This window comes from Pinus tabuliformis, chromosome X (assembly GCF_031772625.1).
Source record: "Pinus tabuliformis cultivar Carrire ecotype Pingquan chromosome X, CPIR1, whole genome shotgun sequence".
Classification (NCBI taxonomy): domain Eukaryota; kingdom Viridiplantae; phylum Streptophyta; class Pinopsida; order Pinales; family Pinaceae; genus Pinus; species Pinus tabuliformis.
In genome coordinates this window covers 18,035,825-18,612,540 of record NC_142308.1, presented here as the reverse complement: position 1 = coordinate 18,612,540, position 576,716 = coordinate 18,035,825, and the positions used below count along the sequence as shown (strand labels likewise).

The following is a 576,716-nucleotide window of genomic DNA, read 5'->3' as shown; positions in this document are numbered from 1 at the left end:
AAATTATATCAGTATCATATAAATTTGTCGGATGTTAAGGATTCCTGAGGTGTGAATAAATTATATCGGTATCATATAAATAAAATTTAAATTTATAATTATTACCAATCAATTAAATTAAACCAAAAAAATGGAACACGATGCTTATGGAGACTTGAACTCACGAAGTTGGCGACACAAAATGTGTACCATACCACCTGAGCTAAGTTCCTTTAACTCTTTTTATTGAAATTTAAAACTCTATTATGAAAATATGTGTGAGATTCCATTGTACTGGAATTTTTATGTTATGTTAAAATATACCCACAAGGCGTAGAATAGACGATGATGGGGTGTATTTTTAAGTCACTTTGTGATGTGAAGGTCACTCGTTCAAAACTCTATGGGAAAAAATCTAATCATGTTAAGGGTTGGTGTGGCCCAGGCCAAGTGCAATCCCTGAGTGATTTTGACGTCTTAGATTCCCCGGGTCGTGGTTTCTCAAGTCACGGGTCAATCGTGATGTAATATGTGATGAGCTCAAACCACTTGACAAACAAACAAACAAAATGTTATGTAAAAACACAAATTTTAGAGAAAATAATTATTCTTAATAATTGTGCTTCAGCCCAATATGGGGAGATGTTGTAATGTTTAATATTTTGACTTAGTCAAAATAAAACAAAATTGAATTAAATTAAAATTGAAACTAAAATAAATAAAATAGAACACACAAAATTCTCTAGCCCGTGGTTTTTTCCCATGGTATTCTTAATATATGGCTTTTTCCCATGGAATTCTTCTCTAATGTGGCCTATTTAAAAGCTAATAATTAAACCAACCTAGATCTGCCTACCAAGTGCCGAGAGGGATCAAATTTATTTTCACTCTGAAAGAGGTTTGCACCTCAAGATAGAGATTTGATCCCTCTTGGCACTTGGTAGATTCAAATTTATGATGGATGTAGGTTGGTATAGCAATAACAATATTCATATCAATTATGCACACATGATTTTATGCTTGGAAACTCAAACCAAGAAAAACCAATCAATAAATTTATTATTTCTTTTACTCAACCAAGTTGATCACTACTCAACTCTAAAATATCCTCAAACCTTTTAAAGCCTTGATCCATGGGTTCAATACTCCCACCACTATTGACAAAACAAATTTGACTATTTTAACGAGTCCCCCTAAGTCTCAAAAATTTATGTGCAAATATTTTCAACTCCATTAAAACATTTTTGTTTTGTTTGCTATCGCTGCACTTACGCCACCATCCTCTCACCTTCACATACCTAGTACTCTCCACTTTCACTAAAATCCTTAGTCAAAGATAACTTTAGCTCGACCTCAACCTTTAGTTATGGCTCGTGCTACTACTCTCTACATACTCAAGCTTGAACTCTTTCATGTGCATGGTATATTCCTTTTCTAGTGCCTCGTGAGTTTTCTTCTATTCACACTTGTACTCTTTCATGTCCATGGTAAATTCTTGTTCCAGTGCCTAGTGGACTTTCTTCTGTTGAAACCATAGTTTTGTACTCTTGTAGCCATGTCAATGAGCACTCCGTCTTTATTCATCATCTTCTACAACAATAGCGTGAAAACACTCTAACTCCTTATAGAGTCCGAGTTAACCTTGCTCTACCATTCTTGGAAATAAAAATGTGAGCCACGATTACAAACTCTATATCGGGAAAATCAACTCATAATAAAAGCATAGTCTAATCTTCTATGTTTGAGACTTTGTATTGTTTAAAATGTATTTTTGAATGCATAAATAGATTTAATGCCATGGAAAAACCCTTGAAACACTTAAATTATATAGATTTCATAACTCAAACTTCTTCCAACAAAATTAACCTAAAAAATACCAAAACCAAATAAATACATAAATATTTACGACCATAATAAATCTTTTACTATAAACCCAAAAAACATTTTAAAAAAAATAACCATTAAATAAATTATATTACATCAAATACTATAAACAAAACCCCAAATTATAAATCATCAACAATAAACTTATTAATTACAATACCAAACTTTATATTCCAATATAATTAACTTAAAATAATCCAATCCAATCCAATATTACGTCTTTCAATAATCAAATATGACAAAACCATCAGCAATAAACCTATTAATTACTAGACCAATTTCCATAATTTAATAAAATCAATTTAACATCATCAAATATTACATCTTCAAATATGGATATGCCAAAACCCAGCAAAGAAATACAGTAAACAGCATTTAGAAGATACTTAGAGGTCGAGTGGCCATAACTCAATTCAATCTCACGCATCCACTTATCTCCGTGACAAATATTCGTTAAGGATGAGTGGTCTAATCATCCTTCCATATTAATAAAAGTTTGTTAATGAATTTTAAAAGTCTTAAAAAAAACCTGGTGTGTATATCACTTTCAAAAGCCTATGATAAGGTGTCATCGTATCATCATTTATGTTCATGGTTTGTTTTCTTAATTTGATTAAAATTTGGTTGAGATTTTTAATTTTAATGTAAAATTGTGATTTAGCAATTGTAAGTTTAAATTAATTTTAAACCTTTAAATATTAAATATTATAAAAAGGAAGAAATAATACTACAGATTAATATTTTAACAATGTTTTATTATATATAAATATATATAATAAAAATATTTTACATTAAAATTTAATTTAAAATATTTAATTTTTGAAAAATATTCAAGTTTTTAATAATATATATATATATATATATCAAAAGTTTAGTGGAAAACGGAGATGGGTTATTTTTTGTTTCTATAGGAAAATGAAGATATTTTCAACCATTAATATATTAGTAATTACTGAGAATTCTAGAAGATTTAATTCATCATCTAGGCACTTCCCAAAAAAAAAGCTAAATTGCATAATATTCTCAAGCAAATTAGAAATCTTCTTTCAAAATTTCAGTCATCTTCCTTATTTCATTGGCTTCATAAGAAGTAATTGGCCAATAAGGGACAAACTTGGCCATGGGAACATCGTGGATTAAAGCACATGAGGTATCCTTACCTTTTTTTCAGAAGAAAAAGCAAAATAGATTATATTAAGACAATATAAGAAGCTACATAAGGTACAAAAAGTAGCAACCTGTGAGACCTCATAAGAATGACAAACCCAACAGGCATAAGTTTACAGATAAGCTAATTTTGAGAAAGGCAAGAGAACGCCGGACACATGAGACATATAACAAAATGACTGTGAGGAACCAGTCACAGATTCAAGGCAGAAAGCACAAAATAACAAAAGCTAGAAACCTGTTGCAGGCTGAAAATGTGCCTGAAAAAGCGCTGACGACAGATAAGCCAAGAGCAGAAAAACACAAAGACCATAAGACATTCCAAATGCTTATTTAGGCATCTTTCTTGGAACCGAATCATAGAAAGCAGAGATATTATGCAGGATAGACTTGTAAGGGATCTTTGAGGTATCCTTACCTATACCTTAATGAAGTGGTTTTTTTATGAAGTATCGATGGGCCCTAATTTAGTAGGTTATATGTGAATTGAAGCATGCACGTCTCAATAAGTTGGTGTCTTAGACGAAATGGAGTCTCCTTACCATTTTCTCCATGATGAAGAGTAAGGGAAGGTGGAATAAGTAGTTCATTGCAATGCGGGACAAAGGTAGATTCGTGCATCTCCAATACCCTAGATTAGTATGTTATCGATTACCAAATGCTCTAAGATCATATGACAAGAAGTCATGGGTATATTTGATGGCCCAAATGTCGAATTAATCAGCTTTTGTTTTGGAAATTTCCCAAATTAGAAATGCAATTCTAGAGATGGTGGTTATCCATTACATCAGCATAATCAACTAGAATGTTGGATCACTCTCAATGATGAAATTGGAATCATTCGCAATGGTGGCCAATCCTCTTCCCCATGTGTAAACAATGTGAAATTCTCTAAGGCAATTTGAGTTTTAAAGTTGAGAAGTTGCTTTGTGTTGGGTTGTTTTGACAGTGATTTAAAGCTTTCTCTGGTTAAATAGGAACTTGAGGTTGATCATGGCAATAGTTCTTGGAAATAAAGCCTTGAATATGAATTGTTGTCATTTTATCTTGATAATTTGTGTTTCTTGCAACTTGAAGGACCTTGTTGCAGTTGTGTTGGATTGATTGCGCACCAAAAATAAGCTCTCTTAGGTCAATCCAGCACTTTTGTCTTGGGACCTATTAAATTTATTGTTAATGTATTCTATATATAGTATGTTTTGAAGATTATAATACCTTGTCAGAGTGCACAATGAATCATTGTTGAACTTATGGCTAATATGTCAGGTTATGTTGGGTCAATCTAGTTGTAGTTAAAAAAACAATTGCAACTGTGACAATCAGACATCATCAAAATGTAATTAAAATATAATCAATTAGTCTTTAGTGCCTCTTCACAAAAATGCTCATTAATCATAAGACATTCATCCAAAAGATTGAAGATAAGATTGTGAGTTTGCATCAACAATTTGAGGAAATGCAAATTACCCTATACCAAAATCAGTAGAGTTCTACTTCATCTGGCAACTTATAAGTCAATTAACAACAAACCTTCCAAATTTAAACTTCCAAATTTAAATGTATACAAAATCATATAAAATTTTGAGAATTTTTTAACTGTCTTTTACCGGGACTACCACTTTCATGAATTGGCTAATTTTGCAATATAATTTATTGTAATAGCTTTCCACTTAAATTTTTACATACTTTTAATATAAATCTACGAAACAATCACAAATTTTAATATAAATACAATTTAGCATTACAATTAGATAAATAAAAATGATCAAAAATATTTTTAGTAAATATATAAAAAAAATTAAGTCATATTTAAAATCTGACCTCCATAAATACAATTTAACATTACAATTAAATAAATAAAAGTGATCAAAAACATTTTTTATTAAAATATAAAAAATTAAGCCATATTCAAAATCTGACCTCTAAACCTTTTTTAAATGACACAAGTTTATCACACACCAAGTCAATTACTTATTAAATACAATTTAGCATTAAGATTAGATAAATAAAAATGGTCAAGAGTATTTTTGGTAAAATTAAAAATAAAAAATAAGCCATATTCAAAATCTGAGCTCTAAACCTTTTTTAAATGACACAAGTTATCAAACACCAAAATAATTACTTATTAAATACAGTTTAGCATTACTATTAAATAAATAAAAATGGTCAAGAATATTTTTGGTAAAAATATAAAAAATTAAACCATATTCAAAATCTGACCTCTAAACCTTTTTTAAATGAAACAAGTTACCAAACACCAAGTCAATTACTTATTTAACCAACCAGTAATACATCATCGTACCAAATAACTTGCAGTGCGTGGTTGCAACACGTACTTTTTGAATCCCTGCACTCAAAAATATTAAAAATGCTAAAGAATCGAGAAGCGTACGAGAGCTCATCAGGTCCTTTTTCTCTGGAAGCATTATTGAGATATGTCAAAGTAATAAACAAATCAAATCAAACACGTGGTCGAGAAGGAAAGATTCTGATAAGAAAATCCAGAATCCAAATGCGAGGTAACCAAATTAGGGCACCAAATCTTCAGCTACCACCATTAAAACCAATCTGCTCTCGACACCCCTCACGAAGTACCTCACTCCTTCAAACCCAACACGCATTGTCCATGCTGCACGATAACACATGTTGTTCATTGCATGCAACCCAGAGGACACGACCCCATTAATTTCAAACTAAAATACTCACCGGGGAGGCAAGGATATAATCAACTCTAATTTCGATCATTGACTCGGCTCTGTAAATTGAATTCCTTCACCATGGCTGTTTTGTCGACAAAATCCAAGACTGTGTGTGTTGTGGATGCTTCGACCTATGTCGGACTCTGGATCGTAAAAGGCCTTCTCCTCAGGGGTTACAAAGTACATGCGGCCACCTTTCAACGCAGAGGTGACCTCGGCGCCTCTGCCTTTTTTCAATGACCCAATAATCTTTATATACAGTTTTGAGTTATGTAGGAGAGTGTGTGTTTAGGAGTTTAGCAGTTTCTGGAATTTTGTAGCTTTGAATTTTATGAAGAGGTTGAGGAATTTATATCAAGCTAGCTGTTGCTTTTGTTGTATGTTTTTCAAGATGTCCCTATGTGATCAGAAATGGCATTCAACCTCGCTTTTGTTGTATGTTTTACAAGATGTCCCTATGTGATCAGAAATGGCATTCAACCTCACAGATAATATTGAATACTATCGGTGAAATAGGGAGAACTTCCAATTAATTTTATATATAATGTTCTTGATGTAGGAAATTTTTGAATGTCGTTGATGCAGAAGAATCGGAGAGATTAAGAAGGCTTCTTGAAATGAAGACGACTAACGAGGGACTGAGAATATTTGCAGCAGATGGATTGGACTATCGTAGTATTGCAGAAGCTCTCAGAGGTTGTTCGGGTCTTTTTTGTGCATTTGATCAGACGACTCAGAATGAATCTACCTATGATGTAAGATATTGTATAATTCTTCTGTGTTTTTAATGGGTTTATATAAAATTCCTTTGGATTTGTATGGAGTACTGTGGGCAGGTCTGCCAATTTTTCTTTTCTTTTTCTTGCGGATGACTGAAGAAAGTTTAATATACCACAGGAGCGAATGGTAGAAATTGAAGTTAGAGGAGCTCATAATGTACTGGAGGCCTGCGCCCAGACAGAAACCATAGAGAAAGTTGTGTTTAGTTCTTCTGTCTGTGCAATGATATGGAGAGGGGACCGAATTAGCGGCGCTGATGATAATATTCTGGATGAAAGATCTTGGAGCGATGAAAATTATTGCAGTAATACTAAGGTATATTTGATTAAACCTTTAGAGCATTTAGAAATTTGATCTAATTACCAGGAACAACGAAGAATGGCGAGCATAAGAAATGAAATTTATGGATGACAGGGCAGCCAAGTTTTAAATATTATTATTTATTGTTAAGGTTATTTGACTATGAAGCCCTACCTATTTTATCTCTTTGGTTTTATCTCTTTGGTTGTGAACATATTACTTTTATCTCTTTGGTTTTGAACATATGACTTCTTCTAAGAAGCTTATTCTATTATGACTTCTTCTAAGAAGCTATACATATTCTATTATGACTTCTTCTAAGAAGCTATACATATTCTATTATGACTTCTTCTAAGAAGCTATTACATATTCTATTTCTGGGATTTTCTCTAGTTTTAAACATATAACCTATTTTAAACATATAACATTTTTTAAACATAAACATATAACATTTAAAAAGAAACACTTATTCTTAACTATTAAACACAACATATAACATTTTTATCTCTTTGGTTTTATCTTTTGAAACACTTATTCTTAACTATTAAACACAACCTATAACATTTTTATCTCTTTGGTTTTATCTCTTTGGTTTTGAATAAACATATGACTTGTTCTACATTTTTATCTTTTTGGTTTTGAACATATGACTTGTTCTACATTTTTATCATCTCTTTGGTTTTGAAGTTTTGAACATATGACTTGTTCTACATTTTTATCATCTCTTTGGTTTTGAATAAACATATGACTTGTTCTACATTTTTATCATTTTTATCTTTTTGGTTTTGAACATATGACTTGTTCTACATTTTTATCATCTCTTTGGTTTTGAATAAACATAAATAAACATATGACTTGTTCTACATTTTTATCTTTTTGGTTTTGTTTTGGTTTTGAACATATGAGTTGTTCTACATTTTTATCTCTTTGGTTTTGAACATATGACTTGTTCTACCAAGCTATACATATTCTATTTCTGAGATTAGTTTTAAACCTATAACATATTTTAAACCTATAACTTATAAACATATAACATTTCAAAAAGAAACACTTATTCTTAACTATAAACACAACATATAACATTTTTTAAACATAAACACATAACATTTTAAAAAAAACACTTATTCTTAACTATTAAAAAAACCACTTATTCTTAACTATTAAACACACTGTATATATATCCAACCATATAACATTATAAACACAACATATAACATTTTTTAAACATAAACACATAACATTTTAAAAAAAACACTTATTCTTAACTATTAAACACACTGTATATATATCCAACCATATAACATTATAAACACAACATATAACATTTTTTAAACATAAACACATAACATTTTAAAAAAAACACTTATTCTTAACTATTAAACACACTGTATATATATCCAACCATATAACATTTTAAAAAGAAACACTTATTCTTAACTATTAAACACACGGTATATATATCCAGATCCAGCATTTTGTACTAAAAATTCAAATGCTCCACATGTATCAACCAGAACCAGAAATGGGTGAGTGATTACATGCGTGTTCCCTAACAAAAAGGCACCTGAATTTCCAACTTTCTGATTCCAATGCGACAACTAATACGTTCGGTAACAAGTCAACCTTTCACCTAGTTGGAAACCCTGAAGTAAGGAACAAGTCAACTCCCTTACGTAAGGAACAAGTCAAGTTTCCTCTAAACAGAAATATTATACGTAACGAATGACACTCCGAGGCCATTTGAAATTTTATGTAATACCAAGAAGTAAACCTTTAATTCAGACAACCAAGCTACATATTTCTGATGGAGCCAGCAGTAGATTGATTCAGAGACCATCAAAAGTCACAAATGTGCATTTTCACGCTGCAAACATGTATCTCCAGGTTAGAGTCAATACACTTTCTGGTTGTTTTTTCACCTAAATTTTAGGTATAAAGACTTTGTTACCATAAGAAATTAGTCCTCAGCTAAATACAAAACTGATAAATCAGCTAAATACAAAACTGATAAATCAGATTAATCCGGACTACTAGAATTACTATCTCATATAGGTATTTTATGTTAATGCTATCTCATATAGGTCTTTTATGGTGAGGTCAATTATGTTAGTGTGATAATTATATTACTACTTATATGTTAATGCTATTTCATATAGGTATTTTATGTTAATACTATTTTATATAGGTTTTTTTTAGGGTGAGGTCAATTATGTCAATGTGAGAATTACTGATAATTACTCTAATGTAATTGGGGAGTGAGTTCAATTATGTCACTGTGATAATTACTTTAATGTAATTTGTGATAATTACTTTAATGTAATTTGGGAAAAGAAACTGGGTTATCTAAATGATTTCCAAAACATTAGGTAGTAGTCTAAGGGGATATTAGGCTGTAGTTTAAAGAGGTGTTCCTATTAGGCAGTATTAGGCAGTAGTTTAATGAGGTGTTTTTTGCCTGGAAAATAACGGAAATTTCAGTATGATTTTGATAAAATTTGGCAGAATTTTTTGGAACTCCCAGTTACAACTCTCAAGCTTCAAGATTTTGAGTGGTCTAAGTGTTTTTTATGGCGTTGAATCTATTTCCACCATCAAAAATAATATTAAGCATACATATTATTAGATTTTAAAATAATAATAATAATATACAATTTTACCGAATTTCTACCATTTATTGTCATTCAAAAATAATATTAAGCATTCCTATTATTAGATTTTAAAATAATAATAATAATATACAATTTTACCGAATTTCTACCATTTATTGTCATCCCTGTGAAATTGAAACCTCCTTAGACTCCTTAGACAACTCCTAAGGATAGTGGTAAGTGTAACAATCACACTAACTTAATTTGAGAATATAAATTGGGATAAAAGTTTGATACCATGTTGAAGTTTCAATTAAACCAAAATCTAGGTTTTATATTTCCTTTACATCAAAATCTAAGCTTTAACTTAATTTGGGAATATAAATTGGGATAAAAGTTTGATACCATGTTGAAGTTTCAATTAAACCAAAATCTAGGTTTTATATTTCCTTTACATCAAAATCTAAGCTTTCGATTTAGTTCACACCCAAATTTAGATTTAATTCACACCAAAATTTAGATTTTAGGTTTTAAGTTTCAGTTATATCAAAATCTATGATTTAGTAAATTTCCAAAATCTTACCATTACTCTAAGTAAGTGTGAACTGTTAATCTTATATTTTCTGAACTATTAATCTTATATTTTCTATTACTCCGAGTGAGTGTGAACTTGTTAATCTTACAATTTTTAATGGGAGAGTAATTGATTCCCAATAAAATACGTATAATGATTACTAATGAAATGTAACGATTACTGATGAAATGAGTGTAATAATTAGCTAAACCATACAATCATGTGAAGTTTGAACAATACATAAACTATGCAGTTATGTGAACAATAAATAAATCATGCACAATACATAAACCGTGCAGTTATGTGAACAATAAATAAATCATGCAATGTGAACAATGAACAATACACGGACCAATGAGGTGAGTGGGCTTCAACCTCCCACGAAACCATCGTTATTCTGTATATACCATTACCATCCTTAGTTTTATTTTGCAGTTATGTGAAAAATGGACAACTGCGCAAGCCTCCGTTGCGGCTGAGGTGGGAATGAGGCCCGTCACTCCCTTCAGACGCACCCTCCATTGACATGAGAGGTTCGAATGCATTCACACACGGTACATTGAATCTATGGGTATGGAAACATACACACGCCAAATGAACTAGATATAGACGCGTTGCACGCCAATATAAACTAGATATAAACATATTGCACGCCAAATATGAACCGGATATAAACACATAGCAGATAGAGACTTCCTCCGTTGAATCTAGGGGCTTGGATACATGCACATCCCAAATACGAAATTAGATATACACACATTGAAGATATGGACTTGGATAGATACACACGTAGTAGATGTATATAGACAGATACATACACACTGCAGATGCATATAACTGCAACCTAGGTGTTTTGTCTGCAAGTTCAGTCAGCTATGCTTTCTTTGTTGAGTGTTTGTAACGTTATTTTTTCATAGGTTGGACAATGAAGCTGCATGACAGGTCTGTTGAGAATCCAGATAAGAATGAGAACTCGAGAGATAATTGACTCAGACAAGCTTGTGCCAGACCTCTCTTTGCTCTGGTTTATTCCATCAAGGGCTGATTTTTTGCATGAGATTCAAGTTGAATTTTATGAACTAAGTTCTGTTTATTTAGTTTGAGGGTGTGTGCATTCTGCAGCTGTGGTATGCCTTGGCCAAGACATTATCGGAGAAGACGGCATGGGCGCTGGCCATGGACAGAGGGCTCAACATGGTAACAATCAATGCGGCTCTGATTGAGGGACCTGGCTTCCACCAGAATTCAGCATCAACCTTATCATACCTTAAAGGCTAGTTCTCTCAAAAAATATATATATACACACTCTGGTCTTTCTTTTTTACGGCATTCTCATATTCTAAATTTCTGTGACCCTTTTTAAAACATTGACCTTTATGCCTGTTACTACTTCTTGAACCCAATAACCCAATATACTTACAGTTTGAATAGATGCATGTCTTCCTTAAAATATGACTTGAATATATGGAACCTCATAAAGAAATTACTGGGTATGAGCAGGTGCAGCACAAATGTATGAAGATGGAGTGTTGGCTAGCGTGGACGTGAGATTCTTAGTAGACGTCCATATTTCTGCGATGGAGGATCCAGCGGCTTTTGGGCGATATATCTGTTTCAATCACATAATCAATACTTCAGAACATGCAGTCAATCTTGCCAGAAGCCTAAGACCAATGGTCACCTTACCCGACAGGTAAATATAGAAAAATATATATATATATATATATAAATCATAATTCATAATTCTTTTATATATATATATTTGAGAGTTGAACTTTTCTATAATGGTGGATTTGGTGGCTGTATGTTGCCTGCAGCTGGGAGGATTCCAGGGTGTACAGACAGCGTTTAAGCAATAAAAAACTGGAGAAATTGATGATGGGCGTTGATTGCAAGACTATGCAATCAGGGAACCAAGTTTAATATATGGCACCTGAAACCCAACAATAAACAAGCCAATATGCAGTAGCTGAGGCTGCCGCTGGCATTGAATGTCCAGTTGCCGGATAAAGAAAATCTGCTAAGTGAGCAGGAGCAAAGGATCAACCAAAAAGAACAGACTGCAAGAGTTGTATTCTGTCTGTAAATATTTCATGAATAAATTGCTCTTGGTCTATTGGTTTTCCGATCAAGCGCTCAAGCTGCTGCAGTAAGAAAAATATACATATGCTTTTTTGGATGCTCGAATTGTAAGGAACAATTTGAGCTCACACTGCTGCAATAAAAAGGAAAGATATACATACATATGCATATGTATGCTTTTTTCATAATTTGTTGGGAAGCTTCAAAATATAGCACCATCATTTTATCATCCTAATCTCTACAGCATCTTTTGATCATCCTAATCTAAGCTACTTAGATTTATAAATCATCGTTCCTTGAAAATTTACTTTTCTTCGAAAGTTTTAGATGTATCTTATATTAATTTATAACCTGTGGAAATGAAAATAACTAGCTTAGCTAGTAAAATTAATATACTATAACTTGTAGAAATGAAAATAACTAGCTTACCTGGTAAAATTAAATTATATTAATTATGACCAATAGAATAATTAGGAAAGATATAAATTAAATTAAATAGATATTGATGCTTAATATCACAGCACTTATTTTATAATTATTTAGAAAGTGGTTATAAAACATAATATAAGGCAGATGTGTTAGTATAATTTAAAAAAATATGTAAAAGAATTTATATTAATATATTTAATTTATAAGAAATTTACATATGGAGTCGATTAAATAACAATAAAAAGTTTTTCAAAAAATAATAATAATAAGTTAAAAATAATATAGAGGAATACAGGGAGATATTGTAGTCATATATATATAGAGTAAGATTCATATTTTTTTATGTATTTTATTTTTATTAAATTTTATTAACCTCCTAATATATATATATAGTAAGATTCCTATTTTTTATGTATTTTATTTTTATTAAATTTTATTAACCTCTTAATATTTCAATTCTGGTTACATTATAATTTTAATTTTAGAATGGATTCTTTGTTATATTTCACACTTTCTCTTTTTAATTTTTGTTTTATTTTAATTTTATGATTTAATTTATTAAATATCCCTTATTAATAAATAATTTTTTTAGTCAAAAGTAACAGTTTCATTCTAGTTGTTGGAATTAACTATCTTCACATCACACACTCTCTATTCTCCATCTTGTCCTGATGATGAACCACATGTTCAAAAATCGTTCACAAACCAGTTTTGATGTGATTATCTATGAAAAAATTCTTAGTAATCATAATAAAAATTGTTTTTATTAATAAAATTACAAATAACTTTTTAAATAAAACCATAAAAAAACATATCACATTAAAATATATAGCATATAAGTAGTAGCTATGAATTAAGATCCATTTCACATTATAAATTAAAATAATGATTCATATTTAAATTTAATTAATAAGCACATAAAAACTTTAATACTTACAATATAATAATATTTTTAACCATGATATTCACGCCCCTTTTACCATAGATATTATTAACTTGTAAATGGGCTTTGTTACAATATCATGGCTCATCAATACCACATGCCCAAAAACCATCTCTCATTTCACAATCAAAATATTTTATAAATATTTTATTTGAATTTAATTATATAATTATTTTTTATCACATTAAAATATATAAAATATAAATAATAGTTATAAATTAAAATCTATTTTACCATATCAATTAAAATAATAATTTTGTAACCAAATTTAAATTTCATTAATAAGCACAAAAAAAACTTAATACTTACAATATAACAAGATTTTTTAACCATGGATGTTCACCTCCATTTTACCATAGGTATTCACCTCCACTTTACCATGGATGTTATTAACTTGTAAATAGGCTTTGTTACAATACCATGGCCAATATCACTACTCATCAATATCTCATGTCCAAAAATCATCTCATTTCACAATCAAAATATTTTAAAGATATTTTTTTTAATTTTATTTTATTACATTTTTAAGCCAAGAGACACTCTCCAACCTAGTATGGAAGAGGTGTTGTAATGTCCATTTATGTTATCTAAACATTTTGATTTGGTCAAATTGCACAAAAATAAAAATAGATAAATAAACTTATTAATTATAATTATTAAAAAAAATTGTCATTCAAAATGACTTTCATTAGATTTTAAAAATATCGTAGCATACAAAAATGCTCTCAACAGCCCCCGCTCCCTCATTCCGACCAGACTTTTTGAGATTGGGGGCTGGAGAATACCATGATAGACAACTTGCATACATTATTTCTAGAGGGCCCTATGGGCTTAACATATTATGTGAAACACACAAAAAATACTTGAACTAGTAGCAGCATATCAAGGACGGGGATGAGGGGGCATTACAGGGGAGATGCAAAGTAGCCAACACGATCATGTATGTCAAAGTCAATATGTTCCACCCATGCCTCCAGGATGCGGAGGTGGTTGTTAGTGCGACATTCACTGCGTCAGAGATTGTCCAACTCTTCTAGAATGGCATTCTCACTGTATTGAATGTCAGTAAGACATACAACAATTTCATTGTGGTCTTCATACATGTGGTCCCTTAGAATATCTATGTCAATTTGTATGTGTCGTAACTGCTCAATAATAGATTCCATAGAGGTTGGAGCCACTAAGCGGCCTAACGAATTGGTTGGAGAGATGGCCTCGGCATCCTCTGTTTCCTGACTGAAAGAGGTGGCTAAGGACGAGTATTGGCCTTGCTCAGGACACCCAGCCTGGGCTTGTTGCCCCCACCTATGACGAGGGTGTCCCCGATGTTGGGGCATCTTGCTTATTACTGTGGTTGACGGCTCGCAACATGGGGAGCCCGCAAAGCACGCTTGAGAGAACCGAAACAGGAGACGAAATAGTCCAGAGCCGCGGACCCACTTACCAGAACAAAGGTGAACTGCTAACCCGACACTCCTAACAAAAAGGCGAGATGGCCTCACGTTTACCCAGGTCAGGTGACGGAGCGGAACAATTCTCAAAAACCACCCCAAATCTAAATAGAAACAGAACCCACAGCCCCAAGTACTGACCGATAAGCTATATAAAACTGGAAGACAAAGGAAAGACTCGAACCCAGAGCACAAAATACCAAATAGAAGATGAAAGCCCACACACCTGTGAAGACCAGCAAGGGTCCTAGCGAGCAAGAGTGAAGCCATAAATTGACATAAGAGCGAAAGATTTGTGTGGCCAATGAAGGAGATGGAACATAACAAAACCACAAATGTTCACGTATTGGGGTCCCAAGGGAAGACCATGAGACTTATCCCAATCCAATCCAAGCAACTATAACCGTCATCTCCCAACCTCACCCAAGGTCGGAGCCCCAATGAGGCGCCATAAACACAGACCCGGTCACTTCCCTTCTCCTTAACCCCTAAATTCATTTCTCAAACCATCTGAACTGAAACAATTTGTGTGCTAGGCATCGCATTTATCCGTAGAGCTTATGAAGAGGATCATCACACAGGCGGAGTAAATGTCGAATCAGTTGAGTGACAGGGAGTTAATATTCACGTGGACGAGGAGCAGGCCCGAATAGCCTTTCACGCGCCACATTTACATCCGCATGCACACCCCCATCAGGGGAAGAAGAGTATGCTTTTAGGAGATCCTAAATAGTTTGGTGTTCACCAGGATCTAAATCAGTGGCACTTAAAGCAACATGCAACAAAATGGAAAATTCTTTGTGTTGGTTCATCACCCCTTGATTATCCAACCAATCGGCCACTTTATTTCCATCCCAAATGAAATGGCTTATCGTGACGCATTCAAATATCTCCAAGAGGTGTTTTATTCATTCTAGTTGGACTTCAAGGCGCCAACTTTTGGAAATTTTCTAGATGGGAGAGCCATCAATGATCTTCTGGGCCATCTGCACCACCACTTTTGAGTCCCCAACTATATGGATCGTTAATAAATTTGTTTATCTAGCTAGGGTGAGACCCTTCTCCATTGTTGTGACTTATGCTACATTATTAGTGGTGTGGCCACAATACCCGACGTAAATTCCTGTTGAGGCTACCCCGGAGTTGCGGAAGACTACCCCATTCCTCGCAAGATTGAGGTTACCTTTGGAAGCTCTGTCGAAGTTGATTTCAATGCAACCTGTAAGAGGTCGGGAGAACACAGAAGGTGCTGATATAGGACGATCCCTGATCAAAGAAGTAGGGGCTAGAATTTTATCTTGAGACAAATTAAGGGATAGGAGAATGGCTAACTCCGAAGGAGTCCCTTGCCAATCTGGATCCCATTTCTCTAATAGGATTGTCTCCCCAGAGTTGTCTTTGTCTATTCCCCATATGGATGCACTAGAGGGAATAAGATCGTGAAAGATGGCTTGGTTCCTTTCTTTCCAGATGTTCCATAGGATGAATCCCAAGATTAGGCACCATGTTGACAACTGGTTTTTGAATCAACTTTGCGGCCAGTTTTCAATCATCTCCATAATGTCATCTCGATGGTGCTTGTAGGGACCGAACAAGGCAGCTACCAAATTTGATACTTCTCTCGCAATGGGACAGGCGTTTAAAAAGGTGTTGTAAGGTTTCCTCCTGGTTCTTGAAGAGGGATCATTATGAGGGGCCCAGGAAGCCTTTCTTCAGCAAACGATCTCAAGTTAGGATTCATTTATGCCCAACAAGCCAAAGAAAGTGAGCCACTTTGGGCCAAACCTTTCCCCTACATATGGAACTCTAGATTCTCCAGAAGGGCGTGGTGTGAGCATTGACCTTGATGAGATAAGATTCTTTGAGGGTGAAGGAGCTAGATGTCAAGTACCCCCATCTTAATGTGTCAAGCCCCAAATAAACCGGGATATGTCTCTGATTCCACTATTGTGAGAGGGCCTGCCATGCTTCTTGAGGTGTCGCAAGCTGCCAAATCAGTTGTTGTTTTCCATTCTCTCTATCCCTGGGATTTGGTTGTACCTTCCAATAGTTAGCTACTTGTCCCTCATTGTGATGTTGAAGAATGAGCTTTAGCTTTTGCAGGGGGTCCTCTCTATCCAAGTGAGGGAACTGCTGCCATGAGTCCTCCCAAAATAAAGTTGTATTCCCATCCTTAATTTCATAGAAGAAGTGATCCTGAATGAGGTAGTCGTTCTGATTTACCAAGTTCCATATGGTTGAGCTTGTTGCATAGGAGGGATCTCGGAGTAGCTCACATTGGGTTTTACCTTACCCATATTTCTGTGACCATATCCTTTTCCACTGCTCCGTACCGCCCTGTATCCATCGCCCTCAAATCTTGGCCCCTAAAGTCACATTCAAATCCTCAGGATCCCTCAAACCGAGACCCCCTTACGCATTGGGGAGGCAGAGATTCTTCCAAGCCACAAGGGACCATTTTTTTTCAAGGGTGGCACCATGCCACAAGAATTTATGAAGATAGTTGTCAACTCTCTATATATGCTTTTGGGGGCAGGAAGAACAGAAAGTTGGTAGAGAGAGATAGCTTGAAGTACAAAGTTAAGGAGAGTAGCACGACCTTCCAAGTTAAGGACCATGAGAGTCTAGTTGGAAAAAAATTTAAGGACTTTGGAACATAAATATTTCTAGTGGGAAATTCGAAGGGGATTAGCGAGTAAAGGAACACCCAGATATTTCGATGGGAAATTCCCTATGGAAATGCCTAAGGTACGAGCCAGAAAAAGTTGGATCAGGTGGGGAGTATTAAAGAAATAGATGTGGGATTTGTCCTTGTTGAGAAGCATACATGAGGCCGCTTGGAATTCCGTGAGGATTCCGTCGATTTCTACCGCTTTCTAGACCTTGGGTTTGCCATACAATAGATTGTCATCTACAAATTGCTCGTGGGTCATGGAAAAGTCAGTTCCTGGGAGGCAAAGTCCTTTCAGGTCATTGTTGAGTTTGGCCACCTTGATTAGATGACTCAGACTTCAACAACTATGATGAATAGAAATGGCGATATTGGATCTCCTTGTCTGAGACCCCTGGAAGATCGAAAAGTGGGAGAAGGAGCCCCATTAACCAAAATTGAGAAGAAAGGTGTGGAGATCATTGAACGAATCCAGCTGAGCCATTCCTCTGTGAAATCCAAGGATTTCATGACCGAGAGAAGGTATGCCCAGCTGAGGCGATCGTAGGCTTTAGAGAGATCCAACTTTATTATAATCCCCTGCTTCTTATGTCACTAAAGTGAATGGATAGTTTCATGGGCTGAGACTATGCCATCCAGTATTTGCCTCCCTTCTACAAATCTTGACTGCTCCTGACTGATTATGTGGTGAAGAATGGGTTTCAGCCTTTGGACCAATATGGTGGAAAGGATCTTGTAAATCACATTGCATAGCGCAATGGGCCTGAATCCACTCAAGGTGTTGTCTTCCTTTGATTTTGGAATTACAGTGAGGAAGGTTGCATTCAATCCGAACCAAACTTGTCTTCATTGTCGGGACTCTTCCACCATCTCTACAATATATGGGCCCAATAATGACCAAAACACCTTGAATAACTCTAAGGTGAACCAATCTGCAACAGGCACTTTATTGGAAGGAACTATTTAACCACGGTCTCCACTTCTTCGCATGTCATTGGTTGCATTAAGGCCTCGTTTTGATCTTCCACCACAACGCTCGGGATGTGTGGGGTGATTCACTCTATGTCTTCAGTTTGGCTAGTGTCTTCTTCAGACAGGAACGATGAATAAAAATATATGAGTTCTTGCTCCATTGGAGACCGCAGTCTCCACTTCTTCACATGTCACTGGCCTCATTTTGCTCTTCCGTGACAATGTTGGGGATGTGTGGGGTGATTCGTTCTATGTGTTCGGTTTGGTCAATGTCTTCTTCAAACATGAGAGATGAATAAAAAGATATGAGTTCTTGCTCCATTGCTTGGTGTGATTCCATACTGACCCCTTCCTCAGAAGTAAGCAAGGTGATGCGGTTATGTTGTCGATTGTTGATCATGGATGCGTGGAATAACTTTGACTTCCGCTCACCCTCCCGAAGCCACTGAACTCTAGACTTTTGTGTTATGAAACCAGCTCAAGAAAAGATAGAAAAGATAGATCAACGCCTTAGAATTCAGCCTCTTCGAGGGGGAAACCTCCTTTACATTACATAAATGAACAATTATTGGATGCTACAAATGAAAAGACCTCCTTTCTATATATAGGAGTCTAAGGGGTCATAACATAATCAGAGCCGAGATAACAATAATAATGTAAGGGCACAATAATAACAATAGTGGGCTTCTATGTGGCACAATAGTAGCAATATGGGCACTACATGGGTACATCAATAAACTGGTTTGTACTAATAACAATAAGGGGTTACACTAGTAGTATAGGGGCCTAACATTCCCCTCTCCTTCAAAAAGCGTTGTCCTCAACGCTTGAGTAGTTCTTGATGCTTCTGTATAAAATTCTTGTCCTCCCATGTGGAATCTTCAACGGGTAAGTTCTTCCAGTTGATGAGATACTTTAAATTTGATCGATTTCGTAACTGTCGGGTTCTTTTTTCTGTGATTGCTCCAGGTTCCATTATGATTTTTCCTTCCTCTTCAATTTCTGGCAATATTGTTTGAATTGGGATCTTTGCAACTTTTGAATAAGTGGCCATACTTCTTTGTCCTTCTTCCATTCATCCCTTGCTTCGTTTATCCAATCTGGTTGGATAATAGAAATGGCACAAAACAATGCTTCCACATCCTCATCCTTGAAGAGTCTTCCCATTCGGTAAGGTCGCCATTTTTTAAGTGCATGTAGTATTGCCAACATTTCCTTCTCATAAATAGCTTGCTTGAGATGTAGCAGTAAAAATACCCAATCACCTACATCAAAAAAAATTTCACTACGATGTTGATCTACCTGTTGTTTCGTTTGATTTTGCACCGAAGTGGCGTTATCCTTTAAAAGTTGGAGAACTTGTTGTTGATGCTCGATGTGATCTTTCTCTGCTTGAACCTTTTTCTTCTTGATATGTCCTTCTATCTCTAGAGTTTTAGGAGTGGTAATTTCTTCCAATCCTTTACAAGATATGGTCGGATTCATTTCTTGATGCTCGATGTGATCTTTCACTTCTTGAACATTTTTCTTCTTGATATGTCCTTCTATCTTGATAGTTTGAGGAGTGGTAATTTCGACCAATGAATTACAAGATATGGTTGGATTCATTTCTTCTTTCTCAATGTGATCTTTCACTTCTTGCACCTTTTTCTTCTTGATATGTCCTTCTATCTTGAGAGTTTGAGGAGTGGTAATTCTTTCCAATGCTTTACAAGATATGGTCTGATTCATTTCTTCATTCTCTGGGGTGGGGTCCTGGCGTATATCCTCTTCTTTTGATGTTTCTTGATCCTTTTCTTCCTCCTCTTCATATTCTATGTAATATAATTTCTTCTCGGCACACTTATGACCTTTAGTGCATTTGCTATCACAATTGTAACAAAGCCCTTTTTCTCTTTTTTCTTCCAATTGTTGTGGTGTAACCCTTGTAGGTTGTGGAAGTCTAGGAGAAACAACACTTCCATATTTATATTTGTGAGGGGTATGCTTCCTGGTTTCCATAATTTTTCTTTCCACTATGTCACAAAGCCCTTTTACTCTTTCCAATTGTTGTGGTGTTGCTCTAAAGAAGGTGTTGCTCTTTGTATCCTCATAATGTGCTATCATTTCCTCTGTGAAAATTGACCACGTAACAAGTTGTTTACGAGAACAAAGCCCTTCATACCATAAAAATTGATCTGGTTCTAAATATCAAGATGCAATACATACCTTTTGCAACAGTGGTACACCATGTAGATCAAAATATTGCTCCATTTGAAGTATCCAATTCACCGGATCCTTGCCATCAAACTTCCTCGTCTTGCTTTTTCTTGATTTTAGGAGCTCGATCTTGAAACGACCGTAACTCTGTACTTTCGGATCTTTCAGTCCTGAAATTGCAACCTGTAGTAGCCCTCTCCGTCCTCTTTCCAATGCCACCTGTCTGATCCAAATTGGATTCTCCAAGAAAGAGTTATGCACAATCTCCCAAGATGACCTGATTATAGCCCTTTCCAAAAGAGCGAACTTGTGTGAAGTGCCACGTGTCACTATTTCGACCTTGGCTCTGAAAAATATATACAAGAAACTACAGTCCGTCCTCTTTCTGTACCTTCTTACGAAATTTCAATCCAATGCTCAGAGAGAAAGTTATGATGATTTTCCCCAGGTCACCTATTTGGAATGTAATTTAGGAGTCTGGAAAAAGACCAACTTCCGCAGATCATATCTCCGCAAATATAGCATAAAAAGCTCTGAAATTCGGACCCGATGTTCAGCGCGATTTCTTCTCAAATGGGTTTTTTTTGCAACTTTTGAAACGTCACAGAAAAAAAGTTATAGCGAAAATTCCACGATGACCTATTTGGAGCAGCGAAACCCTAGAATCCAAAGCTTTGATACCAAATGTTATGAAACCAGCTCAAGAAAAGATAGATCAATGCCTTAGAATTCAGCCTCTTCGAGGGGGCAACCTCCTTTACATTACATAAATGAACAATTCTTGGATGCTACAAATGAAAAGACCTAATTTCTATATATAGGAGTCTAAGGGGTCATAACATAATCAGAGCCGAGATAACAATAATAATGTAAGGGCAAAATAATAACAATAGTGGGCTTCTATGTGGCACAATAGTAACAATATGGGCACTACATGGGTACATCAATATAATAAGTGGGTTGTACTAATAACAATAAGGGGTTACACTAGTAGTATAGGGGCCTAACATTTTGCCTCCATAATGCTTCCTCTCTTAGCCTCCTTTCTTCCAACTGCCCTAGGAGTTGGCCCTCTATTTATGCCAACACCTCTAAGTGGCCTTCACAGAAAATCTACGTTTGGATCTTCTCCATCTGCTCCTTCAACTTCCTTTTGTCAACAAATATGTCCCCAAACTCCTCTCAATTCCATATTTTGATTTTTAATTTGAGAGCTTTGAGTTTCCTTTGGAAGATTTGCATGTGCGAGACCGGGGGAACCTCAAGGGTCTTCCACCACTCTTCTAATTTTCCCACGAAACCCACGTGTCGCAGCCAAAAACTTTCAAAGAGAAAGGGTTTGTTCTTCGGAGGGGCATGGGAGACTATATTGAGGCATATGGGCCAGTGATATGAGCCGAGAGAGGGAAGAATGGAAGTTTCAGTGAAAAGATCCTTTAGAAGGAGTTCCTCCGAAAAAAGATATTGATCCAATCGGCAAGCCACCTAGTTTGGACCTCCTCTCTGATTATTCCAAGTGTGAAGGCTCGTCTTGGGTTTCACGTCAACCAAATGAAGTTCCTCGATCAGATCATTGAATTCCATGGAGTTGGGCTCCAACCATCTGACCCCTCCATCTTTTTCTTCTAAATTCTAGATGAGATTGAAGTCGCCCCCTATTATCCATTCGGAGGATGAAATGATGGTTCGAAGTGCCTGAAGATCTTTTAGAGGCAAATCCTTAGCTTACAGAGTGGAGGGCCCATAGACTTTTGATAGGCTATACCACATAACATATCCGATTAGTCTAAAGGTATTAGACAGGGGGTACCGGGTGCCAATCCAGTCTTTGAAAATGACTTGGGTTGGATTCTAAAGCACCACAATGCCACCAACCATTCCAATGGCATCTATCATCATGACTTCACTATTCTTCCAACAATGTTGGCTAGCCTCCTTTATTTTTGCTACTGTCATTTTGGTTTCTTGTAGCATCACAATATCTAGTTTGACTTTAATGATTTTTTCCTTCAAAGATCAGAGCTTACCTTTGCTGTTGCAGCCCCGAATATTCCAAGAGACGATTTTCATTGAGAGGCGGGTACAGATCTGGGAAAATAATCCATCAATTGTCCCATTTGTCCTGAGTTTAACAGAATTTTGTTTGCTTCCTTGATTACTTCTCTTGTCGTCTTCCTCCCTTTTTTGCCTCTATTTGGCACATTTGGATCTAGGAGGGTGACAGCCAGCATGCCTCCTTCTTTTCCCGAACTAGGAGGTTTGGGATCGATCTCTTATTTTCCTAGTATGATGCTCCATTAGATGAAAATATTGCCAAAGTGTAAAATTTGATTGGTTGGGATTTCTCTAACGTTCCCTTTGAGTCATACTCTGAATATGTCGAGCATTTTCCTTTCATCCGGGCCTAGCTGATTGTTTTGTTACTCCATCTCCAGCACTTTTCTTGTGTGATTGACGATCTCCTTTATTCTTCGATCTTCTTATGTAGTTTCCGACACTTTCCTCTTAGGCGCAGATTCTTCCATGGAAATTACGGTTTGTTTATCGACATCCATAGCCTAGAGTGATAGTTGAGACAGAACATCTTTTTCGACTTGTTTCTCTTGTGTCGGCTCCAGCATTTCCAAAAGTTCGAAAGGGTTTTTGTCCCCTTGAGGAGGGGTTTTACCAGCCAATTGGGATGTATGGTCAAGTCGTGGTTGAGGCGTTGGCCGGTTAAATTGGGTAGTAGAGGGTGCAGCCTGAGATCAGTTTTGGCGGTTGTGTCTCCCTCCTGTAGGTTGGAAGCCTTCATCATCACGTCGTTGGGTTGCATGTTGGGCTTCCTTGGTTATCGTAAGGGGGGAGCCATAGAATAGGTGGCCATATTCGTGGCAACGACGACACTTAAAAGAGACATGCTCATAATCAAGGGGTTACGACCAAATGGAGTCATGATAGACCAACAATTGCTTCAAGGAGGGTTGGGAGATATATATATGGACATAGATGCAGGCATATGCTACATGCCATCGGTGCTTTGTGATCTCTGAAAATTTTACCAATTGACCAATCACATTACCTATTCCTTCTAGGATATCAGGTTCCCAAAAGTCATCTGGAAGGGAGAATAACCTTACTCATACCAGAGTTGCCTGAAACTCTTCCTTGTCAAGGTTATACTATTCCTCCCAATAACGAAGAAAGAGTCCTGCATTTTTCATGAACTAAGGCCCATTCTCAAAAATGTGTTTCATGTCGTCCAAATCTACAAAGACACTGTGAAAAATCACTTGGCTCGCAGGCGGAGTTCAATCTGACCCTGAGGGGTCCATTTGTTCTCGATCTACTAAAGAATATCTTGCTCTTGGGGCCAAATACCTAGAAACTTACAGATCAGGGTGTGATCTTTCATGTATTTCTTGATTTCTCCAGACGATTGTTAGGGATCACGAATTTTGGGTTCTTCTCTGTCTTTGGGTGGCAACGATTCTGACCCCGCGCCTACCATTGTGCGGCCATCACTGGTGTTTTTGTAACCATCGAAGTTGAAGTGCCTAGGGCAACATTACTGGTCTACATGAAGGGCATCCACTTGATTGCATCTTAGAACGATGGAGGCCCCAAGCGAGGGGCCACTCATTGGGATACGTTGCTCTACATCTAAGAGAGCAAGCGTCACGTCAAGGATCGACGCAAGGGAAGAGGCCGACCATCCCTAGCTAGCCAATACGGTTGTTGTAGGGACGCTGATCCAATATGTCAGAACCCTAAGTGCAGAGTCGCGCGAAAGATTTCCAACAAGAAATCAACCAATTGAGCGTAATAACTTTCAATATTGATTAATTATAATTATTAATTAAAAAATTGATGAAATTATAATAAAAATAAAAAATAGTAATTATAACTATTAATTATAAGTAAATAAATAAAATAGTAATTATAATTATTAATTAATATTATTTAGACCAGCCTAGATCCATCTGAACTCCCGAAGGGAATAAATATTTATAGGTGCAAGCCTTTCCTCAATTTTGCACTCAAAAAATAAGTTTGCACCTAGAGAGATTTGATCCCTCTCGATGCTTGCTAGATTAACAAAGAGATTAACTAGGGAAGACCAATAGCTATGGCCGAAGGCAGCACAACCCCTATAAAACAAGCGTAGAACTTACTAGCACAGAATCAGAGAATTGACCCTATCCATTCTAGGTTGGTTTAATTATTAATTACTAATTATAATGATTAATTCTATGTTTTTAATTTTATCTTATTTTAGTTTTAGCATTATGTAATTTCACTGATTTAAAATGTTTGATTGATAATTATAGTTATTATTACTTTTATTTTTTTATTTTATTTTGACCAAGTCAAAATTTTAAGCATTACAACATCTCTACCATACTAATTTGGACACATAAAGTAATTGAAAGTCATGTAATGAGGGAGTTATGTAATTCCTTTGTTATTTAATATGGAATTGACATATGGCATATAAACATAGTGTTATTGAAATTAGATGATGTGTAATTCATTATATGTTTAGTTGACATATTATATTTAAAATAACAAATTATTTTACTGTGAGCCAAAAATAAAATATCATTTTAAAAAATATTAATAATAAAAGTAGTTATATATATAGAATATTGTATGGATATATGTTTTCTACTTTCACTTGTATTAACATTTTAATATGAAAAAACATAAATAAAATATTTCAATGTCAATTATGAATATATTATATACAATAAGTCAAAATAAAATATTTCTTATACTTAAAACATTTTATGTGAATATTGCATGGATATATGTTTCTACTTTCAAATATGTGTTCGAAGTAATGCTTCCATGTCATGTGTAGTTGTCATTAGGAGTTACGACGAGTCAATCTAGAAGTTCTTATTTCCAATGTGTGAGTTGTAATGATGATCTAGTTGTGTTGAAGTCAATAATTTGTGTCTTATATATTTGTACATGTGGTGATCAATAAAAGCATTAAGTGAGATTTGTGTTGTGTGTAATCGCCCTCTGCTCTCTCTTCTATTTTTTCTAATATGGTATCAGAGAAGGTATTGGCTTGATTCACTTACAGGAAGGCCAAGAAGATATGAGAGTGTGAGAATAATTGATTAAGTTAGTAGTAGCTTAGATGTGTGCTTGTTTTATGTGTTTGCGGTGTTTGTTTCAAGGTGTTGGGGTGTGGGTTCTGCTTGTTTAGTGAATGAGTTAAGGAGAGACTTTTATCTCTGGCATAGATCAAATGATCGAAGAGAAAAATATCCAACTTAATATGTTGAATTTTTTAAGAGGCACGCGCGTTCTGTTAAGTCAGATGTTGTGTATCTGTCATTGTTTTTCAGAATATATCTATTTGGAGGAGGTCGTGGAGAGTCGAGAGCCAATTGGGAAATGGTCCCATATTTATGTGATTGAACTCTTTCAATACACATTTCAAAAGGACGCAGTGGATGCATGGAGCATGAAGGATTCTCGATCACTGAGTTTACCCAGGGTCACTCTACTGACGTGGACGGATCTGTGCAATTGTATGCTAAATTGTGTGAGAGAAAGAAATTCCAAGGTCATTCGTGTTGCAGTCATCTACTGGAGGCCGCAAAGGAGGAATACACATTTGATCAGAAGGGTCAGGGCATGGCTCTTGAAGATGACTTGAATGGTCAGGAGGATGTGAGTTACGCAGTGGGATTGAGTCACGGGAGAACCATACGTCGTGAATTCAATAAAATCGCTCTCTATCTCAAATGGCTATTAGTATTGTTGCTATGCTAATAAAATGCACAGCGACCAAAGCTCTTTGTTGGTATGACCCTCATATTTATTTTTGCGCAAGAAACTTGCAGGATCTCTAATATTATCAACAGTGAGAAACTCATTGCCATGTGCTCTAAGGAACTCTCTGTGTTAATGTCTACAAAGATGGTCATCATCATGAATGTGGTCAACGTCATGATTGTGATGGTCAGCGTCGTGCCTTGCTATCAAGTTTCACATTGACAATCACAAATAGAGATGAATTACCCAAAGGGAGCCAAGTTTTCAAGGAGATTTGTGGATAGTTCTATGTAAAAGAATGGAAATCAGTCTATTGGATTCTTTGCTCTGTCTCCGTTTTTATTGTTTAGTTAAAGTTTTGTATTTAAAAAAACAAACAAACAAATAAATAAATATAATATGTGAGAGATGGTGTTGGTGAGTGTAGGTTAGTGGTTCATGTGGTAGTTTTCTATTCTGGTTATAAAAAAGAGTTGGTGGTTCTTAAACTGGAAGCCTCGGTGTATGAAACGTCAATTCTTATGTGTTAGTAATTTTGGCTATAAAAAGGGTTGGTGGCTCTTAAACTTGAAGCCTCAGTATCTGAAACATCAATTCTTGTGTAAGGTCAAGTTGTTTGATCAACTCTTGAGCACATTCAGTATCCAGGCCTCCATCCTATCAACTAACATATAGCCAAAAGTGAAATATCCGACAGATCGTGGTTAGTCCATAGAATGGTTCATTACTTGACGGATCTTATCGTGGAAGCCCTGGCGAACCGAGGTGTCAATATTGTTAATATTACAAATTTCATCAACGATGGTCAGAGGCGGTTATGTTTTAAATGGAGGTTAAGTAACAGCTCAAAGATGTGGTGGTGAAAGAGCAGAGTTTGTGAGATTCCACAATGGATGTGAATGATGATGAAGACCAGTGAGACAGATATTATCTTTATTGTTGTAATATGTGTTTTCAATGTTGTCCATGTAAGAATTAAGGGAGGGTGTTGGAAGTAATGCTTCCATGTCATGTGTAGTTGTCATTAGGAGTTACGATGAGTCATTCTAGAAGTTCTTATTTCCAATGTGTGAGTTGTAATGATGATCTAGTTGTGTCAAAGTCAATAATCTATGTCTTATATATTTGTATCTGTGGTGATCAATAAAAGCATTAAGTGAGATTTGTGTTGTGTGTAATCGCTCTCTACTCTCTCTTCTATTTTTTCTAATAATATCAAGGGACATGTATTAACATTTTAATATGGAGAGTCGTAAATAAAATATTTTGATGTCAATTATGCATATATTATATAAATAAGTCAAAATAATTGATTTCTTATACTTAAAACATTTTATTATTGTGTTTCTCAAAACTAGCATAGATCTATCTTAACTCTTTTTATAGAAATCAAATCACTTGAGATGCAAATATTTCCTCAAGTTTTTGCACTCAAAAAGAAATTTGCATTTTGAGAGATTTCATCCCTTTAGGTACTTGGTAGATTAAGATGGAGCTATGTTGGTTATTATATGGAATCACATTGTCATTAAACCAAAACCTATAGGATTTGTCAACAATCACATCGCTAGAGATAAGGATCCACGAGAGGCAGTTAGTCCATGTCGCTACTGGGAGCGTTGGTTTATCAAATGTCCAACAATGTGTGTGCGTGTGTGTGTGTGTGTGTGTGTGTTAAACATATATACATTTAGAAAAACACATAACAAGATTCTTAACTATGTAGATTTAACCTCATTTTACCATGGAGATTCTTAATTTTTTAGGCTTTGTTACAATACCATGGCTTATCAATACCACTTGTCTAAATGACCATAACCCACTTCATATAACAATTGTTCCCATGATATTATTTCTTTATTTAATAAATATAATTAAAGAGACAAAAAATAATTAAAGGACAAAAAAATATTTCAATGTCAATTATGAATATATTATATAAAGTAAGTCAAAATAAAATTTATGGGAATATTGTATGGATATATGTTTCTACTTTTGAATATGAGGGGACGTGTATTAACATTTTAAGATGAAGAATCATAAATAAAATATTTTGATGTCAATTATGCATATATTATATAAATATGTCAAAATAAAATATTTCTTATACTTAAAACATTTTATTATTGTGTTTCTCAAAACCTACATAGATCTATCTTAACTCTTTTCATAGAAATCAAATCACTCGAGGTGCAAAAATTTCCTCAAGTTTTTGCACTCAAAAAGAATTTTGCATTTTGAGAGATTTCATTCCTCTAAGTACTTGGTAAATTAAGATGGACCTATGTTGGTTCTTTAATGGAATCACATTGTCGTTAAACCAAAACCTATAGGTCTTATTTTTTCAATGATCACATCACCAGAGATAAGGATCCACGAGTGGCAGTTAGTCTATGTCGCTACTAGGAGCGTTGGTTTATCCAATGTCCAACAATATATATGTGTGTGTGTGTGTGTGTGTGTTAAACATATATACATTTTAAAAATCACAGAACAAGATTCTTAATTATGTAGATTTAACCTCATTTTACCATGGAGATTCTTAATTTTTTAGGCTTTGTTACAATACCATGGCTTATCAATACGACATGTCCAAATGACCATAACCCACTTCATATAACAATTATTCCTATGATATTATTTCTTTATTTAATCAATTTAAATAAATGGACAAAAGATCATTAAATGGACAAAAAAATATTACAATGTCAATTATGAACATATTATATAAAATAAGTCAAAATAAAATATTTCTTATACTTAAAACATTTTATGAGAATATTGTATGGATATTGTTTCTACTTTCAAATATGAGGGGACATGTAATAACATTTTAATATGAATGTCACATGGAATAAGTCGATCTTGCGGACAAGATAGACCTTCCTAGAATCTAAAGAAGACCTAATGACAAGCAAACCAACCAGACACTATCTTTCTCTAAATATGCTTTAATAAACAATGGCAAACAAGTGTTTTTAGGGCCTACCTTAGGTCCAACGCAAGCTTGTGGATGCCCTCGCTCCTTCGATCCAAATGAGCTCCTTTGTCGCGAATCTGCAAACACAAACAAGGCAAACAAATTAAATAGCACCTAAAAAGCCAATTGCATAAAACATATTTAACATGAAAGTCAAGGAGTCCATGAAACAAATAACATGAGATACTTGTTGAGAAAAATGAGTTTGATTGTATTAATTCAAAAGAAGAAGAACTTTACAACCTTTGCCTTGACGTTGTACAAGCTCCTCCCAGGGTCCAGCAAGAAGTCTCCTCTACCTTGACAAGTTTCACTCACTCCCCAATGAAGCTAAAAAGGTATGTGATCTCTCCTCTTAAGCTCAACTGGGAAGTCTTGAATTCACCAGCATTTACCCTCAAAAATGTTCAGCTTCTAACCTCCTTATCAACCAGCCCAATGCCTGTATTTATAGTGCAATGGAGGGAAGTTACTAGGTCCTCCTTCAAAGGGATAAAGTCCTCCTTCAAAGGGATAGCTCCTCTCATCAAGGGATTAGTTCCTTCTCTTTTGGGATGCATGAACCACCTCAAAGCGAACAATCCACGTCAAAATTCCTTCTAGAAACCTCTAGAATTAACCCAAAGTGAGTTTTTTAAGATAAAACTTGCGCCTTTTGACTTTCACAGGGGTCCGCACCTACACCGTTAGGGACAGAGCGGGCAGGTCCGCAGTTTTTGTACACAAAAGGTGCGGGACCGCAGGTGACAGTGAGAGAAAGTGCGGAACCAGAGTTACATTGATTTTTAATGTCTCCCTCTCATTTTCAAAGCTTGACTTGAAGAGCTGAGGTCTGAGACTTGCTTAGGAGGACAGTACAAGTGATGATAGACCCATACTGACTGCAAATAATCATGGTGACTATATTTTTGTGTAACAATGAAGAATCATAAATAAAATGTTTCAATGTCAATTATGCATATATTGTATAAATATGTCAAAATAAAACATTTCTTATACCTAAAACACTTTATTATTGTGTTTCTAAAAACGAGCATAGATCTATCTTAAGTCTTTTTATAGATATCAAATCACTCAAGGTGCAAATATTTCCTCAATTTTTTGCACTCAAAAAGAAGTCTCCATTTGGAGTTATGTTGGTTATTATATTGAATCACATTGTGGTTAAACCAAAACCTATAGGTTTTTTCAACGACATCACATCGCCTGAGATAAGGATCCACGAGAGGCAGTTAGTCCATGTCACTATGGGAGTGTTGGTTTATCCAATGTCCAACAATATATATACACACACACACACACACGTTTTAAAAAGCACAAGATTCTTAACTATGTAGATTTAACCTCATTTTACCATGGAGATTCTTAATTTTTTAGGCTTTGTTACAATACCATGACTTATCAATACCACATTTCCAAATGACCATAACGCACTTCATATAACAATTGTTCCTATGATATTATTTCTTTATTTAATCAATTTAATTAAACATACACATTAAACGAACAAAAAAATATTTCAATGTCAATTATGAATATTTATATAAAATAAGTCAAAATAAAATATTTCTTATACTTAAAACATTTTATAAGAATATTGTATGGATATATGTTTCTACTTTCAAATATGAGGGGACATGTATTAACATTTTATATATCATATAAATAAGTCAAAGTAAAAGGTTTATTATACTTAAAACATTTTATTATTGTGTTTTTCAAAACGATCACATTTCCTCAAGTTTCTCCACTCAAATAGGAATTTGCATTTTGAGAGATTTCATCCCTCTAGGTACTTTGTAGATTAAGATGAAGCTATGTTGGTTATTATATGAAATTACATTGTCGTTAAACCAAAACCTATTGGTTTTTTCAACCATCACATCACCAGAGATAAGGATCCACCAGGCTATATATATATATATATATCTATATATATATATATATATATATATATATTAAAAAAAGCACAGAACAAGATTCTTAACTATGTAGATTTAACCTCATTTTACCATGGAGATTCTTAATTTGTTAAGCTTTGTTACAATACCATGGCTTATCAATACCTTATGTCGAAATGACCATAACCCACTTCATATAACAATTGTTCCTATGATATTATTTCTTTATTTAATCAATTTAATTAAACAGACAAAAGATCATTAAACGGACAAAAAAATCATAACTGTGTTGGAGATAAATCTCAAACTTGTCTTTCAAATATGAGGGGACGTGTATTAACATTTTAATATGAAGAATCATAAAGAAAATATTTCTATGTCAAATATGCATATATTATATAAATAAGTCAAAATAAAAGATTACTTATACTTAAAACATTGTATTATTGTGTTTTTCAAAACCAGCATAGATCTATCTTAACTCTTTTTATAGAAATCAAATCACTCGAGGTGCAAACATTTCCTCAAGTTTTTGCACTCAAAGAGAAATTTGCATTTTGAGAGATTTCATCCCTCTAAGTACTTGGTAGATTAAGATGGAGCTATGTTGGTTATTATATGGAATTACATTGTCGTTAAACCAAAACCTATAGGTTTGGTTTATTCAACCATCACATCGCCAGAGATAAAGATCCATGAGAGGCAACTAGTCCATGTCGCTATTGGGAGCGTTGGTTTATCCAATGTCCAACAATATATGTGTGTGTGTGTTAAACATATATACATTTTAAAAAGCACAAAACAAGATTCTTAACTATTTAGATTTAACCTCATTTTACCATGGAGATTCTAAATTTGTTAGGCTTTGTTACAATACCATGGCTTATCAATACCATATGTCCAAATGACCATAACCGACTTCATATAACAATTGTTCCTATGATATTATTTCTTTATTTAATCAATTTAATTAAACAAAAAAAAGATCATTAAACGGACAAAAAATCATAACTGTGCTCGAGATAAATTTCAACCTTTGATTTCTGTATACTACTATGAATATTCTAGAATATTTTGTGCTGGTTAAATCTCCACTACCCCTAGTTTACCATGGACACTTTTAATATGTAAATAGGCTTTATTACAATACCATGGCTTATCAATACCACATGCCCAAAAAACCAAAACTTACCTCATATGACAGTTGTTCATATGACATTTTTTTTAATTAATGAATTTAATTAAAAAGGAAAAAAGAGCATAACTATTTTGGAAAAAAAATAACAACCTTTAATTTCTGTATACTATTATAAATATCTATAATATTTAGTGGAAATTAAATCCCTATCATCCATCTAATAATGGTTGATAATTAAATTAAAATTCAAGAAACTCAATCCCTAACACACTTAATCTTCATCATATATAATACCATAGGTTACAAAAACCATGAATTCATAAACCACCATTAGTAAATTTCACATTTGTATGATCAATTTCAATTTTCTAAAAATGAGAACACTTCATTTCTAAATTCTAAAAAATAATTTCTATTTTATAAAAATATGTGCACAATTGAGGAGAAATTATACCCTACTTTCTAGGAATGAAAGTAAATGAGCTAATTGAGTAAAATTGGCTACTATAAGTCAAGTTTACTCCCTTATAAAAGTGCGCTTCATTGGCTAATTATGGCATGCATGCTCTCTCATGCATTTCATTTGTCGTTTGGATAATAATGGCATGCATGCTTTCTCATGCTTTACATGTAGTTAATCCTACCATAGTTGCATGAATTATTATTCCATTTTATTGTATTAAATTACAATATAATGCAATCATTTATTTTCACTTTTGGGTGATTTCTTTTCTACATGTTCATAAAAATTATTGTGTTCTATTAATTTGTCTTCTCTTCTTTTTCTTCTCTCAAACTTTTAATTGTATTGCTTTTCAATTAGATTATAAATCTTCTTGCACGTTCAATTAGATTCTAAATCCATTGTATCTTATGTGGTATTAGATTTTAAATCCGTTGTATCTTATATGGTATTAGAGTTTGATAGAATCTAAGAGAGTAATATATAGGTTTGTAGGTGAAAGACGTAAATTTGAATGCGCTAAATGGGATGGATTATTATCAAAAATAATCCTTACACCATTCAACTACTATGAATGGAAGACAAAGGTGGTTATTCTTTTGAGAAGTAAATGACTATAGAGGATCACAATGTGAATTGAGACTAAACCAAATTCCATTGTTGAAATGGAAAAGTAGTTTAATCGAATGGATAAAGTGATTAATTGTTATGTCTCTCTATTTCCCCTGGCCTCTTATTCCACATTGAATCTGTGAGAACTCCTAATGAATTGTAGACCATGTTGAAAGGACTCTTTGGGAAGCAAGATAAGTGTGAGGACATTAATTGCAGAATGAGCTCATATTTTTGGGCTCAAGCCGCTTCGACACCATCCTTGATTTTTTTGTTAATTTTAAATCATTATTTATTTAGCTCAAATTATGAGGCATAGACAAAAAAGAAGAGAACTCATTCTCTCAAATGTGTCTAAGTTAGGTTTGAATACTCAACTTCCACCCATGCCCAAAAAAAAAAAAATTACATTAAGAACTACCTAGAATCCTTTATTAAAAAAAAATTCTACCACTCTCATCTATGAGCAAGATAAACCTATTCAAATAGGTTCCTTTGAAACAACAAAAAAAAAAACCTACACTGGTTGTAAATGAGGGAAGAAAGACTAAAAAAACTTAAACAACAATTCAAATGCAAAAAGGACCAAAACTAAAGAAGGAAATCTACATAGAATCTCCCTCTCTAAAATTGGAAAAACAAATAAGAAAAAGGTGATGTATTCTTAGTACAAAAACTCAATCATGAAGAACATGCATGCATGAGGAAATAGATTTAGATGACCCATCTTATTGAGACGTATAATATAAATGTATCCGATAGTATCAAGAAGGAGGTTAGATATGAAAAGCAGAGGCAAGGAAACGGACCACACACTTGTTATCTTCTCTTCATTATCTACATGAGTTGTTGATTCAAGAGCCTCCAATCATAAAGCATTAAGAAGAAGGTTACATACGAAAAGCTACGAGACAACAAAGGCAGAGGCAAGGAAACAGACCACACACTTGTTATCTTTTCTTCATTATCTACGTGAGTTGTTGATTCAAGAGCCTCCAATCACAAAGCATTATCTTAAGATGTCTTTATTTTTTGGATCCATGCTCTAGTCCTACTATCTTATTGGTTGATAATACACTAATTCAAGTATGTGAGAAAGGAACCATTGATTTAGATCATGAGGGTTTTCATAATCGGGTTCATGTACTTTACTTGAACAACATCAATCTTCTTTCCATCCGTCAACGCCCAATAAAGTATCACTGAGAGAGTGGATTTCACACTTTATTCAATAGTCATTATCTAAATTTCCAATGAAACCAGGGTTGTGGCAGGGAAAGTAAATCACCCATCCAAATTGTATGTAATTTCCAACTGCATTCGAAAACATCCTTCTTCTAATACATTGTAATGAAGTAAATACATTGTGGAATGAAATATTCGGTCACCCTTAATTGCTACTATTTGTACAACTTAGAAAGAAGGATATGTTGATAGGATTCCCAAACATTAAGTATTATAATGGTGTACGTTGGGGTTGAATCCTGGTCATGAATTTAGAAGGAAATGTTGAAAAGGGAGAGGTATGGAGAACCCCATTAACTCTTGAGCTTGTTCTTAGGGATATTACAAGTTTTTTTTCATCCATCCATGACCAGCGACAAGTATGTTTTGATTTTCATTAACAACGAATGAAGGTAAACTTAGGTATACTTTCTAAAAAAGAAATGAGAGGTTTTTGAGTGTTTCAAACACTTATTTCTTATAGAGAAGCAATGAGGAAAGAGAATCAAGATTTTATATTTCTTTTACATCAAAATCTAAGAATTAGATTTAGTTCACAAATTTAAATTTTAAGTTTTTGTTGTACTAAACTCAAGACTTTTAATAAACTTCCAAACTCTTGCCATTACTCTAAATGTAAACCGTTAGTCTCATATTTTTTCCAGTATGCAAATAATTTATACCCAATAAAATAAATGTGATAATTACCTAAGCCATACAGTCATGTCAACAATACCTAAACCATGCAGTTATGTGAACAATCAGTAAATCATGCAGTGTGAACGATGAACAATCTACACGGACGAATCAGGTGAGAGGGCTTCAACCTCCAATGAAACCATCCTTATTTTGTATATACCATTACCATCCTTTATTTTTATTTTGCGGTTATGGGAAAAATGGACAACTGCGCAAGCCTGGGTTGCGGCTGTGGTGAGAATGAGGCCCGTCACTCCCTTCAAATGCACCCTCCATTGACATGAGAGGTTCGAATGCATGCACACACCGTACATTGAATCTATGGGTATGGAAACATACGCATGCCAAATGAACTAGATATAGAAGCATTGCACGCCAATATAAACTAGATATAAACATATTGCACGCCAGATATGAACCGGATACAAACACATAGCAGATAGAGACTTCCTCCGTTGAATCTAGGGGCTTGGATACATACACACGTAGTAGATGTATATATAGAAAGATACATACACACTGCATATGCATATTGGCTTGGATATCTACACAATGCAGATGCATATAACTGCAACCTAGGTGTTTTCTCTGCAAGTTCAGTCGGCTATGCTTTCTTTGTTGAGTGTTGGTAACGTTATTCTTTCATAGGTTGGACAATGAAGCTGCATGACAGGCCTGTTGAGAATCCAGATAAGAATGAGTAGTAGAGAGATAATTGATTCAGACAAGCTTGTGCCAGACCTATTTTTGCTCTGGTTGATTACATCAAGGGCTGATTTTTTGCATGAGATTCAAGTCGAATTTTATGAACTGAGTTCTGTTTATTTAGTTTGAGGGTGTGTGCATTCTGCAGCTGTGGTATGCCTTGGCCAAGACATTATCAAAGAAGACGGCATGGGCGCTGCAGAGGGCTCAACATGGTAACAATCAATGCCGCTCCGATGGAGGGACCTGGCTTCCACCAGAAATCAGCATCAACCTTATCATACCTTAAAGGCTAGTTCTCTCAAAATATATATATATATATACACACTCTAGTCTTTCTTTTTTACGGCATTCTCAGATTCCAAATTTCTGTGACCCTTTTTAAAACATTGACCTTTGTGCCTGTTACTACTTCTTGAACCCAATAACCCAATATACTTACAGTTTGAATAAATGCCTAATGTCTTCAATAAAATATGATTTGAATATATGGAACCTCATAAAGAATTTACTGGGTATGAAGATGGAGTGTTGGCTACCGTGGACGTATGATTTTAATATATGGAACCTCATAAAGAATTTACTGGGTATGAGCAGTTGCAGCACAAATGTATGAAGATGGAGTGTGTTGGAATTTTCTAATAAATTTCATAAGAGACAAACAAAAAAAAAAAATTGCTCTGTTTTTGCACAGAAAAACTGAAAATTGTTTTTGGAAATGGTGTTGCAGCAACGCTGTAACTGGTGTAACAGCGACAGAAAAAATTAACTTGTATTCATAAACAGTAAACCAACTGATATAAGTTCGTCTTCCTCACATAGAGGGATTTTCATAAAAGATTTATGCTGAAAAGCATCTTCGTCTTCCTCACATAGAGGGATTTTCATAAAAGATTTATGCTGAAAAGCATCTTCCTCTTGACAGAGGGATTACAACAAGAACGCTTCAGTTCCACAAACCAATTTCTGCTATCTTAGAAAATTACAGTTTCAGCCACACAGGCTGTTGTTGAAACACACAATTTCAGTCACACAGGCTGTTGCTGAAACACGTGTTTCAGCATCTGGCAGACAGTTGCTGAAACACGCCTATAGAATGCATTGCTGCTCCAAAACACAGCGAGAGCATCTTCCTCTTGACAGAGGGATTCACCAAGGACTGTGCTTAAGAGCACCTTCCTCTTGACAGAGGGATTCTTCAAAGACTATGCTTAAGAGCACCTTCCTCTTGACAGAGGGATTCACCAACATGCCTTCTTCAGAGGCACTTCAATCTGTGTCTGCAAACAGTTGCTGTTACAGCTGTTACAGCAACGGGCAGAGAGTTCTGAAATACACAGACAGTTGCTGTAACACGTGTTTCAGCATCTGGCAGACAGTTGCTGAAACACGCCTGTAGAATGTATTGTTGCTCCAAAACACAACGAACACAAAGAACTGTTGTTCATTACATCTTCCTCTTGCACATACGCGCTGCAGCGTATTGCCCTGCAAAACTTCACGTTGTTGCGTGCTCCCCTTTGCTCTCTACTGCTGTCCCAGCGCTCTGTCTCAGTAACTCTGTCTATCACTGTTGTTTATCACTGCACTGCTGTGCATAAAACAACTTCTTCTAACCTTACGCTGTTGCGCCTCTCTCTTACTTTTCAGTCCCTGCACTGCTGTGCAAGAGGGCTTCATTCATGTGAGCTCGTGCTGCTGCACATTCTTTCTTAAACACACAGAAATTACATTTGAGCGCTGCTGCGCTACATTGCAGAGGGATTAACACTGTTGTGGCTCTACACATATATAGTGCAGGAAGCGGTCATAACTTATCCATCAACCGCTTCAACTCTCTGACAGAGTCTCTGCTGCACATAATGAACAAATCTGATCTTTTGCTGTATTTCTTGAGTCGGTTGTGCTGAAACCCAAGACTGATAAATGTTGCGGCTGGCTCGAGGCTGGTACTTTCCTTCTCGGCCATGCTTCTTCTTTAATGTTGTAGGTGAGCAGTTATTGCGCAGAGCTCGGATCTGATCTTCCTCCTCCTTTGGGAACACAAACAGGTAAAGGGTGAAAGGACACTTATGGCGGTGGCGTGAATAAGCCGACTCCTTGTAAGTCCTCTATTGCGGCTCGCTGCTGCTGCACGGCAGTTGGAATTAATATTCCAACACTCCCCTTTTAATTTCAACTGTTGGGCGTTCAATCATTTTCTATCTTCAACAGTAACACAGAAAAAAAAAATAATAAAAAAAATAAAAATAAATAAATAAATAAATAAATAAAAATAAAAATTCTTGAGAAATACCTTAGATTCTTTCTTCGCTGAGTCTTCACACTGCTGGAGAAGTTGTTGTTGCAAGAAATCTTTCCTTCAGCTTCTTTGACACTTCAAAGAGCCTAGACTAGCTCTGATACCATGTTGGAATTATCTGATAAATTCCATAACAGACAGACAAAAAAAATGCTCTGTTTTTGCACAGAAAAACTGAAAATTGTTTTCTGGAAATGGTGTTGCAGCAACACAGTTTGGTGTTGCAGCAATGCTGTAACTGGTGTAACAGCAACAGAAAAAATTAACTTGTATTCATAAACAGTAAACCAACTGATATAAGTTCGTCTTCCTCACATAGAGGGATTTTCATAAAAGATTTATGCTAAAAAGCATCTTCCTCTTGACAGAGGGATTACAACAGGAACGCTTCAGTTCCACAAACCAATTTCTGCTATCTCAGAAAATTACAGTTTCAGCCACACAGGCTGTTGCTGAAACACACAGTTTCAGTCACACAGGCTGTTGCTGAAACACGTGTTTCAGCATCTGGCAGACAGTTGCTGAAACACGCCTGTAGAATGAATTGCTGCTCCAAAACACAGCGAGAGCATCTTCCTCTTAACAGAGGGATTCACCAAGGACTGTGCTTAAGAGCACCTTCCTCTTGACAGAGGGATTCTTCAAAGACTGTGCTTAAGAGCACCTTCCTCTTGACAAAGGGATTCACCAACATGCCTTCTTCAGAGGCACTTCAATCTGTGTCTGCAAACAGTTGCTGTTACAGCTGTTACAGCAACGGGCAGAGAGTTCTGAAATACACAGACAGTTGTTGTAACACGTGTTTCAGCATCTGGCAGACAGTTGCTGAAACACGCCTGTAGAATGTATTGCTGCTCCAAAACACAGCGAACACAAAGAACTGTTGTTCATTACATCTTCCTCTTGCACATACGCGCTGCAGCGTATTGCCCTGCAAAACTTCACGCTGTTGCGTGCTCCCCTTTGCTCTCTACTGTTGTCCCAGCGCTCTGTCTCAGTAACTCTGTCTATCACTGCTGTTTATCACTGCACTGTTGTGCATAAAACAACTTCTTCTAACCTTACGCTGTTGCGCCTCTCTCTTACTTTTCAGTCCCTGCACTACTATGCAAGAGGGCTTCATTCATGTGAGCTCGTGCTGCTGCACATTCTTTCTTAAACACACAGAAATTACATTTGAGCGCCGCTGCGCTACATTGCAGAGGGGTTAACACTGCTATGGCTCTACACATATATAGTGCAGGAAGCGGTCATAACTTATCCATCAACCGCTTCAACTCTCTGACAGAGTCTCTGCTGCACATAATGAACAGATCTGATCTTTTGCTGTATTTCTTGAGTCGGTTGTGCTGAAACCCAAGACTGATAAATGTTGCGGCTGGCTCGAGGCTGGTACTTTCCTTCTCGGCCATGCTTCTTCTTTAATGCTGTAGGTGAGCAGTTATTGCGCAAAGCTCGGATCTGATCTTCCTCCTCCTTTAGGAACACAAACAGGTAAAGGGTGAAAGGACACTTATGGCCGTGGCGTGAATAAGCCGACTCCTTGTAAGTCCTCTATTGCAGCTAGCCTCGTTGCTGCTGCACGGCAGTTGGAATTAATATTCCAACAGAGTGTTGGCTAGCGTGGACGTGCGATTCTTAGTAGACATCCATATTTGTGCGATGGAGGATCCAGCGGCTTTTGGGCGATATATCTGTTTCAATCACATCATCAATACTTCAGAATGTGTAGTTGTTGAAGATAATGGAGAATATCCTAGAATAGGTAGAGTTGGTTCACATAACTTCAAGATAGGAATTAGTTTCTATTTCTTAGGGTGTTGTTCTAACTTCTCTAAAACCATGTTTTCTATTTGATGTGTAATGTGCATGAACAATGTAGAGCGTTCTGCAGAGCACTCTCCTTGTTCAGATTCTCTTTCGTAGAGCTGACCAATGGGTTTTATTTCTTTAATACAAACATTGCCATTTTTATCATGGTATCAGAGCATCAGGGCTGAGGAACCTGTACGCTGTCTGGTGGGTGTGACTAAACCGAAATCGTCGCAGGTTTTGAGTGGATAAGTGCGATGATAGCACTACTACACTTCTCGCGAATTTTATTTTTCGACCGTCGCAGGTTTTCAGTGTACGTCTGCGACAGTCTCAGATATTAACCGTACATCTGCAACAACGTCTCGGATATTAGGTGTACATCTCCGACATGTCTCAGAAAATTGATGTACATCTGAGACGATCGTGTAAACAACATAAAGGCTCCAAGAGGAGGCTGCATCCTGAAAAAGGCTGCAGAAGCTGACAACAGAAGGCTGTCAGGGAGCTGTGAAGGAAGCCACGGTGATCCGCGGGTGTGCTACAAGATCAAACAACATTGAAAATCAATGATCTATCTTTGTCACAGATCTGGGGTAAATCTAACATCTTCTTTTACCTATCGAAATTTTTTTCTTCTAAAACGCCAAGATGAATAACAATATGTTTGAAGCATGCTTGAATGAACATAACAAGCTCGATGGTTCCAATTATGCAAATTGGAAATTCAAGATGCAGACTCTGCTAGACGTGCAGAGTGCTTGGACAATTGCGAATGGGGATGAGCCGAAGCCCGCAGCTAGATCAGCATCGATCCCAGATTGGGAGAAGCGAGAAGGTAAAGCAAGGACGTTGTTGAAGATGTCAGTGAAACACTGCATCATACCACACATTAGAGAGTGTAAGACAGCTAACGAGATCTAGGGAATTCTGAAGGATTTGTATGAGATTAGGAACTCAAATTGTCCTCTGTTCCTCAAGAGTAAGATCCTATCTCAGAAAATGGAGGAGAATGAAACAATTGCTTCATTCGTAGCAAGGATCAAAGATCTGAAGAACAAATTGGCAGACATTGGTCATACAGGAATTTAGACTTCTGTGATCCATAACATTGTTTAGATAATCTTCGGCAAAATCACATAACCAATCTTTTGTCGACGCGTTTCGAACCAACCAGTGTGGTTCATCGTTTCGAACCAACTTGTCCTGACGATGAACCACACTGGTTGGTTCGAAACGCATCGACAAAAGATTGGTTATGTGATTTTGCCGAAGATTATCTAAACATTGGTCATACAATTGACGATACAAATCTTGTAACCATTACAATGAATGGTGTCACTGATGATTACCAAATGTTCATCACTGGGATAAATGCCAGAGAGAAGATCCTGAAATTTGAAGAGCTGATAGGAATACTGATGCAGGAAGAAGAAAGAAGATCGACTCTAAAGCCCCAGAGTGTCGATCTTGCATTGATGGTGAAGAAAAACTTCTTCAAAGGGAAAGGAAGTCCACAACAGCAAAACGGAGCAAACTCACACAAAAGACCGAATCAGACCCAAGGTATGCATTCGAATAGAAACTACTTTGAAACTAAATGTTTTTATTGTGGAAAACTGAGTCATATTGCCAGGGATTGCAGGGAGAAAAAATATCAAGAAAAATAGCAGAAGCAGAAAAGACATGCAGGTCATCTCGCGAATGACAATCATGTGCAGAATTTCAAATTGTTCATGGCAGAGCGTGATGAGAATGTTGATGCAGACATCTGATGTGTAGATTCAAGAGCGTCAACGCACATGACAGAGAATAAGCATTGATTTGAAGATTTTAAAGAAATCAATGAAGGAGCACAGATTTACCTAGGTGATGATAGAAGTCATCAAATCAAAGGATGTGGGAAATTTTTTGTCATTCTACCTAATGGTAATATCAAGCAAATTCATAATGTTATGTATGTGCCTAGTGTAACAAAGAACTTGATTTCTGTATCCATGATTATAGATCAAGATCTGAAAGTTGAATTCTTTAAATCTAACTGTTATATTAAATATCTGCTAGATGGCATGAAGACAATTGCCATAAGAATCCGAACAGGAGGACTGTACAAGTTGGATGTAAGACCTGCACCAATTCAAGCATTGGCAACAGCGAGCCTGACTACAGAAGAGCTATGGCATCAGAGACTTGGTCATATCAACTACAATGATTTGTTATTACTACAAAAGAAGGAAATGGTAAGAGATCTTCCTATGCTAAAGCAAGTACATAATGATTGTGATGCCTGTACATTAGGAAAAATGCATAGAGAAGAATTCCCTGTTCGAGTAGAAAAGAAACAGAGGGATATACTTGAATTAGTGCACACAGACCTTTGTGGACCCATGCAGACAAAATCATTAGGAGGTGCACTGTATTTTTTATTGTTTATTGATGACTGTACAAAGTTTTCTTGGGTGTATTTCTTAAGTAAGAAGAGCCATACATTCGAATACTTTAAGCAGTTTAAAAATATGATTGAAAGACAAACAGGGAAACAGATAAAAATTCTCCATTCTGATCAAGGGGGAGAATACAGGAAGGATGAGCTTATCAGGTATTGTAAAGATCATGGAATTTTGCAGCAGTTCACAATACCCCATACTCCACAACAAAATGGAGTAACAGAAAGAAAGAACAAAACACTGGTGGAATGTGCTAGAAGTATGTTGAAAGGTAAGAATCTTTTGAATGGTTTTTGGGTTGAAGCTGTGAACACTGTAGTTTATTTGAAAAATAAGAGTCCTACAAAGAGTCTTGAGTTTAAAACTCCTTATGAAGCATTATATGGATTTAAGCCTGCAGTAAAACACTTAAGAATATTTGGATCTAAAGCATTTGCCCACATTCCAAAGGAAGATAGAAGAAAATTAAATTCAAAAGCCATCAAATGTACCTTTATAGGGTATTGTTCACAGTATAAAGCTTACAGATATTTTAATCCCTCTACTCACAAGATTTTTGTTAGTAGAGATGTCAAATTCCATGAGTAGGATCATGAAGAATCTGATGAGCACAATGAGGAATGGGACATTCTGTACTTTGTGGAAGAAGAAGCAGAGAACAATCAGGGTCAGCAACAGACAAAGGCAGAGGATGAACAACAACAGCAACAGCAACAACAGCAGGAAGAAAAAGAAAATGATGATCAAATAAGGTTTGAAGCCACCCCACCACTCAGGAAATCATGTAGGAAAGCTCAATTTCCTGCAAGAGATAGGGAAAATGCTTTTATAACTAGTATGATGAATGTGGTTGAACCTTCTAGTTATAAAGAAGCAAATGAATGTAGTGAATGGAAAACAGTCATGGGATACGAATATGATTCAATAATCAGAAATAACACTTGGGAATTGGTTGAACTTCCTAGAGGAAAACAAACCATAGGTTGTAAATGGTTATATAAACCGAAGATTAATGCAGATGGAACCATAGAAAAACTAAAAGCTAAGTTGGTAGCAAAGGGGTACTCACAAAAAGAAGGGATAGACTATGAAGAAACCTTTGCCCCTATAGCTAAATTGAACACTATCAGAGTGTTAATCGCTTTAGCTACTAAGAAACATTGGATGATGCACCAACTAGATGTAAAGTCTACATTTTTTAATGGAGAACTAAAAGAAGAAGTTTATCTAGAGCAACCGAAAGAGTTTTTCCAGAAAGGAAAAGAACATTTAGTCTGTAGATTGAAGAAAGCACTTTATGGACTAAAACAAGCTCCCAGGTCTTGGTATGAAAAGATGGATTCATTTTTTCTGCAAGCTAGCTATAATAGAAATAAAAATGACCCTAATCTTTACACCATGAAAGATGAACAAGGGCGCATAGTGTTGATTTCGTTGTATGTAGATGATTTGATCATTACAGCTGATGCTACATATCTAATCGATGAAATCAAGCAACAGATGTCACAGGTATTTGAAATGAAACACCTCGGTGAACTCAGATATTGTTTAGGTCTTGAGATCTGGAGAGATTCAGGTCAAACATTTTTGTCCCAAGCAAAGTATGTCAAAGGCATGTTAGAAAAGTTTAGGATGGATCAGTGTAAGCCTGCAGTGGTACCATTGCAACAGAACATCAAATTGCAGTGTGAGGATGGCTCAAAAGCGGCAGATGCAACACTTTACAGACAACTGGTTGGGAGTCTAATCTACCTAACCACCACCAGACCTGATTTGGCTTATGCAGTCAGTGTGCTAAGTCAATTTATGTCTAAGCCACTTGAAAGCCATTGGAATGCAGCGAAAAGTGTTTTGAGGTATCTACAAGGTACTGTAGATTACGGTATTATTTACACTGACTCCTCTGATGTTAGATTGGCAGGATTTGCAGATTCAGATTGGGCTGGAAATGTAGATGATCGCAGATCTATAACAGGTTATGCATTCAGCATTGGATCTGGGGTGATCACATGGAGCAGCAAGAAGCAGAACACAGTCTCCTTGTCCTTAGCTGAAGCAGAGTATCAAGCCATGTGTGTAGCGATGTGTGAGGCAGTTTGGTTGCGGAGACTTCTCCAGGATGTTGGGGAAGAATAGATAGATGCACCAACAATCAGATGCGACAATCAAAGTTCAATCAAACTTGCTAATAATCCAGTGTTTCACAAAAACACTAAACATATTGATACACAATTCCACTTTGTCAATGAGAAAGTGCAATCCAAATAAATCCATTTGGAATATTGTAATACATGTGATAATGTTGCGGACATTTTCACTAAGCCTCCTGAAAAATTTAAGTTTCAAATGTTTAGGGAGATGTTAGGCATATTTGTGAACCCATTCTTCATTAAGGGGAAGTGTTAAAGATAATGGAGAATATCCTGGAATAAGTAGAGTTGATTCAAGTAACCTCAGAGTAGGAATTAGTTTCTATTTCTTAGGATGTTGTTCTAACTTCCTTAAAACCATGTTTTCTATTTAATGTGTAATGTGCATGAACAATGTAGAGCGTTCTGCAAAACCAGACTCTCCTGGTTCACACTCTCTTGCGTAGAGATGACCAGTTGGTTTTATTTCTTTAATACAAACATTGTCATTTTTATTAGCCGTGCCAGAAGCTTAAGGCCAATGGTGACCTTACCCGACAGGTAAATATAGAAAGCATTACCCATGAGTTTTTATATATATATATATATATATATATATATATATATATATAACTCATACATATATATTGAGGGTTAAAGTTTTCTATAATGGTGGATTTGGTGGCTGTATGTTGCCTGTAGCTGGGAGGATTCGAGGGTGTACCGATAGCGTTTAAGCAATAAAAAACTGGAGAAATTGATGATGGGCATTGATTGCAAGACTATGCAATCAGGGAGCCAAGTTTAATAAAATTAACCTATTGCACCTGAAATCCAACATATGTAACTATGTAATCAGTTGCCAGAGAGACAATAAACAAGCCAATATGCTGTAACTGACTCTTCCGCTGGCATTGAATGCCCAGTTGCCAGACATAGAAAATCTGATAAGTGAGCAGAAGCAAAGGATCAGCCAAAAATAACAGACTGCAAGAGTTGTATTCTGTCTTTAAATAATTCATGAATAAATTGCTCTTGGTCTATTGGCTTTCCCAAGCGCTCAAGCTGCTGCAATAAGAAAAATATACATATGCTTTTTTGGATGCTCGAATTGTAAGCAAACAATTTGAGCTCAGAATGCTGCAATAAAAAGGAAAGATATACATTACGCTGGTATTAATGTAAAATAGAACCAGTGGATCTTTTAAAATATTTGGGGTCATATGATCAGAAAATCAACCAAATATCATAAATAGCCAGAATGTCAAAATAATCCACGGCCATGCCACATAGCATCTCAATTATCAAACATACATATCTACATTTTAAAAAAAAACATAATTGATTAAAGCTTCAAAATATACCACCATTATTTTATCATCTTAATCTCTACACCATCTTTTCATCGTCCTAATCCAAGCTACTTAGGTTTATAAATCATCCTTCTTTGAAAAATTACTTTTCTTCGAAAGTTTTAGTTGTAACTTATATTAATTTATAACTAGTAGGAATGGAAATAACTAGTTTAGCTAGTAAAATTTAATTAGGTTAATTATGACATATAGAATAATTAGAGAAGTTATATAAATTAAATTAGATTAAATGGATATAAGGGAAATGTGTAGGTGTAATTTAAGAAAATATGTAAATATTTTTACATATCAGTTTAATACCTCGAATTTATATTAATATACTTAATTTATAGACTTGAAGGATTTGTAAATATTTGCATGTGGGCTTAATTAAATAATAATAAAATATTTTTCAAAAAATATAATTAAAGGTTAAAAATAATATTGAGGCCAATATAGGGAGATATTGTAGTCATATAGTAAGATTCATATTTGTTAGTATTTTATTTTTATTAACTTTTATTAACCTCCTAATATTTCAATTTTGGTTACATTATAAGTTTAATTTTAGAATTGATTCTTTGTTAATTAATTTTTACCATCTTGGTTGGTCCCCTTCACATGGGCTATAAAGCAATATAGAGAGATGTGTAGGTGTAATTTAAGAAAATATGTAAACATTTTTACCTGTCACTTTAATATCTCGAATTTATATTAATATATTCAATTTATAAGACTTCAAGTATTTGTAAATATTTACATATGGGCTCAATTAAATAATAATAAAATATTTTTCAAAAAAAATAATGATGATGATGATGCTAAGACCAATGTGGTTTATCAAACCTCAAGAAAGGAGAGTCTAATTGTCATTCTTGAAAATCTTGTTTCTGTGATCAAAGAGCAGGGAAAGAAGCGTTCCAAGATCGCTATAGTTGGGTTGGCTTAATAAGTCAAGAAGATTAGAGGTGTGGCTAATGATAAGGAATTGAGAGAGAATGTGGGCAAGAGTCGGTAGTCTAAAAGGAATTGATTTTCATCTTCCACCTTCTTAGTATCACAAATCTGACAAATTCTATCGTCCCAGGGAGCCTTGGGAGTAGAACACCGCCCGGTCTTACTCCGAAGTTCATGAGAGTTATTTATAATCCTAGTGATGTTCGTTTTCTTCTTAGTGCTATTCAACATAGAGATATAATTATGGTTATTGAGGGTGGAGTTGATCACCTCCTTATAGTACCTTGGCTTCCTTTTACCCTCCATCTCCTTAGCATCCCACATCTTGTCCTTAAAACTAGAGGTAATAGTATCTTTGATACTGTCCTTTCTTCCCATGATGATCTCCTCCTTAATCCCCCAAAGGTTGAGCCAAGACTGAGCATCCTGATGCCACCCGCGCTTGAGGCGTAGGTGGGGGTTTTAACTAAAGTTAGAAGCAATTTTTGGGAGCCTCTTGGATTCCATATTGTGAAGCTTCTTCTTATACATAAGATATCTAAACGTAGCCACACTTTCAATGGGGGACAGGCCATCTTCGATCAAGAAGATAAGATAGGGAGTATTTCCCTTGATCCTGAGGTTATAGGTCATGAATTGCTATTAGATCATCTCAATCTTTCTCCACGACTCCCTAGATATACTGCACGCCCAAACTTCACATCCATATAAGATAACAAGGGTGACAAGAGTCTCAAAGGGGAACCTTTTTTTACTCCACTTGTAAAGATCGATTGACTTACAATTGTTTTCAAGCTCATAATAAGCTTTCCAACCTCCAATAATTCTTTTCTTGATGCTATAACTCCAGTTGAGTTGATGAGGGAAGTCAGTACCCAAATATTTATAAGAAGAAACATGCTCAAGACAATGGTTATCATTGACAAAACTACCATGGGTGATCTTTTTGGATTTAATGATCATGTCTTTAGTCTTGTCGGTATTATTTGTCATACCCATCTTGGAGCAGTAGACATGAAGAGTGTTAAGTTGCTTGTCTAGGTCATCATGGCTCCTTGTAAGAAGAACGATATCATCAGCATAAAGGAGAAGAGTAATGATAATACTAGTGAGATCGGTGCCTTTGCAACCCGTAGTTTCCAGACACTCCTCTAGTTTATCAATGTAAATACCAAAAAGGGTAGGGGAAAGGGGACAACCTTGCTTAACCTCGATATTACATTTAATATCTTTAGACCACCCTTCGTTGGTCTTAAGCTTGGCAATGATAGTCTCATAGAGGCGGATCATAGCAATCCTCAGTTTAGGAGGAACCATGATCTCTTCAAGCCTCTCCCAAAGCTTATCTCAGGGGCAGTGTCGAAAGCTTTTCTAAAGTCCACAAAACAACATAAGAGATTGGTTTTACTATTGCGACATTCCTCCGCGATGATCCTAAGGGTGACAAGGTGGTCAATGGTCGAGTGATGTCTCCTAAAACCAACTTTCCCTTTAGCTCTTTTACCCTGGTTCTCAAGCCAAAGACTAAGTTTTTTTTCCAGAATGAGCCCATAAAGCTTGGCTAGGATGTGGCTAATCATAATGGTCATGTAGTTAGAGGGAATGCTTTTGTCCCCATTTTTTAAGATATGCACAATAAGGCTTTGCATCCAGAGATTAGGGAAGCCATGCTTTACAACCAAATTGAGAAGCTTGTGGAGATGAGGAATGAGGATAGATTTTCCCATTTTAAATATCTCAGCTTGGTAACCTTCAATATCTTTGGCTTTCCCATTAGCGAGCTTATTAATCCCAAACTCAACGTCTTCCAGAGAAAAAATATCATCCTTAATAGGAGTGTTTAACATGGTGGTGTCCGGAGAGTCATACAACTTCTTAAGATAGTTAACCCAAATTTCTAGGGGGGTAAAATGATTATCTTTAGTTTTACGAACAAGCACATTCCGCCAAAAGTTTATGGGCACAACTTTAGAAAGGTGGAGAATATGCTCTTGTCTCTTATTAATATATGACCTCTTCTTCCTCTTAATGATGGCTTTGCATATACTTATATTATGGAGCTTAATGCTTTCATTAGGGGCGTCTCTTATTGCTTTCCTAGAAATTTTGCAGTGTTTATCATACCAAGAATTGGAAGTTCTATTATTTTTCTTATATGAAGTGTTATTAGAGATTTTCTAATGGTGGTGGAAAGGGTAGTAGTAAAATGGTAATAGATTTGATCAATGTTGTTATTATAAGTCAGGGAGCCTAAATTCCTTTCCAAATCCCTTAAGAAAAGGTTGACATTACTTCTATCGAAGTGAATGTGACTTTTGCTTTCACTATTCTCCTACATGTGGGTGGTATGCATAACAAGATTGAGGGATAAAGACAAAGGTCTGTGGTCAGAGTCAGGCTCGTACCCATTAAGAAGCTCAAATTTTGTAATATGGTTGAGGACATGGATGTCAGAGATCGCATAATCCACGACGTTACTACCTAGCCCATGGAAACAGGTCATCTGATTGGAGAGAGGCCATTTATTAATACCATTACAAATGATTAGGTCTTGGGAACTACAAAGTTTGAGGAGCTCGGTGCCGAATAAGTTCTCGATTATGTCTTCAGATTTTCTCTTGAATCTATTAGCTAAGTGACCATCCTCATCAAGCCACAAGGGGTCGGGGTTAGAGTTGTTACTTAACATAATAGCTTGGTTAGTAGCAGTCTCAACATTAAAGTCCCCAAGCAAAAGGATATTACCATCATTCCTTAGGTTGTAGATGTCTTTTTCTAAGGCATTGAAAGGAAAAATCTTATCCATGTTGTTTTTCTTATAGGACATAGAGTTGATAGGGTCGAAATAGCAAATTGCAAGGAAGATCCTATTGGTTGTAGAATCAGAGATCTCGATCCAAATGTATTGATTGAAGGGGTCTGTTTTATGAAGTCGGATGTGAGAGGAAACAATGTTCCTAATATAACAGGCTATACCACCAAAACCTCTCCTGGAGTATTTCTTATTCCAAGCACCAAAGAGTGAACCCGTCAAGGTGAGGGACCCTAGATTCGTCATGCTCCTAAGTTTCAACTAAAATAATATGATCAATAACACTCAGGATCCAACTTAACATAGGACCCTTACACCATGGAAAACCACGGCAGTTCCAGAAGAGGATCCGGAGTGTAATTCCCTATTTAGCATTCATGCTTGGGGCTCTGCCTCTGATAATAGCTTTTATATTCCTAATGATTGCCCATTTCCCCTCTTTTCTTTCCTCCTTGACCTTTTGAACTTCTTTCCTAAGTTCAGCTTGGTCTTCTGGAATGAGGTCTTCATTTATAAATATTCGTGTTCCTTTTAGGCTTGGGGATTTCCTAATTATATCTAATTTATGGTCATTACAACTGATCTTGACACGGATTAGTCTATGTTTATGCTCAAGTATCTTTCCTACCCTTATTGCTTCGGTGAGATAAGTTGTTTGAATTTGAGATTTTATCTTTAATTGTTCTTTAACTAATTCTAATGTGTCTTCATTGTTTTGTTCTTCTATACCAACAATTATAAGGTGTAAGGCTCTTTTGTGGCGCTCATGGTCGAGTATAATTAGTTTATTAATTTCTTCTTTTATGGGTTTAATATCTAATTTATTCTCTGTGATATTTAGGGCTGAGTTATTATGTAGTTGTTCTTTTAGATTTTTAATCTCATTTTTCAAAGTGTCATTTTCTTTAACCATTGCTTGTTTGCTATGTTCGATTTCTTGAATTCTACCTTTCATTCCTTGGAGTTCAGTCTCAAGTGAGAGTATTTTATTTTCTAACGATTTGTGGTTATTGTCAAGCATTGTAGTTAATTCTAGTTTAAAATGGTTTTCTCTTTCTTCTCTTCATCTTTCTAAAGATTCAATGTACTCATAAAGACTCTCTAGGGTAATTTTACTTGGTCTCCCTTTGCTAGAGGGGGGTTTAGAAAGATGAGGAGAAGTACTCATAGTGGAAATAAGCAAAACTTAACAAGAGGAGAATAGGTGGGAACGTATGCACCTGTCAGAGTTGTCTGTAGTTGAACTGATTCTTCTGGATTCACTCGTAGTTGACTTGTAGTTTGTCTCCCTCCGAGAGTGCATGCTCTAATAGCTACTGTAAGTAGAAAATTTCCCAGCTCTGAATCTGCAATATTAAATTACTCGTGTTTTTGCAACAACTACCTGAATCAGATGTCCCAATGTGAGATCGAATTTCCTGTGAGAGCGAGAGTGATGTCCTGCGACATAACATAGAATCCTAAGGTAATGTGAAAGTCAACTGCAACATGGAGCGAGATTGTAACCATGTGAGACTATATTAACCAAGCGAGACTGTAACCATGCAAGATTGTATTATGTGAGACTCAGCTGTGACCGTTCGAAGGGAGCATATATTTCAATTTTTGACCGACCATGACAAAATGGTATGTAAAATGTGTTTTCTCTATTGCTGCGGGCAACAACGTTATAATAAAAGGTTAAAAATAATATAAAGGCCAATATAGGGAGATATTGTAGTCATTCATATATATATATATATAGATAGATAGATATAGATATGGATAGGGATATTAAGGTTCATATTTCTTTAGTATTTTATTTTTATTAACTTTTATTAACCTCCTAATATTTCAACTCGCTACATTATAATTATAATTTTATAACTATTTCTTTGTTGGTCCCCTTTTTATTTTTATTTTAATTTTATGATTTAACTGATTAAAATATCCCTTATTAATAAATATTTTTTTAGTCAAAATTAACAATTACATTCTAGCTATTAGAATTAATTATCTCTTCATCACACTTTATCTTTTTAATTTTTGTTTTGTTTTAAATTTATTTTTAATTTTAAGATTTAATTTATTAAAATATCCCTTATTAATAAATATTTTTTTAGTCAAAAGTAACAATTTCATTCTAGTGGTAGAAATTAATTGTCTCCACATCACACTCTCTCTATTCTTCATCATGATGAACCACACTGAATGGTTGGAAAAGCATCAACAAACCAATTCTGATGTGATTATCTATGAAAAAATTCTTAGAAATCATAATAAAAATTGTTTTTATTAATAAAATTACAAATAACTTTTTAAATAAAACCATAAAAACATATCACATTAAAATATATAACATATTAGTAGCTATGAATTAAGATCAATTTTACCTTATAAATTAAAATAATGATTCATATTTAATTTAATTAATAAGCACATAAAAACTTTAATACTTACAATATAATAATATTTTTAACCATGATATTCACGCCCCTTTTACCATAGATATTATTACCTTGTCAATGAACTTTGTTACAATATCATGGCTCATCAATACCACATGCCAAAAACCATCTCTCATTTCACAATCAAAATATTTTATTTTAATTTAATTTTATAAAAAAAATAATAATTAAATCTAAAGGCAACAAAATTATCGCATTAAAATATATAACATATAAATAATAGCTATAAATTAAAATCTATTTTACCGTATAAATTAAAATAATAAGTTTGTAGCCATATTTAAATTTCATTAATAAACACACACACACACACACAAAAACACTTAATACTTACACTATAACAAGATTTTTTAACCATGGATGTTCACCTCCACTTTACCATATATATTCACCTCCACTTTACCATGTATATTATTAACTTGTAAATAGGCTTTGTTACAATACCATGGCCAATACAGTGGCTCATCAATATCACATGCCCAAAAACCATCTCTCTTTTCACAATCAAAATCTTTTAGAGATATTTTTTTTAATTTTATTTTACTACATTTTTAGGCCGAGAGACACTCTCCAACCCAGTGTGGAAGAGTTGTTGTAATGTCCATATCTAAACGTTTTGACTTGGTCAAATTACATGAAAATAAAAATAGATAAATAAACCTATTAATTATAATTATTAAAAAAAATGTCGTTCAAAATTGCTTTCATTAGATTTTCGAAATATCATAGCGTACAAAAATGCTCTCAACAGCCCCCGCTCTCTCATTCCAACCAGAATTTTTGAGATTGGGGGCTGGAGAACACCATGATAGACAACTTGCATACATTATTTCCAGAGGACCTTGTGGCCTTATCATACTATGTGAGACACACAAAAAATACTTGAACTAGTAGAAACAGCATATCAAGGAGGGGGATGAGGGGGCATTATAAGGGGAGCTACAAAGTAGCCAACATGATCAAGTATGTGGAAATCAATATGTTCCACCCGTGCCTCCAGGGTGTAGAGGTGGTCGTTAGTGCGACGTTGACTGTGTCAGATATTGTCTAACTCTTCTAGAATGGCATTATGATTATATTGAATGTTTGTAAGATAGGCAACAATTTCATTGTGGTCTTCATACATGTGGTCCCTTAGAATATCTATGTCAATTTGTATGTGTCGCAACTGCTCAACAATAGAATCCATAGAGGCAGGAGCCACTAGGCAGCTTGGAGAATTGGCTGGAGAGATGGCCTCAACATCCTTTGTTTCTTGACTATAAGAGGTGGTTGAGGACGAGTGATGGCCTGCTTCGGGACACCCAGCCTAGGCTTGTTTCCCCCACCCGTGATGAGGGCGTCCCTGGTGTCAATGCATCTTGTTGATTACAATAGTTGACGGCTCGTGATAGGGGAGCCCATAGAGCATGCTTGAGAAAACTTGCATAGGAGATGAAACAGTCCAGAGCCACAAACTCGCTTACCAAAACAAAGATGAACTGCCAGCCTGACACTACTAACAGAAAGGTGAGATGGCCTCATGTTTAGACAGAGTAGAACAATTCTCAAAAACCACCCCAAATCTTCACACAAAAAGAACCCACATCCCTGAGTGCTGATCAAGAAGTTGTATAAACCTTCAGGCCAAAGGAAAGACCTGAACCCAGAGCACAAATTACCAAATAGCAAATGAAATCCCACACACCTGTGAAGACCAGCAAGAGTCCTGGCGAGCAGGAGTGAAGCCAGAAACTAGCACAGGAGTGAAAGAGATGTGCGGCCAACAGAGGCGATGGAGCATAACAAAACCACAAATGTCCACGTACTGGGTTCCCAAGGGCAGACTAGGAAACTTATCCCAATCCACACCAAGCAACTGTAATTTTCGTTTGCCAACCTCACCCAAGGTCGAAGCCCCAATGAGGCGTCATAGACACAGACCCGACTGCTTCCCTTCTCCTTAACACCCAAATTCATTTCCCAAACAGCCAAACTGAAACAATTTGTGTGTCAGGCATCACATTTATCTACAAAGCTTTCAAGGAGTATCATCACAAAAACGGGGTAAATGCCGAATCGGTTGAGAGATAGGGAGTTAATATTTACATGGAGGGGGAGCGGGCTCAAATGGCCTTTCACATGCCACATGTACATCTGCATGTGCACCCCCATTAGGGAAGAAGATTTTTCTATTAAGATATCCTGAAGAGTCTGCAACTCACCAAGATCTAAATCGTCGTCACTTAAAGCAACATGCCACAAAAAATGGAAAATTATGTGTTGGTTCATCACCCCTTGATTAGGAAACTAATCATCCGCTTTATTTCTAGCCCGAGGACATGGCCTGTCATGGCATATTCAAATCTCTTCAAGAGGTGTTTTATTCGTGCTAGTTGGGCTTCAAGATGCCAAATTTTGGCAATTTTGCAGTTAGGAGAGTCATCAATGATCTTCTGGGCCATCTGCACCAACACTTTAGAGTCCCTGACTATATGGATCCTTAAGAAATCTTGTTTTCCATCTAGGGTGAGACCCTTCTCCATTTCTTTGAATTATTCTACATTATTAGTGGTGTGGCCATAATACCAGGCGTAAATTCCTATTGGGGCTCCTCGGGAGTTGTGCAAGACTCCCCCATACCTTACAGGACCGTGGTTAACTTTAGAATCTCTGTCAAAGTTGATTTGAATGCAACCTATAGGAGGTTGGGAGAACACATAAGGTTTTGATATAGGAGAATCCATGATCGGAGAAGGAGGGGCCAGAATCTTATCTTGAGATAAATTAAGGGATAGGAGAATGGTTGACTCCAAAACAGTCGCTTGCCAATCATTTGGATCCCATTTCTCCGATAAGATTGTCTCCCTGGTGTTGTCTTTGTCTATTCCCCACATGGATGCACTAGAGGGCATCGATCGCAAAATATGGCTCAATTCCTTTCTTTCCAGATATTCCATAGGATGAATCCCAAGAGTAGGCATCATGCTCAGTTAACAACCGAGTTTTTAAATCGACTTTGCGGCTAGTTTTCAATCTTCTCTAGAATGTCATCTCAATGGCGCTTGTAGGGACCGAACAGGGAAACTACCAAATCCCATACTTCTCTCGCAACGAGATAGGTGTTTAAAAGGTGTTGTAAGGTTTCCTCCTAGTTTTTGCAAAGGGGGCATTGTGAGAGGCCCAGGAAGCCTTTCTTCAGCAAACAATCCCAAGTTAGCATTTGTTTATGCCCAACGAGCCAAAGAAAGTGAGCCACTTTGGGCCAAACCTTTCCCCCCAGATATAACTCCAGATTCTTCGGCAAGGCATGGTGTGAGATTTGACCTTGATGACATAAGCTTCTTTGAGGGTGAAGGAGCCAGATATTGAGTACCCCCATCTTAATGTGTCAGACCCCAAAGAAGCTAGGATACGTCTCTGATTCAATTCTTGTGAGAGGGTCTGCCATGCTTCCTTAGGTGCCGCAAGCTGCCAATCAGCTGTTGTTTTCCATTCTCTCCAGCCCTGGGGGTGTGGTTGTACCTTCCAATAGTTAGCTACTCCTCCCTCACTGTGATGTTGAAGAATGATCTTTAGCTCCTACAAGGGGGCCTCTCTATCCAGGCGAGGGTGTTGCTGCCATGAGTCCTCCCAAAATAAGGTTGTATTCCCATCCTTAATTTCCCAAAAAAAGTGATGCTAGATGAGGTAGGTGTTCTGATTTTCCAAGTTCTATATGGCTAAGCCTATTAGATAGGAGGTATCTCGAAGTAGCTCACACTGGGTTTTATCTTGCCCATATTTCTATGACCATATCCTTTTTAATTTCTCTGTACCACCTAGTATCCATCACCATCAAAGCTTGGCCCCTAAATCTACATTCAAATCCTCAGGATCCCTCAAACCGAGACCCCCGTGCACTTTGGGGAGGAAAAGTTTATTCCAAGCCACAAGGGGCCATTTTTTTCAAGGGTGGCACCATGCCACAAGAATTTATAAAGATAGTTGTCAACTCTCTATATATGCTTTTGGGGGCAGGAAGAACAGAAAGTTGGTAGACAGGGATAGAGAGAAGTGAGCTTAGGCTCCAAACTGTGCAGACCCAGCTGACAGCTTGTCTTCAGCCGGGAAATTACGCAAAGCATGAGAGGCAGCCCAGGCCCTGTCCCAGACTGAACTGGACATTGTGCAGTTCCATTCAGTAGGCTTCCACACTGGCTGCCAGGACTGCGTAGTGCACAGTTCCCATAGTTAGTCAGTCACTGCTTTTCAGTCAAAACTATGCATTTTCTCTCACCAAATGCCCTGGTTGCTGCTTGATCATGCTGTAAAGTTAAATTAGTAAGAGCTAATGTTTGTTTTCCATGAGTGTATGTTCTGTCCCACAGTTACCACACTTGTGAAGCGCTTCACTCCAGCAGCCATTGTACCATGGCACCAAAGAGAGCTGCTTCAAGAGCAACCATTAAGAGTAGTATCAAGGAAGCAGTTGAGAAAGCATCGGTTTGCTTGGAAATATATGCAGATGCCCAAATGTTTACATAAAAGGAATCAACACTAACATGGTAGCAAAACCAACAGCAGTGGCAGAAGGCAACAAGTAAGTACAAGATCAGGGAGAGAGGAAGTTGTTGACATAACAGAGGGAGAACAAAGTTGCAGAGCAAAAGCACGTTCAATCTTCATGCAAGAAGCTTTGACAACAAAAGCAAAAGGAAGCAGAGGACACAAACAACAAAGTGAAGAGCAGAGCTTGCAGGTAGCAGAACTAAGATCACAGCAAGCAGAACAAGAGTCGATGGAAGAACAAGAGCTGAGAAGCAGAAACAGGAAGAAGAATAAAGGCAAGGCGCAATGGCAGATAAAACATCACCCATACAGGTTGATAAGTCGAAACAACCAGCAGTTGAGGAAGAGAGTGAACAGATGCATGTTCCCTCACTGAAGCTAAGCATGAGAACCAAGTCTGGTCAGAGGTCGGCATGTACATGGAGCTATTGATGCACAAGGCCACCAGTGATGACTTATAGCTGAGCGTGGACAACATTCAGAAGTACATCAATGGTCCATCCACACTCAGGACAATGCAGTGCATACTTCAAGATGACACGAATACAGGTTCCAAGACCACATGCCCGGATTCCATGGAGACAAGGGTCTGCATTCAGCAAGACAACATCAAGTAGTTTGGGGACATCATAACACAACGCCAAGCTTGGCATCAGTACATGACCGAGAAGCATCAAGTGGGTGTTGCAGAGTTGGTCTTTCCCCAAACCTCGGAGTCATATTGTCTTGTCTTGTTAGGCTGTCTCTAACCTATTTTGTCTCACCTGGGTACATGTGGAAAATGTATGTTATTGTAAACATGTTGTAAATGAAATTCCAAGTGTCACTAGTGGAATGTGAACAATCACTGTGTAATGTGAAGATTCATGAGGCTATTCCAAGAATCACAAAGGGGAATGTCAAGGATCACCCCACCCTTTGTTATAAATAGAGCCTCATAACTCATAGAACAAACTTTTGGGAGCCAAGTTTTTGGCTAGGCATTGCATAGAGAAGGGTTGGAGAATATTGTGACGATCCTTGGCTTCTCCACAATGTAGAGCGAGTACATCTCTTTGGAGGAGTAGGTGGTGTTGCCTGTAATGTTCCACCATTGGGGCTAGTGGTTGTCAATGGTGTATATGTGGATGGAACTTTCACTTAATATAATATATAACAGAGCCAACACATTTTCATGCATATGTAGTTATTGTAGTTGGACTATTCTGGTTTCTTTAGCAATGTATGTTATTTAACTTATGCATTTGTGTATGAACTATTTTGTATGCAATTGTATGAGTCTTGTTGTTGGTTTAACCCATCACTTTGGATTTTGGACTATTTTGCTTTCCAGCTTGTGATGGCATTCTGCTCGTGTGTTCCTTTCAGACTGCGTACTATTACAGGCTTCTAAGGGACACACTTCCTTTTCCCCTCTGTGTGTTGGAACCCACATGCATCTCACTTGACTCATTGTAAGGTCACACACTTTCTTCCAATGAATTTATCACACTTACCTCTGTGCGCTATCACAATAAAGGAATTTCTTTACTACCCACTGCTGGGACTCCTACTCCAAACGATCTGAGGTCTAGTTGGGACTTCTTACCAGGTAGATCCCCTGACATGTTGGCGAGTCCAACATCATCAACAGGCACCCAAAACACTTTTCTTAGTTGATGATCCAAATCTATTTTTAAAATGTTTTAAGGAAATTTTGGATGATCCATACTCCACTCCTCGACACTACTTTCCTCTTCAGTGGGAAAACATTTAGAATTCCCTTTGAACATATAAACTTTCCTTGGGAAGATTTTGGAGTCCATGTTCATAGATGTTTTGTTGATTCTCTCAAAGAATCTTCCACCTGGATGAGTTAACGTAGGTGAATTCTTAATCTTTGGTCCATATCCCACAACTCCATTGAACCCCGAACTTGTCTCAAATTTATCTGTAGGGAGCCCATGGGCTGCCATATAAGAGTAATTTATTGCCTATGTCTTTCCTGGATATTCTCCAGGGCTTTCTTTAGGTTCTTGAAGTCCAATTGCATGAGACGAATGAGCATTTAATGGCATAAGTGTTTTGCACTTCGAGATATGATTAGAGCCTAGGGTGAGCAAGTGAAAAGATTTGCACAACTCAGTAGCTTTAACAGCCCCCATCATAGAGGAATATTTCCCATTCTTATCTCCATTTATTTCATATTCCATATCTATCTCCACACACTTGTTCCCTTTCCCCGAGTTAAACTTTTGTCTTTAGATAAGAGCCCATTATGAAAGCCTTCGAATTCCTGCAACATTTTTACATCATGCAAGGACGTTAATTACATACTTTGAAATAACTTTTCATAAGCAACTAAATCAATAGTCTGATTTGTTGATGAAAGATTGCAACTTGGTTGCGCCAACTGTGGCATCCCCAAGCTTCCTTCTCCACCCTTTGCAAATCCATTGATTGATGAGTTAACCTTGGGACGAGAATCCACTTCCAAACTAGGCCTTTTCTTCAACTGTGAAAATTTTAAAATACTCACATCAACCTCATCTGACAATTTTTCATGAGATTCTAGTCTAGGTGACTTTAATTGATTGAGAGACTTTTGATTAAATAAAAGCAACTTATCTAGACTAAATTGAGCCCGCTCACTAATTACACATCCTTTTAGTAAAGGTGTACCCTCCATGTCATTGTTTTCCATCCCACTTAGTCACTTATGGAAAGAGAAGCCTGAAACAATGTCATCTTCAGGTAAACCTTGCAGTCACCTTCTACACCATGATTTTGGGGACTTGTCACTTCAAAACTAGATCGAAAAGAGCAAGATTTTAATGGAAAGGCATGAAGGTGAACCTGACCCTGTAAACAAGCAGGAGAGGTGTTATTTTTTGTAGCTTGAATTAGTTATTGTCATACTGGAAAAAAAAAAGAGGCTCATATGGAATTAGTTACTGTGGTTATATTTGGCTTTCTCACCTAGATAGCAAGAGAGAACTCATGACAACATACAATTCTTGTAGCTTCTAATTGTAATGTCACCCATCAGTATTGCACAGTCACAATGTATTAATATAAATAATGAGTGAATGTCTAAATACAAGTAATATGTTATCTTATTATTACATTTAGGTAGTTGTCATTTATTGTTCATTGCAAAGTATGGTCACAAATTACTGATATGTAAATACTATCACCTTTTAACATGATGCTACATCATGAAATGTCACTAAGTATGTGTAACAAACATTAAGAATTGTGCAATCGTCACTAAGGACTATGTATAATTCATGTAGATTCAAATTGCATTATTATAACATATTGCCATGATTTTCTAAATTCTAGCATATGTTGTTCCACTATAATATTTTGTTAAATAATATGAGTTGTCTTATTACAAAGTACTGCTACAAATTGACGGAACAAAACCTAATATGTTGTCATTACGTAATCATGACTTGGGCATAAAGACGAGTGTTATAGTTATATTAATCCTAAGCAAGACAAGAGTTTATCCTTGGTTGGGTATAATGTCATTTGTGGTTTAATATGCTATTATGTGTGATAGTGTTTGGTGTCAATGTCTCAACACAATACATGATCTAATATGGCCTAGAATGTGTAGTCCTTGCTTCATTACTAGGCAGGATGCATTGATACAATAGCATGTGCTATACGTATTGTTGCTTATGAAACCTTTTTGTGCCAACTATGCATATTAGTATCCACTATATGTGCTTTTGTAATATGCATTAACAGCCCTATGATCAACTTATTTGGTTGAAAGTCGAATACAATATCATTTACTGCACCATTTGTTCCCATCATCTCGTAAGCTCCATATACTTATGCTCTCGGTTATAGCTAAGTGTTCATGTTGGACTATCCATGAGATTGCTTTGTATTTACACTAAGGTAGTAAATCAATTCGAAATTTGACCGTAACTAGTTGTTTGAGCATATGAAATCTAGACTTTGTTATAGTTAGAAAAAGAACTAGTCTCAACAATTTGTGTACACAAAGTGCACTGGAGCCCAAGAAAGACATTTGGGTATTTGATTCATTCACTACAAAAACTATGAAATATATCAACTATTGTATTCAACAATCATTACAAAGGCACCTATAAAGACCATCAAATCCCGTGAAGTTCAAAACTAGTTGCATTGATGTTGTGTATATAGTTCATACGAACGAGACCCTTTGAATGGGAAAGATAATGGATTAATGATGCTTGCATTGCTTTAGAAATCATATCATTAATGTATTAGATGTAAAGTATGTGGTTTATTCTTTTATGATGAGGGGAGTGGGTTGATATTTAGTCATGTCCACAATATGAATGCTAGAAACCAATCTTTTCAATCAAACTAACTCCACCGCCATCATAATTGAGTTGATAATGTCAGGTTGCCACAAAAGGATTTTGCCATCAACAAAGAGAGCCATCACCACAAATTGGGAGCATTCTATGAAATCATATAAGATATATATGTTGCATGCACAATGACTAGAACCTATATGTTTAACATATGTAGGTAAAGGGGAAAATGTAGCATGCAATGTAACCTCCTCACATCAAACATGGTCATTTGATATTCAACATCATGATCTATGAGATGAGAAGGAACCCATGATGCATCGCACTGGATTATTAGCTCAGTCTCCACAGGTTTAAAATGTTAGAATGTTACAGGCTTAAAATTTTTGGGATTATTATGTTATAGTTCATGAAAACTAAGTGGAGCGACTAGGTTTGGTGTGTTCTTGGGTTGTACCATCGATGTTGTTAGATAATGATCCAATTATTCTCCAATGGTGTGATGAATGTGATTGGAAAGGTCTTCCTTTTAAATTTAATCACTCATGGTTAAATGACAATGATTTTGAGAACGTGGTTCAGACATCTTGGTTAAAGGGGGTTCATTAAATGGAGACTTCCAGGATGAATGTGGTTAACTGAAAATTAAATGCACTAAACAAGATGGTTTGAAGATGGGAAAGAGAAAAAAAGTGGAATAATATTAAACAATTAATTGGCATAAACATAAAGGTTTTGGCGATATATGAGCCATCAACTTCAGTTTTCTTCTATGATCCTCATAAGTAATTGGCCCTGGAACATGATGGGCGAAAGCGATTGATTTTAAAGCAACAAGAGGAGGAATGGAGGCTTTAAAAGTCATGCAATTTGTATCGTAGGGAGAGATAAAAACACAAACAAACAAAAGTCACAACTTTTCCTCACAAAGGAAAAGAGCAAATATTATTGGGAGTTAAAGGATGATGGGGCTAAGAGCATTTCAATGTTACAGGGTCTACATAAAGAGGTTATCCATTATTTTGGAAACTATATTGTGCCACGAAGGAGGTGGACATTGAAAATCAGTTAAGGGCCATTCAAACATACCAAAATATGTTTAATGAGGGAGAAAATGATATTATTAGGTGGTCAATCACATATGATGAAATGGTATATGTTCTTAAGTCATTCGCTAGGGAAAAATCCCAGTCCAGATGGGTTGTCCATGGATTTATTTCTTCATTTCTTGGATATCATGGGGTCATATCTGCTACATTTACCGGAGGAGACAAGGAACTCTTGTTCGGTTTTTGATGCATTAAATTCCACCTTCATCACTTTGATTTCTAAAGTCTCTATGCCTATATCATTCAAGGATTACAAGCCTAATTATCTTTGTAATATAATGTATATAATGATATCCAAGATTATAGCTACTCGGTTAAAAGATACTTTGCCTAATTATATTACTCCATAACAATTTGGGTTCTTAAAAAACCAACAGATATAAGATGCAGGGGCAATGCATAGAAATGCATGTGTTCTATCAAGGCTAAAAGGAGGGATTCTCTATTACTAAAATTAGATTTGATGAAATCATATGATTGTGTGGACTGGGGTTATTTGAGGATGGTTTTACTTAAGGTTAGTTTTCAAATGATGGTCTTCGATTGGATTATAGATTGTGTGACCTCTGTAAATTTTATTGTTTTAATTAATAAGTGCCTTCGCATTTCTTCAAGGCATCGAGGGGTTTAAAGCAAGGACGTTCACTATCCCCTCTGTTGTTTTTATTGGTCATTGACAGGATGAGAAAAAATGATTACAAAGGCGCATTCCAGGGGGTCTTTTTCGGGGTTTTGGATCTCCAAGAACATTTGCATAACTCACCTTATTTTTGTGGATGATGTTCTTATTAATGGGAAGATTTTTGTTGGGGAATGGAAATATTTACACCGGATTATCTATTGTTTTGGTGACGCTTCAAGTCTCTATACGAGTAAAACAAAATCTATGATGATTGCATCATCATCGAATGTGGACATTGTTTCAGATATTGCTAATTTATTTGCCGTGGAGACGATTCGGATGGATAGGATATTCAAATACCTCGATTTCCTCCTGAAACCAAATAATTGTAGTATTAGATATTGGTGCTCAATGATTGATAAATTTAGCATAAACGATCGTCATGGGCACATAAATGGTTGACTCTTATGGGAAGGTTGGTTCTGGTGCAGTTTGTCTTTCAGAGTATTCCTATATATTGGATGCATTTTTATTTTATGCCAAAAAATATCATCAGGAGGATAAATTCAATTATTTCCAAATTTATCTTTAAGGGTTCCAAAGATGTTAATAAGATCCACCTGAGCAGGGACGGAGTCACTCACTATTCATATGGTGAGGGATTTCCTTTCTCATCTCTTCCTCTTTGCGGATATTCTAATAAATCCTGTGCTCTGCTTCCACCCATGCCTTAGAACCTTTGACAGGAGGTCTGACAGGCGATGTAGGTGGTGCCACTTTATCCTTCTTTGTCAAATCCAGCATATCTTGGCGGGAGAGAAGTCGGCAGTACTTCTCTTCATCCTTGTCTGAGAGGTGATTGTATGTTCATTTAGCATCCGTCTTGCCAAGTTCATGAATGATATTCAACGGATCATGCCTCCTAAATTGAGCTTGTCCAAGCCAGAAATTTCCCATGAAGCCCTTGGCTTGCTCAATGTCCTTAGCCTTTGTAAGCTTGTAAGCTCCGATACATTTCTACGAGGATAGAGAATGGAGAATGGGGTATAAAGAATATTGAGAAGTTTTGATGGGCATTGTTGGTTAGGAGCTTATGGTGTGCTTTAAATGGTAATGGCATTTGGCATAGGATTATAAAGGATAAATACCTTATGTCCTAGAGTGGATAAAAGATAGGGCCTAGGCTCGGCTCCATGCTCTCTTTCATATATATGGAACTGTTTGATGAAAGTAAAACACTGGTTGATTGGGATTTTGAGATGGGAGATTGGATCAAGCGCTATTGTAAGGGTCTTTAAACCTTTTTGTCATCATATATTATGTATTGCATAAATGTAAGTAATCCTGAGTAAATGTGTAAGATAAAGTCAATGAAGGTTGGTTGAGAGTGAATACAACCGCTCCAACTATATCATTTTTGTATAGATATACTCAAAGTCTAATAGAATATTGGTTGGAATTCCTTCCCATTCTTTGTGTATTCTTGTATTATGTGTTCTTGCTAGTATCAAGATGTAGCATGTTCTTGTTCTTGCATAATGTGTGTTATATAACACTCGGCCGTTACCTCCTTCGTTTGGCGGACTGACAACAACAACGAACGAAGGAGTGATTTGAACCTAGATTGAATGAAAAAATTGCAATTTCAAATTTTTCCATAGATGAAAGAAAGTCCGTCCGTGTTGGTGTTGTTGTTCGTAAAAGTTCGTGGATACTGCTTCATTGGAACTGGAGATCTGCAAAAGCAGATTGATATCAAGATTATGTTAATACTAAATATATTTTTTTCTACTAACACTATGCATGGGGACGAGAGGATTAACACTGTAAATGAAGTTGTTCCACAAACCGTTGCCTAAGAAAAAATGGTCTACGTCAGCTAACATACTGCTTTAATTGATAAATCAAAAAAGCATTAGAATTAGTCATGGAGACTGCTCGTTGTACAAAATCTAGTAAATCATGAGAAGAATAAATTATGTAGGTCAGATCATGTATGTTCTATGATTGGAGATATATGAGGATGCTATGATTCCTCTTCGACCTGATGAAATTCGATTGTTTAATAAAGAAATCGAAGAAATGTGTACGTTCTCGGATTCATTAGACTCCAATCAGATGCAAAATCTTTCATTATGGTCGACTAACATTCATTTGACTCCGTTAGTGTCTCTGTAAAATATTGGTTGGGTTGACCCCAACTACGGTGGGTCATTTTGTTGTCGCAATTTGATCGTCGACTTGCTTAAGTTCGACTGCACAAAGAGGTCTACTTCTTTGGGTAATCGACATCGTTTGATACATTGTCATTATAATCGTCTTCATAGAATTTTGCAGAGAGCATAGAGCGTATACAAGGGCGTTCCTTTCAATTTACTATTGATATTTCAAAAAAGATGTCAAAACCGACCTATGTAGAGATTACGAAATCTACCTTGTTTGGAACCTATCACTGCAAATTCAGAGAATATCTTATATCAGTCCTTCTCAATTGCGGCTGCTCCTCGTCGATTGTAGTCAGCTTGAGATCTAAATATTAGTCCGTCATTGGTTGTTGCAATTGAGAGAACTGTTGGCACATTAAATCGTGAAGAGTCTCCTCGGTACGAGTGTATAGTGACTATATTATATTTTACAATCATTTAATGTTGGTGACTTAGCCTGATGTCAAGAACTATGTCATGTTCATAGGGTTTTAATGCACAACCGATACTTGTAGAAAATGAGAAAAAGTTGTTGGAAAAGATTAATATCCTATGCTTGATGGAGATGGAGTCGGAGGAATGGTTCGGACGGCCAAAAGTGGCCGGAATCCCAGCAAAAAAAATTCAGAAAATATTGTAGAGGCAGTGTTTGAATTGTGTTTTTGATGGTGGAAATGGATTCAGCACCTTCAAAAACGTCTAGGACACCTAAAATTTTGAAGTTTAACAACTATAACTTAGATTTACAAAAATCATTACCGGATTTTCTCTAAATATGACCAGAATTTCCATAACTTTCTAGGCAACTCCTCCGCCTCGTTAGACTACGCGAATGGAGATCATATTTAGCTGTCCTTCAAAAAATAGCACAGTCCCACTGAGTATCATTGCAGACTGATCAAGACGGGTGATGTTAGGTTGTTGAGAACTACCACACTGCATGATGCGTTGTTGAGGATAATTGTCGCACCAACATTATTTGGGAACTCGGTGTAGCACGACATACACATTGCCAAAATTACCTATAAATGAAGAATGAAATCAATCCGACTTAAAACTCGATGAAGTCATTTATTTATATAAGACATATAATCATCTCATCTGGCAATGTCAACTTTTTAAGCTTCAACGTTATTGTTTACATCAACCACTAGACAAGAGGCTTGAGGATGGAGAGGCTGAGCAATTATTACTTTTTTTTTATAAAAAAAAATGCCTTCTTTATTATTACTAAAGAAAGTACAATTACATGATTATGTCCCATGATAAGTACTAAAACTTAGCAGCAAGAAACCTAACAGAAAATAAAAACATAGACTGACTATTGCGTTGTCATCCACTTAAAGTTCATTTTCTGTTCCTAGTCCTATCTATGAGATCGAAATAGAGCCAAAATCAAATCTGGAGTCCCGGTTGAAACCGGCATAATGAATGACTCCAAGAGGTGCTGAAATGCCTTTTTTGTAGAGAATATCAGCGATAAGATTCTGCTCCCTATATAAATGATTGAAATCAATGCGCTGAAATTAATTGATCATGATACGAATGCACTTCATCCAGTAGGTCAGAAGATGAAGCTTGAAACACGACAATTCCTTTATCCAATCGAAACATTCTTTAGCGCCCCCGAAAATATGCATATTGTGGATGTTGAGCCAACTAGCAATAAATAGCAGCCCCCATAGTGAGATGATTTCCGCTCTATTGTTGGAACCTGAACTGCCCTCCCACCGTAAATGATAAAACTTACCAGGTTCAGTAGCAATAAGAGGACCACGTTCAGATTTGCAAGCCCCATCAAAAATACCCATTCCATAATCATTCCAGATGTCCTGCAATATGATTTTTTAATATGTATGGACTAAGATTTTTTATTATGTTTGGCCTGTCTTAGAAAAATGAGAAACAATCCCCATAATAGTGTATCTAATGGCTGAGCAATTGTTGTTTGCATTTTGTCATGTTTTCGATTGACGGAGTCGACCAAATATGTTCATGAATTTTGGTTGGTCGACGTATAAAATTACACCTGGAGGTCAATCAATTAACTACGTGAAGGTAACCGTTAGGTTGAAGGAAGGGATGCTACTAAATGTGGGTTCTTCACTTCTATGATCGTTTAAAGGTCAGTTTTATTTGATGAAGATTAGAAGAGATAATTCACCGTGAAAATATAAATTATGCATATGGGCATCCATATAAAAAAATCTCGCCCATGGATATCATCGACTGTTGAAGTCGACTGGAAGCTACTCAATTATCGAAGGCATCCTAGAAGTCCATTTTGACTTTGACTATTGAACCATCAAAGTTGGTTGATAAACATACTAATTGAAGTTAAATATGAATATGCTACTCGACTAAAGGTTGCAGTTAAAGGTTGTTGCAATCAAACTGATGGAGCTTTGTATAAAATTAATAATATCATGAAGGATATTAGAGTCAAGTCGAGTTTGTAATAAACTCTCTTTCTTTCTTTCTTTCTTTTTTTTTTTTTTATAATCGTCAAAATTGTCAATTGAGTCATAGAAAGTTCAATTCACATCCTTCATTGTTCACATCCTTCATGTAATTTAAATACAGACTCTATATGTATTCTAGGATAATAAACATCAACATCAGAACATTTATTATTGTCTAAAAGAAACTTGCAGCAGAATTTGAGCGACATAAAAATTTAGTAAAAATGTATTTACTTACAGTAGAAAAATATTCAAGAACAATAAATTAGACCAAGTAGAACACACAAAGAGTTGAATGTTCAAAATGATGACAAAATCAAAATAATGAATGGATTAAAATTTTAACCCCCCTTGTATAAATATGTAGAATTGTTCTTGGTTTGGGGCAAAAGAAAAAGCAAGGTGCTCTTTATGCAAACATTTGACTCATTTATGTTTAATTGGAAGACTCACAGGAATGACAGTCACGCATTGGACTCGTCCATAGAGAGAGCAAAAAGGATGCCCTCGAACTGAAGAGGAGTTCCCCGACAGTTCCCGGTTGGAGTAGTAGTCTATATGGCTGAGAAGATTGCAAAGAATGTGAATAGTGGAGATCTACAAGAAGTGGCTATTCGACATGAAGAAGTCACAATAAAGCTTGTATACGTGCATCTTCCTATCCAACTGGCGGATGTTGAAGCCGAGTTACTTATGCAGACCAATACACATGGTTGATGTACGATAAGGATATTTATGCAAAGAGCAATAGTCCAAGGAATTTTTGAATTCTTTCTAGGGACGAGCAAGGCATTGAGGGTGGGGGAAATGTTGTAAGGGTCTTTAGACCTATGTTGTCATCATATATTATGTATTGCGTAAATGTCAATAATCCTTGGTAAATGTGTAAGATAAAGTAAATGAAGGTTGGTTGAGAGCGAGTACAACCGCTCCAACTATATCATCTATGTATAAATATACTCAAAGTCTAATAGAACGTTGGTTGGAATTCCTTCCCAATAACCTCTTCTTCTTTGTGTATTCTTGTAATGTGTTCTTGCTAGTATCAAGATTTAGCCTATTCCTGTTCTTTAATAATGTATGTTATATAATAAACACTTTGGTGGAGATATGTCTAGATCCTATTAGAGGTTTTATTGGAAACCATAGACTGCATATCACACTTATGAGGTACATCCATAATTTGGATATTTATTTCTTAAATCAAATACAAGTTTCACATGATTCCACCTTCCTATATACTTCTTGGATATGCTCTCGGGATTTAGGTTTATATGGTGATTTGGCTAAGACATGGGACAGGTATGTGAGCAAATTATACCTGACCGATATTGCAGTGATGAAGAAGGTAGATATCTTTACATGGGATGGTAAATCTACGCAAGGTCAAATCTCTGTTGCAGAGGCACACAAGTATATCACTCTTGTACATCATTGATTTGAGGAAAAATGGTGGTTTAGAAAAAAATGGAATTGGAACCTTCCCCTAAAGCTTAAATGCTTTGGGTGGCTGGCCTAGAAAAATAAAATACTAGCATGGGATAATTTTAGATAGTGGAGGAATGACTTGTTATAGAGTTTGAAAAACCCTATAACAGGTCATTCCTCCACTATCTAAAATTCTCCTCACCCATATGGGATAATTTATTTTGGTGAGGATTCATCGGTCCGGGTAGATGTGCATTATGTAAGGAGGAGCTTGAGGATGTGATTCACCTTTTGCTTAATTGTCCTTTTGCAATCTCAATTTGGAATAGAGTGATGAACACCTTAAATATATTTTCCGATTGGAATTCCACGTCATTGGAATCTTGTCTGTAGGAATGGATGTCGGGCTATAAGGAATATCATGCTCTACCCCTTTACATATTTTGGGGCATTTGGAAGAGAAGAAATGCAAATATATTAGATAACATCCCACTGGACATAAAATGTATTTTCATGAAGATTTGTGCACGCTTCAATGAAAATAGACATGCAGTCGATAAGGGCTCTACTCGATGCATTCATTTTTTGAATATATGGAGCAGATATCTAGTGGGGTTCTTTGATGGGTCAGTTAGTAATAATATGTGTGGCGATGGGGCTTTTATTGTCATAAACCATGTCTTTTTTATCATTTCTATTTGAATAGTGGGATGGGTTCCAATACTTGGGCAAGGAGACAACTTTTCTTTAGGGGGGTCTTATATTGTGCTAACTGGTTATCCATAGAGTCATTAGATGTCTTTGATGATTCAAAGGTAGTCATTGATTGGGTTAAGGAGTGGTATTCTTTTAATACTCCCATGCTCTAGATGAAAAGGATAAGGTTGTTGATTGGACATTTTCATGAGGTGACATTTTCCCATGTATACAGAGAACTTAATGTTGCTGCAAATGATCTTTCAAAAGTGAGACATAGATATCAACAAGGGGAGATTATATACTATGCCTATTTCAACGACACATTACAAAGGATAGGGAAAATCCATACACATAAGTTTTCAGTTTCGTGATGTAGATCTTCTATTGCCATATTTCTGTATGTGGCATAAATTTTTGAGATGTAGTAAACATAATATGTTTTTTGGTTGAAAATGCAGCAAGAAAATTCTCAGTTTGATTTGCCTTGGTCAAACTAGAGAAAATTCAAATTTCCATTTCAGTAGACAACTTGGATGAGTTAACTTGAGTGACATGGCTTGTGTCACCCTATTAGCTTAGTTAATTCGAGTTGGAAGACTTGATTTCATTTAAGCATGAGTGATTGCTAATTTGTAGCAATCTAATTCAGTTAAATTTAGTTATTGTCAGTTAAACTAGTTCTAACTATTAGAAGAACTAGTGGAAGGTCAAGTTGTGCAATGTGACTTCAGTCACACTTAGTGATCATCTAGTTAATTGATCAATCAACCCAAAATAATTATTGCATGCAGAGAATTTGAGTTACCCGGTTGAGGTGGAGATTCCAAGGCAATGTATTATCAATTGTAGACTGTTCCAATGTGTACAGGTGGTGCATGCAGTCAAAGCATCAACCTAAAGGAATTGCACAATCCAACTGAGGGAAATTCCTAAATAATAGGGGCCTAATTCTTCAAGAAACAACACAAGGAAATAGGAGCTTGGAGGGCTTGTAAATTGCTTAAGTGTTTGCCATAATCAGTGAGTCAGACAGGGAGGTAGACTATACACTTGCAGGTTGTGCTCAGGCTTAAGCAAGCATATGTATTCATCTTTATTCTTTGATTAATGCAATATAGATAATAAGGGTCTTTGAGTAGTTGTTTTATGCTAGTGTGTTATTTCTTGATGCATGTTTATGATATGTGTTCTAGATTGTGAATTGAATTTCACAAAGCAATAGAGTAGATTTGAGTCTTGTGATTTAGTAAATTTCATGAGCAATTTCAGATCTACACATAATTTCTACATGGTATCAGAGCAGGATTCATAATAGAACAAGAATTTCAAAGTCGTTTCTTAGTAGAATCAAATTTGTAGTTCAGTGTTGCAGGATCTCTTCAGAGTTGGGAAGATGAGCTTCACTGGGTTGAGGCTAGAGTGTGCCTTACAAATAAACTCTAATTTCATCGCATGGAAGGATCGCATGGAGGCGGTATTGGATGACAACAACTTGCTAAAATACATCAAGACATGTGTTGCAAAACCACAAGCATCTGATTCCCATAACCTAGCTTAGTGGAAGAAAGATGTAACCAAGGTGAAGAGAATAATATTGGAGGGAGTACAGGATCACATTATCTCGAATCTCCATGGGAAAGAAACTCCTTTTGCAATGTGGAAATCATTGACAGAATTGTTCGAGAATAGTACTGACCGCAGGAAGTTGATGCTCAAGGATAAACTTCGAAATATCAAGATGCAGAAGAATGACACTATTTCGCAACATCTGAGTAGGTTCACACAATGTCGTGATGAACTTGGTGGGGTTGGTGTTAATGTTGCAGAAGATGATTTGGTAAGCCTAGCCCTTATAGGCCTTCCCAAGAGCAAGCATAGCTACCAAGATTTGGTGAATGGGAGGGAGAAACTAACAAACTGGGAACGCTTATGGTATGATTTAGTACAGGAGGAAATAAGGCGGAATACCAGAGATGGGACTTCATCCAAGTGTGAGGATGAAGAAAATTATGCATTGGATTGAAAGGTAAAGAAGGGAAAAGGGACTAAATCCCAACCAAACCAGAATCCAATCAAGGGGGCAAGAAGCAAGACTTGTCCAAAATTAAATGCTTCAATTGCCACGAATTCAAGCACTATTCCACATAATGTCCACATAAAAAGTCAAGCAATAAGAACTCAGGAGGAGCAGCAGGCGAAGCTTTGACTTCATAGTTTGAGCTTGACTTCACCCTTATTGCATGCATGGCGAGCACATTGATGGGGAGCGTGTGGTACTTGGACAATGGTGCCTCGTTCCACATGAACAGGAATAGATATTTTTTAGTGACCTGGAGGAGAAAGATCTCCATATGCACATCGAGATGGGAGGTAATGCAAGGTACAACACGACCGAGATTGGTACAATCACCTTTCAGAGAGAGTCGGGCTCCCCTCTCAGACTCAAGGATGTCATGTTTGCTCATGGCTTAAATAAAAATATCATCTCAGTTGCAATGTTGGAAGACTGTGGTTACGATGTGATCTTCTGCAAAGGGAGAGCATTCCTAAGACAGATAGCCACGAGATAGGTGAAGCGGATCAGGGTTCGTGTGAAGAACCTGTATAAGCTTGATGTGGAAGATTGTGTTGCATTAAGCATAATGGCGGAGAAGGTGCAAAGTCGCGATGCCAGTGAACTTTTGCATAGAAGACTTGGCCATTTGCATCATGGCACCCTAAATATTATGCAACATATAACTGTAGGCCTCCCTAAAGGAGCACTTGAGAAACAAGATACATGCAAAGGGTGTACCTTAGGAAAGTACATAAAAGCCACATTCCATGATCAAGACAACAAAGCACATAAAATCCTTGAAAGGATCCACTCTTATGTTTGTGGACCTGTCTCGGTAGCCTCTATTGCAAGGCACAAATATTATGCTATCTTTGTAGATGATTTCTCATGGAAGTGTTGGATCTTATTCACGCGGAAGAAGGATGAGACATTCTCCAAGTTTGAAGAATTCAAGGCATTGGTTGAGAAAGAAATCAACAAGAAGGTGAAGGCTCTCAGGAGCGATAATGGAGGTGAGTATGTGTCAAATGAGTTTAAAAAATTATGTGCAAAAGAAGCTTTCGATGGGAGTTGACAACACCCCACAACCCACAATAGAATGAGGTGGCTGATAGAAAGAATTGTAGTATTGTGGGAGCAGCGAGGGTGATGTTGAATGACCAAGGCCTACCACTGCATTTGTGGGCAGAGAAATGCAACACAACAATATACTTGCAAAACTAGAGTCTTCATCAGATTTTAGGAATGATTACATTGGAGGAGGCTTTCTCAGGGAGAAAGCCAGATGTGTCTCACTTCAGGGATTTTTGAGCATTTGTTTACTACCATGTCTCCAAAGATTCTAGGAAGAAGCTTGGGTCAACAATTGAGTTGGGGTATTCATGGGTTACATAGAAACTCCTCACAACTACCATGTGTACTTACCATCCCTCAAAATGAAAATTGTGTGAAGGGATGTAAAGTTTGATGAGGAAAAATTGATGTGGTGCTCTCTTGAGAGGGAGCTTTAGATTCTAAAGGGAGAGAAGCTTTTAGCTCCAAAGGAGGAACCTCAAGAATTTGTGGAGCAACCACGAGATGAGGAACAAAGAGTGGAGACTACCACTCAAGCAGAACCATCCAGGGAAGGAAGAAAACAAACCATAGAAACTGGGAGGCTATTACATGATGCTAGAGAAAATGTGGGAGCACCCACTTCATAGCGCAAGCAGAGAAGGTCACTAGAATGGTACACTGGCTACATGGCTCTAATGACTAAGCTAGAAGAGACTGAGTTATCCCCTTTCGAGGAAGCAATGAAGCAACCTATATGGGTTGATGCAATGGTCGATGAATCTGATTCCATTGTAAAGAACAGTGTTTGGGAAGTGGTCCCGAGACCAATAGATCAATTAGTTGTGGGTTTGAGATGGCTCCTCAAGGTAAAGCATACGATAGACAGAAACATAGAGAAATATAAGGCCAAATTTGTGGCCAAGGGATTCTCTCAAGTTGAGGTAATTGACTATGAGGAAACCTTTTCTCCTGTAGCAAGGTATTCATCCATTAGATCAATTCTTGCACTGTTTGCGCAGATGGGGTGGAAGATCCACTAGATGGATGTAAAATAACATTCCTCCATGGAGTTATTGAGGAGGAGGTGTACATCAAGTAACCAGAAGGTTTTGAGACCTTTGATTGAGAGTCGCATGTGTGCAGATTCAAGTGAGTGTATGGTCTCAAGCAAGCACCCCGTGCTTGGTACACCAAGATTGACAACTATCTCACTAGTTTGGGCTTCACCAAAAGTGAAGCAGATGCAAACCTTTATCATATCTTGGTAGAAGGTAAATTGTTAATTATTATCTTATATGTTGATGATTTGATTTTAACGGGTGATGATAAGTTGATCAGATCTTGCAAGGAGGACCTTGCAAGAGAATTTGAAATGAAGGACATGGGACTCATGCACTACTTCCTTGGATTGGAAGTATGGAAAGGAGATGGGGAATTGTTTGTCTCTCAAGGCAAGTATGCAAATGAGATACTAAAGAAGTTCCACATGGAGAGTATCAAACCCATGGAGACACTTCTAACAACCAACTGGAGGAAAGAGGATGCTACTTTAGGTGAAGTCATGGAGGCTACCATTTATCGACAATTTGTGGGTTCACTAATATATCTTGTGAACACTCGACCATATATGTGCTATGCAGTTAACCAACTTAGTCAAGCTATGGTTAGGCTAACCAAATTATTTTGAAGGGAAACTAAGCATGTTCTAAGGTACCTTAGAGGCACCACCTAGTTTGGACTATGGTACAAACAAACAAAGGGAGTGAAGTTGTATGGCTTCATAGATGCATATTGGGTAGGGATTCCATCAAACCAGAAGAGTACATTAGGAGGAATTTTCAGTGTTGGGTCTGCAGCGATTTCCTTGTACAAAGGAAGCAAAGATCAGTGGTAGTCAGCTCAACAGAAGGAGAATACATGGTTGCCAGTCAAGCAGAATGTGAGGTGATATGGATGAGAAAGATTCTTGTGGGACAATTTGGTCAAATGATGGATTCTACTGTGATAATAAGAGTTGCATCAAGCTCTCTGAAAGTCCAGTCTTTCATGATCAATCCAAGCATATATATATTCTATATAACCATCTACGGGATTGTGTGGAGAGGTATGTAATGTTGAAATTCAAGTTCCATAGAGGCAGGATCAATGTAGTTGATAATCCCTTTCTTGTTGAGAGGGAGTGTTGAAAGTGCAGCAAGAAAAATCTTAGTGTGATTTGGTTTGGTCAAACCAGAGAAAATTCGAATTTCCATTTCAACAGACAACTTGTATGAGTTAACTTGAGCCACATGGATTTTGTCACCCTGTTAGTTTAGTTAATTCAAGTTGGAAGACTTGAGTTCAGTTAAACATGAGTGATTGCTAATTTGTAGCAATCTAATTTAGTTAAATTGAGTTATTGTTAGTTAAACTAGTTATAACTGTAAGAAGAACTACTAGAAGGTCAAGTTGTGCAGTGTGACTTCAGTCACACTCAGTGATCATCCAATTAACTGATCAATCAACCCAAAATAATTGTTGCATGCAGAGAATTCGAGTTACCCAGTTGAGGTGGAGATTCCAAGGCAGTGTACTATCAGTTGTAGACTATTCCAATGTGTACATGTGGTGCATGCAGTCAGAGGATCAACCTAAAGGAATTGCACAATCCAATTGAGGGAATTTCCTAATTAATAGGGGTCTAATTCCTCAAGGAACAACACAAGAAAATAAGAGCTTGGAGGGCTTGAAAATTGGCTAAGTGTTGGCCATAGTTAGTGAGTCAAGTAGGGGGATAGACTATACACTTGCAAGTTGTGCTTAGGCTTGAGCAAGCATATGTATTCATCTCTATTGAGCAATCGCTTTCCCCTAGATAATTCTTTGTGTATGTATGTTATTTCTTGATGCATGTTTATGATATGTGCTCTACATTGTGAATTTTGAAACATTAATTTCAAATCTTAATCTGAACAAATCTAACACTGCAAAATTTTGGAATTCGAACAGATCTTCTATTACAAAACTTAGCTTTTAAATATGAAAGGTTTTCCTTATCAGATGTGCTTTGCATTCTAATTTTATCTTTAGAATCACACAAACTCAGGTTTATTTTATTCTTGCAATTATAACTTTAATAACCAACCAATAAACGGGCATTTGTGTATGTATTCTTAGTTACCATTTGAATTAATTTTAGTTGTATTGTACTTTCGATTTTTCAAATTTGTTGTAGGCAAAGGATTAAGAGAAATCCAAATCATCTCTTTAGTGGAACAATTCCTATCATTTGAATGCACATGTGACTCTTTGTATGGAAGACAAATCTATCATTTTCGGTATAAGCCTTGGCAGTTATGTGATCTTCGAATAAAATATAAGTCTTGGCCCTGAATAAGAAATTGAAGTATGTGTCGATTGTCCCATACTTTCAGCGGGAGCTGCTTTTGATCAACAATAAATGTGATATTTCATGATGAATAAACTCCATATAAATGGATTGGTTTGCACTTACACTTTATGAAGAGACAACACTCTTAACAATTTCCATATAAATCAATTCGTTTGCATTTTATGAAGCACATTTTCAGTCCAAACTTTGTACACCACCAAATGCTTCTAACTTACAATCGCTTCCAAAATACTCGTTAACGTTGGTGCATGGATTGATTAGCCTATTTCAAATTTCAATTAGAAGGTTAGATCAAGTGAAGACACGCTAATAATATTTATAATATTTGGCTGGTCGTTCACATTCTTTCTGCAAAATGATTTAATTGACTTGTCTGTTAAAACCCAAAGAAGATTGGACCAGGGGAAGACACGTTAATAATATTTATAGTATTTGGCCCGTTGTTCACATTCTTTCTGCAAAATGATTAAATCGACTTGTTTGTTAAACCCAATAACATATTATTATTCACATGATTTTAATATTTTGGTTGAATCGACTGGTTTTACTCGGCGGCCAAAAAGGGTTTCTCCAAAGCTTTCCCGTGTTACGTGATGCTGGTCAAATTTCAATTTCAATTTTAGTTTTATAATGGAAATTGATAAAGTAATGTGATTCATGATTTTTTTCAATGACAATTTAAAACTCGCGGAAATTGGTTATTTGATTCTTTACTATTGATATTTATACTATGATAACTCTTATCTTATAGGTGGTTTGGCATAGAAAGGAACAATAATATAAATTTAAATTGATTCTATTAATTAATAATTGTTAGTGCAAATTTTCTAATCAATATTACCAAATGGTTTGTAATTAGTCTATGACCTAATCAAATCACCAACACAAATTTTAATTAATTTTGTGTAAACAAATTATTATTTAATTTTATTCCTCTTTAGCTAAATTGTGATTTGTATAATGTTTGTAGACTAATTAAAAGTAGAAATGGTGTTGAGGAACTCAATTGTAAACACTATAATAATGTAGATATCTTACCTTGGAAACCTTTTTGACAAAACCATCTAGAAATGACCTTTGTTTGGCTCTTCTTATGCTTTAGGAATTATTACAAATAGAAACTATAAACTTGTAGATTAAGATTTTGAGTATTTTTACTCTTAAGCTTCACATTCTTAGTATTTCTTTATTTTCTTTTGTGCCATTAATATTGCAAGCTTTCAATTTTCCATGGGTAAATTTATTTAGACCCTTTTTCACCTTTGATTGATTTGATTCCTTGTTGATGCAACTTGAGGTGCATGTGTATGCACTATGCCAATTGAAGGGAGCACCCTAGTGAATTGAAATGTGCATACACATAGAAATAAAAACATATTTTTATTCGAGTAGGAATTAAAATACATCCAACTTGTGCAAAAACACCTATAGCATAAGGACACACAACCATGAAAAATGGACCTCAGACCATTCAACAAAGACAACTACCTAGTCTCCTTAAATATATGTCCACAAAAATAAGTGATCAATAAGCACCTAGTCTATAGAGATTTTATATCGAATAATGTCATATATATATATATGTATGTATGTATGTATGTATGTATGTATGTATGCATGTGTGTATATATATATATATATGCTCACAACACAACAAATTTGGCTTTGTTTGAAAAGTTTTGTTCACGATGAGATCTCATGATGTGCTCAATCTAGTTTGATTGAATTCCCATAGGTGCCACCTAAATGTTCAATAGTTCACCTTCGTGACAAGGGGACAAATATACATATTTCATACTCCTTGGAAGGAATGTCACTTAGTAACTCATAATTCATTCAGTTGATCAGGGTAATTTGGATTAGAATCCAACTCAGAATAGTTTCCTTGAAATCCAATGAATATGTATCTATCTCTCATTCAAACATCATTAAAAATCCCACACGAAGGAAACAAACAATCAATCCAAAAGTTTGCTAGTGCATCATCGAACCTACGTAGCCAACATCACAAAACTTCGTCATTGTCATAATGAATTTGGACCACAATCTTGAATGTTTCCACTTGCTCTCCTTAAGTGTATTGGCTACCCACCCTTATTGGGTTGTTTGAGTTGGGCACTGTAATAGTGTCACCAACTCACCACTCACTTATGAAAGTTATCCTATGCCACAGTGTCACTTATGGAATAATGAAAGTGTTGCTTCAACTACAGTTTGCACTAGATCTCCAATATCCCAACATATCACTTAAAAGCTCTAAAAGATTTGGCTCATGAAGAACAACATCTACTGCCACTTATGAAATATTAAAACACTTTTACTACACTATGCTTGCTTGACTAGAGACTCTCCATCGCGGACCCCCACATTGATTCCATGTGATTATGATCGCGGAGAGGACGCAAAAGATAGCTCATCTTATAGTTTTACTTTTTTGGTCATCTTATATGTCCCATAAGATCTCCTTAGTGATATCTCATATATACAAATGCTATGGCATGTATAGGTTAAGGACATTTGATTTCAGAGTTATGAAGATTTTATTGTGAGCGTTCCATACAATTTCAAACCAAGATTCATAATTCAATAAGTCATTTGTGTGTTATGGCTATTTTTTTTGCTTATGATAAATATGTGAAAATTTTAAACATAACTATGTTATTGAGGGGTAATTTTGTAATAAATTAATTTATTATCAAAGAACCAATTATAAAGAGCAAAATTTTAAACATAATTTTTCTTGAAATAAAATATAACTACATAAAAAAGAGTAAAAAAAATTATATGACAAATAAAGATGAATCCAAATTCCAACCCAACTAACTTTAGAAGAGAAACATAAATTAATTTATTATCAAAGCACCAATTTTAAAGAGCAAAATTTTAAACATAAATTTTCTTGAAAAAAAATATAGCTAAGAGTAAAAAAATTATATGACGAATAAAGATGAATCCAAATCCCAACCCAACTAACTTTAAAAGAGAAACAAAAAGCCTCGCATGTGGTTCATCACCCAATGAACCAATAAAAACTCATAACCATAATTAGGCCGATAGGCCTTCCTTTGAAAGGGACTTTCGTCGTCCCTTTGTTTCTCGTGCTGACACGTGGAGAGTTCTGCAATCGCATTTTGAAAAGCAGGGACTGTTTGTTTGTATTCTTTTCCTAGCGCGTGCACCCGTTTCTTCTGCCAGCAGCCGCCCTTTCCTTTCGCCCGCCATAAATCTAGCAAGCGGCGAGGTTCCCTTTCAACCTAAATAAAAGCAAACCAGGTTCACAGTGGGGTACAGGGACCTTGTGAGCGACGAGAATCAAAGAAAACCTGAGCGAGAATGTAGGTAACCGTCACACAAAGCCCGACACTCCAGAGTAGAGTAAAGACCGGTTTAATCTGTATGAGGAAGTGGATGCTTCTGGGAATTGATTGAGAAAACCGAGCGGCGTCGTCTATTCATGGAAGGCGGTTCTCTTCCGCAGCTTATGCATTCTTAAGCTCCAGTAGTAATGGCGCATTCTGTTTTCGGAGAAAGATGCGGTATGGTGCCTTCTGTCAGTTTGGTAGCTACCCAGTTATGCGGTCCCTGTTTTGCGGTGCACAGCTGTTCTGATGCACGATCAACTGTTCTGCGGTTTCCGTGCTTCCATGACCGGGAGCCTTCTTGGATCAAACTACCGGCAGTCTTGGATCAATCTCACATAGTATAGCACTGTTCAAACTGACAGAGGAGCCTGGTTTGACAATCTCACGAGCGGGTAACGGAGCTGGAAATCGAACCGGAAGAAAACATCTGCAGAACATCATTTCTTCCAGATCAGGTCATCGTCTCTCTCAGTCCTCTTTAATTTTGAAGCTCTCTCAGTCCTCTTTAATAGATCCTTGTATATGCCTCTCAGGTTTCCTAATCCCTGTTGTAGTTGTGGGAATTACCTGGGATTTCTCTTTGGGCTTTCCATCTAAATGAATGATTCAAATGAAGGTGCCTCTACCTTTGTGATTGTGATTTCTGATTCCTTTTAGTAGACACCAAAGATGGATGCCCACTATCGTTTGGCTGGAATCGAATGAAGTGGAAGTTAGAGGCATAGAAACTTTGTACAGAAACTAAATGATTTCTCACAGCTGTCATCTTCTGCATTCTCTGATTGTCGCTGCTTATACTCAACATTCAATGGTTATGGTCAGCTGTTTGATGTGGAGTAGTCTTTTCATGACGGTAGAGCTCCAAGAGTTCCAGTGTCGAAAATGGTTGGCGATATTTCTCTTTTGAAAGGATATACGCAGATTACATAATTGATCTTAGTTAATTCGAATCTATATTATCTGGATTGGTAAGCCCAAATACAAGACCTAATTGCTTTTACGGTAATTTGAATCTACAATTTCTGGAGTAGTATTTGGCGGTTGTGAGGTTATCTCTGTTTGCAATTTCATGATTAAGCGTTACTGTTGTCTAGAGATACTTGTATGGTGTGATGTTAATAATGATTACAGATATAAACTAAATCCGTTTTAGTAAAAGCATCAGTGGTGGAAAAATTAGGGAGGATAAATCATGATCAGTGGCGTAGGGGATGTAACTGACTGACAGTATCTTGTTTTTTGGTATGCGAGGTCAATCCTAGAAGTAACTCTTATAAGCTTTCTAGCCACAACTTTGTCAGAATTATAATCCCACTGTAAACAACAAAACTCGTGATCCTTATTCAATCACCACACTCTCCTAGCAGATCAAAAGCACTAATATTCATGCTTCTAAGTTCTAACACAAGATAAAATAAAACTGAGATCTCCTACAATATGAGCCAACTTCAAGGTTCATCTTTGTTGAAGTGGGTTTTGGACACTGGTGATTCTCTACAATATTAGGTCATCCATACAAAGGATACATAACAAAACATAACTACACAAGAGAATAGACAGTCTCCATACCTTTACCGTTGAGGCAACCACATGTGTTGCAATCCTTGATGTGCAGAGTCCTAATACCAACTTGCTATAGCCATGTTCAATAGCAACCTGCAGGAAATTTTGAAAATATATTAGAAGTGGCTAAGATTCGAGACGTAGTGAAAGGTCCTCAGCTTGTAGTACTTGTAAAGATGGGGAATGTATGGCATTTTGTAGTGCCCACTCTAGTTCTCTGACCCTAATATGACATTATTTTAGATACTTTATTCTAGGAGGACCTCAGGTTGAGGATCCGGGCACATGACACGATTATTAGCGATTGAGATATTCATGGTTGTGATGTTTATGAATGCTTTCCATTGATATTATGATAGCATGAATGGTTATGTATCTTATCTATCGGTATTTTGATGATTGCAACATTAAATAGTTAAGTTTGGTCTCTATTTGAATTTATGATGATGAGGGTAGTAAAGAATATGTATGCTCTCTACTAAAAGCATGATGATGATAAATTTGATGAATAGGTATATTTCTATTGATGTTACGACGTTGATAGCTTAATGAACATGTATGTTTCCATTGATGTTTAATGATGATAGCCATGATGGATGTGTCCCCTATGTTGACTACTTTCTTTAGTTCAGGCTTACAATGGACAATGATGTGAATGACTAGGAATTGTTAATGATGCTATTATGACAATGACTAACATTGAAAAACCTTGTTACTAATGATTATTGAGTATGGCAGGAAACCATCAGAGGCACTCGCATATGACGAGTTGATGACACCTAGTTTGATGAAAATTCATATTATTTTATCTTTGAAAGTCTAAGTCGATCTTGGAATCTGCCATATATGTTTAACTATATTCTGATGATATATTAATGGTTGCGGGAACAGATTAGTTGCTTGACCGAATGACTCACATATGGGTGATGGGGTTGTACAAGTGGATGGAACTACATGGGAGGGGTGGGACAGTGTCCCTGATCTCACCCACTAGCACTCCCGCCGTGACTTGGGCTGGAAAGGTTAAAACACCTTCGCCTTGAAGATCACGATGCCATGAGGGCAGGTCCCAAAATTGGGTCGCTCATGAGGATTTTACCGGGGGGCGCGCATCAAGGCGGATTCCTTGATCCCCGACACCATTAGTCTCACTATAGCAGGAAACACAAGAGATGACAGTGGTCTATGACATTGCACTATAATTTCCCCTCGTAGTCACTGGATGCTTGAAGGGCAAGTGGTGTGGCACCCTTGGAACTTCAGGGGAATTTCTTGAAGGGCACGACCAACTTGGCACCCTTGGCATCACAATTAAACTATTAGGTGTGGCACCCTTGGAACTTCTAGGGAAGTTCTTGAAGGGCACAACCAAACTTGGCACCCTTGGCATCACAAATAAACTATTAGGTGTGGCACCCTTGGAACTTCTAGGGAAGTTCTTGAAGGGCACAACCAAACTTAGCATCCTTGGAATCATTAAAAATAAATAATAATAAATAAATATAAGCAAGGAGTGAAAACTAGGTAAATTTACATCAAGGGTAAATGATGATTAGAAACCAATGTAATTAAATCAAAAATAAAACTTGGAATAAGGAGGATCATAGGAAGAATTAAAATAGAGTACCTTAAAAACGCTACCCTTCCCATTTTGGAAAATACTAGGAAGATTATGTGGTTTAATTAGGAAAAAGGGGAAAGAAAAACATAATGGTAAGGATAAAGATTAATCCTAAACTAATTTAAACCTAATTAAGAAAAGAGGAAGGTGAATTAAAATGAGAATAATAAATTAAATTTAGAAAAATGTAGAGAAGCTCCATGTGTCAACAACCAACATAAGAATATCCATCTAGGAGATAACCTGAGTTAAATTAGGGAGTAGATTGGGGATAAAATCTTGACTCATTAATTGACTTCAAGTTATGAACACAAATTAAGGAATAAAAGGGGGGAATAAAGAGACAACTAGGAGAAGAAATAGGAATCTTGTTGAGGTGAGGAAAATATTAGTTTTAAATAAAAATTTAAGTAAATAATTTTGGGAGAACCTTGATGTGAGAATGACACATGGGTGGGTGAATAATCAAGCTATTGAATTATAAAAAAATAGTTAATTATGCATGACATGACAAGTGTCACCTATGAGGACTCCTAGAAAAGAAGGGGCAAGCCATGGGAGAAGGGACTTTTTGGGGAACCCTATTGTTGGATGGATGAGATGTTGTCAGAGCAGTGATTACGAAGCTATAGTGAGTTTGGTGAGGTAGAGGATTTTTAGAGAGGGGACTCTTGAGCCAAGGTGTGCTCTCCTCTACTAGCTAGTGCTTTCCTCCATTGTACAACCCCATTACAGCTCGGGGGTCCGCGGGGAAGAAGAGTACCCAAGGAGTAGGCTGGGAGGTTAACCGGTGGGTCTTCGCATTTAGATCAAGTGCGTCAGCATTCACTCGCGGAGGTGACCAGCTACAAGGGAATACTAGCAATAGCAGAGCAAGTGGAGTCTCGCCTTCTGGTGAACGGTACATATGTATTTCATTACTATTGATCTTAGTTAAAAGTATGAAAATGTTATGATATGTTTCCTGAAATGAGTGGCAGGAATGTGTGTGCTAAATAAATTTGAATTTCAATGCGTTTCTTTTCTGGTTGTATTTGTTGTTTAAAAAAAAAAAAAATGTATATAGTCTTAATCTGGTCCTTACACATTTCTAGAATTACCTTCTATAAAACTTGCATTCTAGGTAACCTAGCAGATCTTCCTTTCCAGTTGTGTCATGCACACTTCCTAACAAATCCAACAGCTTTTCTTTGGAATCTGCAGAATCAGACCAGATGCTTTCAATTGGGACAATATGCGTTTGCTCTCCTGGATTTGCTTTACCAGAAACAGTGACTCATGATCCTTATTCAATCACCACACTCTCCTAGGAGATCAAAAGCACTAATATTCATGCTTCTAAGTTCTAACACAAGATAAAATAAAACTGACATCTCCTACAATATGAGCCAACTTCAAGGTTCATCTTTGTTGAAGTGGGTTTTGGAAGCGAATCCAAATGCCCTTAATGTATGTAGGATATTATTAAGAAAACCTTGGTACTATTTGCCTTGCAGGCATGTAAAGGACAGACTCAGTATTGCATTTCTAAATTTGCACCTTCTGTTCTATTTAGGTTTGAAGCTATTTTGCGTAGACACTGCCTTCTTAAATGAAAGGTTACTTGTCAGAAAACACTTGAGGAGAAATTTTGTGTAGAAACTGCTAAACTTTCCATAAGATAGCAAAACAGAGAACACTTTGCAGAAAGCGAAATTCAAGGAGGAGCACTCTCACACATGTAGTGGCAATTTAACTAAGTACCTTGAAATTAAGAGTTATTTGAGGAAACATTTTGCATGTAATGCTCTGTATCGGTGAGGGTATGTTTTCACTTGTGCAATAAGTAATGTGTGGAGCTGATTTGGAGGACTCTGTGTGTCACTAGGACCAACAAAATAATACCCATGGTGCCTTGATTGCCAGTGTATATGCCTGCAGCCATGCTAGAACTTTTACTTTGACATCGAGTTGATGTAATTCCATGTTTATTAGGCACCGATATGTTCTCACCATGGCTTGGGAGGTCTGTACTAGCTGCTTAAATTTTTTTGAACATTACCTGCAGCCTGCTCCCTATTTTGTTCAGAGGCATATTTTTCTGTTTTTCCAGGACACAATTGGGGCTAGAATTTGGGCACCTAACAAATATGGTGTATATGCTTTTGAAACCTAAAAGTCTCCAAATCAAAAGCCTACAAGCATGAGTAAGATATATATTCATAATCCTTTCTGATACATTTTTTATTTTCACTTTTTTATTTTCACAGCTTCAACTGATATCCTAGAGGATAACATCTCGAGAATGTTCTTCAGCCATCCTTCCGAGTCTATAGTTAACTCAGTAGCTTCAACATTACCAAAATATCCTACATGGAGAAGTTGAAACCTTCATATATTGTTCTTGGCAAAAATTAATCTACAGAAGAGACTATTATGGCATCATATTTAAGCTGTGATTTGGGAGCTATCATAGTGCCTTCATGCACCACTTTGTGAAAGCATAGATTCATTGACTGGAGAATACCCTTCCTGTTTGAAAGATAATTGTTGTGGATACAAAACATATGCTCTTACAACTTTTCAATAGCATAAGGTGTGCACTTCTAGGTATACAAACTGTTTACTATGCACCCATTATCTCATTGTGCATGGGGAGTTCAGCACTTGCTGCTTATGGTTTTTTTATCATCCTCACTTAACACATGTTGTTTCAGTGCAATTGTTAAGCACTCACCCCTAATTTCCTCTGTGGTGAACATGTCTCCAACATCAACATATGCTGGTTTCCAAGGAGAACACAGTCCGTAGTAGGGGCACGTTCTCATGATCTATCTATTTATTGGGCTAAGGCTCCTCCCTATTTCTCTTTAACACATGTCATTCACCTCTGAATTTTGCATGTGTGGTGCATAAGAAACTGACATACTAACAATACCAATAGACAAAACATGGTGTGAGCACACATTTTTAGAGCAAATTTCCATTGTCCACACCTAAGGATAGGTAGGAGGCGAGGTCATCGGAAGCCCTTCGTTTCAGTGCATGAAATTACATAAGTTGGTAAGGCTAAAATTATATTGAAACTGCCCACATCCTTTCCCCTTTCACATCATACTCCATTTGCCTCTTTTTAACTTTGTACAAAAAGAAAATGGGAATTGATTTACTCCTCTTTTCCAGATCGCTGCATTTAGATGGGTTGGTCAGGCTGCAAATAAATAGAAACTGCCCATGATAGTCTGCAATCTGGCCATTGTTGTGTGACTGATGGAATCTGCTCTTATTACAAACATCAGCTTGGCCCCATATAGTTCTTCTATATGCCTGGACTGAACGAATGTGTGAACTTCCAGATTCAATAGCTATACATGGTGTTTGAATAGCGTGTTCGCTATTGCATAATAAGAAAATGCTCAAAAATTTGAACATCCCAGTAGCACTTTGCTCCGCGGAACAGCAAAGGCAGAAAACTCCTACTACAACAGAAGATGAGCACCTGCCTGCAAAGGTGCTCTTATGCAATGAACAAAAAGTTATGCTCACCAGCAACTTATGGGTACATGCAGGCCTTGTCAATGGCGCACTTGGGAAGGTCATCTCAATATTTTATTCAATTGACTCAAAGCCCCCAGCATTACCATCCTTTGTGGTTGTTGACTTTCGACAATACAAAGGAACACCGTGGGACATTTCACACCCAACATATGTACCCATTCCTCCCATCACAAGGGGTGCACGCCGTCAGATACCACTTCAAATGGCATGGGCTTTAACGATACACAAGTCACAAGGAATGACATTAGACAAAGCAACAGTGGACATCGGCACCAGAGAACGGCAAGGGCTAACATTCACTGCAATTTCAAGAGTGCGGTCTCTAGCAGACATACACATCAATCCAGCATTCCCATTCTCCCGCATTGCACAGATGCACAAGAATCCATATCTTAAGCGTAGACAGCAAGAGGAATCATTCCTTGCATCAAAATCTATTGAGGATAATACACTTTAACCAATCGTACAACCTGTCATCCAGAATTACCCACATGGTAAACACCACTCACTACATAACGAAGTTTCACATATATTTGCTTGCTATTACATTTAGTTTCATATGATTTTATACTCGTTTGGAATCGTTAATTTATTTTGAATATTCAAACAAAATCGCCAAACATATTCATTGTCACTTACAATGTTTCCTTTTTGGATGGCAACAGGTATGAATACATGCTACCTACGAAGGTTGTATGAGTGTTGCGAAGAAATTCAGCAACAAGAACTTACGCTACAAGATATGCAGACAAGGATCCTGCCACAACAATCAATGCCACTCTACTGTTTGCGCCCAACCATTAAGTTGTTAAAGAAAATAAGGAAAATACTTAAGATAACAATTCACATTCATGAAAGGGATGCACACAGGCAAATGCGCCATCAATTGCAAGAACAACTCGCACAATATGGCACCACAATAAACACTCACTGGTGTTGCCGATGCCATGACCCATCATGCATATATGATTAGCTACTCATGCTCAATCACATCTCTACATAATAGAATGCTTTTATTGTACATATGTTTAGAAGCCAACAAATACTTTCATTGTATATATGTTTAGTTATATCTTCCAGACACATCTCCATGTCTAGAGTGACTTATCCCTGTCGACTTCAGGGTCTTCAGATTATTATGGAAGTTGAGCATTTTAGCTCTGGACCAAACTCTGTTGTTTTGTTCTCGTTTTGTTAAGATCTATTTATGCAAATCATGGAATTACAGTGTTTAAATTTCTCTTCATAGTTTACAGTGATTATATTCTCCACAGAGTTTTGTATGACTGTGAATGTAATCAGTAAATAGGTTGGGCGTTCTCTTTTCCTTGTAGTATACATATATGCATTTTGGTATTTTATGGCTAAACACTTGGTTTGAAATAGTTCTGCAACCATCTCTTGCATGTTCGGCATGTAAATAATTCCATTTCTGAAATCACAAAGGAATCTTGTCTGTGCAACAAATATGCATACAGTTTTTAGACTACAATGCCATTTCTTCCTCTCTGTGGTGTCATGTTGGTGACTGGAAAAATTGAAGGCCTCTAACATACCATTACTGTTGTTGACCAAGTTAGGTTCACAGGTGAAAATAGTAATTGATTAAACAAGATGTCAGTCATGCAACTACCTTGATGTTCTATTGAATGTGGAAGAAGGAGCATTTTCAAAAGGGAAATGATCATCATGATAAAACCTGGACCATTATGTTTGACAAATTTTGAGCTTCGCTGTTTAGTCTTTCAGTGAACACAATTGATTAAGAAGCTTGCTTGACTGAAAAGCGTGACATATATTGGACCCGGCCCTGAATAAGGGGTCCTGTATCTCAAAATCGAGTTCCAAACTCTTTTTCCTTGTTTCTTCAATAACAGTAGTGGCATCTGCCTGTTTTCCATGACAGCAAAGGTTACTGATCAGAAAATTGTAAGTACCAATACGTGGCACCAACTTATTCTTTAAGATAGCATCCAATATCTCAATCTCTCTGCTGAAGTCAACTATTTATCAAGTGGGTGTCAAAAGATTCACGGCCACATCCCAGCATGGGATTAACGAAGGTTTCAATATATATTTTGTTGCACCTATAATAAAATTCACAGCATTGACAAAGCCTAAACTACATGCAATGGCTTCTGTAATTGAAGTTGCTACCTGTAATCAACAGTCCCACATGCATTACTCTTCCTTTCCTCTATATGTTACTGAAATGGCATCCTTGGCCTTGTTCATGTCCCAACAGATGTGGTTTATAGAGGTCTTATCTTCATCCATCATTCACAATATTGGACCAATGGCTTTAAAACATTATTATACCTTCACTAGCCTCCCTGCATTAAAAGTCATTTAAATGATACAAAAAAGTGGAAGGAGGTTTCAATATATATTTTGTTGCACCTATAATAAAATTCACAGCATTGACAAAGCCTAAACTGCATGCAATGGCTTCTGTAATTGAAGTTGCTACCTGTAATCAACGATCCCACATGCATTACTCTTCCTTTCCTCTATATGTTACTAAAATGGCATCCTTGGCATTAAAAATCATTTAAATGATACAAAAAAGTGGAAGGGATGTTGCTGTCATATCATCTAACAGTTGTATGGAGAATGGTCATATGATATTTCTTCTTATCAACTGCAATGTCCATGTTCACAAAAGCACATACAACAAATCATAGCTGTAGGTTATGATTTGCAGTGTCTGAATGATATACTACTCCATAATCAAAGAGAAGATCCACAAGGAGAGGTGGTTAAGGCATCATGGCTTCAACTAGACACAATGTTGTGAAAAGTCAAAGACGATATGGACCCATAGATTGAGAATTATTTTTGTAGTTGACATAAGAAAATTTCGACATCAAAATATGGATCAGTTTACTGGAGTCTTTGTAAGGCCACTGGAAGTTTGCAGCTGAAGATAACAAGGAACATTCTCTAATGAAACTAAGCTTCCACACTCCAAACTCCAATACCATGTTTGCTGAGGACATTGCTATCCTTACACCTGGGATTGTTGCTAAAAGGAGGAGAGGTAATTCTGTTATTTGTATCTTGCCTCAACCATTTAATGAATTTACTAGGGTTCTTGCAATGTGTGGTTATGTGGAGATTCAACTAAATAAAAATGTAACAGTAGCACATCAAGAAGGATTGCTGACGAAAAATTCCCTTCAGAAAAAAGGTAATAAAGAATATTATCAAATATCATCTGCAGCTGGAATTTAGTCCACAATGCATCGTATTATGTAGATGTCAGGAAAGAAAAGTGAGTGCATTGATGCTCCCGTGAACCATGCTAGAGACTAGCCAATTGCTCTTTGTTCCATGGAAAACAAGGTTCAGGTGCCAAAGAAACAGAGCAGGGGAAGCAATGGTTAAATGACAATCCTTATCTGATAAAGTTTGAAATAAAAAATTCTGGAACATGCAAAGGAAGCAATCCAACCTTTTTGTAATCAGAAATTTTGTAGCCATGCTATGCACACTCAATATTTTTTATCTGATAGCTTGGGTGTTTTTGGGCCAGTTTCCCATCAGGCGACCCATAACACTCGAAAAGACATGAATAGATTTTGCATCATAATATAAAGTTGATCCATTACACACACAAAAAAATATTATACATGCGAATTTCACATTATCTAACATTCTTCCTAAACCAAGAGAAAAGTAAGAATGCTTCATGCGAATTTCACATTATCTCACATTCTTCTTAAACCAAGAGAAAAGTAAGAATGCTTTCCATCTTAGCCCATAGGAAATAGTATGTAATATGGAACCCAAAGGATAGTAAATAGTATAATCACCAACATCCTTCTAAACAAATGTAAATTAAGCATGAAAGAGAGATGCTTACAAAGGTGAGGTGCCTTGCCTAATACCATGATTACCATGTCTGGTTTGTTGCTCACCAAAAACAGTTACAAGACTGGCATGGTGATGCTCCCAGTCTCCACGATATTAATGGCAATTCACATTTTATCAATACACGTACCAAAGGAATTATAGTTCATGGAACTCGGGATCCTGTGGCTGGCTCGTTTGACGTAGTACAGAATAGGCCAACATAATTACCTTTCATATCACAGCGCTTGAATTCAAATACCCACATTTACTCTGACCAACATCAATTGAAGGCTCGCATTCGAGGTATTTATTTGGAAATTGAAAGCATTTTCAATTTCCAAAAGAAGTTATCAAGCATATTCAGTTATTGAAAGATATTGTGATCTTGAGGCTATGGTATTACGTGGGAATGTGGAGATAACCGAGTCAGCCTTTGAATTTTTCTTTCTACATGTTTCTTGCATGCTTTGAGCAGAAAGGCCATTTCAACATGAAAACTTAATTACTTGTAGTCCTCAACTTTTGACTGTTGTTGTGTCTCTTCAATGGCAAGATCTTGTAAATATATTGCTTGCACATCATAGGCAAAACTACCTCAGTTTCAATTGATGGCACAATCAAGCCTTGGAACCCGACAACAAGCACAAGAAGTGTACTTTGCAACCCTGTTCTGACATATTCTGGGCATAGATATGAAAGGAGCCTTGTGGGGCTTTCTGTTGCTATTGGTTCAGAGTCAAATGAAGTATTTGTCTATCATAAATCTATTTCAATACCAGTGTCATCGTACAAGTTTAACCATGTAGACCCAGTTAATGGTAAAGAGGTTTATGTTGTCGATGGATAGTTGGCTTCCTCTGTATGCTGGAAAGGGCAGATCCAAACCTGCGTTGCATCATCAATGTTAACATTTAGGCCCAACATTACAGAGTATCAGGACTTAGTACCATTTTTGTCAAATGACCCAACCTTCCTTGGACAATGATAGATTGGGGTTCTCCAAAATAATATGTTTCTACAACCCGGAAACTTAGTCTATATATATTTAACAAGTCAATTTGGCCATTCCAACAATTTTTGACTTAATGTCGAGTTGGAAAATATACCCAAGACAGGGCAAAAACTTAGAACCTTTAGACTTGCTTGAAACGTGGGATATTCGAATCCTGGTGGGTATCTGAAACACTCCCTGCTTTACCATCCAACCAGGTCTCCATTGACACATACCATGTTTTGTTAATTAAACGTGCCAGAGTTTTGAAACTAACTAACAAGCGTGTCCTCAAGTTGTCTAAGCAGATTCGAAAGATGGGTATTAGCATATGCAGATCAAATTAAACTTACTATATTAATATCTTGATGCTTCATATTCTAGGACTGCGGTATTCTAACATATTATTTTAGTACTTAGAAGTGCATTTCAAGAAGATATAACGAAGAGCAATTACTTACGTGTATTTTTTTCAGTAAACGTCTGCCTTGCAATTTTGAGATGCAGGACTGCAAATTCACATTTTTGGAGTTGATTGGGTTTATCTCTTATGTTTTTGTTATGTTTTTTTGTTGGGATTTTGGAATCAACTGAGTGGGCTTTTTGTCCATTATTTCGCTCTCTTTAAATAGACTTCTATGAACCCTTTCTCATCCAATTGCACAAGACTATTTTTTGGTTCATCTATAGACGAGGCGAAGTTTCCTTTTCAAAATGAGTTTCAAAATTTTAATAATTCTAATTTCTATAATTAAATAAATTATTTTTATTAAATGAATTTTATGAAAAGCATCTTACAATTAGTTAATGTTTTAGTTATAGTGTGAACCACCAATGTAAGTGATTTGTTTTAATATTTGCAAATCTAATTCGCCGCTTTTCAATTACCATGTAAAACACTGTAATTTACTTTTTATTTAAATATCAATAGTTTGGTTTTGGTTTTGTTCTTTTAATATCATATCTGCTGGTACACGCTGGTCATCGTGGTTAGTGCCTTCGTCACTACTGAGCTTTATATATGCTTGCCTATCTATAGAGGTTTCCTCCTTTTAAAAATCCTATCGGCCTCTCTTTGTACCTTTTGGGACAATTGCTAATTATTCCCCTAAGAAAAGATGCGTTTTCCTAGCAAATTAACATTGTAAAAGAATATTCGTTTGAATGTCCATGTATATGGGCAATGATATCCACTTTTCTCACTATAAAGTTCTAAATAAGGAAACAATCTGATTTAATTGGCTATGGTAGATCCAATGGATTACAAAATTAAAGACATATGGACTTAATGTGATAACTTCCCAACAATAAACTACCTTGCACGGAGCGGACAGCAATCGGAATGAATAGAATACAAAGCGTCCCCACTCTGCTATCCTGCTCTCGCGTTATAGTACCTTCTCTCGCGGGAATTCGGTCCTTTCGAAGAGTAGGAGTTTGCAAGGCGATGGCGGGAACCGATGGCGCGGCTTCTCAAGGGGTGGATAGTCCTTCCCCCTCCTCGGCCATTGATTTTCTCACTCTCTGCCAGCGCCTCAAGGTCAGCCAGTCTTTCTATCTTCAGCATTTGACATTTTTACATCAAATTTCCAACCATGGCTGTCTTTAGAAAATGAGACCTGCAAACCCTAACCCTAACTATAAATTTTGTTGAAAGGCTAAGCGCCATTTTGGACTTATAGATTAACGAGGTCGAGCTGAAGCGGCAGCCAGTCCGGTGCTATTGTAACAAAATTGATTTTTGATTTCGATTTTTAGAAAACGGCCGCATAGATGAAGTGCGCCTCTTAAGAAGGCCACGAGCTTTAATGGACCGAATACAATTTACTCGGAACATGTTGATAGATAATGCTACTATTTAAGTCTGTTAAATATATACAAAGTTCACTGTGATCTTAGGGAGGCATGTCCCAGACATTCGAAGAAAGTTATTTTTTGAAACGAAAGAGCTGGTCGATATCGACATTGATACTGGGAGCCAATATTGACATGAACAGAAGGGCTGGGAAAAGAGGTGGCATAAAAACGATATCCGTCATCGACAACCGGCCCGACTTAACAATCCCCTAGGAATAGCTATAACAAAATTGAGAAGCAATTAAAGCATCGAGTTACAAGGAGTACCAAGCACACTGAATGCACCATATGCAAATGTCGTGAGCTAGGTCTCTGATTAAGTCAGCAATCGTCCTGAACCAGCTGCTAGAAAACTTACATTACCGAGAGCGTGATCTGCATTGTAGAAATTAGACATGGTAAAAGAGACTTGAACCAATTCAGATACTCTATGGCAAATATGGTAGCGATTCCGCAATCAGCTATGTTGCAAATTGGCAAATATGAAAATGGTATGTTGGAACATCATTTGAATCTGAAGAACTTGAACTATTATTTTCTTCGAGGACCGAATTCTGTTCTTAACTGCAATAAACTATTTTCTGGTCAAGAGACCTTGGAAGAAAATCACACCGTCTGGTTGGAGAGGCCGCAGAGGCATGTGCCTGGTGAAAATAGTCAATCGGAGAACTGAATCTGCACACTAGGCAAACATAAGTGAATTTCTGTTGCTATCCTTCTAATTGTAGAATGGGGGTAAGAGGGGAGCATTCCTAATGTATGGGCCACATCCCTCATCACCCCAAAAAATTTCCTTTACAGTTTTGTTGAATTACTCAACAAAGGGACCGCAATGAGATGACTCAGGCATAAATTTAGGAGGCTATTGGTTAGATTCCACATGGGAGCTGCTGATTGGTGGTGAAGTGGACTAGTTGACATGGTCAACTCGAGGTTCAAGGCTCATGAAACACTGCTTAGATCCTTTTGATTAGGGTGTCCAAATATATCTGGAAGACACAACTTGGAGGCTTAGGAATAGGGCATTAGACCTTAGATTTGTTGTTTGTAATTCTTGTTGATGTAGATAAAAATAATTTTAATAACGTACAAAAAATGACGACAAAAAGTACAATAGCGACAACACAATGCAGGAGTGGAAAAGTGGTCCCTGCATAAAGCAAGATGCAGAATGTAAAATACTAATCTAGGCTAAGACCCAAAGACTCAATACTGATAGAGGAAAGAAGATTTGAAAGAAAATAGATCCAGAACTTGGAATACAAAAAGTGCTCATAACTCAAGATTAACTAGAAGCAGCTCCCTTAACAACTAATGCTGAATGGTGGGAGCTCTGGATCAATGTTTTAAAACTCCGACACATGTTCAGAAACGGCCGAGGGTCGGCTTCGACTCCGACTCCGACTCAGTATCGACTCGGCCGGTTTGATTTCAATGATTCGGTTGTTGTAAAAAATACATTAAATATTTTTTTTATTATAAAAAAACATAATTTTAAAGATTTTTATTCATGTTTCCAAACACAAAGCTTTAGAATATAGAGAGAAGACAACATATGATCAAAGTAGGCTCATGAATATATTCATTATATGAAAATGGCAACCAGTGCACTGTCCAATACATACATGAATGATGCTATAGAGATCAAAACAAAAACACATAACCAAGGAGGCTAGAAATGGCCTCTACAACAAAAGTAAACTGTGAAACATCATTAGTCACCAGTTCTATTGGCTACTGCTAGAGGAGCCAACATCATCTGGCTCAGACTCTGAATTGGAGTTAGATAGGGAAATCCATGGCTCCTCCTCCTCATCATTTCCAACTGCAACTGTAGAAGTGGTAGCACTAGCAGGATGCGCAACAGCTGCACGTTGAGATAGAAGAGATATGCGCTTTCGTCATTGCTGAGCAGAGGAAGCGCCTGCAACTGAAGGACTTGGGGTTGGGCTTGAGGTTGGTACAAGTGGATTTGCATTCAACTGAACATTTTGTTCAAGTAATGCCTGTGTTTGTAAATCCAAATCAAGATCCTCATCAGAATCAAACTTTGCTGGATGACTCTCCACTACCCAATCTGATGTTGGATCAATATCTTCCAACACAATGGGATTTGAATCAGGTCTTTTGTTCAGCAATTGGTTGCGTCTGAGCCGAAGGTCATATTGGACATAGACTAGATCATTTAACCGTTTTTGATGCAAACGGTTTCTCTTATTCGTTTGAATCCTCTCAAAGACAGACCAATTGCGCTCACACCCAATAGACTAGATCATTTAACCGTTTTTGATGCAAACGATTTCTCTTCTTTGCTTGAATGTTGACACCTAATCCGAAACGGATGAGGTGAAGCTGGACAGTCATCTAGAAGATGAACTGATCCATTTTGTATATGTATAAATAATAATTGTCTAATGAATAAAATCACCAGTTGTTTCTTGCGCTCATTAATTTTCTGTGTTAACTTGGCCTGACATGGTATCAGAGCACAGGTCCCAGAAATAACTCCTGCCTCTGCCAGGTTTCTGCTGCCTCATGAAACCTCTGTCCTGAGACTGCGTGCTTCTGGCGGTGTTCTGAGCGCCTCTGGCATGACAGAATATGGTGCGGTGAGCGTGGAATGCGCTGTTGAATGTAAGCTCTATGCGTTGATGCGTTTCTGCTGTCGAACCATGGTAAAAGACTATCCCATTCCATTCAAACAAAACTGATATCAAGTAGTCTATGGTGACTGCGTTTTTTTCTTGAAGAATGACTGCGTTGTATTAAGGCTGTCGTAACCATGACTGCGTTTTTTATGAAGACTGCATTGTATTATATGAAGACTGCGTTTGTAAAAAAAAATGCGACTGCGTTTCTTGTAACGGTGACTGCGTCTCTTGTAATGGTGGCTGCGGTCTTATTTTAATGAAGACTGCGTTTTTTTGTAATGGTAACTGCGTTTATGTAATGGTGGTTGCGTTCCTTTTTTAATGAGGACTGCGTTTTTGGTTGCCTTCGTTTCGGAGTTCGCATCCCACAACGAGGTATCCGGAAGTGTTTGAGGACCAAACACTGCTCCCGTTTGAAGTGTTAAACTTGATTGGACGCTCTGTAGTTGGCATGGTCTTCCATATCACCACCACCTCTCAGCTTTCCTGAGTTTTTAAAAGAGAAGGTTTCACTCCCACCGCCAGCTGCTTGCAGAAACTCACGTGTACAGAAAGCTTAATTAAATACTTTATTATGTGTTGTTTTAGGGGCATAGTCACCATTAAAGTATGTAGACTTGTTTGAAGAGAAGTGCAGTGTATTTGCGCAGTTGGTTTATGCATATTTCTGGCCTTTTGAGAACTTTTCTTTTTCTCAAGGCATCGTCCTCCTGATGAATTGAAGTCGCTCTGTAATCTGTGAGTCCCTTAAGTTTGAGAATGCCGAGAGATGATTTTAATGGCGGTTCTGGTATAAAGTTGTGCTGTTGATTTTTCAAATGATGGCAGTCTTGAGTATTGAATGGTAAGCAGTTTTCAAAGCAGTCAGAGTGTTTATATCAGTGAGAGTGTTTTATATCAAAGCATCTGTAGTATTGCATGATATATATTGAAGTGATCCATGAGATTTTTTTTCTCTCTCAAAACATAGTAATATTACTGATATAAGAAATGCTGATATGCTGATGCAAATGTTAGAAGAAAATAAAGTGCATAAGGCTGTGGCATAAGATTTTTTTCCAGCAGAAGTCTTTTATCAACAGATTTTTTTTAGCAGAGATATTTTTTACAGAATGCATTCAATCATTTCTATGGTCGGAATAGTTCTCACTGGCAAGGAGAACTATTCTGAATGGTCTCGGATGGTAAAACACACCCTCATCTACAATGAGCTGTGGAAAGGAGTGTGTGTCGGAGAAGAAGACAGAGACCCTGTGCAGCCCACATCAGACAAAGAACTCGCCATTTGGGAAAACAAGAACAGCAAAGCCTATGCATTGATCGCAGCATCAGTAAATGAGGAAGTAAGTCGTCATATTTCATCCTATTCCACTGCCTTTGAAGCTTTACAAAAGCTGAAAGAACTCTATGATACACATTCTGCACTTGAAGTTGTTCAGCTCATGATTAAACTCTTCACTCTTGAACTGAAAAATAATGATCCTCTTGCTCTTGCATCTGAAATAAACTCTATAATGCATGATATTAAATCCACTAAGGTTGAGCTGGATATCTCTCTTATTGCCTTTCTCAAAGCACTCTATCCTACCTACTCCAATTATCTTGAGTCTTTACAAGCAAATGGAAATCTTAAAGATATAACCTTTGACTCTCTTGTGAAAAAGTTTGCTGAAAGAGAGAAAGCCTTTGGAAAGAAAACAGTCCCTGAATCTTCTGAAGAGACTGTTTGCCTTGCTCACAAAGAAAAGCATCCTGCTCAAGATTCTACAAGAGGAAGAGGTGGACGAAGAGGAAGAGGAAGATACTTCAGAGGCAGGGGGGGCAGACATTCTCAAGCAGAAAAGGCAGATCTGCATTGCATTCGCTGCAAACGAAATGGATCACATGATGCTTCTACATGCAAGCTACCATGGGACAAGGTTGAGCAGAGAAGAAATCAGCAGAAAGGTAACACTGATGACACAGACAAAGGTAAAGCACCTGAATCCGCTCACTATATTGAGGCACAATGTAACATTGGAGTAAATGAAGACTTGTTTAATGCTTCACATGCTTCTTCGAAAAATGACTGGTTGCTTGATTCAGGAGCAACCTGTCATATGACTCATAGGAAAGAATTTTTTGAAGATTTCACTGACAATGTTGATGGAGCAGTATACTTTGCAGATCAGTCAAAAATCAAGCCATCAGGGCTTGGCACAATCAGGCTTAAACTGCCTGGTCTTCCAGATTTTCTTCTGGATCATGTTCTATATCTCCCAGAGCTCAAGAGAAACTTGCTGTCCCTGGTCCACATCCGCCAGCAAGGTCACTCCATTCATATGTTTGATGGAAAGCTTGAGGTAAGAAAGGCATCTGACCATTCACTTGTCATGAGAGGTATAGAAGAAGAAAGACTTCTTAAACTGCAAGGAACCTCTGCTCATGCACAACATTTTTCATATATTTCTCATCATGATGAAGGTACACTTCCATCAAGTTTATTATGGCATGCTAGATTTGGACATCTAAACTATGATAGTCTCCGCTTGTTGAAGAAAAATGGTGTTGCTAGTTTGCCTACAATTCCTAGAAAACATAAACAATGTGATGCTTGCATTCTAGGAAAGCATAGCAAACAGTCTTTTCATGATTCACATTCAAGAGCACATAGGAAGCTTGAACTTATTCATTTAGATTTATGTGGTCCAATGCCTGTTCCTTCTGCAAATGGAAATAAATATATCATGACATTTATTGATGATTACACCAGAATGTGTTGGGTTTACTTATTGAAGAACAAATCTGATGCTTTTCAAACATTCAAGAATTTTCATAAGTGGATTGAAAATGATGCACAATCTCATATTGGGTCTATTCGCACTGATAATGGAAAAGAATATACATCAAATGAATTTGAACACTATCTTCGCCAACATGGGATTAAACATCAAACAACTGTACCTTATAATCCTCAACAGAATGGTGTAGCTGAAAGAATGAACAAAACAATTTTGAATATGGTACGATCCATGCTTTTCTTCAAAAATGTAAAAACAATGTTTTGGGCTGATGCTGTTCTATGTGTTGCATATATAAAGAATAGATGTCCATCTAGTGCTATAAGAAACAAGACTCCTTATGAATTGTGGTATGGACATGTTCCTTCGGTAAAACATCTCAGGATATTTGGTTCCACCTGTTATGCTTTAATACCAAAGGTACATAGAAACAAACTTGGTGCTAGAAGTCGTAAGTGTATCTTCCTGGGGTATTCAAACACATCTAAAGCATACCGCCTTTATGATGAAGTAAATAAAAAGTTTGTTTTATCTAGAGATGTCATTTTTCTTGAATCATCCAAATCTGACAGTGTTGTTGAGCGGCAACTTGATCGCTTGGATAGATTCACAAAACCGAAATCATTCCAAGAGTTTGATAATAAGATTCCACATCTTGAAGGGGGGATTCCTATACTAGATCAACATGTGGAATCTTCTTCTGAAGAACAATCTCCCCTGCATGACACTCCAACAACGGATGATGCTTTAAGTGATGTAATTGATAGAATTGGGAGACTTAATCTTGATTCAGTCCCAACTCAATCAACAGAACAGCCTGGACCATCTCAGAAAGGTCCCCCAAAGTCGCTGACAAAGACACTTGAAAGTGTTCATCCTGATGAAATTGGAAAAACAGGAACCAGAAATACAAACCGACAAGATGGAGGTGATGTAGATAACTCTAATTCACCTGTTGATATGGATGTTACTTATGATTGTGAATTGAACTTGTCTACAGATTTTGAACCAACTTCCTTCAAAGAAGCTGCTTCTCATGATAAATGGAAAGAAGCGATGCAGAAGGAGTATGATGCCCTCATAAAGAATGGCACTTGGAAGCTGGTTGATCCTCCATTTGGAACCAAACCAATTGGCTGCAAGTGGGTCTACAAGAACAAGTACAAAGCTGATGGCTCACTTGACAAGCACAAAGCTAGGCTTGTGGCAAAAGGTTTTGCACAGAAGGAAGGGGTCGATTATGAGGAAACTTTTGCTCCCACAGCAAAATGGGCCACCATCCGGACACTCTTTGCACTAGCTGCTCAGAACGGTTGGAAAGTCCATCAAATGGATGTAAAAACTGCATTCTTGAATGGAGATCTAAAAGAGAATGTTTTTATGTCCCAGCCTGAAGGATTTGCTGTGAAAGGACATGAACACAAAGTATGCAAACTTGTGAAGTCCTTGTATGGCCTCAAACAAGCACCACGAGCCTGGTATGAAAAACTAACTGAGCATCTTCTGAAACTCAACTTCAATCATTTTGATCTTGATGATGCAACTTTATTTGTCAAGAAAGTTGGCAAAACAGTTGTATATCTTGTGGTATATGTAGATGATCTTTTAATGACAGGGAACAATGAAAGCTATATTGCATCCATAAAGAAAGAACTAGGAAATTTTTTTGAAATGACTGATTTGGGCTATGTTCATTACTATCTTGGCATTGAAGTAACCCAACACCCAAAGTCCATATTTCTTTCTCAAAAGAAATACATTGGAGATTTGTTAAACAGATTTGGCATGACAGAGTGCAATCCCCTTTCTACTCCAATGGAACAAAACTTGAAGCTCACATCTATTGAAGGAAAGGAATTTGAGGATGCAACAAAGTATAGACAGCTTGTAGGAAGTCTCATCTACCTCATTACTACCAGACCAGACATTTCATTTGCTGTTGGAATCCTCTCCAGGTTTATGCAAAAGCCTTGTGAGGGACATTGGTCTGCTGCAAAAAGAGTTCTAAGGTACTTGAAGGGAACTCAAGACCTTGGAATCAAGTATACACAGGTGGACGACTTCAACTTGATTGGATACTCTGATTCAGACTTCGATGGAGACAAAGAAACTAGGGTATCTACTTCAGGATATGCTATGAGTCTTGGATCGGGAGCTGTCTCCTGGAGATCACGCAAACAATCAGTACTAGCAGATTCCACAACAAAAGCAGAATATGTGGCAGCAGCTGAAGCAACGAAAGAAATTGTGTGGCTCAGGAAAATTCTTGAAGATTTGCAGGTAAAACAAATACAATCAACTCCACTCATGATTGATAACACCTCTGCAATAAAGTTGGCCAAGAACCCAAAGTTCCATGATCGTACTAAGCACATCAATACTAAATATCATCTGATCCGACATCATGTTGAGGCCAAAACAATCCATCTCCGTCATTGTTCCACAAACGAGCAAATTGCAGACATCTTCACCAAAGCGCTTGGAAGAGAAAAGCTTGAAAGATTCAGAACGATGCTTGGACTCACCAACATCCCTTCAGATTAAGGGGGGGAATGTTGACACCTAATCCGAAACGGATGAGGTGAAGCTGGACAGTCATCTAGAAGATGAACTGATCCGTTTTGTATATGTATAAATAATAATTGTCTAATGAATAAAATCACCAGTTGTTTCTTGCGCTCATTAATTTTCTGTGTTAACCTGGCCTGACATTGAATCGTCTCAAAGACAGACCAATTGCGCTCACACCCAGTAGCACTACAAGTTTGACTCAAAATACGAATTGCAAACTTCTGCAATTGAGGACAATGGCTACCAAAAGCCTTCCACCATTGTGCTACAAAAAACATAGTAGTGTAATGAGTTAGCTCAACAAATTATATCCAACTTTCAAATTAGAAACAATTTAACAAAATAAGAATTTGAAAATTGATTTTTTTGTTTACCTGGCTCATCTGCTTCCCTTGCAATCTTTGCTAGGTTCTTGCCAAAGGTACCTGTGGTTTTGCTGAAACAAGTGACCTGTCGGTGTATCTCTAGCTGATCACTCTCCATAGGGATCATGCGATCAATGCAGTCAATCAATCCATCTCTAACCTCCCCACCCAAAGCTCCTGCCTCCAGAGCTTTATAATGATACCTTGGGTTCAAAAAATACCCAATTGCATGTATAGGGCGATGGAGTTGATTGTTCCATCTTTCATCAATGATTGCCCAAATGGGCCCATACTTAGCCACTCTATCCTTGTATGCTGTCTTTATTTGCTCCTTTGCTTGATCCATAGCCTCATAAATGAAGCCCATAGCCAATCTTTCCCCATCCACCAACCGCAACACCTTAACCAGTGGCTCAGCAACCTTCACAATCTCTGCTGCCTTTTCCAAAATATTTCTTCATTAACTTTCTTTTTCAAATATTTGCCATCCTGTTTGTGAGATCACTTTCTTTCATTCCATTCATCTTTGGAAAACATCTTTTGCAAGTTTCTATGTTGGGAAAGCATAGATTCCAATGTCAAAAAATGAGTTGAAAATCTAGTGGTGGCAAGCCTAATAATATCCCTGCCCCCTGTGTATCTCCTCATTAGGCTCAAAATCCATGAATGATTGTAGATACATTTTGTTATGCTTTTGGCATGATCTACAATGTTCTTGACCCAATCTAATTTGTCAATAACCTCAAGCATGAGGTCCATGCAATGTGCAGCACATGGGGTCCAAAAGATGGTTTTGTGTATTTCCTCTAACAGTTTACCAACGAGAACATAGTTAGAGGCATTATTTGTGATGATTTGAACAATGTTAGCCACCCCCACCTCCTCAACAACCTCATCCAATAGTTCAAACAACAATTGTCCATCTTTCACCCTATCAGATGCATCAACTGATTTTAGAAACATGGTTCCCTGTGGGCAAAAGATAAGAAAGTTTATGATGGTACGATTCCTTTGATCAGTCCATCCATTTGACATGATGGCACACCCTGTTTTTGCCAATGAGTTTTTGAAATCTTTCAAATACTCATCAATGGAGGAAATTTCTTTTCGTAAACAAGACCCCCTTAACTCATGCATAGTAGGGCCTTTGAAGCCCTTTCCAGCAGCAAATATGGTATCAAACATATGCTCATAATATGGTGAACAAGAAACATGGAAGGGGATATCAGCATCATACCACCATCTAGCTATGTAATCACAAGCAATCTCCCTCAATTCTTTCTTCCAATGGTCATCTAAAGTGGGTTGCATATGACTTCTACTAGCTTGAGGACCATGTGCATCTGATGGAGAGGAGGGTGTGACAGTGAAATAACTTTTAATATTCATATCACCCTTCTTTTTCATTTTACCCTTACCCTTTTTTTCTTGCATGGACTCCAAAGAGGGAGGAACATAACGGAAGGGGTTGGATGCATTAGTACAAGGGATAGATGAAGAGCCCTCAAAATCAAAATGGGGGTTGGTAGCCATCATTTGTTGTATATTCATCTTCCTCCCAATTTCAGCCTCTATTTCTTTTTGCCTAGCTTTTTCTTCCTGAAACTTCTCAAAACTTTTTAACAACTACTTCCTAATCTCCCCAATTTGTGGTGATTCACATGGAGTAATTTGGCCTTTAATACCAACCAAGTGTTGTTTCAGCCTATGAATGCCCCCAGGACCCTCCTTAATTTTTTTATGGCAAAATTTGCAATGCATTTGATTATCAACCATTTCAGCATATGCCCAAGCAGCGTCTTTCACTCTAGGAGCCATTTTTTGACTTGGAAATGAAAGGAAAAAATCTAAAAATGAAAAAAATAAAATAAATTGCTTCAATGTTCATTTCTTTTACAAAAAAGACTTTTCAATTTCCAGATTTGCACAAAAAAATAAATAAGCAAAAACAGATTTTAGAAGTGAAAAAAAATACCTCTAGGCACAAACCGCCTCCTCAATGCTGCTCCAACAAACCAACTCCTCAATGCTGCTCCAATGGCTGCCCAAGAAGCTCCTCACTGCTACTCCAATGCTTGCCCAAGACTTCTCACTGTTGCTCCAAAAACAAACTCCCCACATGTTCTCACACAAATGCAATGAGATAGTTGTGAGGAAATGAGAGGGGTTGGGTAGCTTTTATAGGGTTGGGAGAGGTAAATGGACCTCAAAATAACTATGACAAATTAGAATTGGCTGTGGGGTCCAATTCCCCCCCCTCCCCCCCCCCCCCCCCAAAAAAAAAAAATTCCGCTGGTCGTGCTTTTGAGTCAGTGACCGAGCCGACGGGTTGTTACCGAGCTGGTTGGGTTGTTACCAAGTCCGACTTGGTCGGCTTGGTAACAACCCGACAGACCGATCCATTTCGGCCATCGAGCTGACTCGGCCAGTCATTGCCTTGGTCTGGCTTGGTCGAGTCGGAGTCGGCTCGGCCGTTTTTTAAAACACTGCTTTGGATATATGACTATGTGGGGATGCACTAAAAAAGATCTAGATTGTGCGGAGTGTTGTTCCCTAGAAGAGGCATCTTCACACAAAGGCTTGGACATACCTGTCTTATTGTTGGTGTGGGATTTGGAACAACAATTTTGTTAGGGTCTCTAAGAAGTAGAGATGACCCCTAGGGGCCTGATTGCTCTAGAGTTTGAAACAAAGTTGTTACAAGTCTGTCTATTGATACCTAGGAATATGGGAGTACCATAAACAAGGAAGTGATCATCTTGTTGGAGGTTGGTTTAAGGGGTGGTTGGAGAATTTGAGACTTGAGTGTGAATGCCTCCCTCATGTATAAAACCAAGTATCTTTGGTTGGGATATCGGAAGACACTGGAAAGGGTTTGTAACTCCCTAAAAATACAATGGAAGTGCCCTCGTAATAAATTAGGCATCAAAATATTAAGTGCTCCTTTGTCTCAACCTCCCAAAGATGGTAAAATTGGCAGATTTTGTTTGATTGGTTTAGTTGGTGCGTGGTCTCCACTTGAAGTTTATGTGAACTTGCTCTAAATTAGCTCATGGGAACATAAGGAGCATGCATCCAGTAATGATGTGTGCATGGAGGTTGGCATTGAGGCTGTATCTCATCTCCGTGAAGTGCTTTGCATAGTGGGCCATCTTCAAACGTAGCCCACCCGATGGATTTGTCAAATTGACATGTACGAAGTGCTTTCTAATGTTGTTTGGATTGATCTTGTTCAATATGTAAGATTTGGCGAAATGCATCAAGGGAGTATTTGAATGGAGGGAGGCGGTCCATTGAAATAGCTACAAACTCCAAGAGATCTTAGATCCCTGGAAACCAACAATATGCCTACCCATGGGGGCTAGCCAAAGTAGTGGACTTTGATGAGCACTAGGCTAGGCATGGGTATTGGCTTTATTCAAGAATTGAGTCAACAAAACTTCAAACACGGTCTAGGAGTGAGACTAGGTTGAACATAGTTTCAAGGAGAAGGGGGTGGGCATCAAACTTTGTGAGCATGATGGGGGAGGAAGACTGTTTGCTTAGATCTAATACTACATTGAAGGTGAAGGGATTGGAACCTCTTAATAATGGCCTAGCGAGGCTCTAGAGTGAGGCTTCAAGACCATGCTAGGAAGTATTGAGGATATGCTCTATCAAATGATGTCGTAGACATTTGCTTTGTGGTTTGGATTATATAATGAATCTATTTTTGTTGAATAAAATTGTAGTTGGCTTGTTTATATTAGACTCCACATTGAATTGTCTGTCTACTTTGTTGAACAAACTTCCAATTTATTAAAGTGGCGTGTCTATATAAGATTATGCATTGAGTTATTTGCCTGTGGTATTGAATAAGCTTCCAATTTATTAGATTGGCTTGTTTATATTAGACCATGCAATTAATGATCTTTTGCTATAATCTTTTAAGGTTCTTAATAGCTAATACTTTTTAGCATAGCTTGTTATCCTTAAGCATGGGTTGAGTGCTTCGCTATTTGCTTTATTGTGAGGTGTTCTTTTGCCCTTACACCAAGGAGTCACTGTGCCACTCTTCCACCTTTACGTCTTTATATACACTTTATATAAATGGATAGCAACATTTTCAACCAAATTGGCTCAAATTATATACTCTAGAATATGTTAGAATAAATCGAAGTATATTTCATTAAAGTACATTGTTGATACTTCAATGAACAACTAATTACTATGCTTCCTAGACAATTCACAGTTAAAGTACACTTTGATCTACTTCAAGAAACAATTTGTACTATTCTTGGTCAAATTTATTTTAGTTAATGAAATAGCTAACATTATGGATGAAAATGAAGGTTATCTATGCCAAGCCTACTTTAATTGATCAACTCATGCATAACGGGCCTAATAGAAGTTAGCAGAGTCTATCAGTTATTTCTTAGTTGTTTCACGTCGATTATTATCTTAAATGGTTTACCATATCCCTTCGTTCATTTGATACCAACATTTGAAAGGCATCCAATATGACAACTAAGGCTGGTGCATATGTTGTAGGATTTGAACTCTTGTCAACTTGGTCGAAGTGTATCGTAGGTATTGGGAACATGTATAACAATGTAACCACTTCTTATTGTTTGGCATTATCTTAGACAATGGATCCAAAATATTGAATTTGAAATTTAGTTTGGTGTGAACATTGTTGTAAAAGAGCTGACTATGTTTTCGTGCATATGTTGAATCACATAATCTCGCTAGAAGATTTGATGAAAATTCTTTTCTCCGCTTTTGCGATGTTTGGCAGATTAAAATACACAAAACAAATTCTTAATTTCTTAATGTTTGGCGAGGTTCATTATGAGTGAACTATAATTTGTCATCTATCTTCAACTCTTTGGGAAGTGGCCCTATTTTTATATTGCCATAACACTAGTGCTTTATCTTGTTCCTTGAAGTCTAGATCTGACTCTATGAAGTAGTGGTATGACGAGGAGTGTAAAGCACAACATAGAGTATCCATCATTCTTTCTTCCATGTTCCCTCCACTTGTCCTCATCACCGAGAATCTTGCTGGTACTTTCTTTGCCATGAGAAATTTCTCTTCATTTCTAAAGGACATGTTAAATGTGTGCGTTCTTCTGCCATTCCCAAAAACTTTTGGCACATCCTCTTCCCCCCACCATTCTGGTCTCTTTACTAATTGTCACTCACCCATGTGGGCAACGCATAGGAGAAAAAATTTCTCCTATTGTTTTATCTTGCTAGCTAATATCTCTATGATGATTTGCAAATGGCTAGCCTTAGATTCCTCTCATCCATGCTTCGATTTGTGAAATTTATAAATACCAGATTTGATTTATTTTCCTAGCAATATTTTATGCCCATAAATTTATTTTAACCTGATAAATTATTTTCTAAATTGCTGAATAAAAATACATTGGTATTTAACAATAAATATGTAGTAGAATCATAGGGAGAAAATCAATCACATATTAGAAATTTTAAGCCCTCCAATTTATCCTTCACTTCTATTATTTAGAATAAATAAGGGCCCCCTTATAGGGAAAATGACCCACAAAGAATTACTTAATTTATACAACAAATGGAACCTAGAAATCTTGGAATTCAGTCCTTAGAGAATTTAAACCCTCGGTAAAATTAGCTTTCCCAATCTGCAATTCGGTCTCCTTTATCCTAGACTCGTATAGCTTGCACACTAGATGAACCTCTTGTCCTCAACTAGGCCACGTCTCATATGTTCCCTTGTGCAAGCTTCCAAAGTGGATCTCGATCCCCTTGCAAATTCGGCCTTCCAAGATATCAACCTCCACAAGTTTCCTCACCCCATAATTTCCTACTACAAAGTTTTCTTCTCCTTAGCCCTGACTCTCTCACTCTTCACTTGAGAAAATTGATCTCTCAATTATTTGACGTGTCTTCCTCCTCTCAATTATGTTTAAATCCTAACCTCACTTTATATCAATGGTAGAGATTATATCTAATTCACTAAAGTGAATAACTCACTTTTCTTTATAAAACTTTAGTGTTGATTTTAGATAACAATGGTATGTTCTATGTTTAAGAGAAAGTTACTTCAATTTTTCTTATTAGCCCAATATTAATTTCCAGATTAGCAATCACATTAACATGACAATAAATGCAGATAGAACATAAATAAAAATAATAGAAGACAGGCCAAGACGAGAGGACACAAGATGTGTTGCATGCCAGGGAAAACCCCAATGTGGAGAAACCCTTTGATCAATTCTTCTTATTATTCTTCAAAAGTTCAGTAGAGAGAGAGAATACAATATACAAAATTCACTTGCTCAATCAAAGTCAAACTTGTCCAGTCAAACAACAGTCATAGGAAGCCCTAACCAGAAAGTCAACGCTGGTCAATGTTGTGAAAATTTCTAAATAGAAGTCCTGCTGCAGTGAATAATATTATTTCTTCTACTTATTATCTCAGAAATAAGTTATTCACAGTGTTCTTACAACAAATATCGAAATATATTCTATTGCAACCTTCACAATTAAAATATTCCAGAAAGTAAATGTAAGGAAAAGATACTGGCACAAATACAATCACAATGACAATTATTTTTAGACAATTGTCCCCAGAAAAACCCAATGTGGGAAAACCGGTGCATCAGATGAGGGCTTTATTAATCTTCAACAAATTCTCATGTACAAATTACAACCAACAAACTAGGAGTGAGAAATTTTACAGACGCTTCCTGAAAAATTTATGATCCAGGTGAAGTACTCCTCTTCCTCGGAATCATTCTGCGTCTCTCTGCGTCAAACTTCTCACACTGGCTCAACGTCTAGCTGCCCACGCAGGCTCTGCGTCAATTTGCCTTTGCACTGCCTCTTTTTGAGTCACCCTGTTCCTGCTCTGCGTCTTGTTGCCTTGCACTCTCTGAAGATGCTGATGCCCTCTCCTCCTTTCTCACCTGCAACTCTCCCTTTGATTCGATTTTCTCTTGCTGAACTTTGATGAGTGGGACAATTGATCTTACTCGGGTAACTGAGTATCTACCTCTAGTGCGTTCTCCAAGTGCCCATTAAGCCTCCTCTTATAATCCTCTTGTTGATCAATCAATGACCTAGATTAGATTCTAATCAATGGCTCTACGTCAATCTGCCTTTGCGTTGCCTCTTTTTGAGTCACCATGTTCCTGCACTGCGTCTTGCTGCCTTGCACTCTTTGAAGATGCTGATGCCATCTCTTCCTTTCTCACCTACAACTCGCCCTCTGATTCGATTTTCTCTTGCTGAAGTTTGATGAGTGGGACAATCGATCTTACTCGGGTAACTGAGTATCTACCTCTAGTGCGTTCTCCAAGTGCCCATCAAGCCTCCTCTTATAATCCTCTTGTTGATCAATCAATGACCTAGATTAGATTCTAATCAATGGCTAGGATCATATTGACTTGATCTTCGCCTTCTTCTAGAAGTTTCACCCACAATTTAGATTAAGACCCATTAATTATCTTAATTTCCTAAGTTTAGGCTTCGGGTCCCATTGAAAATAATTAATTATTTTAATAAAACTGTCTCCGGGTGGAATTTCCCGAAACGATTTATGGATATTTGAGAATGCATATGTCTAAGCCTCCCTGCAAATTTTGAGGCCTAGAGCACATTCGATGCTACCCCAAATCAACACTCCCTCTTAGCGAGGAATGTGCTCTAGCAATATATGTTGCTGCATACTGCTTAGACTTTGAAGCATCGTCCTCTGCATTGCTGATGTCTGACATGTTGTCCACCAACTACTGCATTGCTGCTGACCCTGCCACTGTCAACACTGCATCCATACTGCAACTCCCTCTAAATTTTTGCATCTTTGTTGCTGCTAGCCTTGCCACTGCCAACTGTCCCTGCATTGCAAACTACTGCTGCTATTGAAACAAATTTTCTACCATACCCATATGCTCTCTGAACTGAGTGAACTTAGCTCTTCTGAGAGCCTTTGTGAGTATATCGACTACCTGCTCTCCTATGGGGACATACTATAGCTGTATTGCCCGACGCTGAACACAGTCTTTGATAAAGTGACATAGGATATCTATGTGTTTCGACCGATCATGAAATACTGGATTCAAAGAGAGTTTGATACATCTCTAATTATCAAGTAAACCTTGGTCACTTCCATCCTTTTTATGAATAAGCTCACAAGCAATTTTCTGAGCCATATAGCTTTGCACGTAGTTGTGCTGGCTGCAATATATTTTGGTTTTGCTGAGTTGAGAGCTACCAATTTTTTCATCCTGCTGCACCAAGATATCATCCCTGATCCAACACTGAAGCAGTACCCCGATGTACTTTTTCGGTCTACTGAACTACCTGCCCAATCTGATCTGTGAACCCATTCAATTTGACGTCCTCCCCTCGGGAGTATTTCAACCCATATTTGACTGTTTCGCGCACGTACCTAAGAATGTGCCTAGCTGTTGCCCAATGCACCCTTTTTGGTTCCACCATGCACTGACTAAGAGTGTCGACAACAAAGCAAATGTATGGCTTAGTGTTGACCAGATTCATGAGCGACCCGTCCAAGGTGGGGTCTACTTCCTTGTCTTCTGATGCATCTATTTTCTTCCGGTTGGTGACCATGGGAGTAGCCATGGGTCGACAATCTTGCACATTCTGAATCTCTTCAGAATTTCTGTAGCATATCTTCCTTGTCCAAGGAAGATATCCCCTTTCTTCTGCCAAACTTCCAACCCTAGAAAATAATGCATCAACCCCATGTCTTTCATGTCGAATTCAGCTTCAAGATTCTTCTTGCAATCCTGGATGAGCCTGGATGACCCAATTAGGAATAGGTCATATATATATAATACCAGAATAAGTGGCTCATTCTCTACCATCAAATAGTATAGATTGGGATCAACATCACTCTTGACAAATCCCAACTGCTGCAAGTAACTATAAATCCGACCATACCATGCTCTAGGTGCCTTCTTGAGCCCATACAGGGCTTTCTTTAACCTGCAAACATGAGTTCTCTTCTCATGAGTTTCGAAGCCTTTGGGCTGTTCTATATACACCTCCTCTTTTATCATCTCGTTGAAGAATGTTGTCTTGACATCCATCTGGTGAATCTCCCATCCCATTTGAGCTGCTAGGGATATAACGGATCTGATAGAGGTGTATCAAGCAACTGGGGTGAATGTCTCTTCATAATCTATTCCTTCTTTTTGAGCATACCCCTTTGCCACGAACTTTGCATTGTACTTCTCTATACTGCCATCTGCAACATACTTGATCTTGTAGATCCATCGTATTCCTACAACTGATCTATCTTCTGGTCTAGGTACTACTTCCGGGCATCATTCGTCATGATGGAGTTGTATTCTTCTACCATGGCATCCACCCATACTTGGTGTTGAACAGCTTCCTGAAAGCTAGAGGGTTCTTCAACCTGAGCTACCAATGCCTGGTATCTGTCAGGTTGTCTACGCTGCCTTTTCTCGGTTCTAGGAGCTCCAACAAACTCCTCTGCGTCCCTCAGTGTCTGTCGTACTTCTCTGCTGGTTCTACCACTGGTGGTGGGAGGCTCAATCAACTCCTCCTCTTGATCCTGTCGTTCCATCTGCTGAGAACTATCTGCATTTCCTCCTTCTGAGGAGATACTAGTACTGGTCACTGTACTTGATCCAGGTGTTTGTCCTCCTTACTGCCCCTGTTGCTCTTGGACTAATGGAACATCTCCTGGCTGATCTTCTGCAGGCATCGCACGAGATTTCCTGAAAGCTCTGTTCTCCATGAACTTTGCATCTTATCTCACTACAATCTTCCTGTTGCTAGGAATGTAGATTCTGTATGCCTTTGAGGTCTCACTGTATCCTACGAGATAACATTTTTCTGCAGTCTAATCCAGTTTACCACGCTTCTCGTCTAGAATGTGACAATAAGCCACGCTTCCGAATATCCTGAGATGACTGATTTCCGACTTCTTCCTTGTGAAGACCCCTTCGGGCGTTTTCTTCCCCAATGCTCTATGAGGAGTTCTATTATGGATATACATTACTGTGTTGCAGGCTTCTGCTCATTGATACCTAGGTAGTTCCTGATCATACAACATAGCTTTGGCTGCCCCAACAATAGTTCTATTTTTCCATTCTACTACTCCATTCTGCTCCGGATTATATGGAGTTGTCCACTCTCTTTTGATGCCCTCCTTTGCGCAAAAATTTGTGAAGTCTTTGTTTGTATATTCTCCACCATTATCTGAACGCAATACCTTTATCTTTTTCCCTGTCATATTTTCAACAAGAGCTTTAAACTCTCGGGAACGATCAAAGATCTCATCGTTGGTGTTTAAGAAATAGATCCAGGTTTTTTTGGAGTGATCATCGATAAAGGTGACAAAGTGTTCGCCACCATTAAGAGCTCTTATGGACATAGGACCGCAAATATATCAGTGTATTAATCCTAATATACATTTTGCTCTATTGTTACTTCTGGAAAAAGCTGCTTTAGTGTACTTCCCTAGTACACATCCTCTACATAAGTCATCATGTTCACTACTAAGGACTGGTACTCCTGTAACAGTCTCTCTGAGCATCCTCAGTGCTCCATGGTGTAAATGCCCCATTCACCTGTGCCATAATTCATTTCACTCCTTCTCACCATTATAGTTGCTGCTTATCATTGCCATTAGTGACTCAAGTTGCAATCTATACAACTTGTTGCTTCGAATCCCAATTTGCATTTTCTTCTTCCAACTTGGATGCTTGACGTATACTTTCTTTCCCATGAAGTATACATCATATCCCTTGTCCTGTAACTGGGACACTGAAATCAAGTTCATTCCTAATACTGGCACATGTAGAACATTGGTTGCTCAGATGCTGGTCCCTGCTTCTGTCTGAAATGCTATGGTGCCTTACCCTACAGGGGTGCATTTCGTTCTGTTTCCCATAGTGATTTGGAAGTCCATTTGTTCTTCTTGATAGCTCGAGAAATATTCTCGTACTCTAGTCATATGAGCTGAAACCCTACTATCAATGTACCAAACATCTACTGACGTTGAATTTGCTAGGCATGCGAATTCTTCATCTAATCTGGTAGATATCTCTAAGACACTTTGAGTATCCATATTGTGCCAATTTTTGACGCTAACCTGTCCCAACAACTGCTCTAGGAAAACTGTGTCCCACTTGAGACAACCCCTCTCGTTGAATCTTTTGTTGCGCTGTTCCTTCTACCATGGACAAATTTCGATTGGAAAGACTTACCTCTCTGTCTACTCACTTAGAGAGTTTTCCCATTAAATCTAATCCTCTTGGATTTGAACTGTGCAAGCCCCTTGGAGATTCAAATTACTGCCCGTGAAGGAATCTTGAATTCCTTTCTTCCTTCAACGCTGTGTCTTCTGACTTTTTCCTTTTGGTTTCCCTTGGCTCTGATACCATGTGAAAATTTCTAAATAGAAGTCCTACTCCAGTGATTAATATTATTTCTTCTACTTATTATCTCTGAAATAAGTTATTCACAATTTTCTTACAGCAAATATCGAAACATATTCTACTGCAGCTTTCACAATTATAATATTGCAGAAAGTAAATGTAAGGAAAAAATACTGGCACAAATAAAATCACAATGACACAGTTATTTTTTGGAAAATCATCCCTGGAAAAATCCAATGCGGGAAAACCGGTGCAACAAATGAGGGTTTTATTATTCTTCAACAAATTCTCATGTACAAATTACAACCGGGAAAATAGGAGTGAGAAATTTTACAGACGCTTCCTGACAAATTTCTGATCTAGGTGAAGTACTCTTCCCCGGAATCCTTCTGCGTCTCTCTGCATCAAACTTCTCACACTGGCTCAGCGTCTAGCTGCCCACGCAGGCTCTACGTCAATCTGCCTTTGCGTTGCCTCTTTTTGAGTCACCATGTTCCTGCACTGCGTCTTGCTGCCTTGCACTCTTTGAAGATGCTGATGCCATCTCTTCCTTTCTCACCTACAACTCTCCCTCTGATTCGATTTTCTCTTGCTGAACTTTGATGAGTGGGACAATTGATCTTACTCGAGGAACTGAGTATCTGTCTCTGGTGTGTTCTCCAAGTGCCCATCAAGCCTCCTCTTATAATCCTCTCGTTGATCAATCAACGACCTAGATTAGATTCTAATCAATGGCTAGGATCATATTGACTTGATCTTCGATTTCTTCTAGAAGTTTCACCCACAATATAGATTAATACCCATTAATTATTTTAACTTCCTAAGTTTAGACTTAGGGTCCCATTAAAAATAGTTAATTATTTTAATAAAACTGTCTCCGGGTGGAATTTCCCAAAACGATTTCTAGGTATTGGAGAATGCATGTGTCTAAGCCTCCCTGCAAATTTTGAGGCCTAAAGCACATCTGATGCTACCCCAAATCAACACTCCCTCTTAGCGAGGAATGTGCTCTAGCAATATACATTGCTTCATACTGCTGAGACTCTGAAGCATCGTCCTCTGCGTTGTTGAGGTCTGACACGCTGTCCACCAACTGATGCGTTTCTGTTGCAACTGTACTGCTGCTGACCCTGCCACTGTCAACACTGCATCTGTATTGCAACTCCCTCTGAATTTCTGCATCTGTGCTGCTGTTGGCACTGCCACTGCCAACTGTCCCTGCACTGCAAACTACTGCTGCTACTAAAACGGATTTTCTACCATACCCATCTTCTCTCTAAACTGAGTGAACTTAGCTCTTCCGAGAGCCTTTGTGAGTATATCGACTAGTTGCTCTCCTGTGGGGACATACTGTAGCTGTACTGCCCCACGCTGAACATAGTCTTTGATAGAGTGATATCAGATATCTATGTGTTTCGATTGATCATGAAATACTGGATTCTAAGAGAGTTTGATACAACTCTGATTATCACAGTAAACCTTGGTCGCTTCCATCATTTTTTCTGAATAAGCTCACAAGCAATTTTTTGAGCCATATAGCTTCGCACATAGCTGTGCTGGCTGCCATATATTCTGCTTTTGTTGAGCTGAGAGCTATTGATTTTTTCTTTCTGCTGCACCAAGATATCATCCTTGATCTAACACTGAAGCAATACCTCGAGGTGCTTTTTCAGTCTACTGAACTACCTGCCCAATCTGCATCTGTGAACCCATTCAATTTGACGTCCTCCCCTCGGGAGTATTGCAACCTATATTCGACTGTTCTGCGCACATACCTAAGAATGTGCTAGCTGCTGCCCAATGCACCCTTTTTGGTTCCACCATGAACTGACTAAGAGTGTTGACAACAAAGCAAATGTCTGGCCTAGTATTGACCAGATACATGAGAGACCCAATGAGTTGCCTGTACAAGGTGGGGTCTACTTCCTTGTCTTCTGATGCATCTATTTTCTTCCAGTTGGTGATCATGGGAGTAGCCATGGGTCGACAATCTTGCATTCTGAATCTCTTCAGAATTTCTGTAGCATATCTTCCTTGTCCAAGGAAGATCTCCCCATTCTTCTGCCAAACTTCCAACCCTAGAAAATAATGCATCAACCCCATGTTCTTCATGTCGAATTCAGCTTCAAGATTCTTCTTGCAATCCTGGATGAGCCTAGATGACCCAGTTAGGAATAGGTCATCTACATATAATACCAGAATAAGTGGCTCATTCTCTACCATCAAATAATAGAGATTGGGATCAACATCACTCTTGACAAATCCCAATTGCTGCAAGTAATTATCAATCTGACCATACCATGCTCTGGGTGCCTTCTTGAGCCCATATAGGGCTTTCTTTAATCTGAGTTCTCTTCTCATGAGTTTCGAACCCTTCAGGCTGTTCTATATACACCTCCTCTTCTATCACCCTTTTCAAGAATGCTGTCTTGACATCCATCTGGTGAATCTCCCATTCCATTTGAGCTGCTAGGGATACAACAAATCTGATAGAGGTGTATCGAGCAACTGGGACGAATGTCTCTTCATAATCTATTCTTTCTTTCTGAGCATACCCCTTTACCACAAACCTTGCCTTGTACTTCTCTATACTGCAATCTGCAACATACTTGATCTTGTAAATCCATCGTGTTCCTACAACTGATCTATCTTCTGGTCTAGGTATTTCTTCCCAAACATCATTCGTCAAGATGGAGTTGTATTCTTCTACCATGGCATCCACCCATACTTGGTGTTGAACAACTTCCTGAAAACTAGAGGGTTCTTCAACCTGAGCTACCAATGTCTGATATCTGTCAGGTTGTCTACGCTGCCTTTTCTTGGTTCTAGTAGCTCCAACAAACTCCTTTGCGACTCTCAGTGTCTGTCGTACTTCTCTGTTGGTTCTACCACTGGTGGTGTGAGGCTCAACCAACTACTCCTGATCCTGTCATTCCATCTGTTGAGACCTATCTGCATTTCCTCCTTCTGAGGAGATACTAGTACTGGTCACTGTACTTACTTGATCCAGGTGTCTGTCCTCCTTAGTGCCCCTGTTGCTCTTGGACTAATGGAACATCTCCTGACTGATCTTCTGCAGGCATCGCACGAGATTTCCTGAAAGCTTTGTCCTCCATGAACTTTGCATCAATTTTCACTACAATCTTCCTGCTGCTAGGAATGTAGATTCTGTATGCCTTTGAGGTCTCGCTGTATCCTACGAGATACCCTTTTTCTGCACTCTGATCCAGTTTACTGCGCTTCTCGTCTGGAATGTGACAATAAGCCACACTTTCGAATATCTTGAGATGATTGACTCTCGACTTCTTCCCTGTGAAGACCCCTTCAGACGTTTTCTTCCCCAATGCTCTATGAGGAGTTCTATTCTTGATATACACTACTGTGTTGCAAGCTTCTGTCGATAGATACCTAGGTAGATCTTGATCATACAACATAGCTTTGGTTGCCCCAACAATGGTTTTATTTTTCCGTTCTGCTACTCCATTCTGCTCCGGATTATATGGAGCTGTCCACTTTCTTTTGATGCTCTCCTTTGCGCAGAAATTTGTGAAGTCTTTGTCTGTATATTCTCCACCATTATCTGAATGCAATAGCTTTATCTTTTTCCCTGTCATATTTTCAGTAAGAGCTTTAAACTCTCGGAAACGATCAAAGACCTCATCCTTGGTCTATAAGAAATAGATCCAGGTTTTTCTAGAGTGATCATCGATAAAGGTGACGAAGTATTCGCCACTGGCCCACCACTAAGAGCTCTTGTAGACATAGGACCACAAATATCTGAGTGTATTAATCCTGATTCCTAATACACATTCTGCTCTATTGCTACTTCTGGAAAAAGCTGCTTTAGTGTACTTCCCTAGTACACATCCTCTCTAGTTTAGGCTAAATCAACTTGGTATCCCTCATATAAGTAAAGGGAATTCAATTTAGTCTTGGATCATTGTCACACTCACACATGGAGAGTAGTACGCACTAGCTTGTCTCTTTTCTCTTGGTCGTTATGGAGCATTAAATGAGCAAACTGTCTTGGGGAGGATATTGTGATTGGATGGTTCTTTCTCTTGGATGATGAATGGTGATTCTATGGTAATTTTTTGCAAATTTATTGTAATTATTTTCATCCGTCTCGTACTTGTTGTAGAATTAGGGTTTTAATGAAATTTTCACCATAGTGTTGTTGAATATTTTATAGCTCTAACATCTCCTTGACAAGATGATCATCAAGTTTCTATTGAGGAACATAAGTGTAGATTCCTCCCATTTTGTCAATAAGATTGAAAGATGCTCGAGTTTCAGGAATTGAGAAACCTAAGTGTAGCTTTCTCTCTCTCCTTAATTTGGTTCTATTAGTTTTCTTCCATAGATTTAGTTTTAGACTCCATTAGCCCTTGATTGAGAAAGGCACTAGTCCACTCTTGTGTCAATCCCATAAAATAACACAAATCAAACCCCAATTTTTTTCCTAGGGTAAATTAGGGTTAGGTTATAGTAAAACCTGCATTTTTTCAGCAATATTTGCCATGTACCTTATAGTCCTAGGGTTAGATTTTGCATGTACTAAGTCGGAAAAAGTATAAATATTGTTTTTCATGTATTTTTCAGCCATTAATTAGGGTTGGCATCCAGGGCTTTGCTTGTTGTTTTATGTGTTCTCAATCATTGAAAAATGTTGTAATCTATTTCGTAGTCCACTCATTAATTTGCACTTGTCTATTTAAATTTTCTGCTATTTTGTTGTTGCTGTTATATATATCTGCATTTTGTAATTGTGCTATTTAAAACTGTAGTTTATAACAACAGTTTATAATTTATGAATAACATGTGTTTGGGAACCTATTTGAGTCTCTCTAAGACTTACTAAGCTCATTAGATTTAGCCATAGGACCCTTTGAACTCATTGTCTTCAAATTACATCCTCTCTCTCTCTCTAGAAACCCTAATTATTGAACATTTATCCTTGGGTGACTTTTATAGTAGAACCTTTAGGGGGTATTTAGCTTGGGAGCACTTGGGTTATCTAATCCCTAAGATCAATGGGGGAAGCTTCCCTTGTGGGTATTATTGCCGACCATGGAACAATAGGGGAATATTTACTAAGGTGATGGTGGTGACTTGTCCCATTGCTGCTCTTAATATAGATTGCTTAGTGAGGCTTTGCACCAAAGTGCGAGATTTTACAGTGATACTAACCTTGATCGTCAATCCATGTTCACCATACAATTGCCCTCTACGATCTAATTAGGCAACCTCCCATTCTAGTTACCCCCTCCTCATCTTGTCACTTGTTATACTATATTGATATCCAACATGGAATTTGGGAGATGAATACCAAGAGAGCAACATGTCAGGAGGGGTTTCAAGTTGAGTTCTTCAAACAAGGTATACATTCTCTACTTGATTACATCATTGGTTTATTTTGCCATGTTGTTTTCTTAGGATTTCTATAGACGTGGTCCCACCATAATATTCCCCTGATTCACAAGTGGGGGCCTAATGTTGATATATTATTGTGTGATCATGGTTGGCCATGTTACTATAAAATCTGACACCCTAGTGCAAAGCCTCACTAAGCCACCTAGATTGAGAGCAACAATATGAGAGTTACCACTGTCACCTCAACAACCACTCCCCTTGTTTCTATGGTTGGATACAATCCCCACAAGAGAGGTTTCCCTAGTAGATCTTAGGGATCAAACATGTTGGACACCTAATCCGCTAAGGGTTATGGTGTGGAAGTTGAACAGTTAAAGGGAGTCCAAGAGACCATGGAAGATGAATTCAAGAGTCATAACAATGTATTATAAATGTACATCCTTGTGAATAATAATGCATCTCACGCTTATCTTTATCTGCTGTCTATTCATGTGTGTGTTTAACATGACATTAGAGACCTATACCTGCCCTGTTTAATCGTTTGAGCCATTGGTTTTTGTGGTCTTGCTGAAGCACTAGTTTTGTGGTCTTTGTCACCTTGTTGTGCCTGCAAGCGATCAAAGATTCCTTCAGAAAGGACAACACAATTTAAATAGAGCCTTGACACCCAGAACTTGTGAGCACTACCCATCCACACCAGATTAAAAACTGTCAGGTCTGCAACTTATTTATTTCGTATGACTTTTGTATTTGTCATTATGGACGCTAAGTTAATTCGACAACTTGAATTGTCTTAATTATGGTCAAAGCCTAAATTTTCTTAATTATATATGCCCAAACTGTCAACAATTTTTCTTCCTGAACATTTTTGCAACATTCGCTGTCTCAACTGTGCATAACAACGTATCCATCACTGTCACTCTTCTATCACCTAACCCTAACTCTCCACTGCTAGTGACCGAAACTCTGACGCTCTCTGTCATTTTCATGCTCTCGCTCAGACCTGTTCCAGCAAACCAACGAAAGTTGTACACTCTTTATCCTTTCTTCATCCAAAGGTTATCTTTGTGTTTGAACAGTGGGAAGATTCATTGTTGCAGTGTGATGATGCAAGCATCTCCATGTTTGCATTGTTTGTGGTGTCTTTGTGTGTGGTTTAAAACTCCTGGTCGGTGCATTGGTTAAATATTTGTGATAGACATTGGTTTATACAAGGGTTGCTATATATTTGAGCTAAGAATTGAAGGAGAATTGTCCACATTTGTGGATCTCGGCGTTATCTGCAAGCTGGAAGCACTAAGTGTATAGTTGTATGCAATTGTATGTCTTTATTACTCTTCATGTCTTCAGGCCTTTGCATTGAGGAAAATGCCTTTGAAATTCGTTTTGTCATTTCTGGGCGCTCTCTGCATCTGTTTGCCCTTGGCGCATTGTCAAATCATAAGAATCAACACTTGTGTGAAGTGAACCTGTTCATTGACATCTTTTGGAGAATAAGATTTGTATCCTTCTGTTTGCAAGTGATCAATTATGGTAGTCACTAGGCAACCATTGTATCAGAGAGCATTCAATATCTAAGATCTATGCTCTCTGCATTGAAACAACATGAGTTCTGTACAATGAAGGTTGGCCGTTGCATTTAATATGCAGTGATTTCATCCCTCCATCCATAACAACTTAACCTGTGTTGAACCACCGTTCGACATTTCGAAGGCCATCCTCTATGTTGTATGCGTGAGTTATATGATCCGTGTGATGGTTTACACCATCCACATAGATCTACATATTTCTATTACTGCTATAAGAACACAACAGGGCTTCCAAACTGCAAATTTGATGGGATTTGAGTAGTTTGGAGTATGAAAGGACGCCTCCTTATCATATCCAAGACCTGTTCTGTGCTTGTTGTTGACAAGTTCTTCCCAAGGTCTGATGATTGGCTTGGGAAGTGCACGCTGAATTTCCACACCTACATGCAAATCTTCTCTTGAAGTAGGCCTTGAATCAACCTCAACTTCATATTCTTGTTGTTGATGAGAGGCTGTCTCAATCTTGAACAGAAGATTGTTCTGAAACGAAAACAATTCAGAATGACAACTCTTTTGTTGAAGCTCATCTCACTGTAGTTGTGACTCAAGCTGCAAAAAATCAATCTTTTCCTGTGCATTTTGCAGACAAATTTTAATGTCGCAAAGAGTGTATTTGTTAACTTGGATTGTGTTGTCAGCAACAGTGTATCATAGCATTCAGTAACTCTAATACTTTACTAATTTGAGCCATTTTTCAAACAGATGAAGTGTGTTGAATTGTGTTGATGAGGTTCAAGTTGTTGATACAATGTCAAAATAACAACTTACTCCCTTCTTCAATTAACTGTAAGAATTGGAAACATGGACCAATGGTGGCCAAAGTTTGTTGCATTCACTTCACATAAACCATTGGGCAGGTGTTCTAGAAATTGTTAGTTTTTGTGGCATCGGGCAGGTGTTTTAGTCTTGACTTGTGTCGAAGAGGCTAAGGACACGACATTTTTAAAACCCAGAAAACGTTTCGCCAGATAAGCTTCTGAAACGCCTTAATTAAATTAATTAACCATCATTTAAGTTTTTCCTATGTCTAACTTAGGAAAACTAGTTAATTAATAGCAATTAATTAAGGAAAGGTGAGAATGCTCTAGAAACTCACACAAATTGAGTTTTAGATGATCAAAGCCCAGTTTGAGCCAGTTTCAGAGTTGAGACCATTGTTGGGTGAGACAGGAATTGTCTCACTGATTTTTGGCCAAATTGTTTTGCTGAGGATTGCTAGTTTGGCACCTAGATTTTTGTACTCAGATTTCACTACTGCATATAATAATAAAGCCCTCGTCAGCAGCACCGGTTTTCCCACATTGGCTTTTTTGGGGACTTTTGTCCAAAAAATAACGGTGTCATTTTTATTGTGTGTGTGCTCTATTTTTCTTAGTTCTAGATCTATTTCCGCAGTGCATTTTATTTTGGTGAAAATTGCATTATTGATTTTACTTGTTGTTTGTCGTAATAGCAAATAAATTGCACATAATAATATTCAGTTAGAAGAATAATTTCCATTTGCTGCAAGAGAGTGAAAATTTCACAGAAGGGGATGTTATAGCGCCGTGGCATGACATCATCAATGAAAACAATGTAACATCCTCTTTAGAGGGGTCTCTTGTCATCGTCATCATCATCAAACATCCTATAAAACATGGCAATATCCATCAAGTAGGTGTAATGCTAGCCTGGGGGCATCCTATCATAGTTGGTGTACATCTGCTCTCAAGGCAACATCTTGGCTCTAGAGCGTAGCATCCAAGGTCCTAGAAGTAGGTGAGCATGTCATCAATTATGGCAAGGGATTCAAAGGTCAATGTTCCTCAATAAGGATCCAATGTCTTCTGTTAAAGTTCCCTGTGCAATTATCAAGTGGGGCTGGATGTCCTCTTTGGAGTGTTGGAGAAGCATCAATACAATCCCTGAAGGGATGGTAGTTTTGCATGGGAGTAAACATCTAACACATACTCATAGAATTAATTGAGGTCAACATCATTTGTGTAAGAACCATAAGGGTATCAAAGTGGGCCATATCTAGTGTTAAAGGCATCAAAGTACTTTAGACAAACATAATCTTCAAATGTTTTCCTAGCTTATGATTTGTAAACAAGTTACCATGCTTAGGTATGGGAAGGTTATTACAAGGCCCTATTAGGTGCTTCAAATCCCTAAGGGGAGGAACAATTCCTACTTCCTAGGCCGACCCTTTTAGAAGATAGGTGTGAAAGGTGTTATGGTGTGGGGTTTACTTCATGGGTGGAGTCATAGTCTTATGCTAGGTTATATCAACCCATTTGTCCATGAGCGCCTTTGAAGAGGGAGTGCCTAGCAATGCTTGAGTTACCCTCCTCGCCTTTGTTTTCCAAGCCCCCATATTTTCCTTTTTCTCTTTTCTAGATAGCTTGTTTAACAATCTTAATTTATTATCATGTAATAATGAGACAACCCCCTTTTGTGATGGGCAATTTATTGCTTCATTGGGGTTGGGATGTTCATAGAGAGTTCCTTTTACTTTGCTAGGCTTGATATGCATGGATACTCTCGAGGACGAGTGCCAATATAAGAGGGCATAGAGCTAAGGATGTATTTTGGCTTTTTCTTGCTTTACTTCTCTTGCTATTCTTTTGCATTTTAACATTTGTCTCATGCTCTTTCTTTTCTTACAATTGCATTAGCCTCAAGTATATATGAAGCCTTCTTCTCATAGGACAAGATCAACTTCGAACTGATGCGAGTGACTGACAACGACCAGTCAAAAGATGGGACAACGGTGGAAGGGAATGATTAAAAAAGTCAAGTATGGAAATCATGGAACACTACCATCATCAGAGTCTCCTATTTGTGCCCCTCCTAGACAGTGAAAGAAAGGTCCTAAGGAAGGTCACACCGGACAAGGGGCAAGTGATAACCACCAAGGTGAAGCATGGGAACAAGTGTGCAACAGTACAACCAATAGCGTTCTATCATCCAATTCAACCTGTGATGCATACTAGAATGCCCTTAAACATTAAATGAAAGCACTTGGATATAGAAAATGGTTAATGTACTTCACAATAGATGACCCACCTTCATCGGATGAGAAAGCTAGATGAAAGAATGTATTGACTGGAGAGTGGATGAGAGGCATCTGAGGCTGGCTATCCATGGTTCATGATGGGGCTGCTGGCTAACAAACTGCATCATAGGAGAATTTTTTTCTCCTGGGGTTACCCAAACATATGGGTGGGTAATAGGCCACACATTTTCAAATCTCTCTGCTACTGCCCTTCACCTATAGTTATTAGAGAGATTGAGAGGAGATGTCTTCGGTCTAGAAGAGAGGCAGGTTTTTGATTTGAGCACCAGACCATTGATCATCTCCTCCCTATCTGATCCATTGTTGGGGAGGCAAGACATCACCAGCGTTTTAATGTATCGGAGAATCCTAGCTTGTGATAAATTTGAAGAATAATCCCTTACCAGCTTACAATAAGCTGTTGATATGTACTTGTATCTTTGTTTGTTGTATATATGGAGTGTGCTTTGCTATCCAAACTTTGTGTAATTGCAGATATGATTTTCAGCTTCTGTTCTGTTGGTGGTTGAGTAGTTTCTGTTGCTGGTTATGTATGCTGATTTAACAAACACTGAGCAGAATTTGTTTGGTGGTTTGACAAGTAAATAGGAGCTAAGGGGGCAGATTTGTGGCTGTAACAAATCTGCTGTTTATAAATTATTTCAAATATGTTATATGTTGCAGATTGTGCCCTTAAGGCTGGAAATCTAGTTTCTTGAATGTACATTGTTTGGGTTTTCATTTTCTTGGGCTGCCTTATGTGTTCAGTTGAACAGAAGTAAAATATATGTTCCTGTGATTTATATTTCAGATTCAGCCACAATGTTGAAATTTCACAGCAAATAGATCTGGTAAACCTCAAGTAATTGAGGTGAAATTTATTAATTTGTTTCAAGCACGGATTTTTGAAATTTCCATACCGCAGGGGAAAACATTTCGTCAGGGAGACTTGAAGCCTGGTGTGGGATTTAGCAGTGTTCTGCTTTCACTGACTTGTCAAGCCCCCTTTGACACTAATACAAAAGTAAAGAATTTGGATGTATGAATCTTCTTCACACAATATAACTCTAATAAATTGGAATAAATTGCACTTTTACGTGTTCATTGAAGATCTTCAAAAAAAGGTGAGAAAGTTGTGTGCAACTCACATGTTAGCTGTATACATTTTTAATGGCTGACAAAATTACTTAGGAGCAGTGTTGCAGGAACTGAACCCCCCCCAAGGATCTGGAGGCAGAACCGCGTCCCATACGGATCCGCCACCGATCCTTCAGTGGAACCGCGTATCCAAAAATCGGATCTGCAGTTCCGTTTTTTTTGGTGATTCCTGGAAATTTGGATCTGTGGGGGCCTGATCCGCGGATCTGGAAAGGATTGGGTGCAGATCTGTGGAGGTTTGGGCGTGTATCCACTGCGGATCGTGAGCGGATCTGAGAGAAGGTGGACAGTTCACACGGTTTCGGAGGGCTTTTTTTGTCTTTTTTTTTGGAAATTTCAAACTGTTATGTGAGGAACTACACTTTCCAAATACTCCCAAGGTGCCCCTTGATGCTCCCCTAGACACTTCCTAGATGCTCCCTAATGGTAATGTTAAAAATTTAAGTAAAATGATGGAAATGAAAGACAAAGGATTCCATCCTTTTACCTACATTTTTAACATTACCATGAAATGACTCAGGATGTTTGAGAGTGGTTCCAACCTCATTAGACTTCATATGGAGAAAATAGAATTTCATATCCCATTCAAAATTCAGCAGACTTAACAGTTTTCAGGATCAATGGGATTGTGGCGTTTCATTGGATTATATCATGTATGAGGGCATGTGATTGCCATTTAATCAAGAGCACCAAGCCCTATATGTACCCCAGTGTTGGTGTTGTTAATTGTTGAACTCCTTTGTCATGGCCTTAGCAATTATGTACCCTTCACTCAAGTCAAAATCATTGATTAGGCATGTTAAGCTTTCTTTACCATATTATTAGGCTTGGATTAAGCTGTTTGATCAAAATTAAGCGACGTTGACTAATATCGCTATAGAATTGAAGTAGAGGTAAAGGCTAGACAAGAGGAGGAATCTAGATTCTAGATGGTTGATGCTGGAATAATTAATCATTGATGTACAATGGATGCCATATCTATCTTGATTTATGTAACAATATGCATGTTTTTATGTCTTCTACAACTAATTTGGTATTTTGGATGTTTTTATTAAATATAAATGCAATATATATATATATAATATATATATATATATATATATATATAGTAGATGCTTCTGATACGCTTCGCTTCCTAGATTTTTGGGAAATTACGCTTCTGCGTCCCCGCTTCCAAAAAACGTCCCCGCTTCATGCAACGTTGCTTAGGAGGAATACTTAAGAAAAGGTTCTCATAGATACCTTTTGTTTTTCATTTTTGTTCATATTTTCTGCAAGTAGGAATTTATTTGCACTTTTTAAAGTCCTCTCTTACTTCTAAGATGAAATCAGTGTATTTATATATAACTTGTAGAGCATCCCTTTCTTTCTCATGAACTTGATCTCCCTTAAAATTGGTTTTCATTCTTGTTCAAAGTGAACTTTAATGATGTTTTTATCAGTTAAAAAATAAAATTTCTGGAGAGCCAGCCTTACATCTTGAACTTCTGTTAGATGTTTATTTTAAAGTAGAGTGCCATAAGAACTAAATCTTGTGGTCTGTTGCAGACTACAAAACGAACTGGTTGGGTTTACCGTGGTATAAGGGATCCTGAATCTATTGCTGATCACATGTATCGGATGGCTGCCATGGCTCTAATTGCTGTGGATATTCCTGGTATCGACAGAGACAAGTATGAGGACACAAATATTGAGCTTCTTTATCCTTATTTTAGGACACATGATATGTTTGTTCATCCTGCAAGTTATTGCTAGATTTCCTTTTTCATTGTTTGATAGAGATCTCTTTTTCACATGTCTATATGAAGTTGGTTTCAGACAATAATGTTTATAGCAAAGGTTATTATCAGTGACCTGACCATTTCTTTACTTCTGATGCCCATGTGGAAATAGTTTTTCCTTTATTTTATCCTTAATATGATAAAATTTTGGTTCTTTAGTTTATTATTATCTTTTATGGGTGTGTGGATATTTTGCGTGGATTGTTTTGTTGCAAAAGGCAGGTTGTAATCTCAAAGACTCTAAGTTATCAAACATTATACCTGCTTCACCAAAATGCTAATTATTATGGGGGGCATTTCACTGTAGCTGCCTAGAGGGATCTAAGATTGTTACTGCCTCCAAAAACTTCCATTAATTATGCTGAAGACAACAAATTCCAAAGGAATGCAGAGATAGTGGCACAATACGAATATTAAAGGTCACCACGACGAAGCACTAAATCAGGTTCGTACTAAACCTATGATACGGTACTAGTGTGCTATTATCTGTTGTTGCCTTACTTGTGTTAGTTTTTGGTAGCTTGGAGGTACTTTTGCATTGGCGGTGCCTAGCATGTAGAAGTGACCGAGCACATTTCACTCCCTAGACACTTTACTTTATAAAGTGATTTTATAAAGTTGAAAAGTGTATCTTTTTAATTAATGACTAAAAAGTGACTTTTTATAAAGTGAGTGTGACTTTATAAAGTTGGGTCACTTAAGTGATTTAAGTGGGCCCAATGTGAGATTAAGTCATGATCATTGATCTTGAGATGGCTAGATTAAATCTCAGCCATTGAGATCTAGGGTTAGGGGTTTTAGTCATTGATGAGAAATAAAAGGAGAGAGGGAGAGTGAAGAGGCACACTATTCTTCATGAGATTTGGAGAAGAGGAGTAGAGAGCCAAGGGAGAAGTACAGCAGGTGGAAGGAGACACACTTGTGTGCATAGGAGAGCCTCCAAGAGGGCCACAAACCTTATCAAGGAGCAAGCGTTGGTCACATAGAAGAAAGTGCAGAAGTCTATGGTCTGGTCAAAAGACAGCGAAGGTTACAGCAATAGGCCGAGATTCTAGAAACAAGGCCGCTGCAAGGAAAGGTTGTAACAGGCCTAGCCGAGGACAGAACCAAGGTATCAAGGGCTTATCTTAAAAGGCCAGAGGGCTGAGGCCTGAAGAGGGCTAGTAAGAGAGGTTGAGGGTGCTGCACAGTTTGGGCAGAGGCTAGGAAGAGTGCTGAGGGTCTAGGAGGCTGGAAAAAAGTAACAGGAAGGCCTAACCAAGGTCTAGTGTGGCTGGCTAAAGAGAAAAGAACGTCTGAAGCAGTGGATAGAGGTCTATCAACTAGATAATAGCTGTTAACAGAGGACTGTTAGGGTGCTACAACAAGCATATAAAAGACTTCAAGAAGCTTGTTGCAAAGGAAAACAACAACAGAGGTCAGTGGGCTAAAGGAACAAACCCAGAGGCGCAATTTTCTGAGTGAGCTGGGCACGGTTTTCTAGGAGCTGTCACGCACAAACTCCAAGGAGTAGCTACAACACATTTCCCAAGGAATTCTGAGCATGAAATCTCGGAGATAAGTTGATTGTGCGTTGCATTTAATGTTGTAACGAATTCTCTGATCTGAAATAAAAAATATCTCTCACTGGTTTTCCCTTTGGGGTTTTCCCAGGGTCATCGGACCAAAAATATCTTGTGCCAAAATTGTGTGAATGCTTGTGCTATTCTCAGCAAAACAGAAACAGTAGAGTAGCTTATGTGTTTCCAATTTTGAAAAATATTCATGTTTATGACAACAACATAAAACATGTTGGGTTGGGCATTAAACTTGATGTGCTTTCATGAATTTGAAACCGGGGTGGGTCTACACACCAAATTTCTACATGGTATCAAAGCCATGTGGGCAGAACGACTGAGAATAGTGACCAAATCGCAAGCATAACAACAAACTAAGTAGGGTTTTTTCTTTGAGAGGGAGTTGGTGTTTACCCTTGGACAGATTTGAAACCTTGTGTTGGTAAGCAGGTCAATGGCAACAGGGTTGAGGGTGGAGGATAGGCTGAGTGGGGCTGAAAACTTTAGCCCATGGAAAGAGGTTTGTATTGGTGCTTCAAGAGTTTGAATTGTGGGATATTGTTGAGAATGCAGTAGTTCCACCCACTGATCCAGTACAATTGGCTGATTTTAACAAGAGGAATGTTAAGGCCAAGAGGCTCCTTCTAGATGCTATCAAAGACCACCTTATTCCTCATGTTTCGAGGAAGACTTATGCCTTTGAGAAGTGGGCAGCCTTAATCAAACTTTTCCAAAGCACTAATGAGAATAAAAAAAATGGTGTTGCGGGAAAAACTAAGGCAAACCAAGATGACCAAAACTGACACTGTATCCTCATACCTCACCAAGGTCACTCAAGTGAGAGATGAGTTGGTAGCCATGGGAGAAACCATCTCTGATGAGCAACTGGTTAGATCAACCATGAGTGGTTTTACCAAGAGTTGGGATGCTTTCATTGATGGGATAGTAGCCTGTGAGAAACTTCCAGATTGGGGAAGAATGTGGGATGATTTCCATCAAGAGGAGATAGGGTTGTTGAAAAATGTGTAACTAGTTTCGGTCTTCATAAATATGAAATGTACTTTTTATTCTTGTATATTATAAAATGAAAGAAAAATTATTATTATTATTTTTGGAACATGGGTTTCATGCTCAAGGTCTTTTATTTTAAAGGTGAAGCACGCATTGAGTGCTTCTAGGGTTTGTCCTAGGTCAAGAAGTCAAAAGAGTCATTGTCATAAGTTGAAGATCCCATCGGGCACATTGTAACTTGTAAATAAAAATATTTTTGTATTTAAAAGTGTCAAAATACCCTTTAAGACCAAGTCGGCCTAGCAGTTGAGAAGTTAGCCTAATTTGAGGAGCCACGTCCACCTTGAGAAGCCTATATAAAGGAGGGAACTCGAGCTCCTTGAGACAAAGAAAGATTGTTTCTGGGCTCATTCTCTCTCACATGCGTGAAGAACAAGGCCAAAATTCTCTATCTGCTGGAAGAGGATCAAAGTTGCTAAACAGACTCAAAGGGTCACCTTCTAGCCCTAGACAAGGAAGCAAGGCAAGCGAAGTTGCTGGGAGGCCTTGAAGGCTAGATCGAGCTCACACATGTGGCAACAGTGGTTGCTGGGAAGGCCGAAAATTTCAGATTTGCAGTAGAGGCCGAAATTTTGAAGTTGGGTGTCGAAGTTGTGTTGCTGGAAGAGATTTGACTGGGTTTGACTTGGACAAAGGAAGCACATTGTCAAGAGAGGTTGGACTCGGCCTTGAAGGGTATTGGTCTTGGTTTAGAGGTCTTGGAATTCATCAATTGAAGAATCTATAAGAAGAGAAGAGATTTACGGGTTTTCCTCTCAAGTGGAGAGGTTTTGGCCCCAACTTGCAGCCTATATCCTGTGTACTTTTGTTCTTCTTGTTTTGGTAGTTGTTTGATGATAAACGAACATAATAATAAGATAAGAAGCTAATAAGTAAGAAAAAGTAAAAAGTTTTCACAAGCAGTTATCATAGAAAGAGAAATCATCAAATTCCTTGCCTTATAGATTTCTCAACATGGTGTCAGAGCTAAGGTTGGCTAAGGGCATGATGAAGATATCTACAACATGGAAGAAGTTCCTAGAAAGATGTTCAAGGGCAACAAGTCATCTTAAGGAAGGCATCAAAGAGTTATGGGATCTCCTATTTTCTCCAAAGAAGGAAGTGACCAAGATAACTACAAAGGATGAAGGACTCTTCTCAGCACTCACTAGCTCATTTCAAGATGAAAGCATTTAGGTAATCGACAATGGAGCATCGAGACATATGATCGGTCATCACAAACAACTAAAAACATTGTCAAAAGGAAAGTCCTCTTACTCCGTAGAGCTTGGTGATAATAAGAGCTACCCTGTGAGAGGAATTGGATCAACCTCTCTAGAGCTGGAGAATGGAGGAAATATTCATCTCAACAACATCCTATTTGTTCCAGGTTTGCATAAGAATTTACTTTCCATTTCAAGTCTAGAAGATAAAGGTGATAGAGTTGCTTTCATAGATGGAAAGGTTGTGGTATGGGATAAGAACTCAAGCATAAAAGATGCAAGGATGATTGGGATTCATGAAGGAAGACTTTACAGGTTGCTAACTCCCCTTGCTCAAGCTTTGGTTCACACTGAAGTCAACCCATGTGAACTTTGGCATAGAAGATTTAGTCATCTCCACTACAAAATCCTTCCAACCCTAAATTCAATAGTAGATGGCATCCCCGAACTGAAAGAAGATCACAAAGGAGTATGCAAGGGATGTGCATTGGGTAAGAACACCAAGAGACCATTTGGAAGCGGTGTTTCAAGGTCAAAAGAAATCTTGGATCTTATTCATTCCGATGTCTATGGTTCTATGACTCCTAAATCACTTGGAGGTCATCTATATTATGTCACATTTATAGATGACCATTCAAGGAAAACTTGGGTTTATTTAATGAAATCCAAGGATGAAGTATTCATCAAATTTCAAGAATTCAAAGTTGAAGTAGAGAACCTTGTAGAAAGGAGAATCCAGATATTAAGGTCTGATGATGGAGGAAAATACATATCTAAGGAAATTATAGCCTTGTATAAGGAATATGGGATTAAGAGGGAGCTGATAGTGCCATATAATCCCGAGCAAAATGGAGTTGCAGAACGCAAGAATCGGTCCATTGAAGAAAGTGTAAAAGCTATGCTACATGATCAAGATTTACCTAAATTTACGTGTGGTGAAGCTACAAAGACAACTGTATACATACAAAATCGAAGTCTACACAGGTCACTAGATAACATGACTCCCGAAGAAGCATTCATTGGGAAGAAACCAAGCTTGGATCATCTCCAAATTTTTGGTTGTCATGTCTATATTTATATACCAAAATACGAGAAAGAAATTGGATTCATCAGGCATGAAGGAAATATTTGTTGGTTACAGTAAATTCTTATAAGGCCTATAGTGTTGAAATCTAAGTCACCTGACACGGGGATTCGGGACACGTAGGATTCAGGATTCGTGGTGTCGGATTCGGGACACGCTGACCCCCCGGAACAGGACACGTTATATATTATTTTATTAAATATATATATATATATATATATATATATATTTTTTTTTTTTTTTATTTATTTAAAAATATATATATATATATATTAAAAATTAGATATTATCATATTTCTTACACAAATCTTAATTAATGATACAAATTTATTGATTTCAAACATAGATCTTCATCTATAGCTATTAGCATGCATAGTACATACAAAATTCAAATAAATGTCAGTGGTACTGGTCACATAAATGATAAATCTATTAAAAATTTAAATCATGATTCATAATTCATAACTGAAAGACAACTTACAACTACAATATAGTAAGATAAACACACTGACAACTGTAGTTTTCTCATTAAGTCATCAAATCAAAATGTGTTACATAGGTAGTGTTGGTGCAATGCCAATGGCAAATAGAAATAGAAAATATAAAACAACTACAGGTATACAAGCCTCAAGGCATCAATCAGCATCAGAATCAGCATCACTGTCCCCATCATCATGGTCCCCACTGCTCTCCTCTACATCCTCCTCCTCCCCTGTATCCATAGTCGCCTTTGCATTTGCTGGTATGGAGGCTGACCCCTCTAAGTCATCAAATCTAACAGGCTCTAGCACTAGATCATTGAGATCCATGTTGGCCAATGCCAACTCAACAATGGTGTCCAGACCCATATCATCAGGGACAGTGTTACTTGGGAACGGGAGCGAAAGCGGGGAGCGGGAGCGAAAACGGGAGCGGGAGAGACATATTCAGAAGCTCTTGGTTTGGTGCTCTTGATTAAATACGAGTTCCATACTCTAATACATGACAAAATTCAATGGAAACATTGCAATCCCCCAATCCTAAAATCCTGAAAAACTGATAAGTCTGTTGGATTTTGAATGAAATCTAAAATTCTACTTTCTCCATATGAAATCCAATGAGGCCGGAACCACTCTCAAACATCCTGAGTCATTTCATGGTAATGTTAAAAATTTAAGTAAAAGGATGAAAATGAAGATTAAGGAGAATGCCACTTTTACTTTAAGAATTTAACATTACCATGAATGGCATATCAATACTAGGGCCTAGACTTGATTATGAAGCTGCCAAAATGCTCTACTCCTTGCTGCAACAGCACAAATCATTTACCAAATGAAAATATTAATGAGCAAACACGCCCTTTTCATACACGCGCTGAGCTTAGCGAGTCCTGGAAACCGGACACGTGTCCTAAAATCGCGACACGCCCCTGAAAATCGCGACACGCCCTCGGACACGACGTGTCCTGTGATTTGGACACGAATCCGGACCGAATCATGTCGGATTCGTCGGATTCGGGATTCGCAGGGGGTTTAGGACGAATCTGGTTTCCTAGGTTGAAATATGTAACTAGGTTCGGTCTTCATAAATGTATTTGAGTCACAATGAAATATATTTATCAAAAGAATGAAGAAAATATTATTATTATTTTTATTACGACTTATTAAAGCATGGGTTTCATGCTTGGGTCGTCTTGTTTTAGGTCAAAGTCCCCATTAAGGACTTCTAGGATTTATTTTGAGTCATTAGAGTCATTGTCCATTAAAAGAGACCCTTCTTGGGCTTTTGAATCATGTAAATAGAACTAATATTGAGTCAAATATACTATTTGTCCCATCCACACCAAGTCGGCCCCAAGGAGAACAAGTCGCCCTTAAGAAGGACAATTCAACCTCACTGGAAGGCTATATATACAAGGCGGTTCAAATTCATTTGGAGCAATTCACACTCTCTCTCATAGTTCGATATTCTGAAGCTGGAAAGTGAGAAATGTGAAGTTGAAGAAGAGCTGGAAAGGGGCTGAAAAGGAGTGCAAAGTTTTGAGAGGCAAGAAGAAGACATCAAGATCGAAATTTTAGACCATCTATCTCTCACTCAGGAAGAGTATCTAGGGAGATCAAAGTTTTTCTTTGTCTAATTGAAGCTATTGCTGGGTCGAAGTTGCTGTTGAAGGGTTATCATCTGCAAGAAGGATTGATGGATGACTTGGTGTGGAGGAGTCTTTGTCGAGGTCAAGAGTCTTGGGTTATCTCGAGAAACTATTGAAGGAACAATTTTTGACTGGTTTTTCCCTAGATAGGGGTTTTTCCCTGGTTGTCCGCCTACATTTGTTGTCCTTGTGCTATTGTTTTAGTAATTTCTTGATGAACTAAAAGATAAAAGAAGAACATAAAGATAAAAGAATCACAAGTAATTATCTATATAAGAAAATCTTTCTGCCTTTATGATTTTCTAACATATAGGATCTACATAAAGGAAGGACACCGAATAGAAGTCAGTCGAGATGTGATATTTGACGAAATTATTGCATTCAAGAAATCAAAGGATCTCCCTGTGGACTCTGACGATGAAGAATTTTCGGTATTTGAAGAGGAAGTCACTAGGAAGCAAGAATAATCAAATCATGAAGATGAAGGTGCCAGTGAAGCTCTACAACCTGTGGTAATCACCGAAACTAGAAAAAGATCTAACTCGTTGAAGTCTACACTACTAGATGCAGAAGATCATGGAGAAGTTCAAGGCACATTCAGGGAAAGCAAGGAGCCCAAACAATATTCTAGGTATGCAGCCTGTTACCCACCATTTTGTGGGTGATATCCCTAGGAGAAATTTTTTCTCCAAGATGGTCCTCAACCGATAGCCAACAACCCCTTGCAGCCACCAACTTGCTCATTGCGCCATTTCTCCGCCGCCTAAGCTAGCCATGTGGGCCCTCACCCATTTGTCGTGATCGTATGTTTGAAGGTGGGGCCTCCTGAACCTAATGGTATGCCTTGTCATTTGGTAATTGAGTATTGTAGTTTGCTTATCATGGACACTTTTGGGCATAGATTAATGGGGTGATTCGGCGGAAAGAATGGGCTAGGTCTTTGTTCTTGTCCCCTAGATCCTTTTTGGATATTAACCTTGGATTTTAGTCTCGTGGGATCTCTTTTATTGACCATTTGGCTTTAGGGATGGTATTTCATGGGCAACCTTGATTTTGGTTATGTGGTCCCGCTCCCTCATCCACATATATTGCCCCCTTTCCACTCATTATAACCCCATTCATCATTTCGCCCACCTGGGTTCACATTCCTTCACTGGGTCGACATAGGGCTAGCTCTCCCCTTCCCCTGCCCACACCTTGGGTCAGGCCTGGAATGATGCCCCTAAGGTTGACGCAGCTAAAAGGAAAAGTAAAAGCATAATTGGCCACATTCAATAGGAAAATGTACCACAAAATGTAAAAGATGGCTGAGACAAACACATTTAGTAGGTGGGCAAAAGCCAATACATGAGCTCCACCCCGTCATCATGGCCATCACCTCAGTTCCTACAGGTTCTATGAGCCTCCTTCATCATATAGGAACCCATGATTGTCCCAACCCCTGGTGGGGCAATGAATTGCCCTACCTTAAAAAGGGGTATCCACTGCTATATCTCACACATCATGTTCTTACCCCTTGAGCCCCGAGCAGTTAATTGAAGAAAAATCATAAAAATGCAAAAGGCATATAAAGAAGGGTGGAAAAATCAAGGCCGGGGCACCTCATGTACCATGATTGCTCCCTCCTATACATTATATACCCAAGTGTGGGCTTCCCTTCTACTAGCTACCCTTGTACCCCAACATGTGGCCCAGGGCTGCCCCTTCTCATTCCCTACTCCATTTACCTCTTTATAACATGCCACCACCTCTTAAAGGATGTACCTTGCACATATTATCCCCTTTAAAATTAGAAACCACCTGATGGGATACTTGGTTAACCCCATTTAAAGTTTGGAGACATTAGCACATGCCAAAGCCCATTATGGAAGGGCAGGCCATTATGAAGTCCCCACCTGTGGTCCATGGTTTGTAAGCTCTTTTACTCAATTTCCTTGATGATTTATTGTACTGGAAGGCTAGGGGACGCATTGGATCTTATGCTGGGTTGCAGGTGGTCTACATCTTGGGTTTGGTCTCCCTATACGGGGTCCTAACCCTCCAGAGGGTTACATTGGCACATGTAGGGTGTGTGTTGAGAGCCATAGGCCTCCACAATAGTAGACAACACTCTATGGATCCCCAAAGATGTTCAGAGATTGCTCGAGATTCACCTATTGGACAAGGAAGATGCACCTAGTTCACCTTTGCTCAGCTAACCCCATAGATGTACCATGCACTTGGCAGCTGACCTAGGACTTGTAGGATGATGTGGCATCACCTACACCATCATCTGAGCCCTTACAAATGGTCTACAAGCATCTTCAACTTACTTGGAGACCCATGAGGTCACTTGTGTGCCCTCATAGCCATTGGGAACACCATAGGTTTATTATGTGGAGAACAAGGGGCCAACCTCTTGTCCATTACTTTTGGAAGTCCAACTCATCATTTTGGCACTTATGGACTTCATCAGACCTCTTAGAGAGCCCAATGACATGAATTATTGATCATTCGATCTCTTGGGAGGCTTATTATTTTATTTGTAAGCTAGTTTGGTGGGCTTGTCACCAATAGATAATTATTTGTACATTATTTTAGTTGATGGGCTATTGTAGGCTTAAATTATGTAATTCGAACTCCTATTGAGTGTATAAATAGGATAGACTTGAATTCATTTTTATCATCACTTTGGATTGTATCATTCTTCTCTCTTGAGAATTCCACACTTTTTCTTGGAGGATGAATTGGAAGATGGATGAATTTTGATGTTTGGATTGGAGTATCTTATCTTGGAGCTTCTTTATTGTCAAATTGTTGATGGTTGGATATGTTCTATTGCATGTAAGTACACATATTTAATGCTATTCTTGTTTTACTTTTGTCATATGCATTGAATGGGATTTCGATATACTAGGGCTAATTGCTGCATTGCATAATTGTGAAATTGTGGAATTATTGTTTCTATATAGCATCTCTCAATGTATGGGACATGTTTGCTGAATGAAATCTCCTAGTGATAATTCTACCAGTGAATTTATCTTGATAAGCCATCTCTTTTTGCAAAGCGAAGTATAAAAGCTTTGAGGTCAGTTCTCCTTGCCCTAAAATTCGCGAGGTAGTCCTTAAGGCCTCCTTGACTGAACTACCAAGTCCCTTCTCATGATTCTCCTCGACTCCATTCTCCCTAAGGGATTAGGCATTGGTCTACCAATAGGTGATCACTCAAAGAACATTTTTCTCCACATCTTCCCTTTCTCTTCTAGGTCTAGCCAAGTTGGGTCACCTAGGGCATCACTTTCCCAACGAAATAGCCATAGAAAAAGTTCGATCTCCTAGCCTCTATTGCGTTGGTGTGTCCTCAAGGCCTCCTCCAAATTTGAAGCCATTCTGATGGTGGAGTCGTGAGATAACCCAAGCCCTAGCTCTAAGATCAAACTTTGCCCTGGTATTTTCTAGGCTAGCACCTCATAGGATCAATTTGACACATTTGATTGGAAATACTTGCTTTGATCCTTTCCCCTTCCTTGTCTGGATTAAGAACATCATTGGTTGCTAGATTGCTAGATTCTCTCACCTTTACTTAGGTTGGGTCCACTTGGTCTTATGTGGTCCCATACCTTTGAAAAGTCAATTCTTTAGGAACCATTCGAGAAGTCAAGTTCAATAAGGATTTTAGGATTGGGAAACTCCTTTACAAGGCATATTCCTCTAGTCTAACCCTCAAATCCTCACCTCCTTATCCTAGAAATCTTTGTACCTTGCTTAAAGAGCAAGTAAGCTCCATCCATAACCTCCTTCTAGGAAAGGAGCATTAAGGTCACTTCACATCTGTTTGTTGATTCATCTTTCGCAAGTAACTTTCTGTATATCGGGTCTCCTCCCATCAGTGAAAGTTTGTAAAGAGCAGGGAGTCTTAGTTGAGGTGACATTGGGCTAAGTCTCCATCATTGCCCTTGGCCTAACAACTGTCCGTTTAAGAACCCCTTTTAGGTCCCCTGCTAGTTTGAGTGGTAACATTTTGGCGTCGTTGTTGGGGACACGAAACGTGTGTTTGGTTACCCATATGACATATTGACATAACATTATTGGCGATTCCATTAGAAGAACGAAGCCCTAGTTCTTCATTGAGCTTCAAAGTCGATGCTTGTAGTGTGAAGCAAGCATTTGTTAAGGAAATTTCATTCACCTTGGCGATTCCCATGTCATTAAGGACCCAACAACACGTTGACCACATATATTCCCCCCGTAGATATTACAGGGACCACAAGATATACTTCTTCGAAATCCATGAAGAATATGCCAATGTTTGATGGGGATCCACATTCTGCAGCCAACCACGTGTTAAGGTTCATAAGGTACCTTTTAAAGCAAAATATAACTCAACCTTGTGACCAAATGGAATTGTTTGTCCTATACATTGCCCCAAGTACCGATTGGCTTGAGTCATGTAAATCTAAAAGCATTCCTTCTCTTCCAATGTTGACTACGCACTTCTTGTTGTCTGAAGGGTCGAGTTTCCAATCTCATGTTAGATATGGCCCTTCAAGAGGAGGAAGTTATTGAATATGGTTTTATGCTTGAGGAAGAGTCTCTTATTGATGCATACTTCAATGATGGTGCGAAAGGAGAGACTCATGAATTGGGAAGCATGTCCTTTAAGGATAGTGAGGAAGATCTCAACCCCGAGAGCCCTCAGACATTACAAGAATGGATGATGGAATATGAAAAGTCTTGCAGGAAACTGATGGCCACATATAACTCCCAAGAGATTTTCTCCCACTATTGTGAGCAATCAGAAAGGCTCCGTAACACGAAGAGTGAATATAAAGAGAGTCCTACCGATGACCTTCTTCTTGAGGCATTTGATCAAAATCATGTAGTAAATACCTTGGAGATCATTCTTCGGGAACAGAAGGAGGAAAAGTCCTCCCTGTCTAAAGAAGAGAATGAATGGCATCCTAACCAACACCAAATATATAGTGAAGAATGGGAGGATTCTGAGGAAGATCATGATAGTCAAATAAGCGAAGAATCTACGAGTGAATTTTGGGCTGTTGATTGGGGAATTGGCTGTGATTATAGAAATAAAGACCCCATGGTTTCTCAAGTCCATAAGAACGAGCTCAGGGAAGAAGAAAATGCTCTTCCCTTGCTGAACAACAATGTTGGTCCTTATGAAGCCCTTCCTAGTGGTTGGAAAGGTATCTTCTTTATGTTCCAAGATGATTCAATCAAAGAAGAGCCTTCCGAGATTGTGGGAAATTCTGATGACTCTAATATAGAAGAAATTGAGGAAGATGCTTCCCTAGGCCATGCCACCGATAAAGGGTTTTTCTTCATGTTTGAGCGTTCCTCCCCTGCCCTAGAAATAGATGTTTGTGATGATGTTCATTCCCCTAGTCTTGATGAAGAGTTGCTTTCCCCTATGAAGGACCAAGAATCATGGTTTTCCCCAAATACGATGATGGGTCCACTTCTTGTTTTCCCAATGACCAAAATAGTATCATCCTAAACATGTCTGAGTCTTTCACTCCTTACCCTAAGGATGATAGGCCCGAGATAGTTCTTCATCAAAGATTCATATACTTGGTCATTGACATTTCCATCTCCTGGTTGGAGGATCAAATCCAATCCTCTCGACTGGTGTCTTTTCCTTCTTCCAGGGTTCCTTTCTATGGCATGTGGGTCTCTTCTTTTCCCACCTCCCTCCCTTGCAACCCCTCATATCATTGTTCCCATTTGTATTGCCAGGTCCGTTGCAAAAATAATCATGGAAGCATGCATTCTTGTATTGATCAATTGACATGTTGGTTGCATTGGGTCTATGATTATACCTAGCACTTGACATTGTATGTTATGCATGTTAGAGTAGGATGCATCGCATGTTGATTTTGCATTAGAACTAACCTCATATGATATTTCTCATGGTAGATTAGATGCATTTAAATTAAAATTTGCATATTTTATTTTTCTGTTGATTTTACGACCTAACACTAAGCATGGGTGATCATAAGACACTGTGAAAAACATGTTGCTTCGTGGGTTTAATCGTTGATATGTGCAGATAACAGGTCTGCGGTAACCAAGAGATTGTTGGAGTTCTCGTGACCTCCCGTTCGAGTAGCTTCGTCCATTTCTTCGAGAGATCACGTCCCAATTGGAGCCATATGTTACCCACCATTTTGTGGGTGATATCCCTAGGAGATTTTTTTTCCCAAGATGGTCCTTGACCGACAACCAACAACCCCTTGCAGCCACCAAGTAGCTCATTGTGCCATTTCTTTGCCACCTGAGCCAGCCATGTGGGCCCTCACCGATCTGTGATAATCATATGTTTGAAGGTGTGCCTCCCGAACCTCAAGGTATGCCTTGTCATTTGGTAATTGAGTATTGTAGTTTGCTTATCATGGGCACTTCTAGGCATGGATTAATGGGGGGATTTGACAGAAAGAATGGGCTAGGTCTGTGCTCTTGCCCCTAGACCCCTTTTGGATATTAACCTTGGATTCTAGTCCCGTGGGATCTCTTTTACTGACCATTTGGCTTTAGGGATGGTATTTCATGGGAAACCCTAATTTTGGTTGCATGGTCCTGCTCTCTCATCCACATATATTGCCCCATTTCCACTCATTATAACCCCATTCATCATTTCTCCCACCTGGGTCCACATTTCTCCACTAGGTCCACATAGGGCTAACTCTCGCTTTCCCCTGCCCACACCTCGGGTCAAGCCCGGAATGATGCCCTGGAGGTTGATGCAGCGAAAAAGAAAAGTAAAAGTATAATTGGTTACATTCAACAGAAAAATGTACAACAAAATGCCAAAGATGGCTGGGACAAACACATTTAGCATGTGGGCAAAAGCCAATACTTTAGCTCTGCCCCATCATCATGGCCATCAGCCTGGTTCCTACAGGTTCTATGAGCATCCTTCAACATATAAGAACCTGTGATTGTCCCAACCGCCGGTGGGCAATGAACCGCCCTACCTTAAAAGGGTGTATCCACTGCTATATCTCACACATCATGCTCTTACCCCTTGAACCCCGAGTAGTTAATTGAAGAAAAATCATAAAAAGGCAAAAGGCATATAAAGAAGGGTGGAAAAATCAAGGCCGGGGCACCTCATGTACCATGATTGCTCCCTCCTATATATTATATACCCAAGTGTGGGTTTCCCTTCTACTAGCTACCTTTGTACCCCAACATGTGGCCCAGGGCTGCCCCTTCTCATTCCCTACTCCATTCACCTCTTTATCACATGCCACCACCTTTTAAAGGATGTACCTTGGACATATTATCCCCTTTAAAAGTAGAAACCACCTAATGGGATACTTGGTTAACCCCATTTGGAGTTTGGAGACATTAGCACATGCCAAAGCCCATTATGGAAGGGCAGGCCATTATGAAGTCCCTCCCTGTGGTCCATGGTTTGTAAGCTCTTTTACTCAATTTTTCTGACTTGTTGTACTGGAAGGCAAAGGGACGCATTGGATCATATGCAGGATTGTAGGTGGTCTCCATCTTGGGTTTGGTCTCCTTATACGGGGTCCTAACCCTCCAGAGGGCTACATTAGCACACGTAGGTGTGTGTTGAGAGCCATGGGCCTCCACATCAGTAGACAACACTCTATGGATCCCCAAAGATGTTTAGAGATTGGTCAAGATCCACGTATTGGACGAGGAAGATGCACCCAGTTCACCTTTTCCCAGCTAGCTCCACAGATGTACCATACACTTGGCAGCTGACCCAGGACTTGTAGAATGATGTGGCATCATCTACACCATCATCTGAGCCCTTACAGATAGTCTACATGCGTCTTCAACTTACTTGGAGACCCATGAGGTCACTTGTGTGCCCTCATAGCCATTGGGAGCACCGCAGGTTTATTATGTGGAGAACTAGGGGCCAACCCCTTGTCCATTACTTTTGGAAGTCCAACTCATCATTTTGGAACTTATGGACTTCATCAGGCCTCTTAGAGAGCCCAACGACATGCATTATTGATCATTCAACCTTTTGGGAGGCTTATTATTTTATTTGTAAGCTAGTTTGGTGGGCTTGTCACCAATAGATAGTTATTTGCACATTATTTTAGTTGATGGGCTAATGTAGGCCCAAATTAGGTAATTCGAACTCCTAACGAGTGTATAAATATGAGAGACATGAATTCATTTGTTTCATCACTTTGGATTGGATCATTCTTCTTTCTTGAGAATTTCACACTTTTTCTTGGAGGATGAATTGGAGCGTGGATTAATTTTGATGTTTAGATTGGAGTATCTTATCTTGGAGCTTCTTTATTGTCAAATTGTTGATGGTTGGATGTTTTCTATTACATGTAAGTACACATATTTAATGCTATTCTTGCTTTACTTTTGTCATATGCATTGAATGGGATTTTCGCTATACTAGGGCTAATTGCTACATTGTTTAATTGTGAAATTGTGGAATTATTGTTTCTATATAGCACTTGTCAATGTATGGGCCATGTATGTTGAATGAAATCTCCTAAGGATAATTCTACCAGTGAATTTATCTTGATAAGCCATCTCTTTTGCAAAGCGAAATATAAAAGATTTGAGGTCACTTCACCTTGCCCTAAAATCCAAGCGAAGTAGTCCTTAAGTCCTCTTTGACTGAAATACGAAGTCCTTTCTCATCATTCTCCTAGACTCCATTCTCCCCAAGGGATTAGGCACTAATCTACCAATAGGTGATCACTTAAAGAACATTTTTCTCCACCTCTTCCCTTTCTCTTTTAGGTCTAGCCAAGTTGGGTCACCTAGGGCATCACTTTCCCCACGAAATATCCATAGAAAATGTTCGATCCCCTAGCCTCTACTGCGTTGGTGTGTCCTTAAGGCCTCCAAATTTGAAGCCATTCCGACAGTGGAGATGTGAGATAACCCAAGCCCTAGCTATGAGATCACACTTTGCCCTGGTATTCCCTAGGCTAGCACCTCATAGGATCAATTTGACACCTTTGATTAGAAATCCTCGCTTTGATCCTTTCCCCTTCCTTGTCTGGGTTAAGAACATCATTGGTTGCTAGATTCTCTCTACTTAACCTAGGCTGAGTCCACTTGGTCCCGTGTGGTCCCATACCTTTGAAAAGTCAATTTGTGAAGAACCATTCGGGAAGTTAAGTTCAATAAGGATTTTATGATTGAGAAACTCCTTTACAAGGCATATTCCTCTAACCTAACCCTCAAATCCTCACTTCCTTATCCTATAAATCTTTGTACCTTGCTTAAAGAGCAAGTAAGCTCCATCCTTATCCTCCTTCTAGGAAAAGGATGATCAAGGTACTTCACATCTGTTTGTTGATTCATCCTTCACAAGTGAATTTCTATATATCAGGTCTCCTCCCATCGGTGAAAGTTCGTAAAGAGTAGGGAGTCTTAGCTGAGGTGACAGTGGGTTAAGTCTCCATCATTGCCCTTGGCCTAACAGTTGTCCCTTTAAGAGCCCCTTTTAGGTCCCTTGCTAGTTTGAGTGGTAACACAACCTATATGACGAAATTGACAGAAGCAGAGCCATCCACCTTTGAAGAAGCTGTCACACACCAAGAATGGAAGGATGCCATTAATGAAGAATATCAATCGATAATGAAAACTGGAGTTTGGGAGATCGCACCTAGGCTCGAAGACAAATTTGTGGTAACTTCCAAATGGCTCTACAAGATTGAACATGCAACAAATGGATGTATTGATAAATATAAGGCAAGATCTGTGGCTAGGGGCTTCTCTCAACAGGATGGCATTGATTATGAAGAAACATTTGCTCCTACAACAAGGTATACAACTATACGTTCGTTGGTCTCTTTGGCAGCATCGATGGGATGAAACATCCACCAAATGGATGTCAAGACTGCATTTCTGAGTGGCACCATTGGTTAGAGCAACCCTTGGGATTTGAAGTCAAAGATAGAGAGATTTAAGTTTTGCAGGTTGAAGAAGGCATTATATGGCCTCAAGGAAGCACCAAGGGCATGGTGTGCTAGAATGGATGCATACCTACAAAGATTAAGCTTCACAAAGAGTTCTGCTGATCTGTACCCTTACATTAAGGTTGTGAAGGGAGAGCCGATAATCATTCTTCTTTATGTGGATGATCTTCTCTTGACAAGTATGGAAGGTCGAATTGAAGAATGTAAGAAGCACCTAGCAACAAAATTTGACATGAAGGATCCAGAGCTGATGCACTACTATTTGGGACTGGAAGTTTAGCAAGGACCTGATAAGATCTATCTAGGTCAAGGGAAGTATGTGATCAAGACGTTGAAGAAGTTTGACATGATGGATTGCAAACCAATGAAAACCCAGATGATCACAAACTTGAAAAGACTAAGGAGTTTTGAATCGAGCCCTGTGGATCCTTCGAGATATAGACAATAAATTGGCTCACTAATGTACTTGGTGAATACGCGACCAAACATATGTTTTGCAGTAAATGTTCTCAGTCAATTCCAAGTGGAGCCGACACATGATCATTGGATAGCAACAAAACATATACTGAGATATTTGCAAGGAACCATCCACTACTGCCTGAAATATGATAGGAGGAATGATGTCCATTTAATTGGATATATAGATTCCGACTGGGGAGGTAGTGAGCAAGATGGAAGGAGCACTACAGGATGATGTTTTAGTTTGGGATCCTCCATGGTCTCATGGATGAGCAAAAAGCAAGAATCGATTGCTTTGAGTAGTGCTGAGGTTGAATATATTGCAGCCTGTGAAGTAAGCAGAGAAGCTGTTTGGTTAAGGAAGTTGTTGTTCGACTTGTTCGAAGGACCAATGGATCCTATAGTGATACATTGTGATAACACCAGCTGGATAAGATTGTCTGAAGACCCAACGTTTCATGGAAAGACAAAACATATAAATAACAAGTATCACTACATTTGGAAGCTAGTACAAGATGGTGTACTGCAACTACGGTATATCTCCACTAATGAGAAGGTAGCTAATATTTTGGCAAAAATCTCTTCCAAATAAGAAGCTTGTGTATTTGAGAGACAAGCTTGGTCTGATTGATATATCCTCCCTAGGTGAGAGGGAGAGATAAGCACATCATTCTTGTGTTCACTTGCGAAAAGAGAATGGAGGATTGGGTAAGCATCTGGCATTCGATACTCTTTTTGGATGTGGTAGGGCATCCAAGATAAGAGTAGTTGTAGAGGACCGATATTCTTTGAGGACTGGCTATCCAAGATAAGAATAGTCCCGATGGAACACACTTTGAGAGAATCCAGGTAGGGTATGTTCCGAGAGAGACAATGATGATGGTGTCTATAAATGATTGGTCTCGCCAACATTGTGCTCTGATCTTGTGGGAAGATAGAGTTGTTTGTCAAGGCCTTGCTATGTGACAATGCTGGTTGTTATGATGCTAAATAGATGGGTTACTAATTCGACTCTTCTTATGAGATCTCTTCAGATTGAGAATGTCCATGTACCATTTATGAATACCCCTAGTTAAGAGGGAGTGTTGAAAAATGTGTAACTAGGTTTGGTCTTCATAAATATGAAATGTACTTTTGATTCTTGTATATTGTAAAATAAAATAAAAATTATTATTATTTTTATTTTTGGAGCATGGGTTTCATGCTCAATGTCTTTTATTTTAGAGGTCAAGCACTCATTGAGTGCTTCGAGGGTTTGTCCTAGGTCAAGAAGTCTAAAGAGTCATTTTCATAAGTTGAAGACCCCATTGGGCACATTTTAATTTGTAAAGAAAATTATTTTTGTCTAGGCCTTTTACATGACTCATTTTCGTCATACTAGAATAATTTTTACAATATGCCTGGAGGGTTGCATGATTTGTACAACAAACTGAAGAAAAGAAGCAAGCACATGAAATATGGAATTCTGGCATGATCTGACAATTTTGCAATATTTTGAAATGTGCTATGATCATGGAATCGTTGACAAAACTTCAAATGCAATTTGAGTGGTCAACACTTTCCACATGGTTCTATGTTGAACACGTGGTGGATGGATACATCAACATAATTGAGCTCATTCAACCTTTTCTTGGAATGAAGATATTTTTCAACGAGAGAACATATATGGAAGTCATTATGAATATCTCCCTAGCTAAGAGGGAGTGTTGGAGTTTTGTAACTTCAGTCAATCTTCATAATTTGTATTAGCCCTCCAAAATTGACAAATACAAGTTGTACTTCAAGTTGGCTTCAAGTAAAGAAAGTTCTGGATTTTAAATTGTGAATTTTGCCTCCCAAATGTAAGGTCGACTTCTCTACAAGTGCAGGTCAGGTCACCCCAACAAACATACCTATTCGACCTCATCCATTCACTGTAAAATTGTAAATAAGCCATTCGTCGTCTCCTTTTGAGCAAGATTTCAAATCACTTTTGAGACAAAATTTGGACCAATCTGAGGCATAATTTAAGGCTAATTTGAGGTGTAATCTAGAGTTGGAAAAGAAGGATGAATCTGAGGCCTAATCTAGGGCTGGAAAGAAGGATGAATATTTTGAGGTTCAAGCTTGTTGTTGCCCGGATTGTACAGGTACCGCAACAACGCTCAGGATGGGGGTTGTCACTTTGATCCCCGCCCACTCCGTTCTAACTATCTCCGAACATCAGGCTATGGGGGGTAGTCCCTATGGAATGAAGTGAAAGAAAGCAAGTTGAGAATCAACTTGGGAGACACAGATGAGTGGCCTAGCCACTTGGTTGAAATTAAGCAAGATTATTGATTAAATTAGATCTTCTATTATGAGAACAGTGCCTTAATGGAGTCACAAATTCTTGCTTCTTATGAATTGGAACCAAATGACAGGATGGACACCTGTTGCTTGAGTGATTGATTAACCTATATGATACGCAAATCCTAGGACCTATGTGAGATACAATGATTTTGGTAAGTTTTAGTTAAATGCCTAGTCTAAGTGTAACCTTCCTTTAACTATTTTGAAGCTGGGCTCCAAGGTAGGTTGTGGGAAGGAGGCTAACAGGAAGCAGGCTAAGGCCTGATTAACGATACCTTCTGTTAGGCTCCTATCACCCGATGCCTCCGACGCTGCAGAGACTGTGGCTCTGACAATTGCAAGGTCACTGTGTTAACCACCGAAGAGTTGTTGAGGCCCCTCAAGCTAGATAAGAAGGGTTGTCCTATGTCTCTATCAACCTAGCTTATGCTAGGAGGTAAATTATTAATGCAATCTAAAGCTAATATGATTATGCAATAGATTACGGGTGAGATTTATCTTGAGTTAAGATTTTCTTAAGTTGTTTAAGTACTTAATTATAATTTTTTAAAGAGTACTTAACAATAGTGAGTTGCAATCTTGGACAAGATAAAATACTTATAGATACAAGTGTAAAATTCAACAATATTCCACAAGATACCAAGTAATCCAAGATGCCAAATGCTTAAAATAGTCTATCAAGATGCTAATAACAAATTTATAACAGTTTATACTAGCAATACTACTTCAGAAAATTCAGATCTTATCAATGTTGTAACAACAGTGCATAAACCACTTCAAATGATGAAACTTGCCCAACACATAAAACACTGAAATTCTAATGACCAACAAATGTAATTCAACTTGTTTATATCACTTTAAGATGATGTATTCAGTAAAATTTCAGATTTGATTTCTTGATTTGCAACAGTAAGTAAAGACAGATCAACAAGATAAAATTGCCAAAAAATAGGTGGCCAATATGCCCAAAAATAACAAGAATGTATTAGAACTTGAAAATTTCAATTTTAGGGCTTTTAGAGTATTTGACTTTGCAATTTTCAGAACTGATATGTTTATTACAACAGTGAGTTAACCATAGATCAACAAACTAATCAAACTTAAGATGATGCCCAATATTTCCAAAAATAGATTTTTTTTTTTGAAAATTGAAAATTTCAGTTTTTGGCCCTTATTAAGTATTTGATTCAGAAATTTCAGATCTGCAGAAAATTTCAGTTATGTAGAAAAATCCAACAAGCTTAAATGTTAGATCTAGGCCAAAACTCAAATACCCAAGAGGCCAAAATTTGTGAAAATGAAGATTTTGCAATTTTAAATGACTTTGACCATTTAGTTTGTGATTTTAGGGCTTAATTATTAGTAATTTTCTTGCTGTAATAAAACTGCAGAAAACAAGGGTTTAGAGGTCAAACCCTAGGCCCAAGGCCTTGAAGATCCCACCGTTGAAAATTGTTGAAACTTTAGGATCACTTTTCCGCTTGCAAAATATGAATTTTAAGACCTTAATCCTGCAAAATTGCCAAGTATTTAGCTTTAAAACTTTAACTTAGGGTTTCAGGTCAATTTTGGGGCAAAAGAGGCCAATAATTGGAGAACAAGGCTAAGGGAAGAAAATTTGCGGGGATAAATGGGCTAGGATGATAGATTGGGGCACAAGGATGGAGAATATGGCCTCAAAGGGCCAATGCTATGCCTAATGAGGCTAGCGTTTGGGAAAAAGAGGGTTTAGGGGCTTATGGCAAGGCCTAAATGCCACAAAGGAGAGGCCGCAAGCCCTTAGAGGGCTGCGACTTAGGGAAAGAGAGGGAGGAGGGCCGAGGAGGGAGGCTAAGGGAGAGAGGAGGAGGAAGGGAGGCTGAGGAAAGGGAGCGGAGGTTGGAAGGAGGGCCGAGAGGGGACAGAGGGTTGAGGAGGCCGAGGGGATGGAGGGCTGAGGAGGAGGAGAGAAAGGAGGACGAGGCCTCAAAACCCCACAACAAGGCCCAAACAAGGCCCTAAACCAAGACGTTGAAGGGAGGAAGGCTGACGCTGAGTTCTAGGAAGGCAAATCCGGGCTTAGAAGTCTCGAAAAGGTTGAAACCCTTGCTCAAGAAATTTATGATTCAGCTCCTTTGATTTTTTCCAATTTTTTTTTTTTTTTTTGTGGGGAACTTGCAAACACACAAACCCCAATATATGCAAAAGTAAAAGTAAAACCCCAACACAAACTAGAAAAATAATTTACAAATTTAAATTTACAAAATTATTTACAAAATATACATGGGTTTTCAATGGATTTTGAGAAAATAATTTTTATGATATTTTTTCCTTGAAAGAATGGCTAAAACGCTTAAGAAAAATTAATGCTCACTATAGCCCAAGCGAAGATTCAATCCACCATATAAAAACTAGAGATCCAAGCAAAGGAACCTTCGCCCATAGTCTGTGAACTTGGAGACCAAGGATTGAGTACCTGCACACACTATGTATTATCTCAAAATAATAATATAAAACACCACATAGGAAGCCCATAGTCAATATATACCACAAATCAACGAACAAGAACACCTTGAGTTGCACCCCAAAGCTTTTATTATAGTAGAAAAAATAGTTCTCAGCGGGACAATTGTTTACAAAATGCTTCAGCAACAATTCTTGCCAGAGATCAAGATGACTAGAGACTCAATTGACTCTCTAATTTATAGATAAATCTTCCAAATGGAAAAGTAATGGCTAGTTTCTTTGATCCTTATCAAAATAATCTTGGCTGCTGATAAACACTTCAAGATCTTTTAATCTTGGCCTTTGATTTTTTATGTTTGAGGAATTTTCGAATTTATCATTTAACTCTACATTAATTAGCTCAAAATTAATTATTTTGAGCTAATTTCCTCAAAACTTTGACTTTGACTTAACCACCAAGGCCCAGTGGTCCAATTTTTCTTGAAATATGCAATATTCCCTTGGTGGAGGACCTTTAAAAATTGACTCTTTTAAAACCCACGAATTTTTCTATCTGGAGAATTTATTTTCCTAAAACAATTTAAATTTGACTCTAATTAATTAATTTTCAGGCTTAGGGTTTAATTTTATTTTGTAAAAAAAAATTAATTAATTTACACGAGGGGATTTAATTATTTTTCCAACCCTCTAATACATATGATTTTTTATTTACACATTTGACTTAGATCCTCAAGACACAACCCATCTGCAACTCAATATGATCTAGTAAACCAAGTGATCTGTAGTAAAATAATTTAGCCAGTTAGCTTAAATTTTTCCCAAACCACTTTTACATCAGGCTCGACTAAAAACACTAGGACTTACCCGACAATTCGACAATAAATTTCACCCTAGCTTTGGGGGTTTAAGCTGGAGGGAAAAAACTTTTTTGATTAGCCGTGTCGAAAAACACAGGTAATCAGTGAGGTTAAAAAATCTCCTAGGATGGAATTCGTCATCAAACTATAAGCTTACCTAGGTTGTTACATAGACTCTAGGTTTACTAAGATCATTTACAGTATATAACTTGCAGAATGGGATGACCATGACACATGGACTGCTGATATGTGATCTGATCCTTGTTGAAAAAAGGTGGTACTTTCGCTTCCCTGAAGCTTTGACAATTTGAGTGCAACAACGCTGACCAAATTTTTGATACTACTGTTATGCTAGTTGACCAAGTTTGATTCTGATTATTCTTGTTTCTTATTTTGACTGGAAAGAATAGATGTATTCCTTGTTGAATGGACAAATTTCTCTAAGAAAAGGTTGCTGGGTATTTCCCCTGGTTTGGAGTTTTCCCAAGATAAATTGTGTCCTTTTGTTTGGATGCCTCTTCTTGATATTACTAGCATTATTGTTTATTGTTGAAGATTTTCTATGTGTAATTCCTTAATGATGAATGTAACATGAGATAAATTAATGGATAAAATCATTGGAAGTAATTATCAATCTAGCAAATCTAGAAAATCAACAATTATCGTCCCCACCCAAATTCAAATTCCCGCTAGTGACATGATGAGCTATAATGCCTTGATAATTGTTGTTGTAATGGCTTCGTGCCTATGAATGTTTTTGTATTGGCTTCAAGCCTTGTGAACTCTTAAGTGAGTATACTCGTGGGTTGGCCTGGTACCAACAACCTCATTCTAGCCCTTGCGCTGAGAGACAACTGGCTTGGTACCAACAATTCACCCGGATTGGGGCGGGGAATTGTACTAGTGACATCACATCAAGGAGTGCCTTAACAAAGCACCCAATCATCGTGTATCCAAGACTCATGGACTTATATATATATATATAAGTTTCCAAAATTAGTTAAAAATAATTAAATAACTTACTGTATGGCTAACTAATGAATGTGCTCGTACAATTGTGCCTCGTGCAACTTAAAGTGCGAGTGGCGCGGAGTAGGTGACAATGATAGATGCAGAAGTAGTAGACGACAACGACAATGACAATGTGGAACAGGTGGGGCCAGTGAGGGATGGCGGTGACATGGAATAGGGGAATTGGGGGATAGAACACGTGGAATGCTGGCGGAGGCAAATAGTGATGACATATGCAAGATGTACGGTGCGGTAGCGACAGGACAACAATGATATGGTCATGGTGTGACAATGTGAAATCTCATAGCGTTTTTTTTGACAGCGGTGGTTAAAGTTGGTTCTAATACTAATGTAACAAGAGTACTTGTGAATAATATTAATTATTATTGAATATGATATGAATTGATGACTCTTTACAATGTGGACCCCCAATTATAAATACTATGCAATTACCTCTTCATAAGAAGAGATGTGTCTTTTTGATAGGACATGTCTTATCATTGACTAACTAATATTATATTTGTAACAAGAGATGTTGCCACTCAAGCTCCCCAAAAAGCTGCTTCTTGGGTGTATGTCAAGTGTCCTTGTCCATGTCATATTGTAAAGAAGTTAAGAACCCTTCTTGGGATTTATTTGTCAAAGAAGAAATTTATTTTATTGTAAAATAGGTCAAGTCGGCCTCAAGAAAGGACAAGCCAACTTCAAGAAAGGACAAGTCGGCCTCAACAAGGGAATTCAACATCTCAAACTCGCTATATATTGGAGCAACTTGACTCATTTGGTAGCACATCTCACACAAGTTCGAATTGCAATAGTTGGGAGCATAAAATGTGTGAAGTTCAAGAAGGACGTTGGAATCGAAGTTTTTGGGTCTCTCTCTCTCTCATATGCAACGAAATTTTGAAGCTGCATTGAAGCTGTGAAGCTGCATCAAGGTCGAAGCTGTAAGGCTGCATCAAAGTTGTGTAGCTGCATCAAGGTCGAAGGTGTGAAGCTGTTAGGATGGAGATATTGAAGTTGCTAGATCGAAACTGCAGTCCTAACGCTGGGTTGAAGTTTTGAAGTCGGGGGTCAAAATTCTGGGTTCAAGTTGTGTTTGAGAAGCTAGCACTTGGTAATGTTGTAGGAATTTACAGAGTAAGTTCCTCATATAGAACACCAAAGGACACCACTCACAAACAAATCACAGATCAATACACCAATATTCTTGACGTGGTTAAAACCCTCAAAGAGGGAAACAGTCCACGGTCTGAGCCAACGCGGTCACTTCAGGCAATTTATTAATGTAAAAGAAAGAAAATTTACATAAGCTTCTCTCGTGAATGGTCACCTTACAAATGACCCTCCATGCTCTTTAAATAGAGATCATGGACCAATCGGGTGTTAAGCCAGGGATCAAGTGACGGTAATACCGAGGAGGGAATGAACCGTCGGATCACTTCATGTCTAGAACATATCGTGACCGTTGGATTGTAAGTTACAAAAGCACATAGTAAAGAAACATATTTTACCTAACTCTACAATAGACCAAGTTATACTTAACTATTTCCTATGTGTCGGAATATCCTAACATCCTCCCTTAAGAACAACTTGGGATAGGATTGAAGGATGTACAAATATGACACAATAGGAAAGGAAGGAGGCATTAGAGCCTATCCCCCCTTAGTGACAACTTCCTGAACTCCAACCATAAATCGAAGTTTAGTAAACTTTGCCTCTGTGAGATCCTTTTTAAAGATGTCTGCAACTTGATCATCGGTTGAACAATATTGCACTTCAAGAACATGGTCATGAATGAGCTTTCTGACGAAGTGCATGTGTAGTTCAATGTGTTTGTTGCACTGATGTTGGATTGGATCTTTGCATAGTTGAATGGCACTTTGATTATCACATCGAAGTGTAGTGGGATGCTGCTGCTTAAAGCCAAACTCTGATAGGATCTGACGAAGCCATAGGGCTTCCTTACTAGCTTCTATGGTGCCACGATACTGTGCTTCTGTTGAGGAAAGAGAAATGGCACTTTTTTTCTTGCAAGCCCATGTAATAGGTCCAGAACCAAGAGTGAAGACATAACCTGTAGTGGACTTTCGATCATTAGAGTCATCAGCCCAATCAGAATCAGTGAAGCCAACCAATAGAGGAGATGCTTCTGTACTATAATCAATCCCAAACTGAACTGTACCTCGAACATAACGAAGTATTCTTTTAGTGGCTTTCCAATGACTTTCATGTGGGTTTTGCATAAACCGAGAAATAAGGCCAACAACAAAGGAAAGGTTAGGATGGGTATGGGTCAGATACAAAAGTTTTCCTACAAGCTGACGGTATAAGGTAGCATCAACTTCAAGGGAAGTACAAGTGACTGAAATTTTGGCTCCAGACTGAAAGGGAGAAGGGGCTGGCTTACAATCTTCCATGTGAAAGTGGCGTAGAAGATCATAGGCATACTTGGACTGGGAAAGGGAAATACCTTCCTTGGATTGCAAGACTTGAAGACCAAGAAAATAATGCAAGTGTCCTAAGTTTGTCATTTCAAACTGCTTTTTAAGGTTAGACTTCACACGATTTATAAGGCTGGGATCACTACTATTAAGGATATGATCATCAACATAAAGAACAAGAATGATAAGAGACTTACCCACTTTCTTGGGGTAGACAGTGTTGTCAGAATGACACCTAGAAAAGCCAGTATCTAAAAGACAACTATCCATTTTGGCATACCAAGCCCAAGGGGCTTGCTTGAGACCATAAATGGATTTTTTAAGCCGACATACAAGGTTGGAGTCTGTTTGTATAAAGCCAGGATGTTGTTCCATATAGATTTCTTCATGCAAGTTCCCATGTAACAAGGCAGATTTAACATCCATCTAATGGACTTCCCATTTGAAAGAGGCAGCAAGGGAGAGAACAAGGCGGATAGAGTTCATTTTGGCAACAGGGGAGAAGGTTTTAGTATAGTCAACGCCTTCAACTTGTCAAAAATCCTTAGCAACAAGACGAGCTTTATGTTTATCAACTTTTCCATCTGGTCCAAACTTGGTTCTGTAAACCCATTTGCATCTAAAATTTTTTCATCCTTTTGGAAGAGGAACAAGGTCCCATGTATCATTTGTCAATAATGAACAATATTCTTCATTCATAGCTGCGTCCCAATTTGGATGGCCTGAAGCTTTTGCAAAGGTGTCAGGATCATAATTCGCTGAAGCTTGAGCCAATAAAGAAGAGGCTCTATCAAACTGAGAACATGTGCGACGCTGATCTGTAGGATCACCTGCAAGAGCACCTGCTGCATCCCGAGTAGCGCAGACCCATTTTGGAAGCTGAGGAGCTGAAGGAGGATCCCAAGAAGGTGGGGGAGGATTTTCATCCTCGCTGTCATCATCTGAAGAAGAAATATTTTCAGAAGTAGAAGGGATAGAGAGAGGTGGCACATTCGCCGAACTAGGCTCGTAGGCCGATATATTTTCAGCAAAATTTACATCTCTTCTAATGATAACATTTTTGGATTTAGGTGGAAGAAGTCTATATCCTTTGACATCTTCAGAATATCCAACAAAAATACATTTTTCACTCTTAGGTTCTAAGGCTTTATGTTTCTCATCTAGAATATGGGCCCATGCTTCACTTCCAAAAACACGAAAGTGACTTACATCTGGTTTAATTGAGCACCATGCTTCTTTTGGAGTGATATTCTTTAAAACTTTAGTAGGAGTGCGATTTACTATGTAATTTGCATAGTTAATTTCTTCTGCCCAAAAATTAAGACTATGTCCTTTAGATTGAAGCATACAATTAGCCATTTCCTTTAAGGTGCGATTCTTCCTTTTAGCTACACCATTTTGTTGTGGAGTATATGGAACAATATGTTGCATTTGAATTCCATGCTTAGTGCAAAAGTTGATGAATTTGTTGTTAACCTATTCTTCACCATTATCAGATCTTAGCTTAAGAATTTGATGTCCAGATTGTTTCTCAACAAAAGCCTTAAGGCCAAGAACATGTTAAATACTTCACTCTTGAGTTTTAAGAAGTATACCCAAGTGCGTCTGGAGAGATCATCAATGAAAGTTAAGAAATACTTGTAGCCAGAGAATGAAACAATTGGAAGTGGACCACATAAATCACTATGCACAAGCTGTAAAAGGGCTGAGGCGTGCCAAGAGGCATGTTTTTCAAAACTATCCCGATGATGTTTTCCGAGTACACATCCAGAGCAAACACCATCTTTGCAAGATACCATAGGAAGACTTGTCACCATATTTTCTTTACATAGATTTTGAAGCGAGCGATAGTTTAAGTGACCAAATCGCTTATGCCAAAGTTTGCTCACTTCATCATTATGAGCAACAAATACCGAGAGACGAGTTGATGACCCAAAGTTGTTAAACTTATACAACCTTGTAGAATCATCAACAATTCCAGTAGCTAAAATCTGTCTAGGATCTCTTAGGTCCTTAATTACAACATCGTGAGGTGAAAATTCAACAGTTTTACCTTTACTTGAATGAGTTATTTGATATACAGATAGAACGTTGCAGGATAAGGTTGGAATACATAATACATCATTAAATTGACCATTGTCTAGATGAATAGTTCTAGTCCTTACAACACTAAGAGATCTATCATCACCAACATATATATTTTTGGTGTTACAATCATTGAAAGAATAAAACATGGCTTTGTTTTTGGCCATGTGATAAGAAGCTCTAGAATTAATGAGCCATTCATGAGAATGAGAAGAAGATACATTTAGTGCATAACTAGACCGAGATGCTTGACAACCACATGCAAAAAGTGCTATTACTGAAGATGAAGTTGAAGTTGAAGAGTGCTCCAAATGGATGTTATGCTTCATTGTTGCTTCCAAGGCTTCCATCTTCGTAAAGCATTTGGATTTTAAGTGGCCATCTCGATTACAGAAGTTGCAATGTCTATTAGTTTTCTTCCCTTTGTTTTTATTTGCCTTATCATTTTTTTGAATTGATTTATCATTTTGAGACTGAAAGTGCTTACGACCCTTGGTTGGTTTAGGACCATTCTAGGATGCTACTTCTTAGGATTCTTTGAACTTGGCCATTGCCGGGCTGCTAAGGCTTTCTTAAAAGAGTTTCCAAGATTAAGAAGACCAAGATATAAGACTTTTTCTTGTTCTCTTATTAAAGAATCACAAAGGGCATCAAAAGAGGGGGAGTTGTAGTTTTGTCCTTGAGAAATCAAGGCTTCTCTAGTAGAATGGAAGGTGGAAACAAACATAGAGTAGGCTATTCCCAACTTAGTAAGAATGGAATAGATAAGGCTACCATTTTCTTTCTTAACCTTAACACCTTCCAAGAGAAGTCTAAGGGTCTTGAACTTAGGCAAAAAATCTTCAATGGAAGAAAAAATATTGGGGTCCAACGTAAGCAACTCATTTTTGAGTTGATGGGCTCTAATTTCATTTTTAATTCCAAAAACTTTATTGAGCTATTTCATTGCTTCATCAGGGGTATCAAGTTTTGCGATATGGAATCTAAGGTCTGGAGAAATAGACATCCCTATCAACCCACGTGCTTGATCTTGCCTATTTTCCCATTTGACTTGCTTATCTTCATCTTTAGGTTTAGACTCTTGGCCTGAGGCTATTCTATAAAGACCTTTACTTCTAAGTAAATCCTCCATGTAGGACACCCATTGGAAGTAGTTGGTGCTGTCAAGAATAACTTGGCATGGACTTTCCATTTTAACAGAAACTGAAGCTGTAGATGTTGAAACTAAGTGTTCCAATGGAAAGATCTCGAAAAATTAGGCCGATTAAAAAAAGTGGCTCTGAAAATGGCTTCCAGATGAAGAAGTTATGGCTTTTTGAAGAAAAGTTGTTGAAGATGCCAACGAAGTACGTGAATGTGCGGAAGTGAATGATAATGTTATATTTAAAAAAAAATCCTCCCTTTCCAAACTTAATCTAATTAGCTCACTTTTTAAAAACAAATTATGTGACCCACTTTTATAAATAAGTGAAAGTCACTTTTACAATGGTACTTTATGAGCTACCCACTAAATTGTAACTTAAATAAAAGATAAAGAGACTTTAGAATTATAAGTGACTCGCTTTTTATAATGGGTGAGAACACTTTTATATAAAGTGACTTTAAAACATAAGTTACATGTACTTTTTGAAAAAGTAACTCAAAAAAAAGGAAGACTTGAACCCAAGACCTCTATTCTGATAAAGTGACTTGTTGCTTGATGTGCTTCACGTGTTCGTTCAACCACGAGCAAGTCTTCTAGCATGCGCTCCTTCATCACATTCGTCATCGCGCCATGTTCTATCCATGTACTTGTTTCTGCAATCACTCATGACAAGACGACATCAAATCCAAAATTCTCCTAGTCTAACATGATGCATTGTTTTCTGTTTTGGCGCAGGTGACCAGGAGAGGGGCAAGGCACTAAGACTGCGAGGGCACAACATAGGCTGGGATGCGAGGCTTCGGACCATTGTAGGGAAAAATTGCGCAGATGTCACTAGGAGACAGATTTTCACAATCCAAGACAACAGTGACAGCTGTGGGGCAAAACTGTGCAATTTTCCAAGGCAGCACTGGGCAGGTCATCTAGCTGGCATCTGCGCAATTTCTTCGGAGAAGACAGTGCGGCAACAGGAGGCAGTGGCAAAAAAATCTGCGCAGTTTTCCAGAGGAGCAGAAGGTTGGGCTGCAGGGGTTGCTGGTCAAAATTGCACAATCCTAAGAGATAGTCCGGGCCCGGACAGTTCTGCGCAGTTTTAGAGCTGGTTGCAGAGCGGGGAAGAAGGGTTGGGTTGGACAACTCTGCGCAATTCCTGAGTTGGTTGTAGAGCGGGGAAGAAGGGCTGGCAGCGCAGGACAACTCTGCGCAATTCCTGGGCTCAGTTCAACCCTGGTTCAGAGCTTAAGTTCTTCCTCTGGTTGACCATTGGGAGGCTTGATGGGAGGTCTTGCGTTAAGCGTAGACAAGATCGGCTTCTGGGACAAATTCTGCACAGTTTTGGGAGTCAGTTAGTTGGCTCATCTCCAGACTTGCGCAGTGCAGGCTGCCCAGAGGACAACCTCAAGCTCTGCGCAGTTCTAGGCAGCAGTGCAAGGTCACTGAGATCGGGGTCCGGTTGTCTAGTCGACTGATTTTCAGGAAAAATGACTAAGTGTGAAAGCAAGTGTACTTGTGTATACATGACATTGTGATCACACACTTAGCACGACTCGACGACAAGACACCTCAAACCAACAAGACAAGCAAGTGCTCAGTGGGACTGACTCAAAGGTTAAGAGTGACAAGTGCGACACTTGAGATAGATCTTCGAACGACCGTGACGACACTTGCATGACAATGTTTACAACTTTGTGTGTGAGTGCGACCAATGTTCACAAAGCAAAAACAACTCATGCACCCAAAGAAAAACCTTCAAAATTGCCAGAACAAACTCGCAAGCATGACATAACAATCAACATGCCAAAGAAGATAGTTGGTCAAACAAGCGAAAAGGAAGCAAGACACGTAGAGGAAACACATGAAATGATTTTGTGCTTGCAAACATGCATGTTATCGAAGACAGAATGATATGACAATGACAAGCAGTCCTTCAAGCTTCACTAAGAGATGTACTTCAAAAGATATTCTTTACTTACCATACTTACCCTCGAGATGATCATGCATCCGACGAAGTTTGCATGAGGTCTCGATCATAACCTGGTTTCTTGTTCCTTCTCCTCAACTCCTTGAGAGTGATGCAGCATGTCACCTTTTCCTATAGTCACTGAGAGATAGATCAACGCAGTTTCAGCGGACATTGACTGCTGTCGGGATGATCTATGCAGTTTTCCAGAGCAAGGCTGGCTTGCTCTGTGCAATTTTTGAGAGCAAGGCTGCTGGCCTACTCTGCACAATTTTCGAGAGCAACGCTGCTAGGCTGTTACGACAACACTGCGCAGTTTTGAGATGCAAGACATGCTGCGGGATGGGGTCTTGGGAGGACACCTCTGCGTAGTTTCTGAGAGCAGTGCAGCATGAGCAGCTAAGGGACAATACTGCACATTTTCTGATTACAGGGCACTGTTGTGGGATGGGGTCCTGGGAGGACACCTTTGCGCAATTTCTTAATGCAGGGCAGCCAGACTGCTTTGCGCATTTCTGGAGAGCAGTGTTGGCTACCTGACTGCTCTGCGCATTTCTGGAGAGCAGTGCTCGCTGCCTGATTGCTCTGTGCATTTCTGGAGAGCAGTGTTGGCTGCCTCACTGCTTTGTGAATTCTTGGAGAGCTTTGCTGGCTAGGCAGCCGAGGGACAACACTACACAGTTTTTGAAGACAATGGGTTCCAGTTAGGGAAGGACAATGGAGGAAACCACTGCGCAGTTTTGGATGCCAAGGGAGCTTGGGGTCTCTGCGCATTGCGCAATCCCAGAAGGCAAGGGAAAAACCCTAGATTGTACCCAGATTTCACTGCTGCATAATAAAATAAAACCCTCATTTGTTGCATCAGTTTTCTTGCATTGGGTTATTCTGGGGACTGTTGTCGAAAACTAATGGTGTTATTTTTATTGTGTGCGCTAGTATTTTCTCAGTTCCAACGCTATTTATTTTCTGCAGTTTTTTTTGTGAAGATTGCAGTGTGTTTATTTTGATGTTGCCGTAGCAATAAATTGAATAATTAATCTATCAGTTAGAAGAAACAATACTAGTTGTTGCAATAGGATTTTAGTAGATGAAATTTTCACATGGTATCAGAGCGTGATTGATAAGCCAGGAAGCTCAGAAGCGGGGAAATAATTTCGTTGCTCAGAGGGAGCAGTAGGCCGAAATTCTTGAGGCAATGTAGTGCTTAGACGGATAGGCTGAATTGTTGGGCCAACATTTCGATTTTCAGTTGCAAGGGTGCAAAAAATTTGATTTGCCCAAGAGAGTGATTCCAACAATTAGAGGGAGCAATTGCAACTCTGATTTTCACTGAGAAGATTTTTGGTTGGATGCAGAGGGTTTTTGCAGTAGTAGAACCAACCTCGGGTGGAAGGGAAAAGCACACACAATAGAGCGAAAAACGTTGAAATTTGATGACTAAAAAAAAGTTTCCTTCAATCCCAACCCGGTTTTAATTTCACCTTATCACTCCCATTCAGTTAAATGCCCTTTCCCATAAACATACATTCGACATATAGAATTCTGGAAATGAAATTTTCAGATTAAAACACATGGGACTATCAACACACGCTGAAAATAAATTTGGACATAACCAGACCAACAACACACATAAAAATACACACAAATTTTTGGTCAACTTAGACCTAGGCAAAACCCCTTCAATCTTCTCCAGGGAAAACCTTTTAGAGAGCTCTTCAAATTTATTTATCTTTCAAGTTCAGGAAAAATACATTTGGAGACAAAACAAAACAGAAAAATACAACTTATTTCTTCAGCCCAAAACTCCTTGAAAACCATGCCCACTTTGCCTCGATTTCGTGCCCACTTGAAGCTGAAAATATGCACTGTATAGATACGACTGTAGAGACTGTATTGTACGGACTTCTGTAACGCTGTACGAATTGTACACTTTTTTTCTCATTTTTTTTTCAAAATCTTCTCTCGAACGGCGTGCAACTCACAACATTCAATGTTTTTCGTACTGTACCTTTTGCTGTTTTTTATGCCTTGATTTCCATGCCCAACTTTGCCTAAAAATCACTACTTCAGCTTGCTGCAACAAATTTCTCCTTCAGAACTTTTCTCCAACTCTCAGCCTCCTTTCTCCAATCTGCTCATGAAGAATGAATGCAGTCTCTCTTTTCTTTCCCCCTTTTGTTTCCCTAGGTGACTTTTGGGCAACCCTAAGATCAAATGGCTCAGATTCATATAGATCAAGGGATGAGAATAAATGTGCATTTAATTCTCACTTTCTATTTTTTAATTCACCGATTAAATAAAGTACCCACATTGTACTTTATGTCTAAAGTCACTTTTCACTTTATAATTTAACATTGACTTTAACACTTATATAGTCACTTTCATTTTATAAAGTCACACTTCGAAAAATAATTATTTTGGACAGTTTTCCCTAGGTAGACTAACCCATGGGAAACCACTTGTCCAACGTACATTAAAAATCAACAAAAAATTCTCTCAAGGAACTTCAAGTCTCAAAAATTCGTTTTTTTCCAGGTAGATTGGCAGTGGCAGCTAGCATATTTGCGCATTCCAAAAGGGAGTGTGAGTAACAGAGCAACAACGAAGCAAAGGGAAAGAGGGAGTTTTTGATAGCTTTCAAGATGGCCACTGCAAGGCTTAGAGATTAGGATAGGTTGGATGGATCATCCAACTACGTCATCTGGAAGGCCATGATGTCCTTCTTTCTAGATGAGTATGGCCTGGAAGCCTACATTGATAATGTAGTGGCAGTTCCTCAGGATGCAGACCAACTTAAGGAATATACGAAGGAGATGGCGCGGGTAAAGCATTTGATTCTTGATGGAGTTTGAGACCATATAGTCTCACATATAACCACCAAGGGAACGACCAAAGAAATGTGGGATGCTCTCTCCACACTATACCAGGGTACTTCCAAGCAGTGGAATATGTTCCTGGGGGAGAAGCTAAGATGCATCAAGATGCATAAGGGGGAAGGCATAGATCCCTTCCTCACTAGGGTTCAGGAAGTTCGAGACTAACTTTCAGTTGCCGAGGCAGTGCCTCAACCTTCAGAGCTAGTATGATTGGCACTCAACAATGTCTCAGAGGATTGACAGGTCTTTGTCCAAAGTATATTGGGCAGAGACACACTACCAAGATAGGTCAAAATGTGGGATGATTTGTAGTAGGAGGAATTGGGACGAGCTTTGTTGAAGAGCTCCATTAGTGGCAACAATAGGAACAGACTGAAGGGTGTGAAGGAGGAGGAGAATGTGGCCCTCGCATCAAAGGGTTTTAGTCAAGGGTAGGGGGGAACAAAAAAAGAAAAAGGACCTATCTAAGTTCAAGTGCTTCAGGTGTGGCAAGTTTGGCCACTACAGTACCTAGTGTCCTCTCAGAAAGAAGGACAAGCAGGAGAAGTAGGACCAGGCGACAACACATGCTGAGATAGATAGGCTGTCCTCCAGGTTGGAGGAAGACTTTGTAATGATGGCAACCATACCTCTAGGATTGAGGTGGGGTGACTTGGAGTTGTAGCCCTAGAGAGCTACAAAGATTGGGCAAGGTCCTTGAGGAGTCCACCTCATGGGTCATTACCTAGCTACGGGGGCCCACAATATTCAGTAGCAGGATGGATCAGTGGCATTTGATTCAGTTAGAACCAGAGTGGCAGTTGCAGACTAGTAGCAGTTAGATACTGAGGAGCGCAGTGCAGGGTGGCATAGTGCAAAGTCAACAACAACGCAGATACTTCAGCGATAGTGCAGATGCTAGTAGCAGTCAGGACTCGGGAGACAGATGCATCATATTGAACACAGTTGATTCAGTATTTTGGATGCTTTTCAGTTGCAGTAGTTGCAGTTGCAGCAACAACAGATGAGAGGGAGTTGCAGTGCAAATGCAATGTTGGTAGTAGTAAGGTAGTGTCAACAACAACACATATGCATCATCAAAGTTGTGCAGTGGTTGGTGGGCATTAGTAACTAGACATCAACAACGTGACAAAGGTGATACAAAAACAGGGTGTTGAGCACTAGTTGGAGAGAACACAATCCTCGATAAGAGGGAGTGTTAGTTTTTGTAGCATTTAATGTGTTCTAGCCATGAAATTTGGTGGAGAGGCTAGAATACATGAGTTCTCCAAAACCCAGAATTCGTTTATGGAAATTCCACCTAGAAGTGTCTCAATTAGATTATTAGCCATTTTTAAAATATTTCCTAAGTCTAAACTTAGGGAATATGGTTAATTAATCAATATTAATTGAGATAAGGTGAGAATCATCGAGAAACTGACACATATCGACTTCAAGATGATCCTAGCCATTGATTAAGATTTAATCTTGGCCATTAGAGTCCCAAAAGAGGATTATAGGAAGAAGTCGATGGGAACTTGGAGAAGACATTTCTGTAGTTCGATTTTCTTGGCAGGTTGATTTCTAGAGAGCAGCATCAGTTGCTGGAGAGCCAAATATTGAAGTAGGGTCAGTGAGGGGCAAAGATAGTGATCCGAAGAGGCAGTAGCAAGGGGTCGAGTTATTTCCAGTGAGGTAGCGCAGAGGACTCCGCAGATACTTCAGAAACAATTCGATTTTGCTAGAGAGAAATTCGTTTCCAGTTTCAGAGGCCAGGCAGAGGGTGCATAGTGCCAGAGAAGCCATTTCATCAGCAAAGACAGGAAAACTAACTTCATCAGAGGTAGTTCAGAGGCTAGACATCATAGGGTCTGCGCAGAGCAGCGTAGACGCTGACGCAGAGGGTCCAGGAGGATGAGTTTCTGAAGAGAAGTTGCGCCGGGATTGCTTGTGGAGGGAGGGTAATTCCTCAAATAATTTTGCCCAGATTTTCTTGCTCTTTGGATTGCCAGTTGGGCATCCATAGATTGTACTCATATTTCACTGCTGCATAATAAAATAAAACCCTCATCTGCTGCACCAGTTTTCCTGCATTAGGTTTTTCCGGGGACTTTTGTCCAAAAATAATGATGTTATTTTTATTGTGTTTGTGCTAGTATTTTCTCAGTTCCAACGCTATTTATTTTCTGCAGTTTTATTTGTGAAGATTGCAATGTGTTTATTTCGATGTTGCTGTAGCAATAAATTGAATAATTAATTTATCAGTTAGAAGAAATAATACCAGTTGCTGCAATAAGATTTTAGTGGATGAAATTTTCACAAGATATGTACTCATAATGATCTACTGTCACTTGTAAATCACTATTTTCATAATTTTCACCAAAAATATCTCTTTTTTTGCCTACATTGACATCTGAAATTAATAAGTGATTCGCGAGATTAATATTTATGTAATTTTTGTCGTTGCTTGTATTGATAGCGATATTAACTTATTTTGCCTCAGATATTTCCTTTTAATGTAAATAATTCATGATGTGTGATTAAAATACGCTTATAGGAAAATCATCCTTCCTTTATTTCTGAAGTAGACTCCATTCTTTTTTTTTCGTCAGTCATTGATTCCATCATGCTCTTGTCGATGAGCTTAGGGTCTAAGGTAATATTCTTTTATAACCTTCCCATGTTTAGTTTATTTTTTTCATTAATTAATTAATCATTATTATAATACCAACGTAACAAACAAAGTTTGTAAATGCTTTGATACCAATGTAACGAATAAAGTTCGTAAATGCTCTGATACCAATGTGACGAACAAAGATCGCATATGCAGTAGAATACTCAAAAGATCAGGTATATGTAAATATCCATTATAGGACAAGTAATATATATGTTATATAAGAATTGTTGAATGTACAGAGATGTCCGATTGTTACAAATGAGGCCCGCTTATATACCTAGGCAGGTGCCTCTTATGGAAGGTCATGTCCCATTAGATAGGCCTCTTCAGTACTAATTACTAGTTAATATTCACTAATTAATCATTACTATATTTACATTATTTTTATATAAATTATATTCATAACAGGCACTCACTCCTGACATTATTTGAACACAAGATACGAAACTTAAGGAACAAAACAATCGTAGGATCATTATTACTAATGTATGTTACCAGAAAATTGACATCCAAAACATCATGTCATGGCAAGAATCAATTCATACCATTTACAACATTGGCTTGCTTTAATCGAATGAAACAATTCTATTGCAAACCAGATTCCTATTTTGTGTGGCAAAGGACTCCAGTCGTTATTCAAAATCTGAGGCTGCACAATATTTGAAGTACCTTCCTTCCCAAGGGATTTTCATCAACACTGTTCTATCTTCCTCATGCCTACGTATCGTACTGAAGATCTCGATCCGAGATGCAGATTGCCTAACAAAATTCCATGGGCAACACGACCTCATCATAAAGCAGATCACTGGTTACACCTGTTGGAATTTCTAAGTTTACCCCGTTTGAAATTCTTCCTGTACTATTTGGTTTATTTCTTCCTACTTGTTCAATTATTTAACAAGTTATTTACCATGCAAATACTGAAAATAAACACAAGTACAATATCAACATCTACAAATCATCAATTGAAAGAAAACAAGCACACAAGTGACACTATTATTTTTGGACCAATGTCCCGGGAAAAACCCAATGCTGGAAAACCGTTGCAACTATTCAAAGGGTTTTATTATTATGCAGTTTTCAGAATACAACTTGGGTGCCAGAAATGGCCCACCCATCAAAGAATGCCCTTGGCAGTAGTACCTCTTCTCAGAGACAGATATTCCGGCTGATAAATCACCAGATAAACGATCCCACAGCAACAATTGCAGCTTCCACTGCTCTGCGTCACTCTGATAGGGACTGCGTCACCCTTCCTGGCTCTCTAGCTCCCAGTCTGCCCCACGAAAATCTTCCCAGCGCTGCTTCTTGGCCCTGCATCAGCTCTGCTAGCCTCTGCGCAACTACTGAAGCCTCTGTGTTAGCCCTTAGACCCTCTGTGTCACCCACACTGGCCTCTCCTGGCTCTGCACAGCTCCCAGCTGCCTCTGCGTAGCCTCCAACTGCCTCTGCGTCAACCTCTCCGGGCTCTGCGCTGTTTCTCTGGTACCAATTCTGCCTCTCTACTATGTATTCACTGCCCCTCGCTACTAATCACTGATTCTATCTCTCTTAGCAAACCCCGCTCTAGAGAATAGAATCACTGATCACTCTGATGTGTTCTCCAACTGACCCTCAAGCCTCCTCTTATACTTTTCTCGTTGGTCCTTCAACGACCGAGATTAAATCTCTAATCAACGGCTAAGATTAGATTTGGCTTGATCCATGACTTTTGGAACCTTCTAACCTAGTTTTATATTAATACCCATTAATATTTTATTTTTCCTAAATTTTTTCCTAAGGTCTTGGAGATCTCACGTGTTTTAGCCTCTCCACCAATTTTCATGGCTAGAGCACATCCGATGCTACCCCAAATCAACAACACCTGGGATGCCTACATCTGAAGTGGAGCTGCAGAAAACAAGTTATAAAGCCCTCTGCTCCTGGAGTGATCTGCTTTTTGTCTCATCGTTCTGCATGCCGGAGTCGCTATGAGTTCGAGCAAGGCGAGCATCTTTGTTTGCAGGTGAAAGGCCTTTAGTTTCACCAACTTTTATTGTTGATTTGGGGTAGCATCGGATATGCTCCAGCGACGAAAATTGGTGGAGAGGCTAAAGCATATGAGATCTCCAATACTTAGAAATGGTTTGGGTAGATTCTAAACAGTTTGGAAGATATTAAAATAATTAAATTTTTTAATGGAGTTCCTAAGTCTAAACTTAGGGAAAATAAAATATTAAGGTGTATTAATATAAAACTGTGTTAGAAGGGTCCAAAAGTCATGGATCAAGCCAGAGTTAATCTTAGCCGTTGATTAGGGACTTAATCTCAGCCGTTGGTTTGTCAATGAGAAAAGTATCTAAGGAGGCTTGAGGGTCACTTGGAGAACACACTAGAGTGATCAATCATTCTATTCTCTAGAGCGGGGTTTCCTAAGAGAGATAGAATTAGTGATCAGCAGCGAGGGGCAGTGAATATAGAAGCAGAGAGGCAGAGAGGGTACCAAGAGAATCAGCGCAGAAGCCGAGAGAGAGGGACGCAAAGCCAGCTAGAGGCCATGCAGAGCCAACTAGGGCCCACACAGAGGTAGCTAGGAGCTGTGCAGTGTCTTAGAGAGCCAGCGTGGGTGACGCAGTGGCTCTAGAGGCTGACACAGTGCCTCCAGAGGCTGACGCAGGGGTTATTGGGCTGACGCTGGGCTAGGAAGGGCTGATGCAGTCCCTAGAGGCTGACGTTGGGGTTTTCATGGGGCAGATTAGAGCTGGGAGCTGTCAGAGTGTTTATCTGGGGTTTCAGCTAGAACATCTGTCTCCGACTGAGAGGTACTACTGCCGAGATTATTCTTTGTTGGGTGAGCCGGTTTTGGCACCCAGATTGTATTTAAAAACTGCATAATAATAAAACCCTCAGATAGCTGCACCAGTTTTCCCGCATTGGGTTTTTCCGGGGACATTGGTCCAAAAACAACGGTGTCACTTGTGTGCTTGTTTTGTTTCCTTCAGTTGATGATCTGTAATGTGTTGAGCATGTACTTGTATTTATTTTCAGTATTTACATGGTAAATAACTTGTTAATTAATCAGAACAAGTAGGCAGAAATAAATCAGAGAAGTACATGAAGGGTTTCTAACAGTTATACTTAGAAATTTCGACATTTACTTCACAATCAAGAGGAACTAAAAGAACGATTTCGATTGTGCAGAGTCTTGGACAAAGATAGGTCTCGGTTTAGCATTGCCCTAAGAGGGCCTTTCAGGCCGGAGAAACTTTCTTTTGGCAGCATCGTATAGCCTCACCCATGTGAAAACTGATGCAAAAATGATAGGGATCCATGCGGGTTGCGCTCAGGAAGGCCACAAAACTAGTGGCCCAAACTATTCAACAGGGCAGATATACCACTGCTTTGATACCACTGTTGGAATATGAATTCAACATCTATTAAGAATGATGTACATATAAATACAACATACAAACCATTGGATTCAACTTCCAAGGTTTCTTTGACATGCCACAACTGTTCACAAGAACTGTTAGGTGTCTAACAGATATATCTTCCATAGAATTTACCTATCAATGCCATATCTTTATAGTGAAGATTCTGCTACAAATATATATCTTCCACCATTATCTATCAATTGGTTAGTGTGGCAGCAATGGACTCTGGAATATGGAATGCCACAATGATGAGAAGACTGACAACACTTACAAAAGGGTTCGATTCAATGTTATACCTGACAGGGCTGTGGTATTTTTCTTACATAGCTGTTTTAGATGCCACCATAGATGTGGATTCCTAAGTTCTTGGTGGTATTTTTTTTGGGATATTTTAACCTTATGTCTTCCTCATCTTTTATTTCTATTTTTAGTTTATATCAATCTGCTAAATGACAGTGGCATGAGATGCAATCTTGTGGACTGGAATTGGATGGCCTCCTGGAATGAAGTTCTGTTGCTTCTTAGCAGAAGTTTGGCACCTGGCATACAGGTCGAAAACTGCTCTGAAACTTGTATAATGAAGCAAATGTTCATTTCATCTGAGCCTTCACATAGAAAGCGACGAGAGTCCATAAGTATGATATGAGAAAGGACAGAAATACTATTTAATAAAAATTAATGATGAAATGATGGTTGAAAGTTAGTGAAGACTCCTTGCATGGTGCCAAAGAGAGACATGTCCTTGCTGAGGGATGCAACCTTAAGTTAGAGTAAGTAATATAATGCAGTGTTGATAATATCGCTGAAATATCGGCGATATTCGTAAATATCGCGATATTTTTGGCGAGCCGAAATATCGCCGAGAAAATATCGCGATATTTTCGGCTCCCGAAAATATCACGATATTTCCGAAAAATCGCCGATATTTCTGCAAAATATCGCGCGACGATCCAAAATATCGCCCAACGACAGTAAAAAATTTCCGTGCAGGTTATAAAAGTTTGATTTTGGTTTTTTTCAATCATTTTCATTTCTGATTGCTGGAGAAGGAAGGGGAGAGCTATGTGCTTGCTGCCAAGGAGGGTTTGAGCGTTCCATAGCTATTATCGCCACCAACAACGAAGATTTCATTGATCTAAGCTTCAAGAACAGTGAGACAATTTCATTTCTTCCATTAACAGGTATGTTCAAATAAACCCCTAGTTTAATGAATTTTTTGTTAGTTTTAGGATTGTTCTTGCTTGCCTATTTGCCTACAATCACTTTGCTTGATTTTTTTTTCCATTTGAAAAGATTTTCATGCCCATGAGCAAATGCAAGGGTTTTAAGTTTTTAAGTTTTCAAGTTTTCTCCATATTTGGAGAGCAAACTCCATTTTTTTTGAGTTCATAGCTGCAGAGGCTATTTATTAATTTTATTATATATTAGGGGTTCATCTCTATAAAATTTCTTCACCTTAGAAATTAGTTTCTTATTGTGCAATGTGAAGTTGTGAACAATGAGGTAGGTTTACCGTTTGCCTATTTCTAAAAGTAAATTCTATGTATGAATTTATGAAATTTCAAATGAATTTATGAATTTTCAATTTTCAATTCACATTGCAAAATTGCAAATAATGTAGCAAAAAAACTGTTTTGTAAAATGATGTGGTTATTAGTATTACTTATTAAGTTACTAATTCCAATTTTTTTTTGGTGCCCTAGGTTTGAGTTAGCCCACTACAAAATACAAATATGCCAAAAGCCTTGGACCCATTTTGGGAGTATGGGAACCCTGATGGTGGGACAAATCGTGCATATCTTACATGCAAATTGTGTGGGACCAAGATGACAGGTGGGGTTACACGACTGAAATACCATCTTGCTAGACTCAGTGGACATGATGTTGGAGTTTGTACAGTTTCTAGTCCGGAGCTTATACAAAAAGCTCTTGAGGCAATTGATGAAAAGGACAGAAAGAAGGAAGAGGTAGAAAGAAACAAAGCTGAACGTGCAGGTAGATCTTTCGGGATATCTTCTCTTGATTTTGATGTTGAGGGTAGTGGCCCTAGTGGGAGGGGCTCCACAGCTGGCACACCATCACCTGCTACTGCTAGTGCGACTGCAAGGTCATCATTTTTTGTTCCACGAACAGGACCTGGAGCACAACCTGGCATAAAATCGCTTGTTAAAAAGAAGGAGAAGCAAGAAGCAGATAGAGTCATGGGGAGGTGTATTTTCTGGAGCGACTTACCTCTCAGCATCACCAAAACCAATCCATTTGGTAGCCAATGTGTGATGCTATTGCTGTTGTGGGCCCAGGGTACAAAAGTGCCACATATGAGGAGTTGCGGGGGCCAATTCTTCAAGCAGAAAAGCAGGACATCAACTCTAGATTGGCGGAGTTGAAAAAGACATGGGAAGTTACTGGATGCATAGTGATGTCTGATGGTTGGACAGATAGGAAGGGTAGGACCCTTCTAAATTTCTTGGTACATTGTCCTAAAGGTACCATGTTTATTAAATCGTTGGATGCATCAGAACATATCAAAGATGTAGCAACGATATGTGAGTTGTTAGATGGGTTCATTCGGGAGATTGGTGTGCAGAATGTGGTGCAAGTCATAACAGACAATGCAGCTAATTATGTGTCTGCCGGCAAAATGCTTATGGAGAGGCATCCCACATTGTTCTGGACTCCGTGTGTAGCACATTGTCTCGATTTGTTGCTTGAGGATATGGGGAAACTCTCCTTCATCAAGGAGGTGGTTGATATGGCTAGGAGCATCCCCAAGTTTATTTATAACCATGCTTTTGTTCTTAGCCTCATGAGGAGGTTCACTAGAAACAAGGAGTTGCGGCGTCCTGCCATCACACGTTTTGCCACAAACTTTATTACTCTTCAATCTTTGCTTCGATGTCAGTTCGAGTTGAAGCAAATGTTTGTGTCTGATGATTGGCGTAATTGTAGATACAATAGGAGACATGACGGGAAAGCCATTGCAAAAATGGTGTACTCTGAGACATTTTGGCATGGAGTAGAAGAAGCATGTGCAGTTAGTGAACCTATAGTAAAGGTTCTTAGATTGGTGGATGGGGAGAAGCCTGCAATGGCTTATTTGTATGAGGGCATGGATAGGGCCAAGGAGGCCATTCGTTCCTATTATGCAGACAAGGGTTCTGTTGGCCTTGATAGGCAGATGATGTTATGGGATGTGATTGATAGTCGGTGGACAGGGATGCTTCATCGACCCATTCATGCAGCAACAGTCTTCCTCAACCCCGCATTTTCATACAAATGAAACTTTGATTTTGATGGCAAGGTGATGGAAGGGCTCCATTCCTGTATTCAGAGGATGGTACCTAATCCCGAGCTTCGTAGCAAAATCAATCGCGAGATACTGTCTTATCGGGATTGTGTTGGCCTATTTGGCTTTGATGATGCTATTAGGGAAAGGACCCTCTTCATGCCACGTAAGTGACAAGTCATCACTCATTAGAAATTAGAATTTTCAATTTAGAATTTCCTTATAATTCTATTTTTTAAAAATTCAATTATGTAACTTTTATTTGAAAGTTTAATTATGTTTTAAGTTTTTGAATTTTTTATTTCATTATTTTATTGTAGATATTTGGTGGCGAAGCTATGGTGCAAGGGCACCAAATTTGCAGAAATTGGCCATATGAATCTTGAATCAAACATGTAGCTCTTTAGGGTGTGAGCGCAATTGAAGTGTATTTGAGAAAATACACGCCAAAAAGCGCAATAGGTATAACTTTGAGCTCAAGCCTTCAGTTGAGCAATTACACTTATTGTAATTTTTAATTTTTAAGTTATGACCTTCAAGTGTCAAGAGTCAAGACTCATTATTTTTTTTGACACTCTTACAGGTTGGAGTTCGCACGCCTCAACGATTTGGTGTATGTGCATTACAACATCCGACTTCGAGTGAGGCAAATAGAATCACCAATGGATCTAGATGCCATTTCCTTAGACAATATTGATTTATTGTTTCCGTGGAGGGTGGAGTCTGAGGAGCCCATCTTGGAGGAGTCACCTTCATGGTTAGAGCCAGTGGTAGATGATCCATTAGAACAGGGGCAGCAAGAGGAGGACTCAGAGTCGGAGGAGCAGCAGTACTCAGAGGAGGAGCAGGAGGAGGAGGACACTGCGGGACAATGTTACTTGGGAGCGGGAGCGGGAGCGGGGAGCGGGAGCGGGAGCGGGAGCGACCATTTTCAGAAGCTCCCGGTTTGGGAGCGAATCCGGGAGCGACCATTTTCAGAAGCTCCCGGTTTGGGAGCGAATCCGGGAGCAATTTTTTAAAAATATTTATATTTTTTATATTTTTTAATTTTTGATACATATATGTCAACAAAAACATGTAGAATGATGAAATAGACATAAAAAACATAAAAAAACATAAATTAATCATTGAACCATATCACATCAATCATCTAGAAATTATAATCGTCATCAACCATGTCCACAAGTTAGTAAAATACATATTACAACTGCAACATATTGAGTCTTATAAATCATGATTCATCAAATTCAATATTAAAGTTTCAACTTCAAGCTTTCAGAATTGAAAATTCAATAACATTTATCATCATTGATCACCAAAGTTGTACTTGTAAGCCAAGTTTAACCATTACAAGAAGTAATATCGAAGATATTTCTAAGTCCTAACTTCTAACTGTTAACATGATATTAAATGTTAAAAATTTATAAAATGAAACATGAATAATGAGATGAAATGAAACAACTTTAGTCTTTCAAAAAGCATCATATTCATAATTCACAATCATTACCAATGAGTTATAATTGCCAAGGCCCAACTTCAAACTTCAAATTTTCATTGTCACAGTGATATAATGTTTACAAAAAATATCATAATGTCATAATGATATGAAAGAGTCAAGAGTCAAGAGTCAAGGACTCAAAACTCAACAGTTATGAAAACTAAAGTCTAATAGAAACTAAAAAAGACAAGTAAACTGTAAATCTACAAGCGGCCCTTGCCACGAGAGTCTCCAGGCGTATAAGCAGGTCGTGGTGGTCTTCTAGGAGTCTCCCGCACAGACCGACGACCAGAACTAGAACCTCCACGCGAGGGTGTCGATGGAGGTGGCGACAGCAATGGAACAAGACTCGGGCCTCGAGCACTGCTACTGGATGGTGGAGGTGGAGGTGGCATGGCTGCTGCAGCTGCTTCATTTTCATCCCTTACAAGCTCCTCTTCTAGTTCTTCAATATGTACAATGCCATCCTCCAAATTGTCGTCCTCAGGGTGATTGTCCCAAATTTTATATGTGGGATCTTCATTAGCCCGATCACAGTAATGGCTCAACAACCTCAAGTTGTAGTGCACATAAACCAAGCTTTCTGCTCGGTTTTCATTGAGTCTATTTCTTTTCACATTATGTATATAACGGTAGGTACTCCAACACCTCTCTGCAGAAGAAGAATTTACAACCTGTGAAAGAACTTTTTTTGCCAGTTTTGGCAAAAGTCCGTGGCCGCCATATGTTTCCCACCATGTGAGAGAATCAAATTTATCTTTGTCGTCCATTGCATGGAAGTTACCATACAAACCAGTGCCACTGAAGTATCTGCCTATTTCAAGGCGCACAGCTGCACATTCCTCCCTGTCAGGCACCAACTTTTCTAATGCTTCCAGATATCCTTTAGTTACCTCTTGATCTAAATGGGGTTTGGTCCTAACCCCACCCCCTGCTGCAGGTTGGCCCAACCAAGATGTAGAGTAGTATTTTGGCGTAAGGATATACGCCAAGCAATGTAGTGGAAGGTTAAGCCTATTCCACCGTTCACACACACAATCATGAATCAGTTTGTACAAGTTGGGATCTTTATTATGAACAATGTCTTTTATTTCCCCCAACATGGTATCCATTTGCTCATACACCTCGCCAATCACTGGTTTGTCTGTATCTGCAAACCGAATCATGTGATAAATTGGCTTGGTGAAATCCAATACTTGCCTCACAGTTGTCCAAAACTGCCCATCAAGAGCGGCCTCCTCCACCGTTTCAAAACCTGCCATGTCAGCTACATTTGTAGCCCTTTCCTTTAACACCTGCCAATGTGGACTTGATACCATGCTAGCTAATGCCTCTCTTACCTTCAAAAGGCGCCTGAAGGTGAGGTAATAGCTACCAAATCTAGTCCTCGCAATCTTCAGCAACTCCAATCTCGAGTGACTGCGGAAAAGGCCATGGGTATTGCTATGATTTGTAATAAATTTTATCATTTGTTTTCCTTTCTTGTACAAATCACCAATCCATTGGTATTGTTCATTTTTGTTTTTGACAATATCATGCAACAGAAGGTTCAATGTGTGAACCAAACATCCAGACCAAAATATGTTCGGGTATTTATCCTCAATAATTGCTCCCGCTGCCTTACAATTAGGAGCATTATCAGTGATGACTTGGATGACATTGTATGGGCCAATACGCTCAATTGTTTCAAGTAATGCTTCTGCAATGTTGATAGCGGTCTTGAACTTGTCTGAGTAATCATGTGCAGCTAGAAAGATGGGACCACTAACAGACACAGCAAGAACACTTATCAATGGCTTGCCTTTTACATTTGTCCATCCATCAGATACAATGGACACCCCATTGTCAGTCCAAGAACTTGTCATTTTATTCAAAGAATGTGATATTTTTGCTTTTTCATGATCAAGGCCAACAGTTCTTGCCTTGTCATACCCAGGGCTCTTGTATCCTTTAGGGGCATCATTTATGGCAGAAACCATTTCGTGCCAATAAGGTGAGCGTAGAACATTGAATGGTATCCCACATGCATAGAGGAACCTGTAAACTTTTGAATCCACATCATTCCTACACCCCTCATCAAGGAAATCTGATATGGTTCTACGCCTTAAAGATGATGACCCTGTGCCTCCATGTCCATATCCACTGCCTTGGGAGGATGCTGAAGGAGTTCTTTGTGATTGTGAGCTTGGTTCAAAGAAACCCCTTGATCTTTTTGTTCTGTATTGGGCGTCCTCCTCTTCCTTTATGTATTTGGCTCTATCTGCTGTTGACACCGCTGCACAAGTTTTGATTCCTATTTGTTTGTCTCCATCCCATGGCCTTTTCCCACAGAGGTGTCTTCTAGCACGGGTGTATGAGCCTGTGTAATCAGTGTTGCAATGGGGGCAATGAAATTTAGTGGTTCCACCCCCTCTCCCTGTTTCAGCCCTGTGAACATATTTCCACAATGGAGTTTGGTCTTGTTTAGTTTTTTGAGGGTCATGTTCACCCTCCTCCACCTCCTCCTCACTGGGGTTTTCACCCATTTGACTTCCTCCGGCTTCTTCATCCACCTCTTCAGTTTGAGGCCCCCTCCGTTTCCTACTCTCCACCACCATAATAACCATAAAAGGGACCAGGAAGAGGAAAATGCCAATAAATATCCCCAGGTCCATGGTGTTTGATGTTTGTAGGGTTTTGAGTCTTGAATCTGCAAATTAATTTAGTTTATTGGGATTAATTCATTTAATTTATTAAATTAATAAAAATACATGATTTTTAAACAGTTAAACTCAAACAACTAAATTAAATCAACTAAATTAACTACCTAACCAGCTAAACTAACTAGATTACTAAGTTACTTACCTCTGCAGGCTTGCTCCTCGCTCCTTGGCAGTTGCTCCTCGCTCCTCAGCACTTGCTCTTCGCTCCAATGCTCTTGCTCCAGCTCCAACTTGCTCAATGAAGTGATAATGAAAGTTTTTTTGGCCCATTGGCCTTATAAAACAATTTTTTTTTTCTAAAATTTTTATTTTTTTCGGGTCCGGCGGATTTTTTTTTCCGCCGAACCGCTCCCGGCCCGGCCCGATTCGCTCCCGGAGCGTTTTTTAATGCCCAGGAGCGATCCCCTGGTCTGTTAGGGAGCGACTCAGGGAGCGATCGCTCCCGCGCTCCCGGAGCGTTTTTTAATGCCCGGGAGCGATCGGGGAGCGATCGCTCCCTGAGTCGCTCCCTGGTCGATCGCTCCCTGAGTCGCTCCCTGGCAGACCAGGGAGCGTAATTTTTTTTACGGGAGTGCGCTCCCGAAAATCGCTCCCGTCCGGGAGCGATTTTGGGAGCGCGCTCCTGAGCCGCTCCCGCCCGGAGCGCGCTTCGGGAGCGGGTTCGAGGGGGGGGGGGGCGCTCCCCCGCAACACTGCTGCGGGAGCATCAGCATCAACACCATCTGCTATAGATATAGGAGAGCATAGCCCCATACCTAGCACTCATTATTTGACATTAGGTGCAGAGGCAGGGTCAGGGCCTTCTACTACTAAGGGCAAGCTTGGCAAACAGCCCATCATGTTTTCCCGTAAAAGGGGGAGAGGGCAGTGATTTCAGATAGATAGCTGCTAGTTTTATTTGTTATGCTACATATAACTTATGATGATGAGATACTTTTATATATGTGATGTTATTTTGTATCGGTTCTCCACATTTGAGTCCTTGAATGGACAATTATCAAGGATCAGCAGGATTTGGTTGATGTGTCATTTCTATGTGACATCATATATATCAGTGTTTTCTTCATATTTATGTGCCAATGTGTTTATTTCATGTTGTTATTGCTTTATATGTTTAAAAATCTGAAAAAAATAAATATATTATGCATTTTTTATGCTTGCCGATATTTGCCGATATTTTGCCGATATTTTTGCCGATATTGCCGATAAGATATTTTCTGGACCCTCGCCGATACTTTCCTGATACCGATATTATCAACACTGATATAATGGATAATGTAATTATGTTTATTACATCATCACTCATTATTTATGCGTGTTTGTAATTCATTGATTGCATTAGTGACATCTCTTTTTCTGTTGTTTCATCACACCAAAATTATGTTGAATAATATTAAAAATCTTTAAGCTAGTAAATCCAGTCTGTATGAGCAATGCAGTGCTTGATTTCAAAATGTTTCTTTTGTTTAGTGCTAGCAATTTGTGACTAATATTTCTATTGAAGTGTCACCAATGGCTTCCTTATACAGGGTATTTTCAGTTGGTTGGATGGATTTAAGAATGCATCTTCTTTTATAGTATGATTCGTTTAGGTATATGGTTTATTGGAATATCTGGCTGTGTTTTTCGTCATGATGTTTGGTATTATTAGTTTCAGACAAGTCTAATATTTAATTTTGGTTACCTTGTAGGTGCATAAAGATGGCAATTGTCCATGACATTGCTGAAGGTAGGATTGAAGGGAAGAATTTATTTATGCGTTTTTGTTTTAGTTTTTTTTTTCATACCTTCAAAATTTAAATATGGTTTAGCATTCTTCAGTACTGATCATTTAGCAACATGAAAGCAGAAAAGATTGCCATGATTGCAAGTCTCTGTAAATTTTTCAATACATAATGGCAATGCTAAAATGTTTATAACTTTAAAGCCTGGATGATCTTCTTTATTTGAGTAGTTTTTATGTGCAATTTGAAAGATCATATATCTAGGTACATTTCTGTCTCTGTCTGCACCTATGTGATTAGTATGTCAATGGGAGCATAAAGTGAATGAAACAGCCAATATTTGTGAAGGTGGGGGCAGTGGACCAAGATAGGCCTGCATTTAAGCAAAATTTGGATGTTTCCTTATAAGATTTTTTAAGGTATTGACCATGGTTGAGTGTAAGAAGAGAATTTAAATACAATGAAAAACAAATCAACTTATTCCAAAAACTTAGAATGAGTTCAGATTGGAAGATTCAATTTGCTGAGAGAAAAGATAAGATGAATATAATAGTGTCCAAAAAAAACCACAAAAGTAGATCAAAGGGGCTGAAAAAGTGTCGGTACAAAATGGGAGTGCTAGGGAATTTCCTAGCACAATGCTAAAAGCAGAAAAATAATAAGATGTAAGATCTAAAAGCTGGATCGAGACTATTTGCTAGGTGTCTACCTAAAGAAAGCCAATGGCTAAAAGAGAGAGTATAAGATAATGTTGGACACCTAATCTGCTAAGGGTTGGTGTGGACAAATGTGAACAGTCAAAGAAGTCCAAGAGACAACTTGGAATATGAGAACCAAGGTTCATAAGACATTGTATAAATATGTATATCTTCGTGAATAGAATGTATCTCGTGTTTATCTTAATCTTGTCCATTATTTGTGAGTGTTTGACATGGTATCAGAGCAGGCATACTTGTGCCCTGCCTAAAGTTTGTGAGCCATGGTTTTGTGGCTTTCTTAGAAATCAGATCCTTTTGTAGTTTTTCCTTTGTCTGGGCGCTCTGCCATTCTGCACTTACCTGTCTAGCCTTGCAGGTATTACTTGCCATTCTTGCACTGGTTCTGCCATCTCTGCCTTTCTTCACGCATTTGAATGCCTCTGCGCATCTCTTCTGCCATGGTCTCAGATGTGTTTCTTTTGCCTTGATAGATGCACTGCCCTACTTGATTGATATCTCTGTGTAGCCTCTATAATCTCCTTCTGTTTTAACATTTTGTCTTCGGATCCATTGTCCTCCAACCTACCATATTTTACTCTTTTTCTGTTGGATAACTATTCCCTAGACAGTCATCATAGGTGTCCAGATCTCTATATTCTCATTGCGCTTTCCACGATCCTCCTTTACTATTACAGACCGATAAATGTAGTTAATGGGCTGGAATATCATTGGAAAGCCCATGAACCACATCTCACAAGGTTGAATGAATGGCATGATGTGTCAATGCATCCAAACGTCTGGGAATAAAATGCTCCCTATCCTGTTCATCAACTTTGAGTCTTGAAACCCGCAAATGCATGAACTTTATCTGAGATTTGCATTGTTAAAAATGAGTTCTTTTATGAATTTGATTTGTCTCTGGGCAGGATTGTGGAGGGGTAATAGGTTGGCTGAGTGTTAATGCTGCTTGCTTTGCAAAATTCTGTCATTGTATTTGGCAGAACGTAATTCGACTTCATGGCTTGGAATCACTGTTGTTGCGTTGGATATGTTATATGATTGTATATTACGTTGGATGCATTGTAAGGCTGCGTTGGTTGCTTGTATGTCCATTCCGAATTTTACAAGGGGGTTTCCTTTCAAAACAACGAACTAATTGATATAGCAAGAAATAGATGTGTGATAACTGTTTGATATATTTTTCTAAAGGATTGCATTCACGGTTCCAATTAATATATGTTGAGTGGTGCTTGGTCTAACGAATAATAACAACATTTTAAAATAAAGAGATATTTTCTAATAGATCCAATTTTAGTAAAAGTGTTGGTTTGATACAAGAACACCATCCCGTTTCCTAAAGAAACCATGTTTTAAATTATAAAAGAGATGCCACTCATGTTGCTTATTGAACTGAGAATTTTTGCTGTGGAGTATTCCAAAAATGTTTGCCTGATTTTGTTTTGTTTGAAGGAGATATGAACGAGGTATGATTTTCGATGAGGCTGTTGTACTGTTGTATTGATGGAAATGAGGTCAATTTCGGTTTGCAGTTGGATGCAGCCATTTTTCGAGTGCTAAAATATCATAGAAGGTTCCTCATCTCAGCATGCATTTGGTGGCCTTTGGATACTTTCTCTAGTATTTTCCTCTTGACAGAACCGCTTCTTCAAATCTTGAGTGTTTGATCTTGGACAAATACGAGCTATTCAAATGCAATTATAGAGTTGCAACTATCTAGAATTGGGAGCTATTTGTCTTTTGTATGCTTATAGGTGCATTTTCTGTTAAAGCCGGCTCCCTTTCAAAATTAAATGCAAGTGTTTTCTATGTTTTGAGAAAATGGCCAAACTTCATGAAGCATTAGAGTAACTAAATACTTTGATACTCTCCACTGTTGATGGTATGGTAAAAGTCAACAAAGTCACTTTCACGGACATTTGAACCTGTTTGCAAAATGCCCAAAGACAAGATCGAGTTTCTGTAACTCGAATCTTAGCTACAACAAGATGAGTTACAATAAAAAATGTACATCATTCTGAACTAGTTTTTGTTCAGAACAATCCTCTATTTCAGCTTGAGACGAACTCCCATCAGCAACCAGAAACTAATAAGATTAGTGAGATTGAGGTTGATTCACACCAAGTGCCCATTTCGGGAGTAGTTTTGCATAAAGATACACAAGTTTAGACTGCACTTCCAAGCCCATCATTATACCTTGGGAAGAGCTTGTCAACAAGAAGCACAAAATCAGTAGTCTTGGATATGACAAGGATACGTCCTTTCATATTCTAGACTACTCTATGCCCATTGAGTTTCAGAGTGCTGGGTTTCTTCAAGGCAATGCAATTTCATATGCTCCTCTTCCACAACAACCACAAATTGTCAAATGCCAACTTTGTAATCGAGTTGGCTATGTGAAAGATCACTGTTTTGATCTTCACTTGTGTGAGCATTGTCATAAAAACAGTGATCGTTCAAAGAGATGCTTTAGAAACAAGCCTCTTGCAGGAATGGAGATTCACTTTGGATGGATCGCTTCTTGGCAATGGGCTTCAACAAGCAAGAAGATATTCGGTCATGCCACAAAATCTATTCTAGAGTATTGATACGTCTTGCAGTTGAGATTTCTTCAACTTCTCACCTTGTATCTGACAAGGGGGGGAAGTTATTGTCAGCTACAAGCTTCAAAGATACATTAAGCGAGCTTGAGCCACAATCTGAGCCTGTTGCCTAAGCCTAGAGCCAGAGTTAGCCATACCCAAATTCAGAGTTGTAGCCAGTGACAGAGCAATGTGCCATGAGCATGCCTTTGGTTGGTGGCCTTACTTAAACCACCGCTGGGTGAGACCTCAATGGTCTCCCTTTTCACAACATTAGGGAGCACTTCCTCTAGCAAAAGACTACAATTTCTAGCCAGATTTGGAACTGTTCCATGAGCTGCATCAAGCATTCTAGGTTGAGGCCTCAATGGTCTCCCTCTTTAGAACATTAGGGAGCACTTCCTCTAGCAGAAGGCTTCAACTTCTAGCCAGATTTGGAACCATACCAAGAATTGCACTAAGCGTTCCAGTGATGGTGGTAAGCCTTAAAAACCACCACCAATTGAGACCTTGAGTTCTCCTACCTTATACCATCATTTCAGAGAGCACATTCAGCTAATTGCTGCCATGCATTTTTTTTGCATTTTTTGTATGTCAGCTCTCTTCTTGGACTCATATATACCCGTTCAGATTAAGGGGGGGAATGTTGGACACCTAATCCGCTAAGGGTTGGTGTTGACGAATGTGAACAATTGGAAAAGTCCAAGTGACTACGTGGGCCGTGGCATATGAAAACCAAGGGTCATACGACAATGTATTAATATGTAAGTCTTTGTGAATAGAATGTATCTCACATTTATGTTAATTTTGTCTTTTATTTGTGAGTGTTTAAGAGATAATGTGCTGGTAAAGTAAAAGTGCTTAAGACTGCGAGACTCCAAAATACTGATACTGAGCAAAAGAAAGGGTATCAAGGTCTGTTGGAGCTAGTGGCCAAGGGTGACTAAAGACACTGAGAGGTGAGTGCACTGTTGGAGTCTTAAAGTACTTTGAAAAGGCCGATACATTGGTGTATGATGTTGTTGAGGTAGTCACTGGGACTAAGAGGATGTAGCTTCACAATCCTCGTGGGGATTGCAAGAATGAGTCGGCCCACTTCTCCTAACATCTGAGGCTGATATGGGAAAGAATGCTCTGATAGAGATCCAACCACTTTGCTGACCCTATGATAATGGTGTTTGAGGATGTAGGCTCAAGTTGGCTTGGATAAAAGACAAGGCCCTTGGTGAAAAGTGACTCCACCATGGGCACTATAAGTAGTAGTAAAGATGGAGTTTGTTTGGCATCCATGTGAGCATCTTTTCTCAAGTGATCTGCCCAAAGAAGTGCGAGTTACCTCATTGAGCCGCAAGCCTTAAGGAAGGACGAAGTTGGAGCTGTTAAGGTCTATCTTGTGTTTGGTTGATGGCTTAGTTTGTCAAGAAGTAGACGAGTTTTCTATGTGTATTATGTCCCTTAATGCAGGTCTGTCTTGGCAGTTTTGAGGTCGTCATTATGTGTGTTTTGTGCCCTAGTTTAGGGCTCCTATGATACATCACCATCTATAAGTTTGTCCTGAAGCCTGTGATACCCGCTCTATGTTTAGTTCATTAAGGGAAGGGCTGAGGCCCTTAGAAGTTAAGACAAAGTGTGATCTATCTCTGTGATGAGTGTTGAGAAATTTAGGGCATTATCAATAGGTGATTTCTCCTCTATTAGTGATTGTTTGAGAATGCTTTTTACTTGTTTAGATTAGGATCTTCTTCATGTTAGATTAGTAGTGTTCTTCTTCATCAAACAATAACCAATGCATGAACATAAATGGACAAGAGACACAGCATGTACGCTATGAGCCAAGGCCAAAACCTCTCACTCTTTGAGATGAAAACCTACACAAATTCTTCTTATAGAGATTCCAATTGACGAATACCAAGACCAAGTCCCTTGACCTAATAGTTTCTCCGAGACAAGACACAAGCTCTCTTGACAGTCAACCTTCTTCTTCGATTCTCTTCCAACTTCGATCTTCTTTGTGATAGTAGCGAGACCTTGCCACATGCTTATGATCATCTATCAAATCCTCTTCGTTGCAAGACAAAGATTATACCGAGATCATCTCCATATTATCTATACCCTTGATCATCATGTGATGTTCTATAGTGGCACCGAGACTCTTCCTTCAAAATTCCTTCACCACCAATCCGAACTGACCTCTGTATTTTAGATAGGTCCGAACTTGTAGCCTTTATTGTACATAATACTGAAATCTGAGAGATATGTATTAGAACTTAATTCCACTGCTACCCATCCGAAGACCACAGGGATATATGAAGCTCTGTCCCTAGATCTCCTCGCTGTTCTTACCCATCTGAAGTTTTCACTGTGATTTGACATCCAAACTTTTCATTGTAACTGCCCACCTAAACTACAGAAGAATCTGAACTTTCTGAACTATGTATTATGCAAAGTGCCTTCACCCTATATATAGAGGTTTGTCCGTCATTTTACGTTGATCTATACTTATGAAGAGGTGTGTCTTGATAATGGGAAGCCGACATGAGTTTGTCATCTTATTTTGAAGCCGGCATGAAGAGAGAGCTTTGTACTTGTTATTGGAGGGCTATATATAGACTCATATACAATAGACACATGCTCAAGAAGAGATCTACATGACATTGACTCTTTGACTCAATGATAAATCTTGAGGCTCTCAATGGGAGCCACTAAAAGATAAAATCTCTTGCTCATGAAACCCATGAAGCAAAGCATTACAAAAATAGTCTTATTTAATTCTTTTGATCATTTACAAAGATCATAATTACATGTCATTATGAACATCGAACCTAGTTACATTTTACAACAATGAGGGCCGCAGTACCTCAAAATACTAGCATAGATTTTTGTGGTGTTGTTTGATCCTAAAGAGGGCTGAAATAACCTAGGTTGTGGACAAAAGAGTGCAATGAAGGGACAAGGACAATGGCGGTTGTTACAGTGAAGGAAGAAGGGCAAAAGAGGGTTGAACGTTGGAGATTGGATATTAAGTTGGTATGTGGTTAAGGTTTGTCCCCTAAGCAGTGGATGGATAGAGTATTGAAGGTCTTATGTGTAGTGTATTTTGTGGGAAATTAATGACTGTGAGCAGACCTAGTTGTAGCCTATGATCAGTTTCCTTAATGGTGTAAAGGGACTATGTGAAGGTAGTTTGAGAAGACGTTATGTACGGTGACCTTTGAATTGTCTAACATAAGAGGACTGTTAGAGGGTAGATTGATTGGGCATTGTCAGTGACCTTGGAGGAGTAGTGTCATTGATAGAAGGCAAAGTTTGTAGAGCTAGTATGTGTAAGAAAATCTGAAGCAGTAGAGGACCTCGTGAGCAGTTAGGGCAGAGGTATTCGAGCAACATATTTTTCTGCAAGTATAGGTGGCAAAGGACCCGCCTGGTGTTCAAGGCAGGTAGACTGAAAGTGATGGTGTAAGCGCTTGTTCAACAAGTAAGTGAAGTTTTTGTTCTTGGACAGATTGATTGTCATTTGTTGTTGACATCAAGCCCTAGTTGTCCTTGTATCAGGGCTAATTGTAAGAGCCATGATCCCGAGATCCCTATGTTTGTTTTATTAAAGTTGTAATACAAGAAAGTTTTGGGTTGTAAAGATTCTTGTGTACTTCTTGATTTACTGTTGTGGCATTTTAGTGTGTTTGTCATCGTCTTTTAGACATAGACCTGATTCTGAAGTGCCAAGGAAAAATCAACATTATAGCTACTTTGAAGGGTTTCCTGAATCAGAGTGTGCACAAAGTACAACTCAAGAGGGAGTTGGTTGCCTTGTTGTTAAATGACTAACAACATGGCAAAGTTGGTCACTAGTCTAAGGTATGAAGATAGATTGGATGGATTGTCTAACTATAGTCCTTGGAAGGAAAGGATCAAGCTTGTCTTGTTGGTGAACATGTTAAGGGAGTTTGCCAACAAGGAAATACAAAAGCCAAGAAACCCTAAGGAGTTGGAGGTGTATGAGGAGTTGGTTGGAAAGGCTAAGTTGATCATGCTAGATGGTGTCAAAGATCACTTTATACCTTATCTAGCCTAGCTAGGAAGAACACTGCATGAGAGATGTGGAAGGCTCTGTAGGACTTGTTCCAGAATAAGAACGAGAACCGGTTGATGGTATTGAGAGAGAAGTTGAAGAACACCAAGATGTTGGATGGCGAAGGTGTGGCTCAGTATCTAATGGGACTTACTTCAGTTCCTGATAAGCTTGCTGCCATAAGAAATAACATTCCCCAGTCTTAGCTGGTGAGGATTGCTTTGAAGGGCTTTTTCGAGAAATGGAAGCCATTTATCAAAGGGACAGTTGCTCGAGATAAGCTGCCAGATTGGAACAGGTTATGGGACAACTTCATCCAAGAAGAACTGTCGGACAGGGATCTTCACAAGAAAAAGAAGTTTGCTGAAGATAATGTGGCTCTTTTAGGAAAGATGAAGGGGAAAGCAAAGAAGGACTTGAGCAAGTTGAAGTGTTAAACATTTGGCGAGTATGGTCATTATGCTAGCAAGTTTTTGCGAAAGAAGAAGGGAGATAATGAGAAGAGAAAGGAGATAACTGGGGTTGCTACATCTTCAGGTGGGCTGGATGACTTCTTGAGAAGGATGGAGGACTTTGCTCTAGTTTTTTATTTCTCCAAGTGTACTATTTACGAGCATGTATGGTATGTGGATAGTGGAGTGTCGAAGCATATGATAGGGTCGTAGGAAGTTTTTGACGCTATATTTGAATGAGACTCGAAGTTGCACATGGAGTTTGGCAACAACAGTCAGAAAGTTGTCAGAGGGTCAGGGGTTGTGCCATTCAGGATGGAGTTAGGTGGGATGTTGCAAGTTCAAGATGCACTATGGGTATTAGGGCTTAAATACAATGTGTTGTCTGTCTTAATGATCGAGACAAAGGGGTTTGAGGTGATATTCCGAGATGGGAAAATGATGCTCAGGCCTAGAGGCTCTAACTTTGTTGGAGCTATCATTAGAGTTAGGGAGCATGGTCTATATAGGCTAATGAGCAAGCCTGTAGATCAAGGGAAGAAGTAGGTTCTTGAGACTCGAAGGGAGTCAGGTTCGAGCAGGAGTATGCAAGTTTAGAGGGAGAATCCGCAACCCAAGAAGAGCGCATGGTCAGTGGGGAATAAGGAGATTTATACAATTGGAAAGAAGGAACTGTGGAATGGGATAAAGGCCTATCATGAGAAGAAGAAGTGAGAGGCTTGTTGTGGTAGGGACACTTCTGAGGATAGTGTGGCCCATTCTATAGGGTATGTTGTAGTGGTGGACACCAGAGATTGGGCTAGTGTTGCTGATGAGTTACTTCCGAGTAGTGGAAGTACCTCCCTCGCTAAGAGGGAGTGTTGAGAAGTGTAGCTTGGGAGGTACTCCCACAACCCCTGGGGTACTGGGTTTGTGAGGAGTTGACCCACAAAAATGGTGTTTTGTGGGCAATGTACCCAAGTGGTGGGCTTTGTAACCAAAGTTGTGGGGCAAAGACCAAAGAGAAAATTGATTGTTTATTCATTAGATGCATGAGGGGCACTCTTAATGGGCTAAGGGGGACATATGGGGATAATGGAGTGGGCTAATGTAGATGAAAGAAATTTATTTCTTATGATAACAATGTTTGAGCTTGTAGGCTTAGGTTGGCATGGTTAAAAGATGTGACCCTTGGTGAAAAGTGACTCCACCATGGACACTATAAGTAGAGGAGTAAAGATGGTGTTTGTTTGGCATCTAAGTGAGCATCTTTTCTTGAGTGGTCTGCCCAAAGAAGTGTGAGTTACCTCAGTTAGCCGCTGGCCTTAAGGAAGGATGAAGTTGGAGCTGTTATGGTTTATCTTGTGTTTGGTTGATGGATGAATTTGCCTAGAAGTAAGATGATTTTTCTGTGTATTTCATCCCTCAATGGAGGTCTATCTTGGCAGTTTTGAGGTCACTGTTCTGTGTGTTTTGTGCCCTAGTTGAGGGATCCTTCTATGATACACTGCCATCTATTAGTCTGTCTTGAAGTCTGTGATAGTCGCTCTATGTGTATGTTTTGTGCATCAAGGGAAGGGCCGAGACCTTAAGAAGGTAAGACAAAGTGTGATCTCTATTTGTGACAAGGGTCGCAGTACCTCAAAATACTAGCATAGGTTTCTCTGGTGTTGTCTGATCTTAAAGAGGGCCAAAACAACCTTAGGATGTGGACAAAAGAGTGCGAAGAAGGGATACAGAGAAGGGTGGTTGCTACAGTGAAGGAAGAAGGGCAGAGGAGGGTTGAACGTTGGAGATTGGTTGTCGAGTTGGTTTGTGGCTAAGGTCTGTCCTTTAAGCAGTGTATGGGTAGAGTATTGAAGATCTTATGTGCAATGTATTTTGTGGGAAACTAATCACTGTGAGAAAACCTAGTTGTAGCCTATGAGCAATCTCCTTAATGGTGTAAAGGGACTATGTGAAGGCAGTTTGAGAATACCTTATGTACAATGACCTTTGGAGAAATAAAGAGGACTGTTAGAAGGCAGATTGATTGGGCCTATGTTTAGTGACCTTGGAGGAGTAGCGTTGTCGATAGAAGGCAGAGTTTGTAGAGCTAGTATGTGCAAGCAAATCTGAAGCAGTAGAGGACTTTGTGAGCAACTACAACAGAGGTATTGGAGCAACATATTTTTTGCAAGTATAGGTGGCAAAGGACCTGTTGGGTGTTCAAGGCAAGTGGATTGAAAGGGATGGTGTAAGTGCTTCTTCAACAAATAAGTCAAGTTGTTTTTGTTCTTGGGCAAATTGATTGTCATGTGTTGTTGAGATCAAGCCCTAGTTTTCCTTGTATCAGGGCTAATTGTAAGGGCCATGATCTCTGGTACAAAAGCCCTATGTTTGTTGTATTAAAGTTGTAATACAAGCAAGTTTTGGGTTGGAAAAGTTCTCCTGTACTTGTTGATTCACTGGTGTTACATTTCCACTATGCAAAGTGCTTGGTGTTGTGGCATTTTAATGTGTTTGTGATCTTGTTTTAGAAGAAGACCTAATTTTGAAGTGCTAAGGAAAAATCAACACTTTGGATGCATTTTGATGTTTGGAGCTGATCGTGGATATTCTTTGGAGCTATTCTTTGGTCTATTGGATGGAAAATTGGAAATCTTGCATGCTATCTTGTAAGTGTACTTTATTGTTGAATATCGAATGTATGGAATTATTGATTCTAGGTAATGGTAAAGTGTGCCCTAATTTGTTGAAGATCGATTTGAATGCTATCTAGATGAATGATGCATGCATGACTCATACATAACATGTTAAGAATTATCCTAGTGATGGAATCCTAGTAGCTCTCCCATAAAACTCCATTTTTGCATTGAGTGGGTAAATGCATGAAATTTGATTGCTAGGGCATCAAATTTCAGCCTCCTTAGGAACACTTTTAGCTAATCTTTGACATCCTTGACTCCATTTTCCTAAGGGACAAAGCACTATTCTAATTGGTTGGTGATCATTCTCAAATTATATCCATATTTTTTCTCCCTCAATTCGACTCTTTCAAGGCTATGTTAGGAAACTAGGGCTTGGTGTGAATCCCTAGGAAAGAAGAATTTTTGTGGTTACAGAGCTTAAACATCAAGAGGATAGTATTTGCCTCAAAATCTATCCTTTTGGTGGGCATCCACTTCAATTTCATCCATAAGTTTTCTTGCCCTAGTTTTTTTCCCAAGAGGGAAACCCTAGTTCTCCCTCCTTCAACTTGAGGGCTTCCTTGAAGGTTTCATGAGCCTTGGCATAACTGGTATACAATGAAAAAAAAACTTTTCTCCAAGCCTTGAGCTTTGGTTACTCCAACACGTCAAATTTATCAAACCATAGGTTTTGTTTCCTATTTTCGAGGTCTTATCATAGAAAGCGAATTGCTTCGTTGTGAAGCCTTGGACCTAAGTTGTCTCTTTCTTGAAGAGCTCCTAACGAGATCATTTCACACATCAAACATAAAATATCCATTATAAGTGATCTCTTTCCTACTGGGAATCCTCCCATCGGTGAAAATCTATAAAGTGTAGGGGGTTTTGGTTGTGGTGACAGTGGGCCCGTACCCCTTTATTACTTTGTGTTCTAGCTTATGCTTTGTAGGGTTTCCTTCTCCAAGGTCCGCTAGATTTTGCAGCAACACACCCTATTAGGTGTTTCCAGTGCTTAAGAGGAAATGGAATGTCCTTGGTCCACCCTTCAATTGATAGGTGCCATGTGAATAATGATGGAACGAAGGGGAGAAGACTTCATGGCCAAGTGTCATGGTCAAAGGGACCAACTATGATGAGGCTCATCATCCCGAGCATATAGAGATGTGAGGAGGGAGTAATCATGGATGTATGAGTTACCAACTCGAGGTTTTTTTATCCACCCCTCTTGTGTGGCTTTTTCATTTTCTTGATTTTTCTTTGTATTATTGCTTGTAGCTCAAAGGGTTAGAGATTGCTTTGTATGATGCATAGCAATTATTACCCCCTTAATGGTGAGGCATCTCATTGCCCACCAGGGGTTGGGACATGCAAGGGTACCTTTTGATAATATGAAGAGCAATATGTGCTCAGGAACCAGGTGATGGCCCTAATGAGTGAGGTAGAGCTCACGCTAGGCTTTTGCCCATGTGCTAATTTGTATGTCCTAGCCATCTTTTGCATTTTAATCTTCTCTTGTTTTTGCTTGTGTCCATTATATGCTTTTCTTGTTTTTTTCGCTGCATCAACCTCCCAGGGCCAAATTTCAGGCCCTATCTATGTACAAGGATGCATGGTACCAATCCCAGAGAACCAATGGTTAGTTAAACCCGAAGAAAGGAGGTGGAACATGGGACTTGTAATGTGAGATGGAAAGTGGTAAGTATTGAATAGGGAGAGATGGGACTACGCTATCTCAATCGGGGTTTCCTAAGTAGTGCCCCTCCTATACCAATTGGGTCATTCGCGGAGGTCCCACTGGATTAGGATGAAAGATTAACGCCCCTTTTAAGGTGAGGGAACCAAATGACGGTCAAAACCCCTCTTCTTTCTAGGTTACCCCATATTCCATGCCAAATGCCCCAAATAGAAACAAGCATAAACACTCTACTACAAAACGAATAAAGTACCTTTTGATTGGAAGCCCATCTTCTAACGTGTGCTCTCGCCAAATGGGCAAGGAAACATATGACTACTATAGGTGGCGAAGAAATGAATGGGACAACATCAACTATTAGTGGCTAGTAGGGCTGCTAGTTGCTGGTTGGAAGAGATGGTGGTAGAATTTTTTTCCTATGCGGTCACCCCATTTTGGTGGGTAACAATACCCTTGTTGAAAGAGGGGTAGTAGTGTTGGAAATACTGATTCCACCCCCTTGCAGTGTTTCCAACAATTGGTATCAGAGTAGGTTCCTTCAGTTACAACTTAACAACTGGAAGGTAGATCTCAAAGAGCAAAAATGGGGAAGTCAAAGGAGTTGATTGGTGAGGAGCCTACTGTTGAAGATAAGATGGCAACTAATTTGAAAGAGGAGCTTATTATTGCTCTAATTGAGCTCAGAGGTCCAAGAAAAGAGAGCAAGAATTTTCAAGAAGAAGTGGAGCAGCGATCAAAATGTCTACAAAATGGTGGTAGCAGTTCCAAAGAAGTTGCATCTATTAAACTCCAAGTTGAGAAGGTTGTGTTGTCGCGCAAACTGGCACGACAACGCTCAGACCGGGGGCTGTCACTCTGATCCCCGGTCTCTCCGTTTAAGCCTGTCTCCCGCGGCTAAGGGGGTTAGACCCTGTGAGGAGATGGAGGCCAACTGGCAAACAGTTGGGCTGGGAGACGAGACGCACTAAGATGATTTTAATAATTTGATAGATCAGTGCCTTAAGAGATAGGTGCTTGAATGACTACTGGCTAGATGATATGAGAACATGAAACACAGACAGCAATCATTTATCACCACATAAAGAGAGCAATGCTTTAAATATCAGTAAAACCACAAAGCTCTTAAAATTTTTTTTCCTTTTTTATTTTATTTATTTATTTATTTTTATTTATTTATTTTTTTTTTGTCTTTCAAATTTTTTTTTTAAAAAAGAAAAAGAAAAAAAAGAAAATGAAATCTAAAAAAAAAATTATTCTAAAAACTAAACTAATTAAACTAAATCTAAAATCCTCCCCCTTTTTTTTTTATGTTTAATTAAAAAAAAATCTAAGAAAACTAAAATTTTTTTAAACTAAAACTAAAGCTCTCTTTTTTTTTTTTTTTTATATAAAAATATAAAAAAAATCTAAAATTTAAATCTGAAACCTAAAATCTAATTTAAATAAAATCAAAGCTAACTATAATATGAATCTAACCAAGCCTAAGAATCAAAACAAAATTTACATCTGAATTAAAATTAAAACAAAATCTAAAAAAAAGAAACTACGCTTCAGAAACTATTTTCAAAGGGTGGAAATCGAAATCACAAAATGAGACTTACGCATAACCCAGAACGACTATTCAAACAGAACATCCGTTTTTTTTATGAGCGTGAATACAAACCCTGACGGCAGGCAGACTTACGCTAACCAAGAGATACGTTCACCACATGAGAAATGAAGATGCTGCAGGTTTAAGTGGGTTTCAGCTTTCGACGGCGGAAAAAAACTTGGAATTTTTTGGTTTCACACAGCCACGAAAATTTCCTCACGGCAGCCAGTAAACGATATCACAGATTTTACGCCGGCAAAGGGAAACGCTTGGGAGAACAACGCCTGGAGAGAAATTCGAGTTACAGCACGCAGAAATGAGAGCCAGCAAGGTTTCCGAACAGCCAAACAACGGCTCGATCCGGGCAGAGGAAGGCTCAAAACCGCAAAGGGTAACACGCTAGGCAGACACAGGATCAGGCATTTACAAACTAAATCGAAAAAAATGCATACGTGACCTGTAAAATGTGATTTGAAATGAAGATGCGGCTGCTGGACGGTTTAAGAAAGGTCGATGTGGAAGGTGGAGCTCAGAAAACGCTGCATTCACTGATAGATTGACAAAAACAGCAGGCAAAAGAAACGATGGCACATGCGGAACCCTCCAGGACGCTTTCCAAAACACGCACTTGGCTCAGATACGAGATGCAGAAAATAATCAAAACCAGAGAAATCGATTTGGTTGCTACTGTGCATACATGAAGATTTCGATAGCATAAACGAAAATCATTTGAAACTCATCTGAGCATGGCCTGCTTGGCTTGATGAAATTACTCAACACGTTTGCCAGAAATCAAATCACAAAATATCCAAATCGACAACCTAAGTTATATATGCAGTCATGCTTCCATTGTATTTCAAAAAAAGAATTTCTCTGTCGTTCCTCAGTGTTGTGCTTGCAGTTTTAAAAGGACAGCAGGGGTTTTGTAAATACCTGGGATGACTTGAAGCATGCAGAACGCACCTTTTCAAGCTTGACTCTCACTTTGGCACAATGTGTTTTCAGCAGCAGTCGGAAATAACACGCTTAACCCACGACCTGGTCACTAAAATTGAACTGCAACATCACCTGATGACAGATACCCTGCAGGAAAAGAACTCTGGCAGATATCCACAAAATTTTACAGTAAACCCTTCAAAATTTACCCAAAGTCAAAATTTTAAAGCTCTAGAACAGCCAGATTTAACCATGATAGCAGTAACATTTTCAAGATATTAAACATTTGAACTTTACTGTGAGAATAAAGAAAATCCCTCATGTAAAACAGGAAATAAACTCTAAAAGATTAACCCAGGGCACCAACAGCTGGGCTCTGCACAGAACAGCTTGTGGGAGTCGGCTGGTTCAGCCCAGAACTTCCCCAAACGCCCACAAATAATCTTCACCTAAAAGTTCCCTGCACACCTCAAGCAAGCATCAGCAAAAAAGGGCAAGAAATGCTGCTAGATTTCAAGAGAAAATGGAGATACCTGCCATTTTCCAGAAACCCTACAACATTCAGACCCAAACACGTGAGCAAGATACCTGTACTCACAATGCTCTAAAAAAAATCAGCTATTTTAACTGTTGAAAACTGAAATATGCAGAAATTCAAACACCTCACAGCAATTCCAGAGAGTAACACCAGCCAGTTTGAACCCCAAAGTCTTTTTATTAATCAGAAATCAGTTTACAAGAGAGCTTTCAGTACAGACTCACAGATCAGATAAACTAAAAATGACCCCCTAAGACCCTACATAAAGGAAATGATCCCAACGGCTAGTTTTGGGTGATCCACAAAAATATTATTATTTTATTGCTTAGGGTTTTTGCTTTATGCTTTTTATTTTTTATTATTTTTAATTTTTCAAATTTTTTTAAAATTTTTTTTTTTTTTATATGAATTTATTATTTTTATTCATTAAAAAAAAATAAAAAAATAAAAATTTAAATTTATTTTAAGACGGATCATCAAACCCAGCCGTTGGAATCATCACCTAGCACCTAGGACCTAGGACTCATGAGGGGATTTAAACATTTCTCAACCCTCAAGACACATTACATCATGACTTTTACAATTTACATCTTAAGGGGACGAACCCACTTTAACATAGACCCCCATAGACCACTCAGATCTGCGACACAACTATAATCTAGCAGATTAACACGCTAGGATTCTCCTAAAGTCCTAATAACGAAATGCATCCCGGCTTTGGGGTCGGGTTTGAAGGAAAACTCTGCCGATCCATGGATCGGTGAGACTAAAAACCTCCCGGGACGCAGATTGTCATTAGAAAGTTAGGTCCACCTAGGTAACTTTACATACATGACTCTGATCTGCTTAGATTATTTACAATTCAAACGTGCAGACTGGGTTTACAACAGGAAAGATCAAGCTGTCGATGACTGTAGGCTGGCACGGACATGTCGCTCAGGAGCTACCCTTCTCTGCCAACAGAAAGGAGGTGTACTGCATGGGTAGTTGACCAGTAGTGGTCAACATCTGGCTCTACTTGGGGACACGTTGCTGCATTGGTAGGAATGTGAGAATCCAGAATCTGCATCCATACAACACACAAATAAAAATAAGTAGCGTCCATTCCCAAATCATCATATGCATTAAGTACAGAAAAAATAAAAGCTCTTCATTTATTGACTAACTAATAACATGAAAAGTAAATCTAATCCTAAAAACAGAAATGAAATGCTGAAAAGACAAGGAGTAGGGATAGAAATACAATACAAAAGATGCCCCATGGCATCAGATATCATCTCTGAAGAACAGCTTGAGCATTTGGCCGTTCGCTGGTAGCTGAAGTGGCTCACCATCCAATCTGCTCAAGTGGAATGAGTTTGGTCCAGCTTTGTCTCTAATGATGTACGGTCCCAACCACAAGCTGTCAAACTTTTTATGCTTTCCTGGTTTTTCATTTTTGCGATCCCAAAGTAAAACCATATCTCCAACCTGCAAAGATCTAGATCTAGAGCATTTATCAAAGCTTTTCTTAATATTAGATTGATTTTTGCAGATAGTTTCAAAAGCTGTCCGACGAGTCTCATCTAATTCCACAATCTGATCTATCCTATTCTGAACAACATTTTTATCAGTGGAAAATTTTTGGAGAAGTTGATAGGCTGGCAATTTTAGGTGCACAGGTAAGGTAACATCCAAGCCATAAACCAATTCAAAGGGAGATTTACCAGTAGATTTCTTCTTAGTAATTCTGTCTGCCCACAAAGCATACTTGATTTCGCTGTCCCAAGACTTCTTGTTATCTCCTACTATTTTCTTGATAATGGTTATGAGATTTTTATTACTTGATTCAGCCAAACCATTACCCTGAGGATAGTAATTCGATGAATGAGATAAGACGATGCCATATTTGAAACAGAAAGATGTAAACTCTGAAGAACTAAAAGCCTTGGCATTGTCCGTAGTGATTTTAGCGGGGACACCAAATCTAGTAATGATATTATTCTCAATGAAATCCATAATCACCTTTTCAGTGGCATTCTTAGCAGGAATGGCTTCGACCCATTTAGTGAAATAATCAGTAGCAGTCAAAATCCAAGAGTAGCCATTGCTAGAATTTTCATGGAACTTCCCTATGAAGTCCAGACCCCAATGCTGAAAAGGCGCCTCTACAATAACAGGTTGTAGAGGAAGGGCAGCAAGCTTCTGTTTCCCAGTGAACAGTTGACAGGCTTGACACGTTCTAACATACTTGTGCACATCAGAAAAAATCGAGGGCCAATAATAGCCGGCTCTCAGGATTTTGTGGGCAGTAGTTCTAGCGGCATAATGACCACCACAAAATCCTGAATGAAATTCGGAGATTAATCTTTTGGACTCAATATCGTCAACACACCTAAGCACTATGCCCTCTGGATTTCTCCATCCAAGGCCATCCTTCATAAGGCAGTATTTAGTGGCTTTTAGTCTAAGAGCCCTCCTCTTATGAGCGACTAAGTGGTTAGGACATGTAAAGTTTGTTAAGTAGTAAACTATGTCCTTATACCATTCATGCTCAGCTAACCTTCTTAATTCTGGTGAAGCTAGATCGTCAAGGCAGAACAAACCAAGAGTCTTTTCATTACTTTCAGCTAACATTTGAGCTAAACCTTGGCCTTTGATCAGCTTAGTGGGTCTAATGTCTAAATCATACTCCTGTATCTTAGTAACCCACCTAGCACGAGTCCCTAAGCAATCCATTTGAGTTAATATGTCTTTAACAGCAGAATGTGGGACGAAAGCGATGATCTTAGAATAACCCACATAAGTTTTAAAATGCTTAAGAGACTTGACTAGGGCATAAGCCTGCTTTTCCATGGTATTGTACTTCAATTCGGAGTTTTGAAGTGCTCTACTCATGAAAGCGATAGGCTGCTCGTGACCATCTTTATTTTTCTGAAGCAAGACACCGGCAATGGTATCCTCAGAAGCGAAAGAAAAAATCATGAAATCTTTGGAATAATCAGGACTAACAAGGACAGGAGCTTTCGCGATAGCAGACTTGATTTCTTGGAAAGCCCTTTTGCCCTCTTCTTGCCAGACAAATTTCACATCCTTCTTCAGAAGACTTTGAATGGGCTTCGCTATTTCCGCATAATTCGGGATAAATCTTCTAATAAAATTTATCTTTCCTAGGAAAGACTGAAGGGACTTGAGGTTATGCGGGAGAGGAATCTTTTGAATTGCTTCAACTCGTTCAGGATCGACCTTGACTCCTTCCTTAGAAATGATATGACCCAGAAGTTTCCCTTCAGTTACCCCAAAGACAGATTTAGCCGGATTCAAAGAGATGCCATATTCTCTGCATCTATCGAAAACTTTCCTAAGATGATCTATATGGCTGATACCATCTTTAGAGAAAACAGTAAGATCGTCTTGGTAAATTTCGATAATTTTCCCGATTAATCCTCTGAAGGCATAATCCATGGCCCTCTGGAAAGTAGCCCCAGCATTTGTTAACCCAAATGGCATTCTGATGTATTCAAAAGTGCCCCATGGTGTTGTGAATGTGGTCTTGTGTCGATCTTCCTTTTTAACCCAAACTTGATTATACCCAGAAAAACCGTCTAGCAATGACATCATCCCAGACCCAGTTACTCTTTGCAACAAAGTTTCCATTTTTGGCAAAGGGTAATTATCCTTTTTGCACGCTAGATTAAGGTTTCTAAAATCGACGCAAAGTCTTATTGTACCATTTTTCTTCCTGACAATCACCAAATTCGAACACCATGTCGAATGCCTAGTTTGAGCGATGATACCTGCTGCAAGCATCTTCGCAAGCTCTTTTTGGACCAGGGGGGCTAACTTAGGATTAATCTGCCTAAGTTTCTGCCGAAAAGGTTTAGCATTTTCGTCTTTTAAGGGAATAGTGTGCTCCATAATATCTTCCCTATAGCCCTTCAACTCATCATAGGAAAAAGCCAAAACATCTCGATATTCACGAAGTAAATCAATTAACTTTTTCCTTTCCTCCAGACTAGCACCTTTACCGATTTTAACCATTTTCGGATTTTCAAAAGTACCAATGTTAACTTCAAGGTACTCGCCTGGGTCCAACTTGTCTTCTTCTCTCAGCTTCGTGGCATCATGCCGATCAAAATGTTGCTCTAAGGCAACTACATTTCTGGGAGTAGGGTTTATGATATGTCCATGATCTAAAGAACCATCCTCGCCAGAAACTATCCGGAAATCCTCAAACTCATCCAAACGATTGAGAAAACGAACGACTTGTTTTTCATCATTAAAAACTTGCCAATACTCTGAGTTGTCTGGAACAGATGGTCTGAATATTACTTCCATTTTAATTTTATCGTCAATTAACTCGTCAGACAACTGGAAAGTGGTAGCAGCGACGGCAAGTTCATCTGCCAAACTATTTAGACCTCTAGGAATTGCTTCAAGGTTAAGGGCATCGAAGTGCTCCATAGTATCCCACACAGCATTTCGATAGTTTCTTAATCTCTGATTTCTACATGTGAATTTGTTTTTAAGCTGCATGATAACCAGATCGGAATCCCCCTTGATGCTAAGCAATTTAACCCTTAAAGCCTTGGCCAATTCAAGACCCAACAATATAGCTTCGTACTCAGCAACATTGTTGGTTGCTTCAAATTCTAAACGATAGGCAAACTTGAATACGTGACCAAGGGGAGATTTAAGCACAACTCCCGCACCTTTACCATGACTAGAGGACGCACCATCAAAATACATATACCAGACTTCATCCCTAAGATCTTTAATCTCATCATCGGGAGGAATTATGAAATTGGACATGATAGCATAGTTCCCGATGTCAGATTGTTCTCTAATTATTTCATTACGAGGCTTCTTAGGATCTTCAACATGAAATTTCCTCTCAGGCTCTCTATTTAGTCTAACGAAACCGTCACCGCTAGGAGAAGGAATCATAGCATATGACCAATTCATCTGAATGCTCCCTCCTAGATCAGAAGCCCACTTCCTAGATAACAGCATACCCCAAGCATCAGGTACATCAACGACAACAATATCCATAATCACCATGATGTCTGGGTAGACCGAAAGATGAACTTGCAAATCCTTAATTAAACCATGTACCTCGATCTTCTTAGAATCCATGGCGCATATATTATAGTAGGGTCTGGAAACTCTTAAGTTAAGCTGTTCCATAACCCTTTTAGTCATAACACAAGCAGATGCGCCTGAATCCAACATGCAGTTATTCAATTTATACCCATTGACTAATAAGGTGATAAAGAAGGGTTGATGATCCTTGTTATCAGCATCTACGCTTTGCAGATAAATGGGAGCATCATGATAGTCAACCTCACGAATCTTCTGCTGAGAAGCGTTGACTTGAGGACCCTGAATTGCTTTTAGTAACTTGTCCCTTTGGGAAGGGATCTTAGCGATCTGAGACACGGGAACCCAGATTTTAGCATTATTAAACCAATTCCCCAAATCGACATCTATTCCAGAGTTTATACCAGGGCTCAAAGTCCGAGGAGGAATTTGATTTCCGCTTTGATCTTTATCCCTTCTCTGGTATGTTAAACCCTTATCTCTAGCAATTTCCAGAATTTTCTCAGGAGAGGGTTTCTCACCATATAACCTGGCCAAAATGTCATCTTCGCTTTCAAGGTTATTTATACCAAAAGCAGATTGAGGATTCACAACATCATAGCTCCTTTCCTTAACCTCTATCCAATCATTCATGGGCAAAGGAAACTTGCTCCCTACTACGTTTATTTGCTCACCTGTCCCAAGCATTCCATTATCGAGAAGTCTTCTGATAATGGGACAAGAGGACTCCTCGTGAAAATCAACGCAAGCACGACAGTAAGGAGGAGCATCATCCACCAGGTTGGTAAGCGGATTAGGGGGCCTTTGCTCACTAGATTGACCCTTTCTTTGCCAGTTACTATTTCTGTTATTATTATTTCGAGGTTGAAAATTTTGCGGTTGCGCTCTTTCCATTTGAATCAACCTATTCTACAAAGTGTTTATCTCCTTGTTATGGTTAATTTCCATGGTTTCAATTTTCTGAAGCAATTTGAGAACAAGTTCATTTTCAGGCTCTTGGACTGCTTTTCCCTTAGGCTCCTTCAGTTTTGTAGCAGCCCTGTCATAACCTGGGATTTCAGACTTCCCCGAAGCTGCCTTGTCCTTCTCAAGTTCTACAGCTAAGGCTTGGCAATCTCGATAATCGGTAAGTTTAGCACGCCTTAACTCATAAGATGGTTCAGGACCAAAGGCGTCAATATAAAAATCTTGGAGAGTTTTATCTGAAGGTTTATAGTCTTGAGGTAATTCTCTAATAATACTATTAAACCTTCTATTAAATTCTTCAACAGTTTCGTCTTCTCTCTTTTTCATCAGAGTAAGAGCCCTTACAAGATGTCTTCCCTCTCTCTTATCTCCAATTTTTTCTCTAAATGCATTAATGAGTGATTGTAGAGAGTCAAAAGTATTAGGAGGTTTTTCTGTATACCAGTCATGAGCATCACCTCCTAAAGTCAAGACAAAAAGGGTCATCCTGACATCTTCATGATCAAAATCAGGAGATCTAGCATACTTAGCCATCCATATTTTGAAATCTCGCAGATGGGAATTAACAGTAATGGCATTATCTCCATGAAAGCTAGGCAATTTGTCTATCCCAACAGATGGAATATCATTGGGGGCTCCAGGAATGTTAGAAAAATCACAAGGGGCAAACAGACTCATGGTGTTGCGCCTAACTTGACCCCTAAAGAGCAGATGAACGTCAGAAAGGGCTTCTTGTCCAAGATTTGTAAGGAGTGCACGAGAAGCGAGTTTGTGTGATCGCACCCTGTAAACCTTTTCAGGATCCGGAGTGGGGTTGCACAGACTGCCTGGATGTCTTCTAGTGTACACTCTCGCAGATAATAATGGAAGTGGAGTCGCCACTTGAACAAGAAGTTAAGCACAGCAGAGCTTGAAAACAAGGACCAAGGACAGAAAAACTCTATCCCCGGCAACGGCGCCAAAAAATGTTGTCGCGCAAACTGGCACGACAACGCTCAGACCGGGGGCTGTCACTCTGATCCCCGGTCTCTCCGTTTAAGCCTGTCTCCCGCGGCTAAGGGGGGTAGACCCTGTGAGGAGATGGAGGCCAACTGCCAAACAGTTGGGCTGGGAGACGAGACGCACTAAGATGATTTTAATAATTTGATAGATCAGTGCCTTAAGAGATAGGTGCTTGAATGACTACTGGCTAGATAATATGAGAACATGAAACACAGACAGCGATCATTTATCACCACATAAAGAGAGCAATGCTTTAAATATCAGTAAAACCACAAAGCTCTTAAAAAAATTTTTCCTTTTTTATTTTATTTATTTATTTATTTTTTTTTTTGTCTTTCAAATTTTTTTTTTTTTTTTAAAAAAGAAAAAAAAAGAAAATGAAATCTAAAAAAAAAATTATTCTAAAAACTAAACTAATTAAACTAAATCTAAAATCCTCCCCCTTTTTTTTTTTATGTTTAATTAAAAAAAAATCTAAGAAAACTAAAATTTTTTTAAACTAAAACTAAAGCTCTCTTTTTTTTTTTTTTTATAAAAATATAAAAAAAATCTAAAATTTAAATCTGAAACCTAAAATCTAATTTAAATAAAATCAAAGCTAACTATAATATGAATCTAACCAAGCCTAAGAATCAAAACAAAATTTACATCTGAATTAAAATTAAAACAAAATCTAAAAAAAAGAAACTACGCTTCAGAAACTATTTTCAAAGGATGGAAATCGAAATCACAAAATGAGACTTACGCATAACCCAAAACGACTATTCAAACAGATCATCCGTTTTCTTTTACGAGCGTGAATACAAACCCTGACGGCAGGCAGACATACGCTAACCAGGAGATACGTTCACCGCATGGGAAATGAAAATGCTGCAGGTTTCAGTGGGTTTCAGCTTTCGACAGCGGAGTAAAAAAAAACTTGGAATTTTTGGTTTCACACAGCCACGAAAATTTCCTCACGGCAGCCAGTAAACGATATCACAGATTTTACGCCGGCAAAGGGAAACGCTTGGGAGAACAACGCCTGGAGAGAAATTCGAGTTACAGCACGCAGAAATGAGAGCCAGCAAGGTTTCCGAACAGCCAAACAGCGGCTCGATCCGGGCAGAGGAAGGCTCAAAACCGCAAAGGGTAACACGCTAGGCAGACACAGGATCAGGCATTTACAAACTAAATCGAAAAAAATGCATACGTGACCTGTAAAATGTGATTTGAAATGAAGATGCGGCTGCTGGACGGTTTAAGAAAGGTCGATGTGGAAGGTGGAGCTCAGAAAACGCTGCATTCACTGATAGATTGACAAAAACAGCAGGCAAAAGAAACAATGGCACATGCGGAACCCTCCAGGACGCTTTCCAAAACACGCACTTGGCTCAGATACGAGATGCAGAAAATAATCAAAACCAGAGAAATCGATTTGGCTGCTACTGTGCATACATGAAGATTTCGATAGCATAAACGAAAATCATTTGAAACTCATCTGAGCATGGCCTGCCTGGCTTGATGAAATTACTCAATACGTTTGCCAGAAATCAAATCACAAAATATCCAAATCGACAACCTAAGTTATATATGCAGTCATGCTTCCATTGTATTTCAAAAAAAGAATTTCTCTGTCGTTCCTCAGTGTTGTGCTTGCAGTTTTAAAAGGACAGCAGGGGTTTTGTAAATACCTGGGATGACTTGAAGCATGCAGAACGCACCTTTTCAAGCTTGACTCTCACTTTGGCACAATGTGTTTTCAGCAGCAGTCGGAAATAACACGCTTAACCCACGACCTGGTCACTAAAATTGAACTGCAACATCACCTGATGACAGATACCCTGCAGGAAAAGAACTCTGGCAGATATCCACAAAATTTTACAGTAAACCCTTCAAAATTTACCCAAAGTCAAAATTTTAAAGCTCTAGAACAGCCAGATTTAACCATGATAGCAGTAACATTTTCAAGATATTAAACATTTGAACTTTACTGTGAGAATAAAGAAAATCCCTCATGTAAAACAGGAAATAAACTCTAAAAGATTAACCCAGGGCACCAACAGTTGGGCTCTGAACAGAACAACTTGTGGGAGTCGGCTGGTTCAGCCCAGAACTTCCCCAAACGCCCACAAATAATCTTCACCTAAAAGTTCCCTGCACACCTCAAGCAAGCATCAGCAAAAAAGGGCAAGAAATGCTGCTAGATTTCAAGAGAAAATGGAGATACCTGCCATTTTCCAGAAACCCTACAACATTCAGACCCAAACACGTGAGCAAGATACCTGTACTCACAATGCTCTAAAAAAAATCAGCTATTTTAACTGTTGAAAACTGAAATATGCAGAACTTCAAACACCTCACAGCAATTCCAGAGAGTAACACCAGCCAGTTTGAACCCCAAAGTCTTTTTATTAATCAGAAATCAGTTTACAAGAGAGCTTTCCGTACAGACTCACAGATCAGATAAACTAAAAATGACCCCCTAAGACCCTACATAAGGAAATGATCCCAATGGCTAGTTTTGGGTGATCCACAAAAATATTATTATTTTATTGCTTAGGGTTTTTGCTTTATGCTTTTTATTTTTTATTATTTTTAATTTTTCAAATTTTTTTTAAATTTTTTTTTTTTTTTATATGAATTTATTATTTTTATTCATTAAAAAAAAAAAAAAAAAAAATTTTTAAATTTATTTTAAGACGGATCATCAAACCCAGCCGTTGGAATCATCACCTAGCACCTAGGACCTAGGACTCATGAGGGGATTTAAACATTTCTCAACCCTCAAGACACATTACATCATGACTTTTACAATTTACATCTTAAGGGGACGAACCCACTTTAACATAGACCCTCATAGACCACCCAGATCTGCGACACAACTATAATCTAGCAGATTAACACGCTAGGATTCTCCTAAAGTCCTAATAACGAAATGCATCCCGGCTTTGGGGTCGGGTTTGAAGGAAAACTCTGCCGATCCATGGATCGGTGAGACTAAAAACCTCCCGGGACGCAGATTGTCATTAGAAAGTTAGGTCCACCTAGGCAACTTTACATACATGACTCTGATCTGCTTAGATTATTTACAATTCAAACGTGCAGACTGGGTTTACAACAGGAAAGATCAAGCTGTCGATGACTGTAGGCTGGCACGGACATGTCGCTCAGGAGCTACCCTTCTCTGCCAACAGAAAGGAGGTGTACTGCATGGGTAGTTGACCAGTAGTGGTCAACAGGTTGAAAATGGAAAGATGATGATAAGGAGTATATATAACAGTCTCAGTTCAAAATTCAAAAATCTAAAGAAATATAGTGAGCAAAAGGATGCTAATTATGAACGGGCTCTTGATGAAATTAACAGGTTAAGAAGGGAAATTGAATTTTAGAAGGAGCAGATGAATACACTAGAATGTTGAAATGTGTAACTTGGTTGGGTCTTCATAAATATGAAATGTATTTTGATTCTTGTATATTGTAAAATGAAAGAAAAATTATTGTTGTTATTTTTGTATCATGGGTTTCATGCTCAAGGTCATTTTATTTAGTGGTCAAGCACCCATTGAGTGCTTCTAGGGTTTGTCCTAGGGTCAAGAAGTCAAAGAGTCATTTTTATATGAAGAAGACCCCATTAAAGACCAATGTAAAACACGAAATAAAACTTAAAAGATTAACCCAGGGAACAATCAGCTGGGCTCTGCACAGAAAGTGCTTGCGGGAGTTGGCTGGTTCAGCCGAGAACTTCCCCGAACGCCCACAAAATTTCCTTCAAAAATGTTTTCCTGCACATCTCAAGCAACCATCAGCAGAGAGAGAGAGAAAGCTGCTAGATCTCAGGAAATAATGGAGATACCTGCCATTATTTCAAAAACCCTAGCCGCCCTCAAACCCTAGCAGGTGAACAAGATACCTGTGCTCACACTACTCTAAAAACAAGCTATGATTAATGGCTGAAAACTGAGATATGCAAAAAAACGAAAATCTCACAGCGATTCCAGAGAGTAACACCAACCAGTTTTGAACCCCAAAGTCTTTTTATTAATCAGAAATCAGATTTACAAGAGAGCTTTCAGTACAGACTCACAGATCAGGTGATCTGAAATGACCACCTAAGACCCTATAAAAAGGAAATGATCCCAACGGCTAGTTTTGGGTGATCCATGTAGAACTGATCTCGACCGTTGATGAGGATCAAGACATCTCTTGATCTCATCCGTCGATTTATTAACTTAAAATATTATTATTTTATTAGTTAGGGTTTTTGCTTCATTTTTTAATTTTTTTATTATTTTTTTATTTTTATTCATTTTTTAATTTTTTAATTCATTTTAAGATGGATCATCAAACTAAGCCGTTGGAAACATCACCTAGGACCTAGGACCTAGGACTCATGAGGGGATTTACAACTTTTTCAACCCTCAAGACACATTTCATCATGATTTTTACAATTTACATCTCAAAGGGATGAACCCACTTAACACAGACCCTCATAGAACACCCAGTTCTGCGACACAACTATAATCTAGCAGATTAACATATAAGACTCTCCTAAAGTTCTGATGACGAAATCCATCCCGGCTTTGGGGTCAGGTTTGAAGGAAAACTCTGCCGATCGTAGATCGGTGAGACGAAAAACCTCCCGGGACGCAGATCATCATTAGAAAGTTAGGTCCACCTAGGCAACTTTACATACATGACTCTGATCTGCTTAGATTATTTACAACTTATACATGCAGACTGGGTTTACAACAAAAATGATCAAGCTGCTGATGATGGCAGGATGGCACGGACATGCTGTTCAGGTGCTGCTTCTTTCTGTCAAGAAAAACGGGATGCACTGCATGGGTAGTTGACCAGTAGAGGTCAACAGGCACATTGTAACTTGTAAAAAGAATTATTTTTGTATTTAAAAGTGTCACAAATACCCTCAGTGATCAAGTCGACCTAGCAGCTGAGAAGTCAACCTCAATTAGGGCATGTTGTCCTCCTTGGAAGCCTATATATAGGAGGGAACTCGACCACCTATGGGCACTCACTCATCTACTCATCTTCTAAGCGAAGTTGAAGAGAAAGAAGGCTAACGAAGAAGGAAGAAGGACGAAGGACAAGTGTTTGGGTTATTTCTCTCTCTCTCTTTCACACATGCGAAAGAAGGAGGCTAAGGTTTTGTTGCTGTAACATCAAATTTGGAGAAATTGTAGAAACAAGGTCAAAGGAAGGTCTATTAGGTCATCCTCAAACCCTAGAAGAAAGATAAACGCAAGCGAAGGTCAAAGAAAGCCTTGGAAGCCCTAGATTTTCTCACACGTGTGGAGGCAAAACCTGTCACAAGGGCCACAAATTTCAGACCTGCAGTAGAGGTCGAAATTTTGTAGCTAGGGGTCGAAGTTGTGCAGTTGGAAGAGATTTGACTGGGTTTGACTTGGACAAAGGAAGCACATCACCAAGAAGGTCAGATTTGGTCTTGGAATTCATCATTTGAAGGATTTATAAGAAGAGAAGAGATTTGTGGGTTTTCCTCTCAAGTGGAGACATTTTGGCCGTGGCTTGCAACCTATATCTTGTGTTCTTGTGCATTGTTGATCTTCTTGTTTTGGTATCTGTTTGATGATAAGAATAACATAATAATAAGAGAAGAAGATAATAAGTAAGAAAAAGTAAAAAGACATCACAAGTAGTTATCAAGTTTAAAAGAAATCATCTTAATTGCACTCCCATAGATTTCTGAACATGGTATCAAAGCTAAGGTTGGCTAAGGGCATGATGAAGATTACTACATCCTTGAAGAAGTCTTTGAAGCAGTGTTCTATGGTAGCAAGTCATCTCAAGCAAGGTATCAAAACATTATGGTATCTCTTAGTATCCATCAAGAATAGTATGACCAAGACTTCTACAAAGGACGAAGGATTATTCTTAGCACTTCCTGGCACATTTGAAGATGAGAATATCTGGGTAATTGACAGTGGAGCATCAAGGAATATGACTAGTGAGCAGAAGCAACTAAAGACCTTATCAAGAGAAAAATCTTTTTACTCCGTTGAGCTTAGTGACAAGAAAAGCTACCCTGTAAGAGGAATTGGATCAACCTCACCATAGCTAGAAAATGGAGGAAATATTCATCTCAACAACATCCTATTTGTTCTAGGTTTGCAAAAGAATCTACTTTCTATTTCATGTTTAGAAGATAAGGGAGATAGAGTCGCTTTTATAGATGGAAAGGTTATAGTATGGGATAAAAGCTCTAACATAAAAGATGCAAAGATCATTGGGATTCATGAAGGGAGACTCTATAGATTGTTGACTCCTCCCTCTCAAGCTTTGGTTCATTGAAGTAAGTCTATGTGAACTTTGGCATCGAAGGTTTGGATACCTTCACTACAAGATATTACCAACTCTAAATTCAATGGAGAATGGCATCCCTGAACTCAAGGAGGATCATGAAGGAGTTTGCAAGGGATGTGCATTAGGGAAAAATGTTAAGAGACCATTTGGAAGCAGTGCTTTAAGGTCAAAAGAAGTCCTGGATCTCATTCACTCTGATGTCTGTGGTCCTATGCAATGACGCACAAAGCGGGGACGTGAAAGCATCATTTCCCAAATATCTAGGAAGCAAAGTGTCTCGGAAGCGTCTACTATTTATATATTTTTATTTTTTTTGCATATATATTAAAAAAAACCCAAAATACCAAATTAGTTGTAGAAGACATGAAAACATGCATGTTTTTACATGAATCAAGATAGATATGGCATTCATTGTACATCAATGATTAATTATTCCAGCATGAACCATCTAGAATCTAGATTCCTCTTCTCTTGTCTAGCCTTTATCTCTACTTCAATTCTATAGGGATATTAGTCAACATTGCATAATTTTGATCAAACAGCTCAATCCAAGCCTTATAATATGGTGGAGAAAGCTTTACATGCTTGATCAATGATTTTGACTTGAGTGAAGGGTACATAAACTCTAAGGCCATGACAAAGGAGTTCAACAATCAACGACACCAACATTGGGGTACATATAGGCCTTGGTGCTCTTGATTTAATGCCAATCACATGCCCTCATACCTGATATAATCCAATGAAATGCCAAAATCCCATTGATCCTGAAAACTGTTAAGTTTGCTGAATTTTGAATGGGATATGAAATTCTATTTTCTCCATATGAAGTCTGATGAGGTTGGAACCACTCTCAAACATCCTGAGTCATTTCATGGTAATGTTAAAAATTTAAGTAAAAGGATGGAAATGAAGTAGAATGTCACTTTTACTTTAAGAATTTAACATTACCATTAGGGAGCATCTAGGAAGCGTCTAGGGAGCATCAAGGGGCACCTTGGGAGTATTTGGAAAGTGTAGTTCCTCACATAACAGTTCGAAATTTCCAAAAAAAAAGGAAAAAAAAGATCCGCGGAACCGTCCACCTTCTCTCGGATACATGGTGGATACACGTCCCAACCTCCACAGATCCCAATCCTTTCCGGATTCGTGGATCGGGCCCCGACGGATCCAAATTTCCAAGAATCGCCAAAAAAAGCGAAACCACGGATTGAATTTTCAAATCCGTGGTTTCGCTGAAGGATCGATGGCGGATCCGTATGGGACACGGTTTTGCCTCTAGATCTTTGGGGGGGGACGGTTCCTGCAACACTGGTCCTATGTCTACAAAGTCTCTTGGAGGTCATCTATATTATGTAACATTCATTGATGACCACTCAAGGAAAACTTGGATCTATTTGCTGAAGTCCAAGGATGAAGTATTCGACAAATTTCAAGAGTTCAAAGTTGAAGTAGAGAACCTTATAGAAAGGAGGATAAAGGTACTAAGATCTGACAATGGAGGAGAGTACACATCAAAGGAACTCATAACTTTCTGTAAGGAGGCTGAGATTAAGAGAGGGTTGATAGTCCCATATAATCCTGAACAAAATGAAGTTGCTGAACGAAAGAATTTATCAATTGAGGAAAGTGTGAGAGCCGTGTTACATGATCAAGACATGCCTAAATTTCTGTGGGGTGAAGCAACAAAAACTGTTGTGTATGTTCAAAATCGAAGTCCTCATAGATCTCTAGACAACATGACTTTTGAGGAATCATTCACTGGGAAGAAACCAAGTGTATACCATCTCCGAATATTTGGTTTTCCTGTCTACATTCACATTTTGAAAGATAAAAGAAAGAAGTTGGATCCTACAAGCATGAAGCGTATATTTGTTGACTATAGTAATACCTCAAAGACATATAGGATCTACATAAAGGAAGGACACCGAATAGAAGTAAGCCCAGACGTGATCTTTGACGAAAGTATTGCATTCAAGAAATCAAAGGACCTCCCGATGGACTTTGATGATGAAGAACTTCCAATATTTGAAGAAGAATGCACTAGGGACGAAGAGAGCTCAAATCATGAAGATGAAGGTCCTAGTGAACCTGTGTAACCAGTGATCATCCTTGAAAGTAGAAAGAGACCAAATTGGTTTAAGTGTTGATTTCGGGTAGCATTGGATGTGCTCTAGCCACGAAATTTGGTGGAGAGGTTGGGGCACATAAGATCTCCAATACCCAGAAAGGGTTTGGGCAGATTCTAAACAGATTAGGAGATATTAAAATAATTAATATTTTTAATGGAGTCCCTAAGTCTAAACTTAGGGAAAATAAACTATTAATATGTATTAATATGAATCTGTGTTAGAATGGTCCAAAAGACATGGATCAAGCCAGATCTAATCTTAGCCATTGATTAGGGACTTAATCTCGACCGTTGAGATGTCAACATAAAAAGTATAAGAGGAGGCTTGAGGGGCACTTGGAGAACACACTAAGGGAGACCAGTCAGTTCAATTTCTGGAGCGGGGTTTGCTGAGAAATTGAACCAGTGGTCTGGAGAGTAGTTAGGAGGCAGCAAGTATAGAACAGAGAGACGGGAGATCAACGCAGAAGAGGCAGACGCAGAGCCAGAGGAAGCCACACAGAGGCAGCAGAGACTGCATAGAGCCAGAAGGGCCTGCGTCATCCACACAGAGGCTGCAGGAGTGACGCAAAAGCCCAGAGAGGCTGCGCAGAGCCTCAGTAGGCTGACGCAGAGGGTTTCAGGTTGACGCAGAGGGTTTCAGGTTGTAGCAGAGGTTAGTAGGGCCTACACTGGGTTTAGAAAAGTGCTGGAAGTTTGTCTATTTGTGGGTAAGCCAGTTTGGCACCCTGTTGTACAAGAAAATTGTTGAATAATAAAATCCTCCTTTGCTGCATCAGTTTTCCCACATTGGGTTTTTTCGGGGACATTAGTCCAAAATAACTGTGTCAATGTGTGCATATGTTTGTTTCTGTATTACGGTGTGATATCTACAACAATATTTATTTTAATGTTTGTTGAAGTAATTTCATGAATAATTTATAATGAAATAAGTAGGAAAAGTAAATTAGTAGCTGCACTGATAGAATTTTCACATTAAGTCTAATCTTCGAGATGCATAAGGTTATGGAGCAGCCAAAGGCACATTCAGGGAAAGTAAGAAGCCCAAAAGATATTCATGGTATGCAACCTATATGACAAAGTTAATAAAAGCAGAACCATCCACCTTTGAAGAAGATGGCAAACTTCATGAATGGAAAGATGCCATGAATGAATAATATCAATTAATAATGAAGAATGGAGTTTGGGAGATCGTACCTACGCTTGAGGACAAATCTGTGGTAACTTCCAATTGGCTCTACATGATTAAACATGCAACAAATGGAAGTATTGATATATACAAGGCCAAATTTGTGGCTAGGGGCTTCTCCCAACAGGAAGGCATCGATTATGAAGAGACATTTGCACCTACAACAAGGTACACAACTATATGTTCGTTGGTCTCTTTGGAAGCATCAATGGGACGGAACGTCCATCAAATGGATGTCAAGACAACATTCCTGAATGATACTATCGATGAAGAAGTCTATATAGAAGAACCCTTGGGATTTGAAGTAAAAGATAGAGAGGCCTATCTTTGCAGGTTAAAGAAGGTACTTTATGGCCTTAAGCAAGCACCAAGGGTGTGGTATGCAAGGATGGATACATACCTACAAAATTTGGGCTTCTTAAAGAGTTCTGCTGATCCGAATTTCTATATCAAGGTTGTGAATGTTGAGCATGTAATCACTCTTCTATATGTGGATGATCTTCTCATGACAGGTGTAGAAGGTCATATTCAAGAGTCCAAGAAGCAATTGGCAACAAAATTCGATATGAAGGATCTTAGGGTTGATGCACTATTATTTGTGGTTGGAAGTTTGGCAAGGACCTGATGAGATTTATCTAAGTCAAGGAAAGTATGTGATCGAGATGCTGAAAAGGTTTGACATGATGGATCGCAAACCTATGACAACCCCTATGATTACAAACTTGAAGAGGCTAAGAAGTTCCGAATCAAGCCCTGTGGATCCAACAAGGTATAGACAATTGATTGGCTCACTGATGTATTTGGTAAATGCTCGACCAAACATTTGTTTTGCAGTGAATATTCTCAGTGAGTTCCAAGTAAAGCCCAAGCATGATCATTGGATAGCAAACAAGCATATATTGAGATATCTGCAAGGAACAATCCACTACTGCTTGAAGTATGATAAGAGGAATGATGTCCACTTGATTGGATATACAAGTTCCAATTGGGGAGGCAGTGAGATGGCTGGGAGAAACACTACTGGAGGATGTTTTAGTTTGGGGTCCTCCATGATATCTTGGATAAGTAGAAAGCAAGAATCAGTTACTTTGAGTGGTGCTGAGGCTGAATATATTGCAACTTGTGAAGTAAGCAAAGAAGCTGTCTAGTTGAGGAAGCTGCTGTCTGACCTGTTTGAAGGACCGATGGACCCTACAGTGATACATTGTGACAACACTAGCTGTATAAGGTTGGCTGAAGACCCAGTGTTTTATGGAAAGACAAAACACATAAATAACAAGTATCACTACATTCAAAAGCGGGTTCAAGATGGAGTGTTGCAACTATAGTATATCTCCACTGATGAACAAGTAGCTAACATCTTGACAAAATCTCTTCCTAATAAGAAGCTTGTGAATTTGAGAGACAAGCTTGGACTGGTTGATATATCCTGCCTAGTTGAGAAGGAGAGATATACGCATCATTCTTGTCTTCACTTTGTGAAGAAAGAATAGATGATTGGGTAAGCATCTGACTTCCGATACTCTTTGAGGTAGGGCATCCAAGATAAGAGTAGCCGAAGAGGAAATTCTTGGAGGATGTGTTAATTCCAAGATAAAAATTGTCCTAAAAGGACATACTCTGTGAACACTCAGGTAGGGTATGTGCCTTGAGAGACAGTGATGATGGTGTCTATCAGTGATTGGTCTTGCCAGCATTGTGGTTTGATCTTGTGGGGAGATAGAGTTGTTAGTCAAGGCCTTATTATGTCACAATGCTAGTTGGTATGATGCGAAGAGATAAGTTGAACTGATAACTTATGAGATGGCTTACCAATCCAACTCTTCTTATGAGATCTCTTCAATTTGAGAATGTCCATGTACCATTTATGAATGCCTCCCTAGTTAAGAGGGAGTGTTGAAATGTGTAACTAGGTTCGATTTTCATAACTATGAAATGTACTTTTGATTCTTGTATATTGTAAAATGAAAGAAAAATTATTTTTGTTATTTTTGTAGCATGGGTTTCATGCTCAAGGTCATTTAATTTAGAGGTCAAACACCCATTGAGTGCTTCTAGCGTTTGTCCTAGGGTCAATAAGTCAAAAGAGTCATTGTTATATGAAGGAGACCCCATCGGGCACATTGTAACTTGTAAAAAGAATTATTTTTGTATTAAAAGTGTCAAAATACCCTCCAAGATCAAGTCGACGTCAATTAGGGCATGCCATCCTCCTTGGCAGCCTATATATAGGAGGGAACTCGACCTCCCATGGACACTCACTCATCTACTCATCTTCCAAGTGAAGGAGAAGAAAAAGAAGGCTAGTGAAGAAGGAAGAAGGATGAAGGACAAGTGTTTGGGTTATTTCTCTTTCTCTCTTTCACACGTGCGAAGAAAGGAGGCTAGGGTTTTGTTGCTGCAAGATCGAACTTGGAGAAATTTGCTGAAAGAAGGTCAAAGGAAGGTCTATTAGGTCATCGTCAAGCCCTAGAAGAAAGATAAACTCAAGCAAAGGTCAAAGGATGCCTTGGAAGCCCTAGATTTGCTCACACGGGTGAAGGATGCAACTGTTGCAGGGGCCGAAACTTTGAGACCTGCAATAGACGCTGAAATTCTATAGCTGGGGGTCGAAGTTGTGCAACTGGAAGAGATTTGACTAGGTTTGACTTTGGCAAAGGAAGCACATCATCAAGGTCAGACTTGGTATCGGAAGGGTATTGGCCTTGGTTTAGAGGTCTTGGAATTCATCATTTGAAGGATCTACAAGAAGAGGAGATTTGTGGGTTTGTGGGTTTTCCTCCAAAGTTGAGAGGTTTTGGCCCTGGTTTGCAGCTTATATCCTATGTTCTTGTGTATTGTTGATCTTCTTGGTTTGATCACTGTTTGATGATAATAATAACATAATAATAAGAGAAGACGATAATAAGTAATAAAAAGTAAAAAGACATCACAAGCAATCATCAAATTTAAGAGAAATCATCTTAATTGCAGCCATACAGATTTCTCAACACCGAAAAGGATCATGAACTTGATGAAGCAAAGATGGAAGTGGACAATATCAAAATCTTGCTGCAAGAGGCAAACGATAAAGAAAGCACCTTGACAAGCCAACTCAAAGAAATGGCAAATAAATGGAAGAAACATGATAAATAATTTGGTAAGCAAATCACCTCTTTGAAGAGGAAACTATCAATATTCATTGCCAAGATTAGATCAAATTGATGTGGCTTTTGATCATGTCATAATGTCTCCTTGAGTTTTGTCGAAATCTTCAACAAGTAGGCCAGATGATCATGCTTCCATTATGCTTCAGAACTATGATACCTAGAGCTACTGAGGTAGGGCCGAAATGCTTCTCCAAGATTTCAGAGTTGAATTCGCACTTATATTGCAGACTTGGGATTTGAATTTGTCATGATGAAAAAGAGGAGCCGAAATATCACTAGATGCCATTGGGAATACCCAATGAAATTCCAAGCAACAACACCCAAAATAATTTTAGAGATACAATCCTTAAGTAGGGTCGAGATAGCTGCTTAGAGGATTTGCATAGGGGGTTTGAAATTTGCGAGATTCCAACCAATAAACCTCTATGTCTCCATGGATTCGGTAGAAATCACTGTGAACAAAACTTTAATCAACTAAACAAGTTTGCAATTCAAAATTTAGTGATTTATTATCACAAATCACTAAATATTCATAACAAGGAGCAAACTTTCATCAAGGTTCTGTTGTCATAAAGTTTTCAGGTGTTGGTTCTAAAGGCCGAAATGCCACAAAACAATTCTTCAAGTCAACAAACTTCACTAGAGTGTTATTCTAGTGTTGCGGATTTTAGATACAAGCTTCAGAACTTGGATCTTATTGCAGATGAGCTTCAGAAAATTTTCCATAGAGAAGAACAAAATGAAACCCTTAAATTCAAACAAGAATCAAGACTACTCCAACGAATTTCTTGGTCCAAAACAATCACAAAACTTTCGACTTTCTTCAAGATGGAAAACTCAACCTTGATCGTAGAGAAAGTAGAGCGATCTTCTTCATAGATCTATCCAGCAAAAGAGAATAGTGCAAAGCCTTGGAAACCCCTAAAAATATTCAGAAATTGAACCAACCACTTCATCCTTTCGTCAAATCTTCAACGTTTCCACAGGTTTGGGAATGAAGAGAGATAGATCAATAGAAAATTTCAGACTCCCTAATGATGTGCCTTTTGCTCTACATGTTTGAAATTGTTTCAGCTAGAGAAAATGTGAAATTGCTTGATGATCTGAGATGAGAATCAATCTGCCTTTTTATAGATATAGCTGGGGCCTTAAGGAAGCCGACTTGCCCTAAAAATGGAGTGAAAAAAATAATTTTAAATCTGAATTATTTATCTGCACTTGAAACCGACTTGCCTTGGAGGGAAGCATACTTATGAAATTTCCTAACATATCTTTTAATAATTAAATTAAATTTTCTTTTACAGTCCCTCCAAGATTTGGGCCAAGACAAATTTGAAAATAATATATGACTTATTAAATTAAATTTTCGCATGAGTAGAAATTATCCTTTTTTTCTTAGCGGATGTAATGGTGGCACATCATCACACTTTGGGGGTTTTGACCACATGATGGGTTCACCATCTTTGATTGGGCATATCTCTCAAACCGCGAGGGCCCACGAAATGCTCCACATATTGACTAAATTAGCATGACGAGGAGAATCCACTTGCGAATTCATTGATCTGCTTCTTCAAAATCTCCAACAATTGTGGGGTACGATCATCTTCCAAGAGATCCAAACCCTAAAGCTAGGGTTTCATCAATGCATCATCTCATCCATGCATGCCAACATATTGAGGACATCAATGATGATATCCTGCACCCACTTTGACATTAATGATAACATACTAAACAATTAGAACTAAGAGACACATCCAATGTCAATGAAATGTGGGAGTGCAACTGCAACTCCTATATAATGAGAGAAATGAGAACTCCAAAAATCCAACAAGGAGTGAGAATGAGGAAGTGAATCTTTTTATATAAAGTGATGCTAAACTTGCTTTATAGTAAAATATTATTATTTGATGTGATTCCTTAGATATGCGTCTAAGAAAAGAAAAATGCACATCCCCTACAACTAATTATTTGTAAACAACATTAAAGCAAGGGGTCAAGCAACATGTATAATGATCAAGGAAAAATAACACCTAAACAAAGGTATGTTTCCTCTAAACAAGGCAAAAAATGGCGCCAAGATGCAACATTGGCTTGCAAATCCCCCCCTAGAATGTGTAGATGCTCCACGAACTCCTTAAATCTCGTATGTCAACCCTTTTCGGCTTCATCTAAGTTGGACGTATGGTCCTCCAATGCAAAAACATCCCCCAAATCTCGATTAAAACATTCCAAAAGGGGTGGCTTGTTGTAGAAGCTCAACATTTCTCTTGAATAAGTGTAGTCCTAGATATAAAACATGGCATAGTAGAATCCCAAGCATGTGTCAATCTCTAACCTCCAAATGTGGGATAACCTCATTAAAGGAGTAAGGTCCCAAAAGATGGAAGGCTCCTCAATGAATGTTTTCAAGCCTTCAAAAGATGCTTCCAAGGTTAGGCATGCATATATCTCAATCGAAGGCACCTCCATGAAGCATGGAAGTGACCCTCCAAGTCATAAACTAGGTCAGAAAACTCCCAATAGGTAGAAATGTCTAAATCAATGGGTTGACTTTCAAATCAATTGTAAAATAGCTCAAAAGATGACCAGGTGAGAGGGGGTTCTAGGATGCTCAATGTGGCATGTGTGAAGGATGTCCATGCGTGCATAAATAGCCCATTTGTGGCTTGGAGGATGTGAACAGTGCCTCATTGTATGTGAACTACTTCTAGCTTTATGACAATGCCTCAAGAAATGTGAAAATGCCCAAAAGCTTGAATGAAGCGAGTGCCATGCGCAAACCTTAGGGGGCTTTAGCAGAGGGATCCATGTTGCTTGGGAGCGGGAGCGGGAGCGAAAACGGGAGCGGGAGCGACCATTTTCAGAAGCTCCCGGTTTGGGAGCGAATCCGGGAGCGATTTTTTAAAAATATATATATTTTTTTATATTTTTTAATTTTTGATACATATATGTCAACAAAAACATGTAGAATGATGAATTAAACATAAAAAACATAAAAAAACATAGATTGATCATTGAACCATATCACATCAATCATCTAGAAATTATAATCGTCATCAACCATGTCCACAAGTTAGTAAAATACATATTACAACTGCAACATATTGAGTCTCATGAATCATGATTCATCAAATTCAATCTTAAAGTTTCAACTTCAAACTTTCAAAATTGAAAATTCAATAACATTTATCATCATTGATCACCAAAGTTGTACTTGTAAGCTAAGTTTAACCATTACAAGAAGTAATATCTAAGATATTTCTAAATCCTAACTTCTAACTGTTAACATGATATGAAATGTTATAAATTTATAAAATGAAACATGAATAATGAAATGAAATGAAACAACTTTAGTCTTTCATGAAGCATCATATTCATAATTCACATCATTACCAATGAGTTATAATCATAGTTTTAAGACTCCGACTCCGACTCGGCCGAGGATCGACTCCGACTCCGACTCCGACTCCGACTCGGCCGAGGATCGACTCCGACTCCGACTCGGCCGAGGATCGACTCCGACTCCGACTCCGACTCCGACTCCGACTCGGCCGAGGATCGACTCCGACTCCGACTCCGAAACGGTAATGACTCGGCCGACTCGATTTCAATGACTCGGTCGTTGTAAAAAATACATTAAATATTTATTTATTTATAAAAAAAACATAATTTTAAATATTTTAAACATAATTTTAAAGATTTTCATTCATGTTTCCAAACACATAGCATTATAATATAGATGGAAGACAACATATGATCAAAGTAGGCTCATGAACCAATCCATTATATCAAAATGGTACCCAATGGCAATACATAGTCAACTGTCATACATGATCAAAGACTCAAAACAAAAAACACATAACCAAGGAGGCTAGAAATGGCCTCTACAACAAAAGTAAACTGTGACGGTGAACAGACTCCAGTACTAGTACTACAGTACTACTGGCTAGTAGCTACTGTCAGAGGAGCCAAGATCATGTCGATCAATCTCTGGATCATAATCATCAGAGTCAGACAGGGGGCCCCATGGCTCCTCCTCATCATCATCATCTCCAACTGCAACTGTAGAAGTGGTACCACTAGCAGGCTGTGCAACTGCAGCAGATGCAAGCTGAGATAGAGTAGATATGCGGTTGCGCTTCTGTCGTGGCTGAGCAGAGGAAGCACCTACAACTGGAGTCCTTGCTGGCTGTGAGACTGAGGCTGGTGGATTGGGATCTGCATTCAACTGAACAGGCTGAAGTTGAACAACATGTTCAAGTTCAACTGATGTCTCCATATCTAAATCTACATCAAGATCCTCATCAGGATCAAACTCTGCTGGACGACTCTCCACTACCCAATCTGATGTTGGATCAATTTCTTCCAACACAATGGGATCTGAATCAGGTCTTTTGTTTAGCAAATGGTTTTGTCTGAGCCGAACGTTGTATTGGACATAAACTAGATCATTTAACCGTTTTTGATCCAAATGGTTTCTCTTCTTTGTGTGAATCCTCTCAAAGACAGACCAATTGCGCTCACACCCAGATGCACTGCAAGTTTGACTCAAAATACGAATTGCAAACCTTTGCAATTCAGGACAATGGCCACCAAAGGCCTCCCACCATTGTGCTGCAAAAAACATAGGAGTGTAATGAGATAGCTCAACAAAATTACAAATTATATCTAACTTTCAGATTATAAACGATTTAACAAACTTTAAAAAAAAAAGTAAAACTATTAAGAATTTGAAAATTGAAATTTTTGTTTACCTGGCTCATCTGCTTCTCTTGCAATCTTTGCTAGGTTCTTCCCAAAGGTACCTGCTACATTGCTGAAGATATTGGCTTGTCGGTGTATCTCCAGCTGATCATACTCCAATGGGATCATGCGTTCAATGCAATCAACCAGTCCATCTCTGACCTCCCCCCTCAAAGCTCCTGACTCCTTAGCTTTATAATGATACCGTGGGTTCAAAAAATACCCAGCTGCATGTATAGGGCGATGGAGTTGATTGTTCCGTCTTTCATCAATCATTGCCCAAATGGGCCCATACTTTGCCACTCTATCCTTGTATACCGTCTTTATTTGCTCCTTTGCTTGATCCATAGCCTCATAAATGAAGCCCATAGCCAACCTTTCCCCATCCACCAACCGCAACACCTTAACTAGTGGCTCAGCAAGCTTCACAATCTCTGCTGCCTTTCTCCAAAAAGTTTCTTCATGGACTTTCCTTTTCAATTCTTTGCCTTCTGGTTTGTTAGACCAATTGCTTTGATTCCATTCATCACTGGAAAACATCTTTTGCAAGTTTCTATGTTGGGAAAGCATAGATTGCAATGTCAAAAAATGTGTAGCAAATCTAGTGATGGCAGGCCTAATAATATCCTTGCCCCCAGTGTGTTTCCTCATGAGGCTCAAAACCAATGTATGATTGTAGATAAATTTTGTTATGCTTTTGGCATGATCTATAGTGTTTTTGACCCAATCTAATTTTCCAATATCCTCAAGCATGAGGTCTATGCAATGTGCAGCGCATGGGGTCCAAAAGATGGTCTTGTGTTTTTCCTCTAACAGTTTACCAGCAAGAACATAGTTAGAGGCATTATCTGTGATGATTTGAACAACATTAGCCACCCCCACCTCCTCAACAACCTGATCTAATAGCTGAAACAACAAGTGGCCATCTTTTACCTTATCAGATGCATCAACTGATTTTAAAAACATGGTTCCCTGTGGGCAGAAGACAAGAAAGTTTATGATGGTACGGTTTCTTTGATCAGTCCATCCATCTGACATGATGGTACACCCTGTTCTTGCCCATGAGTCCCTGAACTCTTGCAAATACTCATTAATGGATTGAATTTCTTTCTGCAAACGAAACCCCCTTAGCTCATGCATAGTAGGGCCTTTGAAGCCTTTTCCAGCAGTATGTATGGCATCAAACATAGGCTCATAATATGGTGAACGAGCAGCATTAAAGGGGATATCAGCATCATACCACCATCTAGCTATGTACTCACAAGCAGTCTCCCTCAATTCTTTCTTCCAATGGTCATCTAAAGTGGGCTGTATTTGAGTTTTACTAACTTCAGGACCATGTGCATCTGATGGAGAGGAGGGAGTGAAATAACTTTTGATAGTCACATCACCCTTTTTCATTCTACCCTTTCCCTTATCTTGAACAGAACCAAAAGTGGGAGGAACATATAGGAAAGGGTTGGATGTATCAGTTTGAGGGATAGAGGAAGAACCCTCAAAATCATAATGGGGGTTGGCAGCCATCATTTTTTGTATCTCCCTCTTCCTCCCAATTTCAGCCTGTATGTCTCTTTGCCTAGCCTTATCTTCTTTAAATTTCTCAAAGCTGGCCAACAAATTCTTCCTAATCTCCCCAATTTTTGGTGAGGTACATGGGGTAATTTGGCCTCTAATCCCTGCCAAGTGTTGTTTCAACTTATTAATGCCCCCAGGACCTTCCTTAATTTTCCTATGGCAAAATTTGCATTGCATTTGACTATCAACCATTTCAACATATGCCCAAGCAGGATCTCTTGCTCTAGGTGCCATTTTTTGACTAGGAAATGAAAGCAAACAATTTGAAAATGAAAAAAAAAAACCTTGATTCAATGTTCATTTATTTGACAAAAAACACTCTCTAAGATTTCTAGATATGCACCTAAAATTTACTAAGCAAAAACAGATTTATAGAGGTGAAAAAAAATACCTCCAGGCACAAACTGCCTCCTCAAGCTTGCTCCAAGAATCAGCTCCTCAATGCTGCTCCAAATGGCTGCCCAAGAAGCTCCTCACTCCAGCTACAATGCTCCTCCAAGACTCCTCACTGCTGCTCCAAAACAAGCTCAAGAACTGCTCACTAACTCTCAAAGAAGACTCTCACTCAAATGCATAAGATTGCTGTGAGTGAATGAGAGCACTTGGGTGTGTTAAATAGGGTTTGGGGGGGGGGGGAATGGACCCCAAAAATCATTTAGCAAATTCATATAACTATTTGGAGTCCAAACCAACCAAAAAACCATTTAAAAATCCATTAAAATTTTATAAAATCGCTGTAATACGTGTTGCTGGGCGGTTTGTTGTGACTCGGCCGAGTCATAACGGAAACGGCCGAGTTGGCCGAGTCAGCCATGACTCGGCCGAGTCATTCAATTCCAAAGGCCGGGTCATGGGTGGAGGCTTTGGCTCGGATCAACCCGGTCGTTTCGGTTTCGAAACGGCCGTTTCTTAAAACAATGGTTATAATTGCCAAGGCCCAACTTCAAACTTCAAATTTTCATTGTCACAGTGATATATTGTTTACAAAAAATATCATTATGATATGAAAGAGTCAAGAGTCAAGAGTCAAGGACTCAAAACTCAATAGTTATGAAAACTAAAGTCTAATAGAAACTAAAAAAGACAAGTAAACTGTAAATCAGAATCTACATGTGGCCCTTGCCACGAGAGTCTCCAGGAGTATAAGCAGGTCGTGGTGGTCTTCTAGGAGTCTCCCGCACAGACCGACGACCAGAACTAGAACCTCCACGTGAGGGTGTAGATGGAGGTGGCGACAGCAAAGGAACAAGACTCGGACCTCGAGCACTGCTACTGGATGGTGGAGGTGGAGGTGGAGGTGGCATGGCTGCTGCAGCTGCTTCATCTTCATCCCTTACAAGTTCCTCTTCCAATTCTTCAATATGTACAATGCCATCCTCCAAATTGTCATCCTCTGGGTGATTGTCCCAAATTTTATATGTGGGATCCTCATAAGCCCGATCACAGTAATGACTCAACAACCTCAAGTTGTAGTGCACATAAACCAGGCTTTCTGCTCGGTTTTCATTGAGTCTGTTTCTTTTCACATTATGTATGTAGCTGTAGGTGCTCCAACACCTCTCTGCAGAAGAAGTATTTACAACCTGTGAAAGAACTTTTTTTGCCAATTTTGGCAAAAGTCCATGCCCGCCATATGTTTCCCACCATGTGAGAGTATCAAATCTATCTCTGTCGTCCATTGCATGGAAGTTACCATACAAACCAGTGCCACTGAAGTATCTGCCTATTTCAAGGCGCACAGCTGCACATTCCTCCCTGTCAGGTACCAACTTTTCTAATGCTTCCAAATATCCTTTAGTTACCTCTGGATCTAAATGGGGTTTGGTCCTAACCCCACCCCCTGCTGCAGGTTGGCCCAACCAAGATGTAGAGTAGTATTTTGGCGTAAGGATATACGCCAAGCAATGTAGTGGAAGATTAAGCCTATTCCACCGTTCACACACACAATCATGAATCGGTTTGTACAAGTTGGGATCTCTATTATGAACAATGTCTTTTATTTCCCCCAACATGGTATCCATTTGCTCATATACCTCGCCAATCACTGGTTTGTCTGTATCTGCAAACCGAATCATGTGATAAATTGGCTTGGTGAAATCCAATACCTGCCTCACAGTTGTCCAAAACTGCCCATCAAGAGTGGCCTCCTCCACCGTTTCAAAACCTGCCATGTCAGCTACATTTGTAGCCCTTTCCTTTAATACCTGCCAATGTGGACTTGATACCATGCTAGCTAATGCCTCTCTTACCTTCAAAAGGCGACTGAAGGTGAGGTAATAGCTACCAAATCTGGTCTTCGCAATCTTCAACAACTCCAATCTCGAGTGACTGCGGAAAAGGCCATGGGTATTGCTATGATTTGTAATAAATTTTATCATTTGTTTGCCTTTCTTGTACAAATCACCAATCCATTGGTATTGTTCATTTTTGTTCTTGACAATATCATGCAACAGAAGGTTCAATGTGTGAACCAAACATCCAGACCAAAATATGTTGGGGTATTTATCCTCAATAATTGCTCCCGCTGCCTTACAATTAGGAGCATTATCATGATGACTTGGATGACATTATATGGGCCAATACGCTCAATTGTTTTAAGTAATGCTTCTGTAATGTTGATGGCGGTCTTGAACTTGTCTGAGTAATCATGTGCAACTAGAAAGATGGGACCACTAACAGACACAGCAAGAACACTTATCAATGGCTTGCCTTTTACATTTGTCCATCCATCAGATACAATGGACACCCCATGGTCAGTCCAAGAACTTGTCATTCTATTCAAAGAATGTTATATTTTTTCTTTTTCATGATCAAGGCCAACGGTTCTTGCCTTGTCATACCCAGGGCTCTTGTATCCTTTAGGGGCATCATTTATGGCAGAAACCATTTCGTGCCAATAAGGTGAGCGAAGAACATTGAATGGTATCCCACATGCATAGAGAAACCTGTAAACCTTTGAATCCACATCATTCCTACACCCCTCATCAAGGAAATCTGATATGGTTCTACGCCTTAAAGATGATGACCCTGTGCCTCCATATCCACTGCCTTGGGAGGATGCTGAAGGAGTTCTTTGTGATTGTGAGCTTGGTTCAAAGAAAGCCCTTGATTTTTTTGATCTGTGTTGGGCTTCCTCCTCTTCCCTTATGTATTTGGCTCTATCCGCCACTGACACCGCTGTACAAATTTTGATTCCTATTTGTTTGTCTCCATCCCATGGCCTTTTCCCACAGAGGTGTCTTCTAGCACGGGTGTATGAACCTGTGTAATCAGTGTTGCAATGGGGGCAATGAAATTTAGTGGTTCCACCCCCTCTCCCTATTTCAGCCCTGTTAACCAACTTCCACAATGGAGTTTGGTCTTGTTTAGTTTTTTGAGGGTCATGTTCACCCTCCTCCAGCTCCTCCTCACCGGGGTTTTCACCAATTTGACTTTCTCCAGCTTCTTCATCCCCCTCTTCAGTTTGGCCCCTCCGTTTCCTACTCTCCAGCACCATAATAACCATAAAAGGGACCAGGAAGAGGAAAATGCCAAGAAATATAGCCAGGTCCATGGTGTTTGATGTTTGTAGGGTTTTGATTCTTGAATCTGCAAATTAATTTAATTTATTAATTTAATTTAAATTTATGATTTTTAAACTCAATAAACTAAATTAAATTAACTAAATCACTACCTAACTAACTAAACTAACTAAATTACTAAGTTACTTACCTCTGCAGGCTTGCTCCTCGCTCCTTGGCACTTGCTCCTCGCTCCTTTGCTCTTGCTCTTGCTCCAAACTCTTGCTCAATGAAGTCACAATGAAATTTTTTTAGGCCCATTGGGCTTTTAAAACCAAATGTTTTTTTTTTATTTTATTTTATTTTTTATTTTATTTTTATTTTTTTATTTTTTTATTTTATTTTTTATTTTTATATTATTCTTCTTTCTCTCTAAATTTGATTTTTTTTGGCGTCCGCGGAATTTTTTTTCGCCGGATCACTCCCGGCGCCCGTCGAAACGCTCCCGAAGTGATTTTTAACGCCCGGGATCCTTGATCGCTCCCCAATCGCTCCCGGGCGTTAAAAATCGCTCTGGGAGCGACGGAGCGATCGCTCCTTGAAACGCTCCCGAACAGGGCAGGGAGCGTAAATTTTTTTTAGGGAGCGCGCTCCCAAGCCGCTCCGGCCCGTAGCGCGATTCGGGAGCGGGTTCGAGGGGGGGGGGGGCGCTCCCCCGCAACTATGAGAGGGATTATGTCAATCAACAAATTTGCATATAATCTTCCATCAATGTTCATGAAAGCAAATAAGTACCCCAATTGTCATTGCTATGAAAAAAAGCATAAGGGATAGGGAATCAATTCACCTGGGGTACCCTCTAACAAAATGAGGGGTAACAAGCCATCTCCTTGCATTTATTTTCGCATCAACCTGCATTAAATGCAATAAATTGGGATGTAGTAAATGGTTGCTGTTTGATAGAGAATTGGATCAATCTTATCTAAAACAAGCATTTACTAGTATTTTTTTTATGGAGACAAGGGATCAGATATTATCTATATGAAATAATGCAACGATCTTGTAATGTTTGAATGGTGAGTAGGTGCACGTAGTGGATAGATCCTCCTAATCTGTTGACTCCTAACTACACAAAGTAACTTGATTCAATGGTTAACCTACGTGCCAATATCCAAAAAGGATGTGCACACAAAATAATCTAGAGTCTAGACAACAAATTTTGGCATAGGCAATAAAAGTCCAAAGTGAAAAATCTCGTGCAAGTTGACCATTTGGAGGGTCAAGGGTCTGTACGTCGCTCATTCTTATTTCGGTTAAAGACTTCAAATCAAGAACTTGATCAGGCTTTGGGTGGAAATAGGTATCCCCAAACAAGATATTGAAGAGAGCACTATCATTCACTATGTTCAAGTGCTCAGGATCTTCTTCCTCCCATTCTTGATTGTAAGGGCACTCCTCTTGTGAGTGTGGCTCTTCACAAGTTTGGCACTAAGGGGACTCCTCTTGTCTGACCAAGTTGCTTGGGGAATGTTTGTTTGGAATACCTTGCTGAATAACACGGTCTCCCTTAGGGGCCTTGTTTTTGAAGGGCTTGTCCTTATTGAATTGCTCTTTAGGAGAGAAATTAGATTGCGATCCCTTATCTCTCTCTCTATTATGGACAATTTGTTCATCAATGTCTATTGCGCCTGCATTAATTCATTTGTAAGCTTATCAAATTTTTGAGCAAAAGCTTGCAAAGCGAGATCTACCTGGGAACTAGGTTTGATCTTAGGTTCAATCCTTGCCCTAGGATAATTGAACCAATCAATTCTAATAGCGTTTATATTTTGTTCTACTTTGGCAGCTGTGAGTTTGGCTTCTGCTAGGTCTTTAGGGGCTTTGTCTTTAAGAGCATAGGTGAAATGTCCATGAAGAGATCTAATATATCTATCAAGGATAGCATCATCAGTAGGTTTGAATCTTTCAGGGATCCCTCTAAGGAGGTTATCAAACCTTTGAGTGTATTCCTTCATAGTTTCTTTCTTAGTCTTAGTAGCTTGAAGGAATTTCTCAAGGATGATACTTCCATTGAAAGCTGAGGCCCATCTTTTCTTAAATGTATCATGAAAGCCATCCCAATTAAGAATACTACCTTGGGGCAAGCTAGGATACCAATCTCTAGCATTTCCATCAAAGGTTAGGGCAAACAACATCATGAATATATCTTCTTCCATTATTAGCTTCACATTCATTGTCTAATAAAAATCATGGATGTGTTTCTCTATAGTGGTGGCATAAATTCTGTTGAATTTGGGAATCCGTTCGTGATACTTCTTAAGCAATGGGTGTGGGGCATCAGGGATTTTACTCAAATCCAAGGGCCTGAATGTAGCCATAAGCCATGGCCTATTTATGGTGAGGGTGGTGGTATTATCAGCAAAGAGTTTCCCAACCACAAGACTATTTGGGTTAGTGGGAGAGGTAGAAGCTTCAATTGTCTTCTTGGTAGTCTTATTTCTTTCTTGGAGCTATGGTATTGTCGGAAGAACTACTAGGGGACTTGATTGGGTTGAATTCAGGAGTTGCCAGAAGAGGATCTATCTTGTCATTTAAGATATTCTCTTCAAAAGGTAAGCTAAATCTTTAAATTAGGTGGAGGTTGACTCAATTTCTCCCCGACAACACAATTTTGTAAAGGGTGACCTACAATGCAAATACTAGACTAAGGGACAACAATGAGGTGTGGCCCACTATTAGCGAAGCCACTATCTCTTGCTCTTTTGTGGATTTTCACCACTAGGGAGGCTTCCCTTTAGTTAGGCCACCTAAGGATATGTCAAATTCAAGGATCAAGGTGGCAAGAAAGGCTTTTATCCAGGACAACTCTTTTGAAAGACAAGGCTCAACAATTGTAATAGGGTAGTTCACATCCTCTAATAAGGCCTATTTAAGCCACAAATGATCTAGGGTTTGAGAGATAGCAAGTCAAATGGATTAACCTAGAATCAAGAGGTTGAGAAAAGGTTTCCAAACAATGAATATTAACAATCAAATGGAGCAAAAAACCTTCAACGAGCCCCCAAGTTGAAGCCTGGGCAAACTGGGGTTTCCTAAGGAAAAATATACCCAGGGTAAAAGAATTTAACCTTTGAATAGAGGGATTGGCCACTAAAAGGAGTTGATTTTGAGGCAACCAACGATCCTTCCAATGTTGAATCCTTCCACAAGCTAAAACTTCCACTCTAGGTCAATTAGTGCCCTAGTCCTAGCTAGTGGCCTTACCTTACGAGGGGTGCAAAAGAGATTAAGAGAGAAAAAATGAGTTTTATGGAAAAATTTGTGTGTGATCAACAAAGTGATAGGGCGAGCGCTTAGTCCTTGGGATGATGGAGTCTATGGGAGTGAAAAATTTGTTGTCTTTGTAAGGAGTAATTGAATTTTGAAGCCCTAGCCCAAAACCCTAACTATTACTTTTGTGAGGGATAAAGGTTACTTGGGAGAGCTAGTTTAAAGATACACCAAGGGGATTGCCATTCACTTTCCACTAATGAGTAATGCATACAATTCCATTATCTAGATTCCATACATTGACTTTCAATAATAACTAGCACAATAGAAATCATAGATAACAAATAATTCCATACATTAGACATAAGAATAAAAATTTATCAAATCCAAGGCTTACTTACAAGATAGAATGCATGTACAATCCTTTATTGATGCAAAGTAACATGTCCAAGACTAAGGGATAGCTCCAAAAATGCCAAAATACACCATAGATTCACATCTCCACAAGAATTCAAGAAGGCCGAAAATCTCCAAGGTGGCTGAAATAGTCAAAAGTGATGATGATCCAATACAAATGAACCTATCCTCTATTTATATGAGGATTAGGAATGCTAATTAGCCTACAAAGCCCCTAAAAACAAGTTTGATGCCTAAATGAACCTGGGTTACAAGCCAACCCTTTAGCTTTATGAAAATATGCCCTACTTACTGTTGGAAATATTGGGGGGCGTGCGGGTGATTCAATGTTTTTGTTTTTCAAACAATTAATACATATGTATATTTTCAATTGCATTCAACATTCAATTATCAAGCATCATCAAGGAACACATAGTCAAGTCATAAGCATCAGACAAATGAACACAGATTTTAGGTGTAACCAATAAAAGGAGAAAACCACCATACTTCTTGCTCTTTAATCTTTCTTACATAAATTCATTGCCTCCTACTAGTAGGAGGCACCCACTAGCGGGAAGCACCCACTCCTTTGCATTGTTTCGTTGGCGCCTATTATTAGGAAGTGTCGTACCCACTAATTGCACACCCAAGAATGTGGGAAAAATCCTCAACCCCACAAGGTGTGTTCTTTGTGGCAACGCTTAGAGAAGGTGCTGTCACCTCATCCCAACTCTCTCTGTCTAGTTTCTCTCATAGCTAAGCCAAGGTGGGTAGACCCTAAGGAAGATTTCTAAGGAAAACTTGTTAAATCTAGCAAGTTCTAGGAGATGATAAGTAAACCAATTAGGCATTCACCATTCAAATAACTTGAATTATAACTTGAAATGAAATTGATTAACAAGTACAAATAACTATGAGCATATAGCATCAATAATGTAGATAGATCAGTTAGATTCAACAAAATATCCTGCAAGGCAAATTGTAACTAGACCAGTGCCAATAATAATATACTTGCATGAAATACATGCTCAAAATGAAATCACAATACTTGTTAGATCTAAGACTTTTGTGATCCATAATGTAGATAAATGTCTTTCGGATTAATCACATCATTAGGATTTGGTCGAGGTTTTGAACCAACTAATGTGGTGCATCCTCAAGACAAGGTGAAAAAATCAGTCCATCTTCAGGAATAAATAGCATGGATGCATCATTGCCCAGAGTTGTCAGTTGAAAACTAGCCATTATTAAATTAGTTAATAAGGTAAATAAAATAATATTCTAAAATTGGTTGTTAGGATTTATTTATTAAACTATTATATATTTAATTATAAAGTAGCTGTTAGGAATAATTATATATAAAAATTAATTAAAATATTATTTATTTATTGGTTTCTCCTGGTCTTTGACCTAAATCTCTGTGTCTCATTGATCTTGGCTGTCTTCTATTGTGCATATTGTTTACTGTTCTATCTACAATTGCTTACTGTTATTGGGTGATTGAAAATAAATTGAAAAAGTGATTGCTATTGAAAGAAGAGATTGTTTAAGTGATTGTTACAGCATAGAACATTGTGAAAAATTAACAGGGAGGAGGATGAAATGCCATATATTTATAGTCTTTTCTTGAGGTCAAATGGGTGTGTCTTTTGCTGGAGCTGACTTGAATTCTTGATGAGGCCGACTTGACTAGGAGGAGGCCAACATTAATTCCTGGAGCCAAATTTTTTATCTTTTGAAAGTCCAAAAGGGACATGACTCAATGATATTTTTCTTTTTGTTCTAGCATAAAGAACATGCTTACAAACACATGAATGACTCAATTATACATTATGAACACTGGCCATAGTTACAAAAATCAACAGTGAACAGTCATCATACTTGACAACATAAGCAAACCTTACTGCATACTGTACCATACTCAGAAACAACTTCATTACATTAACAAGCACTGATGTCACTGTCAGACATTAGCGTAGTAACAACAATTACCCCTGTCAAACCTCAGTCACAACAGTAGCAAATATTCACATAGACAACTCTGGACATCATACAACCAACAATACCCGTGTCACTGTTATTAAACAAAGACCAAATGATTAAGCAACCAAAGGAATTTGTTCTCTCACACAATGATCAATGAATATTCAGTGCAGGGTTGTGCATACTCTGTCATACCAAGGGTTAGTGGTCAAATTTTAACCACATAACAAGGTCTGCTATAATCAGTTGTGCAACCACTATCTTCAATTTTACAAATCACACCGGCAGACACAACACTGTTATTGCAGACCTTCGCCTCTGATTTATGCAGTTCTCCCATCAAATCATCAAACAATCCACCAGGTCAAATCAATCAGCTCGAACTTGATTAGGAACTACGTACTTTTGTACTAGATCAGACAGTTGTGTCAGATGAATTACCTTTTATGCAGAGAAGCAATTTCAGTCACAAATCATATCCTTCATTAGAAACTATAAACCTGTGGCCTAACTAAGGATGAGATGCATAAGATCTTCTAGCCACCATAGAATGCTCATATCTAACACAAATTCCAGTATCTTGTTAATAAAATTTAACAACCTAAGTAGGAGGCTACAGGATTGAATTTATTTTCAGGAAATGTGTCTAGAACACTCTTGCAGCTGGGGCAAACATCGTTCTAATTTGAAGCTGAAACGCTTCTACTATCTCCAGAGGCATAGGCATCACAGACTATAGACAAAGAGGAACCGTGTTTGACCATATGCCATCACACTTCTATTCGGACTAGCATAGATCACTATAGCAGATTAAATCAATACATTACCAGACCGTCGCATAGATAGAACCATTGTTCTACGCAGATCAGACCAATGTTGCACGAAGCGGGAGCGCGGAGCGCGGAAGCGTCATTTTCCAAAAATCTAGGAAGCGAAGCGTCCGCGGAAGCGTCTGCTATATATATATATTTTTTTATATTTTTTTGCATTTATACTCAAAACAAACATCCCAAATACCAAATTAATTGTAGAAGACATGAAAACATGCATATTTTTGCATAAATCAAGATAGATATGGCATCCATGATTCCATTGTAGTTACTAGTATGTACAACAATCATCTATATTCTAGCTATTACAAACATACATCAAATTTTTAAGCATATTATAAAACATAAAACATTTAAGCATATTATAAAACATAAAACATAAAACATAGAGCATATTATGATTTATCTAGCAAGTGAGCAACTGTCAACATTTGTCATGTCCAAAATTCAAATAATAATGTTTACAAAATATGTCACTTGGTCACCGCCAAGCCAAAAAGGTTCAAAATTCAAATTCACAAGTCTACAAGTCTAATGAGTAATCTATGACAAAAAGAAGTAGATTGTGAATATATCTACTAATCTCTCCTCCTTCCACCACGAATAGAACGTGATGGCGGGCCTCCACGTGGTGGCAATGAAGAAGATGGTCCCTGTGTAAGTCGTGGCACTGGAACTGATGAAGAAGAACCCCCTGCTGTTGGTGTTGAACCATGGAACCTAGGAACCAAGGGACCAGATGGGGGTGGGGGTGGTGGCATATCAACACGGTCATCATCATCCTAGAATCGCTCAAAAAATTCATGCAAAAAAAAAAAACACTAGTTAACAAAAAAATTAAAAACATGAATTAGAGAAATGCTTTATAAGGGAAAATTGGAAAATTCATACCACAATGGACATACCTGGATAAGAGCATCCTCTAATTGCTCTAGTCGCAACACTCCATCCTCCAAATTGGGCTCCTTTGGATTCTTGTCCCAAGTCAACAAGTCTTTATTAGACTTTGCATCTTCACAGTAATGGGACAACAATCGCAAGTTGTAATGAACATAAACCAAGCTCTCTGCCCGGTCTAAATTCAACCTGTTCCTTTTAACACTGTGGATGAAAGAATAAGAGCTCCAACACCTCTCTGCAGAAGAAGTGTTTACCACCTGTGATAGCACCCGCAATGCCAAACTCTGTAGAAGTGGAGTAGGCCCTCCATGCATGTTCCACCACTCAAGAGCAGAAAAATGCTCTCGATCTTGAATTGCATGCATGCTCCCAAATGGACCAGTGTTGCTCGTATAGTTGCTCACCTGTCTCCGTACCAATGCAGCCTCCTCATTATCAGGGATTAATCTACTCAATGCAGCCATATATTTTTCGTGAACCTCTTTATCTTGGTGTGGTTTTTTCCTGCTTCCCCCCCCAGGTGCTGGTGTTGAAAGCCATGATGGATGATAGTATTTAGGTGTCAAAACATATGCTAATGCATGCAATGGAATATTTAGCATTTCCCATCGGTTTTGCACCTCTTCACGAATATAATTGTACAAGGTGGTATCTCTAGGCTCAACAATGTCTTTAATCTGCCCCAACATGCTATCCATTTGCTCATACACCTCCCCAATTACTGGTCGATCTGAATCTGCAAACTTGATCATGTAATAAATTGGTTTGGTGAATTGCAAAACATATTTAACCTGTGGCCAAAAGTAACTGTCAAGAACAGTGTCCTTGACTGCATTAGCACCATCTGTGTCAGTGTTAATTTCATCCCATGTTTCAGCACACACCAGATTAGTTAAAGCTTCTCACCCTCACTAGCCGCTTAAAGGTGAGGTAATAACTAGCAAATCTTGTCTTTGCAATTTTAAGCAATTGCAACTTGGAGTAAGTGCCATAGAAGTAGTTTACCCTTGTATGCCCTGTGATGAATTTAATGAGCTGCTTCCCTTTCCTGTAAACCTCAGCAATCCACCCACAATCTTTGTGTTTCACAATATCATGCATCAAAAGGTTCAATGTGTGAACCAGGCACCCAGACCAAAAGATGTGTGGATGAGTACGCTCAATAATTTTTCCTGCTAACTTACAATTTGCTGCATTATCTGTGATCACTTGAACCACATTATTCGGACCAACATCTTTGATTGATTTCAATAGGAGATCTGCAATGTTTTGTGCAGTTGCACTGATGGAGGAGGAGTCATGAGATGCAATAAATACTGCACCACTAGAAGAAACACCAAGAACATTTATCAAATGTTGGTTTCTAATATTTGTCCACCCATCTGATACAATGGATACCCCATAATCCACCCACTCATGTGTAAAACGTGTCAAAGCTCTTTGAACCTTAGCTTTTTCTCTTTCTAATAACACTGTTCTAGCTTTCTCATAGTTGGGGGCCTTGTATCCTTTTGGGGCTTCATTGATGGCCTTTACCATGTCATGCCAATAGGGAGAGCGAAGCACATTGAATGGTACACCGCAAGCACAAAGAAAACGGACTATCTTTCCATCCACATCATCCCTCCCAGCAACATTAAGGAAATCCCCTATTGTTTTTCTACCTCCAGAGGTTGCAGAAGTACCATGAGGAGATGGGCAACTACCAAATTTAGAGGTTGCACTTGATTCAGAATGAGTTTTTTGTTTCTTGTTTTTTCGTTGTGCAGCCATCTCTAATTGGATGTATTTTTGTCTTTGTTCACTTGAAATGTTTGGGCAAATGGTTACCCCCACAGAACCCTTTTTTTCATCACTGTCCAGCACCCCACAAAGATGCCTCCTCAGACGGGTATATGAACCCGTATATGGTTTTCCTCCATGACAACCATGAGGGCACAAAAATTTGTAAGATCCACCACCCTTTCCCCCTTCAAGTTTGGTCACATAGTTCCACAAGGGATTTGATGTACCTTTCCCATCTTGTGCTTCAGTGTCCCCTTCAAGTTCATCCCCTTCCTCTTCAAACCCTTCCTCCTCATCATACATTGGTTCACTACTATTAGGACCAAGTTCTTCCCCTTCCTCTTCCCCTCTATTCCTCACCCTTGCCATCATTAAAACCAAGAGTGGAATGATACATAGAAGCCAAAAGAACACCATCTTGGAATATGGATATAGGTGGTGGACAACCTGTAAATAAAGGAGCAAGTAGAAACAATGGGAAAGAGTAGGAGAGGGAGGAGAAAAATACAATTTTTTTTTCAAAAAAACAAGGGAGTTTGGGGTTTGAACTTACCTCTTTAGCTCTTGTAGATGAAGTCCTCCAAGCTCTTGCTCCAAGCTCCTCCTCCTTCTCCTAGCTCCTCCTTCTTCACTCCTCCAAGCTCTCCTCTCTTCTCCTCTCCTTTCCTCTCTTCTCTTCTCCTCTCCTCTCTTCTCTTCTCCAACTCTCATAAACTCAAAGTGAGAAAATGAGAAGAGAATGGGGGCTTTATTCTTTTCTAAACTCACCCTAAACTGACCCTAACCCACCCCCTCATGCTTAGTTAAGTTAAATTTTAAATGAAATTAAAAAAAAAATATGTTTATTTTGCTGCCCCGCGGGTTGCGCCCGGGTGGCGTGCGGGTGGCGTGCGCTTCCGGGCAGGTTGCGTGGCGCCACCTCTTGCCCGAATCGCCTTCCGAAGCGCGATTCCGGGGGCAACGCAACCTATATGGCAGGAATCGTTTTTAAAACCAGGAATCGCGCCACCTCAAATTCGGAATCGCGCTTCTTTTGGAGATTCCGGAACGATTCCGCACGGGTCGCGGTTCCGGGTTAGGATCCGGGGGGGGGGGGGGCGATTCCTGCAACCCTGGATCAGACCATCAAATTACCATTCCTGCCACACTCAAACGCAGTCTAACGCGCTGGTCACACATATGATTTAAACCACTGATCTGGAAGCATCCACTTTCGATCCATCAATTGGATCAATGATTGCAGGGCATCAGACTCATGCTCTTGATCTGTTTAAAAGATCTATGCATTCCTAATAACCGCCTTGCTCGACTTAGAAAATCAGTACATTGGTCCCATTGACACCGAAACATAGATGCATATTATGCCATTGCACTCGCCATATTGGATAAACCAGACCATCAAATAATTATTGGTTTTACAAGAAGAACGTTGCTTGAATTTTGCGGGTTTATTACACCAATTCACGAAAATGGCATTAAGGCATATTTATAACTTACTAGATCAATGGATATCGCTGCCATCATACTAGTTCTATGTGCCAAGTTGAAGCTAAAATTATGCCCAGATCGATTTCCTCCATTCACCAAACTTCAGAACACATGCTGCCAAAGAAATCAATGCTTCATTTTGTGCCATTCAGAGCTGGTTTATATATCCATCGCTCTGGTCTGACAGGAGATACCATGGGAAAAACCAATGGAAAATTTGATGGGAATCAAGCCGACACCAAAACCATGAGAGAATACCAGTGGAGAAGCCAAGGTTTTTGAGACAAATTTGTTTTCAGTGCTTGGCAACATTTGCATGGGCATGTAATAGAGAAATTGTGTAATTTACAGAGTGTAGACAATGAGCCAATGTAAACAATGATTACTGCACAATTTCGATAGGTTTACCCCGTATAAATCATGATTGCTTTGTTGATCAATTCAAGATTGACTTATACTTTAATCAACCACTGTTAGGCAAATATCTCCAAGCCTCTATTGTATTAGACACCTACAAGCCATGCTATTGCATTAGTAACTCATTGTTGACATCAATGCCAACAATTAGCCCCATGTGTGAACTGTAAGCTCTCTAAGGCTGAGTCATCCAACGTCAGTGCTCCAAATGTCATGTCCAATGGTGATGAGGTGTCCAAGGTGGTGTAGAAGCATGTGAAGTCCATGTTTTGGGGGTTGGCTCTCAAATGCACTTCATTGCCCCATGTGGAGACCGAAGATCTAGCTGGGGCACCACAAAGTGGGCTTTATGGGTCTCCAACGGCAAAAAGTGGCCTCCTTTTCTCTAGTGTTAAGGGATTCTTTGGTGCAACAAACCCTCCCTAGTCTCTCATGGTGAGATTATCCTCATTTGAGCTCTGAATATTGCTGCCCCTCAATCTGTATCAAGGCTAGCATGGGGGCATGCTGGGTCTAGTTGTGGCATCATGAAGAATCATCAAATCTGGGACAAAGTCAATCAATGTCTTGGGTGCTAGAGGTGCTTTGGGACATGTGCCATCCAATGATGCTGCTAGGAGGCCCAAGAGTCTCAATGCTTCACTTGTTTATGCCAATATATTTCTCTGAAGGGCTTGGGTACCTGTGGAGTAGGTGCCCAAGACCTGGACTGCTGGTCCACCTGACAAGAGCAACGAGGATTCTAGTGAAAGCAACTAGTCATCAGGGACCAAGATCATTAATGCATCTAAGTGAACCAAACTCGAATGCTATGGGCAATTTAGTACTTCAAACAAGGATCCCATTCCAAAATTAGGACCCTGATCTCGCAATGGTGTTTTCTCCCTATGTAGGGGTGGTTAAAGGTCAACCCTGTTTACCCCTAAAGGGAAGTAACATTTCCCTGGGCCACCCTTCAATTGATAGGTGTTAATGGATAGTAATGATTTTAATGAAGGGGACAAGACTTCATGGCCAAGTGCCAAAGGGACTAGCTAATCGTGATGTCCACATCCTGAGTGTATAGATGTGAGGAGGGAGCATTTGTGGAGGCATGAGTTACTAGCTCGCCTTTTACTTCTTCTTGATTTTTCCTTTTATTATAGCTCAAGGGTTAGAGCTTCCTTTATATTATGTGGCAGTTGTATTACCCCATTAAAATGAATCAATTTATTGCTTATCAAAGTTGGGACATGCAAGGGTTGCTTCATTTGATGTAATGAAGCAACATGTGCTTAAGAACAGGGTGATGGTCATATGAGTGGGGTAGAGCTCATGCTAGGCTTTTTCCCACGTGCTAAACTTAATGTCCCTGGGCATCTTTTGCATTTTGACTTTTCTTTCTTTTATTTCATTGCAGCCATGATATGTTCTTTTTGTTTCTTTTAGCTGCATCAACCTCCCAGGGCAAAGTTTCTGAACCTTACCCAGGTATGTGGACATATGAGTGCCAAATCCCAAAGAACCAATGACAAGTTGAACCCGAAGAATGGAGGTGAGATATGGGCTTGTAATGTAAGATGAAAGGTGTTAATTATGACATATGGGAAGATGGAACTACACTATCTCAATCAAGGCTTCCCAAGTAGTGCCCCTCCTATACCCAAAGGGCCTTAAGGGAGGTCCCACTAGACTAGGATCAAAGATTAACCCCCCAAGTAAGGTGAGAGAACAAGATCACAGTCAAAGTCTGTCAATCTTCCAGATCACCCCATCCAAAAACAAACAAGTATAAGCATGCAATTACAAAATGATCAAATTTCCTGTTGAGTGGAAGCCCACCTTTGTCCTAGTGCTAATTCCGGATGGGTGAGAAACAAATGGCTGATGCAAGTAGCAGAGATATATGACATATCATCAGCTAATGGTGGTTGTCAGGGTCTGTCTGGTTGTCTGGTTGACCAGCTGGCTCTCAAATGTAGGAGAAAAGTTTTCTGCTATGGGTTTACCCATTTTGGTGGGTAACAAGCCCTAAGGCTAAAAATTCATAGGGTTAAGATTTGGGAAATCTCTAGGAAAGATGTGGAATTTCTATTTTACATTAAAAGTCAAAGAAAGTGGAAATTTCTGCAGGATCCTGTTTGATATCTCCATCCATTCATTTTTTACCGGGCCTAGATACTCTGTCCAAAGTTTCCTTTTCCTACTTTTTCCATATCGTATCCTTGAAGCTAAATTTCCTTTAAGGAGAGTCTAGATGGAGAGACATGTATTTTTTTGCAAAAGAAAAAACAAAAGTTTTTTGAGATTTTATTTTTGATGCATCTTTGAGATGTTTTTCAGACCTTTTCGTATGAATTTCTTGCTTTGCTAGTTCCTTCATGTATTGGAATTATAGAGTTGTCTAATTGTCGTTTTGTTTGTTTTAGCCATTGTTGGTGATATTACCCCTTCAGATGGTGTGCCTAAGGAAGAAAAAAACCGGAGAGAGAGGAAAGCTTTGGATGAAATGTGTGGAATATTGGGTGGAGGATCGATAGGTATGTTCTGAATCTCTAAAGTTTTTAATATGAGATAATCTTTTTTCATTGTTGGCATTTGGTAGAGAATGAAATGGTCAGAGGGCAGTTTCTATTGATTACACTTCTTTTTTTGGACAAATTGATTGTCTCAGGAAATAAAACATATTTGAATTTAACGTGTGGGGTGGTTTTGAGTGATGATCTTACAGAATTGAAATATTTGTCTGTCCTGGTCTTAAATGACAAATCACACTGACAATTTACCATCAAAGCCATTTAATGAGGTCCATGGTTTAAACTTAGTTTTCAAGCTAACTAATACTTTTTATTGAGCAATTAAATTTATGAAAGAATACAGCTATAAATTCTATGCCTGTGATTTGTCTGTTGCAGCTGATGAAATATACCAGTTATGGAACGAGTATGAAGAGAATTCTTCTCCAGAAGCAAAAATTGTGAAAGATTTTGACAAGGTACATTATTCATCATTTGATTGAACTGTAACTCTAATTTTCAGAGGTAGAGTTTGTTCTCTGCGTTTTATCTATTGTATGTCAACAGAGGATTCCTAATCCGTGACCTTCAAATCTATTCAATGACATAGAAAATGAGTGATATGCAAAGATTCAAAGGACACTGTTAAGTCTGTACTGCAGATATGGGATCTGAAGCTTAATAAAAACAGCGAGCTTAAGTAAACTTTAACTATCTATTATTCTTTATTCAGAAATGACTAATGTCTATAGTATCATAAGGCGAATTCAAATGACAAATTTTACTCAAATTCTAGTTGTACCAATTTGAGACCTAAAGGTAGGTTATAGGGTACCAAGTAGATAATTTTTACTCAGGATTGACCCAGACCGTAAGAGATTATTGCAGGCTGATGAGCACTGACAAAGGTAATGGTTTCAGATAGTTGTCATATAATTTATATCATATTTGACGAAAGAAATCAAAGGACATGCCAAATATAAGATAATCTAAGATAATTTTATTGATGTCAAGCAAATGAGCACAAAATATAAGTCAATGGGATTAACAGATACAATGCAGTGTAAATCCAATGTGGGAGGGCAAAGTGACCCCTACATCAATACTGAAGTAAGAAGAAAAATAAAGGAATGCAGAGCTAAATATCTTGTTAGGAACCCATGTTACTTGGGAGCGGGAGCGACCATTTTCAGAAGCTCCCGGTTTGGGAGCGAATCCCGGAGCGATTTTTTAAAAATATATATATATATATTTTTTTATATTTTTTAATTTTTGATACATATATGTCAACAAAAACATGTAGAATGATGAATTAGATATAAAAAACATAAAAAAGCATAGATTGAACCATATAACAACAATCATCTAGAAGTTATAATCTTCATCAACCACGTCCGCAAGTTAGTAACATAGTAACATACAACATATTGAGTCTCATGATTCATCAATCTTAAAGTTTCAAGCTTTCAAAATTCAATATATAACATTTATCATCATTGATCACCAAAGTTGTACTTGTAAGCTAAGTGTAACCATTACAACAAATAATATCTAACATGAAATGAAATGTTATAAAATGAAATGAAATGAAAACTTTCAACTTTCATGAAGCATCATATTCATAATTCATTACTAATGAGTTATAATTGCCAACTTCAAACTTAAATTGTCATATATTGTTTAAAAAAATATCATAATAATTATGAAAGAGTCATAAAAGCTACTAGAAACTAGAAAAGAGAAGTAAATCTGTTATCTATTTCTTATGCTTGGGCCTCTTGCCACCACGAGAAATGTCTAATTTTTTAGTCTTGTTGCAAAATCAGGATCTTTGTCATTAATATCACCCTCCAAGCATTAATATCCAGAGGTATCTTTGTCATTACCTTTGTATCTGTATGGGGATCTTTGTCATTAATATCACCCTCTAAGCATTAACATAAGATAGAAAAAGCATAGCATGTCAAGTCAAGATTTTGTTTGAGTGATGCGTACATTTTTAGAAGGGTCATGATAGAGGAGTTCGACAACCAATGTCACTAACATCAAGGTACATAGAGGGATTGGTACTCTTGATTAAATACGAGTTCCATACCCTAATACATGACAAAATTCAATGGAAACATTGCAATCCCCCAATCCTGAAATCTTGAAAAACTGATAAGTCTGCTGGATTTTGAATGAAATCTAAAATTCTACTTTCTCCATATGAAATCCAATGAGCACGAAACCATTCTCAAACATCTTGAGTCATTTCATGGTAATGTTAAAAATTTAAGTAAAAGGATGAAAATGAAAATTAAAGAAAATGTCACTTTTACTTTAAGAATTTAACATTACCATGAATAGCATATCAATACTAGGGCCTAGACTTGATCATTAAGCTGCCCCACTCAAAAACTATTTGTTTCTTTCAAAAAAAATTGCATTTCGAACATTACTACAAAAAAAAATTGCAAAAAATGCAAAACGCTCCCGAAAAGGCAGGGAGCGAATTTTTTTTTAGGAAGCGCGCTCTCGAAATCGCTCCCTTTTCGGGAGCGATTTCGGGAGCGCGCTCCCGACCCGCTCCCGAGTCGCTCCCGCCCGGAGCGCGGATTGGGAGCGGGTGCGAGGGGGGGGGGCGCTCCCCCGCAACTATGTTAGGAACTATAGACATAGGAAAGTGTGGATACTGTCATATATTAAAAAGACTAGAGACTGAGGATCTTGGTACTGTGCAAGAAGATGGAAAGAAAATGTCAGATTCTGCCAGTTCTGATGACCAAGGGTGAGGTAGGGAATCTATCTATGGGCTCGCTGTTGTTATTGTCAATCAATTGACCCTAAGTTGAAGCCTTAGTGTAAAATTGGGTTTGCTAGCCCTAGAATTGCCTAGGGTTGATGACATTATCCCTAGGGAGGGATTTCCAACCATGCAAATTTCTAGATTTTGACCTTTTAATGCTCGACAAGGTAGAAAGTCCTCTAACTAGCTCAATGCTGATGCCCTAGTTGAATTCGGCCTCAAACTCTAACTCGAGCAGCTTGCCTTGAAGGGCCGAAAGTTTCGGGGCTAAAAATTTCAAGGTCGACATTTTAGGGCAAAAAATTTCAGGGCCAAAATTTTAGCAAGAGAAGAAAAAGAAGAGATTTTGAAGTTTTTTGATCTTTTGATCATCTATTTGGAGGCCAGTGCCTATTTTTTGGGTGATGGGGTCTAAGGGAAATTTACTATGGAGATATCAACCCCTGAAGAGAGTAATGGGGAAACCCTAGTTTTTCACTTTCAAAACCCTAGCTATCACTCTACGAGGGGATATAACCAAGAGAAAATATCTCAAGGAGGTTCGCTAGGGATGTACAAGATTCTCCATTTACTATATACAATATTTCACCAAAATTCCATAAAAAGATATGCAATTGAACAAGAACAAAGAAAACCCTAGCAAACATATTGCATGCAATAATCATGAAAAGATATTCAACAAAAGTACTCAAAAGATATCCATGAATAATCCTTCATTATCCCAAAGTAACATCTCCACAACAAGGACCAGTCTCCAATAGCAAAATATCCACAAAGATCACATCTCCACAAGAGTACAATGCTACAAGAGCTAGTGTGAAATCTCCAAGGAGACCGAAATAGTCCGCAAGTGATGTTGAAATACAACGAGGTGACCTATATTTGTATGAGATCTGCCTCAACCAATTTTTAGCCTATGAAGCCCATAAACAAGTTTGACAATGAGTAAACATAAAATAATCCTTGGGTTACAAGCCAACCTGCTAGCTCAATGTAAAATTATGTCACAAAAGACCCACACGTGTGAGCCACAGGCTTCTAGATGATGAAGTGATGCCCTTTTTGGGCTCAAGATGCTATTAGATGGTGAGCATAAGGCTAAAAGTGTGTCTATGTGTCATGAGCATCCATCATTTGAGGAGTATCCCTCAAATCCAACCTCAAAGCAACTCCAGGGGTCCCAAATCCAACTGGGGTGTCACCATGTCATCTCCATGGGTCTCCAGTGGTCAATAGAATGCCTCCTCTCTCTAGTGTTAGGGCTCCATCAGGTGCAACAAGTCCTCCCTAAGCATCCCATGGAAGACCATACTCATCTGGGCTTTGAATCATGGCCTGCCCATCAAGTAGTGTCAAGGCCAATTTGGGGGCATGCTAGGTCCAATGGTGCAATCATCAAGAATCCTCTATGCTGGGTAAAAGAAGATCAACGTCCTGTGTCCTACGGGTGCTCTGGGACATGCATCATCTGCTCAAGTCATCATAATTCCCAACACCCTGATGTAAGTGATCAATGTTGTATTTGTTAAGTCATCAACCTCCCTGAAAGGCCTAGGCTGTTGTGGACTGCTGAGAAATCTAGGGTAGAAATAGTTAAAAGATTTCTCTGCTTGATAAATGCTTGTGATATACTTTACTTCTTAGCTTATAGTCTTTTCTTTGTTATGTTATTATTGTGTTCTTTTCATCAAGACAATTACCAATATGCACAATAAAAGACAAGTGACATAGTAGGTAGGCTTGTCAGCTAGGGCCAAAACCTCTCACTTCTTGAGAGGAAAACCCGATCAAAATTCTTCTTCTAGATCTTCAATTGATGAGTACCAAGGCCATGACAAAGACCCTTGACTCTAATATCTTCCCAAGAACCTTGTCACTAACCTTGATGCTTTGACTCTTCCCTTTATCGACTTTCTTCTTGATCTCGAACTGTGCTCCTCATCTCCTTCTAGAGAAACTTGGTCTCTATCCTTCACATTGCTTCTTCTCGACTTCCTCTAGAGAAACTCGGTCTTTATGATCTCATTGGCTTCCTCTAGAGAATCTTAGTCTCTAGATATCTATCTTTGTCACCCAAAACAAGTACCCCAGAAGAACCCTTCCAGAAGAATCCTTTTTTCACTATCCCAGAAGGAACTCTTCCTTCGCTATCCCAGAAGAAACTTATCCTTCGCTTGCCAGAAGAAACTCTCCTTCGTTGACCCCAAAAGAAACCTTCTTTGCTATGCCAAGAAGAATCCTCCTTCGCTATGCCTAGAAGAATCCTATCTTCGCACTTTCCTTTTAGCCTCATCTTCACACTACTTCTTCACCTCTTCTTTGCACTTCTGCTTGTCGAGATGCTTGTCGAGTTGCTTTCCTCCAAGTGAGGCCGAGTGTGGCTATATATACACTTCATCTCATGTCCTTTAGGCCGGCATAATCACAAGTAGTTAGGCTGGCTTCTTCTAGCATGTTCTTCCATCATTGTAGGCCGACTTGAAGAGTGTAAGTGACAAGGTCTCGGAGGATACTTTACATAGACAAGATTGACCTTTTACAAAGTGTAACATGACTTCATTACATGACAATGATCATTTTATGACTAGATGACAAATAATTCCTAAAGACTCTCAATGGGAGTCTTTACCCAAAAATAAAATCTCTTGCTCATGAAACCCATGAAGCAAGTAAAACAATAATTTTATATTTCGCTTTTACATCTCATTACATAAAATCATAATTACATGTCATTATGAAGACCGAACCTAATCACACTTTTCAACACTCCCTCTTGACTAGGGAGGTATTCATAATGGTACTTGGACTTTCTCAATCTGAAGAATTTCTCATAAGAAAAATTCGGATTGGTAACTCATTTGTATAGCATCATATCAAGCAGCATTGTTACATTGCAAGGCTTTGACTAACAATTCCATCTCTCCACAACATCTAAGCTCAATGCTGGAGAGACCAATGATTTATAGACACTCTCATCATTGTCTCTCTCGACACATCCCCTACCTGGGTGCTCAGGGTGTGTTCCATGAGGACTATTCTTATCTTGGACTCCCCAACCCTTAAAGTATATCGTTCCTCCACGACTACTCTTCTGTTGTATGCTCTATCTCATCCTCAAAGAGTATCGAATGCCAAATGATTACCCAACCCTCTATTTTGTCTTCCTAGGTGAAGACCAAAATGACGTGTCTATCTCTCCCTCTTAGATAGGGAGGACATATTCCAATAAAGGAATGTACTCATTCCTACAAAAGGAATGTACCTAAGCTCCCTTTTGGCTTAGGAATTTTCAAGTTTCTTCCAAGTGAGAAACTTTCCAGGTTCCCTCTTAATTAGTGACCTACAACAGCTTCTCAGGTGGAGATGACGGGACAATCAACTGCTTGAAGAACTCCTCTTTTCTTCGATGTCATACTTTTCTTTTTTTGTTGTGGAGTCTTCATCTTTTGGGGACTTCTTCATAGGGAACAGAGCATCCATCACTTTCATCCATGAGTTAGTCATGTCCTTATTTCATTAGAAAGTGATCCATCAATTTTCCATCTGGTTTTGCTTCATGTCATGCTGCTTTCTTCATGCCATATTTTCTGGAAGAATCTTACATCCTTCTCTATGGTCTTCTTGGAAATCATCCATAGTTCTTCCCTTTGGCAGTCCTACATAAGCCCATCCAGATATTAGTTCAAAAATAATAAATGAGCACTTAAATCAAACATTACCTTTGTGATGGTTTTTCATCATGACATCTTCCTGTAGGTATGAGCATCCTGCATGCATGTTGACACATCTCTCAAAGATATCCATTATCAAGGGTCTCCATCTTTTTCCGACTCTCATCAAAGCCTTCATATCTTTCTGGGAGATATTCCAGTCAACTCTTCTTGGTCTCGGGTGTTGAGTGCCTTCTACCTTTGTTGCATATTTTACGATCTCTTCCTTTCTTTCACACACTTCATTCCCAGGAGCTTCCAATTAGAGTTCCTTAATTGTAGTCAGCTTCGTTGTGATTCATATGAGAACATATTATGTTGATTTCATCTAGTGTGACTTATGTTTTTCTGCAATCTTTCAGAGGAGGAGATCCTTTCTTCATTTGATCATGTTTCCCAAGATGGAAATAGTGATCCATATTATTTGCAACCATATGACATGACTTTCATAATAACCTATGTAAGCATACATACCTCATCTTTACTTTCAGTCATACAAACTTTCTATAGCAGCTTCATTTGAATGAAAAAACTTTATCCTTTAGACCTGCTTCATTGCTATGACATCATGCCATCATTCCTTGAATCCCACGAGTTGGAATTCATGATGAAACACTTGCTTTCTTTCTAGATCGGTGAATCCTTTGATAAGGATTCCATCAGAGAAACTTGAGGATCTTTCATATCCTTACCCAGTAGATGTTTCCTTATTCGATCATGACCTCTACTTCTTTCTATAAGTATCACTTGAGATTTCAATGAGGTTTCCAAGAGCCCTTATTCTTTATAATCAATAGAATTTATTCCAGACATTCTTTCTGCTTCTCATGTCAAGAGCTCTTACTTCTAATGCTTCTACCGTGATGCTATAATCTGATGCATCCTATCTTATTTACACTGCTTCCTATTTATAAATTACAAGTGGAAAGTACCTTCTAGTGAAGAAGATCATCTCAGTGATAGTAGAGATCTTTTGCTTCTTCCTTCTTAAGCTTCTTTGTCTCAGGTTCTTTCACTTCCTCGGTAATATGGGCTTCTTCCCTAACCCTCTTGTCCTTCTTATGTTTAGGACAATCTCTTTTATAGTGCCCAAGTTCCTGACATCCATAACATCTTATCTTAACCATGTTCTTCTTTTTCTTTGGAGGACCAAACTTTCCAATTTTTCCTTTTCTTTTTGTCATTGATTGATCCCTTCTATCTGATCTTTTGTTACTTTCTTTCTTCAATCCGTCTTCTTTTGCCTTGTAGAGAAACCATAATTTGATGAATGAGATAGTTTCCTCTTCCTTCGTAGTTATGAGGTTACCTTGTTCATCAGTGAATGCATTTAGAATAACGTAGTTCATTTCTTTATCAGATACCATCTCTCCTAGATCTTCCAATTGACCTTTTATTTGATATGCTTTTGAAAGGGATGACGATATTCCTTCATCCTTTGACACCTTCAATTTATAATAGATCAGATCTAAGTGATATGGTCTTTTCTATCACGTTTTCAGAGAAAAGTTCTACCAGCTTATCATATATTTCTTTAGATGTCTCCAGCTCGGCTACATAGGGAATGAGAGGATCTTTAATAGTTTCCTTAAGAATCTTTTGAGCCTTGAGATCCCTTTCCATGTAGTTAGATAATGCTTGTTCTTCGGATGGCTTGGAGACCTTTGCATGGGCATGATCAATGACTTCATTTTCTTCAAGGACTATGTCTATCCTTCTTTTCCATACAAGGAAGTTTGATATCCCAACTAGCTTATGGTTCTCCTTGAAACATGAAGTCATTTTTACTAGATTAGATTATAAGAAAAAGGTACTTACTTGTGAAGATAGAATCTTCAACTTGATAATGACGAACTTGTTGCTTCAGATGATCCTTTTCGGAAGGTTCTTTCTTTGTTGAGGGAAGACTGCCTTCTTTAGGATGATTTTCTTCCAAATGAGATCCTTGCTTCAATAACGAGAAAATTGCTTTTCGATCTAACCTTCCTTAGATTTGAAGAGCTTCCACTCCTTTGGTGATGTATGAGTGATGATCTTTGAAGTGCTTCTAGGGTTTCGGTCTTTCTTCCTGCTTCCTTTTTGAAGATAATTTCAAGACTCTTGCTAGAGTATATTTATTCGATCTAGGGTTTTGGTAGATCTTGATTTCTTGCTTGGTGTTCTTTGACTTACTTTGATCCTTCTTTGAAGCTCGATTCTCGTGTGTCTGCTTGCTTTGCATGCCCCTTCATGACTTCAACACCTAAGCTCTGATACCATTTTGAGAAATCTAGTGTAGAAATAGTTAAAAGATTTCTCTGCTTGATAATTGCTTGTGATATACCTTTAATTCTTAGCTTATAGTCTTTTCTTTGTTATGTTATTATTGTGTTCTGTTCATCAAGACAATTACCAATATGCACAATAAAAGACAAGTGACACAGTATGTAGGCTTGTCAACCAGGGCCAAAACCTCTCACCTCTTGAGAGGAAAACCCGATCAAAATTCTTCTTCTAGATCTTCAATTGACGAGTACCAAGACAATGACAAGGACCCTTGACTCTGGTATCCTCCCAAGAACCTTTACACTAACCTTGATGCTTTGCCTCTTCCCTTTATCGACTTTTTTCTTGATCTCGAACTGCTCCCCTTGGCTCCTTCTAGAGAAACTCGATCTCTATCCTTCAGACTGCTTCTTCTCGATTTCCTTTAGAAATACTCGGTCTCTATGATCTCACTGGCTTCCTCTAGAGAATCTTGGTCTCTAGATCTCTATCTCTGTCACCTAGAGCAAGTAACCTAGAAGAACCCTTCCAGAAGAGTTCTTTCTTCGCTATCCTAGAAGAAACTCTTCCTTTGCTATCCCAGAAGAAACTTCTCCTTCGCTTGCCCAGAGGAAACTCTCCTTCGTTGACCCCAGAAGAAACCTTCTTTGCTATGCCTAGAAGAATCCTCCTTCGCTATGCCTAGAAGAATCCTCCTTCGCTATGCCCAAAAGAATCCTATCTTCGCACTTTCCTTTTAGCCTCTTCTTCGCACTACTTCTTCACCTCTTATTCGCACTTCTGTTGGTCGAGATGCTTGTTGAGTTGCTTTCCTCTAAGTGAGGCCGAGTGTGGCTATATATACACTTCATCTCATGCCCTTTAGGCCGACATGATCACAAGTAGTTACGCTGACTTCTTCTAGCATGTTCTTCCATCAAGGCATGATGCATCTGTCTCTTCAGTCCTGACTGCTACTAGCCTCTACACTGTCATTGAAGAATTTTCGCTGCTGGTAACTATGCATTGTGCCACTCTGCACTACTGTCAACTTTGCACTTCTCTCCTCAACACCTGACTACTACTAGTATACAACCATCACTTTGGAATTTGATTGCATATCTGACACTCATCCATCCTGCTACTGAATACTGTGGGACCCCCGTAGCAAGGTAATGATCCATGATGTGGACTCCTCAAGGATCTAGCCCAAATCTTTAGCTCTCTAGGGCTACAACACCAAATCACCCCACCTCACTCCTGGAGGTATATCTGCGAACATAGCAAACTCTTTGTCTAACATAGAGGAAAGCTTGTCTATCTTAGCTGACGTTGCCTCCTTGTCCTGCTTCTCCTGCTTGTCCTTCTTCTTGAGAGGACATTGGGTACTGTAGTGGCCAAACTCGCCACACCTGAAGCACTTGACCTTTGACAAGTCTTTCTTCTTCTTCTTCTGTTCCCCCTGCCCCTGAATGGGATCCTTAGATGCTAGGGCCACATTTTCCTCCTCCTTCACACCCTTCGATCTGCTACTACTGCTGCCACTGATGGAGCTCTTCAGCAGAGCTCACCTCAACCCCTCCTCCTACAAGTCGGACCACATTCTGTCCCAGTCTGGTAGCCTATCTCTACCCAATATGCTTTGGACAAAAACTTACCAATCCTCTCAAACACTATTTAGTGCCAACCGTACTAACTCTGAAGGTTGAGGTGCTACCCCAACAACTGCAAGCTAGTCTCGAACCTCTTGAATTCTTTCGAGGAAGGGATCTATGCCCTCTCCTTTCTACATACTGATGCATCTCAAATTCTCTTCTGGGAACATCTTCCGTTGCTTGGAAGTACTTTGGTATAGCGTGGAGAGAGCATCCAACATCTCTTTGGTCATTCCCTTGGCCGTTATATGTGGGACTATATCATCTCGGACTCCATCTAGGATCAACCGCTTCGCCTTCGCCATTTGCTTCTTGTACTCCTTGAGTTGATTTGCATCCTAGGGAACTGCTACCACATTGTCTATGTAGGATTTCATGCCATATTCATCTAGAAGGAAGGACATCCTAGCCTTCTAGATGACATAGTTGGAGGAACCCTCCAACCTATCTTGATCTCTAAGCCTGGCTGTGGCTTGTGGAAATTTCTAATTCTGACACATTAGAAATCCCTACTGCAATATATGGTTTATTATCTCCTACTTGTTCATTCCATTAACAAGTTATTTATTAATATAAATACCGAAATAACCACAAATGTAGCCTTCACACATATACAGATCAACAATTGAAATAACTGAGACAATCACACAAGGGACACCGTTATTTTTGGACAATCATCCCCAGAAAAACCCAATGTGGGAAAATCGGTGCAGCAGATATAAGGGTTTTATTATTATGCAATTTCTGAATACAACTAGGGTGCCAAAAATGGCTCACCCAACAGAGAATGCCCTCGGAAATAGTACCTCTCTTTGGAGACAGATATTCCGGCTAATCAATCACCGAATGAACGATCCTACAACAACAATGGCAGCGCCTTAGCTGGACAACGAAAGCTACTCCAAGCTTCTCTGCTGCCCGGCGTCACTATGCAGGGACTGTGTCACCCTTCCCGGCTCACCAGCACTCGGTTTGCCCCACGAAAATTCTCCCGGTGCTGCCTCTTGGCCCTGCGTCAGCTTTGCTAGCCTCTGCGTCAGCCCTCAGACCCTCTAAGTCACCCACGTTGGCCTCTTCAGCCTCTGCGTAACTCCCAACTACCGCTGCGTGGCTCCCAACTGCCTCTGCGTCAGCCTTCCCAAGCTATGCGCTGTGTCTCTGGCACTATCTCTGCCTCTTTGCTATGTATTCTCGGTCTCGTGCTGAACTGCCCCTCGCTGCAACAGATCACTGGTTCGATTCTCTTAGCAAACCCCGCTCCAGAAAATCGAACTGACTGATCAATTTGGTGTATCTCCAACTGACCCTGAAGCCTCTTCTTATACTTTTTCTGTTGAGTCTTCAATGGCCGAGATTAAGTCCCTATTCAACGACTAAGATTAGATTTGGCTTGATCCATGTCATTTAGAACATTCTTACCCAGTTTTATATTAATACCCATCAATATCTCTCCAACAGGGTGGAATTTCCTGAAACCATTTTTGGGTCTTGGAGATCTTATGTGCCTTAGCCTCTCCACCAATTTTCATAGCTAGAGCACATCCGATGCTACCACAAATCAACACTCCCTCTTAGCGAGGAATGTGCTCTAATAATGCTCCACCACTGAAACATCACACTGATCCTTCCGCACCGGTACCTGTGCTGATGCTTGGCTTGTTGCCTCACATCATCTGCACTGCTACTTTCTATATTGCTGCCCATGACATTGCCACTACCACTGCTACATCTGTACTGCAACTCCCTCTCAATATGCTGCCCATGCTGCCCCTAGCACTAGCACTGCTAACTGCTGCACTGCAACTCAGTTACCGAGAAGTAAGTAACTGATCTACCCAAATATTGACATCCCTATGAGTCTGGAAGCCTCATGAAACTGAAGTTGCCTCTGCAGCTATACTGTGCTTCTTCTGCTGCCACTGCGCTGTTGCATACACCTCTGTGCCTCTCGCACTGCTACAACCTCCACTGCACTGCCTCAGATTTCTGCACCTAAGCACTACCTTGCTTCTCCACTACACTTCGCTCCACCTGACCTTTGTCATTCCGCTACTGTCATTAAGGGCTCCCGTAGCTGGATATGATCCAAGAGTTTGGGCACCTCAAGGATCCTGCCCCTAGTTTGTAGTCCTCCTGACTACAACTCGATGTCACCCCAGCTCTTCTCTAGAGGTGCATGAGCACTCATGGCATAGTCTTCATTAGTATCGGCTTTGTTTTCCGCCTTAGCTGGAGGTGCCTTAGAATCAGAAGCCTCTCCCTTGTTTTTCTTCTTGGGACACTGGAATGCATAATGTCCAAGCTCCCCACAATGGAAGCACTTCACCTTGGAGATATCCTTCATCTTCCTCTTCCCTTGTTGTCCTGCAAATGCTAGAGCTGCATCCTCCTCCTCCTCTCTCTTGAGTCGACTTCCCTTCCCACTACTCCCTGCCTTTGTCAACCTCCTGATCTCTTCTTGGCGAAGAGCTGCCCACATCTCCGCCCAACTTGGAAGAGTAGCCCTGCCCAAAATACTTTGGAAAAATTTCTCCCACTCCTCGGAGACTGCATTCAGGGCAGTCCTAACCATAAATTTTGGATCCGGTGTAGACCCCACGGAAGTAAGCTGACCACGAATCTCCTGCAACCTGAGAAGGAATGGATCTATTTGCTCTCCCATTTGCATTTGATATGATAGCAACTGATTTTCCAATAGCATCTTCTGCTGCACGGAAGTGCCCTGATACAAGGTCGTCAAAGTATCCCACATCTCCTTTGTTGTGTTCTTTTCAGCAATATGTGGTATGACATGATCTTTTACCTCGTCTAGGATCATGCACTTTTCCCTCGCCATTGCATCCTCATACTTCTCATTCTCAAGTGGGTCGACGGTTCTCAAGGCAAAGTCCTTGATGCGATGTCGATCCATGACTGCCAAGATCCTGGCCTTCCAGATGACAGGAAGCCCCGTCCAACCTGTGTTGATCTCTCATTTTGTTCACTGCCATTTTAGCTCCTCTTCTGGACTCCTTCTGAGTTTTGACTTCCCTCCTAAAAATCTTCCTCTAAGTCTTGATTTCCCTCCTGGAAATCCTCTGGCCAACTGTCAAATCACTCCTCTCCAATCCTCCTTGCAACTGCAACTCGAATATGGATTTCTTGGCTAGAAATCCGTCAAGGTAGCGACTCCCTCTAACTTGGTTTCGTCTCCTTAGACATTGTTCTGCTTTGACAGAAACAACATCCCACCAGCTCCTCAAATCACAATCTGCCCATAGCTCCCCAAGTCCCAGCAACCGAAGAACTGAGCCTTTTAGGCTCTGCACAATCCCGCCAACGGCTGAATCTACACCTCCTGGACACAGAGTCTATCCTTCCTCATTGAGAAAGATGACTGGGCGTTACGTAGATTTGATCTACCCCTCTGCCTCTGTGCTGACCCTCCTCCTGGCTCGAAATGATGACGCAAACTCTGTGTCACTTCCTCTCTTGCTGCTTCTGCTCTAGAACAACGCTGTCTCTCGAGACAACTGCTATTGTTGCAAATTTCAGATTTCTACTGGTGCCTTCAGTCCTGTGATCTGCAACCCTCTGATACCATGTGGAAATTTCTAATTCTGACACATTAGAAATCCCTACTGCAATATCTGGTTTATTATCTCCTACTTGTTCATTCCATTAACAAGTTATTTATTAATATAAATACCGAAATAAACACAAATGCAACCTTTACACATATACAGATTAGCAACTGAAATAACTGAGACAATCACACAAGGGACACTATTATTTTTGGACAATCGTCCCCGAAAAAACCCAATGCGGGAAAACCAGTGCAACAGATATGAGGGTTTTATTATTATGCAGTTTCTGAATACAACTAGGGTGCCAAGAATGGCTCATCCAACAAAGAATGCCCTCGGCAGTAGTACCTCTCTTCGGAGACAGATATTCGGGCTGATCAATCACCAGATGAACGAACCTACAACAACAATGTCAGCTCCTTAGCTGGACAACGAAAGCTGCTTCAAGCTTCTCTGCTGCTTTGTGTCACTCTGTAGGAACTGCGTCACCCTTCTCGGCTCACCAACACTTATTCTGCCCCACGAAAAGTCTCTCGGCGTTGCCTCTTCTCCCTGTGTTGGCTCTGCTAGCCTCTGCGCAGCTACTAAAGCCTCTGCGTTAGCCCTCAGACCCTCTGCATCACCCATGCTGGCCTCTTCAACCTCTGCGTAGCTCCCAGCTGCCTTTGCGTTAGCCTTCCCAGGCTTTGCGCTATGTCTTTGGCACTATCTCTACTTCTTTGCTATGTATTCTTGGCTTCGTGCCAAACTGCTTCTCGCTGCAACAGATCACTGGTTCGATTCTCTCAGTAAACTCCGCTCCAGAAAATTGAATTGACTGATCAATTTGGTGTATCTCCAACTAACCCTCAAGCTTCCTCTTATACTTTTCCTGTTGAGTCTTCAACGGCTGAGATTAAGTCCCTAATAAAGGACTAAGATTGGCTTGATCCATGTCATTTAGAACTTTCTCACCCTGTTTTATATTAATACCCATTAATATTTTAATTTTCTTAAGTTTAGACTTAGGAACCCCATTAAAAATATTGATTATTTTAATATCCCTCCAAACGGGTGGAATTCCCCAAAACCATTTATGGGTCTTGGAGATCTTATGTGTCTTAGCCTCTCCACCAATTTTCATGGCTAGAGCACATCCGGTGCTACCACAAATCAACATGTCCATCCTTGAAATTGTCGAAAACTCCCTCTTTCTCTCTGCTCGACTGCTGCTCTGCTACTCACACTCTCCCCTGGAGTGCACAAATCTGCTAGCTGCTAGTGCCAATCTGCAACTGAAATTCGAACTTTTGAGACTCAAAGCTCCTTGAGGGAAAGTGTGCAATTTCTCTTCCACCTGACACTGATTCTGCAATTGCAAACTGCTGCAAAACTCTCTGCGTCCAACGAAAAATCTGCTCTGTGAAAATTTGAGTTGTTGCTGCTCCCTCTGACTCCTGGAATCACCCTTTTGGGAAAATTAACACTGCAACTGAAGATCAAACTTCTGCCTCAGCAATTCGGCCTGCCTGTCAAGGAACTGCACAACCTCTGAGAATTTCAGCTCGCTGCTCCCTCGGAATAACGAAATTCTCTCCTCTGCTTTAGAGCTTCTCGGTTGATCACTTACGCTCTGATATCATGTGAAAATTTCATCTATTACAACAACTGGAAATTATTTTTCTAATTGTTAATTTATTTAACAATTTATTTGCTGTCTGCTACGACAAATATCAAATAATTCACACTGTGATTTTCACAAATAAAACTGTGGAAGAAAATAGCGCTGGAAACTGACAAAATCTTGCACACACAAAAAATCGAGACAATTATTTTTGAACAAATGTCCCCGGAAAATCCCAACTTGAGAAAACCAGTGCAACAACTAAGGGTTTTATTATTATGCAACAGTAAGAAATTCTGAGTACAGTAATCTGGATGCCGAAATTTGGCTATCGTGTAGAGAAAATACTGACAAAAATATCTAGAGGGAAATTACCCTCACTCCGGGCAATTCCAACAATTCAAGCTCCCATAGTTAGCTTCAAGGGCTTGTCATTGAGTCTACAAGTCTAGGGAGTCTTTTTCATTTATGAATGACCATTCTTGGGCATGTTACATATTGTAAAGAAAATTATTTGAGTCATAATAAGTGTCAAAATGACCCTCCAAGACCTTGTCAGGTGTTATCATCAGGTCGGCCTGTTAGTGTCAGTATTTGCATACTGCCATTAGTGATAAAAAATCCTCTTTTCATATCATATTAGGGTCCCATTCTGAAATTTTTGTCATTCCACTAGGTCGTCATGCAAAAATTTGGTCACTGAAGGTTGAATTAGGGTTTCCTTTACTCCTTTTAGAAATTTACCCCTTGTTGGCTCATTTCAACCTTGCTGAGTATCCATTGTCCATAAAGTTAATGACATCATGCCATCACATTAGTCATGTCATCTTGAAATTCAGTCCTTCAAGGTCTCATTAGGTCTTTTAGGGTTTTTCAAGGTTTCATTAGGTCATTAGGGTTTCCAAGGTTCCAATAAAACTCCATTCCATTGCATAAGACCAGCAAGTAAAGGGTGATCAAATAACATCTCTTCACCATGTGAAGATGATTTGTAAAGAGAAATTCTTATTTCATCATGTAATTTTATGTTCACTATATGTAATAAGTACTGTTCCTAAGCTGCCAACTCAATCTCTATAAGCCAACTTCATTAAAGCAAAGTCAAATTCAAAGAGTTCTCAGAGACCATCAAAAGATCAATTTGTCAAAGGAAATATTCAAGTGAAAGGGTAATGTTTCAAAATGTTAAGTGAATGCCAAAGGGAGTTGTCTTTTCCCAAGGGTGTCCAAATCATCATTTTCAACAAGCACTAAACCCTAATTTCCTCTCCCGCTGAGCTAGGGTTGGTTATGGAATCAGAGACATCTGAGTAGAGGAGGCCTAAGGGAGGTCATTTCAACAAGTATGAGGTCATTTCAGCAAGTATGAGGGCATTCCAACTCATAGACATCGTGTCTCCATCATTTTTCAAGAAGTCATTCCAAGGGACAAATCATTTGCCACACATAGGGCCAGTTTTTCTCCAAAGTATGTTTCCGACCAAAGAGAGATGAATTTTACAAAAGTGAGAGGTTTTTGTCTATAATAGTCCAAGGATGAAAAACCTCCTTCAGTTTTTACACAGGTGTTATGGTTTTGGAGAAATGTCAAAAATACAGTTGCTACAAGAGAGTTGCTGCACTTCTTGAGTGACCTTGGGAAAATCAATTTTTCTCCTAGCTGGAGTGTCCAAATGACTTGTTTGATGAGTCAAATGATAACTAGACAGAAAGAGCTTTCCAATGAGCTATCATGAACTCAATTTGGAGTTGAGGAAGACCTCCAAAAGTTTCCTGCAAGATCACACTTCATTTTTGCACCCTCATTCTACACTTTTTGACCAGTCTTGGGAGAATTGATTTTTGAGGGGCTATAATTGATCATTTTCAGTGCTTGATAGGTCCATTGTGTAGCCAAGAGAGAGATCTTTCCAACGAGCTATCATGGGCTCAATTTGGACTTCGGGAAGGCACTCAAAGGTCGATTTGAAGTCAGCGCTGCGCACTTCCTTCTAGCGCTATGCACTTGCCCAGAAATCAGCAACATGGTCAAATGGGCGTTGCGCACTTTTTTGGGACATTTTTTTGAGAAATGGAGACCACCACTGGATGCAGAAGGACAAATACATCTAGGAGAACCATGTTTCTAGCCCTGGTTTGTAAAACTCGCAGGTGAAAAGGGCAAAAAACTAGCAAAAATTCACATTTCTATGCTCTTTTTCAGCTAGGCGCTGTGTGTTTGACCACTCTTGGGAGAATGAAGTTTTGGAGGGTCAAATCAGGTCCATTTGGAAAACTAAAGGCAGATTTGGAAACTAGACGGGATAAGCTTTCCAATGAGCTATCCTGGGGTCAATTTGGACACCGGGAAGGCAGTCAAAATCAGCTCACAAGATGGAGGGCACAGTTGACACTATGAGGGCGCTCTTGATAGAAAGATGGCACAGTTGACAATTTGCCTGATTTTTCACTGTTCTTCTCCAATTTTGATTTTCATCCTTGGGAATCAACTTTTTATTGATGTAATTGACATGGTAAATGTAATTTTGGTCTTTTACTATTACCTAGGGGTAAATACATTAGGTAAATAGACTTCATCAGCTCAAATGAATTAGTTTCAATGTAATTAGAGATGAATCACTTTGACCACCCTACACTCTAGCTATTAGTTCAGATTTTGGTGGAACTGCTCCTCTTCTCATGGATTCAACCCCTGAGGTTGGGAGGAGTTTGTTTTGATGTCTATATCTTCCCTTTTTTTCACTCTTTTCAGAGGTTGGACTCCATTGGATGTTGTACTAGTGATTCAAACTTTGGCATGGAATATATTGGATGAGTGTAGCTATTTTGGCATTGTTTCTTCTTCAGTTACATATGTGTGAATGTTTTGTATTTTCTATGATCCATTTCACTTCTAAATATGTTTGATTTTCAAGTATGATAAGCAGAATTCATCTTCTATGCTCTGTTTTGGGAAAATCATCATAATTTGTTTCATTTCTTTAGTTTAAAAATAATTCATGATTTCCATGCTCTTTTTAGCACCTCATTAGTCTAAACCATTCCATAAAGATACTACAAAGTGTTAAAGTGCTTGCCTACCTTGCCCCATTAGATGTCTGCAATTCTGATTTACCCTAATCAAATCAAATCAAAACCCTGAGCAACTATATCTAGCCTAAAACCCTAATCCATCCAGCCCTCTTGGCTGTGATCCTTTGGAGAGAATCCTCTCCGGCTTGGTAGGGCTAGCATCAAAAGATTGGTTTGTGTTTACCTCAGCTGGACTCTTCCTCAGCCTTGGAGATCCGGAGGAGTGATAACACAGTCTACAAAAGAGCTAGTTGGACTACCTAGGAAGACATGTTGGTCTATTAAGGACCCTAGGAGGCCTATATAAAGGACTTGACCTCACTCAAGGGAGCATTCATTCAAGCTCAAGGAAGTTTGATCTAAACTAGAGAAGAAGTCTAATACCCAACGAAGGAGGAAGGAAGAAGAGCGAAGAATTTTCTGGTTTGTTTTGGGCTAAAACTCCTCCTAGGGCATCATCCTACAATAGTAGAAGCCGAAAATTGCATTCACTCAAAGGAGCCAAAGTTTGGGTCAAAGAAGGTCTATTTAGCAAGCCAAATTGTCAAGAGAAGGAGTAAGGAGGCAAATCCGTCCATATTCCAGCCACACGTGTGTCCTAGGGTTTCTGTAGAAGAAGTCAAAATTGTAGGTCTACAACAACTAGCTGAAATTCTGAGTTAGGGCTGAAATCTGCAGTTGTGGAACAAGTTTGACTAGTGTTAACTTGAAGAAGAAGTACATCCAAAAGAAGCATTGACTTGGTCTTGGAGGGGTTGTTGGTCAAAGGTCTAGGTATTGGAATTCGTTAATTGAAGATTCTATAAGAAGAAGAATTATTGTGGGTTTTCCTCTCAAGATTGGAAAGGTTTTGGCCCTTGCTGATCCCCTATTTTTTGTGTCCTTTGTCTCATTGTTCTTTATGTTTTGATCGCTGTTTGATGAAGAGAAAACAATATTAATCAAACTAAAGAAGAACCCAATTAATAAAAGTAAAATGTCTTCACAAATAGTTGTTATCATTATAAGAGAAATCACCTATACTTGCTGCCCCTAGGTTTCTCAACAAGGAAGAAGGCCGAGTTTGACTAGACCGTTGACCAACATCTTGGAGGCTGCACATGTGACATGTTGATTGCTGTTTGACTGAATTTTGACTGATGTTGACCACAATTGTTTGACTGAGAGTTGACTATAGGAAGGTTGCATGTGCAAGGGTTTGACTAGTCAAAGTTTGACCCTAGATTTTACCACACATGTGAGTTGATTGTAGGTAGAGTTAACCATAGTCTATTGATTGCATGGCAATTTGACCGGGCCATTAACCCATGTTGACTTCTAAGTTTTTGATTGGTTTGACTAGTGGTTGATTGACCAGGCTTGACTGGTATTTTGACTTGTATATGGATACAAATATCTAGACAAATATCTGATTTGTAAACCTTGCTGAAACACCAATCTCTCTTGAAGAAAAGATTGCTGGGTTTTCTCCCAAGGTTGGGTTTCCTAGGTGAAATTTTTTGTGTATATTGTGCATGGCTGTCTTTCTATGATCTTTACTGTTTCCGCTGCATTTACTGTTGAGATTTTTTGAGTATAATTATTCAATGATAGCAGTGAAAATCATTAGGAAGTAATTATTAGGCAAAAAATTGTATTCTACTGCACTTGCCATAGAATTTCATCATCAATAAGCCCTAGTGTGTAGAAGTCTCTACTTAGTCTAAGTTTAGGATACATTGCACCATTATCAAGAGGAATTGAGCCTTGTCCAATATAAGGTATCTTTCCCTAGCCTAATTATATCACCTTGAGCTATCTATTTAGAATATCCTTATAGGTGAATGTAGGGAAGCCTCCCTTGTGGTGAAATTCAACTAAACAATAGGAGGGTGATTGTTGAGATGAAAGTGGCAATCTCCCTCATTGTCACTGTAGGGTTTGATCCTCCCTTTGTGAGTCCCTTCACAAGGCCTACTAGATTTTGAGGCAACAAGCCCCAAGGTTGGTCCTCAGATAAGAACTTTGGGCCTTGAGATGATTTCACAATGATGCTATATCCTTGATGAGCTTGTAGATGCTAAAACACTAAGTGTAATGTCTTGTGCTTGGGTTGATTTGATGATGTGCTTAGATGGATCCATGACACCCCAGGCTGACCTTGACCTAGTTTGATTGATGGTACCTTGTTCTGGAGTCCAGATGAGGATGCTTGTCATTGAGATGACTTGGGAGGGCTAGCACATCCCTATTTGATGCCAACACTTGCCCTTAGAGATGCCACGTCACTACCACGTGCTTGAGAAGGGTGACACATGGCCTCTCTTGAATGATGTCATGGTGGAGGAGGAACCATTTTGAGATGTACACATGCATTTTGGGACTTTCTTAGAGTGAGGAGGACTCTTAGACCCTTGTCTCATGTTCCTTGATGCCTAATTGTTTATGTTGGTGGAGATCATTTCCCCCCTCACATGTGGGCTATTGTTTGGCATTTTGTTATGTTTTAGGGCTATTTGGTCGACTTTTGACCTTTGTCCTAGTTGAATGCTCAAGTAAACTCTTTTTAGGGGTTTTGCTTGTAAATGTTGACACCTAATCTTTGGGATTAGGAAAATTATGTAAATAGGAAAATAAGGAAGGTGACGAGACATTGGAATTTGAATTCCAAGAGTCTCCCTTCAATGTATATATCAATGATCTCTTAATGCAAATAGTAATTCGTTCATGGAGTTACTCTCTTGGCCTGACATGGTATCAGTGCCAGGTTCAAAATTAGTCTCTTTCTGCTGTAACTCTTGCATTCTCTGTTATATTTTGTCCTCTATTCCTATTTTGTCTGCGTTTGGACAAAGCATTCTCTGCTCTCTGTGTTGAACAATTTGAAGATGTGTGTTAAGACCATATGCAAGCCTATGTGCCCTTGGCCCCGTCGAGCTTATGGTACATTTGATGCATTTGGAGGGTCTGCGTTGGACTGATAACCATACTGCGTGCGCTGCGGGTGTTTTGTTATGCATTACCCCGTGCGTTGACTGGTATTGGCTGGTATGCATGCTGTTGTTCCATGTTGTGTTCCATGAAGACCGTGCTCCATGCCGTGGTTTGTTGTGCGTTTGAAGGTGAATTATTGTGCGTTTAGAAGTCTGTAACTCCAACAACTTATGCTGCGGTATGTACATTGGTATATGAATGGGCACATATTATGCGGTTCATCTATTTGGTGCTGAATTGTGGGCGGTGATTAATATACCATAAAGTTTGTGTGCCGATTAGATTGGATCATATATAATGCGTTCTATGCTATGCATTGGTGAATGTGGTGCATTCTATGTTGTGTGTTGGTGAATGCTGTGTGTATGCACCTTATACATAGTCATTTTGTTAAATTATGGTATGTTCTATGCTTAGAGCAGTTTACTTATCTTTCTTATTATTATCCACAGATTAGCAATCACATGTACATAAGTAAAGTGTAGATAGAGCATTAAACGATCAATAGAAAACAAGCCAAGACAAGAGACACAAGATGTGGTGGCTAGCCAGGGACAAACCCCAATATGGGGAAACCCTTTGATCAAATCTTCTTTTATCTTCAATAATTCAGCAGAGAGAAATAGTACAAAAGTCTGATTTATATCAACAGCAGCAAACCCTAGATTAGCGGCATCAGGATCAGTGGTATCAACATCATTGGCATTAGCGGCATCAGTATCATTGGCATCTGTGGCATCAGCATCAACAATATGACCGACATCATCATCATCGGCATTACCGGCATCAGCATCATCGGCATTACCGGCATCAGCATCATCGGCATTACCGGCATCAGCATCATCGGCATTACTGGCATCAGCATCATCGGCATTACTGGCATTAGCATCATCGGCAGCACAGGCATCAACATCATCGGCATCACCGACATCAACATCATCGGCATCACCGGCGTCACCGGCATCAACATCATCGGCGTCACCGGCGTCACCGCCATCATCAGCATCAACATCATCGGCATCACCCGCATCAGCATCACCGACATCAACATCATCGGCATCAGCATCATCGGCATCACTGGCATCAGCATCATCGACATCACCGGCATCAGCTGCGTCCTTCCTTCCCATGTGTGAGAGAGAGACCTATCTGCGCAGGAGAGAGAGAGAGAGAGACTCTTTTTTGCGCAGAAGAGAGAGAGAGATGGATGAGAAGTGTGTGTCCAAATGAGGAAAAGACCTCCTATATTTATATACAAATGTTGATGATGAATAGATGCGTCTGTTGGGCTTCTGAGCCTACATGAGTTGTTGGTCGGCTTGATAATTATTCCATAATCAAAATAAATTCATATCTCCATAAATACTTATCGGAATCAAATGATCTTTAGATCAATCCTACACCTCTCGACGAGAGGAATCTAGGAAAAATATTATCAGCCATGAATAAGGTGACCCACATGGAGTTTGGCCCTAGTTGCCAATTTTAACACTCCCTCTCAACTAGGGAGAACTCCATCTGTAATTCGTCTGACCGTCGCTACTATTCATCCATCAAATGCACTGCCTTGAACAGCTTGACCCCTGCTCTGCTCTGCTTTGCTCTGCCTTGCTATGCTCTGCTCTGCTCCGCTTGAACTATGAAGAAGAAGAAGAAGAAGTGATTGAGGATGTATCATACCATCCTCCACTGACCCGAAGTCAGCCTCAGAGTGTGTACCACTTGTCCCGGACCAGTCCTCAACCAACCCGAAGTCAGTGTCATAGTGGGTACAACTCCCACCATTGGTCCCAGACCAGTATCATTGATCCTAGATCAATGAAGGTCATCCTAGCATAGGGAGTACGGTAGATACAACGATGCGTCCATCGGTACTACTATGGTCCCTATCCTCATTTCCATGCTCATTGATCAGATGAGAGGTACTTCCCATGAGTCCCAGACTGCATGGGTAGGATGCCTCGACAAGAGAACTAATCATCCTATCCACAGGAGAGCGAATCATCCTGTCCAGTGGATGCCACGGAGAACTAATCATCCTGGCCCATAGGAGAGCGAATCATCTTGTTCCACAATCGCCATGGAGAACACATCATCCAGGCCTCACAGGAGAACTAATCATCCTGCTACACAATCGTCATGGAGAACACATCATCCAGACCTCACAGGAGAATTAATCATCCTGCTACACAATCGTCATGGAGAACACATCATCCAGACCTCACAGGAGAACTAATCATCTTGCTACACAATCGTCATGGAGAACACATCATCCAGACCTCATAGGAGAACTAATCATCCTACTACACAATCGTCATGGAGAACACATCATCCAGACCTCACAGGAGAACTGATCATCTTGTTACATAGTTGCCACGGGGTGTCACAGGGAAAGTTTTGATTCTTTTACCTTGTACATGTACACCACCAGGGGATGGTGAGTCACCCTGTGGTCATATGTCGCTCCAAGAAGTACCCCGCGCCCCCCCGGAGCTCCAAGAACTCCATACATCATACAAGACCCTCTTCAGAGGGTTTCTGAACGACACCAAGTCGTTCTCAGAAAGTCAAAAATTTGACCTTTCCTAGGGGCTTTGTCAGAATGTCGGCGACCTGTTCATCTGTACCGATATGTTGGAGCCTTGTAGCTCCTCGCTGCACCATATCTCGAATATAGTGGTACTTGATATTGATATGCTTGGAGCGATGCTAGTGGTACTTGATATTGATATCTCGAATATAGTGGTACAAGACTGCCTCACAGGTGGCCATGCTAGCAACAATATACTTTGCCTCGGCGGTGCTCAAAGCCATCGACTTCTGCTTCCTGCTCATCCAGGATATCGAAGCAGATCCCAAGGAGAAACAGCACCCGGAAGTGCTCTTATGATCCACCACACTGCCTGCCCAATTAGCATCAGTGTATCCAAGTAGTCTCACATCTCCGGCAGTGTATCTTAACCCATAAGTAATTGTGCCACGAAGATATCTCAACAGATTCTTGGCACCAATCCAATGTATGTGGTGAGGTTCAACCATATGTTGACTCAATGTGTTGACTGCGAAGCATATATCTGGACGGGAGTTCACTAAGAACATTAATGCTTTGACGAGTTGACGATACTCGGTGGCATTTCGTAAAACAAGTCTAGCAGCGCTACCACTTAACTTCTTAAAGTCAAGCTCCATCGGGGTAGTTACAGGCTTGCAGTCCACCATACCGAATCTTTCCAATATCTTCACCACATATTTTCCTTGAGATAGGAAAATTTCCCTTGGCTTCTGCTAGACTTCAAGTCCTAGGAAATAGTGCATCAGTCTTAGGTCCTTCATTTCAAATTTAGAAGCCAACTCCCTCTTACATTTGTGAATGAGAGGGTCTGCACCTGTTAGAAAAAGGTCATACACATACAACACCAGTATGAGAGGTTTGTCATCTTCAACCTTAAAGTAAAGGTTCGGATCGACTTCACTCCTAGTGAATCCCAGCTTCATCAAGTAGCCATCGATCCTCTCATACCATGCTCGGGGTGCTTGCTTCAACCCATAGAGAGCCTTCTTCAACCTGCATACATGAGATTTTTGATCATAAATCTCAAATCCTTCGGGCTGCTCCACGTAGACCTCTTCTTTGATCGAATCATGCAAGAACGCGGTCTTGACATCCATCTGATGTAGGTTCCATCCTTGTGAAGTTGCAAGGGCTATGATCGAGCGGATGGTGGTATATCTGGCAACAGGTGCAAATATCTTGTCATAGTCTATACCTTCCTTCTAGGAGAAAGCACGAGCGACAAAACGAGCCTTATACTTTTTTGTACTTCCATCTGCTGCATGCTTTATCTTGTAAAGCCATTTAGAAGTGACAATTGTCTTGTCCTGGGGTCTGGGAACTACTTCCTAGACATCATTCTTCATAGTAGACTCATATTCTTTGGTCATAGCATCCTTCCATACTTGATGCTTGACGACATCTGAGAATGATGAAGGCTCATTTTGTATGATCGTGCTCATGATGGTCCGGTATCCCTGATACCTGTTAGGTTTCTTACTTTCACGAAAGGTTCCTCGGGGTGCAGTGTGTCCTTCGGCACCATCGAGTAGCCCCCTAAGCCAAGAGGGCCTCTTCTTAGAAGAGGAAGGCTCACGTGGATCAATAGGATCCATGGGTTCATGCACATCGGGTGTTGTTACATCATCCTTTTCTTTTGGTTCCCTGGTGTCAGCTTCTTGAGAGCTCCTTAAAGTAGGAAGATTATTCACCTTGCTGAGAGCCATATCTACATCAAAGGTGACATCATGACTACTCACGACTTCCCTTTGACAGGCTACATAGATTCTATAGCCCTTAGTATTTTCACCATAGCCCACGAAGATTCCTTTCTTTCCTGATGCACGCAATTTATTCCTTTTCTCTTTCGGCACATGAAAATATACAGGGCTTCCAAAAATTCTAAAATGAGATACGACAGGTTTCTTACCGGTGAACATTTCTTCAGGAGTCTTGGAACCCAATGCTTGATGAGGGCATCAGTTTTGTACATATACGACAGTGTTTGCAGCTTCGGCCCATAGAAACTTCGGAAGTCTTATGGCACGGACAACTTCCACAATTGTATGGTTCTTCCTTTCCACCACACCATTTTGTTCAGGAGTATATGGTGTAGTAGTCTCCCTCTTAATGCCAGCCTCTTTACAAAAGTCATGAAACTCGTTAGATTCATATTCAGTCCCATTATTAGTCCTTAAGATCTTGATCTTCTTTTTGGTTTGATTCTCGATCAAGGCTTTGAAGTGTCGAAACCAGGAGAACACTTCATCCTTCTTTTTCAAGAAGTATATCCAAGTCTTTCGAGAATAGTCATATGTAAAAGTAAGGTAATATGAATATCCTCCCAAGGAGTTCACAGGCATCATACCAGATATGTCTGAGTGAACCAACTGTAATATATCGGAGGTCTTGCTTTGGCTTGAGGGGAATGGTCCCCTTTTGAGCTTTCCTTCGGCACATCCCAGACATACACCTTCTTTCTCTACTCGGAATTCGGGCATCCCTGTCACCATTTGTCTTACATTGGGTAGAGCTTTATAATGAAGGTGGGCAAACCTCCGATGCCAAAGTTCGGACTGAAGAGATGTGTTACAAGACATGACACCTAGCGGACTTCCACCAACCTGATATAATGAATCAACTCGAAACCCAAGAGTGAAGGCATCTTTAATATTTTTTTTCAATACACGTACCTTGCCATCGTTGAAAGCCACCTTGTAGCCTTTGTCTTCCATTGCCGAAATGGACACCAGGTTCTTTTTAGATAGCTTTGCCGACCTTCTCTTCGGTGATTGCTCTTGCTCTTGCTTGGGCTTTGTCTTCACCTCAGCTTTGATACCATGTTAAATTATGTTATGTTCTATGCTTAGAGAAATTTACTTATCTTTCTTATTATTATCCATAGATTAGCAATCACATGTACATAAGTAAAGTGCAGATAGAACATTAAACGATTAACAGAAAACAAGCCAAGACAAGAGACACAAGATGTGGCAGCTAGCCAGGGACAAACCCCAATATGGGGAAACCCTTTGATCAAATCTTCTTTTATCTTCAATAATTCATCAGAGAGAAATAGTACAAAAGTCTGATTTATATCAGCAGCAGCAAACCCTAGATTAGTGACATCAACATCAGTGGTATCAGCATCATCGGCATTAGCGGCATCAGTATCATCGGCAGTAGCATCAACGGTATCACCGACATCGGCATCATCGGCATCACTGGCATCAACATCATCGACATCAGCATCATCGGCATCACCGGCATCAGCATCATTGGCATCAGCTTCATCGACATCACTGGCATCGGCATCATTGGCATCAGCATCAGCTGCGTCTTTCCTTCCCGTGTGTGAGAGAGAGATCTATCTGTGCAGCAGAGAGAGACAGACTCTTTTTTGCGCAGAAGAGAGAAAGAGATGGATGAGAAGTGTGTGTTCAAATGAGGAAAAGACCTCCTGTATTTATATACAAATGTTGATGATGAATAGATGCGTCTGTTGGGCTTCTAAGCCTACATGAGTCGCTGGTCGGCTTGATAATTATTCCATAATCAAAATAAATTCATATCTCCATAAATACTTATCGGAATCGGATGATCTTTAGATCAATCCTACACCTCTCGACGAGAGGAATCTAGGAAAAATATTATCAGCCATGAATAAGGTCACCCACATGGAGTTTGGCCGTAGTTGCCAATTTTAACACATTTTAAAGTATATGCTTTTGAAATGTCATACTTTTGAAAGTGCATATGGTATGTGATAATGTGATATGCTCTTGAAATGTTGTGCTTTTGAAAGTGTGATGGTACATATGGTATATAATATATATGGGATGAAGTTATATAATATGAAAATGCTTTGTGTCCTTTTTGAAGATCATAAAGTGTATGTATGGAGTAATGAGTATCACATGTTATAGATTATATGAGTGAGTAGTGATATATTATATGAGTGAGTAGTGATATATTATATGGTGGTGTGACAGTTTATATGCACAGTGAAGAGTGAAGTTTTTCCATTTATATATTAAACAAGTTTCTTATTTAATCAAGAAGGCAGAAAGTAAGGTTGTAATTATTTTGCAAATCAAAAGCAGATAGTTTTTCTGATGATGCATTCATTCATCTCTATTGTTGGAGTGGTTCTCTCTGGTGAAGAGAACTACAGTGAGTGGTCTAGGAAGATAAAGCACACCTTGATTTCAATGAGTTGTGGAAAGGAGTTTGTGGAGGAGAAGAAGGCAATCCTCCTCAGAAGCCCACTTCTGACAAAGAGCTTGCCATCCGAGCGAATAAGAATAGCAAGGCTTATGCCTCGATTGCAACATCAGTCAACACAGAGGTGAGTCGTCATATTATGCCATTTATAGATGATTTTGGTGCTCTAAAGAAGTTGGAAGAATTATATGACTCACACTCTGAGCTAGAAGTTGTTCAATTGATGATCAAATTGTTTAATTAATTGAAGGATGATGATCCCATTGCCTTAGCGTCTAAATAAGAGCCATTATGAATGACACAGAAGCCATTGGTGTTAAAATGGATGTTTCTCTCATTGCTTTTGTCAAGGCGTTGCATCCCACTTATTCCCATTATCTTGAGTTGTTACAATCAATTGGAAAAATTTCAGAGATTTCCTTTTACTCTCTTGTGGAAAAGTTTGCTGAAAGAGAAAAAGCTTTTGGGAAGAAGAAGACAACTTCTTAGTCTCCTGAAGAAGCTGTATGCCTCGCACAAAAAGAGAAGAATCATGGACGAGATTCTTCTAGAGGAAGAGGTGGTCGTAAAAGACGAGGAAGGAAAATCTTTAGAGGCAAGGGGCAAACATTTTCATGGAGAAAAACTTGATCTTCAATGCATATGGTGTAATAGAAATGGACATAATGCTTCTACATGTAAACTCTCATGGGATAGGATTAGACAGGAAAGGGAAGAAGAGAAAGGAAAATCATCAGATAAAGGGAAAGGAAAAGCACCCAAGTCTGCTCATTATGTTGTGGCACATTGCAATATTGGAGTAACTGAAGACTTATTTAATGCTTCACTTGCTTCATGGAAAGATGCTTAGTTGCTTGATTCAGGAGCAACTTGCCACATGACTTTTAGAAGGGATTTCTTTGAATAATTCATTGACAATGTTAATGGAGTAGTCTACTTTGTAGACAAATCAAAACTCAAGCTATTAGTGCTTGGTACCATCAAACTCAAACTGCTTGGTCTTCCAGACTTTCTTCTACATGATGTTCTCTACCTCCTAGAGTTGAAGAGGAACTTGTTGTCCTTGGTTCACATCCCACCAGCAAGGACACTCCATTCACATATTTGATGGCAAGATTGAGGTCAGAAAAACATTAGACAACTCACTTGTCATCACTGGGATAGAAGAAGAAAGACTTCTGAAGTTGCAAGGAACCTCTGCTTGTGCACAAATCTTTTCATACAGTTCTCACTATGCTGAAGGTACATCTCCATCAAGTCTTTTATGGCAGCTAGATTTGGACATTTGTACTATGACAACCTTCGTTTGTTGAAAAAAAATGGTGTTATTGGTTTGCTAACAACTGCTAGGAAACTTAAGCAATGTGATGCTTGTATCTTAGGAAAGCACAACAAACAATCTTTTCATGATTCTCATTCCAGAGCACATAGAAAGCTTGAACTCATTCATTCTGATTTATGTGGCCCAATGCCTGTTCCTTCTGCAAATGGTAATAAATACATGATGACATTTATTGATGACTACACTAGAATGTGTTGGTTTTATTTATTGAAGAACAAATTTGAAGCTTTTGAAACATTGAAGAACTTTCATGCATGGATTGAAAATGATACACAATATTTGAAGCTTTTTAAACATTGAATAACTTTCATGCATGGATTGAAAATGATACACAATCTCATATTGGTTTTGTTCATACTGATAATGGAAAATAATATACTTCAAATGGATTTGAAAACTATCTTCGCCAACATGGGATCAAACATCAAACAATTGTGGCTTATAATCCCCAACAGAATGAAGTAGCTGAAAGAATGAACAGGTGTCCATCTCATGCTTTGAAAAACAAGACTCCGTATGAAATGTGGTATGGCCATGTTTCATCAGTGAGGCATCTCAAGGTTTTGGTTCCACTTGTTATGCCTTGATACCTAAGCAATAGAGAAACACACTTGGTGCAAGGAGTCAAAAATGTATCTTCTTGGGGTACTCAAATACCTCCAAAGCATACTGTCTCTACGATGAAGTAAATAAGAAGTTTATAATATCTAGAGTTGTGATATTTCTTAAATCTTCCAAGACTGACAATGTTGTTGAGTGGTAGCTTGATCGCTTGGACAGATTCAGACATGCAAAGTCTTTTCAAGAGTTTGATAATGAGATTCCACATCTTGAAGGGGGGCCCCTATACTAGATCAGTGTATGGAATTTCCTTCTGAAGGACTGTCTCCCTCATGAAGCTCCAATCACTAATCAAGAAGGCACTTTTGGTGATGTGATTGAGAGAATTGGGAGGCTAAATCTTGATTCAACCCCATATCAATCAACTGAACAACTTGGGCCATCTCAGAAAGGTCCTCCAAAATGGCTCACAAAGACACTTGAAGGTGTTCGTCCTGATGAGGTTGGAAAGCCAGGGACAAGAAGCTCTGTTAGACACAATGGAGGTGATGTAGTTGAGTCTGATTCACCTGTTGATATGGATGTTTGTTATGATTGTGAAATAAATTTGTCTACAAATTTCAAACCAAGTTACTTCAAAGAAGCCGCTTCTCATGATGAATGGAAAGAAGCGATGCAAAAAGAATACGATGCTTTGATAAAAAATGGCACTTGGAAGCTGGTTGATCCTCCATTAGGAACCAAACTGATTGGTTGCAAGTGGGTCTTCAAGAACAAATATAAACCAGATGGCTCATTTGACGAGCATAAATCTATGCTTGTGGCAAAAGGTTTTGCACAGAAGGAAGGGGTCGATTATGAGGAGACCTTTTCCTCGACAACAAAATGGGCTACCATCCAGACACTCTTTGCCTTGGCAGCTCAAAACGGTTGGGAAGTCTATAAAATGGATGTAAAAATTGCTTTCTTGAATGGAGATTTGGAAGAGAATGTTTTTATGTCCCAACTAGAAGGATTTGTTTTGTAGGGTCAGGAACACAAAGTATGCAAGCTTGTCAAATCCTTGTATGGTCTCAAGCAAGCACCACTAGCCTGGCATGAGAAATTGACAGAGCATCTTTTGAAACTCAATTTCAAACACTATGACCTTGATGATGCAACTTTGTTTGTCAAGAAAGTTGGCATAACAATTGTGTATCTTGTGGTGTATGTAGATGATCTTCCGATGACTGGGAAGAATGAGAATTACATTGCATCCATAAAGAAAGAACCAAGGAAAGGTTTTGAAATGATAGATTTGGGCTATGTTCATTACTATCTTGGTATTGAAGTAACCTAACGTCTGAAGTTTATACTCCTCTCTTAGAAGAAGTACTTTGGAGATTTGTTGAACAAGTTTGGCATGGATGAGTGCAATATTTTGACTACGCCAATGGAGCAAAATTTAAAACTCACATCCACTGAGGGAAAATACTCTAAGGATGCAACAAAGTACAGACAACTCGTAGGAAGTCTCAACTACCTGACTACTACTAGACTAAAAATTTCATTTATTGTTGGAATCCTCTCTAGGTTTATGCAAAAGCCTTGTGAGGGTCATTGGTTTGTTGCAAAAAGAGTTCTAAAGTACTTGAAGGGAACTCAGGACTTCGGGTTCAAGTATATACAGGTGGATGAGTTCAACTTGATAGGATACTTCGATTCAAATTTTGATGGAGATAAAGAAATTGGAGTATCTACTTTATGTTATCTTATGAGTCTTAGATCAGGAGTTGTCTCCTAGAGGTCACACAAACAATCAATTCCAGCGGATTCCACAACTGAGGGAAAATATGTGGCAACAACTGAAGCAACAAAGGAAATTGTGTGGCTCAAGAAAATTCTAGAAGATTTGCAGCAGAAACAAGTGCATTCAAATCCTCTTTTGATTGACAACACTTTTACAATAAAGTTGGCCAAGAACCCAACGTTCCATGATCGAAGTAAGCACATTAATACGAAGTATCATCTGTTTTGACATCATGTTGAGGCCAAGATCCATCTATGGCATTGTTCCATAAATGCGCAGATTGCAAACATCTTCACGAGAGCGCTTGGAAGAGAAAAGTTTGAAAGATTCAAAATGATGCTTGGACTCACCAACACCTGTTTAGATTAAGGGGTATGTTGACATCTAATCTTTGGGATTAGTAAAATTATGTAAATTTTGTAAATAGGAAAATAAGGAAGGTGAAGAGACACCGGAATTTGAATTTCAAGAGTCTCCCTTCAATGTATATATCAATGATCTCTTAACGCAAATAGTAATTCATTCGTGGAGTTACTCTCCTGGCCTAACCGTAAAATTAATGAAATAAGGCTTGGTTGCTCTTGTATAAATAGAGGGAAGCTTTATTCATTTTAGATCATCACTCATCACCACACGTTTCTATCTTTTGGAAGTGTGCATTAGCTTTTGGCTCTTTTCTGCTTCGACAAAATGTAGTTCTATGGTTCAAATCGCTCTTGAAGGTGGATCTTTTGATTGACGTTGGTTTCTTGGCATTGATTGCAGAGATTCTTGTGGAAAATTTGAAGTTTTGTTATATTGTGTAATTTAGGGTTTCTACATGTGTGATGGTTAAAATTGTTGTAATTATCTAGAAATCTGGATCCTCTATGCCATGTAAAATTTTTTTCCTTGAATCCTTTAAGAAACCTCAGAGTGTGCATTCCTTGAATTTAAATTCTCCCCTCACAAGGAAAATATCTAGGGTTTTGAAAGTGGATGCCCTAATCATTCCCCTTACTCCATCTGTTAAGTTATGGTATGTTCTATGCTTATAACAGTTTACTTCTTTTCCTTATTATATTCCAAAGATTAGCAATCACACGTACATAAAGTAAAGTGCAGATAGAACATTAAACAATCGACAGAAAACAAGCCAAGACAAGAGACACAAGATGTGGCGGCTAGCCATGGACAAACCCCACAATGTGTGGGGAAACCCTTTGATCAAATCTTCTTTTATCTTCAATAATTCAGCAGAGAGAAATAGTATAATAAATTTGATTCATATCAGCAGTAGCAAACCCTAGATCAACAGCATCAGCATTAGCAGCTTCATTATCAAACTAGGGCAGACGATATCTTGCAAACCGTTCGTCGGATTGACTTCATTCCACCACCAAAAGTTGCGGCTTTCAGAGGAGGTTCAGATGAACCTACAACGCAGTTCCAAAGAGGAGATCTTCTAGGCCACGCAGGTCAATCTTTACTTCTGCAGTTGCAGCTTCAGTTTCAGCAGTTTCCGGCTTCAAACTAGGGCAGTCGATATGTTGCAAACCGTTCATCGGATTGACTTCATTCCACCACCAAAAGTTGCGGCTTTTAGAGTAGGTTCAGATGAACCTACAGCGCAGTTCCAAAGAGGAGATCTTCTAGGCCACGCAAGTCAATCTTTACTTCTGCAGTTGCAGCTTCAGTTTCAGCAGTTTCCGGCTTCAAACTAGGGCAGTGGATATCTTGCAAACTGTTCATCGGATTGACTTCATTCCACCACCAAAAGTTGCGGCTTTCAGAGGAGGTTCAGATGAACCTACAACGCAGTTCCAAAGAGGAGATCTTCTAGGCCACGCAAGTCAATCTTTACTTCTGCAGTTGCAGCTTCAGTTTCAGCAGTTTCCGGCTTCAAACTAGGGCAGTGGATATCTTGCAAACTGTTCATCGGATTGACTTCATTCCACCACCAAAAGTTGCGGCTTTCAGAGGAGGTTCAGATGAACCTACAACGCAGTTCCAAAGAGGAGATCTTCTAGGCCACGCAAGTCAATCTTTACTTCTGCAGTTGCAGCTTCAAATTCAACAGCGTCCGGCTTCACATGTGTGAGAGAGAGACCCATTTCAGCGCAGTAGAGAAGAGGCTCATTTCTGCGTAGTAGAGAGAGAGAGAGATGTGATGAGATGAGTGAGTCCAAATGAGGAAAAGTCCTCTTATATTTATACACAACGTTGGTGGGTGAATAGATGCGACTGTTGGGCTTCTAAGCCTACATGAGTTGTAGGTCGGCTTGATAATAATTCCATAATCAAAATAAATTCATATCTCCATGAATACTTATCGGAATCGGATGATCTTTATATCAATCCTACACCTCTCGATGAGAGGAATCTAATAAAAATATTATCAGCCATGAATAAGATGACCCACATGAAGTTTTGCCCTGGTTGCCAATTTTAACACCATCAAAACCTCATTGAATTTTGTCATAAAAGACTCCATTTATCCCATATAGGACAAGGCACTAGTCGCAATTGTGTTGATCATCCATCTAATTAAATAAATTTCTTCTTCTTTTTCCTCTTTCCTAGGTACCTATGGTGAGGGCTATGGTTTCCTTTGAAATATTACTAAAAATTAATTTTATTTGATGTGTTATTGCGCTCTAAAGAGGAATTACATTAAATAATTGTCAAAAAAGCAAAATTAGGCATTTATTGCATGTGAAAACACTATTTCTAGAGTTGACATCATCATTATCTTGTTGTTTTATGCATCTTTTGACCATAGAAACACAATTGTAAACCCTAAACCTTGCAATATAATTGATAGTCTTGATCATTTGTTTAATTATTATTTAAGATGATTTCCTATGGTTGTTATATGGCATTGCATTCTCTATCATTGAAAACCAACAAAACCCTAACTTATAACAACCATCAAACTGATGTAGGAATAGAGTACTTGAAATTTGGTATAGAACATTTAGGTCTTATAGGCTCCATGAATACTTTATCATGTCTTATAGACCTCATATCAATTGTCTTGAACTGTAATTATTGATTATCCTTTAGGTGAGCTTAGGCAAGCCTCCCTTGTGGTCTAATACCACTAAAGAGTAGGAGAAAGGTTCCTAAGGTGACATTGGCAACCCTTTCTCTTTTTGCCATAAGATTTGGTTCTATCTAGTCAGAGTTTGCATTAGGTCTCCTAGATTTTGCGTCAACAAGGTCCATTATGGATAGGATATGATGAAGATGCTAGAGGATAGTAATTGACGACAATGTAAATGTCCCTGAAGAGAAGGGAAGCACCTTGAACCCAGGCCCACATAAATGTAGCAAACTCATCTGTTGCCACGAAAGAAATCCTACTCCGAAGCGAGGCTTTAACAAAACAAGCAACTCCCCCTGAACCTTTGAGACCACTTGAGTTCCTTTTCTCCTGTCTATATCCTGAAAAATGGAGGTATCTTGAAATGTATGGGAGAGGCAAAGTGGGGATTTCATCGATCTTGGTGATGAATAAGATGTTTGATGATCTAAGAGCATCATTTGTTATATTGACATTAATAGACTAGTCAATTACACACACACAACAATTATTTTCAAGATTCAAATGTCCATTTTTTGATAGGTGCCTTGAATTTTCTCTTATGGGTAGATACGATCATCATGACTGCATTAGTTTATGCTTTTATTCCATTGTTAGAATTTGAATCTTTGATTGATGACTTTACTCTTGTTTTAATTGTCAGGATGGAACAAACTATTTACTGGAGAGTGTGGTTTTTTAATTTTTAACGTTACGAGTATTTTAGGTAATGCATTAAAGATTTTGTTTTTGCCAAAAGGTTTTCTTATATCCACTTTCTTTTTGTTTAGGTGGAAATGATTCTTCAAGCATTGGAATATGAAATTGGTACTCGTTCTAATCTCTTATTTTGATATCTTTTTCTCTATGTTTTGATAGATTGTTTGATTTTAAAATATTTACCATGTGCTTGTAAATGAGGTTGCCTAGGTTTATTCATATGGAAATTTGAAATAGTTTCATTAATACTTGTTTTGCATGTTATTGTCCTCTTCATTTGATTCTCCAAAGATGTTTGCTTCTTTTCAATGTTTTCACATGTTATTTGATTTGAAATGTTTTTCCATGTGCTTGTAGAAGTAGCCTACATTTGTTTGTATGGGAATTCGAAATAGTTTTATTAATCTTCATTTTATCTTTAATTGTCATTGATTCTTCGAAGATGCCTAGTGGTTACATTAGGAGCCTTCATTATTGCATTTTTACATTGTCTTTTTTTAAAGCAAAGGGACTAATGAAGTGCTGGATAGCTAAGTGTGTGTGTATATATATATTTATTTATTTTCTCGTTTGGTGAAGTTTTTTGTAGTGAATTTACATACAAACCATAGTACGCTTTCATAATTGCATTTTTAGATTGGATTTTTTTGAAGCAAAATGATTAATAAAGTGTTGCACAACTAAGTATAAATTTTGTTTTCACTGGCAAGGTTATTTGTAGTGAATTCAAGTACAAAGCGTTGTGGAACTTGTTATCAACATCACACCAAGCAGAATCTGAAAATCCCATGGCCCAATGTACAAGGGACTCATAATTTTTTTGAAGTCCAGAAGTCAACAGGCACATGTTGACCTTTTCTCTCTCCTATCTCTACTTCTTTCTCTCTCAAATTTCGTAATGCTGCAGGGAATTGTATTAAATTTCTCTAGTATGATGAACAATTGTAAAAGGCTAAGGTGACTTGGGACTTGATCGTCTAGTGAGTACATTGTAGAGTGTTTTTTTTCACTTAGCTAATTATTCTCGCTTTTTAGCGAAGAATAATTAGCTGAGTTTTTTCACTCACACACTTCCAATGCTAGAGTGACGACTTGATGATTAAGCCTTAGGTCTGTCCTAATTCTTAGGGTCGATGTATATTACCAAGTGTTGCAAAATTTGATTAGGTTTTTATAGTATTTTTTAATTTATTAAAAATTCCCATAGGATGGGATTTTTAATTAAATTCCTTTTAAAATTTTAAATAAGTGAGCTTAAAGGATGTTAGGGGCGTATAAGTACTTAAAAATCATGCTCTCCATCCCAACATTCTTCTAAGGTCCACTCTAAGGGTAAAAATTCAACTATGCTCTCTCAAAACCCACTTTTCCTATGTTAGTGCCATAAAGTGGTGGAAAAAATGCAAAAAATAAATAGTGGGTGGAATAATAAATATGTTCCTAAGTAAGAAATGACATGGAAGATCAAAGTCAAGACAAAGATGTTGGACACAGATTGTTATTGATGTCAGTATGGCAATATTCGAGGAGCAAAAGGAGCCAAGAGGAGTAGAACAAAGGACGCAGACAACCATTGCAGCAACAGAGGAACACGCAGAGCTATAAGGAAGCAAACAGAGCCATCAGAGGAGTAATGGGTGCATTTATATTATCGGGAGCTATCGGGCCACAAAAGAATTATATGCATGAAGATACAGGCGGAGGAGCATATATCATACATATGTGTTTTTACATTATCGGAGGCACAAAACCTTATCTATCTATCTATCTATCTATCTATATATATATATATATATATATATATATATATATATATATACATATATACTATCGGGCCCGTAAAACCCATGTATGCATGCTTTAACACTATCGACGGACAGAAAGCCCATATACATAGGCTTAACACTATCGGAGGTGAAAGACTTGGCTCTAGGGCAAATACAGTATCGGAGGCGGATTGCGGAGTGTTGAGTTGTATCGGGTCCGGCACATCGCATCACTATGAGGGGTCTACGTTAATGTCGAGCCCTGACCCTATGCGACTTTCGATCACCGATAGCGAGTATCGCATCGACACTTCAGAAGTGGGAGCTACAATATGTCAAGCGGTCCATTGCGATCGCCGATAGCGATATCGCATCGGACCTCTGCCAGGGGCAACTCCCGACTGCGATGCATATCCACGCGGACCCGCCGCACATTACAAATATGACTTAATCTATGATCGCATCCGTCGCATATCGCAAGTTGTAAAGCCTTGCCACATTGGAAGCACCGACTGTGATAGGCTGTGGACCCGACGGGCATATTAACTATGGTTTAATACCATATCGCATCTAGTCCATCGGAGTAGTGGAGGATCGGCCGTCGGCCATTGGCGGAGTCATGGGTTTGATATATAAAGGACCCCTGGGAGTCATGAATCGCCGATTGCAATTTAAGCGCAGACCCGATATAGGAATAGGTGTGATGGTGATATTTCCTGAAGTTCGCCTTTTAGTCTGTTTGACGGTTTTTTTCTCATATTCTCTGTGTAATGGAATGTCTGGCTTACGCGGGGTGTTTTAAGCCGAAAGGCCTACGATTATTGTTCCGACGGTTCAAAAGGCTGAACGTCAATGAAAAAGGGGTGAATCATGGCAATTATGATTGCGATTGGGACAAAACATCTCCGTTTAAATTGAAAGAACTCTGTGTATGCCGCAATCATTACCAAAAGGAGCATTGTTATGGTAAACTAGGAGGATGTGTTCTCCGTGGATCGTTTGGACCAGTCTAATGAATCTACGTATCCCCAGAAAGTCAGTGAACTTGCACAACGCAGAGGAAGCCGCAGCGACTGAGGAGGAAGCCTAAGAGGCGGTGTAAGCGGAAATGAATGGATAGAGGCATGGGAATGTATAAAACAGTAAAAACAGAGAATTGTTGGTGCTGTTGTTGTGGGGAAGAACCAGAGTGTGAGGTAGTAGAAGCAGCAGAGGTAGAAGAGGCAACAGAAGCAACAGAGGTTGTAGAGGCAGTAGAGGTAGGAGAGTAGGAGTGAAGCTGAATAGAGTGTAGCAGCATACCAGTTTATACCAAGGTTGGGTTGGAGCCCAAGAGGTTGGAGCCTCAGAACTGAACAGGACTGAAGTCATTGGGGGTAGGTGCTCCTAAGTGCAGAACCACTACAAAACAGAGTTGGTGCTCTGGAGGTTGGAGCCTCACTGAAGTCCAAGTTGGAGCTTGGCAACTATTCACAATCAGATATATACTTATATTGTATTTATTTCATTGCACTGTCTTGAGTTTTAATAAAAGCATTAATTCCAGCTGTTGATTTCTGTGTTCTGTGTATACATATACATATCTATATATGCTTTTGGCAATCACTAGAACAATTAAAAAAAAATAAGAAATACTGATTCACCCCCCCTCTCAGTATTTCCAACAATTGGTATCAGAGCCGGCTTCTTCATACTAGCCTAACAGCTTGAAGAAGGATCCGCAACCATGATGAGAAATCACGAAGCATCAGGAAGACCTCCTTTGTTCGATGGCACTAACTTTGGTTTTTGGAAGAAAAGAATGACCTACTACTTTATGTCCCTTGGACCTGAAGTCTGGCATTTTGTTTGAAATGAATATCAAATGACTTCCACTCTTCCAGCAGACCCAGACGAGAGGAAAGCCTACATCGCAAATGCAAAGGCCTTGAACTCCATCACTAGTGGAATCACTGATTCCGAGTTTACAAAAGTCATGCACTGCACCTCTGCCAAAGAAATGTGGGAGAAGCTAGTTGGCTTGTACGATGGAGACTCAAAAGTCAAAAAGGCAAAGCTTCAAACTCACAGAAGACAATTTGAAAGTTTGAGGATGGGAGATGAAGATATTGCAGCATACCTCCTTCGAGTAGCTGAAGTGGTAAATTCCCTGAAAGGATTGGACGAAAAAATTGAAGAAAGTACCATTGTTCAAAAGGTATTAAGGTCTCTTCCAGACAGATTTGACTCCAAAATAAGCATTATAGAAGAAGCAAAGGATCTAGATACCCTCAAAATGGATGAACTCCATGGAATTCTCACTGCCTATGAAATGAGGAAAGGTGGCCCAAGCTCCAAAGATGCAACATTCAAGGCCTCAAAGTCAAAGAAGGGGAAAGAAAGGAATGACTATAGTGATGAGTAAGATGTGGAATCCGAATTGGCTCAATTTGTACGAAAGCTGAAAAGAGGATCCAAGCTTAAAGGCAAGTATCCTCTTATCTATTTTAAATGTGGTAAAATAGGTCATTATGCAGCAAGATGTCCTCATAAACATGACAGTGATGATGAAGGAAATTCTAAAAGAATGACACCCAAAAGGAAAGGGTTCGATAAGAAAAACTTCTTCTCCAAGCAAGACGAGTCTGATGAGGATGAGTTTATGGTCATCAAAAAGAAATCAGATGAGGAAAGTGATCATGATGAAAGCCAAGAAACATTATTCATGGCACTGGCAGATGATGATGACTTAGGGTTGGAAGGAAATGTAGAGGAACTGTTAATAAGCACCATTGAAGAAAATGAGAAACTATGGAACAAAATCATTTCTCTCAAAGTGGAAAATGAGGAAATAAGAAGGAGAGAAGATCTCTTGGAAGCAAAGCTTAAAGCAAAAGAAGAGACTTGTGAAGAACGTGAGGCCGAAATAGTGTCTGTGAGAAAGGAGTTGGAGCAAATTAAAAAGGGCCGTAAAAGCTCTCAAATACTTGAGACTATTCTGAAAAATCAAAAACCTCAACATGACAAGTCTGGAATAGGTTTCAAAGGAGAATCCTCAAGCACTAAGAATAGTGCGAAAAGCTATGCTGATGCAATTTCCTGCATTCCAAAAGTTGAAAAAGTATGCTATCAAAAGTGCGTCCTAGATCGCAAGAATGAAGAGAGAATTACTCCAAAGAAGAATGTGGAGTAGAATGATGGACACTACAGCAAATACAAACCTGTACTCCACCAAGGGCCCATCCCAAGTCCAAAGAACAAGGGAGGAGTAATTCCCAGGAAAGAAATCGACTCAAACCGTGGTTGCTTCAACAGGTACAAAACCATCTTTCTTGAACACTGCTTTCACTGTAAAAACTTCGGTCATCAAGCCACACATTGTATGGCTCGCAGAAGTGAAAAGACAAAGCTAAATGACCAAATAATCAACTCATATGCCCCCAAAAGGTAGGGACAAATCCAAACCTTCAATTCATTTGATCCCTTGACCAAATTTCATCTGATTTGCTCTTTCTACTACAATAATGGACACTATGAACAAGACTGCCCACTCGAAGGAGGAAACACGAGTAGCAAGAACTCCAACATGGATAAATGCGGCCTGGCTCTATATGCTCAAAATAATGGAAACCATTGGTTTGTGGATAGTGGGTGCTCCAGACACATGATAAGAGACAGAAGAAAGTTTGTCTCACTAAGAAAAAAGGAAGGGAATGTGTCCTTTGGAAGCGGATCTGGCAGAATTGCAGGGAAAGGAACAATTGCTCTGATCAATGGAAAAGGAAAAGCTCAAGATGCTCTGCTAGTTGACGGACCCAAACACAACCTCCTGAGTGTCAGCCAAATCTGTGATCAAGGACATAAGGTTGTTTTCAACACCAAAGACTGTGAAATAAGGAACTCTGCCTCTGGGGAACTTGTGGCAAAAGGGGTGAGAACATCAGACAACATTTACATTCTGAACAAGATTCAAGAAAACAAATGCTACTTGAGTCAGACAGATGAGAGTTGGCTGTGGCACAAGCGAGTTGGACATACAAACTTCAAAAATATGATCAATATCAGCAAGATCAACGCTGTACGAGACATCCCAAGGCTGTTCAAACCAAATCAAGGAGTATGTGGTCCAAGTCAACATGGAAAGCAGACCAGAACCAGCCACAAGACAAAGGAGCTCTCTAAATCGAAGCCCTTGGAGATCATGCACGTTGATGTGTGTGGGCCAACTAGAAATCAGGGACTCCAAGGAGAAAGGTACTTTGTGTTATTTGTTGATGATTATACTAGAATGATGTGGATATATTTTATAAAGTTTAAATCTGAAACTTTTGAGTGTTTTAAGAATCTAAAAGCCCTTGTAGAAAATGAAAAAGATTCAAAAATTAAGTGCCTCAGAACAGACCGAGGGGGAGAATTCACATCAAACGAATTTAGTGAGTTCTGTAATATTCATGGAATTAAAAGGGAATTCTCTGCTGCCAGAACACCTCAGCAAAATGGGGTAGTTGAAAGAAGAAATCGAACAGTCCAAGAAATGGCAAGAACAATGCTATTAGCAGTAGACTTACAGCCTAGATTCTGGAGAGAAGCAGTAGGGACAGCTGTCTATACATTGAATCGAACTCAATTAAGACCAAATTGTGAAAAAACTCCTTATGAGCTATGGAAAGGAAGACCTGCTTCGGTGAAGTACTTCAAGATCTTTGGAAGCAAGTGCTTCATAAAAATAAATGATGGCTCACCCAGAAAGTTTGATTCTTGGGTTGATGAAGGGATATTTCTTGGATACTCTACATGGAGAAAGTCTTACAAGTGCTACAATTATCGACTAAAGAAAATAGTGGAAAGCATTGATGTAAAGGTTGATGAAGATCTTCCAGAAAAGGAAATTGAAGAACATGAAAATGACTTTCTCATTGAAGAAGAAGAACCTAAAGAAGAAGAAAAAGATGAGGAAGAAGAAGAAGAAGAAGAGGAAAGAGAACCACCTAATACCCCTTCAAAGATGAAGTATGTCCAAAGACATCATCCAGAAGAGCAGATCATTGGTGATAAAGATGAAGGTGTGCAAACCCAAAGAAGGATAACAATCACACCCAAGAGAAAAGTCATTTCCTTCCTATCTAGGATAGAACTAGAAACATTTGCAGAAGCAAGTAAGGATCCTCATTGGGTAAAAGCCATGGAAGAAGAAATGTCCCAAATTGAGAAGAACAAGACATGGGAGCTGGTACCTCGTCCAAAGGACAAAAACATAATAGGAACCAAATGGGTGTTCAAAAATAAAATGAATGAGAAAGGACAAGTTATCAGAAACAAGGAAATACTTGTCTGCAAAGGCTATTCACAAATTGAAGGAATTGACTTTGAAGAGACATTTGCACCAGTGGCCCGTATGGAAGCTATTAGGATGTTCTTGGCATTTGCTTGCTCAAAAGGATTCAAAATCTATCAAATGGACGTGAAATCAACATTTCTAAATGGGGAACTCAAGGAGGAAGTCTACATGGAGCAGCCAGAAGGTTTTGATCTAACAACAGGAAAGGACTTAGCCTGTAAGTTGAAAAAAGCTTTATATGGGTTGAAACAAGCTCCTAGAGCTTGGTATGCAAGATTGGATCACTACCTACAACAACAAGGGTTCAAAAAGTGAGTGGCTGGAAGTAATTTATACATAAAGACAGATGAAGGTAAGTTACTAGTTGCTCTTGTTTATGTCGATGATCTGATTTTTGCTAGTAATAATGATGAAATGAGCCGTGAATTTTCTCAAAGCATGTCAAAAGTGTTTGAGATGTCAATGATAGGAGAGCTGTCCCACTTCCTTGGACTTCAAGTATTTCAAATCAGAGCAGGATTGTGTATATCTCAAACCAAATATCTAAAAGACATGCTCAAAAAATATGGAATGGAGGACTGTGCACCCATGAGCACACCTATGACCACAAACTGCAAACTGAGCAAAGATGATTACTCCCCTCTAGTAGATGCAACTCATTACAGGTCAATAATTGGAGCCCTTCTATACTTAACCGCTACAAGACCAGACATAATGCAGGCAGTAGGAATGGTGGTAAGATTTCAATCTGCTCCCAAACAATCCCACTTGTTAGCTGTAAAAAGAATTCTCAGATACCTGAAAGGAACTTTTGATTTCAGTCTTTGTTACGCAAAGAGCTCAACACTGACTGTCACTGCATACATCGATGCTGATTGGGCTGGAAGTATAGATGATCGGAAAAGTACTAGTGGAAATGCGTTCTTCCTAGGAGATTGTTTAGTATCCTGGCTTAGCAAAAAACAGTCATCCATATCATTATCCACAGCCGAAGCTGAGTATATTGCTGCAGCAGACTGTTGTACTCAGATACTATGGATGAAGGAAGCTCTAAAAGATGTCGACATATGTACAGATCAACTGATTACCGTCTATTGTGACAACACAAGTGCTATCAGTCTAAGCAAAAATCCATTGATGCACTCAAGAACCAAACACATACCAATCAAGTATCATTTCCTCCGTGAGCGAGTAGCTGAACAAAACATCGTCCTGGAATCTATTAGTACTAAGGAGCAGATAGCTGATATTTTCACAAAACCTCTTCCTCGAGAAGCATTCGAACATGTGCGTCAAAAGATGGGGGTTATTTCTTTATCATCACTCAAGTTCATTCATAAAGATGTAGCAGGACAGGGGGAGCAGTTTGATAGGGGGAGTCCATATGCATTCCTTTGCCATTGATGTCAAAGGGGGAGAGCAGAAGAATATTCCCATCAATAACAAAGAGGGAGATTATTGGACACAGATTGTCATTGATGTCAATATGGCAATATTCGAGGAGCAAAAGGAGCCAAGAGGAGCAGAACAGAGGACGCAGACAGCCTTCGCAGCAATAGAGGAACAAGCATAGCTATAAGGAAGCAGACAGAGCCATCAGAGGAGCAATGGGTGCATTTATATTATTGGGGGCTATCGGGCCACAAAAGAATTATATGCATGAAGATATAGGCGGAGGAGCATATATCATACATGTGTTTTTACACTATTGGAGGCACAAAACCTTATATATATTTATATATATATATATACTATCGGGCCCGTAAAACCCATGTATGCATGCTTTAACACTATCAGCGGATAGAAAGCCCATATACATAGGGTTAACACTTCGGAGGCGGAAGACTTGGCTCTAGGGCAAATACACTGTCGAAGGCGGATTGCGGACTTGAAACTCTATACATGGGAGTGTTGAGTCGTATCGGGTCCGGCACATCGCATCGTTATGAGGGGTCTACGTTAACGTCGAGCCCTGACCCTGTGCAACTTTCGATTGCCAATAGCGAGTATCGCATCGACACTTCGGAAGTGGGAGCTACAATATGTCAAGCGGTCCATTGTGATCGCCGATAGTGATATCGCATCGGACCTCTGCTAGGGGCAACTCTCGACTGTGATGCATATCCACGTGGACCCGTCGCACATTACAAATATGACTTAATCTATGATCGCATCCGTCGCATATCGCAAGCTGTAAAGCCTTGCCACATTGGAAGCACCGACTGCGATAGGCTGTGGACTCGACGAGCATATTAACTATGGTTTAATACCATATCACATCCAGTCCATCGGAGCAGTGGAGGATCGGCCGTCGGCCATTGGCGGAGTCATGGGTCCGATATATAAAGGACCCCCGGGAGTCACGAATTGCCGATTGCAATTTAAGCGCGGACCCGATATAGGAATAGGTGTGATTGTAATATTTCTTGAAGTCCACCTTTTAGTTTGTTTGACTGTTTTTTCTCATATTCTCTGTGTAATGGAATGTCTGGCTTGCGCGGGGTGTTTTAAGCCAAAAGGCTTACGATGGCTGTTCCGACGGTTCAGAAGGCTGAACGTCAGTGAAAAAGGGGTGAATCATGGCAATTATGATTGCGATCGGGACAAAACATCTCCGTTTAATTGAAAGAACTCTGTGTATGCCGCAATCATTGCCAAAAGGAGCACTGTTACGGTAAACCGGGAGGATGTGTTCTCCGTGGATCGTTTGGACCAGTCTAATGAATCTACGTATCCCCAGAAAGTCAGTGAACCTGCACAGCGCAGAGGAAGCCGCAGCGACCGAGGAGGAAGCCTAAGAGGCGGTGTAAGCGGAAACGAATGGATAGAGGCATGGGAATGTATAAAACAGTAAAAATAGAGAACTGTTGGTGCTGTTGTTGTGGTGAAGAACCAGAGTGTGAGGTAGTAGAAGTAGCAGAGGCAGAAGAGGCAGCAGAAGCAGCGGAGGCTGTAGAGGCAGCAGAAGCAGTAGAGGCAGGAGAGTAGGAGTGAGAGAACCTCAGCTGAATAGAGTGTAGCAACATACCAGTTTATACCAAGGTTGGGTTGGAGCCTCAGAACTGAACAGGACTGAAGTCATTGGGGGTAGGTGCTCCTAAGTGCAGAACCACTGCAAAACAGAGTTGGTGCTCTGGAGGTTGGAGCCTCACTGAAGTCCAAGTTGGAGCTTGGCAACTATTCACAATTAGATATATACTTATATTGTATTTATTTCATTGCACTGTCTTGAGTTTTAATAAAAGCATTAATTCGAGCTATTGATTCTGTGTTCTGTGTATACATATACATATCTATATATGCTTTTTTCAATCACTAGAAGAATTAAAATAAGAAAAAGAAATATTGATTCAACCCCCCTCTCAGTGTTTCCAACAAAAGATTAGTTGAGGAGCAGTTTGAAGATGACTTGGAAGCCACCTTGGAAAACCAAGTCAATAGCCTTAATGAGGCTGAGTTAACTATTGGTGAGTGGGGTCTGTTACCGTTGAATCTAGCAGGGGCCCTAGGAGGAGGACCTAACAGACAACTACTAGACCAAATGGCAACAACGGGACAAGGACCTACTGTCACTTCAGTCGATGCCCCCTAGTCTTTAGAGACTTTCACCGATATGAGGAGTCCTGGTATGAAGGAAATGACTTGAATGATAGGATCAATGGCAAGGTATAACGTGATTTCCAAAGGCCCATTCAAAGAAGAGGCTCAATTAATGGTTCAATTGCTTAAAGAAAAGTTGAAAGGCTCCCCAAGAAAGACCTATGAAGGATGACTTCGGGCTTAGGAATATTCAAAAATGATGAATGCCTAAGGGAAAAACTTCCAAAATCCCTCACTTGTGATTGATGTGTTTATACTAGGGTTCATAGTGAGGCAAGGATGGTGTTGGAAAATGTAACTAGGTTTGGTCCTCATTAATGTATTTGAGTCATCATGTAATGTACTTGTCAAAAGAATAAAAAAAATTTATTATTATTATTATTATTATGACTTATTAAAGCTTGGGTTTCATGCTTGGGTCATCATGTTTTAGGTCAAAGTCCCCATTGTGGAATTCTAGGATTTATTTTGAGTTAATAGAGTCATTGTATTATTAAAGAGAGCCTTCTTGGGCTTTTGAATCACGTAAAAAGGTTTAGTATTGAATCAAAAATGAATTATGTTGCCTCCACACCAAGTCGGCGTCAAGGAGGGCTATTCGACCTCTCCTAAAGGATATAAAAGAAGCAATTTGAATTTGTTTGGAGGAGAACAACTCAAGCAAGTTTGCTATCTCTTTGGAGTTGGGAAAAATTGCGAATTGAAGGAAGAGGGCTAAAGAAGTACAAGTTTGGTCAAGGTGAAAGAAGGAAGGAAAATCAAAATTTTGGTGTATCTCTCTCTCTCTTTCGTGCCCTATTTTGGAATATCGAAGTTCTCTTGTTGATGCTGCGGCCAGTCGCTGCATGATGCTACTGCCAAAACAAGTATAGGTCAAAGTTGCTATTGTTGGGTGATGTTGCCTCAAGGAGTTGTATTAGGCCAAGATCGAAGTTCCCAAGTCAAGATTGAAGTCTTTTAGCCAAGATCGAAGTCTCCCAGGCAAGATCGATGTCTCCCAAGCAAGATCGAAGTTATTGGGTCCAAGAAAGTGCTGCTACTATTGCAAGGTCAAATAGGAACATCTACAAAGGAAGAGGAAGGCTGACTTGGTGTGGAGGAAAGATTGTGTCAAGGTCTAGAGTCTTGGTTTATCTCATGAAAACTATTGAAGGAAGAATTACTGACTGGGTTTTCCCTTGGCTAAGTGTCTATATCTCGTGTCCATTGATTTATGTGCATACCTAAAAGGAAAGAAGATATAAACTAAAAGGATGGAAGATATAATTGCTTGAAAGGTAATTGCTTGATGAACTAAAAGGAAAGAAGATATAAAGGAAATCTAATAAGAAATCAAGAATATCATATCAAGAATGTGCATACCTAAAAGGAAAGGTAATTGCTTGATGAACTAAAAGGAAAGAAGATATAAAGGAAATCTAATAAGAAATCAAGAACATCACAAGTAATTATCAAATATAAGAAAATATTTTTGCCTTTCTGATTTTCTAACATGGTTTCAGAGCTTTGGTGAAGAAAGAAGAAAAAGGTAGTCTCAAGCACTTGATCAAGGAATCATTCAAAAGGATTATTCAAGGGAAGAAGTCTACTATCTTCAAGGACAATGTCTAACATAATCAAGGGAGAGAACAAACTTGAAGGAGCCTCAAACTACAGGTCTTGGAAGAAGATGATTGACCTCATTCTTGGAAAGAACAAGGTACTAAACATGATCAAAGGAAAAGTAAAGAAACCTACAAAAGACTCCAGTGATGCTGATAAAGTGAAGTTCAGAGAATTAGAATTAGTGGCCATGACACTAATGGTATAAGGAATAAAGGACAACCTTGTCCCATTTATAGCCAACATTAATCATGCTCAAGAAATGTATGAGGCTTTGTCAAAGTTATTCACCATTAAGAACATTGGTCAAGTAGCAAGCTTGAAGAATGAACTAAGGACCACAAAGATGACTAAAGAAGACACAATGGCCTCCTTCTTTGTGAAAATAACAAGAATCAGAGATGATATTTTGGCCATTGATGAAATTGTTCCAAACAAAGAACTTGTGATCACTGCTCTATTAGGATTGCCACCTACTTGGGATGCATTTGCTGTAGGACTTAACAGTTGGAAGGAAGCTCCTACTTTTGAAGAACTATAGACTGCTTGCAGCCAAGAAGAATTAAGGATCTCATTAGTTGCCAATCCTGAAGGAGTTTCAAATGCCTACACTGCAAATTACAAAGTAAACTTCAAGAAATCGAAAGGACAGAAAAGGAAGGTAGACATGTCCAAAGTAGAATGCTATCAATGCCATAAGAAGGGTCACAATAGGAGTGACTATCCCGATAATCCAAGAAATAAGAAGAGAGAAAGAGATCAAGCTAATATTGCTGAGAAGAAGATCCAAAGAAAGCCAAACCCGAAGAATTTGACATAAGGGACTTACACTACTAAGTCCTTTGCTTTTAGTCGTAGATATTCTATTTTGTATTTTTTTGATGTTTAGTATTTATAGGTGTTAACATGTTTTGGAAAAGACATTTTTATTGTTTTTATAAGTTTTTAGATATCCCTCAAGCTTTGGAGGGAGCCCCCAACATCTCCCAAACATAAGTATCTCATTTCGTTTTCAATTTTTGGTTTCATGTACTTATTTAAGTTTTGATTATATTAAATACTAATCACCATTCTCCCTCTATTGTCTTGATTAGGAAAACATCTGCCAAATCCTCAAGCAGTATAAAAGAGGGCCTCTCAAGACAAGGTTTGTCAAGGAACAAAGGTATGCCCTAAACCACAAAACATTGATCTCCTTATCATAAATGTTTATTCATTTGATAATCTATTACTAACAATCGTTATGTCTAGCTATATTCAATCATAATGATTCTTGTTTTGGTTGATTCATCATTTGATAAATCTACCTTTCTCATATGCTTAACTGATTATAAAGAACCCTAGATTGGTTCTTTAGAAAACCCTAACCTAAAGGTATGTTGACAAAGTGTGAAAACCTAGCCTGCTTAGGGTTATTGAGAAATTGGTATTATGTTTGGTATATTGATGATGTCATGTTTGGGGTTTTGGTATGATCATGAAAACCCTAACTTGTTAGGTTTGAAATGATGTTCTATGAAAATCCCAAACCTTTAAATGTTTTTATATAGTAGTGTTTGCTTTGCTATGAAACCCTAGATCTTTAGGGTTTGGTTGGGACTATAAGCAAATCCCTTGTTATGTCTTTAAGAATAAGATCCTAGGAATAAAACCCTAGGTATGTGTTCATTTGGTTAAAACCCTAGCCTAGTCTAGGTCTGTATATGTCTAATGTATTAACTTGACATATGATGAGCATATGATATGCATGATGATAAATTCCTAGATATGGGTGTTAACCTAATCATTAGTGGTCATAAGTCTTAGGGTTTAAATGTGAGCCCTTGTCTGAGGTTGATAGTCTAGGATGATGTTGTTTGGGAAATCTAGGGTTTAGCTGCTAAACCCTAGTAGTAGTTAAATTCTCTAGTATGTGTGATATGACAATCTGAAATATATGAATTTATATAGTAATTGTTGAGATTGTGTAAATGAGAAATCTAGGGTGTACATCAAACCCTAGTAAAAACTGGTTATGTTATTGATGAAGTTGTGATCGGTTTTGATTATTGAAGCTCATGAAATCTAGGATATGTATGAAATCCTAGTGAGGATTCTAACATATGAATTTTGATAGTTGTTAGAAACATTACTTGTTTGAATTGTTTCTAGGGTTTGCTATATGAAAGAACTTGTCATATCGTTGAACGAATATTGAAACCCTAGATGAGCTTAACATTTTGAGCTGTTGATGTAATTTAGGGTTTAACTAAACTTGGGCACGAAGTTGAAATATAGTTTCTTGCTGATTATGTTTGTAAAGTATAATGCTTCTGTTGTTATAAGATTTTGATATGGCTAACTTCATGCTTCTATAGTTTTGGTTGTACTTGCTATCTAAGTTGTGCAGGGACATCATCTTCAAGATGGTGAAGATGATTGTAAGAAAGGTTGATGTGATAAGCTTGATATATGAATAATTCTGATAAGAAGGGTGGAAGCCATGAAAGATTCTCCAATAAAAGGAAGAGATCTACTTGAGATTAAGAGGGAGCCTGGATAGAAGAGATCTCCTTGAGATTAAGAGGGAGCTTGGATAGAAGAGATCTCCCTGAGATTAAGAGGGAGCCTGGATATCTCCCTGGTTGAGAGAGAGGGCATAACATAGTTTTTATTGGAGAATGAATTTTGAAGGAATTGTTGCTGCATATGAAGTAGGAAAGTGTATGATTGAGGAATCTTCTGTTAAAGATTCGGTTGATAGTCCTAATGTGTTGAGAAGCAACATCAATTGTCTGAAAGACCCCAGAGGTTTGTATTTGTTTATGAACATGTGAATGCATATTATTGATTGGGATTGTGTTTGTATAGGCAAATCTCTTGAAGTTTTTGATAGCATGCTGGTTATATATAAGTTTGATCGGGAGAGATTTGTTGTCCTTGATCTGCTGGATCAAGGAGTGTTGAGGCTTTGTGAGTGAAGCATTGCCTGGGAGGACATCTGGACGACACTTTGTGTTGATGTCTAGGTCCCAAAGTTAAGAAGGTGGTGTTGGTCATAGAGCTCTGACCTCGAATACACACCTGGATCCTTGGATTGATGGTTAGTAAGTAAGCCCGATGGTACCTAGAGAGGCTGAAAGCTTGAGTCCATCTTAGTCCCACATGGATAGATTGCCCTGGTGAGGAATCTAGTCCATGGCATTGCGGTTCCTAAACTGTTGAGAGACCAATGGATATATTGCCTATTGATTTGGGGTAGCATCGGATGTGCTCTAGCTACAAAATTTGGTGGAGAGGTTGGGGCACATGAGATCTCCAATACCCAGAAAGGGTTTGGGCAGATTCTAAACAGATCATGAGATATTAAAATAATTAATATTTTTAATGGAGTCCCTAAGTCTAAACTTAGGGAAAATAAAATATTAATGTGTATTAATATGAATCTGGGTTAGAATGGTCCAAAAGACATGGATCAAGCTAGATCTAATCTTAGCCGTTGATTAGGGACTTAATCTCGGCTGTTGAGATGTTAACAGGAAAAGTATAAGAGGAGGGTTGAGGATCACAATACACTAGAATGATTAGTCATTCTATTCTCTAGAGCGGGGTTTGCTAAGAGAGATAGAATTAGTGATCGGGAGAGCAGCTGAGGGGCATTCAGTACAGAGAAACGAAGAAGGTAGAGATTGTGTCGGGAGAGCAATGCAACAGCCAAAGAGGGTGATGCAGAGCCAGCAAGGGCTCACGCAGGGCCACGTAGAGGCAGCCAAGTGCTGCGTAGAGCACCAAAAGGGCTAGCGCAGCTGACGTAGAGGCTCCCAGAGCTGATGCAGGCCTAGAAAGGCTGACGCAGGGCCAACGTGAGACAGAGAGGGGCTGACGTAGTCCAGTTTGGGCAGACACTGGGGTTGCAGAGTAGTTTTGTGTTGAGGAGCTATCGGAAGGATTTTCCGTGGGTTTTAGCCAGGAGATTTCTCTCAAACTGTGAGGTATAGCTACTAAGGAAATTCTCTACTGAGTAGGCCAGTTTCGGCACCCTCATTGTACTCTAATATTGCTTAATAAGAAAACCCTCAAATAGCTGCACTGGTTTTCCTGCATTGGGTTTTTCCAGAGACATTGGTCCAAAAATAATGGTGTCATGTGGTGTGTTTGTTCTTGCTTCTTTTAGTTGCTGATTTGTAATATGTTGAGCATGCACTGGTGCTTATTTTTCAGTGTTTACTTTGTAAATAACTTGTTAAAGAAAAATAACAAGTAGGTAGGAATAAATCAGAAAAAGTTCATGAAGGGTTTCTAAACTAAGTAAACTTAGAAACTTCAACAACAAATTCACTCTATTGAACCAGTCTATAATCAGGCCATCGTGGGAGATTGGGCATAACTCTTTCTTGAAGAATCCAATCTTGATCAGACTTGTGGGGTTGCAAAGAGGACACAGAGGGCTACCACAGGACGAAATTTCAAGCCTAAAAGACATTAGCTGAGCAGAGCAATAGCAACAAAAAACAGCTGTCCTGAGGTGACAGAAACTGTTTCTAGCAAAAGCTAAGGAAGTGTGACGCAGAGCCAACCAGAGTCACGTAGAAGACGCCGGGAACTGCGCAGTGCCTCAGACAGGCCAGCGTTGCTGACGCAGAGGGCTAGAGCACTGACGCAGGGCGTCACAAGGCTGACGCAGACCCATCCGGGGTGATGCAGAGCTAGCGTGGGGCAGAGAGGGGCTGACGCAGTTCACAGAGTGGCAGTTGCTGGGGTCTAGAAGGTTGCAGGAATATTGCAGAGTGGAGCTGGTGAGGTACTGTAGTCAGAACAATACCTGACAGAGCAGGGACAGAGGAGTTGTTACCGAGGGTTTCTAGCTGAGGAACCCAGATCAACCGTGCAGTTGCACAAGACGATCAGAGTAGGGGGCATCTCGACAAGAGGCAGAAGGATTTCTAGGAGGGAAATCAGGACTTAGAGGGAGTCTAGAAGAGAACTTTCAGACGGGAAGTAGAGACTTAGAGGAGTCGAATAGAGAACTTCCAGGAGGGAAGTAGAGGAGTGTCATGGCACTACACGGGGTAAGAGACCAGGATAGATTGGACAGAGCATCGAACTTCGTAGTCTGGAAGGCTATAATGTTATCAGTGCTTGACATGAATCGTGTCAAGAACTTCGCCTTGAAGACAATAGTTATCCCAGTCGAACCAAATGATAATGACAAGTACGAAGAGGTGATGGTGAGGGCCAAGTGCATTATCGTGGTACCACATATAGCCGAGAAGGAAATGGCAGTTGAAATGTGGGAGGCTCTCAAGAACTTGTACCAGCAGACTTCTATGAAAAGAAGAATGTTGCTCGAGAACCAGATGAGGTCGTATCAGATGAAGAAGGGTCAAACAATTGACTCCTTCGTCGGAGGACTGAATGAGATCCGAGATCAGTTGACTGCTATAGGAGCGACACCGGATCAGGAGCTTATGGTGAGGACAACCCTAAATGCTGTCTCAGAAGAGTGTGAAGTGTTTGTCCAGAGCATCCTGGGCAGAGAGACTCTCCTACCTTGGGACGAGATGTCGGAAGCTCTTCGCCAGGAAGAGATCAGACGACAGTCAAAGATAGGTAGCAATGACAAGGGATCAAGGTCAAGCAGGAGGTGGAGGATGTGGCCGTAACATCTGAGGGAAAGCAGGAGAAGCGGAAGAAGAAAGATCCCTCCAAGATCAAGTGCTTCCACTATGGGGAGATGGGTCATTATGCGACCTTGTGTTCAAGGAAGAAGAGTAAGGGAGAGTCTTTCGAGACTAAGGCAGTGCCAACATGGGCAGAGAAGGAAGTTTTGACAGACAATGACTGTGCCATGAGTGCACACACACCACTTGAGCAGAAGTGGGGAGACATTGAGTTGTAGTCAAGCAGATTACAGGGGATGAGGGGTAGGATCCTTGAAGTACCCAGCCTCTTGGATTAGACCTTGCTATGGGAGCCCCGATGAGGAGTAGCAGGACTGGTTGAGTGGGTAGAGATGGATGTGGATGGAGCGGCAGAGAGAGTTACAGTGCAGAAGTCATGAGACAGCGCAAAGCTAGTAGGTTGCAACAGTGCGAGAGGCATAGGAGTGTTGCACCAGTGCAGGAAGGCACAGAGAGGTGTGCAACGGTGCGAGATGCAGGGAGTTGTTGCTGCAACGCAAAGGTCAAAGAAAGGGAGCACTTGTCAGCGGTAGAGGGAGCTTCAGCATCAGCGGTGTCTCTAGCCCAATAAGGAGGTCAGTTGGGAGATCAGTTACTTACTTTTCAGTAACTGAGTTGCAGTACAACAGTGGGCAACACGATGCAACATGATGAGAGGAGTGCAGTGGGGATGCAGTGCTGGGAGAAAGGACCAACAACATAATGGATGCAGAGGGAGATGTCGTACAGGTGCAGCAGTGGCAGTGGCAGAACCATGGGCAACAGTACAGGAGGCAGCAGTGCAGAGGATGTTCGGTAGGAAGGCCTAGCATCAACACAGGTACCAATGCCGGATGATCAGAGTAATACTTAGTGAGGAGTATTGCTAGAGCACAGTCCTCGCTAAGAGGGAGTGTTGATTTAGGGTAGCATCGGATGTGCTTCAGCCACGAAATTTGGTGGAGAGGTTGAGGCACATGAGATCTCCAATACCCAGAAAGGGTTTGGGTAGATTCTAAATAGATCATGAGATATTAAAATAATTAATATTTTTAATGGAGTCCCTAAGTCTAAACTTAGGGAAAATAAAATATTAATGTGTATTTATATGAATCTGTGTTAGAATGGTCCAAAAGACATGGATCAAGCCAGATCTAATCTTAGCTGTTGATTAGGGAGTTAATTTCGGTTGTTGAGGTGTCAACAGGAAAAGTATAAGAGGCTTGAGGGTCACTTGGAGAATACACCAGAATGATCAGTCATTCTATTCTCTAGAGCGGGGTTTGCTAAGAGAGATAGAATCAATGATCGGGAGAGTAGCTGAGGGGCATTGAGTACAAAGAAACAGAGAAGGCAAAGATTGTGCTGGGAGAGCAACGCAACAGCCAAGGAGGGTGACACAGAGCCAGCAAGGGCTCACGTAGGGCCACGCAGAGGTAGCCAAGTGTTGCGCAGAGCACCAAAGGGGCCAACACAGTTGATGTAGAGGCTCCCAGAGCTAATGCAGGGCCTCCTGGGGCTGACGCAGGGCCAACGCGAGATAGAGAGGGCCTGACGCAGTCCAGTTTGGGCAGACGCTGGGGTTGCAAAGCAGTTTTGTGCTGAGGAGCTGCCGGAAGGATTTTCCGCGGTTTTAGCCAGGAGATTTCTCTCAAAATGTGAGGTATCGCTGCTAACGAAATTCTCTGTTGGGTAGGCCAGTTTCAGCACCCAGATTGTACTATGATATTGCTTAATAAGAAAACCCTCAAATAACTGCACTGGTTTTCCCACATTGGATTTTTCCGGGGACATTGGTCCAAAAATCATGGTGTCATGTGGTGTGTTTTTTTTTGTTTCTTTTAGTTGCTGATCTGAATATGTTGAGCATGCACTGGTGTTTATTTTTCAGTATTTACTTTGTAAATAACTTGTTAAAGAAAAATAACAAGTAGGTAGGAATAAATCAGAAAAAGTGCATGAAGGGCTTCTAAACTAAAGTAAACTTAGAAACTTCAACATTGCCCTATTCAGGAATCTAGTCCATGGCATTGCGGTGCCTAAAATTCTTCGTGGTTCATATAATTGAGATCTTCCTTGTACTTGTATATGATGAATACCTCCCTAGTTAAGAGGGAGTGTTGGAAAATGTAACTAGGTTTGGTCTTCATTAATGTATTTGAGTCTTCATATAATGTACTTGTCAAAAGAATAAAGAAAAGAAATTTTATTATTATTATGACTTATTAAAGCATGGATTTCATGCTTGGGTCATCATGTTTTAGTTCAGAGTCCCCATTGAGGGCTTCTAGGATTTATTATGAGTTAATAAAGTTATTGTACTTTTAAAGAGACCCTTCTTGGGCTTTTGAATGATGTAAAAAGGTTTAGTATTTAGTAAAAAATGAATTATGTTGCCTCCACACCAAGTCGGTATCAAGGAGGGCTATTCGACCTCTCCTAAAGGCTATAAAAGAAGTAGTTTGAATTCATTTGGAGGAGAACAACTCAAGCAAGTTTGATATCTCTTTGAAGCTGGGAAAAAGTACGATGTGAAGGAAGAGGGTTAAAGAAGTGTGAGTTTGGTCAAGGTGAAAGGAGGAGGGAAAATCAATATTTTGGTGTCTCTTTTTGTGCCCTAGTTTGGAAGATCAAAGTTCTCTTGTTGATGCTGCTGCCAGAACAAGTATAGGTCGAAGTTGCTATTGTTGGGTGTTGTTGCCTCAAAAAGTTGTATTAGGCCAAGATCGAAGTTCCCAAGTCAAGATCGAAGTCTTTCAGCCACGATCGACGTCTCTCAAGCAAGATCAAAGTTACTGGGTCCAAGAAAGTGCTACTCCTTTTGCCAGGTCAAGGTTAAGTGGGATCATCTGCAAAGGAAGAGGAAGGCTGACTCGGTGTGGAGGAAAGATTGTGTCAAGGTCTAGAGTCTTGGTTTATCTCGGGAAAACTATTGAAGGAAGAATTACTGACTGGGTTTTCCCCTTAAGAGGGGTTTTGCCCTGGCTAAGTGCCTATATTTGTTGTCCATTGATTTATGTCCTACTGCTTTTGTAATTGCTTGATGAACTAAAAGGAAAGAATATACAAAGGAAATCTGATAAGAAATCAAGAATATCACAAGTAATTATCAAATATAAGAAAATCTTTCTGCCTTTTTGATTTTCTAACAGATGGCTCACTCAATGGAAAGATTCAATTAAAGTGTGAGCTTTGGGAGAAGCTAGGGTGACTTTCTACGAAAATTCCCTTGAGAGAAATACTATAAGAGACTAAGGGTTGGGAGTTATATCGTGGTAAAGGCTCATCCAATGATCACCTATAGTTAAGAGAAAAGGTTTTGAATGATGAACGACAAACTGCAAACCTTCAAGAAATCCCCAAGTCAAAGCAACTTCAAGGGTTCCCTCTTAGTTTTATAGCTAGGGCATTAATTTATTTGAAATTCTACTGTCGAAATTCATTGAAAACTAGAGAATGCCTAGAGGAGACATAAGTGAAAAAACTTGTTTAGATGGAATCCTAAAATTCCTCCTAAAATTTCGCACCAAGCCCCAGAAAAATCTCCATATCCTTAGAGGACGAAGAAAAGAGGAAGAAAAGAGGTGAAAGAATGATATTTCGTTAGGTTAATGTGATCACCAAGATCTAGGACCAATGCCTAACTATTGGGAATATGTTATGTAAAAAAATTAGTTAATTTTAGGTTATTTTTTAATTCTAGGTTTAATTAGATGAAATGGCACGATCATAAGATCATGCCCTTTCCCAAAGGGTGCCCATGGCGGTATATAAGGCAGGCAACCCATTGTAAACATCATCATCTGTAATTCATCATATTAATAAAATATTTATATATATCAATTCTGCATATATCTTAAATTTTCTGTTTCATTGGTATCAGAGCGGTTCGGTTCTCAGGCAGTTCGCTCAGTCCAGCTGCATCTTGCTGAATAGACGTGCGTTCCCAGCGGCAGTGGAAAATATATACATATAATTTGTCAATTTAGTATTTAATTGTGTGTGCTTCATCTGGTAGGACAGCCAGTTTGGCATCTGCAACAACCGTCACCGGTCCGTAGCCATCCGCTGTCTCCACCACCACTGTAATTTGTTTTGACGCCCGTAGTTGCTCCTGTCACTACTGTAATACCCCGTCATCGCTCTTCCATTCCACACCTGCCATTTCCTTGCTAACCCGCCGCCGCTGTTTATTTCTTCCGTCTGCGTGAGTATACAAAACAACAAAACGTCCGCAGGTTAAACAACTGCGGCCGTGGAAAACTCTGCAACCGCTGGTAAACAAGAATCTCGTGGCCACAATCAGACAGGAAGGGCCACGGTATTTCTGTGCAGATACGGGGCATCGGACGTGACGTTAGGGTGTACGTGACTCTCCGTGTCAGCCATCGGGTTTTGGACAGTCAACCGGTTCCAGCAAGAAACGTGACGGTCGACAAAGAGTTGGAATAAATATAACGTGACGTATATATATATATATATATATATATATATATATATATATATAACGTTTGTTTATATATAATATCAAAAATATATATATAATATATAATATAATTATATATATAATACGTAATTTAATTTAGTTATAAAGTTTTTTATATATATAAAAAGTTGATTTAATAAATTAAAATTATTTTAATTAATTAAAAAGTTATATATATATATATAATTTAATTAATTAAAAGTATATATATATATATATATATATATATATATATATATATATATATGTTAATTTAATTAATTAAATTTATTTTAATTAATTAAAATTTATATGTATAAAATTTATTTTAGCTAAAAAAAAAAAAAAAGGAGGGAGGAAAAATATTTTAGCTGGCAAATAAATACACGCCCCCGCAAACCCGCTCAATGTCGACAATGACAATGGCGGATTTCCAAAAAAGGTTGTTGGATGTAGAGCATAAGATAAATAACAACCACGACGAGGTCAGTAAAAGATTAAATGAAGTCGAGAGCAAGCTGGGGGAGCAAGCGGACAAAATCAAAAATCTTGAAGATACGACAAATCGAATAGAGATAAAAATGGAAAGTCAACATGTCCAAACAGGAGTAAACTTCAAAGAGGTCTTAACAATGCTAAAAGTTCTGTGTAAAAGGTCGAATTGTACGCCCGAACAACTGCTAAAAGAAGGTGAAGAGAATCAAGAACACCTTTCGTCAGATTCAACTAAGTCCACAGACTCTCATGACAAAGTTGAATCCCCAAAAAAATCAGTGACACCCCACCAAGAAGCGAGTAACACAGCCTTTACAAACAAGCAACTCTGGGATAACTTTACCAATCAACACCCTTTTTTCGCTCAACCAGTAGCAACATACCAGCGACGGGCAAAAGTCGAGATGCCTAAATTCGATGGAAACGAAAAAAACAATGTTGCATGGATAAATAAAGCGGAAGAATACTTTGAGATATATGACATCACTGATGATGACGAAAAGCTTAGACATGCATCCATGAAAATGGAGGGAGAAGCATATAACTGGTATATGTGGTGGAAAAAGACAACACATGTCATTAGCTGGAGGAAATTTAAAGATGCATTCTTCAAAAGATTCCAAGGTGTAAAGGAAGAAGAGTTCTTTTCAAAACTCATCAAACTACAACAAAAAGGAAGTGTCGATGAATACACTCAAGAATGGGAGACCTTAGTAACACGAGTACCTGGGTTATCAAAATCTCGTCTAATTCAGTCATACATCTCGGGACTCAAAACCCATTTACAAGCAGAACTTGAGATGCATGATATTACATCTATAGAAGAAGCAAGACGAAAAGCAAAAACAACCGAAAAGAAATCCGAACCAATATTTTGGTCAACAGCGGAAAAAGCTTATGCAAGACGAAGGATACCCCAGTATGTGGACTCAAATAATACAAGATATGTTCCACCACATCGTCGTGAAGATGAAAAATCTAATGTGGAAATGCAAAGGATAAAAGAGGGTAAATGTAAACGCTGTGGTGAGAAGTGGGACCCCAAACATAGATGTGCTAAAGGAAAAGAACCAAAGAACCTATATAATTGTGAAGCAACCAATGATTCAAACAGTGAAGATTATGATGTAGAAGACACAGAAGATGCCCCAGAATTCTCACCAGAACTAGATGATGGAAGTATTCCACAAGTATCATTATCAACTATGACAGGTATATCACAACCTCAGACTTTAAGGTTAAAAGGACACATAAAGAAGAACAACGTAGTGGTTCTCGTCGACTCTGGAAGCACACACAATTTTCTAGATGCAACCGTGGCAAAGAGACTCAATATATTTTCATTTCCCTTACCAAACATGAAAGTGATGATAGCTAACGGTAAGAAGATTGAAAAGGTGGGAAAATGCCATAAGGTTAAATTGCAGATTCAAGACTTCAGTTTAGAGTCTCCGTTTTTCACAGTACCGTTAGGAGGAGTAGATGTAGTCTTAGGTATCCAATGGCTACGAACTTTAGGTACTTATGCCGCCAACCATCAAGTACAATTTATAAAATTCAAATGGGGAGGTCAGAAGTACAAACTACATGGATTCCAAGCACCAGAAAATCATGCTGTATCATCATCTCAGATGATGAAGCTGAGTCGAAGAAGAGCACCTGCTTATGCAATACAATGTCACCAATTAGAAATGTTATCTGCAAATATGACCAGAGAAGAATCACCAGAGATTCAAGACCTACCTATGAAGATGCCGCCTAGTAGGGAAATTGAGCGTAGAACAGAAGTTAAAGCAGGGTCAGACCTTGTCAACATCAAGCCATACCGATATCCACATCTCCAAAAAACGGAAATTGAGAGATTAATCCAAAACCTTTTACAGTGTGTGACATTGATTATCTTGGAATATCTGCTCAAGTGGAAGGACTTCCCAAAGAAGACGTTTCTTGGGAGAATGAAGCATTTTGTCAACAACATCCGTCGTTGCGCATGCTTTGAGGACAAAGCATTCTTTCGAGAGGAAGGCAATGTTATGTAAAAAAATTAGTTAATTTTAGGTTATTTTTTAATTCTAGGTTTAATTAGATGAAAGGGCACGATCATAAGATCATGCCCTTTCCCAAAGGGTGCCCATGGCGGTATATAAGCCAGGCAACCCATTGTAAACATCATCATCTGTAATTCATCATATTAATAAAATATTTATATATATCAATTCTGCATATATCTTAAATTTTCTGTTTCAGAATATTGGAGTTGAAATGATCGAGATTTAGGAACTTTGCTCTTCAAGGAGGCCTAAAGATGCATCTACGCTTTTTGTGCATGCAACTTCACAACAACTTTAGACTTTTACACTTCAATATGCAAGATTTGATGGAGTTTCACAGTTAAAGGTGCACAACCTAACCCGAGGAAAATTCTTTCTTCTTGCCAAGATGAATAACATGTGCAATGAGCGAAGATTACAAGTGTTTCATAAATTCACATTAATTTTTAGGGCAGAAGTAAAGTCATGACATAACATTCCAAACATTAGACATGAAACATTATGAAATTTGCATGGAAAGAGCATTTACATGACAAAAAGAGTATATCGATCCATAAACTTGCCAAATAGAAGCCCCAAGAGAGATAGCGAAAATATTCCACACATCAAAATGCATTTAATGATCCAAATTATTCCACAAATTGCAAGTTCGAAATCTTTAGAAAGATATTATCCCAAATGCAAGTGATGATGAATGAGAGAGAACACCTCTCTTATATTCTGTACAATCCTCTAAGGGGATCGAATGGCCTAATTTAGCCTAATGATGCCCCTATTATAAAATAATGTGCAAAATAACCTTATTTTGGTGACAAGCTCACAAAATAGCTCCCTAACATGAATAATTAGCCTCTCAAGAGAGCCAAAATGATAGAAAAGTTGCTAGAAGGGTTGTGGGAAGGCCAAATGAAGTCCCTCATGTATCATAATGAATAGGAGGGCTCCAATAATAGTGATGAAGGGGATGACACCTTAATCTCCAAGCAAATGACCTATGGGTCTCCCAAGTGGCTGGGCATTTAAGAACATCCTCATGGGTCTCCAACTGAATCGAACAAGCCTATTCTCTATCTGTATGGGCTAGAACATTGATGCAAGCCTTATCTTGTCTCCCTTGGTGAGACAAAACCCCATTTGGGTCCTGGATCAACTGCCAAGTGTGGTGTGCAAGTGTGTAGTCGGTTGGGCAAGGTGGTCCAGGTGCATCATCATCATCGAACACGTGGGACACAAGCAAGCAATAAGTGATCCCATGCGGTGGCTATCTGCTCTTTGCTATAGTGGAGGCCCATGGCTCTCAATGCTCACCCTACAAATGCCATTAAGACCATCTAGAGGGCTTGGATCCCGTATAGGGAGACCAAACCCCAAGTTGAAGACCCACTTGCAGTCTCGTATAAGGTCCAACACGCCTCCTCACCTTCCAATACAATAATTCATTAGTGTAATTGAGCAAATGAGCTTACAGATCATGGGACCAAGTGGACTGTTCATAGTTGCATGCCCATCCATAATGGGCTTTAGAATGGACAAGTGTCTCCAGGCTCAAGAAGGAGGTTAATCAAGGACCCTATTAGGTTGTTTAAGCCTCTAAGGGAGTGACGGGTCCATGGTACATCTGTCAGATGGCAGGGGTCATGTGAAATAATGATGAAGCAGAGTGGGGTAACAGGGAAGGCTCCAAGCCACATGCCATGGTACAAGGGTAGCTATAATGAGGGAAGCCCACACTTGGGTGTATAGATGTAGGAGGGAGCAATCGTGGCACATGAGTTATCCCAACCTTTGTTTTTCCACCCTTCTTCATATGCCTTTTGCCTTTTATTGATTTTTCTTTTTTAATTGCTCGAGGCTCCAGGGAATGAGAGCATGATGTGAATGATATAGCAGTGGATACCCCCTTAATGTTGGGCAGTTCATCACCCACTAGGGGTTGGGACAATCATGTGTTCCTCAATGATGCAGGGGGCTCACATATGGGGACTTAGGAACCAAGGTGACGACGATAATGATAGGGGTAGAGCTCATGTTTGGCTTTTACCATGTGCTAAATTTTTATGCCCTGGCCATCCTTTGCATTTTATGGTACATTTCTTGTTTCAAGTGGCCAAATTATTCTTTTAACTTTCTTTTTAGCTTCATCAACCTCTGGGGCATCATTCAAGGCCCGACCTGAAGTGGGGACAAGGGGAGGGGGTGGCTAACTCCTTGTAGACCTAATGGAAAAATGTGGACCTGGATGGGAAATATGTTAAAAGGGGTTATAATAAGTGGAGGGGAGTGATGTCTGTGGTGTTTGGAAGTGGGATCATGCAACCAAAATTGGGTTTGTCATGTAGTGCCACCCCTAAAGCTAGTAACCAATAAAGGAGATCCTGCGAGACTAGGATGCAAGATTAACCACCAAGTTGGATAAGGGGATAAGAGTACAGACCAAGCCCATTCTTTCCGCTGAATCCCCCCACTAATCCATGCCCAAAAGTGTCCATGATAAGTAAGCAAAAATACCCAACTACATAATGAAAACCATACCTTCAGGGTTGGAAGGCCCACCTTCAAACATATGATCATAACAGATGGGCGAGGGCACATAATCGCTGGCTCAAGTGGCGGAGATGGTGGCACATTGACCTATTTGGTCGCTGCAAGGGGCTGCCGACTGAAGACAATCCAGGAGAAAAATTTCTCCTATGGGTGTCACCCATAGGTGGTGGGTAACAGGGTCAATTTGCTGAACAAGAGGGTTGAACAATGAAGATTTTTCAAGGGTTAAACAATGAAAATGACATGAAGAGCATGACTTACAATTTCATTATATATTTCAAGGGCTAAAATATAAATTATGAGACCGACCATGGCTACAAAATTCAACTAGCAGCGCATGTGAAGAAGTACCAAATCCCAATGGGTAATCATGGATGCAATGAAGGATCATTTGATCCCTCACTATTTTGAGAGGCAATCCACCAGAGAAATATTCAAGGTTCTAGTGGATTTATTTTAGAGTGACAACCTAAGTTGGAAGAGACGATTTTGAAGAACAAGCTCAGATCCATGCAAATGTCATGATATAACAATGTTAGTAGTTACCACATAAGGAACACCTAGTGTTAGCTCCCTATAATACTAGTGTATCCCCCTTATTGTTATTGTTAGTGTAGCCCCTATTGTTATTGTTGTGTCCATGTATCCCCCATGTTATTATTGTTGTGCCCCATAGAAGCCTATTATTGTTATTGTTGTGCCCTTACATTATTATTGTTATGTAGGCTCTAATTATATTGTGACCCCTTAGACTCCTATATATACCAAGGAGGTCTTATTATTTGTATCATCCAAGAATTGTTCATTTATGTAATGTAAAGGAGGTTTCCCCCTTGAAGAGGATAATTTTTAAGTCGTTGATCTATCTTTTCTTCTGCTTTGTGAGCTAGTTGCATAACATTTGGTATCAGAGCTTTGGATTCTAGGGTTATGCTGCTTCAAACAGGTCATCTTGGAATTTTCTCTATAACTTTTTTCTACGAAGCTTCAGAAGCCGAAAATGCGACCATGTGGAGCCGAAATCTTGATGAACTTCTTGTGAAAAGTTTAGATCTTGTTTCACTATATTTTTTGAGATATGGTCCGAAGAAGTTAGGGTTTTTGTGTTCTCCATAATTCAGTATCAAACATGTGACCTTGGGAAAATCGTCATAACTTCCTCTACGGGCATCGGATTTGAATTTTGTAAAAGGTGACTGAAAGTGCACGGGTTGTAGTTTTTCATGTATCATTTTCAGGGCCGAAGGTTGAAATAGTGACACTGGCATTCCTTACAAGTTTGCTCTATTGAACCAGCCCATAATCTAGTTATTGTAGGAGTTTGGGCATAACATTATCTTGAACAATCCAATTTTGGTCTGACATATGGCGTTGGAAAGAAGACTTAGAGGGATACCACAAGACAACATTTCAGACCTTGGAGATCCGAAATTACAGAGGTACAACAGTTTCAATATCGAGCTCCTAAAAAGAAAAAAAAAGGTGTATTTTTTTAAATTTTGCATAACTTTTGTTTGAAAAATCAGTTTGAAGTGATTCAAAAATTATAGTGAAGCATAGATATCATTATTTGATTCCAAAATGCCTCGAAACAAAAAATGGACACACCTGGTAAGAAGTCAGAAAGCTCTTCTATGATGCATGAAGAATAAGAAGAAATGCAACATGATATATCAAAATTACGAGACCAAGTGTAACAAATTTCGCTCTCGTAAAAAGTAACAAAAAATGAATTGGAAGCCTGAATGAATGTTACGATAGATGGTTTAAAAACAGACGTGGAAGCAATGATGAATGTCAATATGGAAGGGTTGAAGGAAGGTTTGGCAAAGTTGCTAGAAGAAAGGCTTCACAGTGGTGACAAACTAATCCATGAAAATCATGATGAGGACAAAAGGAATAGGAATTATGATTTCAGAGATTCTAATGTTGGGTTTAAAAACCACCACATTCCAAAGATCGATATGAGGAAGTTTGATGGCAAGGATTGCTGGGAGTGAGATTTTGGGGTTTAATCAAAATCCCTTTCCCTTAAGGAAATTGATCTTGAGGCCTGTGGGTTATGGCCCACAAAGTCTATCGGAAGCGTTTCTTAGGCCTTAAGCCTTTAACCATGGACTTACATTCAACTATCGGAGCCTTTTCACATTATCGGGAGCTTACATTAATGCTTTTAAGCCTTAAACTTCGCGGCCATACATTAATCGAATTACATAGGAATAATGGTGAAAACCCGCTCCGACCCACATAACCAGACTTCAAATTATATAAGCCTGCGACTAGAATTGTCGGCGGGTCCGCTCTCATCGTTTTCCTCTGTACCGCGCCAACCTCCGATCTCCGATAGCGATCGCTCCGATCGCTTATCGGTGATATTACAATATCGGCCATCGCATTATCGATGTCCCATTGCCGTCCGCCTTCGACCTCTCCGACATGTGATCGCCGATCGCATATAAACTGTCGATTTGGAGCCTCGATCCGACGGTTGCGATTTAAATCGCAATTCGCTATCGCTATATTGAAAGGTCGGTTCCGATAACTCATAAAGAGTTCTGCCGTTGACGTGATAAAGGTTCTGGACCGTTGATCCATGGGATCAAACGGCTCCTGTGTATTCTTGCCATTTTGATGGGATTTTTGCGCTTTAAACACAATTTTCTGCCAAACTCTGGTTTCCACAAACGACATAACAATTATATATATATCGTTGGATTGCCATTGACCCTACAGTGGTCGATGGTCGAACACATGCATGCAATCAGGATTTAAAACCCTCGGTGCACATATACGAAACAGAGTTGAAAAGACCATTAATGCATATATATGTAACACAGACAGGCGCACAGTTCTACATAAACACACTATATTCTATTAATGGAGCACAATTACAATCCTAAGGCATTTCAGCCTTAGTACGGGTTTTCCCCTCAACTACATTGCAACACTCTGAATTCACACAACACATATAACTCTGTCTCTCCTCTCTTCTATCTACTACTTTGAACATGCAAGTTCAATCACATATATATAAGGAAGTATTGTTGGATCGGATCATGGAAGGATCTAACAAAAGCCCTTAAAGCTCTCGGTACATGCATGCATACAACACATGGCAGATTACATTTAGATCAAGTCTTTGAGACTTATCGCTTCCATCTTTAAATCTGTTTTAAAACAGATTTTTTCCTTGTTTTGCTTCCCTGGTCCACGCGCTCCTCTTCGCTCCGCTTTGGATTCCTCCCTTTGTCTAAGGGTGCTGGATGCTCCTGCATCAAGGATCTTGTAATATGGATACTACAGATGGAGCAATATTTTGATCTCCATGATGTGCAACACACACAAAAGGTACGCATTGCATCTTTATATTTAGAATCCAATCAATTTGTATAGTATCAATGACTTTTCTCATAAACCACTTGTCACTTGGTCAAAATTTGCGGATTAAATGATAGCACATTATGAGGATACAAAGAGGAACACCTTCTTTAATCAATTGATAAATCTCAAACAAAATTGTTCAATGGCGGAACACATTGAGGACTCCCAAAAATTGGTTATCAGGGTAACTGATATTCCAGAGGAGCATAGGATTGATGTCTTCATATGGACTTTAAAGGATAACATCCAACATGAGGTTCGTCTTTGAGAACTTGATTCATTGGAGAAGACATTCAGGGTGGCAAGAAAAGTTGAAAGGAAAATTACGGCAACAAGGAAGTCTACCACTCACAACTATAAAGATGGAAGTGTTGTTGCTCTTAGCCTTCCACAACCTACCAAGTTGACACCACAACAATTGGAGGAGAAAAGAGCAAAAGGGCTTTGTTATAGTTGTGATAACAAGTACACTAAAGGTCATAAGTGTGTTGAGAAGAAATTATTCTACATAGATTGTGAAGAGGAGTAAGAAAAGGAACAAGAAACATCAAAAGAGAAGGATATATACCAGGAACCAACCCTAAAGAAAGAAGAAATGAATCTGACCATATCTTGTAATGCATTGGCAGGAATAACCACTCCTCAAACTCTCAAGATAGAAGGGTATATTAAGAAGGAAAAGGCAATGGTGGTGATTGATTCAGGTAGTACCCATAATTTTGTTCATTGTAAGGTAGCCAAGGAATTGAATTGCTTCCTATATCCATGTTATGAAACCACCCTCCACGTGGTCGAAATTTTAGCTTCTGAAGCCTCATAGAAAAAAGTTATAGTGAAAATGCCAAGATGACCTGTTTGAAGTAGCGAAACCCTGGAATGCAAAGATCTGATACCAAATGTTATGCAACCAACTTACAAAATAGAGAAAAGATAGATAAATGATTTGAGAAATAGTCTGTTTGAGGGAGCAACCTCCTTTACATTACATAAATGAACAATTCTTGGATGATACAAATGACAATACCTCCTTTGTATATATAGGAGTCTAAGGGGTCACAATATAATTAGAGCCTACATAACAATAATAATGTAAGGGCACAACAATAACAATAGTGGGTTTCTATTGTTGGAACTCAAAGATATTATATTAGGGTTTGATTTTCTTTTCTTGATAATTACTCGTGAGTGTGTTGGCTTCTTTTGCTTCTTTATTATTTTATCTTTCATCAAGCAATTATACATGTATGAAGATCACAAAATAAGAGACACAAGATATCGACACATGTTAGGGCAAAAACCCCTCGAGGGGAAAACCCAGTCAAAATAATACTTCCTTTCAATAGTATTCTTTGAGACTCTTTACCCTAGACCAAGACCAGACTTTCCCTCCACACCATGTCAGCCTTCTAGATCTTCGACCCCTTCCAGCAACTTCCGGCAACAACGAAATCTTAGGAGACTTCGATCTCCCAACTCAGACCATGAAACAGAGAGAGAGAGAGGCACCAAAAGTTTGATTTTCTTCTTCTCTAGAGACTCCCCCAAACTTGCACTTCTTTCGTCGTCCTGACAACATACTTTGCACTTCTCCAGCTCTTCTTAAGATATCGAAATTGCTTGAGAGTGAGTGATCCAAATGACTTTAACCTCCTTCAGTATATAGGCTTCTTGTGGGTAGAATGGGGGTCCTTAGCCCGACTTGATCTACCTTAGGCCGGCATGATGTGAAGGGTACACAATTGATATTTGACTTGATACAAAACCTTTTTACATGGTTCGAAAGCCCAAGAAGGGTCTCTTTGAATATACAATGACTCTATAAACTCAATATTAATCCTAGGAGTCCACAATGGGGACTTTGACTAATATAATGATGACCCAAGCATGAAACCCATGCTTTAATAAGTCATTGTTACAATAATAAAAATTCTTTTCTTTATTCTTTTGACAAGTACATTACATAATGACTCAAGTACATTATTGAAGACCGAACATAGTTACATTTTCTAACACTCCCTCTTAACTAGGGAGGTATTCATAATGTACATATACAATGGAAGATCTCAAACTATATGAAAACATGAAGAACTTTTAGGCACCGCAATGCCATGGACTAGATTCTTGACCAGGGCAATCTATCCAAGTGGGACTAAGGTGGACTCAAGCTTTCAGCCCCTCTAGGTACCATCAGGCTTACTTGCTAACCACCAACCCAAACATATAGGTGTGTATCCAAAAAAGAGCTCAATAAACAACACCACCTTTTCAATTCCGGGATCCAGACATCAACATAGAGTGTCGACCAGATGTCTCCCCAGGCAATGCTTCACTTGCAAAGCCTCAACAAATCTCTTCCATTTCTTTATCATCAATACAATCACCAATATCTACCAAACCCAACAGGTTCCTTAGATATTCGAACTTCTTATTAGGAAGAGCCTTTGTCAGTATGTTTGCTACCTGTTCATCTGTCGAAACATACTCTAACTTCACGATCCCATCCTGCACCAAGTTCCTAATAAAGTGGAACTTATTATTGATATGTTTCGTCCTTGAATGAAACACGAGATCTCTAGACATCTTGATACAACTTTGATTGTCACAATTAATCATAGTAGGACCCAGAGACTTCTCGAACAAATCTATCAGAAGCTTCCTTAACCAAACAACCTCTTTTCCTACTTCACATGCAACCACATATTCTGCCTTGGCACTACTCAATGCAATGGGATCTTGCTTCCTACTCATCCATGAGATCATAGCAACTCCCAGACTAAAGCATCCTCCGGTAGTGCTCCTTCCATCGGTCTCACTGCCACCCCAATCAGAGTTTGTGAAGCCAATTAGTTTGACTTCCTTACTATCATACTTTAGGCAGTGATGTATAGTGCCACGAAGATACCTCAATATATGTTTGGCAGCTATCCAGTGATCATGACAAGGCTCCAACTGAAACTGACTAAGAATGTTCACTGCAAAACATATATCTGGCCTAGTATTTACTAGATACATCAGGGAACCCACCAATTGTCGATATGAGGTAGGATCCACGAGACTAGAGTTGGAGCTCCTCAACTTCTTGAGGTTGGTGATCATAGGAGTAATCATCGGCTTGGAGTCCATCATCCCAAATTTCTGCAATAACTTGATGATGTACTTTCCTTGCCCGAAATATATTTCCCTAGGTTTTTGCCACACTTCTAGACCTAGGTAGTAATGCATCAGTCCTAGATCCTTCATCTCAAATTCAGCTGCCAACATCTTCTTGCATTCTTGAATTCTTCGTTCTACACCAGTGATTAATAGATCATCCACATATAGTAGAATAATGATGGGCTCATTATTCACGACCTTGATATATAGATTCGGATTAGTAGTACCCTTCACGAACCCAATTATCAGAAGATATGCATCCATTCTTACATACCATGCCCGCGGTGCTTGCTTCAAGCCATATAGGGATTTCTTGAGTTTGCAGCAATGAAAGTCCTCGCTGTTCACTTCAAATCCTTGAGGTTGTTCGATGTACACTTACTCATCAATAGTGCCATTTAGAAATGTGGTCTTAACATCCATTTGATGGATATTCCACCCCAATGTAGCAACCAATGAAACCAACGATCTAATGGTAGTGTACCTTGCTGTAGGTGCAAACGTTTCTTCATACTCAATGCCTTCCTTTTGAGAGAAACTCCTTGCGACGAACCTTGCTTTGTATTTGTCTATACTTCCATCAACAACATGTTTGATCTTATAGATCCACTTCGATGTGACAACCGATTTGTCACTAGGTCTAGGAACAATTTCCAAACCCCATTCTTCATGATGGATTGATATTCTTCCTGCATAGCTTTCTTCCAAACCTCTTCATGCTCAGCTTCCTGGAATGTAGATGGTTCAACTTCAATCAACTTTGTCATATATGCAGCATAACTAGAATACCTTTTTAGTTTCTTACTTTCCCTGGAGGACCCTTTCGTAGCTTCATGTCCTTCAACATCTTCTAATGTAGCTTTCAACCAATTTGGCCTCTTCCTTGTGGTTGGGATAACCACCGATTGAATAGGCTCACTTGGTCCTTCTTCTTCAACATTTGTAGTAGAGTTCTCATGATGAACCTCTTCTTCTTCAAATACGGGAACTTCTTCATCATTAGAATCAATAGGAATATCCTTTGATTTCTTGTAAGCTTGATTCTCATCGAATATGACATCCCTGCTTACTTCAATGTGTCTTCCTTCCTTTATGTAAATTCTATATGCTTTTGAGGAAAGACTATAACCAACGAATATTCCCTTGATGCTTGTCGAGTCCAACTTCTTTCGCTTGTCTTTCAGAACATGGATATATGTTAGACTTCCAAATATACGAAGATGATCCACACTCGACTTCTTCCCTGTGAATACTTCTTTGGGTGTAGTATTATCAAGACTCTTATGAGGAATTCTATTTTGAATGTACACGACAGTCATCGCTGCTTCACCCCATAAGAACTTCAGTAGATCTTGATCAAGGAGCATAGTTCGAATGCCTTCTTCAATTGACCTATTCTTTCTTTCAGCCAATACATTTTGTCCAGGAGTGTAGGGAATAATGAGCTCCCTCTTAATACCTGCATCCTTACAATATGAAATTAACTCCTTAGAAGTGTATTCCCCACCATTGTCAGACCTTAGAGTCTTTATGTTTCTTTCGGTTAGGGTTTCCACTTCAGCCCTGAACTCCTTGAACTTATCAAATACTTTATCTTTAGTTTTGAGTAAGTAGAGCCATGTCTTCCTCAAATGATCATCAACGAATGTTACATAGTAGAGATGACCTCCAAGTGATTTGTCAGACATGGTCCCGCATACATCGGAATAGATGAGATCTAATATTTCTTTAGATCTAGTTTCACTATTATGAAATGGCTTTCTAGTATGCTTCCCCAAAGAGCATCCCTTACACACACCTTCATGATCTAACTTCATATCAGGAATACCATGAACCAGTTGACTAAGAGTAGGGATGACCTTATAATGAAGATGACCATACCTTCGATGCCATAGTTCAATGGGACTATTTCCATATGAACCAAAGCTTGAGGAAATGGAGTGATAATCTGGTAAAGACTTCCTTCACGAACTCCAATAACCCTAGCTTTGTCAATACTAGAGTTCTTTCCCCAAACCAATACTTTTCCATCAACAAAAGCAATCCTTTCCCCTTTATCTTCTAAACAAGAAATAGAAAGTAAATTCTTTTTCAAACCTGGAACATAGAGAATGTTGTTGAGATGCAGCTTTGATCCATTATCCAACTTCAATGATGTAGATCCCAGGCCTCTAACAACATAGCTTTTGTTGTCACCCAATTCCACTGCATGAGAGGATGACTCCTTTGATAGTGTGTGAAGTTGCTTGCTTTCACCTGTCATGTGTCTCAATGCTCCACTATCAATGATCCATGCATTGTCATTAGTAAGAGAACCTGTAAGGGCAACCAAGAATCCTTGACTCTTGACTTTGTTGAATAAGTAATAGATGATGTTCTTGATCCATCTTCCAGTAGTGTTGTAACCCAATCTTATATAGTTCACCATAGAGGGAGAATCCATGCCAACAAAGTGATTTTTGACCTCTCTTGACCTTGGATTCGATACCATGTTGGAAAATCAAAGATATTATATTAGGGTTTTCGTCTCCTTTCTTAATAATTGCTTGTGAGTGTGTTGGCTTCTTTTACTTCTTTATTATCTTATCTTTCATCAAGCAATTATACAAGTATGAAGATCATAAAACAATAGACACAAGATATAGGCACATGCCAGGGAAAAACCTCCCTTGAGGGAAAAACTCAGTCAAGATAATTCTTCCTTTCAATAGTATTCTTTGAGACTCTTTACTCTAGACCAAGACCAAACTTTCCCTCCACACCATGTCAGCCTCCTAGCTCTTTGATCCCTTCCAACAACTTCGACTAGGCAGCGACTTATGGCAATAACAAAATCTTAGGAGACTTCGATCTCCCAACCCATACCACGAAAAAGAGAGAGAGGCACCAAAAGTTCGATTTCTTCTTCTCTAGAGATTCCCCCAAACTCGCACTTCTTTCGTCCTACTGACAACAGACTTCACACTTCTCCAACTCTTCTTGAGATATCGAACTTGCTTGAGAGTGAGTGATCCAAATGACTTTGACCTCCTTCAATATATAGGCTTCTTGTGGGTCAAATGAGGGACCTTAGGCCGACATGATGTGGAGGGTACATAATTCATATTTGACTTGATACAAAACCTTTTAACATGGTTCGAAAGCCCAAGAAGGGTGTCTTTGAATATACAATGACTCTATAAACTCAATATTAATCCTAGGAGTCCACAATGTGGACTTTGACTAATATAATGATGACCCAAGCATGAAACTCATGCTTTAATAAGTCATTGTTGCAATAATAAAAATTCTTTTCTTTATTCTTTTGACAAGTACATTACATAATGACTCAAGAACATTATTGAAGACCGAACATAACAATAACAATGGGGCACAACAATAACAATATGGGGGCTACATGAGCACAACAATAACAATAAGGGGCTACACTAGTATTATAGGGACCTAACAATCCAACACTAGAGTGTCAATTGATGGTTGCAAGAAGAATTGTAAATTGCTCTGGAAAGTGCCATAATATCAAGCTAAGCATGGGGGAATATCTATTGAATCGTCCAATGCTTTCCATTCCAATGGGTGGTGCTGATATTGTACTAGGAGTCCAATGGTTGCAATCTTTGGGGACGTTAGCTTTTAATTTTCAAGAACTTTTCTTGAGATTTTTTTGGGAAGGAAAGGAAGTTGAATTAAGGGGCATCACAGGGAAACCGGGAAAGATAATCAACTCTAATGGCGTGACAAAGCTTTTGAAGAAAGAACAATGGGGTGTAATTGCACAATTGTGCTCACTAGAGGTTCAAACATCGAAATCATCTATTTCCCCTGATCTCCAAAAATTTTTGGACAATCATTTTAAGGTATTTGATACTCCCAAAGGCCTCCCACCTATTTGTGATCATGATCATGCTATTCATTTGATTCCAAGAAGTGTTCCTCCAAATATTAGACCTTACAGATATCCCTTTGCCCAAAAGAGTGAAATTGAACGTACGGTTGCAGAACTGTTAGAGGATAGTATAATTCAACCTAGTCAAAGTTCTTTCTCTGCTCCAATAGTATTTGTTCACAAGAAGGATGGATCATGGTGTATGCGTCTGGATTATAGGGAGCTCAACAAGAGAGGGATGAATGGTAGAATGATGAAGTGGTGTGGACACTCATTCAAAGTTTTCAATAAGTTCCCAATACATCTGATACATTTAGCTGGAAAAATGATTTATTATGGTACAAGATCGCTTATATCTTTGTAAGAATTCCCAACTCAAGCAAAGGATTCTTTTGGAATTGCACACCTCCCCCTTAAGAGGACACTCAAGATTTTAAAAAACTTACTGTAGGGTCAAGAAGGAACTTTTTGGGATGGCCTTAAATCTGATATTCAGAAGGTTGTGGCAGAATGTTTGGTTTGCCAACAAAATAAAGTTGAGACAATTAAGACCTCGGGTCTGTTACAACCTTTAGCCATTCCAATTCAGCGTTGGGAGGAAGGCTTAATGGATTTTATCACAGGTTCACCCAAGTTTGAAGGAAAGAGTGTCATCATGGTGGTAGTTGATAGACTTACGAAGTATGCACACTTTTGTGCATTATTTCATCCTTTTAAAGCCAGTACAGTTGCTAATGCATTTATGGAAACAATTCAAAAGCTACATGGAAATCGAAAGATTATTGTAAGTCACAGAAATCCCGTTTTCACTGGAATTTTTTGGACGAAATTATTTTCTTGTCTTGTTACTCAATTAGTTCATAACTCATCTTATCATCCTCAATCTGACAAGCAAATTGAGATAGTGAACAAATGTTTGGAAGGATATCTTTGTGTTTTGTATCTGATAAACAAACATAACGGGTCAAGTGGTTACCTCTAGTTGAATGGTGGTATAACACTTCCTTCCACACTGCAACAAAAATGACCCCATTTATGGTGCTTTATGGATATCATCCAACATCCATCACATCATATTTAAGAGAAAATTCCAAGGTTCAAGCATTGGAAGATCACATTGAGCATCAACAACAAGTTCTCCAACACTTAAAGGATGACCTCACTCTGGCGCAAAATCGAATGAAACAACAGGCATATCAACATCGTAGTGAAAGAAATTTTGATGTAGGCGACTGGGTATTTTTACAACTACAGCCATACAAACAGATGCCCCTCAAGCGAGCTAAGAAGGATAATAAATTATCACCCAAGTACTATGGTCCTTACAAGGTGTTGCAAAAGATTGGTACTATGGCATACAAATTGGATCTTCCTACATCTTCTCGAGTACACCCAGTTTTCCATGTTTCATGCTTAAAGAAGGTTATCGGTGACAAGCTTCCAGTTCAAACAGTGTTGCTAGAACTTGACGAAGAAGGAAAAATCATATTTGAGCTTGAAGCAGTCACGAAAACAAGAACCCGACAACTACGAAATCGATTAATTTCAGAGTATCTCATTAAGTGGAAGAACTTACTCGTTGAAGATTCCCTATGGGAGGATGATAATTTTACACATAGGCATCCAGAACTACTAAAGCGTTGAGGACAACACTTTTTTGGAGGGGCATGTTAGGTCCTTATAATACTGGTGTATCCCCCTTATTGTTAGTGTTAGTGTAATCCCCTATTATTATTGTTGTGCCCATGTATCCCCCATGTTGTTATTGTTGTGCCCCATAGAAGCCCACTATTGTTATTGTTGTGCTCTTACATTATTATTGCTATGGAGGCTCTAATTATATTATGATCCTTTAGACTCCTATATATACCAAGGAGGTCTTATCATTTGTATCATCCAAGAACTGTTCATTTATGTAATGTAAAGGAGGTTTCCCTTTCAAAGAGGGTAATTTTTAAGTCGTTGTTCTATCTTTTCTTCTGCTTTGTGAGTTGGTTGCATAACACATAGGTATGTGATCAACTTGCTATGATTGTGTACAAGGTGGATGATGCATAACTAGCTAGGGAAAAATTAGGGTAAAATCCAAAAAAATAATATTTTAAAGGTTTACGTGTTAAGTAGGTCACACGCTAACCCATAATGTGGCTATTTCAATGAATATACATTACAAAAAGCCCATATTTAACCAACATGTGTGAGCAAAGGGTTCTCCAAGTGTGATGTCATTTGTGAAAGTTCTTTTGCAGTTAATCTGGTTATTATTCGCCCAACTTTTAGATTATTTGTCCTAGTAAATTATTTACTGCAAATACTGAATAAAACACAACTGCAAATTTCACCAATTAAATAAACCACAAGAACTGAGAAAACATCACACATAAAATGGACACCAATATTTTTGGACAAATTGTCCCTGGAAAAACCCCAAGGTGGGGAAAACCAGTTCTGCAGATGAGGGTTTTATTAATCTTCAGCAAATCTGTAATTGAAATAATACATAAACTACTTGTCGTAAATTAACAAAGCATTGGAAAATTATTTTCTTCACTTTGCAAGCAACATTGACATCTTAGAAGCTATTTAGTCCTTTTGAATCAATTCGACCATCTTGTACGTCTCATAATCGACATACTCGTGTGGCTTGGAGAATCGACTGGAAACTCACACTCCCTGGCTGAATAATTCGACCTCCACTGGAAATCGATCTCTCTTGCAAACTTGTCTTTTCCTCTTGCAAAGTGACCTCCTGGAAAATTCACTCTCTTCTGGCAACTCGTCCTTCACTCTGGAAAATCAACCTTTGCTTGTCAATTTGCACTCACTGGAGAAATTCGGTCTCTGCAGAATAATTCGATCTCCCTCTATAACTGAGAAACTAACAATCATTTTGAAGAAATTCTCCTTGACAAATTGATCTTAATCGTTGCCGAACCCTCTGCTGGTGTCTTCCCACACTATCATTGTGCATCCCTTGCTCACTCGAAATTGTATCTCCGAGAGCCCCATTGATTTCCTCTTATAATCTCTCATTGATCAATCAACCACCATGATCTAATCGCAATCAATGGCTAAGTTCATCTTGAACACATCGAGTCACTTTTCTAGAAGAAACTAGAGATAAATCAACTTGGTCTCAGTTAACACTGATTAATTAACCAGTTTCCCTCAGTGACTTAGGATAATAATTAAAGCAAGTTAATAATTTGATTAAGACATTTTCACTTAGAAAAATAAACTAGGTTGGGAGATAATCATTCTATATGTGTTCCTAGCCTCAATTACTCCACTTGAGACTATAACAACTGTCCGAGCTACATAAACTTTTTAATTTGGTAGAACAATGGAAAATTAACATGGTATCAAAGCTGAGGTGAAGAAAAGCCCAAGGAGACGAGAAAAAAACAATCACCTTTGAAGGGTTCTATTTAGAAGAAGTTACTTGGTCAAGAAGTCTACCTCTTACTTAAAGGATACAGAGAAGTTGGGTGACTTATCAAATTTTGTTGCTTGGAGGATCATGTTGGAAGTGATATTGGATGATAATGATGTCTTGGAATATGTGGAAGGAAAGGTACTTGAGCCACCAGAAAATGCTTTTGCTGTCGCCAAGGCCAAATAGAAGAAAGGTGAGCTCAAAGCCAAGAAAATTCTTATTGATTCTTTGAAAGGTCATTTGCTTACTTCCGTTGGAAAATTGAAGAAGTCCAAGGATATCTATAACGCGCTGGTTCGGATGTATGGGGTCAACAATTTGAATCATATTCTTTCCTTGAAGAATCAACTCAAGGACATTAAGATGAACAAGGGGGAAACCGTGCAATCTGTTATAAAATCAAAAAGGCATAAAGATTTTCTTATTCTTGATAATTACTTGTGATGTTCTTGATTTGTTATTACGTTTCTTTATATCTTCTTTCTTTTAGTTCATCAAGCAATTACCAAAGCAATAGCACATAAAACAATGGACACTAGATGTAGGCTCACAGCTAGGGAAAAACCCCTCTCTAGGAGAAAACCCAGTTAGTAATTCTTCCTTCAATAGTTTTCTGGAGATATTCCAAGACTCTTGACCTTGACACAAACTTTCCTCCACACCAAGTCAACCTTCTTCCTTATTTGCAGATGATCCTTCTTGACCTTCCAGCAACAACAGCAACAACAACGACAACACTTTCTTCGACCCATCAACTTTGACCTTGCATTACAGACTTCGATCTTCACTGAAAGACTTCGATCTTTACCTAAAACCTTCGATCTTGGCCCAACATAGCTTCTTGAGGTGACAAGTACAACATCACATGACAACTGGCTACGACATTGACATGACAATTGGTTAGGACATCATATGGCAATTGGCTATGACATCAATAAGAGAACTTCGATCTTCCAAACTAGGGCACGAGAGAGAGAGATAGTTTCACCAAAAGTTCGATTTTCCCTTTCTCCTTCTCCTAGACCAAACTCACACTTCCTTCTCCTTCTATTTCACACTTCTTCCGGCTTCAAGAGAGATTGAACTTGCTTGTGGGAGTGAGGGCTTTAAATGGAATTCAAATGCCTTCATTTATAGTCCTTTGGTGAGGTCCAATAACCTCCTTTGAGGCTGACTTGATCATCTTAAGGCCAACTTGGTGTGGAGACAACAAAATTCATGTCTGACTCAATACTTACCCTTTTTACACGATTCAAAAGCCCAAGAAGGGTCTCGTTAAAAGTACAATGAGTCTATTGATTCAGAATAAATCCTAGAAGTCCTTAGTGCTTTAATAAGTCATAATAATAATAATAAAAATTCTTTTCTTTATTCTTTTGACAAGTACATTACTAGATGACTCAAAGAGATTTAATGAATACCGAGCCTAGTTACATTTTCCAACACTCCCTCTTAACTAGGGAGGTATTCATCATATACAAGTACAAGGAAGATCTCAACTATATGAACCATGAAGAATTTTTTGGGCACTGCAATGCCATGGACTAGATTCCTGACCAGGGCAATCTATCCATTGGTCTCTCAACAATTTAGGCACCGCAATGCGATGGACTAGATTCCTGACCAGGGCATCTATCCATTGGACACTCAACAATTTAGGCACTGCAATACCACAGACTAGATTCCTGACCAGGGCAATCTATCCAAGTGGGAATAAGATGGATTCAAAGTTTTAGTCTCTCTAGGTACTATCAGTCTTAGTAACCATAAACCCAAAGATCTAGGTGTGTATCCAAAAACGAAGCTCTATAATCAACACCACCTTTTCCAACTTCGGGACCTCGACATGAACACAAAGTGCCAACCAGATGTCCTCCCAGGCAATGCTTCACTCACAAAGCTTCAACATCCCTTGATCCAACAGATCAAGGATAACCAATCTCTCCCAATCAAACTAATTGGTAACCAGCATGCTATCAACACCTTCGAGAGATTCACCTGTACAATCACAACCCCAATCAATAATATACTTTCATATGTACATAATCAAATACAAACCTTCGGGGTATTGATGTTGCTTCTTAACTTTTCATAGTAGGACTATCAACTGAATCTTTGATAGAAGATTCCTCAATCATACACTTTTCTTTCCTACTTCTCATGCAACAACATATCCTCCAAAATTCATTTTCCAATCAAAACCAAGCTATGCCCTCCCTCTCAATCAGGGAGCATCTCTTTATTGAGACTTCTTAATCTTAGGGAGATCTCTTCTATTCAAGCTTCCTTCGGGAGATCGACTTCTTCTTTTTATCATCGGAGAATTTTTCGTGGCTTCCAACTATTTTATCAAAGTTATTGTCATCCTCATCATGCTTATCACATCAACGAGCATCTTCAACATATTGAAGATTGTGTACTTGCACAACCTAGATAGCAAGTACAACCAAATCTATAGAAGTATGAAGTTAGCCATATCAGAATCAGGGAAGCATTTCAACCTTGTATATCTAATACCAAAACAAACAAGAGATACATACTCTTTCAACATCTTTTTAGGGACTTTGTCATAAAGCCTAGACTACTTCATAACAACTTTCATTACATCTAGGGTTTCAATGATTCTTCCAAGGGTATGACATACCTTTCCACATAACGAACCCTAGAAACAATTCAAACTAATATAGATCATCAAAGCATCCAACAACTTTCAAAATTCATATGTTAGACTCCTTACACAAATCCTAGATTTCATACAAACAAAAACAATAACAACTTAGTCATCAACATAACCAACTTCCACTAAGGTTAGTTGCAAACGCTAGATTTTAAATCAAACATCAATCCCAACTAAAACTCAGATTTCAAGAATCTTACACAAATCTCAAATTATCATATTGTCATCATTCATCAGATATTTTCACTTCTACTAAGTTTTAACTCCAAAACCCTAGAATTTCACAAATACCTAGAGAAACAAACATTGACTAGGGCTTAGTTCCAAGCCCTAGGATTCATGACCATTGACAAATAGGTCAATTCATACATCTAGGACTTCATCATCATGCATAGGCATTTCATATCATTTGTTAATCAAATCCAACTTCACAAAGATCAACAAGAGTTAGACACACAACAATCTTGATTACACTAGGGTTTGATTGGACAAACACACACATACCAAGGAAATCATTTCTAAGACATTATAAGGGTCTTGCTTACACATTCCATCAAACTCTAATGAGTTAGGGTTTCAATATAGAAACATAGCAAACCCAACATTACCAATACTTCAAAGGTTCGGGATTTTAGACTTATCATTCAATCCTAACAAGTTAGGTTTTCCTAATCATACCAAAATCCTAATCATGACATTATCAACAAAAACTTCAAATAGCATTTCTCAATAACCCTAAGCAGTTTAGGGTTTCAGTCATTCACATTAGCATACCCTTAGGTTAGGGTTTTCCAAAACCTGTCTAGGGTTCTACAAAATCAGTTAAGAATATGAGTGGGGTGGGTAGATTTATCAAGTGATGAATCACCCAAAACAAGAATCATTATGATTCAATATAGCTAGACATAACAATGTTAGTAATAGATTGTCAAATGAATAAACCTTTAATATAAAGAAATCAATGTATTGTAGTTTAAGGCATACCTTTGTCCTCAAACTGCTCTTTTAAAGAGGGAAATTGAGCCATTTCCCTTCACAATTTAATGGCCACGATTACAGTGGTGCTCCCCAGACTCAAACTTGACTTCTGTTTGTTCTTGAATTCAATTTCCAAGGCTCTAGAACTGAGTGTGTTCTCTCAGACTGCAAGGAAGCTTCCCAACCTGCAAAAATGATATAGAGAATATCCAATAAGCTCTTAAACCAACTAAAAACACATGAGTATCTCAATTATTCTTGTAAATATTGCTCTCCATTGAAGCTCAACGGTGAAATCTGAGTGATTTCACTCTCAAATCCAAACTAGGGTGTCCAGTTTCAACACAGAAGTTTTCTATGGCGGCTAGAACTCCAAAAACCCTAAGCGTCTCCTCAAACTCTCTCCAAGAGCTCTTTCACCAAACTCACAAATGGATGAATGAGGAGAGTCTCCTCATTTTCCTTCTTTAATGAGTTTAGGGTTGCCTTTCCACTTTCCTTTTTTATTATTATTAAATTTAATTACCTTTTCCCTCCAATTAAATATTTAAAAGCACTCTTCCTTTCTTTATTTAGTAAAGTGACTTTTGTAAAGTAATTAAAGTCACTTTTAATGTCGGAAAATGCTTAATTCGCCTTTGTGGTCACACTGATCACCCAAAGCCCCTTTTTATCATGCTGCCCTATAGATCTTTTTGCCCTGATTCCAACAAGCTATTACACTAAGGTGTTTCTCCAAGTAATTAGCCCGAAACAACACCTTAAGCATAAATAATTAAAATATGCCTCTTAATAACGCCATTTTACAAAAATCGTTGGAATGCAACAAAACTAAGAGCAAATGGTGCATAATTGATTTCGATGATGAAATATGGTAAGTGATCCCAGTCGGACCCATAAAACTCCTATAAATCCTTCGAGCCCACGAATGGAGTAATCCTACTCTTATGACCAGGCTGAAATAAGCTTTGGAAAACCCTCATTACCACCTCGTCCGGTAATCCAAAATTTGGGGACATTGCAGTGTCCCCTCCCCAAAATTGCTTGCCCTCAAGCAATGCCATCACATGTTACCACGCCAGAAGTTGATCCAAGTGAATGCCAGGGTCCCAAACCATCCTAATCCTCATGAAGCATGTCTCACTCCACTCACTCCCCAACAAGGAATAGACACTAGAGGCCCTCTCAATACTGCCAATAAATGGAGCGTCTCGAAAATGCGAAATTCCATCCAACTCCTCAAGAAGTTTCTCTATCGGGAAACCAATCCCATGCACCTCATGAGTGAACTCTGGAAAGTACAGTCCAAACCTGCTGAAAAGGGTCCTCACCCTCAAGAACTAACGACTACCACCTCTGATACCATCAATGAATCACTGAGAAGTGGAACGCCCTCTGCGAAATTGAAGTCCAATGGAAGCTTTGAGTGGTCTTCCCCTGTAAAGACCAACTCACCATAATGGTAGCTGAGCTGTCAAGCCCTATAATGCCAGGGTCCTGTGCTAATCCCAAAAGGAAACTGCCATGTTGCCGCTGCGCCATTCTGATCATAACTAACTGTTGCGGCGAAGTACTGCTAACTGCTGGCGCCCATCTGTGCCGCATCACTAATCCCTGTATGCAACCAATAGACGAACATCACATATCATGTATCAATTCGGCGCATGCTAAACTGCCTTGCTTCTGCCTATTCACACATAAAACTATGCTATGTCATCTCTTGGTGATGTACCCAATCACTGCCTGCAACCCATTGTCGCACAAAATGTCTAGGCACTGCTCAGATCGGGGGCTGTCACAGTGATCCCCAATCTCTCCGTTTAAGTTGTCTCCCAATTAGACTAAGGGGGGTAGACCCTATGGAAATGGAATGAGGGAAGATTAGTTGGCAACCAACCAATCTGGGAGACACAACTAAGCAACCAATACTTGTTTAGATTGCGCAAGATTTTGAAGGATTCAATTTTATTTGAGGAAAATGACACTAGTGCCTTGTGGAGTCAACTATCTTGCAAATGAAATAAAGTTCAAGTAAAGGATGGGAAACTGCTGCTGAATGATTCGACTATCTTATATGCAAATGCAAAACTTAAAGCTATGTGAAATGTAGGGACTTGGTTAATTTTAGTTAAATGTTTGTTCCAAGTTTGATCCCTTAATGATTCTGTCGACCAAGCTTATGCTTGGAAGTAGAATTTTAATGTGCAAGAACTAGTCTTTGTATGCAAATGCAAGGTGAAATGATGTAATTGTGAAAGGAGGGCCTAAAATTGTTTCTGAAAATAAGTCTTGAATGTTTTTTAACTTAAGGCTAAGAAAAATGATGATCTTAATGTGAAAGAAAATACCTATACCAACAACGTAAAATGTAAAATCTTCACAAGTAATTACTGAAATTTACAATAGGAAACCAATATAAAATGCTAGAAAATAAAACACTTTAAATTCAGAAATCCATTTTCATGAAGTACTCAATCAAAGATCATTGGATGCATAAGTAAAACTAGATTAGTCCTACTTGCATGAGTATGTAAAAACAAATGTATTTCAGAAATTACACTAAGTGTTTTAAACTCAGATTACATCAAGGAAAGGAGGGCTGCACTCAAAGACCACATATACCAATCAAGTATCATTTCCTTCGTGAACAAGTAGCTGAACAAAACATCATCTTGGAATATATCAATACTAAGGAGCAGATAGTTGATATTTTCACAAAACCTCTTCCTCGAGAAGCATTTGAGCATCTTCATCAAAAGATGGGGGTTATCTCTTTAGCATCACTCAAGTTCATTCATAAAGATGTTGCAGGAGAGGGGGAGTAGTTCTACAAGGGGAGCAGTTTGACAGGGGTAGTTCGTATGCATTCCTTTCACATTGATGTCAAAGGGGGAGAGCAGAAGAATATTGCCATCAATAACAAAGGGGGAGATTGTTGATGTAGATTGTCATTGATGTCAATATGGCAATATTCGAGGAGCCAGAGGAAGCAAATAGAGCCATCAGAGGAAGCAAACAGAGCTATCAGGAGCTATCAGAGCAAAGAATGGTAAAGAATGCCAAAGAATACACTATCGGTAGCTATCGGGAGCAATATAGTGTATATGCATGCAAATGCTAAGACATCCTGATATTCATGAAGTAAATCGATTATCTTTTTTGTTTATCCTTACTAGTACCCTTACCAATTTTAACAATTTTATGGTCACTAGGGGTACCTATATTGACTTCAATAAATTCGCGAGGATCCATCTTATTTTCTTCTCCTTTCTTTGTGGCATCATGCCGATCAAAGTGTTGCTCTAACACAACAACATTCCTGGGAGTAGGATTTATAATATCCTCATAGTCATTAGATCCATTCTCCCTATAGCTTACCCTAAAATTTTCAAACTCATCCAAGTTATTTAAAAAGCGAATCACTTGCTTTTCATCGCCAAAAACCTGCCAATGCTCTAAGTTATCTGGAACGGAAGGTCTGAAAAATAATTTCCATTTTAATCTTATCCTTCATTAATTCATCAGACAACTGCAAGGTAGATGCAGCTACAACAAGCTCACCGGCCAAATTATTTTGCTCTCTTGGGATAGCTACGATGCCAAGAGCGTCAAAGTATTCCAAAATATCTCAGACTACATTCCGATGGTTTCTCAATCTTTGATTCTTACAAGTAAATTTATTTTTAGCTTGCATGATAACCAAATCAGAGTCTCCCCTAATATGAAGCAATTTAACCCTAAGCCCTTTGCCAACTCAAGGCCCAACAACAAAGCTTCATACTCAGCCACGTTGTTGGTTGCTCCAAATTCTAATCTATAGGCAATTTTGAAAACATGCCCCAGGGGATACTTTAAAACAATCTCAACACCTTTACCATGCCTATATGATGCACCATCGAAATGCATATACCATACTTGACTCTTTAGGTCACTTATCTTTTCATCAACCATAACTTCTAAGGGGATTATGGAATTAGACAATCCCCAAGTTAGGTTTGTCGGTGATTACCTCATTATGGGGTCTCTTAGGATCTTCCACATGGAATCTTCTTTCTAGCTCCCTATTTATTCTAATGAACCTGGAACCTCTAGGAGAAGGAATCATAGCATATGATCAATTCATTTGGATACTTCCTCCTAGATCAGAGGCCCATTTCCTAGACAATAGCAAACCCCAAGCATCAGGAACATCAACTACAACTATGTCCATCACGATGATAATGTCAAGGTAGAGAGACAAATGGACTTGTAAATCCTTTATTAACCCATGAACTTTGATTTTCTTAGAATCCATGGCACATATGTTGTAGTAAGTCCTGGAAATCCTTAAATTTAGCTGTTCCATGACCCTCTTGGTCATAACACAAGCTGAAGCGACCGAATGTAACATGCAATTGTACAACTTGTAACCATTAACCATCAAGGTAATGAAAAAAGGTTGATGCTCATTGTTGTCAGAATCAATACTTTGCAAATACACAGGGGCATCATGGTAGACAGTCTCAAGAGCCTTGTCTTGAGTAACATTAATACGAGGATTCTCAATGGCATTTAACAACTTAGCCCTTTGGGAAGGGATTTTCAAAACTTCAGTGATAGGAACCCAGATTTTGGAATTGTTCAACCATCCACCCAAATCAATATTCATTTCAGAGGAGGGGCTAAAATTTCGAAGGGGAGCATGATTATCACTTTGATCTTTATCCCTTCTTTGATAAGTTAGCCCCTTATCTTTCGCAATTTCTAAAATTTGATCTGGAGAGGGCCTTTCACCGAATAATTTAACTAGCATATCATTGTCATGGTCAAAATTATTGATACTATAGGAAGATGCAAAAGCCTTGACATCATGACTATGTTCCTTAACCCTTTCCTAATTTTCATTTGATAGGTGATACTCCCTACTAATGACATTAATCTGGTTACTTGCCCCAAAGATCCCACTTTCCACAATTCTCTTTATAGTGGGGTGTTAAAATTGGCAACTAGGGCCAAACTCCATGTGGGCCATCTTATTTATGGCAGCTGATATTTTTCTTGGATCCCTCTCATCGAGAGGTGTAGGATCGATCTAAAGATCATCCGATTCCTATAAGTATTCATGGAGATATGAATTTGTTTGTGTTATGGGACAATTCGTCAAGGTTGGTCAACAACCAAATAAACCCCACATGTGCTCAACGTTTTAGTATAAATAGAGGTGCCTTGAAAGTCGTTTGGACACACTCACTTAAGATCTCTTCCTCTCTACTTGTCTTTGGGTTTTGGTAGGAGGAGAGATCCTAAGGGATAACGCTGCCCTAATGGAGAAAGGCTCTACGCTGCCCTAATGAAGAAGCCCTAACGCAATTAATCAAAGAAGGCTCTATGCAGTCCTAAGAGGAGACACCTCTACACAATCAAGAAAGGTTCTATACGCTGTCTTAATGGAGATAAGATGCCCTAGCCACAGTCCAATCTAGGAGCTCCAGTTGTTGTTCAAGTGTGCCCTAATCAGTTGTCAAGGAAGCGCAAATGCTGCCCTATACACAGTCCTAATGGGAGGTAGATCTTGTGTTACCTTAGCCGCAGTAAGGAAGAGTCTTAGTCGTAGGCAAGGGAGAGATTTGGCCACAGTTAAAGAAGAGCTCTAGCAGCATTAAGGAGGAGATATATCCACAGTCTTAAAGGTGCCCTAGCCACAGTTTAAGGAGGCCTAATGGGCAACAGGTAAAGGCCCTAATCCGCAGTCCAATCAAGGATACCTAGGCATTGTTTTATCTACAATACGCAACCTTAATCAACAACACAAGGCCTATGTGTGCTGTAGGTGACAGCATGGAAATATATGTGCTGTAGGTGACAACTTGTTAAATAAAACGGTTACAAGGCATGAGTTAAGGACTGGGAATTCACTGTCATAAATAAGAAGCAGTGCATTGTAGAAGTCTGCCCTCTAGGCTGAGTTTGCTGGGCAGTAGACCTAGTCTAGGAGTGCTAGATCAGAACCTTAATCTGAGTTCTGGATGGATAGTTTATGTGGGCAACTATCTTCAGTATGACTGTGTTGTATGTTATCTAGTGAACACATGACATTGACATCTTCAGTCTGATGTATGGCATGTCAGATATATATACATGTTGTAGTAAATGGAGGACAATCTTGTGGAAGGCAGAGACAACCTTCCCTTAGAGAACAATTGCAGACAAATCTGGGCAGACATTGTGACTGTTAGTGGACTACACTTTGGGTTTGGTGGAGTCTCACTGCTCTGCTAGGCTATAAGCCATAGCAAGCAACTAAGACTGGTGAGTGTAAATGATTGTAGCATATTGGATGCAGTGATGGATGCAACATGATGAGTGCAACATTGGGTGCAGATCAGTGATGAGAGCAACTCGGTGATTGGGAGCAGCACAGTGACAGGTGCAACAGTATGAAGTGTACAACATGGTCATTGGGTCCAACACTGTGATGATGGGTGCAACATAGTGCAACACGGTGAGGTGTAGCATGATGACGAGATGGAACACGATGATAGGTGAAGGAGTCACCTTGGAGAATCAGTTGAACCAGCATGTCTTCAACTGACCTCATGTATCATCTTCTTAGAGATGATCTATGCTCTTATCTAGATAAGTCAAAGTGTTGACTTTTGTTGTAAATGTACTATCTCTCTCTCTCTCTCTCTCTCTCTTTGCTGAACTATTGAAGAACATATAAGAAGAATTGATCAAGGGTTTCCCCACATTGGGGTTTGTCCCTGGCTAGCGCCACATCTTGTGTCCTCTTGTCTTGGCTTGTCTTCTGCGATTTATGTTTATGTTCTATCTGCAGTTTAATTTAATGTTGATGTGATTGCTAATTAGGAAAAGATATTGAGCTAACTATGAAAATTGAAATAAATTGCTCTAAGCATAGAACATACCTAAAATTAACATGGTATCAGAGCTGAGGTGAAGACAAAGCCCAAGCAAGAGTGAAAGAGCAATCACTGAAGACAGTTGGGAAAGGACAAAAGGATCAATGGATTCCTCATCCCTCTTCAAATTCACCAAGGGTGAAGTCGAAGCAGAGTATATTATCAGAATGGCGCAACGGAAGCTTTTGATGGCCTACCTACAGATCACTTCAATGGGAAGTCCGGATCTCAGGGTGAAAGGAAAGGCAGATGCCTTGCTTACAATAAGTTCGGCCATTATGCGAAGGAGTGTCCAAATGGCAGGGACACATCTCTTGATGAAGATAACAATCATTCCAGGGACATCTTCAATTATCGGAGGAATGATAGATAATGCAGGTCATCAAGGAAACGACTGACTCTTCAAGGAAAGCAAGGATCCCCAGGTATGAAGAATCAAATGTTGTTTCTAATAAGATAAAGAAGCGTTATCTTGTATTGGTCCTCTCCTTCAGATTCTGTGGGAATCTGGCTTATTGATTATAGTGCTTCAAGGCACTTCATCGGATAGAAGGGTGCTCTCTCGAATTTGTTAAGAAACAATCGTGGGATTATACTTGGAGCCGATGCCACCTATCCTAGTAAGGGTGTGGGAAATGTTACCCCTCAATTGAATGAGGGTAACTCGATTCATTTACAGAATCTCTTTTATGTACTTGATCGCAAGAAGAACCTGGTGTCCATTTCGACAATGGAAGTCAAAGGTTTCAGGGTGGCATTCATCGATGGAAAGGTACGCATTTGAAAATGGAATTTTCATAGATGCTTTTACTCATGGGAGTGTTGGAAATTTGTATCAAGTTGCAGGATGGTCCCTTGGGGACCATGTCAGTTGACACATCTCATCTATAGCACTAGAGGTCTACTTATTATGGGGCCCTCCCCGATGTGAGTCAGATGGTGACAGGGATGCCTGAATTCAAAAAGAGCATGAAGATACATGTCTGAGATGTATCGAAGGAAAATCTTACAAGGGGACCATTCCCTTCATGCAGCAGGTGCACAGGTTCGGAACAACCTGAGGGGTTTGAGATTCATGATCGGGAATCTCATGTATGTAGGTGGAAGAAAGCCCTCTATGGCTTGAAGCAAAACACCCTGGGTGTAGTATGAGAAGATTGATAGCTGTCTGATGAAGCTGAGATTCACTAGGAGTGAAACCGATCCAAACCATTGGTCAAAGGTTGTGGATGATAGACCTCTCATACCGACACCCTCTGAGGACGACCAGTTTTTGACAGGTGCAGACCCTCTCATTTGCAGAAGTAAGAGGGAGTTGGATTTCGGAAGTGGAACCGTAAACTGCAAGCCCGTGACTACCTCTAGGATCTTAACTTTTAGAATTTATATGGTAGTGATGCCGGACCAGATTTGGGAAATGCCTCTAGTTTCATAAACTCATTCGCGTTGATGTTCTTGGTGAACTTCTGTCCGGACATATGATTTGTAGTTAGTATGATGAGCTCATATATGGTTGAGCCTCATTGGATTGGTGCCAAGAATCTTCTGAGATATCTTCGGGGCACAACCTCTCATGGATTGAGATACACTGCCGGAAATATGAAGCTGCATGATTGTTCGAATGCTAACTAGGCAGGCAGTGTGGAGGATCTCAAGAGCACTTTTGAGTGTTGATTCTCTTTGGGTTCTGTTTGATATCCTAGATGAGAAGAAAGCAGAAGACGATTGCTGTGAGCATTGCTGAGACAGAATAGATAGCTACGAATATGATCTCGTGTGAAGCTGCCTGGTTGTGGAAGCTCCTTAGTCCTTGGTTGTGGAAGCTCTTCAGTGCGCTGTTTGTACACATGATGGATACCACCGTGATCTTCTGTGTCAACCACGGGGGATTCGATTGTTGAGGAATCCCATATTCTATGATTGCTCCAGTATATAGACATCAAATACTACCTTATCCGGGATATGGTACGTCGATGAGCGAGGAGGCTCTATCGCATTGAGACTGATGTACAGGTCGCAGACATTCTGTCAAAGCCTCGGGGAAAGGTCAAATTTGTGACTTTCCCGAATGACTTGGAGTCGTTGAGAGACCTTCTTATAAGGGTCCTGCATGTTGCATGCATTGAGCTCTGGGAGCTCTGGGGGGCTTGGGGTACTTATTGGAGCAACACACGACCATAGGGCGACTCACCCTCCCCTAATGGTGCACTGTGTACAGGGTGAATGGCTCAGCCTTCCCCTGTGATACCCCGAGGCGACTTAGGGACAGGATGATTAGTTCTCCTGTTGAGGCATCCTACCCATGCAGTCTGGGACTCATGGGAAGTACCTCTCATCTGATCAATGAGTAGGGAAATGGGGTTAGGGACCATAGTAGTACTATCGATGGACGCATCGTTGTATCTACCGTACTCCCTATGCTAGGATGACCTCCATTGATCTGGGATCAATGAAACTGATCTGGGATCAGTATGAGTGGTTTGAGACACTCTCTTGTGATATTGATCTGGGATCAATGAAACTGACTTCGGGTCAGTAAGAGTGGTATGACACACTCTCTTCATATGGAACTGACTTCGGGTTAGTAGAGAATGGTATGAGACATTCTCGATCAATTCTTCTTCTTCATGGTTTAGTAGAGCATAGCAGGGCAGAGCAGTGCAGGGCACTGATGGCAGAGATAGTATAGTCGGACATATGGATCATCGAATGGAGTTCTCCCTAATTGAGAGGGAGTGTTAAAATTGGCAACTAGGGCCAAACTCCATGTGGGTCATCTTATTTATGGCAGCTGATATTTTTCTTGGATCCCTCTCATCGAGAGGTGTAGGATTGATCTGAAGATCATCCGATTCCGATAAGTATTCATGGAGATATGAATTTATTTGTGTTATGGGACAATTCGTCAAGGTTGGCCAACAACCAAATAAACCCCACATGTGCTCAACGTTTTAGTATAAATAGAGGTGCCTTGAAAGTCATTTGGACACACTCACTTAGGATCTCTTCCTCTCTACTTGTCTTTGGGTTTTGGTAGGAGGAGAGATCCTAAGGGATAACACTGCCCTAATGGAGAAAGGCTCCACGTTGCCCTAATGAAGAAGCCCTAATGCAGTTAATCAAAGAAGGCTCTACGCAGTCCTAGGAGGAGACACCTCTACGTAGTCAAGAAGGGTTCTATACGCTGTCTTAATGGAGATTAGATGCCCTAGCCGCAGTCCAATCTAGGAGCTCCATTTGTTGTTCAAGTGTGCCCTAATCAGATGTCAAGGAAGGGCTAATGCTACCCTATACACAGTCCTAATGGGAGGTAGAGCTTGCCTTACCTTAGCTGCAGTAAGGAAGAGTCTTAGCTGTAGGCAAAGGAGAGATTTGGCCGCAGTTAAAGGAGAGCTCTAGCAGCGTTAAGGAGGAGATATATTCATAGTCTTAAAGGTGCCCTAGCGACAGTCTAAGGAGGCCTAACGAGTAGCAAGTAAAGGCCCTAATCCGCAGTCCAATTAAGGATACCTAGTTGTTGTTTTATCTACAATATGCAGCCCTAATCAATAGCACAAGGCCTATGTGTGTTGTAGGTGACAACATGGAAATATATGTGCTGTAGGTGACATCATGTTAAATGAAACAGTTATAAGGCATGAGTTAAGGACTGGGAATTCGCTGTCATAAAGAAGAAGCAGTGCATTGTAGAAGTCTGCTCTCTAGGCCGAGTTTGCTGGGTAGTAGGCCTAGTCTAGGAGTGCTAGATCAAAACCTTAATCTGAGTTCTGGATGGATAGTTTATGTGGGCAACTATCTTTAGTATGACTGTGTTGTATGTTATCTAGTGAACACATGACAGTGACATCTTCAGTCTGATGTATGGCATGTCAGATATATATACATGCTGTAGTAAATGGACAACAGTCTTGTGGAAGGCAAAGACAACCTTCCCTTAGAGGACAATTGCAGACAAATCTGGGTAGACATTGTGACTGTTAGTTGACTGGTGAGTGAAAATGATTGTAGCATATTGGATGCAGTGATGGATGTAGCATGATGAGTGCAACATTGGGTGTAGATCAGTGATGAGAGCATCTCAGTGATTGGGAGCAGCACATTGACAGGTGCAGCATTATGAAGTGTACAACATGGTCATTAGGTCCAGCACTGTGATGATGGGTGCATCACAGTGCAACACGATGAGGTGCAACACGATGATAGGTGAAGTAGTCACCTTGGAGAATCAGTTGAAGCAACATGTCTTCAACTGATCGCATGTATCATCTTCTTAGAGATGATCTATGCTCTTATCTAGATAAGTCAAAGTGTTGACTTCTGTTGTAAATGTACTATCTTTCTCTCTCTCTCTCTCTGCTGAACTATTGAAGAACATATAAGAATAATTGATCAAGGGTTCCCCATATTGGGGTTTGTCCTTGGCTAGTGCCACATATTGTGTCCTCTTGTCTTGGCTTGTCTTCTACGATTTATGTTTATGTTCTATCTGCAGTTTATTTTAACGCTGATGTGATTGCTAATCAGGAAAAGGTATTGAGCTAACTGTGAAAATTGAAATAAATTGCTAAGCATAGAACATATCTAAAATTAAGATGGGGCAAGTACCTTCTTCATGCAAGACATCATAGGCCCTACAATATGGAGGAACATCGTCAACAAGATTGGCAGATTCAAGGGGATTTGGCAGTCGATGTTCATTTGATTGCCCTTTCCTCCGCCAAGCATTATTATTTTTGTTATTATTAATGGGTTGGGAACTTTGAGCTTGTGAGCTGTCCATTTGGACCAACCTAGATTGCAGAGTACTTATCTCTTTAGCATGGTTAGAGATTAATTTTGCTTGGTTAAGCTCCATGCTTTCGAACTTTTGAAGTAACTTTTGCGTAGGATCATCTTCAGATTCCTTAACTTCTTTACCCTTAGGCTCTTTTAGCTTTGTGGAAGCGCTATCAAAGCCTTGAATCTTAGATTTCCCAGATGCCTTCTTATCCTTTTCAAGCTCTTCAGCTAAAGTTTGACACTTCTTATAATCAACAAGTTTAGCACGTCTTAATTCATAAGAGGTGTCAACGTTAAAAGAATTAATGTAGAAGTCCCGAAGAGATTTATTAGGATGTTTATAATCTTGAGGTAATTCCTTAACAATTCCATTAAACCTTCTGTTAAATTCCTCAACAGTTTCATTTTCTTTTTTCTTTATGATACTTAGGGCTTTAGCTAGCTGCATTTTATCTCTCTTATCTCCAAACTTCTCCTTGAACGCATTAGTAGGAGCTTGTAATGAATTGAAGGAATGATCAGGTCTTTCGGTGAACCAATCTAAAGCATCCTCTTCCAAAGAGAGAACAAAGAGCTTCATCCTTACATCCTCATGAGCAACATTAGCACCACCCCATTTGTTAATGAAATGCCTAAAGCGATTAAGATGATCTTTAACAGTTACCGCATTATTGCCTTGGAAAGAAGGCAATTTATCCATACCTGTATTAGGAAGGTCATGCGGGTAACCTTGAATGTTAGCGAAATTGCAAGGAAGATACAAGTCATCCATGATGTCTTGCTAAATGGGATCTGAAAAAAGCGAATGGATATCAGAGAGAGCTTCTTGTCCAAGATTATCAAGGTGTACACGGTAAGAGAGCCTGTTTAATTGAACTCTAAAAACCCTTTCAGGATTTGGCGTGGGATTAATCAAGGTACTCGAATTTCTTTTAGTGCAAACCGTTGTAGGAAATGAATAAAGTGGAGTCGCCACTTCGACAAAAATCTAACTCAGTTACTTGAGATGAAAGATGAAGGACAAAAAATGAAAGATGAGAAATGTCGTAAAGCCAAGGTCCAATATATTGGTCCCTGACAATGGCAACAAGAAACGTTGCTGCACAAAATGTCTAGGCATTGCGACGACTCAGATCGGGGGTTGTCACACTGATCTCCAATCACTCCATTTGAATTGTCTCCCAATAACAGACTAAGGGGGGTAGACCCTATGGAAATGGAATGAGGGAAGATTAGTTGGGAACCATCCAGTCTGGGAGACACATCTAAGCAACCAATACTTGTTTAGATCCTTCAAGATTTTGAAGGATTCAATTTTATTTGAGGAAAATGACACCAATGCCTTGTGGAGTCAACTATCTTGCAAAGGAAATAAAGTTCAAAGGATGGGACACTGCTGCTGAATGATTCAACTATCTTATATGAAAATGCAAAACTTAAAGCTATGTGAAATGCATAGACTTGGTTAATTTTAGTTAAATGCCTGTTCTAAGTTTGGTCCCTTAATGTGTCTATCGACCAAGCTTATGCTTGGAAGTAGAATTTTAATATGCAAGAACTAGTCTTAGTATGCAAATGCAAGGTGAAATGATGTAATCGTGGAAGGAGGGCCTAAAATTGTTTCTGAAAATAAGTCTTGAATGTTTTTTATCTTAAGACTCAGAAAAATGATTATCTTAATGTGAAAGAAAATACCTATACCAGAAATGTAAAATGTAAAATCTGCACAAGTATTTACTGAAATGTACAATAGGAAACCAATATAAAACGCTGGAAAATAGAACACTTTAAATTTAGAAATCCATTTGCATGAAGTACTCAATCAAAGATCATTGGATGCATGAGTAAAACTAGATTAGTCCTACTTGCATGAGTATGTAAAAATAATGTATTTCAGAAATTAAGCTAAGTGTGTTAAACTTAGATTACATCAAGGAAATATCAGTCTAGTAATCTGCTCTTAAAACAAATGTCAATGCTAACATTATATTTTAAACTAGGAGTCCTATTTTTGAGTTTTGCTATTTCTTATCTAGTGATGCATTTGAGCTTTAAATCTCAGAAATAAATTACTAAAAAACAGAGAAATAATATTCATAAATTTATCAATTAGTATGTAGAAGGTTAGTGAAGATAACTTTATTTCTGTAATGTACAACAATAAAAAATGTAAATTAAATTGGCTGCTAAACTTCAGTTAATTCAAAATCTATGCCAGTGTTAGCCTTGCTTTCAATCAGATAAATGAAATGAGGAAAGGTTTAGAAGATGTGCACTAGTCAGCCCTTAGGGGCTTGAAGACGCTTGGAGACAAGTTGCCCAAGTCATTGAAGATCTTCAGCTCATAAATTTTTTGAGAAAATTTTGTTAAATTTTTTTGAAAACTTTTAGGAAAAATTTAGGAAAAATTAGTGAGAAAATTTTGGTGAAGGAGGGAAGGCTTGAGTGCAGAAGGCCTTGAGGCTGAGAGATGGAGCTAAGAGGAGGCCGAGAATGAAGAGGGGAGGTCGTAAGGTTGAAAGGGAAGGCCGAGAGGGAGGAACCCGTAAGGCAACGAGGGAGAGATGGAGTGAGGAGGGGCTGCCGTGAGGGAGAGTTGAGGGCCGAGGGTGAGAGGGAGGAGGGCCGAGGGTGAGGGAGATAGGCAGGTCGAGAAGGGAGGAAGGGAATGGGAATGGAGGTTGAGAGGTGAGGGAGAGAAGGGGAGATAAGGGAGCAGGAGGCTGAGACAACAAGGGGTTGTAAGGCTGGCCAACTAGGAGGTCGAGAAGGGAGAGGGAGAAGAGGGAACAGAGAGGGAGTAGGCCAGGAATGAGGGGGCTGTAAGGCAGGCTGAGGAGGAGACGAGGGGAGCTAGAGATGGCCAGCACAGGGCCTCTAGGCCCTAAGAAAAATTTGCCCACAATCCTCTTGAAATTCTCTCTAACCTGTAAACAAAATGGAGATGCCCTTCGGGGCCGAGATCTGTCTCCAGAATCCACAAAAATCACTTGCAATCTTTGGATCTGTTCTTGCACAAATAAAAGCTAGAAAACCCCAAAGCATGTATATACAAAAATATGAAATACCCAAAACCCGAATGAATTAAAAAATTTGATATTTACAAATCTACAATAATATTCTACAGATCTAGCAGATCTGTAGATCAAAGCCCTCTATTAGCTAGATATAAACGATTTTGCACAAATTTATAAATAAACTTGAAATTTTAAAGAGGCACAAGCCCAAGAAAAACCCCGCAAGTAATTTTTTGTATAAGATGACTTTAGAAATTAAAAACAGTGGGCTTTTTGTATTCTGTAAACTGAGAGTCAGTTGGTCCTGCTGAGGACTTCCCCAAACGCACAAATCCTGAATGATAACTTTTGCAGACTTAGATTTGCTTGTTAGATTAATAGAGATTCAAAAATGATCATGAAATCATCAAGAAATATAGATATCTGCTACTTCTATCAAATCAAAACGATATTTTAAAAACCTAGAAGTTTGTGCAAGATACTTGTACACAGATCAATCCTCAAAGGCTATTATCCAACAAATACAAATTAAAACGACAGAGTATTAAGAACAATATTACCACATAAATCTGAAAGAGGAACACCACGGTCTGAAACCCCAAAGCCTTTGCGTTTTATTAGCAAGAAAAATGTTACAATAGCTTTGTTAGAGGAAGAACATGATTCAGAAATCGGATCCAAATAATGAAGAGAGGCCTCTCATTTATAGAAAAATTCTCCAGCAGCTAGTTGGCTTGATCCTTGTTAAAGCAATCTCAACCGTTGATGAAGATCAAATTATCTTTTAATCATCACCGTTGAAATAAAGTTACCTTTTGAGGAAATTTTAATTTCACTTTTAATTAATTCAAAAACAATTATTCTGGGTTAATTGCCTCAAAAGTTGACTTTGTCTTAACTACTATGGCCCAAGGGTCCAAAATATTTTGTAATTTTCAATATTCCCTTCGCTGGGGACTTCCAAAAATTAAAAACTTTAAAACCCACGAATTTTAAATGTTGGAGAATTTAATTTTTCCTAAGACCTAAATTAATTAAATTTTTGGCTTTAACATTTAAGTTTATTTTAGCCAGAAAATTTAATTAATTGACTCATGAGGGGATTATTAATTTTTCCAACCCTTTAATACTTTAACATTAAAGCTAAAATATTATTTACATGAAATATTACATTTCTAACCCATGAAGGGGGAATACCCATTCATTATAGACCCTTGATACTTACCCATTTCTGCGACACAAAATATGATCTAATAGACTAAGTGACTTGTAATAAAATAATCTAACCAAATAGTTAGAATTATTTCGAAATCACTTTTATACAGACTCAATAAATAACACCAGGACACATTTAAAACTCTGACGACAAAATCCACCCTAGCTTTGGAGTGAGGTTGGAGGGAAAAGCTTTGCAGATCATCCGTGTTTAGAAACACACGTGAATCAGTGAGACTAAAAACCTCCTAAGATAGTAATTAATATCAGAATAATAAATTTACCTAGGTTGTTACATACATTTGTCTTATTAGGATCATTTACATTACAAAATGCAGAATGGGTTTTACAAAACTCCAGTGTACATATAGCTGATAATGATGAATCTGTGGATCATCTAAGTGCTAAGACATGATGGAAATCCATGTACAAAACAATGTACAACTATGGGGTAGTTGACATGGAGTGGTCAACACATCCCACACACCCTCCTGTAAAAGAGGTCTACCATGCACTCTGCCCCATGCTTGTGCAATGCCTTGAAATATCCTGCCAAAGGTGTGTCATGCAACTCTCTTCTGATCATTTCCCCATGTGTGTACTTAGGGACAAAACATACGTTTCCTTTGCAGTGGGTCATGCCATCCCTAATCCTATATCTGTCAACTCGTGCTTTGAACATGTGCCTCAACGGGGAAGTCATTCTCTTGTCCATGATTCATTGTGTCTAACCCAACTGTCTCAAGTGACCCCCATGTGTCCTGCTATATGTGATGAGAGCATCAAAGAACCACAACAAAAGCCTCTGCAACAATATGCAACACTGGAAAATGACAAATGCATGGGTCAATCCCAAGGGCATGTTCAAGAACCCATATGGATACCCAAGGGTAGTCTTGTGAGTATCCTGCTCTTTGACTCTAATCAGGGGATGTCCAAATTGAAGATCAAACTTTGAGGAATGCAATGTTCCAAGATCTTGCTGTGCAGCGCCATACATCACTGCATAAAACCATGCATCACCGTGCTCCTCTACATACCTTTGCACACCATGTCATATGCCTATACCCCACTGGGTATCACCGCCTGCTGCTGACGCTCCTCAAACCGTCTAGTATCTCGCTTGCGCCAATGTATTTGCCACCTTGCTAGTGGACCCATAATGATGTGAGTAATATCTCCTTCTCTGTCCTAATAGACCTAAGTGGCATGACTCCTCACATGCTAATGGGGATGTCACTGCTATGCCGATCCTCAGTGGCTTTTGTGCGCAATACATGAATGGAAGAACATCATCCCAATATACTGCTCTGTCTGGTGGCACACAAATGCCATCCCATCTGAATAACTCCTATTGAGGCATGCTGATCACCCTACAACCTCATGTATGAACAATGTGTGAAGACATCTCCCGAAGTCTGCACACTCCTGCATCAAACGAACTTGCCACTAGCGTTGACCATAACTCTGGTGGAAGTGTGAAGGAACGTGAATGCTTGGTCACTAGGTCAATCACCTTGTAATCGCCATAGTCATCCTTCACATTTGGTAAATGATTGAAAACCCCACTTGGATCCCAATGCCAACCAGGGTCTCCAGTATTGACTCCAGTCGTGTCAACCGAACTTGAATCCTAGATGGATGTATCCTCATCTGAAATATATCTATATCCACATCACGTGGGTATATAATTTGAAACCTCTAGAACATACTTCTCTGCAAGTGCCAGCTCATCTAGGTGCTCCTCGTGCTCCACTATCACCGGAGGCTCCTCTATCAAATCATGAGTGCCTCTAACATCCTCTTGTGTGATGGTTCCAATAGTTAACTGACTGTCTGCTATGGAGGATGAAGAACGAACATAACTCAACTCCGTACAACGCTGCTCAACTTGCAACTCTGATTCTTGAAGGGCCATCCGAGTGCTCTTCAAGGAATTCTGGGTAGTTCCAAGCTCATGCGTAAGCCTATCAACTTCCTCCTCTTTCCCTACTAGTGCATCATGATATATCTTAGCAAGCATGATTAGGTGATCTCTGTTTGAAAGGAGGCGTAGGTAGTTAGATTTCATCTCTACCAATGCCCTTCTAAGGGTTTGAAAATCTGCAAGTGAAGGCTCTCCTAAACTGTCATGTGCCACTGCACTTCTCCAACAATAAACTGTCACCAATACCAGTGCATCATCATATTGCCTCGTCGCTGCCCTAATCTTGTCTGCGTTCATCTTCAATTGGTTTTCCAAGTTACAGGCATAAGTAGAATTGTGAGCAACATTTACATCATCATCTGATGGGACTGAGTTTGCACCGTCAATCACTTGTGTGTTATCATCTTTGCACTCTTTTTGGGAATCATCATCAACTGCTGTGGCTTCATGATTTTCTTTGTACTCATCTAACTCAACAATCTCCTTAAGTGATGACAAGCATTCTGTAGCAATTTCTGATTCCCTTTCATCCCAAACTCTCGTTCCAACCTGTTGGGGTGAATCTGTGATAGCTTCATTTTAAACAAATGTGACTTTTCCCAATTTGTCCTGCAAGGTTTGGTCATGGTTTTCATCTTCAATCCTTGCTTCTTGGTCTTTGACTACATTTTCATCTTTGGATTTGCTATTCTTTTTTCTATTTACTGCATTTGATTACACCCATGCTTTCATGTGCTCTATCGCTTTTGCAAAGTTTTTGTTATAGTTTTCAAACTTTTGGGTCAACAATTCTTCTTGACTTGGAAGCATTTTTCCCTTGTTGTAATCTGCCATTTGAACCCAACAGCTGTCCAAGAACATGCTCCGGTTGTTATTTTATTTTTACAACAACCCACAGCTGAGCCAAGATTAAGGCTCTGATACCACTGTAAGATTCCTATTTAGAAAAACCGTCCAATTTCTGATAAATTTCTGAGTTTGCAATTAAAACTTATAGACAAATTTGTTCAAACAGTTTGCATGTGCACTGCAGTAGATGCCCTTTCATACATACAACTTTTATAAGACTGTATTATGCACAGTGAACACTCAAAATAACTCCCAGTGGATTCATTAAATATCTATTGACTCAGAAATTTCTTTTAGGACAGATGTATGAAAACTCATCACAATAAAAACACAACAGCAACCATTCTTTTTTTTTATTAGTCACTATCAAAACATTCTACATGCAATGGATTAGAGGAACTTGTTAATGTAACTCCAGTGAAATGGACTGCAATTTGCCAGCTCTCCTCATGAGAAAACAGCTCTACATATCAGCTCATATTTGACTTGTTTAGCAGCAATATTTTCCCTTCAAGTTGTCCTCATTCAAGCAGAACTTGCACCAGTAACTCCTATCCTCAGCTAGACGAAGTTAATAGATATTCACTGTGCTTCTGCCTCAGTTGATTTCTGTTTGCATGGGTTAACAATAGGCACGTTCTGGACCTCTCCGAGTTGATATACAATCACCACATCCTCAACACATTGGAAAACCAGTGATAAACCTCTGCTCCTAACCAAATACATAGCAAAGCATGCAGCACTGGTCTCCTAGATTTATATCCGTCAACTTAATATTATTTCGTGGCCCCACAGAGTAAGAATAATCCCCATGCATTAGTGTAATCTCAGTTACATTTCACAAAAGTAATATGTCTGACCAAAGTCCCAAATAATGCTCACGGACTTGCCCCAAATCTGATTATTTGACATCTATGCACAAGGGTAGGCCCCATGTCCAGCAGAAAGGTGTACGACCTGGGTATGACAGAGAATGGGTCCCACAAATAGCATATTCGGCTCAGTCTCCTACACGCAGTCCATAGGAAATTTGTTCAGCAGATGAAATAGCTCGTGGGTTTAGCCAAATCCTCGAACTGCTCTTCCTACGAGGGAAATCGAGCCATTCTACTTCACATTTTAATGGCCACGATGACAGTGGTGCTCCCCAGACTCAGACTTGACCTTTGTTTGTTTTTGAATTCGATTTCCAAGGCTCAAGAACTGAGCTTGTTCTCTCAGACTGCAAGGAAGCTTCCCAACCTGCAAAAATGATATAAAGAATATCCAATAAGCTCTTAAACCAACTGAAAACACATGAGTATCTCAATTCTTCTTCTAAATCTTGCTCTCCATTGAAGCTCAGCGGTAAAATCTGAGTGATTTCACACTCAAATTCAAACTAGGGTGTCTAGTTTCAACACTGAAGTCTGCTATGATGGCTCAGGTTCCAAAAACCCTAAGCTTCTCCACAAACTCTCTCCAAGAGCTCTTTCGCCAAACTCACAAATGCATGAATGAGGAGAGTCTCCTCATTTTCCTTCTTTTATGAGTTTAGGGTTGCCTTTTCACCTTCCCTTTTTTTATATTAAATTCACTTACCTTTTCCCTCTCGAATTAAATATTTAAAAGCACTTTACCTTTCTTTATTTAATAAAGTGACTTTTATAAAGTAATTAAAGTCACTTTTAATGCTGGAAAATGCTTAATTCACCTTTGTGGTCACATTGGCCACCCAAAGCCCCTTTTTATCATTCTTCCCTATAGATCATTTCGCCCCGATTCCAACGACCTATTACACTAAGGTGTTTTTCCAAGTAATCAGCCCAAAACAACACCTTAAACATAAATAATCAAAATATGCTTGTTAATAACACCATTTTACGAAATTGTCGGAATGCAACGAAACCAAGAGCAAACAGTGTGGAATTGATTCCGATGGTGAAATATAGTAAGTGATCCTAGTCGGACCCATAAAACTCCCCTAAACCCTCTGGGTCCACCAATGGAGTAATCCTGCTCTTATGACCATGCTGACATAAGCTATGGAAAACTCTCCTAACCATCTCGCCAGTAATCCAAAATTTGGGGACATTACAACTTACAAGATAATGCGAGTATATCCATCCATCAATTTTGCAAATAGAAGCTCCAAGACAAGATAGCGAAAAATCCCAAACATGAAAATGCATCAATAATCCAATTTTGTCCTTCAATTGCAAGTTCAAATTCTTTTTTTACAAGAGAAATCCCAATCCCAATGATGATGAGTTACAAAATGAGGCTCTCCTTTATTTATATGAGCCTTTAGAAGTTTGATTTAGTCTAATTGGACTAACTGAGCCCCTAATAATATTCTAATGTGCAAAATAACAACCGTTTTGATGACAAGCCGACCAAATAGCACCATAAGTGATGAATAAGCCATCCAATGCTAGCCGAAATGATAGAATAATTGTCAAGAGGGCCATTGGAAGGCCAAAATAAGTCCTCTAAGTGCCATGATGAAGAGTGGGGCTCCCAAAATAATGATCAAGGGGGTAGCCCCTTGATTTCCAAGCATACCATTCTATGGTGCTCCCTAGTGGCTATGGGGTACAGTGAATAGTCTCATGGGTCTCCAGTGGCTCAATAACAAGTCGATGCTCCATCAGTGAGGTATAATAGATGATGCATGCCATCCCATGTCTCTCCGGATGAGACATAACTCCATCTAGGCCCTGGATCAACTGCCAAGTGTTAGGTGCAAATGTGTGGCCGACTTGGCAATATGGTCCAAGTGCATCATCATCTCTGTATGATTGGGGCACGAACAAGCAATGTGTGGTTCTGCAGAAGCCCATGGCTCTCAACGCTCACCCTACAAGTGCCATTATGATCGTCTGGAGGGCTTGGGCCCCTTAGAGGGAGACCAAGTCCAAAGGGAAACCCACTTGCAATCCTGTATAAGATCCAATGCGTCTCCTCACCTTCTAGTACAACAATTCATTAGTGCAATTGAGTAAATAAGCTTGCTAACCAGGGGCAAAAGTGGACACTTCATAGTGACATGCCCTTCCAAAAGGGCTTTAGATTGTACAAGTGTCACTAAGCTCAACAAGAGAGCTTAATAAATGACCTAATTAGGTGGTTTCAACCTCTAAGGGAGTAACAGGTCCATGGTACATCTGTTAGGTGGCTGGTGTCACGTGAAATGATGGTGGAACGGATTGGGGCAACAAGTAAGGCCCAAGCCATATGCCATGGTACTAGGGTAGCTATAATGAAGGAAGCCCACACATTAGGCATATGGATGTAGAAGGGAGAAATCATGGTACTTGAGTTACCCTGGCCTTTGTTTTTCCACCCTTCTTTATATGCCTTTTGCCTTTTATTGATTTTTCTTTCTTTTAACTACTCGGGGATCCAGGAAATGAGAGCATGATGTGTATGATAAAACAATGATTACCCCCTCAAGGTTGGGCAGTTCATCGCCCACCAGGGGTTGGGACAGTCATGGGTTCCTTAATGATGCAGGGGGCACTCATAGGGGCCCTAAGAACCAGTGTGATAGCCACAAGTATAAGGGGTAGAGCTCATGTTTGGCTTTTGCCCACGTGCTAATTTTTGATGCCTTGGCCATCTTTTACATTTTGTGGTACATTTCCTGTTGTAAGTGGTCAAATTATGCTTTTAACTTTCTTTTTAGGTGCATTAACCTCCGGGGCATCGTTCCAGGCTCGACCCAAAGTGTGGACTGTTGAAGAATCTAGGGCAATTAGCATTAGTAAGATTCTTCTAGACTTTATAACAATTTGTGAAGCGCTTTTACAATTTATCTTAGCTTGATCTTCTTTTTATTATTAGTGTGTGTGTTTACTTCATCAAATTGCTACCAAAAACAAAGAGACAAGAACTCAAGAAGTTGGCATTCTGCCAAGGCCAAAACCTCTCCCTCTTGGAGAGGAAAACCCACACGTAATTCTTCTTATAGAGATTCCAATTGACGAACACCAAGACCATGACCCTTGACCTACTAGGCCACTCCAAGACCAAGACACCAATCCTCTTCTTTGTCACTGTTGAGATCATCATCACTGCTGCTTCACTGAGGTCATCATTACTGTACCTTCACTGAGATATTCATCATAACAACGAGATCATTGCTGCTGCACCATTGCCACACCTTTACTGAGATCTTCACCTTGTAATTCTGTCTCCATCAGGATCATGACTATACCGAGATCATAATTGTGTCAAGGATGAATGCCGAGATAGAGTGTGATACTGTGGGATCACTAAGATCCTTGTCATCACTGCTACCCATCCGAAATTCAGTCCTGCACCCATCGAAAGTTACAGTGCTGCACTCATACAAAATTACAGTCCCGCACCCATACAAAATTACAGTCCTACACCCATACGAAATTACAGTCCTGCACCTCATACGAAATTTCAGAGATGTCCGAAATTTTGTCCTTCTGTGGTGACCCTAGCTGGGTATATATAGTGGTTTGCCCATCATAAATAAGCCAACATGTCAGTGAAGCGTTGTGTCTTTTTATTGAGCCGACATGACTGTCCTTTAGTTATTTAATTCAATTTGAGGCCGACATGACTGCATTTTTCATCGTTTTTCTTGCTATCTTCTGTTGGAAACACTGAGAGGGGGGTGAATTAGTATTTCTTATTATTTATTTATTTTAATTGTTCTAGTGATTGCCAACAACATATATAGATATGTGTATGTATACACAGAACACAGAAATCAACAGCTGAAATTAATGCTTTTATTAAAACTCAAGACAGTGCAATGAAATAAATACAATATAAGTATAAATCTGATTGTGAATAGTTGCCAAGCTCCAACTTGGACTTCAGTGAGGCTCCAACCTCCAGAGCACCAACTTTGTTTTGCAGTGGTTCTGCACTTAGGAGCACCTACCCCCAATGACTTCAGTCTTGTTCAGTTCTAAGGCTCCAACCTCTTGGGCTCCAACCCAACCTTGGTATAAACAGGTATGCTGCTGCACACTATTCAGCTGAAGTTGTCTCACTCCTGCTCTCCTGCCTTTGCTGCTTCTACTGCCTCTACAGCCTCTGCTGCTTCTGCTACCTCACACTCTGGTTCTTCACCACACCAACAACAACAACAATTCTCTTTTTTTACTGTTTTATACATTCTCATGCCTTTGTCCATTCGTTTCCGCTTACTCAATGGTTCTTTGGCTTCCTCCTTGCTCGCTTGAGCTTCGGCTTCCTCAATACTCGCTCGACCTTCTGGCTTCCCTCCTCCATTCTCTTTAGCTTCCTCATGTTTACCTTCGATTGATGTGTTGAAAATATAATGTCGTCGCGGAGAAATTGGTGTTTCAACAACGCCGCAATCGGTGTTTCAGCAACGCCAAAATTGGTGTAACGACAATTTTTTCACAAGTGTTCAACAACTGCGGAAAAGGTTGGTGTTTCAGTAATGGAGAAATTGGTGTTTCAGCAACTTTTCTCCAAGTGTTTCAATAGTGTTCAACAACTGCAGCAGCCTTCACCAGCATTCACCAACAACTTCATACAACGCTTAACTACCTCTGCTCCTCTTGGCTCCGATGGCTCTGTGTGCTCCTCTTCTTTGGCTCTGTCTCCTTCCTTGAATATTGCCATATTGACATCAATGACAATCTGTGTCCAACAATCTCCCCCTTTGTTATTGATGGCAATATTCTTCTGCTCTCTCCCCCTTTGACATCAATGGCAAAGGAATGCATACAGACTCCCCCTATCAACCTGCTCCCCCTGTCCTGCTACATCTTTATGAATGAACTTGAGTGACGATAAAGAAATAACCCCCATCTTTTGACGCAGATGTTCGAATGCTTCTCAAGGAAGAGGTTTTGTGAAAATATCAGCTATCTGCTCCTTAGTACTGATATATTCCAGGACAATGTTTTGTTTAGCTACTTGCTCACGGAGGAAATGATACTTGATTGGTATGTGTTTGGTTCTTGAGTGCATCATTGGATTTTTGCTGAGACTGATAGCACTTGTGTTGTCACAATAGACGGTAATTGGTTGATCTGTACATATGTCGAGATCTTTTAGAGCTTCCTTCATCCATAGTATCTGAGTACAACAGTCTGCTGCAGCAATATACTCGGCTTCGGCTATGGATAATGATATGGATGACTGTTTTTTGCTGAGCTAGGATACCAAACAGTCTCCTAGGAAGAATGCATTTCCACTAGTACTTTTCCGATCATCTATACTTCCAGCCCAATCAGCATCGGTGTATGCAGTTATAGTCAGTGTTGAGTTCTTTGGGTACCAAAGACCGAAATCAAAAGTTCCCTTCAGATATCTAAGAATTCTTTTTACAGCTAATAAATGGGATTGTTTGGGAGTAGATTGAAATCTTCCCACTATTCCTACTGCTTGCATTATGTCTAGTCGTGTAGCTGTTAAGTATAGAAGGGCTCCTATCATTGACCTGTAATGAGTTGCATCCACTAGAGGGGAGTCATCATCTTTGCTCAGTTTGCAATTTGTGGTCTTAGGTGTGCTCATGGGTGCACAGTCCTCCATTCCATATTTTTTGAGCATGTCTTTTAGATATTTGGTTTGAGATATACGCAATCCTGCTCTGGTTTGAGATATTTGAAGTCCAAGGAAGTGGGACAACTGTCCTATCATTGACATCTCAAACTCTTTTGACATGTTTTGAGAAAATGCATGGCTCATTTCATCATTATTACTAGCAAAAATCAGATCATCGACATAAACAAGAGCAGCTAGTAACTTACCTTGATCTGTCTTTATGTATAGATTACTTCCAGCGACTCCCTTTTTGAAGCCTTGTTGTTGTAGGTAGTGATCCAATCTTGCATGCCAAGCTCTAGGAGCTTGTTCCAATCCATATAAAGCCTTTTTCAACTTACAGACTAGGTCCTTTCCTGCTGTTAGATCAAAACCTTCTGGCTGCTCCATGTAGACTTCCTCTTTGAGTTCCCCATTTAGAAATGCTGATTTCATGTCGGTTTGATAGATTTTGAATCCTTTTGAGCAAGCAAATGCTAAGAACATCCTGATAGTTTCCATACGGGCCACTGGTGCAAATGTCTCTTCAAAGTCAATTCCTTCAATTTGTGAATAGCCTTTGCAGACAAGTCTTTCCTTGTTTCTGATAACCTGTCCTTCCTCATTCATTTTATTTTTGAACACCCTGTTGTCGCGCAGATTGACACGACAACGCTCAGACCGGGGGCTGTCACTCTGATCCCCGATCCCTCCGTTTAAGCCTGTCTCCCGCGGCTAAGGGGGGTAGACCCTGTGGGGTGATGAGACCAACTGTCGACCAGTTGGTTGGGAGACACGAGATACGATGATAAAAGGGCTCGATGGATTTGATAAATTGCAGACCAGTGCCTTGTGGAGTTAATGTTTAAATGATTACTTTTTAAATGATATAGAAACATGGACCATGAACAGCAACCATCTATCATCAGCGAAAACACAATGCTCTTTAGAATGACCAAAACGATATCCAGCAACAGAAAATTTTAAAAGATAAATGCCTTAAAATACCACGAGAATTATAAACCGTTAACCAGATATCAATTTCGCATCTCGACCTAGAATATTCAGCGTGAAAGATATAGCATGATAATAACTGAATCTCGCAAAAATAATTTTCCAAAAAAAAGTTATTTTTTTTTATTTTTTTATTTTATTTTTATTTTATTATATTATAAAAATGAAAATCTAAAAAATTAAAATTTTAAAATCTATTCTAAAAATCTAAAAATTAACTATACAAAAAGATAAACCTAAGTCTAAAAAAACAAAACTAAATAAAATCTTTTTATTTTTATTTCTTTTTTAAAACCATAAAAAATGATATTTAAAGATTAATCTAAAATATAAAATAAAACTAAACTATACAAATTTTAAATTAACCTAAAAATCAAATCTAAATCTAAATAAATAAATAAAAATCTACATTAAAAAAACTAAACTAACTTAACAAGATTAAATTGTAAACAAAAGCTAAGTCCTAAACATAAATATTTTTTGTTTTTATTATTTGATATATCTAAAATAAAAATTGAAATCTAATACGCTAAATCTAAAAAAAAAATTAACACGAAATCTATTTTAAACAAAGTAAAACTATACAAATGAAACTTAAGCTAACCCTAACCATCCGAAACCTAAACTAACATTACCTTATCGCATGAAAATACGAATGGTCCGTTTATTACCTGTGCGTGAATCGATTTTTTACCTGCGGATTTCAGAATGGATACCTGGATTGACAGTGGCACTGTACGCTCTTCCTCAGGCGGCTGAAACGCTTTATGAATGGAACGGTTTGCTGAACCCTGATTGAACACGTCTTCAAAGAACTCGACCAGCACAAGTGACAGCAGCCCATCAAAATCGTGACTTCGTTTTGAAACCAAGAAGCTGAGTGCGGAAACCAGAATTTCAACAGCGGATAAATGAAGGTCTCAGCCACTTTGAGAACACGCTTCCTCTGGTCCGATTTGCTATTTGCGTTATCAAAAATGCCTAACTGACAGATAAATATTATCGGCGTTCTGAGATTGATCTGATTCTCTGCGACAAATGGAAGCTCCGACGGCCATGCATGCAGCCTTTTTTGAAAACTGATTTTGCAGCTACGCTCTGACAGATATTTTCTGAAAAAAACCTTGTAGCTGAAAACGCAGAAATACAAAACCCTGATAAAAACTGAACAAAAAAAATGAAACCCTAATAAAGAAAATTATGAAAAGCAGAATTCTGAAAACCCTAGATCCAAAAACAAATTTGAAACCCTAGAATCAGCTAATTTAATGTACAGATTGTGGCCCCTGAAATGCCAGATTTAGCTATAACAACAGTAATACTTTCGAAATATCAGAAAAACTTGAACTTCACTGTGAACAGAAAGAAAATTTCTCAATGTAAAACTGAAAAGAAACTTTGAATGATTAACCCAGGGAACAATCAGCTGGGCTCTGCACAGAAAAGCCTGTGGGAGTCGGCTGGTTCAGCCTAGAACTTCCCCAAACGCCCACCTGTACCCTTTACCTAAAGATCTCCTGCACACCTCAAGCAAACATCAGTAAAGAGGGCAAGAAATGCTGCTAGGTTTCAAGGAATAATGGAGATACCTGCCATTATTCCAGAAACCCTACAACATTCAAACCCTAGCACATGAGCAAGATACCTGTACTCACAATACTCTGAAAACCAGCGATTATTAACTGCTGAAAACTGAAATATGCAGAAAAATGAAAATCTCACAGCAATTCCAGAGAGTAACACCAGCCTGTTTTGAACCCCAAAGTCTTTTTATTAACCAGAAAATCAGATTACAAGAGAGCTTTTTCAGTACAGACTCACAGATCAGATGATCTCAAATGACCCCCTAAGACCCTATATAAAGGAAATGATCCTAACGGCTAGTTCGAGTGATCCATGTAGAAATGATCTCGACCGTTGATGAGGATCAAGACATCTCTTGATCTCATCCGTCGATTTATTAACTTAAAATATTATTATTTTATTAGTTAGGGTTTTTGCTTGATTTTTTAATTTTTTATTATTTTTCATTATTTTATTATTTTTATTCATTTTTTAATTTTTTAATTCATTTTAAAATGGATCACTGAACTAAGCCTTCGGAAACATCACCTAGGACCTAGGACTTAGGACTCATGAGGGGATTTAAAACATTTCTCGACCCTCAGGACACATTACATCATGACTTTTACAAAATTACATCTTAAGGGACAAACCCATTTAATACAGACCCTCACAAAACACCCAGTTCTGCGACACAACGATAATCTAGCAGATTAACATATAAGATTCTCCTAAAGTTCTGATGACGAAATCCATCCCGGCTTTGGGGTCAGGTTTGAAGGAAAACTCTGCCGATCGTAGATCGGTGAGACAAAAAACCTTCCGGGACGTAGATTATCATCAGAAAGTTAGGTCCACCTAGGCAAATTACATACATGACTTCATGTCTGCTAAGATTATTTACAGTTAATACATGCAGACTGGGTTTACAATCAGAAAGATCAAACTGCTGATGATGGCATGGCACGGACATGCTGATCAGGTGCTGTTTCTTCTTGTCAAGAAAAGACGGGGTGCACTGCATGGGATGTTGACCAGTAGGGGTCAACATCTGGCTCTACTTGGGGACACGTTGCTGCTTGCAGGAATGTGAGAATCCAGAATCTGCATCCATACAACACAAAAATAAGTAGCGTCCATCCATAAATCAGCATATACATTAAGCACAGGAAAGATAAAAGCTCTTCATTTATTAACTATCTAATAACCATGAAAAGTAAATCTAATCCTAAAACAAAAATGAAATGCTGAAAAGACAAGGAGTAGAGTTAGAAATACAATACAAAAATGCCTCACGGCATCAGATGTGTTCAATATAGTGCATACTGAGCATTTGCCTGCTTTCAGGCAAATCTGTCGGCTGCTTGTCGGATGTGCCATGTCCAATTTTGCATATGGTAGGACTCCTTCCTATCCGAAAATCAAGCTGCTCACGGCCGTCTGATGCATCAAATCTTCGTCTCATCTTCTTTCTCTTACGCTTTTTCTTTATGGCAGGTTGAATTACTGATGACCTGGTACTTTCTGTTTCAAAGCTATCAGATGAAGTATGTAAGATATGCATGCTATGTCTTTCTTCATCTTGCATCTGACCTCTATCGTTCTTAAGTCTGTATGGATCACCCTCAATCAACCGTCTTTCAATCGAATCAACAACCTCCCAATAATAAGATGAATCTTGTTGCAGCAAATGAGAAGGCTCCTGATCTGTTGATGTTAGCTGGTTTCTCTCATCTTCCAATCGCTGAAACCTTTGAACTTGCATTCTAATGGCATCCATTTGTCTAGAGTGTTCAACCTTTATATCACTGATTTGTCTGGCATGGTATTCGTGCATGTTTTTTATTACTTTAACATTTCCTTCCTTTATGTTCATCAAGCAGTGCTGTATGGAATTTATTTCTTCTCTGTGATTTGCTTGCATGTCAGCCAACTGATTGTTATGATTGAATGTCATGATAGTCATTTCCTCATCCATAGTGAATAACTTATTTTGCATAGAGTCAATTTCCCTATCATGATCAGCTTTCATGGTCACCATATTTTCCTCTAAGACTGACATCTTGCTATGCATGTTTCCAATTTCTGTTTCATATTTAGTTTTTATGGCCTCAATTTCCTTAGCATGCTGATTTTGCGTGACCTCAATCTCTCTATTACGTTTCTCCAGGTGAGTGCATAAAGTCTTCACATCATTGACGTAATTAGTTTGATTGATTTCCATATTTCTTACCAGCATCATTAGATCTTGTATAATTTGCTTTTGCTCTTCTTTTTCATTGTCATTTGTCCTTGATTTTTCACTATCATGAACTTGATCTGCAATATTTTCGGTGGATGACACATTTTGACATGAAGAATCGTCCTGGGATCTTTCAGCTGGACCTCCTATCAAATTACTTACATTCTGTTGCACAATTTTGGAGGAAGAAGGCAAGCTGTTTGGACAACCATATCTATCTTCAAAAGCATTGATAATATCAGCCAAAGAAGAGAAAGAATCCTTAGGAAAATTGTTAAACCAATTCAAAGCATCATCTTCTAAAGAAAGGACAAATAGACGCATTTTGATATCACCATGATGAAACTGAGGGGGTCTGCAATATATGATCATGAAGCGAATAAACAAGTCAAGATGCCTTTTAGCAGCGATTGGATCACCATCTGAAAAAATAGGCAATTCAGGAAGGGCCTCCTCCGGAAAATCATGGAGACGGTGAGTAAAACGACATGGTTTAAACGAATAATCCATGATGAACAATAAGGGATGATAGAACTAGATCTTTGCTCAAGAAAATCAAAAGATGAAAGAAGTGGAGTCGCCACTTGAACAATAAAACTGATTCTAAGATCCAAAAAGTAATCAACAGACAGATATGCGGGAGGGCTTCTCGTCTGGGAAAAAATGAGAAAGTGGAGTCGCCACCCAAACAAGAAACAAAACCGAAGAGAATCTGCTGATATGTGATGAAAAGATGCCAGAATATTTGAATCTGCCAGCGCAACTGAGAGATGAGAGATGAGAAGATTAATGTCGATGAAACTCCAGGAACAGGAAAACTCTGTCCCCGGCAACGGCGCCAAAAATGTTGTCGCGCAGATTGACACGACAACGCTCAGACCGGGGGCTGTCACTCTGATCCCCGATCCCTCCGTTTAAGCCTGTCTCCCGCGGCTAAGGGGGGTAGACCCTGTGGGGTGATGAGACCAACTGTCGACCAGTTGGTTGGGAGACACGAGATACGATGATAAAAGGGCTCGATGGATTTGATAAATTGCAGACCAGTGCCTTGTGGAGTTAATGTTTAAATGATTACTTTTTAAATGATATAGAAACATGGACCATGAACAGCAACCATCTATCATCAGCGAAAACACAATGCTCTTTAGAATGACCAAAACGATATCCAGCAACAGAAAATTTTAAAAGATAAATGCCTTAAAATACCACGAGAATTATAAACCGTTAACCAGATATCAATTTCGCATCTCGACCTAGAATATTCAGCGTGAAAGATATAGCATGATAATAACTGAATCTCGCAAAAATAATTTTCCAAAAAAAAGTTATTTTTTTTTTATTTTTTTATTTTATTTTTATTTTATTATATTATAAAAATGAAAATCTAAAAAATTAAAATTTTAAAATCTATTCTAAAAATCTAAAAATTAACTATACAAAAAGATAAACCTAAGTCTAAAAAAACAAAACTAAATAAAATCTTTTTATTTTTATTTCTTTTTTAAAACCATAAAAAATGATATTTAAAGATTAATCTAAAATATAAAATAAAACTAAACTATACAAATTTTAAATTAACCTAAAAATCAAATCTAAATCTAAATAAATAAATAAAAATCTACATTAAAAAAACTAAACTAACTTAACAAGATTAAATTGTAAACAAAAGCTAAGTCCTAAACATAAATATTTTTTGTTTTTATTATTTGATATATCTAAAATAAAAATTGAAATCTAATACGCTAAATCTAAAAAAAAATTAACACGAAATCTATTTTAAACAAAGTAAAACTATACAAATGAAACTTAAGCTAACCCTAACCATCCGAAACCTAAACTAACATTACCTTATCGCATGAAAATACGAATGGTCCGTTTATTACCTGTGCGTGAATCGATTTTTTACCTGCGGATTTCAGAATGGATACCTGGATTGACAGTGGCACTGTACGCTCGTCCTCAGGCGGCTGAAACGCTTTATGAATGGAACGGTTTGCTGAACCCTGATTGAACACGTCTTCAAAGAACTCGACCAGCACAAGTGACAGCAGCCCATCAAAATCGTGACTTCGTTTTGAAACCAAGAAGCTGAGTGCGGAAACCAGAATTTCAACAGCGGATAAATGAAGGTCTCAGCCACTTTGAGAACACGCTTCCTCTGGTCCGATTTGCTATTTGCGTTATCAAAAATGCCTAACTGACAGATAAATATTATCGGCGTTCTGAGATTGATCTGATTCTCTGCGACAAATGGAAGCTCCGACGGCCATGCATGCAGCCTTTTTTGAAAACTGATTTTGCAGCTACGCTCTGACAGATATTTTCTGAAAAAACCCTGTAGCTGAAAACGCAGAAATACAAAACCCTGATAAAAACTGAACAAAAAAAATGAAACCCTAATAAAGAAAATTATGAAAAGCAGAATTCTGAAAACCCTAGATCCAAAAAACAAATTGAAACCCTAGAATCAGCTAATTTAATGTACAGATTGTGGCCCCTGAAATGCCAGATTTAGCTATAACAACAGTAATATTTTCGAAATATCAGAAAAACTTGAACTTCACTGTGAACAGAAAGAAAATTTCTCAATGTAAAACTGAAAAGAAACTTTGAATGATTAACCCAGGGAACAATCAGCTGGGCTCTGCACAGAAAAGCCTGTGGGAGTCGGCTGGTTCAGCCTAGAACTTCCCCAAACGCCCACCTGTACCCTTTACCTAAAGATCTCCTGCACACCTCAAGCAAACATCAGTAAAGAGGGCAAGAAATGCTGCTAGGTTTCAAGGAATAATGGAGATACCTGCCATTATTCCAGAAACCCTACAACATTCAAACCCTAGCACATGAGCAAGATACCTGTACTCACAATACTCTGAAAACCAGCGATTATTAACTGCTGAAAACTGAAATATGCAGAAAAATGAAAATCTCACAGCAATTCCAGAGAGTAACACCAGCCTGTTTTGAACCTCAAAGTCTTTTTATTAACCAGAAAATCAGATTACAAGAGAGCTTTTTCAGTACAGACTCACAGATCAGATGATCTCAAATGACCCCCTAAGACCCTATATAAAGGAAATGATCCTAACGGCTAGTTCGAGTGATCCATGTAGAAATGATCTCGACCGTTGATGAGGATCAAGACATCTCTTGATCTCATCCGTCGATTTATTAACTTAAAATATTATTATTTTATTAGTTAGGGTTTTTGCTTGATTTTTTAATTTTTTATTATTTTTCATTATTTTATTATTTTTATTCATTTTTTAATTTTTTAATTCATTTTAAAATGGATCACTGAACTAAGCCTTCAGAAACATCACCTAGGACCTAGGACTTAGGACTCATGAGGGGATTTAAAACATTTCTCGACCCTCAGGACACATTACATCATGACTTTTACAAAATTACATCTTAAGGGACAAACCCATTTAATACAGACCCTCACAAAACACCCAGTTCTGCGACACAACGATAATCTAGCAGATTAACATATAAGATTCTCCTAAAGTTCTGATGACGAAATCCATCCCGGCTTTGGGGTCAGGTTTGAAGGAAAACTCTGCCGATCGTAGATCGGTGAGACAAAAAACCTTCCGGGACGTAGATTATCATCAGAAAGTTAGGTCCACCTAGGCAAATTACATACATGACTTCATGTCTGCTAAGATTATTTACAGTTAATACATGCAGACTGGGTTTACAATCAGAAAGATCAAACTGCTGATGATGGCATGGCACGGACATGCTGATCAGGTGCTGTTTCTTCTTGTCAAGAAAAGACGGGGTGCACTGCATGGGATGTTGACCAGTAGGGGTCAACACACCCATTTGGTTCCTATTATGTTTTTGTCCTTTGGACGAGGTACCAGCTCCCATGTCTTGTTCTTCTCAATTTGGGACATTTCTTCTTCCATGGCTTTTACCCATTGAGGATCCTTGCTTCTGCAAATGTTTCTGGTTCTATCATAGATAGCAGGGCAATGACTTTTCTCTTGGGTGAGGTTGTTATCATTCTTCGGGTCTGCACACCTTCATCTCTATCGCCAATGATCTGTTCTTCTGGATGATATCTTTCGACATACTTCATCTTTGAAGGGGTATGAGGTGGTTCTCTTTTCTCTTCTTCTTCTTCCTCATCTATCTCTTCTTCTTTAGGTTCTTCTTCTTCAAGGAGAAAGTCATTTTCATGTTCTTCAATTTCCTTTATTGGAAGTTCTTCATCAACCTTTACATCAATGCTTTCCACTATTTTCTTCAGTCGATAATTGTAGCACTTGTAAGCCTTGCTCCGTGTAGAGTATCCAAGAAATATCCCTTCATCAACCCGAGAATCAAACTTTCCTGGTGAACCATCATTTATTTTTATGAAGCACTTGCTTCCAAAAATCTTGAAATACTTCACCGAAGCAGGTCTTCCGTTCCATAGCTCATAAGGAGTTTTTTCACAATTTGGTCTTAATTGAGTTCGATTTAGTGTATAGACAACTGTCCCTACTGCTTCTCTCCAGAATCTAGGCTGTAAGTCTGCTGCTAATAGCATAGTTCTTGCCATTTCTTGGACTATTCAGTTTCTTCTTTCAACTACCCCATTTTGCTGAGGTGTTCTAGCAGCCGAGAATTCTCTTTTAATTCCATGAATGTTACAGAACTCACTAAACTCGTTTGATGTGAATTCTCCTCCTTTGTCTGTTCTTAGGCACTTAATTTTTGAATCTTTTTCATTTTCTACAAGGGCTTTTAGATTCTTAAAACACTCAAAAGTTTCAGATTTATACTTTATGAAATATATCCACATCATTCTAGTATAATCATCAACAAATAACACAAAGTACCTTTCTCCTTGGAGTGCTTGATTTCTAGTTGGCCCACACACATCAGCATGGATGATCTCCAAGGGCTTCGATGTATAGTGTTCCTTTGTCTTGTGGCTGGTTCTGGTCTGCTTTCCATGTTGACAAGGACCACATACTCCCTGATTTGGTTTGAATAGCTTTGGGATGTCTCGTACAGCTTTGATCTTGCTGATATTGATCATATTTTCGAAGCTTGTATGTCCAAGTCGCTTGTGCCATAGCCAACTCTCATCTGTCTGACTCACATAGCATTTATTTTCTTGAATCTTGTTCAGTATGTAAATGTTGTCTGGTGTTCTCACCCCTTTTGCCACAAGTTTCCCCGAGGCAGAGTTCTTTATTTCACAGTGTTTGGTGCTGAAAACAACCTTATGTCCTTGATCACAGATTTGGCTGACACTTAGGAGGTTGTGTTTGAGTCTGTCAACTAGCAAAGCATCTTGAGCTTTTCCTTTTCCATTGATCAGAGTAACTGTTCCTTTTCCTGCAATTTTGCCTGATCCGCTTCCAAAGGACACATTCCCTTCCTTTTTGCTCAGTGAGACAAACTTTCTTTTGTCTCCTGTCATGTGTCTGGAGCACCCACTATCTACAAACCACTGGTTTTCATTGTTTTGAGCATATAGAGCCAGACCGCATTTGTCCATGCTGGGGTTCTTGCTACTCGTCTTTCTTCCTTTGAGTGGGCAGTCTTGTTCATAGTGTCCATTATTGTAGCAGAAAGAGAAAATCAGATCAAATTTGGTCAAGGGATCAAATGGATTGAACGTTTTGATTTGTCCCTGCCTTTTGGGGGCATATGAGTTGATTATTTGGTCCTTTAGATTTGTCTTTTCACTTCTGCGAGCCATACAATGTCTGGCTTGATGACCGAAGTTTTTACAGTGAAAGCAGTGTCCAAGAAAGATGGTTTTGTACTTGTTGAAGCAACCACGATTTGAGTCGATTTCCATCCTAGGAATTACTCCTCCCTCGTTCTTCGGATTTGCGATGGGCCCTTGGTGGAGTACAGTTTTGTATTTGCTGCAGTGTCCATGATTCGACTCCACATTCTTCTTTGGAGTAATTCTCTCTTCATTCTTGGGGTTTGGGATGCATTTTTGATAACATATTTTTTCATCTTTTGGATTGCAGGAAAGTGCATCGGCATAGCTTTTCACACTATTCTTAGTGCTTGAGGATTCTCCTTTGAAACCTATTCCAGACTTGTCATGTTGAGGTTTTTGATTTTTCAGAATAGTCTCAAGTATTTGAGAGCTTTTACAGCCCTTTTTAATTTGCTCCAACTCCTTTCTCAGAGACACTATTTCAGCCTCGCGTTCTTCACAAGTCTCTTCTTTTTCTTTAAGCTTCGCTTCCAAGAGATCTTCTCTCCTTCTTATTTCCTCGTTTTCCACTTTGAGAGAAATGATTTTGTTCCGTAGTTTCTCATTTTCTTCAATGGCGCTTATTAACAGTTCATCTACATTTCCTTCCAGCCCTGAGTCATCATCATCTGCGAGTGCCATGAATAATGCTTCTTGGCTTTCATCATGATCACTTTCCTCATCTGATTTCTTTTTGATGACCATAAAATCATCCTCATCAGACTCATCTTGCTTGGAGAATAAGTTTTTCTTATTGAACCCTTTCTTTTTATGTGCCATTCTTTTGGAATTTCCTTCATCATCACTGTCATGTTTATGAGGACATTTTGCTGCATAATGACCTATTTTACCACATTTAAAACAGATAAGAGGATACTTGCCTTTAAGCTTAGATCCTCTCTTCAGCTTTCGTACAAATTGAGCCAATTCGGGTTCCACATCAGACTCATCACTACAATCATTCATTTCTTTCCCCTTCTTTGACTTTGAGGCCTTGAATGCTGCATCTTTGGAGCTTGGGCCACCCTTCCTCATTTCATATGCAGTGAGAATTCCATGGAGTTCATCCATTTTGAGAGTATCTATATCCTTTGCTTCTTCTATAGCGCTTATTTTGGAGTCAAATCTGTCTGGAAGAGACCTTAATACCTTTTGAACAATGGTACTTTCTTCAACTTTTTTGTCCAATCTTTTCAGGGAATTTACCACTTCAGCAACTCAGAGGAGGTATGCTGCAATGTGTTCTTTATCTTCCATCCTCAAACTTTCAAATTGTCTTTGGTGAGTTTGAAGCTTTGCCTTTTTTACTTTTGAGTCTCCATTGTACAAGCTAACTAGCTTCTCCCACATTTCTTTGGCAGATGTACAGTGCATGATTTTTGTAAACTCAAAATCAGTGATTCCACTAGTGATGGAGTTCATGGCCTTTGCATTTGCGATGTAGGCTTTCCTCTCATCTTGGTCTATTGGAAGAGTGGTAGTCGTTTTGTATTCATTTAGAACAAAATGCCAGACTTCGGGTCCAAGGGACATTAAGTAGTAGGTCATTCTTTTCTTCCAGAAACCAAAGTTAGTGCCATCGAACAAAGGAGGTCTTCCTGATGCTTCGTGATTTCTCATCATGGCTGCGTATCCTCCTTCAAGCTGTTAGGCTAGTATGAAGAAACCTGCTTTGATACCAATTGTTGGAAATACTGAGGGAGGTGAATCAGTATTTCTTATTATTATTATTATTATTTTTTTAATTGTTCTAGTGATTGCCAACAACATATATAGATATGTGTATGTATACATAGAACATAGAAATCAACAGTTGAAATTAATGCTTTTATTAAAACTCAAGACAGTGCAATGATATAAATACAATATAAGTATAAATCTGATTGTGAATAGTTGCCAAGCTCCAACTTGGACTTCAGTGAGGCTCCAACCTCTAGAGCACCAACTCTATTTTGCACTGGTTCTGCACTTAGGAGCACCTACCCCCAATGACTTCAGTCCTGTTCAGTTCTGAGGCTCCAACCCAACCTTGGTATAAACAGGTATGCTGCTGCACACTATTCAGCTGAAGTTGTCTCACTCCTGCTCTCCTGCCTTTGTTGCTTCTACTGCCTCTACAGCCTCTGCTGCTTCTACTACCTCACACTCTGGTTCTTCACCACACCAATAGCAACAACAGTTCTCTGTTTTTACTGTTTTATACATTCTCATGCCTTTGTCCATTCGTTTCCGCTTACTCAATGGCTCTTTGGCTTCCTCCTCACTCACTTGAGCTTCGGCTTCCTCAATACTCGCTCGACCTTCTGGCTTCCCTCCTCCATTCGCTTTAGCTTCCTCATGTTTACCTTCGATTGATGTGCTGAAAATATAATGTCGTCGCGGAGAAATTGGTGTTTCAGCAACGCCGAAATTGGTGTAACGACAAATTTTTCACAAGTGTTCAACATCTGCGGAAAAGGTTGGTGTTTCAGCAATGGAGAAATTGGTGTTTCAACAACTTTTCTCCAAGTGTTTCAACAGTGTTCAACAGCTGCAGCAGCCTTCACTAGCGTTCACCAGCAACTTCGTACAACGCTTAACTACCTCTGCTCCTCTTGGCTCTGATGGCTCTGTGTGCTCCTCTTCTTTGTTTCTGTCTCCTTCCTTGAATATTGCCATATTGACATCAATGACAATCTGTGTCCAACATCTTCTTCAAGAGGATTGTGCTTGCCTTGGAGGGCTGTTCTAGACACTAGGTTGACTCATATACATTACATATATGCTCAAGAAGAGCTCTTTACACATGTCTTTGACTCTTTGACTTTCCTAGACCTTTGGAATGAGCTATACGATGTATACTTCATAGGAAAGAATGTATACGTCAAGCATCCAAGCTGGAAGAAGAAAAGACAAATTGGGATTCGAAGCAACAAATTGTATAGGTTGCAACTTGAGTCACCAATGGCACTGATAGGCAAAAACTATAATGGTGAAAAGGAACGAAATGAATTATGACACAGATGAATGAGATACTTACACCACGAAGCACCAAGGATGCCCAGAGAGACTGTTACAGGAGCACCAACCCATAGTAGTGAGCATGATGACTTATGCCGAGGATGCGTGCTAGGCAAGTACACTAAAGCATTTTTTTTCAGAAGTAACAATAGAGCAGAATGTGTGTTGAGATTGATACACTCAAATATCTGTGGTCCAATGTCCACAAGAGCTCTTAGTGGTGGCAAATACTTAGTCACTTTTGTTGATGATCACTCTAGAAAAACTTGGATTTATTTCTTAAAGACCAAGGTTGAGGTCTTTGATCGATTTAGTGAGTTTAAGGCTCTCGTTGAAAATATGACAGGAAAAAAGATAAAGGTATTGCGTTCAAATAATGGTGGAGAAGATACAGATAAAGACTTCACAAATTTCTGTATAAAGGAGGGCATCAAAATAGAGTGGACAACTCCATATAATTTGGAGCAGAACAGAAAAATAGAACTATTGTTGGGGCAGCCAAAGTTATGTTGTATGATCAGGATCTACCTAAGTATTTATGGGCAGAAGCTTGCAACTCAACGATGTATATCCAAAATAGAACTCCTCATAGAGCATTGGGGAAGAAAATGCCTGAAGGGGTCTTCACAGGGAAGAAGCCAAAACTCATCATCTCAGGATATTAAGAAGCGTGGCATATTGTCACATTCTAGACGAGAAGCGCAGTAAACTGGATCAGACTGCAGAAAAGGGGTATCTCTTAGGATATAGCGAGACCTCAAAGGCATACAAAATCTACATTCCTAGCAGCAGGAAGATTGTAGTGAGACGAGATGCAAAGTTCATGGAGGATAGAGCTCTTAGGAAATCTCGTGAGATGCCTGTAGAAGATCAGTCAGGAGGTGTTCCACTAATACAAGAGCAGCAGGGGCAGCAAGGAGGACAGGCACCTGTATCGAGTACGGTGACCAGTACCAGTATTTCCTCAGAAGGAGGAAATTCAAATAGTTCTCAGCAGATGGAACAACAGGATCAAGAGGAGGAGTTGATTGAGCTTCCTACCACCAGTGGTAGAACCAACAGAGAAGTACGATAGACACTGAGGGACACAGAGGAGTTTGTTGGAGCTCCTAGAACCGAGAAAAGGCAGTGTAGACAACCTGACATATACCAGGCATTGGTAGCTCAGGTTGAAGAACCCTCTAGCTTTCAGGGAGTTGTTCAACACCAAGTGTGGTTGGATGCCATGGTAGAAGAGTACAACTCTATCGTGGCAAATGATGTTTGGGAAGTAGTACCTATACCAGAGGATAGATCAGTTGTAGGATCACGATGGATCTACAAGATCAAGTATGTTGCAGATGGAAGTATAGAGAAGTACAAGGCTAGGTTCGTGCCAAAGGGGTACGCTCAGAAAGAAGGAATAGACTATGAAGAGACCTTCGTCCTAGTTGCTCAATACACCTCTATTAGATCTGTTATATCCCTAGCAGCTCAAATGGGATGGGAGATTCACCAGATGGATGTCAAGACAACATTCTTGAGCAAGGTGATAGAAGAGGAGGTGTATATAGAACAACTCGAAGGCTTCGAAACTCATGAAAAGAGAACTCATGTTTGTAGACTAAAGAAAGCCCTGTATGGGCTCAAGCAAGCACCCAGAGCATGGTATGGTCGGATTGATAGTTACTTGCAGCAGTTGGGATTTGTCAAGAGTGATGCTGATCCCAATCTCTACTACTTAATGATAGAGAATGCGCCACTTATTATGGTATTATATGTGGATGACTTGTTTTCAACAGGGTCATCCAGGCTCATACAAGATTGCAAGAAGAATCCTGAAACTGAATTCAACAGGAAGGACATAGGGTTGATGCATTATTTTCTAGGGTTGGAAGTTTGGTAGAAGAATGGGGAGATCTTTCTTAGGCAAGGAAGATATGCTACAGAGATTTAGAAGAGATTCAGAATGTATGATTGTCGACCCATGGTTACTCCCATGATCACCAATTGGAAGAAAATAGATGCACCAGGAGACAAGGAAGTGGACCCTACCTTGTATAGACAGCTCATTGGGTCGCTCATGTATCTAGTCAACACTAGGCCAGACATTTGCTTTGCTGTCAACCCTCTTAGTCAATTCATGGTGGAACCAAAAAGGGTGCATTGGGCGACAACTAGACACATTCTCAGGTATGTGCGTGGAATAGTCGAATATGGGTTGAAATACTCCAGAGGGGAGGATGTCAGATTAAATGGGTTCATAGATGCAGATTGGGAAGGTAGTTTAGTAGACTGAAAAAGTACCTCAGGGTATTGCTTCAGTGTTGGATCAGGGATGATATCTTGGTGCAACAGGAAGCAAAAGTCGGTAGCTCTGAGCTCAGCAGAAGCAAAATATATGGCAGCCAACACAACTATGTGTGAAGCTATATGGCTTAGAAAACTGCTTGTGAGCTTGTTCAGTAAAAGGATGGAAGTGACCAGGGTTTACTGTGATAATCAGAGTTGTATCAAACTCTTCGAGAATCTAGTATTTCATGATCGGTCGCAACACATTGATATCATATGTCACTTTATCAGAGATTGTGTTCAACGTGGGGTAGTACAACTACAGTATGTCCCCATAGGAGATTAGGTAGCAGACATACTCACAAAGGCTCTAGGAAGAGCTAAGTTCATTCAGTTTAGAGAGCAGATTGGTATGGTCTTGAATCCGTTTCAGTAGTAGAAACAGGTGATTTCTCAGTTACAGTGGCAGAGGGAGTTGCAGTACGGATGCAATGTTGACAATGGCATGGTCAGTAGTAGTACAAATGCAACATTTGCGTAGTGGTTGGTGGACAACATGTCAGACATTAGCAACGCAGAGGGAGATGTTACAAAATAGAGTGATGCTTTAGCAGGTTGCATTGCTAGAGCACATTCCTCACTAAGAGGGAGTGTTGATTTCTGGTAGCATCGGATGTGCTCTAAGTCTCAAATTTTGCAGGGAGGCTATGACGCGTGCATTCTCTAATACCCATAAGTCGTTTTGGGAAATTCCACTCGAAGACAGTTTTATTAAAATAATTAATTATTTTTAATGGGACCCTAAGTATTAAAACCCTAAGTCTAAACTTAGGAAATTAAAATAATTCATGGGTATTAATCTAAACTTTGGGTGCAACTTCTAGAAGAAGGCGGAGATTAAGTCAATATGATCCTAGCCATTGATTAGGATCTAATCTGGGCTGTTGATTGATCAACGAGTGGATTATAAGAGAAGGCTTGATGGGCACTTGGAGAACACACCAGAGGCAGATACTCAGTTACCTGAGTAAGATTGTTTTTCTCACTGGTCGAAGTTCTGCAAGAGAAAATCTAATCAGAGGGAGAGTTGCCGGTGAGAACGGAAGAGAGTGCAAGGCAAGAAGATGCAGAGTAGGGAGATACAACGCAGAAGCAGGTTGACGCAGAAAGAGGCAGCGCAAAGGCAGGTGACGCTGGGACTGCGTGGGCAGTTTGATGCTGGTCCAGCGTGGTAAAATTGACGCAGAGTGACGCAAAAGGACTCAGATGGAAGAGGGGTACTTCTCCTGGATCAAAGATTTGTTAGGAAGCGTCTGTAAATTTTCTCACTTCTGTTTTACTGGTTGTAACTTGTACATGAGATTTTGCTGAAGAATAATAAAGAAACCCTCATCTGCTGCACCTGTTTTCCCACATTGGGTTTTTTTGGGAACGATTGTGCAAAAATAACTGTCATTGTGATTGTATTTGTGCCAGTATATTTTGCATTTACTTTCTGCAATATCTTAATTGTAAATGCTGCAGTAGAATATATTTCGATATTTGCCATAAGAACACTGTGAATAACTTATTTCTGAGATAACAAATAGAAGAAATAATATTAATCACTGCAGTTGGATTTCTATTTAGAAATTTTCACAATTATAAGTGTTGAAAAACACAAATAATGAGCTAAAGGGAAAAAAACTCCCTAGAGTGAATTTACATGCTAGTATAGTCTTAAGCTACCTAGGCCTTTTACATGACACTTTTTCATCATACTAGAATCATTTTTACAATATCGCCGCAGGGCTGTGGAATCTGAAAGACAGACTGATGAGAAGAAGAAGATGAAAGCTCTGAAATTCTGGAATTCTGATTTGATATGATGGTCCTGGAATGCTTTGAAGTGTGCTGTGATCATGGAACCTTTGACAAGTTTTCAAATGCAACTTCAGTGGTTAACAGTACCCATCACTCAAACCAAAATCATTGATCAGGAATGCTAGGCTTTTTGTAGCATATTTTAAGGGTTGGATTAGGTAGTTTCATCAAAATTGGGTGGTGTAGACTGATGTCCCTAGAGGATTGAGGTAGAGGAAAAGGGTGATACTAATGATGAGGATCCCAATATAAGTGGTTGTGCACCATTAATGGTCATTTATGTTTTCCATTTAAATATTCTTGCTCATTTATTCATAATGATTTCTTTCCAAGTTTATATATACATATATATCACGTTCTCTGCTTCCAGTTTTTTTGGGTGTCACGTTTCCAGTGCGTTTCTGTTTCAGAAATGCATACCTATTTCACCGTATCATGCAACTTAGCTTTTAACCAATATTCACTTTATAAAAAGTTGCGAACATCTTGGAATAGCCCCTTACATGGGCACATGTGCCAGATGAATTTTCGGTTGGAATTACAAGACTGAGGCATAAATGATTTTCTTCTTGCAAAGATAATTTTTCTTGTTGTATAGTATATGCCCTTTTTGAAAGCAAAATTTTCTTGTCCAGTATTTATAATGTGAATCAAAGTGAAGTTTGCGTGTGAGCCTTTTGAATGGTTATGTATTTGGAGTGTTATTTTGCTTAATGTCTGTGTACGAGTGTCTCACATAATGTTCTGTATCTCATGCAGCCCAAGGCAAGAATTTAGATGAGTTTTTCAAGTCAACAGCAGGTACAAACTGGTTTACCAGACTCAGTATGTTTTGAGTTGCATGACAGTCTTTCTATACAGTGTATATATTCATAGAGTGTAAAATATGTCTAACTTTCATTTTTTAAAATGGAAAGTTATGACTAGTTTCTGGAGAGACAATGCAGAGAAGCCAGTGTTTGGATGGCAAAAGAGTGAAGATGTCCATGTAGATGCTTAAAATAGGACAGCATTTGCACAATGATGGCATTTAGTCATCAGACACCTGACATAATGGAGCTTGGATGACTTGCTATTGAAATTGATTTTGTATGGTCTAGTGACAATTAGGTTTTTTGGTTTTTGGGTAATGGAGTATTTGACTGGGTAGAGTATGCTAGGCATTATAGATTTTTGTTCAGTGTGATGATAAAAGAACCATGTCAAAACTCAGGCTTTAGGAAACCAATGTATGTGAGCTAGGTTGTTATAATTTCAGCACATGGATAGGGGAACAGAAAAATACTTAGTTATGATAATATCTGAACATTTGTTTCATTTGACCTGCTTAATAAAATACATACCCAAACAAGTCATAGCATTTTATGATAAAGTTTTAACGCCTGGTTCCTTTGATTATTGCTTATTCTTATTCTGCAGCTTTTCTTTCAACTCTCCAACAAATTGCCTAGCCAGATTTGTCTAGCAGCTAAAATGCATAGGCAATTTATATGGTTACATTATTTTTAATCCTCAGAACTGTTGTTTATCCTCTCTTGATAAACACCATTTCTTCCACTTTGCCTTTTTATTTCAGTTGAGTCGCAACTAGACTGGCCTCTGGGCCACATATCTACTCCTGAAGGAGTATCTCTTACAAACGTGGTCAAAGGAATTGTACTCTGCAACTTGGTGTAGGCCTTAAAATACTTGATTTCTGTATATCAACCTAAGAGTGTGTCTGGACTCTGTTTGGCCTAATCTATTTAAGCATAGGTACTGGTTCAATGGGAAATTTATCTCATATAATGTTTTGATTAAAGATTTGTTGAGACATGATGAGTGAGTCAGTGACTACTAACTAGTGCTAACAGTAATTAAATAGAATTGAGCGTTTAGTGTAGACAAGACTAATTTTGAATTCTATCAATTTCTTTGATTAGCTTGTCTAGTTTAAGATTGAATCTTCCACTGTGCTGATGATTACTAGTGCCTTGCAGGAAAATTCCAAACTGATCTTGGCAAAGCATGGGCTGCTGAGATAGTTTCTAGGAGAAACAGAAGCTAACAACATGTGTGTAAATGATGTTATTCTTCCAAGGGAACTGAACTGTTTGGACTGTTAAATTGGTTTATTCATCTTCCAAGGTCATTCTTTATTTTCATAACCTCAAATAATTTTAAGGGGCTTATTTGAGGTCACAGATGCCTGCAACATCTCTTGACATGTTATTGTACCAGTTAGTCTGGATTAAAATAAAATCACTTCCATTTAGAAAATAAAGGAAGTTTGCATTCTGTTAGTCTAGAGGAATGTTGGAAATGAGGTGTCCTCTCTTTTTATCCTCTGTGATAATGGAGCCAATTTTAATCGGGTTACAAGCTGTGGGTGGAAAGGCATTGTATGATGTTTTTCCTTCAGTTCTTAGAGATGTTAACTTGCATGGCAATTAGCATTCTTCTTGTGGCACATTGAAAATAGTGAAGTTTGGTTTATGATTAGAATTACTTGGTTTATGATTACGCATCTCAGTGAGTGTGTTGGGTATGAAGGGGCAACAAAGAGATCTAGATCAAGCAATGAGGGTTTGATTAACTAGATCAGATACAATGTTGTATGTAATTCCTCAGTTAGACCATTTTCCTAAGAAGGGAGCCCATGTAATTTTGGAATTTTAACGAAGAACTGTGATTGGGTTGAATCCGTGTCATTTTTGTGATTGCTATTGGTAAATTTGCTTCCGCTGAATTTATTTACTTAATACCCTAGCTCTGCTTTTATTTAGTAGACAAATATGCTCAGAACTAATTTTTGGATTGCTAGCGTAAGAAAATTAACATGGAGTCAGAGCATAATCTTTGAAGATTACTGATCTTTGAATCACAGGTGCTAGGTTCATATTGGATTGTTGAGGCCAGTTTTGGTCATGATCATGTGAGCAGATTTTTCTCTTTTTTCTTTTTCTTTTAAGGTCAAAGAAATCGACTGTGCAGTTTAGCTGAAGAGTTTTTTGTTTTTTGTTTTTACAAATGGAGGGGGCTGAATTATTAATTAGACCAAGATAACATAAAAATGGAGGCCATAGTGGCCGACAACCTGTGGCTGTCATACCTGCTGATAGGGCAGCAGGCAGGCCCACACTAGAAAGAACGGTTTGAGGAAACAACAACAAAGAACACTCTGAGGCTGTGGGTGTGAGGAGAAGCCGTTGTGTTGGGGTAGTGTTGCTGGCCGAGAGCAAACAAATTGAACCAACACAGGAAACATGGGCAGCAGGGGTATCAGTCGACAACAATATAGCATGACGGTGGGGAGAAGCCACTGATAATGGTAGAGCATAGGCAAGCTGACCACGGGCAAAGTGTTGCATATATAGGGTGTCACAAATTGAGAAGAGTCACCAGGAATAGCAAGGAATAGTTGACGTGGGTTGGGCACAAGGATATAGGGCCGCGAGAGTTCGAATGGCGGCTAGAGAAGATCAAGCAGAACACTGCTAAGACAAGGAGCAACATGATAGGTATGACCAACATCTAGATAGGGTTAGGTTGTCACACAGAGAGGGCCACACACAGAATTGAGGTCATAGCAGCGAGATGCAACCAATAGTAGCCCCCTAACAGAAGGGATACACCTATAGTGCCATAGGGAGGCTCGAAGGTAGGCCATAATAGGGATGTTGGGCCAAACAAGGAAAGTTGCGGTTGAGGAAGGGCTGAGTTTATACAACGACAAAGAAGTTGGTTAAATGTTGAGTGAATAGGTGGCTAGTGTGAAATTTCCTTAATTGCAGCAACTGGAAATTAATCTTTTATCTTATGCGGTTTATTTGTCTTCAGAAATTATTACGACAAATAGTGATTAATTCACTTCTGTAATCTTCACAAATAAAATTCAAGAGCTGAGAAAATAATGCGCACACAAAATTTTGGACACCAAGATTTTTGGACAATAGTCCCTGGAAAAACTCCTATGTGGGGAAAGCAATTCAACAGATGAGGGTTTATATTATTAATCCTTAAACAATTTGAGAAATAAAACTGCTTGCTTGATACTGGCAAAGCATGGTCATACAATTTTCTCCATTGGAAAATAAATCTGGAAACCCATGTTTCCTCTGCAAAATAAACTCGACCTCCTTAGTGCCACTGTCACCACCTGTTTGCTATGCACATTAGAAATGCTTGCGGCCAAAACTGGAACTCGCACCACTACATGAAAATTGTTCCTACAACTCCTTTGTCTGCCTGCAACTCGCACATTCTCTGGCACCTATCTCCGGAAATTGGAAATTGATCTGTTGCTTAGATCTGCACACTAGCTAACTCACACTACCTGATACGACCTCTCTACAGATTTATTTGACCTCCCTTCCTATCACTGGAATGTTGGAAAATGTATGGAATTCTTCTCTAGAAATCTTCTCCAAAATCCTCTACTGAAACCCTGTCGCTGTTGTCTCCCTCTGCTTCAACTGCGTCCTTTCCGATCACTGCAGTTGGGTAAGCCAAACTGCTCAAGTGTGTCTCTCCAAATTGCACCGACTTGCTCTTATTATCTCTCACTGAGCAATAAATGGCCATGATCTAATCACAATTGATGTCTAAGATCATCTTGACCCCCATTAAATGACTTTTCTGGAAGTCTCTAGAGTAAAATTGATTTTCTTTAATTAATTTGATTTAATTAACCAATTTTCCCAAGTTAGACTTAGGAAAGTAAAGAATAATTGGCTAATAAATCTAATTGAGGTGTTTCTTGCGAAACCTTTTCTGGGTATTGTAGAAAATGTGTTCCTTAGCCTCATAGACACCATAGAGACTATAACATTTGTCCGTTGCTACCAAAAACTAACACTCCCTATTAGCGAGGAAGGTGTTCTCCACTACTCCCATCTTATCCCCGAAGAAGACAAACTTTGGCTTACCCAAGGCCTTGGTGAGAATATCTGCAATCTATTGACATGTGGGAACATGCTATAACTGAACTGATCTACGCTGCGCTCAATCTCTGATGACATGGTATCTTATGTCGATATGCTTCGACCTATCATGAAACACTGGATTCTCAAAGAACCTGACGTAAGTCTGATTATCATAGTAGATACTAGTCAAATCCATTCGCTGATCAAACAAACCCACTAGCAGCTTCTGAAGCCAAATAACTTTGCATGTGGTCATGGTAATTGCCATGTATTCTGCCTTTGCAGAACTTAGTGCTACAGACTTCTGCTTCCTGCTGCACCAAGAGACAATCCCTGATCCAATACTGAAGCAACGCCCTGAAGTACTTTTCCTATCCACTGAAATGCTTGCCCAGTTTGCATTTATATATCAACAAAAAGTGGCACCATCACCTCAAGCATATCTCAAACCATACTCGACTGTACCACACAAATACCTCAAAACATGTCTCGCTATTGTCCAATGCACCCTCTTTGCCTCCACCATAAATTCTCTAAGAGTGTTAACTGCGAAACAAATGTCTGACCTAGAAGTGACTAGATATATAAGAGATTTGATGAGTTGCCTATATAAGGTTGGGTCCACACCTACGTCTTCTGATGCGTCTCTCTTCCTCTAGTTGGTAATCATAGGCGTGGACTATGTCACAAGGTTCGTCGAACTTTAACCCTGAAGTTCGAATTTTGGCGAACCTTAAAAAAAATTTGAGGTTTGGCGAACCTCAAAGCCCTTGACCAAGTCCATAGATCAAAACTCATAACTTCATGTCACAACTCAAGCTTGTAATTTATCCTTGCAGTTTCCATGTCTGTGATGGCGTTTTTGATGTTTACTGATGTTGGTTGCTTACTATTTTATCATATAATTCATTTTAAATTAATATATGTATATATAGACGAACCTAATGGTGAACCTCATCAAAAAATTCGAACTCAAACCGAACCTAATCATTGACGAACCTGAACTTGAACCCGAACCATGTGACATTGGGCGTGGACTGTTGAAAAATGTGTAACTAGGTTCGGTTTTCATAAATATGAAATGTACTTTTGATTCTTGTAAATCATAAAATGAAAGAAGATTATTATTATTATTTTTGGAGCATGGGTTTCATATTCAAGGTCTTTTATTTTATAGGTCAAGTACCCATTGAGTGCTTCTAGGGTTGGTCTTACGTCAAGAAGTCAAAAGAGTCATTGTCATAAGTTGAAGACCCATCAAGCACATTGTAACTTGTAAAGAAAATTATTTTTGTCCTTAAAAGTGTCAAAATACCCTTGAAGACCAAGTCAACCTAATTTGAGGAGCAATGTCCACCTTAAGAAGCCTATATAAAGGAGGAAACTCGACCTCCTTGGATCACATTCATCTCTCACTCCTTCAAGCAAAGGAGGAAGAAGAAGGCAACAAAGAAGGAAGAGGATGAAGAAGACTTGTCTTTGGGCTATTTCTCTCTCACACGTGCGAAGGAATGTTAGGGTTTCTGCAGCTGGTCTAGGGTTTTCTTCTACAGGTTCGATCTTGAAGAAGGAAATGAAAGAAGGTCAAGTGAAGGTCACAAGAAGCCATCCTCAAGCTCTAGAAGGAAGAGAAAGACATGCGAAGCTCTAAGGAAGCCTTGGGAGGCTAAAAGAAGCTCACAAGTGTGGCATCAACCACTGTAGGGGGCCAAAAATTTCAGGTCTGTAGTGAAGGCCAAAACTCTGTAACTAGGGGCCGAAGTTGTGTTACTAAAAGAGATTTGACTGGGTTTGACTTGGACAAGCAAAGCACATCATCTGGAGGGGTTGGACTTGGTCTTGGAGGGTATTGGTCTTGGTTAAAAGGTCTTGGAATTCATCAATTGAAGAATCTATAAGGAAGAGAAGAGATTTGTGGGTTTGCAGCCTATATTTTGTGTTCTTGTTCTTCTTGTTTTTGGTAGCTGTTTGATGATATACAAACATAATAATAAGTAAAGAAGCTAATAAGTAAGAAAAGGTAAAAAGACATCACAAGCGGTTATCAAGAAAAGAGAAATCTCTCTAATCATTGCCTTGTAGATTTCTCAACATGGTATCAGAGCTAAGGTTGGCAGAGGGCATTATGAAGATCTCTACTATATTGAATAAGTTCCTAAAGAGGTGTTCAAAGATAGCAAGTCATCTCAAGATGGGTATCAAAGAAGCATGGAACGTCCTTATGATTCCAAAGAAGAAAGAAACCAAGACAAAGGACGAAGGACTATTCTCAACACTCATTGACACTTTTCAAGATGAGAACATTTGGGTAATCGATAATGGAGCATCAAGGCACATGACCGGGCATCACAAGCAACTAAAAACATTATCAAAAGGAAAGTCTTTTTAGTCTATAGAGCTTGGAGATAATAAGAACTATCCCGTGAGAGGAATTGGATCAACCTCAATAGAGTTGGAGAATGGAGGCAATATTCATTTCAACAACATCCTATTTGTTCCAAGTTTGCATAAGAACTTATTCTCCATTTCAAGTCTAGAAGATAAAGGTGATAGAGTGGCTTTCATTGATGGAAAAGTTGTAGTATGGAGTAAAAACTTGTTAATTTTAGATAACAATGGTATGTTCTTTGCTTTAGCACAATTTACTTCAATGTTCCTTATCAACCCAATGACAATTTTCAATTATTTCCAGTAGCAATCACATTAACTTAATCACGTTGACAGTAAATGCAGATAGAACATAAAAACAAGTGCAGAAGTCAAGCTAAGACAAGAGGACACAAGATTTGGTGAATGTAGGGAAAATCCCCAATGTGCGGAAAACCCTTTGATCAAAGCCTCTTATTATTATTCTATAGTTCAACAGAGAGAGAGAGTACAAATATCAAATTTACTTGCCCAAAACAAGCCTCTCAAAATCAACAGTCAACTACAACCCTAACCATAAAGTCGACGCTGGTAAAATCAACGCGAAAACATCCTCCAAGCAGCTTGGTCAATAAGAATCCAATTTGGCCTTCAAGGAGTCGAAGTCATCCCAAAACAATTTGGTCAAAGGAGAGAAATACTGCTGTAATTTATGCGGTCAAATCTGAAGTCAACGTTGGTCAACCTGCCCAAAACACCTCAGTTTTTGTGCCCAACAACTAAGCCTAGGAAAATCAGAATTCTTCCCTGAAAACCGAAGTCAAAGATGGTCAAATGAGCTATGGTCAACGCTAGTGTGTTTCTCTGAAATTTTGGCTCGTACTTAACCTTGAAATTTTGGGCCTTCTGCCACACGTGCGAAGAAGAGAGAGAAGCTGCCCAAGCTGTACGAACCAATCAAGAGAAGAGAGAGAGATGAATGATGTGATGAGTGATGTTCAATTGAGGAGAGAGGTCACTCCTATTTATACAATTCATTGAGGGTGAGGAGACACATCCATTGGGCTTCTTGAGCCTATATTTAATTGAGGCCGACCTTGACAATTTGTGCATGAGAGATAATAAATTAAAAATTCCAATTCTGCTTGTCCAAATGAGATGATCTTTATATCAATATTGGACCTCTCGAAAAGAGGAATCCAATGCAATAATCATCTCCATCGTATGAGCTGTCCTAAGGTGGAATTTGGGCCTAGTTGCCAATTTCAACACTCCCTCTCAACTAGGGAGAATTCCACCTACCAATCCATTTGCTATCATCATACCATCCTGTCATCATGTACCATATCTGTCATCACTGCCCTGCTCTGCTAAACCATGAAGTAATAATGAAGAAGTGATTGAGAGTGAGTCACAAGACTTTACCACTATCCATTGACAAAGTAAGTCCATGATCCCAGATCAAGTTGTTGAACAACATGCATCCTAGTCATAGGGACTACGACAATACACGATGCGCCTATCGGTAGTGCTATGGTTCCTAACCACTTTTTCCAACTCATTGGCCAGATGAGAGGTACTTCCCATGAGTCCCAGACTCCATGGGTAGGATGTGTGTTGGGTAATTGGTAGGAGAAGGTGAACCACTCATTCTGCTCATATGCCATAGGAGAAGGTGAACCACTCATCCTATGCATATGACAATAGAATCTAAGGCATATAGAATCTATCTTCCAGGGAGCAGGAAGGTAGTAGTTCGACGAGATGTGAAATTCATGGAAGATAGGGCCTTCAGGAAATCTCGAGAAATGCCTTTCGATGAGCAGTTGGTCAAACCACTTCAACCAGCGGAAGCCAAGAATTCTCCCTTAGAACAAGAAGAATCACAGGAAGAGGAGGAGCTAACAGATGCACCTGCTACCAGAGGAAGAACGAGCCGGGAACTTTGACAGATTTTGCGGACTGTAGAAGATTTCATCGGTGCACTGAGAAACAATAAAAGGGAGCAAAGACAACCAGATAGATATTAGGCCTTAGTAGCTCAGGATGGGGAGCCTTCCAGTTTTCAGGAGGCCGCTCAATATCAAGTTTGAATGGATGCGATGGTAGAGGAATACAACTCTATAATGGTGAACGATGTTTGGGAAGTAGTGCCTAGGCCTCAAGACAGATTGGTGGTAGCTTCGAGATGGATCTACAAGATTAAATACGCTGCAGACGACAGTGTGGAAAAATACAAAGCAAGGTTTGTGGTAAAGGTGTATGCTCAGAAAGAAGGAATTGACTACGAAGAGACCTTCGCCCCAGTAGACAGGTATACATCTATTAGAACCATGATATCTCTTGTAGCACAGATGGGATGGGAGATTCATCAGATGGATGCCAAAACAACATTCTTGAACGAGGTAATAGAAGAGGAAGTATACATTGAACAACCAAAAGGCTTTGAGACACATGAGAAGAAGTCTCATGTATGCAGATTGAAGAAGGCCTTGTATGGGCTCAAACAGGCACCTAGAGCGTGTTATGGTCGAATTGATGGCTACTTGCAGAAGATGGGGTTCGTCAAGAGTGACACATATCCAAATCTCTACTATTTGGTTGTAGAGAATGATCTTCTAATCCTAGTATTATATGTGGATGATTTCTTCCTGATAGAATCATCCAGACTCATTGAGCACTGTAAGAAGAATCTAGCCACATAATTCGACATGAAGGATTTGGGACATATGCAATATTTCCTGGGGTTGGAAGTTTGGCAACAGAAGGGGGAGATTTTCCTTGGACAAGGGAGATACGCTACATAAATTCTAAAGAGATTCAAGATGCAGGGCTGTAGGTCTATGGCTACTCCAATGATCACCAAATGGAAGAAAATTGATGCATCAGAAGACAAGGATGTTGATCCCACTTTATACAGGTAGCTCGTAGGGTCCCTGATGTATCTGGTCAATACCAGGCCAGACATTTGTTACGCTGTCAACACCCTCAGTCAGTTCATGGTGGAACCGAAGAGGGTGCACTGGGAAACAACCAAACATGTTCTTAGATATATACATTGAATAGTCAATTATGGACTCTTCTACACCAGAAGAAATGATATCAGACTGAGTGGGTTTACTGATGCAGATTGGGTAAGAAGTTTAGTAGATCGAAAAAGTACCTATGGGTACTGTTTCAACATTGGATTAGGAATGACCTCCTGGTGCAATAGGAAACAAAAATCCGTAGCTTTGAGCTCAGCTGAAGCAGAATATATGGCCGCCAGCACAACTTCGTGCGAAGCCATATGGCTTAGAAAATTGCTTGTAAACCTGTTCAGAAGAGGGATGGAAGTGACCAAGATCATGTGTGATAATTAGAGTTGCATCAAACTCTCTGAGAATCCAGTATTTCATGATTAGTCAAAACACATTGATATTCGGTGTCACTTTGTCAGAGACGGTGTCCAACGAGGAGCTGTCTAGTTGAGTTACACTCCTACAGAAGAACAGGTGGCGAACATCCTTACTAAGGCCCTTGGAAGAACCAAGTTCGCTTATTTTAGGGAAAAGATGGGGATGGTAAAGAATCCATTTTAGTAACAGAAATAGATAAGTATCAGGTGTTCCAGTGCTATGAGCAACATGATGCAACATTTGAGAGAGAGATGCAGTGTTGGGAAGAAGGACTAGCAACAACACGGATGCAGAGGGAGCTGCAGTACAGATGTAGCAGTGGCAATGGTAGCGTCATGGGTAGCAATACAAGAGGCAACAATGCAGAGGATGTTAGGCAGCAGGCCAAGCATCAACACAGGTACTGGTATAGGATGATCATGGTGATATTCAGTGGTGGAACTTTACTAGAGCACATTCTTCGCTAAGAGGGAGTGTTGATTTGGGGTAGCATTGGATGTGCTCTAGCCATGAAAATTGGTGGAGAGGTTAAAACACATGAGATCTCCAAGACCCAGAAATCGTTTTGGAAAATTTCATCTAGATGAAGAGTTATTAAAATAATTAATATTTTTAATGAGTTCCTAAGTCTCAACTTAGGAAAATAAAAATATTAATGGGTATTAAAAAAAGATAAGGATGAGAAGCTTCTAAAAGATAAGGATCAAGTCTATTTTAATCTTAGTCGTTGATTAGGGACTTAATCTTGGCCGTTGATTCATCAGCAGGAAAAGTATAAGAAAAGACTTGAGGGTCAGTTGGAGATACACTGAGGGAGACCAACTGGTTTGATTTCTGGAACGGGGCTTGCTGAGAAATTCAAACTAGAAGATTGTATTGCAGTAAGAGGTAGCGAGTATGTAACCTAGAGGAAAGAACAGTGCCGGAGGACCAGCGCAAAGGTTAAAGAGGTAGACACAAAGCCACTCAGAAAGATGCAGAGGCAATTGGACTGCGCAGTGACTAGAGAGTGCTGACACAGTGAGGCAGAGTGTTGACACAAAGGCTCTGGGAGCTGCGCAGAGGCTAGTTGGACTGACGCTGAGCCTAGGAGAAACACCGAAGGATTTATCTCTGTTGGGTGAGCCAGTTTGGCACCCTAGTTGTACTCAAGAAAAGCTGATTAATAAAATCCTCCTCTGCTGCACCGGTTTTCCCGCAGTAGGTTTCTCCGGGGACAATTGTCCAAAATAACTCTGTTGATGTGTTTGATTCTTGTGCATGTATTTGTTTCTGTATAGTGGTGTGATATCTGCAGTAGAATTTATTTTAATATTTACTGAAGGGATTTCGTAAATAACTTATTGGAAAATAAGTAGGTAAAATAAATCAGTTGTTGCAGTGATAAAATTTTCACACCTCTAAATATTTATGTAGCCTCAAGTTCCTGGCAGTGTATTTCAGTCCACAGTGGATTGTGCCCCGGAGATATCTTAAGAGATTCTTAACAACAATCCAATGAATGTGATGAGGCTCGACCATAAATTGACTCAACGTGTTCGCAACAAAGCATATGTCAAGACGAGAGTTCACCAAGAACATCAAGGCCCCCACATGTTGATGATATTCGGAAGGGTTCGCCAATCTGGGCCCAACAACACTACCACATAGCTTCTTGAAGTTGAGTTCCATTGGAGTAGATACAGACTTGCAGTCCACCATTCCACATCTGTCAAGTAGCTTCACAATGTATTTTCCTTGAGAAAGGAAAATCTCACCTTGCTTTTGCCAGACCTCCAGTCCTAGGAAGTAGTACATAAGTCCTAGGTCCATCTTGAACTCGAAATCCAACTCCATCTTGCAATGATGAATGAGAGAGTCATCGCCTGTCAGAAAGAGAACATCCACATAAAGGACCAAAATGAGAGGCCTGTCCTTTTCAATCTTGAACTATAGGTTCGGGTCAACATCACTCCTTGTAAATCCCAGCTTCATAAGATAACTATCAATCCCCTCATACCAAGCCCTAGGGGCTTGCTTCGACCCATAGAGGGATTTCTTCAACCTATATACATGTGTCTTACGATCTTGAACCTCGAACTCGTCGGGTTGTTCTACATAGACTTTATTTTTAAGCGAGCCATGCAAGAAAACTGTTTTGACATCCATTTGGTGTAGGCTCCAACCTTGCGAGGCGACAAGGGCTATGATCGAGCGGCTGGTGGTGTATCGGGCAACCGGTGCAAATATCTCATCATAGTTTACTCCTTCCTTTTGAAAGAAGCCTTAAGCAACGAACCTGGCTTTGAACTTTTCAACACTCCTATTAGCTCCATGTTTGATCTTGTAGAGCCATTTTGAAATGACCACTGAGTTGTCCTTGGGTCTAGGAATCGCATCCCAGACATCATTCTTCATGATCGACTCATACTCCTTGTTCATCACATCCTTCCAAACTTGGTGTTTCACGACTTCTTCGAATGTACAAGGCTCATATTGTACAATGGTACTCATGGCAACTAAGTACCCTTAGTATCTGTTTGGCTTCTTGCTTTCACGAAAAGTCCCCCTTGGTGAAATATGTCTCTCAACATCTTCAAGAGTATCTTTGAGCCACAAAGGTCTTTTTCTTGAAGTAGAGAGCTCTCTAAGAGGTGGATGAATGGGATCCATCAGACCTTCAACATCGGGCATCGACTCATCAACCGATGATTCATCGTGCTTTACTGCATCATCATCATTGTTCTTCCTAGGGATCAGAAGATCTCATACTTTCCCAAACGCAGAGTCTTGATCGAAAGTGACATTGTGACTTATTTCCATTTCTCTTTGACCAAACACAGATTCTATATGCCTTTGAAGTTTCACTATAGCCCACAAACGTTCATTTCTTCCTAGATGCATCTAGCTTGTTTCTTTTATCTTTCAGCACATGAAAATATATGGGACAACCAAAAATTCTAAAATGAGAAACGTCAAGTTTCTTAACTGTGAAAACTTCTTCGGGTCTTAACGTCCAATGTTTGATGCAAACATCTATTTTGAACATATACGACGATGTTGGCAACTTCTCCCCATGAGAACTTCGGTAGACCTTAGTCATGAAGCATGGCAAAGGTGGCTTCAATGATAGTTTGATTCTTCCTTTTGACAACACCATTTTGTTCAGGGGTGTATGTAGTAGTGGTCTCCCTCTTAATCCAAACTTCTCTACAATAGTCAATGAATTCATTTGATTCATATTTAGTCCCATTATCGGTCCTCAATACTTTGATCTTCTTCGCTGTTTGATTCTCGACCAAGGCTTTGAAAGAGTGGAACCATTTGAACACTTCGTCCTTTTTATTTAAGAAATAGATCCATGTTTTGCGTGAGAAGTCATCCAAAAAAATTGCATAGTACAAATATCCACCTAAAGATGTCACGGGCAACATACCTCATAGATCAGAATGGACCAATTGAAGAATATCGGTGGGTTGAATTTGACTTGAGGGGAATGGTCCCCTTGTGTGTTTTCCAACCGCGCAACCTTGACAAACTCCTTCACGATATAAGTTGAATTTGAGCATACCTGTGGGCGACCATCTTCCTTACGTTGGGTAAGGCTTTGTAATGAAGGTGAGCAAATCTTCGGTGCCATAATTCGGATTGAAGATAAGTATCACAAGTCGTTGCTCCTAACAGACTTCCTCGAACCTGATAGAGACCTTCAACCGTGAATCCAAGAGTGAATGCATCTCTTGGGTTCCTTTGCCAAACACGAACCTTCCCATCAACGAATGTCACCTTGAAATCTTTATCTTCCATCACAAAAATAGAGGCTAGGTTCTTTTTCAAATTAGGTACATACAACACTTTTTGTAAATGAAGGGTTTGACCATGATTTAAGTAAAGAGTAACAGTCCCAATTCCTTTCACGGGATAAGTGGCATTATCCCCAAGTATAATCTCCATATTTGTATTCTTTTCAATCAAGGTAGAGAGAGACTTTTTGTACCCAGTGAAGCGCCTTGAGGCACCATTATCAATCAACCAATGATCCATTGTATCCAGAGGAGAGGCGGTGGTGAGGGTAGAAATAAGATAAAATTCTTTTTGCTTTACAACATTAACTTCTTCATACCTGGAGTTTCTCGACTTCTTGGGAGGATGACCATTTCCATTTCGAGCAGCGAGAGCATTCTACTTTCCCTCCTTGTTCCTTTGATTGCAATTGCCTTTGTAGTTGATGTTATTGTTGCCATCATCTCTTGGAGTATGCTTCTTGTGAGGACACTCTTTAGCAAAGTGGCCAAACCTGTTACAATTGGAGCATCTTCCTTCTTTGAATTCTGACTTGAACCCTTGACCTTGGCTTCTTGGACCTGCATTTTTCTTCCTCTTATTGATACAACATTGAATGGGCATTCATGTCTAACATGTCTCTTTGTGCAATTGGGGCAGAAAACTGTCTCCCTTACCTGAGAACGACCACCGCGCTGCCGTGCTTGCCTTACCTGAGGAGCTCGCTTGATAATGACAACCGCTATGACGTGGTAGGGCATATAAGTAATGTCCTTATCCTCAAAGCCTCTAGTCAAATCCTTATTCCTAAAACGATGTTTGGTTGGAAAGTGGTTAGCATGAGCGGAGAAGGCGGTAAGATTGTTTCCATTTGAGGGCCTGTCTCTTTCCATCATCCTTATTTCTTCTTGAGTGCATCTAGCCAATAATTCATCAAATTCCAGAATCCTGTCATTGTTGAACATGGTAGTGTTAAACACATCCCATTCTCTTGTAAGGCCTCCAAGTGCAATAAGAGTGAGCTCCTTTTCACCAATAACTTCTCTAATAGATAGGAGATCATTCTTGATTTCGGTAATCCTCATGAAGTAGGATTGAATGGATTCTCCTCTATCCATATTGTTGTCTTTCAACTTGTTCTTGAGAAAGAGTACTTGATTTGCATTATTTACTTTGAACATCCAAACCAGCTTGTCATATATCTCCTTAGATGTTTCCAAATCAGAAATATAGGAAACCAAAGGCTTGTGAATAGAATCAACAATAATTTTCTTAGCTTTAACCTCACCTTTCTTATACTTTGTTTGTGCAACTGCGGATGCATTTGAAGGAGGCTCCACTACTCTCCTTTGACACAGTCCATGGCATCATTTTCTTCCAAAGTCAAATCTAGAGACATATTCCAAGCATAATAGTCGGATTTGTCCTTAAGCTTGTCCTCGGATTTGAAGTAAGATGTAGTCGTCTTTGGGACTAGTTCCAAGTTCTTGTCCAACAACTTCCCTTAGTGATTGCTTTTGTTCACTCTTGCTTAGGCTTTGTCTTCACCTGAGCTCTGATACCATGTTAATTTTATATAACAATGGTATGTTCTATGCTTTAGCACAATTTACTTCAATGTTCCTTATCAGCCTAATGACAATTTACAATTATTTCCAGTAGCAATCACATTAACTTAATCACATTGACATTAAACGCAGATAGAACATAAAAACAAGTACAAAAGTCAAGCCAAAGACAAGAGGACACAAGATTTGGCAGATGCTAAGGAAAAACCCCATTGTGGGGAAAACCCTTTTGATCAAATCTTCTTATTATTATTCAATAGTTCAATGGAGAGAGAGAGTACAATTATCAAATTTACTTGCCCAAAACAATCCTGTCAAAATAAACAGTGAACAACAACCAATTGCAGCCCTAACCCGAAAGTCAACGTTGGTCAAATCAACACCAAAACATCCTCTAAGCAGATTGGTCAACAACAGTTCAATTGAACCTTCAAGGACAGTCAAAGTCAACTCAAAATAGTTTGGTTAAAGGAGAGAGAAATATTACTGTAATTTCTGCGGTCAAATATGAAGTCGACACTGGTCAACCTTGCCCAAAACACCTCGGTTACTGTGCCCATCAACTCTGCCTAGGAAAATCAGAATTCTACCCTAAAAGCCAAAGTCAAAGATGGTCAAATGAGCTCTGGTCAACGTTGGCTTGTTTCTTCGAAATTTCGGCTTGTACTTAACCTTGAAATTTTCAACCTCCTACCACATGTGCGAGGAAGAGAGAGAACCTGTCCAAGTTGTACGGACCAATTAAGAGAAGAGAGAGAGATTAATGATGTGATGAGTGATGTCCAATTGAGGAGAGAGGTCACTCCTATTTATACAATTCGTTGAGGGTGAGGAGACACATCCATTGGGATTCTTGAGCCTACATTTCACTGAGGCCGACCTTGGCAATTTGTGCATGAGAGATAGTAAATTCAAAATTCCACTCCTGCTTGTCCGAATGAGATGATATTTATATCAAAATTGGACCTCAGGAATCCAATGCAATAATCATCTCCATCATATGAGTTGTCCTAATGTGGAATTTGGCCCCAGTTGCCAATTTTAACAAAACTCAAGCATAGAAAATGCTAGAGTAATTGGGATTCGTGAAGGAAGACTTTACAGGTTGCTATCCCCTCTTGCTCAAGCCTTAGTTCACATTGAAATCAACCCATGTGAACTTTGGCATAGAATATTTGGTCATCTCCATTTCAAATTCTTCCAACTCTAAGTTCTATAGTAGATGGAATCCCCGAACTGAAAGAATATCACGAAAGAGTATGCAAAGGATGTGCATTGGGTAAGAACACCAAGAGACCATTTGGAAGTAGTGCTTCAGAGTCGAAAGAAATCTTGGATCTTATTCATTCTGATGTCTTTGGTCCTATGACTACTAAATCACTTGGAGGTCATCTATATTATGTCACATTTATAGATGATCATTTAAGAAAGACTCGGGTTTACTTAATGAAATCCAATGATGAAGTATTGACTAAATTTAAAGAATTCAAAGTTGAAGTAGAGAACCTTATAGAAAGAAGAATCAAGATATTAAGATTCGATAATGGAGGAGAATATACATCCAAGGAAATCATAGCCTTCAGTAAGGAGTCTGGGATTAAGAGGGAGCTGACAGTCCCATATAATCCTGAACAAAATGGAGTTGCAGAACATCGATCCATTAAATAAAGTGTAAAAACAATGTTGCATGATCAAGCCTTACCAAAATTTTTGTGGGGTGAAGCTACAAAGACAACTGTATACATACAAAATCGAAGTCCCCATAGGTCTCTAGATAACAAGACTCCCGAAGAAGTGTTCACTGGGAAGAAACCAACCATAGATCCTCTCTGGATTTTTGGTTGTCCTGTTTATATACAGATACCTAAGGACAAAAGAAAGAAGTTGGATCCATTTGGCATGAAGGGAGCATTTGTGGGCTACAATAACTCTTCTAAGGCCTATAGGATCTACATAAAGGAAGGACACTGAATAAAAGTTAGCTGAGATGTGATATTTGACGAAAGTATTGCATTCAAGAAATCAAAGGATCTCCCTATGGACCCTGATGATGAAGAACTTTCGGTATTCGAAGAAGAAGTTACTAGGGAAGAAGAAGAATCAAACCATGAAGATGAAGGTCCCTGTGAACCAATACAACTTGTGGTAATTCTCAAAACTAGAAAAATAGATAACTGGTTGAAGTAGATGCATAAGGTCATGGAGTAGCTCAAGGTACATTTAGGGAAAGCAAGAAGCCCAAGTGATATTTTGGGTATGCGACCTACATGACAAATCTAATTGAAGCAAAGGCATCCACTTTTGAAGATGCTGTTAATCACCAAAGAATGGAAGGATTGCATGAATGAAGAATATCAATCTATAATGAAGAATGAAGTTTGGGAGATCGTACCTAGGCCTGAAGACAAATCTGTGGTAACTTTCAAGTGGCTATACAAGATCAAACATGCAACAGATGGAAGTATTGATAAATATAAGCAAGATTTGTGGCTAGGGGCTTCTCTCAACAAGAAGGCATCGATTATGAAGAGACATTTGCTCCAACAGTAAGGTATGCAACTATTCATTTGTTGATCTCTTTGGCAGCATCGATGGGATGGAACATCCACCAAATGGATGTCAAAACTGCATTCCTAAATGGCACAACTGATGAGGAAGTCTATATAGAGCAACCCTTGGGATTTGAAGTTAAAGACAAACATGCATATGTTTGCAGAATGAAGAAGGCATTATACAGCCTCAAGCAAGCACCAAGGGCATGGTATAATAAGATGGATGCATACATACATAGATTAGCCTTCTCAAAGAGTTTTGTTGATCCAAACCTTTATATTAAGGTTGTGTAGGGAGAGCTAGTAATCATTCTCCTGTACGTGGATGATCTTCTCTTGACAAGTGTGGAAGGTCGAATTGAAGAATGTAAAAAGAAACTAGCAACAAATTTGACATGAAAGATCTAGGGCTGATGTATTACTATTTGGGACTGGAAGTCTGGCAAGGACCTGATGAGATCTATCTAGGTCAAGGAAAGTATGTGATCAAGATGTTGAAGAGGTTTGACATGTTGAATTGCAAACCAATGACAACTCCGATGATCACAAACCTGAAAAGACTAAGGAGTTTCGAATCAAGCCCCGTGGATCCTTCCAAGGGTAGGCAATTGATTGGCTCACTGATGTACTTTGTGAATACTCAGCTAGACAAATGTTTTGCAGTAAATATTCTCAGTCAATTTCAAGTGGAGCGAAAGCATGATCATCGGATAGCAACAAAACACATACTGAGATATATGTAAGGAACAATCCACTACTGCCTGAAATATGATAGGAGGAATGATGTCCACTTAATTGGATATACATGGCAATTAGCAGGATGGAAGGAGCACTACAAGATGATGTTTTAGTTTGGGATCCTCCATGATCTCATGGATGAGCAGAAAGTAAGATATGGTTGCTTTGAGTCGTTGGAAATACTGAGAGGGGGGGTGAATCAATATTCCTTAGGAATTAACACTTTTAAATCTTTCCAGAGCATAAGTTAATTGTTAAAATTGGAAACTAGGGCCAAACTCCATGTGGGTCATCTTATTCATGGCTAATAATATTTTTATTAGATTCCTCTTGTCGAGAGGTGTAGGATTGATCTAAAGATCCTCTGATTCCAATAAGTATTTATGGAGATATGAATTTATTTTGATTATGGAATAATTATCAAGCCTACCAACAACTCATGTAGGCTCAGAAGCCCAACAGTCGCATCTATTCAATTATCATCAGATGTGTATAAATACAGGACTTTTCCTCATTTGGACTTACTCAACTCATCACATCTCTCTCTCTCTCCAACGCAGTAAAGAGGCTCTTCTCTCCTGCGCAGAAGGTGACTCTTCTCTCACACCTGTGGAAGGAAGGTGCAGAACTTGAAGCTGCAACTGCAGATCCAAAGTTTGACCAACGTTGACCATCAGAGCTCCTCTTCTGAACTGCGCTGTAGGTGTATCTGGATCTCCTCTGAAGGCCGCATTTTTTGGTGAAAGAATCAAGCCAATCCGACAGTCGGTTTGCAAGATATTGTCTGCCCTAGTTTTGATACTGATGCCGCTAATGCTGATGCTACTGATCTAGGGTTTGCTACTGTTGATATAAATCATATTTTTGTACTATTTCTCTCTACTGAATTATTGAAGATAAAAGAAGATTTGATCAAAGGGTTTCCCCATATTGGGGTTTGTCGCTAGCTAGCCGCCACATCTTGTGTCTCTTGTCTTGGCTTGTTTTTTGTTGATCATTTAATGTTCTATCTACACTTTACTTATGCACATGTGATTGCTAATATGTGAATAATAATAAGAAAGAGAAGTAAATTGCTCTAAGCATAGAACATACCATAAATTAACATGGTATTGGAGCTGAGGTGAAGACAAAGCCCGAGCAAGAGAAAGAGCAATCACCGAAGAGAAGATTGGCAAGGCTATCCTAAAAGAACTATGGGGTCCTCAACATTCTTTCCTGCTGAAGACAAGCTCCGTGAGAAAGTTGACTATCACGGATGGAAGATGTCTATAGATCTAACCTTAGAAGATCAAGGAGTGTTGGACCATGTGAGAGGCAATATTATTGAGCCTCCATCAAATGCACCCGCTGCTGCCAAGAATAAATGGAAAACCAGCGAAGTCAAATAAAAAAGAAAGGCTGGACTTAAGGGTGGAAGAAAAGGATGATGTTACATTTGCGATAAACCAGGTCACTATGCGAAGGAGTGCCCTGATAGAAAGATCTCACACCGGGACGATGATCAAAATTCCTCTCATGGAAATCAAAGGAATGGAAAATCTAATAGCAAAGGTAAAAGGAGTGCTGGTAATCAAGGAAGAGGACAACCATTCAAGAAGGCTAAAAATTCCAGGTATGAATCCAACATTATTGAAAATAAGCAGGATGAATATTATTTACTAGCTGCTCTATCTACCTCTACTCCTTTAGAGTCAATGGGAATTTGGCTCATTGATAGTGGTGCATCAAGGCACTTCACTGGTTACAAAGAAGTTCTCCATAATCTAATAGAGAAGGAAACTAACCTGGAAATTGTCCTTGGAGATAATATGAAATATCTTGTGAAAGGTGTAGGCAATGTCTCTCTTAAATTGAATCAAGGAAATATGATCCACTTACAGGATGTATTATATGTACCTGACCTTAAGAAAACCCTGGTGTCCATCTCAGCAATGGAAGACAAAGGGTACAAGGTGACCTTCAGTGATGGCAAGGTACGTGTATGGAAAAATAATGTTAAAGATGCCTTCACTCTTGGGTTTCGAGTTGATTCATTATATCAGGTCGGTGGAAGTCCGCTAGGTGTCATGTCTTGTGACACATCTCTTCAGTCTGAACTTTGGCATCGAAGGTTTTCCCACCTTCATTATAAAGCTCTACTCGATGTAAGACAAATGGTAACAGGGATGCCCGAATTCCAAGTAGAGAAAGAAGGTGTATGTCTGGGATGTGCCGAAGGAAATATCAAAAGGGGACCATTCCCCTCAAGCCAAAGCAAGACCTCCGATATATTACAACTGGTTCACTCAGACATATCTGGTATGATGCCTGTGAACTCCTTGGGAGGATATTTATATTATCTTACTTTTACAGATGACTATTCTCGAAAGACTTGGATATACTTCTTGAAAAGGAAGGATGAAGTGTTCTCTTGGTTTCGACACTTCAAAGCCCTAATTGAGAATCAAACCAAAAAGAAGATCAAGATCTTAAGGACTGATAATGGGACTGAATATGAAACTAACAAGTTTCATGACTTTTGTAAAGAGGTTGGCATTAAGAGGGAGACTACTACATCATATACTCCTGAACAGAATGGTGTGGTGGAAAGGAAGAACCGTACGATTGTGGAAGCTGTCCGTGCCATGCTCCATGATCAAAGACTTCCGAAGTTTCTATGGGTCGAAGCTGCAAACATCGCCGTATATGTACAAAACCGATGCCCTCATCAAGCATTGGGTTCCAAGAGTCCTGAAGAAATGTTCACCAGTAAGAAACTTGACGTATCTCATTTTAGAATTTTTGGAAGCCCTGTATATTTTCATGTGCCGAAAGAGAAAAGGAATAAATTGGGTGCATCTGGAAAGAAAGGAATCTTCGTGGGCTATGGTGAAAATACTAAGGGCTATAGAATCTATGTTGCCAGTCAAAGGGAAATCGTGATTAGTCATGAAGTCACCTTTGACGAAGATATGGCCCTCAACAAGGTGAACAATCTTCCTACAGTGAGGAGCTCTCAAGAAGCCGACACTAGGGAACCGAAAGAAAAGGATGATGAAACAATGCCTGATGTGGAAGAACCCATGGATCCTATTGATCCACCTAAGCCCTCCTCTTCCAGGAAGAGGCCCTCTTGGCTTAGGGGGCTATTCGATGATGCTGAAGGACTCACTGCACCTCGAGGAATCTTCCGTGAAAGTAAGAAACCCAACAGGTATCAGGGATACCTGGCCATCATGAGCACGATCATACAAAATGAGCCTTCATCATTCTCAGATGTCGTCAAACATCAAGTATGGAAGGATGCTATGACCAAAGAATATGAGTCTATTATGAAGAATGTTGTCTGGGAAGTAGTTCCCAGTCCCCAGGACAAGACAGTTGTCACTTCTAAATGACTTTACAAGATAAAGCATGCAGCAGATGGAAGTACGGAAAAATATAAGGCTCGTTTTGTCGCTCGTGGCTTCTCCCAGAAGGAAGGTATAGACTATGACGAGATATTTGCACCTGTTGCCAGATATACCACCATCCACTCGATCATAGCCCCTGTGGCTTCACAAGGATGGAACCTACATCAGATGGATGTCAAGACAATGTTCTTGCATGGTTCGATCAAGGAAGAGGTCTACGTGGAGCAGCCCGAAGGATTTGAGATTCATGATCGAAAATCTCATGTATGCAGGTTGAAGAAGGCTCTCTATGGGCTGAAGCAAGCACCCCGAGCATAGCATGAGAGGATCGATAGCTACTTGATGAAGCTAGGATTCACTAAGAGTGAAGCCGATTCTAACCTTTACTCTAAGGTTGAAGATGAAAAACCTCTCATATTGGTGCTACATGTGGATGACCTCTTTCTAACAGGTGTAGACCCTCTCATTCACAAATGTAAGAGGGAGTTGGCTTCTGAATTTGAAATGAAGGACCTAGCACTGATGTACTATTTCCCGGGACTTGAAGTCTGGCAGAAGCGAAGGGAAATTTTCCTATCTCAAGGAAAATATGTGGTGAAGATATTGGAAAGATTCGGTATGGTGGACTGCAAACCTGTGTCTACCTCGATGATCTTGACTTTCAGAAGTTATATGGTAGTGATGTTGGACCAGATTTGAGAAATGCCTTTGAGTTTCATAAACTCATTCGCGTTGATGTTCTTGGTGAACCTCCGTTCGGACATATGTTTTGCAGTGAGCATGGTGAGCTCATATTTGGATGAGCCTCACTGGATTGATGCCAAGAATCTTCTGAGATGTTTTTGGGGCACAATCTCTAATGGATTGAGATACACTGCCGAAAATATGAAACTACATGATTATTCGAATGCAGAGCGAGCAGGCAGTGTGGAGAGCACTTCTCAGAGCTGGTTCTCTTTGGAATCTGCCTCGATATCCTAGATGAGCAGGAAGCAAAAGTTGGTAGCTCTGAGCACCGCCAAGGCATAATACATTGCTGCTAGCATGGCCTCCTGTGAGGCAGTCTGGTTGCGGAAGCTCTTCAGTGAGCTGTTTGTACACATGATGAATACCACTGTGATTCTCTGTGACAACCAGAGGTGGGATTTGATTATAGAGGAATCCCGTATTCGATGATTGCTCCAGCAGATAAACATCAGGTGTTGCCTTATCTGGGATGTGGTAAGTCGATGAGCAAGGAGGCTCCATCACATTGAGACTGATGTACAGGTCACTGACATTTTGACAAAGCCCCGGGGAAAGATCAAATCTGTGATTTTCCCAAACAACTTGGAGTCATCAAGAGACCCTTGTAAAAGGGTCCTGCATGTTGCATACACTGAGCTCTGGGAGCTTGTGGTTCTTACTGGAGCAACATACAACCATAGGGTGACTCACCCTCCCCTAGTGGTGTGCATTGGGACAAGATGATTCGCTCTCTTGTGAGACAGGATGATTCGCTTTCCTATGGACAAGATGATTTACTCTCCTGTGGACAAGATGATTCACTCTCTTGTGTAGCAGGATGATTAGTTCTCCTTTGAGGTTTGGATGATGTGTTCTCCATGACAAAATGTAGTAGGATGATTAGTTCTCCTGTGAGGTCTGGATGATGTGTTTTCCATGACAATTGTAGCAAGATGATTAGTTCTCCTGTGAGGACGGGATTGATTAAGTTCCCCTGTTGAGGCATCCTACCCTTGCAGTAAAGGACTCATGGGAAGTACCTCTCATCTGATCCATGAGCAGGGAAATTAAGTTAGGGACCATGGCAGTACCGATGGACGCATTGCTGTATCTACCGTACTCCCTACGCTAGGATGACCTTCATTGATCTGGGATCAATGATACTGGTCTGGGACTAGTGGTAGGAGTGGTACCTACTATGACGCTGACTTTAGGTCAGTTGAGATTTGTCTGGGACCAGTGGTACGCACTCTAAGACTGACTTTGAGTCAGTGGAGGATGATACTGGTCTGGGACCAGTGGTAGGAGTTGTACTCAGTATGACGCTGACTTCGGGTTGGCTGAGACTGGTCTGGGACAAGTGGTACATACTCTGAGACTGACTTTGAGTCAGTGTGTTGCATCCTTGATCATTTCTTCTTCTTCATAATTCAGACAAAAGCAGAGCAGAACAAAACAAAGCAGAGGAGAGCAGAACAGAGAAGAGCAGTGCAAATCAGTACAGGGCAGAATAGAACAGAGCAGAACAGTACAGATCAGTATAAGGCATAACAAGACAAAACATAACAAGGAGAATAGAGCAAAGTAGGGCAAGGGTCAAGCTGTACAGGGCAGTGCATTTGATGGATGAATAGTAGCAACCGACAGACAGATTGCAGATGGAGTTATCCCTAGTTTAGAGGGAGTGTTAAAAGTGGAAACTAGGGCCAAACTCCATGTGGGTCATCTTATTCATGGCTGATAATATTTTTATTAGAATCCTTTCGTTGAGAGGTGTAAGATTGATCTAAAGATCATCCGCTTCCGATAAGTATTTATGGAGATATGAATTTATTTTGATTATGGAACAATTATCAAGCCTATCAACAACTCATGTAGGCTTAGAAGCCCAACAATGGCATCTATTCAATTATCATCTGATGTGTATAAATACAGGAGGACTTTTCCTCATTTGGACTTACTCAACTCATCACATCTCTCTCTCTCTCCAGCGCAGTAAAGAGGCTCTTCTCTCCTGCGCAGAAGGTGACTCTTCTCTCACACGTGTGGAAGGAAGGTGCAGAACTTGAAGCTGCAACTGCAGATCCAAAGTTTGACCAGTGTTGACCATCAGACCTCCTCCTCTAAACTGTGTTGTAGGTGTATTTGGATCTCCTCTAAAGGCCGCATTTTTTGGTGAAGGAATCAAGCCAATCCGACAGTCGTTTTGCAAGATATCGACTGCCCTAGTTTTGATACTGAAGCCGCTAATGCTGATGTTGCTGATCTAGGGTTTGCTACTGCTGATATAAATCTGATTTTTGTACTATTTCTCTCTGCTGAATTATTGAAGATAAAAGACGATTTGATCAAAGGGTTTACCCATATTGGGGTTTGTCGCTGGCTAGCCGCCACATCTTGTGTCTCTTGTCTTGGCTTGTTTTTTGTTGATCGTTTAATGTTCTATCTGCACTTTACTTATGCACATGTGATTGCTAATCTGTGAAAAATAATAAGAAAGAGAAGTAAACTGTTCTAAGCATAGAACATACCGTAAATTAACATTAATCTTCAATTATTATTAATGTTTATGCTGTAATAACAATAAATAAAAGAACACAGTAGGCACAATAATTTTGGGTCAAAAACCCCCTCCAGGTCAAAAACCACCGAACGTTTTTGTAATAAATTCTTTAATCTTCAGCGCCAACTGAAATGAAAGCAACAACTTCCTAGAATTCTAGAAAAACATTCTTCTCTAGCTCCCACTGGAAGGACGCCCCATCGCCCTGGTTTCTTCAGTAATCAACTGAATGGATGTCCCAACACCCTAGACCAACCTACCACCCTGAAGTGTTCACAGGATCCAACCTGTAGGCGACTTCATGCACCTGCCTAGCACCTCCTTGCTACCCTATAATGACTGAAATGAGACAAGAGTGTGGATTCTCGTACTAGGGACAACGATCCCCAATACAATATGATTTACAATGATTTTGACCAAACACCCAATCACACTATGACCTGCAATCCAACCATGACATCATTCCAAAAAAGACTCCTATACCTCCCAAAAATGCCTTTTCGACTCTAGGCATATTGACTCTTTTACAATAATGACTTCCGTTGATGACACTTTTACAACTTTACAATGACGACTCTTGGCCTTGACACCTCTTCACAATATACGAATGACTGTCATGTCTTCAAAGGATGTCTCGCTGCAATGCTTCCTTTGATTTGATACTCCTGCTCTTGAATTCTTGCTTGAAGTTGTACTTGAATCTTCTTCTACTTGCATGCAAAATTTTCCTGGCGAAACCAATCCCAAAACAAAACAAAATACCCTTCAACCTACCTCTGCCAGCAAAACACATGTAAGTGAATAATAATGAATAAATACTACTTAAAATTACAATGCGTACTTGAAGTGTGCTTGTCACTTTTGTTGTTGACTTGTTGCAGCAGTAGACAAAGACTCCCGCTCTTGACATAGGCCTGGACTCTATGCAATACTATATCCAAAACTGACCTAAAGATATATACAATAAAAACTGATGACATATCCTAGACTTGTAATGAACCGAGTTCTAAGTACAACAACAAAGACCATTTTATAAACTGACAAGAGAAGTAACATGAACTTACAACATCATATAGATTTAGCAGACTTGGTGCAACATCAAATTCATAATATCAAGAATAGGACATCCAAAATGTGGTATCAAAACTAATTGTGACATATAGAGACATAGAGATATAACTGAGACCCTGTTTGTACTTACGTTGTCCTGCAAAAACACATGTCAGAGATGATACTCATATTCCAAATGTAAAAACTAATCATACATACCTTGCTGTAGGAGACTTTGCCTTGACTGTTGATGTGTGGTCCTTACTGCAATGATCCCTGAATGCATGTTTTTCTTGCCTTCTAGGAGTTCGATATTGAATATGTTGCATTTATGTAATTTCAGATCTCCAGGGTCTGAAATTTCGTCTTGTGGTAGCCCTCTGAGTCCTCTTTCCAACTCCACAGGTCTGATCAAGATTGGATTCTTCAAGAAAGAATTATGCCCAATCTCCCACGATGGCCTGATTATAGACTGGTTCAGTAGAGTGAATTTGTTGTTGAAGTTTCTAAGTTTACTTAGTTTAGAAACCCTTCATGCACTTTTTCTGATTAATTCCTACCTACTTGTTATTTTTCTTTAACAAGTTATTTACAAAGTAAATACTAAAAATAAACACCAGTGCATGCTCAACATATTACAGATCAACAACTAAAAGAAACAAGAACAAACACACCACATGACACCATTATTTTTTGGACCAATGTCCCTGGAAAAACCCAATGCAGGAAAACCGATGCAGCTATCTGAGGGTTTTCTTATTAAGCAATATCAAAGTACAATCTGGGTGCAACAGAGAATTTCCTTCGCAGCTATACCTCACAGTTTGAGAGAAATCTCCTGGCTGAAACCCCGGAAAATCCTTCTGGCAACTCCTAAGCACAAAACTGCTCTACAACCTCAGCGTCTACCCAATCTGGATTGCGTCAGCCCCTCTCTGTCTCACGCTGGCCCTACGTCAGCCTTTATTGGCTTGCGTCAGCCCCAAGAGGTCCTGCGTCAGATTTCTGGGCCTCTGCGTGGGACAAGTTGGTCTCTCTGGTGCTCTACACAGCACTTGGCTATCTCTGTGTGGCCCTGCGTGAGCCCTTGCTGGCTCTTTGTCACTCTCCTTGGCTGCTGCGCTAGTCTCCCGACACAATATCTGCCTTCTTTGTTTCTCTGTGCTCAATGCTCCTCAGCTGCTCTCCCAATCACTAATTCTATCTCTCTTAGCAAACCTCGCTTTAAAGAATAGAATGACTGATCACTCTGGTGTGCTCTCCAAGTGACCCTCAAGTCTCCTGTTATAATTTTCCTGTTGACATCTCAACGGCTGAGATTAAGTCCCTTTTCAACGTCTAAGATTAGATCTGGCTTGATCCATGTCTTTTGGACCATTCTAACACATATTCATATTAATACACATTAATATTTTATTTTCCCTAAGTTTAGACTTAGGGACTCCATTAAAAATATTAATTATTTTAATATCTCCTGATTTGTTTAGAATCTTCCCAAACCCTTTCTGGGTATTGGAGATCTCATGTGCCCCAACCTCCACCAAATTTCGTGGCTGGAGCACATCTAATGCTACCCCAAATCAACACTCCCTCTTAGCGAGGACTGTGCTCTAGTAATACTCCTCGCTAAGTATTACTCAAATCATCCAGCATCGGTACCTCTACTGATGCTAGGCCTTCCTACCCAACATCCTCTACATTGTTGCCTCCTTTCTTCTGCCCATGGTTCTGCCACTGCCACTGCTGCATCTGTACGATAACCCCCTATGCATCCGTGCTACTGCTGGTCCTTTCTCCCAGCACTGCATCCGCACTGCACCTCCTCTCATCATGCTGCATCATGCTGCCCACTGCTGCACTACAACTCAATTATTGAGAAGTAAGTAACTGATCTCCCAATTGACCTCCCTGTTGGGCTAGAAACACCTTCTGATGCTAAAGCTCCCTATGCCGCTGACAAGTGCTCCCTCTCTGACCTTTGCACTGCTGCAACAACTCCCTGCATCTCACACCATAGCACACCTCTTTGTGCCTTCCTGCACTAGTGTAACACTCCTGTGCCTCTCGCACTGGTGCAACACTCCTGTGCCTCTCGCACTGCTGCAGCTTGCTAGCCTCGCGTTGTCTCAGGACTCCTGCACTGTAGCTCTCTCTGCTGCTCCATCCGCATCCGTCTCTACCCACTCAGCCATTCCTGCTACTTCTCGTCGGGGCTCCTGTAGCAAGGTCTAATCCGAGAGGCTAGGTACCTTAAGGATCTTGCCCCTCATTGCTTGTAGTTCGCCTGACTACAGTTCAATGTCTCCCCACTTCCGCTCAAGTGGTGCGTGTGCACTCATGGCACAGTCATCATCTGTCAAAACTTCCTTCTCTGCTCGTGTTGGCGCTGCCTTAGTCTCGGGAGAATCTCCCTTACTCTTCTTCCTTGGGCATTGGGTCGCATAATGACCCATCTCCCCACAGTGGAAGCACTTGATCTTGGAGAGATCTTTCTTTTTCCGCTTCTCCTGCTTTCCCTTAGATGCTAGGGCCACATCCTCCTCCTCCTGTTTGACCTTGATCCCTTTGCTGCTGCGACCTATCTTGAACTACCGTCTGATCTCTTCTTGGCGAAGAGTTGCCCACATCTCGTCCCAAGGTGGGAGAGTCCCTCTGCCCAAGATGCTCTGGACAAACACTTCCCAATATTCTGAGACAACATTTAGGGTTGTCCTCATCATAAGCTCTTGATCCAATGTTGCTCCTATAGCAGTCAATTGGTCTCGGATATCATTCAGTCCTCTGAGGAAGGTGTCAATTGATTGACCCTTCTTCATTTGATATGACCTCATCTAGTTCTCGAGCAACATTCTTCTCTACACAGATGCTCCTCTACTTCCCTCCTGGAAGTTCTCTGTTTGACTCCTTTGAGTCTCTACTTCCCGTCTGGAAGTTCTATTTTGGACTCCCTCCGAGTCCTGGTTTCCTTTCCTGGAAATCCTTCTGCCGCTTGTCGAGATGTCCCCTACTCTGATCGTCTTGTGCAACTGCACTGCTGATCCAGGTTCCTTGGTAACAACTCCTCTGGCCCTGCTATGTCAGGTACTGTTCTGACTACAGTACCTCACCAGCTCCACTCTGCAACTTTCTAGACTCTAACAACTGCCTCTTTGTGCACTGTGTCAGCGGTAGGAATTTACAGGGTAAGTTCCACAGAAAGAATACCAAAAGGACACCGCTCAAAACCAGATCTCAAATCAATACACCAGTATTTTTGACGTGGTTAAAACCCTCAGAGTGCAAGGAGGGAAACAGTCCATGGCCTGTCCCAACGTGGGTACTACAGGCAATTTATTAATCAAAGAATGAAAATTTACATAAGCTTCTCTCATGCACGGATTACCCGAACAATGACCCTCCATGCGCTTTAAATAGAACTCATGGACCAATCGGGTGTCAAGCCACGGATCAAGTGTCGGTAATACCGAGGTGAGAGTGAACCGTCGGATCACTACATATCGTGACCGTCGGATTGTAAGTTACAAAATGTACAATGGTAAAGAAACACACTTTACCTAACTCTAACCTAACTCTATACTAGACCAAGTTGAACTTAACTATATCCTATGTGTCGGAATATCCTAACATCAGCCCCTCTCTGCCTCACGCTGGCTATGCGTCACCCCAGATGGGTCTGCGTCAGCTCTCGGATGCCCTGCATCAGCCCTCTAGCCCTTTGCGTCAACAACGCTGGCCTCTCTGGGGCTCTGCGCAGCTCTCGACTTCTTCTGCGTGGCTCTGGCTGGCTCCGCGTCACACTTTTTGGCTTCTGTGCTGCTAGAAACAACTTCTGTCACTTCGGGAAAATTGTTTTCTGTTGCTATTTCTCTGCTCGGTTGATTTCTTTTAGTCCTCCTGTGATCTACTATCACGCTCTGATACTGTTAGCGCTTGAATTTGGCCTCAGGCTGAAGAAGGCAAAATCCAAGGCAACATCAAACCACTTAGCCTCGTAGTTAGCCCTACGAGGACAGGAGAGGGCTCTCTCCAGTCTATCTCAGCAAAAAGTTTTCTAAAAGGGGCTGAAATGACTTTAAAAGAAACTGATTTTAGGCTAGTAATTGATAAAAAAGGGGCTTTTAATAAAATGATGGGGTTTTTCTGGGCTGCATGGGGCAAAGAAACAACTTGAACAGAGAAATGTAATTAAAAACACAGAGTACCTCCTGAGGCAAGGTAGGCAAGAAATTTTAACATCAAGTTGAGATTAAATGGAATGGCAAGACTGCTGAGGAGCTGACAAGGGCATAGAAGATGAATCCTTGTCAAACAGAGGAAAACATTAAATATGAACAAACTTAAAGGCAGAGCATATAAATTATGAATTCTACCTTAACACTTCATTTGTTCAATTGGAAATGATCATGAAATGAAATGAACACATAACAGGCTTTACATGAAACAAAGGAGAACACAAATGTTAAATCTCATACCACAGGAATCTCAGAAGCCAGAGCTGTGTATTTTCATTAAAATCTCTGTCAAAGACTGTACAATGGAAGCTCTCTGTTCTCCACCAGCTCTCAGAACTCTCTCTCCCCCTCACTAATCTCACAAATGATTATTTTAATACATTAAATAAACTATTCTAGAAAAAACAACAGATCGACCCCCAAAACAGGGGCGCTGTTTCAACTAAAGCCATGAAGATAGAACAGAATCCTCCATTTGCTCTTAAAGATAGAAAGCCTTCCATTATTCCAGCGTGAAGACAGAAATAGGCAAACGAACCTATGAATGCCACTTTGCAACTGCTCTCAAATTTCCGGATATGCATTGCCACTTTACGGAAATTGCTAAAATATGGGTCAAACTGCCACCTATTTAACCGGCTATCTTTTCTTGAGGAGACTGTAGAATTTGTGCCAATTTGCGAGCTCCATATCCAAATGCACTCCTTATACGATAGAAGTTTGCTTGGCTCATACTCCGCCCAAGATTATTATTTTCACGTAATGGATCTACTACGTTCAAAAATTTGGAGCTAAATGGACGACTGTTACTGTCATGACCATTCGGAACATCTGAGTACATCTGCAGACAGTTCTCTAGAAAATCCTTGCTAAGCAACAGTTTGCCTCCATCTGTTTGAGGTGGTTCAGCAGCTATTCGTGGAAGAGAAGCTATAGGAACTGGACCCTGTATGCTGACACAATAGTTGTCCCAATCGAACTTGCTAAAATAATCCAGAAACCTAATAAAACCTCCAGAGGACCCCGTAGTGTTGCATGGAAAAGATGAAAAATATAAAGGACCAAAGTCTCCAGAGCATATGTAGAAATAAGTCCATGATGAGCTTCCAAGAATACGGCTTTCATAATAGCACCATGCTTTAACAAGTATAATACTACGTTTGAATAAGTTTTTTCTTCCCAATCAACCGATTAACCCGCTCAAGAAAGCAAAGGGGGACAAAGTCCTCCAATCTGATTACAGGAGATGTCTACAACAATGTTTCCAACAAGACATTACACAAGCTTGACCTCCGCAGCATCTATGTACTGAACATCTTTTACTCTAAATTCAGCATCCTTGTGGCGCCCTTCTTCCTCAAGGGCAGAACGCACTTGATTTCCCCACACCTTTGTAAGCTGTTTCTGCTTGCTAAAATAGAGAAAGAAAATTATATATGACCCATGCCTCATATATTTCCTGATTCGGATAAAAGTAAATTAATTTATCGCCCATCACCAGAAACATGGATGACATTGTCGCATATACCGGCACCGTGAAGATAATGCGAACCATATATCGCTGATATGTTGGCTCTGTGTAGTTCAAGAGATGTCTGTTGACAATATGTACACAAAATCTTTCGAAAACCAAATATTTCTGTGTTACTGGTCCTCTGAATGAAGTAAGGGTAGCAATAGTTCTATCAAATTCCTTTGTTGATTTCTGTGGATTGAGATATACTTGCAGGAGTGTGAGATAGATATTGAAAGATGCTCTCTGATCTGGTTGATGTAGTGCCCCTGGACTGCTTGTCATCTTACCATTTATAACTAAGGTGACAGCAAGATAGATACGATCACAATAACAAAGAGCAAGCTCAGGCTCATGAAGCTTATGTGCATAAAGTGTCAAGGCAAGTTCATGTACACTAAAAGCACTTCCTGGTCAAAGATAACATAAAGCCAAAACTTCTTTAAGACTAATTACTTGGAAAACTTCTTCTTAGCAACCAATTATAACAGAATCAAGAATCCGTTGTAATTCTTTTACTTCTACGCTATCCACACTTCCCGTCGACAGCCGCCGATGTGACTTTTGCAAATGAAGTTTCAGGGAACTGCTACTAACACCTACAATCTTGCCACAAATTGGGCAACTCCTCATGATAGGCTTCCTTCGTTGCCAATCCATAGAAGGTTTTCCATACAGTTTCTTATCCAGATCCATAAGAATTCTCATGAAACCATCATTTGGCTGTGCACGACAGTGAACTCCTTTAAGTCTGGTCCATGCTTCAAAATCACCTTATAGGGATAACTTAGAAATGTCACCATTTTTTCAAGAGAACTATCATGGAAAATATTCAAAAGGAAATAGTGATTCATCTCACAGTATGCGCCTGACAGTTAAATTGAAGGATTTGAACAAGATTGCAAAGTTTGATAGTGAGCTGAGCAAGGAACTGGAACATTGGAATGAAATGCTTGGAACGGAAGTGATTAAACTTTGCCATGAAATGAATTTCAACACCGGTTTTTTTGTTTTTTTTTGTTTTTTGAAGGAGGGGATTCACAAAATGTCATAGACAGTTATAAATTAAAGGTGAGGTTGGAACACCTTCTGGAAAGGATGGCTTTGGTCTCTCAAGCTGCCGACTCAGAGCGGCCATCACATGTTACAGATTCTTTGTTTATTGGTGGAGCTTTGGCTGCAAGGTCTATAAATACACTGCAGCTTTTGGGTGTCACTCATGTTCTATGCCTCTGTGCTAATGAGCTTGGCCAATCAGAAGCCCAATATCCAGACCTTTTTGAGTATAAAAATTTTGAGGTATCTGATCTTACCTTTCATATTTTCCATCATGTTGAAGTATCGCTCTCTAAGGACTTGCTCTTCCTTATAAAGAACTTCCATCTCAGCTAATTGTTCAGCTTGTTTCTTCAAAAGTGAAGCAGTTTGTGCATTCTTCCTACAACAATCATTAGAAGTGGGCGCCTTCCATATTTGTCCATAATCAATGATGCGAACACCGCCACCATCTGATGAAATCCTCTTTGCAATATTCTTTGCCAATTATGCTCCAACACATTATTACAAACTCTGTTTTCTAATTCCCTTTTTAAATTTGCTGATTTTGAATGAGGGCTTTTTCTTTGTCTGCTTGCAGGGATAGGAGTTGATGAAACCACTGCCATTTGAAGAGCTGGAGAATTTGATACATATTCTAAAAAACACATTTAATGATTTCTTCTTCAAAACAGGGTTTTGAAGAAGAATCAATCTCACATTTGACATACAAGACGGAGTCTAACATCGGCTCCACTTGGGATGGCAGCTGCCGCTTCGTGGAGGTGCCAAGAACCGCAGAACTTTGGGAGAGCAGACAGTGCCTCCATCCATTGGGCAATGGAGTCCATTATTTCAACAAATCAACACAACTGAAGACTCAACTTATTAACTGGAAACTGACTGAATTGATTGAAAGACTAATTTGGCAAACTTCAAACTAAACTGTAATGAAACTGGAACAAGATGCTGCCTTTTGGCTGTTTATTTATTTACAAAATCTACCCTACTTTGCTATAAAAATAGTAGATTAGGTAATACTAAAATGCCAGATCAACCATTCCAGTAAACCTGAGAATGATGCCGCTTGAGAATGCTTCCGCCAGGACACAGATATAATTGCTGGCAGCCCTTCATGCACGTAATGAGCCTGGTCACGTACAAGACAGCCTGATCTATCAATCAAACTGAAAAACGTGTCCATGTAAGTTGCCATTGGATCGCGGAAGCCGGACTCTGTTGGCTACCCCAATTTTGCAATACATACTTCCAGCTGCACACTGTCAATGTAAACATCTATAGGCAATTCTATGACTTCTTGTTTCAATGGAGGAAGGATTTCCAAGAACTTTTTAGGGTCTTGGAAATCATATGACTGGATCTGCTCATCTAAATCTTGAATCTCCTTTTCGATTCTTTCAACAATTAACTCGCAAAATCTAGTTTTGAACCAAGGGAACTTTGGAGATTTCAACCAATGAAGCAAGGCACTAAAAACATCTTCATCAAATTCAGTATCTGCTAACTCATTTTTTATTTCTTCTACAGCTTCACACAGGGCAGGGTTTGCCACATACCCTACCATTGCATGAGTGAATCAGCAAGCGTTGGAATGTCTGGATTGAATTGGAGTCGCCAGGTGAATGGTTCAGCCTGCATATGTGTCTGACTGCTGTCCACCATCAGCATCAGATCTACATTTTGATTTCATGCATTGGGACAAGACAATCAATAAGTCGAATTTTCTCCCCAGTATGGTCGCCAATATGTTAGCGCTCGAACTTGCCTCAGGCTGAGGAAGGCATAATCCAAGGCAACATCAAACCACTTAGCCTCGTAGCTAGCCCTACGGGGACAGGAGAGGGCTGTCTCCGGGTCTATCTCGGCAAAAGGTTTTCAAAGGGCTGAGATGACCAATAAGGAACACTGATTTTAGGCTAGTAAACTGATAGGGAAAGTTTGATTTCAATTTTTTAGGGTTTTGTTGGAAAACTGAGCACAATGATTTTGGGTGCGGGGATGAGACACAGTTTTTGCAGAGGTCTTTTTGGGGCAAGGTAGGAGATTGTCTTGATGCCTTTGAAGGAAGTGAATGGATAGGTATGACTGGTGAGGAGCTAAGGAGAGCAAGAAACCATCAGGAGTTCTCCTTAAACAGATGAAAACATAGATATTAAGCAAACTTAAAGGCAGAGCATAGAAACCATGAATTCTACCTTAACACTTCATTTACTTAATTTGCAGAAGAGAAGAGTAGGAAAATGATACACATAACAAACTTACAAGTACATGAGAGAAACACACCATCAACACAAATCACCACAAGAATCCCAAATAGTGTTGCAAAACCCTGGTCTTTCCTTTGCCAAAATTGCAGAGATACAAAGAGTAATACAGTCTAAGCTTATCCCTCAAGAGTCCAACCTCTCCAACCATGAAAATGATTTAGAAAATACATAATATAGACCATGCCAACCCATTCCCTAGCCTCTAGGGGTCGAGCTCATCATCCTAGGAGCTGTTTCAACCAATTCTAAACAAAGCACTATAATCTAGGCAGTCAAAACAACTTGCCTCTATAAGCTAGGAAACCAATTCATTCATTAAATGTTTGCTATTTTATGAATGAATCTTCTAGAATAGGTAAATAAGTGTCATGTCAACATGAAATTACATCAATTACATCAATGAGGGTGAAAAATCCCATCACAAGTCAAAACTGGTCAAAGCTGGGCGAATTCCTGAGCTGAAGGTGAAAATCTGGCAAATTTCCCTGATGCGTAGCGCCCCAATTCTTTACGCGTAGCACGCCTTTGAGCCAACTTTTGAGGCACTTCCCGGGATCCAAATGAGGCAAAAGTAGGCTTGTTGGAAAGGTCTGGATGTCTACTTTTCAACCAAAGTGGCATTTCACAATTTGGTGTCCATTTGCCCCTCCAAAATTGCAATCTCCCAAGACTGCTTCCTGTGTGTCCAAAAAGTGGCAGAAAGTCATTTTTTGCATGTTTTTTGACCTTCTGAGGGCTCAAAACCTGATGAAATGTCTTGGAAATTGCTGAGAAAGTGTAATTTTTCATGAAAAATCCAAAAATTCTGAGTTTTTGAGAAATGGACTTGCCCATCTTCAGGGTAGCGCACGGCGTGCTACGCGTCAGGCCTGAGCCCTACGCATAGCGCGACTTTCAGATGCTTTTTGGAGGCCTTCCCGGTGTCCAAATTGGGCGCAGGATAGCGCATTGGAAAGGTATTTGAGTCTACTTTCCAACACAACTATAATTTTTCAATTGGGAGTTCATTTGCCCTGTCAAAAATGAAATCTCCCAAGACTGGTCAAAATGTGCCAAATGAGGCTGCTTCAAGGCAGAGTGTTGTTGCAGTCAACTTTGGAATGCCTTCCTCAACTCAAAATTGAGCTCATGATAGCTCATTGGAAAGCTATTTGTGTCTAGTTATCAGTTGACTCATCAAGAAAGTCATTTGGACAACCAAGCTAGGAGAAAACGTGATTTTCCCAAGGTCACTTCAGAGGTGCATTCGATTCTCCTTAGGCAACGATATTTTTGACAACTAAAACCATGACACCTGTGTAAAAAGTGAATGAGGTTTTTCTTCCTTGGCATGTTGTGGACAAAAAACTCTCTCAATGTTCCAAAATTCATCTTTGATTGCTCAGAAACATCAATTGAGTAAAACCTACCCCGATGTGTGGAACAAGAGATTTTGTCGAAATGAAGCGAAATGAAGGGGATAAGAGGCTTCTAAATTATTGAGGAAATTTTGGGGAGTAGGGAGGGATGTTAGGAAGTAGGGGAAAGTGGAATCTCAGAGATTTAGTGAGGGGAAGGGGTCCAAATGGCAAAACACAGGCCCAACCTAGAAAATTGCCAGGTTGTAGCAAGAAACTAGGGTTTGTGAAAAAATGAGGAATTTGGGGGATCTCAGTGATGGGAAGCATTTGATAAGGTAATTTAAGGATAGGGGAAGGTGTATGAACATCAGGATACAAGTTTTGCTGATGATTTGACCGTCCAAGAGAAATTAGCTTTCAAAACCCTAGGAGAGGGAAATGACCTTGCCTGGGCGCAACTGAAGCATGAACAAGGTGTAAAATGACTCATTAGACACTGACATGATAATGACAACCCTATGAATGATGATAGACTCAGCTGAATAGTGACATAGATTGGAATTTGGACAACTTTAGAAGGAGTGAAAGCAAACCCTAGATCTAATGCCTAGTGACCAAATTTTGCTTGAAGACTCACTGAAATGACAAAATTTGACATTGACACTTCAAAATCACTTTGTAAGAGCACGTTTGATCACTGGAGGAAGGCTGGAAAGACTGACACTAACAGATACCATGTTGAAGTTTCTAAGTTTACTTAGTTTAGAAACCCTTCATGCATTTTTTCTGATTTATTCCTAAATACTGAAAATAAACACCGGTGCATGCTCAACATATTACAGATCAACAACTAAAAAAATCAAGAACAAACACACCACATGAAACCATTATTTTTTGGACCAATGTCCCCGAAAAAACCTAATGCGGGAAAATCGATGTAGCTATCTGAGGGTTTTCGTATTAAGCAATATCAAAGTACAATCTGGGTGCCAAAACTGGTCTATGCAATAGAGAATTTCCTTCGCAGCTATACCTCACAGTTTGAGAGAAATCTCCTGGCTAAAACCTCAGAAAATCCTTCAGCAACTCCTCAGCACAAAACTGCTATGCAAGCCCAGCATCTACCCAATCTGGATTGCGTCAGCCCCTCTCTGTCTCACACTGGCCCTGCGTCAGCCTTTCTTGGCCTATGTCAGCCCCAGGAGGCCCTGTGTCAGCTTTCTGGGCCTCTGCGTGGGACACGTTGGTCTCTATGGTGCTCTGCGCAACACTTGGCTGCGTTTGCATGGCCTTGCATGAGCCCTTGCTGGCTCTACGTCACTTTCCTTGGCTGCTGCGCTGCTTTCCTGGCACAATCTCTGCCTTCTCTGTTTCTCTGTATTCAATGCCCCTCAGTTGCTCTCCCGATCATTGATTCTATCTCTCTTAGCAAACCCCGCTCTAGAGAAGAGAATGACTGATCACTTTGGTGTGTTCTCCAAGTGACCCTCAAGCCTCCTTTTATACTTTTCCTATTGACATCTCAACGGCTAATATTAAGTCTCTAATCAATGACTAAGATTAGATCTAGTTTGATCCATGTCTTTTGGACCATTCTAACACAGATTCATATTAATACACATTAATATTTTATTTTCCCTAAGTTTAGACTTAGGGACTCCATTAAAAATATTAATTATTTTAATATCTCATGATATGTTTAGAATCTGCCCAAACCCTTTCTGGGTAGTGGAGATCTCATGTGCCCCAACCTCTCCACCAAATTTCGTGGCTGGAGCACATCCGATGCGACCCCAAATCAAGATTTGTACGATGTTCCATGTGTCACTGTTACAACCTTCGGCCCTGAAAATGCTACTCAACAAACTACAATCCGTCCTCTTCCTGTGACTATTTACAAAATTTGAATCCAATGCTTAGAGCGAAAGTTATGACGATTTTCCCAACATCACCTATTTGACATGGAATTTGGGAGCTTGCAAAAACCCTAATTTCCTCAGATCATATCTCCGAAAATATAGCGAACCAAGATCTGAAATTCGGTCACGAGGTTCATCAAGATTTCGGCTCAAATGGGTTTTAATTTCAGGTTCTGAAGCTTCGCAAAAAAGAAGTTATAGCGAAAATGCCACAATGACATGTTTGAAGCCACAAAATCCCTACTAGAGGAGGATATGAGGGTCATTATTTATATGAATGTCTTGAGTTGAGAGGGTCCTCAACAAGTGAACGTTGGAGAGATTTTAGGAGAAAAAAATATTATTAATTATTGACTATTCAATGACCACAACCAATTATGAGTGCCATGCCACAACCCCATAGGGTTTTAGCCCACTAACTGGGGTTACTAACTTCAAATGCAAATAAGTCTCAAACCGTGAAAAAATGGGAGGCGTACCATATATCAACAGAAAAATCTCGACAAGTAGAATCTATCGAGAAGATCTTTGATGCAAAATAATATGAGTTTATCAAGTCAAAATGCCCATGCAAGATCTGGGTAGCCCTTGGTGCTGCTTGGGTTGACATCAATGACAATCACTGATCAACATGAGTAGTGCTAAGGTTGAGTACATTGCAGCCTGTGAAGTAAGAAGAGAAGTTGTCGGGCTAAGGAAGTTGCTATCACACCTATTTGAAGGACCAATGGACCCTACAATGATACATTGTGATAACACCAATTGAATACGATTGTCTGAAGACCCAATATTTCATGGAAAGACAAAGCATATCAACAACAAGTATCACTACATTCAGAAGCTAATACGAGATGGTGTGCTGCAACTACATTATATCTCCATCGATGAGCATATATTTGAGATATTAACAAAATCTCTTCCTAATAAGAATCTTGTATATCTAAGAGACAAGCTTGGTTTGGTTGATGTTTTCTCCTTGATTGAGAGGGAGAGATATGCACATCATTCTTGTCTTCACTTGAGAGACAGAATGGAGTATTGGGTAAACATCTAACATCCAATACTCTTTGAGGATGTGGTAAGGCATCCAAGATAAAAGTAGTCATGGACCAATATTCTTTGAGGACTAGCTATCCAAGATAAGAATAGTCCAAAGGTGGTCATACTCTGTGAACACTCGGGTGGGGTGTGTACCTTGAGAGACAAAGATGATGGTGTCTATAAATCATTGGTCTCGCCAACATTGTGCTACAATCTTATGGAGAGATAGAGCTGTTAGTCAATGCCTTGCTGTATGACAATGCCAGTCGTTATGATGCTAAACCGATGGGTTACCAATTCGATTCTTCTTATGAGATATGTTCAGATTGAGAATGTCCATGTACCATTTATGAATACCTCCATAGTTAAGAGGGAGTGTTGAAAAATGTGTCATTAGATTCGGTCTTCATAAATATGAAATGTACTTTTGATTCTAGTAAATTATAAAATGAAAGAAAATTATTATTATTATTTTTGGAGCATGGGTTTCATCTCAAGGTCTTTTATTTTATAGGTCAAGCATTCATTGAGTGCTTCTAGGGTTGGTCCTACATCAAGAAGTCAAAAGAGTCATCGTTATAAGTTGAAGACCCCATCGGACACATTGTAACTTGTAAAGAAAATTATTTTTGTCCTTAAAAGTGTCAAAATACCCTTCAAGATCATGTCGGCCTCGCACTTGACAAGTCAGCGTAATTTGAGGAGAAACGTCCACCTTAAGAAGCTTATATAAAGGAGGAAACCCGACCTGCTTGGATCACATTCATCTCTCACTCATTCAAGAGAAGGAGGAAGAAGAAGAAGGCAATAAAGAAGGAAGAGGGCGAAGAAGACTTGTCTTTGGGCTATTTCTCTCTCACATATGTGAAAGAAGGCTGGGGTTTTTGCAGCTGGTCTATTGTTTTCTTCTACAGGTTAGATCTCTAATAAGGAAAGGAATTAAGGTCAAGTGAAGGTCATAAGAGGCCATCCTCAAGCTCCAAAAGGAAGATAAAGCCAAGCGAAGGTCTAAGGAAGCCTTGGGAGGCCAAAAGAAGCTCACACATGTGGCAGCAACAACTGTAGAAGGGTTGAAAATTTCAGGCTTGCAGTGAAGGTCAAAATTCTGCAGTTGGGGGTTGAAGTTGTGTTACTGGAAGAGATTTGACTGGGTTTGGCTTGGACAAGGAAAGCACATCATCTGGAAGGGTTGGAATTAGCCTTGAAGGGTATTCTTCTTGGTCAAAAGGTCTTGGAATTCATCAATTGAAGAATCTATAAGGAAGAGAAGAGATTTTTGGGTTTTCCTCTCAAGTGGAGAGGTTTTTCCCTTGGCTTGTGGCCTATATTCTATGTTCTTGTTCTTCTTGTTTTTGGTAGATATTTGATGATATACAAATATAATAATAAGTAAGAAAAGGTAAAAATACATCACAAGCAGTTATCAAGTAAAGAGGAATCTCTATTATCATTGCCCTGTAGATTTCTCAACATGGACATGAGTCTACGGTCTTGCATCCTGAATCTCTTCAAAATCTCCATAGTATATCTCCTTTTCCCAAGGAAGATCTCCCCATCCGTCTCCCATACCTCCATTCCTAGGAAGTAATGCATCAATCCTAATTTCTTCATCTCGAACTCAACTGCCAAGTTCCTCTTGCAATCCTCTATGGGCCCTAATGACCCTGTTAAGAATAGATCATCCACATACAATACTAGGATGAGTGGCTCACGTGCTACCATCGGATAATAGAGGTTGGAATATGCCTCGCTCTTCAGAAAGCCCATCTATTGCAAGTTGCTGTCTATTCAACCATACCATGCTCTGAGAATTTTTTTGAGCCCGTATAGAGCCCTCTTCAGCCTGCACACATGTGTGTGTCTCTCATGTATCTTAAAACCCTCTTGTTGTTCGATATACACCTCCTCCTCTATCACCCTGTTCAAGAATGTAGTCTTGACATCCATCTGGTGAATCTGCCATCCCATTTGCGATTCTAGAGATATCACTACTCGGATAGAGGTATATTTGGCCACTGGTGTGAAGGTGTCCTAATAATCAATGCCTTTCTTCTATGCACACCCATTGGCCACGAACCTTGACTTATACTTCTCCATCCATCCATCCATTTGGAGTTGGCCATTGCCCTGTCCACTAGTCTAGGCATGGCGTCTCGTACATCGTTAATCATGATGGAGTTGTACTCCACCATAACATCTTACCACACTTGATGTTATGCAGCCTCACCAAAACTTGAAGGATCCCTGAGGACGAACTCTATCGCTAGTGCCTTGTACCTGTCTGGTTGTTTGCACTCTCTGGTGCTTGATATAGGAGCTCCGACAAAATCATGCACATCTTTGAACGTCTGAAGCACCTCTCTACTGCTCCCATTGGTGGTGGTTGGAGCTTCAAGCTCCTCGTCCTATTTTGTTTACTGTGAACATGTAAGACCTCCTGCACCTGAGCTAGTGCTCGTACTATTAACTGTACTCATGCTCTATTGTCCTTGCAGCTGCTGCTAAACCCTTGGAGCTTTCCCTGGCCACTCGCGAGATATCCTAAAAGCTTTCTCCTCTTGGAACTTCACATCCCATCTCACGACAATCCTCTTGCTACCTAGAATATAGATCTTATATGCCTTGGATGTTTCGTTGTAACCAATGAAATATCCCTTCTTTGCAGTCTTATCAAGTTTGGTGCGTTTGTCATCTAGCACATGATAGTACGCTATGCTGCTGAATATCCTGAAGTGCCCAACCTATGGTTTCTTCCCTCTGAAGAGTTCCTTTGGTGTTATCTTCCCCTACGCTCTATGAGGAACCCTGTTTTTTATGTAAACAACCGTGCTACATGCCTCCACCCATAGGAACCTCGGCATATCTTGGTCATTCAACATCGACTTAGCTGCCCCAACAATAGTCATGTTCTTCCACTCCACCACTTTGTTTTGCTGTGGATTGTATTGAGCTATCCACTCTCTCGTGACATCGTCCTTCGCTTAGAACCCTGTGAAGTCCTTATCTGTAAACTCACCTCGATTGTCCATATGAAGCACCTTGATATTTTTGCCTGTCATGTTCTCCACAAGAGCTTTAAACTCTTGGAAGCAATTGGAGACTTATCCTTCATCTTCAAAAAATATATTTAGGTTTTCCTAAAGGTCTTCTATGAAGGTTACAAAGTACTTGTAACCCCCTAGAGATTTGGTGGAAATTGGGCCACAAATGTCTAAGTGTACTAATTGCAACACACCATTGGCTCTACTATCACTTCTAGGGAACGTTGCCTTTGCCAACTTCCTGTTACCCACCACTAGTGGTGACCCCATAGGGGAAATTTTTTCTCCTGGATTTGTCTTCGACCGACAACTAGCAGCCCGTAACAACCCCCAGTGTAACTGATATATGTGCCAACTGATCTCCGCTCCCTCATCATGGCACCTTAAAGACTCAGCGAGGCCCTCCAACAACCCTTATGTATTATGACTTCATCATTTCGGCTCACTTATGGATGGATTCTTCATCACTTTATTGGCTACTTGGTGGTCTTGTTACCGAGATTTATTAGTTGCTCATTATTGTATAATTGCTGGGGCTAATTAGGCTAAGTCAAATTAGGAAAGGATCCTATAAATTGAACTAGCCCTCATTGTGAGAGATCGTCATCATCGCTTGGATTCTCTCTTGTACAAGAATTTCACACTTTTCTCTTGGATGCTACTTGTAGTTTCTTTGACGCATTTCGATATCTTTGGAAACTAAATTTTTGATCTCTCTTGGAGCTACATCTTTTCTATGGTTGGATATATCTCTTGTCATGTTGTAAGTGCTATTTTGTTGAAGATATTTTTTTTGGAATAATGTCTAATGTGTGGAGTTATTGCAACTAGCTAAATCTCTTGTGCCCTAATTTATTGAATATCGTTGTGAAAGATTGTTTGGTTGTAAATTACACATGTTACTCATTGAATGAGAATATATGAATGTTCCTAGTGGATGGGATTTCATTCTTCTTCCATGAAAAACCATAGATATTGAATAGGTAATTGTTGGAGTGGTTGCTAGGGCATCATTATTTAGCCTCCTTGAAGATGAATTTAGCAAATCTTGAATCATCTTAGACTCCATAGCCCAAGGATTAGGCATTGGTCCAAGAATTATTGGTGGTCAACCTTCTTTTTTCATTGTTTTATTCTCTTAAAATTTTCTGTCCCTCTCCTTCAAATGACTAGTTAGGGCGTCTTGTGAATTACATTAGAGGAGGAATTTTGGGAATCTTCTTGGATTAAGAGACCCTTTTCTTTGTCTTACCTTGGCCTAGTGAATACTTTGGAGGGAATTCTTCCCACGAATATCCTAAAACTGTAGGTCTAGCGTAAGCCCTAGTTAAGTCTCTCAAGGATAGTGAAAGTCCATTTGAAGTGATAAATCATCTTGAAAAGCTTGTTTAGAGGCCCTATCCCAATTCAGAGGTATTGACCTTAGGAATATCTTAAACCCTAAGTCTAGATTTTCCTCCTAGGTCTTTCTTGGAGAGCCGTTAGCTTCTCTGAAGTATTGAGCCCTAATTGAGTCTTTCCTTGAATGGGCCTTCAGAATCACTTCATACCTTGTCATTGATCCTATCATTTCAAGTGATTTACTCCTATTGAGTCTCCTCCCATCTGTTGAAGTCCATAAATAGCAGCGAACACTGATTGAAATGGGTCTTTGTCCCATAGGTTCCCCTCCTAGGGCCTTTCTAGATTATGTGGCAACACTTCCTAAATACGCACCCTTTGAACATGTCATCGTATTCAGTGCTCAATTATAGAGCACCAATCACAATCTCCCTGAGCAATATGTGTGTTCCATTGTGTAAGTGTCCCATCCTCCTATGCTACAACTCTCCCAAGTCTCTACCACTACTAGTATTGCTGCTAACCAGTGCCTTTGGAGAATCGAATAGTAACATTTATAACTTGTTGCTTCGAACCCCAATCTATTTGACCTTCTTCCAACTCTAGTGTTTGATGATTACCTTATGCCCCATGGAACAAACATCATCATTAGGGGAGTTTTCAGGTCTAAAATGGGACTTCTAAGGAAATTATAAAATAATAATGGAAATAATAAAATAAGATTAGATGACATCATCAAATTTTAGAGGGAAAAAAGAAAAAAAAAAATTCAACTCGTATTTTCAACTTATCTCCCTATGGGTTTACTCAAATTTCAAGTGGAAACATTCTTTGGATTCATAATTTATTCCTCATCTAAGGAGTACCCATGTTTCATACTTTCGACGGACCCTGCTACAAAAAAAATGAGAAATACATGAAAAATGTGACTGCAATCACATTTTTTCATGTATTTCTCATTTTTTTGTGTAGCAGGGTCCATCGAAAGTATGCAACATGGGTACTCTTTGGATGAGGAATTAAATTTTGCATCCAACGAGTACTCCTACTTGAAATTTGAGTAAAAAATGTTGGACACAGATTGTCATTGATGTCAATATGGAAATATTCAAGGAGCAAAAGGAGCCAAGAGGAGCAAAATAGAGGACGCAGACAACCATCGCAGCAACAGAGGAACAAGCAGAGCTATAAGGAAGCAGACAGAGCCATCAGCGGAGCAATGGGTGCATTTATATTATCAGGAGCTATCAAGCCACAAAAGAATTATATGCATGAAGATACAGGCGGAGGAGAATATATCATACATATGTGTTTTTACACTATCGGAGTCACAGAACCTTATATATATATATATATATATATATACTATCGGGCCCGTAAAACCCATGCATGCATGCTTTAACACTATCGGCGGACAGAAAGCCCATATACATGGGAAAATACACTATCGGAGGCAGATTGCAAACTTGAAACTCTATACGTGGGAGTGTTGAGTTGTATCGGGTCTGGCATTGATCTGATATTCACCCTATGAGTGACATCAGTTAAAGATTTATTAAAGTAAAGTATTACAGACTCATGTGCTGGTGTGTGTTCTGTGTTATTGAAACAATGGATCGATCAGATTGCCAATACACAGACAATAAAATGGAAAGACGACAGAGAAATATAGTAAGCAACACAAAGACACAAACAGTTTTTAATAAGGAGTTCACCCTATTCTCCAGGGCTACGTCTCTAGTCCAGCTTCAGTGGTGGCCTTGTTTTATTGTGTCTTTCAGCAGAGAAATTACAATGCAGGGACTCAATATGAGTTCTCCTGAAACAGATTTTGCTTGGCAGGGTGGTTCTTGGATTCCCCAAGCCACTGGGAGTACACAGACTCTTCTTCTTCCCACTAGCTCTGTGACCTCTTGGTCTACAGTGGAAAGAGCCAAATGTGATGCTCAGTCCAGACAGATTCCTCTATGGGAAGGCTTAAATCTTCAAGCTCTCTGGTGTTCAACACTGCCTCTGGTATGCTTGGCCCTCTGTCTCTTTTGCTTAGCTTTACTATTCTCTGTGTTTAGTCCTCCTCTCAGGGTTCACTGTTCACTGTCTCTCTTGGTCGCTTGGAATCTTCTCAATTCTGATTCCAAATCAACTCTAGCTGATTCAACTGTCTTTGTTCATAGCTTTAGCCATTCGATCCCTATGCTTGTTCGGTTCCTCTTCCGCCTGTGCCTATTCACCTTCTGCAGTTGCGCTTGGAGTTCCCTGCGTTCGGCGATATCATGAACGCTCAGGGAGTGGCCACTTGTCCTCCTCTAAATGGCGCCAGCATGCTTCGTCGGTTCATTTCTTCAGTTAGATGCGTTCTTCCTCCACTGTGGCAGTCAAACGGATCCCAAATCCCTTTAGAATGCGGCTTAGTTCCTTGTCGATTCCGCTTCTTTCCATCGGGTGCAATCTCAGCCGTCCAATTCGAGCCCTCCAGATCCAACGCCATACGCACATTTCGCGCGGTTGACTTGCTTGACCAATAGCATGTGATCAACGACGGTTTTCTCTCACCTCCACCTACCACGCGTCGATCGGTGTATGGAATCGCTCCGCTCCTATCCAAAACCTCTTACTGTTCAAGGGCGCCCCGATCAATACTGTCGATTTTCCAGTGCGTAGGTCCCGCCTTCGTACGCTAGTGTTTTTCACTTTTTCCGCTTGTGGTTTTCTTGGCTCCCGATGTGACCGAGTGCTCGGGCTTCCCTTTGAGGGCCCTGTTTACCTAGCGATGCGCGACTAATCACGCATCAAAAACCTCGTCCTTTTCCCATTCCGGGGCTCCCAGGGGCTACTTTGGCTTCTTGCACGGTCTCCATGGGCCTTGGTTAGCGCGCTTTGACCGAGGTCCTCGTTGTTCCACATTGGCTACCATTGCCACTGGTTCAGGGTGTTTTTGATATTGTTTTGGATTTCCTTAGAGATTTGTTTGACCTGATTCAGTCATGGTTCTTGACAGTCTTTCTATGGATCCAATTCGGATCACGGCCTCCCTACTAAAAAGCTTTTGGACCACCAAAAGTTGGTTTTCAAGCATTGACTAAGTGAGGATACTGTTTCTTCACTTGTCCAATCTCAATCCACTTTGCGTTGCTCGGCTTTGAACCTTTGAGCCCAATCCTGAGGTATTCAACTTCTCCTCTGCGCGTTGTCCTCACCTTCCTGTCTAACATGGTGTCTTCTTGCAACTCATTGAGGTATTCAGGTAGTAGGTCATCAATAGAAGGTAATTGACTTTGCTCTTCAGGGTCCTCAATCATTGAAGGTTCAAACAATCTCAAACAATCTGCATTTACGATTGAGTAGATGTGCATGTAAGCTGGTAGATCAAGGCGAAAAGAATTTTCACCAATTTTCTCAAGTACTCTAAAAGGTACATACTTGATAAGCTTTAGCTTTTTACCTTCACCTTGCATCCTGTCCTTGTTGATATACAGCCAAACTTGGTCTACAACTTGAAAACTATGCTCCATCCGATGCTTATCATGCCTAGGCTTATACTTGGCCTGGCTCTTTTCCAGCTGTTCCTGTACTGCTTGATGGATCTCCTGGATCTGTTCAATGAACCTAGTTGCCTTATCCACATCATTGTGTCCATCAACCATGGTATCTTTACTAAAGACAAAATCCAAAGGAGACCTTGGTGTGAAACCAAAGCAGGTCTCAAAAGGAGATCGCTGTGTAGAAGAGTGTTTGGCTATGTTGTAAGCATGCTGCACATAACACAAGTGTTCGTCCCAAAACTTAGGATGTTTACTGCAATAACCTCTTAGTAACTGGATCATAGTCCTATTTACTACTTTTGTCTGGCCATCTGTTTGTGGATGAAAAGCTGTGCTTTTCTTTAACTTGGTGTCTATTAGTTCCCACAAACTAGACCAAAACTTCCCCACAAATCGGGTGTCTCGATCAGATACAATGGAAGTGGGTAGTCCAAAATGAATCCATACATGTTCAAAGAACAATTTTGCAGTCTGTTCAGTTGTGACTTGTTTACTACAAGGTATCAAAATACACATTTTTCTGAACCTGTCCACAACAACATATAGATAATCATGGCCTTTCCTAGATTTACGCAGTCCTCCAACAAAATCCATGGAAACACTTTCCCAAGGGTGAGAAGGAACTGGCAATGGAGTGTACAAGCCTAATTTTCTATTGCTGGGCTTGCTTTTAGCACACATGGCACACCCTCTTACATATCTAGAAACTGTCTCATTCATTTTCGGCCAATAGCAGAATCTTTGCAGTTGTGCAACTGTTTTACTTACCCCAAAGTGACCTGATATCAGAGAAGTGTGTGCTTCCCTAATTATCTTTACTCTCTCAGTTTGTGGAATGCAGAGTTTCCCACAATGGTATAAGAGTCGGTCATTTATGTGGTAGTCCAATTCTTCTACTCTTTTGCCTTGACTCAAAGTTGCATATACATCTTTAAAATCCATGTCCTGAGCATATTGTTCTATGTAGCTTTCATGTAGCACATAATTATGCTTAAGTATGGTAGATGCATTTATAATGGGTCTAGATAACATGTCTGCAACCTTGTTATGTATGCCTTTTCTATATCTAATGACTAAGTGAAACTGTTGTAGAAAACCCATCCATCTGTAGTGTCTTGATTGTTGCAACTTAGTTTGGGAGTGTAGATATTGAAGTGGCTGATGATCAATATGTATTACTGTCTCTTTTCCCATTAAATAATGTTTCTACTTTTTCAAACTCTGAACTAATGCATACAATTCTTTATCATATGTAGGATACTTAACTACTGTAGGATTAAAAGTCTCAGAATGATAACATATGGGTTTGCCATGCTGTGTCAACACTGCTCCCATGGCATAGTCACTGGCATCAGTTTGGATCTCAAATGGTCTTTGTAAATCTGGCAGTGCTAATACAAGTCCTGTACTAATATTCTCTTTCAAGGTGTCGAAGGCTTTCTGATGTTTTCCTCCCCACTAAAACGCCTTATTCAATCATGTTAAAGCATGTAAGGGAGCTGCAATCGAGGAGAAGTTAGAAATGAACTTCCTCCAATATTGTGTTGCTCCTAAGAAGCTTCTTACTTCTGTAATAGACCTGGGTTTAGGCCAGTTCACAATGACTGCCACTTTAGAGGGATCTATTTTCAATTCACCTCCCCCTACTATATGACTCAAGTAGTTTAGAGATGTTTTTCCAAATTCACATTTTGAGAGTTTAACATAAAATTTTTCTCTTTTCAAAACATCTAATGTCTGCTTAACATGCTTTAAATGTTCTTCCCACATTGTACTAAAAATCAGAATGTCATCCAGATACACAATAAAAAAATCATTAAGAAAAGGTCTGAGTACATCATTAATTAATCTCATGAAAGTAGCAGGAGCGTTAGTTAAACCAAAAGGCATAGCCAACCATTCATACAATCCCTACTTTGTTTTGAAAGCAGTCTTCCATGCGTCTTGCTCTGCAACTCTGACCTGATGGTATCCACTGTGCAAATCCAGCTTGGTGAAATAAACAACTTCTTTCAATTGATCTAAAAGATCATCTATGCGAGGAAGGGGATAACGATTTTTGATCGTTATCTTATTCAGTGCTCGGTAATCTATGCACATTCTCCACGAGCCATCTTTCTTTCTCACCAAAATGATTGGTGACCCACATGGTGATGTGCTAGGCCTAATGAAACCCTTCTCGAGAAACTCCTACACCTGCTTCTTGATTTCAACATTCTCTAAAGCAGACAACCAGTACATCCCAATGTTAGGCAATGGAACATCTTGCTGCAAAATAATATCATGTAATATTCCCTTTTTGGGTGGGAGACCTTTAGGTTCTTGAAATAAGACATCATACTATGAAACAACCTTTTCTATATCAGCTTGCTGTTTAGCATTACAACCCTCAAATGCATTGGTTTTATTAGGTTTCTTTTCATTTACAACCATCAATAAGAATTGTTTGCATGAATTAATCATTCTTTTCATCTGTCCTGAGTTTATGAGAGTGTAATTATTCTTGAGCTTATGAGCTCTTACAAAATATTCGATTCCATCTTTAACTAGTAGATACTTGTTCTCAGCTCTATAGAAAATAGCCTTTCTATCATACAAGTAAGGACTTCCTAAAACAATTCCACATATATCCAAAGGAATTATGTCTAACTCAACCTCATCTACAAATGCTGACCCAAAAGAAAACTTGAGTTTGCATTGTCTAGTCACTTGTAGTTGTGCTTTATCATTCAACCATCCTAATGGGTATGGTTCCCTGTGAGGTGTAGTTTCTAATCCCAATTTCTTTATAATTGCTTCAGAAATCAAATTTACTTGTGAGCCACTATCAAACAAAGTATGAATCTTTTGACTTTTAGAAATAAATCGAATATGGAAAAGCTCATGTCTTTATCTCTCATTTTTTTCATCAATAACAGATTGAGCAGAATTACTAGTAGATGCTTCATAATTCTTACCTTTTATACCTGTGGCTGCTATAGTTGTTTCATCTCCCGAGTCTGACCCCAAATCTCTCTGAATAGCTGCAGCTGTCTTCTTCTTCTTGCCCTCGAACTTCTTAGGTCTCAGCTCTGGATGCAGAATCCATCAATGCTCATCATCATGCCCCTCCTTTTTACAGTGAGTGCATGAAGCTTTGGCTTTCTGTGTAGTGTTAGCCTTCCTTGCTTTCCACTTCTGTTTTCTTTTCTCCTTGCTCTTTCTCACAGTGGGTTGAGATGGTCCCCCAACTTCTGGATTTCCATTCTTTCCTCTAGCCTCTAAATGAGTAGCTTGTATAGATACCTCATCTATACTAGTGGGATTAAACATGAGGATGGTATGCCTCATGTAGCTGTGTAGACCACCAATGTACTTCAAAAGAGTCTCTGGTGAGTCTAGTGAGATACCCAATGTCAATGCTCTCTTTCTGAACTCTTGAGTATACCCTTGTACACTTTGCCCCTTCAACTGCCAAAGAGTTTGCCAACTCATCATGGTCTGCTGCATGTAGGCCAATTGATAGAATTGTTTTTTGATTGTAGAAATAATGTCACTCCAGACAGAGATGGTCTTGCCATGTCTTTTCATATCAGCTTGGGTTCTACCTCCCACCAAACCAAGGCAGTGCCTCCTAGGCGTAGGCTTTCCAGCTAAATCTTATTCTTGTCTGAGTTTATGTTCTGTACCCTGCAATACACATCAATTTGTCTAATCTAATTGTCCAATTTTTTAGCATTTAGCTCTCCATCATATATAGGCAAATCAAATTTAACATCTAACTTAATCAAATATGCTTTCTTATTATGTACAGGGCTATTAGGAGGTGTGAGAAAGTGTTCATCTTTCCCCTTTCCTTTGGAGTTGTCATGGAAGTAAGACTCATCTTCTTCTTTCTCTTGCTTAGAGCCGGATGCATCTTCCACCTTTTGCTTTCTAAAGTCTCTGTACATTTCTTCAACCATAGACTTTATAGCTAGGAAACTCTCTATGAATTGAGGGTCTGACCCCATAGAACCTTCTTCTAACATGGTCTTTCGAGGATAGACTCTTCCAATTTCAGGATTAGTTTCCACCAACTCTCCTTCTCCTAATTTGAGCTTTGATCTTGTGAGCATTCACAGCTATACCAACACAAGCTTGTCTAACTTTATAGCCTAGAGCTCTGATACCACTTGATTTGATATTCACCCTATGAGTGACATCAGTTAAAGATTTATTAAAGTAAAGTATTACAGACTCATGTGCTGGTGTGTGTTCTGTGTTATTGAAACAACAGATCGATCAGATTGCCAATACACAGACAATAAAATGGAAAGATGACAGAGAAATACAGTAAGCAACACAAAGCCACAAACAGTTTTAAATAAGGAGTTCACCCTATTCTCCAGGGCTACGTCTCCGGTCCAGCTTCAATGGTGGCCTTGTTTTATTGTGTCTTTTAGCAGAGAAATTACAATGCAGGGACTCAATATGAATTCTCTTCAAATAGATTTTGCTTGGTAGGGTGGTTCTTGGATTCCCCAAGCCACTAGGAGTACACAGACTCTTCTTCTTCCTATCAATGTTGTGACCTATTGGTTTACAGTGGAAAGAGTCAAATGTGATGCTTAGTCCAAATAGATTCCTCTATGGGAAGGATTGAATCTTCAAGCTCTCTGGTGCTCGACGCTGCCTCTGGCCAGCTCGGCCCTTTGTCTCTTCTGCTTAGCTTTACTGTTCTCTATGTTCAATGCTCCTCTCAGGGTTCACTGTTCACTGTCTCTCTTGGTCGCTTGGACTCTTCTCAATACTGATTCCAAATCAACTCTAACTGATTCGACTGTCTCTGTTCATAGCTTTAGCCATTCGATCCCTATGCCTGTTCGGTTCCTCTTCTGCTTGTGCCGATTCACCTTCTGCAGCTGCGCTTGGAGTTCCCTGCGTTCGGCATCATCATGAACGCTCAGGGAGTGGCCACTTGTCCTCCTCTAAATGGCGCCAGCATGCTTCGTCGGTTCGTTTCTTCAGTTACGCCGTGGATGTGTTCTTCCTCCACCGTGGCAGTCAAACAGATCCCAAATCCCTTTAGAACGCGGCTTAATTCCCTGTTGATTCCACTTCTTTCCATCGGGTGCAATCTCAGCCGTCCGATTTGGGCCCTCCAGATCCGACGCCATATGCACGTTTCGCGCGGTTGACTTGCTTGACTAATAGCACGCGATCAACGACGGTTTTCTCTCACCTCCGCCTGCCACGCGTCGATCGGTGTATGGAATCGCTCCGCTCCTGTCCAAAACCTCTTATCATTCAAGGGCACCCCGATCAATACCGCCGGTTTTCCAGTGCGCGGGTCCTGCCTTCGTACGCTATCGTTTTTCGCTTTTTCCGCCCGCAGTTTTCCTGGCTCCTGATGTGACCAAGTGCTTGGGCTTCCCCTTCAGGGCCCTGTTCACCTAGCGATGCATGACTAATCGCGCATCAAAAACCTCATCCTTTTCCCATTTTGGGGCTCCCAGGGGCTACTTTGGCCTCCTGCGCAGTCTCCATGGGCCTCGGTCACCGCGCTTTGACCGAGGTCCTCGTCGTTCCACGCTGGCCACCATTGCCACTGGTTCAGGGTGTTTTTGATACTGTTTTGGATTTCCTTAGAGATTTGTTCGACCTGATTCAGTCATGGTTCTTGACAATCTTTCTATGGATCCAATTCAGATCAGGCACATCGCATCGCTATGAGGGGTCTACGTTAATGTCGAGCCCTGACTCTATGCGACTTTCGATCGCCGATAGCGAGTATTGCATCAGCACTTCGGAAGTGGTAGCTACAATATGTCAAGCGGTCCATTGTGATTGCTGATAGAGATATCGCATCAGACCTCCGCCAGGGGCAACTCTCGACTGCAATGCATATCCATGCGGACCCATCGCATATTACAAATATGACTTAATCTATGATCGCATCCGTTGCATATCACAAGTCGTAAAGCCTTGCCACATTGGAAGCACCGACTGCGATAGGCTGTGGACCCGATGGGAATATTAACTATGGTTTAATACCATATCGCATCCAGTCCATCAGAGCAGTGGAGGATCGACCGTCGGCCATCGGCGGAGTCATGGGTCTGATATATAAAGGACCCCTGGGAGTCACGAATCGCTGATTGCGATTTAAGCGCAGACCCGATATAGGAATTAGTGCGATTGTAATATTTCTTGAAGTCCGCCTTTTAGTCTGTTTGACTGTTTTCTTCTCATACTCTCTGTGTAATGGAATTTCTGGCTTGCGCTGGGTGTTTTAAGCCGAAAGGCTTACGATGGCTGTTCCGATGATTCAGAAGGCTGAACGTCAATAAAAAGGGGTGAATCATGGAAATTATGATTGCGATCGGGACAAAACATCTCCGTTTAATTGAAAGAACTCTGTGTATGCCGCAATCATTGCCAAAAGGAACACTGTAATGGTAAACCAGGAGGATGTGTTCTCCGCGGATTGTTTGGACCAGTCTAATGAATCTACGTATCCCTAGAAAGTCAGTGAACTTGCACAACGTAGAGGAAGCCGTAGCGACTGAGGAGGAAGCCTAAGAGGCGGTGTAAGCGGAAACGAATGGACAGAGGCATGGGAATGTATAAAACAATAAAAACAGAGAATTGTTTGTGCTATTGTTGTGGTGAAGAACCAGAGTGTGAGGTAGCAGAAGTAGCAGAGGCAGAAGAGGCAGCAGAAGCAGCGGAGGCTGTAGAGGCAGCGGAAGCAGTGGAGGCTGTAGAGGCAGCGGAAGCAGTAGAGGCAGGAGAGTAGGAGTGAGAGAACCTCAGCTGAATAGAGTGCAACAATATACCATTTTATACCAAGGTTACGTTGGAGCCCAAGAGGTTAGAGCCTCAGAACTGAATAGGATTGAAGTCATTGGAGGTAGGTGCTCCTAAGTGCAGAACCACTGCAAAATAGAGTTGGTGCTCTGGAGGTTGGAGCCTCACTAAAGTCCAAATTGGAGCTTGGCAACTATTCACAATCAGATATATACTTATATTGTATTTATTTCATTGCACTGTCTTGAGTTTTAATAAAGGCATTAATTCCAGCTGTAGATTTTTGCGTTCTGTGTATACATATACATATCTATATATGCTTTTGGCAATCACTAGAACAATTAAAATAAAATAAAATAAGAAATACTAATTCACCCCCCCTCTCAGTATTTCCAACAATTGGTATCAGAGTTGGCTTCTTCATACTAGCCTAACAGCTTAAGGAAGGATCCGCAACCATGATGAGAAATCATGAAGCATCAGGAAGACCTCCTTTGTTCGATGGCACTAACTTTGGTTTCTGAAAGAAAAGAATGACCTACTACTTAATGTCCCTTGGACCCGAAGTATGGCATTTTGTTCAAAATGAATACCAAACGATTTCCACTCTTCCAACAAACCCAGACGAGAGGAAAGCCTACATCGCAAATGTAAAGGCCTTGAACTCCATCACTAGTGGAATCACTGATTTCAAGTTTACAAAAGTCATGCACTGTACCTCTGCCAAAGAAATGTGGGAGAAGCTAGTTGGCTTGTATGATGGAGACTCAAAAGTCAAAAAGGAAAAGCTTCAAAATCACAAAAGACAATTTGAAAGCTTGAGGATGGAAGATGAAGAAGATATTACAACATACCTCCTCTGAGTAGCTGAAGTGATAAATTCCTGAAAAGATTGGACGAAAAAATTGAATAAAGTACCATTGTTAAAGAGGTATTAAGGTCTCTTCCAGACAGATTTGACTCCAAAATAAGCGCTATAGAAGAAGCAAAGGATCTAGATACCCTCAAAATGGATGAACTCCATGGAATTCTCACTGCCTATGAAATGAGGAAAGGTGGCCCAAGCTCCAAAGATGCAACATTCAAGGCCTCAAAGTCAAAGAAGGGGAAGGAAAGGAATGACTATAGTGATGAGTCAGATGTGGAATTCGAGTTGGCTCAATTTGTACGAAAGCTGAAGAGAGGATCTAAGCTTAAAGGCAAGTATCCTTTTATCTGTTTTAAATGTGGTAAATTAGGTCATTATGCAGCAAGATGTCCTCATAAACATGACAATGATGATGAAGGAAATTCTAAAAGAATGGCACACAAAAAGAAAGGGTTCAATAAGAAAAACTTCTTCTCCAAGCAAGATGAGTCTGATGAGGATGAGTTTATGGTCATCAAAAAGAAATCAGATGAGGAAAGTGATCATGATGAAAGCCAAGAAACATTATTCATGGCACTCGTAGATGATGATGACTCAGGGCTGGAAGGAAATGTAGATGAACTGTTAATAAGCGCCATTGAAGAAAATGAGAAACTACAGAACAAAATCATTTCTCTCAAAGTGGAAAACGAGGAAATAAGAAGGAGAGAAGATCTCTTGGAAGCAAAGCTTAAAGAAAAAGAAGAGACTTGTGAAGAACGTGAGGCCGAAATAGTGTCTCTAAGAAAGAAGTTGGATCAAATTAAAAAGGGCTGTAAAATCTCTCAAATACTTGAGACTATTCTAAAATATCAAAAACCTCAACATGACAAGTCTGGAATAGGTTTCAAAGGAGAATCCTCAAGCACTAAGAATAGTGCGAAAAGATATGCCGATGCACTTTCCTGCAATCCAAAAGATGAAAAAGTATGTTATCAAAAGTGCGTTCCAGATCCCAAGAATGAAGAGAGAATTACTCCAAAGAAGAATGTGGAGTCAAATCATGGACACTACAGCAAATACAAACCTGTACTCCACCAAGGGCCCATCGCAAATCCAAAGAAGGAAATCGACTCAAACTGTGGTTACTTCAACAGGTACAAAACCATCTTTCTTGGACACTGCTTTCACTGTAAAAACTTCGGTCATCAAGCTAGACATTGTATGGCTCGCAGAAGTGAAAAAACAAAGCTAAAGGACCAAATAATCAACTCATATGCCCCCAAAAGGCAGGGACAAATCAAAACCTTCAATCCATTTGATCCCTTGACCAAATTTGATCTGATTTGCTCTTTCTGCTACAATAATGGACACTATGAACAAGATTGCCCACTCAAAGGAAGAAAGACGAGTAGTAAGAACTCCAGCATGGATAAATGTGGCCTGGCTCTATATGCTCAAAATAATGGAAACCATTGGTTTGTGGATAGTGGGTGCTCCAGACACATGATAGGAGACAAAAGGAAGTTTGTCTCACTGAGCAAAAAGGAAGGGAATGTGTCCTTTGGAAGCGGATCTGGCAGAATTGTAGGAAAAGGAACAGTTACTCTGATCAATGGAAAAGGAAAAGCTCAAGATGCTCTGCTAGTTGATGGACTCAAACACAACCTCCTGAGTGTCAGCCAAATCTGTGATCAAGGACATAAGGTTGTTTTCAGCACTAAAGACTGTGAAATAAGGAACTCTGCCTCTGGGGAACTTGTGGCAAAAGGGGTGAGAACATTAGGGGTGAGAACATCAGACAAAATTTACATTCTAAACAAGATTCAAGAAAAGAAATGCTACTTGACTCAAACAGATGAGAGTTGGCTGTGGCACAAGCGACTTGGACATACAAGCTTCGAAACTTTGATCAATATCAGCAAGATAAAAGCTGTACGAGACATCCCAAGGCTGTTTAAACCAAATCAAGGAGTATGTGGTCCATGTCAACATGGAAAGCAAACCAGAACTAGCCACAAGACAAAGGAGCTCTCTACATCGAAGCCCTTGGAGATCATCCATGCTGATGTGTGTGGGCCAACTAGAAATCAGGGACTCCAAGGAGAAAGGTACTTTGTGTTATTTGTTGATGATTATACTAGATTGATGTGGATATATTTTATAAAGTTTATATCTGAAACTTTTGAGTGTTTTAAGAATCTAAAAGCCCTTGTTGAAAAAGAAAAAGATTCAAAAATTAAGTGCCTTAGAACAGACCAAGGGGGAGAATTCACATCAAACGAATTTAGTGAGTTCTGTAATATTCATGGAATTAAAATGGAATTCTCTGCTGCGAGAACACCTTAGAAAAATGGGGTAGTTGAAAGAAGAAATCGAACAGTCCAAGAAATGGCAAGAACAATGCTATTAGCAGCAGACTTACAGCGTAGATTCCGTAGAGAAGCAATAGGGACAACTGTCTATACATTGAATCAAACTGAACTAAGACAAAATTGTGAAAAAACTCCTTATGAGCTATGGAAAGGAATACCTGCTTCGGTGAAGTACTTCAAGGTATTTGGAAGCAAGTGCTTCATAGAAATAAATGATGGCTCACCCGGAAAGTTTGATTCTCGGGTTGATGAAGGGATATTTCTTGGATACTCTACACGGAGCAAGGCTTACAAGTGTTACAATTATCGACTAAAGAAAATAGTGGAAAGCATTGATGTAAAGGTTGATGAAGATCTTCCAGAAAAGGAAATTGAAGAACATGAAGGTGACTTTCTCATTGAAGAGGAAGGACCTAAAGAAGAAGAAATAGATGAGGAAGAAGAAGAAGAAGAAGAAGAAGAAAGAGAACCACCTAAGACCCCTTCAAAGATGAAGTATGTACAAAGACATCATCCAGAAGAGTAGATCATTGGCGATAGAGATGAAGGTGTGCAGACCCGAAGAAGGATAATAATCACACCCAAGAGAAAAGTCATTGCCCTCCTATCTACGATAGAACCAGAAACATTTGCAGAAGCAAGTAAGGATCCTCATTGGGTAAAAGCCATGGAAGAAGAAATGTCCCAAATTGAGAAGAACAAGACATGGGAGCTGGTACCTCGTCCAAAGGACAAAAACATAATAGGAACCAAATGGGTGTTCAAAAATAAAATGAATGAGGAAGGACAGGTCATCAAAAACAAGGCAAGACTTGTCTGCAAAGGCTATTCACAAATTGAAGGAATTGAATTTGAAGAGACATTTGCACCAGTGGCCCGTATGGAAGCTATCAGGATGTTCTTGGAATTTTCTTGCTCAAAAGGATTCAAAATCTATCAAATGGACATGAAATCAACATTTCTAAATGGGGAACTCAAGGAGGAAGTCTACATGGAGCAGCCAGAAGGTTTTGATCTAACAACAGGAAAGGACTTAGTCTGTAAGTTGAAAAAGGCTTTATATGGGTTGAAACAAGCTCCTAGAGCTTGGTATGCAAGATTGGATCACTACCTACAACAACAAGGCTTCAAAAAGGGAGTGTCTGGAAGTAATTTATACATAAAGACAGATGAAGGTAAGTTACTAGTTGCTCTTGTTTATGTCGATGATTTGATTTTGGCTAGTAATAATGATGAAATGAGCCATGAATTTTCTCAAAGCATGTCAAAAGAGTTTGAGATGTCAATGATAGGAGAGTTGTCCCACTTCCTTGGACTTCAAGTATCTCAAACCAGAGCAGGATTGTGTATATCTCAAACCACATATCTAAAAGACATGCTCAAAAAATATGGAATGGAGGATTGTGCACCCATGAGCACACCTATGACCACAAACTGCAAACTGAGAAAAGATGATGACTCCCCTCTAGTAGATGCAACTCATTATAGGTCAATGATTGGAGCCCTTCTATACTTAACAGCTACAAGACCAGAGATAATGCAGGCAGTAGGAATGGTGGGAAGATTTCAATCTGCTCCCAAACAATCCCGCTTATTAGCTGTAAAAAGAATTCTTAGATACCTGAAAGGAACTTCTGGTTTCAGTCTTTGGTACCCAAAGAGCTCAACACTCACTGTCACTGCATACACCGATGCTGATTGGGATGGAAATATAGATGATTGGAAAAGTACTAGTGGAAATGCGTTCTTCCTAGGAGATTGTTTAGTATCCTGACTCAACAAAAAATAGTCATCCATATCATTATCCATAGCCGAAGCCGAGTATATTGCTGCAGCAGACTGTTGTACTCAGATACTATGGATGAAGGAAGCTCTAAAAGATGTCGACATATGTACAGATCAACTGATTACCATCTACTGTGACAACACAAGTGCTATCAGTCTTAGCAAAAATCCAGTGATGCACTCAAGAACCAAACACATACCAATCAAGTATCATTTCCTCGTGAGCAAGTAGCTGAGCAAAACATTGTCCTGGAATATATCAGTACTAAGGAGCAGATAGCTGATATTTTCACAAAACCTCTTCCTCGAGAAGCATTCGAACATGTGCGTCAAAAGATGGGGGTTATTTCTTTATCATCACTCAAGTTCATTCATAAAGATGTAGCAGGACAGGGGGAGCAGTTTGATATGGGGAGTCCATATGCATTCCTTTGCCATTGATGTCAAAGGGGGAGAGCAGAAGAATATTGCCATCAATAACAAAGGGGGAGATTATTGGACACAGATTCACATTAATGTCAATATGGAAATATTTGAGGAGCAAAAGGAGCCAAGAGGAGCAGAACAAAGGACGCAGATAGCCATCGCAGCAATAGAGGAACAAGTAGAGCTATAAGGAAGCAGACAGAGCCATCAAAGGAGCAATGGGTGCATTTATATTTCAGAAGCTATCGGGCCACAAAAGAATTATATGCATGAAGATACAGGCGGAGGAGCATATATCATAAATATGTGTTTTTACACTATCGGAGGCACAAAACCTTATATATATATATATATATATATATATATATATATATATATATATATATATATATATATATATATATATATATATATACTATCGGGCCCGTAAAACCCATGCATGCATGCTTTAACACTATCGGCGGACAGAAAGCCCATATACATGGGAAAACACACTATCAGAGGCGGATTGCAGACTTGAAACTCTATACATGGCAGTGTTGAGTTGTATGAGGTCCGGCAAACCGCATCACTATGAGGGGTCTACGTTAACATCTATCCCTAACCCTGTGCGACTTTCGATCGCCGATAGTGAGTATCGCATCGACGCTTCGGAAGTGGGAGCTACAATATGTCAAGTGGTACATTGCGATCGCCGATAGCGATATCGCATCGGACCTCCACCAGGGGCACTCCCGACTATGATGCATATCCACGCGAACTCGCCACACATTACAAATATGACTTAATATATGATTGCATCCGTCACATATCGCAAGACATAATTCGTTGCCACATTGGAAGCACCGACTGCGATAGGCTGTGGACCCGACGAGCATATTAACTATGGTTTAATACCATATCACATCCATTCCATCGGAGCAGTGGAGGATCGACCGTAGGCCATCGGCAGAGTCATGTGTCCGATATATAAAGGACCCCCGGGAGTCATGAATCACCGATTGCGATTTAAGCGCGGACCCGATACAGGAATAAGTGTGATTAAAATATTTCCTGAAGTTCGCCTTTTAGTCTATTTGATTGTTTTTTTCTCATACTCTCTGTGTAATGGAATTTCTGGCTTGCGCGGGGTGTTTTAAGCCAAAAGGCTTATGATGGTTGTTTTGATGGTTCAGAAGGCTGAACGTTAATAAAAAGGGGTGAATCATGGCAATTATGATTGCGATCGGGACAAAACATCTCCGTTTAATTGAAAGAACTTTGTGTATGCTGCAATCATTGCCAAAAGGAGCACTGTAACGGTAAACCGGGAGGATGTGTTCACCGTGGATTGTTTGGACCAGTCTAATGAATCTACGTATCCCCAGAAAGTCAGTGAACTTGCACAGCATAGAGGAAGCTACAACAACTGGAGAGGAAGCCTAAGAGGCGGTGTAAGCGGAAACGAATGGACAAAGGCATGGGAATGTATAAAATAGTAAAAACAAAGAATTGTTTGTGCTGTTGTTGTGGTGAAGAACCAGAGTGTGAGGTAGCAGAAGCAGCAGAGGTAGAAGAGGCAGCAGAAGTAGCGAAGGCTGTAGAGGCAGCAGAAGCAGCAAAGGCAGGAGAGTAGGAGTGAGAGAACCTTAGCTGAATAGAGTGTAGCAACATACCAGTTTATACCAAGGTTGGGTTGGAGCCTCAGAACTGAACATGACTGAAGTCATTGGGGGTAGGTGCTGCTAAGTGTAGAACCACTGCAAAACAGAGTTGGTGCTTTGGAGGTTGGAGCCTCACTGAAGTCCAAGTTGGAGCTTGGAAACTATTCACAATCAGACATATACTTATATTGTATTTATTTCATTGCACTGTCTTGAGTTTTAATAAAAGAATTAATTCCAGCTGTTGATTTCTGTGTTTTGTGTATACATATACATATCTATATATGCTTTTGGCAATCACTAGAACAATTAAAAAAAATAAAATAAGAAATACTGATTCACCCCCCCCTCAGTATTTCCAACAAAAGCTTAGGGAGATAAGTTGAAAATACGAGTTGAAAAAGTAGTTTTATTATTTTATTAGTTTTTAATCTTTTTACTTTTTTACTCCAAAAATGGTGAATCATCCCCCATGGTTGACATCATCATCTTGAATCCTATTGGTTCTTATAATTTTTTTTTGGTTGTACATTTTTTTTACGAGGCCCATTTTAGACCTCAAAAATCCCCTAATGACCCCTTATCCTGAAGTCTAGATACTGAAATCAGGTTGATACCCAAATTTGGTACATGCAACACATCTGTAACACTCGTGTTCTTGCTTGTCTCCCTCTGAATGTTGATGTTAGCTCTGCCAACTGGAGTACACCCTGTCTTATTTCCCATCTGTATTTGGAAGTCCATCTCCTCTTCTCGGTAACTGGGAAAATAGTCTCCAATTCCCGTCCTATGTGTTAACGCTAAACTATCTATATACCAAACTCCTGTTGATCTGGAGCTAGTGAGGCAATCTATGAGAGCAAATTGATCTAGGAAGACAAATCCTCAATGTCCTCTGAAGCTGTTGTTTGCTTCCCCTTCTTGTCCTTCTTCCAGTTAGATCATTGGCTAACATAGAGACCATGTTGAGAACAACCAAAACATTTGACCTTTGACAAGTCCTTCGTCTTCTCTCCCTTCAAGCCTTGTCCCTTACTGGGATCCTTCTTCGCCTTTCCCTTTCCTTCTAAGGCCACATTGTCTTGCTCCTCTTTCACCTTCGGTGCCTTACTTCTGCTATTGGTGCCATTGACTAAGCTAAGCCTCAACTCCTCCTGAGTGAAATCACTCCATAGGTGATCCCAATCTGGAAGTTTGTCTCACCCAGAAATTACCTGGACGAACATGTGCCATTCCTTGGAAAAGCCATTGAGCGCTATGTGCACTAGCTCGTCATCACTTGGCTTGTCTCATGTTGTAACTAATTGATCTCTGATAGATCGAACTTTCGTGAGATAAGATCATACAATTAAATTCTACGCATACTCCTTCAAACCATACTCATCCAAAAGGAATTACATCTTGGTCTTCTAAATGCCAAAGTTGGAGGCTCTATCCAACCTAGTTGATCTCTCAATCCTACTATGGCCATCTCTGGAATTCTGCGAACTCAAATAAACTAGAGAAATTGAATTGAAGAAATCGAATTGGGTAAAAAGCCTTGTGCGCTTCTCTTCTTGGGCTTTGCATTGATTTACTGGTGCAAACCCTTTGCGCATAGATAAACTCTGATACCATGTGAAATTTCCTTAATTGAAACAACTTTAAATTAATCTTGCAACTTATACAGTTTGTTTGTCTTAAAAAATTATTATAGGAAATAATGATTAATTCACTACTGCAATATTCACAAATAAACTTCTGGTACTAAGAAAATGATGTACACACAATGTTTTGGACACCAAGATTTTTGGACAATAGTCCCTGGGAAAACCCCAATGTGGGGAAAACAAGTTCAATGGATGAGGGATTATATATTAATTCTTCAGTGATTTGAGAAATACAACTGCTTGTTTGATACCGGAAAAGCTTTGATATACAATTTTCTCAATTGGCAAATAAATTTGGAAACCCACGTTTCCTTTGCAAAATAAACTCGACCTCCTTAATGCATTCACCCCTAATGTCTTCTCTGCGGACTGGAAATGCTTGCAACCCAAATTGGATCTCACACCACTACAAGAAAATTGTTCTTGCAACCCCTTCTTCTGCCTGCATCTCACACTAGTCAACTCTCACTTCCCCCAACCCATGTCTTCGAAAACTAGAAATCGATTCGCTACCCAGGTCTACGCACTGGCTAACTCACATTGCCTGGTACGACCTCTCTGCAGATAAATTCAACCTCCCTTCTTGTTACTGGAACGTTGGAAAATCTATGGAATTCTTCTATGGAAATATTCTCCCAAATTTTATGCTAAAACTCATTGCTGATGTCTCCCACTGCTTCAACTACACCCTTGCTGATCACTACAACTAGGTAAGTTGAACTGCTCAAGTGTGTTTCTCCAAACCCTAGTGACTTGCTCTTATAATCTCTCGTCGAGCAATCAACAATCATGATCTAATCAGAATGGATGGCTAAGATCATCTTGATCCCATCAAATGAATTTTCAAGAAGTCTCTAGAGCAAAATCGATTTTTCTCAATTAATTTGATTTATTTAACCAATTTTCCTAAGTTAGACTTAGGAAAATAATTAATAATTGACTAATTATTATACTTGTTGCAGGCATGGTATTACACATTCAATTTTGCTTTGACTGCATATTAGTTTGTGTTTGACCAATTTTTTTTGCCACTTATCCATAGTTTAACATTAAGAATTCAATTTTTGTTATTTTATTATTATTATTTAAATTCATTTATTTGTAAGATGATTGGTTGAGGTCTTATTATGGGTTCTTTAGTAACTTCTATTTCTATGAGTTACTAAGTTTTAGTTTTTAGTTTTATTTCCTTTTTATTTAACTTTTGTATTTTGATTTTTTTTTCCCTTTTTCTATTATTTTGATTTTCATGAATTCTATTTTTTTCTCCATAGTTTCAATTTAAGATGACTTATTATTATATTCAAAACATATTTTAATAATTTTAATTAGAAAATATATATATATATATATATATATATATATATATATATATATATATATATATATATATATATATATATATATATATATATATATTTGTAAAAAATAAAACAAATAAATATATATTAAAAAAATAAACATATATATTTAAGTGTATATATGTTAATATAAACATTATTAGTTAATCATATTTCTTAATTTTTGGTGATAACATTTAACAATACAATATTTTATTAGTTGTGTTATTTTTGTGATGAAATCTTTGTCTTTATTATTTTTTAGTTTAATTAAGCAATATTTAAGCTTAAGCGACTGGTACTAGCTACTATTTATCCCTTGTTCTAATTGAGGTGTTCCTTTCGAAACCTTTTTGTGGTATTGGAGAAAATATGTTCCTTAGCCTCATATACACCATAGGGACTAGAACACCTGTCCACTGCTACAAGAAACTAATGACCAATACAGGGCTGCGTGAAGACAAATCCACACGCAACAGGCTAGAAGGACCTAGAGATTGGCGAATGTCATCCCTCAGAGGAAGAGAGGGAGGGCATACGAATCAGGGCATGATAGAAATTTTTAGTCATTTTCTAATGGCACCTGTTGATTTGTGTAGCTTGGGAGGTACTCCCACAATCCTTGGGGTACTAGGTTTGTGAGGAGTTGACCCACAAAAGTGGTTTGTGGACAATGTACCCAAGCAGCGGGTTTTGTACTAGAAGTTGTGGGTGCAAGACCAAGTGGAGAAAATGATAGTTTAATCATTAAGAGCATGAGGGGAAACCTTGAAGGGCTAAGGGGAACCTAGGGCTTCAATGATGTGGCGAAAGAGAAATGAAAGCGAATTTATTTCTAATGATAATGGGGTTTTTGGTGTTTGGTTCAAGTCAGATTGACCCATGTTACATGACCCCTAGTGGAGGATGACATGACCTAAGAACACTATAAATAAAAGTGAATTCAAGCTCATTCTCGCCATCCACAGGTGCAATTTATCTTGTGCAAGACAAGCCTAAGGTGACCAAGTATCTCATGACGCAGAGATGGAGTTGAAGGAAGACAACCAAATTGATCTTCTCTTGTGTTCTGGTACAGGTTGAGCTTATGGAGGTTTGGTTAAGCGAATGACATGGTTTCTGTGCATTTTGTTTATAGTTTTGGGCATGCGAGCTAGAAAACAACTATGTTATCAAGCTTGAGTTATTTTGTACATCCAAGTTATAGCAGAGCTATGTGATTAGGCTTAAATATCTCTGTGGAATTGCAAGAAGGCTGAGGCACCTATAGTCTGCTGTTTAATAGGCCGAAAGACCTAAAGTGATTGCTGAACGAGGGCCGAAGTGTTACACAGTAAGTAGAGGCTAGTTGTGACAAGTATGAGGCTGCCTGAACTAAGATAAGGGTCCAACCTGCAAAAAGCTGATTCTGGTATGTTCGAATTATGGTAGGGACGAGTATGCTTGCACATGACCAAGCCTCTTGTAATTTGGGTAGAGGTTAGAAGGTGTGTTGTGTTGAAAAATGCAAAGTGGCAATTTATTGAATCTTATTTTCCTTAACCTTAAGATTTTCTTGTGAACTTAGTTATTCTTCTTGTGTTCTTTTAGTTAGATCTTTTCATCAAACAAATATCAAGAATGAAACAACAACAAAAGAGGACACACAATTTAGGCTCTCAACAAGGGAAAAATCCCTCCAAGGGGAAAACCTAGTAAACTCTTCTCTTCTTATAGAATCTGCTTCAAAATGAGACTCAAAGACCCAAACGCTAGAACAAGTCCTTCTCTAAGTACCAAGTCATCCCTTCCACAAGTCTTTCCTTGATTTTGCACCAACCAACTTCAAACTGCAACTTCAACCTACGAACTTCAATACTGCAACTCCTCCGACAACTTTGACTCTGCAACTTCGACCTTGTAGCTTCTATGGGAACCCTAATCCAACCTCATTTTAAGACCTACCTAGTGTTGAATTTCTATGATCTTGGGTCTAGGATAGAATCTTAGAATCTCTGATGCGACCAAACCAAGAACCTCAACATAACTACTTTTCACAACAGAACAATAAATAACAGTAAATCACACATGCACAATTATAAACAACTTTTTACAAAATATTGTACAATTATGTACAACAACCCAATCTTCGTTATATTAAACCAATTGAGTAATACAACAGGATAGGGCTCCCATACAAGGGATACAAGATACAATGGAAATCTCGCTGCAGTCTCTATGTCGTATCTCGTCATGTTGGTGCTTTACTTCCGTTATGCTCTCTAGCTGACCCTTAGTCCATCAAGAGACAACATATAGAGTCTCCAAGAGGGCTACCAACTATCATTGTTGCAAGTCACTTCTTTTACAATGAACACAGGTTGATCCAATCTTCTCTTTTAGGCTGGCCAACACCTGAGCTCCAATCTGCCAATCTAGCAGTCACTTTCGTCCATCAAAGTCTTGTGCTTTAGGCTTCAACCTTCACCCAACCTTTAGCTGTCAATGTCACTTTATAACTGCTTGTCAAGGGTTACTTTGGGTAGCCAACACACTGCCCTCCACCAGTCCAATGGCACCAAATACTTCACTGTGAAATCTACTCCTTGTTGAGGTCTACAACCACCCAAGTCAACCTCAACACATGGCTTCCATAGGCTGCAATAACTCTGTCCACACTAGGACACCATCCCTTGCATCAAATCAACCAAAACTTCACCAATACATACCTTGTCCTTAGGTCTGTTTAATTGCAGTAGATTTTGGTTTTGGTTAGGGTTGATAGCTTACTACTTCAACTCCTCTTTTCTCCACCAAAATCTCCCTAACTGTTGCAACTTTGTTTCCTGTGCCTCCTCCTCTATTACGTTGCTCCCTTAGACTCTTTTTCAGCCCTTAATACCCCTCACAGATCCTTATTCTAGGGACAGAAGGGCATGCGACCTATTCCTGGCATCTATCTGGGCTGCAACCTCATAAACAGAGGTATTACCCATACAAAACCACCCTCAAAACTATCTAGACCTCCCTCTCTCCAAGCGACTGTCTTTTTCCCTTAATTCAAACCTGCAATTGACAAATTCTCTCACACAAACTGCCCATAAATCATCTCCAAACTTGCAACTGTTTTATTGCAGCACCTTGGCCCTGTTGTGGATGCAAATTCACTCCAAACAATCCTTCACTCCCACATCCTGTCCTCCTGTTGAGCTCGACCTTATTTTAGAGATGTATTGATGAGACTTGATGCTCTTGGATGGATGTGAAGTGACCTCCAACGTCACTCATATATATACAAATCCATGTGGTGTTAAAACATGACTTGTGACACTTCAAATTGTTAAGCTGACCTCCATTTGGTGCCACATTAACCCACAATTTCATTCAAAAATTCATATCTCAAGTTCTAGAGCTCCAATTTGAGTGATTTTTGAAGTGTTGGATTTGCTACACCATCCTCTATCACCTCAAATTTATCGTACCCATATGTCTCATGGTTTTGGCCCAACTCCTTTGGGTGAAAAACCTCAACCTTGGGTTCCAAGCCCACGGGTGACTCTTATGGTGCTTCACCCTTTAAACCTTGAATCTTAGGGCTTGGTATACCTCCCAAGCTACTAAAAAATAAACACTCCCTCTTAGCAAGGGAGGTACTTCCAAGACAAGGAAGTAACTCATCGTCATCATCACTGCTCACAACACTCGCCCAAGTCTTGGCGCTCACCACTGCAGCAATCCTTGAAGCATGAACTACTCCTCCCTCAGAATAGTCGTTGCCACTAGAAGCATCTTGCTTCTTCTTTATCTCATGTATCGCGTTCCTATCCCTCCATGATTCCTTCTTGGTAGATGTGGAAGCACCCTTCCTCCTCACTTTCCACACACTCTTCTTGGGTTGCAAAGTCTCCCTCTGAATCTGCAAGCTCCCGCAAGAACTCGACTCCCTCTGAGTCTCTAGAATTTGGACCTTCTTCTTTGGAACCTGTAGATGCTTCTCCGGAACCTGCACCTACTCCTTCCGCTTCTTCTTCCCATGATCTATAAGCTTTCCCGTCAGCCTGTATAGACCATACTCTCTAACTCCAAGTACAATACTCACGGAGCTAGAGCCTCTAGGCCTGAGTTTTGCCTTCCCATCCTGGAACAAGAGCTCAAACATCTTCTTCTCGATCATCGAGACATATATCAGGCTATATATGAGTCCTGGTATAAACAATATATCCTGGACCCGCATCATTAGTCCTGTCTCCATCCTAAATGGCACAACTCCTGATCCTTGGATCTCCTTTTGACTGTTGTGGCCCAACACCATGTGCAACTTTGAGTCCCATTCAACTAGAGTCTCGAGAACCTCCTGTGACCTTGTCATATGTTTCGACGCACCACTTTCCACGTACCATCCACCCTCATCAATAGTATCCTGTGGGAAATGAGAGATAATAGCAAAGTCCTCCTCCAGTCTTCTAGTGAGAGCATCTATCTCAGTAGAAGTGGCAACACTAGCAACCTGCTTCCCTTTCTTCTTCTTGTCATCTCCCTTCCTCTTCATGGGACATCTTGACGAAAAATGACCCATCTCGCCACAATTGAAACACTTGAATTTACTCAAATCCTTCTGATTACCCTTCATTCGTGCTGCAAGTGCCATGTCATCATCTGGAGCCCTCTTCTTCGGATGAAGATCCTTGTCTCGCAACTCCTCCTGAATGAAGTCGTCCCACAACCTATTTCAGTCTGGCAACGATCCCTTTGATGAAGGGCTTCCATTCCTCAGTGAAACCTTTCAAGGCGATCCTCACCATATCATTCTCTGAAATAGTCACACCGACGACAGCAAGTTCATCTTTGACCTGAGACAATCTTGTCAGATATGAAGTCACTCCTTCACCCTGTATCATCTTGGTGGACTTCAACTTATCCTCCAATACCAGTACTTGGTTCTCGTTCTTATTCTGGAACAAATTTTGAAGAGCCATCCACATCTCATGTGTAGTGTTCTTCCCAGACAAATGAGGTATTAGGGGATCCTTCACACCATCTAGGATGATCAATCTCACCCTCATATCCAAATCCTCGTACACTTCCAACTCCTTTGGGTCAGTTGGATTCTTGATGGCTTTCTCGACAAACTCCTAGATCCTGATGGCCTGCAAGACCAACTTGATCCTTTCCTTCCATGGATTATAGTTGGACAACCCCTCCAACCTGTCCTCATACTGAAGACTAGCCTGCAACTTCGACATTACAGTGAGCCTTTTACCTACAATGTGACCAACTCACTCTTAAGATGTACTTCATTGTGCACACTCTGATTCACTGTCTTCCAAAGTAGCTCAGACACACTCTGATACCATGTTGAATTTCGATGATCTTGGGTCTAGGATAGAATCTTAGAATCTCTGATGCTACTAAATGAAGAATCTCAACATAACTACTTTGCATAGCGGAACAATAAATAACAATAAATCACACATGCAGAAGTATAGACAACCTTTTACAAAATATTGTACAAATATGTACAACAACCCAATTTTCGATATATTAAACCAACTGAGTAATACAACAGTCTAGGGCTCCCATACAAAGGATACAAGATATAATGAAAATCTCGTTGTAGTCTTTATGTCGTATCTCGTCCTGCCTATCCTTTGCTTCTGTTCTGCTCTCTAGTTGCCCCTTAGTCCATCAAGAGACAACACATAGAGTCTCCAAGAGGGCTTCCACCTATCACTGCTGCAAGTCACTTATGCTACAATGAACAAGGGTTGATCCAATCTACTCTTCTAGGTTGGCCAACACCTGAGCAACAATCTACTCTTCTAGGTTGGCCAACACCTGAGCTCCAATCTACCAATCTAGCAGTCACTTTCATCCATCAAAGTGCTGCACTTTAGGCTTCAACCTTCACCCAACCTTCAGCTGTCAATGTCACTTTATAACTGCTTGTCAAGGGCTACTTTGGGTATCCAACACGCTGCCCTCTACTAGTCCAATGGCACCCAATACTTCACTATGAAATCTGCTCCTTGTTGAGGTCTCCAACCACCCAAGTCAACCTCAACACATGGCTTCCACAGGCTGCAATAACTCTGTCCACACTAGGACACCATCCCTTACATAAAATCAACCAAAACTTCTACAATACATACCTTGTTCTTAGGTTTTTTTGACTGCAATAGATTTTGGTTCTAGTTAGGGCTGATAGCTTACTACTTCAACTCCTCTTTTGTGCACCAAAATCTCCCTAACTGTTGCGACTTTGTTTCTTGTGCCTCCTCCTTTATTACGTTGCTCCCTTAGACTCTTTTTCAACCCTTAATACCCCTCACGGATCCCTGTTCTAGGGACAGTAGGGGTTGTGACCTACTCCTATCATCTATCTGGGCTACGACCTCATAAACACAAGTATCACCCACACAAAAAAACCCTCAAAACAACCCAGAACTCCCTCTCTCCAAACGACATTCTGCCCCTAATTTAGACATGCAATTGACAAATTTTCTCACACAAATTGCCCAGAAATCACCTCCAGACTTGTGTCTGTCTTATTCCAGCACCTTGGCCGTAGTGTGACGCAAGTTCACTCCAAAACAATCCTTCACTTCCACGTCTTGTCCTCCTCTTGAGCTCGACCTTATTTCATAGATGTATTGATGAGACTTGATGCTCTTGGATGGATGTGAAGTGGTCTCCAACGTCACTCATATATATACAATTCCATGTGGTGTTAAAGCATGACTTGTGGCACATCAAATTGTCAAGTCGACCTCCATTTGGTGCCACATTAACCAACAATTTCATTCAAAAATTCATATCTCAAGTTCTAGAGCTCCGATTTGAGTGATTTTCGAAGCGTTGGATTCGCCACGCCATCCTTTATCACCTCAATTTTTCTCATGCCCATATGTCTCATGGTTTTGGCCCAACTCCTTTGGGTGCAAAACCCCAACCTTGGGTTCCAAGCCCACAAGTGGTTCTTGTGGTGCTTCACCCTCCAAACCCCGAACCTTAGGGCTTGGAGTACCTCCCAAGCTACTCAAAAATCAACAACTAGAGAAAGACAACCCTTCCAAGGTCGACGAGGTCAATATAGGGTTTCCTCCCTTCCAGCTACAAGATTCTGTACTTTGTCCTCTTGCAACTCAGACTTGCAATTTTGGCCTCTTTCTACAACACCAAAATCCCTAGAACTTCACACGTGTGAGAGAAATAGAGCCCAAAGGCAAGGTATTTCATCCTTCTTCCTTCTCCTAGACCTTCACTCCTCTTTTCTACTTCTCCCAACTTCAGATCAAACTTCTTTCTTGATAGATCAAACTTATGGATGAGTGAGTCCTAAATGAGGTTGAACTGTTTCTTTATATAGCCTTCTCAAGGGGTTGAATTCCCTCCTTTAGGTTGACTTGTCACTGTTAGGGCTGACTTGTACTTTTGGAGTTTCCCAAACTTTCTAGACTCAAAATAATTCTTTTTACAATTACATTTTTCTTGGAAGGGTCTTATAAACATGATGTTGACTCCTTTTACTCATGACAATAAATCCTAAGACTTAACAAACCCTAGAAGCACGAAGAACACACTTTTACCTAGAAGAACATCAATAATAACATGAAACCCATGCTTTAATAATAATAACTTTTTCTTTTTTTCTCTTGTTTGTTACATAGGATACATATTTAAATGAGTACAACAATTATGAAGACCAATTTTAGTTACATTTTTCAACACTTCCTTTTAACTAGGGAGGTATTCATAATCGTACAACCAGTGCAACATGATTCTCAAATTGAAGAGTTCTCATAAGAAGAGTTAGATTGATAAGTCATACTGTAAGAATCATCATTATGACTAACACTGTCTCTGAGGCCTAACTAGACAATCTCTACTTTAATCAAGAGCATTATGCTGGGAGGATTTTCATGTGATGCTGCACTACCTCTACAAGGTACATACTGCATTCGAATGTCTACAAGGTATTCCCTTTTTGGACTATTCTTATCTTGGATCTCGAATCTTGAGTCAAAGAATATTGATCCTCTTCAACCATTCTACTATTCTTCTCTTGGATACATGTCACATCCTCAAAAAGTGTCGGTACCTTTAGTTTCTTGGATGTTTTATCCTCAAGGAAACCACAAATGCTTATCCAATCCTTTGTCGTTCTCTCTTCATCACCTGAAGAGGAGAATGCACACGTGAATTCCAACATCACTCCCTCCCAACAAGAGAGGACATCCCTATTCTCCTTTAATATTGAGAATAGAACCTTGCTCCTATACAAGGAGACTCCTTTACTCCCTCTCAAAATCAGAGGAGATCTAGACTTCCTTTCTATTTAGGAAGTCATCATCACAAGTGGTGAGCTCCAGTATTGCAGCAATAATGCTACAACTCCTGGGACTCCCTTCTTTACTTTTATCAACTCGGTAGTTCGTAACAAACTTGGAAGCGACGGTGCTGTATGCACAAGTACTAGCTCTTGTAGCAGCTGTCACTTGGTCAGCTGTCACAAGTCCGCTAGGGGCTTAAGCCAACTTCTATGAGCTCTGAGAAGAATCTTTTTAACTGATGGGTGAAAGCTAACTTAAAGAAGGCTGATCTATTTGCAGAAAGAAACTGGAAAGCTAAGAGGAAACGTAAACCCTAGCAAACCCTAATTCTACCATCTAACCCTATTGATGCAAGAAAGAGTATGTAAGCTACTGAAGGAGATGCCATTGACTTCTAGAAAGGTAAATACATGCATCTAAGCTACTTCTACAGTAACATCTGGAAAAAACGTCTTTTTGTATTTTTGAATAAGATGCCAGAGTTATTATGCATATGCTTTGACTGTTTTTGGGATGTGCAGAGGTGGATGGGCGAGAGGAAATGCTTGGAGGAGGTAAAGAAGGTTTAGAGAGGGCCTAAGGGGTCCCTAACACCCTTCCATAGAGTTTCACCGAGTTTGGCTATCAAGAAACCTCATTCGTGAGCCTCTACAGGAAGTCTGCAGGGGTTCTATAGGATGTTTGCGATTTTCTACAGGATGTCTGTAACTTTCTACAGGATGTTCAGAAATGAGGTTTTTGGTGGATGAATGGAGAGGGAAAGGTGAAGGAGTGAGTGTGGAGGTAGGGTGAGGGCTGGAGATGGTCTAGGACTCGGTGGATGGAGTTGTGGACAGGTGTGGATGGTTGGATTTGGTTCGGGGAAGACGAAAGCAATGTTACACAAAAAACTAGGGTTATGGGAGCAAATGGCGAACGGGAGGCAAGGATTCTAAGCAGAGGGTGGAGTGGATGGTGCTGATGGAGAATAAACAGATGAAGGAGTGGTACAGGTGCTCTGCAAGGCGTTTTTCCAACTGATCCAACGAAGACTTGTAAATTCAAAAACCTAACTACGATGACCTAATCTGCTAGCTGCCAGTAAAGAGAATGAACAGAAGTGTGACTTGCAATGAAACCGTGTATTTTAAGTCATGCCACTAAGCAAACGAAAGTCTGAACTTGTAACCAACTTCTACACATGAAGATCAAACACTAGTGATTGCATGGCAAACCAAAATCAGTGTTTTTTTGGGCAACAAAGTTATCCTGATCCTAGCTCCAGATCCTACTGAAGGAGAGGTGAAACCAGAGATGTTTGATGGCCCTTTTCTTGAAGATTTTTACGTTAACAACCTATCAACTAAATCTGAGCACTCAAAAAGTTTTTCTAACCATTAACAGTGACCTAGTTAATCAACAAACTTTAATCTACTTAACAGAAATGTTTTTGCAAATGCATAAAGAACAACTAACAATACATAGAGAAGGCCTTAGCACTCGGGTTGGGCCCAACCCCAAGAGCTGCAGGCTCCTATAAAGAACTCAGATCTGATGCCAAGTAAATCTGCTTATCATTATTCAAAAATAACCATCATATGAAAGTTGTACAACAGTAGCTACAATAAAATAGGTTGAGCAAAATGACAACACTATAGTGCAAAAATAACAATAGTTTCAAAAGTAAACTACGAAGGCTGAGGCCTTCCTACTTATACAATACGAGGGGGCTAGCAGCCCTCCTAGATTCAAGGGACTCGGCTGTCCCAACTACTAGTAAATAGTCACTCCTCCAAAAACTGCTTGGCTGCCTTTAAAACTCGTTTTGGTGGCCTCTGGAGCTCGGTGTTGAGGGTGGAGATTTCGAGGAAGGCCATTTAATGTGAGAGACAACCTCCCTATGAATCCTCACCTCAAGCTTGGCTGTCAGCTGACCCATTATTGCTTGGTTTTACTCCAAAATTTGTCCAAAAATCCTGAAATAACCACGTGTTAGCCTCCTAGGTAGAGTGACCACCCTTATTTGTTCAAATAACAAAAACATACTAGAAAACATGCATAGTCTATGAAAAATGGAGGACTGAACAAGGAAAATTAGGCAAAATGAGCCCAATAAGTTACCCAATTTGGGGGCTCATCATCACCCCCCTGCTAAATCGGTTGCTCATCCTCTGAGAAACTAGTCTAGCTCATCATCCTTTATGGCTTTGATTGCCTCCCTCATGTCCCAAGCCTCTGCTGTGATATCCTCTTCATGATCATGGAATCCTGCCTTCCTTTCCACCTCCTCCCATTGTCTACCTTCCTCCTCTTCCTTCACTCCTTCTAGCAATCCCAAAAGTAAAGGAGGACTGAATTTCAAGCCAATCCAATTGGCCTACACGTTCTGCATCAACTGTTTGTAGAGGGGTACCCTTGCCAAGGCTTCCCTCATCCTAGTGGGAGAGTGGTATTCTTTTATCTTTAGGATGTGAGGCAGTGTGTTCCACCGCCTTGTGCAGGCATGCATGCAGTTTTCTCCCAACAGTCTCTCCATGTCCTTAAAGTGCGCAATGGCTTGAGCCTGTTGCTCAATGTATTCCGGTAGCTCCTGAGGATTGTTGGCCAAGTGCTGGTGAGCGCTTATCACTACTGAGGGGTCATCCGGCTCTGCTCTGATCATGAGAGGCTCACTGAGCTCTCTGCCTATGATACTGTGGACCTTTGCTGCTCTCTTCTCCTCATGGCTCATCCAAGAGGCCATGGCCATAAGCTGGACATCTCCTATCACCGTGTTAGGATCCCATGCGTTCATGTCCGGAAGGGCAAAGTTGTGCAAGTAGAACTCTAATAATTTGGCCCTATCCTAAGATGAACTACTGCCACATAGAGCTGCAAATTGATGATAATTTTGGAAAGGGGTGATGCCCCTTTGAGCCAAGGTATTGATTTGAAACTGTAACCATTGGTCCTTGAGGTATAGGGCATAGAATTTGGCAGGCTGCCTGCACTGTAGAGCTTCCATTGCCAAGCTGGCCATGCAGACCAGTTGGGCCTCCTTTTCTTGTAGCTGCTATTTCAGAGAATGTATCTGCAATTCTTGTTCCTGTAGCTGCTGGTTTAGTGCTTCAATTTCAGTCTGTGTCCCTTCCTTTCTTTGCTGTTCATAAGGGGTATTTGTGGCTGTTGTGGGCCCCTCCTGTTGCTGTTGCTCTCCCAAGATATGAGGCCTGTCTTCCTTCCTCTGTCCCTGTAATTTTAGCTGCTGTCTAAGCAACTCATTTTCTTCCTGTAGCCTAACCCGCTGGCTACTCTCCACATGCCGTACTAGAGCCAACTCCCTCCTTGCCTCTTTGAGCTATTCCTCCAGAGGACTGACATCCGCCACACCCTTGGACTTAGCGATTTTCATCCAAGTGTGGGTCCTCACTCTCTCTTCCTCTAGTGCAAGGAAAAGTGGCACTGTGAATTTCGAAGGAATGATCTTTCCGACCTCCAAGAAGTTATAATAGGAGCCCAAGATGGGCTGGGGGCTAGGTTCCATAATGTTTTCTACCTTTTCTTCCCTCTGAGGTGATTTAGCTGCCTCGCCCTCCATTGCTTCGGTCTCCTTCAGTCTAGCCAGTGTTTCCTGTAGAATAGCCTCAGCATCCTGTAGAGAGGCCTTGGTGTCCAACATTTTCATCCTCTCCCTCCAGGTGGATGTCTTCGGGCTTCCCCGTTCATAAGTGATGGCTGCCTTGGAGGGGGACCTCTCCCTTGGTGTGGTAGGGGTGTTGAAAATGGTGATTGGTTCTTTGGACGGTGGTTAGGGTTTGCCGGTTTTAATTCTTACACTTCTTCTTGCCTTAAAGTATAGGGGAGGCTCCCTCTTTCGCTTTTCCTTCTGCTTGGGGGATGTGCTTAGGGTGGCCAGCACAGCTGCTGCCTCCCTAGCTAAAATCTCGAGCGATTTCTCCTTCTGCTGCCCTTTCCCCAGACTTCCTGTAGAAAGTCCTGTAGTGGCCATTTTCTGGCTTCCTGTAGAAGCAGTTTTCTGGCTTCCTGTAGAAACAGTTTGCTGGCCTCCTGTAGAACCAGTTTTCCCTGCTTTGGCTTGCTTGGCTAGGGGTGCCTTCTCTTTGACTTGTGCTGTGGTTTCCTTGGGTGTGTCTTTACTTGTTTGGACTTTTTCAGTCCTCTCTGCCCGGGTTTGCAACCGCTTCTCCCTTGGCGTTTGTGTTTTTATTTCTCCCACAGCTTTGGCCTTAGTAGCTTGGCCCTTTTCTTGCTTTTCCTCTTGCCTTTCTGGTGGGCCCCAGTATTGTAGCAATAATGCTACAACTCCTGGAACTCCCTTCTTTAATTTTATCAACCCGGTAGTTCGTAACAAACTTGGAAGCGACGGTGTTGTATGCACAAGTACTAGCTCTTGCCGCAGCTGTCACTTGGTCAGCTGGCACAAGTCTGCTAGGAGCTTAAGCCAACTTCTATGAGCTCTTAGAAGAAGCTTCTTAATTGATGTATGAAAGCTAACTCGAAGGAAGTTAATCTAATTGCAAAAAGAACATGAAGGCCAAAAAGGAACGCAAACCCTAGCAAACCCTAATTCTACCAGCTAGTCCTACTGACGCAAAGGAGAGCATGCAAACTACTGAAAGAGATGCCATTACTTCTAGGAAGGTAAAATGCATGTGTCTAAGTTATCACTATCTGAAGAAAACATCTTTTTGTATTTTTGATTAAGTTATTAGAATTATCATGCATGTGCTTTTAACTAGCTTTTCACTGTGCAGAGGGGGATCAAGGAGGAGAAGCGCTTGGGAAAGGTTGGGAAGGTTCAAAGAGGGTCTAAAGGGTCCCTAACACCCTTCCAGAGAGTCTCACAAAGTTTGGCTGCCAAGAAACCGTGTTTATGAGCTTCTACAGGAAGTCTGCAGGGGTTCTACAGGATGTTCAGAGATTTCTACAGGATGTTCTGAAAAGAGGATTTTGGAGAATGGATGGAGGGAGAAAGGTGGAGGAACGAGTATGGAGGTGAAATAGGGGTGTAGGGGAGTTCAAGACTTGGAGGTTGGAGTTGAGGAGAAGGTGTAGATGGTGAGATTTTTTCAAGGAGGGATGAAACGATGTTGTACAAGAAGATGAGAATCATGGCAAAGTAAGCGAATGAGGTAAATGTAAGGTAAGGGTTCTGAGTGAAGGATGAAACAGGTAGGTTGGATGGAGTATGTGCAGGTAAGGAAGGGTAATAGGTACTCTGCAAGTGGTTTTTCAAACTGAACAAACAAAGGCATGTAAGAAAACAAAGATCTAGTTATGCTACCCTAATATGATCTAGCTAACAGTAACAAGAATGGACAACAGCTTTATTTACAAGGAAACCATGTATATTAACTATGAAATGAAGCATTCAAAGATCTGAACATGTAACCAACTTCTGCAAATGAAAACCAAACACTAATGATTGCATGGCAAAGCAAAGTCAGTGTTTTTGTGGGCAGCAAAGTCATCCTAGTCACAACTCCTGATCCCACTGAGGGAGAGGTGAAACCACAGATGTTTGTTGGCCCTTTTCTTGAAGCTTTTTCTGTTAACAACCTATCAACTAAATTTGAGCATGAAAAGCTATTTTACTCATCAAAAAAACAAACTAAATAACAAAACAAGAGTTAGATCTAAATAGCAGATTTTATTCTAAGAATGCAGCAAAAACATATAAAGATAATCAAAGGAGGTATTGGGCGCTTGAGATGGGCCTAACCCCAAGAGCTACAGCCTCCTAAGAGAGATTTAGAGCTGGTGCAAAGCTGGATTCATCTTTATTGATCAAGAAATGAAGAGTTACATCAAAACTGTCCACAAGGATAGCTTGAGAATGAGCTGAAAGCAAAGCTAATCTTATTGCCTAAAAATCGAACTACAAAATGACTACAACAAGACTATGAAATGACTAACTACCAGCTACAAAATGACTAACCACTAGCTAACCAAAATGAGGCCCTAAGCCTTCTTATTTATACAAATTGAGGAGCCAACAGTCCTCCTAAACTTTAGGGACTCGGCTGCCCAAAACTTGTAGTTAACAGCAGTCCTACTTGACTTGCTTGGCTGCCCTTGTGCTAATTGATTCGGTGGCCCTTGAACTCCGAGCTGATGGTGGAGAATTCGAGGTAAGGGTCTATAAATGAAGGGGACACCTTCCTACAAATCCTCTCCCTTGTTCTCCCACGAATTTGGCTGCCAAGTGCTCATTAAGACCTTCAATTTTGTCTCCAAATTGACCAAAAAGGCTACACAAAGCACCCATTAGACTTGTTGGCATAATGACTAACCAAATTCACTCTATTAGCATAAATATAATAAAAAACATGCAATAAACTAATGAGAATGGTGGATTAAGTCAAATTAGGAGGTTGAATGAGCCCAAATAATTATCCAATTTTGGGGCTCATCATCACCCCCTACTGAAAGTGTTGCTCATCCTCTGAGCAACCAATCTCTCTCCTCATCTTTGATGGCCCTGGTGGCCTCCTTGTCATGCCAAGCTTCTGAAGTGATGTCCTCTTCTCTGTCATGAAACCATGCTTCTTTGCTTTGGTTCTTCCCACTGCCTGCTGCTTTTCCTGTTTTATGAGCTGTCCCATATCTATGTTTGAAAGAATAATCTTTGTCATCTATTGAAGTATATGATACAAAATCTTTGCGTCATCTGACCCTTTTGGAAAATATATTCCTGCTTTATTCATGGGTTATTTCTTGTAAAAGTATAATTACTAGAAAAACTTAGCAGAAATTAATTACTTTCTTCTTGGTCATCTAGCAAAACTTTGACAACAAAATTGGCAGTCAATTGTTTCATTTATGGCTCTGCATGTGTTTCAAGGAAAATAAGAACTTTATGTCAACAATTTTAGTTATAGACACTGCTGAATTCATTTCTGTTATCAACATTCTACTGCTCTGTTTTGAATTCATGATCATATTGTAGAGATGGCATCTTTCCTCAACAATTAATTCTCCCCATGTTCCATATTGGTCTAGGATAAATTCAAATTATTTTGAAGAAAATCTCATACAACTCCTAAGAGATGAAAGAACCTACCAAAGGTATTCTTACTCTTTGATTTCCATATCGTTCAATGAAGCAGGGGGCTTTCTCCAAGAAGGATAAACTTTCATCAATATCCTTCAATGCAAGCTTATCTATAACTAAGAACTTCACTGGTCATTTTTCCCTCTACTGTTTTGGATAACTTTGAATGGTATGTATCAACTGAATCACTTCAAAATATGCAGTTCTGTCCCATAATCAATTCCCTGGTGAAGACTCACCAATGAAGCAGAACATTTCAAGTCAGAAAATAATGTTCTATCTAGAAAAACTTCGTAATCTCGAGCTCTTTTCCTTGCTTTCATTCAAGTGCTTCTTGTGCTCAAGACTTCGCGCTCTATCCCTGTTTAGTCTGTCCAAACTATGCCGCGGAGAAGCAATCCATTTGTTCCTGGGCTGTAGTTGTTTTGCAACAACCTTGACTTCAACTAAACAATAGGCTTTCTTCAAGCTTCAAACTGGATGAAGAAAAACTTGGGCTTCTCTGCTCTGGAAGACTCTGCTGTACTTTCCTGTAAAACGTCTTCCTGTAGAATGCTAGTCGGATTCTATAGGGTGTCTCTGCGCCTCTGCACAATCTTGGTATGCGGGAGAATTTTGAACAGGCCAAAACAATCAGCGAAGGATGATAGGTTAACCGATTGTGGGAGCAGAGGATGCATCTTCAGTTGAACAGGTTGCAAGTGCAAGTTGAATAACAGTCTATGAATTTCAGCTGAGCGCTCATTAATTTCTGCGTGATTTTTGGTGGAGTGAGGTGGCAAAGACGTGTGCTGGCCCATGCAAACTGTTGTGCTATCATGAACTGCAGTGGTTAACTATTTGTTCTCTGCTTGTATTCACTTCCATTAGTTGCACTGGAGTTTAGAATATCCACAACTGTTTGTGTTTTTTAAATTTCATGTGAATGACTGGTCCATGCATGCTGCGTGATTTTTGCCTTGATGAGTGAAATCGAATCTGGCTAGCTCCCTGGCTGAATCCACCCATCTCATTCGTTCATGCAATGCTTATATTAGATTCATGCAATAGAGGAACAAGGTTTAGTCACGTACCTGAAGTCAAACGGCTGTTGTGAAGCTTTTTGCTGCTGCATGCTTGGATCCTTTGGTTGCATGAGGGCTTGGCTGATGATTTTTGATTGTTTTTCCTTGTGCAGGTGTCCTCTGGCCAGATCTAAGCTCCAGGCAATTGTTTCCACGTTCAAATCTGCACGTTCAAGCTGCTGCTGCTGCATTGTCACAGAACCAGAACTTGTTTTCGCCATTGATCCCAAACGGTAAACCGGATTGATCTGAAACTTGCTGAACATGTTACTATCATCATTATGCATCTCCCATAGCAAAATCGTGATCAATGGATGCACGGATTTCGAGAAAAATGGAAAATGGCTGAAGATTTCAGAGATCGATTTCTCGGAAACCATGCATCGGAATCGGCTGAAACTGCTTGGGTAGGTTACTATCACTCACATGCATATCCCCATGAAACAAGTTTTGAAACGGATGCACGGATATGGAGAAAATGCAAAAATGGCTGATGGTGATGGAGGCTGATTTCTTGGAAACCGTGCACCGGAATGGCATGAAACTGCTCAGGCATGTTGTCATCACCCTTGTACAATTCCCCATAAAACGGTTTGTCAAATGGATGCATGGTTTTCAAGTTATGGCAAAAACAAATTCTGTTCTATGTGTTTTTGCTTCAAGGCACTTTGCATTTTTGTTGCATGGTATGAAAAAATGAATTTTGGCTGTGATGCAGGTATGGAGATGATGGAGGAGGAGTTGGAAGATTGCATGAGGACTTCTGAACCCTTGAGGAAGCTACCATGTTCGTCAAACCACTTTTTGAAATCCATGTCTAGTTTCCCACAATTTCTACAGGAAGTTCCTGTAGAAGCACAATGAGGTGGAAAAAATAATGGAGAAAGGCAAGGGATGGACACACAAGTGCTTGTAGGCCTAATCAACAGATTCCCACCATCAGATTCCACTTTAAACTTGAATTTGGTTCGTCCAAAGGTTCTACAGGATGTTTCCTGTAGAAATACAGGACTTCCTGTAGAAGGCACAAAACTCCCTTGGACTTGGTTGTGAGTGATCCTCTTGCCCTGCAATGTCCTTGCTGCAACCTGAAATTAGCCAATGGAAATTAGTTTTATTTCTCTTTTTCTTTTTCTCTTCTTTTTTTTTTTTTGAAAAACAACTAGGGCGCCTCATGGAGGTTTTCACCGTAATTGCCTGCCCTGGGCACCTCCAAGGGAGGTTTTCACCCCGAGATCTTATTCTCTTTTCTCTTTTTTCCCAACCCATTGACCGCCTCATGGAGGTTTTCAATAAATGAGCCAATCTAAGGCGCTTCCGAGGAGGTTTTCACCTTAGATTTCTATTTTCCTCTTTTTTCATGTTTTTCTTTTTCTTTTTTCTCTTTTTTCCTTTTTTTTTTTTCTACCCTACCCTACTTGAAAAACAAAATCATTTTCAAGTATAAGAATACTTCCAATGGAGCCATGTGCACATCGAGATTAGAGAAAAAATTATGTGAAGGCTCGAAATGCATGCTTGGACAACTATCCGGACTTTAGAGACCAAATGATCTGACTTTGAAGGGATCAAACATAGCTGAGGAAGAGAGTACCACTGCAACTTAGTGACCTTCTGAAACCATATCTCAATATAGCTCTGATATCCTTGGTTCTTTTTCTGATTTGGATCATGTTTCATGTCACCTTCTAACATGACTTTCTCATCTTCCTCTTTTTGTTGATCTTTCTCTTGAGTACATGGAGGATTTGATGGTAACCATGAGGGAACTCTCTCGATCTCTGATTCTGATCTCTTCTCTTCATCAAGTGCAGCCCATGGTTCTTTGATCTCCTCTTTGGAATCTTCTTTTTCCTTTGGTCCTTCAATGTTGTCAATATAATCTCTGTTTTGCAAGGCTCTTCCTGAGCTATGGTGAACATCTTGGAGCTCAAGAGGAGTTGTTTGGACATGTTGTGCCTCAGCTTTGCAATTGGGTTGAGCTACTCCATTGTATGGCTTTGGAAATGGTACGGGTAGTTGAGTGGAGGTGTGAAATTGAGATGGAGATGGATGGCATTGTGGTTGGGTAGGCATTTGGGGTTGCCTTGGTGGAGCAGGAGGCGATGGTTGTGGATGAGCAGGTGGTGGAGGAAAAGAAGCGGGAGGAGTGTTGTATTGGGGCCTCCACCCCTGATGAGGTGCATTCCACTGAGGTTGTGGCTGAGCATAAGAGTGAAACGAATGAGCAGCTGGTTGGGCATAATATGGATCTATGAAGGAACAAGGAGGAGGTGTGAACCAGGAAGGATGAGCAGGGGGACCCCAAGAAGGCATGAAAGTGGCTTGATAGGGGTCATAATAGGTCTCGGATGTCCCTTGCAGTTCCTGCTGATAAGATCTAGGTTCATGTGGCCTCCTTTGGTTCATATAATAGAGTGATTCAGTGGATCCTTTGGCTCTCTGATATGCAGCTTTGATTCTGGGTAAGGAAGGGCACTGATCTGTAGGATGGTATTCTTCACAGATGAAACACACTTCTAGGGAGTGCATTGGACATTCGTTCCTAGGATGCTTTCTAGTGCACCTGGGACAAAAGATGACCAAAGCCCTCTTGGCTTCCTCTTGCTTCTTTTGGATCCACAGGGTATCCAATTGCATGGCAAGAAACTGCCTCATATCACTCTTGAAATCTTCTATCTGATCTTCAAATTCGTCTTTGGACAAGGGACTGCTCCCAACACTTCTGCTTGTAGCCATTCGCTCAGAGGAATGTTTTCTTCTTCTTCTCCCCTGGAGGTTCTTTAAATATGTCTTTTTGGCCACTTAGGGGTTCTTCTCTCACAGCCATCGAAGAAGAGAGAAGGTTGGCTGTGTGACGCAGTGGGGGGGTTGTGCAATCATTTTTCTAACTTATCTCTACTCCTACAAGGCATGAAATGAAATCTTTTTTGTTGATTTTTTCTTTTTTCTACTTCTACCTGCAAAACTGAAATAGATTGAACTGCAACTAACTATCTTGCTAAAATGAAAATGCGGAATTGAAATGAAAGCAGGAAAGGACTAATCTATTTTGCTCAAATGAAATTGCAGGAATGAAATGCTAGGCTACGCTTGCGAAATTGAAATGCTAATCTATGCTTGCAGAAATGAAATTGTGGAATTGAAATTCTAATCTATGAAAGCGGGAAATGCTAATCTACTTTTGCATAAACGAAATTGCATAATGGAAATGAAATAAACTACTTAGCAGAAGATTGTAGTGGAAAATAGAAGAAAAGTGGCAATCACCAATACTCTGACGCTTCCCCGGCAACGGCGCCAAAAAGATGGTGGGCCCCAGTATTGTAGCAATAATGCTACAACTCCTGGAACTCCCTTCTTTAATTTTATCAACCCGGTAGTTCGTAACAAACTTGGAAGCGACGGTGCTGTATGCACAAGTACTAGCTCTTGCCGCAGCTGTCACTTGGTTAGCTGGCACAAGTCCGCTAGGAGCTTAAGACAACTTCTATGAGCTCTTAGAAGAAGCTTCTTAATTGATGGATGAAAGCTAACTCAAAGGAAGTTAATCTAATTGCAAAAAGAAAATGAAGGCCAAAAAGGAACACAAACCCTAGCAAACCCTAATTCTACCAGCTAGTCCTACTGACGCAAAGGAGAGCATGCAAACTACTGAAAGAGATGCCATTACTTCTAGGAAGGTAAAATGCATGTGTCTAAGTTATCACTATCTGAAGAAAACATCTTTTTGTATTTTTGATTAAGTTATTAGAATTATCATGCATGTGCTTTTAACTAGCTTTTCACTGTGCAGAGGGGGATCAAGGAGGAGAAGCACTTGGGAAAGGTTGGGAAGGTTCAAAGAGGGTCTAAAGGGTCCCTAACACCCTTCCAAAGAGTCTCACAAATTTTGGCTGCCAAGAAACCGTGTTTATGAGCTTCTACAGGAAGTCTGCAGGGGTTCTACAGGATGTTCTGAAAAGAGGATTTTGGAGAATGGATGGAGGGAGAAAGGTGGAGGAACGAGTATGGAGGTGAAATAGGGGTGTCGGGGAGTTCAAGACTTGGAGGTTGGAGTTGAGGAGAAGGTGTAGATGGTGAGATTTGTTCAAGGAGGGATGAAACGATGTTGTACAAGAAGATGAGAATCATGGCAAAGTAAGCGAATGAGGTAAATGTAAGGTAAGGGTTCTGAGTGAAGGATGAAACAGGTAGGTTGGATGGAGTATGTGCAGGTAAGGAAGGGTAATAGGTACTCTGCAAGTGGTTTTTCAAACTGAACAAACAAAGACATGCAAGAAAACAAAGATCTAGTTATGCTACCCTAATATGATCTAGCTAACAGTAACAAGAATGGAAAACAGCTTTATTTGCAAGGAAACCATGTATATTAACTATGAAATGAAGCATTCAAAGATCTAAACATGTAACCAACTTCTGCAAATGAAAACCAAACACTAATGATTGCATGGCAAAGCAAAGTCAGTGTTTTTGTGGGCAGCAAAGTCATCCTAGTCACAGCTCCTGATCCCACTGAGGGAGAGGTGAAACCACAGATGTTTGTTGGCCCTTTTCTTGAAGCTTTTTCTGTTAACAACCTATCAACTAAATCTGAGCATGAAAAGCTATTTTACTCATCAAAAAAACAAACTAAATAACAAAACAAGATTTAGATCTAAATAGCAGATTTTATTCTAAGAATGCAGCAAAAACACATAAAGATAATCAAAGGAGGTATTGGGCACTTGAGATGGGCCCAACCCCAAGAGCTACAGCCTCCTAAGAGAGATTTAGAGCTGGTGCAAAGCTGGATTCATCTTTATTGATCAAGAAATGAAGAGTTACATCAAAACTGTCCACAAGGAGAGCTTGAGAATGAGTTGAAAGCAAAGCTAATCTTATTGCCTAAAAATCGAACTACAAAATGACTACAACAAGACTATGAAATGACTAACTACCAGCTACAAAATGACTAACCACTAGCTAACCAAAATGAGGCCCTAAGCCTTCTTATTTATACAAATTGAGGAGCCAACAGTCCTCCTAAACTTTAGGGACTCGGCTGCCCAAAACTTGTAGTTAACAACGGTCCTACTTGACTTGCTTGGCTGCCCTTGTGCTAATTGATTCGGTGGCCCTTGAACTCCGAGCTGATGGTGGAGAATTCGAGGTAAGGGTCCATAAATGAAGGGGACACCTTCCTACAAATCCTCTCCCTTGTTCTCCCACGAATTTGGCTGCCAAGTGCTCATTAAGACCTTCAATTTTGTCTCCAAATTGACCAAAAAGGCTACACAAAGCACCCATTAGACTTGTTGGCATAATGACTAACCAAATTCACTCTATTAGCATAAATATAATAAAAAACATGCAATAAACTAATGATAATGGTGGATTAAGTCAAATTAGGAGGTTGAATGAGCCCAAATAATTATCCATTTTCGGGGCTCATCACTTTCCTGTGGCTTTTCCTGTGATAGTATGCCCTGGGTTTTCTTACCCTTAGCTTCCTTACCCTTAGGTTTCTTCTCTGCCTCAATATGCTCCTTCTCCTCACTGCTGGATGAAGTGAGTTCCTCGGCCAGAATCCGGATATCATCATCCTTGGTCATATTGTGAAAAATCTCCCAGGAGATAGGGACAGTATAAGTATGGAGGGAATCTTCTACAAGGAGCTTGATAAGCCCATGATGAGCCAGCTGGTCTGGTGTACCCTCCTTCAGTTTTGTACCACACTCAATCAATGACTGTAAGAGGAAGTATGGGATGCTCAATTTTTGTTCTGAGGGTAAATCCATCTTATGCTTGAGCTCGGTTAACAAGCGGAAGTGATAACCATACACAATACTAAATCGCCCCTCACAGGTAATATATTTCATAATTTGAAGGTTGACCTCGCTCCAAAATGGCTGAAGGCTGGCTCTCCGGACCCCATTCTTATCCTCTGAAAACTGTTCTTCTGGTAGGAAGAATTCCTTTTTGGCCTTCTGGGCCAATTTCCTTTCCTCTTTATCCTAGGGTATCCCCAATGGCAACTCCGTGACCCGACTAATGAGTTGTGGAGTGAGTTTTAAGGTCAATCCTCTGAAATTTACAGTTGCCAATGTTTTTGATTTGGGCTATAGGGACCTTAGGAACTCCTCTGTTATTTCATCGTCCTGACCTTGAATTATGTCACAGAAGGTCATCCACTTTGCACAGGTAAACTGGTCTACCACATCAGGATTTTCTCTCAACTTCTTGGAATCCGGGGGTTCCTTTCTGATAAACCCTCCTGGCATGGTGAAAATACCCTGTTTTCGGCTTGAGCTCTGGTTAGAATGGAAATTCTGATATGGTTTTGCTCCTCGACTCTCAGGAGAAGGTTTCTCCACTGTTTGTATCTCCCCTTTCACCAATTCTCTGGTTATAATACTGCTGCCACCCAAAACATGACTTGCCAAAAGGAATTAAGCTCTCACAGACAGAGTGCAGAGCTAATTTTCACGCCAACCATATAGCAGTCACAAGAATTTTATATGTGCACTTGTGAGCCTTACAACGGTTTATCGTTATAATGGGGAGAGTTTGTTAACAGGAACCATGGAGGTGAATATGACACAGCACCATTTAAAATAAATTCTGTGTATCATATAAGCAACCCACCATTCTTGACCCACAGGCAGACTGGTTTTAATTTTCCCCACTTCAAACAAGCTAGTTCACCACCTTTCGAAAATTAAGCATGGGGATGGCGTGTTCGAGCCTACCTCTCTTTGAAATTTCGAATTCCGACGCAACAGACACGGGTTTCTTTGCTCCGGGAGCTTTCGTTGTGCTTCCTGTAGAGCTCCTTCCTGTAGAGAGCTTCTGCTGCTTCTGGAGGACGTCACGGCGCTGCTGAGCAAGTCTGGGACGCGGGAAGAGTTTGAACCGGGTTGAGAAACTCGGGCTAACGAACTACAGAGGAGGAGGACGCTCACGGTTCTGAAAACTGTTGGTAGGTGTGAATGACTGTGGTTAATGTGAGTGCTCTGGCTAAATGATTTTGAAATACGGTGCAATTCATGGCGCAGGGGGTGAGGTGTCCAGGCTGAGCCGTTAAACAACGTCACGACCATCATTCCCCACTGTGTCTCTGACCGCCAATGTCTATCTCCGCCATTGCCTGCCGTCATCCTTGTCAGTCCGCCGATTTCACTACAAATCTGCTGATTTCCCGACTGGACACTTCCCACGTGTCGGCTCCACGTCCTTCTGGCGGAATCGAGCGTAACCATGCTCGTTCGGATCCCACGAGGCAATTCTACTGGCTGTGGGTGGCCAGTTGACTGGCCATTGCATTCGTTCAATCCGCCCCATTCACAGATATGCAGTGTTCATAGTATAGCTTATGAAATTTGACGAAATAAGGTTAGGCACTTACCTGGGGTGACCGTGGACGTGTTTCACAGGTTTTTGGATGTGAAACAATGGCTTTGCTCACTGCTGCTTCGTGCACAGGCGTTTGAATTCCCTCGTTCAGTGGCTGATGCTGGATGCAAGGCTTCAGGACCCGGTCCTCTGGTGGTGAACGTTGCATGCATGGCCCCGTCTGTTCTCGGCTGTTGAGGAGGTGTTCACATTTATGCGAAGCTGGCTGCATGCCTCCTGTGTTGATTTCAACTGCTCTTGACTCCATAGTGTGTATTCCAGGCGGATCAGCTGCTACAGGATTCCTGTAGGACATCCTGTAGCTGCTTCTCCTCCTGGGCTGCATGCTGAAATGACCACGGCTATGGTCACGGATGAAGGGTCCTATTGAAACTTTGGACAGGTAGAGTGTGTGAGCTTTTGAATGCTTGATTTGTCCCTTAGGAAAGAAAATTCACTCTGAGGAAAACAGGACTTTTTGCATGACTGTGCAGGAATACGGGACCAAATTGTGGTAATGGTGGTGGAAAGAGATGAAATAGGTGATGGATGGGAGAGAGAGGTTGCTGCAGGCCTCATTACCAAACCTCAAGCTTTAAATCCCATTCTAGAATCGATTTTTACCTGCCCAAGAGTTCTACAGGATGTTTCCTATAGAAATGCAGAACTTCCTGTAGAAAGCCCTGAAACTTCCTGTAGGAGGTTGAATCTTGACCTGAATGTGTCCAAACCCTAGAAAAAGTGTGTGGCCATGGAGGGAGTGTCGGTGAGGATGCCTGGTAGCTTGGGATGGACCCCTGTCCTTAATTTGCGCGACCCTCTTTATCTGCATGATATCCCTGCAACCTGCAATAATTTCAAAGATCAGACCTGTTTTTCTTCTTCTTTTTTTTTTTTTTTTTTTTTGAGAGACAGTAGGGGCGCCTCTATGAGGTTTTCACCCCCACTATCTTCCCTGGGCGCCTCAAAGAGGTTTTCACCCAAGGATCTTTTTTATTCCATTTCTTTATTTTCTGAGAGACAGCTGGGGCGCCTCCCTGAGGTTTTCACCCTCACTGCCTGCCCTGGCCGCCTCAAAGAGGTTTTCATCCAGGGATCTTTTTATTCCTCTTTTTTTTTTTTTCCTTTTTTGATGATCAAGGTGCGGCCGAAACAGAGGCAGAACCCTGCTCTATTACCAGCGCTGATTTTTCCACAGTTTCAATGAATTCCTGCCTCGAGAGGGGTTTCTTGTAGATTTTCAGTCGATGCCCATTGACAAGCATGGGGATGGCCTCTTCATCAATGGTCCTGATAAGGACTGAACCATTGTCGTTGCATGTCTCCACTGTATATGGTCCTAACCACCTTGTCCTCAACTTCCCTTTGAAATCCTTGTATCTTGAGTCATACAACAGCGCCCAATCTCTCGGCTGGAATTGCTTCTCATTAAGGTGTCGGTCATGCCATATCTTCCTCTGGAGTTGAAATACCTCTGAGTGGAGAAGGGCCTGCATCCTTTGTTCATCTAATCCATTCAGCTGCAATAATCTTTCACGTTGAGCATGGCTGAGATCTAGGTCCAGCTGAGCTGCCACCCTCAATGTATTGTACTCGAACTCTATGGACAACAAAGCTTTCTTCCCGTAGACCAGCTCATAAGGTGTGAAACCGGTTGTGGTCTTCCAAGTGGTGTTGTAGGCCCAGGTGGCCTCAACCAGGTGATCTGCCCAATCCTTTCTGCTGCTGCTCACAACCTTAGTCAAAATCCCTTCCAATGCTCGATTAGTGACTTCCACCTGCCCATTTGCTTGAGGATGATAGGGGGTGGAAGTCTTGTGCTTGATCTTGTGATGAGCGAGAAAATCTTCAATCAGGTTAGAGGTGAACTGGCTTCCTTGATCTGTGACTAACTCTCTTGGGTAGCCAAACTTGTAGAAGATATTTTCCCTCAGAAACACAGCCACCTTTTCTTCTGTTGCTACTTTGATTGCCTTCGTTTCTGCCCACTTGGTCAGATAGTCGGTGCACACAATTATGTGAGACCGTTGCTTTGAAGGAGGGTTGATAGGAACCACAAAATCCATGCCCCACTTCTCAAATGGCTCGAAGGTCACTTGGGGTTAGAGAGACATTTCATCTCTTGGAGTCGGTTTCCCCATCCTCTGACATTGGTCACACTGGCTGATGTATCTTCTGACATCTTGATGAAGAGTAGGCCAATAGTAGCCTGCCTGTAGAATTTTGAAGGCAGTCCTTTTTGCTGCAAAGTGGCCTCCACAAGGTCCATCATGACAAGTTAGGAGGATGTCAAAGACTTCCTCCTCCCTAACACAACGTCTCAAGATCTGATCTGGGCCAAGTTTAAACAGGTTGCCCCCGATCCAAGTGAACGGGGAACTCTTCCTTACAATTCTGCTCTTCTCCTTTGAGGATAGATGCAGAGGGAACTGTGCTGAGACCAAGTAATTTGCTATATCAACAAACCATGGAGAGAGCACTGAGATAGCAAATAGATGTTCATCTGGCATCTGGTCATCCACGGTTCCTTCTTCACCTGCAGGCAAGTCCAATCTAGACAAGAAGTCAACAACAACATTTTCCTTACTCGGCTTGTCGACAATCGTCAAATCAAATTGCTGTAACAAAAGTAACCATCTAATAATATGAGCATTGACATCAGGCTTATTCATTAAGTATCTAATCGCAGCATGATCAGTGTGCACAAATGTTTGATAACCGGTGATGTAGTGTCTGAACTTGTTTAGGGAATGGACTACAGCCAGGAACTCTTTCTCGGTTACAGTATAGTTCATTTCTGCCTTGGATAGGTTTTTGCTGACGAAGTATATGGCATATGGGAGTTTCTCCTCAACTTGTCCTAAGGCTGCCCCTATGGCTTTGTTCGAGGCATCAATGTGGATGTGGAAAGGTAGGGCCCAGTTTGGACCTCTCAAGATCGGGGCAGACACCAGCTTATCTTTCAATTCGTCCAGTGCCCCTTGACAGTTGTCAGTCCATTTAAACTCAACATCTTTCCCTAAGAGTCTAAACAAAGGCGAGGCTAGCTTACTGAAGTCTTTAATGAATCTTTGATAATATCCTACTAAGCCTAGGAAACTCCGAACATCTCTTACCTTTTGAGGAGGTGGGACCTTTTGGATGATAGCAATTTTATTAGGGTCCACCTGTAATCCTTGTCGAGAAATGGTATGACCTAGCACGGTCCCTTCAGTCATCAGGAATTCACATTTTTCAGGACTGAGGGACAGGTTCATCTCAATGCACTTGGTTAGAACTTTTCCCAGATTGGTCAATGCTTCTTGGAAGTTGGACCCATAAGGAGTGAAGTCATCCATATAGATTTCTACCGAATCATGGACCAACTCAGAAAAGATGCTCAATACTGCTCTCTGGAAAGTGGCAGGAGCGTTGCATAGCCCAAAGGGAAGGACTCGATAGGCAAAGGTACCCCATGGACAAGTGAAGGTGGTTTTATCTTGGTCTTCCAGGCTTATTTGGATCTGGTTATACCCACTGAACCCATCTAGGAAAGAGAAGAACTTCTTCCTTGCCAGTCCATCCAACACCTGATCTATGAAAGGCAAAGGGAAATGGTCTTTCTTAGTGGCTTTGTTAAGTTCTCGGTAATCTACACAGATTCTCCACTTCCCGTTCTTTTTGGGCACCAGCACTAGAGGCGAGACCCACTCACTATCGGAGATAGGATAGATGAATCCTGCATCCAATAATTTTTGCAATTCTTCTTTGACAATGTCCTTAAGGGCTGGGTTCATTCTCCTCTGAGGCTGCCTGACCGGTTTACAATCTTCTTTAATGTAGATGTGATGGGTATAGACCGAGGGATGGACTCCTTTCATCTCCTTATAGCTCCAGGTGAAAGCATCTAAATGATTGTTCAGTAAGCTACACAGCTCCTTCTCCTGGGAAGGAGATAGGGAGGAGTTGATCTTTAAAGTTCTTCTGGGACCAAACTCCAAATTCTTAATTCTGGGAGAGGTTGGATCAGTCACACAGAGGTCCACTAAGGTGCTAGCTTGGGTGTCCTCCACCAATTCCTCTAAGGATAGTGCACTAGGAGGTGGATTTTGAATCAAAGTCTCAATCAAATCATCCTCGGTTTGAGGACCTCCCCTAGTGGTTTCTATTGTGCACAAGGGTGCAGAGTAGACCTCATCCTCATCTCCTTCTTCCAACTAGAGCAGTAAGTCATGTTCTAGTAGAGGCTGGGCAGGAGGGTATAGGACTAGCTGCTTGGACATAGGACCATTTTTGATGGTCATGTTTCCAGCTCGGCAACTGATGTAAGCATCCGCAGTGGCTAACCAAGGCCTTCCCAAAATGAGGGGGTATCCAGTAAGCTTTGCCTTTGGTTGAAGGACCAAGAAGTCCGCAGGGTACTCCCAAGAGTCAACAGAGACCAAGACATCTTCCACAATCCCTTCGGGAGTCACGGTGGAGCGATCTGCCAACTGCAGGACTGTCGAGGTCTTCCTTAAGGAATTATGAAGGTTGAGTTTAAGCATGGTGTCCCTGGTCATCATATTGATGGCAACCCTAGATCAATCAAGGTATGGGGGATAATGGTGCCATTGATGTGGACATCAACTACAGGACTCCCAGGGTCCAAATACTTTGGACAGATTACTTTCCCTAACATTAGATCAGACAGTTGTCCTATGACATTGATAGTCGAGGCATCTCTCTTTCTCTTGCTTGGGTGCCTGAAACACTTCTCCTTAATCAATTTGTTGTATATCAGTACATCTTTGATGGCTTGGAGAAGGAGTATTTTCACACACAACTGTTTCAGTTCTCCCAGAAGTTCAGTCTCCTCTGGGTTTGGTTGCGTGGTTACTGTTAGTCGCTCAGGAAAGGGTGGAATGGATTTGGGTTCACCTTCCTGTTTCTCTTCCTCATCCTCTGGGGGAGGAGGTTGGCGATCTGGAAGGGTCTTTCCGGATCACAGGTTGATCTCCTGGATCTCCACAGCATAGGTAGGACATGTTGTCTCCCCAGTGTATATCTGTTGTGCTTGTCAATTGTTGGGGTTCGGGTTCGGTTGGGTAGGCATCTGGGGTTGTCTTGGAGGATCAGGAGGTAATGGTTGTGGTTGAGCCGGTGGTGGAGGTAGAATGGCGGGAGGAGAGTTGTATTGGGGCCTCCTCCTCGGTTGAGGTGCATTCCACTGAGGCTGTGGCTGGACATGTGAGTGAAACGAATGAGCAGTGGGTTGAGTATGGTATTGAGGTGGATAAGACCACGGAGGAGGTGCAGACCAAGAAGGATGAGGAGGGGGACCCCAAGAAGGCATGTGAGCAGATTGGTTGGGGCTATAATAAGCTTGGGATGTCCCTTGCATCCCCTGCTGGTAAGGTCTGGGTCCATGTGGTCTCCTTTGGTTAAGGAAGTAGAGAGGTTCAGTGGGTGCCTTAGTCCCTTGGTACATGGCTTTGAATCCGGGCAAGGTTGGGCATTGGTTTGTGGGGTGGTCCTCCTCACAAACGAAACATACCTCTATTGAGTGCAATGGACACTCGTTCTTAGGGTGCTTCCTCATACATCTGGCACAGAAGATGGCCAAAGCCCTCTCAGCTTCCTCTTTCTTTTGTTGGATTCAGAAAGTATCAAGTTGCATGGCAATGGTCTGTCTCATCTCACTTTTGAGGTCTTCCATTTGATTAGCAAACTCATGTTTGGAGAAGGTAGTACTAGTTGAAAGTGGATTCCCCCTACCTCTTTTCCGGGCTGCCCTAGAGTGGTTTCTAAACACAGTCTTTATGTCCTCATAAGGTAGTTGGTAAATATCTCCTCCAGCTAGCATGTGAAGGGTATCTAGAAGGTCTTTAGGGACTCCTCGGAGTAGAACCAAATTTAGAGATTCAGGGTCAAGTGTGCACCTGGACCGTTTATAACTAAGTTGGAACCTTTCCTCATAGTCCTCTAAAGACTCATCATTTCCCATGGTCATCCGAAAGATTTCTCCCTTGGTTTCCTTTGACCTACAATAATCCCGGTATTTGTTGTTAAAGGCTTGCTGCATCTGAGCCCAAGTAGTGATACTATTTCCAGGTAGCCCCATGAACCAACGTAATGCTGCATCCTTCAGGGTAGAGGGAAAGAGTTTCAACTTTTGCTCGTCTTTTGTATAGTCATAAGTTCGACAAAGGACAACAAACTCAAACAGGAAGGTATCAGGGTCTTCAGTGGTAAATCCATGGAAATGAGGTAAGGCTGAGGGACTTATGTTCTTCATTTTCATGTCCTCGTTAGTCTCTCAGATGGGGAAGGTACCTTCTATTCTCTCATCATCGTCTCTACCATTTCTGTTGTCAGCCATAGTCTAAAAAGGAATGTTTTCTTTCTCTTCTTCTATTATAGGATCTTCGTATATCTCAGGAGGTTCACCTATAGGTTCTTCTGGATCACTGCCACCAAAGAAGAGAGAAGGGTGACTCAGTGAAGTGGTGGGGGTGTTGGGTAGGAATTTTCCGGTATTATTTTTGTTCCTACGAGGCATGAAAGGATTTTTGGTTGCTTTTGCCTTTTTCTCTGCTTGTACCTGCAAGACTGAAACAGATGGAATTGCAACTAACTAAAATCTATCTTGCAGAAATGGAAATGCGGAATTGAAATGAAAGCAGGAAAAGACTAATCTATTTTGCTGAAATCAAATTGCGAGAAGGAAATACTAGACTATGCTTGCGAAATTGAAATTCTATTTTACGCTTGCAGAATTGAAATTCTATTTTACACTTGCAGAATTGAAAGGTTAATCTACGAAAGTAGGAAATGTCTAATTTACTTTTGCAGAAATGAAATTGTAGAATGGAAATGAAATAAACTACTTAGCAGAAGGCGAGAGTAGGAAAATAGAAGAAAAGCAGCAATCACAAATACTCTGACGCTTCCCCGGCAACGGCGCCAAAAAGAGGTGGTGAGCTCCAGTATTGCAGCAATAATGCTACAACTCCTGGGACTCCCTTCTTTACTTTTATCAACCCGGTAGTTTGTAACAAACTTGGAAATGATGGTGCTGTATGCACAAGTACTAGCTCTTGCCGCAGCTGTCACTTGGTTAGCTGGCACAAGTCCGCTAGGGGCTTAAGCCAACTTCTATGAGCTCTGAGAAAAAGCTTTTTAACTGATGGGTGAAAGCTAACTTAAAGAAGGCTGATCTATTTGCAGCAAGAAACTGGAAAGCTAAGAGGAAACATAAACCCTAGCAAACCCTAATTCTACCAGCTAACCCTACCGATGCAAGAAAGAGTATGTAAGCTACTGAAGGAGATGCCATTGATTTATAGAAAGGTAAATACATGCATCTACGCTACTTCTACAGTAACATCTGGAAAAAACGTCTTTTTATATTTTTGAATAAGTTGCCAGAGTTATTATGCATATGATTTGACTGTTTTTGGGCTGTGCAGAGGTGGATGGGCGAGAGGAAATGCTTGGAGGAGGTCAAGAAGGTTCAGAGAGGGCCTAAGGGGTCCCTAACACCCTTCCATAGAGTTTCACCGAGTTTGGCTATCAAGAAACCTCATTCGTGAGCCTCTACAGGAAGTCTGCAGGGGTTTTATAGGATGTTTGCGATTTTCTACAAGATGTCTATAACTTTCTACAGGATGTTCAGAAATGAGGTTTTTGGTGGATGAATGGAGAGGGAAAGGTGAAGGAGTGAGTGTGGAGGTAGGGTGAGGGCTGGAGATGGTCTAGGACTCGGTGGATGGAGTTGTGGACAGGTGTGGATGGCTGGATTTGGTTCAGGGAAGACTGAAGCAATGTTACACACAAAACTAGGGTTATGGGAGCAAATGGCGAATGGGAGGCAAGGATTCTAAGCAGAGGGTGGAGTGGATGGTGCTGATGGAGAATAAACAGATGAAGGAGTGGTACAGGTGCTCTGCAAGGCGTTTTTCCAACTGATCCAACGAAGACTTGTAAATTCAAAAACCTAACTACGATGACCTAATCTGCTAGCTTCCAGTAAAGAGAATGAACAGAAGTGTGACCTACAATGAAACCATGTATTTTAAGTCATGCCACTAAGCAAACGAAAGTCTGAACTTGTAACCAACTTCTACACATGAAAATAAAACACTAGTGATTGCATGGCAAAGCAAAATCAGTGTTTTTGTGGGCAGCAAAGTTATCCTGATCCCAGCTCCAGATCCTACTGAAGGAGAGGTGAAACCAGAGATGTTTGGTGGTCCTTTTCTTGAAGCTTTTTATATTAAAAACCTATCAACTAAATATGAGCACTCCAAAAGTCTTTCTAACCATTAACAGTGACCTAGTTAATCAACAAACTTTAATCTACTTAACAGAAATGTTTTTGCAAATGCATAAAGAACAACTAACAATACATAGAGGAGGCCTTCACACTCGGGTTGGGCCCAACCCCAAGAGCTGCATGCTCCTATAAAGAACTCAGATCTGATGCCAAGTAAAGCTGCTTCTCATTATTCAAAAATAACCATCATATGAAAGTTGTACAGCAGTAGCTACAATAAAACAGGCTGAGCAAAATGACAACACTATAGTGCAAAAATAACAATAGTTCCAAAAGTAAACTATGAAGGCTGAGGCCTTCCTACTTATACAATACGAGGGGGCTAGCAGCCCTCCTAGATTCAAGGGACTCGGCTGTCCCAACTGCTAGTAAACAGTCACTCCTCCAAAAACTGCTTGGCTGCCTTTAAAACTCGTTTTGGTGGCCTGTGGAGCTCGGTGTTGAGGGTGGAGATTTCAAGGAAGGCCATTTAATGCGAGAGACAACCTCCCTACGAATCCTCACCTCAAGCTTGGCTGTCAGCTGACCCATGATTGCTTGGTTTTGCTCCAAAATTTGTCCAAAAATCATGAAATAACCACGTGTTAGCCTCCTAGGTAGAGTGACCACCCTTATTCGTTCAAATAACACAAACATACTAGAAAACATGCATAATCTATGAAAAATGGAGGACTGAACAAGGACAATTAGGCAAAATGAGCCCAATAAGTTATCCAATTGGGGGCTCATCAACAAGCCTTATAACTTGTGTTCATAAAAGTATCAACTACCAATTCTTCATAGCTGCCCAACTCCCTCTTTCCTCTGCATTATCGAAATTTCTTTTTTTCAAGGTATCATGGAACCACCTTCTCTCTTCAATCTTGTGACACGTTCTAGGTCACCTTTCTTTCTCATTACTTTCTTCTTTGATATGAAGGCATTACATTGAGCCTTTCCAAACTTCACGTTGTTCATAGCTTCTTCTTGAAAGTGATCTTCCTTTGACCTTTCGGTTATCTTCTCGCACTGCTACCTTTTAATCCAAGATGTCCATGTCTTGAAGTCACTGTTGCTAGGTACCAGATATCGAGCTTCCCTCAATATTCTTCATCCATACAGTTGAACTTGCCTCAACTGCCATCATATATTCCTGCAACATTCTTCTAGGTAGCAAAATAATATGTTAACCAGATAACAAACAATAATTAAAATCAATCTTTCCTGATCATGATGACCTTCTCAATCCATTAATATCCTCATGGTCCATCTCCATATGAATCTTCCTTCATGCAATAGAGTGCCCATTGATCGAACTTGATTACCAAGTTACAACTTTTCTTTCGGAGACTATACTGGATGTTAATCATTATTGTATATATTCTAGAGAAAGTCTTAAATTCTTTATACATCCTTAAGTAAGTCAAATCCTATTCTTTTTAAGCATCATATATCCATATACCTAAGCATATTTTATGACCAACTTTATTTCCACAAGATTCTACACATATGAATCTTATCCAAAGTTTTATATCCAACATGCATTCCTATGCTTTCATCTAATCATCTAGCTATCCATATATCTCACAAAGAACCTGCATCTTGACCCATTGCATTCTTTCATCCCTTTACCAATATTGATTCCACATTACATGGAATGTATACTAACCTTTGTCATAGTGATTCTTCCAAGAACCTTTCATAATTATGGTTCTTCTAGGATCATGATGATCCACCTAAGCAAGATGACTTCCTCTAACATAATGTTAGATAATTCCTGGATGATCAATATGAAAAATGGTCTATCTATCCATCTATCTAGATAATCTCTACAAAGCAACTTAATCATGTAAATTTTAGACACTCTACTATCATTTGCTTCTTTCTATTATGCTATGCAAAACATAATTTCCTAAAAGAAAGATTAATCCTTATAAAGAACTTGACAATCAATGAACCTTATTTAGTAGTGAAGGTCCTTCTGTTCTTCCTTCTTTGCCTTCTTTTCAAGTTCTCCCATTGGTTCGACTACATGAGCTTCACTCCTTTCCTTTCTCTTGTTGTTCTGTAGGCTTGGACAATCCCTCTTAAAGTGTCCATACCCATTGCACTTAAAGCATTGAACCTCAGACATATATTTCTTCTTGGACTTTCCAAAATTTCCTTTCTTCAGCTTCTTGACCTGGGCAAAAGGCTTGAGACTTCTCATTTGATCCAATGCCATCTTTGACCTTTATCCTTGATTCTTCCAATATGCATTGATCCCACAACTCATCAAAGGGAGTTGAATCCTTCTTGGAGTAGATGCTTGATGCAAAGATGCTCCATTATGGTGGCAATCCATTTAGTACGTAGATGCTTACTTATGAATCAATAATTGGTTCCCCAAGTCCTTGCATATGGTCTTAGTTGAGAGACTCTCAGGAGAAAGGATGCCACATCTTCATCCTTTGATTTCTTCATTCTATATAACTTGTTCCACAAATACATTTTTTGTCCAATTGTACTTACACATTAAGGGAATTTTGAGGTCTAAAATGGGCCTCCTAAGAAAAATGTACAACCAAAATAAAATTTATAAGAACCAATATGATTCAAAATGATGATGACAACCATAGGGGATGATTCACCATTTTTTGTAGTAAAAAAGTAAAAAGAATATAAAATAATAAAATAATAAAACTACTTTTTCAACTTGTAGTTTCAACTTATCTCCCTAAGATTTTACTCAAATTTCGAGAGGGAGTAATCATTGGATGCAAATTTTAATTCCTCATCCAAATATGACCCATGTTGCATACTTTCAATGGATCCTGCTACAAGAAAAATGAGAAATACATGAAAAGACTTGATTGCAATCACGTTTTTCATTTTTGCGTGTTGCAGGGTCCATTGAAAGTATGCAACATGACTACTCATTCGATGAAGAATCAAATTATGCATCCAATGAGTGTTTCCACTTAAAAATTTGAGTAAATCCATAGGGAGTTAAGTTGAAAATACGAGTTGAAAAAATAGTTTTTGCTTTTTTCCCTCTAAATTTTGATGATGTAATCTAATATTATTTTATTATTTACACTATTATTTTATAATTTCCTTAGGAGGCCCATTTTAGACCTCAAAATTCCCCTAATGGAGTATAAATTCACTAGCTTCTCATACATAACCTTAAAAGTTTTCAGGTTTGCGACAAATGAAACAAGATAATCCTTAATTGATTCAACTATGATGCTTTGAGCCCTTACTTCCCCCTTCTTGTACTTTTCTAGTTCTTGTGCCTTGTCCTTGGTTGGTTCAGTGATTTCCCCGGTAACATATTCCATTACTTCTTATTTTGTGAGTATCAAGTCAGTTCTTTTCTTCCATGCTAGATAGTTTGATGCCCCAACAAGCTTATTGCTCTCCTTGCAGAAAGAACCCATATGACTTGAAGATTCAGACATGATGTAATAATATGATACTTACTTGAGACCAATATTCTTCTTGATGATGTCTTCAATCTTCTTGATGCCTTCAAGATATTTGAAGTGTCCTTGATAACAACTTCCAAAGTCCCTTGATGCTTCCTTCAAATATGCCTTCCAAATAGATCTTCTTCCAGAGAGAGATCAACACTCTTCTTGAAGTCTTTCTCTTAGATCTTCCTTTGATGCAAGCTTGATGTAGACTTGATCTCCTTTAATGTAGAAACCCTCCTTCCTTGAGTCCTTTCTCAAATGATCCATTTTGACAATCAATTTCTTCTTGAAGAGCTTCCTTTTTCCTTCCCCTTGACAAGTAACTAGTGTCTTTTCAACTACCTTCCTTGTTCACCTTAACTATGATACCATCTTGGAAAATGCGAAGTGGCAGCTTATTGAATCTTATTTTCCTTAACCTTAATATTTTCTTGTGAACTTACTTATTCTTCTTGTGTTCTTTCAGTTAGAAGTTTTCATCAAACAAATATCAAGAATGAAACAATAATAATAGAGGACACATAAATTAGGCCCTCAGCTAGGGCAAAACCCCTCCAAGGGGAAAAATCGGCAAACTCTTCTCTTCTTAGAGAGTGTGCTTCAAAATGAGACACAAAGACCCAAACACTAGATCAAGTCCTTCTCCAAGTACCAAGTCAGCCCTTCCACAAGTCTTTCCTTGATTCTGCACCAACCAACTTCAAACTAAAACTTCGACCTGCCAGCTTCAATACTGCAACTCATCTTGCAACTTCGAGACTGCAAGTTCGACCTTGTAACTTCTGTGGGAAACCTAATCTAGCCTCCTTCTGAGACCTAGCTAGAGCAAGACAACTCTTTCGAGTTCAACAAGGTCAATAGAGGGTTTTCTCCCTTTTAGCTACAAGATGCTACTTCGCTTTCCTGCAACTCAGACTTGCAATTTCGGCCTCTTTTTGTAGCACTAGAAACCCTAGAACTTCACACGTGTGATAGAAATAGAGCCCAAAGACAAGGCATTTTGTCTTTATTCCTTCTCCTAGACCTTCACTCCTCTTTTCTTTTTCTCCCAAATTCAGATCAGACTTCTTTCTTGGTAGATCGAACTTGTGGATGAGTGAGTCCTAAATGAGGTCGAATTGTTCGTTTATATAGCCTTCTCAAGCAGTCGAATTCCCTCCTTTAGGATGACTTGTAACTATTAGGACCGACTTGTACTTTTGGAGTTTGCCAAACTTTCTCGACCCAAAATAATTCTTTTTACAATTACATTTTTCCGGGAAGGGTCTTATAAACATGATGTTGACTCCTTTGGCTCATGACAATAAATCTTAAGACCTAACAAACCTTAGAAACACGAAGAACATGATTTTACTTGGAAGATCATCACTAATGAGAATGAAACCCATACTTTAATAATGATAAATTTTTATTTTCTTCTCTTGTTTGTTACATAGGATTCATATTGACATGAGTACAACAATTATGAAGACTGAAACTAGTTACATTTTTCAACATGTTGTTGTGTTGTCTTTAAGAGGAGGATTGCTAAGTGTGGTAGGTTTGTGCATTGGAATTTTGGACTACAATCTATGCTTCCCTAAGGACATGAATGCATGTGGTCTTTTAAATTTGTGAGGGTTGCTTGTTTGGAAGGTTAAGAACAATTCTCTTTGTGAAGTAAAGAGACTGTTAGTGGCTGAGTTTTTAACTCTAAGTATAATGAACGAAGTGGTGATTCATTATTGTGTGGGCTGTAAAGTAAGCCCTAGATCAGTGGACCGTGTGAGGGCAGGTTTGATGCCCTAGTTTAGTGAAGTCAATGATAAGAGGGCAGAAGTTGAAGACCCCAAGAGCAGGCTATCTTGGAGGAGCAAGAAGGTTACTAGAGGGCAATTTTGGTTGGCTTATGGTAAGTTATTCTAAGATCAACTAGAAGATTGATAGAGGCAGTTTGAGCGATTGGAAATGTAAGCATTTTGAAGTTGCAATACTTGTGAGCAGTAGAAGAGGTCACAAAGGATCTGCCAAATGTTCAAGGTACATGGACCAGAAGGCTAAATAGAGATCTCCCTCAATAGGTAAGTCAAGTGTATCTTGTTCAACGATATATTGGTGATCATAAGTTGTTGATATCATGCCCTAATTGTTCTTGTATTAGGGCTAATTGTAAGGGCCATGATCCATGGTATGGGAGCCCTATGTTTGTTGTATTAAAGATTGTAATATAATAAGTTTTGAGTTGAAAAATTCTCTTGTGTACTATAAACATTGATCCATTGGTGTATGTTTTCCGCTATGCAAAGTGCTTGTGTTGTGGCATTTTAGTGTGTTTGTAATCATGTCTTAGACATAAACCTGATTCTGAAGTGTTGAGGAAAAATCAACATGATCTTAAAGCTACTTTGATGGGACAACCAAATCATAGTGTGCACAATGTACAACTCAAGATGGAGTTGGTTTCCTTGTTGTTGAATGACTAACAACAATGGTGAAGTTGGCTACTGGTATGAGCTATGACAATCAATTGGATGGATTGCCTAACTATAGTCCCTAGAAGGAAAGGATCAAGTTGGTATTGTTGGTAAACAAGATTTGGGATTTTTCTGACAACAAGATCAAGAAACCAACAAAGCTTAAGAAGTTGGAAGTGTACGAGGAGTTGGATACAAAGGCAAAGCAGATCATCCTATATGGTGTCAAAGATCACTTGATTCCTCGTCTGTTGATCTGATAATGAGATCTAAGACATTGTTTAAGGTATTACAGACTCATGTGCATGGATATGCCTATGTTATTTTGTGCAATGGATCGATAAGATTGCGAAAGACACAGGAAATGAAGCAGTAAAGAAGCATAATAGAAAACACACATAAACACAACAATTTTAATATGGAGTTCACCCAAAACTCCTGGGCTACATCTCCTGGTCCAGCCTTTAGTGGTGGCCTCTCTATTATGTCTTCAGAACAGAGTTTTACAAAGTGTGAGCTTAATTTGAGTCTCAACACACAACAGATACAACAATAAGGGTTTTGCTTGAACCCCTCAAGCCTCTCTGAGTACACAGACTCCTTTATCACTCTCTGTCTTTGTCTTTGCTCTCTCTCACCACTGCCTGCCTCTCTCTTCTGTTTTCTATGGCTTTAAAGCCAATCTGCGCTGCCTGTTCGTTTCCTCTTCTCGGCTCTCTGTCTGTTGGCCTCTCTTTGCTTGAATCCCTCTTCTAGCATTAAATAATCATTGCATAATGCCTTCAGGGGAGGTGGCCACCTATTTTGCAATGTAAGAGTGCCTCAGGCCTTTGGAATCCCTGAAATAGCCGCTCTCTGTTTACACAGAGAAATACTTTCAAAATGGTGAAAATCCGCCAAAAACACTATTTATCGGACTTTAAAAGTCCTCAATTTGGCTCTATACTTCTATCGGGTTTTCCCTCAATCACTGTCGTAAGTCGCAATTGCCCATTCAATGGTTTCCCTTTTGTATTTAAAAATACACTAAAATACTGAAAAATCCCGTGAAAATGGCTTTAAACGGATCTCAAATATTATGCAATAATGTTTATATATCCATCGGGTCCAGCTAATCACATCGTACATATATATATATATGTATAAGCCCCGCTCCATTGAGTTTGCCGATTGTGATATCGTGATGCAATTGATTGCAATTGCATATCGCGATAACCCCGGGCCATTTGGGGAGCGGTTTATTATATTTTCCGACTACGATTCTGCGATGCAATGTGGGCCATCGATCTGCGTGCTTGATCAACGGTCCTCATTGACTCCACTGATTGCGATCACAAGTTCCACAGGGTCTCCACTGATAACCTCCGATAGCCTTTGCCGATTTCGATTTGCCGATTAGATCTGGATCGTTGATCGGCTAGATTTGACAGCTACTGTGCATTCACTGTTCAAGCCATGGATAGCTCTGTTTTCACTGTTTTCTTGTGTTTTTCGCCTCTTGATAGTGTTTTTCCACCATTTTGAAGGTTCCCCTTATGCGATAGTTTTGATCTTTTAAGCGATTTTAAGACTTAGAGAGTTCTTGGATCCATTTTGGATCACGCCTTCCCATTGAAAAAGCTTTTGGACCACCAAAAGTTGGTTTTTAAGCATCAATCAAGTGAGGATATAGCTCCCTCACTTGCCCAATCTCTATCCATTTTGCACTGCTGGGTTTTGAACCTTTGAGTCCAATTCTGAGGTTCTTAATATCCCCTCTGTGCATAGTTCTCACCTTACTGTCCAGAACTATATATTCCTGCAACTCATTGAGATATTCAGGCAACAGATCATCAATGGAAGGCAATTGACTTTGCTCTTTGGGATCTTCAATCAATGAAGGTTCAAACAGTCTTAAATTTTCTACATTTACCACTGAATAGATGTGCATGTACGCTGGAAAATCAAGGCGAAAAACATTCTCACCAATTTTCTCAAGTATCTTTAAAGGTCCATACTTTATTGGCTTCAGCTTCTTTCTTTCACCTTGCATTTTGTCCTTGCTGATATACAACCAGACTTGATCACCAACTTGGAAACTATGCTCAATTCAATGCTTATCATGCCTTGCCTTATACTTGGCTTGGCTCTTTTCCAGCTGTTCTTGCACTGCTTGGTGAATTTCTTAGATCTGTTTAATGAACTTAGTTGCTTTGTCCACATCACTGTGTCCATTAACTGCTATGTCTTTAGTAAAGACAAAATCAAAGGGAGACCTTGGTATGAAACCAAAACAAGTCTCAAAAGGAGATCTTTGTGTAGAAGAATGTTTAACACGGTTGTAAGCATGTTGCACATAACACAAATGTTCATCCCAAAGCTTGGGATGTTTGTTGCAATAACCCCTGAGAAATTGGATCTCTGTCTTGTTGACCACCTCTGTTTGGCCATCTGTTTGTGGATGAAAGGTTGTGCTCTTCTTCAGTCTGGTGTCCATCAACTCCCACAGACTTGACCAAAACTTCCCAACAAATCGGGAATCTTGATCAGATACTATGGAAGTGGGTAACCCAAAATGTACCCAGACATGCTGAAAGAACAACTTTGTTGTTTGTTCAGCTGTAATCTGCTTGTTGCAAGGTATTAAAATACACATTTTGCTGAACCTGTCCATAATAACATATAAATAGTCATGACCTTTTCTATATTTTGGCAATCCCCGAACAAATTCCATGGAAACACTTTCCCAAGGATGAGAATGAACTGGAAGTGGAGTGTACAAGCCTAGTTTTCTATTGCTGGGCTTGCTTTTAACACACATGGTACACCCTTTAATATATCTAGAAACTGTTTCATGCATTCTTGGCCAATAGCAGAATCTTTGTAGCTGTGAAACTGTTTTACTTACACCAAAATGATCTGATATTAGAGAAGTGTGTGCTTCTCGGATTATATTAACTCTTTCAGTTTGTGGAATGCATAGCTTCCCAAAATGATACAAGAGTTGGTCCTTAACACGATAATCCAATTCTTCTACGTGTTTGCCATAACTTAAAGTTGCATATACATATTTAAAATCTACATCTTGAGCATATTGTCCAATGTAGCTTTCATGCAATACTGAATTATGCTTAAGTATAGTAGATGCATTTATGATTGGTCTATGTTATCACCTGGATTGAACCTTAGGCTGAAGGGAGGCAAGCCAGGGTAACCACAAACCACGCTTAGCCAAGTAGCTAGCCCTACTAGGCTGGGAGAGGGCTCTCTCCATAAGGATCTCAACCTATAGGACTAGATCAGGAAAAGGATTTTAGGCTAGGTATAGTAGCACGAAGTTTTGATTGGATTTTGAAGGGGTTTTGCTGGATTAGGAGGAGCTGGGCAATTTGGGTCTAGTAAACTAAGTCAGAATTGCAGGGTATTCTATGGGGCAAGGTAGGCATAAGCTTTAGCACCTTAGGCTTGATGAGGTTAAATGCTAGACTGGTGAGGAGCTAAGAAGGGCATGAGAAGGTCATGAATCCTTCTTAAACAGTAGAAAAAACATGAAATATTGGTGTTTTCCCAAGGCAGAGCATCAAAACTTAATGGATTCCACCTATATTACTTGAAAAAATCCAACTAGAAGCAATTATATGAAAGAGGCATACATGAAAAACATTAAAACATAATAACAGAAGAAGAAACTCATGCTAAAGGCCATACCACATGGATCCCATAAAATAGTTGCAACTTTATTTAGTTTCCTGCCAAACTGCTACAAGATGATGTATATTCAGTACATGAGCATCCAACTGAATCCAACCTCTGCCAATGACAAAGAAAATACATGATATATAATTTCAAAACACTCATCCTAACCATCAGGGGTCGAAACCATGAGAAGAGGAGCTATTTCAACCATTTCTAAACAAAGAATAGGAATTTAGGCAGTTAAACATCTTGCCTCTAAAAGAGGGGAAACTGATTTATTACCCTCAAAACCACTTTTTATCTAATGAATCTACCATATACTAGTGTTTGACTATTACATTTACAAACCATGGCACTAATTACATCAGTAGATTCACCTCCATGAGAGAGAAAACAAGAAAATGGTCGAAATTTAGCAAAACAGTCATCCTGAGTAAAAATGCCCTACGTGTAGCGCCACTGGTCCTACGCGTAGTGCCACTTTGAGTCCACTTTTGGAGGCCTTCCCATCATCCAAATTGAGCCCAGGATAGCTCATTGGAAAGGTATTCAAGTCTAGTTTCTAGAACACCTAGAATTTCTAGATTTGGAGCTCATTTGCCCCCTCAAAAACTGATTCTCCCAAGGCTACTTCTGTGTGTCCAAAAACTGGCAGAAAGGTCAAATTTTGAGTGTTTTTGGACCTTTTGGTGGACTAAATCTGCTCCAAAAATTCTAAAAATTGCTAGGGTGCATGTCCTTGATGCCCTGAATCCAAAAATGCAAGCCATTTGTGCATTGGGTGCCCCTAAAAAGCGCAGCACCACTGGCAGATTTTCTGTGTATTGAATTTCCAAAATTCAAAAATGACAAAATTTCCTCAAAAACTGCCCAAAATTGGTATGAGGCACCACCATCAATTGCTTTGATTAGCCAAGGAGGCTTCAGCCAACATATTTAATCTATCCTCCTCCTTTTTGCCTTCTAAAGCCCTCCTTAACCTAGCCTTCAACTTTCTGATCCTCATGTTACAAATTTTATTGCGAGCCATGTAATGGTATGCCATGTGTCTAAGAATTTTCTTGTCCCTGTTGGCCTTCTCAACGAGCCCTTCAAGATGTAGGTTGACTCTTTCAACCCAAGTCTCCCTATCCTTTTCAATTTCTTGCTCGATAGGAGTCAAAGTGACATGAGCCTCTTTGTCACTTTGCCTTTTGTTTTTAGTATTTCAAGCTCCATGAGGACCTGTTTATCACTCATTTGTTTGTTCTCCTGCTCCAAGTATGTGATGACAAACTTGGCTATTTTTAGATTATCCATCAAGGCTTGCACTTGAGCTTCCTTCTCTTGAATGATGATGTCTTTGACAGTTTCCCTCTCTTGAGCCTCTAAATCAATAACCTCAGTATCATGCTGCTCGGGCTCATCATGTTCTTCCAACTCAAACTCCCTTTCTTGCTCATCATCCAAGTCATCCTCTGGTACCTTTTCCTTCTCTTTGTTCAACTGCTCAACCTGTACCTGTTTTTTCGATGTAGAAGGCAAAGCACCTTCCACACCCTGTGGAGATAACATTTGCCTATGGACTGATGAAGAAGGAAAGGTCCCTTCCACATCCCGTGGAGCAAATACTTGCCTAGTAGCTGCAAAAAATTTCCTTGTACCTCTTTGATATGTCAAGTATACTAGCACCTTAGCAATTTTTGTCTCCTTGTTTTCCTCTCCTGTTTCCACATGACTAGAAGGCCTACCTGTTTCTTGCACCTTGGATGGAGGAATTTGGGCTCCCCTGAACATGTCATTAGTAATGAAAGTCTCCCAAGGGATATTTAGAAGATTGAGATGGTGAAGAACAATAATCTTGATTGAGTAATGATATATGTTGTTCATCTGCTGAGGGTATGGCTTCTTCTGCACAAGGTAAGCCATCTTATCAATGTTTCTAAACAAAAAGTAGGGGAGATTCAACATCTTCACCCTTGTAAAGTGCATGAGGAGCCTGATATGGGAAGTATACAACCTGGAAAATCTGCCCTCACAAGTAAAATATTTGATGATAATCCTCATCAAGGGGACATACCTGTTCTCCAAAAATTTGAAAGGGAAAAGCCTCTTCACCTGAATTTCGTGTAGAGGTTTAATGTAAAGTTCATAATAATGCTCATCAAGGTCTTGAGCCTTATACCATTTCTCACCAACATCAGGGATTCGGGTGGCCTCTGAAATAACAGATGGTGACACTGTGAAAGTCACCCTAGCAAGAGTCACTTCATTGTTGTGCAGGTTGGCTACAAAGAGTCTAGCCAATTCATGATGAAACTAAACTCTATCCACTAGTTCATAGAACTCATAACATCCAAGGTGTCTAAAACAAGAAACTGCTAATGGAGAGGCCTGTAGTTCTGCTAGGTTGGTTGGTTCTTCTCTGGTAATTTTACCTCCCTTATGAGGCTTTCTCTGTTGCCTTCTTCTCTCAACTGAACTGTCACTTGTTGTATCCTCCTCATCATAATCATAATCTCCTCTATCCATTTTAACTAGCTTTTTAGTTGCACAATCTTAGACAATGAAGATGGGAATGAGTGGGATGCTTTAGGGTTTGTAGGGATGAGTTTTGAGTGAATTTAGGCACTTATGGGTAAATTATGAATCATGAGGGTGAGGGAGAGGGTTTTGAGAATGATGGATAGATGAGGGAATATAGATTAGGGGAAAGGAAATGATGTAAAAAGGGTTTTAGTTATAATGATAGGTAATGGGAAAAACAAGCTAGTTAGGGTTTGTAGTGGAAAACTAGGGTTTGATATTAAGAGTGAAGGAGATGTCTAAAACATTAAATGTGCAAGCTAAACATCAAGTGAAGTAGGGCCACTTACTTGTAGAGGAGGAATTTGCAAGAAATTTGGTGGAATTTTGAGGTTTGAAGTGATTTGGTGGCTCACTGCCCTATGTGCAGCGCACTCACCCAGAAGCACAACGCCTGTTCTACGCGTAGTGCCCTTGTATTTTTGCATTGGATAAAATTTCCCTACGCGCAGCGCCTCCTTCCCTACGCGCAACGCTTTTTTCAGACCACTTTTGGAGGCCTTCCCGGTGTCTAAATTTGGCGTGGGATAGCTTGTTGAAAATATTGTCGAGTTTAATTTCTAGAACATCTTGAATTTTTCAATTTGGAGTTCATTTGCCCTGCCAAAAGAGCAATCTCCCAAGACTGGTCAAAATGTGCAGAATGAGGTTGCCAAAATGTAGAGTGATTTCTCAGTCAACTTTTGGAGGTCTTTCTCAACTCCAAATTGAGCTCAAGATGGCTCATTGGAAATCGTTTTGTGTCTAGTTATCATTTGACTCATCAATTAAGTCATTTGGTCATCCCAGCTAGGAGAAATCTTGATTTTCCCAAGGTCACTCCAGAAGTGCATCAACCCTCCTGAGGCAAATGATGTTTTGGACATTTCTCCCAAACCATGAGACCTGTGTAAAAACTGAAAGAGGTTTTTCTTCTTGGGTCTATTATGGATAAAAACCTCTCTCACTTTTGTCAAATTCATCTTTTCATGCTCAGAAACATCATTTGAATAAAACCTATCCTGATATGTGGAACAAGGGATTTGTAGAAATCAAGGGAAATGAAGGGGATGAAGGGCTTCTGAATTCTTGAGAAAATTTCGGGAAGTAGGGAGGGATGTTAGGAAGTATGGGAAAGTGGAATTTCAAAGATTGAGTGAGGGGAAGGGGTCCAAAAGGGCAAAATATAGACGTAACTTAGAAAAGTGTCAAATTGTAGGAATATGCTAGGGTTTGTGGGAAAATGATGAATTTGAGGGATATCAGTTATGGGAAGTGTTTAAGAATGTATATTAAGGATAGGGGAAGATGTATCAACATCAGGATACAATTTTTGTTGATGATTTGACCATCCAAGAAAAATTACCTTCAAAACCCTAGGAGAGGGAAATGAGCCTTACCTAAGCACCACTGAAGCACAAACAAGGTGTAAAATGACCCATTGGAACTTGAAATAATGATGAGAACTCTTTGAATGATGGTACACTCAGCCGAATGGTGACATGGACCAATACTTGGAAAATTTGGAAAGGAGTGAAAATAATCCTAGACCTAATACGTAGTGACCAAATTTTACTTGAAGACTCACTGAAATGACAAAATTTGACTTTGACACCCCAAGACCACTTTATAAGAGAATATTTGATCATTGGTGGAAGGCTGCAAAGATTGACACTAGCAGTCTAGACAACATATCTGCAACTTTATTGTGTATGCCTTTCTTATATCTGATGACTATATGAAATTGTTGTAGAAAACCCATCCACCAATAGTGTCTTGATTGCTGCAATTTAGTTTGTGAGTGAAAATATTGAAGTAGCTGATAATTAGTATGTATAACTGTTTCTTTTCCCAATAGGTAATGTTTCCACTTTTTCACACTTTGCACTAATGCATACAATTCTTTATCATATGTGGGATAATTAACTACTGTAGAATTAAATGTCTCAGAATGATCACATATGGGTTTACCATGTTGCATCAACACTGCTCCCATGGCATAGTCACTGGCATCTGTTTCAATCTCAAATAGTCTTTGAAGGCAATGCTAGTACTGGTGCTGTACTAATCTTTTCTTTCAAGGTGTTGAAGGCTTTCTGCTGTTTTCCTCCCCACTGAAACACCTTGTTCAATCCTGTCAAAGCATGTAAGGGAGCTGCAATTAAGGAAAAGTTAGCAATAAACTTTCTTCAATACTATGCTACTCCTAAGAAGCTTCTAACTTCTGTAGCAGATTTGGGTTTAGGCCAGTTTACAATGACTTCAACCTTAGAGGGTTCTATCTTCAATTCACCACCCCCTACTATATGACCCAAATAATTCAAAGATGTTTTTCCAAATTCACATTTTGATAACTTAACATAGAGATTTTATTTTTTCAAAACATCTAGAGTCTGCTTTACATGATTCAAATGTTCTTCCCATGTTTTACTGAAAACAAGAATGTCATCCAAATATACAATTACAAAATCATCAATAAATGGTTGGAGTACATCATTCATAACTCTCATGAAAGTGGCAGGAGCATTAGTTAAGCCAAAAGGCATAACTAGCCATTCATACATCCCTTGCTTCATTTTGAAAGCAGTGTTCCATGCATCTTACTCTGCAACTCTAACCTGATGGTAGCCGCTATGCAAGTCCAACTTGGAAAAGTAAATATCTTCTTTCAATTGATCCAATAGATCATCAATGCAAGGAAGGGGATAACGATTCTTGATCGTTATTTTGTTCAGCGCTCTGTAATCAATGCACATCCTCCACGAACCATCTTTCTTTCTCACCAACACGATTGGAGATCCGCATGGTGATGTGCTTGGCCTTATAAACCCTTTTTCGAGCAGCTCCTGTACCTGCTTCTTGATCTCTACATTCTATAAAGCGAATAACCTATACATTCCGATGTTAGGCAATGAGCATCTTGCTACAAATGAATATCATGTACAATTTCCCTTTTGGGTGCCAGACCTTTAGGTTCTTGAAATAGGATATCATATCCTGAAACAACTTTTTCTAAATCAGTGTTTTGTTTAGCATCATAGCCTTCAAATACATTGGTTTTATCAAGTTTCTTTTCCTTTACAACCATTAGTAAAAATTGCTTGCATGAATTTACAATTCTTTTCATCTGCCCTGAGTTTATGAGAGTATAATTATTCTTGAATTTATGAACTCTTACAATATATTATATTCCATCTTTAACGAGTTGATACTTATTTTCAGCTCTATAGAAAATGGATTTTCTATCATACAAGTAAGGACTTCCTAAAACAATGCCACATATATCCAAGGGAATTACATCTAACTCAACCTCATCTACAAATGCTGACCCAATAGCAAACCTAAGTTTACATTGTCTAGTCACTTGTAGCTTTGCTTTATCACATACCCAACCTAATGGATATGGCTTCTTGTGAGGTGTGGTTAGTAATCCCAGCTTCTTTACAATTGCTTTAGAAATTAAGTTTACTTGTGAGTCACTATCAAATAAAGTATCAATATTTTGATGCTTGGAAACAACTCTAATATGAAAAAGCTCATGTCTTTTCCTCTCATTTTCTTCATTATCAATAGTTTGTGAAGAATTACTAGTAGATGCTTCAGAATTTTTACCTTTTATACTTGTAGTTGTGATTGTTGTTTCATCACCTGAGTCTGACCCCAAATCCTTCTGAATAGCAGCAACAACCTTCTTTTTCTTGCCATCGAACTTCTTGGGTTTCAGCTCTGGATGCAAAGACCAGCAATGTTCATCATCATGTCCATCCTTCTTGCAGTGAGTGCATGAAGGTTTGGCTTTCTGTACAAAATTTGCCTTCCTCTTTTCCTTGTTCTTGCTTGCAGTGGGTTTTGATGATCCCCCAATCTCTGGGTTCACATTCTTGCCTCTAGCCTCTAGATGTGTAGCCTGAATAGATACCTCATCTATGCTAGTAGGGTTAAACATGAGAATGGTGTGCCTCAAATAGCTGTGTAGACCACCTATATACTTCAACAAAGTTTCAGGTGAGTCTAGAGAAATGCCTAGAATTAAAGATCTTTTTCTAAATTCCTGGGTATAGCTTTGTACACTTTGCCCCTTTAACTGGCGAAGAGTTTGCCAACTTATCATGGCTTGCTGCATATAAGCTAGTGGATAGATTTTTTTTTTTTAATGGCAGAAACAAATTCACTCCAGGTAGAAAGAATTTTACCATGCTTCTTCAAATTAGCTTGGGTCCTACCTTCCCACCACACTAGGGCAGTTCCTCCAAGGCATAGGCTGGCCAGCTGAATCTTTCTCCTTTCTGAATCGATGTTCTGCACTCTGCAATATACATCAATCTGTCTAATCCAGTTATCTAGATTTTCTACATTTAATTCTCCATCATATATTGGAAAACCAAATTTTACATCTAATTTAATCAAAGGATTAGAAGGAGGTGTTGATAGAGGAGACTCTTTTCCTTTCCCTTTGCCTTCAAAATGACCATCTAGGAGAGGTTCTTTTGTTCCTTTGTCTTGTTTGGAGGTTGAAGAATCTTCACCTCTACCTTTCTTAAATTCTAGATACATCTCTTCTACCATGGCTCTCATGGTCACGAAACTATCCATGAACTGAGAGTCTGATTCTAAGGGAATTTCTTCAGCCATTTTCCTCCTAGGATAGACTCTTCCTATTTCGGGGTTAGTCTCAACCAATTCCCCTTCTCTTGATTTGAGCTTTGACCTAGTTAGCATTCAACAATCCAGCACAAGCTTGTCTAACCTTAGCAAACCTAAAGCTCTGATACCACTTGATCTGATAATGAGATCTAAGACAATGTTTAAGGTATTACAGACTCATGTGCATGGATATGCCTATGTTATTTTTTGCAATGGATCGATAAGATTGCGAAATACACAGTGAATGAAGCAGTAAAGAAGCATAATAGACAACACACGTAAATACTGCAAGTTTAATATGGAGTTCACCCAAAACTCCTGGGCTACATCACCTGGTCCAGCCTTCAGTGGTGGCCTCTCTATTATGTCTTCAGAACAGAGTTTTACAAAGTGTGAGCTCAGTTTGAGTCTCAACACACAACAAATACAACAGTAAGAGTTTTTCTTGAACCCTCAAGCCTCTCTGAGTACACAGATTCCTTTATCACTCTCTGTCTCTGTCTTTGCTCTCTCTCAGCACTACCTGCCTCTGTCTTCTGTTTTATATGGCTTTAAAGCCGATCTGTGCTGCCTATTTGTTTCCTCTTCTTGGCTTTCTGTCTCTTGGCCTCTGTCCACTCGAATCCCTCTTCTAGCGTTAAATAATCATTGCATAACGCCTTCAGGGGAGGTGGCCACCTATTCTGCAACGTAAGAGTGCCTTGGGCCTTTGGAATCCTTGAAACAACCGCTCTTTGTTTACACAAAGAAATACTTTCAAAACTGTGAAAATCTACCAAAAACACTGTTTATCGGACTTTAAAAGTCCTCAAATCCACTCTATACTTCTATCGGGTCCACCCTCAATCGCTGTCGCAAGTCACAATTTCCCGTTCAATGGTTTCCCTTTTGTATTTAAAAATACACTAAAATATTGAAAAATCCTGTGAAAATGGCTTTAAACGGATCTCAAATCTTATGCAATAATGTTTATATATCCATCGGGTTTGACTAATCACATCGTATATATATATATATATATATATATATATATATATATATATATATATATATATATATATATATATATATATATATATATATATATATATATATATATATATATATATATATATATATAAGCCCCGCTCCATTGAGTTTTCCGATTGCGATATCGCGATGCGATTGATTGCAATCGCATATCACGATAACCCTGGGCTATTTGGGGAGCGGTCTATTGTATTTTCCGACTGTGATTTTGCGATGCAATGTGGGCCGTCGATCTACACGCTTGATCGACAGTCCTCGTTGACTCCATCGATCGCCATCGCAAGTTCCACAGGGTCTCTGCCGATAACCTTCGATAGCCTTTGCCGATTGCGATTTGCCGATCAGATCTGGACCGTTGATCGGCCAGATCTGACGGCTACTGTGCATTCACTGTTCAAGCCGCCGATAGCTCTGTTTTCACTGTTTTCTTGTGTTTTTCGCCTCCCGATAGTGTTTTTCCACCATTTTGAAGGTTCCCCTTATGTGATAGTTTTGAACTTTGAAGTGATTTTAAGACTTAGAAAGTTCTTGGATCCATTTTGGATCATCTGTTTGGGAAGAATATTGTCCATGAGATGTGGAAAGCTCTTTAGGATTTGTTCTCGAATAAGAATGAGAACTGACTGTTGGTATTGAGAGATAAGTTGAAGAAAACCAAGATGTCGGTTGGTGAGGGTGTGGCTCCATATCTGACGATACTTTCTCAAGTTTGAGATGAGATTGCTGCAATTGATGAAGATGTTCTAGATTTTGAGCTAGTGAGGATTGCTTTGAAAGGACTTACCAAGGAATGGAAGCCATTTACCAAAGATATCATTCGTTGAGAAAATCTGCTAGATTGGAACAAGTTATGGGATGAATTCATTCAGGAAGAACTGCGAGACGATGACTTTCATAAGAAGAAGAAGAAGACTTTTGATGATAATGTGGCTCTTGTAGGGAGGATAAAGGGCAAGGCAAAGGATTTGAGCAAGCTAAAGTGTTATACCTATGGCGAATATGGTCATTATTTGAGCAAGTGTACATGGAAGAAGAAGGGAGACAATGAGAAGAGGATGAGGAAGGAGGTAGTTGGTGCTGCTACATCTTTTTAGTTGGATTACCTCTCCAGAAGGTTAGGGGACAAGGACTTCACTCTAGTTTCTCATTTCTATGAGGGTGCCATTGATGAGACTACATGGTACATGGAAAGTGGAGCATCAAATCATATAATAGGTTCGTGTTAAGTTTTTGAGACTCTAACTAAATGGGACTTGAAGTTGCACATGGAGATTGGTGACAAGAGTCAAAAAGTTGACAAAGGATCAGGTGTTATGCCATTTAAGATGGATTCAGGTAGGCTGCTACGAGTTCAAGATGTACAGTGGGTATCAAATCCCAGATACAACATATTGTTGTCTCATTGATCGAGATGAAGGGGTTTGTGGTGATTTTCCGGGATGGAAAGCAAGACTGAAGCCTAGAGGCTCTAACTTTGATAGAGTTATCATTTGATTTAGGGAGCATGGTCTATATCGGATGACAAGAAAACCTATAGATCAAGGGAAGAAGTAGGTTCCTAAGGCTTAGAGCGAGTCAAGTTCAAGGAGAAGTATGTAGGATTGGAGGGAGAATATGCAACCCAAGAGTGCATGGTCAGTGGGAATCAAGGGGAATTATGTTAGCAAGAAGTAATCATGGAATTTCCTAAAAGAATATCAGGAAGGAAAGAGGCAGGAAGCTTCTGGTGGAAGGGACACTACTGAGATTAGTGGTGTTCATTATATAGGGTATATTGTAGTGGTGAATGCCAGAGATTAGGCTAGTGTCACCAATGATGACAAGATACTTTTGAGTGGTGGAAGTACCTCCCTCACTAAAAGAGAGTGTTAATTTGTGTACCTTGGGAGGTAATCCCACAACCCATGGGGTACTAGATTTGTGAGGAGTTTACCGATAAAAGAGGTTTGTGGACAATGTACCCAAGCAATGGGTTTTGTACCCAAAGTTGTGGGTGCAAGGCCAAGTGGAGAAAATGATAGTTTAATCATTGAGAGCATGAGGGGCACCCTTGAAGGGCTAAGGGGAACCTAGGGCTTAAGTGATGTGGCAAAAGAGATGAAAGCGAATTTATTTCTAATGACAGTGGGGTTTTCGGTGTGTGGTTCAAGTTGGCTTGACCCATGTGACATGACCCTTGGTTGAGGATGACACGACCTAAGATCACTATAAATAGAAGTGAATTCAAGCTCATTCTCACCATCCACAAGTGAAATTTCTCTTGTGCAATGACAAGCCTAAGGTGACCGAGCTTCTCATGAAGCTAAGCTAGAGTTGAAGGAAGATAGTTGAATGGATCTTCTTTTGTGTTCTCGTACTGGTTAAACTTATGGAGGAATGGGAAAGTAAATGACATGGTTTCTGTGCATCTTGTTGATAGTTCTGGGCATGTGAGCTAGTGAGAAACTCTGTGATCAAGGCCAAGTTATTTTGTGCATTCGATCTACAACATAGCTTTGTGATTAGGAAAAAATATCTTTGTGGAATTGTAAGAAGGCCAAGGCCCCTATAGTCTACTATTTAGTAGGCTGAGAGACCTTAAGTGTCTGTTGGATGAGGGCCGAAGTGTTGCATAGTAAGTAGAGTCTAGTTGTGATGAGTGAGAGGCTGCTTGAACTAAGTTAAGGGTCCGACATGTGGAGAGTTGAGTTTGGTTTGTTCAAACTATGTTAGGGTCGAGTATCCTTGCACAAGATCGAGCCTCTTGTAATCTGGGTAGAGGTTACATGTTGTGTTTTTGTTTTGTCTTCAAGATGAGGATTACTAAGTGTGGTAGGTTTGTCCATAGGAGTTTTGGATAACAGTCTATGATGCACTAAGTACATGAATGGATGTGGTCATTTATAGTTGCAAGGGCTATTTGTTTGGAAGCCTAAGATCAATACTCTTGGTGAAGTAAGGAGACTGTTAGTGGCCGAGTTTTTGGGAACCGTAAGTACATTGAACCAAATGGTGATTCATTGTTGTGTGGGTTGTACAGTAAGCCCTAGATTAGTGGACTGTGTGAGGGTTGGTTTGATGCCCTATTTCAGTGAAGTCAATGATTTGAGGGAAAAGTTGAAGACCCTAAGATTAGGCTATCTTCGAGGAGCAAGAAGGTTCCTATTAGTTTATGGTAGCAACAGACAAGTGTTCTAGTCTCTATGGTGTCTAAGATGCTAAAGAACACATTTTATCCAATACCTAAAAAAGGTTTAACAAGAAATATGTCAATTAGATCAATTAGCCAATTATTAATTATTTTACGAAGTCAAACTTAGGAAAACTAGTTAATTAAATAAGATTAATTGAGGAAAAGCGATTTTTCTCTAGAGACTTCCGAAAAAGTCACTTGATGGGGTTAAGATGATATTTTATCCATTGATTGTGATTAGATCATGGTTGTGATTGATCAACTAAATATTATAAGAGTAATTTTATGGGGTTTGGAGAGATACACTTGAGTAGCGAAAGATATCAAGAAATAAAGAGGCAAGAAGCTTCTGGTGGCAGGGACACTACCGAGATTAGTGGTGTTCATTCTGTAGGGTATGCTGCAATGGTGAACGCAAGAGATTAGGATAGTGTCACCGATGATGATGAGATACTTTTGAGTGGTGGAAGTACCTACATCGCTAAAAGGGAGTGTTGATTTGTGTAATTTGGGAGGTACTCCCACAACCCCTTGGGTACTTGATTTATGAGGAGTTGTCCCACCAAAGAGGTTTGTGGAAAATGTACCCAAGAAATGGGTTTTGTACCCAATGTTGTGGGCGCAAGGCCAAGTGGAGAAAATGATAGCTTAATCATTGAGAGCATGAGGGGAACCCTTGAAGGGCTAAGGGGCACCTAGGGCTTCAGTGATGTGGCAAAAGAGAAATAAAAGAAAATTTATTTCTAATGATAGCGAGGTTTTTGGTGTGTGGTTCAAGTTGGCTTGACCCATGTGACATGACCCTTAGTGGAGGATGACACAACCTAAGATCACTATAAACAGAAGTGAATTCAAGCTCATTCTCACCATCCACAAGTGCAATTTATCTTGTGCAATGACAACCCTAAGGTGACCGATTTTCTCATGAAGTTGAGTTGGAATTGAAGGAAGGTAGTCGAATGGATCTTTTCTTGTGTTCTTGTACCGGTTGAACTTATGGAGGATTGGTCAAGTAAATGACATGGTTTCTGTGCATCTTGTTGATAGTTCTGGGCATGCGAGCTAGTGAACAACTCTATGATCAAGGCCAAGTTACTTTGTGCGTCCGATCTACAACATAGCTCTGTGATTAGGATAAAATATCTTTGTGGAATTGTAATAAGGCCGAGGAACCTATAGTCTACTATTTAATAGGCCGAGTGACCTTAAGTGATTGTTGGACGAGGGCTGAACTGTTGCATAGTACGTAGAGGCTAGTTTTGATGAGTGAGAGGTTGCTTGAATTGAGTTAAGGGTCCGACTTGTGGAGAGTTGAGTCTGGTATGTTCAAACTATGTTAGGGTCGAGTATCCTTGCACATGATCGAGCCTCTTGTAATCTGGGAAGAGGTTACATGCTGGGTTGTTGTGTTGTCTTTGAGAGGAGGATTAATAAGCATGGTAGGTATGTCCATAAGAGTTTTGGACAATAGTCTATGATGCCTTATGTACATGAATGAATGTGGTCATTTATAGTTGCGAGGGCTATTTGTTTGGAAGAAAAATGCTCTTGGTGAAGTAAAGACACTGTTAGTGGCCATTTTTTTGGGAATCGTAAGTACATTGAACCAAGTGGTGATTCATTGTTGGGTGGGTTGTATAGTAAGCCCTACACCAATGGACTGTGTAAGGGTTGGTTTGATGCCATATTTCAATGAAGTCAATGATTGGAGGGAAAAAGTTGAAGACCCTAAGAGTAGGCTCTCTTGGAGGAGAAAGAAGGTTGCTATTAGTTTTTGGTAGCAACAAAAAAGTGTTCTAGTCTCTATGGTGTCTAAGATGCCAAAGAAACATTTTCTCTAATACCTAGAAAATGTTTCACAAGAAACATGTCAATTAGATCAATTAGACAATTATTAATTATTTTCCTACGTCAAACTTAGGAGAATTGGTTAATTAAATAAGATTAATTGAGGAGACGATTTTTCTCTAGAGACTTCTGAAAAAGTCACTTGATTGGGTTAAGATGATCTTTTAGCCATCGATTGTGATTAGATCATGGTCATTGATCGATCAAATAAAGATTATAAGAATAAGTTTATGGGGTTTGGAGAGATACACTTGAGTAGTTCGACTTACCCAATTGTTGTGATTAGCAAGAGCATAGTTGAAGTAGAGGGAGATACCAATAACAATGATTTCAACAGAGAATTTTAAAGGAGATTTCTAGAGAAGATTTCCATAGATTTTCTAGTTTCCCAGTGATAGGAAGAGAGACTGAATTTATCTATAGAGAGGTCGTGCTAGGAGATGTGAATTAGCTAGTGCGCACTACCAGTTTATCCAATTCAAGTTGTCGAGGCTAAATTGAGTTCTATTGCTGGCATCAGTTACCAGAGGAGGTGCAAGTGGTTTCAGTGAGTAGAAGTAGGCAATGTGGTTTCTGAAACATATTTCCGGAGGCTGATCAAATCTCCCAGAGCCAATGGTGCACATTTGCCGTCACTAGTGCAAGTAGTAGGAGGAGGTGCGAATATGCTGGGAAGAGGACAAGTTATTTTTGCAGAGGAAACTTGTGTTTCAAGATTATTTTGCTAGTGGAGAAAATTTTATGCCAGAGCTTTGCCAGTATCATGCAAGCAATTGGATTTCTCAAATTTATTAAGTAATAATAATATAAACCCTCATCTGCTCAATTGGTTTTACCCACATTGGGGTTTTTCTAGGGACTATTGTTCAAAAATATTGGTGCCTATAATTAAGGAAATTTCACATGGTATCAGAGCTAATCTAGGTGCAGCGGGTTTGCAGTGGTAAGTCAGCGCAGGGAACTTGAAGAAAAGAGAACACAATTTTTACCCAATTTTATTTCTCCAGTTTATTTGAGTTCACATATTTCCAGAGCTAGCCACAATAGGATTAAGAGATCAAGACAGGTTGGATGGAGCCTCAAATTTTGGAATTTGGAAGGCTAGGATGTCATTTCTCATCATTCCTTTTGGATGAGGATGGTATGAAGGAGTATGCGAAGAATGTAATTATTGTACCAACATATCAACAAAACTAGAAACCTCAAAAAAGGAAAATGGCAAAAAGAAGAGGATGATTCTTGATGGAGTCAAGGATCACATTGTTCCACATATTGCAGAAAAGGGGAGAACGAAGGAAATGTGGGATCCCATCATCAAACTATACCAGGATCCTTCATAAAACAAGAAAATGATTCTCAAGGGAAGGTTGAGGATGATCAAGATGTAGAAGGGCGAGGATTTTACCTCTTATCTCACTAGAGTTAGGTCTGTCAGAGACAAATTAGCTGCAGATGGAGACAAAGAAAGTGATGACAACTTAGTGCACATGGCACTGAATGGATTTTCCAAGGAATGGCACATGCTCGTCCAAGTGGTTTCTGGGCGGCACAAACATCCAGATTGGGTTCAACGATGGAGTGATTTCACTCAAGAGGAGCTGGGGCTCAGCTTAGTCAATGATACCAATAACAATGTGTTAAAGAGTGAAACTAGGGGTTAATTCCCCTTCCTAGAAACATGTTATGAATAATATATATATATATATATATATATATATATATATATATATATATATATGTATATATATATATATATATATATATATATATATATATATATATGTATATATATATATATATATATATATATATATATATATATAACTATAAATAATAACAATCATAAATAACGAATAATTAACTAATAGTTAGTGTTGAAGAGTCATGTCACCATGAACATGACCATTCATGAATGGGTACCTACCTAGGTATATAAATGGGACCCTTAATTGTTGTTGTTCCTTAAGAAACCAATTTGCTGGCTGTGGGGAAATTGTGCTTAAGGCATTAATAAATATTATTTACTGTCACTTATTGTTTGTTGTGTTCTCAAATGAAGGACCCATAAAACTTGGTTTTTAACTCTTAATACATGTATGACCAGAACATCTCAGAATGCCATTTGTTGCTAGATATAAATGATGAATGAAGAAAGTTTGAAGGAGAAGTTAAAGATAATATGCTGATCTTTCACAGAAACTACTATCTGTAACTTAGAGGAACTATGATGATGAGAACTGAATCATAGACAATATGTTGGTCTTTCACAAAAACTATTATCTATAACTTAGAAAGGAAGTGAGGACTTCAAGTATAGGAGCGCTCTTTTAAGGAAGTTTAACTTTATCTACATAAGCAAATAAAGACCTGCAGCTTCATTACTATACTTGAAAAGAAGAAAACATAGCATGACACATGATAGAGAAGCTTACAAAATTATATGCAACAACTCATGGAAACTTCTGATTCTTTCATTAATCAACGATGATATCAGGAATACAGTGGCCTAGTCTCTGGGTTCTCCAAAATTCGAACCCTTTCTTAGTAAATTTTCCTCCTTTTATACATTGTGGAACAGTTGTTGATTTCTGAAACTACCCAAACTATCTAACTGCTTTTCTAACTATATGAAGTAAAAACTATTACAGAATTTTATAGAGGGTAAAAGACACCTCCAAGAACATGAAATAATAAGAACATAACTGGATTCAGAAGGGGATGATAACTGCTGGCTTGATCTGTTGATTTTCTGTTGAATTCCTCTCTAAATGCCCTAATGATGCTTAATTCATTTTAGCCGTATTGAAATATGTTTAGTTTGTGTAATCCTGAGCTTACATGGGCATTCTGATTGGACAAAATGCAAAGAAACATATCAGATTGTCTTCCTCTTCAGCTTTGGCTCTAACCCTAATTTTCCGCTTTACACAACGAAATTAACGCGAACCTTTGATTAATATGGAACTCAAAAGAGTTCATATTGCTTTATAAATCTGTCAAATCCTCTTGTACAGTGCTCCATTGACTTCTACCGCAAATCGCAATTGGCCCAATAATCACTGTAAAACTTAACTTATGCACCCTTAGGTCGCATAACTATGGAAGTGTTGGACTTATGCGTAAATCCTTTATGCCTGCGCTTTTCTATTGTAAACCTTTTATAATGAAAATATATTATAAAAAAATGCTTTGTCCACTTTCAATACAGGATTCGCACAATTTTCAAGGTATACCTTTTTGCTGATTCATCCCATCATAGATCTACGCTTTTCAGATCAGACAGTGTATAAAGGTTTTTGGGTGGGACATAAGCCCAGAGAATACCCGCCCAAAATGGGTGGTTTCCTCTCTCCACTCGGCTGATACGTGTTGAATGCTAAGTGGGATTGGGAGAGCTCCAATAAAACATTTACCGTTTTTTCTCCGCCCAACAACTTGCCTTATAACTTGAAATCTGCTTTTTCATATGCCTTGCGGATCTGCTGGACTTATATAACATAATATATATCACTATCGGATCCGGCCTTTCTATTATAATCCTTTATAATATAAATTCATATAAAACAGCATAAACAAGAAATATATATGAATATCAATAAAAATCTTTACAACCCACGATAAGACATACACGTTGAATTATAAAGTATAGCACATAAACTTATCGGATCCGAAATCCCCATCACTCATTGCAATCGGCAAAGGAACATGCATAAAGGCTTTTCAGACCCGCCAGTTATTAAATATATATATATATATATATATATATATATATATATATATATATATATATATATATATATATATATATATATATATATATATATATATATATATATATATATTCAGGTCCGGCCCTTATCGCAGATCGCGATCGGTAAGGTCATATACATATAATATAAGTTCTCTGTGTTGTTTCAGACCCGCTGTCATTATAAAATATGGCATATATAATATCGGGTCTGGAACCCAATCACAAATCGCAATCGGCGCTTGTTAGCGGAACCAACCGTCCATAATCATTGCGGACCCGCCGAACTTTTAAATGCAACATATATATTTCGGGTCCAGTGTTAATGCTTTAACACTTGTTTCCTTTGTAAATCCGATATATTTCTTCATTTCTTTTATATTTTGATTCCGATATACTTGCCTTATCTTTTTTTCAAAATATTTTTCAAGTGATTTTTTGAATGAAACAAACAACAAAATACATGTTACAACATCTAGCTCCACCTGGGGATAGTGCTTTTGCCACAGAAGCACTAAGAACCACAGATTAGTGCCTTCACTTTGGGCATGGAGTCATATATTGCTTTGCATAAACTGAAATACTATGGCATTTGTACAATGATTTCACTCCGGTATTCACAATGAAATGATGCTTATTCTTTAGAACTGGAAGTAGTGTTTTAAGTATTGCCCATTAATAGGCAGTTGTAGAGTTTCACCATTAAGATTCTCAAGGATGAAGGTATTATTGGATCTCACTTCAGAAATTCTAAAAGGACCATACCAGAGAGGATCAAACTTCCCATGTTTACCCTTATCTTCTCTTCTGGTATCCCATCTCAATACTAAATCTGCAACTTTGAAATCAATTTCCTTGGCTTTCCTGTCAAAAATATTTTTCATCTTGGATTGATACATAATCAAGTTGTCTCTTACCTTGTCCCTGTTCTCGCTTAGCTCCACCACTTTGTTCATTCTTCTTATCAAAGCATTTGGTTCTTCTTTCGCCTCTTGAATCATTGCAATCACTGGCTTTACAAGTTGACTTGGAAATAGAGCCTGAGTTCCATATACTAATTCAAAAGGTGATTTCCCTATGTTCTTTTTGTAGTTACTCTAGCAGCCCACAAAGCAAACTTTAACTTAGAATCCCAATCTCTTTGATTTTCTGCAATGATTTTCTTAAGGATCTTCATCAAAGTTTTGTTAGTAGATTCATGTAATCCATTTCCCCGAGGATGGTAAGTTGTTGAATGGGATAAAATAACATTATACTTGTGACAAAAAGCAATGAACTTACTTGAATTGAAGACTTGAGCATTGCTTGTTATAATTTTAATGGGGCATCCAAATCTGCTGAAAATATTTTCCTCTAGGAACTTCATTACTATCTGATCATTTTCTCTCTTAGTAGGAATTGCCTCTACCCATTTGATGAAGTAATCAGTTGCTGTGAGAACCCACTTGTGTTGTCTTCTTGAAGGTGGATTGATTTCTCCAACAAAGTCCAATCCCCATTGTCTAAATGGCTCCTCTATGAAAACTGGAATCAAAGGTAAAGGAGCTAATCTCTTTTTCTCAGCAAAAAGTTGACATTTCTGACAACTTCTAACAAACTTATATGTATCACCAAATAAAGTAGGCCAATAAAATCCTGCCTGAAGGATCTTATGTGCAGTTACTTTCCAACTGTAATGTCCTCCACAAAACCCCTCATGATAATCTTTGATTGTTTCTGTAAATTCATCCTCTGTTAAACATAACAATAGAATTCCAGCAGGATCCTTCCAGTACAATCTGCCTTCCACAATCACATATCGTTGTGCCTTGATCTTTAGTTCCCTATACTTTGTTCTATCTAAGGGTTGGGGACAAGAAAGAAAGCACAAATAATGAATTATATGCTTATACCATTCTAGACACAAAAATTTATACCTGATCTTCATACCTGGATCTTTCTCTCCTTCACTTTCTTCAGCTTCTTTTTCATCCACAGGTGCTAACAAGTTAATTCCCAATGCCTGAAAGTTTGATTCTATCAACATTTTTTCCAATCCTTGTTCTTTCACCAACTTTGTGGGTTTTATGTCCAAATCATATTCTTGGATCATGGCAATCCACTTTCCTCTTCTGCCTTCTACATCTCCCTATAGTAATACATCTTTCACAGCAACATTTGGCACATAAGCAATGATTTGGGACTACATCACATAAGTTATAAAAGATTTCAAGGCTTTTACCAAAGCATACACCCATTTCTAAAGAATCTTATATTTCAGCTTGGAATCCCTAAGAATCTTACTGAAGAATGCAACTGGCTGCTCTCTCTCTTCATCATTCTTCTGCAGTAAGACAACAGCTATTGAACTTGATGATGCAAATGAAAAAATTTGGAAAGGCTTTTGGTAATCAGGACTGATTAAGACTGGAGCTGCTTGTAATGCCTCTTTAATCCTGGAAAATGATTCTCTAGCTTCTTTGGTCCAACTCACTTCATTCTCTTTTTTTAGCATATTAGTAATTTCTTTTAAAAATTTTGCATAGTTGGATACAAATCTTCTCAAGAAGTTTATCTTTCCCATAAACTTTTGAATATCCTTTTTACTCCTGGGCAATGGTATTTTCTGCACAACTTGTACTTTGGCTGGATCTATCTTCACTCCTTCTCTGGAAACAATGTGTCCCAATAGTTTTCCTTCTTCCAGAGCAAAAATGGATTTCTTGGGATTTAAGGAAAGTCCAAATCTTCTACATTTATCAAAAGTCCTCTTCAAATGATCCAAATGTTCTTCATCAGACTTTGAGAAAATAGTAATATCATCTAAATATATTACTACAAACTTATCTCCAACCAATGTAGTAGGAAGCGTCCCCCCTGGTTCCAAGGCTCGAAGCGAATCTCGTGCGGATGCATCCAGGAAGTGTCCCCGGATGCGCGCTTCCATCTGTTTTGGACGCTTCTTGGAAATTTCAGAATCTTTCCTTCGAAGCGCACTTTGTACGGCACTTCGGCAGTACGAAGCGTGGTGCTTTGGAGGGCGAAGCAAACGCTTCCGTACGATTCCGGAAAAGTGCCGCGCTGTTTAAAAAATCGTTTTGTTTTTTCAATTTTTTTTTAATTTTAAGTGAGTTTGCTTGTTAGGGGTGGGTCCACCTTGGGTTAGGGTGAGGAATGAAGGCAAAAAAAATATAAATATAGCCGATGCTCCCTCATGGCAATGTTAATTTCTTAAAGTAAAAGTGACATTCTCCTTTATTTTTCATTTTCATCCTTTTACTTAAATTTTTAACATTACCATGAAATGACTCAGGATGTTTGAGAGTGGTTCCAGCCTCATTGGACTTCGTATGGAGAAAATAGAATTTCATATCCTATTGAAAATTTAGCAGACTTAACAGTTTTCAGGAATTCAGGATCAATGGGATTGTGGCATTTCATTAGATTATATCAAGTATGAAGGTATGCGATTAGCATTTAATCAAGAGCACCAAGCCCTATATGTACCCTAGTGTTGGTGGTGTTAATTGTTGAACTCCTTTGTCACGCGGCACGCCCTTAGCAAAAAATTACCTTTCAATTAAGTCAAAATCATCGATCAAGCATGTTAAGCTTTTTATACCATATTTTAAGTCTTGAATTAGGTAGTTTGATCAAAATTGGGCAATGTTGACTAATATCCCTAGACAATCGAGGTAGAGGCAAAGGCTAGACAAGAGGAGAAGAATCTAGATTCTAGATGGTTGATGCATCTAAATGGTTGATGCTCGAATAATTAATCATTAATGTACAATGGATGTTATATCTATCTTGATTTATGCAAAAATATGCATGTTTTCATGTCTTCTACAACTAATTTGGTATTTGGGATGTTTGTTTTGAGTATAAATGCAAATATATATAGCAGATGTTTCTGTAGACGCTTCGCTTCCTAGCTTTTTGGAAAATGACGCGTCTGCGTCCCCGCTTCCAAAAAACGTCCCCGCTTCATCCCCGCTTCGTGCAACATTGTCTCCAACAAAAGCAATGTCCATAGCCCTTTGAAATGTAGCACCTGCATTCATCAATTCGAAAGGCATTCTGGCATACATAAATGTTCCCCAGGGGGTTGTGAACGTTGTTTTCTTCTGATCCTCCTTATCCACAACCACCTGGTTATAATTAGAAAATCCATCTAGCATTGACATTCTAAAAGATCCCGTTACCTTTTGTAGCACATGATCCATCTTAGGCAATGGATAGTTATCTTTCAAAGAAGCCTTGTTGAGATTTCTGAAGTCCACACACAACCTTATTTCTCCATTTTTCTTTCTCACAGGTACTAGATTAGCCACCCAATTAGAATACCTGAGTGGGACTATGATTTTGGCATCAAGCAACTTCTTGACCTCCTTTTCAATTGATGGTAGAAGCATAGGATTTATCTATCTAAGCTTCTATTTGTAGGGCTTAACCCCCTCCTTCAAATGAATCTTATGCTGAATAATATTTACATCATAGGTTTTGAGATCTTCATAGGACCATGCAAAGACATTAGCATAATTCTTGAAAATTTTAATATATCTTTCTTGAAAATTAGGTGAAACTCCAACATATAATTTGACTAACCTGAGATTCTCCTGAGTTCCAATGTTATGATCCTGAATATGTTCATCCTATGAGATTTTCCCTGAGTCCACAACCACATCATTGGAATTAAAAAGCCTTTCAAGAGGAACAAGTCCCTTTGGCATAATATTATCTTTCAATTGAAATATCTTCTAATTTTCTATTGAATCTTTTAAACCACTGGCTCCTGCAATTTCTATTGTCTCTTCTTCGTCTTGATCAATTTCTGTGCCCTGGAACTCTTCAACCATAGTAAAAAACTCCTTAATCTGCTAGTCATCTTCAAAAAATTGCCAGTTCTTAACATTATCAGGAACAAAAGGTCTGTGTCTCATTTCTACCTCATATCTTAGTCTTGGATTAATAGGAGGCTTGAAAGTGCTAGCAGCCACAGCCAATGAATCTGCTAATCTATTCTCATCTCTTGGAATGAATTGAATGTTAAAAGCTTCAAAGAAGTTTTCAATCAAATCCCATACCTCATTTCTGTATGCTCAGAGCCTAGGATGCTTTGTTTGGCAATGATCTTTTATCTGCTTAATAATTAGCTCCGAATCTCCAAAAGTAGAAATTGACTTGACTCCCATCTGTTTGGCTGTTTGTAGAGCAATAATCAAGGACTCATATTCCGCCACATTGTTAGTTGCCTCGAACTCTAATTTGAAAGAAAAAGGGAACATATTACCTCCAGGTGCAATTAGAACAAAACCAACACCTGTTCCTTCCTTGGAATAAGCTCCATCAAAGAAACATTTCCACACTTCTTCCATTTGTAGCTCTGTAATTACATTGGCTGAAGCAAGCTACTTCTAATTATCTTCAGCCAGCTCTGCATTATCATGCAGTGTGAAACAAGCAAAGTCATCCTTCTCCTGACTATATATAGGTGAATTTCTTGCTCCGTTTTTTGTAATTGTCTTTACAAACCTAGTTTCTCTGTACAATCTCCTCTCCTCCCCACCAAAAATTGGTATAACAACATATGTAAAATCTAGTTTCAAAACACCTCCCAATTTAGCCCCCCAGGACCTAGATAGAAGCATTCCAAATCTAGCAGGAATATCTGCTACTACAACATCCATGACCAAGCTTCTAGCTGGAATTTGGGCTAGTGACACTGCCAGATCCTTAATAACCCCCAGACACTTGACCTTGTTTGAATCAAAAGAATACAAATCCCTGTAAGGTTTGGTCACTTGTAGATTTAGTTGCTTCATCACTGACAGAGGCATAAGATTATGTGAAGCTCCCGAATCAAACATACAATTATGTAGGAGGAAATCATGAACCAATAGGGAAATATAAAAAAGAGGTATTGAAGAATCTACTTCCTCTACATGTGGACCAAAAACCACTACTGGTTTATCTTCTTGCAGATTTACATTGTCACTCTCATTTTCTTTTAAATTAATAAACTCAGCGATCTCCTTTTGATAAGTAGGTGTTTTTGCCAGTTCTGTAAGGGGAACTTTTATTCTTACCTTTTCCAACTCCTTGGTAAGACTAAACAAGTGACCCTGTTTAGCAGTCTTTTCATTCTCATCTTCACCTTTCTTCATGACTGGAATTATTTGAGGAATTGAAACAAGTTTCTCCAAAGGAATTTTTCCAGTTTGATCTTGAGAAGACTCACCTCGAAGTATCTATGTCTTGCCATTTGCATTTTGCTATTGATTTCCTTTATTTACTTGTTTTGCAGGCTGAGATTCTTGTGGAGTCGCCTTTGGTGAGGAAGTTGAAACTTGCTGCTCACTTTCATTTTCTTGATTTCTTGATCTTTTCCTAGATCTCAGGTCATATTTCTTATGTAGTTCAGCTTGCATAAAATCAAAGAATTGTTTCCAATATTCATCAATTTCATTTTCATCATGAATAGCATCTGCTTCATCATACACATACTCTTCTCCTTCAATGCCGAGTTCATCTTCATCAACTGCATATAATGTAGAAATTTGATCTTTAGGTTGTTCTTCACCAGGATCTGCTTCTATATATAATGGTGCTTGAATTTGATTTTGATCTTTTCTTTCCTTTTGCAAGATTTGCAAAGGTTGTCTTTTGAATTGGGGATTAAAGTTCTTATTATACTGTGTTTGTCTCTGAGAGTTCTTATTCTCTAACTCTAACCTATTTAACTTATTTGACATAGTTTTAATTACATTACACATATCCTCCAATGATTGAATTTGAGAGGATTCTATATTTGCCCTTCCCTTGTCTTGGGTAAGCTGTGTTTCCGGTGCTTTCCCTGCAGCCACCATATTTGCTTCTATCTCTAAAGCATTTTTTTGGATTTGATCAAGGGTTGGAGCTCTTCTTTCCCTTAATGTGAATCCAAAATTTGATTCAAAAGCCCTTGCAAAAGTTATTTTTGCACTAGCAGGAGGAGGCTTAATCTCTGCTGGGAGACTATTGTACAATTTGTTAAATCTTCTGACAAATTCGGCCACAGTTTCATCAGACTTCTTCTTTATGGCATTAAACTCTGTTAATGAATATCCATGGTCTCTTTTTTCTCCCCATCTCTAAATAAACACATTCCATCTCTTCCCAAGAAGGAATGGTATTATTGGGAAGTCCTTTGAACCATTTCCTTGCTTCTCCATCCAAGGATTGAACAAAAAGTCTTAGAACAACATCTAAATGTTCAACATTTAGGCTTTCTGCAAAATTACAAAATACTACTACATGATTCTCTGTTGTCTGTTCATCTTCTCCTGAAAAACGTGGAAGAGTTTTAAGGTAATCCTGTGGCATTTGATTGAAAGGTTGTGGTAGTTGAAGAGGTGCATACCTATTCACTAAGAATGCAGGTGTTGCCATGTTTACTGAACTTTGATTACCAACAGATGTGGAACTTGATTGAGAGGTAAATGGAATGTGCAAAGGAGGTAATGTGGTTATTGGTTGAGGTTGAATAATTACAGCAGGTAAATGAAAAGTAACAGACTCAAAAGATTGGTCTTGATAGCTAGGTTCCTGAAATGAAGATAATGAAAAAGATGACTCTCTATTAGATGAATGTTCAGATAAGTTGCTTCTTGATGCAGACAATGTAGGAATTGGTCTAGTTGAGATCTTAGACTTCCTAACCCTCCTTGAAACCAACCTTTCAGGATCTGAAAGAGCTTGAACCTTCTTTTGTGAAGTGTTTGATCTTGTATGGGGCCTTCTTGAAGCCAGAGTTATTTCTTTGATTCAAAACAACCAAATATTTCCTCCTCACTGAACAACTAGAGGAAAATATTGAAACCCAGGGAAAAATCTTCTTGTCTTCTCTCCCCGACAATGACGCCAATTAATGTTGTTCCTTAAGAAACCAATTTCCTGGCTGTGGGGAAATTGTGCTTAAGACATTAATAAATATTATTTACTGTCACTTATTTTTTGTTGTGTTCTCAAATGAAGGACCTGGAAAACTTGGTCTTTAAAATGACCAGAACATCTTAGAATGCCATTTGTTGCTAGATATAAATGATGAACGAAGAAAGTTTGAAGGAGAAGTTAAAGATAATATGCTGATCTTTCACAGAAACTACTATCTGTAACTTAGAGGAACTATGATGATGAGAACTGAATCATAGAAAATATGTTGGTCTTTCACAAAAACTATTATATATAACTTAGAAAGGAAGTGAGGAATTCAAGTATAGGAGCACTCTTTTAAGGAAGTTTAACTTTATCTACATAAGCAAATAAAGACCTGTAGCTTCATTACTATAATTGAAAAGAAGAAAGCATAACATGACACATGACAAAGAAGCTTACAAAATTATATGCAACAACTCATGGAAACTTATGATTCTTTCATTAATCAACGATGATATTAGGAATACAGTGGCCTAGTCTCCGGGTTCTCCAAAAATCGAACCCTTTCTTAGTAAACTTTCCTCCTTTTATACATTGTGGAACGGTTATTGATTTCTGAAACCGCCCAAACTATCTAACTGCTTTTCTAACTATATGAAGTAAAAACTATTACAAAATTTTACAGAGGGTAAAAGACACCTCCAAGAACATGAAATAATAAGAACATAACTCGATTCAGAAGGGGATGATAACTACTGGCTTGCTCTGTTGATCCGCTGTCGAATTCCTCTCTAAATTCCCTAATGATGCTTAATTCGTTTTAGCCGTAATGAAATACATTTAGTTTGTGTAATCCTGAGCTTACATGGGCATTCTGATTGGCCAAAATGCAAAGAAACATACAGGATTGTCTTCCTCTTCAGCTTTGGCTCTAACCTTGATTTTCTGCTTTACACAACGAAATTAACGCGAACCTTTGATTAATATGGAACTCAAAAGAGTTAATCTTGCTTTATAAATCTATCAAATCCGCCCGTACAACACTCCATTGACTTCTGCTGCAAATCGCAATCGGCCCGATAATCATTGTAAAACTTAACTTATGCACCCTTAGGTCGCATAACTATGGAAGTGTTGGACTTATGCATAAATCCTTTATACCTGCACTTTTCTATTGTAAACCTTTTATAATGAAAATATATTATAAAACATGATTTTTCCACTTTCAATACGGGCTTCGCACAATTTCTGAGGTATACCTTTCCGTCGATTCATCCCACCGTAGATCTGCGCTTTTCAGATCAGACGGTTTACAAAGGTTTTCGGGTGGGACATAAGCCCGGAGAATACCCGCCCGAAATGGGCGGTTTCCTCTCTCCACCCGGTTGCTACGTGTTGAATGCTGAGTGGGATCGGGTGAGCTCCAATAAAACCATTTACCGTTTTTGCTCCACCCGAAAACCTGCCTTATAACTTGAAATCTGCTTTTTCATATGCCTTGCGGATCTGTCGGACTTATATAACATAATATATATCACTATCGGATCCAACCTTTCTATTATAATCCTTTATAATAGAAATTCATATAAAACAACGTAAACAAAAAATATATATGAATATCAATAAAAATCTTTACAACCTACGATAAGACAAACACGCTGAATTATAAAGTATAGCACATAAACTTATCGGGTCCGGAATCCCCATCGCTCATCGCAATCGGCAAAGGAACCTGCATAAAGGCTTTTCAGACCCGCCAGAGTTATTATATATATATATATATATATATATATATATATATATATATATATATATATATATATATATATATATATATATATATATATATTCGGGTCCAGCCCTTATCGTAGATCGCGATCGGCAGGGTCATATACATATAATATAAGCGCTCTGTGTTGTTTTGGGCCCATCGTCATTATAAAATATGGCATATATAATATCGGTTTCGGAACCCAATCGCAAATTGAAATCGGCGCTTGTCAACGAAATCAACCGTCTATAATCATTGCGGACCCGCCGAACTTTTAAACGCAACATATATATTTCGGGTTCGATGTTAATGCTTTAATGCTTGTTTCCTTTGTAAATCGGATATATTTCTTCATTTCTTTTATATTTTGATTCTAATATACTTGCCTTATCTTTTTTTCAAAATATTTTTCAACTGTTTTTTTGAATGAAACAATAAATGAAACAAACAACAAAATACATGTTACAACAGTTGTAATAAAATATTCTCATATATCTTCCTGTATGTATTGTTGATTTTCTATCTGCAATTACTGTGAATGATGATAAGACATTGAAGTAATTGTTGCAAGCATAATGTTGAAGAATATAACTAGGTTCGGTCTTCATATTTTTATTTGGGTCATTATGAATGTATTTATCAAGGAATGAGAAAAGAAATTTTATTATTATTACAATGACTTATTAAAGCATGGGTTTCGTACTTGGGTCATCATTTTATAGGTCAAAGTCCCCATTGAGGACTTCTAGGTTTTATATTGAGTCATTAGAGTCATTTTCCATTTAATGAGACTCTTCTTGGGCTTTTGAATCATGCAAAAATAATTATTATTGAATAAAATATGTAATTTGTCACCTCCACACCAAGTCGGTCCTTTCCTGATGAAGTGAGCCTACATGAGGAGAATTCAACCCACAAAAGAGGTTATATATACAAGTGCAGTTCGATCCATTTTCTCACCAACTCAAATAGTTCGATACACAAGAAGGAAATGTAGAAAAGTGTGAAGTTCAAGGAGAAGAAGGAGAATTGCAGAGAAGAACAAATCAAAGTTTTTAGACTATCTCTCTCCCTCTCTCTCTCTTTCATATGAAGTTACTAGGCTATTGCTTGGGTTGAAGATCTGTTGCTGGGTAGGTCGAAGTTTGGAGTTGTTGGGGTTGAATTTTTGCTGCTTCATAGGTTGAATTTATGTTGCTGGATAGGTCAAAGGTCTACTGCTGTAGGGTCGAAGATCTAGATCGAAGTTGATGGAAGGAAGAGCTGACTTGGTGATTGGAGGAAGTCAGTGTCTAGGTCGAAGAGTCTTAGATTATCTCGTCTTATCTTGGGAAAACTACTGAAGGAAGAAGTTTGACTGGTTTTTCCCCTAGATAGGGGTTTTGTCCTAGCTGAGTGCCTACATCTTGTGTTTCTTTTTCTTGTGATCTTCATACACATAATTTTTTAACTTCTTGATGAAAGATAATATAATAAAGAAGTAAAGTAAGCCAACATAATTCACAAGTAATTCTCAAGAAATAGAAATCAAACCCTAATACTACTAGCATTGATTTCTCAACATGGTATTAGAGCTAAGGTCAAGGAAGAGTGGAGATCACTCTGTTGGCTTGAAAGGAAAATTTACTCCCTCTATGATAAGATACTTGAAAATGGGATTCAATATTGCAGGAAGCTGGATTAAAAGAATCATCTAAAACTTATTCAATAAGGTCAAAAGCAAAGGGTTCATGGTTGCACTCACAGGTTCACTCAATGATGACAATGCATGGATGATTGATAGTGGAGCATCAAGGAACATGACAATAGAAAGTAAACAAATTCAAACTCTATCAAAGGAACCATCTTCTCATAAAGGTTATGGTGTTAGATGCCTGGGATAAACTTCTTGTAAGCTGGAAAATGGAGCAAAGCTACATCTCAACAATTTAATCTATAAACCAGGTTTGAAAAAGAATTTACTTTCAATTTTTTGCTTAGAAGATAAAGGTGATAAAATTGATTTTTTAGATGGAAAAGTTCTGGTTTGGGGAAAATATTCAAGCATCGATAAAGCTAGGGTTATTGGAGTACGTGAAGGAAGTCTATATAGAGTCATAACACCATCTCCTCAAGCCCTAGTTCACATGGAAATCAATCCCATTGAGCTATGGCATAAAAGATATGGACATTTACATTATAAGGTTATTCCCTCTCTCAATCAATTGGTAAATGGAATCCCCAATATCAAAGAAGAATCATGAAGGAATATGCAAGGGATGTGCTTTGGGAAAGAATACAAGGAAACCCTTTACAAATAGTGAAACAAGGTCTAAGGATATATTAGACCTCATTCATTCAGATGTGTGTGGGATTATGTATGATAAATCACTTGGAGGTAATCTTTATTATGTGACCTTCATTGATGATTACTCTAGAAAGACATGGCGCTACCTTCCCAAGAAAAAGGATGAAATATTTGAGAAATTCAAGGAGTTTAGATTTGAAGTGGAGACCCTAACTGAAAGAATAATAAAGACTTTGAGATCCGAAAATGGTGGGGAATTCATTTCCAAAGAAATGTTGCATATTGAAAAGAAGCAGGAAGTAAGAGGGAGCTCATTATTCCCTACTATCCTGAACAAAATGGAGTGACCGAAAGGAAAAATAATACAATTGAAGAATGTATACGCACAATGATTTTTGATCAAGACATACCAATATTTATGTGGGGAGAAGCAACAATCACAACAGTGTATATACAAAATAGAAGCCCTCATAGAATTCTTGAAAATACGACACCTGAAGAAGCATTCATAGGAAAGAAGCCTTGTGTGGATCATCTCTAAATCTTTGTGTGTCCCTCCTATATCCATGTTCCAAAGGAAAAATTAAAAAAGATAGATTCTACAAGCATTAAAGGAAGCTTCATTGGCTACAATCTTTCTTCAAAGGAATATATAATCTACATCAAGGAAGGAATACATATTGAAGTAAGCAGGGATGCTATATTTGATGAAAATAATGCCTACAAAAGATCCAAAGATATTCCTGTTGATTCCGATGATGAAGACATACCACTATTTGAAGAAGAAGAGAACCACGAAAATCCTACTACAAATAAAGAAGAAGAAGCAGAAGGACCAAGTGATCCTATTAAACCTGTGATCATACCTGACACAAGGAAGAGGCCAAATTGGTTAAAAGATACTCTTGAAGATACCAAAGGACATGGATCTGCGAAAGTAAATTTTAGAGAAAGAAAAAGACAAAAAATATATTCTAGATATGCTGCATACATGAAAGCTATTAGAAGCCGAACCAACTACATTTTTGTAGGAATCTACAAGGTAAGTTCCTCAGAAAGAACACCAAAAGGACACCGCTCACAACCAGATCACAGATCAATACACCAGTATTTTTGATGTGGTTAAAACCCTCAAAGAGGGAAACAGCCCACGGCCTGCGCCAACGTGGCTACTACAGGCAATTTATTAATCAAAGAATGAAAATTTACATAAGCTTCTCTCATGCACGGATTACCCGAACAATGACCCTCCATGCGCTTTAAATAGAACTCATGGACCAATCGGGTGTCAAGCCACGGATCAAGTGTCGGTAATACCGAGGAGAGAGTGAACCGTCGGATCACTACATATCGTGACCGTCGGATTGTAAGTTACAAAATGTACAACGGTAAAGAAACACACTTTACCTAACTCTATACTAGACCAAGTTGAACTTAACTATTTCCTATGTGTCGGAATATCCTAACATCCCCCCTTAAGAACAACTTGGGATAGGATTGAAGGATTTACAAATATGACACAATAGGAGAAGGAAGGAGGCACTAGAGCCTATCCCCCCTTAGTGACAACTTCCTGAACTCCAAGCATATATCGAAGTTTAGTGAACTTCGCCTCTGTGAGAGCCTTTGTGAAGATGTCTGCAACCTGATCATCTGTTGAACAATATTGCACTTCAAGAACATGGTCATGAATGAGCTTTCTGATGAAGTGCATGTGTAGTTCAATGTGTTTGCTGCGCTGATGCTGGACTGGATCTTTGCATAGCTGAATGGCACTTTGATTATCACACCAAAGTGTGGTTGGATGCTGCTGCTCAAAGCCAAACTCTGATAGGATCTGACGAAGCCACAAGGCTTCCTTACTAGCTTCCACGGCACCACGATACTCTGCTTCTGCTGACGAAAGAGAAATGGCAGCCTGTTTCTTACAAGCCCATGTAATAGGTCCTGAACCAAGAGTGAAGACATAACCGGCAGTAGACTTCCGATCATCAGGGTCACCAGCCCAATCAGAATCAGTGAAACCAACTAATAGAGGAGCTGCTTTGGCACTGTAATGAATCCCAAACTGTACTGTACCTCGAACATAACGAAGTATTCTTTTGGCTGCTTTCCAATGACTTTCACGGGGGTTTTGCATAAAACGAGCAACAAGGCCAACAGCAAAGGAAAGGTCAGGACGAGTATGGGTTAAATACAAGAGTTTTCCTACAAGTTGACGGTATAAGGTAGCATCAACTTCAGGAGAAGTACAAGAGACTGAAAGTTTGACTCCAGACTGAAAGGGAGAAGGGGCTGGCTTACAGTCTTCCATGTGAAAATGACGAAGAATATCACAAGCATACTTGGACTGGGAAAGGGAAATACCCTCCTTGGATTGCAAGACTTGAAGACCGAGAAAATAGTGTAAGTGTCCTAAGTCTGTCATTTCAAATTTCTTTTTAAGGCTGGACTTCACATGGTTTATAAGGTTGGGATCACTACCAGTAAGAATAAGATCATCAACATAAAGAACAAGGATGATAAGAGAGTTGCCCACTTTCTTGGTGTAGACAGTATTGTCAGAATAACACCTAGAAAAGCCAGATTCTAAAAGAAAGCTATCCATTTTGGCATACCAAGCCCGAGGAGCTTGCTTGAGACCATAAAGGGATTTCTTAAGTCGACATACAAGGCTGGAGTCTGTTTGGATGAAGCCAATGGGTTGTTCCATATAGATTTCTTCATGCAAGTCCCCATGCAAGAAGGCAGATTTAACATCCATCTGATGGACTTCCCATTTTAAAGAGGCAGCAAGGGAAAGAACAAGGCGGATAGAGTTCATTTTGGCAACAGGGGAGAAGGTTTCAGTGTAGTCAATGCCTTCAACCTGTGAAAAGCCCTTAGCAACAAGACGAGCTTTATGTTTATCAACTTTCCCATCTGGTCCATACTTGGTTCTGTAAACCCATTTACATCTAACAAGTTTGCGTCCCTTTGGTAGAGGAACAAGATCCCATGTATCATTTGCCAACAATGAATGATATTCTTCATTCATAGCTGCTTCCCAATGTGGATGGCCTGAAGCTTCTGCAAAAGTGTCAGGATCATGATTTACTGGAGCTTGAGCCAGTAAAGAAGAGGCTCTTTCAAACTGAGAACGTGTACGTCGCTGATCTGTAGGATCACCGGCAAGATCACCTGCTGCATCCCGAGTAGCACGGACCCATCTTGGAAGTTGAGGATCCTGAGAAGGTGGGGGAGGATTGTCATCCTCACTTTCATCATCTGAAGAAGAAATGTTTTCAAAAGTAGAAGAGATAGGAAGAGGTGGCACATCCGCCGGACTAGGCTCGCAGGCCGATTTATTTTCATCAAATTTTACATCTCTTCTAATGATAACATTTTTGGACTTAAATGGAATAAGTCTATAACCTTTTACATCTTCAGAATATCCAACAAAAGTACATTTCTCACTCTTAGGTTCTAAAGCTTTATGCTTTTCATCTGGAATATGGGCCCATGCTTCACTTCCAAAAACACGAAAGTGACTTACATCTGGTTTAATGGAACTCCAAGCTTCTTCTGGAGTGATATTCTTTAGAACCTTAGTAGGAGTGCGATTGATTATATAATTTGCACAATTAATTGCTTCGGCCCAAAAACTAAGACTGAGTCCTTTAGATTGCAGCATACAATTAGCCATTTCCTTTAAGGTGCGATTTTTCCTTTCAGCTACACCATTTTGTTGTGGAGTGTATGGAACAGTATGTTGCATTTGAATTCCATTTTCGGTGCAAAAGTTGATGAATGTGTTTTTAACATATTCTCCACCATTATCAGTTCTTAGCTTAAGAATTTGATGTCCAGATTGTTTTTCAACAAAGGCTTTGAAGGCCAAAAATGTGTTAAATACTTCGCTCTTGAGTTTTAAGAAGTATACCCAAGTGCGTCTGGAGAAATCATCAATGAAAGTTAAGAAATACTTGCAGCCAGAGAATGAAGCAACAGGAAGTGGACCACATAAATCACTGTGCACAAGCTGTAAAGGGGCTGAGGCGTGCCAAGAGGCACGTTTTTCAAAACTGTCCCGATGATGTTTTCCGAGTACACATCCGGAACAAACACCATCTCTGCAAGATACCATAGGAAGACCTGTCACCATATTTTCTTTACATAGATGCTGAAGGGAGCGATAGTTTAAGTGACCAAATCGCTCATGCCAAAGTTTGCTCACTTCATCATTATGAGCAACAAATACTGAGGGAAGATTTGATGACCCAAAGTTGTGAAACTTATACAACCTTGTGGAATCATCAGCAATACCAGTAGCTAGAATCTGTTTAGGATCTCTTAGATCCTTGATTACAACATCATGAGGTGAAAATTCAACAATTTTACCTTCACCTGAATGAGTTATCTGATATACAGATAGAAGGTTGCAGGATAAGGTTGGAACACATAATACATCATTAAACTGACCATTGTCTAGATGAACAGTTCCAGTCCCTACAACATTAAGAGATCTATCATCACCAACATATATATTTTTGGTGTTACAATCATTTAAAGAAGAAAACATGGCTTGGTTTTTGGCCATGTGATAAGAGGCTCCAGAATCAATGAGCCACTCATGAGAATGAGAAGAAGAAGATACATTTAATGCATAACCAGACTGAGATGATTGACATCGACATGCAGAAAGTGCCATTCCTAAAGATGAAGTTGAAGTTGAAGTTGAAGAATGCTCCACATGGATGTTATGTTTCTTCATTGCGGCTTCCAAGGCTTCCATCTTCTTAAAGCATTTAGATTCTAAGTGGCCATCTCGATTACAAAAGTTACAATGTCTATCAGTCTTCTTCCATTTGTTTTTATTGGTCTTATCATTTTGCTGAAATGATCTTTCATTTTGAGGCTGAGTTTGCTTAGGACCCTTGTTTGGTTTAGGACCATTCTTTTTAGGATATGACTTCTTAGGATTCTTTGAATTTGGTTGCTGCTGGGCGGCTAACGCTTTCTTGGAAGAGTTTCCAAGATTAAGAAGACCAAGGTGTAAGAGTTTTTCTTGTTCTCTTATTAAAGAATCACAAAAAGAGTCAAAGGAAGGGGCCTTGTAGTCTTTTCCTTGACAAATGAAAGCTTCCCTTGTAGAATGGAAGGTGGAAACAAATACAGAGTAGGCTGGTCCCAACTTAGTAAGGATGGAATAAATAAGGTTACTATCTTCTTTCTTAACCTTAACACCTTCCAAGAGATATCTAAGGGTCTTGAATTTGGACAAGAAATCTTCAATGCAAGAAAAATTATTAGGATCCAATGTAAGCAACTCATTTTCAAGTTGATGGGCTCTAATTTCATTTTTAATCCCAAAAACTTTAGTGATTTGTTCCAATGCTTCATGAGGAGTTTCAAGTTCTGCAATATGGAATCTAAGATCAGGAGAAATAGACATTCCTATCAAACCACGTGCTTGATCTTGTCTATTTTCCCATTTTGCAGCCTTGTCTTCATCTTTTGGTTTCTTCTCTTGGCCTGTGGCTATTCTGTAGAGACCTTTACTTCTAAGTAAATCTTCCATGTAGGATATCCATTGGAAGTAGTTAGTGCTGTCAAGAATGACTTGGCATGGACTTTCCATTTAAAAAAAAACTGAAGCTGAAGATGCTGAAAGTAAGTGTTCCAATGGATAGATCTCGAAAAATTAGGCTATTTTAAAAAAAACGGCTCTAAAAAAGGCTTCCGGATGAAGAAGTTATGGCTTTTTGAAAAAATTTTGTTGAAGTTGTCGGCAAAGTGCGCGAATGTGCAGGAATGAAATAATCCGCCCCCACAAAATGGAGACTTGAACCCAAGACCTATACTCTCTTAAAATAGCTTTGAACCAATTGATCTATACAAAAAATTTAAGAGAGAGAGAGAGAGAGAGAGAGAGAGAACCAATTGATCTATACAAAAAATTTAAGAGAGAGAGAGAGAGAGAGAGAGAGGGGCTTGGTTTGCGTGCTTGCCTTAAGAAATCTCTTTTTCCCTACAAAACACAAAACACAAAACCCAACACGGAAATGCAAAGAAAACGAACCTTATGGCTCGAAGTTAGCTTTAGCAAAAAAAACTAGATATTTTCAAAAATGAACCCTGCGGCTCAAAGTTAGCTTTAGCCGAAAAACTAAATATTTTTCTCAATGTTTCTGATTTTCCGAGATCACACTAAGGTGCAGGGAAAAGAGCATACGCATGAGAAAAATCCTTCCTTTCTGTTTCTGATTTGCCCAGATCGCACAGAGTCGCAGGGCAAAGAGCATACGCAGAAATGAAAGGTATAGATCCGGTTAAAAAAAAGCTAAATAAACCGAAACCGAAATAAGCAGAGAGAAAATAACAGTAAACTGCAAATAAAGACTGTATACCTCCAGATCTTAAAAATGACGCAGCTAGGGCTACCGGAAACCTTTTCGCGTGAAACGAAAGGGGTTCCTCACTGGAACAGATGCTCCGAACACAACAGAGCAGTCCTCTCGGCCCGAAAGCAGTCAGAAATAGCAGATCTAGGAAACGACAGTCGGATGCAGTTCTACCGGCTTCAGATTTGAATCACCAACGGACGCAGCCCTCAAATAGCTCTGATACCATGTAGGAATCTACAGGGTAAGTTCCTCAGAAAGAACACCAAAAGGACACCGCTCACAACCAGATCACAGATCAATACACCAGTATTTTTGACGTGGTTAAAACCCTCAAAGAGGGAAACAGTCCACGCCCTGCGCCAACGTGGCTACTACAGGCAATTTATTAATCAAAGAATGAAAATTTACATAAGCTTCTCTCATGCACGGATTACCCGAACAATGACCCTCCATGCGCTTTAAATAGAACTCATGGACCAATCGGGTGTCAAGCCACGGATCAAGTGTCGGTAATACAGAGGAGAGAGTGAACCGTCGGATCACTACATATCGTGACCATCGGATTGTAAGTTACAAAATGTACAACGGTAAAGAAACACACTTTACCTAACTCTATACCTAACTCTATACTAGACCAAGTTGAACTTAACTATTTCCTATGTGTCGGAATATCCTAACAATTTGAAGAAGCTGCTCATGAAGATGGAAGAAGGCAATGCAGGAAAAATATCAATCCATCATGAAGAATGGGGTTTGGGAAATCATTCCTAGACCAAGGGACAAATCGATTGTCTCTTCTAAATGGATCTACAAGATCAAGAACATTGTTGATGGAAGCATATACAAGTACAAAGCTAGATTCGTTGCAAGAGGTTTCTCTCAAAAGGAAGACATAGATTATGAGGAAACCTTTGAACCTACTGCAATATATACTAATATAAGATCCTTGGATTCATTGGTTGCTACAATGGGATGGAATGTCCATCAAATGGATGTAAAAACAACATTCTTGAATGGAACCGTTGATGAATAAGTATACATTGAACAACCTGAAGGCTTTGAAATAAATAGCAAAGACACTCATGTTTGTAAACTGAAGAAAACCCCATATGGTTTGAAGTAAGATCCTAGGGCATGGTGTGTAAGAATGGATGCATACCTTCTAAGAATCGGGTTCGTCAAAAGTACTACTAATCCAAATATCTATATCAAAGTTGTGGATAATGAGCCAATCATTATTCTACTATATGTAGATGATCTATTTATTATATGTGTAGAGCGAAGGATACAAGAATGTAAGAAGATGCTGGCAGACGAGTTTTAGATGAAGGATCTGGGACTCATGCATGATTACCTAGGTATGGAAGTACGACAAAAACCTGGTGAGATATGTAAAGACCAATTCTGTACTATATATATATATATATATATATATATATATATAATTTTTTTTTCTCAAAATAAATCACAATAAAATACAACCAGAAGAGAAAAACATTGGGAATTCAAATTTTATTCAACACTATATAACACATCCCTCAATTTCATTTCACTGAACATATCATACAATTTACATATATTTAACTAAGGCCATAAAGAAATCATACAAAATAATATTGCAACACATATGTACTGTTCACTAGAAGACAAGACTCCACTTGATTTTTCGTTACTTGTCTTCCCTTGTTGTCGGTCACCTCCGAGTGTAAATGATGACATACTTGATCCGAATGCGATGACCCACCGGTTAACCTCCCAGCCTACTCCTTAGGTACTCTTCTTCCCCGCGGACCCCCGAGCTGCAATGGGGTTATACAATGGAGGAATGTAATAGCTGGTAGAGGAGAGCACTCCCTGGCTAAAGAATCCCCTCTCTAAAGTCCTCTAACTCCTCAAACTCACTATAGTTCGTAGTCACTACTCTGACATAGTCTCATCCATCCAACCATAGGGTCCCCAAAAGTCCCTTCTCCCATGGCTTGCCTCTTCTTTTATAGGTGTCCTCATAGGTGACACTTGGAATGTCATGCATAATTAATTATTTTTGATAATTCAATTGTTTAATTATTCACCCACCCATGTGTCACTCTCTCATCAAGGGTCTCCAAAATTAGTTACCTAAATTTTAATTTAAAACTAATATTTTCCTCACCTCAACAAGATTCCTATTTCTTCTCCTAGTTGCCTCTTGATCCCCCTTTTTATTCCTTAATTTGTGTTCATTACTAAAGTCAATTAATGAGTCAATATTTGATCCCCTATCTACTCCCTAATTTAACTCAAGTTATCTCTTAGATGGATATTCTTATGTTGGTTGTTGCCACATGGAGGTTCTCTACATTTCTCTAAAATTTAATTTATTAATCTTATTTTAATGCACCTTCCTCTTCTCTTAATTAGGTTTAACTAGCTTAGGATTAATCTTTATCCTTACATTTATGTCCCTCTTTCCCCTTTTTACCTAATTAAACTACATAATCTATCTAATATTTTCCAACATGGGGAGGGTAGAGTTTTTAAGATTAAATATTTTATTTCTTCCCATGATCCTCTTAACCCAAGTTTTATTCTTGATTTAATTACATCGGTTTCTAACATCATTTACCCTTGATGTAAATTTACCTAGTTTTCATTTCTTGATTATATTTATTAATTAATTTATTTTTAATGATTCCAAGGGTACCAAGTTTTGGTCATGCCCTTCAAGAACTTCCCTTGAAGTTCCAAGGGTGCCACGCCTAACAATTTATTTGTGATGCCAAGGGTGCCAAGTTTGGTCGTGCCCTTCAAGAACTTCCCTTGAAGTCCCAAGGGTGCCACGCCTACAAATTTATTTGTGATGCCAAGGGTGCCAAGTTGGTCATGCCCTTCAAGGAATTCCCTTGAAGTTCCAAGGGTGCCACACCAGTTGCCCTTCAATCATTCAGTGGATACGAGGGGAAAGTATAGGTGCAACAACATAGACCACTATAATCTCTTATGTTGCCTGCTATAGTGAGACTAATGGTGTCAGAGATCAAGGAATCCGCCTTGATGCGTGCCCCCCAGTAAAATCCTCATGAGCGAACCAACTTTAGGACCTGCCCTCATGACATCGTGATCTTCAAGGCGAAGGTGTTCCAACCTTTCTAGCCCAAGTCATGGCGGGAGTGCTAGTGGGTGAGATCAGGGACACTATCCGACCCCTCCCATGCATTTCCATCCAATTGTACAACCCCATCACCCATATGTGATTCATTCGGCCAAGCAACTAATCTATGCCTGCAACCATTAACATATCATCAGAATATAGATAAACATATATAGCAGGTTTCAAAATCAACTTAGAATTTCAAAGATAAAATAATATAAATTTTCATCAAACCAGGTGTCGTTAACTCATCATGTGCGAGTGCTTCTGGTGGTTTCCTGCCATACTCAATAATAATCAGTAACAAGGTTTCTTGGTGTTAGTTATTGTCATAATAGTATTATTACGATCACCTGGTCATTCACATCATTGTTCATTGTGAACCAGAACTAATGCAAGTAGGTAACATAGGGGACACATCCATCATGGCTATCATCATCATAACATCAATGGAAGCATACATATTCATCAAAGCTATCAACATCATAACATCAAATAGATAACAAACATAACCATTTATGCCACAATCATCGTAGTATTAATAGATAACATGCATAACCATTAATGCTATCTTCATCATAATATCAATGGGGATCATACATAAACATCACAACCACTACTATCACAACCAATAAATAGAGTCATGTGTCTAGATCCTCAACCTGAGGTCCTAAAATAATAAAGTGTGGGCCTTAGGGCTAAATAAATGTTAATCTTATATCACTCTCAGTCAGCTAGAGCGGGGCACTACAAGATATATTTGGGGCAAGGTAAGTATATAATCTTGTTGTTGCAGAAATTTAGTATGATGGATTCCAAGCCCATGAATACTCCCATGATCACCAATCTCAAGAAGTTGAGAATCTTTGACTCAAGTCTTGTAGATCCTACCACCTATCGTAAGTTGGTGGGTTCTCTGATGTATCTGGTAAATACTAGACCAAATATATGTTTTGTTGTGAACATTCTTAGTCAATTTCAGTTGGAGCCTCGCCATGATCATTGGATAGTTTCCAAGCATATATGACAAAAAGGAAGTCAAGTTGGTAGGTTTTACAAATTCTAATTGGGATAGTAGTGATACTGATGGAAGAATCACTACAGGTGGATGTTTTAGTTTGGGATCTGTTATGATCTGATGGATGAGTCAAAAGCAAGATCCTATTGCTTTAAGTAGTTTTGAAGCTAAGTATGTGGCTGCATGTGAAGTAGGAAAGGAGGTTGTATGGTTGAGGAAACTTCTGTTAGATTTGTATGGGAAGCCCTCTAATTCCTACTATGATAAATTGTGATAATCAAAGAAACATTAAGATGTCTGAAGATCCCGTGTTCCATGTAAGGACAAAGCATATCAACAATAGTTACCACTACATTAGAAGCTTGGTACAAGATGGGATCGTGAAGCTACAATATGTCTTGACCGATGAACATGTGGCTGATGTGTTAAGAAAGTCTCTTCCTAATAAAAAGTTTGAATATCTTAGAAGCATGGTTGGTTTGGTTGATATTACTAATCTCGTTGATGACAAATGTTTGGAAGATATTTGATGAGGCATATTGTGTAATACAAAATGCTTGGGAGGACATCTGGTTGTCCTATGTATTGATGTCTAGTTCTCGAAGTAGGGAGGGTGGTGTTGGTCATAGAGCTTTGACCTTGCATTACGCACTTAGTTCCATGGGTTGATGGTTAGCAAGTAAGCATGATGTTACCTAGAGAGGCTGAGAGCTTGAGTCCATCTTAGTCCCACCCAGATAGATTTCCCTAGTAAGGAATCTAGTTTGTGGCACCGTGTGTACCTAAACCCTTCGCAGTTCTTGTGTTTTGAGATCTTCCTTGTACTTGTATATACATGTGTAAATTATGAATAACTCCCTAGTTAAGAGGGAGTGTTGAAGAATGTAACTAGGTTTAGTCTTCATATTTGTATTTGAGTCATTATGAAATGTATTTATCAATAAATGAAAAAGAAAATTTTATTATTATTACGATGACCTATTAAAGCATGTGTTTCATGCTTGGGTCATCATTTTGTTGGTCAAATTCCACATTGAGGACTTCTAGGTTTTATATTGATTCATTAAAGTCATTTTCTGTTTATTGAGACCCTTCTTGGGCTTTTGAATCATGTAAAAAGAATTATTATTGAGTCAAATATGTAATTTGTCACCTCCACACCAAGTCATCCCTTGCATGATGAAATCGGCTTGCATGAGGACAATTCGACCCACAGAAGAGGCTATATATACAAGTGTAGTTTGATCCGTTTTCTCACCAACTCAACAAATTTGATACACAAGAAGGAAGTGCAGAAAAGTGCGAAGTTCAAGGAGAAGAATGAGAATTGCAGAGAAGAACAAATCAAAGTTTTTGGGCTCTCTCTCTCTCTCTTTCATATGAAGTTACTAGGCTGTTTCTGGGGTCGAAGATCTGTTGCTGGGTATGTCGAAGTTCTGGAGTTGCTGTGGTCAAAGTGCTGCTGCTGCATAGGTCGAATTTCTATTGCTGGATAGGTTGAAGTTCTATTGCTACAGGGTGGAAGATCTAGATTGAAGTTGCTGGAAGGAAGGGATGACTTGGTGATTGGAGGAAGTTTGTGTCTAGGTCGAAGTTCTACTGCTATAGGGTCGAAGATCTAAATCGAAGTTGCTGGAAGGAAGGGCTGACTTGGTGATTGGAGGAAGTTTGTGTCTAGGTCGAAGAGTCTTGGATTATCTCGTCTTGTCTTGTGAAAACTACTGAAGGAAGAAGTTTGATTGGGTTTTCCCCTAGATAAAGGTTTTTCCTTGGCTCAGTCCCTACATCTTATGTTTCTTGCTCTTGTGATCTTCATACACACATAATTTGGTAATTTCTTAATGAAAGATAATATAATAAAGAAGTAAAAGAATCCAACATAATTCACAAGTAATTATCAAGAAAGAGAAATCAAACCTTAATACTACTAGCTTTGATTTTTCAACACATAAAAATTAACATGGTATTATAGCTTTGGTGGAGAAAGGCCTCAACAGAGTGTTAAATTTTTGGGGGTTTTTCAATCTTTACGTACAACATATTTAATTTTTTACTCCTACCTAAAAAATATAAAGATTTCCATAAATTATGGTGGGCAATAATTCGTGGTAAATTTGTATAATTACTGAAATATAAAGAATGCAAATAATTCCATAAATAATGGTGGGCAGTAATTCTTGGTAAGTATGTATCTGTTAACACTCTACTATATCTATCAATATGGAATAAGGCATAGTTGAAAGTCTATGATTCAAGCATGTATTTTGAAGTCAGTTTGGTCAAATAAGATTGGTTAAGACCCTCTTTCATAAACCTTAAGTGGCATTGGTAATAAAGTGGTGACACGATTGAAGAGCTTTATATTGCTTGGTTCCTAGCTTGATAAAGGTTTCCATGCATAACATACTATAATGTGAAAACTATTTTTAAAGATCAATGACTTCTCAAATCATTGGAATGGGAGCTATGCATCATCACTACAATATTGTTTGAAGTATTCTTATATAATCTCTTATCATCATAAGAGAAGATCTGTTAGAAGTCTGAAGACTTGCATCATAATATTTTGATATACCAAAGGTTTGTATCAAATGCTTGAAAAATGAAAATACATTAGAGGACTGTGTCAATGATCTACAAATTGAAGATTATTTATCTCATTAGTCTCAGGGGGAGTTGTCTGTTGAACCCTCCCGATAATTATAGCAATGGAATTCTCTATGAAAGTGAATTGTTAGAGGCATGGCATGTTGATTGGTAATTCCTCATGTTATTGGATCCCATGATGAGCAGGTTGCCAGGTGGATCTTTTGTATTACAACATGCACCTTAAACCAAAGAGATTTTGGTTGCATGAAATAAAATTGTGCAAAACAAACACTTGTGGGACCTTCATGAATTAGACAAGCTTAGCCTTGTGGTCTCCCTGAGTGAGAGGGAGTAAGGTTAGTTAAATATTTTCTTTAACGTGATTTTTTATTTGGTATCCTGGATGTACAAGAAAAAAAGGTTTTCTAAGCGTCACTGAAATCAATGCTGTTAGAATTCTAGCTGTAAGACAATGTGTTTGAAGAAGCTCTTTAGTGAGCTATGTGCCATCATCTATATGTTGCTGGGAAGAGGAATGAGTCTCCATGGAAGAACATGTCATCATTATTGTCACTAAGAACAGGTCTTGATTTTCAAAGTGAAACATTCCCTATATGGAGTGATGTTGGTTGGGTTGGACATTGAGCTTTGGGAGCTCCTGCGGTTCTGGGGCACTTGTTAGAGCTATATGGACAGAAGGTGAGTGGTTCACCTTCCCCTATGGAGTACATACCCTAGTATGTGAACATAGGGTGAGTGGTTCACCTTCCTCTATGGAGTACACTATATGAGAACATGGTGAGTGGTTCACCTTCCCCTATGGAGTACATACTCCAGTATTTGAATATAGGATGAGTGGTCGACCTTCCCTTTTAGAGTATGTTATATTAGAACATGGTGACTAGTTCACCTTCCCTTGCGGAGTACATACCCCCATATGTGAACATAGGGTGAGTGGTTCACCTTTCCCTGTGGATACCCCATCATACATCCTACCCTTCCAGTCGAGGACTCTTGTGAAGTACCTCTCATCTGGCCAATGAGTTGGGAAAAGTGGTTAAGGTTAATTAGTACTACTGACAGACGCATCAGATACTACTGGATTCCCTATGGCTAAGATGCATGATGTTCAAAAACTTGATCACTAAGGATTAAGCCTGGTAGGGGTTCTATCCATGGACATGAGGACTTTCCTTTGTCATTTTGGCGAGGATGGCAGGGTCTTGTGGCCCACCCTCTTTCAATCTGTTATCACTCCTCCGGATCTCCAAGGCTGAGGAAGAGTCCAATTGAGGTAACCACAGACTAATCTTTTGACTTGGTAGCTAGCCCTACCAGGCCCAAGAGGGCTCTCTCCAAAGAATCATAGCCAAGAGGGCTGGATGGATTAGGGTTTTAGGCTAGGTATAAAGTGCATAGGTTGTTTTGATTTGACTTGATTGGGTTAATCACTAGATGAGTGAATTAGGTCAGAGAGTGAACTAGGTAAAAGAAAGTTAGAATTGCAGACATCTGATGGGGCAAGGTAGGAAAGTACTTTAACACTTTTTCGTATCTTGATGGAATGGTTTAGACTGATCAGGTGCTAAAAAGAGCATGGAAATCATGAATTCTTTTTAAACTAAAGAAATGAAGCAAATTATGATGATTTTCCCAAAATAGAGCATAGAAGATGAATTCTGCTTATCATACTTGAAAATCAAACATATTTAGAAGTGAAATGGATCATAGAAAATACAAAACATTCACACACATGTAACTGAAGAATAAACAATATCAAAATACCATGCGACAAGAATCCCACCAAAATCGCTGCAACTCATCCAATATATTCCATGCCAAAGTTCGAATACAAGAATGTCTCTGTTCACTAGTACAACATCCAATTGAGTCCAACCTATGAAAAGAGTGAATAAAGGGAAGATATAGACCTCAAAATAAAATCCTCCCGGCCTCAGGGGTCGAATCCATGAGAGGAGAAATAGTTCCACCAAAATCTAAACTAATAGCTAGAGTGTAGGGTGGTCAAAGTGACTCATCCCTAATTACAATAAAACTGATTCATTACACCTCATAAAGTCTATTTATCTAATAGTAAAAAGGCCATAATTACATTTACATCATGAATTCCATCAATAAAAACTTGATTTCCCAATATGAAAGTCAAATATGGAGATAAACAATGAAAAATTAGGCAAATGTTCAAACGCGCCCTCCACCTTGAAGTCTGATTTTGAATGCCTTCCCAATGTCCAAATTGGGTCCAGGATAGATCATTGGAAATATTATCCTATATTGTTTCTAGATATACCTTTATTTTGCAAAATGGACTTGATTTGACCATCCAAAAGTGGATTCTCCCAAGACTAGTCAAACGCGAAGTGCCAAGCTGAAGAAGGAGGAACAACATTGATTTTTCGGTGTTTTTTCACCGTTTCACCTGCTAGTTGTGAAAACCAAGGCTTGTAAAATTTTTTTCCTGCATGTCTTCCCTTCTTTGAATCTAATGGTGGTCTTCTTTTGTCCAAAAAGTGCCCCAAACAAAAGCCCTTGGCATTCTAGTTATCAAAAAACTGTGCATGATTTCTTGAAAAGCACCAAAAACTTCAAAATTACCTCAAAACATCACAAAATTGGTGAAATGATTGCTGATCATGTGGTTTGTGCATGGAGTGAGGCCTTAGCAAGGATCTCAAATCTTCCTTCTTCTTCTTGCTTTTTTAGGGCTTCAATCTTTGCATTAGCTCTTCTAAGCTTTTCCCTTGTAATTTTGTTCTTCATGGCATAATGTTTTGCCATCTTTCTCTGAATGCCATTTTCTTTGTTGGCCTTGTCTAGGAGCTTCTCCAAATGCTGGTTTACCTTGTCAAGCCAATGCTCTCGGTTCTCATTAATCATGATGGAAAATGTTCATTCCGTGTGAGCTGATTTGCAATCTCAGCCTCCTTTTGTCTTTCTAGTTCTAGAGCTCTTTTTAGCACTCGAGTTCTAGGTCTAATTTTTGGTTCTTAATCTTGTTCAGGTTCACCATACCTATCATAGGCCTCATCAAGCAATGCCTTAGCTTTCATTTCTTCCCTTTTTGCCTCGATGAGCTGAATCTCCATGGTATCATGCTTGGCTTGAAGTTGTTGGTTTTCTTGCTCACGATATGAAATGATAAATTTAGACCTTTCTAAATTGGTCTGGAGCTCCTTAATGAGTGAATTTTTTTCCTTGATGACAATTCTAGTGTCCTCATTGTCATCATGCTCATCTAGGTCAACAAGGTCAAAATCCTTCTCTGTCTCATGGAGGTCCTCCTCCTCATGTTTGATCTCTGCTTTTGTCATCTTTTCTTTGCCTTTGTGTACCTGTTTTGTTGGTGAAGAAGGCAGGGCCCCTCCCACAATCTGTGGGGAAAACACCTGCCTATGACCTCTCTGAAAAATATGTGTCAATTTCCCAAATCTACCCTCTTAGGCTTGATGACCTCAACTTGCTTTGTCTGCTCAGGCTCACCGATCTTAGCTGTCCTAGGTGACTCAATGTGCTCATGAAATGGTGATGGTGGAGGTGATGGTGAAGGAGATTGATATGATGATGATGCATGATCTGTGGGCTGAGATGGAGGAATGGATGTGGGAGGATGAGATGATGAAGGCACATCTTGAACATGATGAATAGATGTATCAATGAATATGTCATTAGCTATGAAAGTATTCCATGCAATGTTCAATTGTTTAAGGTGATGGGGGACAATGATTTTAATGAGGGAGTGGTGGAAAATAATCCTCATTTGATGCTCATATTCTCTTTTTTGGACAATATATGCCATCTTGTCAATGCTCCGGAAGAGATAATAAGGTATGTTGAGCATCTTAACCCTTGTGAAATGCATGAGTAGCCGGATATGATAGGTATAAAGTCTGGAAAACCTTCCTTCACAAGTAAAGTATCTCATGATGATTTTCATCATGGGAACATATCTATCCAAGGGGGAAGAGAAAGGAAAAAGCCTCTTTCTATCATTTCTGTATCTAGGTTTGATATATGGCTCATAGTAATGCTCCTCCAAATCTGTTTGCTTAAACCACTTCCCCCCCAACATCAAGGATTCCAGTAGCAACTGATATCATGGTAGTGGACACAGTGAAAGTGACACCAACAAGGGTTACCTCAGATTGGAGATGAATAGTCTACTCAACATAGGGTGACGTTGGACCTTTTGTACTTTCTCACAGAATTCAAAACATCCTATATGTTTAAAAGATGCCACATTCATGGGAGATGCCATGAGTTCATTGGTATTTCTTGGCTCAAATCTAAGGATTCTCCCTCCTTTGTTTGACTTCCTCCCCTTCCTTTCCTCCTCACTGGAACTTCTGTTTTCTTCTTCTAACATGGTGTCTTGATTTTAAAACCCTAGGGAGATGAAATGATAGTGGAATGTAGGTATAGGGAATTAGGAACAGTGTGAGGAAATTCAGGGAGATGAGGGAAGGGGTTTATGGTCCAAGGGAAGTGCCAGGGAGTGGGAATATAAAGGGATTTGGGATAGGGAGTTTTATTACAGGTTAGGGGTTTTGGGAGCCTAGGTCAATAGAACACCTAGGTCTTAGGGTTTTGGGAATAAAGGGTTTTTGGAGATAGTGAAATGATATGAGTGTTGGGGAAGGGTTTAATAGGGGTATGGGATGGGAATAGAAGTACTAGGGTGTGAAATTAGAGGTGTGAGAATGAAACTAGGGTTTGCAGGTTTGAAAACTCCAAATTTCATTCAAGAGACTTAACACCATGAATTTATGAGTTGTGAAATGCAAGGAGGGTATATTTTAGTGCTACTTACTTTCCAGAGGAAGAAAACAACCAAAATGAAGCTTCAGAGGCAATGGCACTTTGTTTTAGAAGATGGAGAGCAACTCTGGTCAAACGCGCAACGCACAACTGAAACGTGCCCTCCACTAGTCAAACACGTAGCGTATCACTAAAACGTGCCCTCCTAGTCAAAGGTGCAGTATGACACTGAAATGTGCAGTGTAATACACAAACACGCCCTCCAGTTGCCAAACACGCAAGCGAAAACTCTGTTTTGCTGATTTCACCCGTCAAACTCGAAAATTTCTCATTTGTTGAGGTTGTTTGACCATGACAAGAGAAAATGAGGGGGAAATGGATGTCTTGAGGTTTTAAATACTTGATAGCATTTGAATTTATTGATTTAAAACCCATTTGCTAATGTTTGAAAGTGATTTTCAAACATTGCAATAATACCCCTTTAGCTTGTACTTTTTCTTTGCAGATTGATCAATTGCGGGAGTAGACACTTTTTGTTTTGACATTTAATGTCCAGTTGGCATGTGGAACTGAGTTGGTAGCTTGGGAAAAGTTACTTATTACATATAATGACATACAATTACATAAATATAAAAAAATAGAATTACGTCTATGTTTTTGGAATAAAATTACAATTTGAGATGAAACTCATACTTGAAATCAAAATTACAACTTTGTCAAACATCTTCACATGTTTGCAAATCCTCTTTAAATGAAAAAGGGATATTATTTTGTTCACTCTCATACTTTTGTTGGCCTTATGCAGTGAAATGGTGTTTTATTGGACCTTGAGAGAATGAAACCTAGAGACCTAATGGGACCTTGAATGACCAGACTCCATGTGGACTTGACTAACACAAAACATGATGAAATGAGCTTTTATGATACATTTATGCTCAGTAAGACACAAGAAGGTGGGCCAACAAGTATAGATTTTTTTGAGGGAGAATGAGGTTTTTGACTAGGGCTACCATCAGTGAGTAAATTTTTGAATGAGGACCTAGGTGGAATGACAAAAATTTCAGAATGAGACTCTAATGTGATATAAAAGGGGAGTTTTGATCACTGATGGCAGTTTCCAAATACTGAATCTAACATTGGCCTTATTTGTGGATGGTAGCTCCTTGGAGGTGCCAAGAACACTGTAGACCAAGTTCCTAACCATGTGGGCCAATACTGTCAAAAACTCATACTGAAATGCATGACTGAATTCTGAGAATTCAAATAACACAAACTGACTTGAAACTATCTTGAAATTGACTATAAAAAAAATGATTCAAAACTGACTTACTTAACTGACGACTGGACATTGAAAATGGAAGAAAATTAGTGCAGCTCCATGGCCTTCACTTCGGGCTCCAAGCTCCAGTGATTCTCTACTTCACACTTGCAGAAAGTTAAATTGTTATGTATAATGAAATAGAGACATTTCTGAGAAGAATATTTCAAAAAATATAATAATTAAGGAGCCTACCATTAACTGGTCCTCCTAAGCATGGTTCTCCATTCATCTCATCCAATAAGAAAGCATTCTTCCCTTAGAAAACTGAAATCTGAAAAGGGCCTTTCCATAGATTTTCAAATTTACCATGCTTACCCTTGTCTTCTTTTCTAACATCCCAACGAAGCACCACATCTCCAATTTTGAAATCATCCTCCTTTGTTTTTCGGTCATAGATTTTATTTATCCTATCATGGAGCTTAGAGGTGTTCTGAAATACCTCATCTCATGTCTGTTATAGGTGAATCATTTGATTTTTCCGGCGTTGTATATCATTCTCTTCACTTCCTGCTTCTTGTAACAATTTCATGACCGGGACTGCTAATGATGAAGGAAAAAATAGTATCTACTCCATACACAATTTGAAAAGGAGAAAGTCCAAGAGATTTCTTATTACTCACCCGATCTGTCTACAATGCATTGATAAGCTTTTTGTGCCAATTTTTTTTATTGGCCTCCAACATTTTCTTGATGATGTTGATTAAGAATTTATTGGAGGACTCCGCCAGACCATTTCCTTGTGGATAGTATGTTGTAGAATGTTACAACTTAATTTTATATTTGTCACAAAACTCAGTCATCTTTTTAGACTTGAATGCAGCCATGTTGTATGTAATGATCTTATTAGGACAACCAAAACGGGACAAGATATTAGTTTCTAAAAACTGAATGATAGTTGAATCTGTTTCTTGCTGGTTGGAATCACTTCGATCCACTTAGTAAAGTAGTCTATAGTTGTCAATATCCACTTGTGTTGTGTGGATAATGATGGGTTAATCTCGCCTATGAAATCTAGGCTCCACTGCTGAAAAGGTGCATGAATTGATATAGGTTATAAAGGCAAAGGAAGAAGTTTTCTTTTACCTGGGAAAACTTGGAACTCGTGACAACTGATCATTGCCTTGTAGATATCTATAAAAAGTGTAGGCCAATAGTAACCTGCTCTCAATACTTTGTTGGTCGGGGTCTTCCAGTACAAGTGGCTCCCACAATCTCCTTTGTGGAAGTCATTTATTACTTCTTTAGATTCATCTTTGGTCAAATAGTTCAGCAGCACACCTCCAGGATCTTTCCAATAAAGTGAATTGTCCATAATTCAATATTTAGAAGCCTTCAGCTTCAATAACCTGCTCTTAGCCTTAGACATTCCTAGAGGGGGATTTAGATGTTGCAAAACATAAATAATATCAAAATATCGTGGAGATGATAAAAATATATCAGATACTTGAATGAGACCTACTTCTTCTTGATTTTTGGACAATGTTGCTACAAGGTTGATATTTAGAGCATGGATATTTGACTCAACCATGATTTTGGCTAAGCCTTGACCCTTGATCAACTTGGTAGGCTTAATCTCAAGATCATATTCTAATAAAATTGCTATCCATCTACCTCTTCTACCTTCTTGGTCATTCTGCACAAGAACTTCTTTTATCGCTGCATTCGACACATAAGCAAGAGTATGTGAATGTAAAATGTAAAGTCTGAAATATTTCACTGCCTTTACCAAAGCCAAAGCCTGTTTCTCTATGATGTTGTGCTTAAGGGCCGCATTCTTGATGTTGTGATTGAAAAATTCTATTGGCAGCTCGGTTTTATACTTTTTTTGCATCAATATTGCTGCCATGGTATGCTCATAAGCAAAAGAGAATTTGCGGGCTTCTTCGGACCACTTTACATCATTATCTTTTTTCAACATATTTGTCATCTCTCTAAGATGTTCAGCCAAATGAGGAATAAATCTGTGTAAGAAATTTATCTTACTATTGAATGCTTGGATTTCTTTCTTGCTGCGAGGGAAATTAATTTTCTGAATGACTTCTACTCATGAAGGGTCTATCCGGATGCCGTCCTTTGAGATGATGTCGCTGAGAAGTTTGTCTTCCTCCATAGCAAACAAACTTTTCTTCGGATTGAAAGGGATCCTGAACTTTCTACATCTTTGGAAAATAATTCTTAAATGATGCAAATGCTCATCATATGAATGTGAAAATACCATTACATCATCTAAATATACAACCAAAAAAACATCCTTTTCATTGGAAAAGGCTATGTCCATGGCACGCTGAAAAGTGGCCCCTGCATTTTTGAGACCGAATGGCATTTTTTCATATTTGAATGTGCCCCAAGGTGTGGTAAATGTTGTCTTGTCCTGATCATCCTTGTGCACTAAAATTTGATTGTAACTGGAATAGCCATCCAATAGTGACATCCGGGAAGCGCCAACAACTCTCTAAAAGATATGCTCCTTTTTGGAAAGTTGATAATTATCTTTCAGAGATACTTTGTTTAAGTTTCTGAAGTCTACGCATAGCCTAATTTCTCCAGTCTTATTTCTCGTCAGGACTAGATTTGATATCCAATCAAAAAATCTTATGGGAACTGTTAGCCTCCTACTGCAGCAGGTATTCATCTTTCATGATCGAGATTTTTACATGCCAAATATGTCATACTTTGCATGCTGCAACGTTCAATATTTGCTACAGAGGCCAAAGAAGAGGCCATGAAAGTGTGCTAGTCTAAGTGCCACTGCTATGTTCCATTTTTGATGAGTTTTCAGTTAAGGGAGGGCCAAACAGCTTAATCTTGGTCTCCCTAGGTTTCAATTTCCTGTTGTAGAATATAAAGAATCATTATCTGTCCAAACAGCTTAATCTTGGCAGATTTGTAGATAGGTAGAGAAACAAGGGTGCTCAACAGCTTAATCTGAACCCCTGGATGAAATAAGTGTAGATGTAGATAGGAGGGCAGTCAAAAGAAAAGAAGATAAACAGGGTTTGCAAGTCTAAGTGCACCCAAACCAAAAAGAAGAAAAAATGTTAGGTAAGTAGGTTGGGTAAGTAGTTTTTGAGGTTGCAGAATGAATAAGTGTGATCAATTTTGTATCTCAAAGTGTTATTTCACTTCAGATCACAAGTGCAAGGCAATTTTCCCTTGGAGCAGCTCAAGCGAGGCATGACTAACTCCCCCTTCTTCTTGTTCCCCAAATCATTCACTAACCTCCCCAAAGAGGTCAAGATCTGCTTGATACCTTTTAGTTTCATCATTTTCCGTACCATTTTCCTTGGTAAAGATCTATTTTACTCAAGGAATGTGCATGCTTCCTCTATGAGTCATTTTCCCCCTTAAATAGCCTAAGATTTACATACTTAGCGCTCTCTCATCACATTTCATATTAACTACTAACTTTATTATGTAACTCCCTATCTATCTCCCCTCCCCCTACTAAAACTATGTTAATAACTCCCCTATATGCTTATCCCTTCCTCTGGTTGAAATATAACCATAAATATCGCTTGGGAATTACTAAGTTTACTTGAAACTTAGTAAGAACCCTCATTTCACTCAAAAACCATCTTCCTAAGGTGTTTGGACTCCTTCCAAAACACAAAAACCCCCTTCAAATGCTATCGGATTCCTTCCGATGCATTAAGGATCCTTCCAAATCTTTAAAAAGCCTTTTCCGATTGCATTAACCCTCCTTCGATGAGTTTTCCTCCCCTCCGATGCGATATCGCTGTCGGAGGTCGCAGAAATCAGTCATTGGCCCCCCTTTTATAATTCCCCGATATCAATTCGCCGATGCGATTTCGCAATCGGCAGTCGCAAGGTTCTATACCCGTATATATATCCTCCCTCTCATCCCCCGACGCGATATTGCTGTCGCACCCGAAAGCATATCGCATCGCGATACACTCATTTTCGCAATATTTCCCATTTTCGCACAACCGCATGCCTTATCGCTTTGTCCAATATCGGCGATCGCTCCCATCACCCCGCACATATAAAAGCCATCGTCCCCTGTCCCCGCCGATTGCCGATTGCCGATTTAATCCCCACCGTACTGCCACGTCACCCTGCCACATCACCTTGCCACATCACTACCGTACTGGGACCCATTGCTGGCGTCATACTGACGTCATCATTGAAAGAAGGCGCGAAGGGCGCAAATCGCAGCAAAGAGAGCCTGGAATGAAAAACAGAGCAGTTTTCGATGCGCGATTAGCGCTAATCACGCATCACTAAGAAAAAATGACCAAAATGGAAGGCTTCATATCGCTCGGCTACCAGCAGGCCTGAAAATTCGTAGTTTGACAGGATTTCTTCATTTATGATTCCTATTCAAATAAGCCAATGCCGATAGCATTCCAGAGGCCACGGAAATCATTTGCAGTAGCCATTTTGCCTTGAAAGGGCAGAAAAGGGGCGATTTGACAGTTTCAAGCATATCAGATCGAGAGAAAGTGGCCCGATTCAAGTGTTAAAGAGTATCAGAGGAAAGATAAAGCCCAGATTAAATTGAAGAGTATCAGTGAAGCGGCAAAGAGTATCAGATCGAAGCGGGTGAACATTAAAGGCCCCTAGGCAAAGTCAAAGAAAGTGGTGAAGCCATTTAAAGGCTCTCAGATCACAGTTAATGCACATCAAAACCACTCAAGAGCAGGGGATCAAAGCCCAAAGCACAGTTATGGCTAAATGAACAACATAAAGCCATAAGGATAGATTTCAACTCATTTTTGAGGCGGCTGCCCCAGTGCAGCACTTAGATATCTTCATGAATTAATTTCAAGACAAGATTAGGTTAAAAAAATCATTTCCCTCAGATCTGTTTAAGATTTGCTGTAATAAATATTTTTGGATATATAAACCCCAATAAGTGTTTCTTACCTCTGTTTTCAATTCATATATGTTTATATCATACATATATCACCATCTAAGTTACAGAAAGAAAGATTAGCTTAGAATTTGCATGGCTGCACTCTATGCTCAATTTCTATGACTTCTATATGTTTTCTTCTGATTTAGGCATAAATATGAATTCCTCATGGCTCATATTTGCTCTATTTCATTCATGTATGAATGTTATCTAGGAATTCTTGACTGCTCCTAGATATATTTCACTCACCTTCCCTCTGTTAAGCTGAATGAAATATTCTTAGTTGCCTTTCATTCCTTAGCTTTCATTTCATCCTTTTAATTTGAAAGATTGTTTTATGTGTAGCTATCCTACTCTATATTCCTCTTGTGACCAAGAAAACGCACCAGCAACCCTACTCCACGACTCCATGCCCAATGGTTTGAACCTCTCACACGATCATGCCTCCCTACTCAAAAACATCAATCATCCCACCAAAACTTAAAAAAAATCCAAAGAAGTCCATAACTAGCCTAAAATCAACCCAAAAAAAAAGTTAAATCAGAAAGAGAGAGCCCTCTCTGATTGTAGGTAGGCTAAGACCTGCAGTCCAAAGATTGGTTTGTGTTTACCTCGGCCATATCCCTTAGGGAGCCAAGGGACAACCTGAGTGATAACATCATTGGCGACTCCACTGGGGAACTTATTCAGAAAATTCCAAAAAGCAAGTTAGAAGTTGGCTCCTAAGAAGAAAACACATAATACTAGGTCAAACCCAGACCCAAATTCACCAGCTGTTTTTGAAAATCCGAATTTAATCCCAAGAAACCTCAGGAAATTAGAGTGAAAAGAGGATTTTGCTGATTCTAGTCCTGAGATAGTTCAGCCAAGATGTGTTCCAACCCTTGCCAAAGTTTTATTTCGTTCAACCCCTAGTTCCCCTTGTTCTTCATCCACCTCTCCAAGCACCTTCTCCACACCTTCGTTCACTGCACATACTACCATTGCTACTCCTATTATCCCAGTTGTTCTAGCTGTCCCGTTTATCCCTGTTGCTCCACTTATACCTGTTAATATGGCTAATAGATATGCACCCTTACAGCTGCCTGCTAACCTCGGGGCTATGCCTCAGGATTACCAGACTAAAATAACTTATTTTGATGGCACAAGTGCCTGCACAGCCCTTCAGGATACAAAGAAAATGCAAGATTACTTTGAAAGCTATGAGATTGACTATGATGGGGTGAGAATGAAGATTTTTGTCCAAAGTTTGACAGGCGATGTCAGCACTTGGTTTAGAGCACTCCCAACTAATTCCAAAGCAGACCCAGAAGTCTTATACCAGTCATTTATCAATAGATGGGAGAAAAAGAAATACCCCTTGCACATACTAGCCGAATATGATACAATTAAAAGAGGCCCTCAAGAGACTATTTTGGACTATTGTGCAAGATTCAATAATGTCTATAATGCAATACCACAGAAATTAAGGCCTCCACCTGACCTTGCCTTGTATAAATTCCCTGATGGTTTCGACCCAGATATGGCCTACCAGTTAAAAGAAGGAGCCCCTAACAGCCTTGCCGAAATGCAAAATGTGGCTGTCACTGTGGAGGCAAATTTAATTGCCAAAAGAAACAGAGCCAGAACAGAGAGGAGAACAACCTTTAAGGAAGAACCCTCAGCCATAGACCAAAAGATGGATGCCCTTATCAGTGGCATGCATAGGTTGGTAGACAGATTAGACAACGTTGAGAAAAAATCATCATGGGACGGGCAAAAAACCAACGCTGTTAGGAACCCGAACTTCAGAAGCAATAAAAACCCAAACGCTGGAAGAGCGAGCCCAGACTGTGAAATAAGGCCTCCTTTCCAAGAAAATTACGCTGAGACATCAACAACTAATGAGCCCATAGAAGACACTCACATAAACCTAATGGGTTTGAAGAACAAACAACATGTCTTCTTAACTAAAGAAGACCAAAATAACGAAAATATGCATCAATTCCAAACCCAAACCCAAGAGTCTTTCGACTTTGAACAAGCCTATGACCCAGTTTTTTATGAGCTAAACAAGCAATATAAGCTAAGAACCAGAACGATTGATGTGCCCAAGCCCATCAAACCAAAGGAAAAACAATAGCCCGATAAAATCAAAGGCAAGGCTGTTATAACAGAACACGTTGAACAATCTGTCCCAAACCCACAGCACGTAACCATAGATGACATAACTATCGAACAGCCTTCTAAAAAGCAGCCTGTCGTGCATTTTTCCCCAAAGGAAAATGCGCACAACATTCCAAAAATCCTGCCCATAACTGAAAAAACGCAAGTGATCACTCTCCATAACGCTGGAAAACGAGAGAAAATTGCTGATAATTCAAATGAAAAAGAAAAATCTTCCATCATCAACACCAAGACTCCACTGGAAAAACCATTTAATTTAGAGGCAGAGATTGGAAAACTTAAGATATCCATCCCCCTCTCAGAACTTGCCAAGCATGATGTTTATAGGCAGCAAATACAAAGATCACTACAAATGCCCGAGGTTAAGGATGATGTAAATATTTTAGATGATACCCTAGAGCTGCTCTTTGGCCCAGAAGTCAATGGAAAAACAGTCAATGGAGCAATTTTTCCATTTTATATCAGTTTGCATATCCATGATAAAATTTTACATAATGCAATGTTTGACTCAGGTGCATCACACAATCTTATGCCCAAAGCGGTAATGGAAAGACTAAACCTTGACATAACCAGGCCATACAAAGATTTATTCTCCTTTGACTCAAGTCAAGTCAAGTGTTTAGGCCTAATCAAAGACTTGTGTGTCTCCTTAGTCCAATATCCTAACAAGACAATCCTCATGGATGTGGTGGTTGCTGACATTCCACCAAAGTATGGCATGCTCCTATCAAGATCTTGGGGAGCAAAACTCCAAGGATCCCTCCAATTAGACCTCTCTTATGCCACTATATCAGTCTTTGGGCAACCAAAAAGACTATATAGAGAAACACTCATGAAATATATGGTGAGTAGCGAGGATAAGCCACAAAACTTCCCCATCTACTCAATCCATACTGATATGGATTCATTTATTTTGTTTAATGATGATAGCTGCCCTTTAACTGATGTCAAGCCTTTGGCTCTAGAACAACAAGCACACATCAATGAAGAATTGGTTGCACATACCCATGAGACTGTCACAACAGCCAATGCAACCAGCACACAAGAAGAACCTCCCGAAACACAAGATTCAGGTCCGCCCAATCCTAAAATGACTGAAACTCTTAATACTAACCACAAGCAAGAAATCACATGGTATTTAGAGTTTGATGGTTCAGTTAATAAGTTAGGAGCAGGGGCTGGAATATGGATCCACAACACACATAACAATCATGCACAAGGTCATGCATATAGACTGAATTTCAAATGCACCAACAACATGGCCGAGTATGAGGCACTCCTCTTAGGCCTTAAGCTGCTCAAAGCTTTAGGAGCTGCCAAAGTGTCTATTCTAGGTGACTCCGACCTAGTAATCCAACAAATGAAAGGTAAATTTGTTACTAATGACAATAGAATGAGGGCCTATAGGACAACTGCCACTAATATACTCAATGCATTCTCTGAATCCAAGCTTGCCAAGATTTCAAGAAATCATAACATTCATGCTCACAGTCTAGCCACCTTTGCTAGCACATGCAAGCTTCCCTTTGAGCCAAATCACCATTTCAATGCTGAAATAAAACATAGGCCTACTGTCCCAAATAACGTTAAAGATTGGCAAGTGTTCGAAAATGATGCCCAGATTAACAATTTCCTCACTCTTGAGCATGAGTTTTCAAATATTAACATTGACGTGGATGCTATGATGGATGAACAACAACAAACAAATGAAAATAAGCAATCTGTAATATTTGTAACAACCAAACAAATGCTAAACCCAACTGTTTTTGACAATGCAAACATAGAAGAGCTGAAATAGATGTATCTGGAGGAAATAGCCAAAACAGAGGCCGAGATCGTTGATCTAAAAGATAAATTTCTCCCTGCTGGCCTCACTCCGTTAGAAGATATGTTTGATGCAAATGATGTTCCCAAAAAGCCAAAAATGAAACCCTTAAATGCTACTATAGAAGAACACAACATTGGGACAACAGAGAAGCCCAAAATGATCAAACTATCTCAATCTTTTCCACCCGATCAAAAGCCCAAATATGTTGATTTGTTTAAATAATTCCAAGATGTATTTGCTTGGAGTTATGAGGACTTGAAGTCCTATGACACCTCAGTGATCCAACACACCATTCCCTTAAAACCAAATCAAAAGCCCTTCAAACAGAAACTACGGAGAATCAATCCTGTGCTTCTCCCTTTGATTGAAAAGGAAGTGAAAAGAATGTTTGAAGCAGGTATCATAGCACCCATCACATTTTCTGAATGGGTATCCAATCTTGTTCCCACAAGAAAGAAGACAGGTGAGATTAGGCTATGTGTGGACCTAAGAAATTTAAACCAAGTCTCCCTAAAAGACCACTACCCATTGCCAAAAATGGACCACATTCTACAAAGAGTAGTGGGGTCATCAAGAATTTCACTGCTTGATGGATTTTCAGGTTTTAATCAAATACTTGTTCACTCGGATGACCAAGACAAGACAGCCTTTACCACACCGTGGGGTACATTTAAGTGTGTTAAAATGCCTTTTGGACTAAAGAACGCTGGTGCAACCTTTCAAAGGGAAATGGACATTGCATTTGCCAAGGAAATCCATGATTTCCTAGTTGTCTACCTTGATGACCTTACCCCTTTCTCCAAATCTGATCAAGAGCACCTCAAACACCTAAGGCAAATATTCATGACATGTAGGAAATATGGCATTTCCTTGAACCCCAAGAAATCTCTCTTTAGCCTGGAAGAAGGCAAATTACTAGGCCATATCATCTCAAAAGATGGTATTAGAATAGATCCGGAAAGGATCCAAGCCATTTTGCAAATCCCATATCCAATAAACATAAAAGAATTGCAAGCATTCCTTGGAAAGATCAATTTCTTAAGGAGATTCATCCCAAACTTGGCCGAACTAATAAGAATGCTAAACAACATGCTTAAGAAGGATGCCAAGGTAAAATGGTCTCTTGAAACCAAGCAAGCCTTTGAGAGTATGAAAACTGCCTTAACCCAAGCCCCAGTCCTCACAAGTCCACAATTTGACAAAGATTTTATCATCTTTTCTTTTGCATTTGATCACACCATAGCTGCTGTCCTTTTACAAAAGGATCATCAAGGAAATGAAAAGCCAATTGCATTTTTTAGTCGAGCTCTTAGGGATGCCCCTTTGAAGTACCAAATCATGGAGAAGCAGGCCTATGCCCTTGTTAAAGCAATCAAAGATTTACGAGTTTACATTTTATATTCACATGTGATTGTCTATGTCCCAAATGCTGTTGTAAAAGACATATTAGCCCAAGAGGGGTTAGAAGGCAAAAGAGGCAAGTGGATTGCTAACATCCTTGAGTATGACATTGAGATAAAGCCAACCAAGCTCATAAAGGGACAAGGTTTAGCCAAACTGATGTCCGAAACAAATTTTCAAGCCCTAGACATTAACCAACTGGACAATGAACAGGAGTTGGCAACTCCACAGATCAGTGAAACCTTCTTGCAATCCCCATGGTATGCTGATATATGCTTTGTTTTGTTAAACCTGTTTGCTCCCCTAGGATTGTCCAGAACCAAGAAAAGATTTTTAAAGATGAAAGCTTCCAAGTTTTGTATCTTAGATAGTGCATTATTTTGGAAAAATCATGAAGGCATATTGCTTAATTGTTTAACCATGAATGAAACTAACAATGTCATGAAAGAATTCCATGCAGGGGACTGTGGAGGAAATCTATATTGGAAGTCCACTGCTAATAAAATTTTAAGGGCGGATTTCTATTGGCCCTCTTTTTTTCAGATGTAAAGAAGTTTGCTACCTCATGCCATAATGCCAAATCTTTGAGGGCAAAAGAAAGCTGCTACCCTTGCCCCTTAAGCCCATCTCAACCGAGAAGCCTTTTCAACAATGGGGTCTTGACTTCATTGGAGAAATCCATCCCTCTTCCTCAGGCCAGCACAAATGGATTCTAACAGCCACAGACTATTTCACCAAGTGGATTGAGGCCATCCCATGTAGGCAAGCTAATGACACCACCATTATCCAATTCCTCGAATGCAACATCCTTTCTAGATTTGGCTGCCCTGAGAAGATCATCACTGACAACGCTGCTGCCTTCAAATCCAAAAAGATGATCAATTTTTGCCATAAATTTCATATCACCTTAGGCCACTCCACAGCCTATTACCCTCAAGGTAATGGCTTGGCCGAATCATCCAACAAGAGCCTGATTAATATTATCAAGAAGATCTTAGAAGAAAACAAGAAGAACTGGCATAAAAATCTCACAAATGCCCTTTGGGCAGACAAACTTTCAACAAAGAGATCCATTGGGATGAGCCCTTTTGAGCTGGTGTATGGCATGGAGGCCAGGTTTCCATATTCTTTGGGCATTTCCATTATGAAGCTGTTACAAGAGATTCATGCAGAACCAAATGATATTCAACGAAGAATAAATCATACCATTCATCTTCAGCAAACCAGAGAGCAAGTGTATGACAGAGCTCAAATTGTGCAAGAGAGGCTGAAGAAACCATTTGACAAAAGGACCAAGGCTGAGGATTTCTGCATTGGCAACAAAGTTCTAAGGTGGGACTCACGAAGAGAAGACAAGGGAAAGCATGCAAAATTTGATTTTCTATGGAAAGGCCCATTTGCTATCAGCGCTGTGCAAGGCAATAACATGTATTTTCTCAAATCTATAGATGAAAGCGCAATTGAAGAAGGCCTTGCGAATGGCCAAATGTTGAAACAATATCGAGATCCCTTTTAAAGGGATGCAATGCCTCTGTGTATGTATTTGTATATTAGTGTTTGTATATATGTCAGCGCTTTCCTTTTTTATGTTTGTATAAGCAATCCGATTGCTTGGAACCAAGCAGCGCTGTTATATCAAATCAAATTCAGTTAGAAGTGCTTCATAGTCGCAGTGATTCAGTTGAGGGAAAGTGTTGTTCTTATTCCAAAGTTTCAATTATCTAACAGTCAGCACAAAGAATTGTTTTCAGTTCCACAGCAACAATAGAAGATCAAGGCAGTCTGACCTGCTGTTCTTGGCTTTTCACAAGGAAAAGCCATCCCCAAGTGGAGCCACTGTTAGCCTCCTGCTGCAGTAGGTATTCATCTTTCATGATCGACATTTTTACATGCCAAATATGTCATACTTTGCATGCTGCAACGTTCCATATTTGCTACAGAGGCCAAAGAAGAGGCCATGAAAGTGTGCTAGTCTAAGTGCCACTACTATGTTCCATTTTTGATGAGTTGATCCATTTTTGATGAGTTTTCAATTAAGGGAGGGCCAAACAGCTTAATCTTGGTCTCCCTAGGTTTCAATTTCCTATTGTAGAATATAGAGAATCATTATCTGTCCAAACAGCTTAATCTTGGCAGATTTGTAGATAGGTAGAGAAACAAGGGTGCTCAACAGCTTAATCTGAGCCCCTGGATGAAATAAGTGTAGATGTAGATAGGAGGACAGTCAAAAGAAAAGAAGATAAACAGGGTCTGCAAGTCTAAGTGCACCCAAACCAAAAAGAAGAAAAAATGTTAGGTAAGTAGGCTGGGTAAGTAGTTTTTGAGGTTGCAAAATGAATAAGTGTGATCAATTTTGTATCTCAAAGTGTTATTTCACTTCAGATCACAAGTGCAAGGCAATTTTCCCTTGGAGCAGCTCAAGCGAGGCATGACTAACTCCCCCTTCTTCTTGTTCCCCAAATCATTCACTAACCTCCCCAAAGAGGTCAAGATCTGCTTGATACCTCTTAGTTTCATCATTTTCCATACCATTTGCCTTGGTAAAGATCTACTTTACTCAAGGAATGTGCATGCTTCCTCTATGAGTCATTTTCCCCCTTAAATAGTCTAAGATTTACATACTTAGTGCTCTCTCATCACATTTCATATTAACTACTAACTTTATTATGTAACTCCCTATCTATCTCCCCTCCCCCTACTAAAACTATGTTAATAACTCCCCTATATGCTTATCCCTTCCTTTGGTTGAAATATAACCATAAATATCGCTTGGGAATTACTAAGTTTACTTGAAAGTAAACTTAGTAAGAACCCCCATTTCACTCAAAAACCATCTTCCTAAGGTGTTTGGACTCCTTCCAAAACACAAAAACCCCCTTCAAATGCTATCGGACTCCTTCCGATGCATTAAGGATCCTTCCAAAGCTTTAAAAAGCCTTTTCCGATCACATTAACCCTCCTCCGATGAGTTTTCCTCCCCTCCGACGCGATATCATTGTTGGAGGTCGCAGAATTCAGTCATCGGCCCCCCTTTTATAATACCCTGATATCAATTCGCTGATACGATTTCGCGATCGGCAGTCGCAAGATTCTGTACCCGTATATATATCCCCCCTCTCATCCGCCGACACGATATTGCTGTTGCACCTGAAAGCATATCGCATCGCAATACACTCATTTTCGCAATATTTCCCATTTTCGCACAGCCGCATGCCTTATCGCTTTGTCTGATATTGCCGATCACTCCCATCACCCCGCACATATAAAAGCCATCGCTCCTTGTCCCCGCCGATTGCCGAGCGCCGATTTAATCCCCACCGTACTGCCACGTCACCCTTCCACATCACCCTGCCACGTCACTACCGTACTGGGACCCACTGCTGGCGTCATACTGACGTCATCACTGAAAGAAGGCGAAAATCGCAGCAAAGAGAGCTCGGAATGAAAAACAGAGGCAGTTATCGATGTGCGATTAGCGCTTACCGCTAATCGCGCATCGCTAAGAAAAAATGACCAAAATGGAAGGCTTCATATCGCTCGGCTACCAGCAGGCCCGAAAATTCGCAGTTTGACAGGATTTCCTCATTTATGATTCCTATTCAAATCAGCCAGCGCCGATAGCATTCCAGAGGCCACGAAAATCATTTGCATCAACCATTTTGCCTTGAAAGGGTAGAAAAGGGGCGATTTGACAGTTTCAAGCATATCATATCGAGAGAAAGTGACCCGATTCAAGTGTTAAAGAATATCAGAGGAAAGATAAAGCCCAGATTAAATTGAAGAGTATCAGTGAAGCGGCAAAGAGTATCAGATTGAAGTGGGTGAACATTAAAGGCCCCCAGGCAAGATCAAAGAAAGCGGTGAAGCCATTTAAAGGATCTCAGATCACAATTAATGCACATCAAAACCACTCAAGAGTAGGGGATCAAAGCCCAAAGCACAGTTATGGCTAAATGAACAGCACAGAGCCATAAGGACAGATTTCGACTCATTTTTGAGGCGGCTGCCCCATCGCAGCACTTAGATATCTTCATGCATTAATTTCAAGACAAGATTAGGTTAAAAAACTCATTTCCCTTAGATCTGTTTAAGATCTACTATAATAAATATTTTTGGATATTTTCCCTATATAAACCACCCTAATTTATTGTGAAAAGGGTTGGTTGGTTGATAATCCTGATGCGGGACTCGCACTGTATGTTTCGAGAATTTTTATAATCAAAGATTGCTGAAAAGTTTGGAGGATGGACTATCTGTTGTGTTATTAATGGCAAAAGAGTGAAATATAGAATTCTTCCGCTGCTACATGGCCCAATAAGTGTTTCTTACATCTGTTTTCAATTCATATATGTTTATATCATACATATATCACCATATAAGTCACAGAAAGAAAGATTAGCTTAGAATTTGCATGGCTGCACTCTATGCTCAGTTTCTGTGACTTCTATATGTTTTCTTCTGATTTAGGCATAAATATGAATTCCTCATGGCTCATATTTGCTCTATTTCATTCATTATGAATGTTATCTAGGAATTCTTGACTGCTCCTAGATATATTTCACTCACCTTCCCTCTGTTAAGCTGAATGAAAGATTCTTAGTTGCCTTCATTTCATCCTTTTAATTTGAAAGCTTGTTTCATGTGTAGCTATCCTACTCTATATTCCTCTTGTGACCAAGAAAACGCACCAGCAGCCCTACTCCATGACTCCATGCCCAATGGTTTGAACCTCTCACACGATGCATGCCTCCCTACTCGAAAACATCAATCATCCCACCAAAACTTAAACAAAATCCAAAGAAGTCCATAACTAGCCTAAAATTAACCCAAAAACAAAGTTAAATCAGAAAGAGAGAGCCCTCTCTGATTGCAGGTAGGCTAGGACCTGCAGTCCAAAGATTGGTTTGTGGTTACCTCGGCCGTATCCCTTAAGGAGCCAAGGGACAACCTAAGTGATAACATGAACAATGATGCCCGCCTTGAAAAGTTTGTTAATTTCTTTCTATATGGATGGTAGCAACCTTGGTTTAATCCTTCTTAGCTTTTTCTAAAGGGCTTTTGATCCGGTTTAATTTGGATGATATTCTGAATTATTTTCTTGTCATACTCCTTTAAGTCTGCATAATTCCATGCGAAAACATCAGAAAATTTAGACAATAAATGAATATATTTTTCTTTTACCTCAAGAGATAACAATGTAAACTTTGACAACTATAAACTCAAAACGAGAACTCTCGCAAAAAAACCTTGAAAAAACATGAAAAACAGTGCTAAAAACGAAAAGTATGTATATTGGAACGATGATTTTTTTTTTAGAGTCAATTTTGAACATGTTTTAAAAATGGCAATGAAAAAGAATTTTTTGTGCAAAAAACACCTTGAAAATGAAAAGTGTTGATACTGAAACGATGACCTTTTTTTTTAGGGTCAATTTTCAACATTTTAAAAAAATGCCAGTAAAACCAAATTTTTATGTGCAAAAATTGTGCAAAAAACACCCTCAAAACGAAAAGTGTTGATGTTGGAATAACACTTTTTCAACATTTTAAAATAATGGTGTAAAAGATTTTATCATGACTTCGAAAAACATTAAAATTTGTAAAAAAAAAAAGAAAAAAGAAAAAAGAAAAAGAAAAAGAGATTAAAAAAATAGCAAAATGTAAATAAAAATATATATTAAAAAAAAAAAAAAAAAAAATCAATCATAAAAATGTTAAAAAAAAAGGTTAAAAAAAATAGCAAAACGTAAATAAAAATATATATTAAAAACAAAACATAAAATTAAAAAAAAAAAAATCAATCATAAAAATCTAAAAAAAAAAAAGCAAAATTAACCAAGATAAGAATTAAAAAATTAAAAAAAAAATAATAAGAAAAACATATTTAAAAAAAATAACAATTTTTTCTAATCTGGTAAACCATAAAAAAATTAGAGAAAACTATAAAATTAAATAAAAATAGGAAATTTTTAAAAAGCATTAACAAAAAAAATAAAAATAAAAATAAACTAGATTATATAAAAATAGAAAATTAACCAAAAAAAAAAATACTACTAAAATTAAGATTGAAAACATTTTAAAAAAACTCTAAAAAACAAAAATATGCTGAAATTAAGAAAAACAAAAAACAATTAATATTTTAAAAAATATACATACTTTCAAATTAAAAAAAAAAAACCTTTAAGATTTAAAAAACAATATATTTTTTATTTAAAAAAAAAAATATTTCAAATTTTATATTAAAAAATTTAAAATTTAGAATTTAGATTTAAAAAAATTAAAAATTAAAAAACATTTAAAATTAAAAAACCTAAATATATTTTTGAATTTTTTAAAAATAACATTTAAAAAATATATATATTTTACAAATATATATCTATATATATATAATTAAAAAAACATTTAAAATTTATTTTTAAAAAATATGATTAACATATTTAACAAAATTAATTTTTTATTTAAAAGAAAAAATCAATTTTATCGACCACTGCTTGACCGCCGTGGGGGCGCGACCTTGGGCGACAGAGCCGTGCAGCTCCGCCGCCCAGGGCCGCGCCCCCACAGGCGGCCAAGCGATGGCTATTCGACTCTGAGAATCGAATAGCCACCCCCATGGGCAACCAGGCGGTGGCTATCAGATTCTGAGAATCAGATAGCCACCCCCATGGGTGGCTGGGCAGTCGCTATCCGATCCCATCGGTGGCCAAATGGTGGCTATCTGATTCTCAGAATCGAATAGCCACCATCTGACCGCTCGTAGGGGCACAACCCTGGGTGGCGGAGCTGCGTGCATACATGTTTTTTAAAGTTTTAATCGTAAATATATGTTTTTTAAAGTTTTGAATGTTTTTTATTTTTTAAAAATCGAAAATATATGGCTTTTTTTTTAATTTTTAAATGTTTTTTTTTTAATCCAAAAATATATATATATTTTTAAAATTTAAAATGTTTTTAGGTTTTTTTGTTATATATATATATTTTGTGAGTATATCTATATATATATATATATATTTATTTTTATAGTAGTTTTTTAAAATCCTTTTCCCTATTTTTCTATTTTTAGTTATTTAATTTTATAACTTTTTTATATAACATGTAAAAAAAATATCCACACTTGATACATTAAAAAATTTAAAGTGTCAAAAATTGTTAAATTTAGAAAATAATTATTTACATTTCATACATTAGAAAATTTAAAGTAAAAAAAAAAAAGCTTTTAAAAAAAGGGCCTGATGTAGAATCACCACTTTTTTAAATCAGCGTGCAAATCACTAACATTCTAAAACGTAATGTACATAAAAAAAATTAAATTACAAAAAACTATGCTCTAAAAAGAATATGTGTGTTCTGCATCGCCTCTTTTCAAAATTGGGTCACTTTTTTGCTATCTCTATGAAATGGGTAACAATATTAGTTCTCGTTTCAAAGTTTACATTGTTAGATAATGATTAGGACAACTTGATCATTTTTTTTTTTGTCTTTTGTTCCGATGTTCACGTCTTCGACACCTTTCTCCATAGGAACCAATGTGGGCTTCCTTGCTACATCGTCCTGATCAAACAAGTCTTCCAAAGGTACAAGACCTTTCGGAATATTGTTGTCCTTTAGCTGTAGTATATCAACTTGGGTTGCCTCAATGACTTGATCATCCTTGTCATAAACTTCATCCATGGAACAATTCTCAAACTCTCCTTCACTTTGGAGAAAGTTATTTACCTGCTTGTCATCCCATAATACTTGTCAATATCGTAAGTTGTTAGGAACATAGGGTCGATGCTTTACATGAATCTCAAATTTCTTGTTTGAAAAAATGGGGATTTTGAAATTGCTTGCAGTTGTAGCCAAGGAACCGTCCATAAGATTCTGACTCCTTGGTACAATCGAAAGTGTATATTCCAGAAACATTCTCAAAATATCTAAAACAACATTTCTATATTGTCTCATCTACGAATGGTGAGCTTGATATTCACCTTTAACTTGCTTGATCACAAGTTCTGAATCACCATACACAAAAATTCTTCTTGCACCCAATTTTTTCAAGATCTTTAAGCCCGTGATCAACGCTTCGTACTCCACCTCATTGTTAGTGCAATCAAAAGCTAACTTGTACGAGCATAATCTAACATTCTGAGGGACCTCACCTTGCTGATGATGTGGACTTTGGATCCAAATGCCAATGCCTGCCCCATCTTTCCCAAGAGCACCATCAAAGTCCATGGTCCAAAGACCATGCTCCTCTTCCAACGACTGTAAATTTGGTCTCTACTTTGGGTAAAATTTTTGAACTTTCTCTTTACGCTGTTTTGAATTTTCCATTACCTTCTCTGATGGCTTTTCTGAGCCTTTCTCTGCCTTTTCCGATGCCTGTTCTGATGAACTTGACAACTTTTCTTTTTCCTGATCTAAAATTGTCCTTATACAATTGGAAATCTCTGGTACATATTTTATTTCCACAAGCTAACTATCTACATCATTTAATCCACTATCATTATATAAAATAAATGATTCTAAATCTGTATGTACAACATTTATAGGATGATTATTCGGCCTCTCCTTGCTAGTTATCATGAATTTCATTTTGGTTTCTCGGTACAATTTCCTCAATTGCCTGAAAACCAGGATGGTGGCATAGGAGAAGTCTAACTATAGTGTGCCTCTTAGTTTCGCTCCCCAGGACTGTTATAGACATATTTGGTCACTGCAACCCCAATCACATATGTCCATAAACCAAGGGCTTCTAAACTGCTAAAAGTGTTGTTTCATTCCCTAAAGGAACAAGGTCAGCTGATTACATCATCTCCTAGAAGTTCTCCATGAAAAGACTACTCAGAACTAGTCAAAACTAGACCATACAGACTACTCCATGCATAGGGTGCGATGCATCTCACCTATTACACATGGGGGGTGCGATGCATACTGGAAAGCCCTTCTGTAGGGTGCGATGAGCGAGAGCAGGCAAATGGCAGAAGCAGTTTGCTAGGTGGAAACCCAAAGAATCTTTTAGAAACTGCTCATATGACACTTGCCTCTCTGAATTCGCCTAGGGATGAATAAGAGATCTAAAATCTCCAAGTGGAACCAAGAACTATCAGTGAAATGAAACTAATCAAAATCCCAGAAGCTGACTCACTCTCCTGTAAACATCTATATATGGATCCCTCATCCAAGAGATCCAAAGGCTAGAATTTTGTAATTTGCAAGGAAGTGCTGTTGGTTTCTCTTTGAAGACATTGTTGGGTGATCTTGCTTTGTATGAGGTGAAGAGGGCATTCATGCTAGGAGGATGATGCTGGATCAGACAGCTTGGTTGTAATCCTCTCTTCTACTACTTCTATCAATAAAGCTATTTGAGTTTTCCTCCATATGCTTGTATATCTCTGAAACTCGTATTTGTATATGCATTTATATGGTTAATGTACATTAGATCCTACATTGTTTATGGTTATAGATCTCTATGCTTTTATGGTATTTTGCTGCTTTGACTCTATAGGTGTTCTTTGAAGTGGGACAAGTGAGAAAGGAGTGGCGAAAGCTCTATCAAGGGAGAGAGGAAACGAGTAAGGAGACTAGCGAAAGACTGAGGTTGGTACTCTCTACTTCTCTCTCATCTATCTCTCATAAAGGAAAACACAAGTGACTTTAGTTTTTTTTGTTTATAAGATAGCTACCCGTCTTAGTGGGGCTAGTAGCTCTGAATGGACACTAGTTTTCCCGATAACAAAATGGTGACTTCGCTGGGGAGCGAATAGTTTGTTTGTTTTGTTACTATTGTTTGCTTTATAAACCACAGACGGACGTTGAAGTTAAGCCAGCTAGCCTTCGAACTACTTTTTCTATGCAACTGCAAAGTAGATCAACGCTGCTTCAGTTAATCTCCAAGTTGGTTTATGAACTGAACATCTATCTTGCAAACATCCTAAGTGCCCTGGTGGTAGCTCAAATAACTTCATTAGATGAGCCCCTATACTTTGAGTTTACTGACTATCATTAGCTCAGCCTAAATCCCTGAACTTAGCTACAAACTGTGAGTGAAAACGAAGCTCAGTCTCATCCCTGGTCCATCACACTGTCTCTTCTTGGAAACCTGGATGCATCACACCTCCCATGTGTTTCAGGTGAGATGCATCCCTGTTTCCCTGTGTTACAGGTGCGATGATTGAATGAGACTGTTTCTGCCTCCAGATTTTTGTTTTTTCTTCATTGTCTTCAGCTTTATTTAGTAGTTTTTTTGTATATGATTAGTATATCTCTGTTGAAACCATCTTCCTTTACATTATTTAGCCTCCATCAGAAGGAATTGTGAATGTTTTTTTTATGTATTTTTCATCATTTACAATTCTCCTTTGCAAATAGTATCTTAATCGAACTGTCGTCCTTTGATTTGAAAGTGTCGCAAGTGTCATTTTCAGTCAAGAAAAAGACTGTCGCAAAGCATTCCTTTTTTAGCTAGTCGATTACACTTTTGCCATTGTATTTTATTTGAATTAATAGTTTTTCAAGTGTCGAAAGCAATTTTAAATTCAAAATCGCAAAGTATCATCTTGGCTCTACTTTCATTTTTTGAAGACAAAATTGTTAGTACTGTCGCTTTGAAAAAAGATATTTCAGATCTATAATTAGTTTTTTTTTGTCATTCACATTAAGGAAACTAAAAAAAAATACATGCATGTGCATTTGCATTAAGACTGCATGCTGAAGTTGATTTAGGAAAAGTGCATCTAGTGTGTGCTTTCTGCTCTATGTTGAAAAATTTCATCTCTCTTTCCTTAGTAGCTAGGATTTTCATTGTAAAAAGAAAGTAAACGACTGTTTATCATCTTAGATTGCATATTTAGGAATTGTATATCTACATCACGCAATGAACCTTAAAGGCAAACTTCTTAAGAAAGATCAACTATAAAATAAACTTCAATGAACATAAAAATGCTTTGGAACCTAACGCACAACATCTAGAAGTCTAGGCTAGAGACGTATTCCGGCGTCGTAAAGCTTGGTAACTATCGCTTTCATTGTAGGTTGGGTGATTCCTCCTCCTTGAGACGACAAGTGCCAGTATGGACTTGTGCTCCCACGTACCGTCGAGTATATATTGGGAGACCACAATAGGCTACATCCTTTATCCTTAGGAAGCTGTGTGTGCCACCCTATCGATCACAATGCACTGAACACAGCATTCGGGAAGATTGATTGCCATACCGTAGAAAGTATTCTACAGTTTTGCGATTGATTTGGTAATCCCCTCTGTCTAGATTTCCAGAGTAGTCACTTTCTTTCCATTTCAGACTCCTTAAAAGAAAAGGTCCATTTGAGCACTTGTCACTTCAGGCTCATTAAAAATTGAAGGCGACTAGAGTCATCTTTAGCTTTTTCTCGACTCTTAAAAATTGAAAAAGCAAGTTGTGTCAAAGTGTCATAAAATTCATTTAATTCAGAATAACATTTTCCCCTTTTTATTTTGAGTTGATCACGTAATCCGCAATTGTGGAAGAAAGTCAATCAAAACCTCGTCGTTCGCGGAGACTAACGAGACAACTGTCTTTGACTCTGGAAACAAAACCATTCCGGGCCAATTGATCTCATTTAACTGAGTCAAAGTCTCCTGGTTTGTTTGAAACTTGTGTTTCAACGTCCTCAGAAACTCTATTTACTCCAACTATTTCTCGTATCTCTGCCTCTATAGAAGAAGTTCCATAGTTACAAGAGGACACTAGAACTGATCCTACTGTAAGGGTAAACACATCTATTCCTGAACCAGCTCCATCTAGCACTGATTCGGAAGGTGTTAACCCTCCAACATCTTTTGCTGCAGAGTGTGTACCTTCTTCGGCACCAGAAATATTTTACGGACCAGACGGTCTGGCTCTTCCACATGGACTGATTGCAATAGAAGAGATTGTGGAGGATATTACATCTAGTACCCCACTGCATTTTGGAACTGGGATCCACCTATATCCTTCTAACTCAAAAGATAGTCAACCTTCATCACAAGTTCCTGTAGAATCGCTAGGAAGTCTTTTGGATAGACTCAATATGTCTAAACAACCATCAATATCTAGGACTGTGTCATCTGATACAGCAGTAGCAGAACCTCCTGCCACTTTTCCGACAATGTTCGCTAGTATACCATCTGTCCCAACTAGCTCTCAACCGCTAGATGGAGTCCACCCAGGGACTGTTTCGACAATATGGTCTGTTCCCGTTTGTTCGTCTGGAATAATATATGGAATTTCTTATGTTGAGTCTCAACAAATTGATCCTCCACAACAGTATCAATTTGGGCAGTCCAGTCTACAAGGACCAATTTTTCCTTTGAACACTGGATTGTCGCCATATGGGGGGTTGTATGCCTTTTCATTGTTCCCTCTAGGAGAAAAACCATATGAGAGTTCACAATAGAATTCAGGTCAAGATGGAATTGCATCCAGTAGTTGGGTGAAAATACTGTCTCAACAACCAAGAGTTGTATATTCAATGCAACCAAATCTACCTGTGTCAAATATTCCCACTACATCAGCTATTGTAACGGTGTCGCAAGTACAAGCGCTACCTGTTGTATGTCTACCTCAAGTCTCTCAGGTCGTAATACAACAGCCTCTTGTCTCAACGACTCAACCAAAATTGTCGATTAGTGGCTCCTTAATTGAAGCGACTCAGGTTGAAACAGGTACTATCACCCCTCATCTTGGTCAAACATCCAGTATTAGACAACAGCAAATGGCTTCACAACCATGGCTGGTGCAATATCAACAACCATAATTCCAGCAAGCTTATCGAGGACCTGAGCAACAAAACTTTGTGGGTAACGAGCAGCCGTATATTCAAAACAGTCACCATCAATCATATCATAATGGTTATGCCCATCAACCTTATCAAAGTTATCAGCATCAAATGCATTATGCTGGTATGCAAAGACCCAATGCTCAAGCAATCCCATCTTATCCTGGGTATGCTTCGCCAAACCTGAATCAATAGTTGCCTTTCATCGCAACGTTGGAATTACCAGATCTGAATCGGCTAACAAATGATCCAATTGCTTACGCCCCTTGGTGGCCGGTGATTCCTCATAAACTTCCGTCAGATATTCCTAAATTCAATGGAAATCCGGGTGAAGATCCGTCGAATCATGTGATGACTTTTCATCTATGGTGTTCATCCAACACTCTCAATGATGATTCAATTAGGCTTTGCCTCTTTCAGCGAACGTTAACTGGTCTGGCAACAAAATGGTACATCGAATTGCCTAGAGCTTCATTCGATAACTTCAGTGCCCTTGCCACAACCTTTTTAACCCATTTTCAGTTACCCATAAGGTACGAAATAGGAACAGAGCTTCTTACCAATTTTAAGCAGACGACAACCACTCACATATCTGATCATATTCATGAGTGGTGACGTCGTCGCCGAATGGTAAAAACATATGTTCCTGATCAGCTGTTAGCTGAATGGTTTATTAAGTCATTGTTACCTTCTATTACAGAAGATGTGGCTAAGGGGGGAGTTGTCATTGAAGAGCAAGTCATTGCTCGTGCGCAATATCTAGACTTGATCTATACTCAGTCTGACACGCTCTACGATAAAATCCATAATGCTCCTAGACCATAGTTTTCCATTCCTCTTCCTCCTAAATCAAACAAAGACTCTCATGGCGACGATGGCATGATACGTACTACCAGAACAAAAACCGCAAAGGCTACATCTAAGAAAGCTCGTACAGTTTCTGGTCAAAATGCAAATGAAGAACTTCTTGCCTCGGAGGTTAATGCTGTGTTGATTGACAAAGGCAAAGAACCGAGGCAGCCAGGGGGCAAGAAGAAAGGGAAAAGCAAAAAGAAGAAACAAGATGATTCGCCTCCTGAAAAATCTTCTACAAACCCTTCTAGGCAAAATAAACCTAATCAGCGATGTCTCATATGCGATGAGGACCATTGGAAGAAAGATTGTCTATATAAAACTGAGGTTAAGAAGTTTTTTAAAAATTCAAAAACCTTAGCGGTATTGACTGATCCATTTCCAAACCCAGAAACCAATCTGGTTGCTAGCGAAAATGCTTCCCCATCCCAAGTTCTTATGTTGTCTATTTCGAAATAGCAAAATGATGCTTTGATATTGACAAGGAATAAAGATTACAGGAATCCATAGTTGTCGAACAACAAGGCTACAAATCAACCTAGTAGTTCGACAACAACTTCAACTGAAGTTGTGCCACCCATCATTCCTGAGCTAACGATAAAGCCGCCAAAGGGAGTAGTACACAAATCGACATTTAATCCTCATGCCCGAGCAACACAAAATTATAATATAGTAGAGTATCTAGCCCAATCGCAGTTCACTGTGTCGACACTTGAAGTACTGCAAAATTTCCCCTCCCAAAAGCAGGCTCTATTATCAGCAATAAGTGGGATTGACCTAGCGAATTTTGATCTTGTAGCCTTTAATCATAAAGGATATGAACCTCAGTTACCAGCACAACTCGCTTTCCTCATCCAAGTGAAAGCCCTCAACAAAACTGTTCATCGAACAATTATTGATGAGGGGGCATCTACCTGCATTATGTCAATGAGTTGCTGGAAAAATTTAGGATCACCACCCTTGTCAAGATCATCAATGACATTAAAAGCATTCGATGGATGAACATACACCCCATACGGGATTTTAAGTAACTTACAAGTTGAACTGGGGGGCAAGACAGTAGAAATTGATGTCGAAGTTATCGATGGAAACCTCGATTACAATATCTTATTAGGAAGGCCCTGGATCTATGCTATGGATGCTGTTGTATCAACATACTTTAGAAATATTGCGTTTCCTTTCCAAGGAGGAATTACGATTGTTGATCAACAAACCTTTCTCCCCAACAGTTCACAAGTTATAGGAAGCATTCCAATGATCCATGGAAGCTCTCATTCGCTTCAAAATGTCGGAGTAGGCCTACTGAAAGACCCTACCTTGATGGGTACTTTTTCCCTACCGCCTCCAAGTAATCTGGTGGAAGTGGCAACAGTAGGAACCTGCAATATGATATCTTCCATTTAGAAGATTTCCGAACATTTTGTTATCATGGATCATCAACAGGTTTTGCCTCCAAGCCCAATAGAGATTTTGTAGCAATCAATTTTCTCAGCCTGGGCAGCAAACTTGTTAGGCCCCTATACTACTAGTGTAACCCCTTATTGTTATTAGTACAACCCACTTATTATATCGTTGTACCCATGTAGTGCCCATATTGTTACTATTGTCCCCATAGAAGCCCACTATTGTTATTATTGTGCCCTTAGATTATTATTGTTATGTCGGCTCTGATTATGTTATAACCCCTTAGACTCCTATATATAAAAAGGAGGTCTTTTCATTTGTATCAGCCAAGAATTGTTCATTTATGTAATGTAAAGGAGGTTGCCCCCTCGAAGAGGTTGAATTCTAAGGCATTGATCTATCTTTTCTATCTTTTTCTTGAGCTGGTTTCCTAACATTTGGTATCAGAGCTCTGGATTCTAGGATTTCGCTGCTCCAAACAGGTCATCGTGGCATTTTCACTATAACTTTTTTCTGTGACGTTTCAGAAGTTGAAAAAAAAACCCATTTGAGAAGAAATTGTGCTGAACCTCAGGTCTGAATTTCAGAGCTGTTCGCACTATATTTGCGTAGATATGATCTGATGAAGTTGGTCTTTTTGCAGACTCCTGAATTACATTCCAAACAGGTGACCTGGGGAAAAGAATCATAACTTTCTCTCTGGGGATCAGATTGAAATTTCGTAAGAAGTTACAGAAATAGGACGGACTGTAGTTTCTTGTATGCATTTTTCAAATCCAAAGGTCGAAACAGTGACTTGTGGCACGTCATACAAGTTCGCTCTACTGAACTAGTCTATAATCAAGTCACTGTGGGAGATTTCGCATAACTCTTCCTTGGAGAATCCAATTTGGGTCAGACTTGTGGTATTGGAAAGAGGACACAGAGGGCTACTATAGGTCACAATTTTAAAACTTAAAGATCCAAAAGTACAGAGTTACATTCGTTTCAAGATCGAGCTCCTAAAATCAAGAAAACGCAAGATGAGGAAATTTGATGGCAAGGATCTGGTAAATTGGATACTTCAGATGGAGCAATATTTTGATCTACATGGTGTACCACTGTTACAAAAGGTATGTATTGCATCTTCATATTTAGAACCAGATCAATTTTTATGGTATAAAGGGCTTTGTTCTCATAAACAACTTGTTACGTGGTTAATTTTCACGGAGGAAATAACAGCACATTATGAGGATACACGGAGCAATACCTTCTTTAGAGAAACACCTCAACAATTGGAAATAGTAAAAGGGCTTTGTTACATAATGGAAAGTAAAATTATAGAAACAAGGAAGTCTACCCCTCACAACTATAAAGATGGAAGTGTTGTTTCTCCTAGCCTTCCACAACCTACAAGGGTTACACCACAACAATTGGAAGAAAAAAGAGAAAAAGGGCTTTGTTACAATTGTGATAGAAAATGCACTAAAGGTCATAAGTGTACTGAGAAGAAATTATTTTACATAGAGTATGAAGAGGAGGAAGAAAAGGATCGAGAAACATCAAAAGAAGAGGATATACACCAGGACCCAACCCCAGAGAAAGAAGAAATGAACCAGGCCATATCTTGTAAAGCATTGGCAAGAATTACCACTCCTCAAGCTCTCAAGATAGAAGGACATATCAAGAATAAAAAGGTGCAAGAAGTGAAAGATCACATCGAGAAAGAAGAAATGAATCCAACCATATCTTGTAATTCATTGGTCAGAATTACCACCCCTCAAACTATCAAGATAAAAGGACATATCAAGAAGAAAAATGTTCAAGAAGTGAAAAATCACATCGAGCATCACGAAATGAATCCGACCATATCTTGTAAAGGATTGGAAGAAATTACCACTCCTCAAACTCTAAAGATAGAAGGACATATCAAGGAGAAAAAGGTTCAAGCAGTGAAAGATCGCATTGAGCATCAACAACAAGTTCTCCAACTTTTAAAGGATAACGCCATTTCGGTGCAAAATCAAACAAAACAACAGGTAGATCAACATCGTAGTGAAAAATGTTTTGATATAGGTGATTGGGTATTTTTACTACTACATCTCAAGCAAGCTATTTATGAGAAGGAAATGTTGGCAAAACTACATGCACTTAAAAAATGGTGACCTTACCGAATGGGAAGACTCTTCAAGGATGAGGATGTAGAAGCATTGTTTTGTGCTATTTCTATTATCCAACCAGATTGGATAAATGAAGCAAGGAATGAATGGAAGAAGGACGAAGAAGTATGGCCACTTATTCAAAAGTTGCAAAAGATCTCAATTCAAACAATATTGCTAGAAATTGAAGAGGAAGGAAAAATCATATTGGAACCTGGAGCAGTCACAGAAACAAGAACCCGACAGCTACGAAATCGACAAATTTTAGAGTATCTCATCAAGTGGAAGAACTTACCCGCTGAAGATTCCACATGGGAGGACAAGAATTTTAAACAAAAGCATCAAGAACTACTCAAGCTTTGAGGACAACGCTTTTTGAAGTAGAGGGGCATGTTAGGCCCATATACTACTAGTGTAACCCCTTATTGTTATTAGTACAACCCACTTATTATATCATTGTACCCATGTAGTGCCCATATTGTTACTATTGTGCCCATAGAAGCCCACTATTGTTATTATTGTGCCCTTACATTATTATTGTTATGTCGGCTCTGATTATGTTATAACCCCTTAGACTCCTATATATAGAAAGGAGGTCTTTTCATTTGTATCATCCAAGAATTGTTCATTTATGTAATGTAAAGGAGGTTGCCCCCTCGAAGAGGCTGAATTCTAAGGCGTTGATCTATCTTTTCTATCTTTTTCTTGAGCTGGTTTCCTAACAAAACCCAAATCAACGCTCATCGAGTGTTTGAGTAGATAGGTAAAAGGAATATGGCAACTCTTCAGATCCTTGGTCACATGTACATTCTACAGATGAAGGAATTATTCAGTCGATGATGATAGGAGAGGCAGCATGGGAAGATTACCACCATCATTCCCATCTTCTAGATTACAACGAAGATTATTCCAACGACCTTGATCATCCTTCAGTTTTTGATTTTCTACCAAATACTCTAGATACGGTGGATTCTGAGCGACTGTCCAATATTGAATAAACTATCGCCATAAATATCTCGATCAAACCTAATGTTGTAGAGAATATTCATGTCGGCAAATCTTGTTCTTCTTCAGAACTGGAAATATATTGCACTCTCTTTCGAAAATTCAGAGATGTCTTTGTATGGTCATATGAAGAAATGCTAAGCATTGACTCGAGCATAGTTGAACATGAAATCAAGATGTATCCAGATGTCAAACCGATATGACAGTGGCTTCGGCAAGTGCACCCGAAGAAAGCCCCTGCCATCTAGGCAGAAGTTGAAAAACTTTTACATGCCGGTTTCATTTACCCGGCTCCTCTAATTGATTGGGTATCGAATATTGTTCCTGTGATGAAAAAGCAAGGAACGATTAGAGTGTGTGTTGATTATAGGGATGTAAACCAAGCTTGTCCAAATGACAACTACCCTACACCCTTCATCGACCAGATAATTAATGAATGCGTCGGATGCGAAATCTTTTCATTTATGGATGGATTTTCTGGGTATAATCAAATAAATATCCGCCCACAGGACCAGTCGAAGACTGCATTATATGTTTGTGGGGCACATTCATGTACCGAAAATTACCTTTCGGTTTAAAGAACGCAGGGGAAACCTTTCAGAGGACTATGAATTATGCCTTCCATGACATCAAGAACATCGTTCAACTATATCTCGACGATCTTTCGGCTCATTCGTGAAAGAAGACTGATCATCTGCGGAATTTGAGAGCTATATTTCTACGTTGCCGACACTACAAAATACGACTCAATCCACACAAGTGTGTGTTTTGTGTCGATTTTGGTCGTTTACTTGGCTTTGTGGTTTCTAAGGATGAAATTCGACTCGACCCATGTAAGGTTCAGGCAATCATCGATATGCCTCCACCTTCAAATTTGCTTCAGATTCAAAAACTCCAAGGGAAAGAAAATTTTCTGAGGAGGTTCATTCCAAATTACGCCAAACTTGCTAAAGGTTATACGCGTCTTTTGAAAAAAGAAGTACCCTTCAACTGGGATCAGATTGCGCAAGCTTCCTTTGATTCTCTAAAGGAATCCCTAATAAAAGCATCATTAATGTACGCTCCTGATTATCAAAAAGACTTTAACTTGTATCTAGCTGCAACAAATACAACCATAGCAATGGTTTTAGTTCAAGAAGAAAATGGGATCAAACATCCTGTCTATTATTTAAGCTGAAACTTAAATGATACAGAAAGCAAGTACTCCTATGTTGAAAAGCTGGCTCTTGCAGCTGTTCAAGCAGTAAAAAGATTTCGACAAAACTACCATTTTATCAGATTGAAACCCTATGACTTACATTTTGTCGCGTCAATTACTTGGGGGAAAATATTCAAAATGGATAGCTATTTTGCAAGAGTTTGATCTGGAATTCGTAAAATCCAAATCAAATAAATCTCTAGTTTTTACGGAGTTACTATGCGACTACCCATCATCGTCCAACGATTCAACATCCAAAGCAACAATCGTGGATGAATCTTTATTTCTGATATCGTCAAGCGATCCATGGTATGGAGATATAATCATCTATCTCCAAACCCAAACATACAAGCCTAATACCTCTCGCTCTTAACAACAACGTACTCAATACCAAGCAAAAGACTACATGATCGTTGATGATATGCTTTACCGTCGCGGTATCGATACAGTTCTGCGAAGGTGCCTCACCCATGAGGAGGTCGAAAAAGTCCTGAATGATTGTCATTCAGGCGTGTGTGGAGGGCATCAATCTAGTTACGCTACGGTACAAAAGATTTTACGAGCAAGTTACTTCTGGCCAACAATGTTGAAATATTGCATAACTGTAGTCAGAAGTTGCCATGCTTGTCAAATCTTCGACCGCAAAACCAGAATACCACCCACACCTTTGCAACCAGTAGTTGTTGTTGGGCCATTTTCCAAATGGGGCATAAATTTCATGACATGTTACCCCACCTCGGCCGAGGGGCATGGGTATATCATAGTCGCAGTTGACTATTTTACGAAATGGGCTGAGGCGATGCTTACATTAAACAACAACGGTGAAATGACTGCTCTTTTCCTTTTCAATCATGTAGTCTCTAGGTTCGGTGTTCCACAGGCTATAGTCACAGATCATGGATCATATTTTCACAATCACATGATGGTCTAATTGGCTGCCAAACTAAGATTGTCCCAAGACAGTTCTACTCCGTATTATCCGCAAGCTAACGGACAAGTTGATGCAATTAGCAAAGTCCTAAAGCACATGCTGCAAAGGATGATTGGAGTCCACAAACGGAGTTGGAACCTAATCTTGTACTCAGCCTTGTGGGCGTACATAACCTCAGTAAGAAATGCAACTGGGTTTACACCCTTTCAGCTGGTGTATGGCCTGGAAGCCGTCTTACCAATTCAATGTGAGATTTCATCTCTCAAGCTCGCAATCGACCTTCTCCCTAGAACTTTAGAGGAAGAGGCTCATTTCTTGGAACTAATCCAATTGGATGAAACCCGTCGTGATGCTGCCTTGGCTAACGAAGCCCATACGAAACAAGTTAAGACGCAGTTTGACAAAAATGTCAAACCCCTTGTCTTCCTAGAAGGTGACCTGGTCTTGCTTTACGATCAGGAATCTGATAAATTGGGAGCAGGTAAGTTCCAATCTTTGTGGATGGGTCCCTACATTGTTAACGAGTGTTAGCAAAAGTAGCTTATGAGCTAGTAGATTACGATGGAATTCCACTGGCACAACCCCGAAACGGGCTGTACCTTAAGCATTACTATGCTTGACTAAGTGTAGTAACCTCTTTATATGCTTTTGTTACATTTTTTATTTTCGTCAAGAGTGATCATTTTGGTTAGGTAATCCATTTTTGCATTTGTTGCAGATGTCGAACCTATTGGAATCATTCGTTGGATATGCTGACAGAGCTAGTCGTAGTACGTGGAACCTATCTTCTGCGGCCTGGGCCATTTTTGATCCAAGCGGCGAGTTAGTGAGTTTCAGAGGAGTATGTATTGGTCGATCAACGAACAACATCGCTGAGTATAGCGCGTTGATAGAACTTCTCTCTAATGCCATCGCATGTGGCATACGTCGACTTTTTATCAGGCTAGACTCACAACTTGTCATCCTACAGCTTACTGGCATATATTCTATTTGGAATCCAGCTATCTATTGTATGTTCCTAAGGGTCAAGATTTTGGAAAGGCAGTTTGATTCTATTCAATATCAACACATTTCCAGAAACTTAAACACATTAACTAATTCATTAGCAAATTATGTGTTAGATAAACATTTGCAGCATTTATAAAAGAAAGAATTTCAATCAACATTTGCATTAGGATCATATAGCTTAACCAAAATAAAGCTCCGAAAATAAAAAAAATATATAACTATTTATAGTTTTTCAAAATGTTCCGTGTCCAAGACAAAATCAGTCACATGACCCAAAAACTCAAAATGCAGGAAAAGCACCCTAGACTAATGGTGCTGGTGATAACAAGTCACCGCCTGTGCGATCATACGTAAGAGCCTAGTCCATCGACTCGGCACGCCAGTAGTATGGCGCTGTAATCTCAGAGGTAACTCATCAGTCCTCACATCCTGGATACCAAGGGTGAGACCCTCGATATGATCCTGCAATACTGCAAGGGTCTCAGCTACGTCCAGATCGCAAAGGACAACCCTCCCTACAGCCTCTCCTGCTGGAACGGTAGCTGCTACCCTCAGGTGCATTGTTGGTCGCACTGGTCCAATATCTGCATGAATATATGAGTTTGATTAGTCTTGATAACATTTAAAAGACATAAGAACATTATAAAAACAATAAACAAAGATATGGTCAGATCTTTTACCTATAACACCCCACTGCTCGCCAGCTGGCAACACCAAGTCTGGGTCACCCTAGAAATCCATCCCAACATATGGATACTCAGCAAAGACCATCTCCTAATGGTCGAACCACTCAAAGAAGGCATCAGAGAATGAAATCTGTGACTGACCAGCATGTCTGGCCATAAGATCAACCCATATCTGCATCTATGGTTCTGTTGGTACTGGCGGTCCGAGTGAAATGTACTGTGGTTGCATCAGTGGGATCTTCTCCAAGGCGAAAGTGGTCAGAATAGAACCATAAACAAAGTTCTTAGATCTTTCATTCTTCACCTTGGTAAGCTATTCTTTTATAACTGGAAGTACAGCATCACACTAGTTGAATACCTTTGGTTCAAGGCATTCTAGAGCATACTGCATATAAGACCTATTGGCCAAATGAAGAGCCGCACTACCAGCCAATCTAGCGAAGGTGAATAAAATAGTCTTCAAGGACCGGTTAGTGACATCTCGAATACTAATCTTACCATCCCTACTCGGATGAGATCCATCTCTATAGAATCGACGAATATAATCCCTCACGGATTCACCTCCACGGGCGGATCCTGATAGTGAGAGAGGGGCACCACGCCTCGATAAACTGGTCAAGAAATAGATATCATCAACTGTCAAAGGAATGGATTTACCTCGAATCTGGAACACTTGGTTGGTAGGATCCCATGCATCGAGAAAATATTGCAACAAATTGATTTGTTGCCTCATGCTGGATATGCAGAAGAATTTGAGCAAGCCACAGTTCCGCAATGCAGTCACCGTACTCGGATCATGTAAAGCAACGATGTCCTCTTCTTCATGCTCATGTTCATGCCATGTAACGACCATCTTGATTCAATGAATCTCTGAAAAACAAACAAGAGAAGAATTAGAATCCTGATTCAGGCAAAAACAGGAAAAATTTCCATGAAAAAATAGTGCATAAACTTTCCCGTTTGCGCCCATCTCACCCCAGCTGTGTACTGGGTGAGATGCATATTGACTGGACAATGGCTAGCTTAGTAGGCATCGCACCTTTCGATGTACATCAGGTGCGATGGGGAGAGAACGAATTGTTCAAACCATAGAGGCCCAGAAGAACAGGAAAACATGCTTAAAATCAGAAAAGGAAAGAATGCAATCGAAGAGCTCAGGGTTAGCTCCTACTTGGTCTAGACAGCGTCAAAAATAGTCCACAGAATCTCCCGGAATCATTTGGTGAAAATCAAAGGGGAAAACACCTCCAGAGCTCCAAAAATCCCAAATTTGAATGAAATGGTAAAAATGAGAGGTAAAAACTATTTTTATGTTACTATTCACGTAGTTCAAGTAAAATATTGTTGTTTAAACTCATTTTTCAAGCATGTATTTACATTTCTAATCAATTTGATGGAGTAATTGAACAGACAACACGACCGCCAAAAGAACATAGTGTTAATGGTGAAATCAATGTCTCTGACTATTATCACGAGCAATTTTACACAAAGTTCAAGCTCATTAAAAAAAAAAAACCTTGCCATGAGCAGTTTTATGCGAAGTTCAAGCTCCTTAAAAAATAAACCTAGCAATGAGCAAGTGTTCCCATAGAGTTCAATCTCATTAAAAACTGAACCCCACCTTCGGTAAATAACCATTGCGATCGCATAATTATCAGCTTTTGAACCTTGGCCATGTTCTTACCATCACCTCCACTCTTTTTAGCCGATCATACGCCTCCATTTGATTGTTTACCCTTTTGAGGAACAACTGTGACGAGTGATTCTATTAGCCACCTTCTTTACACTGCCATGATTGAAAAGTTCCAAACCTTACCTGGAACCAACTGCTATCCAAAAACATCACTCGTTCCTCAAAAAACGAGTCTCCTTTAAGCTCTTTTAATCCGACTCGTAAAATATGAAAAGATTGCTGAGTAATTGGCCTCTTCAGCTCGTTAAAGAGATCGGAAGTGCCATCCCTATTTTAGATTTTAATCTTTTTGGACCTGAGGGATCATTACACAAAAATATCGAGCGCTTGTCTTGTTCGACTCGTTAAAACTATCGAAAGGTCATCCCTTTTGTATTATTTTATACCTTTTCGGACTTAAGGGATTACATTACAAAAAAGGACCACTGGAGTTGCCTTTACGTCTCTTTTTAGACTCTCTAAAATTGAAAAGGACCTAGTTATCTTTGTTGTTAAACTCATTAAAACAATAGCGACAAACTTGTCCATGCAAACAAGAGCGAGTTTCTCTGTCACTAGGCTCGTTAAAACATAGCGACAGGTTTGCCCGAAGGGAAAATTATAGAACAAGCATATGTTATCCTCCTCAAGCTTGAAAAAAATAAAGAGGTACTGGTCAGTAATGACTGGGGAAAAAGGGAATAAAACTTGAATAGCTTCATTGGTAGCAGGTTGCTCTTGAGCATGACACTTTCACTCCGTCACCATGATTGAGTCGGGTTGGGTTATTCCGTTCACCGGTCATATCACCATTGGTCCACCGTACCAACCATTTTTGGGATTAATGTTACCAATCCATTTCAGTGTCGCCGATATGTTCAAGAGAAGTCGCTCAGAGAATTCACCAACCTAGCTAACATCTCATCCGCTGCAATACCTTCACTCTCCATTTTTCATGACCGCCACCCTGAACCTTGTATCATTAGATCATTTTCACCTCCACAAAATCATTTTCTCCATTCCATGTCGTAGATGTGGGATTCATTAAGGCCCTCCTATGACAGGTAACTTCTTGTCGACATCAGCTCATTATCCAAGAAGTTGAATTTGGGACACCCCTTTTAGTACTTTGAAGCTTGCATGCCTCAATGGCAAGTTTCTCACTTCCGGCGACAGGTTTACATCAATGGCCTTCGACCGAAAGATTTTATGTGGTGTTCGACATCAACTCATGTATTCACACCACGTGAATTGTACTGTAGTACCTTGAGGGTCATCATCATTATCGGTGATTCCTCTCGCGCCTGTTAACAGATTACATCATTGGCTGGTAATCAAGCGATATCTTTCCATGTTCAACATCAGAACATATTTTCACATGGATTGACTTGTACTTCGGGTGAAGATTGAACGAGTTTGAAGACCCTAGATCTAGTTTCATCCATCCAGGCTGCGATATATTCAGGAAAATAAAGACATCAAATGTACATCACAGCTGCACAGGTAATCATCCAAACTAAAGGATGATGGCTCTACCAGAATCATCGGTATGCCACACAGACGATTGTCCGTCTTATGTACATGAATATGAATTTATAAAGCTGAGCATGGGAATGCCCGCCTCAACTAGATCATGAAAATATTGTGAAGATAACGTATTGTATTGTATCTTATTACAGGTCACCTTCTAGTTTGAAAAACCTCAGATCCTCATTATAAAGCATTTCACCCGACATTAAAAGATTTACAACCTCATGCTTTAGGGGGCAACTATTATAGACATATTTGGGCACTGCAACCCCAATCACATATGTCCATAAACCAAGGGCTTCTAAACCCCTAAAAGTGTTGTTTCATACCCTAAAGGAAAAAGGTCAGCTGATTACATCATCTCTGAGAAGTTCTCCAGGAAAAAACTACTAAGAACTGGTCAAAACTGGACCATATAGATTGCTCCATGCATAGGGTGCGATGCATCTCACGTATTACACATGGGGGGTGTGATGCATACTAGAAATCCCTTCTATAGGGTGTGATGAGCGAGAGTAGACAAATGGCAGAAGCAGTTTGCTAGGTGGAAACCCAGAGAATCTTCTAGAAACTGCTCATATGACACTTGCCTCTCTGAATTTGCCCAGGGATGAGTAAGAGATCTGAAATCTCCAAGTGGAACCAAGAACTATCAGTGAAATGACACTAATCAAAATCCCAGAAGGTAACTCACTCTCCTGTAAACATCTATGTATGGATCCCTCATCCAAGAGATCCAAAGGCTGGAATTTTGTAATTTGCAAGGAAGCGCTGTTGGTTTCTCTTTGAAGACATTGTTGGGTGATCTTGCTTTGTATGAGGTGAAGAGGGCTTTCATGCTGGGAGGATGATGTTGGATCAGACAGCTTGGTTGTAATCCTCTCTTCTACTACTTCTATCATTAAAGCTATTTGAGTTTTCCTCCATATGCTTGTATATCTCTGAATCTCGTATTTGTATATGCATTTATATGGTTAATGTACATCTGATCCTACATTGTTTATGGTTATAGATCTCTATGCTTTGATCGTATTTTGTTGCTTTGACTCGACAGGTGTTCTTTGAAGCGAGACAAGTGAGAAAGGAGTGGCGAAAGCTCTATCAAAGGAGAGAGGAAATGAGTAAGGAGACTAGCGAAAGACTGAGGTTGGTACTCTCTGCTTCTCTCTCATCTATCTCTCATAAAGGAAAACACAAGTGATTTTAGTTTGTTTGTTTCTAAGATAGCTACCCGTCTTAGTGGGACTAGCAGCTCTGAATGGACACTAGTTTTCCCGATAACAAGGACCTTGACAATAACATACCAAACCGTGGTGGTATATCAGCTACCACCACATCCATTAAGACATTCTTTGTCGGGATTTGGTCCAAGGATACTACCAAACCTTTGATTAGACCAAGACAACGGACCTTACCGGAATCAAAAGAATACAAGTAATGGTATTCACGTGTTATATCTAGACCCAACTTTTCCATGATGGCGTTGGGCATTAAATTATGGGAGGCTCTGGAATCAAGCATGGAGTTATGAAGAATGTATTTGTGGATTCTTAGACTCAGGTAAAATGGAGGAACCTCACTATCTTCTGACTAACCATCTATGGCTGGACCAAAAATTAATTCAAGATGGTCATATTCAACATTAACCATGTCAGACATAGGGTCAACTTTCAAAATTTTAACTATATCATACTTGTAATGGATATTTTTGACTAGTTCAATAAGAGGGATTGACACTTTCAACTTTGAAATTTCAGTTTCTAAATTGAATGAGTTAGATTTATCTACCTCTCTTTGGATGATGTCTCTCTTCTTGGGCAGATCTTTTGATGTTTGATCCTTCTTTTGACTGTCATGGTCCTTGTTTGGATTGCTTGTAGATGGCTGATTTACTTTGTTTTGGTTAGCTGCTGCTAGCTCTTTACCTTTACTTTGATTACCTTGAGGATTTGTCTTCTGTTGGGTATCTTTCTGCTGCGATGCCCTTTTCTGAATAGGAGTGATCGGGACATCCCTATTTCTCAAGGAATATTGCTTCTGCTGAGAGCTGAGTGCATTCAAGTATCCTCTTTGATAATCATCTGATTGGGTTTCCAATGCATAGTCATTTGCCAGTGTGTAGTCTTCATCTTTATGTTCTTTCGTCTTCTCAACATACTTCTCATTTTCAGTCAAGAAAATGGGATGGTAATCTTCCCTAAAGAAGTGGTTTTCTTTGACAATCGGGTATGTTTCATCCTCTGATTCTCCTTGAGCATAATTTTGCTACAAGGGTGTCCGAATTTTCTGCTGAGATGTTGATGCCTCAGGAGATTTCTGCTCTCTTTGTTTTATCCTGTACTGAGGTTGCTGCTGGTTTTTGAAATTCGGATTCCTGACTTGTGGCTCCTGCTGTCTATCCGAATTTATCATTTGGTCAACCATCCTCTCCATGGTTCTGATCAGAGCATCTAGTTTAATATTGGTGGAAGAAGATGGTTCTTCTTTAATTGTTACTTTCTTCTCTAGTTTCTCATGTTTCAACTGAGACTTTTTAATCATCAATTTTGTTTCCACGCTCACTTCATTATTTTGTATTTCTTCCTGAGTTGTGGGATCTCTTTCCCTTAGTTGATAAGCCATCTCCAGATCAAAGGCATCCAGATAATGTTGAAGTGCCAAATCTAGTGGGGGTTTCATGTTATCTGGAATGGAATTGTAGATCTGATTGAACCTTATAGTAAACTCTTGAACTATCTCGTTAGGATTCATTTTCAATGTATTGTATTCCACCAAGATCTGCAATGGATTCTTATTTTCCTGCCAGCTGGCTAAGAACAACTTATTTAGCCTCTGAGGAGAATCAATGGAGGGAGCTGCCAAACCACGAAACCATATTTTCACATCTCCAGAAAAAATTTGAGCCATTAGTCTCATTTTGGCATCATCTTCATCAACCTTCTCTAAATCAATGAAATCAACCATCTTGTTAATATGTTGCTATGCTGTGATTCCCGGGCTACCATCAAAAAGAGGAAGTCTCTGGCCATAGCTCTGAGGCAAAGCTGCCAACTGTCTAGGTAATTGTAAGGGAGAAAATATCACCATGACTAATGGGGGAGGGCCTACGGGGATTACAATGGGTTGAGTGGGTTGGGATGAAGATGGAGCTGCAGATATGGTTGTTTTCGGAGGTGTAGTAGAGGGTATGGCAAAAGATAAGCTTTCAAGCTGATACTGGATATAGGTTTTCCTGTAGTAATTTGTAATTGATCAGCTAGGCTTTGAAGTTTTTCAAAGTTGGACCAAACCTTGTGCTCAAGTTTTGAAGACTGAGATGTAGCAGAAGGTTGATTAAACAAAGATTTTGAGGTGGGTAAGTATGAATCAAACTTTATGGGATCAAACAATATCTCTGTAAGACAAGATTTAGACTTCGAACGAAATAGGGATAGCTTGATTTTAATATCAAAAGGAATATCCTCAATACTCAGTATCTGATCTGGCAAGGAAGTGGTCATTTCCAATTTGTTGCTTTCAGTCTTGGGGAAAGGGACTAGGTTTTCTTAACAATCTTTTAGGATCATCAAAGGAGAAGGAGGGTTCAGGTCAGGGTTTGACCTGGTATATATTTTTGGAGCCAAAATCTTAACAGGGTCAAAGATTATGTAAGGTAAAAGACTTCAGAATTGAGCGGAACAAAAAGAGCTTCAAATTTCACCACCAAGGAACTTCTTGAATAGAACATTTTAACAGGTAACGATCAAGAGCTTACCAATAGAATGAGGTTTGATTGAACTTGTGATTTGTAAACTTCTTCACCTTTTGAACAAGCTCTGAAAAGCTTTGACTGAATCAACTGGATTAGGATCTGGATTTTGATCTTGTTTGTCTCCTCGAAGCCAACTCTATAATCTTGACACTGCAATTATGGAATCAAACTTTTTGAAACTTAGTCCTATCATCCAAAGGACTAAATTCCATTGAAAACTTTTCATACACCTAGGGAAAATGAATCTTTTGTTCCCCAACAACGACTCCAGTATGTTATCACTCCTCTGGATCTCCAAGGCTAAGGAGGAGTCCAGCTGAGGTAACCACATGATGCAGGAGCATCTAGGCCTAGACAGCAATGTGATGGTGTGGTCACGTGTTGTGGCTAATGAAAGTTTGGAGGAAGAATTAGTTATTTAATTTTATTAATTGCAAAGTATATAAATAGTTAATTATTGCCTAATTTTGAATAGAATTGGGAAATAAGTGGCAAGTGATCCTCCCTGCGTGGAGATCAAGCTAATTAGTTATATTGATTAGTTAAGGTAGGATATGATTTCTAAGTATACAGTGAAGTCCTTCATTTGTGGAAGGAGATGGTTAGATAGAACATATATGTATTTTCCTTCTTTTCTGAAAAAGAGAGAAACAGTGAGAGAGGATTCATGATGGAATTATAAGCCTATGGGCACACTAGGAACAGAGGCCACTAATTTGAAGAATCAGGCCAGAGAGGAAGGATTTAGGAGAGGAAGTGAGTTAGCGAGAGCAAGGATAGTGTGTGGATTGTATTTTGAAACAGAGATCTTTCATTTGTGTAATTGGGCCAAGGTGAGACTCTGTAATTATTTTATTGTGAATGAACGATGCTGTGTGTATGATTGATTATCGAGCTTGTGGAAACCCTTGTATGCTTTCAGATTCTTTGTATTTGGGCAAAGTGATTATCCCTTTGTTTTGTTATGTTTAACACCTAAATCGTATGATTGATAGAAGTCAAGGCTTTATTTTAAATATCCTTGTTTGATGTCGGGTCGGCAAAGTCTATTACATAGTTTTGGTCTCACAAGTGGAAAACCCAAATTACACTAATAATCGGCGCAAAACACAGTCAGATCTGAAATCCAGACTTGAAAATTAATAGACGGGGACTTATACCTTTATAGGGTCTGGAAGACTGATCAGATTGGTGCTTTGAAGCGAAAGGAGCCTGGCAAGTGAACTTGCGACTTGTGATCGGCCGATTCAATCGTGGCCATTAGATCACGATATATCGCAACCATTGGATCGCGATCAACCGTGACTGTTGGATCGCGGAAGCGGTCTCGCTACAATGAATGGTATTTCGGGCACATTAAAGGTTGTAAGTTGTTTTGAAGGGTCGGCACCTGATCCCATTCACCCTTCGACACGTAGCAAGGAGGAGAGAGAGAAAACCGTTTATCGAGCGGTTAAACCATGGGGTTAATTGTTCACCTGAAATAGATGTGGACTGTCGGATCCACCACGTATAGATCAATAGTGGAGGATTGATGCACCAGTTGGATAGTCAGAGTAAATGTGGACCGTTGGATCGGAGGATGTATTGAACGGTGGAGATCAGCTGATTGGGGATCGGTGATCGGAGAGCGTGGAGGTAGCTTGGAGTAGGCAGACCCGACGATTTAATAGATGCGGGTGAATAAGTTTTGAAGTCCGGCTATATGTTCGGAGCGGGGTTTTCCCTTTGCCCCTGTGTATTTCGATAAAAAGTGTTGTTCGAGTTTTTAGGCTAAAGTGATAATGAAACACTTCCGATAGTGTAATGGCCCTGATAGCTTAAGTGGTCCCGTTTTTAAAGGAAAAGCACCAAACTACACTTCTGATATGTATATGTGGGCATGGAGCTTTAAAGGCTTATAAGGGTGAAATAGTCCCGATAAGGTGTTTAGGGTGTGGCAGCCATATGGTTGCATCGTTTGGTATCAGAGCAGGAAAAAGGAAGAAACTTTCCTACGAGAAGGATGTCTTGCTTATGAAGGTTATGATTACAAAGGTATGACAGTAGCAGCAGTTGAATGAATGACAATGTTGGGCATAAGACTACAACAGTAAGACTATAGAAGAACTTTTGGAAGTTCTTAGAGATTGTAGCAGAACCTCATTCCAGCTGAGGCTTGGAATAGATAGGCACAGAGGAGTCCTTAAGAGAAGTGAGTGTAGCAACTAGAGAGAGAGAGAAAGATTTCTCAGTGCAAGTTCTAATGAAAGAGGACTCGGAGACCAAGCAGAGGAGAAGCTTGGTGAGAAGATCAACTTAGAAGGAATTTGATTGGTTGTAGGTGTAGAGCTCACACAGAAGAGAAGATGGCTATGGAAATTCATATGGAAGGTTCAGAAGAAGGCTACAAGATGAATGAGAAGGGTGCTCAAAAAATCCATAGGAAATAGATGAGTCAAGCAGAGATTGACAGGGAAATAGATAAGATAAGAGAAGAACTCGATGTGTTAGTAATGCTGCTAGAGGAGAACCAAAGATAAGGTTGGGTATTGAAGAGGAAGCCAGTGAAGTGGCCTAAGTTGCAGAGAAGGCTACAACAAAGACAGGTAAGGTGGCTGATGGAAAACCTCAGAGAAGCAAAGGCAGAAATGGAAGTTTCCATTTGTAGACAAAAACAGGGTGAAATGTTGGGTGAAGAGGATAATGGGAGATCAACTGAAGATCTCATGGACTATTGGCGTAGTTCAGAACAATTCAAAGATATGTTGACAAGGGAAGCAAATGAGGCAATGAAGCCTTGTGATTTTAATTCTCATAGTTTGTGTATGTTTGTGGGATACGCAGATGATGATGGACAGTCTGGTGAAACTGTCACAAACAGGAATGAAGCTCTTGATATGAAGTATGATGGAGAATGTCTTTTAGAGGAAGAAGGCTGATTTATTGCAGCAAAAAGAGTTCATAGATGAATTTCTGTTTGGTGTAAGACAATCAAATGAAGTTGATATGGACCATAAGTCTAATGAAAATGCCATAGTGGTATTCCAAGGAGGTAAACAAATGAATTTGTTTAATGAAATTGATGAAAGAACTTTGCAATATGATAGTGCAGAAAACATGATAAATTAGGAGGATTGCCAGGAAAAGAATGAAGCTGAGGATGGAAGTTGTGATGAACTGCTAGGAAGAATTCACATGTAAATAGAGTTCTTGGAAAAATTTCTCAAGGAACTTGAAGGAGAAATGAAGCTTTCAGAACCTGATAAAGAAAAGAATATGGTTACTATGCATGATAAGGATGAAATGTCTTTAACATTTATAGAGTTAAGTAAATGTTTAGACTCTTCAGTTAATGATGTGACTGTAGGTATGGAAGACAACATAAATAAGTATGATGTTGAAATCAGAGAAATTGAGCAGAGATTATTTGAAGGTGAAATGGAAGATCAGGAACAACAAGGAAGTTATGTCCTCAGAGACATAAAGGAGACAGAAGAATTAATCCAGCAAGATAAAGATGGAAGGAAACAATTTAAAAGAGATGATCAACAACATGAGAATGAATTTGAGGAAGGCATTAGATTGCAGAAGTATAGCAACTGGCAGCAGAATGAAGAACAAGAGATTAGTCTGGCAGTACAAAGGAAGACAAATGAAGACCGAAGATACAGATGGAGAACGAAGAAATGGGTCAAGTGGAAGCTATTGCAACAGAGGTGGAATGGCAAGCTGATAAACGAGTTCAGGGAACTTGAACAAATTCATATTGATTTGTTAGAGAAGGAGAGACTCAAAGAAATGGAGTCACAGCAAAGAGGATCTACTGAAATCCAGAAAATATATGATGGAAGATTGGTGCTTGAAGCATCAAAAGAGGATGAAGGATCTTGTATTTTAAAAATTAATAATTGTTGTGTGTTTGCAGGTCATGTAAACTTGAGGGAAGACAAGCAGTTATTGGAAACTGTCATATTAACAGGTGAAGAGATGACTACCCACAGTCATATGAAGAATAAAGAGAAAAGTTATAGTCAAGTGAAGGAAGATGTCCAGTCAGGTGACATCCAAAGGATAAGTCAAAAGGAGGATGGCAAAGGAATTATTGAGATCAAAGGAATGTTTGGAAAGGAAGAGATCCATTCATATGAACATAGAACAAAGAGTTTTCTCAGGAAAACTGATGAAGCTAATACAAACCAAGTGGAGAATCTTATGGTGTGTTCAGGAAGTGGGAGTCAACTGGAAGAGTTGATGATGAAATTATTTGAGGAGACCTTGGTGTCTCATAGTTTTGAAACTAATATTTTGTGTGTAAATGCAGGATACACTGAAGTAAGGCAACTGTTTAATGTTGTCATAAGGGAAAGGAAAAGCAAAGATATGATTTTTCAGAAGTTAAAGGAAGGAAATTCATATAATCTTGTGATGCAAAGGAAAGAGTAGCTGTTAAACATAGTTGTAGTAAATTATGCAAATATTGGACAACTATTGAGGACTGAAGCCAAAGGAGAAAAACTATTGAAGATTGACATAGAAGAATTTGTAGATATTAAATAGTTATTGAAGATTATTGACCTTGAAGAAAGTCAGAGTAAAGAAGGACTAAAGACAGATGTTGCAAACAATGAAGTTGGTAAAGATCGTGCAGAGATCTTGGGAGAAATTCCAAATGATATGGTAGATTTGTGGCATGAGTCTAGTATTTTGGAGAAGAGGCAAGGAAACCAAGGAATAAGTGATCATATTGTACAACCAGAACTGAATGAGAATCAAGAAGTTGTCATGGATGACAAATATGGAAAAGAAGTTGTCAGAAATGTTAACATAATGAGGAAACAGGGTAAAGCATTTGTGTTTAATGAATTAATTGATTCTGGCGAATATTTATATGCAGGAACAAGGGAATGCGAAGTAAGGAAGGGTGAGATCAGAATGTCTCAGAAAGATGAGATCGAAGTAAGGAAGGGTGAGATCAGAATGTCTCAGAAAGATGGAATGATGTTGAAATTACAGAATGAACTAGAGATGAGTTCAAGGGATGATAGTAACAGGATTACTATTGTACCACAAAGAGTTATTGATGAAGAAGAGGCTGAAGATGACATTTCAGAAGTAGACAAATATGATGCCATGATCCTTAAGTGTGCAGAAATTAAGTTACTAAAAGAAGAGGTATTCCAAGTATCTAAGCAAGAAGGAATAATTCTTAGTTATCAAGAAATTTGTGGAATTGCAGGTATACTGGAAATTGAAGTAAGAAGTGATGAAGCCATGAATGAGAAACTAGAAGAAGGAAATTGAATTGTTGCAGGGGATCAATGGAGAAGGCATTGGCATAGGGATTATGATGTTCTTATGCAAGAACACATCCAGTTGTAGGAGAATAGTATTCATCAGCTGAGAAGTGAAGTGGACAAAGAAATTGATGAGTTGTGGGAACTCATACAACAACATTCCAATAAACTAAATAGAGGACAAAAGAAGGAAGGAAGATTGGCTGGAAAGATTGGTACAAGTGAAGGTAATGGTAAACTGCAAATTAAGGTGGGGAAGTCTGGCATAAATTATGATGATGAGAAAAAAGCAGTAAGATATATGGAAAAGACAACAACAGACAATGAGAGCATAGCTAATGAGACAATGCAGCATAAAGTATGGAGACCTGGAGAACAACAAACAACAACAACAACCAAGGACAAACTACCGAACAAAGTATGGGATTCAGGAGGACACAGATCAGAAGCACATGATCAGGAGATCATGATTACTTTTAACCTTAAAAGTCTGATGCAGGAGCATCTAGGCCTAGCCAACAATGTGGTGGTGTGGTCACATGTTGTGGCTAATGAAAGTTTGGAGGAAGAATTGGTTATTTAATTTTATTAATTGCAAAGTATGTAAGTAGTTAATTATTGCCTAATTCTGAATAGAATTGGGAAATAAGTGGCAAGTGATCCTCCTTGCGTGGAGATCAAGCCAATTAGTTATATTGATTAGTTAAGGTAGGATATGATTTCTAAGTATACAGTGAATTCCTTCATTTGTGGAAGGAGATGGTTGGATAGAAAATGTATGTATTTTCCTTCTTTTTCAAAGAAGAAAGAAACATTGAAAGAGGATTCACGATGGAAATGTAAGCCTATGGGTAGACTAGGAACATAGGCCACTAATTTGAAGAATCAGGCCAGAGAGGAAGGATTCAGGAGAGGAAGTGAGTTAGCGAGAGCAAGGATAGTGTGTGGATTGTATTTTGAAACAAAGATCTTTCATTTGTGTAATCGGGCCAAGGCGAGACTCTGTAATTATTTTATTGTGAATGAACGATGCTGTGTGTATGATTGATTATCGAGCTTGCGGAAACCCTTGTATGCTTTCAGATTCTTTGTATTCGGGCAGAGTGATTATCCCTTTGTTTTGTTATGTTTAATGCCTAAATCATATGATTGATAGAAGTCGAGGCTTTATTTTAAATATCCTTGTTTAATGCCGGGTCGGCGAAGTCTATTACATTATTTTGGTCCCGCAAGCGGAAAACCCAAATTACATTAAGAATCGGCGCAAAACACAATCAGATCTGAAATCCGGACTTGAAAATTTATAGACAGGGACCTATACCCTTATTGGGTCTGGAAGACTGATTAGATTGGCGCTTTGAAGTGGAAGGAGCCTGGCAAGTGAACTTGCGACTTGCAATCAAGCGATTCAATCATGGTTGTTAGATTGCAATATATCGCAACGATTGGATCACGATCAACCATGACCATTGGATCGCAGAATCGGTCTCGCTACAGTGAATGGTATTTCAGGTACATTAAAGGTTGTAAGTTGTTTTGAAGGGTCGAAACCTTATCCCATTCACCCTTCGACACGTAGCAAGGAGGTGAGAGAGAAAACCGTTTATCGGGCAGTTAAACCCCGTGTTAATTGTTCGCCCGAAATAGATGTGGACTGTTGGATCCACCACGTGCAAATCGACGGTGGAGGATTGATGCGCCAGTTGGATAGTCAAAGTAAATGTGGATTGTTGGATCAGAGGATGTATTGAACGGTGGAGATCAACTAATCGAGGATCGCTGATCAGAGAGTGCAGAGGTAGCTTGGAGTAGGCAGACCTGATGATTTAATAGATGTGAGTGAATAAGTTTTGAAGTCCGTTTATATGTTCAGAGAAGGGTTTTCCCTTTGCCCCTGTTTATTTCTATAAAAAGTGTTGTCCGGGTTTTTAGGCTAAAGTGATAATGAAACACTTCTGATAGTGTAATGGCCCTGATAGCTTAAGTGGTCCCATTTTTAAAGGAAAAGCACCAAACTACGCTTCCGATATGTATATGTGGGCATGGAGCTTTAAAGGCTTATAAGGGTGAAATAGTCCCAATAAGGTGTTTAGGGTGTGGCATCCATATGGTTGCATCACCACAGACCAATCTTTTGATTTGGTAGCTAGCCCTACTAGGCTGGAGAGGGCTCTCTCCAAAGAATCAAAACCAAGAGGGTTGGATGGATTAGGGTTTTAGGCTAGGTATAAAGTGCAGAGGTTGTTTTGATTTGATTTGATTGGGTTAATCGCTGGACAAGTGAATTAGGTCAGAGAGTGAACTAGGTTAGGGCAAAAGAAAGTCAGAATTGCAGACATCTGATGGGGCAAGGTAGGCAAGTAATTTAACACTTTGTAGTATCTTGATGGAATGGTTTAAACTGATGAGGTGCTAAAAAGAGCATGGAAATCATGAATTCTTTTTAAACTTAAGAAATGAAACAAATTATGATGATTTTCCCAAAACAAAGCATAGAATATGAAATATGCTTATCATACTTGAAAATCAAACATATTTAGAAGTGAAATGGATCATGGAAAATACAAAACATTCACACACATGTAACTGAAGAAGAAACAATGTCAAAATACCATGCCACAGGAATCCCACCAAAATAGCTGCAACTCATCCAATATATTCCATGCCAAAGTTTGAATACAAGAATGTCTCTAATCACTAGTACAACATCCAACTGAGTCCAACCTCTGAAAATAGTGAATAAAGGGAAGATATAGACCTCAAAATAAACTCCTCCCAGCCCAGGGGTCGAATCCATGAGGGGAGGAGAAGTTCCACCAAAATCTAAACTGATAGCTAGAGTGTAGGGTGGTCAAAGTGACTCATCCCTAATTACAATGAGACTAATTCATTACACCTCATAAATTATATTTACCTAATTTATTTACCCTAGGTAATAGTAAAAAGGCCATAAGTATATTTACATCATGAATTCCATCAGTAAAAACTTGATTTCCCAAGATGAAATTCAAATATGGAGATAAACAGTGAAAAATCTGGCAACTGGTCAAATGTGCCCTCCATCTTGCAGGCTGATTTTGACTGCCTTCTCGGTGTCCAAATGTTAGGATATTCCGACACATAGGAAATAGTTAAGTATAACTTGTTCTAGTGTAGAGTTAGGTAAAGTGTGTTTCTTTACTATGTACTTTTGTAACTTACAATCCGATGGTCATGATATGTTATAGACATGAAGTGATCCTCCAGTTCATTCTCTCCTCGGTATTACCGACGCTTGATCCGTGGCTTAACACCCGATTAGTCCATGATATCTATTTAAAGAAAATGGAGGGTCATTTGTAAGGTGACCGTTCCTAAGAGAAGCTTATGTAAATTTTCATTCTTTTATTAATAAATTGCCTGAAGTGGCCACGTTGGCTCAGGCCGTGGACTGTTTTGCTCTTTGAGGGTTTTAACCACGTTAAGAATACTGGTGTATTCATTTGTGATCTATTTGTGAGAAGTGTCCTGTGGTGTTCTGTCTGAGGAACTTACCCTCTAAATTCCTACATGGTATTAGAGCTATTTTAGGGCCACATCCTTTGGTGATCCAAATCAGAAGCTGGTACAACTACATCCGATTGTTGTTTCCTAGATCTACTATTTCTGACTGCTTTCGGGTCGAGATGACTACTCTGTTGTGTTAGGAGCATCTGTTCCAGTGAGGAACCCCTTTATTTTCATGCAAAAAGGTTTCTGGTAGCCCTAGGTACGTCATTTTTAAGATTTGGATGTATACAGTGTTTATTTGTAGTTTTAGCTATTTATCTCTCTGTTTATTTCAGTTTATTTATCTCTCTATTTTTTATTACCGGATCTATACCTTTCATTTCTGATTATGCTCTTTGTCCTGCGACTCTGTGCGATCTGGGCAAATCAAAAACAGAAAGGAAGGATTTTTCTCATGCATATGCTCTTTTCTGCGCACCTTAGTGTGATCTCGGTAAATCAGAAACATTGAGGAAAATATTTGGTTTCTGGCGAAAGCTAACTTCAAGCCATAAGGTTTGGTTTTTTTGTATGTCCGTGTTGGGTTGCATGGTTTTTTGTTTTGTAGGAAAAAAAGAGCTTTTTCAAGTAAGCATGCACCCCAAAGCTTCAGTGACTCTTAAAAAAAAAAATCCCTCCTCTTTTCCAAAAATTACTAACCTTTGAAACTAGCTCACTTGGTCCAAAGCTACTTTATGAGAATAGAGGTTTTGAGTTCAAGTCTTTCTTTTTGTTGAGTTACTTTTTCAAAAAGGGCATGTAACTTATGTTTTAAAGTTACTTTATATAAAAGTGTTCTCACCCATTATAAAAAGCGAGTCATTTATAATTTTAAAGTCTCTTTATCTTTTATTTAAGTTACAATTTAGTGGGTGGCTCATAAAGTACCATCGTAAAAGTGACTTTCACTTATTTATAAAAGTGGGTCACATAATTTTTTTTTAAGTGAGCTAATTAGGTTAAGTTTGGAAGGAGGGGGGGGGGGGGTGTGGGGGGATTTTAAATATAACATTATCATTCACTTCTGCACATTCACGCATTTCGTTGACATCTTCAACAACGTTTCTTCAAAAAGCCATAACTTCTTCATCCGGAAGTCGTTTTGAAAGCCGTTTTTTTTTTTTGGCCTAATTTTTCAAGATATTTCCATTGAAACACTTAGTTTCAACATCTACAGCTTTAGTTTCTATTAAAACGGAAAGCCCATGCCAAGTTACTCTTGACAGCACCAATTAGTTCCAATGGTGGTCCTACATTGTGGATTTACATAGAAGTAAAGGTCTTTACAGAATAGCCTCAGGCCAAGAAACTAAACCTAAAGATGAAGATAAGGCAGCAAAATGGGAAAATAGGCAAGATCAAGCACGTGGGTTGATAAGGATGTCTATTTCTCCAGACCTTAGATTCCATATCGCAGAACTTGATACCCCTAATGAAGCAATGAAACAACTCACTAAAGTTTTTGGAATTAAAAATGAAATTAGAGCCCATCAATTCGAAAATGAATTGCTTATGTTGGACCCCAATAATTTTTCTTCCATTGAAGTTTTTTCGTCCAAGTTCAAGACCCGTAGACTTCTCTTGGAAGGTATTAAGGTTAAGAAAGAAGATGGTAGCCTTATCTATTCCATAATTACTAAGTTGGGACTAGCCTAATCTGTGTTTGTTTCCACCTTCCATTCTACTAGAGAAGCCTTCATTTCTCAAGGACAAGACTACAAGTCCCCCTATTTTCATGCCTTTTGTGATTATTTAATAAGAGAACAAGAAAAACTCTTACATCTTGGTCTTTTTAATCTTGGAAACGTCTTCTAAGAAAGCCTTAGTTGCCTAGCAACAACAAAATTCAAAGAATCCTAAGAAGCAGTATCCTAAAAAGAATGGTCCTAAACCAAACAAGGGTCCTATGCAATTTTAGTCTTAAAATGAAAAATCAATTCATCAAAATTATAAGGCAAATAAAAACAAAGGGAAGAACACTGATAGACATTGCAACTTTTGTAATCGAGATGGCCACTTAGAATCCAAATGCTTTAAAAAGATGGAAGCCTGAAGCAGCAATGAAGAAGCATAACATCCATTTGGAGCACTCTTCAACTTCAACTTCATCTTCAGGAATACCACTTTTTGCATGTGGTTGTCAAGCATCTTGGTCTGTTTATGCACTAAATGTATCTTCTTCTTCTCATTCTCATGAGTGGCTCAATGATTCTAGAGCTTCTTATCACATGACCAAAAACAAAACCATATTTTCTTCTATAAATGATTGTAACACCAAAAATATATATGTTGATGATAATAGATCTCTTAGTGTTGTAGGGACTAGAACCATTCATCTAGACAATGGTTAATTTAATGATGTATTATGTGTTCCAACCTTATCTTGCAACCTTCTCTCTATATATCAGATAACTCATTCGGGTGAAGGTAAAGTCGTTGAATTTTTACCTCATGATGTTGTAATTAAGGACCTAAGAGATCTTAGACAGATTTTAGCTACTGGAATTGCTGATGATTCTACAAGGTTGTATAAGTTTAACAAATTTGGGTCATCAAATCTTCCCTCGTTATTTGTTGCTCATAATGATGAAGTAAGAAAAATTTTGCATGAGCAATTTGGTCACTTAAACTATCCCTCCCTTCAAAATCTATGTAAATAAAATATGGTGACAGGTCTTCCTATGGTATCTTGCAGAGATGGTGTTTGTTCCGGATGTGTACTTGGAAAACATCATCAGGATATTTTTGAAAAACATGCCTCTTGGCACACCTCAGCCCCTTTACAACTTGTGCATAGTGATTTATGTAGCCCACTTCCATTTGTTTCATTTTCTGGCTACAAGTATTTCTTAACTTTCATTGATGATTTCTCCAGATGCACTTGGGTATACTTCTTAAAGCTCAAGAGTGAAGTATTTAACATGTTCTTGGCCTTTAAGGCCTTTGTTGAGAAACAATCTCGACATCACATTCTGTTAATTTTAGGTATGTTCTATGCTAGAGCAATTTATTTAATTTCTTTTCCATATTAGCAATCACATCAGCATAAGGTAAACTGCAGATAGAACATAAATATAAATCACAGAAGACAAGCCAAGACAAGAGGACACAAGATGTGGCGCAAGCCAGGGACAAACCCCATAATGTGTGGGGAAACCCTTGATCAATTCTTCTTTTATGTTCTTCAAAGTTTAGCAGAGAAAGAAAGAGAGAGATAGTACATTTACAACAGAAGTCAATACTTTGACTTGTCTAGATCTAAGCATAGATCATCTCCTATAACGATGAGATCAGTTGAAGACATTCTGCTTCAACTGATACCTATCATCGTGCTGCATCTGGTCCTCTAGTTGCACCACTGCATACTACATCATGCTGCCCATGTCCATGATCTTATCCCTCATATTGCTGCTCAAACTAATGTGCATCGTCATCATGCTGCTGCCCCTGCTAATGTATCATTGTACTACCCATGATCTCATAGTGCTACCCACCATGCTACTGCCTCTGCCTTCTCGTTGCTTCATCATGCTGCTCATGATTACATACATCATGCTATCATCACAGTTGCATCATAGCTGCACTTTTACTTGTACCTTTTTTACTGTTGCATCTTCCAATGATGAGATCCATTGAGATCTTCACTGTGCTCTTTTCTTCTTTTATATAATGACAATTTCATCATATAAACACTAGGATAAGCTAGTATGAGCACAGATCAATAGACATATATATATACTGATATACACATAGCTTTTTCATTCATCTGAGATGTCATCTGAGATCATACCTTCATTCATGGCATCCGAGATATGCTCCTTTGATCGAGATCTCAGAGAAGGGGTTACTGTCAACAGAACTGCAACTTACTGTCCATTTGAATTCTTGTCTATATGTGATTAAGCAGGAGAATGTTTGAGGCAGGTTTCCTTTGACTGCGTATAGAGGCTTGTCTCCATGACTGCGTAGAAGGTGACTTCCTGACAGCGTAGGAAGGTATCTCCATTTCAGCGTGTAAATATTGTTGTGTATATGTATTGCCATTGCTTGCGTGTATATGTATATCTTGCTGCGCCAGTGATCTGGGATTGACTGCGTGTAACAGGTGGCACCTTTTGACTGCGAATAATTATCTCTATACCAATGCGTATAAGAATCTTGTGGAAGGGGCCAACCCACTGTTCTCTAGCATAGGACTTGAAGTTCTCCATAACCATTTCTCTGATGAAAAGCCTCAGCTGAGTGGACCTGCTCTTGCCATTGTTTCCGTTACAGTCCATGGCACTTGAATTGTCAGGTGTATCCTGCAAGCGTCCCATTCTTCTTGTTTGTTTGGTTACAGGCTGATGAAAGCTCCTTGGATCCAGACCGATTTCATCACCGTAAAAGATTAGGCCGGGGTTTTGTTATACGCAGAGCGATTCTAGCGAAGACCTTTGTCAGTGGCATATCGATCTATTGGCACATGTGGTTATTATGTTTATGGTCCCCTCATGTTATGACCGCAGCTCTTTTATTTACTGTGGCTACATTTATGTTGGACCATGTATATCATCTGAGTGAACCCAGCGTTAACATCCACATGTTGATTGCGATGATAATTTCCACGAGCAACATTTATCATTAACTGCACTGCGTTGATGCATTCATTGCCTGCACAGCGTATAGGGTTTCCATAGCTGTGCGAATATTGTTTTCATGACAGCGTGTAATCCATTTGTGAGCTGTGATGCATTCCTCTCATGTACAACGTGTAAGTCTCCATCATATTCTACGTATAAATGGTCTCCATTAACTAAGGTCCAGCGTATAAGATCTCGACGTGCATCCTTATAAGCTTGCGACTTACTGTGGCTAGGGTATTATAGCAGTTAGGGCATCATAGTGGTTAGGGCATCATCTTGTAACTAGGGCTTCTTCTAGGCTAGCGTATTCTTTTGATTCTCTCCTTCTCCAAAAACCCAAGATGTGGAGAGGAGATCACCTCAAGAATACATGTCCCAAATGACTTCAAGTCCTCACCAATTTATACTAAAACGTGGATGATGAATAGAAACGTCTATTGGGCTTCTTGAGCCTATGTAAGACCTAGTCGGCTTGATAATAATTACATAATCAAAATAAATTCATATCTCCATAAATAATTATCAGAATCAGATGATCTTTGGATCAATCCTACACCTCTCGACGAGAGGGATCTAATAAAAATATCATCTGCCATAAATAAGCTGCCCCACATGGAGTTTGGCCCTAGTTTCCAATTTAACACTCCCTCTCAACAGGGGAGAACTCCATCTGCTGATCCATAAGTCTGAAAGTACTATCTTTGTCATCAGTGCCCTGCACTACTTTTCCTAGCTCTATTGACTCTACTCTACTATACTCTGCTCAGCTCTGCCTCTGCTCTGCTCAGCTCTGTTGGCTCTACTCTACTCAGCTTTGTTAGTTCTACTGGCTCTGCTCAGCTCAGCTTTGTTGGCTCTGCTGAACTATGAAGAAGAAGAATTGATCAAGAATGTCTCATACCATTCTCCACTGACTCAAAGTCAGTCTCAGAGTGCATACCATTGGTCCCAGACCACTCTCAACCGACCCGAAGTCAGCTTCATAGTAGCTACCACTCCTACCACTAGTCCTAGACTAGTATTGCAGTCTCAGAGAGTGTACCACTGGTCCCAGACCAGTCTCAACTGACTCGAAGTCAGCGTCATAGTATGTACCACTCTCACTGGTCCCAGACCAGTACTGCACTGACACAAAGTCAGTCTCAGAGTATGTACCACTGGTCCCAGACCAGTCTCAACCGACCCGAAGTCAGTGTCATAGTATGGTACAACTCCTACCACTGGTCCCAGACCAGTACCATTGATCCCAGATCAATGGAGGTCATCCTAGTGTAGGGAGTACGGTAGATACAACGATGCGTCCATTGGTACTACTATGGTCCCTAACTTCATTTCCCTGCTCATTGATCAGATGAGAGGTACTTCCCATGAGTCCCAGACTGCATGGGTAGGATGCCTTGACAAGAGAACTAATCAATCCTGTCCTCATAGGAGAACACATTAATCTTGCTACAGTTGCCATGGAGAACACATCAATCCAGGCCTCACAGGAGAACACATCAATCCTGCTACAATCACCATGGAGAACACATCAATCCAGGCCTCATAGGAGAACACATCAATCCTTCTACAATCGCCATGGAGAACACATCAATCCAGGCCTCACAGAACAATTAATCATCCTGCTACACAGGAGAGTGAATCATCATGTCCCGCAAGAGAGCGAATCATCTTGTTCCACAAGAAAGCGAATCATCTTGTCCTTAGGAGAGTGAATCATCCTTTCCACAGGAGAGCGAATCATCCTATCCCAGTGCGCACCACTAGGGGAGGGTGAGTCACCCTGTGGTCATATGTTGCTCCAGTAAGAACTGCAAGCCCCTAGAGCTCCCAGAGCTCAATGTATGCAACATGCAGGACCCTTGTACAAGGGTCTCTTGATGAGTCTAATTTGTTCGAGAAAATCATAGATTTGATCTTTCCCCCGGGGCTTTAACGACCTGTACATCATCTCAGTGTGATGGAGCCTCCTTGCTCATCAAATTTCCATATCCTAGATAAGGCAGTATATGATGTCTATCTGCTAGAGCAATTGCCGAATACGAGATTCCTCAATAATCGAATCCCACCTCTGGTTGTCACAGAGAAAAATAGCTCACTTAAGAGCTTCCGCAACCATGCAGATTCATACGAGATCATACTTGTAGCCATGTATTTAGTCTTGATGGTGCTTATAGCAACCGACTTCTGCTTCCTGCATCAAAGTAGAATCCAAAGAGGACCAACACTGAAAAGTGCTCTAATGATCCTCCACACTGCCTGCCCATTCAATATTCGAATAGTAATGCAATTTCATATTTTCGGCAGTGTATCTTAATCCATGAGAGATTTTTCCCTGAAGATATCTCAAAAGATTCTTGGCACCAATCTAGTGAGGCTCAACCAAATACAAGCTCACCATGCTAACTGCAAAACATATGTCCGGACGGAGGTTCACCAAGAACATCAATGCGAATGAGTTTATGAAACTCAGAGGCATTCCCAAATCTGGTCCGACATCACTACCATATAACTTACAATCCTCGAGGTAGTCACAAGCTTGCATTTTATCATTCCACATCCATAATCCAACTCCCTCTGTCTTCTACAAATGAGAGGGTCTTCACCTGTCAGACATAGGTGCCAGTATGAGAGGTCTATCATCCTCAACCTTCGGGTAATGGTTTGGATTGGTTTCACTCTTAGTGAATCTTAGCTTCATCTGATAGTTATCAATCCTCTCATATTATGCCCGGGGTGCTTTGCTTTAAGCTATAGAGGGCTTTCTTCCACTAGCATACGTGAGATTCCTGATCATCAGTCTCAAACCCCTCGGGTTGTTCCACACCTGTGGACCTGCTACATGAGGGAAATGTCCCCTTGTAAGATTTTCCTTCGGTACATCTCAGACATGTACTTTCATGCTCTTTTTGAATTCAGGCATCCTTGTCATCATCTGACTCACAAATCTTTCCATCGATGAGTGCCACCCTGAAACCTTTGACTTCCATTTCCGAGATGGACACCAGGTTCTTCTTGCGATCAGGTACATAAAAGAGATTCTGGGGTTCCTTGCATTCTTTGAAGAGTCGACCATTTCATTGATGACCTGCATTACCAATCATTCCTTTGATCATTGAAGATGTCCCTGGAATTACTGTTACCTTCATCAAGACATGTGTCTCTGCCATCCAGACACTCCTTCACATAATGGCTGAACTTATTCCAACCAAGGCATCTGCCTTTCCTTCCACCCTTAGATCCGAACTTCCCAATGAAGTGATCTTTAGATGGGCCATCAAAAACTTCCGCTGCACCATTCTGATAACATTCTCTGCTTTGAATTCACCCTGGGTGAATTATGAGGAACCCATTGATCCTTCTCTCTTGTCCCAACTGTCTTTGGTGATTGTTCCTTCACTCTTTCTTGGGCATTGTCTTCACCTCAGCTCTGATACCATGTTAATTTTAGGTATGTTCTATGCTAGAGAAATTTATTTAATTTCTTTTCCATATTAGCAATCACATCAACATAAGGTCAATTGTAGATAGAACATAAATATAAATCACAGAAGACAAGCCAAGACAAGAGGACACAAGATGTGGCACAAGCCAGGGACAAACCCCACAATGTGTGGGGAAACCCTTGATCAATTCTTCTTTTATGTTCTTCAAAGTTTAGTAGAGAAAGAGAGAGAGAGATAGCACATTTACAACAAAAGTCAATACTTTGACTTGTCTAGATCTAAGCATAGATCATCTCCTATAACGATGAGATCAGTTGAAGACATTTTTCTTCAACTGAAACCTATCATCGTGCTACATCTGGTCCTCTAGTTGCACCACTGCATACTGCATCATGATGCTCTAATCATGATTAACATCATGTTGCCCATGTCCATGATCTTATCCATCATAATGCTGCTCAAACTAGTGTGCATCATCATCATGCTGCTACCCCTGCTAATGTATCATTGTACTGCCCATGATCTCATAGTGCTACCCACCATGCTGTTGCCTCTGCCTTCTCATTGCTTCATCATGCTGCTCATGATTACATACATCATGTTGTCATCACAGTTGCATCATTGCTGCACTTTTACTTGTACCTTTGTTACTGCTGCATCTTCCAATGATGAGATCCATTGAGATTTTCACTGTGCTCTTTTCTTCTTCTATATAATGACAATTTCATCATATAAACACTAGGATCAGCTAGTAGGAGCACAGATCAACACACACACACACATATATATATACTGATATACACATACCTTTTTCATTCATTTGAGATGTCATATGAGATCATACCTTCATTCATGGCATCCGAGATCTGCTCCTTTGATCGAGATCTCAGAGAAGGGGTTACTGTCGACAAAACTATAGGTTATTGTCCATTTGAATTCTTGTCCATATGTGATTTAGCAGGAGAATGTCTAAGGCATGTTTCCTTTGACTGTGTATAGAGGCTTGTCTCCATGACTGCGTAGAAGGTGACTTCCTGACAGCATAGGAAGGTATCTCCATTTCAACGTGTAAATATTGTTGTGTATATGTATTTCCATTGCCTGCGTGTATATGTATATCTTGTTGCGCCAGTGATCTGGGATTGACTGCGTGTAACAGGTGGCACCTTTTGATTGCGAATAATTATCTGTATACCAATGTGTATAAGAATCTTGTGGAAGGGGCCAACCCACTGTTCTCTAGCATAGGACTTGAAGTTCTCCATAACCATTTCTCTAATGAAAAGCCTTGGTTGAGTGGACCTACTCTTGCCATTGTTTCTGTTACAGTCCATGGCACTTGAATTGTCAGGTGTATCCTGCAAGCGTCCCATTCTTCTTGTTTGTTTGGTTACAGGTTGATGAAAGCTCCTTGGATCCAGACCGATTTCATCACCGTAAAAGATTAGGCCAGGGTTTTGTTATTCGCAGAGCAATTCCAGCGAAGACCTTCGTCAATGGCATATCGATCTGTTGGCACATGTGGTTATTGCGTTTATGGTCTCCTCATGTTATGACTGCGGCTCTTTTATTTGCTGCAGCTACATTTATGTTGGACCGTGTATATCATCTGCGTGAACCCAGCGTTAACATCCACACGTTGACAGTGATGATACATTCCACGAGCAACGTTTATCATTGACTGCACTGCGTTGATGCATTCATTGCCTGCATAGCGTATAGGGTTTCCATAGCTGTGCGAATATTTTTTTCATGACATTGTGTAATCCATTTGTGTGCTGTGTTGCGTTCCTCTCATGTACAACGTGTAAGTCTCCATCATATTCTGTGTATAAATGGTCTCCATTAACTAAGGTCCAGCGTATAAGATCTCAGCGTGCATCCTCATAAGCCTGCGGCTTATTGCGGCTAGGGTATTACAGCAGTTAGGGCATCATAGTGGTTAGGGCATCATCTTGCAGCTAGGGCTCCTTCTAGGCCAACATATTCTTTTGGTTCTCTCCTTCTCCAAAAACCCAAGACGTGGAGAGGAGATCACCTCAAGAATACATGTCCCAAATGACTTCAAGTCCTCACCAATTTATACTAAAATGTGGATGATGAATAGACACGTCTATTGGGCTTCTTGAGCCTACGTAAGAGTTGGTCGGCTTGATAATAATTACATAATCAAAATAAATTCATATCTCCATAAATACTTATCAGAATTGGACAATCTTTGGATCAATCCTACACCTCTCGACGAGAGGGATCCAATAAAAATATCAGCTGCCATAAATAAGTTGCCCCACATGGATTTTGGCCCTAGTTGCCAATTTAGCACATTCTTAAGCTAAGATCTTATAATGGCAGAGAATATGTTAACAACAAATTCATCAACTTTTGCACTAAGCATGGAATTCAAATGCAACATACTGTTCAATATACTCCACAACAAAATGGTGTAGCTAAAAGGAAAAATCGCACCTTAAAAGAAATGGCTAATTGTATGCTTCAATACAAAGGACTTAGTCTTAATTTTTGGCCAGAAACAATTAACTGTGCAAATTACATAGTAAATCGCACTCCTATTAAGGTTTTAAAGAATATCACTCCAGAAGAAGCATGGAGCTTAATTAAACCAGATGTAAGTCACTTTCGTGTTTTTGGAAGTGAAGCATGGGCCCATATTCCAGATGAGAAACATAAAGCTTTACAACCTAAGAGTGAAAAATGTATTTTTGTTGGATATTCTAAAGATTTCAAAGGATATAGACTTATTCCACTTAAGTCCAAAAATGTTATCATTAGAAGAGATGTAAAGTTTGCTGAAAATATATTGACTTACGAGCCTAGTTCGGTGGATGTGCCACCTCTCTCTATCCCTTCTACTTCTAAAAATATTTCTTCTTTAGATGATGACAGCGAGGATGACAATCCTCCCCCACCTTCTCAAGATCCTCCTTTATCTCCTCAGCTTCCAAAATGGGTCCATGCTACTCGGGATGCAGCAGGTGCTCTTGCAGGTGATCCTACAGATCAATGATGTACACGTTCTCAGTTCGATAGAGCCTCTTCTTTACTGGCTCAAGATTTAGCGAATTATGATCCTGACACCTTTGCAGAAGCTTTAGGCCATCCAGATTGGGACGCAGCTATGAATGAAGAATAGCATTCGTTATTGGAAAATGATACATGGGATCTTGTGCCTCTTCCAAAGGGACAAAAACTTGTTAGATGCAAATGGGTTTATAGAACAAAGTTTGGACTAGATGGAAAAGTTTATAAACATAAAGATCGTCTTGTTGCTAAGGGTTTTCACAAGTTGAAGGCATTGACTATACTGAAACCTTCATCCCTATTGCCAAAATGAACTCTATCTGCCTTGTTCTTTCCCTTGCTGCCTCTTTCAAATGGGAAGTCCATCAGATGGATGTTAAATCTGCCTTCTTGCATGGGGACTTGCATGAAGAAATCTATATGGAAAAACCTCTTGGCTTTATACAAACAGAATCCAACCATGTATGTCGGCTTAAGAAATCCCTTTATGGTCTCAAGCAAGCTCCTCAGGCTTGGTATGCCAAAATGGATAGCTTTCTTTTAGATATTGGCTTTTCTAGGTGTCATTCTGACATGACTGTCTACACCAAGAAAGTGGGGAAGTCTCTTATCATTCTTGTTCTTTATGTTGATGATCTTATCCTTACTAGTAGTGATCCCAACCTTATAAACCATGAGAAGTCCAGCCTTGACAGACTTAAGGCACTTACATTATTTTCTTGGTCTTCAAGTCTTGCAATCCAAGAGAGGTATTTCCCTTTCTTAGTCCAAGTATGTTTGTGATCTTCTACACTAGTTTCACATGGAAGACTGTAAGCCAACCCCTTCTCCCTTTCAGTCTGGAGTCAAACTTTCAGTCACTTGTACTTCCCCTGAAGTTGATGCTACCTTATACAATCAAATTGTAGGAAATATTTTGTATTTGACCCATACCCGTACTGACCTTTCCTTTGTTGTTGGCCTTGGTGCTTGGTTTATGCAAAACCCACATGAAAGTCATTGGAAAGCAACTAAAATAATACTTCGTTATGTTTGAAGTACAATTCAGTTTGGGATTCATTACAGTGAAGAAGCATCTCTTTTATTGGTTGGTTTCACTGATTCTGATTGTGCTGGTGACCCTGATGATCGGAAGTCTACTACAAGTTATGTGTTCACTCTTGGTTTTGGACCTATTACATGGACTTGTAAGAAAAAAAGTGCCATTTCTCTTTCTTCAGTAGAAGTAGAGTATCGTGGCACCATAGAAGCTAGTAAGGAAGCCCGGTGGCTTCGTCAGATCTTGTTAGAGTTTGGCTTTCAGCAACATCATCCGACTACATTTTGGTGTGATTATCAAAGTGCCATTCAACTATGAAATGATCCAGTCCAACATCAGTGCAAAAAACACATTGAACTACACATGCACTTCATTAGAAATCTCATTCATGACCATGTTCTTGAAGTGCAATATTGTTCAACAGATGATCAAGTTGCAAATATCTTTACAAAGGCTCTCATAGAGGCGAAGTTTAATAAACTTCGATTTATGGTTGGAGTTCAGGAAGTTGTCACTAAGGGGGGATAGGCTCTAATGCCTCATTCCTTCTCCTATTGTGTCATATTTGTACATCCTTCAATCCTATCCCAAGTTGTTCTTAAGGGGGGGTGTTAGGATATTCTGACACATAGGAAATAGTTAAGTATAACTTGGTCTAGTGTAGAGTTAGGTAAAGTGTGTTTCTTTGCTATGTACTTTTGTAACTTACAATCCAACGATCACGATGTTTTCTAGACATGAAGTGATCCGACAATTCATTTTCTCCTCGGTATCACCGACATTTTATCTGTGGCTTAGCACTCGATTGGTCCATGATCTCTATTTAAAGAGCATGGAGGGTCATTTGTAGGGTGATTGTTCATGAGAGAAGCTTATGTAAATTTTCATTCTTTTATTAATAAATTGCCTAAAGTGCTCGCATTAGCTCAGGCTGTGGACTATTTCCTTCTTTGAGGGTTTTAACCACATCAAGAATATTGGTGTATTGATCTGTGATCTATTTGTGAGTGGTGTCCTTTGGTGTTCTGTCTGAGGAACTTACCTTGTAAATTCCTACACCAAATTGGGCCTAGAATAGCTCGTTGGAAAGCTTATCTTGTCTAGTTTCCAAATATACCTTTAGTTTGAAAAATGGACTTGATTTGAACCTCCAAAAGTGGATTATTCCAACACTGGTCAAACACGCAACACCTAGGTGAAAAAGGAGGCAAAACATTGATTTTTTAGGAGTTTTTTCACCTTTTCACCCACTAGTTGTGCAAACCAAGGCTTGTAAAGTTGTTTTCCTACATTTCTTCCATGATCTGAATCCAATGGTGGTCTTCTTTTGTCCAAAAACTACCCCAAACAAAAGTGCAATGCCAAGGGTGCTCCACCCTTGGCATTCTAGCTATCAAAAAACTATGTATGATTTCTTGAAAAGCACCAAAAACTTCAAAATTACCTCAAAACCTCTCAAAATTGGTGAAATGATTGTTGATCATGTGGTTTGTGCATGGAGTGAGGCCTCAGCAAGGATTTCAAGTCTTCCTTCCTCTTCTTGCTTTTTTAGGGCTTCAATCTTTGCATTAGCTCTTCTAAGCTTTGCCCTTGCAATCTTGTTCTTCATGGCATAATGTTTTGCCATCTTTCTCTGAATGTCATTTTCTTTGTTGGCCTTGTATAGGAGCTTCTCCAAATGTTGGTTTACCTTGTCAAGCCAATTCTCCCGGTTCTCATTAATCATGATGGAAAACTGTTCATTCTATGTGAGCTGATTTGCAAGCTCAACCTCCTTTTGTCTTTCTAGTTTTAGAGCTCTTTTCAACCCTTTAGTCATAGGTTTTCTTTTTGGTTCTTGCTCTTGTTCAGGTTCACCATACCTATCATAGGCCTCATCAAGCAATGCCCTAGCTTTAATTTCTTCCCTTTCTACCTTTTGATGAGATGAATCTCCATGGTATCATGCTTGGCTTGAAGTTGTTGGTTTTCTTGCTCATAATATGAAATGATAAATTTAGACATTTCTAAATTGGTATGGAGCTCCCTGATGAGTGCATATTTTTCCTTGATGAAAATTATAGTTTCCTCATTGTTATCATGCTCATCTAGGTCAACAAGGTCAAAATCCTTCTCTGTCTCATGGAGGTCCTCCTCCTCATGTTTGATCTCTGCCTGAACCTCTGCTTCTGTCATCTTTTCTTTGCCTTTGTGTACCTGTTTTGTTGGTGAAGAAGGCAGGGCCCCTCCCACAATCTGTGGGGAAAACACCTACCTATGACCTCTCTGATAAGTATGTGCCAATATGCCCAAATCTTCCCTCTTAGGCTTGATGACCTCAACTTGCTTTGTTTGCTCAGGCTCACCGATCTCAGCTGTACTAGGTGACTCAATGTGCTCATGAAATGGTGATGGTGGAGGTGATGGTGAAGGAGACTGATTTGATGATGATGCATGATCTGTGGGTTGAGATGGAGGAATGGATGTGGGAGGATGAGATGATGAAGGCACATCTTGAACATGCTGAATAGATGGATCAATGAATATGTCATTAGCTATGAAATTACTCCATTGAATTTTCAATTGTTTAAGGTGATAGAGGACAATGATTTTAATGAGGGAGTGGTGGAAATAATCCTCATTTGATGCTCATATTCTTTTTTTTGGACAATATATGCCATCTTGTCAATGCTTTGAAAGAGATAATAAGGTATGTTGAGCATCTTAACCCTTGTGAAATGCATGAGTAGCCGGATATGATAGGTATAAAGTCTGGAAAACATTCCTTCACAAGTAAAGTATCTCATGATTATTTTCATCATGGGAACATATCTATCCAGGAGGCAAGAGAAAGGAAAAAGCCTCTTTCTATAATTTCTGTATCTAGGTTTGATATATGGCTCATAATAATGCTCCTCCAAATCTGTTTGCTTAAACCATTTTTCCCCAATATCAAGGATTCCAGTAACAACTGATATGATGGCAGTGGACACAGTGAATGTGACACCAACAAGGGTTACTTGGTTGTCATGGAGATTGGAGATGAATAGTCTACCCAACATAGGGTGATGTTGGACCTTTTTTACTTTCTCACAAAGTTCAAAACATCCTAGATGTTTTAAAGATGTCACATTCATGGGATATGCCATGAGTTCATTGGTATTTCTTGGCTCAAATCTAAGGATTCTCCCTTCTTTGTTTGACTTCCTCCCCTTCTTTTCCTCCTCACTGGAACTTTTGTTTTCTTCTTCTAACATGGTGTCTTGATTTTAAAACCCTAGGGAGATGAAATGATAATGGAATGTAGGTATAGGGAGTTAGGAACGGTGTGAAAAAATTAAGGGAGACAAGGGAAGGGGTTTATGGTCTAAGGGAGTGATAGGGAGTGGGAATATAAAGGGAATTGGGATAGGGAATTTTATTACAGGTTAAGGGTTTTTGGAGCCTAGGTAAATAGAACACCTAATTCTTAGGGTTTTGGGAATAAAGGGCTTTGGGAGATAGTGAAACGATATGAGGGTTGGGGAAGGGTTTAATAGGGGTATGGGATGGGAATAAAGATATTAGCGTGTGAAATTAGAGGTGTGGGAATGAAACTAAGGTTTGCAGGTTTGAAAACTCAAAATTTCATTCAAGAGACTTAACACCATGAATTTATGAGTTGTGAAATGCAAGGAGGGTATATTTTAGTGCTACTTACTTGCTGGAGGAAGAAAACAACCAAACTGAAGCTTCAGA

The 576,716-nt window shown here is 39.2% G+C and overlaps 2 protein-coding genes across 4 annotated transcripts; both read left to right on the top strand.

Moving 5' to 3' along the window:
- Window positions 1-5,735: 5,735 nt before the first annotated feature.
- LOC149138110 (cinnamoyl-CoA reductase-like SNL6) lies at window positions 5,736-12,282 on the top strand. Of its 2 annotated transcripts, XM_089448080.1 has the most exons (6): window positions 5,736-5,937; window positions 6,315-6,484; window positions 6,627-6,824; window positions 11,094-11,244; window positions 11,472-11,664; window positions 11,789-12,282. In XM_089448080.1, the coding sequence occupies exons 1-6, from the start codon at window positions 5,808-5,810 to the stop codon at window positions 11,892-11,894; spliced, it is 948 nt and encodes a 315-aa protein (XP_089304206.1). In that variant the 5' UTR covers window positions 5,736-5,807; the 3' UTR covers window positions 11,895-12,282. The 2 variants fall into 2 exon arrangements, with proteins under 2 accessions (XP_089304206.1, XP_089304207.1); XM_089448081.1 differs by lacking the exon at window positions 11,789-12,282 and having other exon boundaries at window positions 11,472-11,668.
- Window positions 12,283-92,524: 80,242 nt separating this feature from the next.
- On the top strand, window positions 92,525-360,554 carry LOC149138109 (uncharacterized). Of its 2 annotated transcripts, XM_089448334.1 has the most exons (8): window positions 92,527-92,800; window positions 125,589-125,713; window positions 175,656-175,693; window positions 234,046-234,156; window positions 234,532-234,611; window positions 270,066-270,102; window positions 358,633-358,674; window positions 359,853-360,554. In XM_089448334.1, the coding sequence occupies exons 1-8, from the start codon at window positions 92,603-92,605 to the stop codon at window positions 359,918-359,920; spliced, it is 699 nt and encodes a 232-aa protein (XP_089304460.1). In that variant the 5' UTR covers window positions 92,527-92,602; the 3' UTR covers window positions 359,921-360,554. The 2 variants fall into 2 exon arrangements, with proteins under 2 accessions (XP_089304461.1, XP_089304460.1); XM_089448335.1 differs by lacking the exon at window positions 270,066-270,102 and having other exon boundaries at window positions 92,525-92,800.
- The last annotated feature ends 216,162 nt before the right edge of the window (window positions 360,555-576,716 follow it).

What these genes read in the sequence shown, in the direction of transcription:
- LOC149138110 (XM_089448080.1), top strand. Translation starts at nt 5,808, where the DNA reads ATGGCTGTTTTGTCGACAAAATCCAAGACTGTGTGTGTTGTGGATGCT. An exon ending in GGCCACCTTTCAACGCAGAG is followed by an intron (nt 5,938 to 6,314) that starts GTGACCTCGGCG and finishes TCGTTGATGCAG; the next exon opens with AAGAATCGGAGAGATTAAGA. An exon ending in ATGGTCACCTTACCCGACAG is followed by an intron (nt 11,665 to 11,788) that starts GTAAATATAGAA and finishes TGTTGCCTGCAG; the next exon opens with CTGGGAGGATTCCAGGGTGT.
- LOC149138109 (XM_089448334.1), top strand. Translation starts at nt 92,603, where the DNA reads ATGAATAGAATACAAAGCGTCCCCACTCTGCTATCCTGCTCTCGCGTT. An exon ending in CTCTCTGCCAGCGCCTCAAG is followed by an intron (nt 92,801 to 125,588) that starts GTCAGCCAGTCT and finishes GGTCTGTTGCAG; the next exon opens with ACTACAAAACGAACTGGTTG. An exon ending in GTTTTTCAAGTCAACAGCAG is followed by an intron (nt 358,675 to 359,852) that starts GTACAAACTGGT and finishes AGTGCCTTGCAG; the next exon opens with GAAAATTCCAAACTGATCTT.